The 576,716-nt window shown below is 38.1% G+C and overlaps 5 protein-coding genes and 1 pseudogene across 15 annotated transcripts; 2 read left to right on the top strand and 4 right to left on the bottom strand.

Moving 5' to 3' along the window:
- Positions 1–17,705: 17,705 nt before the first annotated feature.
- On the bottom strand, positions 17,706–40,912 carry UPF3A (UPF3A regulator of nonsense mediated mRNA decay). Of its 5 annotated transcripts, none has more exons than XM_020965172.2 (10): positions 40,525–40,898; positions 37,574–37,680; positions 34,875–34,981; positions 33,916–34,014; positions 33,708–33,818; positions 29,342–29,397; positions 29,093–29,251; positions 25,791–25,951; positions 24,470–24,544; positions 17,706–20,153 (listed from the first exon to the last, which is right to left on the bottom strand). In XM_020965172.2, the coding sequence occupies exons 1-10, from the start codon at positions 40,846–40,848 to the stop codon at positions 20,033–20,035; spliced, it is 1,320 nt and encodes a 439-aa protein (XP_020820831.1). In that variant the 5' UTR covers positions 40,849–40,898; the 3' UTR covers positions 17,706–20,032. The 5 variants fall into 5 exon arrangements, 4 of the variants coding, with proteins under 4 accessions (XP_020820831.1, XP_020820829.1, XP_020820830.1 ...); XM_020965170.2 differs by having other exon boundaries at positions 24,250–24,544; positions 40,525–40,894; XM_020965171.2 differs by having other exon boundaries at positions 19,988–20,153; positions 24,306–24,544; positions 40,525–40,896.
- A 1,902-nt stretch (positions 40,913–42,814) lies between these two features.
- CDC16 (cell division cycle 16) lies at positions 42,815–106,927 on the bottom strand. Its single transcript, XM_020965169.2, has 18 exons — positions 106,743–106,927; positions 104,578–104,632; positions 104,375–104,472; positions 103,541–103,579; positions 103,057–103,197; positions 99,031–99,190; positions 97,918–98,009; positions 96,026–96,159; positions 95,448–95,527; positions 80,750–80,799; positions 79,309–79,382; positions 71,041–71,166; positions 69,597–69,749; positions 68,669–68,732; positions 67,050–67,111; positions 61,853–61,988; positions 60,656–60,746; positions 42,815–51,859 (listed from the first exon to the last, which is right to left on the bottom strand). The coding sequence occupies exons 1-18, from the start codon at positions 106,788–106,790 to the stop codon at positions 51,591–51,593; spliced, it is 1,872 nt and encodes a 623-aa protein (XP_020820828.1). The 5' UTR covers positions 106,791–106,927; the 3' UTR covers positions 42,815–51,590.
- Positions 106,928–122,384: 15,457 nt separating this feature from the next.
- Positions 122,385–122,775, bottom strand: LOC110193381 (nuclear transport factor 2 pseudogene; annotated as a pseudogene).
- A 7,833-nt stretch (positions 122,776–130,608) lies between these two features.
- On the bottom strand, positions 130,609–187,099 carry CFAP97D2 (CFAP97 domain containing 2). The gene is made up of 6 exons (XM_020965130.2): positions 186,931–187,099; positions 164,777–165,000; positions 157,671–157,751; positions 156,282–156,400; positions 135,512–135,692; positions 130,609–131,994 (listed from the first exon to the last, which is right to left on the bottom strand). Exons 2-6 carry the CDS (start codon positions 164,933–164,935, stop codon positions 131,092–131,094), a joined length of 1,443 nt encoding a protein of 480 aa, XP_020820789.1. The 5' UTR covers positions 164,936–165,000; positions 186,931–187,099; the 3' UTR covers positions 130,609–131,091.
- Positions 187,100–230,372: 43,273 nt separating this feature from the next.
- On the top strand, positions 230,373–520,225 carry RASA3 (RAS p21 protein activator 3). Of its 2 annotated transcripts, none has more exons than XM_020965141.2 (24): positions 230,373–230,682; positions 326,074–326,191; positions 362,946–363,049; positions 395,289–395,383; positions 415,289–415,365; positions 446,567–446,647; positions 447,098–447,170; positions 457,181–457,257; positions 462,402–462,506; positions 469,659–469,815; positions 471,129–471,277; positions 472,788–472,902; positions 474,196–474,270; positions 477,674–477,797; positions 479,381–479,487; positions 481,695–481,772; positions 483,494–483,571; positions 485,987–486,060; positions 492,730–492,836; positions 494,941–495,023; positions 502,047–502,255; positions 506,022–506,125; positions 514,751–514,934; positions 517,898–520,225. In XM_020965141.2, exons 1-24 carry the CDS (start codon positions 230,628–230,630, stop codon positions 517,971–517,973), a joined length of 2,505 nt encoding a protein of 834 aa, XP_020820800.1. In that variant the 5' UTR covers positions 230,373–230,627; the 3' UTR covers positions 517,974–520,225. The 2 variants fall into 2 exon arrangements, with proteins under 2 accessions (XP_020820800.1, XP_020820799.1); XM_020965140.2 differs by having other exon boundaries at positions 492,730–492,848.
- A 6,439-nt stretch (positions 520,226–526,664) lies between these two features.
- Positions 526,665–568,285, top strand: CUNH13orf46 (chromosome unknown C13orf46 homolog). Of its 6 annotated transcripts, XM_078147345.1 has the most exons (8): positions 526,665–527,020; positions 534,709–534,760; positions 544,645–544,876; positions 544,973–545,032; positions 548,925–548,975; positions 552,443–552,510; positions 565,781–565,862; positions 568,126–568,285. In XM_078147345.1, exons 1-7 carry the CDS (start codon positions 526,837–526,839, stop codon positions 565,845–565,847), a joined length of 714 nt encoding a protein of 237 aa, XP_078003471.1. In that variant the 5' UTR covers positions 526,665–526,836; the 3' UTR covers positions 565,848–565,862; positions 568,126–568,285. The 6 variants fall into 6 exon arrangements, with proteins under 6 accessions (XP_078003471.1, XP_078003470.1, XP_078003468.1 ...); XM_078147344.1 differs by lacking the exon at positions 568,126–568,285 and having other exon boundaries at positions 565,781–565,928; XM_078147342.1 differs by lacking the exons at positions 565,781–565,862; positions 568,126–568,285 and adding an exon at positions 561,926–562,180.
- The last annotated feature ends 8,431 nt before the right edge of the window (positions 568,286–576,716 follow it).

The raw sequence follows: 576,716 nt of genomic DNA, 5'->3' as shown, positions 1-576,716 counted from the left end.
TTTCTTCCCCTTCCCTTCTTATCCTCCCTGTTCTCCCTGATACAAGCTTCTTTCTGCTCCTCAACCTTACAAACCTCAGTCTACATTTGCTCCAATTGCTTTTGTTCTTCTGGCAGATTATCTGGAAGTCATGGAGCATAACTTTACGAACTGGACCAAGAGCAGCCTTCCCTCAAGAAACAAGGAGGCTGCATGCAGAATTTGTCCTGGATGAGCAGCAGCACAGCAAGTATTCTAGCATTTGTACCCAATGGCACCTGTTTATCTCCCTGGCTAGCCGGGAACCTGTCAACCTGCTGGCCAGGAATGACCTTGGTCACTTTCTTTCTCCTTCCTCTTCAAAGAAAACCTTTGGGTTCTGAATGATCAGTCCATAGGTGGAGTACAAAGATTATTTTTTTTGTGCCAATCTTTTTTTTTAGTTTTTAAATTAATCTATTTTTAGTTTTCAACATTCACTTCCATAAGCTTTTGAGTTTTAAATTTTCTCCACCTACCTCCCCTTTCACCTTCCCAATACGGCATGCAATCTGATATAGGCTGTACATATACATTCTTATTAAACATTTTCACATTAGTCATGTTGCAAAGAAGAATTAGAACAAATGGGAGAAACTACGAGAAAAGAAACAAAACAAAAAAGAGAGAGAGAGAGAAAATAGTATGCTTTCTTCTGCATTCAGACTCCATATTTCTTTCTCTGGATGTTAGCATTTTCCTTCATGAGACCTTTGGAGATGTGTTAGATCCTTGCATTGCTGAGAAGAGCTAAGTCTATCAAAGTTAGTCATCGCACAACGTGGCTGTTACTGCTCACTTCACTCAGCATCAGTTCATATAAGCCTTTCCAGGTTTTTCTGAAGTTGGCCTACTCATTGTTTCTTGGAGCACAACAGTATTCCATTACATTCATATACCACAACTGGCTCAGCCACTCCCCAGTTGATGGACATCCTCTCAATTTCCAATTCTTTGCCACCACAAAAACAGCTGCTATGAATATTTTTGTACATGTGGGTCCTTCTGGGTTCTAGACAAATCCACCCCCACTCCCCTCAAATGGCCAAAATCCCTATATATGTGGCTTAGAAATAATTTAGTTTCCCCAGTTTTCTTGAGACTAAGGGCGGTACCAAACCAAAGGGCCACCTTCTGTAAGCACGAGGTAGTACCAGGAACTTGGGCTGGTGGTGATCTTAATCAGAAACTGAGCCAGCAGACCTACTGAGCACGCTCGTGCCTTTGGCTCCTCCTTCCTTCCTGGGGGAAGAGCTTCTCTGGGGCCTCACTCCCCTTCAGGAGCATGCCTTTCCCTTCCTGATCAATTTGCTCCCTTCTCATTTAAGCACGACTTGCTTTTCAAAGTCCAGTGACAAATGGCCTCTGCTTATTCTCCCCATCCCACCTGCTGTTACTACCAGCTTGTGATTTTTTTTTTCCTTTGGAAGTGTGTGACGTCCCAAATTCATTTCCAGCCTTTCAACAGTTAAATGATCACTATCGGACTTTGCTCACCTATTCTCAACTAGCTCCCAAATCCTCAGGTTCAGACCTGACCAAACCATATATTTCTTCTTTTTACAATAAGGCTTACTCTCTTCTCCTTTTTTGTAAGGATTGAACAAAATACATACTCAACAATTTTATTGCACTTACTGATTAAGAAACAAAGTAAACATCTGGATCAAAGGTATGTATATATGTATGTATATATATATATGTATATATATACACACACACATATACATATATATACATACATGTGTATATATATGTATATATGTACACACATATATATAGATATACATACATATATATGTGTGTGTATATATACACACACATACATATACCTCTACCCTTATACCCACACACATATACACATGTATCTATATACACATATATCTCTACCTTATACACATACATACACTCTCTCTCTCTCTCTCTCTCTCTCTCTCTCTCACACACACACACACACACACACACACACACACACACACACAGACTTTTTTTTCCTAGAGAGAAATAGGGAGGTTTAAAGTGAGTAAATGACCCACCATACAATCAACGATCATAGGGAAAAGAAAAGGAGAGAGAGAAAAAAGGTCATAAGTTTGTTTTTCCATCTTGAACTGAATTATCTGAGCAATGTCTTTTGGACTTGTATATGCCCTAGTTCAGAAGTCCCCATAACTGCTCTCGACTTCCTCTCTACTCACTATAGTATCTACTTCCTCCCCCTGCTTCCTGCTTGCTTCTCCCATCTTGCTTCCTTGACTTCTCCGTTTTCTCCTCATAAGCACTTCTCTGAGGTCAGAATGAGCGGCACTGAGTAATTTTCCCTCATATCAAGATCAAAGTCTCCTCGTAGCTTAGAGAATGCTGATAAGAGGAGACCACCTGTCAGGAACCAGCCCTACCTGCCTCCTCTTGTTCTCTGTTCAAGTCTGTTGGGTGAGCTCCAAGAGGTGCTTTACACAACAATGGTAACTCCAAATAAGGCTTGTACCTGCTCATACTGTAACAGTTCAAACAAATGAAATGGCTTTGGCTCTCTGCAGTTATAGCCATGTTAATTGGCATTAAAATATAAATTTTGGTTCTAAGTTTTATCCTTTACCAACTCCTAAGTGAGAAGAGAATACCTTTGATGACCAAATCTGTGTCTTTTCATGACTTAATGGAGACTGCTTCAAAGACTGGGAAGTTCAGTGTTACCTCTGTTTGTTCTAAAATTAAATCCTTATGACTCTCCTAATGAGTTTATCCAAGGTTGCAGGTGTGTTGGGCAGCTAGGTGGCCAGTGGATAGAGTGCTGGGCCTGGAGTCAGGAAGATCTGAGTTCAAATCTGGCCTCAGGCATATACTAGTTGTGTGACCCTGGGCAAGTCACTTAACCCTGTTTGCCTCAGTTTCCTCATCTGTAAAATGAGCTGAAGAAAGAAATGGCAAACCACTCCAGTATCTTTACCAAGAAAACCCTAAATGGGGTCACAAAGAGTCAGATATGACTGAACAAGTACAACAACAATAGGTGTATAAATTTTAATGAAACTTGACAAAATCTCTCGTGGTGTTCTTGTGGAAAATATGTAGCAATGAGGATCATATAACAGTATAGGTAGGTGGATTAGGAATTAGTGGACTAGCTAGTAGTGTTTAATAGTAGTAGTTAATAGTTGAATGTCACCAGAAAGGAGGGCTCCAGTGGAATGAACCAGGAATGTGTGCTTGGCTTCATGCTGTTTAACCATTTCATAAGTGACTGGGATAAAGTAATAGATGGTATGTTTATCACATTTACAGATGACAGAAAATTAGAAGACATAACTAACACTCTTTATTGCAGTCATAATTTAAAAAGATGTTGACAGGCAAGAACATGGGGCAGATCTAACAAATCAGTCAATTAGTTAATTAAGCAGAATTTATTAAGTGCCTCCTATGTGCCAGGCACCATACTAGATGCAGGACGAGGGGATACAAGAATACAGCACTGGGTCAAGCATAGATTGCTGGATCACTCCATTAGAATTAGACTGTAGCTCAGAGGAGGAAGCAGATCTGGGAGCCATCTGAACAGAGGTGATCATTGAAACCATGGGAGAGCTTAATGAGATCACCAAAAGAGTGAATACGGAGAGAGGAGAAAGCCCAGGATAGAGCCCTTAGTGTGTACCCCATTGTTAGGGAGATGGATACAAGTGAGGATACTGACAAGGAGACTGAGAAGAGATCAGAGAAGTAGAAGGAGAACCAAGAAAATGTCACATTGTGTGATGTCTGACTTTGATAGACTTACCTCCTCTCAGCAATGCAAGGATCTAAGACAACTCCAAGACTCACAATGCAAAATGCTATCCACTTCCAGAAAAAGAACCATGGAATTGGAATGCAGATGGAAGCATACTGTTTGCTCTCCTTTTCTTTTGTTGTTTTGTTTTGATTCTTCTTTCTCATGGTTCCTCCCATTGGTTCTAATTCTTCTATACATCATGACTAATGTGAAAATATGCTTAATATGAATGCATAATTTAAGCCTATATCAGATTACAGCCATCTTGGGGAGGTCAGAGGAGGGAGGAGAAGAAGGGGGAGAAAATTTAAAACTCAAAATCTTATGGAAGTGAATGCTGAAAACTAAAAAAAAAAAATTTTTTTTTAAAAAAGTGTCACAAAAGCTCAGAGGAAAGAGTATATGGGAGGAGAGGGTGGTTAACAGGGTCAAATGCTATAGAGAGAACCATGAAAATTGAGAGGAGACCATCAGATGTGGCAATTAAAGAGAGATCATTGGTAACCTTGGAGAAAACAATTTTAGTGGAGTGATAAGGCCAGAACCCTAGAAATACCAAAAGTTTGAGATAGAAGGTATCTTAGTGGATGTTTTGTTCATTTCTCTCATTTTAGGGATGAGGAAACTGAAACTCAGAGAAATGAAGTGACCATTGGAAGGTAACCCAGTTTATTGATGACAGAAGCTGGAATCAAACCAGGGCTGTGACCTTCTTGCTGTGACCAAGCCTCAAGCCTCTGCTAGAGACTTACCCTGAAGGGTTAGAAAAGTTTTTCTGAACAGGGGTGGGGAGAGTACTAAGAGACTCCTATTAGTGCAGGCAAGGTAGTGTTTCCCACGGGCAAAAGGAGAAAAAAGGGCCTATCAGAAACCTTCCATTAACCCTTAAAGAATCATTGTATTATAATATGGCCATCTTCTAAGCTGGTTCTAGTTCCAGATCTGCATTGCATTACTTTGGTCTCGAATGCAACATATAAAACCTGAGTATTTAGTCTCTCATTGTTTTACTTTTCAGTGCCTATGTGTATGTATATATATATGTACATATATATAGCTATCTCTCTCTATATATATCTTTGTATATGTATAAGTATATAACTATATACACACAACACAATATACATGTATATGTATGTGTTTATATGTGTTCACATATGTGCCTGTATACACACAGACACATAGACACATTTGTATATGAGTTAGTATATGTATATTTATGCATGTATGTTTTCATGTATACATACACATGGGTATGCAAACACATGCATCCATGCATCCATATCTATATATCTCACCATTTTTATGATTTCGTTGGCATAGGTTACTACCAATAAGGCAACTCCTTATACCAATGTAGGTGTGCCAGCCCTTGTTCTATATCTTCTCATCTTAGTGAGTTGCTGAGAGCATTGAGAGGTTAAGTGATTTAATCAGGTTCACACATCCAATATATGTTAGTTTAGATTTAGGGGGTACAGCCTGTATTGGAGAGTAGCCTAGATTTGGACCAAGACAATAAACAAACCATTCCATATGATATAAACATAGAGAAATATATCATTTCTTCCTCTTGATATTATTTGAAATTCCAAAATATGAGGTGGTTTTGGATTTTTTTTTTGAGATTAAAAAAAATGGGATTTTGAAGTGAGGCATCTGGTGATTCTATATAAGGAAGCGGAAAGCTTTTAGTATTCAGGTCTATACTTTGTTTCTGCCTCAGCAAGATGGGCTTTGAGAATAAAATGAAATATGTTCATTCATCTGAAAGATGTCATTTTCCATCTGATGTGCCTGAGCAAATCACATTCACTGGGCCATTAAGTGTTACTATGGAAACTTGCCAAGTCTTCATGTAAATTATCAGTTAATTTTGTTGTTAGTTATTTCAAGTGTTCTGCATTTGTGATTGTTGTTCAGTGAGAGGTAAGAGGGAAGCAAACCACCAAATAATATTTTGCAAAAAAATTTTTTAAATGAATGAATATTTCTGTTATTAAGTGTTTACCTACCTCTGCATAGAACACTATAATTAATGGTCTAGCTTAATTACAACCAAATGAACTCTTCTTCTTTAGGACTTTAAATATTGCAAAGTCAATGAGACAAAGTAGAAAAAGCAATGAACCTGCAGTGAGTTGATGATTAGGTTTAGATTTTAGCTGTACCATTAACTAGCAATGTGAGCCTAGGCAAGTCACTTAATTCTGAGCCTCAGCTTTCTCATCAGTAAAATAGGGATTATAATATTTGATATAATATCACAGATTGTTTTAAGGAAAAAGCTTTATAAATCTTACAGTGCTTTATATATAGTAATAGTGATAATAATTATTATGTAAACTATCATTTGGAACAATGCTAATTTAAGTCTCATCACCTCCTAATTGGCCTCCTTGTCTCAGGTGTCTTCCTTTTTAAACCACCCACCATGTGACTGTTTCCCTTAAAGAATAGGTCTGACCATGCCATTCCCCTGCTCAAAAATCTTCAGTAGCTCCCTATTACCTCTAGAATAAAATACAAACTCTTCAACTTGATATTTAATGTCTTTTATAATCTGGTTCCATCCTAACTTTTCAGTCTTATTTTATTTTACTGTCCTTCGTGTACGCATATAATTCATTCTAGCTGCATGGTACAGAGGCAGCCCTGTGTTGCATATTACTGTCAGAATGTGATTTTGCCCTGGTGAAGAGAATGCTGACACAACCCTGATTGAATACAGGTAAGGTAGAGCTGATGGGAAAGTTTTAGAGAGGAGAGATAGTCTTCATTTCATAATTTCAGACTTTCTTGGGGAGTGACGTCAGATCCATGAAGAGAGAGAGAAACTTTAGAAACTCCAGACATGTAGGGGTAGCTGGTTTTTTAATGTATCCCTGATTTCCAGTTTGCTTCCCCAGAGACTCTGGAAAATTTCCCTTTGGCTGGGATGAAGGTTTCTTTCTTAGTTGAGCTGAGATCTCATCTCACTCTAATAAAGCTCATTCATTGTTGTGTATTTTCTGACATATCCTAATCCATAGAGCTCCAAATTTTGTTTGCTATCTGCTTGGATAAATGGATTTAATTGCTGTTCACTATTTGTGATGATCTTTTGTGTAATAACTAGGAGTCAAGCCTGTGGGTGTTAAGTTTGGGTTACCCTTTCTCCTATAAGGAATAGCTACCAGGCAACCTAAAAACATATTGTTTTGAACCTAATATTTAGGGAGACTGATAAAATTCTAGTCTCTAGTCCTCAAGGCAGGAACACAGTCCTCTTTGCATACATACTGACATACATACATACATAACTGACGAAGACAGCACATACTCTACACACCATTCCAACCAAACCGAACTGTTAACTGTTTCCTTAACTCAGACTCCATCTCCAGCATCTGCATATTCACACAAACCATACTTCATCCCTGGCATGCACTCCTTCCATTTCCCCTGCCTTTTAGAATTGTTGGCTTGTATTGAAGCTCAGTTAAGGTGCTACCTCTTCTATGAAACTTTCTCTAGTGCCCTGGTTTTTATTCCCTGGTGTAGAGGTGACCCAGGAGATTCAAAGGCTATGCCAGCCAACTTCAGCTGGTCCAGCAAAGTTGGAAAGCCTTGGAAAGCCTTCTGGTGGTTGGTGTATCTTTTCAGATGACATCATAAGATCTTAGATTCAGAGCAAGACAGGTCCTCAAAGGAAATCTAGACCACATTCTCTCTCTCTCTCTCTCTCTCTCTCTCTCTCTCTCTCTCTCTCTCTCTCTCTCTCTCTCTCTCTCTTTTTGACATTTGAAGAAACTCAGGCCCAGGGAAGGAGATTAAATGATTTGTCCAAAGTTATATGGGTAGTATCTGAAGCAGGATTTGGACCTAGGTCCCCTGACTGTAAAGCCAGTATTTTATCTACTGCACAACACTATTATCAGAGCTCCCTCCACCACTTTTTTACCCAGTCAATCCTGGGATTTAACATTAGGAAGTCTCCAGAGGGAAACTCCCTCCCTTGATGCTAAGCTCCTTCCCTCGATGTGGATGGACAACTCCTCTGTAACTTGGGGAGCACCGAGGGCCTTTGGCTTGCCGATGGACACACAATTGGTGTGTGTGTTGGAGGGAGGACTTGACTGCAGCTCTTCTTGTTTCTGACATTGACTTCTGAGATCTACTGTGCTATGCTGCCTCTCCAAGGACTTAGAGACTCCTAGAATCTAGAGCTGGAATTGAAACGGACCTTAGAGATTTAATCCAACCTGCTCATTTTGCAGATAAGCAACCTGAGACCAAGAGAGGGAAAGTGATTTGTCCAAAAATCACTTCACTAATAAGAGGCAGAGTTGGGACAAGATCCCAGAACTTATGACTCCTAATATATTGCTCTTTGCACTTTACCCTGTTGCCTAGTATGGAAAGAGTCATTGTCAGAGGGTTGGCCATCAGGTGATGGGGTGTATATGTGTGTGAATAGATAAACAAATGAATGAATGAATGAATGAATGAATGAATGAATGAATGAATGAATGAATGAATAGTGGTCATGGCAAGCCATCTGTTACTAAACTAGCAGAGTTAATTAGTGGGGATAGAAATACTAGGCTATAATCTAAAGACCCATTGTGATCACAATGAGAATAGAGGAAGAATCTCAAATCTTTCTGACTTAAAAAAAAAACACACCCCAGTGAGATAGCAACAGTGAATTTAAATACTGGCCACATTGTGAAACTTTTGCTTTAATACAAATGGAACATTGTACCAATCACTCACACTGCAATTCCTTTATTACTGCTTCTCCTGTTAACTGTTTTTTAAAATGCTCGTTCCAGTCTGAGACAAATGCAGAAGTAACCCCTCCCTATGATGTTTGTTTGTTTGTTTGTTTGTTTGCTTGTTTTAATGGAAGGATGTTTTGGGTCTTGATATGTCTCATTTTAATTTCTCGCTTTGCTTTGCAGAACAATTGCAGAAGGTGTTTGGCAAGAAAGTCCTAGAATACGCTTTGAATTTATGTCGTGGGCATTATGATTTTTTAGTTTGAATGCCTGACAACGTACTCATATACATCTCCTCTTTTTTGGATTTGGATGACATTGGACAGTTGTCAAAGACATGCAAAAAATTCCAAAAGGTAACCTCTTGAAATATTTTGAAGCTAAAAATTAAAGTTCATTTGGGAAACATAAAGGAGCTCCATTCTAGGAGTACCCTAGAAAGTTGTACTAGGGTAGACATTATATTACCTCTTTCTTTTGGCCTAGGCCTCCACTGGAGGAATTGGTTCCCCTAGCTAAATAGAGTCTTCCATCTTGGGGTTACCAGCTGCTTTATATACGTCTTGCATCTTGTTAGGAGTTAAACAGCTTCCAAATTCCTCAGTTCTATACATACTCAGGTATTTGCATGTATTTAACAATGCCAGAAACTTCAACAATTTATGTGCTTTATGTTTCTTCTTGAAAGCAGGAACTGGTTTCACCAGACCATTTTTAATTCCCCTCTCAGCTTTGCTTCTCCCTCTCTAGACTTTGCCACCATGCCTCCATCTGGTCATCTTCTCTTCCACCCCAGCCTCCACCTTCAGCCCTCTTTTATGTCTTATCTTCACTTATTAGAATGTAAGTTCCTTGAGGGCAGAACCTTCTTTTTTTGTTTTTCTGTGTATCTCCAGCATTTAGGCACAGCACCAGGCACAGAAAGTACCTGGTAAATGCTAATTACCAGCAAAGGGGAGCTCATAATTTCCTTAGGAAGCCTATTAGACCTTTGGTCAGTTCAAAGGGTTAGCAAGTTTTTTCCTTACATGGAGCCTATCCATTTTGCTACAATTTCAACCTATTGTTCTCATTATTATTATTTTTGTACACTGGGGTCAAGGAAAACAACTATTATCATGGCAGCCGTTTAAAGACTTGAGGGTATCTCTCTCTACCTCTCATGGCTTCTCTTCTCTAGGCTAAACATTCAAGTGTTTTTTTTTAAACTAATCCTCACATGGCTTGTTCTTCAATTCCCTCACTATCCTAGTCATGTGGTTCTTGCCCTTCCTAAACTATGGTACCTAAAATTGGAAACGATATGCTAGATATCAATTGAATGTAGAGTATGATGGAATTATCACCTACCTTATTCTAGACACTGTACTTCTCCCTCCCTCCCATCCTCTCTCTCTCTCTCTCTCTGTCTCTTCTCTCCCTCTCTCTCTCTCTCTCTCTCTTTCTCTCTCTCTCTCTCTCTCTCTCTCTCTCTCTCTCTCTCTCCTCTCCCTCTCTCTCTCTCTCTCTCTCTCTCTCTCTCTCTCTCTCTCTCTCTCTCTCTCTCTCGCTGTCTCTTTCCTCTCTCCTGTGTCTGTCTGTCTGTCTGTCTCTCGATCTGGAGAGGCAATCAGGGTTAAGTGACTTGCCCAGGGTCACACAGCCAATAAGTGTCTAGTATCTGCGGTCATATTTGAACTCAGGTCCTCCTGACTCCAGGGCTAGTTCTCTATTCACTGTGCCACCTAGCAGCCCCTACTGTATTTTTCTTAATGAAAACTGAGTATACTCTTTTTTGTTGCTGTCATATCACATTGTTGACTCCTATTGAGCTCACAGTCCACCAAAATGGGACACATCTTTTTTTATATGAACTATTTTCCAGTCCCACCTCTTCCATATTGAAGATGTTTCTTTCAAAGGCTTGTAATTATTATAAATATAATTGTGTTCAAATATAAGCCATTATTTCAGCTAGAATCTTTACAGGGAAACAAGAAATAAATGTAGAAAAACTATGGATGGGAGTTCAACAGCTTCCAGATTCCTCAGTTTCAGACTTCCTCAGGCATCTGCATGTATTCAACAATGCTGGAACCTTCATCTAGTAATTTGACTCAAGGTTAAAAAAACAAAACAAAATGAAACAAAAAGCAGAGGGGTCGGGGGAGGGAAAGGACTGCTAAAGAATTCCACAAACATTTGAAATAGTCATCATAGATGGCAGAGGCATTGCGACATGGCCTCAGAGCCAGGACAAACTGAAGTTTGGGTCTAGTCTCTGATACATACCAGCTTTTGTAACCCTGGGTGAGTCTCTTCAATTTTCAGTGCCCTAAGCTAAGATCTGTACTGGTAGAGGGAGTTTTCTCGCCTTCTGGATCTCTATACCAATGATATCAAAGGTCCAGTTCTACTTCCTACTCCCTTCAACCAAAAATGTTAATTACCATTGAGAGATGTCACTGAAGTTCTACCCCAGATGCTGCGTAGTTTGCTTGCTTTTAAATTAGGAAAAACATCAGTTGGTTTAGGTTCCATCAGATTAGTGACAATGTGCTTCTCTGAGTCATTCAATCAACATTTATAATTATGCTATGTTTGTAACCATTTCTCTTTCAAATGCTAACATTTCTCTGTTCAGATGTGTAACAGTGAAGAATTCTGGGAGAAGATTAGAACATTGCAAAACAAAAGTGCCTTTGACATAAAGAGAGTGGGGATAATGCTTTATAAGAAGCTGATAAATTTCCATCAAAAAACAGACCATCTGAGGCAGCCCATGCAGAGGAGACAAACTGCAATATTCTAAACACTGAAATAGGAATTTTCATTTAGCAACCAGGATCACAATTGTATCATGTTTATGGCTGTAATAGAGGTGCTGAATTTGAATAATGTAATTTACACACATATGTATGGGTGTGTGCACACACAATCTACTGCATCTGAAATGTTTTCAAAATAAAATGAACTTTTTCAGTGCTTAGCACATAATAAGCACTTAATAAATTCCTTTTCATTTATTTGATTACTTAAATTTGGGGAAAATAGCAATATCCACAGGCCATTATTTGATATTAACATGTCAAATATGGGAGTTGAATAGTAAACGTATTTGCTTAGCGTATAGCAGCATATTTCCTCTAGATCACTGGTTTCCAAGCTAGTCCCTGAGGGTGGGTTATGAAATGACCCATCCTCGAGGGGGTAGTGGATGGGTGGTCAATCACTCAGACAATGGGAAGATGGGTTGTATGCACTCCCATTTCCCCATAGCCCATTGTGGGCTTGTCTCCAGTGCAAGCACGACATACCATTCAATATTCCCCCACTAGAGACCCCTTCAGAGCTTTCCTTCTGGAGCAATAACCAGTGTTAGCCTTCTAAGGATGATACCTAAATCTAACCCAGGCACCTACAGCGACTGAGCAGGCAGATTCTGTCCTGCTTCCTTCTCTGCCTGCCCCACTTGCCCCACCCCACAGTCAACTACTCTGGTTCACTGCAGCAGGGTTCTGAGTTCTGGGGTGGTGGCTGGAGAATAAGCTCCACTTTACCCACTTTTCATTTTTCAGCGGGGAAAGATGAGTGGGCATAGATGTTTTCTCTCCACCTCCCTTCCCCCACATCTGACTTTCCTGAAATTTTGTATTTCCATGGAAAATACCATTATCTTTCCAGTCTCCAGGGTTCTCAATTTGCCCCTTATGCTTGACTCCTCAGTTGAAACATTTTTCTTCAAAATTACCAGCCATCTACTAGCCAAATCTGATGTCTTAAGTTTTCATACTTCCTTAAGTCTGTAGCATTGGACCCTGTTGGACTCTCTTCCCAGATACCTACTTTCTTCTGAGTAAGACTTTATACTATTCTGCTGATTCTCCATCTCTTACCATTCCTCATTTGCTTTTGCTGAATAATCATATCATGTCCTCTAATTATAGCGATGTACCCCATGGCTCTGTCTTGGACTTATTTCCCCCTGTGCACTCCGTATATGACTTAATCATTTCCCATAGATTTAATCATTGGGTCTATGCAGCTGACTTGCAGACTTATGTAACCACTCCTAATGTCTCTCTTGCTCCAGTTCCATATCACAAACTGCCCCCTGGACATTTTGAACTGGATGCTCCATAGACATCTCAAGCTCAATATGTCCATATTAGAACCCATTACCCCCCCCCAACTCAACTCCTTTCCCATATCTATTTCTATTGAGTATAACATTTTTCTAGTCACTCAGGTTGACATTAGCCTTAATTTCTCAATCTGCCTCATTTTGTTGCGGTTCAGTAGTATCTGACTCTTCATGAGTCCATTTAAGGTTTTCTTTGCAAAGACACTACAGCGGTTTCCTATTTCCTTCTCCAGGTTCATTTTACAGACAAGGAAACCAGAGTTGAGTGACTTGCCCAGAGTAACACAGCTAGAGTCCGAGGCCAGATTTGAACTCATGTAGATGAATCTTCCTAACTGCAGGCTCAGCACTCTACCCACTGTGTCCCCTAGCTGCCCCTTGTTATGTGTTTCCAAATCAGGTACCAAAATCTTGTTTCTGTTTCCACATCTTTTATAACTTTCCTTCTAATTACCTAGTTCAGGGCCCTATTACCTCTCACCTGGACTACTGCAGTGGCCTCTGACAAGGTACATAATTATTAAGTTTGGAGACCACTACTCTAGTGAAGAAAAATGTCATTTACATCTAGTAAATTAGACAGAACACATAATAAATGTAAACACATGTAATAAGAACACTAAAGGACTATAGGGGACTGAAATCTTCTGTTCCCTGTACTGTCTTTCTGCGTAACATGGACAAATTATTTACCTTTCCAAATCCTCTCACAGGGAGTTTTTAATAAGCTCAGTAAGTGCACATACTGTTATGTATTCTGAGCTACTGAGGTGAAGAGTGGCATGATGCAGTAACTTTTAATCCTATGGCGTGGGTTTTGTAGTTAGATCCAGATGTGATTTCCAAATTTTATATAGCATTGCCTTACCTTTTTTTTAATTACAAAGAAATTACTTCCCCACAACATTTCCTAAAACAAGCAAGCCTAGCTAGTATTTTATTCAAATATAATTATTATGTTTTCTTGTAACAAGATGTGATTTGAACACAGCACTTTTTGACTGAACTCTTATCGGTGCAAAATTCAGCACAATTTCCTATGTTATATAATTTCCAGTAAGTATCCATTACTTGTATCAGAATTTTACCTTGATATGGAATTGCCATCAATAGGTCTGCACTAAAAAATAAAAACAAACAAACAAAAAATTTCTCTGGCACATAATAGGTGCTTAATGTTTGTTAAATGATTGATTCCTCAATCAAATCTTTAACTACATCTATTATTTCAAACATTCACACAAGATAGGACAATTTTGGTTTCTCAGTTACTTGGTTACGGAGGTCTTCAGATGTGGGCAAATCTCCTTCCCGATATGCTCTCTGCAAATAATCTAAAATTGCTTGTAATATCATTTGACAAGCATCATGTTCATCATATTAGCAGCTATAGGAAACACTAATGTTCTTTTATTGAATGAGATTTTTTACATTTTGCTGTTTTACAAACAACTTCTTGTGGCATAAGCAATCCTTTTGATTCCAAAGATAAAGTTCTGAAAATGTCTCTTTCTGGGCAGCTAGGTGGCAAAGTGGATTAGAGCTCCAACCCTGGAATCAGGAGGACCTGAGCTCAAATCTGGCCTCAGACACTTGACATTTACTAGCTGTGTGACTTTGGACATGTCACTTAACCCCATTACCCCCCCCCAAAAAAAGTCTTGGTTTTGATTATTAAAAGTATCTTTCCCCTCAAAAATTGCTCAATCCTGTCAGTGGTCCGCATACATGTTTTCAAGATGCTGTTCAGTTTATAATTTCATGCTCTTTCCGGGTAAAGCATTCATTCACACAAAACCAACCCAGGCCACTTTCCTCTCCATCACTAAAATACTTGAGAATCTCAAAAATCAATGTAGTTGAAAACTCTTTTTGGACCTGGGCCCTTTACTTTAGGTTTCTGTAGTTCTGCTACCTTAAACTGTCTCTGTTGTCTTAGACAGGTTTTGGTTTATCCAGTGGATTTTTTTCCCCCAAACTGGTTATGTATTTAGCCATCACAAATGGGTATTTTTCACTTAAGTTAGAAATGACAAAAAATTTAAGAGATTTATATTTAAATGTAATTGCTGACAATTTCAAATATTTGGGTTTTTGAGTTATTTCAATTAAAAAATTCAGCTTGTCACACTGTACTCAAAATGAGTGCCACTGTGAAATCTAACAGGTATTATACTACTTTTTATTTCCATACTGACGGTTTACCTTTCAGTTTGCACACTTTATGTTCAAATGGAGCTCAAATGGTGCAAAGATGATGGCAGATCAATATTGGACAACCGTGGACTCAAATTTGACATCATGCGTATCATTCAAATTAATCAGTGCACTGCCTTCATCATCGAATTCACTTAGTCTCAAAATTGTCGACTGATTTGAACCTTGCTTTGACTCAAATAGGTAGGCATAGTTATGTGGGAGTTAAACTAAAAATATTTTCACTAAATTTGGACACTGCTTTGCATTACTCCCCCCCACCCCCCCATTCCTTTGGAAAATTCTGCTCTAGAGAACAATCATGGGCACAGTTATAAAGGGTTCACAGTTTCATTATCCTAAGGACTCCTTAAGGAGGAGGTTATGAAGGTGTTACTTATGAGCTATTAGCAACTCAACTCCACCCCCCTCCTCCCCCCAATCTCATTCTACTTCTGGTTACATTTGTCATTCAAATTGTGGAGACAATGTCAACTTCAGGAAATTGGGAAATGGCATCTCCAAAAAACTGTCATTTCAAAATGAGGATTAAATAAACTAGGAACAAGAGAAACTATCAGTCAGAAGCCTTGGGTTTGAATCCAGGCTCCAACACTGTGAACCTATTTCCTCAAGTGTAAAACAGAAATAATACTACCTACCTCATAGGTTTTGTTGAAGGGAAAGAACTCTGTTGACCTTAGAGTAGCACATAAATGTTGGCTATTAACATAACCATAAGCAAAGCTCAGAGCAGAGCTAAATACTTGTTGTTCTACAGGCATTTCAAAGACTGAGCTGCCAACTCTCTCTTACTTGGATGTTAACTGCTTAATTCTCAGCTTTGCTCAGGCTTTTAGATTTTAACATCTGTGCTGAAAATATAGTAAATCTGTTTTGGGTACAGCTATGTAATAATTTACTCCTCTGGATCTATTTGCCCCTCCCCGCTTCTGGGGCAGAGGTATACCCTCAAGGTCAGAGGGGACACCAGGACACAAGTGGCAGGAGCAGGCTTCCTCTTGCTGGTCTACTGACCCTGTTGTGAGATTATTCAGCGGCAACCCAGTGCTGTCAGAGGTCTGGGGGATTTCTGCGGTCACTGCAAATGATGGACTTGCAGTATAATTTGGCAGAGGTTTCATACATTTACTATGCATTATCCTTTGGTTACCATACGCTATTTGCTTGATTCTGAATAAACATGGTATTCAGTATCCAAGCAAGCTTCTGTAGAGAGCTAACATTATTATGCCAACGTCACGTGCCTGGCACTCCCTGAAATCTATCAAGTACCAGAAAGGAGGGGTTTTGCAACTGGGTGGAGACTCAGAGCTAAATTCTTATTTGGTAGATTCACAAATTCACCTACCGAGTGAAACTGCTCCATAGAAGCAGAGCTACAGGACAGACAGATCAATGACTTTTAAAACCAAAGAGTGGGAGACTTAATTAGCACTTCTGCCCATGAGGGCATAAGCAACCTGCCAGGGTCAGTGTGGAACTCTCCAATTAGTGGCTAGATACCACCTGGTAGTTTCTTATATGATAAACATCTACAGTAACCAGCCCTGTAAAAGCCTTTCTGCAATAATAGACCTTGGACCTGACAACCTGTTTGCTGCGCTTATGAGTTTTTCAATTAGGAAACTCCTTCTGCCAATGGATGTAAAAAAACAAAACCCAACTATCTTCATCTTAGACAAATCCCAGTGACACAAAGGTTAAGTGTGACTTCTCTTGGACCACAAAACAGTTAAGTTCCTGATGAATTCCAAGCTCAGCATCTAAGTTCTATTCTTTCTATCTATGCTACCCTGCTTATAAAGAACTAAACACATGTTATTTTGTATTACGGCTATGTGAGGCATACCCCTCTACTGGCCTCTCCCCTGCATGAGGACAGAGACTCAGACCCGGTGTCATCTAAATTATCTTTATCTCCCATCATAGTACTTTGTAAACATCTGTTGAAACAAAATGCTCTTGTTGAGAAGCACTTTGGTTGCTAAGAGACCAAAAAAGAATAACTCAAGAACCACTTTTAAAGGCTAAGGTAGTTCTGTTTAAAGTTACATAAAAAAACCTAAACTTATAGGAGAAACTAGGTAATTATTTGTATATAGGCACATGCAAATTTGCCAGAGGGATACAGATGTACATATGTACATGGTCTTCATCAGGTGCCTTTAAAATTATCCAATTTATAAAATTTGACTTTAATATTTTCTTTGGAATAAGCTCACTGAATTTTTTGTTAGAATTGTGAACTGTTTCTGATCGAATTGAATTTCAAAGTGTCCATTTGCTAATGGAGATGTTAGAAATATTTTACCAAGTTTTCTAAGTAGGAACATCATTTCACCATGGGACTAGTTTAGGCATTTTTACAAGTTGTACTAACTATCCAAATTTACTGCCAGAGTAGTTTTATCAGAAGATTCTCTGCTTATCAAATATTTTATTATCATTGTCATCATGACTATCACTATTATTATTATTATTATTATTATCATCATTATATTATTGGTACTAGGCCAAATTTGAGATTTACCAGCATAGACCTCCTGTTGTGGTAACTCTTTCCACCAAGGCAGATGAGCAGTAGTCTGTAACTTCTGATTTTAGAGTTGTCTGACACACTGAGAGGTTAAATGCTTCGCACAGAGTCACATGGCCTGTGAATTGATCGGAGGCAGGACTTGAGCCCTCCTGCCTTTCAGGATTGTTTCTATGCACCAGGACATACAACCTCTTGGTTGTTATTGGATGGAGAGAAATGTATTACAGAAGAGAAGTAAGAGAAAGTCAAGGATTCTATGCATTTCAATTTACGCTTGAAGAATGACTCAAGTGTTTATTCATAATTTACTGGTAAGGTTCTGAGTTAATCAATACAACGATGATTTGAATTTTAAACAAGTAAATTGCCAAGTAATTAAATGAAACTAAATGCTGGAATTCAAACTGAAAAAGAAAGTAAAACTTTCAGGAAAATTAAATGAAATGACCATAAAATCTACCATATCTGGTTCACTGACAAAACAGCCCTGGTGCCCCTTTGAGAATTTTGGTTCTGACAAAACCTGATAAACTAGAATTCCCACAGACTCCGAATCTTTTCTTGGGCACTTTTACTATGCGACACACAATATAAACAAAGATTATCTGAGAAGTTTTATTTAACAATAAAGGCTTTAAAACTTAATTATGCTGTCACCAATCGTATCCCTGAACAAGTCACTTAAAGTCTTTTCTTCACCATTTCATTTGAGTCTCACAAAAACCCTGTGGCAAATCTCAGCCCTATTTTCCAGATGTCTTTGAAAGTGCATAAAGTAAAGGACAGTACAAAAGGGAGGCACTAAAAAGAAAATCCTAAAAAATGGCTATTAACATTTGGCATGCTTCCGTGGGCACCACTCACTTAAAAACAGTTTTGGTAGGGGGTGCTCACACTTCCTCAAGAGGAGCCAAATCAAAACGAGCTATCTGATAAGCCCTATCTGGGCATTTAGAGATACAGGTGGAGTTCAAGAATCAAGGAATTTCTCTTAGACTCCTATGTAGGAAAACTACAAATCCAATTAGGTGTTTGCTACTGTTTTTTTGCATATTCAAGAGAACACAGGATCACCGATTTGGAGCTGGAAGAAACCTTACAGGTCATCTGATTCAATTACATTTTATAACTAAGAAAGTGAAGCCAGAGAAGTTAAGTGACTTGTCTGAGGTTACACAGTAAGTGGCAGAGCCATAATTTGAACCCAGGTCCTGTGACTCCAAATGCAGCACCCTGTCCTGCATACACAGACCTTCAGGACATATGTGAGTGTCTTAGAATCATGAAAGGCCCAAGAAAGATTTATCGGAGCATCCTCTAGTTTGCCAGGGTTAACCCTATGGTGGATCACTGGGACCTTTTTGCATCTAGAACCATATGTTATCCAGTGTAACTCAAAAGTTCAGGAGTTGTATACAGGGAAAAGCTAAGGGAAATGACATCTCCTTGTGGCTTTTCTGATACATGCTGACTGCACATTTTGTAGGTCATCAGTTTCTAAAGTCTAACTCCCTATAGTACTTTGATTTTATAATAATTCAAAAAAGTGGACTTAATCTACTAGTTGGATGAATTTAAACATAAGGAGAAATCATATTTTCAATCTTGATATATTAAATGTCTTGAAAAATACAATAATTTTACTTTCAAATCTATAACACTAAAATGTTATATTTAATAAAACATTCAATGCACAGTGCTAAAGGTAAACTAACATTTTTAGATTTAGCTAAAAGGACAAAATACTGTAGTTTCTAGTTTCAGACAATTGAAAAAGACACAGTGCATTAAAAATGTCTAAAAACTGCAAAATGAATAGGAGCCACATCTAATTCCTACCCTTCCCTCCCCCCAAATTTTATTACTGTGGGTAAACCCTACGACCAAAGTGTACGTAAAACATGAACATATGTGTTCATAAGTTTCTATCAAATCATCTCTTTAAAAGTCAGTGCCCCAAACATAAAATAATTTAAATAAAATCAGTTATCATACTGAAGTGCTGAGATTTATGTTAGATTGATTTGTTTTAAAATGTAAATGTCAAAACTTAGGAAATATTTACAACATAAAAGGCAAAAGTGGCTGAATTACAAATTCCATAACACTATGAGAACTGGAAACTTTGTGTCACATTTACCCGACACTAGAGTTTTTAGAAAACTAACACAAACACAATGAGGTACTGGTATCAACATGTCATGTTGTCACAAATGTGCAAACAATGAAGTTATGTTATTCACAGAACAGATTTAAAGTGCCTCAGATTTCAAACTGATGCAACACTAATTTTCTTCATTTTTCTTGACCATAATATTTTCTGAAGGAGCTAATTTTCTTTCTTTTAGCTAAATAAATACTAGTTTACACTAGCAGAGCAAACTTAAGAAAACACCAGTTCAGAACTGGACAAAAAGTACATCTTTGTTGTATAGGATGATTACTAGATGCCTTTTTTTTTTGTGGGTTTTGGCTTATTTCACTGGAATCACTTCTAGTGCCCTTTTCTAACTGTGCAAGAATGACAAATCTGCCTTGCACGATGTTTTACTCTGCCTCTTCACTCTTCTCAGAAGCAGCTCCTGCTGGATTCTCTACCTCGCCTTTTCTATCAGCTTCTTCAGAGGACTTTGCAGTGCAGTCAGGAGTTTTACTTGTAGAGCCTGTACGTGTTCGAATGCGAACTGGCTGGTATAACTGCATGGCTGGACGATCCTGCATTGAAAGAAGTGAATACAATGAATTTACATTAAGAAATTATCACCTGAAATTGAGATTCAAAAATGATCAACTTGAAGGTTTGATATTACAACATTTTGCAGTTTTATGCATTGATAATAAAAAACAATCTTGCAGCCAAAAAAAAACCCACCACACTTTTCTTAGAAGCCAAGCATTTGAATGAATGAGCCCGTGAACAAAAGGGTAGATAATATTTAACTGATACTAAATTATTTTCTAGGAAAATGCTATTACTTAGATAAAAAATGACTTATGGAGAATATTAGCATTATCCTAAGAATTCAGTTTGTAATGGAATTTTCCCACCTACTTGGAGAATAAAAAACTCAACCATTTACCTTGGTATCAAACCTTACAATTCTCCCCTCAAAATTATAAATATTTGTGGGCATATGAGGCAAATGATGTTAACGGGACAAGGAGTACCTCAAATGTGCTTCTTTCAGGGCCACAATCCAACTCACACTGACCAATGAATCAAGAACCTTTATTAAACATGAATTGTCAAGAGTTTCAATATGGATTGCTCAGTTCTACTTATCTGTACTGAGCAGCTTCAATGCTTCCTTCTTATAAAAACACTAAGAACAGCTATCTTATTAAATAAATGAAAACAGAAGAAGGAAGCTGGTATACAAAGCATAGTATTATGAAAACAATGTTTTAGGGCTTAGAGAATATAACTGGGATAAAGGACAGACTGCTAAAAATTACACATGGGACCCATTCTTACCCCTTTGGATGTGGAGAGATGGCTTATACAATTCCATCTGGGAATATGTACACCAAAAAAAGGGGAAGAAGTGCTTTTCTTTTCTTTTCTTTTTTTTTTTGGGGGGGAGAGGCAATTGGGGTTTAGTGACTTGCCCAAGGTCACACACAGCTAGTAAGTGTTAAGTGTCTGAGGCTGGATTTGAACTCAGGTCTTCCTGACTCCAAGGCCAGAGCTCTATTCACTGTGCCACCTAGCTGCCCCCGAAGAAGTGCTTTTCTATCAATGCATGAGTGGAATGGCCTCGTGTTAGGACACTCACAGCCCAAATAAAGTACAAGTAGCACGTTCTTTGTTCATGCACACATGGGAGAAAGTACAAGGAGTCTGACCTGGCTGCCATTTGCAGGTTGGCTGTTATACCTGTGTACATCCCTGGTTGGCAAAAGGTGCTCCTGAGACTGTACTAGCCTAGTGATCTCTGTACTTATCTTTCTGCTATGTACAGGGCTATCTATACACCTAAACTGTCTGACCGGGGAGAATGTTCAACAGGTCAAGGCAGAGAGCCGGTGCAATACGCAAAGTGGCCAATTTATTCTCTCTTCCTTTGTGGTAATCCTGATCAAAAAGGAAAATGCAAGAGTGGGGAAGAGGAAGCTCTAATTCCCCTCTGTGCCGAAGCAATGTAAACTCCTCAATGTAAAGAGGCCATTCCAGCTATTTTACATGCTAGTTTCAATTTAAATCTAATTGTAAATGGGTCAAATTTGCCTGGGTAAATAAGAACTGTTAGTAGTTCTTGCTTATTTCTCTTAGTATTTTTATATATGGATCTGAATGCAAAATCAGATCCAAAAAATGTACTATGATTGGTCTTGTACTTACCATTTGTAAAATGATTTCAGATACTCTTTAGAAAGGGGCTATTAAATACAAAGTACTAGTATTACTATGACATTATCAGCAGATTTAATCCACAAAAGTATTTATGTGCTCCTCTAACAGAAACTATGTAGATGCCTTACTGTTATGCTACTGCTAAAAATAACTGCTTATACCAACAGTGTAAAACAAAAATGGCATTCATATCAATTGTACAAAGAGCACACTTGTTTTCTCAATCAAGTCAAAAGAACTTTACATGTGGTTGAATTATATTTGTTTTATAATATCAAGAAACCAACAAGACCTTTAGATTCATTATGGGCACTAATGAGGCAAGCTTTGAAATTCGAATCTGGGGTCTATTCGTTTTTAATGGATAAAATTCAAAGACAATATAAGCACTATTTGGGACTTTGCTCAACAGGTTAACCCACTGTAAAAATCATAGTCTAGGTCTAGCTTTACTAAGCTTGGCGTACACTAAAGAAAAAGAAAGGTAGGGTGAAGTCAGACACTGTTTTGTATTTAGGCTGATGGCTTGCAGATCTCAAAGAAAAATATAGATGCCTCAAGTATTCTCTATCAAATAATTTTTCTTTTGAGAAAACACACCCCCTACCCCCTTCCAAACCGTGTGTAATTTCTTCCTGAAATTGGTATACCAGCCATAGGACAAAACTTTAAACTTCTTCTTTTGACTTTCTATGCTCGTTAACCTCCACCTCCCATTTTTCAGATATTTCACATCAAAACACCCTCTTTAGCAATTTTCTCCCCTGACACACACTAAGTAAACTCCATTATTCTTGTGCTTCAAACAAGACCCTCAACTTTTACTCTCCATTGCTTTTCTTTACTTTCCTAGTCACCCATCAGTTCCTTCAGTTCCAACTAACTTTCCTCTTCCAACTCTACTGTTGGTCACAGCAATGGATTTTTTAAAAGAACGCAACACAGTCACTGTGTGGTTCTATAATCTTGAACCTGACACATACAGAGGACACAAATCTTTTTTGGGAGGGGAGAAGGAGGAAGGTGCTAGACTGAGAGTATGAGGCCAGTGTTCTCCCCTTTGTCATGTGGCAGCAAAGATGCTTGGTTCTATTTCACAGGCTGGTTGAGAAAACAATGTACACCAACTAAAATACATGTACCAAATATTTGACTAGAAAACAATAGTTTCTACAAGAACAAACTCATTCTCTGTGAAATTCCAATGGAAATGTAAGGGAAGGTACTCTCACAATAAGAACTTGATAATCTTACTGACATGAAATGTTTTTGGCCTTATTACTATACACTCTTCAAGGCCAGTCAGTGAACATTATAGAAATTCAGGTTGTAAACCCAGTAATACTTTCTAATTTTGAGGGTTTTTTGGTTTAATAGAGTTGCATACATGTTCTCTTACCAGCAACTCAATTCTTTTGGGTCTGATTATTTGATGAGCTATGCCCTTGGATACTTTTTCCTTTTTCCTCGCTTCCACTACCATAATAAGAGGAATTAAATATCATCTAATTAATGTTGCAAGTTCAATAAAAAGTTTTTGTGGGGTGAAGAGCAAGACTAAATTAACTAGCAAGCTAAAATTAACAATTACTATTAGAAGTAGACTTCTTTTAATTATCTCTCTAACTTCTATTCCATGGATAATTTAGTAATATATCCAAATATTTTTGACATTCATAATTCCAGAAAATGCTTTTATAAACTTCTTAAGGATCTCTAGGCCATACTTTTTAAAAATAATTTGTACAGACCCTAACATTAGATGTCCATAACCAATGTGAATCATAGAAAGGAGCTAATTATTTGGAATAAGGAGTAATATTTTAATCCTGTGCTTTACATTAGCTATGCAGACCCTGCTCTTGGATTCTTAGTTCAATTATTCCTTAATGATCTTAATAGCAGTAATAATATATAACAACAGTTAATGAAATGCCAATTATGCTCTCCTTATTATACTGGAGGATAATATTCCATTGACTATGGTTCACTGAACTCTATTACTGTGCTGGCTTCATGCCCAATAAAACTTTTTATTAATGAACAATTAGAACAGATTTTGGTTGGCTTAGTTTATACCTCGACATTTACAGTCTTTTAGTGAATAATGCTAACTGCTCTAGTGACTACTACTGAAATATTCTAAACACTTTGTTCCCCAGGATAATGCTCTAAGCTCTAGATCTAAGTTCTAAGCTAGATCTGGTGTGCAGTGAAGCCCCCGCTCAAAAAAACCCAAAACCCAAAACCAAAAAAACAACCACCAAAGAGCAGAATCAAAATCAAAGCTAGTTTTCTTCTTCTTCTTTTAAAAGAAAGCAAACCTGTTTTGTTTTTTAAATATCATTCAAACAAAGAACAACTGCTGAAAAAGATTGTTTTAAATTGCAAAGTAAAAACCATTGACCTTGAATATAGTTTTAGAAATGAAAGATTATCCTAAATGAATAAAAGAACCTTATTTCTTATGCGCTCCTTTTTGGATGCCATGTCATCACACTTGTCCTCTTTACCCAGTTTGTCTACTGCCTCCACAGTGAAGCTGTAGTTGTGGTTCCCTTTCTTCCCTCTGTCTTGGTTGTATCCTTTCCCCCATTTCAGCTCGTCTTCATTTCTTCTCAAAAACTTGTCAAACTCATAATGAGTTCTATGTTTTCTGCCATCGTCCAAGCGATACCTTTGTCTTTCAGGTTCTTTTTCTCGAAATCTTCTATCTATATCCCTTTGCTCTTTATCACTGTCATTTTGTGACCTGAGGTTTAATAACAAATTAGTAGAAGTTTAATTTCTGTTCAGTTTGGCCAAAGGCAATTGAATTTTTCATGGAATAGAAGTAAGTGCAATTTTACCATATGTATGTATAAAAATCATAACCTGCTGGTGGCTCCTAAAATCATTTCATTCCATGGACTATTTTTTTCCAGGCAAAAGACACTGGATATTTATCCCACATATTCCTACTTGCCTCTATAAATAATCTCACAATGAGAATACTTGCATTGATTTTGATTAGGCACCAATAAGGGATATTATAACTAAACTGTCAATTCAAACAGACACAAAGCCACATGTTGGAGTCAGAGGGCCTGGGTTCCTTACCCTTCCTGGGCCTCAGTTTCTTCATCTGTAAAGTGAAGAGCTTGGCTAAATAATTTCTGAGGTCTCTTTCCATGTTAAATCAATGATCAATCTGTGTGCTGGAGAATAATGCTACAAGAGGCCCCTCATCAGCAGCAAGTGTGGGACAGGCCTGTGGGTGTGGGCATGTACATACACCAGGTGGAGATGGGGAAAAGGCACAGCCTTCTCCTTGCCCCTCCCCAGTCCTACACTCTCTGGTCCTTTGAAGCTGGCCATGCCACCATGCTCCAAAATGCCATAGCCTGATACAATGTGGGGCCAATGCCAGAGAGGCACATGGTAGGTCCTTGTTTCTCTCTGGCAAAGCTCTGAACAGGAACTGTCATAGGGATAGGAGAGAAGGGCAGTGTCTAGGTGTGTGGCTGTCTGGGATGAGAGGAAAAATGCTAGCTCTGTCGTTGCATCCAACTCACTCTAACTTCAGTGTCTCCGACAAAGTCCCAGTAGCCTCATCCTCATTATGATTTTGCTTTTAGAAAAACAACTCTTCATAAGAGCTAATAAAGATTAAAATGGCAATGCTTACTGCAGTATGGATTTGTAGGCCTCTTGCAATAATATTTGACCTCCCCAGGGCTCCAGAGGCTAGGGTTTCGGAGCCACTATTCTATGACACAGTACTCTTATTATTTGGGGGTACATTATAGTTGAGGAATTGAACATACCACTACTCCATCAGGACTATTGTCCCCGAGGGATTTAGATGGCACATAATAAAAAAACCATATTTTGGAGGCACAAGTACACATATTAGAACTTCACATTTTTTTGTGACTGACATAATTTGGTAAAAGATAAATGAATATTCATTAAATAACTATAGTCTTAGATTTATTGTGATTGTGAGTATAACTTACTTTTCCTTGAGTTCCTTCAGTGAACTTTCCAAGGGTTTGGATTTTATGCTTCCAGAGCTGGGGGATTTTTCCCATTTTCCTTCTTCAATATCAGCTTCTTCTCCTTTTTCTTTTTGCTTCTCTGCTGCTGGTTCCTCTCCCTTTTCAGGTTTTTTAAGAAGCTGAAAAATTATATAGATATTTAAACATCAACAAACAGTAAACTACAAAAAAGCTACTCAGCCCACGAGACTTCGGGTATCAGAGAATCATTTTAACAGGGGTTTTTAACTTGGGAACTATAAACTTTTTTCATTTGATAACTTTATTTCAATTATCAATGGTTTCCTTTGTAACCCTAGGTATTTTATTTTCTACATTTAAAAACATTATTCTTTAACCTTTCCCAGCAATACAAGGATCTAAGACATCTCCAGAGGCCTTGTAACAGAAAATGCTATCCACATCCAAAGAAAGAACTATGGAAGCTGAATAGCTCTTTTTTCCCCTCTTCTGTTGTTTTGTATCCTCTATCTGATTGGTTCCTCCTGCTGGTTTTAATTTTTACTTACAACATCACTAATGTGAAAATATGTTTAATAGGAATGTAAATGTATAGCCTATACTAGATTGTGTGCCATCTTGGGGAGGGTGGTGGAGAGGAAGGGGGAGAAAAATTTTAAAGTCAAAAGCATATGGAAGTGATTATTGATTAATAAGAAAAAGAAAAATATTGTTCTGAGAACGGGTCATAGGCTTCACCAGCCTATCAAGTCCACGACACAAAAAATGTTAAAAATCCCTGGCCTAAAAAGACTCACTAAAATATAATATTCTTTTTCTTGGTCTATGGACACAGAAATAGAATTAGTTGGACAATAACTTGAGAAACATTTCACTTGACTTTTAGTTCTATTTGACTACTTTCCTTAACATTCCCCTTGCTCTTTATTATATAGTCTTAAAAACTTTAGCATCATGGGTAAATTCAGATTCTCAAAAAATTTTGCAAGGAGAGATCTGTGTAGGTTTAAAAATCCCTCAGGTCTATTACACTTTGAGTTGCAATCCAGCAAAGTGATATAAAGATTTTTACTGAATGAGTTAGGCAATATTTATTTCAGGCATGCACGCACAATGTTAACACATAGAATGATCCAATCTCCTGACTCTGAGAAATGATTCCTTCAAAAGATCACCAAATTTTCAGAGAGAAATGCCTAGACTATTATTGAAAATCAACAGGGAATAAGTAGCACAACCTTTTAAAACTAATATAATCTATAACCTACAAACTTTAAAATCAGGAATTTGCTCTGTAAGGTTAATCTAACCTCCTGGTGCAATTTATACTTACTACTTTTTTTTAAGTCCTCAGAGGAAATGAAAAATGGATGCTTGTTATCCTCTGTCATAGTCCTTTGTTCAGGAAAGGAAGACTCTTAGTCAATTCTCTGCCTCTTCTCCAATTCCTTAATCAAATCTCTTGCCCTTCTCTGTAAATATTCTGAATTACTCTTAGGTTAGGTTCCCATATAGACCAAAGAATTCTCATAATGAACTAATAAAGGATGACTACTGGTTAAGATTACCTTTAATTTCCTATGCGCTCTTATAAATCCATTTATAAATACCAACTCTGGATTTACTTAGTGACACTGCAGCCTGTGGTGCACTAAGCCTCTAAAGTTCTGTTCTACCATATTTGCACAAAACAATATTTTTTTCTAATAGTGATTCTGTATATTTTGTCTTCTACCTACCCTTCAATGAAGTATCCTGAGAGGAAGGAATACTAATGAGTTTTATACCATTTATTTCTTCAGCTTGCAATGCCATTTTGGATTCTAATCTTATTCTCCAAGATGATACCACCTCACTTGGTTTGCTGTCATCTACAAACTGTTATCTATCATTCAAGACAAAGGTGAAGTAATAGGAATTATGCAAATCACACTCAGGTGTTAGTAAGGTTGAAATTAAGGTAGCAGGTTTCTCCTACAAGAAGCTGCCACTTTCATCAAAAAATAGGATTTTAGTATTACCATGTGAAATTAGTTTATGTAGTAAATTAAAAAGATGTCCCTTTTGAATTATAATTATACTTAAATTTTTAAGGAAAGAAATGTTGGATTTATAACTACTGCGGCTGGACTGTTGACTTTTGAGTAGTCTCCCAGCCTCAAGTCTTCAGATTTCAATCCACCTTCCATATAGCTGACAAAGTAATTTCCTCCAAAAAAAGAAAAAAAATCTGACCATGTTACTTTGCTATTCAAATGAACTCCAGTGGACTCCAATGACCTTTGGGATTGAATAAAAACTCCTTTATTTAGCATTTCAAGTTCTTTACAAGCTGGCCCCATCCTACCTTCTACCTTTCCAGCCACATTACATATCACTTCTCTCTCATGTACTCTACAGTCCAGCCAAATTGGCCAACCTGAAGGTCTTCACACAAGACAAGCCATTTCCTGTCTCTGTGCCTTTCAAGCTTGCACTCTCTCTGCATCCATACTTCTAGGAAACGTTGCTCTTTTTAAAAAAGACTCAGATCAAGTGCCACTTTCCACACGAGCCCCTTCCTGGTCCCTCCAGCTAAGAGTGCCTTCTACCCAGCCCACCAATGTCACCTTGTATCTATTTGCATGTGTTCTGTACATATATTTTATGCTATCTTTCCCATTAGCATGTAGCCTTTGAAGACAGAAGCTGTTGCTACATCATTTTTGTACCTTTAATACCTAGCACAGGGTCAGGTACATAAAAGATGCTTAATAAATGTTTATTAGTGGATTGAGGAATATCTCAATGTGAGACTGAGTTAGGTGAGGAGGAGATTAATCTTAAATCTAGGAGAAGAGGAAAAGTATGTAAGCACATTGATTAGTAATAAAAAGCTTTAAAAAGGCTACTAGTGTCCTATAATGATCTTCACTTAATTGATATATACTTCCTCAAGCTAAAGTTTAAGTTGGTTAGCTCAGTTAGTTAAAACAGAGTACTAATGAGGTCAAGATTGAAAGTCTGATTTTTGTGAGTCAGTTCATTTTGCAGCAAGAAAAAGTGTTTCTCACACACACACACACACACACACACACACACACACACACACACACACACACACAGTATCCCTAATCCTAGTTATTTTTAAATGTATGCCAATGGTCACAAGGGGAGCAAGGTACTCACCCATTAACTACTGACAAAAGTTATTTAAAGCAATATCTTAATGACTGTGGATCAGTAGTGTTCATACAGGAACACCTTGAAAACTACAAGGCACTAGACAAGTAACTTTAAAAGATCTCGGCCCAAATTACCTTGATTCTTATCTCTTTCTCAACAATTTTCTTCTGTTTTTCAGCTTCTTTTCTCTTACGTCTTTCCTCTTCTCTGCGTTTTCTTTTCTCTTCTTCTCTCAAGCGTTTCTTTTCTAATTCCCTCCTCCTTCGTTCTTCCCTTTTTTCTTCTCGAATTCTCTGAAGATGTGGAGAATTGTTTATATAAATGGTCCAAATAAAAGTAAGCAGAAACAGAAAGGTTGTTCATCAGATAAAAGCAAAACCTACCTGCTTTTCTAATTTTCTATTTTTAATATATTCCAAAAGAGGTGTTGTTCTTCTAGCTAAAACACAAAAAATTGTGATGTAGTGTGTAGCTTCTAAAAGAAGTAGTTTTTTAAAAAAATACTTGCACTTGTTTTAATATTTAAATGAAATAAGCATTAAACAGTGCTATTCATTTTACCTCAAGAGTGAACATATTCTGAATGTTGATTAGCATTCACTACTAGGTCAAGCAATCATGGTAATTATCAGTGGTAATTATAGAGATAGCAGAATTTTCGACATGATGATTTGTTAACTGGCCTATTAGTGTTTTAACATACCACTAAAATAAAAGTAAAATGGATTTGACTTCTCAATTGTTCTACACATGCATCACCTGCGTGTCCAATTTGGACATGGTGCTTACTAATAATATACTTTTTAAGGACGCAATTAGGCAATAATATATTTATTTGTTCTTTATATACATCATTCCCCCCTCCTCGGGATCTTCCTTTTCTGCTCTCCAAAGAAAGCAGCATGAACAATTTCATGTCTATTACATATACATATCCTTTTAATTCCCTGAATTGAATGTTCTAATAAATCAGCCTCAAACTTTTTATAACCACATAAAAAAATACACACCTTAGAATATTTCTTCCAACCTCGAAAAATATTTTTAATGACTGCAAGTGACAGTAGTATCTCACAAAGCACCAAACACTATGGAATGAATATCCCAGGAAACATGTCAAGCCCTCACCCTAGAGGCAGAGTTTGATTTGGTTTAGGTGAAGGTCAGGGAATACAAATCCACAGCAGAGTAGGACCACAGGCATTTGTTTCAAGTCAGAGTAGATGACTCATTCTTGTTCTGCACAATCAAATTCTTGACATGTGAAAAGATATGGAAGATTGTTTAGATCCATTCTATAGTAGGTCTGGATAGCCTCAGGGATCTCCAATTAGAAAAATGTCTCTAGAGCAATCTAAATTAGGCCTTTTCCAGGTATTCCTAGGATCCAAATTGATCCAAGGTCAAAAAGAGCCAACCAGAGCAACTCTGGCATATGAATCTCCTAGCTATTCTCCCCTGGGCCTTTTGGGGAATAAAAGCCAGAATCTGTAGAGCACTTTAAGATTTGCAACAACAATTCTCTGAGGTAGATGCTGTTATTACAGCCATTTGACAGATGAGGAAATCGAGGCAAAGAGAAGTTAAATGACTTGCTCAGGGTCACAAAGCTATTAAGTGTCTGAGGCAGGACCCCAAATTCAGCAACTCTATTCACTATATCACCTAGCTAAGCAGGAGAATCACTATTAGAAACGTGGTACTCTTTTATTATGTGCACATTAATTGAAATCTTAAATGGGGTATTAGTGCTCCCTGAAATTTTATGCATGACATAATGGGCTACAGAGGTCCACAAACCCATGAAAGAGCCCCAGTGTTTTGGGTTGTAGGCTGACTATATGCATTAAGTTGACTGAGGTCACCCAAGTATGCCACTTATCCAGTACACAGCTAGTTGAATGGATCTTATTTAGAAAGAAGTGAAAGGGCCTGTTGGGAGATACAAGACTGAGCCAGGTCTTTTCAGGATTTGGTTTATGAGGCTAAAATGACCAAGACTTTCAACCCATAGGCTTTGTTTTGTGACTGATGTGCCAAATCCTTAATATGTAGGCCGTCAATCTTTTTCTTTCTATTGCAGTGCACACATAAAAGTTGTGAGGTTATGATATTTGTTGCCAAAGGGAAGGAGATGAACTCCTACTTAATTGCTACTCAATATGCCTATAGTGACATTACTATTTAATATTCATTTTCCACACTTGGTCATAAAAATTCCTTAAGAAAAAGGAACAATCTGCAATAAGATTAAATCCCATTTTAAATATGTAGAAAAAAGATTAACAGAAAGGGAGAATACTTATAGTCCAATTCCATTAGGCATATACTAAGTGAATGGATTTCTGAGAGTGCACCTGGGTGTAAATAACGGATTTAAAAGAAACAAAAGTTAGCACTGGAGTTGTAAAAGAAGTAAGAATTAAAATTTATAATCTTTTACCTGACCCATTCCACTTAAAGCAGTATTTTAAGAACAGGCAGGAAGAAATGAAAAGTAAAAGATCTCTACAAATAATTTTTGTTTTCCTTTTAGAATTTTTCAAACATACAGAAGGACAGACAAACCAATTAAAAGGGTACTATACAGGATAGTGACTCATGTTACTATACATTTCAAAGCCTCCAAATTTGCCATTTGGGTTAATCTTCGTACTTACATTTAAATATAGATAGTTCTATTTCAATTGCATCTTCATCCAAGAAGCCTAAAATATTCTATCTGCAGAATTTACTCAAATAATCCCCTCTGTTCACTTCTCTTGATACTTTAACACGGGAGATTATCCAAATATTTTCATTAACAGTGACAAAACTAATTAGTGTCATAATTAACTCATATCTAGATTTCCTAATATTTTCCAATTCCTTAAGCCAATTCTGCCAAGTTCCTGAAAAAGTTCAAATTAGAACAAAAGCCCAATAAGGTGAAAGCTTTTGATTCCGAAACAGAGAGGCAAAAGGGAGTAATTCTCAAATGAATGGAAGATAAGAATTTATATTTAGGACTTTCTTCACTTTCAGGTTTTCAAGATTGGGGATAATTTTACCCAAGCCATACAGAGAAATTACTGAAAATATGAAAAAAATATGAATTTTTAACATAAGACAGAATTCTTAGATGATGCCAAAGTCTTTTGGTCATTTCTCCAAAAATTAAATGATGCTGAATATTTAAATTTCCCCCCCATTTTTCCAAACAAGAAACTTTTAAACAAATTACCATTAGTTTCTAAAGATATTTTGTTTCAATTTCATGATCACCGTCAATAATAACAACCACCATCACCAGCATTTACACAGCACTTTTAACATTTACAAATTACTTTATATATATATTAACTCATTTGATCCTCATAACAAGCATAATGAAAATGACATAAGAACCTCTAAATCTCAACCAATCACTCAGTTTTACTCTGTGGGATGAGAAAGTTTTCTTTCGAGGTTCTACTTTTTGCTGGGCCCTTCTGTTTGCCATTTGTTAATTATTCTTCACTCTGGGATAGACTGGCAGCAAGTTTACATTGGATCAAGACAATGCTGAGTATGTGGCAGGCAGATCAAGAAAAACTTTTATTAATTTAACTGAAAAAGGCTTGTATGGGAAGATAAAGAATAATGTAAGAATATATTGAAATTAAATTCATTTCTAGTACCCAGAGGAAGATCCGAATGTTATTTCTTAGTCACCCTTGTTTTAACACAAAAGAGACAAATATCATTAGTGTTAGGTTTAAAGCTCATTAACATATAACATTAATAAGAAATAGTAACCAATTAAATTGTTACTTGAAGATCTTTAGAAACAAGAGAACTATATATGCATGCTTAAACAGCAAGTCTGAAAATTAATTGCAAGCATACTGTTCCTGGGTTTTAAGTGCACATGACTCTAAGTCAGGGGTTTTTAACCTGGGGTCCAGAGATCTCCCACTGGGTCTTTGGAAAGATTTCAGAAGTTATGTGAACCTGGATAGGAAAACAATTACATCTTTATTTCCATTAACCTCTTATTGAAATTTAGCATTTCCTTCAACCATATTAAAAATATTCTGAGAAAAGATTCATAGGCTTCACCGGACTGCCAAAGGAGCCCGAGACACACAAAAAGGTTAAGAATCCCTATTTCAAGTAAAATTCCCCCCACCAACTTTCTAGTAAAAGATAAATAACTTGATCTTTAGAGCTTGTACTTATTTTCTAAAAGAGGATGCTACTATGAGCTATTTATTCCCCAACACTGTCAGCTTTCAATAGGAAAGGCAAAAGCATATAGTCAAATCAGAATCATTAGTAAATGGTTAATGCTATTCCTTAGTTTACTAGGTCTGACCAATGCAAAATAGCAACTTCGAGTTAAAAACTTTTTTTCAGTGAGAGGCTACTGTGATTACTCTCTTTTCAAACAGCACTGATTTAGACATCATAAACATTTTATTTCTTTGTTGCATGAAAAAAAAAACTGCCCAGCAACAGGAAGTTCAAAAGGCCTAAACAAATGTTCATTTGGAACCATTCATGACTTTTTCTACCATTTGTCAGTTACCTGAAAATTCCTGTATTTTCCATGCTGTAATATTTTTTTTCAAGCTGACAGCCTTTCACAGTCACTGAGGGAGTATGCTTAATTGCTTCTAATCCAACGGTATACTTTTATTTCCCCATAAAAAAGAAAACTGAATATGTACCTAAAAAATCTGTATAAAAGGGTTAGAAGGGGAAGGAAAAAAAGCAAGCAAAACAGACCAATGAGTTCCCGTGTCTTTGCCTCAATCTCTCCCAAAAGAGTTTCAGGATTGGCACTTATTTTCTCCTCCTCAACACAATAGGTTTCTAGAAACTTCCTATATTCTGGATCTGTAAATAAGAATGAAAAATTATTCCCAGAAATCTGGCAGATGCTAACAGATAAACTGAGTCTATTTTTAATTGAGTATTCTTTAAAACAGATTACCTTCTTCAATGCTCCCTGCTTTGGCATCTTTTTTCTTTAATTTCTTTTTGGAAATCTTTTGGAATGGAGCAAATTCTACGACAGCAGGATATTCCAGACCTTAGAGAGCAAATGCCACAATATTCTTTACATTATATCACATATCTTTTTAAAAACATGGAATTTTATTTGTGAGGAATTAACCACTTACTTGAAGAATAGGAATTAAGAAAAAAGGGAGAATTGTATGGCAATGACAATTTATTATTACTCCTTAAAATGGTTTCTGGGCTACTCATACATCACTTTAAAGAAACCTGGGACATATGAATACACATGAAATGGCCTGAGAGCAAGGGAAGAGACAGAAAATCTATAAAAAGCAGACCCAAGAATTCACTAAGTATAATATACTGATATTATTTTTTATATAAGGTCAAACAGCTCTATGTGCTTCAACTGCTCCAAGGCTTCTCACTATATTACAGCAGGGCAGGCTGTCATGATAACCCTTAATCACATACAAAAAATTACATTATTTCCAGTCTACTCTGCTTACAAAAGAAGGAAAATATGTAATACATTTTATTAAGATTTATATAAAGAATGTTTATAATTTGTTTTTTAATGTTAAAGGAATTACATTTCAATTATCTGGAAAACTCACTTATGAGAAATGCCACATTCTTGAATAATGCCAGATAAAAGTGCCAGATAAATAAATAAATGCCAGCTACTACCATGCTATAAAAACTTGATGGCATGGTTATATTGTCACATAATCACAAGGACATTAATTTATCTAAATTGCTATCTAACATTCTGGATGGAATTAAATTTTATAGTAGTATTCTTTAAAAATAGCTCTCTTCGAAGATGTTAGAATTACTCATATTAAATATTTATACATCAAAATTATTTCAGCAAAATATTTATAAGCTCAAAGTTTGTAATAGATCAAAAAATGTCAGTGATCTGACCTTTACTATCAATGAAGACATAGCCATCAAAACGGTCTCTAAAAAGAAGGATGTCATCAGGATTTCGAAAATTAATGTATGCTCTTGAGTAAAGATGAGGATAAAGGCTGAAAGAAGAGATAATAATAAAATGAATTAGGGTATAATATTCAAAAAAATAAGAAAAAAGACTCAAGGCAATAATAAGAAGATTCAAGGCAATAATAATCTTGACTATTTCCCAATTCACATCTCTTCAATAAAACTAATAAATAGAATTTTCATGTGAAAGATCTTCTCTTTAAAGAAAAAGGATTAATTTTTGTACATTAGAAAAAATAACTTAAATTTATTAAACATTACAATTATATGTTAACAAAATTATATAAATCTAACATACTACCTCAAATTGAGGAAATAAAAGCAATATTCTTATTTTTCTCATGAACTCTTAGAAACATTTTTATTCATTTCATATAACAATCCCTATTCACACTGATTAGACTAAGAATGGTAAACCTAATTATGGATTTAAAATTTGGTATAAGTGCCAATCTACCAAATATATGGATTATCATGTTTTATGGTGCAGCATGATAAAAGAAAGCTCTAGTTTTGACTCTAGCTTTCTCCCTGACCAGTAGTACTTAACCTTTCATAGCTTGTTTTCCTCATCTGGAAAATGAAGAGGCTGGACTACATGATGTGTAGGATCCTGACAGCTCAAATGTGCCATGATTTTAGATTTGGGGTCACAAACTACAGCCATTCAATTATGAAGAAATCCTAATGTTAATTTAGGAGAAGGTAAAGGAAAATGGATAGTCACAAAATCACAGTCCTTTAGTGTTCTTGGTATTAAAAATATGGAAAGATAAAACATTTGAGAAAGCAGAGGGGTTGGGTGGGGGTGGGGGAAGAGAATCTCTTTATACAAGTCAATTTTTGGACCAAACTTTAAATAACCTCTCCTTTCAAGGTAAAAAAGGAGTGATATCCTTAAGCAATACACAAACCACAGGTGAGACATTTCTTATACTGTCAAAGGACTGTTTTGGAACCTATTTTCCTAGTGAGAGACAGATCAGGTTGGAGACATTAATGTATAATACATAAATCCAATACTTCATTACAAATACTAACAGCAAAACACTTTGCTAGGTGGTAGAGAGAAAAGTGGACAGTAAATTGAAAACAAACAAAACATTATTCTATATTTAAAAATTAATTTCATATTGAATTATCATCTGCAGTAATATGGGCTATCCTAAACTTTGCCATACCTAAAAAAAAAAAAAAAAAAAAAGAAAAGAAAATATCCAAAGTGTACAACTAAAATGATTGAGGATCACAATGATATGAAGGATACTATATTAGAAAATGCTTGGGGCAGCTAGGTGGTGCAGCAGATAGAGCACCGGCCCTGAAGTCAGGAGGACCTGAGTTCAAATCTGCCCTCAGACCTAACACTTGACACTTACTAGCTGTGTGACCCTGGGCAAGTCACTTAACCCCAGTTGCCTAAAAAAAAAAAAAGACACAGAAAATGCTTAAGGAATTAGAGATCTTCTGACTGTAAAGATGACAGCTATTCACAAATGGCAAACCCAGATTTGTTCAACAAAATCCAGGATATTAAAATAAGAGCAAGGTAAGATAAACAGGAAGCCCACTTTACTTTAGACAATGGGCAATAAATTTATAGAACTTGATACTTGAGAGAAAGTAAAGATCAAAAATACCCCAAAAGAGTTAAGATAAATGAATGTATGAAAAAAAAAACATAACAAGTTCCCAAGGGAATCTAGGATATTTAGAGTAAACCTCTGGCCTCTGCATACAATTCACAGGAGAATAATCACATCCTTCCCTCAAGATTTCCCTTGATGCTTCTGTCAGAACAGAACTGTGAGTTCAATGGACCCTTATGTTCTTACATAGACTAGAATTTACTGATTGCTTTTGTAGGTTTGACCATTCAAGATGATTCAAAATCCTACTGCTGTTTCTCTTGTCACAAAGGCAGAAAATGGTATGAGGGTCACCTAATCAGCTGCAATGGCTCCAACTGAGAATCACTGTACAATGTATATATCATGCTGCTTCTGGAGAGTCACTAGAAAAGAAGTCTGTACAGGTTTGCTACTTTAAAGTTTCTTTCTTAAATTTAAAAACTAAAATATCAATTTGCAAAGCTTTCTGAGGAACAGTCACATGAAAAGGTTCATAAAATAAAAAGTTCACCTAAAATGTTATAAAATTAGATGGTAAAGGACACAATTCTATTCTTTTTGTTCCAAAATAAAGGTAAGAGCTAAATAGTCTATAATCTGCCTTTAGAGAAAATTTAAAGTCTACTTAGTCATGGTTTAGAGGGAACTCACAACACTAAAGGGGAAAAAAAGTAATTTTAGCATGACTCCACCTTTGTTTTTGGTCACCAGAGGTTCAATCATTGGAGAAGAATTCATTCGCATGTCTTCCAGGACAACTGAAACAAATCACTATCTAGTGATATATGATATATGAAGAAATTCATGTTTAAAAAATATTATTTACTGATTTAAAATGGTAATTTATACAGAAAATATGTGCGGTGAACTGTGACCAGACATGAAAGGGATTATAGGAAGGGGGAGAAATTCTTGTCATCTATGTAACTGTTCATCACTAGACAATACTTCTCGGTTTCTCTGTGTTGAAAAATAGATCCTCCTTACCTGGGATCAGCTGTACAAAATTCAAAGTAATCATGAGCAGGAAGTGGATGTAACTGCTCCTCTAACTGCTCCTTGGTTAGACTGGGAGGAAGTCGACGAATAACTACCTGAAAAATACAAGGAAAAAATAGATATTAAACTTACTACTTTTCTTAAGTGCCAACTACATTCTAATGCCTGTATAAAATGTACTCAAACTCAGCTCCTGTCCAGATTATGAGTTAATGAAAGCTACAAACTTTAGGAAAGGTTGAAGACTATATTACGAGATAAAAGGCAGAGAGGCCTTTAGTCTCCAAAATTTGTTGATGTTGCTTCAATAAACATTTCACTGTTGTTTAGTGAGGTTCAGATGTCTTCTCAAGAAATGAATTCTACCTATAACTTTTTCATTATTATGGAAAAGAAAGGCTGTTAAAGAAGGTCCTGTAATAGATTAGAGTGCATAAATACCTGAAGGATCTGTGCTTAAGTATATGACACAGTAGATAAGAGTTTAAATGATTTGCCCAGGGGTACCTAACTCCTAAATATTAGAGGTGGGATTTTAAACAAAATTTTTCAGAATTCAGTCTCAGCACCCTATCTGCCACTCCACATCGCCTCTGTTATAGATATAGGTATCTTTTTTATGCTTAATAGGTACAGACTGGACATGACTACAAACATTTCCAACAAAAATCACTGAATCAAAAAATATTAAGTCTTAATTCTCAATAGTACCCTTAGCCATTTAGGTTTTCCATTTGTTTGGAAAGATATATAATTTCAAGGATAAAGAAACTCTGGCCCAGAGAGTTAGGTAACTTATCCAAGGTCCTTTAATGCTTTAATCTTTGAATCAATTAGAGATTATTTTGAAGTGTTTTTTCCCCCAAAATACTTTGTTATTTGAACAAAAGTGTCATTCTCTGTACTCTAAATGCATTTTATTTGCATTACATTATGAAATTAGAAAATACTAGGTGACCAGAGCAAGAAGATAGTCTAATTAAAAGCATATTTGTTGATTACTAGATTTAGGAAAAGCATTTGGACATGCTACCTTTGGGTAAGATGAACATATAGACTAGTCAGTATGATTCTAAGCTGAATGAGGAGAAGGAAAGAGATCAGAAAAGGAAGGTGACCATGCTGTACTCTGGTTAAAGTAAATATAGAATATAGTGTTCAGTGTGGGGTATTTTAAGGAGAACACTGACAACTTACAGTATGTAAGGGGATGAGAAAGAATGAAATAGGAGGTTCAGTGGAAGCAACCAGAGCCATCTAGCCAGGAGAACAGATGACTTTGAAGATATATGACAGTCTAGTCTTCAAGTGTTTAAAGAGTTGTTTTGTGGAAGAGGGATTAGATTTGTTTTGTTTGAGGCCAGAGGGCAGAACTAGAAGCAATAGAAGTTGTAGTGAAGTAGATTTAGGCTTGATGATGCTTCCTAACAATTATAGTCATTCAAAAATAGGATGGACTACCTTGGGAGGTAGTAGAGATCTTCAAACTCTTATTGGATAAGGAATTGTCAGGGATATTGTGGAAGAGACTCCTATTTTGGCACAAGTTGGACTAGATCACCACATCCCCTATAATTCTTCTCAACCCAAGTCCTTTTGAACTCTGAAATGCTGTGCTTTTTTTTTACTAGCCAGACTACATTGTGAATTTTCTTACATATAAAGTAATTATTTTGGTTCTCTGTGGTGTATGTTCTTCAGCTCTCACAGCATCATTAACATTCTTAAAAAATTTTCAGTTGCATGAATTGACCATTTTTCAAGTATGGTTTTCTTCATAATTGTGGGTCTGTTTGTTTTACTAATGTTCATCAGTTTAAAACATATTCTCAGTACATGCTATTATTTGCCACTCTGCTTCCTTTATCAATATTCAGATGACATTATAATTTCTTTCAGAACTTTTTATTTTTAGAGTATAAACTCTGTCAGCCTTCCAAAGCCCAATTTAACAATCAGAGCTTACCTCCTTTCACTGGAGATGGGAATTATCTGCATTTGATAGCCTGAAATCTCTAACAGTGGGGGCTTCTTATTCAATCAATCAAGAAACATTTATTATTGAGCTATTCCTATGTGCAAACTACAATGCTAGATGCTGGTGACACAAAGACAAAAAAGAAACAAGAGTTACCTTCAAGGAGCTTACACTCTACTGGAGGAGTAATTACTACAGGTATGTCAGCTTGGTACTGAGATATGCAGGATATAGAACAATTGTGCCTCCTAGAGGGCAACGACTGTATCTTTTCTTTTTTTGTCTTTGTGTCTCCAGATCCTAATACAGTTAATTAAATTGTTTGCTGAATGAGGGTGGGGAGAAGTGCTCACCACCCACCCACAGATTTCTACAATGCTGCAGCAATGGAGAACAATATTCGATTTTCATTTTAAAGCCAAATTAGATGTTAAAAAAAAGTATTAAGTGATTTCCACCTTGTCCTAAGGGAGGAAAAAAAATATGCAGAACAGTAGATAAGGAATTAAATGCCTAGGGTTCCCATCTTCTCGATCCCTCCCTTTTCTGGGAGCAATTTTCTTCTTACTCGTATGAGACCTCTCAGCTGGTTTAAAGGACAAAAAAAATATCATTACCGCTGGGCCTTTCTGAAGGCGGGCCTCTCCAACCCCTATTGCTCTCCTCCTGCCACCCTTCTCTGCCTTTCCGCTCCCTCCTGCTGCGGCCGCAGCTGCTGGGCTGCGCCCCCCGCCCTTCCCCCACAGCCGCCTGCTCCTAGAGCTCCGGGGCGCTCTCCCCGGTCCTGAAAGCTCGCCCGCTCGCCCGCTCGCCCGCCCTCCCTGCCTCCTTCCTCCTGGGCCGCGAGCCCTCGCGCCGCCTCCGCGCCCTCCCTTCCCCCCACCGCGAGACCCTTCCCCGCCGACTTCCCGGACGCGCGCCCCTCCCTTCCCCTCCCCCTCCAGCATCTCCCCCCCCCCACCTTGCTCAGGACCGTTTTCTTCTCCTCCCGCGGCTTGCTGCTGCCGCCTCCTCCGCCACCGCCGCTGCTGCTTCCGCCACCCCCGCCGCCCGAGGCCGAGACGGCGGTCGGAGGTGTCTCCACTTCGCGCCGAGGCGACTCGCGGCGGAACTGGATCTCCATCGCTGCCCCTCCGCGGGAAGATGCCGGTGGCGGTGGCAGGGGTGGAGGCGGAGGCGGTGGTGGCGGCGGCAATGGCGGCTTCTCCTTGCCACCCGATCCCCGCCCGGCCCCGCCGACGCCAGAGCCCCCGGCCCCGCTCGCTGCCTCCTTCTCGGACCGCATCACGCAACCGTCGCTGCCTCAGGCTCTTTCTCCCGCCCGTTCGGGGAGTGTCCGGAAACCTCGCGAGATCTCCGCCTACGCTCTCGCGCTAGCCGCCCCCCCCCCCGGCCCCGCCTGCTAGTCGTGTTTCTTGCTGACCGTCCAGCGGTGCCTAGTAAAGAAGGGAAGGATGGGTCAGGGCAGTCGGGGGACGAGGAGCATGTCAGAAAGGGGAGGCATGGGGATAGACAGAGACTAGACAAGAGCCATCTTGGCTCGGGGGTTTCGGGAAATGGAGGCCATGAGAATGTGGAAGTGCCGCTGTCCATCGAGAAAATTAAGTGGGGTGGGGCAGGGCGGGGCCGGGAGGAGGGATGGCGCGCCTGCGCAGAGGACCAGGGAGGCACGTTCCCGCTTTATCTGCATTGCTGTCTCCCTAGTCGTGGGCGGCCAGCCAGGCCACCTTCTTAGAGCTTAGGCTGTTCCCACACCGAGTACTGGGTGCTCGAGCTTCGCACTAGAAAATATTTGAACCACTTTTTTCAGGGCAGTGGGGGATGGAATTTCAAAGCTCACCGTCTTTGGTGTCCTAGGGAGGGTATGATTAGATTGTCTAAGAATTCGAGACCATTAAAAATTAAAATGCTGTATATTTAAAGTGGTTAAGAATGTCAGATATTAAATATTGGTACATGCAATCCAAAGATGTTAAAAATGAATATATATTCTTTATTGCAGGGGTAATCCAAGGTTGTTGGTACTGAAAGTTGCACTTATGGGTTCAACTAAACAGGAAAATCATAAATGCTAACATCTGAGTTGCATCCCCAACTCTGACCCACCCAATCCTGGAAACAGGAAAGGCATAGCAGGCAGCTATAAAAACAGCAAAAATGATAAAAATCAGTAGCACCTTATGATACTCAGATAAATAATTTTAAACCTTAAAGTCTTCCAAATAATTTCATATCCCCTAATATTCGGGTGCTTCCAATTACAGGGACACTATCAAGAAAGATCAAATTCATATTTGTTTATTTTTCATTTACACATGCAACTATTAATATATGCTTTGGGTTAAAATTAACATGGAAATAATTTTTAAATTTTTTTTTACAATATTTATGGTTTATTTCCATTTTATTCAATTTGGCAATACTATTATTGTATTGATAGCACCTTTCTTCCAAGCACCTCAAAGAACTTTTTTTTCCTCATAACAATTAGCAAATAAACTAGGCACACAGAGTAAGATGAGGTTTCAGTGGCAGAAAAATGGGCGACAGCAGGGCCCTTCACTTAAACTATTAAAATATTCTGAATGTTCTTTAAATGTGACAATAAATGGCTCATGGAAATTTAACAGAGTTCAAACTGAATTTCATGGTATTCAGAGTAAAATTTCTGAAAAACTTAAAAATGAGATATTTTTTTAAAATGTCATGCTGTTTGCAGTTCTTCCCTCTCCAATTACTACAAGCTATTCACATTAAACTCAACTCAGTTTTTAGGTTGAATAATTTGGATGGATTTTTTTAAGATTATAAAGCAATCATCCACAATGAGGTGTTAAGAGATTCTGGCTGGGCCTTGGCTCTTCAGTCACTTGGACAACAGATACACAAATAAGTAACTCCTTGGAAGAAATCGTTGGAGTAGGAAGGGAAACACCGCTCACTTCTTACATGACTATCAGGTTTATGTCTTTATCTCTCTAGTCCACCATTTTGTCAGCAAAAAGAATCCTGTTAAAAACTTCATTTTTCTGTCCTATATGGAGTTACAAAGATTTGCTGCATTCACACATAAAATGGCTACCAAATTAACCCTAAGTAAAAGCAGAATGCCTTTACTGCAGATAGGAAAAGGACTAACAGTATCTAACAATGATACCTAAATCTATATTACTTAGCTGTAATTAAATCATTTCAACAAACAAGGACCATCTACAAGCAAAGCACTATATTAATTAGCTTGGGAAATAATACACATTTATAAAATGCTTTATTATTTACAATGCACTTTCCTTACAACTCTTAAATGGGTAATACAAATATTATTTCAACTTTACAGATGAGGAAATGAGGCTCAGAAGTGAGGTGAATTTGCCCAGGATTACCCAGCTAGAATCAGAGGCTTCAAAGTCCAGTGCTCTTTCCACTATACAATCTATAGAGTGTGTGTGTGTATGTATATTCCAGTATACTATATACAAACAACATTGCCTCTCAGAAAATTTAGATAAGATAGTATGGTTCCCTGATCAGAGGATTATGGTACAAACACAAATAATGACTATGACAATATATTAGAGCACAAGAGTGGTACAGATAAAGGACTATAGGAAATCTGAAGTGGGGAAAGCCATGACCAACTGGGAAGGATCATGAAAGGGTTTCTGAAAGAGTTGTCATTTGAATTGGTCTTTAAAATATGCATAGGAATAAGAGGCCAGAGGGGGAGGAGAGCATTCTGGTGTGAACAAAAGCATTCTTATTACAGTTAATAACTTTTACTGTGTTTTGTTTCCTCAACTAGATTGTATACTTTGTGAGGGCAGACATTTGTCTTATACTTCTTTGTGTTCCTTAATAGAACCTAGCACTATTTTGAGAAATTGTAAATAAATATTTGTGGGTGATTTTAAAGTGTGTAGTAATTTAAATATTAAATTAAATAATAAATGAACTTGAAAAGACAAAGCTCATCTCTGATAATTTTAATACTGATAAAAAATGAAATTGTAAAGACAAAACTCAATTCTTGGAGCAGGCATAACACAGACTCGTTTAATGCTTTGTGTCTACTAAATACAAACCTAACATGATGGACAAGTGATTTGAGAGTTCAAAGAGAAATGTTTTCAGATATTTTCAGTGGTCGAGGTTCTCACATGTTTACTTCATGGAAAAGAATCACAAAATGCTGATCTGGAAATAATGTTTCATCTAAAGAGAAATAAGTAGCGAAAGCATTTTTTTCTTTACTGTTGGTCTTATCTGGAAAAAGCTCAGAAGAACAGTTGTATCAGACTACGCCTTCAAAAAATAAAAAACACACTAAAAATGTTAATACTTCAAGTTTCCTGCACTGCCTACAGAAGAGAGAACTTGAAACAAATTCAGGACACCAAGGAACAAATCTTGCTTTTGCCCTTAACTAATCGTTACTTTCCTGGCTGGTTATGTTTCATTATCTAAAATATTATAGGGTTGAAATAAATGATCTCCTGTCCAGGTCTATGCTAGGAGTAAACATTTTTAGTATGAATATTCTATATTTAATATAACTGCCTGAGTCTATGTTACTGTAAGAAGCTAGACTCTTAAGTTCTTGATGGGAATCACAGAACCAGTACTGGAAGGGTCATTGAGTCCAATTACCTCATTTCTAGCAATCAGTTAACTGAAACTGAGGGAGGTTAAGTAAAGTAACTTGCTCCAGGTCATATAAATAGCAGAAACAGGATTTGGACCCAGGTTCTCTTAAATGACAGGTGCAAAGGTAGTCTGAAAAGTCATTGTTCTGAGGACAGAATTCATGCTGCAGCCTATCAAATGCTTTGGAAAGAAACATGTTATAAATGAGGGTAAAGGTTTAAGGGTGGGGGGAACCATGCCCATGTAATCAAGGTCATTGAACCTGTAGCTGGGGGTCAGGCTTGGTCTGGGTTTCTAAGAAAGCCCGGGAAGCATAGGTAGAATAATGGACAAACTGCTAGCCTCAGTGTTACTACGACCCAAGCTCCACTCCTGCCTCCCACACTTATCTGTGTGACTCTGGGAAAGTCATTTAACACCTCTCTGTGCCTCAGTTTCTTTACCAGTGGACTGGTATCAGGGGACTCAGTTTGATGGCTTCTAAGGTCTCTTCCAGCTCTAAATTATGATCTTATGACTTAAAAGACTTTCAGTGGATGGACATTTTCAGGACAACAGGAAACAGAATATACATTGTGAATTTTCAAATATCAATTAACTTCCCTTCATTTAGTCAACTAGTCACTTAACTAGCATTTATTAAGCACCTGCTATGTGCCAGACATTATGCTAAGTGAAGTTTCTACAATGCAGTTAAATTGACTTTCCCAGTGTTCCTTACACACATTCCTTTTCCTGTCTCCACAACTTTGTATAGGCTATTCCTCATGTCAGGAATGAACTCCCTTCTTAAAATCCTTAGTTTTCTTTAAAGCTCAATTAAGACAGAAGGCCTTTCTTTGTGCTGGTACCTTAACCTTAAAATTAATCTATATTTACTTTGCACATACTTCTCTATAATTTAAGCTCCTTGAGGTCAGGTAATGCTTTCGTCTTTATTTCTAGAAACCAAATATAATGCTTAGCTTATATTACGTGCTTATTGATGTTGTCAAACCAGCTATTTTTTTTTTTTAGGCAACTGGGGTCACACAGCTAGTAAGCGTCAAGTGTTTGGTGTGAGGCCACATTTGAACTCATGTCCTCCTGACTTCAGGGCCGGTGCTCTATCCACTGCACCACCTACCTGCCCCTCAAACCAGCTATTCTTAATCCTAGTTTACACCTTTCTCTACTCTCTTCTCTGTAAGTTATATTTAATGTCAGTTTTCATGCAAATCCAGTAAAGTAATGAGACAATTTTGTTTTTGCTTCTTGACAAGGAACTTTTGATCCTGCAAGGCCTGTCAGATAATGTGGTAGAGAAATCACAATGGCTGGGAAAGCAAAAGAATTCATTTTATCTTCATGATCTCAATTCCCAACAAACATAAGAGCTTGGTTATGGCAACTCATATTTGTGTTGTGATTCATGGCTTATAAAGTCCCTTCCCAAAACCCTTTGTGATGCGTTGTCATCATTCCCATTTTACAACGGAGTAAATGGAAACTCATGAAGGTTAAGTGATTTGTTTAGGGCCAGCCTTCGACTGTCATAGAAGAGGTTTCAGCTCAGGCCTTTAAACTCAGTCCAGTGACTTTTCTTCTCCATTTACCACATTGCCTTTTTACTGCTATTTTTTTTTTTTTGCTATTAATGGTATTAAATGAAACAATTTACTCTTTTAAGACCTCACAGACCAAACTCTTCTTACCTAATCTTAAAGTATGATTTGAACGTGCCTGTGATATCATCATTTCTTTCCATTTAAAATACATTTTAATGAAATTTTTTTAAAAGGCAATTGGGGTCAAGTGACTTGCCCAAGGTCACACAGCTAGTAAGTGTCAAGTGTTTGGTCTGAGGCCAGATTTGAACTCAGGTACTCCTGACTTCAGGGTTGGTGCTCTATCCACTGTGCCACCTAGCTGCCCCCTTAATGAATTATTTTTAAAAGAGGCAATTAAGGAACACCTGCATTAATCTTCCTTAAAGAAAAGAGCCTCAAGGAAGAAAGGTGACCTTTTTGGAAACTAAATCAGATGCTTCTTGATATTCACATCTTAAGTTTCCATGACCAAAACAAAGTTATATTAACTCCTGACCAAGTGTCAACTATAGATGTGGATGACTTCATCTTGGGATGCATTATACCCCAGTCTTTTATTTCTGTCCAAGGAAGTACTCAAGAAAGAGATGCTTATCCAAAGAAAAGTTCTTGCTTTCTACCAGACAAATAACTGGCAGGTGTTAGCCATTTCAACAGCAACAGCTTCTGTGACCATAAAAATTTCCCTCTATTTTTTTTCTTAAGAAAATTAGGTAGTTGCTCTAATTTTTAACATTCTTTTAGGATAAATTTCTAGTAAAAACATGCATCTGTCTGAACTGTCAGGAAAATAAGCAACTATGGAAATAAAAATTAATGAAATTAGAAATTACCCTGTTTGCTTTTCTTAATTATTCACTTACTATCTGAAATTATAAGCATTAACATTAACTGTTAATTGATGAGAAATATAACAAACTTGAACCGACTTCTGGAAACTTTTTGTCAACTTAAAGCAGCACTTCACTTGGTCAGGTGGTCATTCATCTAGGAACCTCAACTATCCAAAATACAGTCAAGAAGAGCAACCAACATAAAAGTTATAAAGCCCACATACTTTAACATTTATGTACATTACTCATCAGTAAGGACCTTTCACTACAAGCTCATTTATCAATCTTGCTTTAGAAACAATGCTAACAAGCAACTTCCACTCTCTATTCCCTGACAACTCCATCCCCCTTCTCCACCTCATCCCCTCACCCTAGTTTTATCATCTTTAAAAAGACGTAGGTTGAATTAAATGACCTCTGAAGTCCCTTCTATGATCCCAGATTTGATTATATGATTTCTCTATAATTGCTTATAAGGGGGTAGGCCAGAGACCTGGAGGCAAGCAAAATAAGAAGAAACAACAATCTGAGGGCAAGGAAGAGTAGAAACAAAATCTCAATAAATAAATAAATGAATAAATAAAAAATGACAGACTGGGACCACAGGAAGAGAGGAAAATGGCCCTAAACACTACAAATGCCCCTAAAAGCACTACTCTATGTTTATGATGATGGCCCTAGGTTATTAAAGAAAAGATTTAATAATGTTCCATTCATTAAGCTAGCTAAAAAGAACATCATACATTTTAGAAAGACTCTTTCACTTCCATCTATGTAAGTGCTAGGTATCACTATCATCTATTAAAATTCTTTTCTTCCTTCTAGGCCTAGCTCAGGTGCCACTTTTGCCATGAAACCTTCACTGATTCTTCTCCCAAAGTTGAAAGTAACATGAACCTTCTTGAATTTCCCTGGGAACACTCTGTACTTCTTCTTTACCCCACTAAGCTCTACCTTAGATCATACTTACGTTGCAATCCCTCACCTTCATGCCATTAAACTATAATAACCTCATTGGAAGCAGGGATTATGTAGTTTTCCTTTTTTATATCTCAGCCACTAGCACCATGCCTTATACATAGTAGATACTAATGTATTGATCAGATTTTTTGGTTGAAAATACTTAAAACTTTAAAAAAAAAAGTTCTAGCATTTAAGGGGGGGTAAGCTTCTTTTATTTGCAGAATTTACTTTTGTGGAGCTTCTTATTACCTGATAATCTTTTTCTACCAAAAAGTGGGGTGTAGCTCCTTTTTTTAGGGTTGGTAAAGAGCTGGAAAATACAGAATTTATTTTACATAAATGAAAACAAGACATTCCTCTTTTTTCTATTAAATTACTGGTTTTTAATCTGGTAGACTGCAGTTGTTTCAATTTAAGTCCTGGGTATATGGAAATTAGATTTTTGTTTTTGAGGGGTTTTTGGTATACAAAGAGGAAAATTCCCAGAACTATTCAGAAAAAAAAAATCATTTACAAAACTCTGATGGGATTTATACCAAAGAATTCAAATTAATCCAACAAATATTAAGCATATAATATGTACAAGGTATATGTACTGAACGAAGCTTTTGTGGACTTAGGGATTTTTTGGGGTTATCACAGATAGGTCCTCTAGTATCATATTTATTTCTAGATATATGAAGAAAGGTAGTACGGATTGAAAAAAGAAAACAGTAGACAGTGTTGTACATTCAACGATAAGGTTAGAGTTGTATTCTAAAGCCCCACTGTTATACAAGGTGACCCTGAGCTCTCAAAGGATACACCAGTAACTAACTCTACAAAGGCCTACCAAGCCAGAAACACTTCAAGACCATGATTAGCCAAGAACTATTACTTAAGGGCCGAACCATGAGGTTGCCTGAAAGTTAACGTAGGGCTACAATGGAACCTTACTGACTAGATGGGCATCATAGGACGTTGGACAGATGATGATTATTTTTGGCCATAGCACTTCATAAAACCTACTAAGATATGATCTAAGATAGGAGTGCACACACTGGTAAAATCACAAAAATATTACGATAAGGGACATTGGCACATTTTTAGAGCATCAAAATGTATAGCTTTGAGTGAAGATATTAACTTGGAGTATCTATGTAATCTAGCAATCATATTAGTAGGCTATTATTCTCCCTTACTTAAAATCAAATGTTCACCAATGGTGAACTTTAATGCATAGTCTAACAAATGCACAAAACTAAGTTCTTTATATGACATAGTTTAATAATTCAGAAACAAATCTATGTAGATGAATGGTGTATTAATGGGAAAATGCAAGCCCTAACTTTTTGGGAGATGGAACGGACAGTTCAGTTCTGTGATTTCATTGGTGTGAAAAACATCTAGTTTGGAAATTCCCTCCACTGATACAGCTTGACAACTCCTGTGTAATTAATTTATGGCCTGTTGAGTGTGGGTTCTTAATTTTTTTGTGTTATGGACTCCTTTGGCAGTTTGGTGAAGTACATGGATCCCTTTTCAGAATAATGTTTTTAAATAACTGAAAGAAATGCTGTATTTCATTTTAAGTTAGGGAAAATAAATAATTTTTTCTTCCATCCAAGTTCATGGACCCTCTGAAACCTATCCACAGGTCTGAATCCTTAACCTGAAGTCTACAGTTAAGAACTCCTGCTTTAGAGAGTTGTTGGAGGCACTGAGAAATTAAACAGTTTGCCTCGGTTCACAGGTCAGAGCAAGTACTTAAAACCAAAATGTCCCAACTCTACTACTATAATGAGTCTATCTACTCTACTCTACCACCTCTGAATTTTTTTTTAAAAGAAATTTAAATTTTCTGATGAAAAACTTACTTATTTTGAAATGAGTGGGAGTTTCAAACTAAGCCAGTGAAATCAAATCTCTTTAAAGTAAAAGCAAATTTGGAAGGGAATTCTTTTGGAGATGTTAATCTAGATCAGAGAAAGAAGCTGTGCCATCAGTATATTTTTTTAAAAAATCTTACAAATTCTGAAAATTAGCTGGGGACATTTAACCAAAATAAAATTTGCTGAATAGAACTGGAAAAAAAAAAGGACTATAATTTTAAAATCTTCTAAAATAAGTGATGTTGGCAATTTTTAAATTATAAGTTACAGAGAAGTTAGTTGCCAAGGGAAAATGGCAGAGGGAAGCTCTACACTGGAAGTTCTTATGTTAGTTTGTTAGTGTGGTTACTACATTAGTGAAATCACTAGTGAAATCACTCTAGACCACACCTCCTTTACCTGTCCCTTCTCAGGTCTCTCCCCACCTTTCCACCCCCCCAACAAACCACACCCACACCCACATACCCACCCTCATCTTTATAAATCTTAAGAACAAGAGCTATTTCCATAAAGGAAGTTTTTGCGAAAGTAAAGCAGAGAAGCTTTGTAAGGGTCAAGCCAAACTCAAAGAATATGGTACCAGTTTGGGGACTTTAAAATCCAGCCAGGCAACAACATTACTATTACCCTGCTGTACATAGTTCTTCATGTCCCTTCTAACAAGTTCTAGCTCACCAACCGTCACTTTATAAGACTTCTCGAAACTATTCTTGGTTCTGTAGGGTCATGGGATCACAGATCTAGATCTGGAAGGGAGACTTTAGGCCATGCAAGTCTAATCACCTCATTTTAAATCTGAGAATACCTGAGTCCCAAAGACGTTAAATGATTTGTCCAAGATCACACAGCTGGCAGGTGGCTGAAATGGGGAGAGAATCTGAGTAGATGTGGTGGTAGCCAGAATAGTTGTCTCAATGATACTAACATGCATTATAAACTCACAGGTTATTACAGCGTAGAAATTAAAAAAAAATAAACTGGCAGTGGACTTAGAAATACCACCAAGCCAGCAATATATCTGTGTCTATAATCTTTTCATAAGTGGAAACGGACATGACTAAGTTAAAACAAAACAAAAATCAAACCCATCCCAGAGTCAAAAAGGAATGAGGAAAATAAAAAATAACTTGCTAAATACATACAATGGTATTTGAACTAATGAAGGGGTAATATGTAAAGTTTAACATTTGAAGCACTGCAGTCCCTTTCTGGTTCCCTGACAAAACAAACTACAAATCTTTTCAGTGAATTCATAGTAGAGTGATTCTTGCTAATTATAGTGACTAAACTACAAAATTAAAAAAAAAAAAGATCACAGTTTCAGTTTCAAAATAAGCCATACTACACAATTTAACTCCATATAGTATTAGGAGACTTCTTTTTGCTATGTACCAGGAGAAGGCTTCTCTATACTTTCTAAATCAGTTTCAGATAATATAATTAGATGTCATCTGTTCATAACATTAAAATTATGTACCATTAAAAATAATTGCCAGCTCCTACCAGAACAAGAGAACCTAACATTTAACACAGTTTAAAAAGCTGGTCATCAATTTAATATACAAAAATGAGATGAAATCAAACACATGCCTCCCATATACTACAACATAGAAGTTAAAAAGATCAATGGATTACTTTGAAGTCATTTATTTTAAAGAACAAAATGCTAATTTTACACTAAGATTCCCTATAATTCTTTTGGCTTTTTTAAAAATGACAAAATGTGCTTCACTGGTAGGCTGTAAATCTGCTAGCCTTAATACTATAATAACCTTTAGCTGTTTTAAATTAATTTTGATATGTACTGTAAACAATTTCATATTAATTTCTTAGTATTTATCACAGTTTTAATAGCAGTCAAAGGGTCTCATTACAGTTTAAAAAACATAAGACGGTTTACCTTCTTTATCCCATAATGTGTAATTTTTTTAAGAATCAGTAAAATTGGAAAACCATCTGTTGTGAAGGTGTGCTATCCAGTCTTTTAAGGCAGGCATTAGTTCTCCGCTGCTAGATGTAGAGATGTAGTTTGGATTCATATAAAAAAATAGCAAATTCTTCAAACATGACAAGGATGTGACAAAATACTAACATATTAGGACAAAACGAAATTTTGATGGCTCTGAATCATGTACTATGGTCTGACATGGATGTTTCTAACATCATGTCACTTTCATTCATTTCAATTTCAAAGGTTTCTTCCAACGGAGGCCTAGAATCTGTGTTCTTCCTTGAATGATGTGACGTTTCTAATGGTATAAGCCCAGTTTCTTCCAGAGTCTGTCTTTCTATATCAAATTCCCTGAAATCCCATGGAGGTGAAATGATGTTTTTCAGTGTCTTCATTGTATGTACATCAAAGTCATAACACCTCAATTTGTCTTTTATCTCTGTACCTAAAAAACAAACAAAAAAAATTCAAGTGATTACTGCCACAATGTCTAGATCTGTCATCTCTAGGGATAGGTGACTGGACTTGTGATTTCATTAGGACTAGGAACTCCTGGATGAAAAAACTTCTATCAATGCACATTGGCACCTACTCTGCAACTTCTAGTCTTAAGAGAGCTGCTTAGAGCACAGGTGTCAAATTTTACAGCCCACAAAATTCCTGAGTGCAGTCTGAACCAGACTTTAACTGGGAAAAGTATAATACACTAAAAATATAATAAATTATAGATAATGCTAATCTGTAGTTTTCTAAGTTAGCATACAGCCCACAGGGATCCACTTCTATTTGAGTTTGACACTACTGGTTTAGGACACTAAAGAGTTAAGTGATTTGCAGGAGTCACACAGTCATTATGTGTCAGAGGTGAGACCTGAACCCAGGTCTTCCTAATTCCAAGGCTGGAGCTATTTAAAATAAGAAGAAATAGGAGACATTCCTGTCTCCAACATCAAAGGCAGATGGAAAGATCCTAATTATACAGAAATATTTATAGCAGTACTTTTTGTGGTAGCAGAGAAATGAAAGCAAAGTAAATCTCCACTGATTGGGTAATAAGCTAATTGTACTAAAATAAAATATTATTGTCCCACATGAAATAATGAATAAGAATCTGGAAAAACTTGACATGTTCTGCATGAACGGATGAAGAACAAAGTAAACAGAACCAAAACAATGTGTACAATGACCAACCAGAAGGAGAAGAATACAAAAAGAACTTTGATCAATGCAATGAATGATCTTATTTGGGAAAAAAGATAACGAAGCATGTCTTCCTCCTTTTGGCAGAGAGGTGGAAGACTACAGGAATAGAACAAAACATATACTTTTAGACATGGCCAATATGTTGATTTGCTTAGATTAATAATTTTTTTTATTATAAGGACGGATTTTAACTGGGAAGGAGGAAAGTCACTGAGAAGTGAATGAAATGCTCAAAAAAACCACCTTTTAAAAAAACAGATGCCATTTACAATAATGATAAAATATATATCAGATATCTAAGTATTAATCTATCAAGACTTACACAAGAACTGCAGAAGGAAAATTATACAACAACTGTACAGAAATAAAAAATTAAGTAACTGTAGAGGCATTAAATGTACATGGCTGAATGAAGTCAATAAAGTAAATATAGCCATCATACTTAAATTAATTTGTAGCTTTAAAGCAATACCAGTTAAAATACCAATGGACTACATATCTTAGAATCAGATAAAACAACAATTAAATACATAGAACAAACTATCAAAAATATTGAGTGAAATTGTAAAAAAAAAAGACTTGTCCAGATGACTAAATCTCAAATTATATATCTATAAAGACTAAAATTATCATGTATTAGATAAAAGAAATAAGCTTAATGAAACAAATAATTCAGCACTAGAACCAAAGATACAGTCGACTAGTACTGCATAAACGTAAAACTAAAAAAATAGAGGATGAATTAATAATAACGAAAATCATGGGGAAAACTGATGAAAAACTATGTTGAAACTATGATTTTAAAAAATGGGACTGGAGCCATGCCTCACATTAACAAATTCCACATAGAGACTAATTTATTTATATAAGGTGTTCCAAGAAGTTGTAGTGCAATTTAAGCATTCATAGCTTAAGAAAACATATGGCATTCCATTATCTTCTCATTTTTTTTCCATGTCTGTTAAAATTGTCTGGCGCTGGAGAATTATTAACTGTTCAGCAAATGTAAGAAATTAGAAATAGATAAAACTTGATTATACAAAAATAGCTTTTATTCAAGTAATACATCAAAAAAAAAAGAAAGGAAAGAAAAAGATTGAGGGAAAATATTTGTTTGGTTTTGGTTTTTTTTTCTTTTTTTCGAGGCAACTGGGGTTAAATGAATTGCCCAGGGTCACACAGCCAGTAAGTGTCAAGTGTCTGAGGCCGCATTTGAACTCAGGTCCTCCTGACTCCAGTGCTAGTGCTCTATCCACTGAGCCACCCGGCTGCCCCAAGGGAAAATATTTGTGATAAATACTTCTGGTTAAAGTTTTATATTCGAAATCTATTTGAAACTGAGAGACTCAAAAGTAATCTCTATTCCCCTCCAAAATGCAGTCCAAGGCTATAAACAGGTAGTTTTTAAAGAACACAAATTATCAATTATCATAAGAGGAAGTATTCAAGCTTTTTAATAATTAGAACAATGCCAATATCACTATATAACCATTAAGTTGGCAAAAATAATTTAAAATGGTAATTTAGTGTTGGTGGACTTGTGAAAAGACAGCTGCAGTACTGAGTTACCCTGCTTACAGAGCTGTGAACTGGCATAATTTTGGAAAATAACATGGAATGATTATAAATAGTAAGAGTCATAAAACTTTTCTCTTTGGTCCAATGATTCCAGTTTTTTGATTGGGATTCATGACTCTCAGCTCTGCTGGTCACTACCTGTCTGAATTCTGACAAGGCTCTTCACTTCTCCACAGACGAGGAAACCCGAGAACTAGAGCAGGCTGGGTGGTTTCCCTAAAATTACCTAATCACCTCTGAAGTCCCTTCTAGCTTCAGATATATGATTCTGCGATTCCACTGGAGATCAGCAACTCAGCTGTGACCATGAGCCTTAGAGAGCTGCCTGGCTTCTGAGATGTCAAGTGATGTGCCCAAAAGACTACCCACTATACCACAATGCTTCTCAGTGACTCCATGATTGGGATAGGATGCTACCGAAAATGAAAAAGAGATGTTTGCACAAAGACATTTTTAGACAGTTATTACTTTTAATAGAAAACACTACAAATAATCCAGGTACCCAAAAATTGGAAGGTGGTTGAACAAATTATGGTACATAAACCTAAAAGGATATTACTGTGTCATAAAATGACAATTATCAAGAAATTAACTGCATTTATTTTGTATATGCAGAGTGTCCCAAAAGGCTCATTACAGTTTAAAGCTTTAATAGCTTTTTATATTTACTTGTATTAATATAGATAGTTTCTCTAACAGAATGTAAACTCCTTGAGGGAGATTTTTTAAAACTTTTTCAGAAATGTCTGACTTTGTGAACTTAGCAAATAAATGCTTGACTGATTAACTAACTGAATATAGTTGTTCTGTAAAAATATAATTGTTCTATAAAATTCAATTTATATGTTTGTTAAATTGTAAATAAGAGGAATTTATGATTTCATGTACAATGTTTTTATTTGTATATCTGAAGGTCTCTTTGTTGGTGGTTGCCAAGTTTATAAAAAAGGATATCTTTATAAAAATGATGTATAAAAGAGAAGGAATAATAAAATGGAACAAAGTTATCAAAATGACAGGAGGGGATAGGATAAAAAAGCATAGAAAGAGAGGTTGGTTTGCAAAGTAAGGGATTTCATTCTCTAGAACTGCGAGGAAGGAGTAGATAGGTGAATACACCAACAGGTTTTAATTATAATACAGTTGAGTAAACTCATGCTGGTTAGCCTCAATCTTCTCAATAAACATGGTGTAAAGTTAGGGGCTTGGAGAGACAGTATAAAAAAGCTGTTGTAGATAATGTGATAGTTAATTAGGTGAATAAAATAACTGCTATACAGTAGTGAGAGTTCAGCTAAAGTTACAAAACAAATTGTAACAGTATGGCTCTCTAACCAAGCCTCAACATTTGCGTATATTTGTCAACTTATGTGGCCACTACCCAGCACCAAAGACCACATATAATCTGCTTTCTGAAGAGTTTAATAATTTCAACAAGCATTTATTGAACACATCCTATCGAGTTCAAATTTGGCCTCAGATACTTACCAGCTGTGTAACTATTGTCAAATCACTTAATCTACATTAACCTGAGTATTCTTATCTGCAAAATGAGGATAATAATAGCCCCTGCCCCAGGATCACTGAGAGCATAAAATGAGATATTTTTAATACTAATACCATTAAGGAGTCAAAAGAATTATAAGACATGACCCCTGAACTGAGGGTACTATGATCTAATGGGGGTGGGGAAGACAAAGCTATAGACATATGAAACAACTACAAAACATTTCAATAAACATAAACTGGAGCATCTTTATAATAATGGCTTTAGATCCATGCCATGAGACCAATTTATAGGTGAGATTATAAAGTGACTTTACAAACACTTTAGTAGTTCAGCAATTCAACTCTGTATGATGATAAAATCTACTCTATGGCATCACATGGAAATTCCAGAGTCTCACATAATCTCAAAGGCAGAAGAGACCTCAGAAGCCATCTAATCTAATTCACATCTGAACAAGCATCTATCCTATCCAAGTGTTCACCAAGATTTCCAATAAATGTAAAAACACTACCTGCTGAAGCAGACTATTCCATTATCTGATAGCTCTAATTATTAGTAAGTTTTTCACTACAGCAAATCTAAATTTGCCCCTCTGCAAGGTGAATACAATTTTCACGTCCTCTTCTCATTCCTTTCTTCTAACTCTTTCTGTCTGGCTAAACAGCTTCAGTGTTAGGTAACTGGCTTTTCATCATGAAGTTTAAGACTGAATATGTTTTTCCTGGCTGACATATTATGGTGATTCATCTTGAGCTCGTAAGCAAGCTGACTAAAACCCCTAGATCTTTTTCAGATTGCTATCTAGTCAGAATTCCTCCATTTTATACCAACAAAGTGGACATTTAAAACTCAGATGTTATAACTTTACATTTATCCCTCATATTATGTAACTTATTTGAATCAGTTCAATGTTCTAGCCTGTTAAAGTTTCAATTCTGACTGTTAGCTATTCCTTCTAGCTCTGTGTCATCTGCATTATCTGCTAAGTATATTATCTATTTCTTTATTCAAGTCATTGATAAAAATGTAACAGCACAGGGACAAGTACATATTACTGTTTCATCACATTATAACCTGCCTTCCAATTAGACAAAGCCCACCTTCCAAGTAGACAGTAACTATCAAACAGTATTCCTCAGCTCTATCGATTCAACCAAGTTTGAATCCTATTTATTATTTAACCTGCATTTCCACACAATGTAGACTTTGTCAAATGCTTTACTAAAATCAAGTAAACTACAATATTCTTTTGAACTACCAGTCTAGTAACCCTGTGATAAAGGAAATGAGTTAAGTCTGCAAGACCTGTTACTTCATGAAGCCATGCTGGCTCTCTGTATTCACCAGATTCTTTTCTACATGACCAACCATTCCCTTTAGAATACATTCTAAAATTCTGCTCACTGACCACCTATAATTCACATAGTTCACTCTCTTTCCTTTTCTGAAAGCCAAGACACTTGCTTTTCTTCAATCCTGCAGAATCTTTCTTTTTCTCCACAAGCTTTCAACGCTCACTCACAGTGGCTCAACAATAACATTCGCCAATTCTTTTACCTCTCTTGTGATTATCAACTATTTTTGTTGTCTTGACTCCAGGCATTTTCACTGGTTGTTTCCAAGGCCTGAAATTCTCTCTTTTCTCACTTCCATCTCCTGGCTTCCTTCAAGTCTCAGCCAAAGCTTCATCTTCTGCGAGATGCCCTTTCCAATCCTTAATCTTAGGATCTTCCCTCTAAGACACCCCCAAATTATTCTGTATGTATCTTGTTTGTATACAGGTTTTGCACACTGTATTCTGAACATTAGATTCTGAACTCCTTGAAAGCAAGGACTGGCTTTTGCCTTTCTTCCTGGCTCTGCTATTTAGAACTCAGCACAGAGAAGGTGTGTAATAAATGTTGGTTGACTGTCCTTTATAGTTCAAAGATCATTTCCTTGGTAGAGAAAACAGAAGAAAAATAAGATATAAGTAACTGGGCCTTCTTTGTTATTATGAACATCTCATCTGCTCAGAATGAACATTTTATCCTTTCTTTGAACCTGGTTTTAAAAAGGCCTTTTTTTGGTTGTCCTGTTAAACGTTCATATACACACGCACACACATATCCCCTTTTTTTGTTTACCTTAGATCTCATCTGAGATGCCATCCTTTTGTATTCAACCTCTACTTCCTGCCCTTGCATCCATCTTCCATTTTTATACAATCCAAGCTGGTGATTCCTTTATATAACTGAACCTTTTCCTTCTCTTTATAATTGTATCTTTATCAATTTCAATGGTATGATTTGGCAACAGATTAAATAGATGGGGTTTAGAAGGAAGAGTCCAAGATGACACTGAGGTTGCAAATCTAGGTGACTGGAAGGATGATGGCGCCCTCAACAGCAATATGGGAGTTAATAAGAGGATACGGGTTAGAACAAATAATGAGTTTTGTCTTGGAAATGCTGAGTTTAAAGTCCATACAGTATATATGGTTTGGAATGTTTAATGAGCAGCTGGAGGTGAGACTAGAATTCAGATGAGAGATTAGGGCTAAATATAGAGATCTGGGAATCATCTGCAAATAAATAATACCTGAATTTATGGAAGCCGAAGACATCAACAAGTAATACTACTGAGAGAAAAGAGAAGAGGATCCAAGATAGAACCTTTGAGTTGACCCATAGTTACGGGGCATAACAAGGATAAAGATATAGCAAAAGACACTGATAGGGAATAGTCAGATAGGTATGACAAGAACTAAGAGAATGGTTATGAAAACCCAGAGATCATAAAGTATACAGTGAGTGAATGTCAAATGCTGTAGAAAGGTCAAAGAGGATGAGGAGTGATGAAAAGCTATTTCATTTGGCAATTAAGAGACCAATGATAATTCTGGAAAAAACAGTTTCAGTTGAATTACGAGGTCAGAAGTCAGACTGCAGTATCATTTAGAAGAGCATGAGAAGGAAAGAAATGGAAGAACCATGTACAAATGACTTTTTTTATGGAGTTTAGCTGGGAAGATAATGAGATATAAAATGAAAGTTAGTGGAACTGATAGGATCAAGTGAAAAGATTTTTTTGTTTGTTTTTTTAAAAGGACAGGGCATATCTGTATAACAGGGAAAGAGCCAGTAGATAAGGAGATTAAAGATTAGAGGGTAGGGATGATGATAATGGGGATATTCTTCTGGAAGAGGAAGATGGGGATGAAATCAAGGGTGAAGGAGAGTAACTGGTGTAGGCAAGGACAAGGACTACCTCTTTAGGGACTGGAGCAGAAGAGATGATGTGGATGGGGAAAGGGAGAAAGGGAGCATCTACTTTCAAGGATGGTGTCAGTTTTTCAGTGAAGTATGAGGTGCATTCCTCACCTGAAAGGTGGTACCAGAGGAGGCTTGAGGAGAAATGAGAAAATTTGGAACAGCTGCTGTGGTGCACTAGCTAGAGAACTGGTTAGAGAAGTTGGAAAGATTACCTCACCACAGAGAGCACCCAGGTAAGATTGATAATATAATTTTGGAGTGAACCCAATTAGCAGTTTTGTGGTTCTCTAATTCCTTTTAACATCATATGAATGGAAGTGAAAAAGGATGATGTAATCTATGGCCAGAGTCTGGTGAGATGTGCTTGGCAATAGGATTCAAGGGCAGAGAACAGAGGACAGTATGGAGCTGAACTGATGCACACAGTCAAGACTGAGGAGGAAAGAGTGGAGACAGTGCATGGGGATGAGCTAGGAAAGTAGTAAGGTATAAGCTGACTGGAAGTCTTGGTGGGGGAGGAATAACAGGATTAAGGGTCATAAGACAAAGGAAAGGCTGAAAAAAAGATTATCATTAGACAAAGGATTTGGGAATTTGTAGAATCAGAGAATTTGAGAATTGGAAAAGACCTCAGCAATCATCTAGCTTCTGCTTGAGAGCACTAAGGATGGAGAATCTATCACTTCTCAAGGTAAGCCACTCATTACCATCTTTGTACAGCTCTATGTTTTTCCTGTCATCATAACTAAACTGGTATCTGAACACAGAAGGTGAAGAAGGGTGGATAGGAAGTTCAAGGGTATGATCATTTTTGTGTGTAGCTGAGATGGAACAGAAAAGCAGGTCTACAGAACTGAGCTGAGGACTTGGGAAGTTACAGCATTTGTGATCATATCAATGTAAATATAAAAGCAGAACTGGTATAGTTCTGTACTATATGTTCATGAAAATAATTCTTCTAGTTGTTTAACTTTCATAATTTTGAAATATTTTCAAGAGTTAAAGACAAACTATCATGACAGTTTTGCTCATTTTCTACCTCAGTTTATGAATAATATCTTTACTGTAACCTACACAGTGACTTCATGAGTGACAATACCAAAAAAGCATTTTTAGAAATGTTTTAATATTTAATTAGGTGAAACATTACTGAATAAGTATTCGATGACCACTATTTCCTACAGCATCACTGTAGCAAAATAAAAAGGTATTCTGGTGTATATTAAGAATGCTTAGAAAGAGAAGCTCCCACTAAAATCCTACTCTGATGTCGCATCATGATGAAGACAATCCTAGCCAGATTTTCTGAACACTATGCCAGTGAAGTATCAGTTCTGGTATGTCTTAATCAAGATGGAAAACCTTTAGGTACAGGCCTGGGGAAGGACTGACTGTATGTTACCAGAAGATAAGCATAAGTTTGGATATACTCTTTACTAGGTTGTTTTTAAGGTGTTAAATTTTTTGGCCACAGCAATTTACGAAGATTACCTACTAAGTTAGGGATAGGTGTTGTGTGATCTGCAGAAAAAGTACCTACTAATAACATTACAGGCCACTGAAGTACTGAATTAAAATGAAAGACTTAGAAAGGGAAAGTAGGTAACAAAAAAGTGACTATCTACAAGAAAGAAACACTTTACATAGTTAAAAAAGGTATCAAGAACAATACAAATAAGAAAAGTTAGCATCTTACCAATATAAGCTTCAGAATCACCAATGTACATTTCAATGCAATGCCCAAGCATGGTAACGGAAAATGTGTCATCTCTCCTAAGTCCAAGAGCCTGTCAAAAAAGAGGTCAGAATATTTACTAAGAGAAAAAGAAATACATTTATAAAATTCTATAAAAGCCTTGTTTTTCCATTTTGTGTAAGTTGTCCCACCTAAGGTAACCTGTACAAAGCAACTGTTTATGAAGAATGGCCAATTAAAGCAATAAGAGTAAATATTACACCAATATCTAAAAATACTAGTTGTTTTCATAAAACCATAAAAATTTCTGACAGCAACACCAAAGGATGTTTTGATTAAATTTCCTTTTAAGATACCACATGGATACAAATAATATCCACACATTTTATTATTTTTCTTCCATGTCATTTTTAATTTCATGAATTAAACGGAATCAAGTACTGTTAGTTGGTTGTGTATTTTGTCATTCTGTCATAATATTTCTCCTCTGCAAGTTATTAGATACATATAGATATGTTAATTCAATTCTCAACCTGGTTTAAATGTTCCAGCAGACAAAAATACATGCCTGCATTTATTAACTCATTAATATAAAAATTTATGATAAATAGCAAATCAATCAATAATCATCAGTTAAATATGCCCAGCACTATCTCAAATCTCAAACACAGGCTCAAAACTGTTTCTAAGTTTAATGAGTTACACATCCTATAAAATTATTTTCTCTTGCAAAGAAAAGAGCATAGAAGGAACTCTCTACTCTTTTCCCCAATTTGTCTGATGAAATTCAATTCATCCTTCAAGGTTAAATTCAAATATTAAATTCCATGAAGGATTCCTTAATTTCCAAATATACCTTCCCCCAACTCCACCCAGTTTGAATAAAATTCTTTTTAGATTTCTAAAAGCACTCTGTTTACCCCCTCCCTGTGCAGTTACCGTAGCCTATTGAGATTACTTTTGTGCAGTCTTATTTCCCCTACCAGACTGTAGGCTACCCAAGTGCACAATGCCTTATTCATCTCTATATGCCCTACAACATCTTGTGCATAGAAGGTGCTTAAATATATATTTGTGGAATTAAATCTTGCAACTTTAAGATAGTAAAAAGAAAAAAAAAGAACCCAGCAAAAAGGATTTTTAAAAATTGGGTATAGTTTAATTTTAATTTTAGTAAGGTATAAATTGAAGATATACCGTGTGAAAATAATCAACTGCACTTTCAAAGTTGCCCATTAGGCTGTGTATATAACCTATGGCAGAATAGGTAGAAGCATTCTGGGGAATCAACACTAAGGCTTGACGATGGTACTCTAGTGCCTCTTCATACTTTCTGTAAAAAATAAAAATAAGTTGATATTGCATACATTTGAAAAAGACCAAAATCTCAAGTTTTATTTCTATGTTCCAAGAATACACATTTTCAGAAAAAACATCACATAGTATCAGTTTACTCAACCTGAACAGTATTTTCTTTGCCATTGCCACCACAGACATTATATTGAACAGTTTGATTATTTCCTTTAACTACATCATGCTTAGGAATATAACCTAAACATATATATATATATATATATATATATATCAGTTTATCACCACCCTCCTCAAAAAATTTGTATTTTTGGCCTATTCAACTTGTTAAAATGAATTTTACCTATTTACCACTTACTATATAAATATTCTAAAACCTTTATAGTATGTTACTTGTATCTAGCTATTATTTATTATTTGTACTAGCAACATAGTAAAGTCAAAAAAAGGTTTTTGAATCAGGAAGATGTTGGTTCAGCTACTGTTTCTGGCATATGTTGGCTGTCTGACCGTGGAAAAACACCAAAAGGTACTGCAACTTTATATTCCAATGTTCTATACTAAAATCCACTAGGGAATAGAATTTTTATTCAATAAAAACCACTAGAAAACTAGCAAAAAAAAAACCCCACAAGGGTTTAGATCCACAACCCATACCATCCACAAACTCTTAACTGGATAGCAACAAAGCAGTTGAAAAATTATTATTATTATGTTTTTACTTTTTGGTGAGGCAATCAGGATTAAGTGACTTGCTCAGGGTCACACAGCTAGTTAAGTGTCAAATGTTTGAGGTTGAATTTGAACTCAGGTCCTCCTAATTCCAAGGCTAGAGCTTAATCCACTACACCACTTAGCTGCCCCTAAAAATCATTTTTAAAAACTCTAAGAAAAAGGAATACTATTTGTCTCAATTATGGACAAATAAAATCTCTAAAGATAACTCAATTTAAATAATTTAATAAGTTCTATTTGGCAAAAAAATTAAATTTTTTTGTATAACAAAAATCCACAATCTCTAAAATTAAGGAAAGAAAACATTGGGGAAAAATTGAAATAAATATATCAGATAAATGATCCTTAAGGGAACTGACACATATATCTAAGGCCAATGTGACTTTTCCTAATGGACTAATGTTCAAAAGACTCAAAGAGACATTTTATAAAGAAATTAACAAGTGAAGATTCTGGGAAGATGGCAGAGTAGGTCAGAAAATTTCAAACTCTCGAGATTTTCCTCTACAAGAGAGATAAAATAGTGCCCCTGAGTGAACTTGGATCCCTGAAAACAAATAAAAGTTGGGCCAGACTAGGGGTCCTCTCGGGACAATTGGAGAAGATCTGAAGAAAAATCCCTGGACTATTTCCTCCCAGTGAAGAGTAAACAACTCCAGGCTAGCGTTGCTTCAACAAGCAGCAAGCCTTGGGGTTAGTTGGTTTGGGAGGCTGTCTTAGCCCCAGCTACAGGAATTTTTACCCCAGGGACAGTGAGGGGAGTTGGGCATCTGACCTGGGGAAGATTGAGGGAACCTCAGCTAACCGAATGCCAAATCCAGCTGTGCTGTGCAGTGGGGCCAGGGCAAGAAGGGACCAGCACACACCTGTTAAATGCAGAAGCAGTGGGGCGGGATACCAATGGCTGTGGGCAGTTACAGGAGGCTAGAGGTCCCGGTTTGCATTCAGGTTCAGAAGGGAGAACTGAAGAGGATTAGAGGCCAAAGGCACCATCCCCCAGACCCAGGACTAGAGGTGATTATAAAAACTAAACTATTACAAAAAAAAATGCACAGGCAAAGGAGAAAGAATCCAACAACAGAGAGCTACTATGGTTACAGAGAAGATCGAGTTGTATCTTTAGAGGAGGATAATGAAGCAAAGAAACCCTCTTCTAACCCAAAGCGTTATGTTGAATGGTCACCTGCCCAAAAAGAATTCACTGAAAAACTTTAAAAATATTTTAAAAATAAATGAGATTGAAGAAAAACTAAAAAGAAAAATAAGAATAATACAAGAAAAACAAGATTATGAAAAGACCAATTAAAAAAGGAGATCCAGAATCTTAAGCAAGAAAATGACTCCTTGAAAATGAGAATTGGGCAAGTGGAAGCCAGCAAAGTTATAAGAGATGAAGAAATGAAAAAGATAAAATATAAAGAATGAAAAAATAGAGAATGTAAAATATCTCATAAGAAAAACAATAGGGGCAGCTAGATGGTGCAGTGGATAGAGCACCAGTCCTAGAGTCAGGAAGACCTGAGTTCAAATCTGGCCTCAGACACTTACTAGCTGTGTGACCCTGGGCAAGTCACTTAACCCCAATTTCCTAAAAGAAAAAAAAAAGAAAAAGAAAAACAACAGTTCTACAGAATAGATCAAAAAGAGAAAACATAATAATTGGACTACCTGAAACTTCTGATCACAAAAAAGAATCTTGATATAGTAATACAAGAAATAATTGAAGAAAACTGTCCTGAAGCATTAGAACAAGAGGGGAAAGTAGAAATAGAAAAAAATCCACCAATCACCACTAGAAAGAGATACTACGAGGAAAACTCATAGGAATATTATAGTCATATTCCAAAATCCCCAGATCAAGGACAAAATATTATGAGCAACAAGAAAAAAATTTAAATATAGTGGTGCCCCAATTAGAATCACACAAAACCTAGCAGTAGTGACACTAAAACATCACAAGTGTTGGAATACTATATATTGAAGAGCAAAAGAACTGGGCTCCCAGCCAAAAATATCACACCCAGAAAAGCTAAACATAATTCTAAATGGAAAAAAAAAAAAGGACATTTGACCAATTGTCAGACTTTCAGGTCTTTGTTTAAAAACAAAAACAAAAACAACCCTGAACTCAATAGAAGATTTAACATACAAGAGCCAAGAGAAATAAAAGGTACATACCCATGACCAATTACAAGGGACTAAATAAGGATAGAATGTTTACCTTTTATGTATGAAAAATGTAAAACCTATGTCTAAGATTGTTATTAGTAATTAGGTAACTTATAAGGAAGATTGGGGTAGACCCTGAGTATAATATGACTTCAAAATGTAAAACCATTCAAGTACAGCTAAAAGAGTAATTATCTTTTACAAAGATGCAAGAGGAAGAACTAATACAGAGGAATTAGATGAGGAAGTGGGGCTGTTAGTTCTGGAAACCTACTGTCATTGGGAATGGGTTTTAAGAGGGGAAAATAAATATACATTTAGAAGAGTATAAAAACTTCTAAATTTAGAAAGAGATAAAACTCTAAGGAGATAGGGAAGGGGGAAAGGATAAAGGAGGGATCTTTAAAAGGGAGGGTGTGGGAACAGATTAAAAGGAAGATATAGAAGGGGTTTAGATTTAGGGGAATGGGGGAGGGATTGCCGGGGTTAGGGTAGGTTAAGTAATAGGAGGGTAAGGTAGCAGGTAGAAGTAAAGTTAGCAGAGATAGGAAAAAAGAAGTATGCACAAACACAAAGATTAGGATTAGAATCTCTTAGGAAAAGTATATGTTTATATACATATACACACACACACACACACACACACACACACACACACACACACACACACATATATATCTGTGTGTGTGTGTGTGTGTGTGTATACATCAATACCCATATATAAATATATCCAATGCTCAATTTTAGTCTTGGGGTAGTGGGTAGTGAGGAGGGAGGGGGAAAAAAGAACAAAGTAAAAAGTGTACAGCAGAGAACAAAAAAACCTACAAGGAAGCAAAGAAAGGTGGATGGCCTTCAATAAAATGCACAGTATTTAATATACAGGCTTTCTTGAAATGAAAAGTTATTGCCATATATTCTGAATCCTCTCCTGTGTTCTGCTGTGCATGTGATACTGTTTTTGTTTCTTATTTTATATTTAAGTTTCTAATGTTTCTTTTTCTTTTCTTATTATGTATTTAAGTTTTAGTATTTGTCTAAAAGAAAAAGAAAAAGAAATTAACAGAGATAGGAATAGGAAACATGAACTGGACTACCTAGAGCACTCTTGAGGAGGAACCTGAATTCAAGCTTTCCTGATGCCAAGCCCAAATTAATAGCTCCACTATGTCAGGCTACCTCTCCAAAGAAGGCAATTGAAATGCTTAATGACCACATGAGAAGACTGTCAAACTCCCTAGTACAAGAAAATGCAAAGAAAGATAACCTTAAGGTGCTATCTTCTTATACCTCCTAGAATGACAAATATCTGTATCTACAAATACATACAAATAAAATCTAATACGGACAGGGCTGCCAAGGAAGAGGCACTCACATACACAGTTGGTGAGCCTGGCAGTATGCAGGAAGAATTATACACTCAGACCTTTTGTCCCAGCATTTGCATTTCAAGGACTATTATTCAAAAGGAAATCATAAAAAGGAAAAAAAACATTCTTAGCTGCCCCATTAATAATGGCAAAAACTGTAAGTAATCTATACGTCTTTAAAAATTGGAGAATGGCTAAATTATGGTATACTGATCTAAGGAAATACAGAACCATAAAAACAGGAAGTGTTTTCTAAGGAAACACGGAAAGACCTATATAAAGTGATTCAGAATGAAATCAGAATAACTAGAACTGTAGACACATACAGCCACAACTACATACATACACATATGTGTGTGTGTGTGTGTGTGTATTTTTTTTTTAAAGGAAAGCAAGTAGGGCCAAAAGTTATAATTTCAAATTGACTTGGAAGGGAACACAAAATGAAAGTACTGTTTGTTATTTGTTAATTCCTTTGGTTCTGCCTCATTAAAGGATAAGAGATTTGGCTATGATTTTGCCCCTTGTTTTGTGAATTTGTCATTAAGTTTATAATAAAATTTTTAAAAAGAAAATTGGTTATCTCTGGTTCATTGTCTTTATCAAGAGTTATCTCTGTTGTTAAAATATCAACAGAGATGTTTTCTAAGTGATCTAGGTGCTTAATAGTATACTTTACACTTGTAATTTGAGGGCCTAGACATAAGTGATACCTTCATGTGTCATAAAAACATTAAAAACTGTATACAATCCAGAGAATTTATTTTAATTCATAATGTGTCCTAAAAATGTTCTACTTTATCACTTACTTAAGTTTTCTGCATACATGGCCCAAGTTGTTCAACAAAGGTTCCCATTTGTCAACTGTTACCTACAAAACAATTTGTCATTAAAATGATTATTTCATACTTTTCAACTAGATTTGTGCATATTTAATTACTTCACAGATAATATATACTTGCTATTTAATTACCACAAAATGAGATGTCAAATCAAAGCATACTAGAAACTCAAGTTCCTTTCATTTATATTTTATATTAACTTAATGAAGTTTAATGACAAAAAAAATCAGGTACTGTTTTCTCCTGGCTGTTTTGGCATTTGATGCAAAACAAATTTTAAAGTTTATACATCAAGAAGTGTAACCCTCAGAATAGGACGTGTACGTATGGTCACATGCAGATTGCTAGAATTGCTGTGGTTTGGGGAAGACTCAAAACCAGAACAAAAAGTGGAAGGTATAAACAAGTGGGACAGTTAATGCAGATGGGAAGGAAGAACTCAAAGTGGAGTCAAACAGAGTGGGCAGAAATGAAAGGAGGAACATTTCAGGAAGGCTAGCATGAATAACACGCATAATCCTTGATTTTGAGAGCTAGCAAAGGCTAAAATTATTATATTTTTTAAAAAAATGGTGACCCTTATTTTCCATTACTCCGTGGCACAACACATCTACAAGATTAGGCTGTAACTAAACGTATGACACCCTGAACAAGCCACATTCATTTCTATTTCTATGACTTTACTTTGGAATATCTCATTTCCTCTAGATGATTGATCTATACCTTCATCATTCAAGTTTTCTTCATGAAGCAGTCATATCTTCCCTTTTACTAGAAAGTCGTTCCTTTTCCAGCTAACTCCCATCTCTCTCCTTATTTTCCAAACTTCTTAAAAGAATAGCTTACATATTTTTTTTCATTCAGTCATTCTTGACCCCCTCCTAGTATAAGTTCCATTTCCAATATGGTAGTTCTATGCTCATTCTTTAATGTGCCATCCCATGATGTTGCTTCAGTGCCTACACCTTTACTAACCTAAAAAAAATTAATGCATATTCAAAGCATCCATCTAAATGCATAGAATGGTATTTTCATAAAGCAGTATACGGCTTAATATTTCAAACATTAAAAATTCTAAAGCTGTTATTAGAAAGGTGTGAAATTATAGCAATGCTCCACTCTCCTCAAGGCAGTACTAAGTCTGAGACTCAATAATACTCTTCTGCTTCAGAGATGGAACCTGCTGAGTTTAGGAGCTAATGATGCCATTAATAACTCTCTTCAACCAAAGATGCAGTTATTTTAAATCCTCTGAATCAGGAGGATATTACACCAAGATTGGAAATGCCAAAGCTTCTTGTAATCATTCAATAGGCTCCAAATGACTGGAACAGCAAGATCAATGGCTATCCTGATACCACAAGGCAACTTACACCTGCTCTCTTAAATGGTCGCTAAATCAGACAATATCAATTATCAAGTGAGAGGGACATAAGTTAAATACATGACTGCTCAAACAATTTTAAAAGCTTTTAATAATGACAAGTATTACATTAACTTTTAGAGGGCAAAGACTGCTGCAATTTAACTTCTTCTGCAGTGTCTTTTGTAATTAGATGTTTATATAATGGTGACTAAGTAAATACCTCATTTCCAATGGCTTTAATTTTTTCTAATGCATCAAGAAACCATTTTTCAGCTGTTTTCCAGCTAAAGTAAGGGAAAAAAGGCAATTAAGTTACTCCAAATAAACAATTATGTACACAAATAGTTGATAAATATTTCCCAGTAACACTGTAAAAAATACCTTTACTAACAACCTGACTTAAGTTTACCAAAGATAAATACGTCTGGCAATCCATATCACAGCACTAGTTCAAGATATTATAGGAATTGATGCATTAAGTGCATATGATTAAAAGCCAGATGGTTTTTTCATTTAAAAATGTATACTGATGTTTTTAAAAAATGAAAACTAGAAATATAATGCTGAAGAGATAGTAACTTAGCGAATATGAATTTGAGAATATTACACCTTTTCTTTGAATAGTTTATAAAGTACTTATTTTATTAGAGATAACAGTAAAATCATAATAAATTAGAATAGTCAAAGATTGTGTTGTTTTGATTAGCTGCATTTTCTGTTCATCTAAGGGTTCATCAGGAAAGGAATTTTTTGCTTTAACCAAAAATTTCTCTAAAATGTGTTATTTATAGTTCAGTGTGTAAATACAGTACAACTAACATAATCAAAATTATCCTGGATGATTGAGAATTATGCAATACTTCTGAGTCAACATTTTGATGTTGACTGGTAAGTGAATGATAAGTGAAATAGTACTTTCAGGGTTAAACAAATAGGCAATTGGGCTAATACGAGGCCCCAAAACTATTATTTTTAGACTGAATGTATGACGCCAGCTTGTTTTTTGTCTTGTCTTTCTTCTAAAAGTGAAATGCAGAACAAAGATTACGCTTAATGAAGAATTCGACTAATTTCTATTTGACCAAGGTTTTGCTGAATTTACAAAAAGAACTCAGGCTGATGCCATGTTTTTGTCTTTATGTACTTACTCTCCATTTTGAAACGCAACTACTCCAACCTCATGCATAACAAAAGGATCTTCAGGTGCGATACTCAGAGCTTGGCTGAAAAATCTTTCAGCCAACTTTGAATTATTGGTCAAACCATATTCCAATCCAATATACAGCATTGGTAAGTGACACCTAAAACAATGTTAAAATCACCCATTTAATTGCATCAATGCAACAATTTGATAACCTAACAGAATTCACCTGTACGATCTTTTCTTAAAAAATAATTCAAATACCAAACCAGTAACTACTTCAATATACTCACATAATGAGTCTTGATAGTTTATCAAACAGCCTGCTGAGCCTCCTAATACTAGTTTCATTCTATTTTACATTAAGATACGAACATTATTAAATTCCTCCTTATTTTCCATTACTCCTTGGCATAACACATCTACAAGATTAGGCTGTAATTGAACTTATGACATCCTGAACAAGCCACATTCATTTCTATTTCTGTGACTTTGCTCTGGAATATTTCATTTCTTCTAGAAGATCGATCTATACCTTCATCGTTCAAGTTTTCTTTGTGAAGCATTCATATCTTCCCTTTTACTAGAAAGTCGTTCCTTTTCCAGCTAACTCCCATCTCTCTCCTTACTTACCAAACTTCTTAAAAGAATAGCTTATATATATTTTTTCCATTCAGTCATTTTTGACCCTCTCCTAGCGTAAGTTCCATTTCCAATATGGCAGTTCTATGCTCATTCTTTAATGTGCCATCCCATGATCCCTTCTTTGCTCATCTACATTACCTCAGCAATCTCATGACTTTATCACTTCTATGCCCATTACTTTCACACTTTTATCTTGAACCCTTAACTCTTGAGCTTCTTTCAGTCCCAAATTTCCAACTATCTGTCAGACATTTTTGCTTAAACATCCTCCCAGCACCTGAAACTCAACATGGCTAAAAATTAAACTTATTCCCTACTACCCCCTGCCCTAAATGTTCCACTGTTCCCTTGCTTGGGAACATATCAATGAAAGTGGACAAGTGAATCCTTCCTGCTCCTGTTCTTGCTCACTATTTCTTGTAAGAGGAGAGATACCAGAACTGTGTGTAGAGCTGAAAGGAACCTCAGAGATCATGCAGCCTATTCCCCATTATAGATGAGGAAACCAAGGCCCAGAAATGTCACTCCCTGTCAGAGGGACTGAGCATCAGTTAGTGCTGAACTGAGGTCCTCCAATTCTAGATTTACTGCATTTTCTCCCATACCACAGCAGCAGAGATGCCTGCCAACCCATAAGCTCTCCCAAGAAAGAGTTCCCTAATCAGCTACCTTCTTCATTCCACTGGGGTTTATCTTATAGATCATAAGTTACTATGTAATAGTTTAGCTCCTAAACAGTAACATGTAGTTCTTCAAGAAAACCATTTAATTTCTTCATTAAAGTGCTCAGTTTGCTTGTCACATACCCTTTCATCAGCTGTGCTGCTGTGAAGTAAGCTGCCATTGCTTGGTCATGTTCACTCTCAACTGCAAATGAATGTCCATAAGCTATCCATGCAGGTCCATAGGTTCTTTCAAGTGTTGTGGCTTTACTAAAATAAATTCATTAAATTAGTATAAATTTGTCAATTCACTGGTAACTGGACAAAGACCACAAAAACACCTATACTTATAGGATAAAATAAAAACTCTTCAGCCAGCCACTTAAGTTCCTTCAAAATCTGTATCTAGTCTATCTTTATAGCTTTTAGTCACCTTTTTTTTCCCTTCACATATTCTCTGTTCCAAATGAACTATATTAACAGGTCTTCCTTGATCTCATCTTAACATCTCTCTGCCTCTATGCCTTCATTAAGGCAAGAATGTTCGCTCCCCTCATCTTCAACTGGAAATTCTTTCCTTTTTAAAACAGTTTAAGTGCCATTGTTAACATGAGTTGTTGTTCAGTTGTAGCCGATTCTTTGTTGACCCCATTTGGGGTTTTCTTGGCAAAGATACTGGAGTGGTTTGCTGTTTCCTTTTCCAGCCCATTTTACAGATGAGGAAACTGAAGTAAACAGAGTTAAATGACTTGCCCAGAGTCACACAGTTAGTAAGGATTTGAGGTCAGATTTGAATTCAGGTTGACTCCAGGCCCACTACTGCACCTAGCTGTCCATTAACATGAGGCTGCAATAAAAATAAAAGCTGATATTTAAAGTCCTTCTATTCCTGTGGTTCTTAACCTTTTCTGCATCATGAACTCTTCTGGCAGTCTGATGGAGGCTATAGTGCTCTCTCAGAATGTTTTAGATGCATAAATATAAAGATTGAGCCTCATTTTAAAATAAAAATAAAAGGAATACAAAGGAAACCAAGTATACTGAAATATTTTTTTCAAAACAAAATAATTTTATAAAAACAAGCCTGCAGACCCTAGGTTAAGAGCCCATACTAAAGAAGTAATTAATGTAAGAGAAAAAAACTCATTTGAGTTTCATTCATTTTGCATTTATAATTATTCTTTTAAACTGAGAGAATTTTCACTAAATAAATTCACACATGATTCTTGGAAAGTTTTTCAACTACCAAAATTTTTAAGGATTCTAGCTGAATGGTTTAGTGCACTTAATAAACTTTTAAATGTTTCTACATGTTTAAAGTAGCAATAGTTATTTCAAGGTACTACTATATTCCTGTGAATACTTCTATTGGAAGTTTAATGGAAGTCCTAATAAGTTGTTTTTTTTTAAAGATATTCTTAAAACACGTTCACTAATACATTCAGATTGATCTTTCTTTTTTAAAATTCAATTTAAAATTTTTTTAATTTTCAGTTCTCTCCCTCCTCTACCCACTGGGAAAGCAAGAAATGATACCCATTATACATATGAACTATTTTTAAAAAATTTTATGGCTTTTCTCTTATTCCAACTAAGTCCATTCTTTTCCTACTACTCTGACAAGTTTTATTAAGCAAAATAGAGGCTACCCTCAAATACAGGCTCATAGAATCCTGAGATTTTAAGCTGCAAGGGACCTCAAAAGGCCACCTAACCCAACTTCCTTCCTTTACAGATGAGCAAACTAAGTTAAGTGATATGTCTAAGATCATAATGCTGGTAAAAAGAGGTGGGATATGAGCACAAGTCCTTTATTATAGAATCAGTCCTTTCCATTGTATAACTTTGACTTCTTAGGTCATAACCTTATTTAACTTCAATTTAAATTGAGATTTCTTTGGAACAAAAGAAATATGTAGGTACACACTATGAAAATGCCATTTTTATCCATACCCAAGTTTTATACAAATGAAATCTGGGAGGAAAAGTACAATCTCTAATTATGCCACTATGGTTTTAAAGCTAAAGCACAGAACTGTGCCAAAGCCAGAGATAAATTCAAATCAATGTTTGAATACTGGCTTTTGCTGAGCCATCTGAGTACTTGACCCATTCATTTCATTCCTTACAAACACTGAGCAGCTTACTGATGGGGCTGGATTGGGAGAAAGAGCAGAAGCAAGTACACTGAAGTGGAGGATGGGAAAGAGACTCACCTGGACTACATATGTATCTGTATTATAAAGAGCTCTCTATAATTTGTAGATCATTGGTAAAGAGAAGGCCTACCCCAGATGAGTGACAAGGGGGACCACTGGGCACGTAGCATCACAGGACCATTGAAAAAAGGTAGGTAAAGATACAACGTGAGTCTGCATGAGATGATCAGAAATCTAGAGCTGAAAAAGGGCCTTAGAAGACATGGAGTCCCGCCCCTTATTTTATAGGTAAGAAAACTGAGAACAAAAGTTATCTTGGAAGGAATGTCATACTTATTTTTTCAGTTTTTTTTCATTCCAGAATGTTGCAGGGCTCATGCATATAGTTTACTGACCCACAGAAATATAGGATTAAATAGTCTTGATATATCACAAACTCCATTTTTGGACAGCTCTATTGGAGATAAAGTCTGCCTCAGTAAAAGCTAGAATATAGGGAATGTAAGTATATCTAAATAAACACATATGTATATAAACACACATACATCTATGTACATATAACACATTTCATATACATGCACAAGTTATATACACACACACAATTTTATATACATATATACACCTTTTTGATAGAGCTCATATAGAGAGACTAGGGAGAGGGACCAGACTTGTGATTTCACTTATTCGGGTTTCTGTTGAGGAATTTCCTTTACCAACACAGGTTTACATCTTTTATATGCAACTTATAATCTTAGAATGTTGTTTAGAGCACTAGAATGTTACATGACTTGCCCAGGTTCATTGAGCCAATATCTGTTAGAAGTAGCACTTGAACTCAGGTCTTCCTAGCCTTAAGGCCAGTGTTCTATTCATTATGTCCTTCTGCCTCTTTTCCTATATACACTTATATAACAAGGGTAGAGTTAACAAAAAGTGAATGAGCTACCTCAAGGAGTACAGCAAGTCGTCTGTCACTGGATAACCATTTGTCAGGGATGGTGGTCACTAAGATTCATGCAATGGAAAAGATTAGATGAAATAACTAATAAGGATACCCTTTAACATTGCAGTTCTATGATTTTAATTCATCCCTGTTTCAAGGCAAAATCACAATTAAACCATTCTAGATTAATGAACACCAGACCCATTAGATTATAAATTCCCTGAGGGCAGGGATTATCTTTTGCCTCATTTTGTATCACCAGTGCTTAACACAGTGCCTAGCACATAACAGGCACTTAATAAGTGTTTACTGATTGACTGAGTTAATAACTTACCAGAAATTTCCTTCTATGTCCAAATTAAGCTATTTCAATTACAGCTAAAGTTCATTTTTTTTGTTCTGTTTTGGGGGAAGTAAGCATGGGACAGATAGATGTGCACTGCTCAATACATTCTTTGAATAATGTTTCTTTGTATAATCCATATCTTTTCATAGCCTATCCATTTATTTTGGTTGGTTATATGGTATTAATGAGGACAAGGCTGCCATATGGAGTTCTAACAAAAGGAAAACTATTCTAAGCATACATATATTTCATCCTTAATCTTAACCACTTAGGAGAATCAATGTAGTACAAATCAACAGTAAGGTTTAATCTAATCCAATTCAATAATCATTTATTAAGCACCTACTTTATGCAGCTTGTACTAAGCAATGGATACACAAAAATCAAATAAGACAATCCTTGCCCTGAAGGAGCTTATGACTCCAAATGGACAAGGATGGCAACTTTTGCATGGGCACAAATAAATAACGCAATATAGAATATGTTGAGACTAAAAGTAATAGCTCAAAGTTTTCTTGGAAATTTGAAGAAAAAAGGTCAGTTCTAGTTGGATGGGATTAAAAGAAGACTTCACATAAAAAGGAAGAATCTGAATAGGGCCAAGAAAGGGAAGGAGCTCAAAAGGGATTCTGAGCAGAGGGTTGTTCTGGTGAGGGTAGTACATTACAGGAATGGGAAAAAAAGGCATAGAGATTTGAGAGAGAATGAGAACAAGAAACAGTGGTTAGTTCAGTTTGCTCGAAGAGAAAGTGTATGAATAATAGCTTGGCATTTATACAGACCTTTAAGGTTTTACAAAGAACTTTACACATTTAATTGTCAAAATAACCCAATCCTCATTTTACAGGTGAGAAAACTGAGGTTCAGAAAGATTAAATGACTTGCCAGGGTCATACAACTAGAATTCAAAATCTGGTCCTACTGACTCCAAGTCCAACCAATTCTCTCTCCTTATACATACACTGTGCCAGGAGAAGGGAAGGGATGTGAAATAAGTTAGAAAAGTAGGACAAAGGAGGAATGTAGAGTACCCTGCCGGTCAGAATAAGGAATGTGAATTTTATTTAGTAAGCAATGGGGAAAAGCACTGGGGATTTTTGAGCAGAGACATGATAGAATCAAAGCAGTTGTTAGGAAAATTATTCAAGTGACAAATGTGAAGGCTGCCCTCTTGAGGGGAGAAGGGAGAAGATAGAGAGATTAGTTAGGAGGAGTATTAGTCCATGAGCAGACTTTAGTCCTAGATCTTGAACTAGGGTGGGAGAAATAGAACAGAAATGAGAGGAGTCATTGAATATTGTGGAAAAGAATCAATGACAATCAAATGGACTTGTGGGAGGCAGTGAATTTTGTAAGGAGTCAAAGATGTAACTCTAAGGTTTGGAGGTTGGGTGCTGATATAATGCGCAGAAGAGGTAAAGCTAACATCTCAGTGTATGTGTCATATTAATGGTGGTTTAATACTCCATTCACATATGAATGACAGAACTTCTAATACTGGCTCATATTATTCTGTTTTTTTAATCTATGCAGCAAGGCATAGTGGCTGGAGTTAGCCTTGGGGTCAGGAAGACTTGGATTCAAGATCTGTCTCAAACACACTGAAGTTATGTGATCACAAAGAAGTTGCTTAATCTCTAAGTATTTCTGGCAACTCTTAAGACGGTAAGTTACAGTTAAGCTGCATTGGTGGAAGTAGTTTCAACAGGATCAGTTATTCCATATAGTGATGACACCACAGGGCCAGACACAGCCCAAAACCTTCCGTGAAAGATCCTTGAGAGGAAGGACCATATCATCTCTGTTTTTTAATCCTCCACAGTGTGCAGGCACTGTGCTAAGAAGATATTCAGTAACTATTGAATTAAATTTTCATTCTTCCAAACTGTTCTTTGAGCACTTAATTACATTAAGAAAGACGCAGAAATAAATACTTTCCTTGAAAAGGTACCTATGGAGAGATTTACAGTTAAGGTGGCTGCTTGAAGGAGAGGCAGGCCATCTATCTCCTACAAACCTTCTCCAGCAAAACTCTTAAGTTTGAATTAGAATGAATAATGACTAAGGATCTGATGTGAAACTACAGTGATATCTTCCACCCCAGAGCTATAAGAGAGTTTAGTAAGAAGCCTATGCGCAGTAGAAAAGGAGCTTCACCAATAGGGCTAGTGTCAGTGTAACCAGAGATAGGACAGGGATAGCCTCTATGGGCCTGTGTCTGGAGGCTGCAAAAGTGGAAGGTTTCCCTGAAAAAGTCCCAGGGTGTTCAGAGAGCCACAGGGTGGGGACCTTGAAAGCCTGCAGAAATTCAAGTATGTAGCACCCAGCACGATGCTATAGCACTCAGACTGGGAAAGTCTAGGCTAAAGAACTCTGAGATCCTTTTCTGAGATGCCAGGGAGAGGCCCTGGATATCTCTGAAACTCCTAGATCCAGGAGGGGTTAATCACTAGGAAGTAAAACCCAGGGCAAGATGAAGCAGGGCAGACCACCCAATGCACAAGTGCAGCAAGGTCAACAAAGCTTGGTCCTGTGGCAAAGCCCCAATTCAGAAACTAACATTGGAAGAATTAGTAAAGAAAATATCATTCATTACAAAAAAAATTATTGCAAACCTAATTCCACAACAACTGCAAACAGAGACTGAAAGAAAAAAAATGAATTTCCCTCAAGGACTACATGAATACTTAGAAGAAATGAAGCAAGAGATAAAAAACAAAATAAAAGCTCTGGAGAAAAGACTGGAAGGAAAAAAAATAGTTAGAAGACAAAGTGATAAATCTTACCCAAAAAATGGAATCAATGAAAACTAGAACACATCAAACAGAAATCAATGAGTCATGGAAGAGGAAGGCCTATTAGAATAAAATCATAAATAATATATTAAAAAAAGGTATCTGACACTGAAAATGAAACAACTGCCCTTAAAACAAGTTAAGTAGAGATAATGTAAAAATCATTGGATTTTTACCTAAAACTAAAGATAAGGTTTTTACAAAAAAACCCAAATCACATTTCAAGAAAACTTGAATGACAACTGCTCAGCTCTACTGGAACCAGAGGGCAAAATAAAGATAAGAATCTAAACACCTCCTGAAAGGAATCCGAAAGGGAAAAGTCCCAGGAATATCAAAATTAAAATCCAGAGCTCTCACCTCAAAAAAGAAATACTATAACCTTCTAGAAAGAAACAGTTCAAGCAATGAGAAGCCACAGTCAGTTATCACATAAGACCTGGCAGCTTTAACAGCAACAAATACAACCAAAGATCTTAGAACACAATATGTGAAAAGGCAAAAGATACAGAGACAGTTTTGGCTTTACATAATTCATATTATGCAAATTTGACAACCAGAGGGCTGACGGGGGAGCAGCTCTGGCTTTGGTTTTGGTGGTAGCAGTGGCAGTAGCACTGGTGTAGCCCTGTGCCAGGGTCCTCCTCTTCAGGCAATGAAGTGGCTTGGGCTGAGGGAGCCCCAGGCACTGAAGCCACTCTGGGCTTTCAAGGCCACAAAGCTGTAGAGGGAAGGAGGAAGATTCCAGAACAGAGAGGGATGTCTGTGAAATACACACTTAAAATAAGTGAGAACTGGATGTAATATAAGCTTATAATCACTCAGCAAAGCTGAATATAATCCTACATGGGGAAAATGGGCTTGTAATGGAACAGAAGACTTATAATAAGCATTTCTGATGACATGACCAGAGCTGAATACGAACTTTAAAATGCAAACACAAGAGTCTAGAGAAGCCTCGAAAGGCAAATTTATTTGAAGAATTGGAAGGATGACATAATACTAATATTATAATAGAAAGAGAAGAAACAGGTGTCTCACTGGAACTTTAATGTCTTCAAAGGGTACTGATGAAGTTAAATAAGAGAAACTGAGACCCTAGGGGTAGACTGGTTCTGTTCTGAAGGTTTTAAGAGAGGAAATAGAACAGTGTAAAAACAGGTAGAATACAATGGTGTAGAAAATAAGGGCTGAAACTTTCTACTTCTCATAATTGTAATAAATGAGAAGAATATGCGAATATGGAGGAAGACATCAGATGAACTTCACTCCTTTGTAAGATGGACAAATGAGGGTTGAACACACAAGTAGTTTGGGTCGAAATAAATCAAACTCAACAGGGTATCAAGTGGGGATAGAGAGGGCAGGGTTAAGAAGGAAGATAATATCAGGGAGGGAACAGTCATGTGTAAAATAAACTTCCTAATCCTGAAGAACATATTAGGGGAAGGAGGACCTCTTAGAACATGGGCTGAACAAACTGGGATAATGCTATTGTACCTTAATATATTATGAAAGATACTAATCCTGGGTAGTATAGCCTCACACAGACTCAATGTGAGCAGGATTGGGAGAACAATTTATACAAAGACAAAACCTTGTAAAAAAAAATAAGTGAAACACTTAAGAACTCTGATTAACATGATGATCAATGCAATGCCCCCAGAGAGCCTATATGATGAAGCATGTTATCTATCTCTTGATGTGACAAAACAAGATGCAGAAAGATACATATTTTTGGATATGGCTACTGGGTGGATTCATTTTGCTCAAGCATGTTTATCTGTTACAATTATCCCTCCTTTCTTTCACTCAGTTAATGGGGGGAGGGAGGAAGCAGGGAAGGAAGAGGCAGGTTAGCAACAGTAATGTAAAAACAAATGGGGTGATTGTAACATTTTTAAAAAATGCACAGAAGAGAACAGAAAGAAGTTCAGAAGGAAGAACAGAAAAGCAGAAGAGTTCTGACAGTTAACAGTTATAAATTATATACTTTAAAAAAGAAAGTGGCATCAAATGAAGATTCAGTTTCATATAGAATTTTTTTTGTTCTGTTGTATTATGACAATGCAATTTTAGTGTTTTAATTAAAAATTAAAAAAAAATTTTAAATAAAAAAATAGGTACCTGTCAACTTTGCCATGAGTAGATATGAACATAAACCCATACCTGAGATATCTTCTGGCATGTTCATTTTTGTGTCCAACCATTAGATAATAACATCCTACTGCAAACCAAGATACCTAAATAAATTCAAAATTAACTATTACCAAAGATAAAACAGATCCACAATACAAATCTAAACAATTAAATACAAGCACAAATCATATTTTCTTGTACTAAAGTTACATCCTATTTCTAAGTTAAAATATCTGTATCAGAACCTGCTTGCCAGGTATGAAGCTTTTTAAAAAATAATTTATTCATTTTTATTTTTCAACATTCACTTCCACAAGATTTTGAGTTTTAAATTTTCTCCTCCTCCTTCTCCTCCCCCTTCACCAAGATAGCATGTAATCTGATACAGGCTCTTATACATTCATATTAAGCATATTTTCACATTAGTCATGATGTATAGAAGAATTAGAACTAATGGGAAGAACCACAAGAAAGAACTGATAAAACAAAATAACAAAACGAGAGCAAATAGTATGCTTCCATCTGCATTCCAACTCCATGGTTCTTTTTCTGGATGTGTAGAACATTTTCCATCATGAGTCTTTTGGAGCTGTCTTAGATCCTTGCATTGCTGAGAAGAGCTAAGTCTAACAAAGTCAACCATCACACAATGTGGCTGTTACTGTGTACAATGTTCTCATTTCACTCAGCATCAGTTCATATAAGTCTTTCCAGGTTTTTCTGAAGTCCACCTGCTCATCATTTCTTATAGAACAAAAGTATTCCATTACAATCATATTGGGTATGAAGTTTTGATAAAAAGATGGTAGAGTAATCTGCTGGTCCACATTTCCTTCCCAGTCCGGCCTGACTCAGGTATCATCAAATCTCTCTATAGAAAAAAGGAGAGAGCCTAAAGACTTCACTGTTTTGACATTAACCTATATTGTAATGGCATCCTGACCCTCACAGCTTACCTTCCCTGTTTTGAACCTTCTTTCACCTTGTGATACTAGCCTTGGGATTCTAGTTCTAAGATTAACTTCTCTACTGATACCAACCCTGACTATGTCCTGAGGTTGTTTGCTACCTACATTACCTTTTTCTATAACTCTGATTTCTGGTTCCTGACATATAATGATCTCTAGCCCCTATATTTGAAGTGCCCTGACCTAAAACCTGCCTTTTTTCCTCCTGGCACTCAAATCTTATCCCCAACCCTTTGAGGCTTCTACTTAGTAAACTGTTGTTTCAGCATGCCAAGTTGTATTTTTATGGACTGCTTTACTTTTGGTGAAGCAGTTAATGCAGTACTAAAAGTTTAACTTAAAACCAATGAATAGTTAGGGAACAGGATAATCTGGCTCAAAACTTTATTTCAAAAGAAAGAACTACAATTTGCTCAATTATGTATTTAAGTTTTTCTAACCTTAAGTTGTAAAATTTGAACACAGTTCAACTGTAAAAACTGTAGACACACACATATACTTACAGGATTACTAGGGTATAAATCCACCAATTTATGAGAAAGATAGAATAGCTCTGTATAGAAAAAAAGAAAATTATTCATATCAAATATTAAAATATATTTAAATATTTTCTTCCTTATTATTAAACATACTTCATATTAAAATACCATATTGGTACAAATATAGGCCATTCCCTAAAATAAGATCTCATTAAAAGGAAAAAATATTACATAGGTTTAGAATGATAAATAGTTACAAATAATTAATTACCTTATTAAAAAGATTAAGTTGGATGATTTGAGGGGAGAAAGGCAGATTTACTTGTAGGCTGGAATTGCTTCCCTCTAGGTGGACAGGAGGGGCCCCAAGACCTGATGGCTGTAGCAAGCAGGTACCACAGATGAATCAAAAGACCAGCATATGGGCAGAGGAATAATCAATCCGCAGAGCATTTGTTAAAAATCTACTATGTTCCAGGCACTGTACCAAGAAAAGCTTAGCATGAAAATTCCAAATTCAATTCCTAGCTCTTGCCACAGGAGTAAAGAGATAGGAAAAACAAAATCCAATCAAAGAACTCAGGTTCTTTAAAAAGAAGTTGGGAAGAGAAGCATGGCCTATGTTTGTACAAATAGGATACATTGTTTTTTTATGGGAAACAAAACTCTACTTTAGTAAAGTAGAAAGTTGCAATCTTCCCTCATAGATATGCTTTCCATTTACCAATGAAATGTAGAAAACTCCTTCAAGGTAAACAGTTTGTAAAAAGCATACAATAATCACTGTCTAAAGAAAATAGAAATGGACACATATTCAAGCTAATTTACTATGTTTAATGGGTTATTACAAAGTTCCTCAATTAAAAGGCATTCATTTCTTAAAAAGAACAAATTGGGAAAAAATATTAATTGCAAATATTACAGATTAAAAACTCATGGTCCAAAATACATAAAGAAACTGTTATAAAATAATGATTCATAATGGTTTTACTTTCTAGTCCACAATGTATAAATGGTCAAAGGATATGAACAATTTCCAAAAAGAGCAAACAATCTGTTAATAATCACTTTATAAAAGTCTCATAGAATCTTTTTGGAGAATATAATGGTAATATTAAGTAAAAGTTACAAAAATAATCACACTCCTTCACCTCATATTCTACTGCTGGAAATATACCCTGACACTGTTAAGAAAACAAAGGGTTTTTTGTTCAAAAGTGTTCATAGCAATTATATAAAAGCAGAAGCAATCAAAATGTCCAATAACAGGGGACAAGGTTGAGCAAACTATGACACATTAACATAACGGACCACAATAATTCAAATTAAAGTGGAAAAGCATAAGGAACAGAAAGTAATGTGAAAATTCCTTCACAAAAATACAAATCAAAAAACTGCAGACCCAAAAGAACGAATTATTATCAGACGAGAAAAAGGAAGACTGAACAAAGAATCTGTATGGGGACTTATATCAAAGGACTGAAAATGTGCTATGACACTTTATGTTGAAATTAACTTAAATGTCAATAAGTTACTAAGCAAGGTTACCTTTCTGGATAAAACAACAAGCAAAAAGATAAAATAAAAGGCATTAATTTCTAATTAATTAGAAGCCTTGAGAGTAGAGATTGTTTCATTCATGAAAGACTCCTCAGGGCCTATCACAGTGCTTGGCATATAGAAGGTACTTAATAAATGCTGATTGATTATGAATCATACTTATAAATATGAGCCATCAAGCTTAATGATATAAAATCAAAGATTATTTCACAGCAAACTATTTTGTCCTACAATTTCATGTATACACTCTTTTTGTACAGGATAAGAAATTAAGATTACATGGAATATATAATAATGGCTGATATAACTTTTTAAAGTTTGCAAAGCAATTTAAATTTGTTATTTCATTTGCTCTTCACACAACTCTTTTTAAGGTAGGTCTTATTTTTTTTCTTTAAATACTATTCTATTTTTTCCCCGATTATGTCTCTAGAAAATTTTTAGCATTTAATTTTACAAGATTTTGAGTTCCAAATTTTTCTCCCCCTCCCTCCTTTTCCTCCCCTCTTTTAAAAATGGTAGGCACTTTGATATAATGTATACGTACACTATCATGTAAAATGTATTTCCATATTTGTCACAGCTGAAGAAGAAAAAACAGATCAAAAGAAAACAAAACACAAGAAAGAACAAAGTAAGTGAAAGAAACATGTTTCGGTCTGCATTGAGAGTCCATCAGTTTTTTATATGGACAGCATTTTCCTTCGTGCATCCTTTGCACTTGTCTTGCATCACTGTGCTGCTGAGAAGAGCTGAGTCATTCATAGTTGATCATCCCACAATGCTGCTGATACTGTATATAATGTTTTCCTCATTCTGCTCATTTCATTTTACATAAGTTTGTACAAGTCCTTCCAGGTTTTTCTGAAAGCTGCCTGTTTATTATGTCTTATTGCGCAACAGTATTCCATTACATTCACATACCACAGTTTGTTCAGCCATTCCCCAACTGATGGGCATGCCTTCAATTTCTGATTCTTTGATACCACTAAAAGAGCTGCTACAAATATTTTTGTACATGTGGGTCCTTTTCTCTTTTTTTATGATCTCTTTGGGATACAGACGTAGTAGTGGTATGGCTAGACCAAAGGGTATGCACATTTTTATAGCCCTTTGGGCATAGTTCCAAATTGCTCTTCAGAATGGTTGGATCAGTTTACAACTCCACCAACAATAGATTAGTGTCCCAATTTTCTGACATCCCCTCCAACGTTTATTATTTTCCTTTTTTGTCACATCAGCCAATCTGAGAGGTGTGATGTGGTACCTCAGAGTTGTTTTAATTTGCATTTCTCTAATCAAAAGTGACTCAGAGCACTTCTTTGTATGCTTATAGATATCTTTGATTTCTTCATTGGAAAACTGCCTGTTCATATCCTTTGACTATTTATCAATTGGGAAATGGCTTGTATTCTCATAAATTTGACTCTGTTTTCTATATATTTGAGAAATGAGGCCTTTATCAGACTCGTTTGCTGTAAAGACTTTCCCAGCTTTCTGCTGGGTTTTGTTGCATTGGTTTTGTTTGTACAAAAGCTTTTCAATTTAATATAATCAAAATCATCTATTCTACATTTTATAATGCTCTCTATCTCTTGTTTGATCACGAATTCTTCCCCTCACCATGGATCTGACAGGTAGACTATTCCTTGCTCTTCTAATTTGATTGCTTCATTGTCTACAGTACCTTTTAGCAAGATGTGTAGTTTTTTTCCCTTATATCTTTCAATTAGGTCTATTTTTGCTTTTACTATGTCTAACATCAGGATGGCTACCCCTGCTTTTTTTCTTTTTTACTTCAGCTGAAGCATAACAGATTCTGCTCCAGCCCCTTACCTTTACTCTCTATGCGTCTCTATGCATCAAATGTGTTTCTTGTAAACAATATATTGCAGGATTCTGGCTTCTGATGCACTCTGCTATCCACTTTTGTTTTATGGGAGAGCTCATCCCATTCACATTCACAGTTATGACTACTAACTGTGTATTTCCCGCGGTCTTATTTTTCCTCCTGCTTGTCCTCTCTCCTCTTTCACTCCTCAACAATGTTTTGCTTCTGTCTACCACATCCCTAAGTCTGCCCTCTCTTCTGTTAGTCTCCCCACCCCCTCTCCCCCTTTACTCAATCTCCACTCCTACTTCCCTGTTGGGTAAGATAGATTTCTACATTCAAATGATTGTGTATATTATTCCCTCTTTGAGCCAATACTGATGAGAGTAAGTTTCAAGCAATGCCCATCGCCCACCCTCCCATCTTCCCCTTCACTGTAATACCAGTGTAATAGGTCTTTCTCACCTCTTCACGTGAAACAATTTACCCCATTCTACCTCTCCCTTCCTTTTGCATCTGTTTCTCATCTCTTAATTTTTTTTATGTCATTCCCTCAAATTCACCCATACCCTCTATGTATATTCCTTCTATCTGTACTGTTAGTGATACAATTTTTAAGAGTTACAAGTATCATCTTCCCATATAGGGATGTAAACAGTTTAGCTCTATTGAATACCTTATGTTTTCTTTTCCCTTTTTACCTATTTATGCTTCTCTTGGGTCTTGATATTGGAGGTCAAATGTTTGGTTTGGCTCTAGTCTTCTCCTTGTAAAGGTTTGAAATTCTTCCATTTTGTTGAATGACTATTTTTTCCCTTGATGTATCATGCTTAATTTTGCTGGGTAAGTGATTCTTGGTTGTAGTCCTAGCTCCTTTGCCCTCCAGAATATCATGTTCCATGATCTCTGATCCTTTAATGTTACAGCTCCCAAGTCCTGTGTGATCCTGATTGTGACCCTCCAATATTTGATTTGTGTCTTTTTGGCTAGTTGTAGCATTTTTTCCTTGATCTGATAGTTCTGCAATTTGGCTATAATGTTCCTTGGGTTTTTATTCTGGGATCTCTTTCCTGAGGTGATCGCGGATCCTTTCAATCCTATTCTGCCCTCTGGTTCCAGGATATCAGGGCAGTTTTCCATAAAATTTCTTGAAAGACGCTGTCCAGGTCCTCTTTTTGACTATGGCTTTCAGGTAGTCCAATGATTCTAAGATTGTCTCTCCTGGATCTATCTTCCAGATCAGTTGTTTTTCCCATGAGGCATTTTACATTTTCTTCCATTTTTTCATTCTTTTGAATTTGTCTGACTGATTCTCGATGTCTCATAGAGTCATTAGCTTCCAGTTACCTAATTCTAACTTTTAAGGTGTTGTTTTCCTCAATTAGCTCTTCTGAGTTTGTGTCTTGGTCTTCCTTGTCACCATAATAACTTTCTACAGTTTTTTTTGTTGTGTTTTGCTCATCTTTTTTGAGGAGCCTTTTCCCTTTCTTTTAAATCAGAGCTCTGCACCCAGGGTGGAAGGGGCACTGTCTCAGGCTTCTTGTGCTAGCTGGCTGTAAGCCCTGGCTATTTACCTGGTGCTGTGCTGAAAGGGTGGGGTGGGGGTTTGCTGCTGGAGGCCACAGGGGTCTGGCAGCTTACTTGGTGCTAAGCTGAGGTCCTAGTAGGTGGTGTCTGGCACGTGTTGAGGTCCAGTGGAGTATTTCTGTATTTCTCTGTAGCTACACTCAAGCACTTGGTGGTCTGGCCTCTAGAACTGCCTGTTTGTGCAGGGCTATGCTGAAGTGTGGCAGGGCTGGTACTGGGTGGCAGCTGCCTATTTGCTTAGGCACCCATAGGGTAAAGGTAGGCCTTATTATCTCCATCTTACAGATGATGAAACTGAGGCTCAGAGTTGTTAAGTGATTTGCTTAGGGTCACGCAGCTATTAAGTGTCTGAGGTGTGATTCAAACTTAAGCCTTTCTCACTTCAAGTAAAGCACTCCATGTATAATGCCACCTAGGTAACCTATTTAAATATATGGCTTAGTGTACCAGTGTAAAATCAGGAATTATCTGTGGATTATCTCTGGATAATAGCCTTTTGTAAACTATTAGGATATAACATAAATTTCCTTGACTATAAAAATGGACAATTTTATCCAAATAGTTACAAATAGTTCATTATTTCCAATGATATACCACAGCCACAGTTAACTTATACTTCAATCAATTCTCAGGCATGAACATGGAAATCATAAGTCAATTATTTCCCTCTTATATTTCCAATGAAATACAGACAATGTTAACTTTTACTTTAAGCTATTCTCAGGAAGATAAAAGCAATACCAACACTTTTGCACTCCTAAGTTGGGGCTAATATCAATCACTTATAAGGCAGATCAGGGGAATGCTATAAACTGGATTTTTAGAAGTCATTTAAGAAAGTATTACACAATCTTCTTTTGGACATGATGGAGAGATACGGGCTAGAAATGACAGGACAGTTTGGTGGTCTTGTAATTGTTTGGATTACAGGATCTAAAGAGTAACGATTTATAGGTCGATATCAATCTGGGTCCTTGACTCTATTCTGTTCAATATTTTTATCTGTAACTTGAATAAAGCTACATAAAATAAATTTCAAGCTTGTAAAGCTACAAGGGAAAAAAGCTCAACATCTTGAGCTTTCATGACAGAATCATGATTGAAAAAGATTTTGAGATACTACAATGATGAATCTGAGCTATGTAAAATGAAATTTAAAATAAAAAAGATAAATAAATGTCAAGTCTTATACTTAGGGCCAGAAACTCAACTGAACACTAACACTGTGGAGGAAGTATGGCTACAGAATACAGAATCAGACTGTTTGAACAAGAAGGGATCTCAGGTCATTTAGTCCAACCCCCTCTGTCATGTTACAGGTTAGAATACTTAGACCAATACAGGTCAAATAAAACGGTTAAGGACATAAACATAGTAAGCAGCAAAGTTCAGACATCTACTCAGTTATTCTACTTCCCAATTCCACTTCTCTTTCAATGACACAATACTGTCTCTCTGAGTTCATGCAAAGATCCAAGTGTTATAGAGCAGACAAAAACAAACATGATTTTAAGCTGTATTAACATAAACACAGTATTGAATGTGGTTGGGTATGTGGTCACACTGAATTCTTCCCTGGTCAGACTATGTTTGGAGGATGTGTTCAGATCTGAAAGCCATATTTGAGGAAGGAAACTAACAAGTAGAAATATATCCTAGGGGGCGGAGCTAAGATGGTGGAGTGAAAGCAGTGACTTGCTTGAGCTCTCCTCCAAACCCCTCCAAATACTCATAAAAAATGGCTCTAAACAAATTCTGAAGCAGCAGAACCCACAAAAAGACAGAGTGAAACAAATTTCCAGCCCAAGACAACCTGGATGATTGATCACAAAGGTGTATCGCACTGGGCTGGGAGCACAGCGCGCAGGCCGCAGCAAACCTGGAGCAGGCCTCAGAGGACTGAATCGCGGGCAGCTGTGGAGGTTTCCAGACTCCTCAATCCACGAATGTCAAAGACAACTTAGAAGGTCAGTGGGAAAAGTCTGTGTCTGTCGGTGGTCAGAGAGGAAGGCAGGGTCTCAGCTCCATTCCCCAAGAGCCGGGGGGGGGGGGAGCTGCTTCCCGAGCTTCTGGCCCACAGACTGGGGGAGAATCCAGTGGCTGATCAGAGAGGTTCTGCAGGGATCTCTTTGCCAGTGCTGAGGCAGGAATCTCTTGCTTTGCCCGTGTGTGGATCTGGGTCACAGTTCTGGGCGGCAGTGCTGGGATGAGGAAGAGCACTGGCGTGGTGGAGCTTGTAGTGGCTGTGGAGAGGAACCCCTCCTCACAGTTACAGGACAGAAAGGAATACCTGTGCTCAGAGGCCAGGAAAGGAGTAAACACCTCGCCCCTTATCATACCACCTTGGAAGAACTGAAAATTTATAGGTCCCTACAAGTATCTCTGAAAACAGCTACACAAACCCCTGAAACTTGGGACAGTACACTCTCCACATTGGAAGCAGACTCTTACCTTAACAAGGAGTTTAAAACTCAAGTAATTGGTCGGGATCATGAGCAAGCAGCGCAAAAAGAGTCAGACTATATTATCTTACTTTGGCGAAAAAGAAGATCAAAATATATAACCAGAAGAAGACCACAAAGTCAAAGCTCCCCACATCCAGAGCCTCCAAGAAAAATATGAATCAGTCCCAGGCCTTGGAAGAGCTCAAAAGGGATTTTGAGAAGCAAGTAAGGGAAGTAGAGGAAAAACTGGGAAGAGAAATGAGAGTGATGCAAGAAAATCACGAAAAACAAGTCAATAGCTTGCTAAAGGAGACCCAAAAAAATACTGAAGAAAATAACACTTTAAAAAAAACAGCCAAAGAAACATATCTTGGAGGGCAAAAAGTAATAGAAATACAACCATATAAATGTTCATTGACACTTAGAGAAAATAAGACTTAGGGAAAACATAAACTTATTTTCAAATACTTAAAGCAACTGTCACATAGCAAAAATGCACCAGACTTTTTTTTTTTTGCCCTGCAGGTAAAAACATAATTAGTAAAAGTTTCAGAGGCAAATTCTGGATTAATATGAGAAGAAATTTCCTAGAAACTAGAGCTGTCTAAAAGTGAAATGGACTGCTTTAAGAAGTAGCGAGTTTCAAGATGGCAGAGGAAAGGAAAGGACAAACCCAAGCTCTCCTAAATTCTCCTCCAAACAATTTTAAAATAATGCCTCAAAATGAATTGAGTGGTAGAACCAACAAAAGGACAAGATAAAACAATTTTCCAGCCCAAGAAATCTTAGAAGGTCAACAGGAAAGGTCTGTCTCACTAGGGCAAGAATGCAGTGCAGTCTAATGCAGCTGGAGCCCCAGAAAACCAGCACAGGCCTTCAGGGCAACTGAATCGGTGGGGGCAGCTTCAAGAGCTCTCAGTCCACAGATGGTAAGGAGGTCAAAAAACTGGTCAGAAGGATACTATAAGGGACCCATACATTGCTGGTGCTGGGTGCAGTACCGTTGTATTGCCCATACAGGGATCTGGGTCACAGTACCAGGGTAAGGAGGAGCACTAGCACACCAGAGCTTGAAACCCAAGGGGAGTGGTAATCCTTCTCATAGATCCAGGATGGAAAAGAGTACTTGTGAAGCACTGACCACACCTCTTCTTACATCATACTACCTTGACAGAACTGAAAACTTACCAATCCCCAGAATTAGTTCTGAAAATAGCAGCATGAAAAACCTTCAGTTTGGGACTGAGCCCCTCTACCCCAGGAACATTGCCCAAGGTTGGAAAAATGAGTGAACAACAAAAAAATAACCTGACCACAGAAAGTTACTATGGAGACAGAGAAAATCAACATACAAAGTCAGAAAAGGACATCAATGTCAAAACAGTTACAAGTAAAGTTTCAAACAAAAAGCCTGGAAAAGCGCAAAAAGGATTTTAAAAATTAAATAAGAGATGCAGAAGAATAATGAAAAAAGAGTCAACAGCTTGGAAAAGGAAGCACAAAAAAATGGAAAAAGCGGTATGAAATTCACTAAAGAAAATAACTCCTTAAAAAGCAAAATTGGCCAAATGGAAAAGAAGGCATAAAGTTCACTGAAGAAAATAATTCCTTAAAAATTAGAATGGGGGAGGGGCAGCTAGGTGGCCCAGTAGATACAGCACTGGCCCTGGAGTCAGGAGGACCAGAGTTCAAATCCAGTCTCAGACCAGACACTTAACACTTACTAGCTATGTGACCCTGGGCAAGTCACTTAACGCCAATTGCCTCGCAAAAAAAAAAAAATTTGGGCAAGTGGAAATTAATGACTCCATGAGACATCAAGAAACAATAAAACAAAGTCAAAAAGAACAAAAAAAAACAGAAGAAAATGTGAAATATCTCATTGGAAAAACAACTGATCTGGAAAACAGATTGATGAGAGATAATTTAAAAATTACTGGACTACCTGAAAACCATGATCAAAAAAAAGATCTTAGACATCATATTGCAAGAAATTATTAAGGAAATCTGCCCTAATATTCTAGAACCAGAGGGTAAAATAGAAATTGAAAGAATCCACTGATTACCTCCTAAAAGAAATGCCAAAATGAAAACTCCCAAGAAGATGATAGCCAAATTCCAGAGCTCCCAAGTCAAGGAAAAAATATTGCAAGCAGCCAGAAAGAAAGAATTCAAACACTGCGAAGCCAGTCAGGATAATACAGAATTTAGTAGCTTCTACATTAAAGGCTTGAAGGTTTTGGAATATGATATTCCAGAGGGTAAAAGAGATAGGATTACAACAAAGAATCACCTACCCAGCAAAACTGAGTATAATGCTTGGGGGGGGGGGCAGGGGAGAGAAATGGCTATTTAATGAAACAAAAGACTTTTTTAAAGCATTCCTGATAAAAATGCCAAAGCTGAATAGAACATCTGATTTTCAAATATAAGACTCAAGAGAAGCACAAAAAGGTAAACAGGAAAAAGAAATCATAAGGGACTCAATAAGGTTAAATTGCTTACATTCCTGCATGGAAAGATGATACTTGTAACTAAGAGGAGTATACACAGACCTAGAGCATGGCTGTGAATTGATTATAATGGGATGATAGCCAAACAAACAAAATTAAGGGCTGAGAAAGAGGGATGGACTTGGAGAAGAGGGAAGGAGAGACAGAATGGAGTAAATTATTTTACATAAAAGCAGCATGAAAAACCTCTTATAATGGAGGGGAAAATTAGCGGGGGAGAGGATTGGTAGGCAATGCTTGAACCTTACTTTCATCAGAACTGGGTGAAAGAGGGAATAACATATGTACTTAGTTGGGTATAGAAATCTGTCTTAACCTACAGGGAAGTAGGAGGAGAGGGGGCTAAGAGAAGGATGCAGATTGGGGGAGTTGGTAGACAGAAGCAAAACAATGGTGAGATAAGACAGTGAAAGGAGAGAAAGGGAGAAGAATAAAAAGGGGAAAAATAGGATAGAGGGAAACACACAGTAATCGTAACTGTGAATGGGATTGGGATGAACTCACCCATAAAATGGAAGTGGATAGCAGAGTGGATTAAAAACTAGAATCTTATAATACATTGTTTACAAGAAACACACTTGATGCATAGAGATACACAAAGAGCAAATGTAAGGGGCTGGAGTAGAAACTATTATTGCTTCAAATGAAGTTAAAAAGCAAGGGGAGCAATCATGATCTCAGACAAAGCAAAGGCAAAAATAGACCTAATCAAAAGAGATAAGCAAGTAAACTGAATCTTGCTAAAAGGTACCATAGACAATGAAGTAATAGCAATATTAAACATATATGTACCAATGGATAGCATTCAAATCTCTAAAGGAAAAGTTAAGTGAGTTACAGGAGGAAAGAGTAAAACTATACTAATAGGGGACCTCTACTTTCCCCTCTCAGATTGGATTAAATCTAACCAAACAATAAATAAGAAAGAAGTTAAAGAGATGAACAGAACATTGGAACAGTTAGGTATGACAGACTTTTGGAGAAAACTTGAAGAGTAACAGAAAGGAATATACCTTTTTCTCGTGGTACATGGCACCTACATAAAAATCGACCGTGTATTAAGGCATAAAAAACACAACTAAATGAAGAAAAAGCAGAAACATTAAGTGCATCCTTTTCAGATCATAATGCAATAAAAATTACATTCAATATAGGGCAGTGGAAAGAACAGATACAAAATCGGAAACTAAATAAACTGATCCTAAAGAATAAGTGGGTCAAAGAACAAATCATAGAAATAATCTATAATTTAATTAAAGAGAATGACAACAGTGAAATAGCATACCAAAATTTATGGGATGCAGCCAAAGCAGTACTCAGGAGAAAGTTTATATCTCTAAACACTTACATCAAAAAAATAGAAAAAGAGCAGGAAAACAAATTGGGCATGCAACTAAAAAAAACTAGAAAAAGAACAAATTAAAAACTCTCAATTAAACACCAAACTGGAAATCCTGAAAAATCAAAGGAGAGATTAATAAAATTGAAAGTAAGAAAACCATTGAACTAATAAATAAAAATAGGGCTGGTTTTATTTAAAAAACAAAACAAAACAATATCCACTAGTTAATTTGATTTTTTTTAAAAAAGAAGAAAACTAAATTACCAGTGTCCAAAGTGAAAAAGATGAATTCACTATCAGTTAAGATGAAACTAAAGCAATTATTTGGAGCTATTTTGCCCAATTATATGCCAATAAATCTGACAATCTAAGTGAAATGAGTGAATATTTACAAAAATACAGATTGCCCAGACTAACAGAAGAGGAAACAGAATACTTAAACACTTCATCTGAGAAATGGAAATTGAACAAGTCATCAATGAACTCCCGAAGAAAAAGTCCGCAGGACCAGATGGATTTACAAATGACCCCTACCAAACATGTAAACAACAATTAATTCCAATACTATATAAACTATTTGGAAAAACAGGCAAAGAAGAAGAATCCTACCAAATTCCTTCTACAACACAAATATGATGCTGATATGTAAACCAGGGAGAAGAAAAACAGAGAAAGAAAACTATGAACCAATAACAGAAATCATATGATTATCTCAAAAGACGCAGAAAAAGCTTTTGACAAAATACAATACTCAATCCTACTAAAAACACTAGAAAGCACAGAGATAAATGGAGCTTTCTTGAAAATTATAAATAGTGTTTATCTAAAACCATCAGCAAACATTATACATAATGGGGATGAGCTAGAAGCCCTCACCATAAGGAGTCAAGAAAGGATGCCCATTATCACCACTATTATTCAGTACTGTACTAGAAATGCTAGCTATAGCAATAAGAGAAGAAAAAGAAATAGAAGGAATTACAATTCACAACGAGGAAACAAAACTATCATTCTTTGCAGATAATATGATGATATACTTGAAGATTCCTAGAGAATCAACTAAAACACTAGCTGAAATAATTAACAACTTTAGCAAAGTCAAAGGATATAAAACAAACTCACATAAATCATAAGCATTTCTATATATTACCAACAAAGTTCAGCAGCAAGAGATAGAGAAAATTCCACTTAAAATAACTGTAGACAATATAAAATACTTGAGAGTCTACGTACCAAGACAAACCCAAGAACCATATGAACACAATTACAAAACAGTTTTCATACTGATAGATCTGAACTGGAAAAATATTAATTGCTCATGAGTAGGCCAACAAAATGACATAAAAGATAATTCTACAAAAATTAATTTACTTATTTAATGCCATACCAAACTACCAAAAAACTATTTTATGGAGCTAGAAAAAGTAATTAACAAAATTCATCTGGAAGAACAAAAGGTCAAGAATATCAAGAGAATTAATGAAAAAAATTTGAAGGAAAGTGGCCTAGCCGTACCAGATCTCAAACTGTATTACAAAGTGGTAATCAACAAAACAATTTGGTACTAAGACACAGAGTAGCGATCAGTGGAATAGACTGGGTACACAAAATACAGTAAGTAATGACCACAGTAATCTAGTGTTTGATAAACCCAAAGATCCCAGCTTTTGTGACAAGAACTCACTATCTAACAAAAAGAGTGCTGGGAAAACTAGAAAGCATTTTGGCAGAAACCATAAACAAATTAAGGGAGCATTGAATAGTTATTTGTCAGATCTACAGATAAAGGAAGAATTTATGAATAAATAAGAGACAGCATTACGGAATGCTAAATGGGTAACTCTGATTCCATAAATTAAAAAGATTTTGCACACAAAAAAACCCCCCTAAAAAACTCAATGCTGGCAAGATTGCAGCAGAAAGCAGAAAATGGGAAAAAATTTTATGGAAGTTTCTCTGATAAAGGCCTCATTTCTCAAATATATAAAGAACTGAGTCAAATTTATAAAAATATTAAGTCATTCTCCTATTGATTAATGGTCAAAGAACATGAACAGGTGGCTTTCAGAAGAAGATATCAAAGCTATCTATAGTCATTTGAAAAAATGCTCTAAATCACTATTGATTAGAAAAATGCAAATAAAACCAACTTTGAGATACCCCCTAAAAACTATCAGATTGGCTAATGTTACAGAAAAGGAAAATGATAAATGTGAGATGGGATGTGGGAAACTTGAGACACCTAATCCACTGTTAGTGGAATGTGAACCGATACAACCATTCCAGAGAGCAATTTGGAATTATGCTCAAACAGCAATCAACTGTGCATACCCTTTAATCCAGCAATACCACTACTAGGTCTGTATCCCAAAGAGATTAAAAAAAGGAAAAGTACCTATATGTACAAAAATATTTATAGCAGCTCTCTTAATGGTGGCGAAGAATTTTAAATTTAGGGGACGTACATCAATTGGGGAATGGCTGAACAAGTTGTGGTACATGATTGTGATAGAATACTACTGTGCTATAAGATGTGCTATGAGAGGATATTTTCTGAAAAACCTGGAAAGACTGATATGAACATACATGAGTGAGCAAAACCAGAACACTGTATACAATAACAGCAATACTGTATGATGATCAACTGTGAATAACTTATTCTCAGCAACACAAAGATCCAAGACAATTCCAAAGGACTTATGATGAAAAATGCTATTGACTTCCAGAGGAAGAACTAATAGAAGCTAAATGCAGATCAAAGGATACTACTTTAAACTTTATTTTTGTCTGTGTTTTCTTTTACAACATGACTAATACGGAAACATATTTTGCATGACTGTACATGTATAACTTATATCAACTGGCTGCCATAGCAGGAAGGCAGGAGATGAGAGGGAAAGAATTTGGAACTCAAAATTTTAAAAATTGAATGCTAAAAAGTGTTCTTATATGTAATTGGAAAAAAATAAAGTATTACTAAAAAAAATAGTGAGTTCCCTATCACTGGAATTCTTCAGGTAGAGGATCAATGTTTGAGATGTTACAGAGAACATTCCTGCTCAGATACTGGTTGAACTAAAATGACCTGAGGTCCCTTCCAACTCAAGAAATTTTATTATATTTTTGAAATTTATGGTCTTTATGACCTATGACTGGAAGCATGAAGATTGGGAATACAGTATTTCACCTAGCATGTGTTCTACAGATGGATTAATCTTTTTTCTCCAATTAACTATGCTATTTTAAATTTATAACATAATTTTCTTCATTTTTCCTTATCTACCTGGAAGTTTGTTTACATGACCAAATTTCAGGATTTAAAGAAATCTTTTGACTTTAAAAGACTAATAGATTTAAATCTCTCTTCCCTTCCCCTCCCCCCAACCACATTATAATACTTTACAAAACTTTAATTACCATTTTAGCTTAAAAATAAAATTCTTACCATTTGCTTTATTTAGTTCCACAAGAGTCCCTATGTGCACAGGTAAACAATTTGCATGGAAAGGATCTTTTTCCATTACTCTGAAAGTCAAAGTACTATGTATTATTATCCCAGAAGTGGAATAAAACACTCATTTTAACAAGTTGTCATTGACATATTATCAAGTCATACTAGGGTAACTATATTTATTTGCAGTTTGGATTCAAACAACTAATTTCACTAAATGGCTTGTTCAGCTAGCGCAAACATGGGAAGACCAATTAATGAAAAATTCTGGTACTTGAGAAATATGAATGAATATGATTATAAAGTACTAATATTTTAAATCGATATCATTAAAGTACAGAAAATAATCACTATCAGTAATATTTAAAGATTCTTTCAATGTGCAACAATTTAAACTGACCTAATCTATTTAAAGATTTAAATAAACATCTTCATATCTGTAACTTATTCTTTCATATCTCAGGAGAGTGCTGTGTAGGGCAGATTCATTCAACAATGACCAAATGAGAGGATGCCAAAGAAAGGGCTTTAAATAACAGAACCAATGGCTTGAAATGGCTGTAGACACTTACACTGAAGTCAGCTTGTAGCACATTTTGAAATCACAGTTATAATAATGTCTTTCTGCCAAAGACACTACCACATCCAGATTATCCTGCAGACCATCTACAGATTCAGGAATGACAGTTTCACTAGGCTTATTATACTGAAACACAGAAAATATTGTTATATTAATTGAGAATATGATAAAATTAAATTGCCCAAGATTTTAGAGTATTCAGTTAGGGACATCTGAGTCCCCTAGTAATTTGCATACTTCATTTCAGAAAGGATAAAAGACACTGGGCAAAAAACATTTAATAATATTTAAACAAATAATGAAACATGGCACAAAGTAGCCTCTGAGTTCCCTACCAATTTGCAGATTCCATATTTCCAGCAAAATTCTTCTGAATTTTGTAATTTTGCTAATTTAATCAAAAGGAGAAAGCAGTGAGTGAAGAGAACAAATATTTATTAATTGCTTACTATGTACTAGGAACCACACTGAAAGCTTTACAAATATCTAATTTTCAGTCTCCCAATAACTCTGGGAGGTGGGTGCTCTATTTATCCTCCTTTTATAGGTGAGGAAACTGATGGAGATGGAGGTTAAATGGCTTACTCAGGATTATACAACTAAAAAGTATCTGAGGTCATATCTGAGTATCCTGACTCTAGGCCTAGTGCTCTACTCACTGGGCCACCTAGTTACCTCAAAACCTCTTTGGCCTTCATATTTCCATTATAGATACATATTGCAGTTGTTTTATACTTTCAACGTTTTTATCTCAGATTTTCAAAACAGTCTGCAATAAGCATATACTTACTGTTAAGAACAAGACTTTGTGAAGTATACCTACATGGCATGTGTTACTCATAAAATAACGCAGACAAATACTAGCTATGTCTACATAAATTCATCAGCTAGTCAAAAGAAAAGACAGGACAGGGTGTTCTAAACTGAAGACTAGAGGGTCTAATAATTCTCATTTACTTAAAGTTTAATGACAGGATAAATGTAACGATCACAGTATTGCAATTTTCCCTCACCATGTGCAGACTGTATTTTCCAGGACAAGAAAACTCAAGGACTCAACAAAATTTCTCTCAAAAATAAAGGCATGGTTTTCTATGGTGGAAGAATTGAAAATTTATAACTTTCACATAATCTCTAACTAAAAGACATGGTGAATACTCAGTAACATATTTCTTGGGAGTACAGAACTTTTGGAAGCTGTATGCACTTTTTTCTAGCATTAAGAATATATTATGTGACCTTGAGGAAATAATAACCTCTCTGGGCTTCAATTTCCTCATATATAAAATAAAAAACTGATTAATGATCAGTAAGGTTCTTTTCAGCAGTAATATTCTATGATTTTATTTAATAAATTATTCCTTCCATGCAATAAGCCTTAGACACCTAAAAGAATAACGCAGCAACCAAAAATTCTTTATTAACTCCCCCACCATGTAATTCACATACAAGAAAAATCTAGTAATGCATCATGTTGCAATTTGTTAATAAGGAATAGAAGGGAGATGGAAAAAAAAAACAACTCTATTTAAAGAAGATAAATATTTAGTCAGGGTTCTAGCCTTCAAGGACAAGCACTAAAATTAATTTTAGTTTAAAAATATCCATATTTTAGGCAAATAGTTCATATAGTTCTGAATTATTTGGATTTTGATAAATGGATTAAAATATGATTTCCCAAGTACTAAGACAAACTTCCTTACTATTTTCATTTCTAAAATTTAACCATGAGTGCACAGCCTGCTTGGAGATAAAGGATTGTTAACTCCATGATTAGACTCCTCAACAGATGAAAAAGAAGAGGTCCAATTCTCTTGGACAAGGGGGAGGCAGAATGAAGGGCTCAAGAGCTGTGAGCATTGTGGTCATTCAATTTTTACTTACCTTCTTTAACTTATTCTCAAAAAGAAAACGAAGCAATTCTTGTTCTTCTGTGCACTGCTTGCCAAGAGGTAGGGATTCAAGTAGCTCTTTTTCTATGAAAAATTTTTTAAAATTGAAAATTATAATTTTGATGAAAAAAAATCTATCAATAAGAAAATGTTCTTTACAATATTTGCCCTAAGTAAAGAGTCACTCAAAAGGGGACTCAATATACACTACAAATAAAAACAGAAATGGGCACTAAGATATACTGGACCATCCTCACCTTACAGAAAAGTGCAAGGACCAAATTTCTCAGCTCTCAGAGTAATTCTAAGGTCCTTCAGTTTCCTTTCTCTAATTAAAACAAAAGTGAGGAAATGAAACACACCATTTGCTTTTATACTGAGCTCCAGTTCTCTCAAAAAAGAATTGTTTCCTCATCTGTAAAATTAGGAGACTGGATGATGTCCTTTCCAGCTCTACATTTATGAATTCTCCCAACTCCCACCAAAATCTCATGGTAAAGGCCTAGGTACAATGATAACTGGTACCCTATATTGATGCCACATTTGTATTGGCACTTGACGGTCAGAAGATTTTACATTCACTACTTAATTCTCAAAGAGATGAGGGTTGGGCAGGGGGCAGGAAGAAAGACAAAAATGTAAGCCGATTTACCTTAGCTGAAGGGATACTTCTTTTGAGATAGGAGGGAAGGACAGAATAGGTCATTATAATAAGAAGTTTTGAGATGGGGAAGTTAAAGAAGTTTCCATTGGCTGGCCAAAATCTTCTAATAATCACTTGAGGTAGGTAGATTAAGTTTTATCCCTATTTCACAAATAAGGAAACTGAGTCTCAATAGAGCTGACTTGTCTCTAAAGTCAAACAGTAAATGATGTAACTAAGACCTGAATCCAGTTCTCACTCCTAGTCTAGGGCTCTTTCACTACATCATGCCATCTATCTATATCCTAACAGTTAAGTTGTTCAATCTTATCAAGTCTTTCCTTGATTTTGTAGATTTAATAAAAACATTTTTTAAATTCAGTTAAATGCACTGAATACAAATTCTGTAGGTTTAATTTTCCACAGATGTAAAAGGGAATAAAAATGTCTCAGTTTCCAAACCTTCTTGTGCGGTCAGCATGTGGTGTGATGTTAAAAGATCAAATGCTTCAAAGCAGTAGACATCAAGCTTCAAGGCTTCTTTGTAGCTATAAGTTGCTAAGGTTCGATTATCTAGAGCATCATAGATCTTTCCTCGCAAAAGGCAAATAGAACTCTTAATCTGGTGGAAAAATATAACATATTAGAGTCTGAATCAATGCCTGAAAAATATTTTATAACTAATGGGATTTCTTTCTAACAGACTGGCTACAGTGTAACAGAAATATGAAAACAAAAGTTAAGATGCTTCTTTGGATGATCCTTGCTATGTTCTGATTACTCCAACAAACATTCCCAACTTTTACAGATACCTATTAATGCTAACAGTTATACATGTTATATATGTTTATCTATCAGCTTTGAGACTCCCCATTTATACTCAATGCTCTTTTCAAACACAGAATATGTTTAAATGTTATTTTTGCTCCTGCAAAACAAATAAATAAAATTTTTTGCAAATAACAAATGAGTGATATAACTCAGGGACAATGTATCAGCTTCTTTTGGTAATGCTGTTGAGCTAGTTACAAAGGCAAAGTGACCAGATTTATTCAAAGCCCATTAAATGTGCATTTTAAAAACTATTAGGGATAGGCAACAGTAGGACCTACCACAAATGGATTCCACCCAATTCAGCAGTGAATATGCAATAATGAAGTGGAATGGCACTTAAGAAGATGAAGGAAAGAGCTGTTAGATCTGACCAAATTTTTATATAAAAGAAATTTCAACTAAAGGTGGCATAAAGTAAAGGCACTTACGGGTTGATTTTTTAAAAAAAATCTATCAAAGAAAAGAAAACTCTTGAAGAATGGGAAAAAAAATCAAGAACAGCAGTATTACCAAAAGCAAAAAAGGTAACTCAATAGGGTGATCTGCAGCTATGGATCTATGTGTCTACTTTCTCATCTTTATAAAATCTTTATGACACTGGCCCAAATGAGCAAGCCTCAATGATTTCACCTCCACAACTTCTCTCACATCTATTACCTTCTTTTCATTCATACCAAACCCACCCTAATTCAGGGCTTTGTCACCTCTTGCTTGGACTACTGAAATAGTCTAATTTTTCACTCTGTATCCAGTCTTTCCCTTTTCTAATCTATTCTTTATACAGCTAAGCTGCCGATTTCATATTTCTAAAGCACAGTTCTGTCATGTTACTTTCCCACTGAAGAAGCTTCAGAAGCTCCTTACTGCATTTAGCCCAAGGGTTCTTAACCTGGGGTTCATAGTTCCCCAAAGGATCTGCTATTAGATTTCAAGATGTCTGTGACCTTGGATAGGAAAAAATTTACATCTTAATTTTTACTAATCTCAAACTAGAATTTAACACTTCCTTCATTTATGAATTTTTAAAGAAAAGATTATTCTGAGAAGCGGCTCACAGGCTTCAAATTGCCCAAGGGGTCCATGGCATAAAAAGGGTTATTATTAACTCCTACTTTAGGATAAAAAATGTACTTTTCTCTTTGGAATTTAAAGTCCATTACAATCAGGTTCCAATCTATTTTTCTAGACTGATTACATAATTACTCTACATTTCACATACTCTTAAGCTTCAACCACATTAGCCTACTTGGTCCCCCTACATGGCATTCTGTCCTTTGAGACCTCTGTGCCTTTGCGCAGATTGTCCTCCAAGCCTGGAATGTTCTCCTTCCTTTCTTTCTCTTCTTGGAACTTCTAGCTCCCTTCAAGTGCCATTTCTTAAAAATGGCTTTTCCTGATACTTTCAGTATTTAATGCTGCCTTTCCTCCTCTGTCCCTAAATACTCTTCTAATTTTTCATTTTTGTATTTACTTCCTGTGTACACATTAGCTCCTGAAGAAGAGGGAATTTTTTATTATCTTTCTATCTCCACAGCTCGAATGACTGGCACACTTGCATTTATTAAATGTTTGAACTGAAATGTCACATATTGCATTTGTAAAAATAGCTGAAGGGAGCAGACATTTGCAGACACATTTTATATCAGATCATATGACATGTTCGATGTCCTACAATGGACTAAGAGGTTAGGGGAAGGCAATATAAAACCCTAGGCTGTATCAACTTGGCTTAACAAAAAAAAATTTGACTTGGTAGAGCAAAACATAGGTTTAAAGACTTTCTTTAAACAACCTATTTCCTACATATATGCTACCATCATAAAATACACAAAAGACAATGGAGATAACTTTGGATAAATCAGGTGAATGTCAAATAGGGCTTCAAATAGGGAAGCATACTAAAAGGCCTTGACTATGTGACAGATGTTCTATGCAAAATTAGAATAGAAGATGGAATCCCTAAGATCAGAGGTTTTTTCCAGATGTTCTTATTTGGGAATGCCATAGTTTTAATTACATTGCATTCTGGAACATTGCAGTACTTACTAAATGAAAGCTACACCCAAGATATTCTTTTTGCAATCCACAGTAGAAAAAAAAGTAGATGAAAATGACTCACTGCCCAAATCATGACACTGGACAGAAAACCCACTGTCCATCAATTCTTGTATCTTGGAAAGAAATTTATATGGGACAGTGAAACGGATTCAGAATTGACTAATAGGAGATATTGCTGGGCTGAATTTGGTAAATTGTAATGCTTTCAATTACCACAAAAATCTATCTTTTTAACACCAATATCTTATACTACTGAGACCACAAGCTGAAAGTCAGAGGATTTTGCAAAACACTAGGATTTCAGAAAAATTTTAAATGCAGGTAATTTAAAGAATAACAGAAATACATTTGGTGGGTATAAATAGGTTACAGAATATTATCAACAATAACTAGCATTTGAAAAATAATTTAAAATAATGTAAAAATAGTATCAGCATCAAGGACATAAATGCCTAGGAAAGACCTAACTCCAAGAGTGAGGGATAACAGAGAGAGAACTGAGTCCTGAACTAATGTCCATGAAATAATGAAAAACCCAAAATAAATCCTCTAGTACCAGGGATAGGGAACCTGTGGCCTTGAGGCCATATGTGGTCCTCTAGGTCCTCAAGTGCCACCCTTTTATTAGTCCTCTTTTATTAAGGGATTCAGTTTGGATTCAGTCAAAGGGCCCCACTTGGGGATCTATTGAAGATTTATAGGAAAACATTGTATAGAATAAACTGTATAGGATGAAAGGTGTAGATGTGTTGTAAATATGAACAGGAAGAAGTTCTGATGTAGATGACACTATAGGCCCAATGCTGTACAGTTTGATGAAAAGACCTGAAACCAAGACACCTGTGTTCAAATTTGACTCTGTGTGACTATAGACAAGTCAATCTGTCTGAAACTTAGTTTGTTGTGAATAAACCTTAAAGCACTATTTAAATTACTATTAGCCATTAAGGAAGCAAATGTAAATGCCAGGCAAGGAGATTAAATACTTTCATTAAAAAATGTTAACACCTTAATATTATAGAAACTGGTGTATTATGTACTGATACATAGTAATGAGGCTATATAGGAACACGTATCATAAATAATTGTTGTCGAGCAATGAAAACACCTTACTTACAGACTTTTCCTAGGGTATATTAAAATATTTCCTCAGAAAGAAGTGACTGAATACAGCAGAATAAGTTGAGTTAATTAGGGAAAGTTCCCTAGAAAACGAACCAAAGAACTCACAAAAATAGAGAAGTGAGGACAAACTGGTCCCCAAGTGACAAGAAGCTGAAGGAGGGATTGTGGGAAAGAGAGAAATCCTAAAGAGATTTAAGCAGTCTAAAGAAATAGCTTTAATGCCTGCTAGGACAGGAAAGCACTATACTACCCTCCAGGAAAGAAGGGCGAAAAGGAAAAGTAGAAGTCGTAAAGTAGGTGACCAAAAACACGTTATGTTAATTTGCTTACAACTACACAAAGAAGCCATTTAGTTTTGCAATATAGCACACATGATACTTTTCCATGATATTCCCACAACATATTAACGTTTACCCTAATCATAAGAACAAGCAATGGAAAAAACCAAACACACACCAAGCTACTACTTACTGAAGATTGGGACATTTCCCAGTCATTAGAAGGTTCTTTCAGCCCACTTTCATCTTTCAAGTATTTTTCAAATAATCTTTTGTTAATTGGTTCTTCCATATCAAGGATATCAAGAGCTTGCTGGTGTTCCTTTGCAGCATACTATGTAGAGAATTAAAAAATGTTTAAAGAAGAGTGATTGTTAAAGCTCCACTACATATTGTTCTAAATTTTAAAAGGGCACTAAATGGCATACTATTTCATTGCTTATATTTAAATTTTCCAAAGAGCAATCTTTTCAGATACATATTGGCTTTTCAAAATTAATGGGGAGGTTGAGGGGAGGAGGAACATGGTACTATATTAATTACTCAACAAATATTAATTATTATATAAAAATTGATATAGCAATATTATACTGACCTACTTCATCGCATCACTATTTCAACTTTTTTTTAAAATACAATTTTCTTTTAATTTAAAAAATTTAATAAAACATACTTACATGACACCTAGCAGCAAGGTATCGACATGCTTCATATAACTAGAAAAGAAGTAAATTTACAAAGCCATCAAAATAATTTGAAAATAATGACAGAGATGGGAGATTTGAGCTGATCTATCAGATTTCTTGTCCTTCCTAGCTTTCTAACATGGTCATCAATTATAAAAAAAGCCGGAATGATTCAGTAATTCTGATGTCTTTAAAAAGGGTCAAGATTTATTAACTGCCAGCAATTAACAAATTTTAAGAGTAGACTAATAGCTTCTTCAAAGCCAGATGGATATCTTCACTAGGCAGAGAATAACAAACAAAAGTTTGTTTTTGACTTTTCCATCAGTATAACTATTTGAAATACATACTGGAAACAAAGGGGGTGCCCACTGACTGGGCTAACTTGTGGTATATGAATATAATGAAATATTACTGCCCATAAGAAACAATAAATATAAGAAATTAAGAGAAATATGGGAAGACTGTTATGAATTGAGGCAGAGTAAAGTGGAACTAGAAAACAATATGTGTATAAGATAAATAGGAGCAATAAAACCAAAATTAATCCTGTGTAATTTTAATGTACTTCATTCCTTTCATTGGAGAAGTAGGGGACTATAGGTGTGTACAATGTTTCATATACTCTTAGATGCACTGACATGTCAGGTTTTGCTTAACTGCTTTTTTTCCTCCTCTGTTGTTAGAGTGGGCTGGTGGAGGGACAGAGTGCAGTTTATTCAGAAATTACTATGATGTAAAAAGAAGGGGCATCAATAAAACTTGAAAGACCAAATGTGAAATGACAGGTTAAGAAAAAGATTACAAAACTTTAAGATAACTTACCTTGTCTAGTTTCCGTGATCGAAGGGCATGTGCTGCCCTATGATACTGAGCAGTCAGGTAAAGACACTGGGCCAACCAATAAATGTCTTGTGGTTCCTCTAAAACAAACAAAAAAAATATTGTACACACTATCAGAGACCTAAGTTATAACAGAAGTTTTTAAGACTAATGGTATTAAATAAAATCTAACACTTGTTACTTACCATGAGACAATGAGGCTACTTTGTCCGCCCAAAATAGAGCACTTTGATATTGTTGCTATAAAAAAGTAGAAATCACAGTGTTATTAGAAGAGCCTTATTCAGAGACTTGTTTAGAGAAACCTCCTTGTAATACTATATTAACAAGACAAACAAAATTCAGTATAAAATGGGTTTGTCACGAACATCCACTAAAGATGATTTACTGTGATACCAGAAGAATATTATAAGGTAGTTTGACCTCCAAGGCAATCACATATCATGGGCATTTAAAGACAGTAAGGTTATGGCATTATGGCATTTAAATTTAAGAATTATGTTCAAATTATTTTTGAGTATTTGCTAAACTTCAATGACCAAACAAGACAGATATAAATAAATTCCTCTACAGTATTTGGGAAATAAAAAATGAAGTCGGCAATGCAAAGCCACATTAAGGCTGAAAAGAATGACACGTATGGCTAGTTTTATTCCCATGCAATCTTTACACAGTCATCACCATTTTGTTTCAGTTTCTCTTGATGAAAACTAGGAATTGAACTATTCAACTACCACTTGAGGATTATTACAGGATAATTCTAGAATATATTTTTCCAACAGTTAAAAATCATGTTAGACACAAGTATATATGCCCTAAATATACAGTAAGTGAATACCATTTCACATTCAATTTGCTAGAATTTTGAATTGAAAATGATGGTCTTTATTGCACTAGTATTCTTTATTTGCCTCTTTACTAGGAAAAACATAAGCAAAAACAAAGATTTATCAAAATGGGCAGAGACAATATGCCTCAAGTTAATATTGCAGATTTGGGAGCATTAAATAAATGCATACAGCATGCACAAAAGTGTGTAAGAAAAAATCCTTAAGCCTAACTGGCAGTATGAAAAAATATACTACTTCATGAAAATTTTATGTTGATGCAACGATTCTTTTTTTTTCCCCTTTTTGGTGAGGCAATCAGGGTTAAGTGACTTGCCGAGGGTTACACTGCTAGTAAGTGTCAAGTGTCTGAGACTGGATTTGAACTCAGGTCCTCCTGACTCCAAGGCTGGAGCGCTATCCACTCATCCTCAAAGAACAAGATTTGATCTTTATAAGATCCCACCTGGAAGAGACTTTGGGAGCCACCTAGTCTAACCCCCTCATTTGACAGATGAGACAACTGAGCTCTGGAGAGGTAAAAGTGACTTGCCCAAGGTCGCACAGTAACTGCCAGACTTGAATCCCGGTTGTCTGACTATAAATCCATTCTTCTTTCCATTGTACATCTTTATCTATTAAACATCACTAGCATTAAAAAAAAAGGCACACAGGGTGTCCCAATACCAAGAAACACAGTCCTCTCAAAAACAAATGCCTTGCAACTTTATACCTAAACTAATCCCGTATTTGGTCATTTCTTCCTAGAAATCACCCACAGAAACGTATCCAGCACCTGATTAATGCAAGACCTTGAGGGGACTATAAAAGCAGGCAAGACTCTCTGTCCTTTGCGTGCAGGCACCTGGGAAACAGCAGCCGTTTTTGCCTTTCTTTGTATCCCCCCGCACTTAGGCTAGAGCTAGGCCCGGAGGAAGAGCCAAACCGGTTTGCCGACCAACTTTCCGCTCTCCATAACGGCATACTTTAGATGATTTAATACGTCAAGTTAAATAATAATCCACACATGGCAGGCCGAACGCCTGATGGTAGAGACAGTGGGGGCCAGAGGGCTGCAGGGGGGGAGACCCCGCTTTTCTTCAGGCAGTGGTTTCACTTTACCCCCAAGAAGCAGCAGCACTCGGGGGGCGGGGGAGGGGAAGGGTCTTAAAAATCCGGTGACATTTTTACCAGAGATAAAAACAAGTGTCAGGGGTTTCGGGAAGACGGATGAGGCCCCCACCCGTCACACCTCGACCCCAGGCCCCTTCCTCTCCCAGGTCCGGCGCCCAGCCTGACACTCGCCCGGCCGCACACACAACAGGTTCCCCTGCCAGGCCCCGGACCCCACTTCCCCGAGGCTCAGGCCCAGGCTCCGGAGCCGTGTCCACACAGGAACACACACACACACACACACACACACACACACACACACACACACACACACACACACACACACACACACACACACACACACACACACACACACACACACACACACACACACACACACACACACACACCTGGTCTATGTACTGGCGGACGCGCTTCCGCAGCCGCTCCAAGTTCATCTTCTCGCGGGGACTGGGCCGGCGCGTGCGCAGGTCAGGGACCGAGGGGGGCGGAGGAGGAGGAAGAGGAAGAGGCACCCAGCGTGCGCACTAAGGGGGGCGGGGCGCCGCCGCCGCAGCCGCCGCCTCGTGCTCTCTGCCCGGGGTCACCGGACCCGTAGCCTCGGAGTCCCTCAACTCCCCCCACCGGCCCCGGCCCCAGAACGCGCCGGGACTCCCGCGCGCTATCTCCGCACGCTGCGGGCCCCCGCGGCCCAGCCCCAGAGCCCGCCCCGGAGTGTGACTGCAAAAGACGTTCCCCCGGAAACTCAGCTCGCAGCGATGGTTCCAAGGCCTTCCCGACTTCCCCACCGCCTCGGGAGAACTGGGGTGGGGTGGTGTCTAAGCTCAGCAGGAGAGGAGCTGGCGGGCGGGGACTATGACGTGCGAAGAGAAGGAGGGACGGTCTTGCTCTTTTCTTTGTATCTCCAGCGCTTGGCATTGTTCCTGGCGTATAGTATGCTTTTGAATAAATGCTTATTGACTGTGTGACATTAGGCGAGCAACTTGAACTCTCTAGGCCTCAGTTACCTTATCTGTAAAATGAAAGGGGTTGGACTAGATGCGCCCCCTCCCCATAATAGCCCTTAGCTCTCATCCTAGTTGAGGATCAAATGAAGTGCCACCTCTTTATCAGAAATGGGAGTAAAGAAGGAGGGATGGTATGGGGGGTTTGAGACGTGGAGCAGGGGAAAGAAGGGACTCATGGTGAGTGGTAGGAGAGTGATGTGTACAAAATATTGTTTTAGGAAGACTTATCAGGCAGCAACGGGCAAGATTTATTAGACTGGAGGAGAGATCTTTATTGCAGTCATAATGCAGACCTGGACTAGTGTGGGGGCAGTGGGAATGAAAAGGAAAAGGCAGGCAGTAGAGATGTTACAAAGGAACAACGAATAGAATTTAGTAACTGAGGTGCGGGGGAAGAGGGAGATAGGATAGTTATTCATCTCACTAGGTTTCCCATATGAAATCAGTGCTGTTTCTCCAATGTTGAGGGAGCATGCTGGGGAATTGTGGGAAGGCATGCTGGGATTCAGAGGATGCTAGGTACTCACAAACATTCCATCAAAGCTTAGAGAAGCACTATTTTACTAAATGAAAGGAAAAAATCACCTTGAGACTTCTCCACCAACCCAGGAATCCAGAGTGCTGCAGAGATCCTAAGATAAACTATCTGGCAGGTCAAAAGCTAAGTGCAGAATTCCTTTGGAGCAGTTCCCACTCCTTGCCTGAGTTCTGTACTGCCCAGGTTAGGCCACGTTTGAATAAAGCCTGACACCCATGGTTTTAGGAGAATAGTTTTGTGGGAGTCTGGACAGGTCCCATATGGCACTCCCAATCCAAGATAGCACTATAACCCAGCTTGAAGGGTCCCCATGCTGGTGGCAAAGCATAGCTAGAAAAGAGAGCAGGCTCCGCGTTGCAGGGGTCCAGTGCTGCACTCCTGGAAAGAAAACCTGAGGCCAAGCCAGTCCCAAAGCACTGGAACCCCTCTCTATCCTAGGAGACAGAGCTGTTCAGTCATGGTGGACTCTTCATGACCTGGGGGCTGTACTGTCCCTGGGGTTTTCTTGATAGAGGTAATGAAATGGTTTGCTATTTCCTTCTCCAGTGGATGAAGGCAGACGTTAATTGACTTGCCCAGGGTCACACAGGAGCACACAAAAAGCGTTTGCAGCCAGATTTGAACTCAGGTTTTCATGACTCAGCACTCTGAGTGCTATCTAGCTGCCTCTAAGAGCCTTAAGAAAACCAGGGTATTGCATTAGTGGCCTGAGCGAAGCTTTTGGTGAAAGACCCTAGGCAAAATCCAGCAGAAAAGTGTGACACCTGTGGCTGGAACCCAGCTTGAGAGTAACCTCTGAACCCAATAGCAGGGGGGAACAATTATAGTCAGACCCTACAACAGGAAGAAGTCCAAAGTCTTGTAATAAGAGGGAACCTCCGGGGAGATTTCATCACCGCAATCCAGCTCTCAGAAGGACCTAGCCTGGCCCATTATACTTAGGACACTGCTCCCTCTGCAAACATTGCTTCATTATGGAGCTTGACCCAAGTGCATTCCCCCTCCATCCAACAGGATAGCATACACACTTCTCGTCAGAAACCTTATAGCCAAAGTCCAAAGCTTCCAGATCAAAGGGAAAAATACCACAAGTAGCCAAAAAACATAATGATGATTATATTTAACATTTATATAGCACGTTGAGGTTTGCAAGCACTTTTACAAATATAATCTCATTCTGTTCTCAGAACAACCCTCACAGGTAGGTGCTATTATTATTGCCATTTTACAGATGAAGAAACTGAGGTAGAATATAAGTGACTTGCCCAGGGTCACACATCTACTAAGAGCTAGTATATGTTTGAACTTAGGTCTTCCTGACTCTAAGTCCAAATCCACTGCACTGCCAAGCTACAAATAGTTCAAATACTAAGGATTGTGTAAGACTTAGCAGCTGCCACGATAGAAGAGATGAGAGCTTGAAATAGGATATTACAAAAGGCAAGAGAAAAAAAAAGTTTACAACCAAAGATTACCTATTTGGCAAAACTAAGTATAATTTTACAGGGGAAAAAAGTGTATCTTTAATGGAATAAAGGATTTTCAAGCATTCTTGATGAAAAGACCAGAACTGAGTAGACATCTGGAAATGAAAATGCAGACACCAAGGCAAACACAGAAAAGTACATGTATTTGTATGATTGAAAGGGAATATGTGGAGATGAATTGTTTACATGTTAATAGGGGGGTAAGAAACATATATCTTCTCAGAACCTTATTATTTTCAACACTAGGTGTGTCAATGATGCAAAAAATGTGTTTGGTTCTTCCAGGAGTTCTTAAATTCCAATGCTTACCCCATTATATTGTCTTCAATTTATCTTGTATACATTTTATTTGTAAATAGTTGTTTGCATCTTGTCTTTCGCATTGGATTGTTTTTAAAGTTTTATTGATATGCTTTGTTTTGCCACTGCAAATATCTAAAATTTCCTTGATTCTGTATCAGCATCTCTTGCAGCCAAGTAGAACAATGTCTTATCTTCATGCAACATTCCACATCAGTAATGCCCTCCCACCTCTCCATTTTTTTGTATTCTATTTTTAAATTAAATTAAATTTTTTTTGTTACATTGTAAGTTCCAAGCTGTCTCTCTCCTTCCTACCCTTCCCACCCACACTATAGAAGGCCACTGTTTCACATACACACACACACACACACACACACACACACACATCTAAAACCATACTATGCATACTTTTATTTATCAATTCTTTCTCTGGAGTTAGATAGCATTTTCCTTTATAGGTCCTTTGTGGTGGATCGAGTATTTGTAATATTCAAAATAACTTAATCATTCACATTTATTTTTTGAACATTATTGCCATTACTTTATATAATGTTCTCTTGGTTCTGCTCATTTCACTTTGTATTATTTCATGCAAGTTTTTCCATGTTTTTCTAAAATCAACCCACTCATCATTTCTTACAATACAGTAGTGTTCCATTACATTCATATATCACAACTTGTTCTGCCATTCCCCAGTTGATGGATATCCCCTCAATTTCCAGTTCTTTGCCACCACAAAGAGCTGCTATAAATATTTTAGAACATATAGGTTCTTTTCCTTTTCCCCTGATCACTTTGGGATCTAATGATGCTATTGCTGGATCAAAGGATATATAGTTTTATAGCTTTTCCCTTCTTTTGATTTTGTTTTATTATTTCTTGGTGTCTTATGAAATCATTAGCTTCTCCTTGCACAATTCTAATTTTTAAGGAATTATTTTCTTCCATAAGTTTTTGGATCTCTTTTTCTAATTGGTTGACTTTCTTTTCACAATTTCTTTATTTTCTTGCATTACTCTTATTTTTTCCTAATTTTCCCTCAACCTCTCTTATTAGATTTTTAAAGTCCTTTTAAAGCTTTTCTAAGAATTCTTTTTGGGCTTGTGACCATTTTACATTTTTCTTTGAAGTAGAAGTAGCTATTTTGACTTCACTGTCTTCTGAGTTTGAACCCAGATCTTCTCTATCACCATAGTAGCTATCTATGGTTGGGTTCTTTCTCTTTTGTGTATTTTTTTTTAGTAGCTTATTTCTTGGCTATTAACTTTGAGTTAGAGTTGGGTTCTAGTGTCAAGGTGTGGGGAATAATGTCTCAAGCTTCAGGTTTTTTGGTCTGTTGTTTTCTGAGCTCTATTTGAGGGCCTAACCTCAAGAACTACTCTCTGCCCGTGAGTCACGAGCAGGGTCCCCAGCAATGCTGGTCACCACAAATGATTTTACTCCCTGCAGTCCCTCCTATGGCTACAAGCTCACCTCCCTGCCCTGGAACCAAAACCAAGGACTTAGCTCTCCTATGAGTGACCGCAGCCAGCAGGGCTCCTGCCCCTCTGTGACCACCTTCACTGGTGTGTGGGCAAGCTCCTATTGGCCCCCAGCCACAGTGAAATAGGCTCTGGTCTGTGTACCTGGTCCCTAGGATCTTCCCTTGATCAGCCATCTGACCCCTAAGGCTGCCACCTACACATTTGCCCCCTTGGGCTTGTTGCTTGTTGTTTCAGAGGTATCTGCACTTCAGTGAGGCCAGACTACTACCCTAGGAGGTCAGGTCTTTTCTAAGGTCCTTTCAAATTGTCTTAGGCTGGACAGCTGCTTTACCCTGACTGCGCTAAGCTCACTTTGAAGCGTTATTTCAAATTACTTGGGGGGGAATTTGGGAGAACCAGGTAATTTCCCATCTTATTCCACCATCTTCACAGAATGCCCCTATTTTTTGTATTCTTAAAAGATATCTATTTTCTCCCCCTCCCATTGAAAATAAGAAAAAAAAAAGAAAAACTAATTCCTTGTCTCTATACAAAATATATATGTATATATATTACATATACATATATGTAAGTGTATACACACACACACACACACACACACACACACACAGAGTCTCATAATGCACCTGAATCTATCAGGATTTGGAGTTGGATAAGATGGTTGGATAGTATGTTTCATCATTAGTGCTCTGGAATCATGAATAGTCATTGTATTGATCATAGTTCTTACAGCTTTTGAAGTTGTTTCAGTTGTACAGTATCATATATAAATTGTTCTCCTGGTTCCGCTCATTTCATTCTTCTTCAGTTTATAAAAGTCCTCAAAACTGTTTCCTTTTTTAGAATATTAATGTTATAGTATAAATTGTTGTTCTGGTTCTCCTTACCTCTCTGCATCAGTTTATATACATCTTTCCACAACCCTTTGAAATCATCTGTTTCCTAATTTCTTAAAGCGCAACAGTATTCCATTACATTCATACATTACAACTTATTTATTCGTTCCTCAGTTGATGGGCATTACTTTAGTTTCCAGTTTTTTGCCACCACAAAAAAAAGCTACTATAAATATAGGACCTTTTCCTATTTTTTTGTTGTCTTGAATATAGAAATGGAATTGGCAGGTCAAGGGGCATGCACTATTTAGTATAACTTTTTGTATATAATTTCAAATTATTTTCCAGAAGAGTTCTATTCACTTACAGGTCCATTAATAGTGTATCAATATGTTCTTTTCCCCATAGGCCCTCTAATATTTATTCCTATGTTTCATAGTTGTTAGGTTTTGTCTTTTTAAACAAAAAGTGTGTTTTATTTGTCAAAAGCCTTTTCTGCATTTTTGATATAATCAATCACAAGATTTTTGTTTATTTTATTATTAATATGATTAAATTTATAGTTTTCCTAATGTTAAATTAACCCTACATTCCAATTATAAATTCAACCTGGACATAGTATATAATCTTTCTGATGTTTTGTTTTAGGTTTGCTTTCACTAATGTTTTATTTAATTTTTTTGCATCAGTGTTTATTAGGGATTTTGATCAATATTGATCAATTTTCTTTTTATTTTTTAACCTTCCCTGATTTATGTAGCAAGACCATATCTATGTCATAGAAGTTTAGCAGGATCTTTTGCTATTTTTGTAAACAGTTTATATAATATTGGAATTGTTCTTTGAATGTTTGATAGCATTAATTTGTGAATCCATCTACTCCTGAAGCCTTTTTCTTTGGAAGTTCATTTATGGATTGTTCAGTTTTTTCCTCTGAAATTAAGTTGTTTCAATTATTTATTTCTTTAAATTTGAGTATTCTTTTAATTTGGGTATTTTGTAATTTTGTAAATATTCATTTATTTAATTTAAATTGGTGGGGTTTTGGGGCACATTGTTGGACAAAATAGGTTTTGATATCATCCTTTATTTCTTCCTCATTTATTTTCATTTCTGATACTGGTAATTTGGTTTCCCTCTCCTTTTTATTCAAATTAACTAATAGTTTTTCAGTTTTATTGTCTTTCCCCCCCAAAAAAAAATCCCAGCTCCTAGATTATTTATTAATTTAGTATTTTCTTCTTTTTTTTTTTGCCTTGTTTTCAGTTTTGTTAAGCTCTTCCTTGGTTTTTAGGATTTCTATTGTTCATGTTTAATGGGGATTTTAAAACTTGTTGAAGTTTTAAAAAATTATTATTATTTTTAGTTGTTTCAAATTCACTTCTCTGTTCTTTCTCTTTTTGTTTAGAGATATAAATGGTTTAGTTTAAGTAATTAATAGAATAACAGCTAGATCCCCCAATCAATTGTACTAGTACCCAATTATTCTTACATCATTCTGAAACATTTAAGGACCTTATTTCATACAGACATATCTCTAGTAACAGGCAGATGACTACGCCAAATATCCATTTACTAAGTTGTTTAGATTATAGAAAGGAATATAATTTTAAGCTGACTGGCTCAGATCTAAAAAACTCATTTTATTATAGTAAGCTCAGATGCATCCCAGCCTTAGTTTGTGGGACAGTGATTCAACATTGTTTGTATCTTTGTTTCACAAACTTCTTTTCCCTTTGTCTGACTATTCCCATATAATTCAGAAAAAATGTTCTATTCCAGGGATTTAATCTTTTCCATGACTACACAGGCAGGCAGATGACAACCTGAGTACTAATTTACATAGTTGTTTGGGATATGGAATGACTACACATTCAGACTGAAAATAGCAAGATTTCATGTACTTACGTTGTGCTCATATCTTTTATTGACCACTTGTTCTGATTTTAGAAATATGTTATAAAAGGAAAAAACAGGAATATGATTATACCAAATATGACAGGATAAAACGTGCTTACCTCTGCTTAAATTTAGATAAGAGTCACAGTTGTCAATTTAACCTCATAGCCAAACTCAGGAACAGCCAGGTGGGAAATATTCCTTTTCAAAAGAACACAATTGGGAAATTGAGCCAAAAGGATTCTACCTTAGATAGAAGCTAAGATTGTCCTCTTGGCTTTTCCCAGAAGCAAACCACTGAGGATCACACAACTGTATTTAAATTCAAACTCAATATAAAATCAGTACAGTCCCAAGAGCTTTTACCTCAAATGGCAAGTTTCACCAATCACACCTTAGGGCTAGATAAAATTGTTTTTACTCTTATGGAATTGCAATAAGCAATAAAATTTTACCATGACTTACTTACATAAGAAGTTTCACTTAACATCTTTCACTTCTTTTTCTTTCCTTTTCAAGTTTAAATTTATCCTGGCGTAACGACAAAGCATTAGAAATCATTTCTATATTATACATAAACTTGCAAATTCTGAGCAAGCCAAGTTCACTGTTTACGAACTCTATAACCTAAATAAGCTTTTCCCCCGCCCCAGGCTGATGACCTTGCCCACACAGATGGTTTGGGGGATCTGGCAAGTTTACAAAATAAGGGGAATCATCAGGGACCCCAGAGAAGGGGCTTCCTGTCCACCCTATGATATTCTTCCTCTGATAAAACTGATGAAAACTGGACTGATGAAAACCACATACTTTCTGTGTGGCCAGTCCCCTATTTTCAATCTTAATTTAATTTGTTTTGCCCTGACTGATTTTTTTCCTTGCCAGGATGTCTTTCAGGATTCCCACATTTTATTTTTAGGACTCTAATATGTGGTAGCTGGTACATGGGGCCTCTGGTTACACGCTCCGCCCCCACTGTAGCCCTGCATTGGAGGTGACCTTGGCTGTCTTCCTAAGGGAGGGGGAGTAGGGAGTATCCACCCTGTCTACCCTTAGACCTGTTGTGGTCCCAATTTTGGGCTTTAATATTATAACAATAACCCCAAATAACTTAGCTAACAATCTTACAGTTTTCCCAAGTGAGGGCCAAATTATTTTAGCTGTAACTTCCTTTTACCTATAGGTAAAGGTGGAAATACCCAGTTTCCTAAATTGCAGTTACAAAACATTATAAGGATTAAAATTGCTTTTGTCTAACACCATTTCTGGCTCACAATGGTCATTTAAATTTTACAACATAAGACAATTTTACAACAATTTAGAAATACAATAATAACACAAACAGTAAACTTTATATGACATTAATTTTATTTCCAAATCATCACATATAAAAAATTATTGCTAGAAGGCTGGGCTTATCAAATGCAGAGGCTGGCTGGCTTCTTACCTCGTATTGCCCTGGCCCATTCCCCTTCCCCCATTTCCTCTCCACAGTTGCAGACACTGCTGAGGCTGAGGCTGCTTGCTTACAGGGGTGGGCTTCAGGGTACCCAGGGCCATTGCTGATGGTGCCCCCACTATAGCTGCTGCCCCTCGCCACTCCTTCTTTTCAGCAGGTGGAGGAGGGTGACTCAAATTCCCTACCATTCTCTAGCACTCTCTTTTCTTAATCTGATCTGGGATGAGAGGAGTTAACAGAATCCACTAAGATGTTTTTACCTGTTCTAACTTTTCACTGTAGCTTTGCTTGGTCATAACTGGAAGGACAGGGAGAAGAATAACCAGGATGAATTCAGTTACCTGGATCTATATTCCAAATGGTATTACACAGACTCTGGGGTGGGGATTTTAATGCTGTACACAAAAGTACCCTAATTATCACACTTAAAGAGCATGTTTTAATTTAGTTCAAAGCTAGGTTACACAATCTTGGAAGGAATCCATAGCTTATTAATTTACCCATAGCTTTTTATGATTTCTTAAAATGAATAGGAGTCTCATATAATTTAGTCCAGTTTCCAATTTTAACACAGATAGCAATTGAAAAGTCATTTTCAAATTGAGCAGTACTTAACTTTAATTTGTAACAGAGTCTTAAGTTCTAGCGAGATATTCCAATTAGACTCAGTTACCTTTGGTAGTGTCCCAATTCACAGAAGCCTTTTCTCTTTCTGTGACCCAGGAAAGGGTTAAGTGCTAGTCCTATTCCCAAGTGCAGACTTGAAACCTGCCTCTCTTTGATCAGTGAAGTGACCTTTTTTCCTTTCCCAACATTGTACCCAAAGGACCACTGGACTTTCCTATCTGCCCAGCAGCTGAACTCTCTGCTATATATTGTCTCTCAATTAGAATGACAGCTTCTTGAGAGAAGGGATTGTCATACTTTTCTATTTCTATCCCTAACACTTAGCACAGTGTTTGCACATAATAAGCATTTAAATGTTGCCCCACTCCATTCTATTTCCTTTTCCTAGACAGTTCTACTCGCTGCTCAGAGAACCTAACTTGACCATTTGCCTGAATCCTACCTATTCTTCAGTATACAGTTTAAATCATACTTGCTTCATGAAGACTTTGCTGATCACTTTAGCCAAGTGATCTCTCTTCTGAACTGCTGCATCACTTAATTGTCTGAACTATTCACTGGGCACTTATTATGTAATTTTTTTCACATAATACTTCATACAGTTTCTCTTCACTCAATCCTAGACCACTGGAAGAGATGACATTCTTGCCAGGTCACCATCTTCACTTCATATAGGACCTCTGTTCACCTAACATAAGTGAACTTGCCAAACTACCCTAACTTGGAAAGAACCACAGTTCATATATGTGTGTATACATACACACACACACCTATATGTGTGTGTATATATAGATATATACACACACACACATATGTACGTATATATGTATATGTATATATATGTATATATGTGTGTATATTATACACACACACACACACACATATGTGATCCCACTTAGTGTTTTCTTGACAAAAGTACTGGAGTGGTTTGTCATTTCCTTCTCCAGCTCACTTTACAGATGAGGAAACTGAGGCAAAGGTTAAGTGTTACATAGCTAGTGTCTGAAGCCAGATTTGAACTCATGAAGATAAGTCTTCCTGACTCTATGCCCAACACTCTTATCCACTGTTCCACCTAGCTGCCTGTCATAGTTTATATTGTCATGTAAATGTTCCCTGATGGTTGGAATTTATCCCCCATCAAATACTGTGATGGGCCAGAATTGAACAGTTAAAGGAATAACAGCCAAATCTAGGCAGCTGCCTGAAGAAAGTTTGACTGCCTTTATTTACACTGACCTTCATTTACTTCAGTAGAGCTATCTGGAGCTACTACCAAAGAAGAAACAGAAACCTCAGATCTCATGACACAGGATTTTCAAAGAAAATCCTCAGCAGAAGGTATAATTTTCTTGATAAAACCTTCCCTGTTCTCAAGTCTTTAGAAGGAGCCCTCTTCAAGCTCTGGTCCCCTAACATGTAAATCAAATTTAGTTTGAGTTAGTGCTGAACTTCAATGTCTCTTTGTTGAGGAAGTGCTTGCTGAAGACCCTCCTTCCAAAGTGCCTTCATCAGTTGGGGTTCTTTACCTAGAATCTGCGAACTTTAATATTTTAACTGTATTTCAATATAAATGGTTTCCTTTGTAACTCTATGTATTTTACTTTTTGCTTTTAAAAATGATGATCTGAGGAATCCATAGATTTCACCAGAATGCCAGAGAGATCAATGACATAAGAAAAGGTCAAGAACTCCTTTCGAAGGAGGATTGATTTTTCTTAAGATTTTAAGTAACATTATCCTAATGGTGCTCTTGGCATTAGCAATAATTAATAGATCCACTTGGTCTTGGACACTGCTTTCAGGGGGAAAACACTAAATGGAAGATCCTGATGGGATTGTCTTGTGTGCTCTGTCCTTGGGCACTGTGGTAGTCTCTAGGTGGTCTGGGAAGTTCATATAAGAGAGGGGAAAAGTTAGAGTGGGGGCAGATTATCAAGGGCCTTGAATTTCAGAATAATGAACCATTAAACTGTTTAAAAATAGAAAAAAGAACATCACCTCCATAATAATGAACTGATGTTGAAAACTTTTTTTTTAATTTGTGAGCATCAATTAGTAAATCTACATAGCATCCCTTAGAATCACAATGGGTGACTTGGTTTATTGTAGAAGTGAAATTGACTTGGATATTTTTAATTAGACAAAACTAAGATTTCCTAGATTTGGAAGTAACAGATAGGCTTTGCTGATTCTTAGAATCTTTTTGTGGTAGGGACAAGGGATAGTATCTCAGTAGTGGTATAAAAGAAGCAGGTAATGGTTAGTGTCAGAGGAATCCAACACTAGGAATCCAGGCTTCACAGGTATGTGTGTATATATATATGTGTGTGTGTGTGTGTGTGTGTGTGTATATATATATGTATATATATATGTATGTATATGTATGTATATATGTGTGTGCGTGTATGTATATATGTATATATATGTGTGTATGTATATGTATATATATATAATTTATCATGCAAATACTTAAAATCAAACTTATTTTAATTCCTTTCATCTATACATTGGGTTATGTACACAATATTCCAATAAATATTTGTTGGCTAAATGCTTTGAAAAGAAAAACTGCATAATTTAAAGAACTTTAAAATCTCACATTACCAGTTTAGCACTATCACATTGTATAATTCTTAGATATTGTAACATTCGTACTAGTTAGCATTAAAAAAGACCTTCTGGATGAAGGTGGTATAAAAACAGAGTGGCATTTATTAAATAGTTATGCCTATCTAAGTGCTAGACACATAATAGTCACTCAAACACTTATAAGCTGAATCTGACAAGCCTGTAGAAATCATATAGTATTATAGCCATTCTACTTAGCTCTGGTTAGATTTTAGAGTATTTCACAGTGAAAATATTTCAGAGTTCATTCAGGCATTTTTCCAACGGCTTCTGGGACAACATACATTCCCCCCCACACTACTTTTTAAGTTTTACAAGAGGCAGTAAGCATAGTGTGGTGTGAAGGCTAAGAGAGTTGACCTCAAAGCCAGGAAGACTTGGGATTCTGGTTCTGCCTCTGATACACACAGAAATGGAGCATTCTCTTAAGCTTTCAGTGCTCTAGCTAACCTCCTAGACTACAAACTGCAGAGAAAGGTGTGACCAGCCTTGGTAAAGGGAGTTCTCTATACCACTGAAATTCCTTCTGCCTTTACAGGAATAGTGATGATGACCAGGTGACCCTAGAAACTCTTCCTAGTAGCCTACCGTATTGGGTATTTATATGCTTCACTTTGTGGCATTGTAAAAGGACTAACCTTATTGTTCCAAATGGCAAAATTAGGACCATGGGGTAGAAAGAAGAAAACAGGCATTTATTAAGTGCCTGTTGTGTGCCAGACACCATGGTAAGTGCTTTACCAATATGATCTCATTTGATCCTTAGAATAACCCAGAGAAGTAGGTAGAAGTTATGAGGGAAGAAGATTTCATTTAAGTATAAAAAATAATAACTCAAGCTATCTAACAATGGAATAGGCTTCTTCAAAAGATAGTAACCTTCCTATTATTGGAAGCATTCAAACCTACAAACCATTTATCAATTATGATGTAGAAGAGATTTCTGCTTGGACAAAATGATTTCTTTTATCTTTTGCAACATTGAAATTCTATGAGACTATGATTTACTTCAAATCTGGGATATTGTATTCCTGTTAGGACTTTGCAACCTTGCTGTAATATAGAGAACTTTTAGGCATTTAGTAAATATTTATTGAATGGATGAATGAATTTCAAAAATATTTCAATTTATCTGTGACCTTATAAATATGGATATTACCTCCAGTGGTACAAATCACAACCCACTTTTGTTTTATCTTATTCTGTATGATTCTTATCTGTGTTCTTCTATCCTCTACAGAGAATCCATCCAACATAAGAGAGCCTTCCTCTAGGTCTTTTTCCATTTCATTACCATTAATTCAGGCTATCCCATTTCATCATGCCTCACTCATTCTTTTTTAAATTAAAATTTATTATTTATTTCTTTTTAAATTTTGAGTTCCAAGTTCTCTCCCTCCTACTCTTCCCTATCTATTGAGAATACAAGCAATATGATATCAATTATACACGTGAAATTATGTAATACATGTCCATATGAGCCATATTGACCAAAAAATACAAAAAAAAGTGAGAAAATTATACTTCATTTTGAACTCAAGAGTTCATCAGTTCTCTCACAGGAGATAAGTAGCAGTTTTTCATCATTAATTCTTTGGAATTGTCTTGGGTCACTCTATTGATCGAAGTAGTCAAGTCTTTCACAATTCATCATCATTACAACATTGCTATTACTGTGCACAGTGAACTCCCAGTTCTTCTCTCTTCACTTTGATCAGTTCATATAGGTCATGCTGTATTTTTCTGAAACCATTCTCCTCACCATTTCTTATAGCCCACTAGTACTTTATCACAATCATATTCCACAACTTGTTCAGCCATTCCCCAATTGATGAACATCCCCTCAATTTCCAATTCTTTGCTACCACAAAAAAGAGCTGCTTATAAATATTTTTGTACATATAGGTCCTTTTCCTTTTTCTTTGATCTCTTTGAGATACAGATCTAGAAGTGGTATTGCTATAGACACAGTTTTATAGCCCTTTTGGGGTATTTCCAAATTGTTCTCCAGAATGGTTGGATCAGTTCACTACTTCACCAACAATCTATTATTTTTCCCTCATCCCTACCAGCATTTGTCATTTCTGATATGTGTGAGGCAGTACTTCAGAGTTGTTTTAATTTGCATTTCTCTAATCAATTGTGACTTAGAGCATTCTTTCATATGATTATAGATAGCTTTGATTTCTTCTTCTGAAAACTTCTAACCACCACCTCCTTTAATCCACCCTCCCTTTTACCATCCCCCCACCCCATTTTTCTTCTCTTCCTCTCCTATTTCTCTATTGGGTAAGACAGATTTCTATACACACCTGAGTGTGTGTGTGTACATGTACTCTTTTCTCTTTAAACCAATTCTGATGAAATTGAGGTTCAAGTATTGCCTGCTACCCCCACCACTTCCCCCTCCACTGCAAAAGGTCTTTCTTGTGTGCTTCTTTTATGTCAGAAAAATTTCCCTATTTTATCTCTCCCTTCCTCCTTCTCACTGTGCATCTCCCTTTTTTACCCCACCCACTTTTTTGGAGATTGTTCCAACATAATTTACTCACATTCATGCCCTCTGTCTATGTAAATTCCCTTTAATTGCCCCAATAATGATAAATTTCTTAGGAGTCACATGAATCATCTTCCCCTATAGGAATGTAAATAGTTTAATCTTATTAAACCCCTTATAATTTATCTTTCATATTTACCTTTTTATGCTTCTCTTGAGTCTTTTATTTAAATGTCAAAATTTTCTATTCAGTTCTGGTCTTTTCATCAGGAATGCTTGAACGTCCCCTATTTCATTAAATACCCATTTTCCCCTGAAAAATTATACTCAGGTTTGCTGTACAGGTTATTCTTGGTTGCAATCCTAGCTCCTTTGTATTTTGGAATATCATATTCCAAGCTCTCCACTTCTTTAATATAGAAGTCACTACCTCTCATGTGATCTGGCTGTGGCTCCACAATATTTGAATTTTTACTTTCTGGCTGCTGGCAATATTTTTTCCTTGACCTGGAAGTTCTGGAATTTGGCTATGATATTCCTGGAAGGTTTTGTTTTGAGATCTCTTTTAGGAGATGATTGGTGGATTTTTTCAATTTCTATTTTAACCTTTGAATCTAAGATATTAGGGCAGTTTTCCTGTATAATTTCTTGAAATTTGATGTCTAGGCTTATTTTTTTAAAAGTGGCTTTCTTGTAGTCCAATAATTCTTAAATTATCTTTCTTCAACTTATTTTACAGGTGAATTATTTTTCCAATGAGATAGTTCATATTCTATTTTTTTATTCTTTCTATTTTGTTTTATTATTTCTTGATGTCTTATGGAATCATTCACTTCCACTTGCCTATTTTTTTTTAAATTTTCTTGGTTTTATTTTATAATGAGGCATTGAACATATGAACAAATCAAGGCCAGGGCTGCACACGCAGCTGCTGCTTTCTCCTTTGTTTCTTTGGGTTACTAGAGCAACTGGTCAGTACATTTAAAAAAAAAAAGACAACCTTTTGCATTACTTAGTCTTTCTAAAGCATGAGCTGGTGCAACACAAACTTCTCCTGTCAGATGCAGCTAGTCTAATGTCCAAACATAATGCACAACACACTCATAGAGTGATGCCACTGCCCTCCGTGGCATCCACCCACTACGGCCTTGCAGGCTTGTGTATGATATTTGCAGTGTTCTGAGGGGGCTGGGGAGAGGAAGTGTGAATAATATCAGGAAGAGGAGAGAGAAGGAGACAGCAGGTGCCTTGGGAAGAGGAGGCTCAGCCAAAGTTTTGCAGTGTAAGCCTAAACATGTCATTGGTGCACACCCAAGCATCATTGATGTTCTTTAATAGAAATATCTAGTGGAATACCATGATGGGGTCTTCATCAGCCTTAGCTGCCCTACCACCATGCTGAGTATTTATAGCTGTCAGGGGTGGGCTGGTGGTCCTGAGCTGTGATGCTGTGCTGGATTTTCTGAAATGGAAGGCTAGACAACTTCTCCACGACGACTGCTTTACCTTGGAATTGCTGCCCTTCCCATGTAAGGCAAGATGCATCAATATATATTGCTCCTAATTGGGTTCTGTCATTATCAAATAACTGGTAGTAATGTTGCACAAAGCTGGATCCAATCTGCTCCCAAATTGGCTTGTCTCCCATTCTGGATCCTCATCTAGTGGTGGAAACTGTAAAATGAGGGGATTGAATTAAAGATGGTGTCCTAGAATTAGAAGGTGGTCTCTTCTGGCTCTTAAGTTCTGTAATTAATACTGGGCTCCTGGGGTAACGCTAGGTCCAAAGCCTGACTGGCTGGCACAATGTCAGCAGCGGTGGCAGTGGCAGCAACTGAGCATGGTCCTGGACTGACTGTCTACCCCACCTCCCTTCCTTCTCCTGCCTTGCCTCAAGGCTGCAGCACTGTCCTAATTCTAATTTTTAAGGAATTATTTTCTTCAGTAATTTTTGTACCTCTTTTTCCTTTTGGCCAATTCTGTTTTTTAAGGTGTTATTTTCTTCAGTATTTTTTGGTGCCTCTTTTACCAAGCCATTAATTCTCTTTTCATCCATCACTCTCATTTCTTTTCCCAATTTTTTGTCTATCACTCTTATTCCTTTCTTTAACTCTTCCTGAAATTCTTGTTGGGCTTGGGTCCAATTAGCATTTTTCTTTGAAGCTTTTGTTGTATGTGTTTTCATGTTGTTTTCTGAGTTTGTCTTGGTCTTCTCTGCCTTTGTAGTAGCTTTTTATAGTCAAAGTTTTTTTGGTTGCTGTTGCATTTTTCTCATTTTCCAGCCTATTTCTTAACCTTCTACTTTATGTTAAAGTTAGACTGCTTACCTGGAGGTGGGGAGGCCTTATCCCAAGCTTCAGGTTTCTTCTGCACTGCTGTTTTCAGAACTCATTCTGGGGGTCTGTAAGTTTTTGGTGCTTCCAAAGTGTGTGATCTGGGGAGAGGTCTGGTCATTGCCCTTCTGGTCTGCACTCTGGTCATTACACATGAAGGCCCCCTGCTCCCCTGCAGCCACAAGTGTTCCTCTTGGCCCCAGAACTGTGACCAAGTCTCTTGCTTTCCTGCAGCTACAAGTGCTAGTGCTCCATTCTGCCTTGGAACTGTGAGCAGGGGCCCTGCTCCTTTGTGACTGATCACGAGCATTCCTCTCAGCCCTAGAACTGCTATACAGAACTGTGTATGGTTAATAGAGTTACCAATCAGTGCCAGTTGTACCCAGTACCAGCAAAGAGTCCCCTGTAATCATTTTTTTCCCTTTTTTTCTTTTTAGGCAATTGGGGTTAAGTGACTTGCCCAGAGTCGCACAGCTAGTAAGTGTCAAGTGATCCTGTAATCTTTAAATTAGTTATCCAATCCCCTTATGGTCTCTGGGCTGAACACTCCCAAAGCTGCCCCTGTTGCTGCTTGTTCCACCACCTCCAAGGTCCACTGCTGGTGTGGTGCTGCTGCCATGCTCCAGGCTGACTCCCACCCTGGTGACACAGACTTCTCCCCTCCCCTTCCTACCCCTCCCCTTCTCCTGCCAACCTTCTAAGTTGTTCTAGGCTGGAAAAATGTCTCACCCTGACCTTTTATTAGCTCTGTTGCTCCAACATTTGATTTAAGGAGTTAAAGTTGTTTGGAGGGGAATTTGGGAGAGTTCAGCTGGTTGCTGCCTCTAATCTGCCATCTTGGCTCTGCCCTCCCCACTACATATTTTGATCATATATTTCATTGATGTTATCTCTTATAACACTTTTTGATCATCGTTGGAAATATACTTCAGCCTATATGTGTCTGCTAGGTGTTTTTCTATTGCCTTTTGGATCACCCAAACTTGCAATTCTTCATAGATTGCAGTGTTGCAAGATTTCCAACCATATGTCATGACCAGAAGAACATTCACATTGACATGATAGATCTTTATGCAAAATAAATGTATGGAATTCTTAAAAGCATTAAACAATTTCCCAAATGCAATTTAGTTTGCACTTCTCTTATTCAATTCTGGGCCCAATTCATTGTCTATCTGCAGTGTCTAGATATTTGTAGTGATATTCTAACTCAGTGGACTGGTCGTCCAACTCTACATCATAGTCTGGACAATAGATGTTTTTCATCAATTTAGTTTTTCCTCATGGATTGTTAGGTTGGCTTCTTTTGAATAATTGCACATATCATTGAGGAAGTCCTGCAATGTTCTGGGACTTGATGCAATATCTTTAAATGAATTTCACTAGACAAATATCCAAATAAATAGTGTATGGATGATGGCAACCTGCCATTTTGCTTTTCATTAACAGAATAAAACAAACATTTCTAATGGTCACTTGGGTAGCATATCTACCAATAGTGCATTAATCTGACTATTGTGTTTTTTCTGCTTTCATTCCATACTATGGACTTTTTTTTAAAATAATCACTACCCTCAAATTTCCAGCATTTACACAAAATGCCTTCAAAGTACTAGAAAAGTATTATTATATGCCTTTATCTTATTTACCCTTTTGTGATTGGCTTTGATTTTTTGAAAGCCCTGGCTTATTCCCACAGATTAATTCACATGGGTATTATAAAGTACACTGCTTTTTTAGTAGATCTTAGGTATGTAAGTCTATACAACTTGACTTAATTGACAATTCCATATTAAGAATATTGGGAATTCTGATATTGGATTGAAATTCCCAAGTGAGTGTTGTTTGTTTTGAAATATATCACAAATATAAGATTACCAGAAAATTGCTTACTTGCATGGAGTTCTCAGCTCAGTGCAGGGACCATTCTATAGGGAAGTTTACTTTTAGATAGTTCTTAGCATTTTATGGCTAATTGAGAAATGTTGATTTATCATGATGAATTTATTCTCTTGTTGTAATTTACATGTGTTTAAAAATTAGTGAAAGAATTAAAGTTTTATTAAATTAGTTGGGTTGGGAGTTCATTAAGACATTTCACTAAGGTTGTAAGAAGAGTTGGAAATTCTAAATTTAATCTGCTTGTTCAAAGACAACCTTTTTGTGTGCTGTGATCATTTTTACTTACATGCCTTTTAAATAGAAATTTTTGAGTGAAAAACTGCAGTTCTTCTATGCTACCACTTGGTGATAGTATCACTCCATACTTAGACAGTATATTATCCTTAGAGCTAGGAGAATGCTCCTGAGGGTATTTTCATATGTGGTTGATGAGGTTGGAAAGGCTGCTGTGTGGGCACATTAAAAATGTATATGAAGACTATCAAAGATCATAGAATCTGAGAACTGAGAGGAACCTAAAAAATCTTCAAGTCCAGAAGACTCTAGTCTAGTCTGGTCTAGAGTTTTTAACCTAGAGTCTGTGAACTTTAAAAAAAAAACTTGTATTTTGATAAAATTGGTTTCCTTTGTAATCCTATGCATTTTATTTTATGTATTTAGTAACATTATTCTGAAAAAGGGTCCACAGATTTTATCAGACTACCAAAGGGTTTTGTCTATGAGAGAAACCGAAGTTCAGAGAAGTTTAATGACTTGGCCAATGTCACTTACTTCATTTAGCAGTAGAGCTCTGAAACGGGAATTTCAAGATTTTTTAACTTCTGGTCCAATGCTCTTTCTGTTGTAGCCATTGTTTGGATGGCCATTGGATGAATGCTCTTTGTGGCAGTCATCTATTTACCTGTAGCCTGGTTGTGCACTCATCCATCCAATCATCCATCCATCCTTCCATTCATTAAGCACTTAGGGAACTGCAACTTGTGCAACAGACAGTATGAGGTGCCCTGAGAGACACAGTAAGGAGATCTGTTCTACATCCCTCAAGAACACTCTAGTTGGAGATTTAAGGTATATATGCAAAATATTGTAATACACATTAGTCCTAAGGACCAGGAGAAAGTTATAAAGTGTTAAAAAAAAATTACCTGAATAAATACACCCCAAATCTAAAGGCTAATGTGGAAACTAATTACTGCACATTAGTGATATCTGTGAGCATCTGTTCCCAAAGCTATGCTGAATAGTCTTGAATTTAGCTTCCATGTGCAACTATGGACAGGGATTTTGTGAGGTTCAAATAACAGTTGTAAAAAGCACTTTGCAAATGTTAAAGTGCTATATAAATGCCAGTTATTATTCTTAGCCTCCAGTCACTAGGACTCCAATCTTGCGATGAGTTAATTCTCTGAGCTTTCTAGTACTCTTGCTGGACTCTTTATAAAGTAATGCAGAGATGTGCTGGTATATGTTTAATAACAGGGCGGGAGGAGTGGGGAGAACTGTACACCTATCCTGTTAAGTTTACTCTGTGTTAATACTGTAAATCTAGATGATCAACAAAAGAACAACTCTGGACGCTGATTTGTAGAGGTTGCTGATTTCTAAGGTATAAATGCTTACACTGAGAACTGAATAATCAGAGCTGGCTCCAGCTCACTCCTGCCCTTGTCCATCATACAGTTGACCCTTATTCAGTTCCATTGAGTGATCTGCTATCAAGCTTTTTCTGAGCAGCATCATATGATTCAGAAGGAAATTAGAAATTATCTGGTCCAACCCCCTCATTTTATAGTTGAGGGAGAAGTCCCATAGCTAGGAAGCAGTAATGATTCAATTCTACTTCCCTTAATTGGATTTGGATCCAGTATTTTTTGCTTTCTCCTTTTATTCTCATTTTGGGGTTACATGCAACATATAGGACCTTCATCCACACTCCTGTGGGGCAAAAAGAAAAAAAAAAGCAGAGTCTGAGTGAATGTTAAATGTGACTTTTAGGTGACTCTTTCAATGAAGATGAATTTTTACTTTTCTGGCAGAAAGAATTGGATAGAACCATGACTATAAAACTTTGGTTTGGGTCTGGAGATAGACTTTGTACCTGAAAAAAACCTAGGTATTTATTGCTTTCACATATCTTCAAAACTGGACTTATCCAGCAGGTCAGATTTCATCCTAATGGATCCTTATGGAATTAAAAAAAAACGTTTTCCAGAAGTCATTGAACTGGTGGGAAAAAGAGAGCAATTGTAACCTTATGGTACTGGTGGTTGGGTAGGAGAAATTATTATTTAATGCTTTAATGACTTAAATAGCTTCTTTTGAAGCAGTTTACCAGTGTTATCAAAACATAGACCTTAATAATTGTGGACTAGTGTTGTGAAAGGAAGTTAGAGAAAAGATCAAGCAGTCTTAGTGAATAAAAACCTGCCTATGCACAACAATGCAATGCTGTAATTAAAAATGCAGTCATAGCACTAGGGAGTATACAAAGGAGAATCTAAAGTAGTAACCAAAAAGTGTTTCTCTTAGTATGCTCAGCAATGATCCAGTCAATTTCTCTTTTTGGTTTTCTTTTCTTTTTTTTTTTAGGCAGTTGGGGTTAAGTGACTTGCCCAGGGTCACACAGCTAGTAAGTGTCAAGTGTTTGGTCTGAGGTCAGATTTGAACTCAGGTCTTCCTGACTTCAGGGCCGGTGCTCTATCCACTGCACCATCTAGCTGCCCCCAGTCAATTTCCTAATAAGAGTTTTGTGGACAGTTTTGGATTCAGTTACTAAAAAGGATACATGATGGAGTCACATCATGCATGCATTTAACTTATGAATTCAACTGTAATTTGTGTGTGTGTGAGAGAGCAAAAAACACACAGAGACGGAGAGGGAGAGGGAGAGAAAGAGGGAGAAAGAGAGAGAGAGAGGGATAGACAGAGAGAAGGAGAGAAAGAAAGAGAGGGAGAGAGAGAGAGAGAGAGGAGAGAGAGAGAGAGAGAGAGAGAGAGAGAGAGGGAGGGAGGGAGGGAGAAAGAGAGAGAGGGGGAGAGAGAAGGAAGGAGAGAGAGGAGAGAGACAGAGAGAGAGAGGGAGAGAGACAAAGAGATAGAGAAAGAGAGGAAGAGAGAGAGACAGAGACAGACAGACAGACAGACAGAGAGCAAACAATTTAGTGTATGGCAATAAATATCCCTAATCATCACACAACTTGTACTTTAATTAACAAATGCCCCAGAGTGAACATGAGATGGGAGACATATATCTGCTTTTTTTTTTCAGCCAGTGTCATTTCTTAATGTCTCTCATAGTACAAGCATCTTACCCCTCCCTAAACGTAGTATGATTCTAGAATCTTATCCTTATCATACAATCATTTAATTCTTCTTAGGCTTGTTGAGCTAATGAGGGACAGTCTTAATCGGCCTTCCCAGCTAGATCACAGGTAATGATAATAATAGCTAGCATTTACATAGGACTTTAAGGTTTGCAAAACATTTTAAATACATTGTCATTTGAGCCTCAGGACTATCCTGTTAGGAGGTGCTATTATTATCTCCATTTTTAAAAATGGGGAAACTGAGGATCAGAGATGTTAAATGACTTTGTTCAGAGTCACACAGCTCATAAATGTCTGAGGTGGGTTTTTAAACTTAGGTCTTCCTGACTTCAAATCCTGGGCTCTATCCACAAGAGTCATGCTCTCTCTCTAAATCTAGATCTGGCTTCCTGGTTCTGGTAAAATGTCTCTGCTGTGCTTGTTCTGACTTTCTTGCCTTGGGGTGAAGCAAGAACAGAATTTTTTTTTTTAGAAAGCATCCTCTAATTATAGTCACACTTATGTATGAAGTCTTTCCTAAGAGTATTTTCACTGTAATGATCAGTTTTCCCAGTAACTATGGTTTTTTTTCTGTTTTTGTTTTACTCCATTTGAACAGAAATTCTGCTTCCTGCCTCCAAATCAATACATTTACCTGGTGTAGTGAAAAATAAACTTACTTTTAATTGTTTCCATACCAAATAGCTCAGATCTTATTGCTCTCTGATATAGACTCTACCCCACCTCCTTTAAAAAAAAAAAGACACTCTATCCCCTTTCTAGTTAAAACTGTTTCAAAGCACCATACTGTACTTTATGGGTGATTTAAGGGATTTTCAATGATACTCTGGCCTATGTGAAATTTTCACCTCCTGTTCAGACTAAGAAATCTAAGATGCAACTTCATTGCAGAGAACTCCAGTTGGAGATGCATACCTTGACTAAAGAATTGGAAATGAAAATTCTAAGGGAAGGTTAAAGGAATTGGAATTATTCCCTCAAGAAGATAAAGCCAAGAAGGGATTTATGCTAGTCTTAAGCAAAGGGATTTATGCTGGTCTTATGCTGTTAGGCAAAAGAGACTTGTTATTTTTTTTTCCTTTTCCATCTCCACTGAGTACAGAACAAGAAGGTATGAGCTAAAATGGCATGGCACAAGATTTACATTAGACATAAGGAAGACATAAACTTTTTCCACAATGAGAGTTACTAAATGGTAGAATATGTTAAGGAAAGCTATGAAATCACATTTTGGGGGGATATTTGTAGGATTTAAAGAGAATATAGTTCAAATTCCTCGTTTTACAGACAAAGGAAATGCAGCCCAAAGACATGAAGCAACATGCTCACAGTCAGGTACAGAACCCAGGTCCTCTGACTAGAGCCTCAGAACTAAATCTCCATCCCTCCTTCACCCCCTCCCCCCTCCCCTAAACTTCTTCCCCACAGAGCTCCCACACGAGAGAAAGAGCACTTTCTCTCCATGGCAGTGAGCTGACAGAGGATGAAGTGAGACAAATTATCTACTTGAGGAATAAATGGACCATCCCCATGTCAGTTTACACCCTCCTTCCTCCATCCCTAATTCATCACTCAAAGCCAACATGATCTTACTGTCATCATGTCCCTTTTCTGGAGCATTCCTAGGGGAGTGGGAACTATTCTGTTGCTCCAAAGCAATGAGGATTCCCCCTTTGCTCCAAAGTGGGGTTATATTATCAGAAATCTGGTAATCTAAATCTAGTCTGGGGACCCACACAATGTGGGATGCCCAGAATCCAAAATGAGAAGGCATGAATAGGTACAGTTTGTACCACTAAAGGAGTACCCACATAGATGAGATCAAAGATCCAGCGAGGTAGTAACATACCTTGATATCAACATAATCAAAAGAGTTTTTAAAAAAAATTCAGAGTACCCTCTTCTACTTCTAGAGTAAGACTATGGTTTCATTACATTAGGTAGCTTTATTTAGATACTGGTTAAGGACCCAACAGGAGTGCTTTCTAGAAGAGTGTTTTTTGTTTGTTTTTGAAGAAAGGAATTCTTTGTTGTGTTGTTTGTCTTTCTTGGAAGATATAAATAGGTACATCTAGTCATTGTAAACAAATCCTCAACTGAATAGCTAGTAAAGTTCAGAAGTAAAAAAAAAACCCATCGCATTCAAAATCCTTTGTGCTCCTTGTATTATCCTGAACAATTTGTTCCATCTTTGGGGCTGGGTACCAAGCCAGAAAATGACAAAAATAGTTTTGCTGCATCACTAAGGTTGCTCCATCTTTGAAAGCCACAGTATTTATACCCCACACCTCCACTCCCTATTCAACAGCTGCACTTAGCATGAGAACAGTGAATACTGGACACTGCTGATATTCCCTTTCTTTTCCTCTTGGACTCCAATTTCACACAAAGAAGTAGACATTACAGTGCTTAGGAAACATCCTTTTGCTCCTCTTGCAAAGCTTTGGATGGCTGGGACTCTTTTCCTTCCAACACTATATCCTCTGCGTCTTCCTCTTTCACTGCTGCATTGGTTACTGCCTCTTCCTCCTCTGGTGGTTTATCCTGCAATTCTTTCTCTGGTTCTTGCAATGTGACTTTTTTTGTTTCTCTTCCCTCCCTTGGTTTAAGCTCCATGTCCTCTGTTACTTCCACAATGGTCACTCTTGGTTTTTGTTCTTTTTCCTTCTTCGGTTTAGACTCTGTGTCCTCTATCGGTTTAGACTCTGTGTCCTCTATGGCTTTAGACTCTGTGTCCTCTATGGCTTTAGACTCTGTGACCTCTATGGCTTTAGACTCTGTGTCCTCTATGGCTTTAGACTCTGTGTCCTCTATTGCTTTAGACTCTATGTCTTTCCTAGTTTTAAACTTTCTCCCTGCCTTTTCTTTCAGAATGGACTTTCTTACTTTTGGTTCTTTCTTCTGCAGCTGATTTACTTCTTCTTCTTCTTTCATTTTGATCAATGTTTTTACTTCCTGCAGCATTTTACTCTCTGTTTCTAATTCTACTTCCAACTTTGCCACTCTTGATTTTACATCCTCCAACAGCCTAAACCCAATCTCTTGTATTTCTTCTTGAACTAATTTATATTTTCTCTTTTCTTCCTCTTTTATTAGCTTACTTATCATATCTTCCTCTTTTTCTGGTGTGGATAATTTTGTTTTATCTTCCATCTCATTTATGTTATTCTTCTCATTCATGTCATCTTGTTTCTGCTTGATATCTTCGGATATTACTTCATCTTCCATGTCACTGTCCCAGTCTTCTACCCTTCTTTGCCTAAGCTTTAGTAGTCTTTTCCTTGGTGTTATCCTCCTCGGTCTTATTTCATGCTGTAACAAAAAGATATGTGTTAGAAATATACTTTCTTTGATTTAGTCAGAATGTTTAGTAAATTAGTATTTTTATATAATAGACATTTTTGTTTAATCTAGGGTTAAGCAGAAAACACTTCTTAGCTTCAACTCAATTGTTAAGACTTTCTGAAATATATTTAATATATACTTTTGACTAATAAACACACTGTGATAAATACAGGGTGTCCCAGACATCTTAGTGCAATTTTAAGCTATTAAAGTTATTAGGAAGTTAAAGCTTAAAACTGCACTAAGATGTCTGGGATACTTTGTATAACTGAATCTTTTAAGATGATACTCTTTGAGGGTTTTTTCATCAGAAAGATTACATTAAGCATCAACAGTTGTTGTACTATGTTATAGACATAGAAAGTTGAATTAAATCCCTTTTGATATCTTGATGGAAGATGTCTGTAATTTGATTACTAAATGATTGATGAAAGTCTGTTTTCTCATAATGTATCTCTTTTCCCTAAAAGTAAAAATTCCGGTTAACTGGAGATCTCAGGTAGTAGAGGTATCTTTATTTGGCTTCACTGAAGCATCTTGCAGTATTCCTTGGCAAATATTCCAATATAAGGGCAGTTGCTGTCATTTTTAATAAATGTCTATTGAACCAAATGAAAGTTAACTAATCACTAACTTGGGAATTAGGGATGGAGTGTGGGATAGTTGTGAAAGGAATAGAGAATTAAAGTCCTTCCCTTAAAACAGAGAAGAAAAATACTCATAACACTTCTCAATGTAAAGTTTCAGCTGGCACAAATAAGCAGCAGACATCCTTTTTTTCTTTTTTTAAATTTATTTTTAGTTTTCAACATTCACTTCTGTAAGATTTTGAGTTCTAAATTTTTCTCCCTCCCCTCCCCAAGATGGCGTGCAATTTGGTATAGGCTATACATATATATTCATATTAAACATTCCACATTAGTCATGTTATAGAGAAGTAGAACCAATAGGAGAAATCATGAGAAAGAAGAAATGAGAGAGAGAAAGAGAGAGAGAGAGAGAGAGAGAGAGAGAGAGATAGAAAACACAAATGCTTCAGTCTGTACTCAGACTCCATAGTTCTTTCACTTACCATCAGTTCATGTAAGTCTTTCTAGGTTTTTTGAAGTCTACCTGCTAATCATTTCTTACAGAACAATATTACTCCATTATATTCATATACCACAACTTATTCAGCCATTCCCAATTGATGGACATCCCCTCAATTTCCAATTCTTGACTACCACAAAAAGAGTTGCTATAAATATTTTTGCACATGTGGGTCCTTTTCCCCATTTTTATGATCTCTTTGGGATACAGACCTAAATGGGTATTGCTAGGTCAAAGGGTATGCACGGTTTTATAGTCCTTTGGGCATAGTTCCAAATTGCTCTCCAGAATGGTTGGATCAATTCACAACTCCACCAACAATGCATTAGTGTTCCAGTTTTCTCACATTTTCTCCAACATTTATCATTTACCTGTTTTGTCATGTTAGCCAATCTGAGAGGTGATGTGGTACCTCAGAGTTGTTTTGATTTGCATTTCTCTAATCAATAGTGATTTAGAGCATTTTTCATATGACTATAGATAGTTCAAATTTAGAAGGAGATGTCTTCAGGAAAGTAAGAATTGTAATCACTTACCTTCTGAGAGAATTTATACAGTTCTAATAATATAACTACATGAGAAGAGGCAAATGATGGTTCTTGTTTTTCGTCCATCAAGTGTAACCATAAAATGCACACATCAATTAAAAGAATTGGGTTCTTGGGATGAATCCAAGAAAATCGTAACTTTTCTAATTTTATGTTAGGGTTCTACAAATTGATTAGTTGTGTGCATTATGAGACTAGCAAAAATCTAAGTTCCATACCACTATTCAATGCTGCTGTCAGAGAAAGTCAATTTCTTTAACTTTTTGGTTTGGACTGATGGCTAATTGGTGGAGTCACTCAATTACACAGGGTGACTCAAGATTCTTTTCCCACGTTAATACTCCTGAAGAGCTAAATTTCTTGTTGCTTCTAAACCTGTAGCATTTAAGAAGCTTGCTTTTTTTCTCTTCTTTTTAGGAAGAATATAACTTTTTTAAAGGGTATTCCCTTTTTGAGATGTTATAATTTTCTCTTTATTTTGAAACTAGCTAAGGTCTTGCATTCTGAAGCCTGTGTACATAATATTCAGTCAAAATTAGTGGCAGGTCAAATAAAGTGTATTTTTCTTATGTTTCCATGATCATCTCTGCTCTCTGCTTTTCCTACTTTCTCTCTTTTTTTTTTGTTTCAGCCATCGTCTGTCTTGCATCCTTTGTGCCATATCTTTTTTACCTATTATACAAGAAGACCATGGGATAATACATAGATTTAGCATGCCAACAACAATGAAGACATGGAGCTGAAACACAACCAAATAAATTGCAAGCATCTCCTTCACTTCAGCCAAAACAAATACATTTGTTATCAGCACCAATAGGGACTAGTTCTTCGTTATCAACATACAGAGCTCTTGGCTAGATGACTGAAGGTCTTAACTTTGTAATGTATGCAGTTTGAGGACTTGAATGCATAGTACACAAGATTTTTAGAGATTGCTTATGAACCATTTTAATGTAACAATGCAGAGTGCCTGATGAATTAAATTTTCCAAATGCCATAGTAACTCCTTAGTTATAAATTGAGCACTTTTATAAATAACAATTCTTTCAGGCCCATAAGATATAATTTGTAATAGTAGTATAAAAATTATCCCAGGAACCTGAGAGGGGAACTGGTACTTTGAAAATAAATAACTCAGAAAGAGCTGCACTTAGGCCATAAAAGAACTAATGACTACTATGAACACTGTTGGTTTGGCCTTGTATTTGTATTCTGAAATGCAATCTGAATTTCAAATGTTAAGCCTTCTTTTGCAAGGTCTCATAAAAAGGTCTGGCCATGCATGCAGACAGATAAAGTGAAGTAGAGGGTTATGCAGCTTTATAAAGAGCATGATTACTGTGAATAAAACCAATTAAGAGAATCTAAAGCTGCCCTTCACCCATCAACTTTTTCTTTAATTAAAATTGGGATATGAAGGGGGTCTCAAAAATACAAATAATAAGAGGTAAATCATTGCTTTGCTTAGCCTTTGTGGACATAGTTTATTAATAGCATATCCATTTTAAGTCTCTTTTCAGTCACATAACATACTCTCTAAAGTGTTTTGCAAGTGTTTGTGTTTACATGCAAAGATATCTCACTGCATTCATTCCTTTCTCCCACCCCAGAAAAATGTCTGTCTCTATACATTATTACTATAAATATTCTGTTAATAATTTCAATATTAAACTTTAACAAGTTTTGTAAATGCTTATTCCTGGGTGGGATACCTATAAGATGCTTACATAATACAGATGTTGATTGCTTATATATGCATAAAAGTGATGAATCTGGTTGAAGCAAAATAGAAACTTCAAGTAAATATACATTAAAAATGAAAAGAAAACAACACTTCCAAAGCTTACCACTAAATGAGAGCAACAACATGTTTGTGGAATTTCAGTTGTACTGTCACTGAAGTTTTCTTCTACTTCCCAGTCTTCACAGCATCTTTGAAGTGGATACCAAGACAGATAGCTTGCAAATCTTTCTTGAAAGGATCTGTTTTCTCTGTCTATTCTCTGAAGTTCTCTTTCTCTTCTAGCCCTGTTTAAATTCAAAAAGTCAAAACTGTTAATTCAGATACAGTTAAACACCTTAAATCAAGGGTCCAGTACCACAAAATTAATGAATTACCAAAATCTTTGTAAATAAACTCATGTACTGAGACTTTAAGATGCCTTCAAAAGATAACTTTTCCTCTTTGTTATCTAATTAACTAACAGCTTGATTTTTTGGGCTACATAATGATCAGTGAAAAATAGATGACATTTATATAGTGCCTTGTCTATTGTACATACATTAGCTCATTTGATCTTCAAATAACCCTGTGATGGTCCGTATTTTCCTTTATGTTTATCTGTTAGATTTGTCCAACTCTGAGACAGGAACATTATGTCTCCTATTTTATCATGTTGCTATCCATATATTTTTTGTAATTAAATTAATTTTTCCTCTGTGAGTTTAGATCTGCCATTGGATGCATATATGTTCAATATATTGTCTCATTGTCTATGGTTTCTTTAAGCATAATATAGTTTTCTTTTACATCTCTGTTAATAGTGTGATTTTTATTTTTCGTCAGGCAACCTAATTGCAACTCCTGGTTTTTTTTTTATTCACCTAATGCAAAGTTCTAATCTTTCGTTTTGATTCTGTATGTGTCTTACTTTTTTGGTGGGTTTCTTGTATGCAGTGGATTTCTGGGTTCTATTTCCTTAGCCATTATCACTCTTTCATTTTATTAGGATTATTTAACCCATTCACATTTATAGTTTTATTAGGCTTTTGTTTTCTCCCATTTGTTTCTTTAGTATTAATTTTAAATTCTCTTCTTTTTTGTCAGTAATTTATCCTTGAGTTAGTTTTGCTTAAATTACTTTGATGTTAATCTATTTGCAAAAGCTCTGCTCCCTTTCCCCACTCTCCTTTGCCTACCATTTTCTAAGTTATTAGGTTTTACTTAAATTACAAATTATTTTTATTTTATTTATTTGTTGCTCCCCCTCTTTTGTACCTTGTCTTTCTCCATTCTGTTAAGTAATTAGTTCAAAATCTTTCCTTCCTCTCCAAACCCTTTATTTTCTTTTCTTTTACTGTGCCTTTGTCTGTGAAGTTTTTCTTTGTTTTGTTCTCTTCATTATTTCTTTTCCCTTCCATTCTCTTCAGAATTTTATTTTCTGCTCTGTGGGCTATACATTTATTTGTTTCTTCTTTATTATTTCTGTCACTTCCATTGGGTTAAAGCTTCTGAAGTACCAGGTTTGAACTGCATCTTCTAAATGGTAACTATATTGTTACATGTAGATCTTGCCTCATCCTTTTATTTTTCTGCTCAGCTTCCTTCTTAGAAATGATTCAGGAGGAAAGCAAAATCAACTGGAAACAGTGCCAGATGGCATAAGTTACTTTGTTTCCCAGTCTCCCTATTTTTCAGAATCTTCAGAATGATCATTCTCCTTCCCAAAGGTCATATTATATCTGGTTCCATTTCTTACCTCCATTATTATGAGTGCTATGTGTCCTTAAGAACAGATATATCTCACCCAGCAAAACTGAGCATAATCCTTCAGGGGAAAAAATAGATATTCAGTGAAATAGAGGACTTCCAAACATTCTTGATGAAAAGACCAGAGCTGAATAGAAAATTTGACTTTAAGATACAAGACTCAAGAGAAACATGAAGACGTAAATAGGAAAGAGAAATCATAAGAGACTTATTAAGGTTGAACTGTTTACATTCTGCAGGGAAAGATGATATTTGTAACTCATGAGTCCTTTGCCAGTATAAGAGTAGTTGGAGGGGAAAAAATTATATGTAGATAGATAGATAGATAGACAGACAGACAGACAGATAAATAGAGGGCACAGGGTGAGTTGAAGATGAAGGGATGATATCTGGAGAATAAAATTAAGGGGTGAGAGAGGATTATACTGGGAGAAGGAGAAAGGGAAAGGTAGAATGGGGTAAATTATCTCACATAAAACAGACAGGAAAAGGCTTTTACAGTGGAGGGGAAATGGGGGGAAAGTGAGAGAGAATGATTGAATCTTATTCTCATTGGATTTGGCTTAATGAGAGAATAACATACACACTCAATTGGGTATGGAAATCTATCTTACCCTACAGAAAATAGAGGGGGAAGGGGACAAGAGAGCAGGAGGATGATAGAGGGGGAGGGCAGATTGGGGGAGGAAGTAATCAGAAGCAAACACTTCTAGAGAGGGACAGGGTCAAAAGAGAAAATAGAATAAATGAGGGGCGAGATAGGATTAAGGGAAATATACTTAGTTTTTCACAACATGTGCATGACAACACATGTTTAACTTGCTTGCCTTCTCAATGAGGGTGGGTGGGGAGGGAGGAAGGAAGAAAATTTGGAACCCAAAATTTTAAAAAGAAAAGATAAAAAAAAATTTGTTTTCACATGCAACTGGGAAATAAGATATGCAGGAAATGGGGTATAGAAATCTATCCTGGAAAACTGAAAGGGAAGGGGATAAGAGAAGGGGAGGAGAGATAGAAGGGAGGGCAGATCAGGGGTATTCAGAATGCGTGCTATTTAGTGGGGGGAGGGACAAGATGGGGAGAAAATTTGGAACTCAAAATCTTGTGGAAGTGAATGTTGAAAACTAAAAATAAACAAATTAATTTTAAAAAAACAAAATTAAATATATCTCTTTATATCTATATCTATATCTATATCTATATCTATATCTATATCTATATCTATATCTATATCTATATCTATATCTATATCTATATCTATATCCATATCCATATCTATATCTATATCTATATCTTTTCCTACAGTGAGATGCTGCTCATGGAGGGTCAGCTCTCTTGGAAAAGGTGTCCTCTCAATGTACAAATTCCCTCAGACTAAGCCTGCCATGATGTTCCTTTCTCCCATCATAAACACATATCTTCTCCCCCATGGGAATGCTCTTCAACAGGGTCTAGTCTTCTTCCCCCTCCCCTTCTGGTGAAACCTTTCTTTCCAGTCTCCCAGTCTCAGTCCTTCCCTCTGTCACTTCTCCCACCCTCCCATACTCCCTTACCCTTGACATTAATCTATAGGAATCAGCATCTCTTATTGTTTACACATGAATTTTGTAGGTGTACAATACCTGTTCCCTTTTGTCCCCTACCTTGCTCTCTCCCCATTTACACAAACTTCTACTCTTCAGCTTCTCTCTATGGATTCCTGTAGGAGGGATCAGGGATTTAGGTATTTAGTCCATGGTACTTTATTTCAGATATTTGCTTCTCCTGATCTTTAGGTTCCGCTTAAATCTTTGTGACCTTGTGTCCTTTGAAGAAAAATCCTTTGAATGGTCTCTCTTAGTTCTTTAATTTATTTCACAAATCAATCTCTCCTTTAAGAAAACCCAATAACCTCTAAATATGAAACAATTTCTTTCATTCTTTTCTTACTAGGTGGTGCAGTGGGTAAAACACTGAGCTTGGAATCAGGAAAACTCATCCTTCTGAATTCAAGTCTGGCCTCAGACACTTACTAGCTTTATGACCCTGGGCAAGTCACTTTTGGGTTCTAGATTAAGATCCTTTGCTTTACAGAATATACCATGCCATTGCTTTTTTTGTGATTTCTCCTCACTTTGGAATAGCTCTTCGTTCTTTAAATTTTGCGGCAGCTAGGTGGGGTAGTGGATAGAGCACCAGGCCTGGAGTCAGGAAGACCTGAGTTGAAATTTGGCCTCACACACTTATGAGCTGTGTGACCTGGACAAGTCACTTAATCCTGTTTACCTCAGGTGTCTCACCTGTAAAATGAGTTGGAGAAAGAAATGGCAAACCACTCTAGTATCTTTGCCAAGAAAACCCCAAATGGGGTCAAGAAGAGTCAGACATAACTGAAACAACTGAATAACCACAAATCTAAATTTCTGTAATTTTTGAAGGTCTTTCTCTAGACTGCTTGTAAAATTCATTGTTTTCACTGAGATTGTTCAATTAGAGTTTGATTCACTTTTTTTTCATGGTGTTGATCTGCGGATTGTCTTGATTGACTCCTTAGCTATATTCAGAAGTTCTAGATGCTTTCTTATGTATTTCCTGCATTATGGCATTAAGGTTTTCAGATTTGTCACATTCATCTAGGAGACCTGTGATCCTTACATTATCTTCGTGTATCCTGTCTAAAGGTCTCCTGATTCCTTCCCCTATTCTTTTCTGTGAATAGGCAGAATCAGTACTTAAGTGGATGATGAGGTGTTTGGATAGAGTCAATGAAGTAGCAAAGGATCTCAAAGGCTTGAGGCACATGTTGCTGAGTATGCATGTACTCACTGCTGGTACAGGTGCATAGAGGCTGGTTGGAAAGGAATGCTGAAAGGGTCTGTGTTAAAAATGTATTTTGTTCTGGTCCCCCTGACCACTCCCACTTTTAGTCGGTTTAGTAAGTTTAAAGTAGCAAAAACAGGAAATAAGATTGCAAACAGGGACTTGGAAGTCACGTACAAATTGTCCCAAAATTAAAGTAGCGTACTTTACAAACTGTATCATATATTAACCAAAATTCACATCCTAGTATGTATCAAATCAGGAGAAATCATCTAGGTGCTGCTTGTCTAAGTACTGGCATATGATATGTAAATCCCAGACAAAATCCAGCCCTCCACAGCTCCAGACCAGCAGAACATGAAAAAGATGTTAACTTTGAGATGATTTGAAGTTTTACCAGTAACTTTGAGAGAATTTGGATATGTTAATGAACTAACTCCAAGGTGGTACAGATAGGAGTTGGCCTCCCCTAACAAATACTATAAAAAATGAGACCTCAGACGTCTGCTCTGCCTCCTCTCCCCGACTAGCCTAGCTCTCTTCCCTCTCCATCGGCTCCATGCCACCTAGTGCTCCCAAATCTAATCCGGGGTTACATGAGTTATATTCTCTGCCCCTCCTCCTCCATACCCTTCTTCCCATGCTGCCTTCCTTCACCAACCCATTCCTTGTCTTCATGCTGCCATCTACCTCTTTCGTCATTTGTCTCTTCCTGGGCATTTTGCCCGCATAGTCTCTGTGTTTAATTAAATATGATAGCTACCTCATTTCCAGTTGCCAATAATATTCTTTCCTGGTAAGTGCCCAAAGAACTCGATGTGCCTGCTCCTCTTTCATAATTTCATAAATCAATTATCTATTCAGGTCCTTAAAGTATTAGAGTTCTCTGGTGTTCATTCAAAAGGATTTTACCTTGTCTGGAGTTCTGTCATCTGTCATTTCCTGTGGAATTCTGTCATTCTGTCATTTCCTGTGGATTCAACTGTAATTATTCTCCATATTATGTACAATTTATATGGGGAACATTGGAGGGTTGAGAGGTTTTAGAAAATGACTAATCCACCATCTTGTTGGTCTTGTGACCCATTAATTCTAGGGCTTGTCATGGGAATATAGAGTAATAATTCTAGGGCTAGAAGGGACTCAAGTGTCCATCTAGTCCAATTCCCCCCTTTCACAGATGAAGAAACCAAGGCATGGCATGGTTAAATGACTTGCTCAAGGTTGTGCATCTGAGGTAGGATTTGAATGCAAGTCTTCTGACTCCAGAACCAGTGCTCTTTAGAGTAGAGGAGGTCGATATACAGAATTCTCCAAAATGGCCTTATATGTGCATGGGTTAGCCAGCTGTTCTGTGTACTCTTGGCTGAGCAGTTTGGTGTCGCTGACTGTGTGAGTATAGCTCTTTTCTCTGGTTATCAGATGGCTGAACATGGTAGCCAAGGAGGCACAGAATCTTAGAACTGGAAAGGACATTAGAAATCTAATCCAACTTCCTTATTTTACAGAGAAATTCACTGCAGTTCAGAGAAGTTAAGTGATTTTCCCAGGGGGTACTCAATAAATATTTGTTAACTTGGAAAAAAGAACTTGAAAAACATACTACATTGATGATCGATCACTGTTAGTGTAGGTGCATATTGTTTGCTTCTTGACTGGTCTCACTGACTCTCTAATCCTGGCCTGCACAACATAGAGGAACACTTATGGCCCTGCTTGCAGTTCACCAAAGGATTTCAGGAGGCCAGTGAAAATGGGAATCCTTCAGCAAAACTGACTATGCAAAGTTCCCTTAGGGCAGGCCTGCACAACACAGAGCGCTTGTGCTCACCAAAGAATTTCAGGTGGCTAAAAAAAAACCATAGAGAATGTAAAACAGGCCTTCACAACACCTGGCCCATAGGCCAGGTGTCATACAGGCTTGCTCTAATCCATTCTCCATTCAGCAGCTAATATAATCTTTCCAAGCACAAGTGATTACTCTTTTAGTCACCTACCTTCGGTGGCTCCCACTCTTGCCTATAGGATCAAATACAGACTCCAGCAGCATTTCAGGTTCCCTACCATCTATCTGATTCCAAGTTACCAAATTCTTTCCCTCCATCCGACCCCACCTACTCTCGTTGAGAAGGCAAATAATTCAATATAGGTTACACGTGTGTAGTCATGCAAAACACTTCCGTAATAGTCATGTTGTAAAAGATTAACTATATTTCCCTCCATCCTATCCTTCCCATTTTTTTTTCTATTCTCTCCTTTGACCCTGTCCCTCCTCAAAAGTGTTTGCTGATTAACTCCTCCCCCAATCTGCCCTCCCTTCTATCATCACCCTCTCTCTTATCCCCTTCCCCCCTATTTTCCTATAGGGTAAGACAGATTTCCATACCCAATTGAGTGTGTATGTTATTCCCTCCTCAAGACAAATCTGATAAGAGCAAGATTCACTCATTCCCTCTCACTTCCCCCCTCTTCCCCTCCACTGTAAAAGCTTTTTCTTGTCTCTTTTATGTGAGATAATTTACCCCATTCTACCTCTCTTTCCTTCTCCCAGTACAATCCTCTCTCTCACCCCTTAATTTTATTTTTTAGAGATCATCCCTTCATATTCAACTCACCCTGTACCCTCTGTCTATATATATATATATATATATATATATATATATATATATATATTCCCTCCAACTGTTCTAATACTGAGAAAGGTCTCATGAGTTACAAATATCATCTTTCCATGTAGGAACGTAAGCAGTTCGGCTTTAATAAGTGTCTTATAGGGGGCAGCTAGATGGCGCAGTGGATAGAGCACTGGCCCTGGATTCAGAGGACCTGAGTTCAAATCCAGCCTCAGACACATAACACATACTAGCTGTATGACCCTGGGCAAGTCACTTAACCCCATTGCCTAGCCAAAAGAAAAAAAACAAACAAATAAGTCCCTTATGACTTCTCTTTCCTGTTTACCTTTTCATGCTTCTCTTGAGTCTTGTATTTGAAAGTCAAATTTTCTATTCAGCAATGGTTTTTTCATCAAGAATGCTTGAAAGTTCTCTATTTCATTGAATGGATATCCATTTTTTCCCCTGAAGGATTATACTCAGTTTTGCTGGGTAGGTGATTCTTGGTTTTAATCCTAGCTCCTTTGACCTCTGGAAATCATATTCTAAGCCCTCCAATCCCTTAATGTAGAAGCTGCTAAATCTTGTGTTATCCTGATTGTGTTTCCACAATATTTAAATGGTTTCTTTCAGGCTGTTTGACATGACTTTTTAGCTCTTTGTTGAGGTAGGGCTCTGCTTCCAGTGTGGAGGGTGTACTGTCTCAAGCTTCAAGGATTTTATGCAGCTGTTTTCATAGCTACTTCTAGGGACCTATAAATTTTCAGTTCTTCCAAGGTGGTATGATCAAAGGAAAGGTGTTTACATCTTTCCTGGCCTGTGCTCTGGTCTGTGAGTGACCACAAGCACTCTTTTCTGCCTGTGAGGAGGATTCTCTCTTCACTTCCATCACAAACTCTGCCACACCAGCACTCCTCCTTGCCCCAGATCCAAGCACTGGCAAAGCAAGAGAATCCTGCCTCAGGGCCAGCAAAGAGATCCCTGCAACTCCTTCTGGTCAGCTGCTCCATCCCCCCACTGTCTGTAGGTCAAGAGCTCTGGAAGTAGCCACTGCTGCTGCCCTGCTCCAGTGTTGGGGCCAGACCATGCTTCTCTCTCACCCAGGTCTGACAGACCTCTTCCACTGACCTTCTAAGATGTCTTTGACGTTTATGAGTCAAGAAGTCTGGAAACTGCCCCAGGTCCCCATGATTCAGTCCCCTGAGGCCTGCTCCAAGTTCACTTGGGTCCCTTTTTGCCAGTGTGGCCTTTGCTGAGAACTGCGCTCCTCTCCCAGCCAGGCACAACAGACTTTTCCCATCAACCATCCAAGTTGTTGGGCTGGAAATTTGTTTCACTCTATCTTTTTGTGGGTTCTACTGCTCTGGAATTTGTTTAGAGTAATTTGTACAGGTATTTGGAGGGGCTTGGGGGAGAACTCAAGCAAGTCACTGCTTTTACTCTGCCATCTTGGCTCTGCCCCCCTCCCTCAAGTCAATCCTTCTCTTTCTTGAATCTTTCACTTCTTCCCTGAAGCCTGAAGGGGCATTTCTTTCCTTATATTTTTCTATCACCTTGTCTAGTCCCCTTCTCTGTCCTAATCACATTCTGACTTTAATCAAATTTATTTTTGTATTTGTCTTATCCACCTTTATTAGACTGCAATCTCCTTGAAAGTCTAGGAGATTCTTTTTCATCTTCTAGCCCAGTACTTTGCACAAATGAAGTACTTAATAAATGTTTATAAATGTAATTCCATTCAATTTAGATATGAAGAACAGCATTGCTGTCACTTATGTTGTATGCATGTATATATGTATGTGTGTGTGTGTGTGTGTGTGTGTGTGTGTGTGTGTGTGTGTGTGTATATACACTCATGGGCAGCTAGGAGGTACAGTGGATAGAGGGCTGCACCTCATCTTCCTCAGTTCAGAACTGGCCTCAGACACTTACTAGCTGTGTGACCCTGGGCAAGTCACTTAACCCTGTTTGCCTCAGTTTCCTCATCTGGAAAATGAGCTGGGTAAGGAAATGGCAAACCGCTCCAGTATCTTTGTCAAGAAAACCCCCAATGGGGTCATTAAGAGTCGGACACAACTGAAATGGCTGAACAGCAACCTCAAATATATACTCACCAGTACTGCCTATATTGGATGGTAATTTTATGGTTTTCTAGCACAGCCAGTCATGAAGCTCAACTATGCCAAAGATTATCAGAAGGGAGCAGAAAGAGCATCTTTTCTTCTTTGTTAGGAAGGTGCACAAGCCAGTGCCCTCTCTGTTACCAAGGAGAGAGTACAGTGAGCATTCTAAGCCTCACGAGTTAACTAAGCAGAACCATTTCCTGTATCATATTGCTGAGAACTATTCTGAAATGCTGATTTATGAGGGGCAGGCACCCTTATTTTTCCTCTGAGCTCTGTTTTTGTTCTTGTTCTTCCTTCAAACACAAATCTCAATTGTGAATTATATATGGTAACCTGGAGTTTCCTTCCTGGCAGCAGGGTCAAATCCAAGGAGGGGATGAATACTTAAGTGTCTGAGTGGGCATCTGAAGTGTGGCCTCTGTCTGAAGTCTAAAGCCAATAAAAACACACCTACATGCATACACATACATATATGAGAAAAATATAAATGTATACACATGCATGTACAATGTATGCTTTGGGATTATGAATTTTTGAAAGATTATCTGTGTTTTTTCCTTTCTCTGATACTATGAAAAATCAAATCATAGTCGATCCCAAGAATTTTCCTCACCCTTTGCACTTAGGCTTTTGCCACAATGATTTTCATGTTCTCTCTCCACCAAATGGATCACTGTCCTGATGAAGTGTCCAAGGATGAGCACCCTTGTTAAAATGAGGGTATATTCCACTTTTTTAAAGGTCTAAAGGCACTTAGATTCAAAATGGTCCAAAGGAAGAGGGTTGCCTAAGCCTACACAGAAAACCAGACACGTTCTGTGCGATAGCTGAACAAAAGAGTAGAATAAAGGATAGTGGAAGTGACAATTAGTCACACAATAAGCATTTAAGTGCTTCATATGTGCCAGGCACTGTGCTAAGAGCAGGTCATACACAGAAAGGCAATAACACAGTCAGCCCCAACTCTCAAGGAGCTAACAGTCTAATGGACTGTAATTCATGGAAATAAACAACTGTTCCTTTGAGAAACACAGAGCAGGTGTTCCAGGCCCGAGTTCTTAACCTGTGCCCTGTGAACTTGTTTTATTTATACGTTAAAAAAGATCATTCCGAGAAGGGAACCATAGCTTGTTATGGGGCTCTTAAGAGTCCTCATCCTCAGCTGGTAGGATGAGTAAATGAGTCATAAGCTTTCAGAAGGCCATCAGTGCCATGAGGCTGTCCCTATAGCCAAGTCTAGAATCCCTGATTTGGGGGGGGGGGGGGGAGGTGTTCACACTCAGATACATGAATTGGGGTTTAATTTCAGATGTCATGAAACCCTCTTCTGGGCCTCACTTTAAATATACTCTGCAGTCTTCAGGGAGAAGGGTCTGAAGATGCCACAGAAACACAAAGGACAAACATCTCTAAAGTACACAATGATTTCTGGTTCCGACAGGATTATTGATGCTTTGTCATAGCTTTCTGCTGTTTCTATTGAACATGACTTGTCTTTAATTGAGTCCAGGCCCTCTCTTGATCATATGACTTCCTCAGACCTTTCTTCTATTCTCTGTCTTTTATCTTCCTGAATTCACTTTTCTACATTAAATTACAAGTCAATTGTGCCCAGGCCATGTCTTCATGGTCTGACTGGTTTCCAGACCACTGATGGTGGGAAATGGACATTGAGTAACCACAATCCTTGTGTGACTGTACAAGGATATGGAATTTGGAGAAGGGAGAGAAACACAAACATGGAGGACTTGTTTATGAAAATTTTACAGGCTAGATCTTCGAGCTTCATGCTTCATTATTTGGTGTTCTAGTAGTTCCTTCAGAAAAAGGTTCAGAGGTACTCTGACATTAGTAGGTCATTTAAATTCATCATTTGGTCCTCTTTTTTCTCCTTGAATGAATCTTGACAACTTTGGACATGTCATGAAATATTATTTCACTTTTTTTTTAATATAAATTTATTTATTTTTAGTTTTCAACATTCATTTCCACAAGTTTTTGAGTTCCAAATTTTTACCCCATCTCCCCTCTCCCCCACCCCAAGATGTCACGCATTCTGAATATCCCTTCCCCTACTCTGTCCTCTCCTCTCTCTCTCCCCTTCCCTTGTCCCCTTCCCCTTCTATTTTCCTGTAGGGCAGGATAGACTTCTGTATCCCATTTCCTATATTTATTTCTCAGTAGCATGTGAAAACAGTTTTTTAAACATATGTTTTTAAAACTTTAGGTTTCAAATTTTCTCTCTTCCTCCCTCCCCACCCACCCACCTTCATTGAAAAGGCAAGCAACTCAATATAAGTTGTACATGTGCAGTTATGCAAAACATATCCATAGTAGACATGTTGTGAAAAACTAACTCTATTTCCCTTAATCCTATCCTGCCCTCCCATTTATTCTATTCTTTCTTTTGACCCTGTCCCTCCTCAGAAGTATTTACTTCTGATTAACCCCTTTCCCAATCTGCCCTCCTCTCTATCATCCCCTGCTTTCTTGTCCCCTTCTCCCCTATTTTCCTGTAGGGTAAGACAGATTTCCATACCCAATTGTGTATGTTATTCCCTCCTTAAGCCAAATCCTATGAGAATAAGATTCACTCATTCCCTCTCACCTTCCCCTGTTTCCCCTCCACTGTAAGAGACTTTCTTTTCTGGGGTTTTTTTTTGTGAGATAATTTACCCCATTCTACCTCTCCCTTTCTTCTTCTCCGAGTATAATCCTCTCTCATCCCTTAATTTTATTCTCCAGATATGACCCCTTAATCTTCAGCTCACCCTGTGCCCTCTATCTATCTACATATACATACATATAATTTTTTTCCTCCAACTACCCTGATACTGACAAAGGTCTCATGAGTTATAAATATCATCTTTCCATGCAGGAATGTAAACAGTTCAATCTTAATAAGTCTCTTATGATTTCTCTTTCCTGTTTACCTCTTCATGTTCCACTTGAGTCCTGTATTTGAAAGTCAAATTTTCTATTCAGCTCTGGTCTTTTCATCAAGAATGCTTGAAAGTCCTCTATTTCACTGAATGACCATTTTTTCCCTGAAGGATTATACTCAGTTTTTGGGTAGGTGATTCTTGGTTGTAATCCTATCTCCTTTGCCCTCCGAATATTATATTCCATGCCCTGCGTCCTTTAATGTAGAAGCTGCTAAATCTTGTGTTATCCTGATTGTGTTTCCACAGTACTTGAACTGTTTCCTTCTGGCAGCTTGTAATATTTTCTCCTTGACCTGGGAACTCTGGAATTTGGCTACAATATTCCTAGGAGTTTTCCTTTGGGGATCTCTTTCAGGAGGAGATCTGTGGATTCTTTCAATTTCTATTTTGCCCTCTGGTTCTAATATATCAGGGCAGTTTTCCTTGATAATTTCTTGAAAGATGATGTCTAGGCTCTTTTTTTGATCATGGCTTTCAGATAGTCCAATAATTTTTAAATTCTCTCTCCTGGATCTATTTTCCAGGTCAGTTGTTTTTCCAATGAGATATTTCACATTGTTTTCTAATTTTTCATTCTTTTGGATTTGTTCTACTGTGTCTGATTTCTCATAAAGTCACTATCTTCCAATTGCTCTATTCTAATTTTTAAGGAAGTATTTTCTTCAGTAAGCTTTTGGACTTCCTTTTCCATCTGGCCAATTTTGCTTTTTAGGGCATTTTTCCTCATTGGCTTTTTGGACCTCTTTTGCCATTTGGGTTAGGCTATTTTTTAAGGTGTTATTTTCTTCAGTATTTTTTTGGGTCTCCTTTAGCATCACTCTCAGTTTTTCCTCTACTTTCCCTTACTTGCTTCTCAAAATCGTTTTTGAGCTCTTCCATGGCCTGGGACCAATTCATATTTTTCTTGGAGGCTTTGGATGTAGGAGCTTTGACTTTGTTGTCTTCTTCTGGTTGTATATTTTGGTCTTCTTTTTCACCAAAGTAAGATAATATAGTCTGACTCTTTTTGCTCTGCTTGCTCATGATCCCGGCCAATTACTTGAGTTTTAAACTCTTTGTTAAGGTAAGAATCTGCTTCCAATGTGGAGAATGTACTGTCCCAAGCTTCAGGGGTTTGTACAGCTGTTTTCAGAGATACTTGTAGGGACCTGTAAATTTTCAGTTCTTCCAAGGTGGTATGATAAGGGGCAGGTGTTTACTCCTTTCCTGGCCTGCGACTACAAGTACTCCTTTCTGTCCTGTAACTGTGAGGGGGCTCTCTCCACAACACTACAAGCTCCACCAAGCCAGCGCTCCTCCTCACCCCAGCACCGCTGCCGAGAACTGTGGCCCAGATTCAAACACAGGCAAAGCAAGAGATTCCTGCCTCAGCACTGCCAAAGAGATCCCTGCAATCCCTCTCTGATCAGCCACTGGATTCCCCCGCAGTCTGTGGGCTGGAAACTCCGGAAGCAGCTGCCCCCCCCCACAGGGCCACACTGTTGGGAAATGGAGCTGAAACCCCGCCTTCCTTTCTCAGCACCCACAGAAACAGACTTTTCCCACTGACCTTCTAAGTTGTCTTTGGTATTAGTGTGTTGAGGAGTCTGGAAACCTCCACAGCTGCTCGAGATTTAGTCCTCTGAGGCCTGCTCCAGGTTCGCTGCGGCCTGCGTGCCCACACTGCACTGCGCTGAGCTCCCAGCCCGGCGCAATACACCTTTCTGATCAATCATCCAGGTTGTCTTGGGCTGGAAATTTTTTTCACTCTGTGTTTTTGTGGGTTCTGCTGCTTCAGAATTTGTTTAGAGCCATTTTTTATGAGTATTTGGAGGGGTTTGGAGGAGAGCTCAAGCAAGTCACTGCTTTCACTCCGCCATCTTGGCTCCGCCTCCCCATTTCACTTTCTTGTAAAAGCAGACATTATATTTTCTTTTATCTAGTGATTAGTTGGCCCTAGGAAAATATGCAAAGTAGGCAGAAGTGTGTGTGTGTGTGTGTGTGTGTAGCAGTTTCCCATATCCATTTCTGCTTCCTTCTACCTCCTCCTGGAGTCTGTTCTCCTTAACTTGAAATGCCCAGTTCTAGGACCCTCATCTGAAAGCAAAAGCCCTATTATACTCCACTCAGAATAGCCTTCCCCCAAAGGAGTAAATTTTCATGTTCCCTCCTCTCTCTCTCTCTCTCTCTCTCTCTCTCTCTCTCTCTCTCTCTCTCTCTCTCCCTCCCTTCTTCCCCCTCAACTCCCCAATCTCCATTAAAAAGAAAAACAAAAATGGCAAAAACCTTCTTTTTGCACCTTAATTGGGTGTTAAAAGGGACTGTTGGCTTTCAATTATTTCATATTAAGATGTAAATAACCTACCTTAGGGACATTTATATCTTAAAGAATAATTTTGATCAGTGAAACAAAGAAAGCAAGACTTTCAGACTGTACGAAGGAAACATTGTGGTGCTTAGGACCATGCTGCAGGAATCACTCTGAATTCTCAGTGCTGTTCTGACTAGCATCTTTCACTGGATTAAATTAGTCAAGGTTAAAAGAGAAGAAGCTTGGTTACTTCCAGCTATTTAAACAGAGCATTTCAATAGAATTTCAGCTATGTTAGAAAATCTCCCTTTAAAGGAGTCAACTGCCACCACACATTTATTGCCAGTTTATATCTCTAGATTTGTATTAAACAGGTACTTTAGTGGGAAACACCCAGCCCTGGCTAGTGTTGGAGAAGTAACTAGTCAAGAAACCCCTTCTGAGCACTGGCCCTGGAATCAGGAGGACTTGAGTTGAAATCCAGTCTGAGTCACATAATACTTACTAGCCACGTGACTCTAAGCAGGCCACTTAACCCCAATTGCCTCACTAAAAACAAAAAACAAAAAATCCCTTCTGGGCCCTTCCACTGCTTGTCCATCCAGTGTGGGTTTTTTCAGCTGTCCGGTGGATGCAGATTGTCTACGTGATTATCGCCTGGACTTCCATCCCAGCTAACCTCAATTACTAGAAAAAATGAACTTGCTGTCACTCTTGTAATCTAGGCTGGACTCTGGTGACCAAAGAAAACTTCTTTATTCCTTCATTTTTCTCATATGTAGCTGTGTTCTGTCAATGGTCTTGTATGATTCTCTCAGGAATGTTTAAGGATTAATTAATGCTTCTTCCATACTTTAATGACATATTTTAATGAATTGTAAAATCTTTAAAATGCTTTCAGTTCCTTGAAGACAGGTGCTAAAAGATATATACTACTAGTTTTCTTAAAAGAGATTAATTGCTTTTGAAAAAAAATCTCATTTTGCATTTTTATATAAAGTGATGATAGGTAAAATGAAATCCTACCATTATTGATAAAATAAAAGGAGCTAGAGTTATTTATCCTAGAGTGGTCAGAAATCATCTTTTAAGTACATAAAAGATGATTTAAAAGGGTGATAATCAGTGGTATGTTTCCACAAAAAAAAATTACTTAAATAACAGGTGAAGTTGGGTAAGACATAAGGAAGAACTTTTTTGTTTGTTTGTTTGAGGGATGTTGAACCATAGAATTGGCAGCTAGAAGAGTCTATGAAATTTCCATCTCTGGAGATCTTTAAAAACATAATGACTGTTATGAGTACTGAATAACTTGGTTGCAGGGCTTTACATATGGCCTTTGATGTCCTTTTCATCTCTGAAATCTATGGAGTTTAGATTACCACTGCATTAAAACAGCTCTTAATTGTGGTGTGCCACTAGGCTACCAAAAACCGAAGTCAAAACCTAAGCACCCACACTCTTTCTCTGTCTCTGTCTCTCTCTGTCTCCGTATGTATATATGTATCTGTTCTTGTTTCTGTTTATCTGTCTCTTTGTACTTCTTTGTGGTTCTCTGCCTTGTCTCTATTTGTCTCTGTTTGTTTTTCTCTCAAGAGAAACTTGCAGCTGTTGCCCTGTGGATCACTTGAGTTTGGGAGTTCAGAGCTGAAGTAGGGCCAAAGGTCCAATAAGTCCATTACTGATATGGTGAGCCCTAAGTAGAGAAACTTTATGTACTTCTCTTTTAGGAGTGGAATGGAGTAAGTCAGGGGTGGGGAAGAACAAAGCAAAACAAGACAGCCCTCTACTCAAAAGCTGATTCATAGATGGAGAGTAGAAAAGACTATTTTCCAAACATAGGATCTAAATATTTAAGAGTGGATTAAAGAAGATGGTGGAGAAAAGGTGGAGACTTGCCTGAGCTGTCCCCAAAACCCCTCCAAACACCTTTAAATAATGTCCTAAAACAAATTCTGGAGTAGCAGAACCCACAAAAGGACAAGGTGAAGCAATTTTCCAGCCCAAAACGACTTAGAAGATCAGCAGGAAAGGTCTATTGCAGCACAGACCCATTCTCAGCATACCAGGAGTAGGCCTTGGGAGTGACTGAATCAGCAGCAGCAGCAGCAGCTGCTTCCAGGGCTCTCAGCCTTCGGACGGTAGGGGAGTCAAACAACTAGTCAGAAGGAAATTAAAGGACTCTCTTTGCTGGCACTGGGGGCAGGATTCTGCTGCTTTGCCCATACTTGGATCTGGATGGTAAACCCAGGGTGAGGAAGAGCAGTAGCACACCAGCACTGGAGGCTGCAGTGGAGTAGGGAACCTGGTTACACTTCCAAGGCAGAAAAGAGTGCTTGTGGCCATTCACAGACCAGAGCACAGGCCAGGAGAGTAGTAAACATTCCTCTCCTTAGATCATACTGCCTTGGAAGATCCCTGGAAGTATCTCTGAAAACAGCTGCACAAAACCCCTGAACCTTGGGACAGTTCACCCTCCTCACTTGTCAGCAGAGCCCCGCTTTAGCAAAGAGTTAAAAGTCAAGAAATAGGCTGGAAGAAATGAGCAAACAACAGAAAAATTCTGACTATAGAAAGGTACTATGGTGACAAGGAAGATCAAAACACACACTCAGAAGACAACAAAGTCAAAGCTCCGACATCCAAAGCCTCCAAGAAAAGTATTAATTGGTCTCAGGCCACGGAAAAATTCAAAAAGGAGTTTGAAAACCAAGTAAGAGATGTAGAGGAAAAATTAGGAAGAGAAATGAGAGTGATAACAAGAAAACACGAAAAAAGAGTCAACAGCTTGGTAAAGGAGGCACAAAAATACTAAAGAAAATAACACCTTAAAAAAACAGACTAAGCTTAATGGTAAAAAGGTCCAAAAAGCCCTTGAGGAGAGGAATGCCTTAAAAAGTAGGATTGGCCAATGGAAAAGGAGATACAAAAGCTCACTGAGGAATATCACTGCTTAAAAATTCTAACAGAGCAGGTAGAAGCTAATGACTTTATGAGAAATCAAGAAACAATAAAACAAAACCAAAAAGATGAAAATAGAAGACAATGTGAAATATCTCATTAGAAAAACAACTGACCTGGAAAATAGATCCAGGATGCAGACTGTGCTCAGTTCCAGTCAACCTTCTCTTTGGGACCCCCTCGAGGCAGGGACAGCTCTATGCCCCTTGCCAGCAGGAAGCAGTTTCAGAAGATGAGACCTTCGCTTCTTACACCAAAAGAAATTGGGTCCCATTTGTTTGAGGGGGGAAGGATGAGGATGGGATCTAGACCCCAAAAAGGAAAAACTCTGGACTTTACCACATGGCCAAATCTCTGGTGTTTCCCTGAGGCTATAATTCCATACCTCCCTATGGCCCCAGGCCACTTCCCACTCTTAATCCTATCTAGGCTCCATTCTCCCTTGGCCACCCTTGGAGTTTTATTACCTCATAGACTACTTGGCCACTCCTAGATCCCTCCCATAGTCTTTCTGTATATAAGGCCCATCTTGTCTCCATTAAGATGCTTAGATTCTTATAATTTAGCCACTAGTCAGATTCTTATAATCTAGCCAATAGCTTACTAATATTCTGACTTCTTAAGAGTCTGCCCAGTATGATGGATGTTCTAATAAACCTTGTCTTTGGCTGAAAAAAAAAAAGAAAATAGATCCAGGAGAGATAGTTTTAGAATTACTGGACTTTATAAAAGCCATGATGGAAAAAAAAAGCCTAGACATCATCTTTCAAGAAATCATCAAGGAAAACTGCACTGATATTCCAAAACCAGAGGATAAAATAGAAATTAAAAGAATCTATTGATCAGCTACTGAAAAAGATCCCAAAATGAGAACTCCCAGGAATTTTATAGCCAAATTTCTAAGTTCCCAGGTCAAGGAGAAAATATTACAAGGAGCCAGGAAGAAACAATTCAAGTATTGTGAAGCCACAGTCAGGATAATACAAGATTCAGCAGCATTAAAGAATTGAAGGGCTTAGAATATGATATTCCAGAGGGCAAAGGAGCTAGGGTTACAACCAAGACTCACTTACCCATAAAACTGAGTATGATCCTTCAGGGTAAAAAAAAAAGGGATATTCAATGAAATAGAGGACTTTCAAGCATTCTTGATGAAAACATCAGACCTGAATAAAAAATGTAACTTTCAAATACAAGACTACAGAGAAGCATAAAAAACTAAACAGGAAAGAGAAATCATAAGGGAGTTAAAAAGATTAAACTATTTAGATTCCTACATGGCAAGATGATATTTGTAACTCATAAGAACTTTCTCATTATTAGGGCAGTTAGAAGGTGTATACACAGACACAAGGCATGGGTGTGTATTGAATCTGATGGGATGATTATCTAAAAAAATAAAATTAAGGGGTGATAAAGAAGAATGCACTGGGAAAAAGGGAAAGGGAGAGATAGAACGGGGTTATATAAGTTATATGACATAAAAGAAGCACAAAAGAGCTTTTACAGTACAGGGGAAGGTAGGGGAAAGTGGCAGGGAAGGCTTGAACTTTACTCTCATCAGAGATGGCTCAAAGAGGGAATAACATATTTACTCAATTGAGTATATCTTACCATTCAGGAAAATAGAAGAAGAAGGGGAGGCTCATAGAAGGGAGGGCAGATTGGGGGAGGTGGTAGTCAAAAGCAAAACACTTTTGTGGAGGGGCAGCGTGAAAGGAGAGAAAGCATAGAATGAACAGGGGGAAAATAAGATGGAGAGAAATAACTGTTTGCAGTCACAACTGTGAAAAAAAATTTGAAGCAAGTTTTTTCTGATAAGGGTGTCATCTTTCAAATATATAGAGAAATGAGTCAAATTTATAAAAATAAGAGCCATTCCCCAACTGATAAATGATCAAAAATATGAACAGTCAGTTTTCAAATGAAGTAATCAATGCTATCTATAGCCACATGAAAAAATGCTCTAAATCACTATTAGAGAAATTCAAATTAAAATAATTCTGAGGTACTACTTCATACCTATTAGATTGGCTAATAGGACAGAAAAGGAAAATGACAAATGGTGTAGAGGATGTGGGAAAAAATGAGACATTAATGCACTGTTGGTGGAGTTGTAAACTGCTTCAACCATTCTGCAGAGCAATTTGAAACTACGGCCAAAGGGCTATAAAACCATGCACACCCTTTGACCTAGTAACACCACTGCCAGGTCTGTATCACAAAAGAGATAAAAAACAAAAAGGAAAAAGACCTATCTGCACAAAAATATTAATTGCAGCTCTTTTCTGATGGCAAAGAATTGGAAATTGAGAGTATGCCCATCAATTATAGAATGGCTGAACAAGTTGTGGTATATGATTGTGATAGAATATAATTGTACTATAAAAAATGATGAGCTAGATGCTCTCACAAAAACCTGGAAAGACTTACATTAACTGATGCAAGGTGAAATAATTAGAAACGGGAGAAAACTGTGCACAGTAATGGCAATATTGTAGGATGGTCAACTGTGAATGACTTAGCCATTCAATACAATGATCCAAGACAACTCTGAAGCACTTATAGTAGAAAAATGCTATCCATTCCCAGAGAAAGAACTGATGAATCTGAATATAGATTGAATCATACTCTTTTTACTTTCTTAATTTTTCTTATTTTTTTATTTTGGACTACATTTTCTTTTACAACATGACTAATATGGAAATATGTTTTGCGTGACTACACATGTATAACATATCAAATTGCTTGCCTTCTCAACGAGGGAATGGGGAAAATGGGAGAAAATTTATAACTCAGTTTTTAAAATGAATGCTGAAAATAGTTTTTACATGTAATTGGGGGGAAAATACAATATTAAATGAAGTAAAAAAGTGGATTAAAATGCTATATTCCTCAAGCTCATTTTCATACTTTTTTCATTTGCATTTGCAGCTTTTTACTTAGCCATCAAATACTCTTAAATAATGTCCTACACTCTGGAGTTGTTCCTTTGGTATATAGGAATAGTGGTGAAAATAAAATGTGCTTTGGAAACCTTAAAGCCCTATTTAAAAGCAAATTATTATTCTCATCTCTTTTGGTGGGTTTCAAATAGAATCAATCCTGAGACAAGATACTATTCTGCTATTATCTAATTTTAAATTATCATATTCTACTATTATTATACTTAATGATCTATGAACCATTACACAAGGGATAAAGTATTATTGTTACTATTCTAATACCTGAAGGATCTGTGATTTCATCAGTGTGGGGAGGGAACTCCAGATGTGGGAACTCCCTCTGTCAATTCAGATTACAACCTATCTCTGACTTGGTGGAAAAGTTCTCTGGAGTTGCCTAAAGCTTCTCCTTTACCTTCCTCCCTCTCCTCCTCCTCCTTTATTACCATCTTTGTCTGTAGTCGTTTAAGAAGTCACACGTATTATGGGTCCTCATGATGAAAGCTATCCTCTCCATCAGCCAGCGATTTTCTCTCTCAATGAATCGAAGTCTTTCTGTCTCTTTCTGTAGAGTTCAGGGACAGGGAAAAGACCATTTTTAGAATGAGGGGGAATCAGTTCTCTTTGGGAGCATCAGCATTTTTACTAGACCTGTCTCTGATTCCCTCTACTCTGCATTTGTTTTCCTTTAGTTAAGGGCCCAGCTGCATAGGTATTGAGTGCTACAGCACAGAAATCTTCAGAAATCATGCAAACAATCATGACGGGGAGCTTTTCAAATTAATCCTTTGTGACCTTGAGTACACAAAAATGAAGACCACCCTCATCCTCTGAATAGAGTCTGAATAGAGTCACAAAGGTGACAAGGAGCGTGGTAGCATCAATAACACTGAGACATGACAATGGCAATGGAGAGAAAAGCAAGTCTCCACAGGGGAGGTTTCACAGGGCTCCAAAGTGAAAAAGCTTTGAGGCCAGAGGAGAGGGCTAGCCTTTCATTACACGTCTGACTTTTTTTTTTCCTTTTTGGTGACTTGCCCAGGGTCGCATAGCTAGTAAGTGTCAAGTGTCTGAGACCGGATTATGAACTCGGGTCCTCCTGACTCCAAGGTCAGAGCGCCATCCACTGCACCACCTAGCTGCCCCCGTGTTTGACCTTTTAGACTTCAGAAATACTAGCCTGGATTGCTCTGGGTTGGTTGTTTGTATTTGATCCTGTCCATTTAAGACTACTCCTTGATTCCTTGATTCCTGGTTTATTTTTCTCTTTAAAATGAATGAACTCATGCTCTTTTTTTCAATCATCACCGTCAACCCCAACATACAGAGGCAATACCATTTAAGAACAAAGAAACAAACAAATGAAAACCTCAAACCATGATATTTTGATTTTATGATCAGGTATTATCTGAGCAACCATGCCATACCAACTCTCCACATGCAGCTGTACCTTTCTTACAATATAGTTAAGTGGTGAAAATTACCCTAACCTTTAGAACTGGCAGAGTGCTTGGTTGATAGGAATATGTTTTTCTTAATCCTATTTCTACTGCCATTTTCCTTCTATCTCCCCTTATAATTTTTAAAAAAAATTAGTAATAAGAAAAGGCGTAATGCTAAGAAAAAATGATTTCTGGTGCAGTGACCTCTAAGCTCTATTCAGGAACAAGTGAGGTTAAGTTGGTTTCTCCAACTGTGTCCTTTTTATAAAATATGATTTTTTAAAAAAACAGTTTTTGTGCCTGATGTTTTAAATTTCCCTGGGTTTGCAGTTGACTATTTTTTTAAATTATTGTTAGCTATTACATTAATGTAGAGAATCACCCAAAGGATACCTTGAATTTCTTTAGATTGAGTTGAATATGGTTGTAGATCAAAGGAGGACTGCAATCCACTACTGCTTTGGCATTCTCAACCTGCAAGCAGAAAATGAACATTTTTTTTTCCAAGTGCAGATGATCAAATAACATCTGCCAAGATTTATAGCCACATTGTTATCAGAAATGGAATCACAGTTTTGATCCCTAAAAAATGTTATTAGCTTGACAACTCACAAGGGGAGTGCGTGCTGGAGTCACCTCATACCAACTTAGGGAGCTAATTGTTTAATTTTTGGTGTGAGTATTTACACCTGGAAAACAGGCTACAAATCAGGACTTGGTTTGTTCTTTTATTGGTTGTCTAGAGTCTAGACTTAACGAGAAAATGTTGTAGGTTAAGCTTAAAAGTGTGTCTTACAGGGTTTGTTTGTTTGTTTTCCTCCAAGTAGCTGACTGTTGTTGTATCAGTACCCCCACCACCCCCAGAAATTCCATCTATGAGTACTCTCTCCACCAGTGGAGATCGAACCCCTTATAGTCAGTCAGTCAGTCAGTCAGTCAAAAAAGCATTTATTAAGCAACTCCTATATGCCAGGTACTGTGCTAAGTGGTGGGCCTATAGAGACAAGCAGAAAGCCAACATTGCTTTCAAGGACCTCACAGTCGAATGAGGGAGTCACAACATACAAACAATTACGTACATGTGCCTCAAGAGATAGTTTTTATGAGGTGCTAGGGGAAAACAAAACAGAACAAAATATCCCTCGTGCCAGACTTTCTGGTGATGAACCTTTCCACACTAGTTCCACCTAGTTCTTGGAAGAAAGATACATAGTCTAAGAATGACCCTATCCTCCAACTCTTTCTGGTTTGGTAGACCTTCAACCTTCAAGGTCTTCTGAAAGGGTAAATCAAGCCACTGTCAAGTGGAGGAATATCTACGTTTGTATGTGAATGTATATATATGGGGGAAGAAGATTAGTTACTAAACAGAAGATAAATAGATATGGAATTTAGAAATATATTTGTATACGGACACACATACGTAAATGTATAACACACAAACACAGATCACTACTACCACTTTTCATAGTACCAGTGATTTTACTGGTATAGGGAGCTTCTGGTGGGATAACTCTCTCTACCAGTGCAGATCTGTAAGGGGGTCTGCAGCTTAAGAGTTTTAGAGAGTGATCTCAAGGCATTGCAAGGTTAAATGACTTACTATAAGCCACACAGCGATCGATTGATCGTTGGTTCTGGACCTGAATCTAGGTTGTCCCCACCCTGAGGTTTTCCATTCATATGATATGCTGCTTCTTGATGGAAAAATATTTACAAATTATTATTCATCAACTTTACCACACCACTTTAAAGCTAAGAATAATTAAAAAGAATTATTAGTGACGTAATGGTTTCATTCAGTATTTCATGATCACTTTGTGGGCACTGGAAGGGAAAAAGAAACCTATGCAATTTATGTTTTAAAATGAAGAATTAGGTGAAAAGAACAAAAGATTTACTTGCTAATGGTCATTTCTACTTCACTGTGTATTTCCAAAAGTCCTTTTGGTCATTAATTAGGAATGCTAACACTGGCCTATGTTTGAATTCTAGGTCTTCAAGTAGACAGCCTTAACTCTCTGTTAATTGCAAAATAAACAGCTACACAGTAGAATTTCTATTTGGGGGATTTATAAATCAAGGGATTAATTAGAATTTAAGAACATCCAATATGCTACACAAATGGGGGGAATGGTGGGAGTTACTTGCGTTCTAAAAAGGAGGTCTTTGAAACAGCAGTTCCCCTAGTGTTTTTTAAGTTTTTGCTTTACTGATGGTGGCCATTTTGACTGAGGAACATTGAAAGATAACAGAAACCTGGAGTATTCAGAGCATCTGCCAAGGAAAAGGACAATCAGAAATAAAGATAAAGAATTTTTAAAAGACTAGATACAGTAAACTAGTGGACAGGTGGGATTAAATTCCATTGATACAACAGCTTGAATTTGAATCTGTGCTGGGCTACTTACACACTGCATGACCTTGGGCAAGTAATGGCCTCTTTGGGCCTCAGTTTCTTCTTCTGTAAAATGAGGTGATTGGACTACATGATTTTTAAAGTCCTTCCTGACTAGAAATACTGTGATATTAAAACTCTTTTCTACAAAGTAAGATACCTACATGCAGAATTTTGCCTTGGGGCAAACAGCAATATGGAAAATTTTGGGCTAGAAGGTAAAGTTCTAATCTTAGAAGCCTGTCTGTAGGAATATTCTCTAATGAGTTGTAGATGGTTTTTTATTTGCTTATTTGTTTTGCTTTTGTTTTGTTATGGTAGGGTTTTTTGGTTTGTTTGTTTTGTTTTGTAGAAAACACAAACTTGGCAGCATCAGAGCCAAAGTAAGATTAGATATTTTTGTTAAGATAAGGACCCTAGTTACCAGAAAGCAGGAGTGACAGGGAAGTTAAGGTTGTGCCCTTTTCCCACCGCCAAAGACATATCCAGCAGTACCTGGGTTAAAAGAAAAAAGGAGAAGGCAAGACTGAGATCAAAGGGAATTTTTTACCTATGAGAGAGACTAGCCTTATCTGGGAAAATGGAAAGAGACTTGTCCTAGAGTCAAGAAGACTCAAGCCCATAATCAGCCTCAGACACTTACTAGCTGTGTGATCCTGGGCAAGTCAAATATTATCTCATTATTAATTTAGCCTCAAGAGCAAATGCCTGGCACTGTATCCCTTTTTTTCCCTTTGTTAATCTTATGGTTATTACCAGAAACCAGTATGAAGTTTGCACACACACACACACACACACACACACACACACACACACACACACACCTCAAATATACAATTCAACTTCAGCCCAACATACTTTGCAAATAAATCTTTCACATTTGTGTTCCTAAAGCCTTAGGCACTGTATTTGTTATACAGTGGGGGAGAGGAGGGCAGGAATACAAAGTTTAGATAAGCTTTCCCTATGTGTTTACAGCCTAGATGGTTGCCTGTCTTGCATAACCTCAGTTTCTACTCTGCTCGCTCTTGAGGCTAAATTAATACTAATTTATATTTCTGTAGGAACTCATCTTCATGGAAGCCAGTAGGGAAGCAGGGCTAGGTATAACAGAATTTTGCTTTCCCAACAACTTTTCAACAGTATGTTCTATAAGTCTACAGAGATGTCTATATAAAAAAGATTATTATTAAATGCTGGCCAGTTTTTCATCTTTGTAGTTAAGTGAGAGGAAATGGGCTTAAAATGTATGGAGAAAATTCAGCTTTATGTAAGGAGAACTTTTTACCTGTAATTTTAAAGTTCATCAGCATCAAATTTTAGTACCCATCCCCTAGAGATACTATACTGTCTTTTGTTGTGATTTATGTTGTGCCTTATTCCCCCTATTGCACTATAAACTCACAGAGAATGGGGAAAGAGTCAAAGGCAGTTGAATTGGCCTTCAGAGGAAAAACTAAGGGTGGACAAGAAAGACAATCATCTAGGGGTGCAAGCACATGGTAGGGCCTTTAAAATATCTGTTCAGTTGAATTGAAGTGAAAGTTTTAACATTACTCTTGCTTAAGACAGGGCATTGGAACAGCATTGAGCTTTATAATTCTATGGTTCTTGAAGCCTGATTACAATGCATATTCTAGCAGGTAACAAACATTTAAAGAGATAGATAGCTTGGTGTGTCCCATTAGTCTTTAATTTGTATGTGACCTTTTCTTAAGGGTTAAGGAGAAAGGATTGGGAATTATGCCAATGGCTGCAATGTAGGAGAGGGGAGTTAGTCCTTAAAAAACAAAAACAAAACACACACAACTGAGCCGTTCAGCCTACTAAAGTATGTTGGGCTGAAGTTGAATTGTATATTTGGGGCGGGGGGTGTATGTGTGTGTGTGTGTGTGTGTGTGCAAACTTCATACTGGTTTCTGGTAATAACCATAACTCCCAAGAAACTCCATCTGATGTCAGGGCTTCAGTTGCAGTCAGAATGAAGATGGACTTGTGCAATGAAGGCTGGAGAGTGGTAAAAGAGTGACAACAGGCCTAAGGGCTAAATGTCATCAGTCCAGAGCCTTAGACTGGGGTCCCTCTGCCATTCACACGTCAGTAGCCCAGATTTGGCTCTTAGCAAAGCACACAGGGTCAGAGGAGTGGAAGAACTGTCTTTTTATCAGGTTAGGGATGACTCTTGAATCTTCAAGATAACACTGAATACACAAATCTTTTGACTGCTCTTCTGAATGTTAGCGTTTACTTAAATGTCATTTTGTGTGTTGTTTTATGTATGTTTGTCCAAACCCCTCCAAGATTCAGTAAGATTCTTATAAGCCAGCGTATCATTTCCTATTTCTTTTAACTCCTAATGACTACTTTAGTACCACATACACAGTAGGTAATACATACTGAAAATAACAGAATTTTACTAGAAATTGTCTATTCCCAGTCCCTCATTTTACGGATGAGAAAACTGGGGCCCAGAGAGAGAGCTCAGTAGTGGCAATCAGAACTGGAACTTAGCTTTCTTGATTCTCAGGATTGTTCTCTTCTGCTATACCTCAATGACCTTCATTCCTTATTCCCTAAGGGAAATCCTAGACTATGTCTTTTTTGTATTTTGTCTTTTTTTTTTTCATAATTGTGGGGATAGGTTGGGGTATGTAAAATTATTCTTTTAAAAAATAAACTAGAGATAGCCAGAAGATGAGCTAACCCAAAGGCCTGCCAATCTTCCATCTTTGGAACTGCTAAGAGGAGAAAACCTTTCGTTGCCCCCTTTAGAATGGCAGAGAGTCACCCCTCCCCACCACCAGGTAAATGCAAGGGTTTTCTCTAATAGTCCATGACATTCTGAATTATCATAGATTTTCAGGTGTATCTGTCAAGTGCAGATCTATGACATTCTGAATTGTCAGAAAATTGGGCAGATTCATTTTACATATTATTCTTCACAATGACCTTGTTGGATAGGTTCTTCATTTTGCTATTTCTCTTGAAGAAACTGACATCTAAGTAACCAATGTGACTTTCCCAAGTTCTAATAGCATTTGTCCAGTGATAAACCCGAAATAGGAAGTGACAGTGAAGAAACCTGTTTTACTGGTAGTCTCCAACTCACAAGCTGGTTCTGAAAATTTGTTTAGAGGTCAGTTGTTTGGAACGTAGAATGCATTTATCCATAGAAACAGTGTTGTCAATGGTAGTTAGGTTAACAGGCCACAAAAGGCTATGTAACCCACAAAGTAGTTGAACCAAATGCTCCAGAAACTTTTTTAAAAAATCAGATTTGTTATTTCATCTGTGTAGGGAGCTTCTGGTGAGAAACTTCTACCTTAGAGAATGTCAGAGACAGAACCTGAATCTAGCCCTTCCTTAGGACTTTATGCCATTTTGTCTCTCTGTAGAAACTTTCATCTATTACATTGTTTCTTTGGGGAAAAAACTATTTGGAGCCCAAAAATAAAAGATAGGATTAGGAACACATCTGTCTGTACTCCTCATTGTGCTGAATGGGGAGGAAAGGCCTTTCCTTTCTACAGCTACCACAGTGACCCATCACTGAAAGCATCTTCCTGACACACTGGTGACGCACTTTGGTGACTGTTGGCAATGGCTATGCAGTAGTGGCCATGCACAGGTGGGCACAATGATGTAGGAGTGGAGTCAAGTGGTACAAGACCTTGCGCAAGTCACGTCATCTCTTTTAGCCTCAGTTTTCTCATCTCTGAAGTGAGCCGTTGGACTAACTGATCTCTAAAGTTGCCTTCAACTCTGATATCTTGGCATCTTCTTAATTGACACAATTTTCATCTATGTCTTTCTATCAATCTTTCATAGAAGATTTGATAAAAGAAGTATACATGTACAATATGTCCTAAAACATGCTACATTTAAAACTACATTATGTTTAATGGAGAATGAATTAAATGGTCAACATATATAATAAAACTTATGGGAAATGGTGATAAAAATTTCTAAAACCATGCCTAAAAATCCTTTTAGATTTCTGTGTAAAATAGTAATATTTCACAAATACTGTTTTATATATTCCTTCTGTTATCTCTGCATCAGGGGAAGAAACTGTATTCTTTAGTGAAACGCAGCATATATAATTAAAAAGACTTGACAGGCCCTGAATACATCACTTCACTAGCATTATAATAATAAAAGAAAGTATCCTGTGAAAGGTTATATACTAGGAGGGGTCCTTAATGTTTTTTGTGTCATGGACCCCTTCTCAGAAGACTGCTTTAAAATGAATAAAATAAAGTACATGGGATTATAAGGGAAATAAACTATATTAGAATATCATTATCATTTTTTATCATGAACCCCAGGTTAAGAATCCCTACTACAGACCATAACGTAGCTTTCAAGTGACATGTGTGAAGAGCCAAATTCCATTTTTCAGAGGCCATTGTATAACTATGATGGATGTTAGCAATATGCCTCTTCATTCCCCAGTGGAAGTATTGAACTACCACCTTATTTAGCTACTGTTGAACAGTGCCTACTGAATATATAATTATTTCTTTTATGTGGGCTAATTTTTGTTCCCTCCTCTTGCCATTTGTATCCTCTTGAATCCAGAACACTGGATTTGCTCAAGCCTGGCTCCCTGCTCTGATGAGTTAAAGCTACCATATGGGATACACAAGAAACCCTCATTAGTATGGCTAATGACCTCAATTGGGCATACATCTATAAATAGCAGAACAATACTTCCTAACAATGAAATCAATTAGATGGTGAGAAAGGGTCTCCTGAGACAAGTCCAATTTGGTGGAATCCCTCCCTCCTTGCCAGCATCACTCAGACACATGCTAGCATGTGGCAGTCAGAAATGTGTTGTGGGGAAACAGACAGTGTCAGAGAAATGAATAGGGAATCAAAAGGGTCTCCTTCAGCCCTGAGTCTGTAGTCTGGGTAATGACGGAATGCACTAAAGGCTGCTCTGGTATTTAACCAGATGATGGTGCTTATTAGCCTTTCTCCTACAAACTCCCATTTGTGAAATACTAGAGAGAGAACTATCCTCTTTTGGATCTGAAAATATTGCTTGTCTATCAAAATCATCCATTCTCAGTCACAAGGTTAGAACTGTGCCTACCTTTCTCCTGTGGTCTTTGTAGGCTCTCTCCCACGATTTCTGGTTGAATATATTTTCACAGTAATTAAACATAGGATGGTAGGACCGATGCATTTCAAACTGTTTGATGGGTCCGTGCACCTCTTCACAGAGAGATATCACTTTAACACAAACCTTCATGCAAAGCCCTGGAGACCGTACTTGTGTTTGTAGGAGATCACATGGTAGTTGTCATGCCATCCAAACTAAAGGGAAGAAAAAGAATAGCTGGTGTCGCTTTTCAAACAATATATACGACGGCAAAGAAGAATGAATTCCAGTATTCCAAGGTGATAGTTTCTCAGTAGTACTTGAATAGAACAGAAAGTCCATTTTGGTTACCACGTTTCCCATTTGCCCAGTGACCGAGGAAGAAAATATACCAGATGGATAATGTTAAAATATTCCTTTTTTCTTTTCCTCTCCTTTCCTCTCCTCTCCTGTCCTCTCTTCTCCCCTATTCTTTCCTTCCCTTTCCCCTCTTTCTTCTCCTCTCCTCTCCTTTCCTAATGGAGTCACAAAGAGTCAGACACAATTGAAACAACTGAACAACAACAAAAAACAAGTAGAGAATCGAGGACATGCTACTTATGTATAATTGTTTGCTTCTGGAAAATCATTACCAGTCAAATGTTCTGGTCTCATTCACACAAACCCGGCCTCAAACATTGCTTTGATTTTTAATGTGGTCAGACATTCGTACGGGAGTGAGTTACCGGAAACAATACTGGATTTGGAGTCAAGACTTGGGTTTCAATCTGCTGCTGCTACAAGTCATCTCTGGGTCTTTGTGCAAATCACTTCTCCCATCTGGGATTCAGCTTCCTTATCTATAAAATGAGGGAGGTGGACTTCATGACCTGTAAGGACCGGGATAGCTCTAACTTTATGATCCTATTCCTCTTTTAAAAGTCAATCAAAATTCACCTACCATTTCATATTCAGAGAATCTGGCCTCCATATTTTTAAGCCACCCAGTGCATACTTCTAATGGATATGGCTAAGAAATTGTTTGGTTTTCTGGCAGGCCACTGTGGTTACTGATTAGTGCATTGGAGATAGGTTGAGAATATCTTTTGTAATTAAAGACAGTATAAGGGAGAAAAGGTTAAAAGAGGCAGTTGATTCTTTTTTGCAGCAAAAGTTTAAAATATGATATTTCTAACCTGCATAAAATGTCATATTATAAACCACAGCGTCAAATAAACACTTCAGTGATCATCCTACCTAATCATTTACCAATTGTATGCCATTCCAGAGATTCAGATATATACAAGAGAGTTCAATTGTTACCCTCTGAGGGTCAAAGTGAGATGAAAACATACATAAATTAATGTTGAACAAAACCAACAAAGGCATGTCAATAGTGTAAAAATAAGTGAAATGTAAAAATAAGTTGTGATTGCTAGTTTAACTTTCCCCCACTTATTGGATTGGAATCATAGAAATTTTGAATTAGAAAGGATGCTAGAGATTATCTAGCCTAACCCACCACCCCCTTCATTTCCTTGTTTTAAAAATAGTAAAGAAAATTTCTCAAAATGTTAGTTATACATTTCACACCCACAAAAGGCCAGTTATTAAAGTAATGCTGTTCTGTAGTGTTGCACTGGATATTTCTATGTACATCTTCTGGATGATTCAAATTATAGTTAATGTTTACTTGGACCATGAAGATAATAAAGACTTAACATTCATTTCTGGATCTGTCTTTCCAGCTAATTTGCATGTACAAACCCAAGTTTTAGACAAATAAATCTTATATTTATTATGAGGGTTAAAATTTATGTTACCCTGATACATCATTAAGTTATGTGCTAAATGTATTATTATATTTGTAAGTATGTATTAATGAAAATCAATATTTAGATTTCCTGCAACAGTGGTTTCTGGTTTGAAGTCTGCTTTTTATTTCCCCTCAAAGGAAATATAAGAAAATAGGTGCTCAGTAACAGTGTCCAACTTATTTCTCATTCCTTAAGCAAGTTTATTGGGGGGGGGATAAAATTTTTAACACTACTAGGAAAAGTGATTGACTAGGAATGAGGAGACCCAGGTTCTAGTCCTGTTGCTGCCTCTTACTACCTGTTTGACTTTGAACAAGTCACTTAACCTCTCTTGGCCTCAGTTTCCGCATCTGTGAAATGAGGGAGTTAGATTAGATCAACTCTATGCCCTTTCCAACTTAAAAATCTTATAATTCAACTTCAAATTTACTCAACTTTGAGAAACAAAGTATCTCTTGTTGACTAATAATAGCCCCCAGTGAACCAGGCTTCAATTTAATTGTCTTTATTAATGTAATTATGACATACTGCTATGGCATTAATCAGTCAATCAATAAACCCATAGGCAGCACTAACGTGATAAAAGATGACATTGGAAAATGACCCCCGGCAGGGCAGAAGGTGTCCAACATGTTACTAGAGCAGAGCAGAGGACAACTACAAGTAGTTCCAGAAAGAATGAAGTGGCTGGACCAAAGCCAAAAGGAAGGAAAGTCTGATGCTACAAAAATCAATATTGCATAGAAACCTGGAATATAAGATCTATGAACCAAGATAAGTTTTTGTTGTTGTTCAGTCATTTTTCAGTCATGTCTAACTCTTTGTGACCCCATTTGGGGTTTTCCTGGCAAAGATAATGGAGCAATTTGCCATTTCCTTTACCAGCTCAGAAAACTGAGGCAAACAGGGTTAAATGACTTGCCCAAGGTCATACATCTAGTAAGTATCTAAGGCCAGATTTGAACTCAGGAAGATGAGTCTTCCTGACTCCAGGCCTGGCATTCTATCCACTGTGCCACCTAGTTGCATATGGTCAAACAGGTGACAGAAAGCTTAAACATCAACATCTTTTGGATGTCAGTGAATTTAAATGGACAGGAATGGGTGAATTTAATTCAGATGATCATTACATGTACTCTTGTAGTCAAGAATCCCTTAGAAGAAATGGAGTAGCCCTCATAGTCAATAAAAGGGTGAGAAAAACAGTATTTGGGTATAATTTCAAAAATAACAACATGACATCTGTTTGAGTCCAAGGCAAACTATTTAACATCACAGGAATACAAGTCTGTGCTCCAACCACTGATGGTGAAGAGGACAAAGTTTCTTGGTTCTATGAAGACCTAAGACATCTTCTAGAAATTACACCAAAAAAAAAAAGATGTCACATTCATCATATGCTTGTCATGGCAAACAATCTTTTTCAACCCAAAAGGCAACCTGTACACATGGATATCACCAGATGGCCAATATTCAAATCAAATTGATTTCTCTGAAGGTGGAGAAACTCTATACACTCAGTTAAAACAAGATCTGGAGCTGACTGTGGTTCAGATCATGAGCTTCTTATTGCAAAATTAGGCTTAAATAGAAGAAAATAGGGAAAACCATAAGACTAGACCTACATAGCATCTCTTATGAATATGAAGGGGAAGTGATGAATAGATTACTTGTCTCCTGAGGTTAAGAAGCAAGAGTTAGAACTGAAAAAGGAATAAATGATTGGCTTAAGATTGAGAAAGGACAAGGCTGTATATTGTCCCTGCATTTATTTAATGTATATAAAGAATACATCATGTGAAATGCCAGGCTGGAGAAATCAAAAGCTGGAATTAAGGTTGCTGGGAGAAATATCAACAATCTCAAATATACAGATGATACCACTGTGGTGGCTGAAAGTGAAGAATTAAGAAGCCTCTCGAGGAAGATTAAAGAGGAGAGGGCAAAAGCTGGCTTGAAGCTTAACATTAAAAACAATAATGATAAGATCATGGCATCTGGTCTTATCATTTCCTGGCCAATAGAGGGAGAAGAAATGGAAGCAGTGCCAGATTTTATATTCTTGGTCTCAAAGATCATTGCAGATGGTGACTGCAGCCATGAAATTAAAAGATACTTGCTTGGATTCACAAGCAAATTCTACCAAACATTTGAAGAACAATTAATGCCAATACAATATAAACTATTTGGAAAAATAGATGAAGTAGTTCTACCAAATCCCTTTTATAACACAAATATGGTGCTGATACCTGAACTAGGAAGAGCCAAAACAGAGAAAGAAAATTATCAACCACTTTTCCTAATGAACATTAAAGCAAAAATTTTAAATAAAATACTAGTTAAAAGATACATCAAGATATATACAAGGATCATACACTACAACCAGGTGGGATTTATATCAGGAATGCAGGGCTGATTCAATATTAGCAAAACTATCAGCATAATTGACCATAGCAATAACAAAACCAACACAAATCATATGATTATCTCAATATATGCAGAAGAAGTCTTTGACAAAATACAGCATTCATTCCTGTTACAAACTCTAGAGAGCATAGGAATAAATGGAGCTCACCTTAAAATGATAAGTAATATTTATCTAAAACCATCAGTAAGTATTATCTGTAATGGGGATATGCTAGAAGACTTCCCAATACAATCAGGGGTGAAGCAAGGATGCCCATTATCACCTCTTCTCTTTAATATTGTACTAGAAATGGTAGCTATAGCAATAAGAGAAGAAAAATAAATTGAAGGAATTAGAATAGGAAATGAGGAAAAAAACTATCACTCTTTGCAGATGATATGACATTATTCTTAGAAAATCCTATAGAATCAACCCAAAAGAAACTACTTGAAATTATTAACAACTTTAGCAAAGTTGCAGGATACAAAATAAACTCACATGAATCATTGGCATTTCTATATATTACCAACAAAGTCCAGCAGCAGGAGATAGAAAGAGAAATTCCATTTAAAATAACTGTAGACAATAGAAAATACTTGGGAGTTTACCTACCAAGACATGTCCAGGAACTATATGAACACAACTATAAAATACTTTATACACAAATAAAGTCAGATCTAAACAACTGGGAAAAATATTAATTGCTCATGGGTAGGCCAAGCCAATATGATAAAAACGGCAATTCTACCCAAATTAATCTATTTGTTCAGTGACATACCAATCAAACTATCAAAAATTATTTTAGAGGGGGGCGGAGCCAAGATGGCAGAGTGAAAGCAGTGACTTGCTTAAGCTCTCCCCCAAGCCCCTCCAAATACTCATAAAAAATAGCTCTAAACAAATTCTGAAGCAGCAGAACCCACAAAAAGACAGAGTGAAACAAATTTCCAGCCCAAGACAACCTGGATGATTGATCACAAAGGTGTATCGTGCCGAGCGAGCGCAGCGTGGGTGCTCAGGCCACAGTGAACCTGGAGCAGGCCTCAGAGGAGTGAATCATGGGCAGCTGTAGAGGTTTCCAGACTCCTCAATCCTAAAGACAACTTAGAAGGTCAGTGGGAAAAGTCTGTTTCTGTGGGTGCTGAGAAAGGAAGACGGGGTCTCAACTCCATTCCCCAAGAGCGTGGCCCTGGGCTGGGGGGGGGCAGCTGCTTCCCGAGCTTCCAGCCCACAGACTGAGGGGGAATCCAGTGGCTGATCAGAGAGGGATTGCAGGGATCTCTTTGCCAGTGCTGAGGCAGGAATCTCTTGCTTTGCCCGTGTGTGGATCTGGGTCACAGTTCTGGGCAGCGATGCTGGGGTGAGGAGGAATGCTGGCATGGTGGAGCTTGTAGTGGCTGTGGAGAGGAGCCCCTCCTCACAGTTACAGGACAGAAAGGAGTACTTGTGGTCACAGGCCATGAAAGAAGTAAACACCTCGCCCCTTATCATACCACCTTGGAAGAACTGAAAATTTCGTACCTACAAGTATCTCTGAAAACAGCTGTACAAACCCCCTAAGCTTGGGACAGTACATTCTCCACATTGGAAGCAGACTCTTACCTTAACAAAGAGTTTAAAACTCAAGTAATTGGCTGGGATCATGAGCAAGCAGAGCAAAAAGAGTCAGACTATATTATCTTACTTTGGTGAAAAGAAGATCAAAATATACAACCAGAAGAAGACAACAAAGTCAAAGCTCCTACATCCAAAGCCTCCAAGAAAAATATGAATCAGTCCCAGGCCTTGGAAGAGCTCAAAAGGGATTTTGAGAAGCAAGTAAGGGAAGTAGAGGAAAAACTGGGAAGAGAAATGAGAGTGATGCAAGAAAATCATGAAAAACAAGTCAACAGCTTGCTAAAGGAGACCCAAAAAAATACTGAAGAAAATAACACCTTAAAAAATAGCCTAACCCAAATGGCAAAAGAGGTCCAAAAAGCCAATGAGGAGAAAAATGCCCTAAAAAGAAAAATTGGCCAAATGGAAAAGGAAGTCCAAAAGATTACTGAAGAAAATACTTCCTTAAAAATTAGAATAGAGCAATTGGAAGCTAGTGACTTTATGAGAAATCAAGACACTGTAAAACAAATCCAAAAGAATGAAAAATTAGAAAACAATGTGAAATATCTCATTGGAAAAACAACTGACCTGGAAAATAGATCCAGGAGAGAGAATTTAAAAATTATTGGACTATCTGAAAGCCATGATCAAAAAAAGAGCCTAGACATCATCTTTCAAGAAATTATCAAGGAAAACTGCCCTGATATATAGAACCAGAGGGCAAAATAGAAATTGAAAGAATCCACAGCTCTCCCCCTGAAAGAGATCCCCAAAGGAAAACTCCTAGGAATATTATAGCCAAATTCCAGAGTTCCCAGGTCAAGGAGAAAATATTACAAGCTGCCAGAAGGAAACAATTCAAGTACTGTGGAAACACAATCAGGATAACACAAGATTTAGCAGCTTCTACATTAAAGGACCACAGGGCATGGAATATAATATTCTGGAGGGCAAAGGAGATAGGATTACAACCAAGAATCACCTACCCAGCAAAACTGAGTATAATCCTTCAGGGGAAAAATGGTCATTCAGTGAAATAGAGGACTTTCAAGCATTCCTGATGAAAAGACCAGAGCTGAATAGAAAATTTGACTTTCAAATACAGGACTCAAGTGGAACATGAAGAGATAAACAGGAAAGAGAAATCATAAGAGACATATTAAGATTGAACTGTTTACATTCCTGCATGGAAAGATGATATTTATAACTCATGAGACCTTTGTCAGTATTAGGGTAGTTGGAGGAAAAAAATTATATGTAGATAGTAATAGTAGATAGATAGATAGAGGCACAGGGTGAGTTGAAGATTAAGGGGTCATATCTGGAGAATAAAATTAAGGGATGAGGAGGATTATACTCAGAGAAGAAGAAAGGGAGAGGTAGAATGGGGTAAATTATCTCACAAAAAAAACAGAAAAGAAAAGTCTCTTACAGTGGAGGGGAAAGGGGAAGGTGAGAGGGAATGAGTGAATCTTATTCTCATAGGATTTGGCTTAAGGAGGGAATAACATACACATTCAATTGGGTATGGAAATCTGTCTTACCCTACAGGAAAATAGGGGGAGAAGGGGACAAGAGAGCAGGGATGATAGAGAGAGGGCAGATTGGAAAGGGTAATCAGAAGTAAATACTTCTGAGGAGGACAGGGTCAAAAGAAAGAATAGAATAAATGGGAGGGCAGGATAGGATTAAGGGAAATAGAGTTAGTTTTTCACAACATGTCTACTTGGAAGTGTTTTGCATAACTGCACATGTACAACCTATATTGAGTTGCTTGCCTTTTCAATGAGGGTGGGTGGGGAGGAGGAAGAGAGAAAATTTGAAACCAAAGTTTTAAAAACATATGTTTAAAAAAATGTTTTCACATGCTACTGGGAAATAAGAAATACAAGAAATGAGGTACAGAAGTCTATCCTGCCCTACAGGAAAATAGAAGGGGAAGGGGGAGAGAAAGAAAAGAGGACAGACTAGGTGAAGGGATATTCAGAACGCATGCCATCTTGGGGTGGAGGAAGGGGTGAGACAGGGTGAAAATTTGGAACTCAAAAACTTGTGGAAATGAATGTTGAAAACTACAAATTAAAAAATTTATATTTAAAAAAATAAAATACATATGATAACAAAAAAAGCAAAAAAATAATTTTATAGCACTAGAAAAAATAATTTAAAAATTTATCTGGAAGAACAAAAGCTCAAGGATATCAAGAGAATCAATGAAAAAACATGTGAAAGAAGGTGGTCTAGCTGTATCAGATCTCAAACTGTATTATAAAGTAGTAATAAGCAAAACAATCTGGTATTGGCTAAGAAATAGAGTGGTGGATCAGTAGAATAGCGTAGGTAGAAATTACATTTTAGTAAATGACCACAGTAATCTAGTATATGATAAACCCGAAGATCCAAGCTTTTGGAACAAAAACTCATTATTTGACAAAAACCTCTAGGAAAACTAGAAAACGGTAAAGCAAAAATGAGGTATATACCAACATCTCACACCATATGCCAAGATAAGGTCAAAATGAATACATGATTTACTCATAAAGGGTGATAACATAAGCAGATTGAGAGAGCATGGATAGTTTATCTGTCAGATTTATGGACAAGGGAAGACTTTGGGACCAAAGAAGATATAGAGAGCATTATAAAATGTAAAATAGTAAATTTTGATTGTATAAAATTAAAAATGTTTTGCACAAACAAAACCAATGCAACCAAAATTATAAGGAAAGCAGAAAGGGGGAAATTTTTTGTGATAAAGGCCTCTTTTCTCAAATACATAGAAAACTGAGTCAAATTTATAAAAGTACAAGTCATTCTCCAACTGATAAATGACCAAAGGATATGAACAGGTAGTTCACAGACAAAGAAATTAAAACTATTTATAGTCATGTGAAAAAATGTTCTAAATCACTATTGATCAGAGAAATGCAAATTAAAGTAACTCTGAGGTACCACCTCATGCTTATCAGAGTGGCTATACAAAAAAGGAAAATGTTGGATGTTGGAGGGGATATGGGAAAACTGGGACACTAATGCATTGCTGGTGGAGTTGTGAACTGATCCAACCATTCCAGAGAACAATTAGGAACTATGCCCAAAGGGCTATAAAACTGTGCATACCCTTTGATCCAGCAATACCACTGCTAGGTCTATATCCCAAAGACATACAAAAAGGGAAAAAGACCTATTTGTAGCAAAATATTTATAGCAGCTCTTTTTGTGGTAGCTAAGAATTGGAAATCAAGAGCAAGTGGATTTTAGAAAAACCTGGAAAGACTTATATAAGCTGATGCTGAGTGAAGTGAGCAGAACCAGGACAACACTGTACACAGCAACAGCAACATTGTTCAATGATTAACTATGATTGACTTAGATCTTCTCAGCAATATAATGATCCAAGACAATTCCAAAAGACTCATGATGGAAAATGCTAACCACATCCAGAGAAAGAACTATGGAGTCTGAATGCAGATTGAAGCATACTGTTTTCCCTTTTTTGTCGTTTTTCTCTTTCTCATGGTTTTTCCCTTTTGTTCTGATTCTTCTTTCACAGTATAACTGATGTGAAAATATGTTTAACATGACTGTATATGTATATGTATACACACACACACACACACACACACACACACACATGCATATAAAACCTATATTGGATTGCTTGCAGTCTTGGGGAGGGGAGAGGGAAAGGAGAGAGAGAGGAAAATTTGGAACTCAAACTTTTAAAAAAATGAATATTGAAAACTATATTTAGTTTTCAAAATAATAAAATACTGTTAAGGAAAAAATACTATTAAGAAAAAAAAAGAATTAGAAATCAAAGAGATTTCCATCAATTGGGGAAGGACTAAACAAGCTGTGGTATGTGATTGCAATGGAATATTATTATGATATAAGAAATGACAAGCAGAAAGTTGTTAATTATTTCAAATAGGTTTTTTTTTAGTTGAGCTCTAGGATTCTCTAAGTATACCATTGTATCATCTGCAAAGAGTGATAGCTTTGTTCCTCAGCCTATTGTAATTCCTTCAATTGATTTTTCTTCTCTTATTGCTATAACTAACATTTCTAGTACAATGTTGAATAATAATGGTGATAATGGATATCCTTGCTCATTGGGAAGTCTTCTAGCATAATCCTATTGCAGATAATACTTGCTGATGGTTTTAGATAGATACTACTTACCATTTTTAGGAAAGTTCCACTTGTTTTTATGCTCTCTAGTGTTTTTAATAGGAATAGATATTATATTTCATAAAAAAGCTTTTTCTGCCTTTCTTGAGATAATCATATGATTTGGGTTTTTTTTTATTATTATGGTTAATTATGCTGCTGATTTTCCTAATATTGCATTAGTCTTACATTCCTGGTACAAATCCCACCTAGTCATAGTGTATAATCTTTATGATATATTGCTGTAATCTCCTTGTTAGTATTTTATTTAAAGTGTTTGTATCAATATTCATTAGATTGTTTTTTGTTTGTTTAGTTTTCTATACTTTTCTTTCTCTGTTTGCATTTTTCCTGGTTTAGGTATCAGCACTATACTTGCATCATGAGAGGAATTTGGCAGGACTCATTTCTCACCTATTTTTTGAAATAGTTTATATAGTATTGGAATTAATTGTTCTTCAAGTGTTTAGTAGAATTCACTTGTGAATTCATCTGACCCTGGGGATTTTTTCCTAGGGAGTTCATTGATGGCTTGTTCAGTTTCTTTTTTCCAAGACAGGGTTATTTAAGTATTCTATTTCCTCTTCTGTTTATATTTTTATAAATATCTATTCATTTAACTTAGATTGTCAGATTTACTGGCATTTAATTAATCAAAATAACTACTAATAATTACTTAAATTTCCTCTTCAGTTGTGATGAATTCATCCTTTTCATTTTTGATACTAGTAATTTGGTTTTTTTTATTTTTTATTTTAAATCAAATTAATCAATGGTTTATTTTATTTTTTAATAAAAGCCAACTCCTACTTTTATTATCAATTTTAAAAAAAAAGAAATGACGAGCAGGATGATTTCAGAAAAACCTGAAAGACGTACATGAACTGATTCATAGTGAAGGAGAACGTTGTACATAGTAACAGTGATTTTGTTTGATGAAGAATTGTGAATGACTTAACCATTCTCAGCAATACAATGATCCAAGACAATCCCCAAGAACTAAGGATAAAGCATACTATCTGCCTCCAGAGAAAGAACTGATATTGTTTGAATACAGACTGGAGAATGCTATTTTTCACTTTCTTTCATTTTTTTCTTTTATTAGAGTCTTCTTGTACAAAATGACTAATATGGAAATGCTATACATAATTGCACATATACAACCTATATCTGATTGCTTACCATCTTGGGGTGGGGGGAGAAGGAGGGAACAATAGAATTTGGAACTCAAAACTTTAAATAAAAATGTATAAAAATGCTTGCTCTTTGGAAGGAAAGCTATGGCAAATCTGAGCCACACACTAAAAAGCAGAGACATCACCTTGCCAACAAAGATCTGTATAGTTAAAACTATGGTTTTTCCAGTAGCAATATATGGGTGTGAGAGTGGGATTGTAAGGAAAGCTGAGCACCACAGAATCAATGCTTTTGAACTGTGATGCCAGAGAAAACATTTGAGAGCCCCTCGAATGACAAAGACATCAAATCTGTCAATTAAATCAAAGAAATTAATTCAGACTTTTCATTGGAAGGACAAATACTGAAGCTGAAGCTTAAATACTTTGGCCACATAATGAGAAGACAGAACTCATTGGGAAAGACTCAAATGTTGGGAAAGATTGAAGGCAAAAGGAGAAGGAGACAGGAGAGGAAGATATGGACAGATAGTGTCATGGAAGCAACGAACATGAGCTTGGACAAACTTTGGGAGACAGTGAAGGATAGAAGGACCTGGTGTGCTATGGTCCATGGGGTCACGAAGAGTCAGGTACACCTGAACAAATGAACAACAACAACAACCACAATTTGGGGGGAGGGAGATCTCAAAATAAATAAGACATAGTTCTTGCTCTAAAGGAGCTTAAATTTAGTAGGAAGAATTAAACATCAAATATGATGGAGTTTGTTGAGATGCATATGATTAGAAATATGATGAAAGGCTACCAGGAGGTATGAGAGTTTATAAAATGGAAGGACATGCTATGTATTGAAGATAGACTATAGCCTAAAAGAGGTGTATAGCCTTATACTGGAAGCCAAAGGATATTTCCTCATTGAACTTAATGGAAAAGAATGAAAATATACTTAACCTTTCCATCCTTATTGTTCTTAGGATTTAGAGCTGGAAGGAGCCTTTGAGACCATCCAGCCCACTTCCTTATTTTGCAATGAGGAGAGTGAAGCTTAGAACAGTTGGATGATTTGTCTGTGGTTTCAGAGTTAGTAACTGTTGGATATGGGATTCGAATCCAAAACTCTTCTGATTTCATGTCCAGTGTTCTTTCCCTTGCCCCATGCTGCAGTCCTTTTAGGCCTTCTCTGTCATCAAAATTTAGGTCAATAGAAAAGTCCAGAGCTCCTGATCTATTCAAATTCAGAATCTTACACTTACTGTCAAGAGCTCTTAGCAGGCTGGGCAGAAAAAATGAAAGAGTTTAAAATGAAGCCAGTCAACTGAGAGGAAGCTGACATAATCCAAGAGAAGGCCCATGGTGGAAGAAAGGCTTGTCTGCCTCTAAGGAGATCTACACAAACACTTTCTTTTCTAAAATGAGTGCAGCCTCTCTGCCTGCCAAAGCATGGAATCTGTTCCTGCTTCCCCACCCTCTCCCTCATTTTTATCTAGCCATGAAGGCAAGAGTTTTCTCAGCTGAACAATAATAGTCTTTATGCTATTTTAAAACAGTCTATTTTTTGCTGCTGGTCGCTTGCCCCATGAAGTGGCCCTTCAATAACGCCCTAACCTATCTGCTCCAAGCAGAGTGGAATTTTATTCTGCTGGGCTCTGGAAAGAGGGGGCTGTCTGGAGTGGGGTACCATGGCATGTTAGCCATTTGCTGGAAGAGGCCCCAGAGCTGCTGCAGGCCTGGAAAGATGAGGGACAAGCAAAGCTTGCAGGAGGGAAAGAAGGCCACTGTGAAGCCCAGAAACTCCTGGAATAGGACACCATGTGTGTTATGCAGATATTACCACACAAGGGAAATGGGCTGAGGCTAATGCACATTATGAAGGCTTTCAATAACATCTGAACTAGTGGGCATTTCAGTGAAGTTACAAGCCAAACAGGATGTGTGTGTTCCTGAGCCTCAGGGGCCAGCAATCAGGAACAATGGGAGGAGGAATACTGGAAAAGTCCTGTAGACAATTTCAGTTACAGAGGGAGGGTACTGGGACCCCAGGCATCTCAATCCTAGCAGAGTTTGTTGCTATTTTAATGTGGATCTGACTTTAACATAAACAAACCATTCTCCAAAAAAAATCCACCCCCCAAAAAAATCCAAGGAAGCAGTTTGTCATTATTTTTGGTAACATATCCTTCCTTCAAAAAAAAAAAAACGCACAAAAAACAACTCACACAACCCACCTCAAATAATGTAGAGTTCTCTCTTCTGATTTACAAGCTTGATAAAAAAAATTGGGAGAGAATATTTATCTTATGTATTTAGTGATTTGAACTACAAGGACAAAAGCCATTTGATAAGCATAAATTATTATCATTGTTTGATATCTTATGCATGAACTGATACTGTTCTATTTGTATCATTTTACCTTTACAACATCTCTCAGGACAACTAGGTAGTGCAATGGCTAGAACACCGGCCTTGGAGTCAGAAGGATCTGAATTCAAATCAAGTCTCAGACACTTGACACTTAACTATCTGTGTTACCTTGGGCAAGTCCCTTAACTCTGATCGCCTCATAAAAAACCAAAACCACCATAACATCTCTTATACCTATCCCTTTCTCTCCATTCATCCTAGCACAAGCCCTTATCTCTTCTTGCCTGTTCCATTACAATACTCTCCTAATTTGTCTCTTTGTCTCAAACCTCTTGCCGCTCTTATCCATCCTGCACTCAGATGCCAAAGTAATTTCAGATCAATCCCACTCACTCCCTCTAGGTATCAAATATAATATCCTCTGTTTGGAATTTAAAGCCTTTTGTGACCTGGCCTTTTCCTTCCTTTCTATGTACTTGATGATCGAAACTGATCTCTTTACTGTTCCTTACACTTGCTGCTCTAAATGCCAACTCTGCATTTGTAGTAGCTGTTCTCCATTCCTAGAATGTTCTCCATCCTTACCTCTGCCTCCTAGCTTTCTTTACGGCTCAGCTCTAATCCCATCTTCTAACAAAGGCCTTTCCTGGTAACCTCACCCTTACTCCCATGCTCTTGCCACTGAGATTACCTTCCATTAACATTATATATTATATATACATAGCTATTTCCATGTTTTTCCCTGCCTCTGTGTTAGACTGTGAGCTCCCTGAGAGCAGGGACTGAGCTATTATCTTTCTTTCTATTCCTCAGAACTTTGCACAGTGCTTAGTACGTAGTGAATACTAAACAAATTCCTATTGACTGTATTTATTTATACTCAATTCATGGAAAGACTGTTAAAGCTGGCTGTCTAAAGACTTGGTTTTTAGTTCACCTTTATTACTCACCTGTTGCAGGACCTTGAGCAAAATTTTGAACTGAGCGTAAGGAGCCAATGAAGTTTTGTGTTGGCTAAAAGAGCAAAAAGGTGGGGAGTAGGAGTGTGGGCTGGTGGTTACTGATAGTAGATATGCATAATAAAGGTAGGAATGTGGACCCTGCCTCCTTCATTTAGTTTCACTGCATGCCAATCAAAAAGGATCTTGAAAATGAAGTTTGCTTCAGTCTCCCAATCTCTATATAGTTCCTATAGTGTTCGGTGACATAGAGTTCTACAAATGGATTTGGGGACGTACGTTCCATTCAGATATACAGTAGATAAAACAAATAATTTTCTTACTCCTTGTCAGATAATTTGGCCTAAGAATTTTTCATCAGCGCCAGAAAAGAAAGGTAGAAAGAATAGACGGCCTGAACATTCTGATGGATTTTTTTTGGTTCCCAGGCTAGGTCTGGTGGTTCAGCTATCAGTTAAATGACTGCCTGACAGTGTCAGGGAAAGCCTTACTAGCCGTGTCAAATGGCCCCAAAAGCTAAAGAACAATAGATGACAGCAGATAATAGCTTGACGCCTGTGACACCAGGAAAGATGTCTTGCCCTTTATGGACAGCAGAGATGTGATACTCAGAAAGCAGTGGGATGATGACACCATAGGACTCTAGCTGCTCTGCAGTGTCAAAGATGAGTTACCCTAGGCCACAAGTGTCCCTATGGGTGTGCCCTCCATGTGCTTGCATCAGACACATGCATTCTTTGTGTGTTCCCTTTCATGCATGTTCCCTGGTCATGTATGTTCCCTACATGTATGTTGATTTATCACTTAATATGTCTAAAATAGAATTCATTATCTTTCCCTCTAAAACCTATTTGTTTTTCTAATTTCCTATTTCTGTTGAGAGCTCTATTACCCTTCCAGTCAGTCTGGCTCACAACCTCAGTCATCCTCAATTCTTTCCTCTTCATTATCCCCCCATATCTTATGAGCCTCAGAGTCTTATCAATTCTACCTCCACATTTCTTGTATTTGTTCCCTCCTTTCCACTCACATGGCCATCAACCTAGCTGAGAGCCCTTCATTGCCTCTCACCAGGACTACTGCAATAATCTGCTCGCTTCTAGTCTGGCCCCTCCAATCCGTCCTCTACACACCTGCCAAACTGATACTCCTAAATCACAGTTCTCACTATGTCACTTCCTTGTTCAAGAACATTCAGCGGCTCCCTATTGCCTCTAGGTAACTAAATTCCTCTGCTTGCCCTTTAAAGCCCTTCCTGGTGTCTTGTTTACCTTTCCAGACTTATTTTACATTATTTCTCTTCATACACTCTGTCTTCCTGCTCAATTAGCCCTTGTGCTTTCTTCCATGGCATTTCATTTTGTATCTCTTTACAAGATGCCTCCCTTCTTAGTTGCGGCTTTTGTAACCCCTAGGGATGTCTGTTAAAGGCTCAGTTCAGGTGTCACGGACCTCATGAACAAGGCCTTCTGTACTCTTTCCTCGGTTAGCGATCTTTCCCCCTCCAAAATTACTTTGTATCACAATTACAATTACAATGTACAAAATATTTTGTATTCATTCATCTGTGTACATGTTGTATTACCTAGTAAATTGTAAATTGCAAATTGCTTGAGGGTAGGGATTGTTGTGTTTCTGTCTTTGAATCCCCAGGGCTTAGCACAGTGCTTTGCATGTATTAGATGCTTGTTTGCTCAATGAATAAATGTGTGTTTTCTAGTTGTGTGACTTGGCCCTCTGGTTAGGTGGTAACCAATTCATGGCATTTCCTTTAAGCGTGTGAAAGGATATTTTAGTTTCATTTTATTTTCTATCTCTTATTAAATGTATTTTTAAACTAATATGTCATCTGACTGTCTAATAAAAGCTCAATGGGGGCTCATAACCTATGACTTTGAGTAGATGCTAGTCCTCAGAATTCCTTGATGCTGCAGTAGCTTTTTTAAAAGTCTCACAAATGACAGGTTACAATAGGTATTACATAGGCAAGTTTGGTCATCAGTACTCTTTATCTTCCATTCTGTGCCCTCTTTCCCTTTCTATAGTGCCCTTCTTTTTCCTTAAGTATTCAGTGGCCTCTTAATTTTATATCCTTACTCCCATCAAAATATGCTATCAGGAAAGGATCTGAAACTTATTCATTACGAAATAAATGTGAAACTCACTCAAATTGAACATGGATAATTGGCAGTTTAAAATATTACCCCTTTCCAAGGATACATGAATTTTTAACAGATCCAGAATTTTAAGGTAAAAGAATAAAACTCTAAATGATTAATTTCATATAGCAGTTAAAAAGCAAAGGAGAATTTTTTTAGAGGAGGAATGGAATTTTTTAAAATAATGGAACCCTTCTGTCATTCCTGCAATCACTCATTATACCATAGCATATGCATACTCAACTTGTATATAAGGTGGTTTTTGATTTTGTGGTACTGGGGAGATCCTAAGCAGCTTACTTAGTCCCAGCTGACCCATGAGAAGAAGGAATAGTATTATTCACTTAGGACTACCTTTAGACTAACTTTCAAAGAAGGTGAAGTTTATCTTGGGCCCCTTTTAGCCTTTCTTCAGTTTCTATCTTAGACAACTTTTCTCATGCTGAAACTATGATGGTCCTAGGCCTTGGGTCTACTTTTATGAAAAGTATACCATAGTACAAAACAAGCAGGGTAAAAATAGGTTTGGAGTAAAAGGATCTGGATTTTATATCATCATTGTGCTGTTTACTATCTGTCTACGCTAAATCAAGTCACAATCTCTCAAGGGTTTAGTTTCCGTATCTGTAAAATGAAGGGTTGGATTAGATGATTTCTAATGTTCTAATGTTGACTTCAGCCCAAAATCCTAAAAATCTACTGTCCTACTTATCTTTTCCTCTATTATCCCTTACCTATCTCCTTTTAGAAAACTCAGGAGGTGCTTGAGAAGTAAGAATTTAAATCTTTGCCCCAAAGTGAAATTGGTTTACAATGCTTTACTTTCTTCCTAACTCTTGCTACTCCTAAAAGAAAAATACCTAGATGTGTTCTGATTTACTTTTTTTGATTCTGCATTTTTAAAAAAATAGATTTTATTTATATCTTTTGTCTTTTTTAAAGTAAGTTTTTATTGATGTCTTTTGGTTTTTATGCATATCTTTTGTCTTTGTATCTCCTACATGTCCTGTTGTATCTTTCTCAAAACCTCCTTTAAAATGTCATCACTTAGAGCAAAGAACAAGAAAAAGAGAGGAAGAAAAGAATAATTCCAGCAAAATCAATCAACACATCAAAAAAGTCTGACACTACATGCAGTGTTTCATACCCATGGAGCATCACCTCTGCAAATGAGTGAGGTGGAGGTATCTTATAAGTATCTTTGAGCCCAAGCTTGGTGGCTATCATTTTCTGACGTTCACTTTCAGGGGTTTTCTTGGTGGATGTTCTTTCCATTTACATTTTTGTAGTCATTGTGTATATTGTTTTCTTTACTTCACTCTGAATTATTTCATGTAAGTTTAAGTTTTTATGTATTCATCATATTCATCGTTTCTCGCAGCAGAATAATATTTCATTATATTTGTGCACTATATTTAGTCTTTCCCCAATTAATGGGCATCTACTTTGTTTCCAGTTCTTTGCTACTATCAATCATGATGCCACAAATATTTTGTTGTATGTGTCATAATCACTGTCATCATCATCATCATCATCATCTTCTTCTTCCCCTTCCCCTTCTTCTTCTCCTTCTCCTTTCCCTCCTCCCCCTGTCCTTCTTCTCTTTCTCTTTCTCCTCCTTCTCCTCTTCGTCTTTCTCCTTTTCCAGAATGATTGTGCCAAATTACATATTTACCAACGATGCATGAGTGTGTATGTCTTTCCACAACCCCTCCAACACTGACTATTCCCATTGTTTGGCATCCTTGCCAATTTGTTGGTTCTGAAGTGAAGCTTCAAGGTAATTTTGATTTGCATTTCTCTTATTAGTGAACTGAAGCTTTTTCTGTATAGTTATTAGAAGTTTGCACTAGAAATTTTCCCAATAAGTACAGGTACAAAGTAAGGATTATTTCTTTCACTGCCATTATTAATTATAGTTCTAGGAATGCTAGCAATAGCAATGAGACAAAAGAAAGAAATTAAAGACACAATGTTAGGGAAAGATGAGACAAAATGACCCCTATTTTCTGTTGACTTCATGATTTACTTTAAAAAATCCTGGAGAATCAACAAAGAAACTAATTAAAATAACTAGCAGCTTCAGCAAAGTTCCAGGCTACAGTAAACTCAGAAAAATTAGCATTTCTACATAAAAACAACATCCAGGAGGCAAAAAATAGAAGGGGGGGTCCCATTCATAATAACTATACCAGACATAAAATATTTGGGAGACAGTCCACCAAAACATACATAGATTCATATATATATTCAATAACAAAATTCTCTTTAAAGACATTTTAAAAAAAACCAACTTAAATAGCTAAAGGATATTGAGCATTAATGACTGGCCTATGCCAATAGAATGATGACAATATCACCAAAGTTAATTTACAGCTTTAATACTACCAATCAAACTACCAAAGGAATACTTTATAAAGGCAGACAAAACAACAAGATTCATTTGGAGGAACAAAAGAATCCAGAATATTAAGAGACATAATGAAAAAAGGTAGGAATGAAGGATAAATAGCACTTCTAGACTTTAAACTATATTTTAAGGCAGCACTCATCCAAAACTTTTTGGTATTAGTTAAAAAATAGAAAAGTAGAGCAATGGTGTAGACTAAACTAGGAAGAACAAAAAATAATTGAACTCAATATTCCAGGTATTTGAAAAATCCAAAAACATCAATTGCCCAGGTAAGAACTCTTTATTTGATAAGAACTTCCGAGAAAATTAGAAAGCCTTATGACAGAAATTCAAAATGGATGCGTATCCTGAGTATTGAAAATCATTATATTAAAAAGTTAGAAGAGAAGCAGGTAACATACCTTTCACAGATGGGTAAGATGTGTATTCTTAAACAAGGGATGAAGACATTTTTGAAGGATAAATAGATAATTTTATTATATAATTTTTAAAAGCTTTTGCGTAAACAAAATGTAGGCATCTAGAATAAGAAGGGAAGTGGTTTACTGGAGAGGCAGGAAAGGAGGGGAGAAGTGTGTATAGTAGTTGAACTGGATGCCTCCTAAAGACCTTCACAATTTTAAACCTATGATTCTCATGTTAAACTGTGCAAGGCCAAGTCCAGATAGATCTCTGAAGCACTTTTCTAGACACGTCCTTCCAAGTTGACATCAAGCAGTTAATCTCTTAACCTCTCTTAACCTGGCCATTAAATCTTTGAATTAATTTCATAACTAGTCAACTCTGGTCTAGACTAGTCAACTGCTCTTTCCAAAGTCACTTATAACCTCTTAATTGCAAAATCTAAATTGCAAAATTGCAGCATTCTATAATATTTGACACTGTTGACTGCCTTCTTTTTCTGGACAGTGGCTCTTCTCTGGGTTTTTGTAACACTGTTTTCTCCTGGTTCTCCTCCTCCTTTTCTGACTGCTCCTTCTTAGACTCCTTTATAGGATCATCATCCATGACCTTCTAACTGTGGGAGCTCTGACTTTGTCCCTTTTCTCCATCTACAATCTAGACTCATTCTCTTGGTGAGCTCATTAGCTCTTGAGTCCAGATATAACGTCTATGTAGATGACTTTCACATTTTTATGTCCATCTCAGTCTCAGTCTTGAGTTGCAGGCCCACATCACAAGCTACCAATTAGACATTCAAATCGCAGATCCTACAGGCATCTCAGGCTCAGCATGTCCGAAACAGAACTCATTTTTCACTCTTAATCCCACTTTTCTTTTAACATTCCCTATCACTGTTGAGTGTACCACCATGCTTTCAACCAAATTTACAACCTTGATGTTATCCTTAGCTCCTCACTCTCATTCTTACTCACTGCATATATCCAAATCATTTGCCAGATCTGGTGCTTTCTGCCTCCACAACATTTCTCTGATATGCCCACCACTCTAGTTCAGGCCTTCATTAGCTCTTATCTGGACTATTTGGTTTACCTGCTTCAAGTCTTTCCTCATGTAGCCACCACAGTGATTCTCTTTAAGTTCAGGTCTACCCGTATCAACCCCCTACACGATAATCTCCAGGGTTCCCTATAACCTCTAGGATCAAATACATGTAACCCCCTCTTTTTGGCATTTAAAGCTCTTCACAACTACACCCTTCTGCATTTTCTAGTCTTCTCCATATTCTCTACAGTCAGCCAAATGACTTTCTTGACATTTTTCACTCCATTTCTCTCTGTGTACCTTTGTAGTGGCTGTATAAAATGATCTTTCTTCTTTACCTCTGTCTCTTGGATTTCCTTGAAGATTCAGTTCAAATACTGTTTGCAGAATGAGATCTTTCCCCATGTTCTCAGCTGCTAGTGACTTCCCTCCAAGATTTTTCTTGTATTGAATTTGTATATATTCTATATATGTACATGTTGTCACCCCCATTAAAATGTAAGCTCTTGAGGGCAGGTACTATTTTGCTTTTGTCTTTAGTCTTGCTACAATGCTTGGCACATAGCAGGGGATGAACTAATTTTTTTTTATTGAATGATTCAACCAATTCTAAATCACCCTTATTGTACTCATCACCTCCATCTTTTCCACAAGAATAACATGAGATACTTTTATCCATTGGTTTCCTAAAATCTAGGTAAACTGCCAAACTTGGAGTTAGGAAGACCTTGGGTCTGCCACTTCCTGGGTATTTGATCATAAGCAAGTCACATAATCTTTTTGAGGCTTGGTTTCCTGATCTATAAAATGGAAATAATAATGCTGGTAGTACTTACCACGAAGGGTTTTTGTGAGGCTCAAATCAGATAATGCAATCATTAAAGTGATTCTATGAATGCCAGTTGCCATTTTAAAAAATAAAAAAATTATAATACAATCTAGGTAAGCCATAAAAGGGGAAGCAGCAATTTAATCACTGATGTAATAAAGAGCTGGCCTCAGAGTAAGGAAAATCTGGATTCAATTCCAGTCTTTGACTGTTACTGGTTGTGTGACCCTTGAGAGGTCACTTAACTTTTCAGTGTTCCCAGTCAACTCTCTGTGACCATAATTTGTAGGACAACTGAAGATTGGCATTATCAAAGGGAAATTGCTCAGGGAAAACACAGTTTTGAATTAAAAAACAAAAAACAACCAAACAACTCACCCCAAATCTCTAAACTATAGTTATTTTTATCAATTCCCCATACCCCATCACAGGTTCCCCGCCCACCTCCACCCCCATAGCGCTCCCTCCGCTGGCCCCACCCCCAGGGTCCGGTCACCATGACTCCCTCCCGCATCCTGGGCGCTGGGCTACCCTCAACCCCCAGGCGGGGGGCTCAGGCGAGGCTCTCTGAAGGCCTGGCCGCCCCCTCTCCCGCCCCAACGGTGCAGTTGGACGGTTCACTTCGAAGGCCAACTTTAGGAGAGGGTTAATTAGGACTCCCTAGAGCTGGATTTGGGCTCCTCTTTGTCAACCAATCCTCTTTTTAAAACACTCGCACAGAAGTCGGGAGTACGGGTTTTCTTTTAGAGGTCTGGGGGTCAGGAAATGGAAAGTGACCAGATAATTCCCTTAATTCCTTCATTTTGGCTCATCAGGCTCCTGGATGGAGCAAGCTGTCTCCGCCGTCTCCGATCTGACTCTTACCTGGGTTCTGTCTTTCCACCTTTGCATTCTGCGAAGACCACGCTTAACCAAATCTCAGAAGGCTTGTTCGCTGCCATGGAGGGACGCTGATTTATCCTAATACTAGCCAAATATCTTCCTAACCCCCCAACCCCCCTTCCCTTGACTTCAACCCCTTCTCCCGCCCCTTTCCCTCCACCCTTCCCACCCACGTTCTGAGACTGTACTATCCGGTACCCAGCATCCTCTCTGACCCAACCTTTCAGGATTCCATTCTCTATTGGCTGGACTCTCTGGCTGCTGTTCATAAAGCATCTCATTCAGGAGTAGACCATCTGCCCTAGGAAGGCTTTCTTCCTTGTACCCTTATTCCCTGACGCCTGGGGAAGTCACCTACTCTCACAGATTTAGCTTTGATACCTGGGGGACTTTTGCATCTACTTGTCTATTACTGAACCTAGCTAGCCCCATCTAGCCCAGGGGGCTCCTAAAATGTGGCACTATGATCGTTCATGATCTTTTGCCTAATATAATATCAAAAGCACTCATGTTAATACTTAATATGGTAAGATATTTGCTATTTTTGAAGTAGATACCAAGTATGATGGTGCCTCCATCAAAATCACTGCCGTTCTTTTTACTTATTCAGGTGATGTTTTTTTCTTTTATGGTGGTAGGCCGAGCAAAAGAGCTAGATGAGCTCAGGATTATTTTCCTTCTCTCAAGTGCTTTGTAACCTCCAAATGTTTGAAAACTACTAGTTTCTCTTGTAGTGCGTATGTGGGAGAGGAGACAGTAATGTTCTAAAAAGAATGTGATACTCAGGAGACCCCGATTTTAGTCGTGGTTCAGCTGTTAATTTACTGTCTGAAACCTTGGTAGAATAAGTCACTTTACCTCACTGAGCCTTATTTTCCTCATATATAAAATCAGAGCATTGGACTAAATGACTTCTAAAGTCCCTTTCAGTCATATAGGATCATAAATTGGGGAATAGTTAAACAAATTATGGTTTATTCATATAATGGAATACTATTGTGCAGTAAGAAATGATGACAAGGCAGTTTCAGAGAAACCTAGGAAGGCTTACATAAACTGATCCAGAGTGAAGTATGCAGAACCAGGAAAACAATTTATATTATAACAATGACATTGTAAAAACAAACAATTTTAAAAGACTTAAGAACTCTGACCAATTCAACTTTATATCAGGGGACTGATGATGAAGAGTGCTACCCATCTCCTGATAGAGAGATGATATACCAAATATGCAGAATGAAGCAAACATTTTTTAACATGATTAATATAGGAATTTGTTTTGCTTGACTATGCATATTTCTTCCAAGTCCTTTTTTTCAGTGTGAGGAGGAGGAAGGAGAGAGGAAGAGAAAATAGATGTTTGATCATTAAAAAATTGTTTAAGAAATGTAGGACCATAGATTTGGAGCTGGAAGGACTTTAGAGGCCTTTAGTCTACCTCAAGGGTTCTTATAGAAGGGACATGAGTTGAATATAGTCACACAGCTGGTAGGTGGTGGATTCCATCCCAAGTCCTCCAACTGCACCATGCTGCACCTGCATGTTGTTTCCTCACTTGTAAAAGTGAGGAGAGTTGAAGTAGACAATTTATAAGGAATCTTCCAGCTCTATTATTTTAACATTCTATGAACATTTCCTCCACTCTAGCCCACCTGCCTCCAAAGTAATCCTTTCCAAATCTATCTCTATTACCATTGCCAAAGCTGTCTTCTCTGCTTCTGACCTCAGCAGCCTTTTTTCTTATAGTGATTTTCTTTTGACTTCCAGATAAAGATAACATCTCAAACCTTTTCTCCAAAGGGCTTCCTGGGTTGTTGCACCCTATGTCTTTTCTGTTCTTAAACTGTTCCCAAAGTACTCATGAAGGATTTAAAGAAACATAGCAGAACTTAAAACATTTAGATGAATTCTGTTCCCTTCAAATTAACCTCTTTGGCAGCCCTTATACTTGTTCTGAATTGCTGCCACCGATAGAGTATCTAGCTCTAGTATCTAGGGTATCTACCAATAGACAATCTAGCTGAAGTAGCGCAGCATTCTGAGGGAGAAGCAATGGGTAGGATGTACTGTGTTGGTTAAGCATACCACCATCTTCTCAATCACCACCTTCTCTAGGTGGATACAGTTCAGGATCTTGAGTCCAAAAGATTAGAAATAGCAGAACCGTTCTCATACCCCAAGACCACCACCTCTGCTTCAAGCCTGGCTCTCAACTTTTGTAGAGAGTTGATCTAGTACCTGCTTCTGCCGGAACGACAGACCCGCTGCCTCAGGATCACAGCAATTGAAGACTAAGAAAAGAAAGTTCTCATACCAAAGATCCCTTGTAAAATAGTTCAATAGCAGAAATAGATATTTTTTTTCCTATGGAAGTGGAATAAATACATTAAAGAAGATAGCTTGCCATCAGCTTTGCTACCATAGACTAAAAACCATTGGGCCTTTCCTTCTGACTTACAACTAAGACTTCCTAAATGTGTGGTCTCCTTGCTTTTCTCTTTGTAGGCTTAGTTCTTACAGAGTGCTTTGCTCACTGTGAGTGCTTAATAAATGCTTTAAAATAATTATATTAGGGGAAAGGGAGATAAGAGAGGGGGGATGATAGAAAGGAGGGCAGATTTGGGGAGGGGGTAATCAGAAGCAAACACTTTTGAGGAGGGACAGGGTCAAAGGAGAGAATAGAATAAACAGGGGGCAGGATAGGATGGAGGGAAATATAGTTAGGCTTTCACAACATGACTATTATGGAAGTATTTTGCATGAGTACACAGGTATAACCTATATTAAATTTCCTGCCTTCTCAATGAGGGTGGGTGAGGAGCGAGGAAGAGGGAAAATTTGGAACTCAAAGTTTTCAAAATGAATGTTAAAAATTGTATTTACATGCAACTGGGAAATAAGATACACAGGCAATGGGCTATAGAAATTTATCCTGTCCTACAGGAAAATAGCAGATTATATAGATCCTAACTGAAATCTCCCCCACTCCCCACTGGCTCTTCTCATTGACTGGTCTTCAGAGATCACAGTCTAAGCGTGGAAACGTCTCTCCAGTACCAAGGACAAAAAGGGCAAGAAATAGGGAATGGTTTGCTTCAACAACTAGGGAGGGGGCCTGAGGAGGGATAGAATCCGGGTGAACAGGATGTGGCTCTGTCGTCTGATCTACTTGTGACACTCTGCTTTCTCATTGAGGCAGCTTCTGAGAAATGGGGATGGGGGGGCACCTTTTATCCTGTGCTGAGGGGCTTCACTATTTCAGCATTCCATTTACCTTTCAAATATAAAACAAAATTATCATGTAAATTTCTTTTTTCTCCCCCCCTACCATGGCTACCATCAGCCATATATATATACCAATAAGTATATATATGTAAAATTCTTCTATACATGCAGATGCAGATAGCAACTTTCCTCATATGCCTTTTTACCCTTATTGTTATTGTTGTTCGGTCACTTCAGTTGTGTCCAACTCTTCACAACCCTATTTGGGGTTTTCTTGGAAGAGATACTAGACTGGTTTGCCATTTTCTTCTCTAGCTCTTTTTACAGATAAGGAAACTGAGGCAAACAGGATTAAGTGATTTGCCTGGAGACACACAGCTAGCAAGTATCTGAGGCCAGATTTGAACTCAGGAAGATGAGTCTTCCAGGCCTGGCACTCTATCCACTGAGCTACCTTCTTCCTCTCTTCTCCAACTCCACCCCCAACTTTAAATGACAATTACAGAATTTAGCACTGTGCCCAGCACGCTTTAACTGCTTAATAAGTGCTTCCTGAATGATCAAACTCCTACATTGTTGGGGGGGGGGGAGGCGGGGTAAGGCAATTCAGGTTAATTGACTTGCCCAGAGTCACACATCTAGTAAATATTATGTCCTCCTGACTCCAGGGCCGGTGCTGTAGCTACTGTAAACTCCTACAACTATTAACACAGTTAAAAGATATAAATATAACTTAAAGCTTCAGAGGGAGGATGGAGTGAACATCTGAGAGTTGAGGGATTTTTTAGGTGCCCCACAAATGGGAGTATACCATCACCAAAGCCAAAGACTGAGAGTCAGAGGACCTGAGTTAAAATTCTGTCTTTGCTATCAATTGCTACCTGTGTGATCATGAACAGACTGGTCTCAGTTTTCTGTCTGTAAAATGAGGGGTTTGGGCTAGAGCAGAGGTGGCTGCAAGCAGCCTGCAAAACTCCCAAGTATAGCCCAAACCCAATTAAATTTAACTAGGAAATATTTAACAAAATAAATAAAAATATAATATAACACAGATACTGTAAATTTGTAGTTTTCTAAGGCAATATACTGGGATGGCTAGGTGGTGCAATAGATAGAGTGCTGGGCCTGGAGTCAGGAAGATTCATCTCCCCAAGTTCAAATCTGGCCCCAGCCCCTTACTAGCTGTGTGACCCTAGGCAAGTCACTTAATTCTGTTTGCCTTCAGTTTCCTCATCTGTAAAATGAGTGGGAGAAGAAAATGGCAAACTACTCCAGTATCTCTGCCAAGAAAACCCCAAATGGGGTCAGGAAGAGTCTGACCTGACTGAAAAATGACTAAACAACAATAACACTGCAATATACTGCCTGAAGTGATCCCTTTCTAGTTGAGTCTGACACCCGTGGCTAGAGGATCTCTAAAGCTCTTCAGCTCTAAATCACTGATCCTACTGTGCCTTGTCTAAAGTTGATCCTGCTGCATGAAAGAGACAAAGGGCAATTTGATTTGAGAGGAAATTGCCATTTTATAAATGCAACATTAACATATTCAGCTGTAATCCCAAACTCTATGGGAAAAAAAAAAAGAAAATCATATTGTGAGATCTGTGTCTCTGCCAACCACACTATACGACTTTTTCTTTTTAAATATAAAGAATGGTAGGAACCCCATGAAGCCTGAGCTGGAAGCTTCTTCCTCTGTTAGGAGTTTCTGCTGTTACCATGTTTCCTGGCTTGTTGAGTATTCCCAACATGTATTTTTTTTCTTACAAGAAGTGATTGTTCAGAGGAAACTTTTTGTTTACGTGTCAAGGAATGAAGCAAGAACAGATTTAGGTTTCTGGCAGTTGTGTTTATTTGTTGGGAGCACACGTTTCCACTTGCCACCCTGTAGAGAGAAGAATGCCCAGGCAAAGACACGGGCAAACAACACCTTAACAATACTCCCCTGTGCCTCCCAAGCCTGGGGGAGGTAGGGAAGAGGAATGTTCTCGGGAGGCCCCAGGGTGGGGAGGCCCCATCCCTTGTGCTCAAAACCTTCAGGAGACTGGGCTACTTTTAAAGTCAGTTACATCTGTGTTTGATTCTGTTCTAAAGCAGGTCTCAGAGGACCAGTTTGTGCCCATAAGGCTCAATATAGAAAGGCCCTGAATGCCTGACTCAACCTTGGACCTGGATGGGCCTCTGGGGGTGTATGAGCGTAGTGCCAAGTTTGCTTCTGAGTTGCTCTGCATTCGTTCTTCTCAGACTTCTATATTTCTACTGTAGGACATGGCAACAACATCCAGCAGGTGGCAGATGTTAATCACTCCTGTTACAAAGCCTGAGTTAACAAGGGGGAAATCTCTAATAGTCAACTTAGCTATTTAAATACTGGATGTGATATATTTGCAAAGCAGTAGGTGCCAAATTATGTGATAAAGTGATAAAAGAACCATGTGTGGTTGGCATAAATTAGTACTTGAGAGTTATAATGTGTAATTAAAAAGAACACACACTCCAGTTTTGAGAAATGTTGAGACTAGTGAACACAGATCTGAAAAAAAAGGTTGCTATTCTAAAGAAAGTTTAGCAACTTAAAAAAATTGTGTTGTGAATGATGTATCAATATTGTTTCACTGCTGTTCAAAATCATGGGATATTCTTATCTTACATTCTACGTGTGGTTGAGATTAGCACAATTCAAGAAATAATAAAAATTTCAACTCATACTTTTTTTTCGTTTTTGTTTTGTTAGGCAATGGGTTTAAATGACTTGCCCAGGGTCACACAGCTAGTAAGTGTCAAGTGTCTAAGGCTGGTCTTTCAACTCATATTTCTGTAGTGTTTCACAAAGGACTCTGTAATTACAATAATCCCAATGGGTTGTTGGCACAAGTATTTTAAGGTGATAAAACTGAGCCTCTGAGAGTTTAAAACGCTTTCTCTTTCAAGATCACATCACCAACATCTGTCCATTCCAGCATTCAAACTGAGGGCCTCATGACTCCAGGATTATTACTCGTTCCATCACCTCCTACTAATGAAAACTTAAGAGAGACACATAAAGAGTCAGAGATAAGGGCAACTGAAATAATCCTGGGAGGGGGGGCAATTACTGTATAAGGATGGAGTAAGGCTCTTCAATCAAGAATTGAATTCAATCAATCTTCAATCAAGAAAAATGAAAGGCAAAAGGGAATATTCCCTAAATCTAAGAAATTATTAAGCTTATTGATGCGTTCATTCATTTTCAGCTCATAACCATTGTTTTATTCATTCAATTCTAGTGTATGAGAAATAGTAGCCCCCTTTGGGACTTAAGTTTCTTGAGATCAATGACATGTGCATTTTCATTCTTAAAATATATAAATAGATGCTTAATAAATGCTTATTGACTGATTAATTAAACAAGATAAATTAAGGACAAAGAAAAGAAAGGCCTAATTCATATAGCTCCAAGTATAAGAGAATCATAGTGTGTTAAAGTTGAAAAAGACTTTAGAGGCCATCCATTTATAGTCCAATTATTTTACAAGTGGGAAACTGAGGTCCAGTGAGAATAAAGGACTTGAGAGTTGTGTATTAGAAAGATCACTAGACATGGAGTTAAAATGGGCTTGGGTTTGGAGTCCAGTGCTAACACTGGCTGTGTCAAAAAGAGAAAGTCAGTTAAGCTCTAAAAACCTTAGTTTCTTCTCCACGGACATTTAATCTCTCATCTCTGTGCTCTAGCAAAAGTCATTCCTCATTCCTGGAATGCACTCTGTTTTCATTTCTACCTATCAGGAGCCACCTTCCTTGATTTCTCCCAGGTGTTAGCGCTTGCTCCTCAAATTACTTTGTATTTATTTATTTGTGGACATGTGCCCTGCCCCAATCCCAGTAGACTATAAGGCTCTTTGACAACAGGAACTGTTTATTTTTGGTTTTGTTATTATCATCCTCTCTTCCCCCAAGCTTAGCCTAGTGCCTTGTATATAGTAAGCGTTTAATAAATATTTGCTGAAATGAATTAAAATGGGAATAATAATGTTTATAATATCTTCCTTACAGGGATTAAAATTATGTTTATTTTTTCAAGCATTTATCTTTCCCTTCTGATGCCCTCCCACCCAACTGAACAACAACAGCAAAAACCCTTCATAATAAATATGCATAGTGAGATAAGACAAATTCCTACATTGGCCATGTCAAGGAAAAAATATTAGTCTTTCTGCATTTTAAGTCTCTCATCTCTCCGTGTGTTTCATCTTCAGTCCTCTGAACTTATTTCTCATTAAATGGATAAGAATTCTAAAGTCTTCCAAAGTTGTCTTTCTCTATGATGTTATTGTTAATGTATAAATTGTTTTCTTAGTTCTGCTGACTTCACTCTACCTCACTTCATAGGCCTCTTCACTGAATGGGTGCTACCTCACTCAAAGGGAGAGCCTGAAAAGACCTTAGCTTAAAAGGGCCAGGGTCTCCCATTGCATCCTGGGCCATCTCTAGTCATCTTGATGAATATCTGGCCCCTGGACCCAGATGGCTCTGGAGGAGAAAGTGAGGCTAGTGACCTTGCACAACCCTCCTTCACTCAAATCAAAGTCAATTGCAAGTCATGTCTTCAACTCCCTGATGTCATGGTCCTCTTCGAGAACAAAGGACAAACACAACATCATCATCATCATCATCATCATCATTATCATCATCATCATCATCATCATCATCACTACTTCATAGGGGAATTCCCAGTTTCCTCTTAAATTGATCATTTTGTCTTTTCTTATGGCATAATAATTCCATTACATTCATACATCATTATTTCTTTAGCCATTCCACAATAGATGGGAACCCTCATAGTTTCCAGTTTGGGGTTACTATGAAAAGAGCAGCTATAAATACTTTTGAACATGTAAGTTCATAGGATTATTCTAAAGAAAGTTCTTTGTAAAACCGCATGTGCTATATAAGTGTAAATTATTACTTGTATTACTATTGCCTAAGGTCACACAACTAGTGTGAGTGGCCATAAGCTGGGTCTTCTACTTCCTTATCTAGCACTCTTTTCATTGTACTTGTTATCATGAGATGATACTAGCTGAAAATGTGTAGTTTCAAAAAAGGTTAAATAAATTAATGAATGACAGATCTGTACAGTATTAAGGAAAATAGGAACATTTTGAACAATATTCCTTATCTTTTGAGACTGACATCAGAAGAAAACTGTCTTCCTTTCAGGGCATCTTTCTTTGATATTAGAGACAGGGGAAGTCTTGGAGCTCTACTCTCAGACAAGAGTCTAATTAGCCTACCCTGGATTAGTGCTCATAGGCAGCTGTTACTCCTCACAATCTAATCAGCTGGGGCTAGTCTTCTGACTCCTTCCTGCCACCCACAGATAGACAGAGCCAAACTTCCAACATTCTGAAGTCTTTCTTTTCTCCCAGGAACACAAAAGCAAGACACATGAGTGACATTTTCCTCTTACCAGTGCCTGAATTTTTGACTCAGAGAGAGACACATAAACTCACTCACTGTCAGTGATACAGGCAAGTAGAAATTTGATGGGGGAAACATCTACATCCACTAAGTAAAAAACTACAACAATGCACAGTTGAGCCAACTGTCCAAACAAGACTACGCAAACCCAGGAAGAGGCTATCTCTTACTCAAGATGCACGGCAGAGATATGCATTGAATACTGTAATATCTTAAGTCTGAAAGAAACTATGAATGTGTGGGCATTGCCTCAGGGGAAGGATTCATAAAAATTACAGAGCTTAAAAGAATACTAATCATTAGGATGCTTCCCCTATCCTAATCTAGTAGCCTATAAAAAGAAACTATGGCTAAGACCAGAGGTGTCCCAAAACAGATTAAAATGGAATTGGGAAATATTTAACAAACTAAATAAAAATACAATAGAACGTAGGTAGTGTTGATATGTGGGTTTCTAAGTCAATAGGAGTGGATCCTTATGTATGGTTTATTAGCCCCTTTTTCTTTCTGAGTTTGATGCCACTAAGACTCAAGCCCACTGATCTGATCAAGCTATTTGTTTCCACGCTGGGGGAAGGGGGCATAAATTACCAGGACATAGGGGAGTCTACTGAGAGGTCTGCTTAGAGAACCTCGAATCAGGGACTTCCTTATCCTTTGCTCCTGCCCATTGTTCCTAGAGAACACACACATTAGGGTCTAAGTTCCAGGGACAGTGACTTAGTATTTCCTTGGACAGCAGGAATCTGAGGTCAGAATGCTGTTTACATGTCCCCTTTGGATATGCTGGCCTAAATCAGTTAGAGAGGATGCGGAAGTTGCTGCAGATAAGGGCTGGTCACAGACAAGGCTGGTTTGCCTCAATATAGAACGCAGGGAGAGACGTCAATACCCTCATGCAATGCTGGTTAAGGAAGGAACCTTAGACACTTGTGGGACAAGTTCTGCAAGTTGACCTAGATGCAAAACAACAGAGTGACATCTTTCCTAGCAAGCTAGAAAAGGGGACCAATTAGATCAACAGCATCAGACTCTTCTAGATAAAGACTCTGCTTGATCTAGCTACACCTAGCTGGTTTCAGAGTAAGAGTAGTGGCAAATTCAACATGAATTCATTAAAAGGCTATGGGCTTGTTTATATCCTATCCTGTACCTGGCTCTCTTGAACCCCAACTTGTCTTTGTTTTGGGGCTAACTCTCAGCTGTCATCTTTGCAAACCTATAGACAGATAATAGGGATTTGACCACACCTAACATGTTCCTTGGTTCATACCAGAGATAGATTACTGAGATGATAGCTCATAGATCTGACTCAGTATGCCAACTCCTATGCTCTTCTGTAATACTGTCTGGTCTTGTCAAATTTGGAAAAGGAGAGAATGTCTTTTACACTTGACTTTTTTGGCAACACTTGAAAGACCCTTATGTAACATGGGGGATGCTGGGACCTTGTCAGTATGGGACATTATGATCAATCTGAGGTTGCTACATTATGTAGAAGTGACTAGCCTAATAGAAATGACTAGCACAAATGAAATCAGTAGCACCTGGAAACTTGATAAATGTTGGTTGAATGAATAATTGAATATCCCAGTTGGCAGATCATCTGGGAACTCTGAATGAAGAGGTAGTATCTCCTGTGCAGGCAGTGATGGATAGAAGCACTGTATGAGCATAACCTGATTCTTATTGCTTGCCTCCTCTTTGCTGTCAGAATTACTTCTGCCTTTGGAATTATACTGTGTTTTCGTGGCTCCATGGAGGCTTTTTGGCTCTCCTAGTTATGGGGGAGGATGGTTAGGTCCAGATATTTCTGATAGTTCTGGCAGCTTGAACAAGGGAAGGAGTGAACAGGAGCTGATTTAATGTTATAAAAGGATACAATTTCCATTGTGTTTTTCTCGGCAGATAATGGGAGACATGATAAAGACGGGCCAACGATGGCAACATAAATGTGTGTTGTGTGTTATGTCCACATTATTCCACATCATATATCTTCTGAATTATTATCTAAAAATAAAACCACTTTTGGAAGTGATTTTATTTTCTTTTAAATAAATTTTGTCGAAGCATTTTTGTTTTTCAATCACATTCATTTCTTCAAATACCACCCTCCTTTCTCTTCCCACTTGAATTCTTCTTGTAACAGAAAAAAGAGTTATGTAAACCAATTGTGCTTGATTTTGTAATACCTGAATAACTATTCTAAATTACATTGACTTCTTAGAAATAATTTTTTTTTATCAACTCATCTTTAGGGAAAGGTATTTTTTTTTTAGACCAGCAACAGTGAACAGTAGCTATGAATCAGTCCCTTTGTCATTATGGTCAGGATTTCTGACACCCGTTCTTTAGTTCTGGAAATTTGAGACAATAAAGGAAGGGGAGAAATTCAAATTGATTTAATTAGAAACCTGAATTCTTAAATGATTGACATAACCAGTAGTCTTGAGGTACCTAGATGGTACAGTGGAAAGAACACTAGGCCTGGAGTCAGGAAGACCTGAGCTCAGATATGATCTCAGACCCTTACTACCTATGTGACTACAAATGCAGAATATGGGAAAAATAGCATCTACCTAGTAGGGTTGTTGGGAGGATTAAATGCAGTGATATTTGTGAGCTCTAAGCCTGTTACCTGGCACATAGTAAATGCTAAACAAATGATTATTCTCTTCCTCTCTTTGAGCTTGTGCTAGAAAATTTAATTAGAAATTGAATTTTAAAATATAGAGCAAAAGTTCTTAACATGGGGTCCACAGGAAAGAAACAAACACTTATTAAACACCTACTATGTGCCAGGCATTGAGCTAAGTGCTCTACAAATATAATCTCATTTGATCTTTTGATTTGATTTGATTTGATCATTTGAAGGCAGAAGCTATTATTATTTCCACTTTACAGTTCAAGAAACTAAATCAGAAAGAGATTAAGTGATTTACCAAAAGTTACATAGCTAATAAGTATCTGAGATTAGATTTGAACTTGAGTCTTTCCTGATTCCACAGTGGCGGCTCTATCTTCTGTTACCTAACAGTCTCTAGGCACAGACTCATAAAGAATTTATGCTTTTATGATGGATGTCACAGGGTCTGTGGGTTGGGGAAAAACTTACATCTTTATTTTCACTAGATTTTGGCTTCCTTTGTAATCCTACATATTTTATTTTGTGCACTTAAAAACATTATTCTGGAAAGGAGTACATAGGTTTCACCTGACTGCCAAAGATAGCCATGACAGGAAAAGAGCTTATCACTCCATCCTGGCCAATCCTCAGTGATTAGCTATTCCATGCTACTTGTTTCTGGAAGCTGTATGGAAAAGTCAAGCTTGAAAAAAGCATTATATAAAAATAGTCCCATACCCCCCCACCCCAGTGTTTTTTGAGATTGCTTGGTTTTAATATTCACTCAGTTGTATTCTAGTCATACATAGTTAAAATGCCTGTTTCTAATTTAAAAAATGAAAAATATAAGAGAGAGGGAGGGACAAACTTTTTTTGATATGGAAGGAAAAAAATCTGGTCCTTTTATATAGTGGGGTTTTTTTTAAGTTATGGCAAAGGACATCAACAAATAGTCCTCAGAGCATTGCAAGCTATTAGCAAACATATCAAAGACTGCTCCAGTTAATTAATAAGAAGAAACAGACAAATCAAAACAACTCTGAAGTCTTATTTCACACCCAGCAAATTGGCAAAGATGACAAAAAGATAGAAATAATGAATGTTCCAGGGCCTGTAGAAAGGCAAGTCACTTCTAATGCACTATTGGTGGATCTGTGAAGTAGTCCAACCATTCTAGAAATCTGTATGGAGCTATGCTAAGAAAGTTACTAAGATGTCTAGACCTTTTGATGCAGAGATCCCAATTCTAGACAATTCTGTGCCAAGCACAGAGGGATGGGGGGAGTGAAAGATGGAAAGAAAAGTTCCATATACAAAACTATATTTATTGTAGCAGCAAATTAATAGGAACCAAGTAGAATGCCATCACTTGGGAAAAAGCAAAACAAATTACAGTAAGCAAATTATGGTAAGTGAACATAATATTACTGTACCGTAAGAAATTATGAATATTAATAAAAATAAATGGTCAATAAACATTTATTGAACACTTACTATGAGTCAAGTGTACTGTGGTGCTGGGGATAATACTTAGAAAGAAAGACCCTGTCCTCAAAGAGCTTACCATCTAATGGGGGAAGACAATATATTTTTGTGTATTGAGGCTGAAAAGGGTGGAGAGTGTGCCAGAGGGTACCTGTTGTGAGAAAATGATGCTTAGTGGAGTTGAAAGGAAGAAGAGCTGCTGATGAGAAATAAAGAGATGTCTGGGCAATTCTCAGCTGTTCTAAATGGGCTTTGGTAAGCATTTTTTTTTTTTTGCTTTACCCTTCAGCCTTCCAATCAGAAGGGAGAAGCAACTGAGCATATTGAGGAGAGGTTGAGCATCAAAGTTGAAGTAATCTCCACAATGATAAAATATGTGGCTATACGCTTATTTGGGGGAAGCATGATGTTTGTGTAGTCAAAACCAGGCAGAGAAGCTGGTGGATAATGAACGTGAAAAATGTGGAGAAGCATGAGAAGACTTCTCTTAAAAAAGTGAAGTAAATAGACTAACACATTGACTATAACAACGTACACTGACAGAACAACAACATCAGTAGTAAAACCGCACAAAAACCTGAAAGCTATGTAATTTTAATGATCAAATTCAGCCTCAAAGCAGAAATGCAAAAACGCATCTCTGTCCCTTAGCAGAAGTTAGGCCCCAGGTGTGGAATATTGCATGCAGAGTCAGCATTGGTCGATGTGTTGATTAGTTTTACTGAAAAGCTTTTTTTCTCTGATTTTTATTTGCTTTATAAGGCAACCCCTTGTAAAAAATGAAAGAAAAAAAGTGCAGGCTCTGTGGTTAGGAGAATAGGGAGGAACATATTTAGGCATTAAAGTGGTATAAAAAGCAAGAGATAAAAATAAGAAATTATAATATTGAATCACTTGACAGTTCTTATTTGCTTTGGGGACTATAGGAACACCAAAGATCCTCTTTCTACTTACTCAGCATTAAGAGTAGAACTGGGGAGAGGCAGAGCCAAGATGGTGGAGTAAAGGCAGGGACTCGCCTGAGCTCTCCCCCAAACCCTTCCAAATACCTTTAAAAATGACTCTAAACAGACTCTAGAGGACCCATAAAAAGATGGACTGAAACAAATTTCCAGCCCAAGACAAATTGTAAGGTCAACAGGAAAGGTCTGTTGTACCAGGGTGATTGAGAAGCTCAGTCCAGCACTGCCCACATCAGTGTAGACCAGGTCCCAGCAAACCCAGGGCAGGGTGACTGAATCAGCAGCAGCAGTGGCAGTTTCCAGACCCCTCAGCCCACAGACAAAGACAACTTAGAAAGTCAGCAGGAAAGGTCTGTTGCACCCGGGTGAGAGTGGAGCACAGTCCAGCACAAGCTGTGCTAGTGCAGCCCTGTCCCCAGCAAACCAGGAGCAGACCTTGGGAGTCACTGAATTGGCAGCAGCAGGGGCAGTGACTCCAGAGATCTCAGCCCACAGACAATAAGGGTGTCAAACAACTATTCAGAAAAAGATTACAGAGTCTTTTTGTTAGAACTGAGATAAGACTCTGTTGCTTTGCCCATACGCAGAGCCGGATCTCAGTCCTGGGTGACAGTCCCAGGGCAAGGAGGAGCACTAGCACAGCACAGCTTGCAGCAGCAGTGGAGTGGGCCCTCCTCACAGTTCCAGGGCAGAAAAGAGTGCTTGGGGTAGCAGCACATCAGGAGAGCAGTAAACACCTCTCCTTAGATCATACCACCTTGGAAGAACTGAAAACTTACAGGTCCCTAGAAGTATCTGAGAAAACAGCTGCACAAAACCCCTGAAGCTTGGGACAGTGCACCCTTCACCCTGGAAGCAGAGCCCTATTTTAACACTGAGTTAAAAGTCAACTAATAGTCTGGGGAAATGAGCAAACAAACAAACAAAAAAAAACCCCTCTGACTATTGAAAGTTACTGTGGTGACAAGGAAGATCAAAAGACACACTCAGAAGAAGACAACAAAGTCAAAGCTACTTGGAGGCTCTAAGACTCTGGGAAAATTATGAATTGGTTCAGGCCATAGAAGAGCTCAAAAAGTATTTTGAAAATCAAGTAAGAAAGGTAAAAGAAAAATTGGGAAGAGAAGTGAGAGTGATGCAAAAAAATAATGAAAAATGAATCAACAGCTTGTTAAAGAAGACACACACACACACACACACACACACACACACAAATACTGAAGAAAATAACACCTTAAAAACCAGACTAGGACAAATTGCAAAAGAGATCCAAAAGGCCAATGAGGAGAAGAATGCCTTAAAAGAGGAGAATTGGGAAAAAATATTTAAGCCTTTAGACTACAGAATGAATTTGACTATTACTGCCCTTCACTCTAAAGAGGCAGCATGGTATAATGGATATAGTATTGGATTTGGAGCTCAAAAGACCTGGGTTTGAATCCTGCTTCTTACATTTACTAGCTTTGTGATCCTAGGCAAATCACTTAGCCTCTGAGTCCCATCTGTAAAATAGGAATAGTGATAATAGCATCTGTTTTACAGGATTTGGGGGAGACTTAAATGAAATAATGTATCAGAAATTCTTTGTGAGTCAGGTTATATAAATGTGAACTATTTTTATTTACCATTTCTCTTTTCTTTAACAATCTTTTAAAATTTTTAAATTTTTATTGATATCTTTTGTTATATATCACTTTTACTAAAGAATATGCCCCTCTCCCCCCACCTAGGGTGTTGACCTTGTAATATAGAGTAAAAAAAAAGGGAAAAAAACAGGCAGCTTAACAAAAGTAAACATTCCATCAGCTGAGTCAGGAAGTAAATTTTCAACAGTGGCAATTAAGCCATTTTATTAATTTTTTTACTGTAAAAAGAAAAACCTACACATATTTTTTACCCCATACCTCCTCAGCTGCTCTCCTAAAACAAAATGTTCAGAGAACAAAAAGAGATATTTCTTGTTTTTGGTTTTATTTCATTTTACTTTCTTAACATAAAAAATAATTATACTTTGCTTTAATGTTGATATTTTAAAATTTTGATTAAGGAAGACATTTTGGAGACTCTTTTGGACTTGGCGATTCTTCTTGGCCAAAGACCCACTAATCTCTTTCTCGGATTCTTCCCTAGTTCTCTACTTAAAAGCAATAGTGTACACAGTGCTGAGAACAGGTTCTGAACTGGAAACTAATATATTGAAAACAAAGTTTCCAACTAACTTAGTCCTAATTTTAAAACAAAAATTTCAACTTGCACCTAAGCCTAATAATTTTATTTTTCTGACTTTTTTCTCTAAGTTGTTACTTGAATGTATATTAAAAAGGTGTTTCTTTCCCCCCCCCTCAGAAAAGGTTACACAAAAGGGAAAATGGGCCAGCACATAACAAATGGAAGACTTTTTTGTTAGCTTCCTAAATTATAATGAAAGAAATTAGAACACCCCACATATTTGTTTCCTTTGAGGGGAAGCTATCATCTAAACTGCTGGAAGGAAATGATTTTGTCCTGACAAGTTGAGTGAATAAGAAGCTGATGCTTGGTCTGGTCTAGTTTTACTATAGAATACTTTCTGGGTCTGGATTTGGAAGCAGAGGAGGAATCAATAAGCCAAGCATCTTTATTCCATGAATAGCTATTCTTTCTGTCTTTGGATTTTCTAATTTGTTACAGTTTACGAACTACATGGGAGATTTGTGAACAATCCAACATTCATCCAGGAGGCATTTTGATGTAGTGGGAAAGAAATTTGGAGTTAGAGGAACTGGGTTTAAATTCCGGTTCTACTACTTGGTGATTTAAATTTCTTTTCATCTCAGTTTTCTCATTTATAAAATTGGATAATTATAATTTGATGGAAGGCATGGTTCAGTGGGAAGAGTCTTGGAATCCAAAGACGCAAGTTTGAGTCTCAGACCTAATACTTAACTAGCTTACTAGCTAGTCATGCCCACCTTTCTTTGCCTCAGTTGCCTCATCTATAAAGTGGGAATAATAATATGCTATCTACCTCACAGATTGTTCTGAGAAAAGAGTTGTGTAAACTTTAAAAAGCACTGAATAAATGAGTTATTATTATTTTGCAGGATGCCAGAATCATTTGGTAGTAGGACTGGATACCTTTATTTTTTATTAAGGGAAGAAAATTATGACAGATTCTGTAAATTTTTTTTTCCTTACCCATTATATTAAACTGAGATTTTAATGTGGTGGGTTTTTTTACTGATAGTTTTTCTAGCTCAGATAAATTGATAGGACATTTTCTAATACCCTCTCACTGAATCACCAATCTAAATTATCTGACATGGAATCACATGAAATTCTCATTCTCACTTTAACCTTTGTTTATTAAGGTTAAAGGATTCTCATAGATTCATAGATCAGAATCTCAGAGGCCCTTTGGTCTAATCTCCTCATATCACAGATGAGGAAACTGAGGCCGAAGAGATTAAACAATTTGCCCCAGGTCACACAGGTCATAAGCATCAAAGATGGAATTTGAACCCAAGTCCTCTTATCTCCAGAGTCAATGTTCCTTCCTCTGTACTATTCACTTAAAATCACTGGAAGTCATTCAGGCTAGATTGTTTTGAATGGAGTTACAGAACTACATGTATACTCCCTTTCAGTCCTGATTCCTACCTTTTTCTCAGGGCAAATCCTTGCCCCAAGCAAGGTGACACAGTGACCCTGGGCAAGTTAATTAGCCTCCCTCTGCCTTGGTTTCTTCACCTGTAAAATGGGGATAATAATAGCACCAAATTCCCAGGGTTGTTGTTAGGATAAAGTTAGATGTTTTTAAAACCCTTTGCAAACCTTAGAGTTACTCCTTGCCATTGTCATAATCAACATCACCATCATCTACAGACCCACTGAGCAGTTCTGGAGCACTAGGGTTAGGTCCTGTTAGCAGAAACTGAGCGTTGACGCTTCTTGGTTCAACAGACTGATTTCTCTGGGTTCCTTCTTTTACGGATGACCCAACTTCAGCAGCTCCATCCCATCTCGGCAGATCAAACCATCTTAGCCATTTGCAGCTGCAAAGGACCTTGGAAAACAGGTTGCTAACCTTCTCATTTTGCAAATGAACGAGCTAAATAACTCCCCTTGCAACTAATTAAGGGAAAGATCTGGGAGTAGAGCTCAGCCCACTTGATTCTCCCTTTAATGTTTTTATTCTTCATTACCCGTTGCTGCTGCTTTCAGTGGGCATCAGTGTGTGAAAATTCTTAGAAAGTAAGAATGCAGGGGCAGCTAGGCGGTGCAGTGGGTAGAGCATGGGCCCTGGAGTCAGGAGGACCTGAGTTCAAATGCGGCCTCAGACCGAACACTTGACACTTAATAGCTGTGTGACCCTGGGCAAGTCACTTAACCCCAACTGCCTCACCAAACAAACAAAAAAAAAGAAAGTAAGAATGCAGAAGATGCAAAAGATTCACAGAAACAGATATAGAAAATATATAAAGTACATAAATAATCTATCAACTCCCCTTGGAAAAGAACTGCACTTAGGATTGCCATCAGGACAACACATTGACATCTGAGCAAACCCTTCCTTCCCACAGAGTTGTATACTGCCTCCTTAGGCCTTGTAGTACTATCTTGTGTTTTCTATTCCTCCCAGAAGATAAACTTATTTTGGAAACTGCCTAATAAGCAATCTCTTTTCCATGGACCTGCAACATTCAAGTAACTCATGGTCCGTATTTTCCTAGTTTGTCACTGCTGAGGAACTAAGTAGAAAATACTCTTCATTCTTTAAGGAGCATCAGGAAATCCCTTTTTCTCTCTCTAAAAGATATACAGGCATACCTTGTTTGTGCTTTACTTTATTATGCTTCACAAATATTGCGGGGTTTTTTGGTTTTTTTACAAACTGAAGGTTTGGGTCAACCCAGCATTGAGGAAGTCTGTCTATAAGCACCATTTTTCCAATAGCTTGCACTTGATGAGATCTAGAGGATAGAGGTGCTGGAACCCCAAAATAGCGACATGCCAGTCCTGCCTGAAAGAATTTGACTCAAGCCTTCTTTCAGCCAAAGACAAGGTTTATTAAAGATCCACCATATTAGCCAGACTCATAAGGAATCTGAGCATCTGTGGGCTATTAGCTAGATTCTAAGAATCTGAGCAGTGGCTAGATTTTAGGAATCTGAGCATCTTAATAGAGACCAGATGGACCTTATATACAGAAAGACTGTGGGAGGGATCTAGGAGTGGCCAAGTAGTTTGGGGTGACTGGAGAAGTGGTCTAAGGAGGATCTGGATGGGAGTGGCCAGTAAATTGGGGTGAACAGAACTCCTGGAATCTGGACAATGGAGCCTAGCTAGGATTAAGTGTGGGAAATGTCTGGGGGCCACAGGGAGGTCTAGGAAAGGTTAAGGGTAACAGAATTGGGAGATTGGGTGTAGTCACAAAGAAAGGCCAGTTGATGGGATTATAGCCTCAGGCAAACACCAGAGATTTGGCCTTGTGGGAAAGTCCAGGGTTTTTCCTTTTTGGAATTTAGCTCCCATCTTTATCACACTCCCATTGTGTCTGTGTCATATTTTGGTAATTCTCACAATATTTCAGACTTTTTCATTGTTATATCTTCTATGGTGATGTCTATTGGTGATCTTTGATGCATTGCAATTGTTTTGGCACCACAAACTGCGCCCATATAAAATAATGAATTTAATCAATAAATGCTGTATGTGTACTGACTGCTCCACCAACTGGCTGTTCCCCAACTCTCTCCCTCTCCTCAGGCCTCCCTATTCTTTGAGACAAAACAATATTGAAAACAGGCCATTTAATAACTCTAAGTGTTCAAGTGAAAGGAAAAGTCAATCAATGTGACAAACTTTGTAGTCTTATTTTAAGAAATTGCCACAGCCAACCCAACCTTCAGCAACCACTGTAAGAATTAATCAGCAGCCCTCAATATCAAGGCAGGACCCAGCACCAACAAAAAGACTACAGTGCAATCAGATGATGGCTAGCATTTTTTAGCAATAAAGTATTTATTAATTAGGTATGTACATTGGTTTTTTTTTTTTCAACCAAAGACAAGGTTTATTAGAACATCAGTCATATTGGCAGACTCATAAGGAGTCTGAGAGTCTATCAAGTATTGGCTGGATTTTAAGAATCTGAGCAGTGGCTAGATTTTAAGAATCTAAGCCTGTACATTGTGTTTTAAACATAATGTGATTGGTTACTTAAATACAACTTTTATATTCATTGGGAAACCAAAAAAATTCATGTGACTCACTTCATTACAATATTCTTTATTGAGGTGGTCTGTAACCAAGCCTGCGATATGTGAGTTATGCCTGTAATCACCAAACTCTTGAGCTTGGGTGGAGTGGATTATGCACACATCTGATTCTAATGTGTGTTCCTGCAGAAATTAAGTGCCCTACCTGCTACTGTCTCTTGAGCTCCTCTCTCAGGAGTTCTGGTTTCTGACCTGTACTCAGAAACTCTGGACAAGTACATGTCCAGGACCATGTGGTCCTATGCTAAGAGGGGAAGAAAGAAGGAACAGGAGAGAGGGAAGAAGATAGGAGGAAAGAGAGGAGAAAGACCTGGTTAGTTACTAGATTTTATAAATCATAGAGAAGGACAGGTTCTCCAACAAGAGGCTATCTTCATCAGTCAATCATCCCAGTCTCTGAAACCCAATCAGTAATGGGGTTTTCTGGGTCCCCTCAGCAAGATGCTAGTGGGCATGCCTAAAGTCCATAGAGGGATGATCCTCAGATGCTTCTACACAATGGTTCATGCCATGTGATTTCATCAGATTATTGGTGGGGGAGAGGAAGATTCATCAATTTGATCAGGGACTCCAGCGACCAAGCCTCTTGCAATAGTAACATGGATAAGGACTCAACTTCTCCATCAGAAGAACTTGTTTTAAAAGAGATTTACTTTATATAATAAGGAATAATATGACTCTGGCTCCTTCTCTTGTTGTTGAAAATTATAGGTTTCATTTTTCTAATCTGTAAAATTAGGGATTTGAAGTGGATTATCTCTGAGGTCCTTTCCAGCTACAAAGATCTATGATAGTATGATCAAAAAAGATCTTGATTAGGTTGCCAACCAACATTGGGGTTATGTTTAAAAGGCCAAAGGTCCCTTTCAGTTAAAATTTAAATAAAAAGGTATAATCTAGCTTTCATAATGATAGTTTTGCTTTCTTCCAGTAACAATTCATCAACTTGTTTTCTCTAGTTCAGGACTGGCTGCTGTAACTGTTATCATTTTCTAGTTTCTCTTGTCCTATTTAGTTAGGCCGGACTCTTCTATAAATGCCATCTGATGGGTTTTTTGTTTGCTTGTTAGATTTTTGGGTCTGTTTTTGTAAATCAGGCTTTTTATGTTTTGGTTAGCTGAGTCATAGTGATCTCATGCTAATTCATCCCCATTCTCTCCTAATAAATAGAAACGGATTTTTTTTAAAGGGTCTTAACTCTCTTTGACTAATGTTGAGAATTCTCTTGTTTTTATTTATAAAAGTACATCCAAGGTGTCATGCACCCAATGGGTGCTCAGTAAATAGAAGTTAATGAGTGATGAAAAAAAAAAAGTACATCCAATTTCAGAAAAACCAGGGAAGACTTATATGAACTGATACAAAGTAAAGTAAGCACAACCAGGAGAACATTGTATATAATAGCAACAATATCGTAATAATGATCAACTACTATAGACTCAGCTACTCTGATCAAAACAATGATCTAAAACCATTCCAAAGGATTCATGAAGAAAAATACTGTCTGCACCCCAAGAGAGAATTGTTTAACTCTGAGTGCAGATTGAAGCATACTTTTTTCACTTACTTTATTTTTCTTGCTTTTTTTTTCAACATGGCAAATATGGAAATACATTTTGCATGACTTCATATGTATAACTGATATCATATTCCTTGCCTTCTCAACAGGTGAGGAAGGAGTGAAAGCAGGGAGAGAATTTGGAACTCAAAATTTTTAAAAATGAATGCTAAGTAAAGTATATCAAATTAAAAAACCACGCTAGGGGACTATTTATCAAAGATAAATATGCATAATATGATAAAAGTAAGGTTTCATGATGATGATTATTAAAGTATATGTGTGAAAAAAAGTCCATCTAGGGGGTGGACTGATGATGGCAGAGGAAAAGCAGTGACTTGCTTGAGCTCTCCCCCAAACCCCTCCAAATACCTGTAAAAAATGGCTGTAAACAAATTCTAGAGCAGCAGAACCCACAAAAAGACAGAGTGAAACAATTTTTCAGCCCAAGACAACCTGGATGGTTGGTTGGAAAGGTCTATCATGCCAGTGTGGGAGACAGTTCAACCTGGGCGCTCAGGCAAAACAGTCCTCAGCGAACCAGGAGCAGGCCTCAGGGGACTAAATCACAGGCAGCTGTGGTAGTTTCCAGACTTCTCAAACCACAAACACCAAAGACAACTTAGAAGATCAGTAGGAAAAGTCTGTGATCACCATGAGAGAGAGGCTTGGTCCCAGCCCCTCTGGTTCAGCCCCTGGGCAGGGTCTGCTTCTAGAGCTTCTGGCCCACAGATTGAGGGGGAATTGAGTGGCTGATCAGAGGCAGATTGCAGGGATCGATCTCTTTGCTGGTGCTAAGGCAGGATTCTTTTGCTTTTCCTGTACCTGGATCTGGGTCACAGTTCTGGATGGCAATCCTGGGGTGAGGAGGAGTGCTGGCATGATGGAGCTTGTGCCTTGGTGAAGAGAGAATCCTCCTCACAGTTCCAAGGTAGAAAAGAGTGCTTGTGGTCACTCGTAGACAAGAGCACAGGCCAGGAAAGGAGTAAACACCTCACCCTTGATCATACCACCTTGGAAGAACTGAAAACTTACAGGTCCCTAGAAGTACCTCTGAAAACAGCTGCACAAAACCCCAAAGCTTGAGACAGTACATTCTCCACACTGGAAGCAGACCTCTACCTTAACAAAGAGTTTAAAACTCAAGTAATTGGCTGGGATCGTGAGCAAACTGCATTAAAAAAGTCAGACCATAGAATATTTCTTTGGTGACAAAGCTCAAAACATACAACCGGAAGAACACAATAAAGTCAAAGCTCCTACATTCAAAGCCTCCAAGAAAAATATGAATCAGTCCCAGGCCATGGAAGAGCTCAAAAAGGATTTTGAGAAGCAAGTAAGAGAAGTAGAGGAAAACCTGGGAAGAGAAATAAGAGTGATGCAAGAAAACCATGAAAAACTAGTCAACAGCTTGCTAAAGGAGACCTAAAAAATTACTGAAGATAATAGCACCTTAAAAATAGCCTAACCTAGGCCGCTATGTGGTGCAGTAGATAGAGCACTGGCCCTGAAGTCAGGAGGACCTGAGTTCAAATCCGGCCTCAGACCAAACACTTGACACTTACTAACTGTGTGACCCTGGGAAAGTCACTTGACCCCAACTGCCTTAAAAAAAATAGCCTAACCCAAATAGCAAAAGAGGTCCAAAAAGCCAATGAGGAAAAGAACGCCTTAAAAAGCAGAATTGGCCAAATGGAAAAGGAAGTAGAAAAGCTCACTGAAGAAAATACTTCTTTAAAAATTAGAATGGAGCAATTGGAGGCTAGTGACTTTATGAGAAATCAAGACATTGTAAAACAAAACCAAAAGAATGAAAAAATAGGAGACAATGTGAAGTATCCCACTGGAAAAACAACTGACCTGGAAGATAGATCCAGGAGAGATCATTTCAAAATTATTGGGCTATCTGAAAGCCATGATCAAAAAAAGAGCCTAGACATCATCTTTCAAGAAATTATCAAGGAAAACTGTTCTCTCATTCTAGAACCAGAGGGTAAAATAGAAATTGAAAGAATCCACCAAACACCTCCTGAAAGAGATCCCCAAAGGAAAACTCCCAGAAATATTGCAGCCAAATTCCAGAGTTCCCAGGTCAAGGAGAAAATATTTCAAGTAGCCAGAAAGAAACAATTTAAGTATTGTGGAAACACAATTGGAATAACACAAGATTTAGTAGCTTCTACATTAAGGGACTGCAGGGCTTGGAATATGATATTCTGGAGGGCAAAGGGGATAGGATTACAGCCAAGAATCATCTACCCAGCAAAACAGTATAATCCTTCAGGTGAAAAAATGGATATTCAGTGAAGTAGAGGACTTTCAAGCATTCTTGATGAAAAGACCAGAGCTGAATAGAAAATTTGACTTTCAAATACAAGACTCAAGAGAAGCATGAAGAGGTAAATAGGAAAGAAAAATCAAAAGGGACTTATTAAAGTTGAACTGTTAATATTCCTACATGAAAAGATGATATTTGTAACTCATGATATCTTTGTCAGTATTAGGGTAGTTGGAGGGAAAAAATTATATGTATAGATAGATTGATAGAGAGCACAGGGTGAGTTGAAGATAAATGGGCGATATCTGGAGAATAAAATTAAGGGATGAGAGAGGAATATGCTCAGAGAAGAAGAAAGGGAGAGGTAGAATGGGGTAAATTATCTCACATAAAACAGACAAGAAAAGGCTTTTATAGCGGAGGGGAAGTGGGGGAAAATGAGAGGGAATGAGTAAATCTTAGTCTCATTGGATTTGGCTTAAGGAGGGAATAACATACACACTCAGTTGGGTATGGAAATATCTTACCCTACAGGAAAATAGGGGGGAAGGGGAGAAGAGAGTGGGAGGATGATAGAAGGGAGAGCAGATTGGGGGAGAGGGTAATTAGAAGCAAACACTTCTGAGGAGGGACAGGGTCAAAAGAGAGAATAGAAAAACAGGGGGCAGGATAGGATGAAGAGAAATATAGTTAGTTTCCCACAGCATGACAACTATGGAAGTGTTTTGCATGACTATACAAGTATAACCTGTATTGAGTAGCTTGCCTTCTCAATGAGGATGGGTAGGGAGGGAGGAAGGGAGAGAATTTGGAACTCCAAATTTTAAAAACAAATGTTAAAAAAATTTTTTTCATATTCAACTGGGAAATAAGATATATAGGCAACGGGATATAGAAATCTATCTTGCCCTACAGGAAAACAGAAGAGGAAGGGGATAAGAGGGGGGAGGGGGAGACAGAAGGGAGGGCAGATTAGGGGAAAGGGCATTCAGAATACATGCTGTTTTGGAGTTGGAGGAGGGATGAGTTGGGGAGAAAATTTGGAACTCAAAATCTTGTGGAAGTGAATGTTGAAAACTAAAAATAAATAAATTAATGGACAAAAAAAATCCATCTATCTGTTGATTCCAAAGACAACAGAAGACTTCCTGCAGTAGAATATTACATGGGCTAGTTAATTTATCACCATTCATTGACTTTCAGACAGTTCATCAACTGGACTCTAAGCCAGAAGTTAGTGGTAAGCCTGCAAGATACTCCGTTGTATCTTCCTGCTTTTCCTGGGACCCATATATGGTATTTCTGTCAAGGAGGCAAAACATATTTCTTTGTATTTCTCCAACAGCCTTTTCTGTCCTTCTGCTCCTAATATGAAAATCTATTTGTCACCACTGCTAAACAATTGCTTATTTATTTGGTAAGGCAGCAAATTAGGGTGCAATAGTCAAGGGATAACTACAGCTTTGAAGAAACATAAGGTCTCTAGGGCACCTGGTGATGTAAGTCCCTGAGGCTATTATCTCATTACAAACACATTGCAATTGGCAGAACTCTCCAAAGTAACTGGGATATTACTGTTAATTATGTCTATTCTTTCTATTCATGGGACAGAAAGGAGGGGAGAGAACATTTTAGATCCTGGATTGAACAATTGTGGATAGGGAAATGTTTTGCATTGTTTTATCTTAACTGTATTTGGAAGCAGGAAATATAGCCTATGAGTCAGAAATCTCAGGTTCTCATCTCAATTCCAAAGACTTGTTGCTTGATTTTGGGTGAGCTACTCAATGCCTTAGTCTCCCATTTGTTTAAAAGATAGATGGGGAGATAAATAATACTTTCATAAGACATGGTATACAGTTTAATTTGAGGAAAGTTATTTGAGGTACTCCCATAAAAGACAAGCTATAAGTACAACAAGACAACAAATGGCAATTACTCCCACTAGGAAACTGTTTCTATCCTCCCTCTCTACTTACTCACCTTTCAATCAACAACTTGCTGAAGAAACGTCCTTAGAAGAGCTCACAGAACTATTATTCTTTTTTTTTATTAATTTATTTTTGGTTTTCAGCTTTCACTTACATAGGATTTTGAGTTCAAAATTTTCTCCCCCTCCTCCCCTGCCTCCGTCTCCATGATAGCATGCAATCTGACATAGGCTCTACATATGCATTCCTATTCAACATATTTTCACATTGGTCATGCTGTAAAGAAGAACTAGAACCAATAAGAGGAACCACGAGAGAGAAGAAACAAAACAAAACAGAAGGGGAAAAAAGAGCAAATGGTATGCTTTGATCTGCATTCAGAATCCATAGTTCTTTCTCTGGATGTGGATAGCATTCTCTATCATGAGACTTTTGGAGATGTCTTAGATCCTTGCATTGCTGAGAAGGACTAAGTCTATCAAAGTTAGTCATTGTACAACATGGCTGTTACTGTGTACAATATTCTCCTGGTTCTGCTCACTTCACTCAGCATCAGTCCATACAAGCCTTTCAGGTTTTCCTGAAGTCCACTTTCTCATCATTTCTTATAGCACAATAGTATTACATTCATATGCCACAACTTGTTCAGCCATTCCCCAGTTGATGGGCATTCCCTCAATTTCCAGTTCTTTGCCACCACAGAAAGAGCTGCTATAAATATTTTTGTACGTGTGGGTCCTTTTCCCATTTTTGTGATCTCTTTGGGATACAGTCCTAGAAGTGCTGTTGGTGGCTCAAAGGGCATGCACACATTTATAGCCCTTTGGGCATAGTTCCAAATTGTCCTCCAAAATGGTTGGATCATTTCACAACTCCACCAACAACGCATTAGTGTTCCAATTTTCCCACATCTTCTCCAACATTTATCATTTTCCTGTTTTGTCATGTTGGCCAATCTGATAGGTGTGATGTGGTACTTCAGAGTTGTTTTGATTTGCATTTCTCTAATCAATAGTGATTTAGAGCATTTTTTTGTATGACTAGATTTCTTTAATTTCTTTATCTGAAAACTGCCTGTTCATATTGGGGAATGACTTGTATTCTTATAAATTTGATTTACTTCTCTACATATTTTAGAAATGAGGCCCTTATCAGAGACACTGGTTGTAAGAATTCTTTCCCTGTTTTCTGCTTCTCTCCTAGTCTTGGTTGCATTGGCTTTGTTTGTGCAAAACCTTTTCAATTTAATGTAATCAAAATTATCCATTTTGCATTCCATAATGTTCTCCATTTCTTGTTTGGTCATAATTTCTTTTGTTCTCCATAAATCTGACAGGTAAACTATTCCTTGCTCTCCCATTTTGCTTATAGTATCAACTTTTATATCTAAATTGTGTACCTATTTTGACTTTATTTTGGTATATGGTGTAAGGTATTGGTCTACGCCTAGTTTTTGCCTTACTCTTTTCCAGTTTTCCCAGCAGTTTTTGTCAAATAATGAGTTCTTCTTCCAGAAGTTTGGGGAAGCATTATTCTTGCCCAATTACTTTTTGTTTTCTTATAGAAACTTATAGAGACTTAGCAACAAAAATTAAAGGAAGAATATAGAATGTGCTGTGTTTAAATGCATGGAGTAGAAAATCAATCAGCAAAACAGCCTCCAATGCAATATATCCTATCAACACAGCCCATACCCTAACTTTTGCTGAAACTGCCTCCTGTTGGCTTCTATAACAATGCTTCTCATTCCATCTGTGATCCATTATTTTCTGACTCCTCTGATTGCTCATGACTCGAACCATCTGACTCCCAGTTCAGTCCTCTTTCTACTGTACCCAATTGTCTCTTTTGGAAGATTGAAATGCCTGCCTACAGTCTTTTTTTGTTGTTGTTGTTAAGATAAAACTTGGACACAAACTTTAGGCAATGTGTCTTTACAAGACCAGTGAGGGAAGAGGGTACCCAGTGTGGCCAGTGGTCATTTTATTGCTTTTAGACATCATTATAGTTCTGATTAAATATACTTATTGAGCAGTAGTTTATTCTTTTTAAATTAAACTTTATTTTTTTCAACTAATAAAAACTTATTTTCTCTCTCTTCTTATTCCTACCTCCCTACTGAGAAAGAAGAACAAAACCTCCATAACAAATATGCATAGTCAATCAAAACAAACTCCTACACTGGCTATGTCCAAAAACTATAAGACCCATTCTGCTTATTATTGTGTTTCACATTGCCACCACTGTTTCCACTATTTCATTAATACCTGCTATTACTCTTCTGTAATCACCTCAGCAATTCTCTGATGATGGATGCGTTGTATCCCTTTCCCCCTCTTCTCCCTCTCTCCTTTCTTATCCATGTTGCTTACTTTAACACTATCTTCTCAGGTGATATTCCTAGTGTTGTCTCTTCTGCTATTCTTTTTTTATGTTTTTTTCCCCCCTCCAAACTAGACTGGAGAAAATATTATGAATGGAAAAAGCACTACATGTTAGAACTGGTATCTAAAAATTATTATATTACAAACTCCTTGAGAGCAGGTAGCATATCTTATTCTTCTTTTGTAATTTCCATAGTACCCAACTTAATGCTAAGCACAAAGTAAGCTTTCAAAAATATTTTCACTCATTGTGACAGAAACTAGGCATAGACCAATACCTTACACCATATACCAAAATAAAGTCAAAATAGGTACACAATTTAGATATAAAAGTTGATACTATAAGCAAAATGGGAGAGCAAGGAATAGTTTACCTGTCAGATTTATGGAGAACAAAAGAAATTATGACCAAACAAGAAATGGAGAACATTATGGAATGCAAAATGGATAATTTTGATTACATTAAATTGAAAAGGTTTTGCACAAACAAAGCCAATGCAACCAAGACTAGGAGAGAAGCAGAAAACAGGGAAAGAATTCTTACAACCAGTGTCTCTGATAAGGGCCTCATTTCTAAAATATGTAGAGAAGTAAATCAAATTTATAAGAATACAAGTCATTCCCCAATATGAACAGGCAGTTTTCAGATAAAGAAATTAAAGAAATCTAGTCATACAAAAAAATGCTCTAAATCACTATTGATTAGAGAAATGCAAATCAAAACAACTCTGAAGTACCACATCACACCTATCAGATTGGCCAACATGACAAAACAGGAAAATGATAAATGTTGGAGAAGATGTGGGAAAATTGGAACACTAATGCGTTGTTGGTGGAGTTGTGAAATGATCCAACCATTTTGGAGGACAATTTGGAACTATGCCCAAAGGGCTATAAATGTGTGCATGCCCTTTGAGCCACCAACAGCACTTCTAGGACTGTATCCCAAAGAGATCACAAAAATGGGAAAAGGACCCACACGTACAAAAATATTTATAGCAGTTCTTTCTGTGGTGGCAAAGAACTGGAAATTGAGGGAATGCCCATCAACTGGGGAATGGCTGAACAAGTTGTGGCATATGAATGTAATACTATTGTGCTATAAGAAATGATGAGAAAGTGGACTTCAGGAAAACCTGAAAGGCTTGTATGGACTGATGCTGAGTGAAGTGAGCAGAACCAGGAGAATATTGTACACAGTAACAGCCATGTTGTACAATGACTAACTTTGATAGACTTAGTCCTTCTCAGCAATGCAAGGATCTAAGACATCTCCAAAAGTCTCATGATAGAGAATGCTATCCACATCCAGAGAAAGAACTATGGATTCTGAATGCAGATCAAAGCATACCATTTACTCTTTTTTTCCCCTTCTGTTTTGTTTTGTTTCTTCTTTCTTGTGGTTCCTCTTATTGGTTCTAGTTCTTCTTTACAACATGACTAATGTGAAAATATGTTGAATAGGAATGTATATGTAGAGCATAGATCAGATTGCCCACCATCTTGGGGAGGGAGGGAGGAAAAGAGGGGGAGAAAATGCAAAACTCAAAAGCTTGTAGATGTGAATATTGAAAGCTAAAAATAAATAAATTAATTTTAAAAAAAGAACTAAAGGGAAAAAGAAAAATATTTTCACTCTAAAATTTTATTAAACACCCACTATCGACAATACATTTATTGATTGATTGATAGCTTCACCTGATTTCCCAGATGGAAGTCACTTATTCCACAAAAATTTATTAAGCACAAAGCATTTTGCTGCCTTTTTGGGGGATGGGGAGCTCAGTCGATGGCAATGTAATGTTTAGATTTGCCAAGGTTGCTGCCCTCAAGAAGCTAATAGTCTAAAAGGAAGATAAGGCATGGCTATAGATCACTGCTTTACACAGCATTCCCTAAGAAGCAGATTAAAAAGCTGTGAAACAAACTAAGTAGGATCAAAGGGGAAAGGTAATTGCCAAAAGGAAAGATAAGGTGGCCCTTGAGAGTTGAGTTTTAGAGACCAGATAGGGATTGAAGAGGTAAAGAGGGGGAGGTAGGACATTTAAAAATTGTAATCAAGAAAATCTGCATTCAGGGAGCCAGATGTCGAGTTTGAGGTTTTGGTGGGATATCCAGATAGAAAGATGTTCTTTAGGTAATGAGGACTCACTCAGAAGTCAGGACCATAGGAATATATTTGGGAGTCATCTGCATAGAAGTAGCAGTTGAAACCGAATGATATGTTGTCGAGGAAAAAAAAAGTAAAGAGAAAAAGAGAAGGCAAGCAAGGTCAGAACCTAGGGGGAACTTTTATAGGTTGGGAATCACAGAATTGCAGAGTTGGAAAAGACTTTCAAGGTAATTTAGTCTAGGTAACTTAGAGGCAATCTACCTGAATAAGAAGCCTTTTACAGCATATTGGATTTGTTAAAAATCTCTTCCACAAACTTTCTCTTGTCGTTGAGTTGCTTTTCAGTCAAACTCCTCTTTCCATGACCCCATTTGGGCTTTTCTTGGCAAAGATACCGGAGTGATTTGCCATTTCTCTCTCCAGCTCATTTTACTGATGAGGAAACTGAAGCAAACAGAGTGAAGTGACTTAACCAGGGTCACACAGCTAGTAAGTGTGTGAGGCCGGATTTGAAATCAGGGAGATTAGTCTTCGTGACTCCAGCCTCAGCACTCTATCTAGTGCCACCTAATTACCCTTCTACAAAATACCAGATAAGTATTCATTCAGCCTTTGTTTACCTCCAGCAAAGAGTAACCCACTATTTCTTGTTGCTGCCTATTTCACTTTTTGAAAACTAATTGTTAGGAAGTTTTCTATTGTATCAAGTTTAAATTAGTCCCTTTGAACCCACTGCTTCTAAGAGCTACCTTCTAGGGCCAGGAAGAAAAGTCTGATTCATCTTCCACATGACATCCCTTCAAAATTCTTCAAAGACAATGATCATGTTCCCCTTTAAATCTTCTCCTCTATAGGCTAAGCATCCTCACTCCCTTCAATTTGCAGTCAGCATAATCTGCAGGCCATTTATTGCCAGGCTTTGTACACTTTCCAGCTCTGCCAATGTATTTCTAAAATGTGGTGCCCAGAACTGATCACAATAGGTCTGAACAAGCATACAATGGGGCTATCACCTCCCTGATCTTAGATGGTATGCCTCTATTAACACAGGCTAAGGACACATTAGCTTTATAGTTGCCACACAATTCTATGGCCCCCTACACAAATCTTTTTCAGATGAAGTGCATTTAGCCAAACCTTTTCATCTTGTACTTGTGAAAATGACTTATTGATTTAATGACTTAAAGCAATTTATATCAAATTTGCAAATAAGCAAGAAGATGAAGTGATGAGGGCCTACTCACAGCAGCTGTGGCAAGAAACTGGGCTGAGGCATTGTGAGGTCTTTGACCTTCAGAATGACAAACCTAGCAAGTGGTGGACTTGCTTTGTGGAGAGACAGCTCATGAACAAGTCTTTTGGGGCCTGAGCAGTGCCCAGATATTGTGAAGTAATTTCCATTGCAGCAGCATCCAATGTTTGGCAGCAAGATGTACACAGTTCTTGGCCTTTGTTTCATATAATTTTATACCAAGGAAGAGAAAACACATCCTTACTGGAAAAGTATTTTATTAAGATGTTAGAGTTCAAGGATCACTGAAAATTTTTGCAATGTTAAGCTAGTGCTTAATGATAATAAAAAAAGATTTCTAACATTCCAGGTTACAGAAAAAAATGAAAATGACTTACTGAACTCACATGTGAGATTTTGTATATTTTTTTCTAACTAAATTCTATTTTCTTAAATTCAGCCAACATTCTCGCCTGTTGAGATAATTTTGGATTCTAATTCTGTTATCCAACATATTCACCATCCCTCCCAGCTTTGGGTCACCTACAAATTTGATAAACATGCTCTCTGTGCTTGGATCCAAAACACAGACAACATGTTAAATAGCACAGGGCCAAACATGGATTCCCGGGTACTCCATTAGAGAACTTCAAGTTAACCTTGAATTAGTAATAAGTACCCTTTGGGTCTGGCCATCTAACCAGTTCCAATTCGCATAACTATACTATTGTCTAGCCCACATCTATCCATCTTATTCACAAGAATAGCATAAGCAGCTCTAGTCAAATGTTTTGTTCTACATAAACTATATCAAAAACATCACCGAGATCTACCTCTCTAGTAATCCTGCTTGAAAAGAATATGTGAATAATCTGCTATGACCTCTTCTTGATGAAAGCACACTAGTTACTGATCATTGATCCCTTTTCAAATTGTCACTAACCATTCCTTCAGTAATATGTTCTAGAATTTTGCTAGGTATTGAAGTCAAGAACATTGGTCTACAGTTTATAGACTCTACTTTCACTTGTTTTTTGAAAACTGGAACAACGTATGTCCTTCTCTGGTCCTAAGGCATCCTTCACATAGTCCATCTTTCAAAGAATATTAACAGTGGCTCAGAAATAAAATCCACACTTTTTTTCAATACACTGGAGGTGTAATTTGTCTAGGTTTGGTGACTCAAGCTCATCAAGACCATCCAGATACTTTCTTACTTTATCTCTAATAGTTATTTTCTGTTCTTCTCTTTCTAATTGGAAGGCCATTCTCCTTGGTTGAGAAAACAGAACCAAAATCAATCAATCAACCAACATTTATTAGGCATCTACTATGTGACGGGCACTGTGCTAAGTCCTGAGGACAAAAAAAAAAGGTAAGAATTGAGTAGTTCTGTTTCCTTTCTATTATTTGTTATCATCATCCCATCAGTCCTGAAAAATGTCCCAATTCTTTCTTTGGTCCTCTTCTTCAGTGTAGCTGAAAAAAGGAGGAAGGAAAGAAAGAAACATTTAGTAAGTACCTATGATATGTCAGGCACTATACAAATATCTCTCTTGATCCTCACAACAACACTAGGCAGTAGGTACTGTTGTTATCCCCATTTTATAGTTGAGGAAACTGAGGCAACCAGTGTTAAGTTTCTTGCCCAGGGTCACAAGCTTAGCAAGTGTCTGTGGATGTATCTGAACTCAGATCATCCTGAATCCAAGCTTAGAACTCTATCTACTGCACCAACAAAAGAACTTTTTGTCATTCTTAGCTTCTTTCTGTTTGCCAATCTCACTTTATTCTGACTTTTAGCATTCTCTTCCATCTCTGTCAGACTTTTTGTATTTGTTCTTACTTCTGTCTTTTATACATGTCTTTTTAAAAATCTAAGTTGATTAGTGTTCTTCCACATTGGTCTCTTTTGGCAACTTCCCCTTCTTCTCGTTAGAATTGTTTCTCTTTCTGTCTTCAGAATATCATCCTTGACAGCTTTCCATACTTCCTCTACAGAAATTTAGTCTACAGAATCCTATTACTCTTGTTCTAAGTCTTTTAAAATTGGTTCTCCTAAAACTAGAGGGGCACATCAGCCTATGTCCATCTTTATTTTCCCAAAGATATGATGATTGCTTCCCTTCAAGATTCCCACCATTTCCACCCCCCAGCAACCAGTTCCTCCTTCTTGGTGAGAATTTGGACCAGAATAGAAGTTCCCCTTTTTGGTTCCTCCACCTTTGCAAGGATAAAATTGTCATGTAGGCAAGTCAGGAAACGCTTAGCCAATTTGCTTCTAGTAGAGAAAGAGCTCCAGCAGATGTTTGGATAATGAAGTCCCTCAGCACTGTCATAACACTCCGTCTATACTCTCATACAAGTCATAGATAAAACTGTGAAATAATGCAGGGCCAAGACATGAGACCAAGAAACTTAGACCTCTAATCCAAGTCTCTCATTATGCCAGGTCAAGCCTCCATATCAAGCTTGTGATGTTTCCTGATCTCATCTATCTCCTCTTTATGTCCAGGTGGTCTGTAATATTCTCCAATGATATGATTTCTTCTGTTTATGTAGCCCATAGGTGGCCTAGTAATTAGAGTGCCAGACTTGGGATCAGGAAGACCTGAGTTTGAATGCTGCTTCAGACATTTATTGGCTGTGTGACCCTCAGCAAATCATTTAACCTTTCTCATTCTGAGATTTCTCTTCTGTAACTAGTATTATTAATAGCACCTGTCTTACAGGGCCATTGTGAGGATCAAATGAAATATTATGCATAAAGTGCTTTGCAAACCTTAAAGAATTATATAAATGCTAATTATTCTATTCTGCCTTCACCAATCTTTACCCAAATTCTTTCTACCATCCTTGTCTCCTCTTGTTTTTGTATTTTCTCACAGTGTATCTTCTTAATATATAATTCAATTTCGCCTTTTTTTCTTCATTATATCTCCTTTTTTTAAAAAAAATACAGCATATCACACTGTTGGTGAACTGAGCCAATCACTTGGGAAAGCAATTTGGAACTATGTCCAAAGGGACTTGGCATAGCCTTTTATCCAGCAATACTATTACTAGGTCTGTATCCCAAAGAGATCAAAGAAAAAAGAAAAGATCCTACATGTACAAAAATATTTATAGTAGCTCTTTTTGTGGTAGCAAAGAATTGGAAATTGAGAGGATGTTCATCAATTGGGGAATGGCTGAATAAATTGTGGTCTATGATTGTAATGGAATATTATGCTGTAAGAAGTGATGAGCAGGATGATTTCAGAAAAAAACCTGGGAAGACTTACATGAACTGATACAGAGTGAAATGAACAGAATCAGAACATTGTACAATTAACAGTAATATTGTACAATGAAAAACTATGAATGACTTAGCTATTCTCAGAAATACAATGATCCAAGATAATCCCAAAGGACTTAATGATGAAAAATGCTATCTACCTTCAGAGAAAGAACTGATGGCATCTGAATACAGACTGAAGCATACTACTTTCTTTCTTTTTCTTTCTTTCTTTCTTTCTTTCTTTCTTTCTTTCTTTCTTTCTTTCTTTCTTTCTTTCTTTCTTTCTTTCTTTCTTTCTTTCTCTCCTCCCTCTTTTTCTTTTTTCTTCCACAAAATGACTAATATGGAAATATGTTTTACGTGATTGCACACACGTAACCTGTATCAGATTGCTTATCATCTCAGGGATGGGGAAGAGGAGGAAGAGAGGGATAGAATTTGGAACTCAAAACTTAAAAAAGAAACCCAAATGTTAAAATTGTTTTTACATGTAATTGGGGGGAAATTATTTAAAAAATTAAATACAGCATATCCTTCCCTAGCCATATTTCAGTCTTTGGTCCTAGTTCACTAAGTCTCAGCGATAGCATGAAAACAAAATTGCATCCTCGTACTAGGATCCAAATTCACCTTACTCATTTCCCACACTTTGTGTATTTGTTTGAGGTCATGGATTTTCTTGCTGATTTAGTTCTTGGATTTTATCTCTGTGAATTCCTGTGTATTTCAACTGCTGGTCTTCTTTCTACATTGTAGCGTCTTTCTATGGTAACTAGTTTGGTGGATATATGTGGGCAGAAATATTTCTATGAATATTCACCTAACTAAAAGAGGATAAGGAGCCACTGAGACAAAGAAGCAGGGGGTATAGAAGTAAGGGGGATGAAAAGGAGAAGTTAGAGTCTCAGAAAACAAGAAGAGATCATTATCTAGTAGAAAGAAGGGGTCAGTACTGTCAAATCCTGCAGAGAGATCAAAGAGAATAAGAATTAAAAAGATTAGTGAATCTGGCAATTAATAACATTGTGATCTGTTGAGAGGGCAGTTTCAGTAGACTGGTGGGGGTAGTTCAGAGAATCAGAGATTTAGAGACAGACCAGACCTTAAAAACCACCTAGTTCAACCCTTCATTGTATAGATGCCAAAACCAAGACCTATTGAAGTTAAGTGATTTGATTAAGGTTACACAGCTACTAAGAAAACAGAGTCAGAATTTGAACTCAGGTCCTTTTGATCCAAATCCTGCTTTCTCTTCACTGTAACACCTTGCCTCATTGAAGCCAAATTGGAAAGGGTTGAGGAAAGAGTTTGTGTTGAATGGAATTAACATGACAATTTGTAGTTCTCTCATTGCATTTCTATATTATACTATAGCATTCACATCGTATTATATTGTGATTTATGTACATGTCTTATCTCCCCTACCAGACTGAAATTTCATGAGGGCAGGGACTATTTATTATGTTTCTTCCCTAAAGCTGCTCCAGCTTCTGACTTCACCGTTCATCTAGTCTCCTACATAATAGTGCTTTGAACATAGGAAGTGCTCAAGGAATATTTGGTGAATGAATGAATGAATGATATCACTCAAGACTGTCCTTTGGGGGGCAGCAGAAGGTTGTAACTAAAGAAGAAAATTATGAAAGCAGCTGATGAAATAAAGCTTAGATCTATCAAGCTGCCACCTCTTTCTTCTCTCTCTTTGCTTCACAGATGGCATAGCAGAAGATTGGAGGATGACATAACATTAAGGGACTAAGTTCTAATTTGGAAAATGAAAGATTGTCCCATCTGCCCTGATTACAGCCACATGCAATGCAACATAGCTGAATGGCTTTACGAATGCCCTCTTTTGGCTAAAGGAGCCCTGCCAGCCTACAGCAGATGATTTTCAAGCCTCAGTTTTTCAAAGAGGAAGAAAGTTACTGTCTTCTGCCCCCTTAATGCTAGCTCCTTTCCTCTGAGATTATCTCCCATTTATCCTATATATATCTAGTTGTTTGAATTAGATCATGATATTAGATTATGAAATCCTTGAGACAATGGACTCTGCCTTTCTTCCATCCACAGCTCTTATCATAGAACACATTGTAGGCATTTAGGTTAGCTAAGTGTATCCCCTTGGATTGCATCTTGAGCTCCTTTGCTTTTCCAAACATATTATTCCAATTCCTTCTGAGATTTCTGATGAGTGCAGAATTGCCCTATGTTATTCAGATTTCCTTTCCATTATATTTGAAGGTCTTTCTCCAGATCGCTTTTAAGCAATAAACCAACCAAATTACATTTAACCAATTATTTTTTTTAAGGGGGGAGTTCACAGCAGAGGGTTGTTTGTTTCTGAGACAATCTCTGAATTTTTTTGATTGGAACGTTGTTTTATGTGTTCTTGGGAGTTTTTTTCATACTATTTATCACATTATTGTGTTCAGCATTTTTGACTTGTGTTCTTTTGGGACACCTGTAATCCTTAAGTTTTCTCTCATCTTTGAGATAAGTGTTTTGTTTGTATGGGGATAATTTTTTAAAAAACATTATTGCTTTTTGCTTCTCTTCTTTAAGATTGTCCTTAACTTCTGTGCATTTGCATTCCCAATCAATTATTTTGCTTCTTGGGTAAGATTTACCACTGTGGATTTAAGTTTTTTTACTCTGCCAATTTTTTTTTCCCCCTGCATAGGCCATAAATTCTACTTACACAATTCTTGTTTTTCTTTTAAACCATTCAAGAACATCCTGCTATGGTTCCAGCTCTCTTGGGAATGCACTGGGACCTTTTACTCAGAGGGAATTAATTTATTTTTCCTTTGTCTTGCAATATTTATAGATATCTGGAGTCTTTTATCTGATACAGAGGACATATGCCCTTCTGTTAACAATATCTTTCCTGTTGGTTTCCTGCTTGTACTCAAGGCTTTTAATTGAGTTTTCTATCTCATTAAAGTTTGGCAATTTTAATCTTTTGATTGAGCTATCTCTGGGGGCAGTACTTCAAAGCATCTCAGCCTCTTCTAGTCCTGGGCAATTCATGTTTCATCAGTCTTAGTCTCTGTTCCAAGTGACTTCTGAGGTGGAGGAGTGGGGGGTAGAACTGGCCCTAGGTGGATACTGGGTTCTTTTCTTTGAGACTTAGTGAAGTGCCACACAGTTACACATGTTTCCTGTGCTAGTTCCCTTTGCTCTTCAGTTCTCTGGACCAGCTGTGCTGCAGCATAGTGCTGCATGCTGCTATCCCAGCCAGAGCAAGCTTCTGCATTTTGGTTTTCCTCAGCATGGGCTAGGTGATGGGGAGGGTAGAGTTGAGTTCTGTTGCAAGCTCTTGCTGTGGTAGGTGGTGGGGAAAAGGTGTGATGAGTGAGCAGCTTAGGGGTTAGGGATTAGCTCATTGCTATTAGCTCATCAGGTTTTTACATCATTAGAGTTCTTCATGTTTTAGACTGGAGACAGATGAAATTGCTTTATTATCTCTTGTGCATAATTCCTGTTTTGGAGAGGTTTAAGAGAACCTGAGGATCAGAGAAAATGCCTAGTTATCTAGCTCTTTGGTCATGTGACAAGCAGGCACTTTAAAATGTTTACTTGTTGCTTGTTTAAGGAAAGAAGCTCAGTGTATGGAAATGTATTCGCATCTAAAGTTTACAGGGGACTATGTATGCATGGATTGAAAATGAAGATTGTAAAGAAATGCTGAATTATTTTTTATTTGACTGCTAGGCAAAGGATAGGTAGGGGCTGAGGAAGGACTGAGATGGGGTTGGAATAAAGAGGATAGTAATGAATAGAGAAAAAAGACAATGAGTCAAAGATGTTTCCAGCTGTGAAAACTTACTCTACTTCCTCAGTCTTAAGCACACTCAGCAGCTGTCCCATATTGTTGATGAAGTAGAATTAGGTGATTCTCTTTGTGTAACTGATCTAGTGGTATCAAAAATAGGCAAGGCCAGGAGTATCAACCACATTTTTGATATTAGGCTACTTTGACTTCTTCCTTGCCACTCTGATTGGCCAGATCCTCCACATCCATGCTTGCTTTGGGTATAACCAATAATTACGTAATATTCTTTCCTTTCTCCATCTGTGTCCTCCTATTTAAAAATAATTAAGAACTGTCTTAGGGAGAGAGAAGATTAGGAAAGATTAGAAAAATTGATTTGCTACTGCAACTTAAATTTCCACAGAAGATACAGTCTGTGCCTTTCTTAGTCACCATTTCCAAGCTATGCTGCTGGTACTCTGACCATCTTCCTTAATCTTATCATATTGGAACCTTGAACTCTTCCCCTGAAAGAGTCTGGGTTCATATGGGTTTATCTTGTATGCAACCAGGCTTTCAAGTCATTTCCTGACCATCATTTCCAAATCATGCCACCCTAAATCTACTCTCCCTTTTTAATTCCCTTTATGTTGTCTTCCTCTTGCTAGAAAGTAATCTCATTGAGGGCAGACTACCTTGTTTGCATGCATTTGTTTCCCTGATGCTATCATAATGCTTGGCCCATTGCAAGTGCTTATCTACCTACCTATTTACCTATCTATCTTTCTACCTAGCTATCTATCTTTCTACCTAGCTATCTATCTATTTACCTCTCTCTCTCTCTCTCTCTCTCTCTCTCTCTCTCTCTCTCTCTCTCTCTCTCTCTCTCTCGATTGATATCCTCTATCTCTATTGATATCTATCATCTATCTACCTATTTCTCTACTGATTTATATCTATCTCTATCTTCATTGATATCTATCATACCTAAGTATCTATCTTATGTATTTGCAGGCATTCTAAACTGCTATGAACTTTTAAAAAACATCTTGATAAATGAATTTCAATACAATTGGTGTCTCTTATACATTTAAAAACATTATTCTGAGCAGGGGTTCACCAGATTGCCACAGAGGTCCATGACACAAAAAAGCAGTCCTGATCTAAGGGCAAGTGTGTTGTAGTATCTAGAGCACTGGTTGAGAAGTCAGATGATCAGGTTTTGGGTCTCAACTCTGACATTTACTGGCTTTGTGAGCTCTCTCACTTATTGCTGATGCCTTGTTTTCTCATCTGTAAAATGGATGCAATAATTCTTCACTGCTTGCCTCATAAGATTGCTGAAGGGGAAGGCAAGAATTATATGAAATATGAGTTTTTGCTAACATTAATTTTCTTGTACTGTATTTTGAGAATTACCATAATATTGATATGTAATCAGCAAAGAATTGAACTTTGACTCAAGTAATAGCATCTGGGTGGTTTTACTTCTGATAATTATGTTTATCCCCCAACAAGGATTTGAGATTTCTACAGAAAACTTAATGAATATTTTGAGGTGGATTGATTGAGTTATTGACTGAGTTATAGATGAAACAGGGGACTGGGTCATTGGGCCAATATCAGGCTGAAATGTTACTACTACATGATTAAAAGGGAAGCTGCTGCCTTTAGTATCATCTCCACTTCCAGCTCTGTGAGCCTCTCATGAATGCAGTCGAGTTCATAGGATCATGGATGTAGAGGTGGAAAGAATCTTAAGAGGAGTTCCCTAGTCCAGTTCCCCCATTATACAGATGAAGAAACTGAGGTCCAAAAGAGTGAAATGACTTGTCTCTCAGGTCACATTGGCTAGAGGCCAATTCAAAGCCAGTAGTGCTCTTTCCACTGCATCATGTTTCACGGGGAAAAAAAAAGACTTTGTCTTTTTCCTCTACAGGCTCAGGTTGCCCTATGGGATACAGAATGGGCACAGACTGAAAGCAAGACTTTGGGGGACCAAGGCTGCTCTATCAGCAATTCTTAGGTGTATATATTTTACAAACACTACATGGTCTATGTCTTTAAGGGAAAAAAAATCGTATGTATGTCTTATCTCTTGCTCTCTGTGGTTGGATACACAGATGAATTTAGAACTTTTTTGAATCATCTTTTGGGCAGATTTCTCATCTCACAGATGTGTTTTTAAACCTTCAGAACAGCGTTTTTATGGCTTAATGTTTGAAAGTCTCAGAGAAAGAAATGTAGAATGATGGAAAAAGAGCAAGGCAACCACAAAAAGAAATAAAGGTCAGGGATAATGAAAGCTTGTAGAAATAATAGTAGTAGGAAGATCAGGAGAGTAAGAGAAAATTAATAGGAAAGAAAATGTTGGAGGATGAGAGGAAGTGGAGGTAAAACTGGGGTCAGGATGTGGGGGAAGGAGTACAAGCAGTGTTTAGGATGCCTGTTTGGAGTTCTCTAAGTTCCAGACAGAGAATGAATCATCTCTTAGATCACAGAATTTTAGAGCCGGAACGGACTTCACTGACCATCTAATCCAATCACTTCATTCTAAGGAAACAAATCATAACCCAGAGAAGTTAGCTGGCTTGCCCAATGTCACACAGCTAGTTGGTGACAGAACTGGTACTAGACTCAGGTCTATTTCCATTAGAGCACATTTCTTTGTTGAGAAGTATTCTATGTAAAAAGAAACCCACATTATTTGGAGAACAATAGATACTTTTAAGACATATATTTCACTAGCCTTTTTTAAAATCATACCTATGAAAAGGGAGATACTAGGTAACATACTTTCAATTTCACCAGATCAAGAAAATGAGGCACAGAAAAATTGATTTGGCTTAATGATAGAACCAAAATCAAAAGCTAGGTCCTCTCCAATAATCCAAATGACTTCATCAACCGTAGCTGCTATAATCCCACATAAAAACTTCCTGATCAGGCTTCATTCATATGATTTAAACACACACACATGAGTGTAATTTGTAGAGGTTTGCCTGACTGTAGCAGAGATAGGATATTGTTTTCCTAAAGAATTGTGAATTTCTTGCAGTCTCTAGATTACAAAGAAGGCCCTTGGCAATCTCTGTATTGAAGTCCATAATGGGGTCATAGAGGGAGAAAGGTGTTAAAACAAATATAGATCACAGAGACCTATTATTTGGCTGTACTTTGAAATCAGCAAGGCATATCTGTACAGTTAAACTGACAGTAAATTAAAAACATTTAATTAAATAGGCATTTCAATGTCTCATCTCTCAAGAAAGTTATTTCCAGAAAACAAAAAAAATTCACTCAGGTTAAGCCTCCACACCCAGTGAATTTGAAAACGAATTCTCTCTTTTTAATAGACATACAGTATCTTTTTTAAAAAAAACTATAAGCAACTTGTTAAAAAAAACCTAGTGAAAATTAAACTCTTTGATATTCAAGGAATGGGTTTCTAAAATACCTTTGCCACTGAGCAGCAAGGTCCTCTTTCATTTTTAAAAACACTTGTTACCTTGGCCCATCAACTAATAGGTAACCCACCCTTAGTCATCCTAAGGAGTCTAGACAGAAAACAAAAACTACTCCTTTCCTAAGCCTAGTGTCCCACCAGGAAAAGCCTGAGTAAATACACGGACTTTGCCCCGGGCTTTCTAAGTTAACAAACTTAAGTCCTCTTGGACTGACAAAGAGCGATTTCAAAGAAATCTCGCAAGAGGATAATTTATCGACTGGTCTGTAGTCGTGCTTCAGTTGACCTGAGATATTAGGAAAGAGGTGACTAGTGCCCAGACCACGCTGGGAGTCTGACAAAGACATTCTCCAGGGCCTCCTTGCTGGCCCCTCCTCTTGACAGGCAACTCCTCCAGTGTCAAATGGCAAGCATTTATCAATCGCCTACAGTACGCAAGATGCTTTGTCAGATATGTGTGTGTGTGTGTGTGTGTGTGTGTGTGTGTGTGTGTGTGTGTGTGTGTGTGTAGAAAACAAAAATAACCTGCCTTCAAGGAGGTTACTTTATAATGGAGGACACAGTGTGCAAACAGCTAAGCAGATAAAGGCAGAGACAGCTAATGGAGGAGTAGGGGTGTCAGGGTTTATGTATATGGTGGCACCTCAGCTGATTCTTGCAGGATGTTCATCTTTCTCGTTTGCCTGGTCCATGTCACAGCCTAAAAGAGGGAAGATAAATGGGTTACATTGTTGAAGTTTGGAGGGAAGAAGGGCCATCAACTTCTTCACCAGGTGCGAGATAAAAGATAAGTGCGTGAATAGGGAGAATTCGCTAACAGATGAGGCATTACAGTCCTTACAGCTGACAGCCCACTGCAGTAGCTTCTCCTGGAAAGCATTCCGTCCAACCGTTGTCGTTGTTCCCCTGAGAATTTTGCAGCAGAGCAAGGGAGTCAGTTGCTAAGGTCTATCTAGTTTGGCCATACAAAAGCTCACGGATGAGGGAAGGAACAGAAAAGGCCCTTAGCCTTCTGTGCTCCCCCAGGTACTCCACTTAACTGAGCATCCTAAATACTGCTCACACGGCCACAGTTAGCCCTAGGAAGGCATCTACTGGCCGGCAATCCATCCTTGCTACCTCCTGAGGCTGCCTGACTGCCTCCAAGTCCAGGAGGAGCACAAACCCTTCACCCCACCACCCTTGCCTCTCAGGGACCAGGCTCTTGGCTAGCCAGACAATCCCGGGCTCAGTCCTCTCCTAACCCATCTTTCAGTGTCCGTCTCCGCCCCCGGGCCCTTTTGAAGATACTACCAATGGGAAACCACGATTCCGCCAGGGGGCGGAGCAAAACAGTCCCCGCCCCCGGAGCCTCGGCCAATAGGCAGAAAGCGTGGGCTGGCGCTTGGGGGCTGCTGTCGGCTTTCGGAAACAGAATGAAGAGCCCGGGGACGGGGGGCTGCGCAGTGCGCGCCGCGCTCCTGCTGCTAGCTGCTGCTGCTGCTGCTGCTCCTCCTCCACCTCTTCCTAGGTCTCGCTGCTGCTGCTGCTGCTTGTCCCTTGCGGTACAGCCAGGCCAGCCCTGGGCTGCTCTCCCGCGGCGGCAGCGGCGGCTGCATTTCGGTGCGGATTCTGAGACTGCTGGAGCCGTCAGACAAGTGGGCAGACAGGCGAACGGTCAGGCAGCATGGCGGTAGAGGAAGAGGGGCTTCGCGTCTTCCAAAGCGTGAAGATTAAAATAGGTAAGAAAGGTGCAGCTCTCTCCCGCAGCCCCTCGCTGGGCAGTTGACAAAGGGTGGTCTGGGTTCTTCGCAAAGGCTTACGTAGGCTGGGAATCACAGTGTCTCCCCGACACCTCGCAAAGCTGCTGCCCCCCAACCCCCGCGCTCCCTTTTCCCTGGGCTCTTCTCATTTCTCTTGCTCTGCTGCCTTGCAGAGCTTGCGCTCTTGCCGGATGGTAAGGACTGACGGAGGCGAGAATGAGATCCTCTGGAGAGGGAACCAGAAAAGAGACCTTGCCTGAGGAAAAAAAGAAGGCGTCTGTTGCATTTGAGATGCCTCCCGGAGTAACTGCTGTTAGGGCAAGCAGTAGGCAAAGCTGAATCCGTGGTCCCTCTCTTGCTCACTCGGTTTCTTCTCTGGGAGCTAAGCACAGTCCTCTCTGGCCGGGACGGCCCTGGAAAGCGAAAACTCACATCCAGTCGTTTTTGCTTGTGGAGGGGGGTTTCCAGCTTCGTGAACCGGTCAGCCAGTGTCTGGGGAAGCTGAGTTTGCCTTGGCAGGGAGAGATGTGACTTGGTGCAGGGCATGACAGTTTTCATTCCGACTTGTAGCGTGTGTGTGTTGCTTAATATGTTATAATAGCAACGGAACCTTCACATCTGTGTCAACTGCAGCTCCAAGGGACTTCCTTCCCTGGTAATGCTCTTTGGTCTATAAGCTCCATTATATTTATGAGGAGGTCCACTTTTCAGCTTCCAGCACATTACTTTGTGCATAAATGATGGGATTATTTGTCTCTGATTTGGTTGTTTTTCTGTCTTTAAGGATCTCACTACCAAAGGCTAGGTTGATTCCATTAAGGTATATTAGCCAGCCAGCTGGCCAGTGTGTGAGAGAAAATATTAAGGTTTATACTCTAAATCGAAGCAGGCAAAAATGTCAGGGCTGTTTGTTTGCATGGTTTCAGTGAGAGATGTGACAGCCCAGACTAGGACACAAAGCCAGCAGCCTTGCTGTTCAGCTTGCTTTCTGTCACACAGAATAGCTTCAGATTTTCTCAATGGGTCGTTATTTCGAATGTTGCGGCAGACAGGGATTTGGATGCTACTGATTGAACTGCTAATATTAAAGTAGGTTTCAATAGGAGGTGCTAAGATGGTAGGGCTATTGTGTCCTAACCTAGATGAACCCTGTGTGGTGTCTGGAGACTCTTGTTTTTTCTTCCCATCGTCCCTCTGTAAATATTTTACAGAACAAAACTTTGGTACCTCATATTATTGATACAGTCAATTAAGGTAATAAAGACATAATTTCAGGAGGTTAACCAGATGAGGGGATGTTTGGTTTGAGAATTGTCCTTTTGAAAGCTGTGTAAAGCATCAACGTTGCTCAGGATTTTGTCCATCCATTGAGCTGGCTCTCCCAATTAATTCTGTGCCCACTTAAAATTGTTGTTGTAAATACAAGAGGACCCTGTCTCTACTTTATGTATTAGCTGGTGTTTGATATAGTCCGAGGAATTCAAGCTACCCTAATCAGTATGTTGTTTCCTGTCTGTTTTGTTTTGGTTTAAGGACCACCACTTAGACACTATGCTGAAAGTGTTGCAATTAGGTTGTGTCAGTGCCTTGCAAGTGATTGGGAATTCTCTTGCCTGTTTGGTTGATCTCTCTTAATAAACTGAGAAATTTAGTAGCAAAAGATAATATAAAAACCTTTTGTTGTTCACTTTAATATGACTGATCAAGTAAGAAAGCAATGATACTGCAGTACGGTCAGTATTCATTGGATTAGGTAATTCATTTTATAATCTGTCTACCCAGGTTTATTTCCAGAAGGATGTGAATATAATGTAGCAGTAAAAAAAAAAAGCATTTTCCTAATTAAAGGGGGAAAATTACTTGATGTGACTGCAAAGTAATGAGTGAATTTAATTATGATCTATCCAATCAGTTTAAACTAGTTTTTACTCATACCCTTATAGATAGCCTCAATGCAGGCAATTGTTTGTTCAAGGAAGAATTCCAGCAGTGTTTTTAAACAAAAAGAATGCGTTTCCTTGAGCTCATTTTTTCTTTTATACTGTTCTGAATTGACTAAATTCTCATAGCCAATAAAGAAAGCACAACAGTTGAACTGGACATATTCCTGAGTTTACCATCTGCCATTCATAGAAGAGAATCTTGGACACTGATTTGGTAATGAGTAACATAGAGGAACTTGGTTTGGATGGTATGTGGGTTGAAGAAGTTATTTGATTTGGTCCCTTCCTCTTCCTTCCTTCCTCCCTTTTGCTTTCTACTTTAACCAAGCAAGCAAAACACCAGAGTGAGGGTGAGGATTAATCTGATGGTTGGAGCATCTGCTGCCTTTAATCCTTCAGTGGGGATTGAGTATTATTTGAACCTTTTGGGAGTACCCTAATATTCTATGATAATATCACTAGGAAGATGAGTAGCCATCCTAGAAATGTACAAGCTCCAATCATCAACTCCCTAGATATAGCTCTGAGAATAAAACCTGACTTTCCTTTTTTTCCCTTCAAAATAGGCATTTACCTTGATACTGAAACTGCACATAAAGAAGTGTGTGAATGCATTGCCAAGGAAGATGGCATTCTATTCAGGGGCAATTAGTGGCTATGCATAGAAGGCGATTATCACACTGCTTCTGAGCAGAGAAATGCTTGAGGTCATTTGTACTGAATTAGTGTTTGTGGCTGGAAATCCTGGAAGAAGGCATACTCGTGTAATTGTTTGATGTTTAGATTTATTTAAATGTTGGAACATGTCTTTAGGCTTCAGTGCAGTGGCATGGGTGAAAGCCATATTAGTCAAACAGGAGGTAAAGGACTGATCCAATGCCTAGACAGGTGGTGTGCCTAGCTTTTGTTCAATTTCCCTTAATCCTCTTTGTTTATGGCCAGTATTTTTGCCTTGCCCTGCACAACTGTTAGTAGTTTTGAAGACAGGGAACAAGCCAATAAGTGGGCTTGGAGTGAACTACAAAGAAGAGAGAATTTTTAGCAAACATATACCATTTCATTTTTTATTGGGAAGTGGTTCAGACTCATAGATAGCTTAGACTATGACTGGTACTTGGAATTGCAAGCAAGTCCTGTCTTTGTTATTGGCACAGTGTATGTCCTAGGGCAAGTTACTTCATCTGTGAGGTTTTCTTTCTTTAAAAACATTTTTTTTAAACAAAACACAGATAATAATTGTCCTGTCTCTCTAACCAATGGATGGCTTTCAGGTTTTGTGTTTCCTAAGCTCAAAGTTCTCTTTAAAGAAAATATTGTATAATAATGAATAATTCCATTACTAGAGAAAAGGGGGATATTAGAAATGGCTTTTTTTTTTGGTAGTGGCATGTCCTGGGAAGTCTTTATTCTTTAAAGTGCTAAATTTAAAATAGCTGTTGAATTTAGTCTCCATAGATTTGTACAGGCCATGCCCTGTGTTTGGAATGAACTGCCTCCTTGGCTCCTTATCTTCCTTCAAAGTCCAGCTTGAGTGCCACTTCCTAAAGGAAGCCTATCTTGATTCCCCTCCCTCCCCTCAAGGAAATGACTCTGTATTTTGTAGTTGCATTCGATTTTCTATATGCATGTCATTTTCTATCAATAGAATGTAAGCTGTTTGAGAGGGCAGGTAGTATTTTGTTTGTCTTTTTGTTTTCCCAATGTCTGGCACACAGCAGGAGCTTAATAAATACTTGAATCAGTAATAGGAAGATGTTTTCAATAAGAAAATGAATTGGAACATTCGAAGATCTCTTTTTTCTATTTCTTTTATCCTTTCCACTTTTTTTTTCAAGTAACATTTCCTTGAATGTATAGAGGAGAATCTGGGATTTCATTCATTAAACATAATGCAATTTAAGCCTTCTTTGTGTGTGTCAACTTATTATTTTGGTATATTCTTTTTTTAAAATATTCTTCAACAGACTTAAAATCTTGCACATTTTGTATCTTTAGTGAAAAGTATTTTTGCGATGGTATCATATATTAAAAAAAAACCCAACCCTAACAATACTCACAACGTGTCATGTACGACCAAACACTTCCTATAAGATTGCTACTTTGAGGAAGTGTATTCTGACATTTCCATGAGTCAGTGTTTTAGAACCTGAAAGGAAACAACATTAAGATTTGTGGAAGATGATTGGGTGGAAAAATTACAATGGAAAGGCTTTTGCTTGGCAACATAAATTTGATCCTGGCTCTTGTATGCTACTACCTTATTAATATTCTATTTTCATTTCTTTTGCTGAAGGATTTAGTACTTCAAAGTATAGTTTTGTTCTAATAAATATATGATAATTAAAATATTAATATACAGAGATTCATGCTAAAAAAGCAAATGTTATATACTAGGATGTAAAAGTAGCTCTCCTGAGTTGTTAAACTAAATTTTATACTTACATTGTTCTGTTGTGTCTGACACTTTGTGACCCCATGAACCATACTATCTGTGGAGTTTTCTTGGCAAAGATACAGGAGTGTTTTGTCATTTCTTTCTCCAGTGGATCAAGGCAAACAGAGGTTAATTGACTTGCTTAGGGTCACACAGCTAGTAAGGGTCTGAGGTCGCATTTGAACTCAGGTCTTCCTGACTTCAGGCCTAGTGCTGTATCCACTGAGTCACCAAGCTGCTTCCTGGTTCCTACATGTTACATCATCAGAATGGAAGGACAAATCCAATGTGAATCTGTATATAATTCAATGAAATGGTGTAAATAGCACAATCCTACTTGGACCTTGCTAAAGCATGTCCCTAAATTCTATACTGTATTCCTGAAGGTTCCTTAACCTCTTTCACTTCACTTACCCTAGCACTGAACTTTCTGTTCCTAGTATTTTCATTTATTTATTTTTTTTTTGGCTAGGCAGTGGGGTTAAATGACTTGCCCAGGGTCACACAGCTAGTAAGTGTCAAGTGTCTGAAGCTGGATTTGAACTCAGGTTCTTCTGACTCCAGGGCCGGTGCTCTGTCCACTGCATCATCTAGCTCCCCCCCCCCCCCGTTTCTAGAATTTTTGAAGGGGGAAGGAGAGTGAACATCTGATTGATAACTCCTTACACACTTATAGGAACAGCTCTGGGATTTACCTGCTCCTCACCCATATTTACTTTATAGTTACAACCATTCTGACTGTACCCTTAGCCTGGCTCTTGACGTGGTTTTTGCCTTTTTCTGTGTAGGATAGAAGGTAGACTATCACTAAGCATCTCCAAGTTAAGCTATACTTCAAAAAATTACGTCACCCACCCACATATAGTAATGAGAATATTTTTATGTTATTTTAACAGGACACGCAAACTGTTATGCATTTGTGTCATAGTCTTGCTCTAGGGGATATGAATAGGCACTCCCCAAGTTTTGTGTCCCTAAGTTCCCAGTGGATGCTGACTGTGGTATATTGTCTCATTTTCTTCACTCTCTTTTTTGTTCTGATTTTTTTTAACCCATTGCAGCTCAGATAGTCTGCTGTAGCCGATGCATCTGGCTCTTTTTTCCCCTTTTAAACTCTTTTCCTGGTCCTCCTTCAACTCTTCCAGTGACTTAAGGGAGTGTTCTTGCTCTATCCTTTCTCCCTTCATTTCATTGGTAACCCTAAAACGATTCTGACCCCAACCATGGCTAATAAGCATGAGTAGTGTTATATATTTATCAAGATAAAGGAAAGCCAGATGTTGTGAAATACCATTAAACACCATAAAAATGAATGCCCCAAACCTCTGAAAGCTCTTGACAGTATCCACAGATCTCCATCTACCACCTCCTGCATCTGCCTCTAACTAAATCTGCTTTTTCTTAAGCACCAGAATTTAAGATAAATTATATAAAATGCTTTTAAGTTCAGTTTTATGGTTCTTTTCTTCTAGTTCTTACTCTTGTAACAGAGAGAGACATCAAGACATAGAGAACAGAGAAGATGGCCTCAGAGCCAGGACACATACTGGATGTATGATCTTGGGCAAGTCACTTAATCCCCAGCAGCTCTGTATAAGTGGCAAAGCAGGTGCTAAATTTGGATTAGTAAGAGAAATTCGTCTTGGACAGTTCCCTACACTGATGAAATCACAGGTCTGGTTAAGAAAAAAGTTGCAAAGGTATTGTTTTCTGTGTTTTTTAAGAATGCAAATGATCCTACTGGGTAGGAGACTGGATTACTCTATGTAACCAATCACTAAGGTCTTTTGTCTCCAAGTTCTATAATTTTAAATATGAAGTGTTTCAGCTACTTTAATGTTTTAGAAGATATATAATTTCACTGGATCATAGATTTCAAGCTTGAAGGGATCATTTAATTATTCAGTGAAGGTCGTTCAATGCCTTTATTTTACAGATGAGGAAACTGAGGCCCAAAAAGGTTAAAAGACTTACCTAAGTCACACAGTTAGGTTAGTACCTGACAAGATAGGAATTTGAATCAGGTCCCCTTATTGCAAAATAGTGCTCTTTCCAACTGTCCAAGATGTGAGTTTCCCCCATGAAGACCACAGCCGTTTGTCAACTTGGTAGATAGTCAAGTGTTAACTCTGGCCAAAAATGCTTTCCTATGCTGAAAACCTAGGCACTGTGCATAATTTTAAGTGCTACTTCTCTGTGAGATGAAAATATATGCTTTGAAAAGAAAGCGCTAACAATTATTTTGGTCTAAAAGAAATGGATTAAAACTGACACTTCTTTCCATGCAGGGAATATAGGCAGAATCCAAATTATTCAAGAAAACTTTCCTAGGGCTCAGGTGCTGTCTTACTTTGGTCCTTCATCTCCTGAAACCCCCATTCAAATTCAGTTTAATCACAAATGAAATCTGACTAATTCCCAACTTGATGGAGTGAGCAGAACCCCTACACAGTAGACAACTGCTTTGTTAGAACAATGAATAGCAAATTAGAATCTACTCCCCAGAGATGAAACTGTTAAGTAGCAGTCTACACTTTATGAACAGTTCAGGGACTTAGGAAGCCTGGGGGAGGTGAGACCTGCCCGGCCTGGGTCCAGGTCTGATGGTGAGCCAACAAGTAAGGGTGTGTGGCACATACAGGCGTGTAAAGATGGAACACATATTAGTAGTTAAATAGGATTATTGCCTTCAAGGAACTTCAGGCAGTTTTTTAGTGCCCTGGAGTTAAAAATAGTTTAGATGCTGCTTCAATAGAAGGCTGGCAGCTAGATAATTAGCTATTTTTAACCCATGGTTTGGGGAGTGAAGAGAATGTATAGAAATGGGCAAGGCCTAGAAACAGTAGGGGCAGATGTAATAGCCAAGACTTAAGAAGTCCTGACCAAGACTTTTAGAACCAGGCTTGGTATGATGATTCTTTAAATCAGAAGGGGATCATTTAGAGTTGCTTCAACCCAGTTTAGGGTAGCTTTTAGTCGCTTTATTATTTTAACCAGTTTTCAAATTCACTTGGAGGACCATTTTTAATCTTTTCCTCAGGTATCCAAGTGATTTTTCTAGGCTTCGGCTAGTAGGTGTTTCATTTCTCTTTTGTTTTGTTTTTCTTTTTGGTAGACTAGAGAATAGAGAGGACCTTAGGCTTATGAAAAAGATGGCAGCTGGTGCTATAGTAGGTGATGTGAAAGTCATAGGAATTTTCTTAAGATACCAAAGGAGAGCCTTATCAGAAGACAAAGTTTAGAAATGATTTCAGTTGGCAATAATCACTCCAAAGAGAATGAAATGGGAAGAGTTTCATGGAGAATGCTTTGATTGGTTTCTCTGATGCTAACGAGCCATTTCAGTCTGTAAACCCACAAAAGATGAAACTAAGTGAAGTTAATTGCTTCTTCCTGAAGGTATTTAGGGAATCATAAAAGCTGCACAACACATTTTAAACAGGAGAAAAGGACATATTTAGAAGTGAAATTGATGTGTTGGCCTGAAAACAAACAAACACAGGGAATGGTAGGTCCTACAATTCTATTTAGGATTTTAAAGTGTAAGGAATAAATTATCTATATGGCACTTGGAAATCTAGTATTGGAAAGGGCATCCATCTGCATCATTGATTCCAAAGCTAATTTCTCCAAATAATTTTTTGAGGCTTTAAATATAGTGAGGAAATCCCATAAATGCTGGTGTAGGGGCATGGAATATACTTTGGACTTAAAGAGGGATTGTGGAAATGTTGGAGTAAAAAGAAATTAAGTCTTTTTTTCATCCTGAAAAATCATATAATCAGTTTTTTTTTTTGCACAGTGCATCATTCTACAGTTAATATTTCAGAGGGAAAAATATTTACTAGCCTTGACCTCTGCTCGTGGAATTCCTAGTTGTATCACATAGAATGTTAAAGTTTTGTAGAAGAAAGTTTGGGAAATGTCTCACTGTTTCTGGGCTCAAACTATACCATGGACTGAAAAATCGAGGCATTCTGCCACCATATGCTTTGCCTTCCACAGCCTTGGTAGTATGGCCTTCAATGGCTCAGGGAATGAGAATCCAGGAGCTGTGAAAGGAAGAAGCAAGATAATGGAGGAAGGAAGAAAAGACTGAGGCAGATCTTAATGTTTACCATTTTTTAAGAAGTAAGGATGGTTTGGCCTGTCCTCATACCCTAGAAAATTTGACCCATTAAGTGTTGGAACTCCATGGGGCTGCACTGTGCTAATTGGTAAGCTCTCTCTAACTTGCCTTGCTTCACTTTCCATCTTGGCCATCCTCTGCTGCCTTCGCTGGTAGCCTCCCTCCTCCTTTCCTGCTGTAGAACTATAGTGAATTCAATGCTATCATTGCAACTAGAAGTGGCATACAAGACTATATCCCTGTGGCTCCTTTCATCATCCCTGCGACTTTCCAAGCCAGAATAAAACTCCCTGGCCACCACTCTCCTTATGTGTACTGTCTTTCTCTTTTATAATGTGAACTCCTTAAAGACAGGAACTGTCTCCATTTTGTATTTGTATCCCCAGCACTTGGAACAGTGGCACATTTTAAGTATTTAAAGAATGACTTTCATTCATTTGTTTTACCAATACCCGAATTTTACAAATGGAAAAACTAAGGCCTAACAAAGTTAAATGACCCGACACAATAGCTTTTTAGTGTCAGAATAACCTCTTGCTTGAACTGTAATCATAACCTGCTTTCAATCTTCTTCTTTCCCAATTCATCCTCCACAGAGTTGCAAAAAAGAAGTCTGCTTAAATAAGTCTGAACAAATCATTCTCCTGCTCCAGAAGTGATTTCTGCTTGCCTCTACCATAAAAAATAAAACAAAACAAGACAAGACAAAACTCCTCAGCTTAGCATTTAATGTCTCTCACAACTTGACTCCAGTTGACCATTCCAAACTTGTTTTGTTTGCTATTACCCGCTTTCATATTCTCTACATCCCAGCAATATTGGCCAATTTCCATCTCTATGTCTTTTCAGGGCTGCTCCATATTCCTGGAATGTCTTATCTTATGCCTCTTAGAATTCTTGGCTTCTTCCAAGGATTATTGCAGGTGCCACATTGTTGGGGGAAGGTGTTCCTGCTCCTGTTGTGTTGTTAGTACTTTCTTCCTTCTCATATCTTGTCAATTTATCTATGTAAATATTGTATTCCTCCTCCTTGACATCCCCTTTAGGATACAACCTCTTTGAAGGCAGGGACTTTTTTCCTTTTTTTTTTTTCTTTCTGTGTACTTAAAGGCTTAACCACAGTGCCTTGTACATAGTAGACTCTTAATAAATTGTTGAATTGAATTGAATTAGTGCATGATGGTCTGTAATGGGCAAGGGAGAAGGGATCAAAGATGGCACTGAAGTTTTGAACTTGAGTGACCATGTTGAGAGCCTTGAACACCTGGCAGAGAAGCCATTGCCTAAGTCTCTGCTTTCTAATGTACTGAGGGCAGAGACCCAGTGAGAGCACTGGCCCAAACAGAAAGGGAGCTAATAAATTCATCAGCAGAGGATAAGTCTGCACATGTTTAACCTATATCGAATTGCTTGCCTTCTCAATGAGAGAGGAGAGGAGGGAGGGGGGGAGAGAATTTGGAATTCAGAAAAAAAAAAACAAATAACAAACGGTGGAGGCAGGTAAATGGTGCAATGGATAAAGCACTGGCCCTGGAGTCAGGAGGACTTGAGTTCAAATCAGGCCTCAGACACTCACGAGTTGTGTGACTCAAGGCAAGTCATTTAATCCTGATTGCGTCCAGAAAAAAACAAAACCAAAAACAAACAAAAAACCCCCTCCAACAAATATTAAAAATTGCTTTTACATATAATTGAGGGAGGGAAAAGAATAGTCAGCTGACTCAGTTAGAAGGTGAATAAATTCAAAGCTTAGGATATATACAAATAATATCAATCATTGAATATGTGCTATACAAATGTGAATCGTCTTCCCTTTTCCCATCCCCACATCAGTATAAAAACCATTCCAGGACTGTGACTATGGGACTGGAATCTGAGGAAGTGAATTCTCTCCCTAGCAAAGGTTATTAGGTCAGATGAAAGGCCCACTCCAGGGCATTGGGATGTCTGGGAAGCATTTTATTTGAGTGTGTATTTTGTGCTTACTGGAAGTGATAGATCAACAAGATGACCGTGGGATAAAAAAAAAATAACGAAAATAGCGATTTTTTTGTGCATTGAGAGGGTCACAAAACACTGGACTTGTTAATGCCTGCATGCAGGCACATTTAGTGTCTACAGTGTAGTATGACTAGTTTTCTTGAAATTCTGTGTTACTCATTACAATTACAGTTTTCAAGAGAGCATGAACCTTGAATATGAGATAATCACTTATCAGAATTAAAGTTCAATTTAATTGCTTTTGAGGAAAGTGAGCACCCTTGCTTGAGTAAGAACACGGATACTTATTATATGTACTCAGTGTAGCACATTTAATTGAAGTATTCCAGGCATTTTACCGGGAAGCATCATAAGCTCATAGAGGGCTGCTGAAAGAGACATCAAAAGATTTGCTCAGGGTCCTACCATGAATCAGTAACTTTACCCAGAATAGAAACCAGGATTCATAACTTCTAATTGACTATTGAAATTACTCAATGAAAGAGTGATTTGGCTTATTTTTTCATCTTTGTATTCTGTACACTAAGCTTTTAATTTTACCTTAAGTTGTTCTTCAGGTTTAAATAATTTGCTTCTGGTTGCCTGTTGTGATAAATCCCCTCCCTGACTCCAAGCAAAATGTGGCATGCAATGTCACTGCCCTAGAATTTTAGTGACTCAAACTCTCATCCTGAAATACAGAAGAAAAGGCTGCTTTGAAAAACCGATAGGCCTCTAAAGAATTTGTGGTTCATATCGTAGTTAGAGAGCCTGTATATCAGCATTTAAATAACACTATTGCCCTTATTTTTATTTACTAGTTAGAGATGTAAATTGTACCTGTTATTTCTTGGGCTAGGGCCAAGAACAGCACCAAGTACTCATAGCTTTCTTTGAAAAATTTCCCCTTTTTTTCCTTTCCCCCCATCTGACACTGCTTTGACCATATTGGGATAGTAGTACAGAATCCTAGAGAATGTAGTATGGCGTGGAGACGTGGTGCACTCGGTTGGGTCATTGCTGCAAGGATTCTGTTTAGAACATTTCAGTGTACTTGGCCAATTCTTCTACTGGAATTTGCAACGACAAAGTCAGGGGATTGTGTTCATTATGAAATAACAATAACAATAATGTGCATTGATATAGTACTTTAGTGGGGCAGTTTGGTGTTACAGTAGATAGAGTACTAGGCCTAAAGTCAGAAAGATTCATCTTTCATAAGTTCAAATCTGGCACTTACTAACTGTGTGACCTTGGGCAAGTCCCTTAACCCTGTTTGTTTGTTTCAGTTGCCTCATCTGTAAAATGAGCTGGAGAAGGAAACGGCAAACCTCTCCAGTATCTTTGCCAAGAAAACCCAATTGGGGTCACAAAGAGTCAAACATGACTGAAAGCAACTGAGCAACAGTATAGTACTTTATAGTCACAAAGAGCTTTCCACACATTATCTTGTTTAATCTTCACCTGTAGGTAATGAAATAATTATTACCTCTATTTTGCAAAAGAAGAAACTAAGGGTCATGGAAACTAAATGACTTATCCTAAGGCCACATAGCTAGTAAGTGGTGGAGTTTGAACTTTAATCTATGTTATCCAAGTTCCAACACACCTTCTTCAATGCTGTGGTTTTTTGTGATTCTTGTTCTTGTTTTGCATTGAGACTCCTGTTGACCTTTGTGTGATGCTTTGTTCTTCCTTCAGGTGGTTATATTATGGTATAAATTAGATTTGATCCCTATGAGGCCAGTTAACTGAGAAATCCTTGATTTCCTGACCAACTATCCCCAACATGTGTCTCACTGGCTACTTACCATTTTGGGGGATGAGGCAATGATTATATATGGCCCAGCCACCATTACTATTAAAAAAACAACACAAAAGGCATATCCTTTTAATTATGGGTCAATAGGTAAATCTCTGCATGTTGATGAGAATGGAGCGGTGTGGCTTGCGTGGTTTTAATTTTTGCTAGTAGTGTGGTTCTCCTTTTAATACATTAGACTAAAGAGGAATGTCTACCTGAAGACTATTACATCCCACTCCAACAATTCTTAAGGGCATCAGCAATCTACCCATTTCACAGGTAAATACATTTGGCCACCAACATTACCATATTGTGAAAATGCATAGTGGGATTTTTCTAAACTGCTTGGGCTTATGCTCATCCATATGTTTAATTGTGTTTATTATGTGTTTTTATCATGTCATTTCTAGTACATAAGAAGTCAGTCTGCCATTTAAAAATGATTTTTTGTTTAAACCATACTTCAGGGTCACACCATGAATCAGTAACTTTACTGAGAATGGAAACCAGGATTTATGACTCCTAATTCACTATTGAAAGTACTCAGTGAAGGGGTGATATAGCTTATTTTCCTCTTTTACTATGTTTACTAAGCTTTTAATTTTTCTTTAATGTTTTCTTCAGACTTAAATAATTTGCCCCTTAGCCACTAGTTTCTCTCTTTCTCCTTTATGCCCTATTGGCAGGTCTCCCTGGAGGCCTGAATGAAATTGGGGTCCATCAAGGGTACCTGGAGGGTCCTAGCTGGAAGTGGTACCCAGTGAAACACCATCTCCCCTTCACGCTAAAAAAAAAATACTCATCCTTCCTTTAACAGCCTTCATGTGATCGGTGAAGGTGGGGGTGGGGTCACTGCTCATGATAGTTCTGAATACATAAATCCCCACTTTCTCGGTTCATGGGAACCTATTTCAGGAAGGAGATTCATATTCTCCGGCCTTCACCATTTGACTTTCTTTTGTGTTCCAGTGTCATAGAATGTGAAGAGGCATTTTGTGTTCAGCACAATGCCCATATTCATATAAAACAGAGGAAACCCCTCATGATGCAAGGGTTGGGGGAGGGAAGGATAAGACCCTTCCCCCCCTTCTGGCCTCTAACTCTTTCATATTGGACTTTTTCTCTATATGTGTTTGTTTTTAGGAACATGATCTGACTTGAAGCCTATCTGTATAATGAGCTGTGTTCAACTCAGCTCAACAACTGGTTATTGGATCAAGGGCGTGCTGTATTTCTGTTGTTTCTCAGTCTCCTACTGCATGATAATAGGTCTTAGGTGTCCAGGCATACCCTATTGCTTCAATAAAGTTTTGGTGGGTTTTTTTGTATTATGTTTTAAAGTATAGTTAATTTTCAGAATTAGGTTCAGATGACTTTTTTAGCTTAGTGCATAAAAATAGTGTTCTTTATGACTAAGTATTTAATAAATGATTACGTTAAAAAAAAAAAGTACAATTCCCTAGATGTATTGTCTCATGAAATGTCCTGCACCCAACTATGTAATAGGTATATTTGTTTCTGGCACAGGCTTGAGTTTAGCCTAATTGTGAACGAAGTCAGTTACTTGAACATTCATGCCATATGTTAGTACAGATCATTTATTGATGATAATAATCATTCAAAGTTTCTATAGGCCTTCATGGTTTACAAAGCATTTCTTCATGACAACCCTGTGAGGCTGCTAGTTCAGTGACTGCAAAAACTTAGGTTCTCAACAAATTGACATTTTTATATACCCTTATTTGTATATTTGTTGTATGTATGTCCTAATAGAATATAAGCTTTTTGAAGGAAGAGATTGTTTTATTTTTGCCTTTGTCTCCCCAGCACTATGTGTAGTACAGAGCCTGGCACATAAATAGGAGCTTAATAAATGCTTGTTGATCGATCCCTATTGAAGAAGCAGAGGTTTGAAGAGGTGGTAACTAGTCCATAGTTGCCTTCAGAATACTGTAAGTGGCAACCACAACTTGGGTCCACTTTTGAATCCTCAATCCAAGGAAGTACTTGATATGAAAAACAATAAAAAAAGAAAAAGAATTTAAAGAAGTTAACTCCCCAGTATTATTATAGCATGATCCTAAATATCTGTAAGATAAAAATTTCAATTCTGCTAATATTTATTGAGCATCTTGTCTGTATTAGGCACTATGCAAAATATCTTGTTCTTGGTTTCATCAAAACTTATAATCTTGTTTCTGAGACAATTTAGCTATGAAACTGCTAAATGAATAGAGGAAGATAAAATAAGTTGTTGTAAACATCAGGGCTATAAAAATTCCTAGAATCATAGACAGAGCTAGAAGGGAGCCCAGAAGGCATTTAGTCTAACCCTCTTATTTTACGGATAAAGAAACTGAGGCTCAGAGAAGTTTATTGATGTGTGCAAGATAATACAACTTCAGAAACGGGGTTTGAATCCCAGGTCAGTGACTCTAGAGACCATGTTCTTTCCATTGCATTGTAGGGAGAGAACCCTGGCAGGAGGAAACAAGGAAGGGTTCCTGGAGGAGGTGGAAACTCAGCTGGGTTTGGAGGGTTTTTCTTGCTCCTCCACCCTGATACTCCTTCATCTCAGCATCACTTCTGAAATGCTGGCTCACTAACAATTCCTAAGGAGATTAATAAAAATAATCACAACTTATCTGTATATAACATCTGGAAGCTTGTAAAATACTTTCCTTACAACAATCCTGTGAGGTAGGGAATAAGGATAGTATACCCATTTTAGAGGTGAGGAGACTAAGGCTTTGTCTTGTCCATAGTCATACCTGGTAAATATCTGAAGTAGTTTTGAGTCCATGCTTCTTGACTCTAAATCCAATACTCTTTCTATTATGTTTATTTCTCACATTTTCTCTTACTTTAGTTTTCAGATCACCTTCCATACCCGGCTAGTCATCAATCTTTTCAATTTAGTGTTTATGGGACTGTTAGACTGGTAATGGTGAAGGTAGTACAAAGATAGGACATGAACCTTCCTCTCAAGATGCTTATAATCTAATTGTAGGGAAAAGACATGTACAAACTAACTCTGATAGGAAAGAGTGTGTTGACTGTAGAGGAGAGGTATAGACCAAGTATAATAAGGGATCTATGGAGTGATGGATCATCTTCAACCTTGGGCATGGGTTGGGGTATTTGAAAGAAGGTATCATGGCGAAAGTAGCCCCTGAGTTAGGCCTTAAAGAAAGCAGGAGCTTCAATTGATGAAGAAAGGGAGTCTAAGAGTGGAGTCTAAGAAGGGAGAATGTTGTGAGCAGAGGGATAGGACAAGAATGAGGGGATGGAAAGGAGCCCATTTTAGTTAGTATATGTGAATGGGGAGTGGTATGGAGTAAATCAACAATTCTAGGATGGAGTCAAATTGAAGAAGGGCTTTTCTTCCTACTGTGTTTCCCATCACCATTGAAAGGCCCTCAGAGGCATCTACTGATGAAGAAACTGAGGTCCAGGGATATTGAAAGATTTACATAAGGTCACATCCACAGGAAACATCAGAGGTAGGTGTTGAGCCCAAGTCTTCTGATTCTAGTTAACTGTACCCTAGCCAACACTTAAAACAGGTACCAATGATACTTATATGGAGGTTCCTGTGGGATCTGAACTGGCCCTAGAAAATTCATAGTTTTTAGGATCATAAGTTTTAGAGCTTAGGGACCTTAGTGGTGCTTAGGAGCCCAGGATTTAGAACTGAGAGAGCTTGTAGGTAGACCAGTCCTTTTATTTTACAGATATGCAACTGAGGCCCAGAGACATTAAGTGATTTGCTGAAGAACACAATGGCAGAATCAGAGCATCCTTTCAGTTCTAACCCTTTCAAAATAAACAAGAATCAATTTGGATCATCGATTAAGGTGTCTTTAAATTTGAGACAAATTAGAGAGGTTGAGCTCTCGGGGAAGTTGTGGTGACTGGTCCAAATGGCCTGATTTTCCAGGGTTCTGTGGCACTCTGAATGATCTTGAGCAGTTGTAGATCCCTCAGGGCCATTTAAAAGCAGCCTTTGGGGGAAAACTTGCTTGCCCAGTATGAATTCTTGAACTGTATCTGGCAGAAATGGTGCAGCCTCAGGAATGCAATGAGCTGAATGGCGTCAGACTCTGGGTTAGTCAACAGGCCAGGTACGTCCGTTGCTAGAGCAGATTTCCGATCAAGGTAGCAATATCTGACAGACTTCTAGTGCTGAGTAATTTAGCTTTCTCTGCCAAATCCTCTTGGCTCATCTGTATCAGGAGCTTCTGTGTTTTAGTTAACTCTTCCTTCCCTGTATTGTATTTCTTAGGTGATGTGAACTTAGTAGCCATGTTATCCCCAGGAAGGATTGGGAAGGTGGGGGAAGGGAAAGAGGCAGAGAGGGAGAAGGAGAGAGAGAGAGAGAGAGCGCGAGTGAGCGCTGGTTATTTTATTTTTCAGGACCTAGGGATGGAACCTAAAACACCATGTACCATAGCCAATTAGAGAACAGACTAGACATCATCTCTGTTGCAGAAGCTGCAGCAATGTATTGCATGCCAAAGGGAGAGGCAGCAAACATGACAGCTGCACCATCTCCAAACATAGGATTCAGAGAGAAATATCAGGAAGGTATTTGGCTGATCAACTCTGCCAGCTCTGGAGCTCTGTGACATTACAATGCAGAGCCCAGTGCATCCTTGTGTTAGAGATTCTGTCCCATTCCAGCACCTGATTTGAAAAGAGGAATGGTACTGATTTATTGATCAACAAACATTTATTACACACCTATTATGTGTCTAAGATTAAGAGTAAAGAAAACGAACTCTTCCATCATGTTTCCTCTCTTTCAATCAACCAATAAATCTGGAGTATCTACTATGTGGAGGCATTGTGCTAGGTAATATGGAGGATACGAAGAAGACTAATGTGTCATCCCTGCCTTCACGAAATTTATAATTTGATTGGGAAGATAAGATACATACCCAGGGATGTCCTGGTAAATGTTTAATAACCAGCTCTCTGGAAAATGAAAATGGACACACTTTTAAATTTAATCTGCATGGTTAACATTTTCTCTATCACTTTCATAAATGTAGATAATCAGCAGAACAACAACCTGAGTTCAAATCTGGCCTCAGACACATATAACACTCACTTAGCTGTGTGACTCTGGGCAAGTCACTTAACTCCAGTTGCCTCACCAAAAAAAAAAAATCAAACTCTGATGTGTGGCATTTGCCATTTTCCAAAGTAGAGCTACAAACACTGAAAATTTAACGATCATCTCAGGTGTGAGCATACTCCTGTACATACCTCACCCTACTAAACACACTTAAAAATAACTGGCAGCAACAAATTCTGTTGTTTCAGTTGTGTCCAATTCTTTTGACCCCATTTGGGGTTTTCTTGGCAAAGATATTAGAATAGTTTGTCATTTTTTTCTCCAACCCATTTTACAGATGAGGAAATGGAGGCAAACAGGGTTAAGTGATTTGCCCAGGGTCATACAGCTACTAAGTGTCTGAGGCTGGGTTTGAATTCAGGTCTTCTTGACTCCAGGGGTGGTGCTCTATCTGCCAGTTAGTACCAAGTAAATTATATGTGTGGACCTTTTACAATAGGAGTTTAGAAAGGGAGTGGTTGTTTCCAATGGCCAAAGAATACTTCGTGGAAGAGGCACGAGCATCAAATGAGATGCTGTATATAAAGCACTTTGCAATTCTTAAAAAGAGCTATAGAAATGCTATTATTTTATTTCATTTCTGTATTTATCTCTCTGTTGATTGATTGATTTGAGATGGGTCTTAGAGAATGACTGTTAATTGGGACAGTAAGAGAATCCATCCAGAGTAGTAAATGTCCACTTGCTTACACCTACTTTTCTTCCCTAAAAGCTGACCAAAGTAGTGATAATGGACATCAAAGACATTCTTCTTGGGGATAGCCTCATGACATTCAGGAGGGATAGACAATCCAATCCAATAAGCATTCACTGAATACCTACTTTATGCAGGGCACTCTGTTAGGTCCTGGGGATATGGAGACAAAACCAAAAGCAGCCACTACCTTCACAGAGCTTACTATTAGCTAGGTTGTCTCAAGCTCGTTTCAGATTGGAGTTTTTTTTTTTTAGGCAATTGGGATTAAGTGACTTGCCCAGGGTCACACAGCTAATAAGTGTCAAGTGTTTGGTGTGACGCAAGATTTGAACTCAAGTCCTCCTGACTTCAGAGCTGGTGCTCTATCTACTGTGCCACTTAGCTGCCCCTTGATTTTGTTTTTTAAATAGCATTTATCCATAGCATTTGTATATTATTTATCTAGTATAAATATACTAGATTCTCTTCATTTGTTGCTTTTCAGAGACTCGTTTATATGATTAGACATTTGCCTGTAGTGCTGCATGATATACTGTGGGGTAGGGAGGGCTTGGGGAGACTGTGAGCATCCTAGTTGCTTCCACTATCATTTTTCATATTTTGCTCTAATAGAATACACAGACTAGAGTTGAGTACAGAAAGAAGATTACTTCAGTGTTTCAGTTATATTCTTACTGTATTCTTTACTCCTATTACTTATACCCTGGTACTTTCTTTCTAATTGAATTAGGAGATGAATGCCCATGGTCATTAGTTTTGTGACCATGGACAAGTCCTTTGCTCTCTCTGAAGTTGTTTGCTCATCTGAAAAATGGGGACAAAATGCCTTGCCCACTTCATAGAATTATGCGTTTGGAAGCTTATCATTTGATCAAATGTGACAATTTGTATAAAAATGTTATAACACTATGAAGTATAATAATAGTAACTAATGTAATTATTATAGTATAGAGACACATTTGGCTTTTTCACACACAACAATCTTGAGGTGTTTTTCCCTGAGTGTATTTTGTTGGTCCTTATTTTGAATTTGTATAGCCAGCACTTCTGTTTCTGACATGCTTTTGTTCTTTCTGAATACTTAATAGATTACTTTCTTACCACTTTCCCAGTAATACCCAAATTTCTTAGAAAAACAAAGAAAAAAGAAAACATTTTAAAAGAAAACATTTCTTTAAATGAGAAAATCCTTGAAAGAAGATCTCAGTTGTTATGGAAAGATAATATTTTGCTTATTAACTCTGGGGCAGGCATTGGATGAATTTGGTTTCTGTGGTAAAAATGTTACGGGAAGTAAGTGAAGTTTATGGTCCCTGTAACTGACCCTTAGCTGAGCAATATTCACCCTGTCTACTAAATTCAAAATATTTTTGGATGTCTTCCTATGTTTTGAAGGGGTGGGGGGAGGAAGATGAAGTTTGGCCAATATACTGCCATGTAGAATCTAGCTATTTCTGAGGTGTTACAGGTTGCTTATCACTTTGACTATTCTTAATGGCAATCATAATATGCACTAACTCCCACTAGAAATCACAGTGGGCTAACCTTTACAAGACTTTAGTTTGATTTCTTGTATTTTCCCAGCTGGTTCCAGGGTACATCTGGAATCTATGAAATTCCTTTCTTTGTTCATCATTTCCTGCTTCATTCTGTGTTGCAGCCCAGTATTTGCAGAGCTGTTTCTCACTGTTTGTTCTTAAGTGCATGTTTATTGCATGTACTGAGTTAAAATAAATGATCTTGCAGTAGAGGAAAGAAAAAAATGTTTTCATTCTGGTTTGCTGACTTTATTGGTATCTTACTTATGTTTGCTTCACGCAGTACTTTTTGGTGTTTTAATTAAGGCTTTTTTTTTCTTTCTCAGACATCTCCAAGACCCTGGAAAAAAAAAGTTCAGCTGAGAGAGCTAGAGATGGGGGTGGGGGGAAGGGAGGAATGGGAAGGAGGAAGAAGCACATTATCTGCTCAACTAAATTAGATGTTTCATTTTTCTCTCTCTCAAAAATCATCATTCATTATAATTCCTACAACTTCTGTTTAATTCTTTTCTTTCTATCTTTTCATGTACACTTGTGCCCACAGGGATACCCAGACAGATACAGAGGCATTCAGTAAGGAATTTGCTATATGGTGCTTTCTTTCTGTCTATAAATGAGCTAGAACAAGTTAGGTGAATCAGTATAAAGATGTAAAACTGCATTCAATTATATTTTTAAAAGCCCAAACAAATCAAGTTAAGAGTTTGAATTATTTAGGAAATATTATGCTTTGCAGATGCTTAGTAGGACTTATACTAAATCTTTCAGTATAGGTTAAATTTCCATTTTTAGCCTGTAAAAATCTTGCTTAGATTGATTTAAAATGTCTTTATTATTACTTGAAAACATATGCTCATCTCTGTATTACTCATGCCAATAGAGAGCTATAGCAGTATAAATTACACAAAATTATTTCATTTTGACTTCGGTTTACTTTACTGTAGCAATCTTACCTTCCTTAATAATGCCTTTCTTAAGCCAATATTAAAACCAGTTGACGTTTTAAATATAATATCTGCATTTGGGGCACCTAGGTGATGCAGTGAATAAAGTACCAGGGCTAGAGTCAGAAAGATTCATCTTCCTGAGTTCAGATCTGGCCTCAGAGACTTATTAACTGTAGTGACCCTGGGTAAGTCACTTCACTTTGTTTGCCTCAGTTTCCTTGTCTGTAAAATGAGGGGATGGCAAACCATTGCATTATCTTTGCCAAGAAAACCCCAAATAGGTTCATGAGGAGTCAGACATGACTGAAATGACTCAACGACAACAACAAATATGTCAGCCTGTCAGTATTGGTAGAAGCAGCAGCTGTGTTGCCATAGAAGAATCACTAGATCTAGGTAGGAGCTCTGAGGTCAAATCCCAGCTGTACCACTTGCTCCCCATGTGACCTTGGACAATTCAGCTAACCTCTCTTTGCCTCAGTGTCCTCATCTGTAAAATGGGCATGATAGTGTGCTTCCTGTGTCACCGGATTGTTTTCAGGTAAATACTCTCAACTTTAAAACATTTATAAAAATGAATTATTATTGAAATCCCCCAGAGCATGTTGTGTATTGAATGGGGCTGAGAGATGGCCAGCTTATAATTAAAAATTCATCTCAGATGTATGGATATTAAGTTGACTAGACACATATCTGAACTTCAACATTTTTCATTTTTGAACTCCTGTTCTTCAGTGCCTAAAAAGCTGCCAAAAGTTTTATACTCCTGGGATTCAAGAATAGTGTTGACCTAAAATTTTTAATGGAATAGCAATATATTCATGACTGCCACGAATTTGATAGTCATAAATCAGTATATCAATGTATCCAGTCCTTACCTCTCTCTTGAACTTTAGTCCTATATCACCAACTCCATGATAGATACTGCATCCCAGATGTCCCATAGGCATCTCAAACTCATGTTAAAAGTGGAACTTACATTTACCGTTTTTTCCCTACCTTTCTAATTTCTGTTAAGGATACCACCATCCTCCCAGTGACCCAGGTTCTTGACTTAGGAGTTATCCTCAATTCTTTACTTTCGGTCACCCACTCTTCCTCCCCCCCACAAGATAACCAATTTATTGCATTCTTGACTTTAGTCTCTTTGCTTTTTAGGTAAAGTCATTGTCCCCAAAGCTGCCAATTTGATGTTCTTAGAACATATGTTGGACCACATTTCTCTCCTGCTCGGGATGCTCCCATGGCTCCTTATAGTTTCTAGGATTAAGTGTAAATTCTTCTGTCTTTTAAATCCTTTCACTGCTAGGCTCCAACTTAGTTTTGCAGACTGGATTTACATCACTCTCCTCTATCTACTCTAACATTCCAGCCAAAATAGTCTATTCTCTACAACATTTCATCCCTGCACACTTTAATTTTCTATTTCTGTCTGCACAGTCTGTCACTACTATCTAGAATATTCTCCCTTCTTGCCTTTGCTTATTAGAATCCTTGATTACCTTCAAAATATCCCACATTTCTCTTATGTACTTACACGTTATTTTGTGTTATAATTTTTGGTGTATGTTGTATTTCTTTGTTAAACCTTGTATTTCATAATAATATATAGCATATCTTATTTAATTGTTTTATCTTTTCAAATGCGATTCTCAGCAAACAATATATTAAGGATGTATGTGACTAGAAAAAGAGAAGGGCCAGTCGTACAGTGAGAGTGAAAGATAGAGAACCAGCGTTCATGCCTGCTAACTTTAAAATATTAAGACTTAGAGGAAGACTGCCAGTTGATTGGGTTGACTATCTATGTAAACTTACAAAAGCATATCTATCTTTCTATCATCTATCTGTCTGTCTGTCTGTCTATCTATCTATCTATCTATCTATAATAAAGGATGAGTAATCTGTACTGGTGAAGGGACTCCTCACATCCTTGAGCCAGTAGAGATCACTACCTACCTTTTACTGCTTATTCTTTCTACTTACTGCCTTTCAATAGCATCTTTGTCAGAGACACTTAAGTATTTGCTAAGAGCCTCTCTCTCTCTCTCTCTCTCTCTCTCTCTCTCTCTCTCTCTCTCTCTCTCTCTCTCTCTCTCTGTACACACATATATATGTACATATATATACGTACATACACACACAAACACACACACACATATACACATACATAAAGCCTTGTGATGGTTACAGAAAGAGACCAGAAATATTGGTTTGATTTGCAGTGATAGACACAAATGTAAGTTGGGAATAAAGTGATCACAAATTGATAATAAATGATTACATTTAAGATGTGACATTTAAAATTTTTTTTTATAGAATAAGGGATGGTTTTTAGCAAGATATTTCTTTCTTCTTCCTCCCTACCTCCCCCTCTGTCTTTCTCTCACTGTCTCTTGTTGTCTTTCTGTCTCTTTCTGTCTGTCTCTTGTCCCTTTCTCTTTCTCTCTCTGTCTCTGTGTCTCTCTTTGTGTGTGTCTTTCTGTTTCTCTGCTTCTCTGTCTCTGTCTGTCTGTCTGTCTCCCTCTCCCTCTTCTCTGTAGCTAAAGCCCAGCTTTTCTTTCTTGTGTTTTTTTTTCCTTTGGGAGTCAAAGCAGAAGTGGAAGAGGGGTTACAGTACCCCCTCCCCCAGCATATATATATATATATATATATACATATATATATAAATATATATATATATATACATATATATATATATTTATATATATACACACACACAGACACACATATAAAAGAACTGAGCAAAAGAAAAGAAAGTCTTACAAAGATTGCCCTGGTAGCTGCTATTCATTCATCAAAGAGTCTAAGAAGGACCCACCATGACTAATTGCATATTACAGTAGAAAGTGTCACTCTTTAGCATCTCTGTCATTCCCAGAATCCTGTCCTTCCTAACTTGTTGACTTTACTGGAAAATTAAAGAGGGGCTATAATAGCATGGGGGTAGGGTGGGATTCGGGTGATAAACTGCAGCGGGGCCAATGGGAGACTACGTGGGGCTTCTCTTAGGATTTAAAAAAAACGTTGATGAATAATAAATTTTGACATGATTCACTAAACATGCTTAAGGGTACAGTGGGACTCCTCACATCTGATCCTGTATGATTCATACTTATATAATCATAGTGTCTAATTAGAGGAAGCCACAGATTAACTGGGTGTAAATCCTTCAGAGCCCGGTTCTACTTGGTGACGCTGTTTTTTTTTTTTTTTGTTAAACAAAGTACTGACAGATTCAATTTGGGGACAGATGTTTTTCTTGGATATTTTTGAGGAGAATCTGAAAGGTTGCATGAAGTACAGGTGTTTCTTGTTTTATGTGACAACTTTTCAAAAGCATATATGTTAATCAGATTTTTGTAAACTAATCTCCATTTTTAAAGGTGCCAGGGAAGTGCATTGTTATTTTACAAAATTGAATATTTCAAAAAATAGTAATTGCCCTCCTGTTTATCTTGTGAGTGATTTTGGATTTTATATATTGGTTTTTCATTATACTCCTCTTTCATTTTCAGATGCCACACAGATTTAGTCATGAAGGAAATTCTGTTGAAAGACTGAAATAGATTCTTAGAATTTTAGAGTTGCCTGGGAGCTTAGAAATTATCCAGCTCGATGGTCTCTTTTTTTGCAGATAAGGAAACAGAGGTCAAGAAGGTTATGAGACTTATTTGGTGTATGGTCCAATGCTTACATTAATGGATAATAATAAAAAAAAATAGTACACTGGAGTGACTGAGAATAAGGAATTTAGTGATCAAAGGTGGCATTTTCTTTCAGAACTTCAAGTGCACAAAGAAGTGTCTTATTTTTAAACTCCGGTTGAGATTTCTAGCATATGTTCCTCTAAGTGTGTATATTTTATTCAGAGAACATTAAGATTTCTTTTTTGAGCATTCTGGTTGCAGCTTGAAAGTAAAATATTAACTGGGGAGGATAATTTCAAATTTAAATGTAGTTCTGCATTAACTGGTATGTTAGTAGCAATGTAGTTATAGAACAACTGAAAGAAAGTGTCTAGCCATTGGCCATAGAACATCAAATGAAAATTCCTTCCACATCTCAATTTTGTCGTAAGTGGAAAGCAGCCAGTTAACATCCCTTGCCTTTTTTTTTAAAAAATGATTACAGCATTATATTTGGAGGAAAAAAAAGTCAATATAGAGTTAGTACAGTAGATATTGGATGGTACCTCAATTTAAATAATCACATTAGATCATATGGAAATTTTTGTTGTTCAGTCATTTTTCAGTTGTGTCTGACTCTCTGTGACCCTATTTGGAATTTTCTTGGCAAAGATACTGGAGTGGTTTGCCATTTCCTTCTCTAGCTCATTTTATAAATGAGGAAACTGAGGCAAAAGGGTGAAGTGACTTGCCCAGGGTCACACAGCTCATAAGTATCTGAGGTTAGATTTGAACTCAGGAAGATAAATCTTCCTGATTCTGCTATCCACTGCACCACCTAGCTGCCTCAGATAGAAACTAGGTGATAGCATATTGGTTAATTATTCATTTAATTATTTCCTAATGTTATTTTTTGGCTTAAGTTCCCTGTTCCTGAATAGTCCTATGATTACACACACACACACACACACACACACACACACACACACACACACACTTTTTACCATCAGGATCTTGGGACATAAATGTTACCCTGTAGAAGAGGAAAGGAGTTGTTAATTAAATGACTGTTTTGAAAGTACTTTCTTGTGGTTAATATGAGTTTAAATGCCTTCCTCTATCCCCTTCTACCACCAAAAAATATTTCCATCAAACCAAACATTATTTTTATATTTATGTTTAGATCTTGTAATAACTCTCATTTCTCTCATGTGGTAAGGCTTACAAAGCAGTTTCCTTAAAACAACATTATAAAGTGGGTAATGCAAGTATGATTATCATTTTCATCTCTAAAATGAATGAATTGGACTAGATGACCTCTAAGATTCCTCCCTGCTCTAAATCTCTGATTTTATCATCCCTGTTTTACAAATAAGGAAACTGCAGTTCATAAAGGTCAAATGAATTGGCCAAGCTCATACAGCTTAGCTAGTGTCTGAACTAGGAGTCAAACCTAAGTCTCTTCTGACCATAAGTCTGGTGTTCTTTCTACTAGCATAGAGGCAGCAAGGTGGTGCACTGGATAGAGCACTAGGACTGGCCCCGGGAAGATCTGGGTTCAAATCTGACCACGAACACTTAATAACTAGGCTTCTAGGCAAGTCATTCAATCTCCTTATGCCTCAGTTTCTTCATCTGAAAAATAAGGATGATAATAACACCTCCATTCCAGGGTGCTGTGAGGATTAAATGAGATAATATTCATAGAGTGCTCAGCACAGTGTCTGGCATGTACTTAATAAATGTTTTTTTCCTTATTTCTTTCCTACTATAACACACAGCTTCTCTCCCATAGAGTGTTGAGTTGCATCTAACTATGGTGTTTTTTTGGACTGGGTTTTTGACTTTATTGCTATAGGTAGAGTACTACTGATGAGGAAAGTTTTTACCAATATGTATCTGCATCTGCCTCTGCACTTAAGTGACTTACTTTTCCAGAGTCTCATGGTTTGTGTTGGAGGCTGAACTTGAGCCCAGGTCTTCTTGATATATATGGACCTGCTCACTATCCAGGTTGCCTTTATACATTATTTATATATTGTCATTAGACCCAGCTTCTTGAGATCAGGGACTGTATTTTGCTTTTTTTTTTTTTAAATCTCCAAGATTTAACACATTGCCTGGCATATAGGAAGTGCCTAATAAGTGCTTATTGACTGATGATTGACTATTGGGGCAAAATTTACCTGGCTCAGCTCAGCTAATAGGAGATAATGCTAGGAATAAACAGTTCTGTCCTCGTGGAACAAATGCACCTTGGCTCTCTGCAAACTCAACCCTTTTACTGGGTTTGTGGTATGTATAAGATTGCAAGGCCTTGACTCCATGCTTCATTAAACAATGACCTCTTAAGGATAAGCTCATTTCAGCCTCCTAGGGCATATGGGGCCCTTGTAGCTAAGTACCATCATCCAAGTGGAAGGTTTGTTTGGGTGCTGTTATGCACAGATGCACAACTAATAACAGAAAACATTATTGATTTAGGTTCTTCTAAATTGGAGTTCTGGGTATTTCACAGGGGGCTAGTCTGAAGTTTACCTTTTTGCTGCCTGTAAGGGGGTAGGGAGGAGATTTACTAGATGAATTAGCAGCAAACAGGCCCTGGAAAGAGTATATTTAAAATATTTTAGAGATTTACTGAAAATACTATTCAGTTTTCCAAGGGAGCAGGAGAAGTTTTGGGAGAGAAGAAATTGGTAGTTTTGCTTTGTCCTTTATACTTTATGATATAGGGTATAGCTATTTGTCTTATGCATTTTAATGCTTAGAAGATAATACATTTCCATTTTTGGAAGGAAATTAGCTTTTCTAGGCTATTGATAAATCATTTAGAAAATAATTATACTACTAATTAATGATCTTCATATAGTTCCCATAGTTTTTTTATTGTCTCAAGAGAGCTTTCATGTTAAGGTGATGTTTTACTTGCTATTTTATTAATTTCATATGCTTAAATTTCATTTTTGGTGCTTAGATGTCTTCCTCCCAGTGCCTTTCCTATGTATAATTCTTATACGGATCTAGAATATTTTATGTAATGATTTTTCAATTAAAATTCAATAAAGGGAACTTTGAAAAATGCAGAATAAAAACTAGTAAAATACTGGGAGTAAGTCTATTTAAAGCCTACAGAGAAATTGGAGGATTGATTTTTCTAATAAACTATTATTGTTATTGAAATTCATGTGTGTTTTGAGGTATACTGTGTGCTTTACATACTTTATCTTATTCGATCCTCACAATAACTGTGTAAGGTAGGTATTATAAGTGTTCTTGTTTTAAAATATTTATAGCAGTTCTCTTTGTGATGGCAAAGAATTGGAAATTGAGAGGATGCCCATCAATTGGGGAATGGTGGAACAAGTTGTGGTATATGATTGTAATGGAATATTACTGTTATGAGAAATGATGAGCTGGATGCTTTCAGAAAAACCTGGGAAGACTTACATGAACTGATGAAAAGTGAGGTGAGCAGAACCAGGAGAACAGTGTACACACTAACAGCAATATTATATAATGATCAACTGTGGATGACTTAGCTCTTCTCAGCAAGGACTCATGATGAAAAATGCTATCCACCTCCAGAGAAGGAACTGATGGAGTCTGAATGTACATCAAAGCATACTATTTTTCAATTTCTCCTTTTCCCCTTTGGGTCTGTGTCTTCTTTCACAAGATCACTATTATGGTAATAAATGAATGAACAAATAAACAAATAAATAAATAATGGGGGGAGCTAAAAAATGTTCTTGTTTTTATTTTGCAGATTAAGAAACTGAGGCTCAAAGAGTTTATTATACAACCATGGGCACTCAGTAAGTGTCTGATATCAGTCAATCAATAACGTTTTATTTTTCTTTCTTTCTCTTTTTTTTTTATGTGAGGCAATTGGGGTTAAGTGACTTGCCCAGGGTCACACAGCTAGTAAGTATCAAGTGTTTAGTCTGAGTCTGGGTTTGAACTCAGGTCCTCCTGACTCCAAGGCTGGTGCTCTATCCTAGGTTAAACTTTAATAGCTTAAAACCACAGTAGGTTTTTTGGGATGTCATATGTAGCAGTAGGTACTTAATTTATGTTTGACCTGATGTTGGGAAAGATTAAAGGTAAAAGGAAAAGGGGATGGTAGAGGATGAGATGGATAGATATTGTCATGGAGGCAATAAACATGAACTTGGACAGACCCTGAGAGTTAGTGGAGGGTAGAAGGAGAAAAGGACCTGGTGTCCATGGGGGTCACAAAGAGTTGGAATTTAGCACTTTGCTAAAAACAGTTGCCGCATGCCATCTCATCCCTTCTGTAGATGAAACTCTTCATAATAAAATCCTTTTCTTGATATTCCACTAGTTGAGCATCCTTGCTTAATCTTGGAGGCAAAGCCTGCCTATTGCAAATCTATGGTACAGTAAAATTACTGTGTCACAGCAAAGTCACCCTGTGTATTACAAAACAAAAGAGTAAATTCCCATTTCATTGGGGATGCTTCTTGAATGCTTTCAGCAGTTCGTATAGATTATGCCATAACTCCAGATATCTAGTAAAACTCAGCAGTTAGAAAAGCCTCTTGAGGCAGCTTTTCAGATGTAGCTAATTTAACAAATATACATTAAATGTCTACTAGATGTAAGCAATGAGGCAGCATGATGTAGTGGGCGAGTAGAATGAAGGCTGGCCTGAGAGTTAGAAGACCTAGTTTCAGGTTCTGTTTCTGACACATCCTATATGACCCTGAACAAGTGGTATGATCTGTCAGTGTTCCAGATTCTTCAGACTGTAGGTTGCAGAAGAGTTGCCAATCCACATGCCAGTAAAATTACAGTGTCTAGACAAAAAAAAAAGCAAAGCAATGCCCCGTACAAGATACTTAAAGAGATCCTTATATAAATAATAGCCCCTGCCCTCAGGCAGCTTATGGTCTTCTAAAGGAAAGTAAAACTCTGATAATATAGTACAAATTAGAGTATGATAGGTATTTAATAACATAATACAAATTAGGATAAGTGTTTGATAATATAGTATACTTTAGAATAGGATAAGTGTTTGATAATATACATTAGAGTAAGATAAGTGTTTGATAATATAATACACATTAGTGTGGGACAATTGTTTGATAATATACAAATTACTGTGGGATAAGTGTTGGTAATATACATTAGAGAGCGATAAGTCTTTAATAATACACAGAGTAGGACAAGTGTTTGATAATATACATTAGAGTAGGACAAGAGTTTGGTAATACATATCAGAGTAGGGTAAGTGTTGGTAATATAATATACATTAGAGTAGGATAAGTTTTTGATAATATAACACACATTGGGGTAGGATAAGTGTGTGATAATATAATACACAGAATAGAATAAATTTTTGATAATATACATTAGAATAGGACAAGTGTTTGATAATGTAACACACACTGGAGTAGGACAAGTATGTGGGAAGCGTAAATTTATATGAGATCATATGAGTGAGAAAACTCTAACATTTGAACTAGTCCTTGAATCATAGGTAGACTGTCAATAGGTAGAGATATTGGGGAGGGTATTCCAGGCACAGGTAACAGTTAGGAAAGACATGAAGGCAGGAAAGCATTGGATGTGTTCCAGGAAGAGTGAATTTATCTGAAGGGTAGAGTATGAGGGGAGTAATATGGGTGTGTGTGTGTGTGTGTGTGTGTGTGTGTGTGTGTGTGTGTGTGTGTGTAATAGAGCTGGAAAGAGAAGTTGAAACTTGATTGTGGAAGTTCTTGGACTTACAGGGTAAGTATTTTGGTCTTGATTGGTAGTAAATTGGGAGCCACTGAAGATTTTTGAGCCAGGGGAGTGGCATGATAATACCTGTGTATCAAGAAGATTTATCTGTACATGTTAAGGTGGACTGCAAAGGGAAGAGATTGGAGACAAGAAAATCTATTAGGAAGCAATTATAATGATCTAAGTGAGAGATATATGAGGACCTGAACTCAGATGAAGGCAGTGGGAGTGATGATGAGGGATCAGATGTGTGAGAAATAGATGCCAGATTAAATCTCCAAGGAGGTTGATCCCCTAGATAATGGATGCAGGCCAGGATGGAGTAAAGTCAATGGTCTGTAGGGGGAAAGGAGGAGTGCTACTATTCCCAGGGTTCCTAGGTGCATAGTCCTGTCTCCACCAAGGTGGTGGAGCCCATGATACCTCTTGTCTCTTCCTCTGGTTGCTTCACTGCTTCAGCTAGGCTAGTTTGCCTGCTCAGGCTTAGCAGCTGGTCCCTTGACCTTTGTTCTGTCTGGTCAGTAGTGTGATTATACATAGGCACCTAATTTGGAATAACCCCCATATCAGTAACCAGTCATTAAAATATAATTGATTTCTTTTTTTGTGGGGGGGAGGAGAGAAGGGACTTTCTTCCTGATTTTCTTTATTGATGAAAGTATTCTTGCTATATAGGTATAGAATTTCTGTAGAAGCTACAAGCATGAGTCTCTCATTTTTTTTATCCCTGGTCCATATTTTCCAACATTTTCCACCATATTCTTCTTTGGATTGAAGTCACCAAATATCAAAATAAATACTAATTTAATTCGAAAGGTCTTATGAATTTCTTTAATCTTTTTATGTGCTATCTTTCCCTCATTAGAATATAAGCTCCTTGAGGGCAAGGATTGTCTTTTTTTTTTTTTGCTTGTATTTGTACAAGTTCCTGGCTCTTAGCATAGTACCTGGCACACAGTAAACTCTTAATAAATGTTTATTGATTTTTGGCTTGTTGACTTGATTGGATTTCTCTATTTTTCCTTTCAAAGAGAAATTAATGCATAAACTGTAAGTATCTTTTGATTGGCCTTTTTGCAGATGGTTATCATAAGCACTCCATTATTGGTTGGCCAGCTGTCCTGTGCAATAATATTTCTTATGGCTGTCAGGTGAATAATAAAACCAATTCTTCCAACTTCGCTCCCTTAGTCTTTCCTCCACTGAATGCACAGTGTGGGCTTGATGATGAGGCTGACTGCGACTGACGGGAGATGGGGTGGGAGCAAAGATCAAGTCTCAGCAGGTTTTCCTCTGCCTTTGTTGTGTCCTGTTCCCACAGGTTCTGGCACCGACCGACCTACTGACCGTGAGGAGAAGTGAGAAATCAGGTTTAGGCCCGTATAGGATAAAGGGGACAGAGAAGGGAATGGAAATCCCCAGTAGCAGCTGGAAGGGAAGGGGAGTTCCTTCAGCTGTCTGGCTGAGACAGCTGTTCTCATATAAGGGCTATATGTATAAGTCAAGATCTGCCTGCATACAATTTAATGTATTTAAAGAGGGGAACCTCAGATGTGTAAATCAAAACAAGATTCGGTGCTTTAATAATTGGGCAAATATAGGCAAGTTGCCCAGCTTGCACTGTGCATGGTCCTTGCCAGGAGCTCTTTGAGAAGTGAGCCTTTCCCATCTTCCCTTTCTTCATTTCTCCTGCTCCTCCTCCCTGGGATCTTTCTTCATTTCTTCATTCAGTAAGCATCTGTGCAAAATACTGTACTAAAAACAAACAAAAAACAACAAATCACTGGCCCCAGAGTCAGGAAGACCTGAGTTCAAATGTGGCCTCAGACACTTACTAACTGTGACCCTGGACAAGTCACTTAACCCAGATTGCCTCCAAACCCCCCCCCGAAAAAAAAAACCCAAACCAAAACAACAACAACATAAAAAGCAAAGTACTGTACTAAACAAGATGTGTGTGTAGGATAAAGGCTGAGGAATAAGAAGTTCAAAGGAAAAATACCTCGATGGTTTCTCTAGAAACACAGAAAAACAAGAGTTTCCTAAATTGTAATCTGCATTGCCACTGGAACCTAAAACCAACTCACATTTCTACATATCTAAATTTTGTACAAAGCAATTTCTTCACAACAAAGGAGGGACTATGTCAAAAGACACTGAAGACCTGATTTTGGGTCTGAATTCTGCCATTTACCAGCTGACTGACCAAGAGTGGCCAGCCACTATTACCCCTCTGGGCCTCCCTCAGTTTCCTCATATGCAAATGGGCTAGCTGACCTTTAAGATCCTTCCTGTAAAATCTTGCAATTTTAAGTCTAGCAACATCTCAGTTATCTTGCAGTATGATGGAATTATCTGCTCATCTAACTGCTAACATCTGCTCTGGGAGTCTAGCTTATAACAGTTTTAAGGAGTCACCCTTCCCAAAAACATAGGGAATATGTTTTTGGACAGGAGCAACCTGGTGTCTGGGCAGCTAGGTGGCACAGTGATAAAGTGCCATGCCTGGGGTCAGTAAGACTCATCTTCTTGAGTTCAAATCTGACCTCAGACACTTACTAGCTGTGTGAGCCTGGGCAGGGCACTAAAACCCTGTTGGCCTCAGTTTCCTTATCTGTAAAATGAGATAGAGAAGGAAATGGTAAACCACTCCAGTATTTTTGCTAAGAAAACCCCAAATGGGGTCACAAAGAGTCAGACATAACTGAAGAATGACTTAACAATAACAGCGACCTGGTCTGTGCCACTACTAGGCAGGCAGTTTCCTACTCTGCCCCTTCCTAAGAGCAATCTATTAGAGACATGGTATGAACAAGCATGCAAACAGGATTCCAAACAGCATCCATTAAGGAAATGTCTTCAGTATGAAAAAACAAAACAAAACATGGTACAAGTAGCCTTTGTGTGGTGGGGGCAGAAAGTAAATTTTCTTGTATTGTCGTTCTGAACAAGTATGGTTAGGAATGAATTACCCTCGCCACGAACAAGTTAGGAAGGGGATAGTGAAGGAGACAGGATTTGGGGAGCTCTCATTCTCCTTGTTTTGTCTCTCTTTGCATTCCATAGATGTTCTCCCCAGTGGCTCTTTGCTGTCTTTCTCAGGTCGGTGTTCTCTTCCCCAATAACCATGAGGAGCACTCCTACCCTTCTATCTCTGCTTCTTTGACACCAGTCAGAAAGGGATTGTTCCATTTCCCACTGCTGTTTAGCAAAGACCTTCAGTGAACATTTGCTCTTGGTATTATTAGTTGAGCTGTCCCGTCCAGCTGGGTCCTGGGCATTCCTCCTGCCCACCTGCTCTGTTTCGGTACAGAATGCTCCTTTGGAAAGAGTTGGCAAAGATCTTTTAAGTCTGGAACTTTTTGCGGGAAATCTCCAGTGTCCAACCTAGTGCCCTTCTTGAAATTCATGGGGAGAGAAGGAAGAATACTGAAGGATTTCCAGGCTTCTCCACCAAGCTTGAAGAATTATATGTGTACCAGGTGAACCACAAACTGGAAAGAAGGCCAGGACCCTCCCATTACTCCCTCCTTGGACTAATGTCAAAACTCCAAAGAAAATGAGTCTGACAAACACTCTTGTGGGATTCTCACCTCTTCTTCAAAACCAAGAATAGCCTTTACATGCAAAACTCCTTGACCTATTTGAGTTGAGTCCCAAGGGGAAAAAAAAAGAATTTATGGATCTTTCTTCCCTTTTGACTTGTCCTCTTTTGCCATGATTTACCATCAAATTGATCTGATTTTCCAACCTTTTCTTTTCTCTGAATTTTTTTCCTCATCTCTACCCCATTCCACCTCTTCCCTCCACTGCCTCATCTCTCACATACCACCCCTAAACTGCCACAACATTTCTGGCAATAGAGGAACATGCTGAAATCTAGGCCTTCTTAGGATGATTGTACAGAAACCATTTTAAAGTAGATTATCTTCTAGATTAAAGTGTACCTCTCTAGAAACTGAGATTTGTGATAGTCTTTATAAAAACTGGCCTTTTTTGTTATGAGCTTAACAAACTGAACATTTCAACATATAAAGAAAAACAAAAATAAGGATTATACATGAGACTGTGAACTTAGGTCATGTGGTTTTTATAAAGTGTAAATTAAATTTAACATGATAGTAATAAAATTGCTCTGCTTGTCTGTCTCTTTCAGAACTCCTTCCTGTTCTCATCTATGCATTTTCAATGTTTCACTCCTACTTTTAAAATTTCTTTTCTTTTTAAAAAAAATCAATTAAATGCATTTACCCACTCATTCCCTTTCAGTCCCTTTCTTGAATTAATGAAGGAGAAAGCATTTATTAAGTGCTTATTCTGTGTTCACACTGTGTTAAGACTTAGGGATATAAGTATAAAATAGAGATAACTCCTGTCCTCAAGAGCTTATAGTGTAATAGGAGAGACAATGCATAGGGTATTGGTGGCTAGAGAAGGGAATTTTTGTCTGGAAAGTCACTGCGATGGTCAATGAAACCATAGGACAGTTGATTGGCATCTTCTTTTCAAAAGCAATTGTAGTGTTGGTTTGATTATAGTTCCTAGGGTAAAAAGTGGAACAAGGGGTAAGTATCTGTTCTGTGGCATGGTAAGAAAATGTCTGTGAAGCATGGTTAGGCTAGCCTAGATATGGTATACTCTTACCATGCAGGACAAGCAAGTTCCCAGGCAGGGAACTGCCTCATTGGTTGGGAGGCTGTAATGGTGATAATAAATAGCAAATGAGCATGGTCAAGTAAAACAAATCAACATGTTGGCTATGTCTTAAAATGTCTCATTCTGCATCTCTAGTCTATTAGAGGAAACATACTTCACTAGGAGTTTTCCATAGTCATGTTTGCCACTCCACTGATTGGAATTCTTTAGCTTTTCAAAGTCGTTTTCCTTTATGTGCTATCATCGTGTAAACTGTTCTTCTGGTTCTGCACACTTTATTTGGAATCAGTTTATGCGAGTATTCTGAGATTTCTTTGAATCAAGTCAATCAGTCAGCCAACAGTAAGGGCCTAGTATATACCAGGCATTGTGCTAAGAACTGGGATTACATAGAAAGCCTAAAAACCAGTACCTGCTCTCAAGAAATTCAGTCAGGTGGGGGAGGTAACATGCAAACAGCTATATACAAAAAAGGTCTATTCAGTATAAATTGGGTGTAATCTCAGAGGGAAGGCATTAAATATTCAGGAAGGCAGGAAAAGACCTTTTGCAGAAGGTGGGATTTTAGCTGAGACTTGAGGGAAGATAGGAGGTAGAGATGAGGAGAGGGAGCATTTCAGGCACAGGGGACAGCCAGTGAAAATACTAGGAATTGGGACATAAAAAGTTTCATGTTTCCTTCCAGCAAGGAGGAACTGAGTCCATCATGATAATTATTTCTTAAGGCACAATAGATTCATACAACACAATTTATTCATCCATTCCTTAATCAATAGGCACATGCTTTATTTTTTGTTCTTTGCTAAAACAAAAAGTACTGCTTTAAATATTTTTGTTCATGTGGGTCCTTCTCAATCTCTGATTTCTTCGGGGTATGTGCTTAGGGTTTCAGGGTCAAAATACATGTACACTATAGTGACTCTTTGGATATAGTCCCAAATTCTTTTCCCAAATTATAATTAGTGTGCCTGTCCTCCTGTAGCCCGTCTGACAAGGGCCATTTTCCTTTTTTGTAGATTTGATGGTGTCTTAAAAGTATCTCTAAGAAATTTCAAATTAGAATGATAAGAGAATCCAGTTCAGTGAATATTATTAAGCTTTTACTTATGTCCAAGGTGGGTGTGCTTGGATAATACAAAGATGATGGAAAAAAAGTGTTCCTGTTTCCAAAAAATGATAATTTAATGTGTATTTGTGTGTGAATAGGGAGGGAAGAATGATTAACACACACACACAGTGTGTGTGTGTGTGTGTGTGTGTGTGTGTGTGTACTCATATATGATAAAAGGTTATACAATCCCCATAGGCAAAGTATAAAAAAATTTCAGATGGCATAAACCTCTTTTAGCTCAGCGGAGACAGGTAGATCAATACATTCTTCATAGAGGAGGCCTTTGTTAGAGTCTCGTGACTACTGAGTGCTAGAGATCTTGAACTTCTCACTCAAGCATACCTAAGAGATTAGGGAAGGGCTCACAAGGTTTTGCCAAGGTCACAATTATCACTAATGCAGGAACATTGCTACCCATCACTTTGGTGTATCCCAGTAACTTTTATACCAGAGCCCAGTAGTTTCCATCATAAACCCCAGACAGGGGAACATAAATATAGACACAAAGAGAAAGAGCATTCAATGATCCAGACTCCCCAAAACTACGCTGCTTTGTCAGTTTGAGGTTTTGACCCACTTTCTTGCTTTCCTTGCTGTCAACATATTCTTCTCCCCACCTACAGTAGTAGGGCCAATTAAGAAGACTAGAGAACCTCAGAATAGAGAGGGAGGCTGATGTACTCATTAGAATTATTGATAATGGCTGCTGCCTTCCTGCTCCTACAGCTTAATCACCCTGCCTCTCTCATTGTGCTAACAGTCTAGAAGGAAGAGAAAGATTTCAACGGGCAGAGGGATGTGGGAGTATATGATGGGGAAAATGTGAAATTCTGGAAAGGTAGGTTGGAGACAGATTGTAGCACTAGAAAGACTGGAATTTAAGGACACCTGGAAGGACCAAGCTGCATCAGTTGACACAATGCAATTTTTTAATCTGCAAGGCAAAGAAAATATAGTAGAATGATTTTTTTTACATCATAATAAAATTATAATACTTCCTTATAATTATTTATATATCAGACTAAGAAATTTTATTTTATTATAGAGGCAAGAGGGAGCTATTGAAGGTGAATAGGGAATTGTCATGATTAGAACTGTACATTAGGAACAGTGTTTAAGGAGCTTAGGACTCTTAATTACTGCCCTTGGCTGTAAGTTTTACAAAATGTGGTACTATATTTGAAGTTTTGTGAACAGTGAAGCCAGAGAATATTTTAGACCTAATTCTAGGAAGCTGATGAGTGTGACATGGTGCTGACTTAGTCCATCTAGGAGGTGGTTTTGTTATACCAAGAAATTAGCGAGTTAGACCCAGACTAATTTAAATTGTAGACTTTATTAGCATGCGGCTGCCAGGGGTATTCACATCCAAGTCAAGCAGCCCCCATCAGGGGTCGAGCTAGGGCTTATATAGGGAGCATACAGGACAGGGAGGGGGATGGATCTTTGAAGTCTGGCAATGCTCTGCAACAAAGGAAAAAACTTTCTCACAATGGAGGCTTCCAGAGATATGATCTGAGGGCTGGAGCCTGAGCAGCCAGATAAGGGTCGTGCTGAGGCCCATGCATGAATACTGCTAGGCACAGTGTCCTTGGGCTGGGGAGTGGTTGTCAGAGATAGTGTTTCTGAGACTAGGGAGGCATTTTTGGGGCAAAAGTATAAGCACAAGCATCCGAGCACCCCATCATTAAAGGTCAGGGATCACACAAACCAGACCAGGTGTCCTGGTTTCTGGTATAAACATAATTATCTAAAGCCATTGTATTGCAAGTTTTCTTATCCATTTGTGTTGGAGGTATGGGCTGTGCTTAAGCTATGCAAGAGTATATTTCACTATTGTTTAGATTTAGGAGGAAAGAGGTCTAGGGCAAGATTAAGCAGCAACTTCTGCTTTCCATGGCCTAAAGGGTCCTACTACCTAAATGGTAAAATAATGTTCTGCATTACAGTTTTTCAGGCTATTGGATTAGAATGTGGTTGTATTTCTGCTGCATTTTGTGAAATGGTGCTGTTTATTAAAGTCAGGAGAAGAATGACAGGATAAAACTGATAGCAGCCCCTAGATTTGGAGAGGCATTTGCATGAAATGGCTTGATATCTGGCCTTAAAAGTCAGGAAGTCCTGGATTTGAATCCTGCCCCAGATACTTAAAAGTTGTGTGACCCCTGAGCAAATCACTTAACTTCCCTAAGCCTCAGTTTCTCTCAGATGCAAGAGGGGAAGGAGTTGAATTCAGTGATCTTTACAATCCCTTTTAATTCTAAATCTGTGATTGCTTGTGGGATATAAAACATCTAGTGGACATAAAAATCTTTAAAGAAATTGATTGCAACTGTTGTAGGTGGAAAACAATTATGATTCATTGTGATTATATAAGTTCTTGATGTCAGTTAAATTAGTTTCTAATCAGGACTCATTTTTGGAAACCAGAAATGCCAGAGGAAGTATTTTTCCCTCAGATTTTCTATGCCGGGATAGTTAGAGCATCAGTTTCTTGTCCAGCCTGGCCCTAACTTGGTTATGGGGCATATAGAAAGTCAGTAATTATGCTGATACTTAATCACTTAGCTTTAAAATTCAGGTGATGCTGCCTTACCTCACAGGAATATTTGAAGATGAATTTGGCATTTGTCTATAAAAACCCTGAGTAGGGCATAGACTGCTGACTAACAAATGAGATCTCACGAGGCCGAAAATGGCTGCATGGGAGGTTTAGGATTCAATGGGACCAACTAAAGTTGGGGATTCTTGTACAGAGGATGAAAATTATAAGCATGTGACTGTTGATTCTGGTGTTGTTTTGCTGCATTCATTAAGCACCTATTGTATGCGAGGCAGTGACTAGTAGGCAGTGGGGGACACAAAGACAGGAATGAATTAGGCCCTGTCTGTAAGGAGTCCATAGGGGAAGACAACATGTAAACATATAAATATATACACAGTAATTTTGGGAGAAGTAGCTGACTGCTAGTTGGGAAAGGGAGGGGCAAAAAGGTGTCATATAAATGGTGGTATTAAAGATGTATTTTGAAGTAAATTGGGGATTCTAAGAGGGGGAAGTGATAAGAAGTATAAGAAGTATTTTGAGGCATGAGGAGCATCTTATACAAAGGCAGAGATGAGAGATGGAGTAGGGAGATGAAAGTGAGTTTGCTTGGACCACAGACTGCAGAAAGAGGAGCAATGTATCATAATGCTGGAAAGGTAGATTGGAGGAAGGTTGTGAATGGTTTTTAAATGCCAAGCTGAGTTTTTATATGATTTTTGGAGGCAGTAAGAAGACCCTAGAGTTTATTGAGTGTGGAGTGACATGGTTAGACCTGAGCTTTATGAATATCACTTTAGTAGCCATGTGGGCGATGAATTGGAGAGTGGAGAGACTGAGGTAAGGGCACCAATTAGGCTATTGTAATAGGTAAGAAGTGTGCATTCTCATGAAGAATAGAACATATTTGGAAATGAACACAAATCTCTTTTAAGGGGTTTACCTCATGGATTAAAGGTGTGGAATAAGTATAAATATTATCAACATGCTTTACTTAAGATGAAAGGTTAATGGAAAAATAGTAATAAATATTTAATATAAAACACCAGTTATATGGTTTTGGTCTGATTTATGTAGCATCAGAATTGCATCTCCCCCCCCTCGCCCCAATGTAAAGTTAGATAGTAACGCCTTGGTATTTTTCGCATGTTGCATCTTCCTCATTTACCCATCCCCTTCCTTCTAATCCTGCCCTTTGAGGGAATGCCCAGCATAGTCTCACATTGGAAACTATGAGTCCTGAGTTATCAAGGGAAATTTATGTTCTTCAAAACTTCAGATCCAGAAAATCATGAATGAATTAAAAAGTACTTATTAAGTGCAAAGCACTGCGCTGTGTGCTGGACATAAAGATGTAATTGGTAATTAGTGCCTGTTTTATTTGGTGGGGGAAGCAATGGATAGAAGGGAACAAATTTCCCAGATGGTCTTTCACCCAAGCCTTGTATTCATACTTTGAGCCTTTGGTTTGGGTTATTGCTTTTCTCTAATCAGACTTCTTTTGCTATATGCTGTTTGTGTGTGTGGGTGTGACTGCAAAGACTGATATATAGGCTCAGTCTTTTCCATGCTTGCATGATTAAAGATTGTGCTTCAGTTGGTGGTTATAGCTATAATTTGCAGACTCTGGTGCTCATTGTGACTCTTGAATTAGAATCTGCCAGGTAACTTTGCATGAAAAATGCCTACCTCATCTCTGCCGTTCATCGGTTGGGTCTTTGCCTCTTACTAATGTTTCTCAGTGGCCCATAAACATGCTGTATCATTTGATTGTACTCTTCATGGACACATAGTTTAATAATGGGGTACCTCATTAACTATTACTGTTGTGAAATGTACCATCCTGGCTCAGGGTGATGGCTTGGACTCTTCTCTGTGATGGTGTGCCCTGAAGTTCTAAGAATGGCCTGCTGGAAGCTGATGATGTTGCTTAGAGAGAAAAGGGTGGAGAATAAAGTCTTTTTGTTTTGAGGTTTTTTTTCCCAAAACAGAGCAAATCAAGCAAAGAGGCTGGGTTTAAGTCAAAAGAGAATGAATAGAGCTTAGCTTAGAGTGTAGCTTTGGAAAGGAAGTTCTGGATGTACACACAAGAAGAATAAAGAAGGCTCTACGGCAGCCTTAATTGGGGACTGGAGTGATGGTAGATGATGATGATAATTGTTATGATTAAGATTTTTTTTCCTGAGGGTGCAGGTTGGGAGTCCAGACCTGTGATTTCATTGACAGCTGCTTAGTGTCCTCTAAAACCTTAGTCTTAAGAGATCTGGGCCATTGAGAGCTTAAGTGACTTACTTGTTTATAGTCCTCAGGACTCCAAGGCTTCCCTCTATCCATTACCTCTTGTAAATAAGATCAGGAAGATAAATGAAAAGTGAAATTCCGACCTTCTTCTTATTAAAAATGTATTTTATAGTTTCACATAGTACCCAGTCATTCAAGATGCTCATGTTTTTCTGCTGCTTGTAATATGCTAAACCCATACTATGGAGGCCAGAAATTTAGAGTATTTGGACATAGAGTGATACTTTTTTGGAATGAAAAGTAGGACCAGACTGAAGTTATGAGAAACTTTGAAGGACATTTTTGTGTAGTCTTTGTCTTGGCCTGAATTTCTAGTGTTTAAATTTTAAGGATCTGTATTTTCAGTATAAATCTTTTTCCTTTTCAGCTTTCTTCTATTTACTCCTTTAAGAGCAGAAATCAGTTAATAAGAAGCATTTATTAAGCACCTACTATGTGCCAGGCACTGGGGATAATAACATATTAATTACAAAATTTTGCCTTCAGGTTTACAGTTTACACAAGATAGCATATACACATGTGTAAATATATGCAAAGTAAGTACAAGATAATTTTTTTTCTCTGAGGTAGGGCAATTGGAACATCAAGAAAAATCCTCTTGTGACTAGTAACCTTTGAGCTGACCTGCAAGGGAAAAGAGGTGTTCTAAGAGGAGGAGGCAAGGAGGAGTGGATGCACACACAGATAGAAGGTTGTATGCGAAGAGCAAGCAAGCCAATTTAGCTGGACTGAACATTCTGTGGAGGGGAGGAAGGTATAATAATGCTAAGAAAGTAGGTTGGAGCCAGGTTGTGAAGCACTTTAAATGCCAAACAGAGGAATTACCTCAAGGTAATTAATGGTGAGTCCCTAGAGTTTACTAGGCACAGGAACAGCACTTTAAACCTATGCTTAAAGAATCACTTTTATAGCCACGTGCAGGATGGGTTATGCTGGGGAGAGACTTGAGGTAAGGAAAGCAATTAGAAGGTTATTGCAATAGTCCGGGGAAGAGGTGATGAGGGCCTGAATTAGGGGGGATGCAATGTGAATAGAGAGGAGGTAATGAATGCGGGAGACCTGGAAGTTATACTCAAAAAACTTGACAACTGATTGGGTATGTAAGGACGAGGTAGAATTGGGAATGGAAGACACTCCTTGATATTTGAAAAGTCATGGTGACCTATTTAGTTTAAAACAATTTTTTTCTGAAGAACTTATTTGAGGAGGGGAAACATTTTAGGATATTACTGGGTTCCCAACTTAATATCTCCTCAGGTCAAAATAAAACTAGTTGGTTGCAGAATGACTTTCTCTGTTAGAGGACTCTCTCCTTTTGGGGGAAGATAAGCAAAATGTGTACATAGAAACAGCATGTGATCTGGGGAAATTTGGGTAAAATTCTTTTGACTGTTCTCTCATGGTCATATTTGTTAACCAAAATTGCTCTTGATATTTTTTATGAAAGTATCTACCGTAGGCCAGTGATGTACATTGTTGAGCTATGGGGAGCTGGGTAGGAAGACTGTTTAGCTTCTTTCTGAACCAGAAGAGGTTTAAACACATCCTACTTGGCTTTACTTCTGAAAGGACAGCAGTAATTTGAGCTGTGGTCGGCAAGATACCCTTAATTCATTTTGCATCTGTAAGTGTCACTACCAGAAAAATGTTTCCTGTTACAATCCACTTCATAGTTTTGAAACTGCTTGTGAAAGTTGGGAAGTTGGGGGTACAAGGTGGGGGGGTGAGGTGGGGAGTCCATAAAATGAATGTCCTTTAAATTTGGGAATGAAATCCACAAATGATAATTGCTGTCACATGAACTGCTTCAGCGTTCCTTACCAGAAATAGGAGAGGTGGTAATCCCCTAAATCCTGTAGTTCTGATTCTTAGCCAAAACACATGAATGCCTCTGAGACTGTACTTAACAGGCCAGAGAGCTTGACTGCATTGCTTTAAGTGACCACCAAGCCCTCAAAGTACTTTGCCCCCTATAAAGGAGTAGTCAGATGGGTAAAATAGGCATAGAATTAGAGTAAGTATTTTTTCTCTACTTAGAAAGGGTAAAAAATCTTTACATAAAGAAACAGATGGGTGAATTAAGTATTAAATAACAACATATCCAGGTGTGTTTAGGCTGCAAAACAATTACTTTATTGATAAAATATAGAGAGATTTGGAGGATAGATCTTATAAAAACTTGCTTGAAACATGGATCTTTTTCAATTTTAAAATATATTTTATTTCATTAAATATTTCCCAATTATGTTAAAAAAATTTAACATTCATTTAAAAAAAATTTTGAGTTGCAAGTTCTCTCCCTCACTCTAGCCCTCCCCCATTCCTTGAGTAGGCAAGTAATATGATATTGATTATACATGCAAAGTAATGGAAAGCATATTTCCATATTAGCCTTGTTGCAAAAGAAAATACACATGCAAAAAAGCAAGAAAAATAAAATTAAGAAAGTTTGTTTCAATTTGCACTCAGAGTTCATCAGTTTTCTCTCTCTTGAGGTGGACAGCTTTTCATCATGGGTCCTTTGGAATTGTCTTGGATTTTTTTGATTTTTTTATTAGTAAAGTAAGTAAATTTATTTTAACAAAGTCATCACTAAGGGGCCAACTTAGCGATGGGCAGCTGGAGAACAGACCAGCGCTATGTGTTAAACTCACCAAAGCCAAGGACATTTCCCTTCCCCAACCAACCCTCAATGTTCTTTTGTCCAGTTATCACCAAACACAAAATACTCATTGTCACTTGGATGCTAACTTTCATGCTTCTACCTCTGAAGAGATATCTTAGAGCCACATTCCACTATCAGCCACCATCTTCTTGGTAAGGGGCCATCTGCCTTGCCATTACTTTCCAAGGTGCTTTGGGCTTTGCCATCTGTCCTGTTACCTGGCCTTTCCATATCCCATCAAATGAATGTGAATATGAACCCATCCTTCATGTCTTGTCTCTGCCAATTAGAATTCTCAAGAGATTCTTGAGAAAAGGAACTGTCTCAATGTTCTATTTGTATCCCCAGCACTTAGCACATAACACTTAATAAATGCTTCTCTGTTCCAGCAAAGTTAACCTCAGCTTGCTGGTGATATATGAGGTCTTGTGGACACAGAGGCAGTATGATACAGTGGAAAACGGTACCAGTCTGGGTTCAGATTCCATTTCTGTTACTTACTACCTGTTTGATCTTGGGAAAAGTCATCTAACCTCTTTGGGCCTCAGTTTCCTTAGCTGTAAAATGAGGATATTGGACTAGATGGTCTGTAAGTCCCTTTCTAGATTTAAGTCTATAAACCTATTAGTGTCTGGATAATTACTATCATCCCAGATGCTTATTTTTTAAATTGTTTGTTGTATTTTGTTTTGTTTTTGCTGTGAAGTAAGAATGAATTGCAACTCTCCTTCACCATTTTGATGGCTAATAATGATGGTTAAAGGGGATCAGAATCCATTCACCCCACTAAACACTACCAAACCCCACCCAAACTCAGCTAGTTGTTATTTTTACATAGGAAAAAAGACAAACAACAAATACATTTTTCATGTAATGTTTATGAGCTGTGGAGAGGCAATAAGGAATAGTGCATAGAGAGCCCATTGACTTAGGAAGCCCACTGATGTTAGAAAGACTTGAATTAAAAACCAGCTTCTGATACATACTGGCTCTGAGACTCTGGGCAAATCATTTAATCTCTCAGTGGCCCCAGGCAACTCTCTAAGACTATAAATTACAGAGTATTTGGCAATATGCATTAAAATTTTCCCCACCAGGAGTTGCTTATACCAGTGAAATCATAGTTCTGGACCCCTCCCTTATTTCCCCACCAAAAAATGTTTATGGGCATGCAGTAATTATTCTTGAGTTTTTCAAAGGCTTGGTTATCGAGCAAGTAACCAATCCAAATTTTTTTTTCTATCAGTAGCTAAGTTTGAAATATAGGACACCAAGCAAAATTTTTGGAAAGTCCCACTCCTCTCAGTTCCCCCACCCAAATGACCTTTCTTTCTGGTTTTGACTTTTTGTCATTTGCCCTCCCTTCTTCTCTTTTGGATGTCATTGGCTAATGCTTCTTTTGCTGCTGCTGGCCTATTAATATCTAATTGCTGTTTGCTTTATTATTATCAGCTCTAATAGATTAACTTTTTTGTATCATGGAACCACTGGTGTGCTACAGCCAGCTCCATCAGGTGCCAGTAGTTAAATTTTCATTGTGAGCATTTATACCTCAGAATTGGTAAAGGCCATAAATCAGGATTTGACTTATTGTTTTGTTGAAAGTGATGGAGAAAATGTTGATAATGCAGATTCAACTTAAAAATGTGTTATGGGCACATTTTCCCCCTAGAGAGCCAGCAGACTTCTTCGTGGACCCCTTTGACATTCTGGTGAAACCCATGGACCCCTTCTCAGAATGTTTTTAAATCTGTAAAATAAAGTACCTAGATTTAGAAAGGAAATCAATTATATTGAAACATTATTTACCTAGTCTGTGTATTTTTTCTGTCTTTCTACTTGTCTACTGTCTATTTTTCTTTCTCTTTCTCTCTCTTTCTATCCATCTTTCTATTTATTTGTCGACATCTATCTATTTATGTTTATCTAGCTGTCTTTCATTTTTCTTTGTATTTTTCTATCTATATGTTTCTGTCTTTCTACCCATCTTTCTATCTATATCTTTCTGTCTTTCTATTTTTCTATCTAAATATCTATCTATCTATCTATCTCTGGACTCCAGATTCACAACCCATGAGCCTAGAATAAAAGAAGAGAGAGGAAGTAAAATTGACATTAGCCAATTAACACAGCCAGCAATGCAGCTCTCAGCAGGAGAGGAGGTTAGAAGTTATGATAGAGTGCAGTTTGGGGATTGTCTCTGGAAATAATTTATCCACTGGCTTACTTTTCTCTATTTACAGGAATAATTAGAGAGTAGGCTACCATATGAATATCAAGTAGGCTGAGTAACCCAAAAGGTCACATTCTGGAATCTAAAAATATAAACGATGGTGGGATACAATGGAAGATATATAAAAAACGGAAGCAAGACTCAAAAGAGCAGTGGTTCACAAACAAAGTGAAAGGGAATTTAAAACTAAGTAGAAATATATTAATATATAAAAATTGGTATGAGGAATTAGTTCAAATAGTTCAAATTCTTCAGCAATGGCTGTTGGTAACAAGTGATAAGTAAGGCTGAACAAGTTAAAAGGCTTCCTTTACAGTGAATATCCTTCAAGAAGTAAAATGCTTGAAAAGGTAAAAAAGCCAGTATTTTCAAAGATGCTGTGGATGGGCACAGTTTGTTTTGTAAATTGAAGTAAAATTAAAGTAAAATTGGAAAAGGAAGTTGAAGTAAAAGTAAAGATCAATGTGTGTAAACTAATCCTACTGTCTTAGGTGCTGGGGGTACAAAGGCAGAAATGAAACAGTCCTTGCCCTTCAGGAACTTACATTCTATCACTGGGAAAAATGTGTACAGCTTAGAGGGTGGGGTAGGGACCTGTTACTCTACAGGATGTGACATCCTCTTAGAGATCCCTTCTTTTATCGTCACCATCTTGATAATGAGATTCATTTTTATGATGTGTGGGTAGGATACACTTCTTCAGTTTTTCATAATTGTTGTAGTGTTGATTTTGAAGCATCTTTACATCTGTTCTTAGTTATTGATTGTAGTTACAGTTATGTAACTATATATAGTATGTATATATAGTTATATATGTAGTATATATAGTTTTATATATATAGTATATAGTTAAATTATAATAACTTAAAAAACATGAAACAACCACTTCTTCCCAAATTCTGTGTTTCTAGGAATTAGACACTCTTCATGATCCAATTGAATGAATATGTATCATAGGATTGTAGTTAATAGTCATGGCGGTGTGTTTCCTCAGTGTTGGGCTGAGCACAGGGGACTGATGGAGTATTGAATTTCTGCTAAACTTTGATCACACTGTGGCTTTTCATAAAGAACGAATTGATGAGTGAGTACTTTAACTGAGTGAGAGACTGTACCTGTGGCGATAATGAGATTAAACTCAGCACATTTTGGAGTTGTAAAACTGTCTGTAAATTTAAGGTAAATGAAACACTGCATTATTAAAAAGCTTCCAATCACATTATGTGTTTTTCATTTTATACTTGGAACAAGTTTACTGAAGTTGCCTCACTCAGAAAGCTACCCCCTTAACTAATTTTGGTTTGCTGTTTTCTTATAGCATACAGTAATGTAGTTTCATTTATTCTTTTTTCCCCATTCATGTGATACTCACATTTATTAAACATTTGCCGAGTATAGAAGACTAAGTGATAGGGGATACACATTATTTAGGAAAGAATCCTTGACTTAACTATTTCTTCTTTTTTAAAAAAAATTCTGAACTTATCAAATACCAAAGAAAATGGTACTCCATTTCACATCATCATCTGCATGTTTCACATCTTAAATTGGATGATCTATTGACATATTAAACTTAACACATCCAAAACAGAACTTAGTATCTTCCCCTCCCAATCAAGTTACCAATGATCTTTTAATTTCCAAAGCTTTCACAATCTATTTACCTCTTACTTTCCTGTCTTCTTACACTTTAGGTCCCTATACCTATTCCACAGTGCAGATACACTGGCCTCCTTTCTGTTTCTTGAATCCTACACTCCATCTCCTGTTTCTTTGTGTTTTTACTGGCTGTCCCACAAGCATGGAATGCTCTTCCTCCTCACCTGTATCTCCTGACTTCTCTGGCTTCTTTCAAGCTCAAATCACTTCTTCCTTGGGAGACCTTTCTTAGTCTCCCCTTAACCTTTCACCTAAGATTACATTCCATTTACACTGCATATATCTTGAATGTGATTATTTGAATATAGGCTCCTTGAGTATAGTGACTGTGTTTTTGCATTTCTTTGTATCCCTACAGCTTGACATAGTACCTGGCACTTAGTAGGTGATTAATAAATGCTGACTCACTGAGCATTTGCTTTGCAAAAATAAGCAGATAAAGAGGATTGCACACAGAAATGTGAATCTCTGTTATGTACAGCTTACTTATCCTTTTAAGGATATAATAGCATGTAACTTTAAGAACTTTCCTGCTAATTTCTGTTTCCTTTTGGCTTTTTTTTCCTGTTTTCTTCTGTGCATTTAAAATGCTTCCATCCTCCTTTCTTTCTTTCTTTCTTTCTTTCTTTCTTTCTTTCTTTCTTTCTTTCTTTCTGTACCCTGTCAATAACCTCCTGCCTTCCACTACCTCCCCTTAAAAAACACCTCTTTTAACAAATATACATAATAAAACAAAAATCCACACATTGGCTGTGTCTAAAATATATATGTCTCACTCTGCATCTTGAGTTCATCATCTCTGTCAGGAAGTAGGTAACTTGCTCATCATTGATCTTCTGATCATCGCATTGATTGGAGTTCTTACATCTTTCCTACTTATTTTTCTTTACATTGTTCCTATTATTCTACAAATTGTTCTCCTGGTTCTGTTCGCTTTTCGCTGTATCAGTTCATACAAGCATTTCCAGGTCTCTCTAAAACCATCCCTTTCTTCCTGCTTATGGTTCAATAATACTCCATTCCATTAACGTGCCACAATTTGTGTATCTCCCAATTCATGGGTACTCCTTTAGTTTCCGGTTTTATGCTACTACCAAAAAAGTTGCTACAAATATTTTGTGCATATACATTTTTTGACTCTTTGATCCCTTTGGGATATAAGCCTGAGTTTAAAAGTATATACAGTTTGATGACTTTGGTAATATAATTCCTGAATGATTGGGTCAGTTTACAGCTCTAGCTTTGATGGGGTTGGGATCTGGACTCCAGAAAGGAAAAACCTTGGGCTTTTCCCACATGGCCAAATCTCTGGTTTTTGCCTGAGGCTATAATCCCATCTACTGGCCTTTCATTGTGGCCACACCCAATCTCTGTTACCCTTCCCTGTGGCCCCTGGCCATTTCCCACCCTTAATCCTAGCTAGGCTCTATTCTCTCTTGGCCTCGAGATCCAGGTTGCAGGAGTTCTGTTCTCTCCAGTTTACTGGCTACTTTTAGGTCCCTCTCACAGTTTTTCTGTATATAAGGTCTATCTTGTCTCCATTAAGGTACTCAGATTCTTAAAATCTAGCCATTGCTCAGATTCTTATAATCTAGCCAATAGTTTACTAATGTTCAGACTCCTTCAGAGCCTGCCTAATATAAGGAATGTTCTAATAAACTTTGTCTTTGGTTGAATTTTTTTGGGCAGGACCCATATGTTGTGATTTTGGGGTCCCAGCACCCCCTAAAGCCCTAAACCTCAACAGCATCAGTGTATCAGTAAGCCTACTCCTCCAACAATTATAATTTTTCCTTTTGCCAATATGATGTACATGAGGTGGACCTTCAGAGTTGTTTTTATTTGCATTTCTCTTGTCAATGATTTGGATTTTTTTTTCTTTTTGCATATCATTGATAGCTTAGATTTCTTCCATGGAGAACTACCTGTTGTCCTTTGGCCATTTATCTCCTGGGGAATGGCTCTTGTTGTTATATGTTTGAATCAGTTTCTTACATATCTTGGATGTAAGACCTTTAGCAGAGAAACTAGCAGTAAAGATTCTTCCCCATTACCCATTTCTCTTCTAATTTTAACTGTATATATTTTGTTTGTGCAAAACTTTTAACTGTATGTAGTCAAACATATCCATTTTATCTTCTGAGATCCTCTTTGTCCCTCATTTGTTTGTGAACTTTTCCCCTATCTATAGATTTGAAACTGATCATTTAGTGTTAAAACAGTAAAGTATGAAAAAGGTTTGCTTTCTTTGCTATACTAGTTGGCTTAAGAATAGCTGATATAAAATTTGGCATTTTGCTAAAACTGAATCTTAATGCTGCATATACTTTGACTTCAGATAATTTTTGACCTAAGAGGATTATAGGATCATAGATTTAGAGTTGAAAGAGACCTTGAAGCTCAGGTAGTTTCCCTGTCTCATTTTATAGATGAGGTAACCGAGGCCCAGTGTGTGATTTGCCCAAGGTCATTCATACAGGTGGTAAGCAGCATAGGTAGAATTCAAACTTTGGTCCTCTAACTCCAGATCTATTCTTTCTGCTATGCTCACAGCCTCCAAGCATTTCTTCAGATTTATGGATTTCTTTTTTGTCGCACATTTATTTACTTTTTTACTTTTGTTTTATTTACTTCTTTAAAAAGACAAGGAGTAGGGTGGGGAGTGAGAAATACTTTATTTGCATCCACTTGTAAATTTAAAATTCTAAAGGGATTGAAAAATGGTGAATGAAGGTTGGAGTAGGGCCATAAATACATATGATAAGCAATATTGAAGTTAGGGCAAATCAGTTGCTACTTCTCCTTTCTTCTAGAAAGTATGAGGATATAGCAAAAAAAAAATTAAAAATACAATTATGATTTAACAAAATGCCCAGTTATTTCCATGTGAATTAAAATTAATAGTAGATTAAAATGGGAAAATAAATAAATTTCTGTTATAAAAGAAAATAATTGCCCACTTAATATTACTGTAATTTTATAACAAAGAGAAGCTATTGTTAAATCATGTCCGACTTTTCATGGCCTCATTTGTGGTTTTCTCTCTTTTTTGGGCAAGGCAGTTGGGGTTGAGTGACTTGTCTAGAGTCACACAGCTAGTGAGCGTTATGTGTCTGAGGCTGGATTTGAATTCAGGTCTCCCGACTCCAGGGCGGTGTCCACTGTACCACCTAGCTGCCCCATTTGGGGTTTTCTTGGCAAAGACACTGGAGTGGTTTGCCATTTCCTTTTCTAGCTTATTTTACAGATGAGGAAACTGAGGCAAACAGAGTTAAGTGACTTACCTAGAGTCACATGGCTGGTAAGTATCTGAGGCCAGATTTGAACTCAAGAAGTTGAGTCTTCCTGACTTCAAGGCCACCAATCCATCCACTGAGTCATCTAGCTGCCCCAATAAAGAGAAGTGGAGGGGATTAAAGAAGTAATTTCTGATTACTTAATATTTATTAAACACCTACTGGATTCCAGGTACTGTGCAAGATATTTAGAACTTGTTAGCTGACATATGTTTTCCTTTTAGTTCTATTTGGACACTACTCTTGGGGATGGCATAGGATACTCTTCCTCCAAAGAAAAGGAATAGATGATGGCAGCATAGAATTTACCCATCAAAAGCTTTTGAAGAATGTCTGTGTGGTTGCTATACCACTGGCACCTGTTTCTTCTCTTTCTGAAAAAAGTTCATCAGCTGCTGTTAAAAATAAACCTGCTATCGAGATTATAAATTCAGGCTAAACAGGTGAGCCTGCATGTTTTATAACAGTCACGGGAATGACAGGCTATGCAGCCACCACAGGTGATAGTTTGGGTGAGGGGCAGGCAAGGACTAGGGGTCTTACATGGATAGGCATGGGCAAGGACATAGAGAATATAAAAGATGTGGGGGAAAGTCATAATCAATTTAATTTTCTCCCCTTCCTCTCGTCTGTGTGCTGCCAACTAATGAGCAGTATTTTATTAATTCAGTTCAACAGTTGTTATTATTGAGAGGGATTCTGGCTATTAAATATGAAGTATTATCTAGATCCAATGATTCATGATTCATCAGATGATAGAGCAGTTGAAATGTCCTGCTGCCAAGTTTAATCAAGTTGTCCCCCAAATGAGGAAATGATCTTAGAACCATAGAATTAGAGTGTGAATGGATTTTAGAAGCTGAGTCCAACCCCCTCATTTTACATAGTGTATGAGGAAACTGAGGCACAGAGAAGCCATGTGACTTGCCCAGGGCTACATAATTAGGAAAAGGATTGAGGCAGGACTGGAGTCCAGAGTATCAGTGGAGTCAAACATGCTGCCCATGGGCCAAATGTGGCCTGCAACATTCTTGAGTCCATCTCAAACCATATTATAATGTAGATTCAATGTGATTTTGATGTGTCGATATATATTATAAATATACATATACATGTCTGTATGTGAATATCTAGATAGATATAAATATAGATGTAATGCGTGGTTTTCTAAGTCAGTATGCATTCCACAGGGATTCTTATGCATGATGCAGTGGCCCTTATTTCTATTTGAGTTTGCTCTCCCTGAATGATACCATGTTGCCTCTTTGTTGTTTACTGGAAGCTTTATGTGGTTAACAAAAGAGCAAAGGGAAGAATGGGGTGGGGGGAGAGAGGGAAGGGTGGCAAGTTTGGTGGCAGATGAGCAGATTTTAAAAATGTGTTTGTATAAATGATATCACCATCTGAATCTAGAGAACCTGGGGGATGGGGAAATACAAGTGGCCAGTTATAGTTTTGTGTTTCAGTGAACAAATTTGATTCTGTAGTGTTCCTGCTGAGAGAATAGTGGCATTGATTGTAGAGGCCATCTGATTTTATTTGGACATTCTGATCTCTGCTCTGTTTTCAAAGGCCAGCCTCACCCTACCTCCCTTCTCCCTCTCCCTTCCCTGGAGGTATCATTGCTATTGAATGTGGAGAGAATCCTAACCCCTCTTCTCTAAAATTGTCATCAAGACATCTTGTAGTGGCCAGAACAGTCTTTTGGGTTTTTTTGTTCTTTGTTGCAGATGCCAGATTAGAGACTTAGCTTTTATTTCAGTGGTTCCCTAAAAATAGGATCAAATGCTTACACTATATGTCTTTGGTTGTACACATCATCAATTTGTTACCAACCTAGGGGTTTTAATTCCAGAGATGCCTAGAAGTTGGCAATTATGGTTGGCTTAAAAGGTTGAATTTAAAGCAATCTAGAAGCAAAATTTCCCCTTCCTTTTAGTCAGGGGTGTGTGACATTCACATTTGCCTTTTGAAGTGAACTGGGATCCCTTCACAATGATGATGTCAGAATAGGACCAACATTTTCCTTATGGGCTGTGACTCTTTAAGACAGGATATACCTTAGAGCTGGTGCCCCTGGCTTCCTTTTTTCTGCTCAGTGGAATTTGATGATTGATTTCCCAGAGAATCAATATGCAACAGTTCTTCTCTGATAAAAATATTCCTCTGTATCCAACATTTTAACAAAAGTCTTTTGATATTTTCCATGTACAGTCTGGTTATTGCTCTGGCTTTTTGATAGTATCAGAATGATATATTGTCACAGGCCAAGGCATTGCTAACAGGTCTCTTAAGGAATGAATGAAAAAGCATTTATTAAGTGCTGGGCACTCTGACTGCGGTCAGAGAATGCAGGGGGGGGGGGAAGTGCTGCTTAATTCATGTTTTAGGGGAAATTTCATGTGTCTAGTAAAGTATTATTATAAACCTCTCAGCCTTGGTTTGCTCATCTATAAAATGGAGATAACACCTACCTCACAGGGTTATTGTGAGGATAAAAGTCAATTGAGATAATCTACGTAAATGCATTGCAAGCCTTAAATTACTATGTAAATGTTAGCTATTATTATTATCCATTAGAGATTATCACTATCCTTATGCATATTTAGAGCAATAATGGTACATGATCGGCGTTAAATGACTTGCCCAGGGTCACACAACTAGTAAATGTCAAGCATCTGAGGCTGGATTTGAACCCAGGTCCTCCTGACTCCAAGGCCAGAGCTCTATCCACTGCACCATCTAGCTGCCCTCATGATAGCTCTTAAAATTGGAAGCTTTTGAGGGTAGGAGGCTGAACAAGTTCTTCTTATGGAAGATTCTGAAATGTGGAGTTTATTTTTCCTATAGCTTTAAAAAAAACAGCATTCAACTTTTTCATACAAAAATTGCCCCTCCAAAATAATTGCTTAACTTGGGTCTTTTGGGGAAGAGGGGAAGGAGAGTTAAGGAAAAGGAAAGATACCTTTTTTGTTCCCCTTACAGACGAATTTGTTAAAATATGTCTAGACACACATCCAAGCTACTTAGCCATCGCTGTCCCAAAGCATTTCTTTATCCACAAATTGCCTCCTCTCCTAAGCAAAGAGGTCATGATTAATTCCATCTTCCAGTAAGGGGGACTGAGGAACTCAAGCTCTCTCAATGCACTGAAACCAGAGCTAGGAGCTGTATTGTAATATTTGGGAAATAGAGATCTACGGTCATGCCAATGCCCTAGCAAAGATCATTGCCTCATCACAGTACCAATCTATGTAGTACAAGGATTTTTGACCTGGCTGGGGTCTGTCAACTTGGCTTTTGTTTTTTAATAACTCTATCTCAATATAATTACATTTCTTCATGATACCGTGCATTTTTATTTTATGCATTTTGTCCCAGAAAGCCTTGTTTTCATAGGCTTTCAATTGGCAATGGTAGCCTGAGGAGACAGAAACATGGCATCTACTATCTTCCCAGGCTGGGAAGTGATAAGTATTATTGTAGATCTCTAGTTTACACAAGATGTTCCCCATCATCATCACAGTAAATAGTATCTCATGTTTACACAGAGTTTTAGGTTTGCAGAGCACTTTCCTCATAACACCCCAGAGAAGCAGACAAGTGTTATTCTCCCCATTTTACAGATGAGGTGATTGAAGCTTGGACTTGGACCCAGCTTTTCTGCCTTAAAAAAAAAAGTTGAGTGCTCTCTCTACTATACCCCATGCTTTTATTCCTACATTTTAAGATTCACTGCCTTTTCCATTTTGTTTGCCATCCTTTGGCATCAGATTTTCTTTACAACAGAGAGATGTGTGACTCACAACTAAAGGAATGCCACTTCCAAAAAATGAAATCACATGCTTGCAAGAGCTTGGGAGCACACTGTCTCCAAGGGCTTGTTACCTAGCACGTGGTGCAAATACAAACATTTCATGGGCCTTTTTATAACTCTGGATCTGCTCATCAAGGTCTTCTTAGTGTCTTGGAACTCCAAGCAATGTCTTGAAGTCGAATCATGGTTCTGACCCAGTGGTTGCCATTAGTGTCACCCAACTTCTTTGTTGTTGTTGTTGTTGCTGCTTTAGAAATATATGTGAAAGTGAGATCTAAATCATTCATGTTCCATTCCATGTGTATTTACTCAGCTATTCCTACCAGTGACTCCTGTATACTATTCTATACTCCTATCATTGTTTCATTGTAAAGTCTATGTGTAGAACTGTACTATTAGATTTTTTTTTAATGGTGGTGTTTTTTTAAAGATTGCAAAATTCTTCCTCGATGTTATTCTTCCTTGATGTTATGGGTAGGGGTGACATAACTGGCAGACTGACATTTCCTTATTAGTTTTATATATATATGTTATCTTTTTAAAGGTGTTTTTTTCAACTATGAAGACATGTAGTTAATGAAGCTCTCCCAGAATCTTCCCTCTGTCAGTGGGCTGTTTGTGAATTTAGGAAACTGCCTTTAAACCTTCAATGAGTAGAGAAAACTTTTCTGGAAAATATAAAGTGAAGGGTTAGATTGGATGACTTCTGAGGTCCATTCTAGCTGTAGATCTATGGTCTTATGTGCTTTTTATCTTAAACTAGCTGTTTTGATGTAATTTGGTACATCCAGGTATGTATTATCTAACTGAGAATATAGGTTAGAACTTATCTTTAAAGTACTTGAATTATTTTTCCTGACAAGTTGCAGAAACAGCTGGATGTATGAAGCTAGCAAGAAAAAAGACCTTTGCTTTGGTGTTATTGCCTAGTACACACTAGGCTTTTAATAAGTGCTTGTTGACTTGATTGACTCTATTAAAACAAAATTTTATTTTTTACCCCTATTCTTATATCATAGGGTATCTTTCTTGTATTACCAGGGAAAGCCTTCATTCAGCTAAGTTCAATCTGTTAAGCACCTGAGCTCCAAATCAGGAAAATAAATCAGTCCTCCTGATTTCAACTGTGTATAAGGCAACTCTCCAAATCCTTTGGTTTATAGAACAATTACTGGTCTTCGTTGACAGAGGGAGTTTCCTCCCTGAGAATCGTAGGGACAGACCAAAACAAAAGAACAACAGAACATGTAGCAATATGCTAATTGCTGAGGATACAAAGATGAAAAACAATACAATCTTTGCTCTAATAGGTTGGGGGAGGGGAGAGGGAAATTATGATGCAAAGAAGAATGGAATTAGTGCAAAGGACAGCTCCAGAAAAATGCTGTAGGATGAGTTGAAGAGGCAGAGAAGTCTTCATTGAGGTTGATGGAAACTAATTTGGGCTTTGAAGGAAGAGAAGTATTTTAATGGGGAGAGATGTGGAGGGACTGTTCTAGGCATGATCAATGGCCTGTGGGAGAACTGGAGGGTGTAAGAGGGCAGGATGAGATGGAGAAACTGCCAGTAGTTCTATTTGGATAGAAGGTAGAGTACTTAAAGGAAAGTAGAAGGAAAGGAGGATGAAAAAGTAGGTTATGGGCAGATTGTAGAGGGCTGAGGAGTTTGTTTTGAACCTATAGACAGGAAGACCTTGATGAAGGTTTTTGAGCAGGGGACTGATGACATAGTCAAACTTGTGCATTAGGGAAATTATCGTGGTAGCTGTGTGAAGGATGAATCATCGAGAAAAGGCGCTGGAGGCAAGGATAGTAAAATGCTGAACTTGGAGTCAGGAGATCTGGGTTTGAATCTTGTCTCAGAAACTGAGAACCTAGACAAATCACATACTGTCTGATGGCCTCAGTTACCATATGTGCAATTTTTCTACCTACTTCATAGGGTTTTTATGAGGCACACATTTAGAAAACTTTATAGTGCTATGCATCATTCCCATCCCCATCCCCATCCTCATTGCCATCACCATCCCCATCCCCATCATCCTTGTAGTTGGGAGACTCCTACAATAGACTAAGTGAGAGGGTATGAATGCCTTAATAATGGGAAATGTCAGCATGATTTGAACAAAGGGAGAAATATGAGAGATTGTTGAGTTTGAATTGACAAGTGTTCAAAATTTGATTTGATCAGAAATAGGTGGGGAAGCATAGATGAGGAAAAGGGAGTCAGATGAGTTAATTTGAGCCTACTGGTGCAGTAGATGGAGTGCTGAGCCTGGAGTCAGGAAGACTTATTTTCTTGAGTTCAAATCTGGCCTCAGACCCTTACTAGCTGTGTGATGCTGGACACTTAATCCTGTTTGCCTCAGTTTCTTTACCTGTAAAATAAGTTGAGAAGGAAATGGCAAACCGCTCCAGTATCTTTGCCAAGAAAACCCCAAATTGCATCATGAAGAGTTAGTCATGACCGAAAAATGACTGAACTACAATAACAGACTGAGACAATGTAATCCATAAGTATGGCAAGTCTGAGGAGGAATGGGAGAAGAATTCTGTTTGGGACATGTGGACTGTGAAATATTGTTTTCTTTCCTAATGTGTTAGAAAATCCTGGTAGATGGGGCTAGAGGCAAATTATTGAGGCCTTTGTGTTGATTTCCAGGAATTCCACAAAGAGATATTCCTGAGAGATAGAATATAGTGATGGGATGACGAGGATGAAATGGGAATTCAGAACAATAGCAACACATGATGTTTATGAGGCATATAGAACTGGTTTTTGAGCACATCCTTTTCCTACCTAACTTGTTGTGACTCCCATTGAGTGATGTGGAGAACAGCTCTTTCAATATTTCTGTTTGTCTCTTTCTTTTGGAGTACTTGGGTACCAAGGAGTTAGATACAGCAGAAATGTTAGCATACATTTTTCTTTAAGCTCTATCTACTCTAAGCCCTTTATGCCTTATGATGATGATGACGATGACAGTGGTGGTGGTGATGGTGACGATGATGATGATGATGACAGAGGTGTCAACAAGCAGTCCATAGCTTGAATATAGCCTGTGATACTTCCAAGTGCAACCCAAACCAGATTAAAATGTAATTGGAAAATACTTAACAAAATAAAAATACAGAATAACAGATAATATTACATATTTTAAAACAGTATTTTATTTTTTCCAATTACATGTAAAGACAATTTTCAACATTTATTTTTCATAAGATTTTGAGTTCCAAATTTTTGTCCTTCCCTTTCCACTTCCCAAGATGACAAGCAACCTGATATAGATTATGCATGTGCGATCATGTAAAACATGATAATATTAAATTTTAAAACTAAGTCAATATATGACTCTCGGAGATCCTTAATGTATGGATTAGTGACTCCCATTTCTATTTGAGTCCCAGTGCCCTGGGACATGACCTGGTTTGATATTTGCACACATCTTCTAAATAATAGTTGAGTCTCAATACTTCTCACTTATTAGGGACTCCAAAAGGACATTTTCTGTTACTGAGACAAGACAGGATAAACACAACCTCTAAGCCATCTATATATGCTGCTCATGACCTGCATAGACAACAGCAGGAAGATACAATCTTAATTGATTGACCTTCCAGTCAGACATTTTATAGACTTTTTAAGGGCCACTCCCCATCATGTTTCAGCTAGGTTTCAAAAGAAAACACTCCATTTTTAGGTGTATCAATATGACATCATTCCAGAACAGTCCACAGTTCTTCCCACATGGGTGATAATTTAAAATCTAGCAGTTTTCTTGCTTAATTGGACAAATGGTTATGTTAAAAATATTTCTCAAGTTTAAAAGCAACTTTTGAATCATTAAAACAAAATCCTAATCCTTCTGATCTCTCTTAATAAATGGTTTTATGGAAAGGGCAAACTTCAAAGGAGATCTGAACAACAAGTCAATGAGATGTCAAAAGGCCACAGCTGAATGGATTCTTCATTTTAGGCAAGATTTTAAACAGGCCCTAATTTAGACTTGGAGCCTCGGAGTAGAAGGGGCATCCCATGTTGGTCTGAGAAACAAGCTTAACCAAGAAGGAATGACTCATCCTTTTGTGTATGTGATGTGATCCAAATGTGAGATTATCAGGCTGCACAATAGTTATTGAACCAATCAGTTTAAAAGGCAGAGGTGGGGTGATGGTGGGTCTACGTGTTCCTTTCCCCTACATCTGTTTGTGCAGCTTACACAAATTTGTGTGGGGGTTTATAGTTGCATCTCTATGTAGGAGAGATCCATTTGAATTTTTACTATATAAGAACAGCAAGATGTATTATCAGCAGATTAAATGTGTTTCTTAACACAAGAGAGAGGAAGTGGCACGCTGGCCTCAACATCATATTATGGTATGGGAGCACTCCTCTTCAGTTGTAGTTCTGACCTTGATTGGCTGGTTTGACCTTGAGAAAAGTTACTTCTGCTTCTCTATCTTACCTTCTCCCTCTGAAAAATAGATTAGTTGTTTTTTCTAATCATCAAATCTCTGACGAGGAAAGCAGTGTTTATGAAGGGAAAGTAGCTAGGTAGGGCAAGTGTGATATTTGACTAGATAATGGTTAACAGCCTACCCCAGATTTACTATGTGACCTTGAGAGGAGAAAGATAAATGGGAGATGGTCCCTTACTTCTTTTTTTTTCTAATTCCATCCTCTGTTTTCTGAAACAATGGAAGGCCTAGAAAATGCCCATGTTCTATGGAGGCGGATTGTGTTGCTGTGTATACCAGCCAGTCTGTTTCTTGGGCCTTGTGCAAGAGTATTTAGACAATCTTGTTCTACTAGTTAATCTGGGTCAAGTTTTCCCCACTTTATGTGTGTTCTCATCTTTAGAATGTGAAGCATATGAATTAATATGCCTTTTAAATAAAGCTTTTAGGCTCTAGGCTCTTGTTGGGATTTCACTACTTTCTTTGATGTGAACCTCAGGGCAGAAGAGGGATAAGGGCTGGACTTATGATTTCATTGATATAGGGAACTCCCAGATGGGGAAACTCCCGCTGCTATATGTAGATTAGTGCCTTCTCAGCAAGTTTTAGTCTTTTGAGAGTTGCTTAGAACTGGGAGGTTAAATTACTTGCTGAGGATTGTACAGTCGGTATGTGGGATTTGAATTCCCAGCTCTTCCTTGCTCCAAGTACAGCTCTTTATCTGTTATGTCACACAGCCTTTCTAGGTCCCAGCAAACAGTTTTATTTTTTTTTAATTTAATATTTTCTTTTTCTCAAATTACATGTAAAAATAGTTTTCAACATTCATTTTAAAAATTGAGTTCCAAACTCTCTCCCTCCCTCCTCACCCCCTTCATTGAGAAGGCAGTTTGATATAGGTTATACATGTATAGTCATGCAAAACATATTTCCATATTAGTTATGTCAAACAGTTTTATTTTTTTAAAGATAGTGACAAGGTATATAGATTTTTTTGTTGTTGTTGTTATTGTTCAGCCATTTCAGTCATGTCCTACTCTTTGGACCCCACTTGGGATTTTCTTGGCAAAGATAATGGAGTGGTTTGCCATTTCTTTCCCCAGCTCATTTTACAGATGAAGAAACTGAGGCAAACAAGGTTAAGTGACTCACCCAGGGTCACATAGGTAGTAAAGCATCTGAAGCCAGATTTGAACTTGGAAAGATGAGTCTTCCTGAATCCAGGTCTGGTGCTCTGTCTAGTGCAGACTTAGCTACCTGCTTAAAGATCATTTAAACTACCATCTCATTTTACAAATGGAGCAATTAAGGTTCAAAGAAGTTGTGCCTCGCCTAACGTCACATACCACAGAGCTTGGTCTATAACCTAGGTGTCTTGACTCCCAGTCCAGTGTTCTTTTCACTTTGCTATACCTCTGAGTTTCTGATATTCCAAATACACTTTTATGAAAAGCCATTATAACATATTGTGAGATTTTTTTTTTCATGGAGGCCATAGATTGTTAAGTAAAAAGGACGTGTGCTTTGTAAAAATACTTAGAGGAAAGGGTTTATCAGAACTTCCTCATCTGGCTATTCAGAATATTTGGCTTTCTTTTGTGATCATATCATTCATTTTAATGTTTTGGGGCTTAATGAAATTGTCACCATGCCATCTGCTAACAGGAACACTTGTAGTACTTCACCATTCATAAGGAATCCTTCCATTTAGACTCTGCTGTTCAGCACCTTTACTGAGTATTCGTTTCCATGCTTTATGCATTGTTTGTGATGAGATCCAGTCACTCAAGAAGTTAGCCTAAATATATCCATAAAGGAAAAACCAAATGGACAATGACTTTCTATTGTCCAAACAATTATACTCAATTGGATGGATAACCCATGCAGTTGATCCATCTCTCTCTCTCTCTCTCTCATTTTGACTAGAGAACAGGGGTAGACAATTAATTGGGCTCGTAATGGAATCAGAAGGAGAAAGTAGGCTGGGTTAGTTTTGGGAAACTGTAGTCCTTTTAATGACTTTCACCTGAAGCAAATATTTTTTTAAAAATTTTTAAGCTTTCATTTATTTTTTCACTAGAAAAGCATTTATTTTCTCTCACTTTTACCTTCTCCCACCATTGGAAAAAAAGAAAAAACAAATCCTTGCAAGAAATATGCATAGCCAAGCTAAAGAAAAATTCCTTTATTGGCCATGTCCAAAAATTTTTGTCTCATTCTGCATCTTGAGTCCATAATCTTCCTTTCAAGAGGTGAGTATCATACTTTCTCAACAATCCTCTGGAATTATGGTTGGTCATTTCAGTGATCAGAGGTCTTGATTCTTTCAAAGTCATTTCTTCTTATAATGTTTTTGTTATTGCATAAATTGTTCTCCCAGTCCTACTCACTTTACTATGTATTAGTTCATACAAGTATTCCTGTTTCTCTGTTACCATCTCTTTTGTCATTTCTAATGCATAATAATATTCATTATATTCATATACCATAATTTGTTCAGACATTTCCAACTGATGTAACCCATCTTTTTTTTTTTTAAACAGTATTTTTTGGTGATGCTGTATGTCTCTGGGTCACGGAATACCATAGTATTTGAATAGTTAAATTTGTAATTTACCCAAAGGGCATTGGAGAGATTCACTGAGTTGCATGGGCTTCAAGATATTCCCAAGGAAGAACTACTCAGTAGAAATATGTAAAAAAAAAGATATCAAATGTCCTGATAAGAAGGTAAGCTAGGAATGTAGAGTGAGGGGTTACCAATGGAAAGCCTACAACCTCCATTGGTATCCACTCAAGATCAAGAGAAAAGACCCAATCATGTTGTATGAATCCCTTTGGAGAGGTTACAAGAGAACATGGACCATAGCCACACTGGATGGTATGGATGGATCACAATTTGTATTATTCAGGAAACACCTACATTGATTAGATCACAGATCCATTGAAGTCAACTTGTTTCCATAAGCTTTTATTAGATACCCTCTTTGCAAGGTACCTTGCTAGGTGCTGAGTATATGAACAGAAAAAAAGAAATGACCCTTGACCTTAGGAAGCTTAACATTTGGGATCCTTCTTAATGTACTGGAAATTATTTTGGAATCTTCCCCATTTCATAAGCTATAACAGAAAGTGATCAAAAGAGAGGTCTTTCAAATTCTATTTCCTTTCACCTTTGAGGAGGATATGAGATAAAGTGGTCCTGATGAAACTGACTGGAGAGAACAAAGTAGATATCCTTAATGCTATGAAGGGCTACCGGCCCATATAAAAACACATTGAATAGGATAGGCTGTTGAGCTTGGCAGTTACACTTTGCAGCTAGCTTACACCAAACTTAAATAGATGCAGCTGTCTGGATAACCATGCTAAATGTACCCTTAAATTGGAAAGGAAGATGATACTTTGTAAAGACAGGCTGCATTTTTGTCATCTGTGGAGAGAGTCCTAATTTCCCAAGCCATTTGTCTTTCAATTTTTTCAAAACAATGATCCTTAGGGTGTATTTTTTTTTCCTTTTCCTTTTTAAAGTTTTCTATACCAATGGGTATTGAGTGACCTAAGTGGTAAATGGCATTTTTGATAGTTATTTTTAAAGTTAATTTCCCCCCACATCCTAATAACTAAAGTAATAAAATTAAAACTTCCTTTTTTTAAAAAAATTTAAATAACTGTCATCTCTCCTGACCTCTCTACTAGAAAGATAGGTAAAAAAGATAAAGAGCAGACAAATAAGGAGCAGTAAGTAGCAAACCTTTTTTTTTTTGGCAAGATAAGCTTAAGAATTCTAATGAGAGATTTAAAACATGACAATAATCATCTCAGCTCCACTTGGGCTGTTGATATGACACCTTGTTAAAAGTAAGGTATCTCAGTTCTGACACTCTGAGTTACAAATTACTCTCATTCTTCCAATACTTATTGTTTATCTTAATATCAGAATCTAAGAGTTAGAAAGGACTTCAGAGGTCTGGCTGAACCCTTACCTAGTGATGTGAATCAGCTGTATAACACCCTCCAGAATTTTATCTTCTACTTTAAGATTTAACCCACTATCTTCCATGTCATCCCATCGGTAGAGTGGTTTTTGGCCCATTCTAATTGTTAGGCTGTTTTCCCTTTATGTTGTTGGTGTCTGACTCTTCATGACCCCACTTGGGGTTCTCTTGGCAAAGATACTGGAGTGGTTGGCCATTTCCTTCTCCGGGTAATTTTACAGATGAAGAAACTGATGCAAACATGGTTAAATGACTTGCCCAGGGTCACCCAGCTGGGCAGTGTCTGAGGCCAGATTTGAACTCAGGAAGAATAGATGAGTTTTCCTGACCCTGGGCTTGGCACTCTATGCATTGCTCTACCTAGCTTTCCCTTTATAGCCCTGTGTTACTTTAAACTAGTTGGTCTCAGTTACACCTTCTGGGGTCAAACAGTACAAAAATAATCTATCTTTCTCATGATAATCCTTCAAATAATTGTAGACAGTGATTGTGTCCTGAAATAGCCTCAGTGGGTTTTATCTTTATGTCTTTCATTCATGAAAATTGGTCTCTAATTTATAATCTTACAGAGTTGCCTGGGATCATTGAGAAGTTAAGTAACTTTTCTAGGTTCACACACCTACACATATCTGTTAAAGGCAGTAGTACTAAAGCCAAGGTCTTCCTGACACTAGCTGGCAATTTAGCCATGGTTCCCCTCAGAATATTCTTTTGTCCAAGCTATCATCAGTTCCTTTAAGCATTCTGGGTGATGAAGTGGATCGAAGGCTTAGCCTGGAGTCAGGAAGGCCCAAGTTCAAATCCAGCCTCTGACTCTGGGTCACCCAAACCACAAGTCACAAACCTATGTCTGCTTTAGTTTCCTCAGCTACACAATGAGGATAATAATAGCACCTACCTCCCAGGGTTGTTTTGAAGATTAAATGAAATAATATTTGCGTATAAAGTACAAAGCACTTAGCACAGTAACTGGCACACGGTAGGTGTTATACTCTTATTGTTGTTCTTATTGTTACATATCACATAATTTTGAGTCCCTTTCACCGTCTTGGCCATTTCCCTCTGGGGCAATCCTCCAGTTTGTAAACAGCCTTCACAGAATACCTCAGTTGTGGTTCAGTGTTTCCAGATGAGATCTGATCAGGACTTTTATGAATGCCTTTATCACACTGTTAAATCATATTAAACTTAACCTTGTAGTTCACTGAAACCAGTCTTCCCTACCCACCCACCAACTCTCCATTCTTTTTTCTAGACTTATTTCTCCAATACTCTACTTACAGGGTTGATTTTTTGAACCCAAGTGTATGGCTGCTTCATCTATTCCCTTAACTTCACTTATCACCTCTTTGTTGGTGATTCTCAAATCTCTGTTTGCAGACTTGATCTCTACTCTTCAAACCAATCTGCTCAGTGTTCCACTTGGATGGCCTCCTGCTACCTTAGACTCAACATATCAAAAACTAACCTCATCCTATCTTTTCCCCAAAAAACTTGTTCCTCTGACACCTTGCTAGTTTCTCTTTGATGGCACATGCTGCCACACATGCTACCATCTTCCCGACTGTCAGGGCTCAAAACTGCAGTCATCTTTGACTCTTCATTCTTCCTCTCTCTCTTTTTCTCTCTGTCTGTCTCTGTCTGTCTGTTTCCCCCTCTCTCTCTTCCAGCAATTGTCGAGTTCTGTTGGTTTTACTTCTGAAATATGTCTCTCATTTCTACTTGCAGTGAGCTAGCAGCTTTGTTCAAGTCTTCATCGTTCTTCACCCACACTACTGGGAATAGTCTCCAAACTCACCTCTCAGCTTCCAGTCTTATTATTTCCAGTCCATTCATTACTCAGCTGCCCAATGAAGAGATATAACCCCGATCAAGAAACTTCAGCAGATTCCACCTGCCTATAGGATGCACTACCATCCTTATATAGCTGTTGGTTTTTCTGTATTTAAATGCTTCCTATTAGGTTTTCGGTTTGTTGGGTGGTTTGTTTGTTTTTTCTAGAGTTGCATCCAATCTACCTTTCCAGTCTTATTTTACTCTATTTCCCTTCACAAAGAGGAATAGAAGATAGAGAGTTGGCCTTCAAACCAGAAAGAGCTGAGTACAAATCTCCCCTCTGACACATCCTGGTTGTGTGATCCTGGGCAAGCCACTTAGCCTCTCATAGTCTTAGAGAGGTGGTGTCTAGAATTCAGGGGCAAGGGAAGGGAGCAAGTATTTACATAGTGCCTATCATGTACCAACCATTTTAAATACTTTACAAATATCTCATTTGATACTCACAACAACCTTGCAAGGTAGCTGTTGTTATTATAATCTCCATTTTGCAGAAAGAAGAAACTGAGGCAAACAGAGAGTAAGTGACTTGCCCAGGCATTCTTGATTCCAGGTTTAGTGCTCAATTCAGTGCCTCATAATCAACTGAAGTATAGAAGAGCTCACATGCACTCATAGTCATTTCCCTGTGCCAGTGAAATCACAGGTGTAGACCTGATCCCAATCATTTCACAAATAGCCAAATTGGGCAACTAGCTCATTCCCAATTTAGTACTGCTTTCTCCTGCTCTGGAACATTGGGGTAGACTGTCAGTGACGCTGGGAGTGCATTTTCTCTACATCACTAAAATCCTTCTCTTCTTTCAAGACTTAAGTTCTGGTGTTATTTCTTTTATGAAGCCTCCCCTGATTTCCCTGGCTTAAGATGATTTCTTCCTCCTTACATTTTTTAGAGCACAGTGACTGGAGCTCTCCTTTGCCCTTATCACATACAACCTTGTGGTGTGCTCACTTGGGTATGTGCCATATCTTTCCCATTATTGTATAAACTCCTTCAGGGCAGCGACTGGTTAATTTTTCATCTTTGTTTGCCCTGGATTAGCATCATACCTTACACATGACATACACTCAATCAGTGTTTGTTGAATTGAATCCTTATTAAATTCCATCTTATTAAATTCAGTCCATATTGTAGCCTGTCAGGATATTTTTGAATGCTGATTCCATCATCCTGGGTATTAGCTTCTTAGCCTAACTTTGTTTTACCTACAAATTTGATATTCATGGCATTCATGCCTTCCTCCAATTTGCTGATAAAGATTTTTGAATAGCACAGGGCCAAGGACAGGTTTCTGTGATGTTCTAATCCATCTTTTCAGATGACATTCATATGTTACGTGGCATTGTCTTTGTTTTGTCTTGTCCACCAAGACAAGAGACTGTCTTGCCGAACTCCAGGGGTAGGATGGTTATGGCATTTCCTTGATCTACCAGCTTAGTAATGCTGTCAGTAAATCTGCCATGGTTTTTTTTTTTTTTATTAATGAAGACTTTTGTTAGAGTCATGTTATGCTAGTGCTTAAAGGAAGCATAAGACATCACCTTGTCCAACCTTTTACTTTACAGATGAGAAAAATGACAGAATCAGGCCTTGACCCCAGGTCTCCTTTCTGTCAGCGCATTGGGACTTTCCATTATAACATGCTTGTGGTGAGCTTTCACTTTCAAATGTGAACTGGCACTTACTACTTACCCAGCTACCACCCTGGTTCAGACCCTCATCACTTTTGCCTGGACTATACAAAATGCATACAAAATAGATAACATAGCCACCTTAGAGATGAGAAGGAGAGAGAAAAGAGAAGGCCTCATTTAGAAGGTAGAGCTTTAGCTGAGGCTTGAAGGAAGCCAGGGATTCCAAGAGGCAGAGGTGGGTAGGGAAAGCATGCAAGGCATGTGACTGGAGCCAGTGACTGGAGAGATAGTATTATATGTAAGGAACAGCATACAGATAAGTATGGCAATTGTAATTGGTCTTTTTGCCTCAAATCTCTTTCCATTCCAATCCATTCTATAAACAGGTACCAGAGACCATGTCATCTCTCATTCAGTAAACTACAGTGGCTCCCTATTACCTCTAGGATAAAATATAAACTTTTCTATCTGGCATTTAAAGCTCCAATCTGTCTTTCGAGTCTCTGTGTGGTCTACAATTCAGCCATGCTGGTCTTCTTGCTTATTCCTCATATATGACCCAGCTGGGTCCCCATTGGGCAGCTCAGACTACTTAAAGATTGTTGTTTGTCCTTCATTCTGGAAGACAACCCTGACATCAGGAAGATGATGACATGACTTCAAATGAATTGGATTTGAGTGAGGGAGGGCTGGGCAAGGTCACCAGCCTCACTTTCTCCTCCAGAGTCATCTGGGTCCAGTGGCCAAATACAGATCAGGAGGACTGGAGATGGCCCAGGATACAGTGGGGGAACCTTGGCCTTTTTAAGCAAAGGTCAATGTCCATTCAGTAAATAGGCCTATTTATTTTATTTTATTTTTTCTTTTTAGGCAATTGAGGTTAAGTGACTTGCTCAGGGTCACAGAGCTAGTAAGTGTCAAGTGTTTGGTCTGAGACCGCACATGAACTCAGGTCCTCCTGACTTCAGGAGAGCCGTTGCTCTATCCACCTAGCATCCCCAAATAGGTCTGTTTAAGAAGTGAGTCAAGGGATGGCCTCTCTAATAAAAAACAAATTAAACTGGGAAGGGAAGACCCTCAGGGTTGCTGAGCAACAGTTACTATTTATATTCATTCTGAGTCCAGAGGTCCCAAAAAGTAACCATTAATGGTACTTGGGCTGGGACCTATTGTTGTCCAATCAATGAGAGCGAGCCCCAGTGAATTGGGCTTAAGGCATGGTCTTTAAGAAAGAAATCTGGGCAGTATACTCCAAGGTGGGTTTCAGCCATCAAAATTTACCTTCAGGTAAGGTCATGATACCCTAGGTGAGAGAGGAGAGGAGAGGAACCCAGCAACTCTGAGGGTCTTCCCCTCTAGTTTGATTTTTTTTTCTTTTTAACTAAAGGGGCCATCCTTGACTCAGTATTCACTGAACGGGCGTTGCCTCACTCAAAGTGAGAACCTTCGTTCTCACTTAGTTCTTAGTAAGACCTTAGCTTAAAAGGGCCAAGGCCTCCCACTGTATCTTGGGCCATCTCCAGTCATCCTGACCTATATCTAGCCACTGGACCCAGATGACTCTGGAGGAGAAAGTGAGGCTGGTGACCTTGCATAGCCCTCCCTTCCTCAAATCCAATTCATTTGCAAGTCATATCATTATCTTCCTGACTTCTTGGTCATTTTGGAGAATGAAGGACAAATAACAATAGCAACAACAACCCTCCACCTGCTGTAGAAAGGGAAGGAATTTACTTAAAAAGGGCTGATATTTAAGGGTCCTTCAGGTTTGAAAATCACTAGTATTCTACCACAGAACTGAATTCAATCATTAAGAGTTTTGATATGAGTGAAGAGACAGCTGGGTCCCACTAGGCCAGAGTAATGAAATGATGTGACCAAAACAATGTTGAGAAATACTATTCTTATGGGCAGCTAGATGGTGCAGTGGATAGCGCACTGGGCTTGGAATCAGGAAGACTCATCTTCCTGAGTTCAAATCTGGCCTCAGATACTAGCTGTGTGAACCTGGGTAAGTCACTTAACACTGCTGGCCTCAGTTCCTTTCTGTAAAATGAGCTGGAGAAGAAATAGCAAACCACTCCAGTATCTCTGCTAAGAAAATCCCAAAATGGGGTCATGAAGAGTCAGACACAACTGAAATGACTGAATGGGCATGGAGAAAAGCATATAAGCAGTTCCAGTGTACTGTCTTTGAACTGGTTAGGGCCTGAATTAGGAAGTGGTAAAGCAAGGAATAAATTTCAATACATGATTGAACTATCTGTTATCTTTTTTTTTTTTAGCTCATGTTTTTTGAATGACCAATAATAATCTTTAGAATATGAGAGTTTGATTTTTAGGCCTGTAATACTTGTGATCTGAATACCTCTATTCAGAAAAATTCCTGTTGTCAGCTCAGGGGCAAAAAATTGTGACTTTAATTTGCTTTGTATTTTGAGGATGATTATGATTGTATAACATGTAGTTTACTATTGTCAAATGAACTTTGTTGAGTAAAATGATATCATCTTAAAGCCAGTCTCATGACTTTAGACAGATTCAGAAGGGGGAAGGGAAGAAGAAAAGATATAGGATTAGAATTTTCAGCTGTGGAATTTTAGACCCTGATGAGACAAGATAATTTATTCCAAACTTCTTACTTTACTGATGAGGAGATTTAGATGAGAGATTAAATAACTCACCTAGTGTTAGAACTGGGGCATGGATAGGTGAATAAATGGATGATGAATGAATTCAAAAGCATTTATTAGGAGATTACTTAGCACAAAGCACAGGGATACAAATAGAAAAACAAGATAGTTGGGGGCAGCCAGATGGTGAAGTGGATAGAACACTGGCCCTGAAGTCAGGAAGACCTGAGTTCAAATCGGCCTCAGATCAAACACTTGACACTTACTAGCTGTGTGACCCTGGGCAAGTCACTTAACCCCAAATTGCCTAAAACCAAAGCAAAACAAAACAAAAAAAAAAGAAAAACAAGATAGTCACTGTTACATTCTTATAGAGGAGAGGTCACATATTGGATATTTTAGCTACAATTTATATAGTAAGGTCCAGGGGATCTTTGAATGCAGTGGCAAAGTAGATGGTAATTTATCTTCTTTACTGTCTTTTCCATTGATAAAATTTTATTCATTTCCAACATTGAGCCAATCGACAATGCTGAGGCCTTTGGTGGTAAGAACTTTTTTTTTGTTGTTGTTGGGATGGGTGGTGGGTCTTCAGTTGCTGGGCTGCTGAGGAGGTGAGGGCTTCAGCACCTGTAGGGTCAGGTATGGTCAATTGCCAGGTCCTATCTCCATAAGTGTTTAGTTACCAGACAGTAGGCAAACATTTATTAAGTGCTTACACTGTTCAAAGTGCCTTTTTTTGTATCCCCAGTCCTCAATCTACAATCCTATACTGCTACCTTCCACTATGCTCTTTCAAACATCTGCTCCATAATGCAAACTTACTGTTGTCTTAAATCTTTTCTTGTCTCACTCCCTCTGTCTTCTGGCTCTTACTGAGACTTGGCTCCTGAGCTTCGTCTAGAATAGTACCATAGCAAGGGTATGTGATTGCTGGAGCTGGTTCTGCTGTTGTAGGACCAGTGAGGGCCTCTGAGTACTACTACATGACTTCCCCACTCACCTCTCTTCTGTGGTGATGCCTTTGGACTTTCCCATAGTTCTGGCTACAGTGGGTAAGGAATAGGAAAAAAAGGAGCTCCTTTAATCGGTCAGTCAATTGATAAATATATGTGCCAGACATGCTAAACTCTGGTGATACAGACAACCCCTGCCCTCAGGAAGCTTACTATCTAATGGGGGAGACAACATGCAAACAAATATCTACAAAGCAAGCTATATACAAGATAAATGGCTCCTTTAGTCTGTTTTGGAAAGAAGTTGCTTTACTCTCTGGAAGTGACAGTTGGTATTGAGATGGCTAGAAATAGCCATGGACAGAAATAAAGCAGTGTATTTCTTTTGTGCCCTTCCCAGTGCCCGCATTGAGAAGCATAGCCCAGAAAATCCTAAACACCTTTATCTTCATAGACATTGTATGTTTTTGTGCAGACAGATGCACAGGCAGGGCATGATATACGATGACTACCTATCTCCCTTTTTCCCTTGGTTTGGAGTAGGAAGAGCAGAAGCCCCAGTGACTAGGATATTACAATCTCAGATTTAGAGAATGCTTATATTTAGCCAACTGCAGGTGCAGTTATTTTCATATGAGATTTTCTGTCTCGGGTTACAGAAGGTTGGTGGAGTCTCCTTTAAACAAAGATTAATCAAAGTCATTAAGTTCTGTGTAGGAGCCTTAGGTTGAAATTTTTTTCCCCTTCTAAAATTAATTAGGGATAATTCTTGAAGATAATGATTGTCATCCATTCTGGAAGTTTGTTTATATGGTTATTTTTTTTAACATTAGACATATTGAAAGAAAATCCAGATTTTAAAAAATGGAGGGAAGACATTTTCTGTTATTGTTAACATCCAAGAAAATTAGTTTCTCAAGTTCATGCCAGGATTCTTGCAGAGAGAAGTGTGGGAAAGCAAAAGAAAAGCAAATAACACTAAACTATATAAAGCTAAGTAGAGAGAAGCAGACTGAAATTGTATGTTTGACTCTGGAAAGTAAACTTAGAACCCCAAAAGAAGATTTTCTTTCTACCACAAATTGGAAACATTTGAATCCAACCAAGTTGTGTTCATATTTTCAGCCTTATAACCCATCTTTGCACTTAAAACAGTGGCATGCGACAATGACTTTCCCCAACCCAAATATTTTCCAGATTTTCTTTCATTTTTTTTGCAAAATCATCTTCATTCTGAACTATAAAAGCAGCTGTTGCTACAATTGTGGAAGTATCTTTAATAAAAATACAGAAATCTGCCTTTTAAAGCAGTGATAGTTTAAGGAAATATGATTTTTTTAATAGGCAGGAAGGATGCTTGATTGATGGTGCCTGTTTGAGGGAGTGATTCCCTTAATATGTACTGGGCTTTGGGGCAGAAAAACTTCTTGGACTCATTCTTTCCTTTCCTACATTTCATTATGTGGCAATAAACTATGTGTGTGTACTAAGAACCCCCAGGCTTCTTGTAGGACCATAGATGATTCATAGAACTCTAAGAAAGTGGTAAGAGTGTGATGAGGACAGTGGCCATTGAGTGCCCTAAACTCTGTAAAGTCTCTTAGTAAATTAGACAAACATTTTGACTTTTATATTGTCTCTAATGATACTGGGTGATGACAGCTGTCTTTGTCGGAGACCTCTTAGAGGACTGTGCTAGACTGGGATCTGTACCCTGTTTTGAGGTGGAGGGTAAGTGGGGGAGGGATGAAGCTATGGTGTTTTTGTCTCTCTTTATTTCCTTCTTAGAGGAGAAAGATTAGGAAAGTAGGAGGGAGGGGGAAACTGTGGCACAATTTCAGTAGGTCTCCTCACCTACTCCTTACCTCCTCCAAGAAATCAAATGAAATTGGAGATCCTTTGAAAAGAAATAAAATATTGTTACCTTTTCATAGTACCCTCTTTCCTTCTCATCTCTAGCCCTGAATCTTTGATTCCTTTGGCTGAGCTTCCTTCATTTCCCCAACAAATACTCTCTTTGTCTTGAATTTTCATGGAATAGATACACTGAACTATTTTCTTCTGTGATTAGGGGCAAGGCTTGTTACTGAAGAGAATTGGGAGGAAAAAGATCTATTTCTTAAAATGTATAATGGCTATCCTCTCATGTCAGTTTGTAGTCCTTTCAAATATGTCTAAGTGAATTATCAGTCATTTGGAGTGGTGTTTTTGTTGTGTGTGTTAAAATAATTCTTCAATCGTAGGCAATGGTATCAACATCAAATAGAAAGTCATCCCTGTAGCTTTCATGTTGATGTAGAAAACCGCTATGTTGTATTGTCCTTTTATTTATTTTCTTAAACTTTTCCCAATTACATTTTAATCTGATTTGGGCAGAAGTAGGAAGTTTTGCTGGCCACTTGCTGTGATCACAAGTTTGGCACCTTTGATTGCAGGCTTTATAACTCTAAATCAATGTCAAACTAGTAGCTAACTCCCTCTTCCTCTCACCATATGTTTCATGGCATGGGGAAAGAAGACTGCCAGAGTTTGCCTGTGCCAGTTTCCCTTGTGACATTTAGCCTAATATGATGTATCATATAAACTACTGACATCATGCAAATGAGAAATAAAATAAATTTCATCAGAAAATTTCCCCAACTCTTGAACCAGTTATTCCAAATATTATTTTTTTTTGTGTGTTAATAAACATCTGCTTTTCTTACTGGTCTCCATGCCTGAAATATCTTTCTGTTCTCATGTTGTAAAATGAATTTTAAAGGCAGGTACTTACTTCAAGGGTGGTTCAGAGGTAATAAATGTAGTGGGGTGTTGAATTGGAGCCCTTGGCTCCAGGGGAAGGGAGGGACCCACGTGCTCTGGTCCTTTTTGAAAGGGCATTCAAACTAGAGACTCCTGGTTAGTCAATTGGTCTTGTGAGTAGGTTGTGTAGGAGGGGCGTTGTGCCAAAGAGGTTCGGTGACTGATCCAGGAAGAGCCTCCCACTCTGTGGGCTGTGAAGAGCCAGCTTCTGCCCTAGCCCACATGAGGACCAAGAAACTTACCAATGACTGCTGCCGGTCACTTCATCAAATAGTTGTCAAATGCCTTCTTTGTTTAATTGCAAGGCACTGTCCTTGGTGCTGAGGTTGGGGAGGAGAGTTAATATTGAAAATATATGACCTTACTAGTCTCTGATGTCTCTGGAGATTATTGTCTGATACCACCAGCACAGAAGGAATAAATAACAGTCAAATGGTACCTGGTGATGGTGCTTAAGGTGATAAGAACACTGATTTCAGCTTTAAAATGGGAATTACTATTTTGTGACGCTGGATTGTAGAAAAATAGAGAGATTCCATTAAAATGAGGTACTGAAGTGAAGAGTACACAAAGGGTAGTTTAGGCTTGAATACAGCAGTTTGAGGCACAAAGAAGAGCAAAGAAGGCACTGTTAACAGCCTAGGGTTTTGGGTGTCAAGGTAGGGCCTAGACTTGAGGATGACAGGCAAGGAAGTTATTGAAGATTGTGAATCAGGAATGTAAATTAAAACAAAAATGGAATGCTGGGTTTCCTTTTTCCAAAAGTATGTTCAGCAGTTTTATGCCTGCCATGAGAGGCTTCTGTTTATCTGTTTCTTGCTACTCCATATAAGATGATAAATCATGCTATGGGGATCAGACATTTAGAGTGAAAATAAAATTGGTTCAACATGACAACACTTTTTTGAAATAGAGCCTAGGAGCAGACTGAAATTCTGAGAAATTTAAAGGGCATATTTGCTTGATGTTTGGTTTCTGTCTTACCTTGATTTCTAAAGCCTTCTGATTACTCTTCCTGCCTTAAGTCTCTCCATTCCACTCTATCTTCCTCACTCAGCAAATCTGATTATGTCACTTCCCTATTCAATAAACTCCCAGGACTCTTTGTTGTCTCCAGGAACAAATATTCAATCTTCTCTTTAGCTGTTCAATCCCTTATAACCTGGCCCCTTCCTCCTTTTCCAATCTTCTTTCACCCTATACTTCTCTGTGTACTACTCTATGATGCAGTGACTTCTGCCTTCTTGCCCCTAATTCTGTTAATTTTCACTGGTCTCCATGCTTGGAATTCTTTCCCTCTTCATTGCTACCTCCTGGCTTCCTTTGAGGGCCAGATGAAATCCCACTTTCTATGAGAAGCCTTTCCTGACCCTCGTTACTGCTAATTTTATTCAGTTGTTTTTTTAGAACTGTCCAACTCTTTGTGACTCCATTTGGGAGTTTTCTTAACAAAGATTCTGGAGTGGTTTGCCATTTCCTCTCCAGCTCATTTTACAGATGAGGAAACTGAGGCAAACAGGGTGAAGTGACTTGCCAGGGTCACACAGCTGGTAGGTGTTTGAGGTCAGATTTGAATTCAGGTCTTCTTAACTCCAGGCCTGGCATTTTATCCACTTAGCTACTTAGCTGCTCCCTTAATGCTAATACTTTCCCCCTATTGGTTATCTCTGATTTGTCCTATTTATTCATAGTAGTTGTAATCTCTCCTTCCACTAGATTGTGACCTTCCTGAGGGCAGGGAAAAATCTTCATTTTCTAAATGTCTTCCCATTTGATATCTCTCAAGAACTTTCCCCTAGTTTACTTCCTTAAGTATTGTAAACATTTGGCTATTTACAGTCATCTACTTAATTAAATCAGACCTTGGTATAGTAGAAACTCATTGAATTTGGGGTCTGAGAACCCAGGTTCAAAAGCTGACTTTGCTACTTAACTACCCATGTGACTGAAAAACTTAACTTGGCCTCTCTCTTGACCTCATTTTCCTTATCTAGAAAATGAGAGTTTTTGATCAGATTACCTCTAAGGTTCCTCTCAGCTCTAAATCTATATTCTTATTAGCCTCTAATCTCTAAGGTCCCTTCCAACTAGGGCCATAGGATTTCATGAACTTAAGTGTTTCACAGACATTTATAAATATAGTACAAATGGGGTTCAGAGGAAGAAGAGGAAGAAAAGGGGGGAAAAGGAAAAAGAGGAAGAGGTAGAAGAGAAAGAAATGAAGGAGGGAGAGTGGGAGAGAGAGAGAGAGAGAGAGAAAGAGAAACATGAAAATAAGAAAGTGTTCAGGTATCTGGGAAAGGAATATGAAACCTTGACTTGTCAGCCATCTGATATGACTTCTAAGGTCTTTCCTAGTTTATATAGTCCATGCTTGTAAGGAGGTGGCATTTGAAATAGAGGTAGTATTTCAACAGGTGTGAATGGGAAGTAAGGGCTGCTAGGTGGCTCAGTGGATAGAGCGTTGGGCCTGGAGTCAGGAAGACTCATCTTCCTGAGTTCAAATCTAGCCTCAGACATTTATTAATATTCTGTGGTCTTGGACTAGTCACTTAACCCAGTGTGCCTCATTTTCCTCATCTATAAAATGGCCTGGAGAAGGAAATGGCAAACCAGTGCAGTATCTTTGCCAAGAAAACCCCAGTGGGATCACAAAGGGTCAGACATGACTGAAATGATTCAACAACAATAATAACAACAAGATGGGAGGTTGGGAGGAAATCCTAAACAAAAGGAGAACAGCATGAGTGAGGGCTGTATTTGGGGGAATGAGGGACAATCCAGTTTGGCTAGAATACATATTATGTGCTGGGGAGGAACTTGGAAGATAGGTTGGAGCCACACCGTTGAGGACCTTTCCTACTGGGTTGAGAAATTTGGACTTAATTGAGTAGGCAATGGGAAGTCACTGACAGTTTTTGCCTAAGGGCATGATACAATTGAAATTGTAGGAAATTTAGGAAAATTAATTCGATTATTACTGTTGGGGTGGAGTGGAAGCAGAAGACTAGCTGACAAGCATGAGACCCTTCGTAAAAGAAGATTGATTTTTTTAAAAAAGATTCTTTTTGCATTTTATTTTAAGTTAATTTTATCTCTGGATATTTAGTTTTTAGCTAAAAACTTTAAAATTTAAACTTCTCTTTAAAGGAGACATACATTCAGTTATTGCCATTGCACATAAGGTTGCAACTGGTTCCATATTTATATTATTAGAATGCCCTTAATTTTCCCATTTATGTGAGAAGTAAACATTTCATATTTAGAAGATAAGCATCTCTGAGGATGGAAGATTATACATTTTCAGTCTCTTAAGTCAGCAAACATTTATTGAGCACCTACTGTGTTGCCAGGTATTGTGATAAGTGTTGGGGATAACAAAGAAAGCAAAAAACAGCCCTTGCTTTCAAAGAGCTTAAAGTTTATTGGGAGAGACAATACTGCAAACAACTATGATCAAACAAGATATATACAGGATAAAGGGAATAATTGATACAGAGGGAAGGCATTGAGATTAAGGAGGACTAGGAAAGGCTTTTTAAAAAAAATTTTGTGTTTTTCTTTTTTGTTGTTGGCTAAGCAATGGGGTTAAGTGACTTGCCCAGGGTCACACAGCTAGTAAGTGGTATGTGTCTGAGGCCAAATTTGAACTCTGGTCCTCCTGAATCCAAGGCAGGTACTCTATCCATTGTGCCACCTAGCTGCCCCTAGGAAAGGCTTTTTGCAGAAGGTGAGACTAGCTGACTTTTGAAGGAAGCCAGGGAAATTTTCACATTTAGCATCTCATTTTAGAGCACACTAGTCTTTGAAGATGTTTTTTCATTTCTGGTTGTTTAAATTTGGGTTTGCTGAAAATCAGTTAAAGGCCTGTTCTGTACTGCCTTATTTGGAGCAAGTCCATCACCATGGCTTCATTGTAGAGTGGGTATGATCCTCCCTAGGTTATCGCAGGCAGATCCTGTCTGCCTAGAAAGACTTACAGTACAGGCCTGGGACATCTTGTTTTTTGGGTCCCAGACTCTGTAAATGCAGAGAGGCTTACCATTAGAGAGCAAGCCAGAACAATTTACAGATCTACCTAATAAGATATCTGTTGTTGTTTAATCATGTTCAACTCTTCGTGACTCTATTTGAGGCTTTCTTGGCAAAGATGCTGGAGTGGTTTGCTCTTTCCTTCTCCAGCTCATTTTACAGATGAGGAAACTTGAGGCCAACAGGGTTAAGCGACTTGCTCAGGGTCACACAGCTAGTAAGTGTCTGGGGCCAGATTTGAATTTAGGAAGGTGAATCTCCCTGCCTCCAGGCCCAGTGCTCTATCCACTGTGCCATCTGGCTTCCTTTGACCCAATCCTTCGTTAATCCTAAACCTTAGAAGTTGATCCAGATTGTATATTATTCAGTTATCTTTTTTTCTTTTCCTTCTCCTCTCTAGCTATTTCTAGAATTTCCTAACCGAGGTGCTGTAAGACAACCCCTGTGAGATACAGTTGCTTGAGAAAGAGCTTCCCTGATTAGGCATCTCGACATTGGAAATAGGTCATCAAAATTTGATATTATATCTAATGTGCTTATTGGGTCATTAAATGTTAATAAATTAACTGCCTGTTTTTTCAAGAAGGTTATCACTGATTTTAAGTTCTAGTTTTCCATTTCCTTCTCATTGGTCTTCTGAGCTAAGCTGCCATTTTTTAATCATGACTATCTTCAAGATAATTAATTCTATTTGACATCCCAAGACTCGAAGTAAGCTGAATTACAGAAAAGATACCTGCTCCTAATCTTGAAGGAGCAAGAGAATTGTACGAAGGACTTTGGAGTTCTAAATCTCATTTTCCTACAAAGCCTTTCATGGACCTTTACCAAGATTCTCATTGATATGTGGGCAGTGTTACTCAGCCAGAATCCTTCTAAAATTGGCAGAGGACACGAGCAGAGAAGCTGGAATGAGAAAAGAGAAAGAAAGAGAAAAGGAAGCAAAAATCCTAAAATTCTTATTACTTACTGTTGAGTCCATTACTTTTCATAAATAGACATACGAGAAACAATATTTAGTACATGAATACCATAATGACTTTTTCAACCCTAATTATTTCATATTTTTTCTGTTTCTGTTTCTCAGCATCCTTCCCATTCTACCGCCTCAACCCACCACCCCTGCCTAGCTTGGGGCAGATGCAGTCTTCAAACATTTTTAAAGCCAGGTTAATGTTTTCTGAGCTAAAACCCTTTTAGGGTTTTTTATGGGATACAAAGATTGATTTATAACAGTTCTTGCTCCTGAAGAAACTTGAAGACAGGTATACAAATAACTATAGGTTCATCCATCCTTCCTTCTTTCCTTTCTTCCTTTGTTCCTTCTGCTTGTTCATCTCCATCTGTCTTTCTCTCTCTGTCTCTCTCTTCTCTTTCTCTGTCTCTGTCTCTCTCTCTTTCTCTGTCTCTGTCTCTCTTTCTGTCTCTCTTTGTCTCTCTGTCTCTGTTTCTCTCTCTCTCTGTCTCTCTCTCTCTCTCTCTCTCTCTCATTTTCTCTCTCTGTCTCTCATTCTCTCTCTCTCTCCCCTCCCCCACCTTCCTCATCTTGCAGATATTCTATCAGGTAAAATGACATGGCCCAATACAAATAGCTGCTTATTGTCAGGAAGAACAGGTCTTCCTGAACAAGGCCCTATAAGATGCTGCAAAAGCAGTAAAAACAAGGGGCAGCTAGGTGGCTCAGTGAATACAGCTCTGGCTTTGGAGTCAGGAGGACCTGAGTTCAAATCCAGCCTCAGATACATAACACTTACTAGCTGTGTGACCCTGGGCAAGTCACTTGACCTCAATTGCCTCACAAAAAAAAAAAGGCAGTAAAAACAAAGCACCATTAGCTTGGAGGAGCAGGGAGAGTTGCCAATGGAGTTGGTTCTTGAAGGACAGGTAGGATGTGCTGCAAATGGGCAAATGTACAGTTCCTTTGGACTGAGTAGGCCCTTTATATTTGTTGAATTGAAAATAAAAAGCACTGTAGAATCCATAAATGAAGCATGTACTTGTATACTGTGTTATCCTTTGAGGTAGACCATGTAAAGGACTTTGTACACCTTAAAATATTATATAAATGCTGCCTACTATTATTAATTATAATCATAGCGAAAAATTAGTTCCACAGTAATATCTTATCATCTCTTGGCATTTTGTTCATTCACCTTTCTCTATTATTTTTTTTGGGAGGAGAGGGAGGCAGTTGTAAAGCCTTTTGTGTTTGTATAGTTATGTTTTGTTCTGTTTCTTAGATCTATTGTAGATGCATTAATATTGTTATTTCATTACCCATTAAGTGACCCTTTAGGATCTTACTGGTGGAGTTGAAATTTGAATGCTTGGCCTTGAATAATTTGCCTGGAAAAACACAATTTGGAGGAGGGTTGGAGTGTTTTGATCCATTGCTTGACATTTTATTGTCAAAATACACTACAATAAAAGCTTTAATGTTTCCTTAATCTTCCCTCAAAATGGAGCAAAACAGATCCTTGAGTGTGGTTAAGCATGTCATTTTTGTATATTTACAGAGAGGCTTCTGTCAAGGTCAGGTGCAAGTCTGAAGTGACTCTCAGATGAATCAGGGGTTTTAGGTTACTCGAGCATCAACATCTGTAGAAAGAGACCTTAGATGTGGTAAACATGCAGGAGAGCACATGTGCAATTCCCTTGGTCTTAGTAGCTTGTGAAATAGAATCCTTGGTAAATGGTGATACAGATAGTCTTATTCCTTTGGGTTGTGGGGGAGGGGCTGGGAGTTTGGTTTTTGAGAAATTACTCAGAAAACAGCAACACAAAAACTCCCTTCTAGGAGACAGGAAATCAAAAGCAAGCCCTTTGGGTACAATTCAGATAGGCAGAGCTGGCTTGGCTCCAACTATGACTATCACCATCACTTGTTTCCCCAGTTTCTGGTGTGTATAGGGGTGTGTGTGTGTGGTGTGTGTGTGTGCCCCGTCCGCTAGTTTTCGTGGATGTGCATATATGAGTAGCACAAACTATGAACATGGACAAAGACACCTTTACCGTAGCAGAAAGAATGATGGATTTGGAATTGGAATCTAGGTTCAAATCCCATTTTTGGTACTTATTCCCAAAGTGACCTTGACCAAATCACTTGTCATCTTTGTCAGTTTCCTTGGTTATAAAATGATGTGATTAGATTAGATGATATCTAAGGCTCTTCTTGCCCAAGATAACTTTTCCTTTACTACTTGTTTTTAAGTTTGAATTTGCTGAATATCTGTGAAGGAGTGTTATCTGTATTGGAGTACAGGCTGTTTTCTTATGTTATCTGGAGCCTTGTTGATGAAGTCCATTAAAGCCCTCTCTTTATTGCTTCCTGGGTTCTTATAGGTAGGTCCTTCCTTCCTAGAAACAGCATTCTTTTCTTGGAGACCTTCAGTGAGGCAGGAATCTGCTTCTTCCTGAAGCACTCATGTCCTTGGGGAGCTAGGTGACCTAGCGGGTAGAGTGCTGAGCCTGGTGTCAGGAAGACCTGAGTTCACATACACCCTCAGACATTTGCTGGCTGTATGACAAATCATTCAACCTCTGCCTCTGTTTCCTCCTCTGTAAAATGGGACTAATAATTGTATCTACCCTGTAGCTTTATTGTAAAGATCGAATGAGATAATTGTAAAGTGCTTAACACGTATCTGGTACACTGTAACTACTACATAAAGGTTAACTTTATTATTATTGAGCATTAGAACATTTTCCTAAATTTGCCTCTTTGTAATGTTTCACCAGTTGCTCCCAGTTTTGTCCTCTGGTGGCAGCGACAGTGGCAGCTCAGAAGTGACAGCTTCAAACACTCGAGTGCAGCTGTAATGTTCTTCTTGCCCCGCCAAAGTCTTAGGGATTGTTTCATTTATTGGATTTTTATTACCAACACTTAGCTTGGTGCCTGTCATGGAAGGAGGTCCTAAATCAGGGCTTAGGGCTGGTTGGCAATGCTTAGCCTGGAGAATTACCTCCCTTCCACTGATAATTGTATGGTGTGATTGTTTCAACACCTTGGTCATTCTCTTCTGGTGATTAGTTTGTTTCTGTCCACTCTCTGGGCCCGCACTGGTCAGTACCTTCATTTACCATTTCCAAGAGCTATAGCTTCTCAGACTTCTTAGGCATTTTTATGGTATACTAGTTAGCTGGCATGTTTTCCTCATCTTCTTCTTTGCCCTGTCCTGCCCTCCCCTCCCTCTAAATAATAGGGATGATTTATTGCTTATGTTTGGGAGTGGGATTATTTTGTGGCTGTGAATGTGTGTTGGGAGGGAGAACTATGGGTACGTGTTTTGCATGCCAGCTTCAGGGTATAGGCTTCACTGTGCAGTATGGAAGGCCACATAATGGAGACATAAGGAAAAGCACCATGAGAAATTTTACAAAGCACTACTGGAATATGAAGAAAGTATGATGCTGATGACAGTTATGAATTGTCCCTCTCACTCAGCAGTGGTTAAACTTTGACTAAATTATGCATGTAAAAAGAATTTTCTTCTATCTGTCCCTGAGAATATATTTCAAGATTGCTTTTTTTTTGTTTGTGAAATCAGAATTCATTTCAATTCAATAAACATTTAAGTGCCTGCTGTGGTTAAGGGACTGTGTGCTGAGTAGGGAATGACTGGCTAGTCCTCTGATTTCTTTGCAATTTTGCCTTCTTTCCATTACCACCTTTACTTAAATAGTTCTTTGAATCCTAAAATTAAAATCTGATTTTGAAGATAAGCTGCTTCTCCAAAACCACAGTACAAATTCATTTTTGTATGCAACCAGTATTTAATTTGCCTAGTTGTTTTAGGTGCCAGAGTGATTGACCAATCAATCAATTAATAGTCAACAGTCATTTGAGTGTCTGTTATGTGCCAGCTGCTGTGTTGGGCTCATGGGATGCAAATACAAAAGTGAAAGAATTCCTGGCCTTAAGTGAAAATGTTCATGAATAAGTAAATACAGGATATTTACAAAATAAATTTAAAGTGATGGGAGAGGGGACACTAAAGAATGAAGAAGTCAAGAAAAGCCTCTTAGAGGAGGTCCACTGAAACTGAGCCTTGAAGGGAGATGGGTTTCTAAAGGGAGGACTTGAACACAGTTCTTACTGACTTCAGGTCTGATTCCTTCTCCATTATGTTATGTATATTAATAAATGCTGTTTGGTTGTTTGCTTGACTGGTATGCAGGGTGAGGGCCCAGTTGAAACTGGGTAACACATTTGCAATGGACTCTGACATCTATGACATCCTGGAATAACCTCACGAGCCCTTGTTGGAGAAGAGAAATGGTGGGAGTGATCTAGGCTTAGTCCGGAGAGGAATTAGAGGTCATAGGACAGTGGGGCAAGGAATTAAAGATGGCATAAAGTTGAACTGATTAAATAAAGAGTCAAGATTTTGAAGAGGAAAAAATCAGGTGACCTGGGGAAAGAGGGAGGGGTAGAGGGACTGGAGATTATGTTTGAAAATAGAAAATAAATTTAGGATGAGTGAGACACAGGCCAAGACACATGGGCATTTTTATGTTTTAGTACAGGAGGAAATATCTAATTTCTACTGTAGACTCTCTAATGCTGTGTTTTTTCCATGATATAGTGGGAAATAAACTGTACTTGAATTCAGAAGAAATCCAAATGAATCCTGACTCCCACATTTTCTAGCTGCATGATCCTGAGCAGGTTTATTCAATTCTTTGAACCTCAGTATCCTTGTTTAAAAAATGGGGATTCTAATACTTGGACTACTTACTTCAACAGAGTTATTATGAAAAAAATAATTTATAAGCTAATTGCTGTAGAAATGTGAGTTATACTGATTTGTTGCTATCTAGTATGTTAGGGACATTTTGCTTAGCTAGGTTTCTCCCCAAAGGAAGCATTATTACTTTAGTTTCATCTTTTTATGCCAGTTTCTTGATGCATTTTCCCCAGCATACGTTCATTTCCAAACCAGATGTCTGGTTCACCTTTTATCCTGTGTTTTTTAATGCAAACCACAGAAAATATTCAAACCATTAATAAGCAATGAAGAACATCTGTTGTAGAGAACACTAAATGTTTAATAACCCTGCTAAATTAATGGGTATTTTCAAATTGCCTTGACCACAAAAACAGTGTCGAAATTGAAAGTGAGCCGAAAATATTTACACATCCTATGTGAGTAATTTAAAGGTCATATGTGCTTTGTTGAGTTGAGAAGTGAAAGAATCTTCATGCACTATTCAGTTTTAGACTCTAATAAAACAGATTTCTTTTCTTTTCTTTTTTCTTTTTTTTTGGAGATGGTAACAGAGTTTTCCATTCAGTAGAGCTGAGAATCACAGAGAGAGAATGAAGGATGATTAATAATATCAACTTTTTCCTCTTTAACCCTCTTTCTACTATTAATATCCTGAAATATTGAGTGCAGATAACATAATACTCATAATACTTTGTGCCTGCATCCTCATGTAACCCTGATGATTTGTTTCTTTGGAAACTGAAAAATTAGTGACCTGGAATAGGAAAAACAGGGAAATAATTCTGGGAGGTAAGGCGGTATGACTCAAACCTATGAAAGGAATATCCAAAGTATAAGAACATCTGTGGCTATTTGAGGGGAAACTGCCCAACGAGAGACTTAAGTCTCCTATCTGTGAACAGTTTAAATTACCTGAGTGAGCCCGACTTCAGTTTTACTTAAATAGTTTAAATCATAAATGCATGGAATTCTGTTAGGATTCCATAAGGGAAAAACATTATTTCTCTGATGTTCACTCTTTTGGGCTTTAAGTATTCAGTCTACATCCATCAACTGATAGATGGTTAGTGATTTTTCATTATGAAATAAAAGGGAGGCTTTATGGAATAGGGAGCCCTTGAGTTAACATTGAAGAAAGTGTGGGATTTCAGCAGGTAGAGAGGACTGTAGTGAAAGGAGGGGACAGAATCCATTCCAGGCATAGGGTGGCCTGAATAAAGATTTAGGAAGAAGGAAATCAGCATTTGTTAAGCACCTACTATGTGCCAGGCCCTATGCTAAGTACTTTACAACTGTTATCTCATTTGATTCTCCCAGCAACCCCCTGAGATAGGTGCTATTATGATCCCCATTTTGCATTTAAGGAGACTAAAGCAGACAGAGACTAAAGCAGACAGGGCCACACAGCTAATAAGTGTCTAAGGCCTGATTTAAATTCAGGTCTTCCTGACTTCAGGCCTAGCACTCTATCCACTGAGCCATTGTACCATCTAGCTTCCTAAATCTTGATTGGTCATATATATGGGAAAGGGTAGGTAGAATAAGGGTCCTGAGTGCTTGCCAGGGGGGGCTGTCTAGGCAACTAAATGTGTGTGTATGAGAAAGATGAGAGTGACACAAAAAATGGAAATGAAGGGCAATGCAGATAGATTGCTTATACTATGACCTTTTCTATGGATAACTCAGCGAAAGGCACAGGTGAGAGAGCTGAGAGGTGAGTGGTAGAATGGGAGTTGCTGATGGAGCACTTTGAAAGGCAACTCTAAGAAGTTTATTCCATGACTTAGAAGATGATGTGGAACTCCTGGGTTACTGCAAGTACCAAGTACATCATTCCTTTACATTTTTTATAAACCTTAGGCTGAGGTATGCCAAATGATATGAACTTAAGAGAAGATAGAAGGGATGGCTTTTGTGATTCTTTTTGCAACTTGAATCATATGTTCTAATTTGATTCCTTATTTGGCTCCTTCCAAAGGAGTTGATGATGTTTGGTAAGTATTACAAAGAGCCCCAAAATCTGATTTGAGTGGAGAAGCTGTGCTTGGTGGTCACAAAAGTTCCTATCACCATTCCTCTCTGCCTGTGTGCTTTAGGGGCATCCATCTTTAATTCATGAGTCCTGACTCTTTGTAGAGAAGAATTCTGACTACTACAGTGTAAGAAGTTGTCCTAAGTTGGCTTCATGGTGGGGGAGTCTAAAAGCAAAATTTTCTCTAGTGATATTCCTTTCCAACAGGCTGCACACCTGATTCTCAGACTTTTCTCTACTAACTGCCAAGTATTCAAACTCTACTGCAGAGAGAACAGCTCCAATGGGCTGGCCATATTGTTTGAATGCCAAATGTATGCTTGCCTATAAGACTATTTCATGGAGAACTCACACAATAAAGGTGCTCACATGATGGTCAAAAGAAGTGCTCAAGGACACTGTCAAGGTCTCTCTTTCTCTCTCTCTCTCTCTGGAGAACTTTGGAATTGATTGTATGACATGAGAAATACCGGCAAAGAACCACCCAGTATAGCATGCCCACATTAAAGAAGGCACTGTGCTTTATGAGCAAAGCAGAATTGCAGTAGCACAAAAGAAACAGAAGATGTGCAAATTTAGAGACCTCTCCACCCTGAATGGTCATATGGACTATTTATGCCTGACTTGTGGTAGAGCATTCTGAGCTTGTATTTGTCTGATCAGCCACAGTTGGATATAATACAACTTGACTCCAACATAGTGATGTCATTTTTGTCCTCTTCGAGAATGAAGGACAGTGATCAACTATGTTCCAGAAACCTCTTCATCCTGGAAGCTCACTTCATTCTTGGTCTTCATATATTAGGAGTACCCTTCTTCTGCAGCTTCTTTCTCCTTTCCTCCTAGAACCTCCATTTTAGGGAGGATGCTTAGCCTAACCATGTCTTCATTCTCCTGCAGGATTTTTCCTACAATGCCCCCTACAAGGTACCTTCATCTCTTCTCCTCACCCTTGACCCTTCATCATCTTCCTTTTATGTGTTGTTTTCCCCCGTTAGAATGTAAACTCCTTGAGGTCAGGAACTGTCTTTCTGCTTGTATTAATAAATGCTTGTCGACTTAACAAAACAGGAGATTTCCCTAATCGTCATGATGAATTTGTTTCTCAGGGGTCATTTCCCTTCATGTTCAACAAATTGATAGATGATGCCTGTGCTAATAATTGTTTTCTTTTAGTTGTGCTTCATTTAATTATCTAGTATTTAAGAGGGCATTAAGTAAAAAACATTTATCCTCCGTTAGCAAAGAGTGAATACAAACACAATTGATCATATTGCCAGTCCTAACAAAAACATTTCATCATGCTAATAGTCCCCATTAGGAGAATATCAACAGGGAAGTAACTAAATCATTGACTTAATTTTTGGGGGATTTACTGATGTTGATGAATAGTAAAGCTTGAGAGTTAATCAGCAGGTTGCTGCTGACAAACCCCAAATTTGGCACAAAAACTGGGTTCTTCTGGTATCCTATCTCCACATTTTCATATAGTAAATTCTCAGTTTGACACATATGAAAGTGCTCTCTTGCCCACTATAGTTAGGTGACCTTGGCTAAATCACTGAACCTGTCTAGGTTCTTGTTACTTCACCTGCATAAGGACGGAGTTAGATTCAATGATCTCTGAGGTCCCTTCCAGCTCAAACTTGCATTTTACAGTTTAGTGGTTCCATTTACTTGGGCTCGTGAATTATTCTTAAAGTCACCACTCAACCTGAATGATTACTCAGGCTGTCAATTTGCTGATTCTTGTCACAAATGACGCTTTTCACCATTACCTATATTCAGCTGGAAATCTGATTTTCCAGACTTCTGAATCAGTATGCAAGAGGCAGTTGTAACTTGATTTAGAAATCTAATCAAGTCTAGGTTTTATGGATTTTTGTTCTATTTAATATCAGACACTAAAATAGCAAAGCAGTGAAGACAGATCTATTCAAGGAAATAAAATGTTTTAATCATAAAACTGTCCAGTGTTGAAATAGGCTGTCCCGTTGTTACAAGGTGCTGGACGGCCTAAGAGGATTTGTGGATGAGTTTGAATTCCAAATTGTCATAATGACTAAAAGGCATCACTGCATAAAGAATGAGAGTGTTAAAAACAGTAATTTCTTCAGATGTTCTACGATAAATATGGGCCATTTACTCTTCCTGACACAAGAGGAATTGCACTGATGTTAATAATCCCCAGAAGCACATGCAAAGATTTTTTTATCCTTTTTTTGTGAAGTGAGGCTGGTGAAAAAGAAACAAAATGTTGTAAATCATAAAGAAATAAATATCCTTTCTCCATAGCAGTATGGGAACTAAAGGTAGCTATCCCTTGTATACCAGGCATGCTTCACATGATTCCATTGCATTCAAGCTCTACTAATCATTCAGTGAAAAGAAAAAAAAATTCCCCAGAGCATTATCATTGTCCTTTCCTCAATGTTCTCAGCAGTCCAGCTGAATTGGTCTACAGGGTTACCTGAATGTATGATGATCTTATCCCTTCATCCCATGGTTATTTTTCCTTTTATAACTCTCAATGCACTCTTTTGCACCATTCTTATGCATTATGTATCTCATGTTACTGTAATATTTGTTGGTTTTATTCCCTTACTGGATTGTAAAGTCCCTGAGGACAAATTATCTAAACTGTTTATCACCACTAGTACCCATCACAGGGTTCTGCCACTGGAACTTCATAAGCGTTTGTTGAATGAATCAAAAAATTAAGGAATAGCTCAGATTTTTCCTGGCTAAAGCTAAGTTTTAACTTTTTCTATTTATACTTTGTTTTTTCCTCTAATTTTATTCCTCTACTTTCCTTAGTGGTTATCTTCTTAAGGATTAGTGACTCTGTGTGTGTGTGTGTGTGTGTGTGTGTGTGTGTGTGTGTGTGTGTGTGTGTGTGTATACACATGGGTGTCCTGCTGCCCTTTCCTGTTTTTAGTGGCAGTTGATTACAAAAGCTTCCTTTGTCAGGAGAGGATAGGATGATTGTGGGATGCTGGTAGTTTTCTCCTGTCCTCTCTTTAATCCTTGTCTAGTTCCTCACTGGGTGACCTAATCTGTTTTTCCTTGTCTCTGCTCCCATCTTGGCACCACTGGATCACATTATTCAGTTTCTTTTCTTAGATTTTTTTTTTTAGTCCTTCAAATATTTCTTTGTAGATATAATTCTCCAAGCTTTGAGGCATATCTGTGCATGTGACCCTAAACAAATTCTTCCTTCTTCCCAAGTCCATCTTATATATAAACTTAATCTCTTGGGATCCCATCCTCTTTCCCTTCCCTTCCCACTTTTCAGGAGAGGATCTTCCTTGGCTATAACTTGGAGATCTTATTTCCCATTGGTTCTTCCCATCCTTCATTTTTACCAAGTCATCTACATCTCTTTGCTTCCAAGTTAAAATAAACAGAACCCTAGCCCTGGATGTGTTTACTAATTGCAGTGGTATAATTCAGTGAACATTTATTAAGGGCTTAGTATGTGCTAGGCAGTGGGGATACAAAGACACACACACACACACACACACACAACCAGTTCTTGTCTTCAAGGAATTTACATTTTATTGAAGGATGCATGGGGGAAAATATGACATGCATTGATTTATTGTTTGCATGGCAATCCAAGATGAATAACATGGGAAAAACAAAATGTCAAAGAATGAGCATGAGGGGTGAAGATTTTAAATTATAACAAGGGAAAACTGTTTCCTTGATCAGCATTAGATAGAACAGTAGGGAAAATAATACTTCACTCCTCTTTCCCATAAGTTGGCCACCTACCTCTCTTCAGTTTACTGTCCAGTGAATGTTTGGTTGTCTTCCATAACGTCTGCATGTTTGTGGCATTTAAGCAGTAGCATAGAGGCAGCAGGATACAGTGATGGATTTGGAGGTAGAGGACCTGAGTTCGACATTGAGCAAGTCATAACTGAGGCTGCTCCAAGGCCTTAGTGTTTTTAGTCTATAAAATGAGAGGTTTGAACTAAATGACCTTCTAATTTCCCTACCATTTCCAAATCTATTATCCTAGTTACTCATGAGCCCTGGAGCGTTCATCTATGTCCACTAGAATATACTGTCTTCAAACTGAAAACCTAAGAGGGAGAATAAGTCTGTTGTTTAGAGCTTCTCCCCTCCCTTTCCCCCTACTCTTCTCTTTATACACACTTCAGTACAAGTATTTGTTCTTTTTTTTGGTGGGGTGTTGAGAAGTTGTAAATAATAATTCCAGTTCTTCAGCATGTGACAGGTGGAAGCAGAGAACATGATGTTAATGAACCCCAATCCTCTGTGGTGGATGGAAGCAGCAGTGTTTGGATTCTTTGTCTAGTTGTATTCCAGACTTGTTTTGATTGTCAAAAGTACCTGTGTTTTCTCTTTTATTATTTTATCATATGAGGATCTGAATATGATATTTTTCTTCTTCAGGGAGTATAAATGAAAATACCTTACTGCCAGGATATGCTTTTGTAGGCTGTTTGCTAAGTCTGTATCCATGGGAGGGAGAAATGTGTCCAAGAAGGTCGTGACTCTTTCTCACATCCCTCAATGGCCTGGGCACAGTTCCACTTCAAACTTGAAATCTGGGCTCCCCCTCTTCATTTGTTTTGTCTTCCTGTCATACTTGTTAAGTTAGCTTGCTGACAGGATATGTAGGCATGCAACTGTAACAAAGTGAATTATTGCTAATGATAGCTTATGCATGATGCCCTTTCAGATTATAATGTTTGTTTTGGTTCCTGTGCTGCAGTCCTACTTGCCTATAATTGAATATCAGCACATAGAAAACTTGAGTTGTCTTTTTCTCTTCCCCTCGCTGATTGTTTATGTTTAAACTCATGCTTTTGATTAGGTATATGTGTTGTTCTCCACCCTCTTCTTACCACTTCCTCTAGTAAATCAGTAAGAACTGTTATTTTTTTTTTTTCAAATGTTTCGTTGTTTCATAGATAAGAGAATTGGAAGGGACATCAGAGCTCATCTGCTCCTCCCCTCTCATTTTATAGATGAGGAAACTGAGGTCCAAAAGATTAAGTGAGTCATGGAAGATCACATAGTAAGTGTAATAAGGTAAGTCTAGTAAGTGTAGTGAGGCAGTAGGTGGAAGACCAGGTATTGAATCCTCTGGTTCCAAACCCAGCTCTCTTTTTCACTATATCATGGTGCCTTTCTTGTGTCTATAATTTAAAATGAATGTTCTACCTCATCTATGAGAGCTGTGGTTGTACATCCTAGGGATTGTGCTTTATGCATCCATGAAAATATTTCGAAGCTTGGCTTTTCAAAAGAAACCAAAGTGTATTTTCCTATAAGTTAATGATGTGAAGGTACTTGTAGGATCAAAGATTTAGAGCTAAAAGTGACCTCACAGGTCATCTGCATAAACTCCCTCATTTTATAGATGAGGAAACTGAGGCCCAGAGATGTTAAATGCTTTGCCTAGGACACTCAGGTAATAATGAGTAGAGATGAAACTGGAAGCCAGTTCTCCTGACTCTAAATAAATCCAATGATCTTCCCATGACTACTGTGCCATGTCTCAACAGTTTTGTGATCCTTTGGATTGAAATACTCCCAACTGGCCTCAGACACTTAAAAACTGTGTGATCCAGGGCAAGTCATTTAACCCTGTTTGCCTTAGTTCCTCATCTGTAAAATGAGCTGGAGAAGGAAATGGCAAACCACTCTAGTATCTTGGCCAAAAAAACCCCTAAATGAGGTCATAGAGAGTTGAACATGGCTGAAACAAGTGAAAAACAATGCAGATCATAGTTCATTCATGTCCTCTCATACTGGGCAACTCTGTTGACTTGTTTCAACCTATGTAACTTCAGCTCTTAGGTTCTAAGTGTCTTAAGGAGAAAGGAGGAGGTAGTGTGGATAAAGTGGACCATAAGCAGAAACAAAGAGGTAGATAGAGAAGGGGGACTCAGATTTCTGAAACGTTCAGTTTTTAAGTAATCAAGACTTTTGGTGGTAAAAAGTTGCCATGTAAATGGCAGTTGAGAAACACTGGGCTAGATCATCTCTTAAGGTTCCATTCATCTCTAAGGTTCGGTAATTTGACCTAATCTCCAAAAAAGAAAGCTTTTAAAAAACCCATAAAATGTCATTAGAGCAACAGCTGTGGAGTCAGGAAAACTTGAGTTCAAATCCAGCTTCAGACACTTAGCTGTGTGACCCTGGGCAAGCCACTTAATCCTGATTACCTCAAAAAATGTCATTAGAGACAGAAAAACCTAGCTTTTTAAAAATCTCATGGTATAGGTAATCAATATAGACAAGACTGGTTCAGTCAATTCTTATTTTGTATAATGTAGAAAAAAGAAATACCCACACTGATGATAGCGCTCTCTTCAACTAACACTTACTAAGAAGCTCTCAGCATGAGGTGTTAATATGTATTTGTCATGGTTGAAATGTCCCCCTCCTAAGCCCATCAATTGAAGAATGGCTGAATAAGTATGTGATTCTGATGGAATACTCTTGTAGTATAAGAAATGATGAGCAGAATGCTCTCAGAAAAACCTGGAAACACTTTGCATGGGCTAATGCAAAGAGAAATGTACTGTGTACAAAGTAACAGAGTATTGTAAGATGATTAGCCGTGAATGACCTAGCTATTATCAGCAGTCAATACAAAGATCCATGACAACACTGAAGGACTTATGATGAAAAATGCTATCCATCCCCAGAGAAAGAACTGATGGTGTCTGAATTCAGATTGAAGCATAAAATAAAATAAAATGTCCCCCTCCACTAGAAGCTCTTGTAAGTAGGCAGATAGGAGGGCTGGAATGATGTGGATATGCAGAGGCAGTTCTAGCAACTGCCTCTGTCCCTCATGTGTAAGCTCAGTGGTTTTAATTTTGGTTCAGACTAATTACCCAGCCTCATTGGTGTTACCATTGTCATAGGAACCAGAATATAACTACCTTGGCATAAATAGAGGGAAATAATGTGATGCAAATCAGGGAGTAAGAATACCAGCTTATAACAAAGGAGTATTTTCGTATTTAAATAGTGACTGTCTCAAAAGTTGTAAAGGGGCTCTGTGGGCTATCAGTACTCAAAAACCTCTATTCAAAAGAGATGATAGGTACTTTTTTTTTAGGTACTTCCTCCCCCCCCCTTTTCAGTTCAGTAAACAATTGTTAAGTGCCTACTACATGTGGAGTACTTCGGGAAATACAAAGTTCAGATTTCCCACATGGGGCTTACTACATAGTGGGCAGATAGAACCACATTACAAGATAATCAATGCATGGTAAATATATGAGTGGTGCAAAGTGGTGAAAACACAAAGTTCTCTCAATGCATATTGTCTGCTTGGGTGGAGGGGGAAGTGATTTAGGAAAACTTTGGTAGAGAAGGCAGCCTTTAAGTTGAACTTCAGATAGGTAAGATTTCACCTGGTAGAGGTTTAGGGAACAATGCCAAGAAAGATGTGGAGTGTACAGTGAATGATGCCATTTAACTGAAGGGTTGAGTATTGGTGTGGAAGGCAAGTAAATAAGATAAGGCTGGTAAATGAGAATAGTACTAGATTTTGGAGAGCCTTGAATGTAGACTAAAATTTATTTGTTAGATAAAGGAAACGATTGAAGGATTATGAGGGAGGAATGATGTGAGCAGATCTGTCCAATTAAGAAGGTTAATCTGACAGCAGTTTGGTTTGAGGTGGGGATTAGGGAAAAGAATGGAAATAGGAAAGTCCTGTTAAGAGGCTATTTTAATAGTTCATGTGGGTGGTAATGAGAACTTGTATTGGGGTTGTAACAGTGGGAATGGAGAGGAGGAGACAGGATGCGATAGATATTTCAGGGGTAATTTTCATAAGACTTGGCAGCTGATTGGATGTGGGAGTTCAGGGAGGGGGAAGAGTCAAAAATAAAAACATTTGTTCATAACAAAGCCTCAGTTCTGAGTTCTTCACTAAAGATGTCTCTAGGATATTCAGAAAGGTTCTTTTTTTGGGGGGCGGGGAGTTGATTTTTTTTAAAGAAACAACTTGCCTCTAAGTGCTTGAACGTACTTGGGCTCCATTTTGCACCCCTCCCCCTTGTTGCAGTATAGGGGGGCCAGGAAATTAGCTCCCTATCACCCCCCCCAAGGTTAAATTCTAAAAAGAGAGCTAAATCGAAGCTTTATCAACATCAATGCCCTTACTCAGACATTAGGGACATTCAGCTTCCTTAGTGGTAAAAAGATCAGTAAATTATTTAATCCTTAAAAAGAAAAAAAGCAGAATTAGAAATTATAAAAAGTTACTATGATTCTTTGTAGGTCACTCCTGTGATCCCTTGGTCACAGGGTTGTGGGGGTAGACCCAGGATAAGAGAAATACAATCTGCCATTTCTAGGCATTTGTGTCTTCTGTGCGTGTCTGTCCTATGCTTGTTCTTACTCCAAAAGATGTTCTTACTCCACTGTGTTGTGCTATAGCCTCTGAGAGTAGGATTATATAATTCCATGCTTGTGAATATATTACATACTGTATATGCACGTGCATATGTGACCTTTTTCATGCTTCAAATCCTTCGTAAAATCTGTCTTTTGACATTTAACGACTTCCTAGGGTTTAGCTTTGATGCATATGCCTGTTAACAGATTGGCTTTTCCTGTGTGACTTGGGTTTTAAAAAAATAGAGTGGAATATGAAAATGTCCCTGTTTAGGTAAGTTTCAGAGATAATTCTGATAATTCTTTAATTACCTTATGATGATGTTTCACATCTTTTAGGTGAGGAAACTGGGGCTCATTAGCAGTATGTTCCCTCTTTAAGGTCACAGGATGATGGGTTTAGAGCAGGAAGGGATTGTAGAGACCATCTTGTTCAACACCTTCATCCTACAGATAAGGAACTGGGGCTAAGAGAGAATAAGTGACTTGGCCAAGGTCACACAGCTAGTAAGTATCAGAGGCAGAATTCAAACTCAAGTTTTCCCAACTCCAACGTCCAGTATGCTATCCAACAGACCAAGCTGCTGTTCAGTCATGCAGCTAGTTTAAAATGTATGCCGAAAAATGACCTATGCAATTTGGAATGTGTTTGAGACTTAGAAGCTTTGATTCTCTGTTTTGCTAAGTCAGAATAACAAAGATTTTAAAAATGGAGTTAAAGTAAAACTTTAAAGTGAAATTAAATTGCTTTTTAAGGTCAATTGATGAATGACTCAAATAACCATTTAAAAAAATACCCATCTTTAAAGTGAGATGATCTGTAAGTTTCTTTTTAGCTCTAAAATTCTTATTTTCTGATTTTCTGATTCTTTAATGAAGATAGATTAGATCTGAAGAAAGTCAACGTTTCTATTCCAGGAAAAAAAAAAGCTTGTTGAGTATTGCATTGAATGCAATGGGGTAAGTGAAAGCATACTCAGGGCAGTTGAAAGACAATTGGATTTAGAGATTGAGTTCTTGGGTTTGAGTCCTGTATTGGTCATTTATTATTTGTGTGACCTTGGGCAAGTTATTTGACTTTTCTGGACCTCACTTTCCACAGATCAGATTCCCTCTGAGATCCCTTCCAACTTAAAAAGCAAAAACAAACCAAAAACCTATCATTCTAAGGTGGTTTCAAAGAAAGTTCCAGAAGGAACAAAAAAGAGGAGAGAGAATCAAAACGATTGCCTCAAATGTGTGAAGGACAGAGGGCTTTGGCAGTGTGAAGATCCTAGAACCAAAGAGCTCTGCTGAATTGTTAGAACTATAAGGACATTTGCAAAAACAGAAATACTTGGAAAGGATGACTCTGTTGGTGGGACCATTTCCAGCTTTGGCTTTGAAGTGTTCATCTTCTAAGGTCCAAAGCTCTAGGCCTGAAAAATATGTAATCGGGTTTGTCCTATGTGTGCTTTTTCAGCTTCTGCCTGAATACTTAGTTGGTGTTGAAGGCTTTGAGCAGAAACCTGCCTTTGCTATGGTGTGTCAGGCAGCTATGGTACGGGAGCCCTCATCATTTCATGTTGTGTTTCGAACTGTGTCTGCCGAGGACATTTTGCACAAGATGTCATTAGAAGCCAAAATGACTTCTGTTAGTGTCAAAGCCCTTTGGGAATCCAGAGAGTGAAAGAGGCATTTGTTGCAATAGAACTGACTTACACTGAACGGCAGATGTCCCATTAAAAAGCTACCCTTGTGACTGTTGCTTGAATTTCATTCATCTCTGTTCTCTTTCCATTCACAAATAAACTGTGTTGTTTCCTCCTACTTCCCTCCTCTTTTTCCTCCTCCCACCCCGCTCCCACCTCCCCAAGTAGAATACCCTGGTGCAAGGAATTCTGATAATAATCCTTAAGCAGACACAAAGTGTAAATGAGGACTTTTGCAGTGTGGACACTTTGCACTTGGCCAGACAGACGTCTGCTCTTGAAGTATAAATACTTGCCAAATCTTAAGGTGCTTCAGTGAGATTTGGATGTGGATACTGGGAGGTGAAGGTGGAGAAAAAAAAATTGGGCCTAGCAGGTTTCCTCTTCTGAGATTTTAACTGACAGGTCTCTGTCTTTCAAGGAGCCGAAGGCTAATATGGTGGTTTGGGTTTGTAGATAGAATGGTTAATATAGCACTCTTTTGCATTCTCCATCTTCTTCGACTAAAATATGAAATGTAAATAAAGAGGTTTCAATTTGAGATGGAGGGTGATGTAGTTTATAATTCCATAGCTTGTATCTAGTCAGGCAAAAGGGCATTTAGTTCTAGTTTTAGTAAAACTAAAGTCAGATAACTTAATTCTGCCATAGGTTGAGAATAGGGAATACTGATAGCAGTGTGCTACCTTGTACTTTAAACAGGAACACGTGATTCTATTATTAGATATTAACACATTACAGTAATGAGGAAATCAAGGCCATATAAGGCACCAGTGAGCATTCAGACAAGGAAGCTGTCTGGTTAGTGTGAAACAAATGTATCATGAATTGGAAATGAATATGTGGACTAAATGTCTCTGTGCTAAGAAAAGTGTGCATTTTATTTTTGTCTTTCAGGAGAAGCCAAAAATCTTCCTACTTATCCGGGGCCAAACAAGATGAGGGATTGCTACTGTACTGTAAACCTGGACCAGGAAGAGGTTTTCAGGACCAAAATAGTGGAGAAATCACTATGGTAACAAATCTTGTTGCTTTATATAATACCAATCAGTTCTTTTGTTTTCTTTCCTAAAAAAACAAAAATCTGACCCATGTCAGTCTTTGCCCTGCTTTTTCACTCAGCAGAATGGGGGTGCAGGCATGGTGGTGGGGAATAGGATGGAGAGATGGAATATGTAAATGGTTCTTAGGGTGAATTCTAGAGCTGAGCCGTCATAATAAATAGGCCTGATTCTCTCAATGGCTAATGGCCTCCCTTACATTTAACAACTTTGTATATATTTGTAGATATTAACTTTATATTTATGCTGTATTTTAAAAGTATATTTATTTCCCTCATTAGAATGTATAATCTTTTTGAGTAGGAATTGTTTCATTGTGTTTGTATTTCCCAGTGCCTCAGTATCCCCCATACTTAAGGGGCAGGTAGATGGTGCAGTGAATAGGGCACCGGCCCTGAAGTCAGGAGTACCTGAGTTCAAATCTGGCCTCAGACCAAAAACGTGACACTAGCTGTGTGACCCTGGGCAAGTCACTTAATCCCAATTGCCTAAAAAACAAACAAATAAACAAAAACAGATAGGAGTTTAATAACTATTTGCTGATTGTTTCATGAAACAGCCACAATATACTGGGCTCTAAATAATAATAACAACAACAATAGTAGTAATAATAGACATATATAAAGAACCATAGCCTTAGACTGGACAACTTGACCATATAAATATTTCTCTATATTTTTATCCTACATGGGATAAATTTAACACCTTATTAATCTATATTGAATGTGAACTTTTCAAATGGATAACAGTTTTGAAGGGGGAAAATCTTTGTCCTGTGACAAGAGTTCTATTCCTTCATTTACTTCAGTGTTTGAAAAGAACACTAAATTTAGGATTGAATAATTTAGACCTGGAAGAGGCCTTTGAGGTCTTCTAGTCAAACTCTTTATTTTATAGATTTTAGATTTTATATATTTATATATAGATTTTAGATTTTATATATTTATATATATATAGATTTTATATGAAATCTAGAGAGTTTAGGTGGCTTGCCCAAAGTCAAACTGATAAGAACCAAGTCTAAACCCAGGTTTCTGGACTAAAAATCACTTTCTTTCAGATACTCTGTATTAATATGGCATTCCAGAGTTCCAAGGTCAAGTCCTGATTCTGACTCTCACTAGCCCTTTAATGTTAGGCAGATCATTTAGCTTCTCTGGGGTTTAGTTTCTTCATCTGTAAAATGGGAATAAGAGAACTTAGGAAAGTGCTTTTTATATTTTCGAGCCCTCTAAGACATGAGTTGTGATTAGAACTGTTTTTCTAGATAGGCCATCAGAATCACTGAGTGGCTACATATGGGACCTGAAGAAAGTCAGCAATCTATTTTGGGGGAAAGAAGAATCCAGAAGGAAAGACCAGAAATAAATCAGACTGAAGGTTGAGGAGTTAGCTGTGTAATCTAGAAACCCTGAGCGGCTGGTATGACATGGAAGTAGGAGATGAAGGAGTGTCCAGGACTGGAAGCAGACATACACACACACACACACATACACAGAGTGGAATTAAGAATGACCACTTTTAGAATGGCACGTCAGCCTTTCCATTTACAAGCCCAAACCCTGTATAACCTTCAGCTGCTCAGAATACTGAGAGAGCTGTCAGTGAAGAGCCCAGAAGAAGAAATCTGATCTATCCTCTCCCCTCCCCTCCCCTTTTCCCTTACTGTTAACTCCCAGCCTCCCCATACCAGATTCATTGAAGCACCTGAACATTTGGCAGATGCTTACCCTTCAGGAACAGACTGCTCCAGCTGGCTCAATGGAAAGTGGCCACACTACAAGCAAGGCCTCCTTATTTATATTTGGATATGTTAGCATCTGACAAGGCAGTGGACAGAGAACAGTTCAAAGAATAGTAAGGTAGAAAGCCTTTTATTTTATTTCTAAACTTATTTTTCAGTTAACAAGCATTTATTTTCTCTCCCTTTCTCTTTTCCCTCCCCCTCCCCAATGAGAAAGAAAAGAAAAACAAAATCCTTGTAACAAATATGCATAGTCAGGCAAAACAAACTCCCATATTTGTCCTATCAAAAATGTATTTCATTTTGCTTATTTTTTTCATTACCTTTTAGTTAGGAGGCAGGTAGCATTTTGCATCACGGGTCCTCTGGATTCATGGTTGGTCATTAATTAGGTTGATTAGTTTTTAAGTCTTTCAAAACTGTTCATTTTGATAATGTTATTATAGTATAAATTTTCCTCCTGATTCTGCTTCATTCACTTTGCATCAGTTCATACAAGTTTCCCAGGTCTCTTTGAAACCATCTACTTCATCATTTCTTATAGCATAATAGTATCCCCTTACATTCATAAACCATAGTTTGGAAACCATTTTATTTTAAAGAGGGTTAGATGGGGGCACTGAGATGTGTGATCTTCATTCGACCCTTAGTGGTCCTGAGTGAGATGTTTTCAGTGAAGCCATTCAGAAAGCAAAGAAGAGCTTCATTGTTGATTAGTAGGATCCTAGAATTAGAGTAGGAAGAAATGTTAGAGACCACCTAGTTGATCCACTTCATTTTACAGAAGAGGAAACTGAATCAAGGAGAGGTGAAGTCATTTGCCAAAGATCACCTAAGTATTAAGTAGCAAAGACTAGGATATGTGAGTCCAGGATCTCTGCCTCTAAATCTTTCCACCGTGCCATAGGATACTTAATCTTGATTTCAGCTTCGGGTTTAGAAATGTTTGGTGTGTTTTCACCAAAACAGCTATTTTAAATTTGAATTTTAGCAGATGAGTTGTATTCTTGCACATTGAGACTTGTGAGTGGGGAAAACAGCAAATTCTGATGATTTACTATATTTAATTTATAGAAAACTGTTAAAGATCTCCTGCTCCCGAAAGTGAACGGCAAAAGCATGTTTTCCTCTACTCCATATGTCTTGTTGCTGCTAATAGTTCTTCTTAATATGCTTTTAGTGCAGCCTTCTCTGTAGACATGAAGATTTATTGATTGTTTTCATGTGTATTGTTTAGAAGTATGTCGTTGAATCTTTAAAAAAAGGCATTTACTTGCTGAAACTCACTAAAAGAAAAAAATTGGAAGTATGGTGCCGCTTACATATCAGAACCTTAAAAAGAACAGGAAAAAAAATACAAACCCAACAACCTTGTGTTGATTATAAACGTGATATTTCATAAAGGCATATGTGCCTGGGGTGCTGAACCAAGCTGTGAGCAGGAAATTGGCATTTTATCACTCTCTCAGAGGTGTTTTTTCATAGTTTTGCTTCAAGGAAAATATTTTTAAAAACACTATTAATAGGAGACATACCCGGTAGTGTAGGTTCAACTTCTTGTGTTATTTTATTTAATAAATCTTGGAGAAGACTCTGAACAAAAACCATTAGCAACTTCAGCACTGTTACCTTTCTTCTTTATTTTATTTATTTATTTATTTTGCGGTGCTAGCATGTATGTTCCTAGAGAAGGAGAAATCAAAATCAGAGCGCATTCAAACCTCGCCTCTTTGGAACCTGGCTATCTGGCAACCTCAGCTTTCTGCAATAGAACTGAGAGCCTAGGAAGAAGCAAAACACAAAGCGGAGTGGTGGAAGCTGAACCCCAGAGCAGAAAACGGCTCCCACATTACACAGACACCCTCTAGGCTTCACTTAAAGCCTGCCTACAGTTACTTTACACATGGTACTAAGAAGCTGGTTTGTTTTTTTTTTGGTTTTCAAGGCCAAAGTATATTTGATGCAGTAAATGAGAAGAGGGGAAGATCTTGCATGTCTCATTGATAGCAATAAGGAATGGTAATGGTCTGATAATAATAAAAGGAGGGGACAGGAGAATGATTATTTTGGAATCATGATAAGAAAGTGAAGAAAATATCCATACCTTTGGGTTCAGAGACTTCACTGCTAAACATTAATCTCAAAGTCAATAATAAAAAAGAAAGGATACACACACAAATATACACATATACAATATACATATTCCTATATGGCCTTTCTCTTACATATATGTACACATATTTTGGCCGTGTATATGTGTGTATATACACACATGCATATCTCTCTTTTTCTTTTTAAATTATTATTATTGACCTTCTTGAAGTTAACGCCTAGTAGTGAGGTCTCTGAGCCAAAAGGTATGGATATTTCCTCCATTTTCTTAGCATATATACATATATACATGTACATGTATACACATATCTATCTGTTTATCTTTTATACACACATCCCCCAAAATATTCATAGCAGCACTTTTTGTAGGAGGAAAGAACTGGAGGAAGCAGCATAGTCTTATGGAAAGATGACCTCAGGGCCAGGAGCATCAGGGTTCAAGTCTTGCTTCTAACACATACGACCCTGGACAATTAATTCACTTAACATCCTAGTGCCCTAGGCGGCTAAGTTTCACCGTGGATAGATGGAAGAACTTGGAGTCAGGAAGACCTGAATTCAGAAACTTACGAGCCATGTGACCCTGCGAGAGTCACTTCACTGCTCTATGCCTCAGTTTCCCCATCTGTAAAATGGGGATAATAGCACCCGCCTCATAGGTTGTTGTGAGGATCAGATGCATTAACACATGTAAAGCGCTTTGCAAACCTGAAAGCGCCACATAACTGTTGATTGCTTTTGCTACTATTGTTGTTGTAGTCGTCTGAGCAGTTTAAGTCTGTAGGCTGCAGAGAAGGTGTCTTAGGTTACCTTGAGGCCAGCTCTCCAATGATTACACCATGTTGGCGTGATCCTTTGAACTTCTAAAAATAGTGATCGTAGGGGCAGCTAGTTGGTATAGTGGATAGAGCACTGGCCCTGGAGTCAGGAAGATCTGAGTTCAAATCTGGCCTCTGATACTTGACACTTACTAGCTGTGTGATCCTGGGCAAGTCACTTAACCCTATTGCCTAGCCAAAAAAAAAAAAGAAAGAAAAGAAAGAAAAAAGAAAAAAATAGTGATTATTTTGGAGGAAACTTTTTTTTTTCTAAAATGACATGCTGTGCAGGATGGACTGAAGAAGCTATAACCTAGAGGAAAAGGAAGAAATGATTGAAGTAATTAAGATGTGAGGTGATAAGATTCTGGTCTGGTAGAAGTAGCCATGGAAGGAAAGAGGGAAGGGATGGATGGGACATTAGGAAGGAAAAATCAACGGGACTAATAGTCCACAAACTGAATAATCAGCTCTTGAATAAATAAAGTTGACCCAATCACAGTTTTTAACCTTGGTTTCCAAGGAAGATGCTACTGATAGTGTTTCTTTTCAATTATTTTTTTTTTCTGAGTGGTAGTAGCTTTCAGTTACGTCACTTAAATGTTTCCACCCAACCTCTTAAATATCTCCAGCTGCAAATACTACTTGGCTTTCGAGACTGAGGATATACTGAATAGTCTGTGTAAGAAAGTTACTGTTGATTTTTTTTTAAAAAGGATTTGAATCTGTGTTTTGTAGTTCTAAAGCATTAAGTTGTATTCTGTTTTCTTTAAGCTTTTGAGACGCCTAGTTCAACAGGCCAATACTAGTCAAATCAGATGATACTTCCCAGTCTTCCTTGTGAAGTATAAGGGTGGAGTCCAGAACATCTGGCAACAATCCATTCTCCTTTGCCTCTGGGGAAGAAAAGTCTTTCAGTGCAGCTAGGTTAGCTGGGCCCAATAGTCTGAGTAAATGTGAAATCATGAGTTGTGGGTGACACAAAAGAATGATTTTCTCCTTTTTCTTAAAGAAGTTTTTCCATACACTTACTGTAGGTTGTTAAAAGAGAAGATTCTTTGTTGTGGGGGGTGGGGAGGTAGAGATGGGAGAGATGTGGGGAGAGAATTTTAAAACAACAGAGCTTTAGCAGATGCTGGTTGAATATGTTCTATTTAGGACAGAGTTTTTCTTTTTTTGTGATGGTCTGAATAAAATGATTAAGAGCTAGAATTTTTATTTTATAAAGAAAGATTTCCCCCCTCCCAGTGTCAAAAGTGACTTATCACATTGCACATTTTGACTTTTTCCGAGCACGCAAATACCAACTCTGTAGATTGAATGTCTTTGTCTTCTTCTTAAGATGGTGACTGACATGAATTTTGGGGTTTGAGGAAGGAATTACCTCTCTCCTTTTGGTTATACAATGATATTGCACTGGACCTTCTCTAAGGCAGGCCACTCTCTAGTTTCTGAGAAGTATTATTTATTTCCCTCTCAATATCCTTTTCAAGAAGAGAAATTTATTTCAAGAATTACAAGAAAAGCAATTGGGTTAATATACTGCAACAATTTTAAATGATTATTAAAGATGAAACATGCTTCTCATCTTCAGATAAAGGAATGATGTACTCAGAGTGCAGATTGAGTTATAGTTTTTGTTTTTAGACATGGCTAAAAGAGGAATTTGTTTTGCTTGACTATATGTGTTTGTAATGGGCTTTGTTTTGCTTGCTTTCTGTAATGGGGATGAGGAGGGAGGGGAACGTAAGAGAGATAATTCAGCCCTGAAAATGAAATAAAAATTTTAAAAATATGTGATTATTACCATCATCTGTAAGAATGGCAGTCCATTTTGTATGAGTGGTTTTGTTAGTTCAGGCCCCCCCCAAAGAAATGTGATATTTTAAAAATTATTAATAGCAAAAGAAAAACTATTAGGATTAAGAGTTAGATCATCTAACCCTCACCTTTAAAAGGATAAGGAAACCAAAACCTAGAAGATTCAAGACATTTAATCAAACTAGAATTTTAATTGGGGGGGGAGAAGTCCCCTGACTTAAAATCTAATGTTCTTCCCTCTGTACCATTTTGTTCATCTTCCTATAGATGAATATATGCCTGAAAGTATGGCTCTGCTCACAGATATATTTTCATCATTATGGCAGTTATCCTGTTTTCCCTTTCTTTATCCTCCCTTCTCCTAATAGTGCTGGTAGTTGGACTCAGGGAGGTGGTCAGCAGTAGAAGGATGTAGTGCTACTTTTTGATGCCAGAAAGATCATAGGTTCTTATATAGAGCTTAATGGAATAAACAATTATTCCATCATCCCTTCCTCCCCAAGACAAAGTGGTAGGGGCTACCTTAACTCCCACCCCCAGGTCTGGACCTATTTGTCACTTCTTTTGCCTTTCTAGGCTTTCCTGGGTACCATCTTAACCTGATTTCATTTGGATGAAGTGTTTCTTTTCTTTTTCCTTTTTTTTTTTGGAGGGGTGTGTGTGTGGTGGGGCTGTAGTCAGGGGTGTAGGATGTCAGTGGTGTGAGAGAACCAGCTTGAACTAGCTAGCCTTGAGCATTTTTACCTGGACATCAACAAACACTAAAAATCAGGGCTTGATTTATTCTTTTGTTGATTATCTAGTCTTGAGAAGCTGGTGGAGAAAATGTTAATAATACAGGTTAAACCTAAAAGTATATCATGATCTATTTTTTTTCCTCTGGAGAGCTGGTTGTTAAACATTTACCAGCACAGTATTGTCACTTTCCCTAGGCCCAGTGTTCCCCTTCCTACTGAGTCCAAAAGAATGGCCCTGGACATGAATACCCCATTTCTTTGGAAAGAAAAGATCTGATCTGCAACTTTCATAAATTGAGAATTATAAATTAAAAACTGTATGCTATTGCATTATGGCTGTAGTCTTGGTAGTAAAGACTTAAATGTCTTATATCTTCCAGTTTAAGTGTGGCTTAAAAGGAACCTTCAAAAATTTTATTTATTCTCTTTGGCATAACTTTAGCAGAGCACAGATTTGTTGGACTATAGCAATTCTGGATGCACTTTGAGAAATCTGGCTTGATGAAAACTCATTGTATTCTATAGGAATGATCTGGAGCTCATTTTAAAAAGTCTTTTATTGATATCTTATTCATTTATATTTCTTAATATATTCCCTCCCAGACAGTCTTATAAGAAAGAATACAAAAATATATTTCCTCCCAGACAGTTTCTTATAAGAAAGAATACAAAAAAAGGAAAAGAAAACCAATCAGCGAAGCTAACTAATACTTCAACCAAGTCTAATACTCTATATAGTGTTTTACACTTCTAGGAATGTATCTTTGCAAAGAAAAAGAGAGGCACATTCTTGTATTTCTTCTTTGGGTTCAAGTTTAGTCATTATAATTTCAGTGTAATTTCAGCCATTGCTATTCACTCTTTCTGCTTACATCGTGATATTCATTGTATATATTCTTTTCATTGTTCTGCTCACTTTATTTTTCATCAACTCATGTAAACCTTCCCATGTTTCTCTGAATTCATCATATTCATAATTTCTTATGGTATAGTAATGTTCCATTGTAGTCGTCTACTGCAGTTTGTCCAGCCACTCTCTACTTGGTGGGCATTCGTTTTGTTACCAATTCTTTGCTGCCATAAATATTTTGTTGTATATAGTACCTTCCTTATTATTGTTGACCTCCTGGTGTATATGACCTGCACTGGTATTTCTGGGTCAACCCACCAATAGTGCATTACTATGAACGCCTTTCCACAACCTCTCCAATATTGACTTTATCTCAGCTGAGGTATAACTGTTTCTGCTCCAGTCCCTTATTTTAATTCTGTGTTTCCCTCTTTGTTTCAAGTGTATTTCTTGTAAAAAGAAACCATACCAGCACTCTGTAGCCTCCCCCCCCTCAAAAAAACCCCCAACAAAACAAAACCCTTAAAATCCTCCAAGTAAAAGCAGAGAGAGCTACCACCACTGCTGGACTGAGGCTTGCTTTGAGACCTCCAGTGCTGAGGGGGAGGAGTCCTTGGTTTCAGTCCTCCCACCTGGTCCCTGCATTTTGGTCTTTTGTCCATGCACATTAGGGTACCATGTGTCTGTCCTGGTCCCCACATGTCACCTGTCCTTTCATGCATGTTTCCATGTTCAGCCAGGATGTGTCTGCCTGATGGTGTGTTCTTCCTTTAAGCAAGACACTGGAAAATGCTTCCCTAAATAGGCACTTAGGAAACACCAACTGCAAAAGACTTTTAGTAGGGAGTCAAACTGAGACCTGGGAAAGACCTTAACTTAAAAAGGCGAGGGGCTCCCACTGCATCTGGATCCATCTCTAGTCGTCCAGATCAATATCTTGGCCACTGTAACCGGATGGTTCTGGAGGAGAGAGTGAGGCTGGTGACTTTGCATAGCCCTCCTTCACTTAAATCCAATTCACTTGCCAGTCATGGCATGACCTTCCTGATGTCATAGTCCTCTTTGAGAACAGAGGACAAACAACAACAACAAAGACCATAACTATAACAATATTTACAATTTGCTGAGGATGAGGAGAAGAACCTCAATGTTGTTATGATTTTCCTTTCTCTTATTAATGTTTTGGAATAGCGAATGAAGCAATGAAAGAAAAGCCTCTTAATATCAAATGTGCCTAGCACTAGGGACACAATTACAAAAGCAATGCCTACCCTCAAGAAGCTTATATTCTTATAGGGAAGCCAATACATATAAGGGAATCATGGTCAGGAAGTGGCACTTTGGCTAGGAAAGTTACAGGTATGATGAGTGCGACCCTTTGGGAATAGATCGACGCAGCACATTCAGGAACAATGATTCATGGCTCTAGAGCTAAGGACAGGGCTAAAAAAAGATCTGTAGGCACTTGATGACAAAAGCTATTGGCAAGGGCTTAGAGAAAATGACCAGAGAGGAGAGATTGAAGTGAAGCATGGGAGAGGCACCCACCAATCAGGGCTATGGCCCTCAGGGTCAAAGTTCTTCCAGGCTGTCCTCTTTGGCATAGGTGGCAAGGTGCTTCAGATGACTAGACTTTAGCAGAGATGATTGTAGAGCTCATGGCTAGAGTGGAGTGCTTATCTTTCACACAGTTGCTAAGTTGGCAATTCTTTTGAGAACTGTCTGTTTTATATCCTTTGACCACTTATCTATGGAGCAATGGCTTTTTATTTTATATTATTGTTTGACATGTTGAAAAGAAGCAGTTGTGTATATGACGTGAAGCTTTGTGTTTGTTCATACTGAAAGACAGCAGTTCTTGATTCGGAAAATGAGTTTTCATACTGAAAACTGGAAAAAAAAAGACGTATAAGGAAGACCACAGTTATTTTAAGGTATTAATTATTGGCAGTAGTATCTGTTAGAGGTGAGGATAAGATGATGAAGGGGAAAGTTGGTAGCTTGAGAAGAGGGAATATAAGTATGATACTGACTTTTTGAAAATAGATCAAATTGTTGACTCATAAAAAACCACAGACTTTTAAATTATGAGCATGTCCACGTAACATTTACTCTCCTAACATTTACTCTTCCCCACGGTTACCTTAATGAAAGCATTTTTTTTTAAATTTAGCCAGACCAAAAGCCAGGATTTATAAGCATTGAAATGTAGTGAGCCAACTTAAACAGGAGTGCCATCTTTCATATAGTTGCTACATTGGCATTTCTTTTGCGAATTGTTCGTTTGTATCTTTTGACCATTTATCTTTTGGAGAATGGCTTTTCATGTATATTATTGTTTGACTCTTCATCCATTTGATCTCTTCCACTACTTTGGGCATTAGCTTGTCTCTCTGGAATTATGTACTTTAATTAAGTGCTGATCAGAAATGTGTGAAAAAGAACCTATTCATTTGTTTCAAAAGCCAATGCTTGTATTATCAGCTACCCAGGAAAGGAATGTGAAACCATGACTTGTCAGTCCTGCTAGAGAACTTCAGAGAACTGCAGGTATTTTCCCAGGGGTGGCATTCCTTAGCACCGCTTGCCCTGGGAGTGGAAGTTGATTATTTTGCTCCCATTGGATGTTGTTGTTACTACCCTGAAGCAAGAGACTCCTTACATACACAGCAGCTAGGGAAAGGGGATTGGTGCCAAGAGAATTTGGAATAAGAATTCATCAACAAGGAAGCTAAAGAACCTATTGCTCCCAGCCCAAGGACACATAATACTGTATCAATGAATCAGAGAGAGGAGAAAGGAAGCAAGCCATTGTAGACCACAGCCAGAATCCAAGATTTCTGAGGCCCTTTGGCCGGGCAGCCAAAACATTCTTTTCTATCATTTGAATTCATAAGGCTGGGAGTCTAGTTGTAGGTGGGGGAGGGAGTAGGGTTAGAAACTCTGAAGCGGGACTACAGGACATTAGTTTTTTGTTTTTGTTTTTGAGAAAGAATATGTATTTGAGGCAAAGCAGCAGAGTGGAAAGAACACTGGAAGATAGCCCTAGAGAGTCAACTAAAATTAAATAGAGCAATTGATAACTTCACTAAAGTAGCAGGGTATAAATAACTCACAAAAATTAGAAGTTGTATGTTACCAATTCTTTCCAGCAGGAAGAGAAAAAAAAAAGAAATTCCATTCAGAACAAATACAGAATAAATAAAATATTTGGAGGTTGCCTCTCAAAATATACACAGGAATTATATGAATACTATAATTACATGATATTCTCTTTACAGAACTAAAGGAAGACAAATCATTGAAGACAGATTGAGTGTTTATGATTTAACTGTGCTAATAAAAGGGACAATGTGCTACCTAAATTAATTTACTGATTTAGTTCCATGTTACTCAAATTACCTGTGCACTATTTTATAGTAATAGATAAAATAAAACAAAATTGTTATGGAAGCACAAAAAAAGTCAAGAATCTTTAGATGCTAGTGTTGCTTGACCTTTCAGATTGTACCACCAAGAACCATGCCTGCTAGAAGCTAAGCCATTCAGTTCACTCCCAGGGACCACACATCCTCATCGATTTACCCTGGTCATTTTCTGACCAGCCACATCACTTTGAGTCTCCCCTTGTTCCCACACCCCCAAGCCTCTTTCACTTCCTGCCGTAAGAACTGTAATCACATCAATACCACCATTGTCTTTGGGAAAGGGCATGACAGTGGACTGCCTTATTTTTCCACTCACAATTTTTGTGACTCCCTAGATCTGGGGTGGGGAATCTGCAGCCTCTAGGCCCTCAAGTGTGGCCCAAAAGGACTTAAAGGGCCACAGGTCTGATTCCTCACCACTGCCCTAGACTAAAACTTCCTTCCCTGACCAACATTTCCCTATGTGTGTTGTCTCCCCCATTACAACGTAAGCAAGCTCCTTGAGAACAGAGGCTGTTTTGATTTGAAATTCATATCCCTGCTGAATGGTACATAGTAAGCACTTAAACAGATACTTTTCATTTATTCACTGATTCATTGATTCAAACATCTCTCATCTTATAATAAAGTCCAAATGAATACTTGACCTAAATATGAAAGGTCATATCATAAACAAGTTAGAGAAGAAAGGAATGAGACATTTTTCAGAACTATAGATAGGAGGAAACTTTTTGACCAAACAAGGGATCATAAAAAATAAAATGGATAATTGGAAAATTGATTAACACAGACAAAATCAATGCGGTTAGAATTAGAAAAGAAACAACAGAGAAACATCTTTGTGGCAAATTTCTCTCCTAGAGATCTGATATCGAAGATTCATATAAACATGTAAGTGCAACAGCTATTTTCAAATAGATAAATACTCAAAGGATATAAATAGGCAGTGTTCAAAAGGAGAAAAGCAAGTTATAAACAGCTATGTAAAAATATAAGAGAAATGCATATTAAACTGACTTTAGGCTTCCACCTCACACCCATCCGATTGCTATTTTCCTTTTTTGTCTTCTTTTTCAATTGTTGGAGGGGCTTTAGGACAGGCATATTAATTCAGTGTTGGAGGAGCTGTGAATTGAGACAACCATTTTATTTTTTAAAATAGCACTTTTTTTTTGTAATTACACATACAGACAATTTTTAACATTCATTTTTATAAAATTTTGAGTTCCAAATTTTTCCTCTCCTCTCTCCTCCCCCCTCCCTAAGATGGTAAGCAATTTGATATAGGTTGTGTATGTAAAATCATGTAAAACATATTTCCATATTAGTCATGATCCAATCATTTTAGAAAGTAATTTGGAACTATATTCAAAAAGTTACTAAACTGTGCATACTCACTGACTCAAAGATACCACTGCTAGGCACATACCCCAAAGAGATCAAAGACAGAAGGAAAGGACTCATGAACAAAAATATGTATAGCAATACATTTTTAAAAAAAAAATAGGGAATTATTTTACTGTCATGTTGATTTTTTTTAATATAAATAGAGGTTCAGAGTTTCATATGCAATCATTTTTCTGTCCTTTATGTGCTATTGAAATGTCCATATTTGGTTCTAATAAAAAATGTGGTTTGTTTTTGGGTTGTTGTTTTTTTTTAATAAAAGAAAAAACACTGGATGGAAAGGCAAAGAGACCTTGGTTTTTGTTCCACATCTGCCACTATATTAGGTTTGGATCCTTCCTCTGCTTGTTGAGTGATCAATCATCTAAGTCCAGATATCTCATTTTACAGATGAGGAGCCTGAGCCCAAAGAAATTGTCTGACCAGACTAAAGTCACATTACTAGTTAGTGGTGGAGCTGAAACTGGTCGCCAGGAGTCCTGACCTCCATTCCAAGGCTTGCTCTTTCTTTCTTTCTTTCTTTCTTTCTTTCTTTCTTTCTTTCTTTCTTTCTTTCTTTCTTTCTTTCTTTCTTTCTTTCTTTCTTTCTTTCTTTCTTCTTTCTCTCTCTCTTCTCTCTCTCTCTCTCTCTCTCTCTCTCTCTCTCTCCCCCCCTCCTCCCTCCTCCCTCCTCTCTCTCTCTCTCTCTCTCTCTCTCTCTCTCTCTCTCTCTTTCTCTTTCTTCCTTCCTTCCTTTCTATTTTTTTAATAATTAATTTCTTTTTAGTTTTCAACATTACCTTTCATAAGATTTTGAGCTTTTTTTCTCCCCTTCCCTCTTCTCCTCCTTCCCCAAGACTGCATGTAGTCTGATATAGACTCCACATATACATTCATATTAAGCATATTTTCACATTAGTCATGATGTAAAAAAGAATTAGAACTAATGGGAGCAACCATGAGAAAGAATAAAACAAAACAACAAAAGAAAAGGAGAGCAAATAGTATGCTTCCATCTGTATTCAGACTCCATACTTATTTCTCTGGATGTGGGTAGCATTTTCCATTGTGAGTCTTTTGGAGTTGTCTCATATTCTTGCATTGCTGAGAAGAGCTAAGTCTATCAAAGTCAGTCACATTGCACAATGTGGCTGTTGCTGTGTACAACATTCTCCTGATTCTGCTCATTTCACTCAGCATCAGTTCATATTAGTCTTTCCAGGTTTTTCTGAAGTATACCTTGATCATCATTTCTTATAGCACAATAGTATTCCATTACATTCATATACCACAATGTGTTCAGCCATTCCCCAATTGATGGGCATCCTCTTAATTTCCAATTCTTTGCCACCACAAAAAGAGCTGCTGTAAATATTTTTGTACATGTGGATCCTTTCTCTGTTTTTATTATCTCTTTGGGATACAGACCTAGGAGTGGTATTGCTGGGTCAAAGGATATGCAGAGTTTTATAGCCTTTTTGGGCATAGTTCCAAATTGTTCTCTGGAATGGTTGGATCAGTTCACAACTCCACCAACAATGCATTAGTGTTCCAATTTTCCCACATCTTCTCCAACATTTATCATTTTCCTGTTTTGTCATGTTAGCCAATCTGATAAGTGTGATGTGGTACCTCAGAGTCATTTTGACTTGCATTTCTCTAATCAATACTGATTTAGAGCATTTTTTCATGTGTCTATAGATAGCTTTAATTTCTTCATCTGAAAACTACCTGTTCATATCCTTTGACCATTTATCAGTTGGGGAATGATTTGGATTCTTATAAATTTGACTCAGTTCTTTATATATTTTAGAAATGAGGCCTTTATCAGAGACACTTGCTGTAAAAATTGTTTCCAAGCTTTCTGTTTCCCTTCTAATCTTGGTTGCATTGGCTTTGTTTGTGCAAAATCTTTTCAATTTAATGTAATCATTGGCATCCATTTCACATTTCATAATGTTCTCTATCTCTTGTTTGGTCATAAATTCTTCCCTCCTCTAAAGATTTGATAGGTAAACTATTTCTTCCTCTCCTAGTTTGCTTATAGTATCAGTCTTTGTATCTAAATTATGTACTCATTTTGACTTTATTTTGGTATAAGGCATCTTTCTTTTTTAAAATTTTTAAATTTAATTTAAATTTTTTAAAATTTGAAAATAAGTTTTATTGGTGCCTTTTATCTTTGTCATAGTCATTTCCTATCCCCACTTCAGAGTTGTGACTAAGAAAAATAATAAAGTAAAAATGTGTAATATAGAGGTGGTATGGTATAATGGATAGAGCTAGCTGGCCTAAAAGTCACGAAGACCTGGGTTCAAGTCCTGTCTCTGTCCCATACTAGCTGTGCCATCCTGGGCAAATCATTTACACTTTGAGAATCCCAGGGTACTCACACGGGAAATTGTGGAGCAAGTGTTGATACTCCTATGCCAATGAAATTATAGGAAAGAAGGGAAGGAGGAAGAGAGGGAAGAAGAAAGGGAGGGAGGAAGAAAGGAGGGAAGTGAAGAGGGAAAGAAAGGAGGGAAGAAGGAAAGAAGGGAAGGAAGGGAAGAAGAGAGGAAGGAGGAGAAGAAGGGAGGAAGGAAGGGAAGAAAGGGAAGGAAGGAGGAAGACACAGAGGGAGGAAGGAAGGAAAGGAGGGAGAGAGTGAGGGAGGACAGACCACCAGATACATAGACTATATTTTACAATCCATACAGTAGTCTGTCCCAGCTGGGCATAGAGTCAGGAAGACCTGAATACAAATCTGGCCTTAGACATTTACCAGTTGTGCGAGCCTAGTCAGTTAAGTCACTTAAGCTGTATTTGCCTTAGTTTCTTTAACTGTAAAAGAGGATGATAAAAACACTACTTTCCAGAATTGTTGTGTCAAATGAGATAATAATTTGTAAAATGCTCAAGCAATACCTGGAACATAGTAGGTGCCATATTATTTCTTATTCCCTCCTCTTTTCCCTTCCCCTTCCAGTAGTCTACTTCTCTTCTATGATGGAGGGAGTATATTCCATTAGCTGTTCTCTGGGACCACAGTGATCTTTCTTTTATACCACACTATGATGCTTTTAAAAAACATTTTGTTCTTTGTTAAGAAATAAATCAATACTTAAAGTCATTAGGCCAGTTTTCAGTTAAAGCAGCCCTAGGAGAATTTTGCAAAGTCAAAAATTTGTTTATAATGTAAATAACCACTTACTTTATGTGTTGGTAGGTTAACTTCTAAGTTAAGTTTGACATCAGGTTTTCTTTGAAGCAGAACAGTTGTATGTCATGGTACTTTTAGATTTATGAAGTATTCGCTAAGGATGATTGGTTTTATTAACCAAGCAAAGAAGCTGAGATCCCTCAGTGCCTTCTGGAAACCTGCTGCCCGTTGATTTCTGGAATGGTTGTTTGCTAACTATTGCTATTCCACTCTCAAGGGAGTAGTAGCCTTTGAAGTCTTTGATTATATTCTGACTCAGGCTAAGGATTCAGGGACTTCCTTTAGATCCATCTTTTCCCCCTGAATATTTATTTATTATTATATTCATTGAATTCATTAAATATTTTTCAACTATATGTAAAATTTTTTAACATTAGTTTTTTTTCTTAATTTTCTGTTCCAAATTTTCTCCCTTCCTCTTGCTCCTCTCTGCCTCCTTGAGAAGGCAAGCAATTTGATATAGACTATACATATGAAGTTATACAAAACATGTTTCCATATTAGCCATGTTGCAAAAGAAAACGCAGATTTAAAAAAAAACAAACAAGAAAAATTTTAAAAAAGTTTAAAAAATATGCTTTGATCTGAATTCAGACTCCAGTTCTTTCTCTGGAGGTGGATGGCATTTTTCATCATAAGTCCTATGGAATTGTCTTTGAGCATTGCATTGATTAGAATTCTCAAGTGATTTACAGTTTTTCATTGTGCAATGTTGCTGTTACTAGATACGATGTTCTCCTGGCTCTGCTCACTTTACTTTGCATCAGTTCATATAAGTCTTCCCAGGTTTTTTTTGAAACCATCTTGTTTGTAATTTCTTATAACACAATAGTATTCCATCACAATCATATATCATAACTTATTCAGCCATTCCTCGGTTGAATAGACATCTCCTCATTTTCCAATTATTTGCTACCCCAAAAAAAGAGCTGGTAAAAATATTTTTGTACATACAATCAATTGGGGAATTTTCCTTTTTCTTTGATCTCTTTGGAATACAGACCTCTTAGTAGTATCTCTAGTTAAAGGATGTGCACATTTTTATAGACTTTTAGGTGTAGTTCCAAATTGTTCTCCAAAATGGTTGGATCAATTCCCAACTCCACCAACAGTGCATTAGTGTCCCAATTTTTCTATTAAATTCTTCCTTCTTTCTTTCCTTTCTTTTTTGCACCTTCCTCCCTTTCCTTCCTTCCTTCTTTTCTTTCCTACTTTCCTTTCTTGCCCATCAATTCATATATTTTGTAGATTCTGTAACTAGTGAGCTGGCCCAAAACTGAACAGGAGGAAGACAGTAGACTAGATTGCCTTTGGGAAATTGTGTAGTTTTTTTAATGACTCCAAGCTTCTTATTTAAAAAATTAAAAATTATAAAAATTATAAAATTATAAAAAAACCTTATGTTTGTGTGTATATGTATTTGTATATTCTCAACCATTTCCATTGTGCCAGTGCATGAAAGAACTATATAATAGAATGGTATAAAGATGTGTAGCTTATCATTAAGTATTCTGTACATGATGATTCTTTATAAGGATTCTTGTTATTGACAACATGACCAGTGACACATACTCATTCTAGACAGGGAAAGAGAGAAAATACGGTAGAGAGAAGAAAGAATCAAGTGATATTTTCTCTGAAACTTCAATTGTAATTGTAAATAGATAATTCGAAATGCCTGGATTAATTTAGCCTCTTACTCCCACCCCCAAACCCTCCTTGCAATGAAATCCCTTCCTTCCTTTTGCCTCTTTCTTAGCTAGGAATGTTTTTTGAAAAGTTATTTTCCTTTCTCCTTTGGGTGTTTTGGAAGCAGTCAGTTTTTGGACAAAGCAAGTGATAGAACCTTTATAAAAAGCAAGAGGTCTCCCTCTACTTCTCACCTTGCTTCCCTAAAAAGGGTACTAGTCCATTTGCTCAGAACTTTAGGTTGAGAGAACTACATCTTGGTTCCAGAATTAGCCCTCTTGGAATCTGTGAACAGCTAAGCTGAAACAGGATCCTAGGATGTTAGACTTAGGGAATTCCGTTCTTTAGGTTACTTGCAGTTGCCTCTAAAGTCTACTGGATTAACTTTGTAATGACAACCTTTTTCATGGACAGACTGGTCCAGCATCTGATTGCTGTGTTTTAAAACTATTCAGAAGGATGCTTTGGTTGACCTTATATCAAGCAATGGTGCAACTGTAGGAGATATACTGAACTAAAGAAGTCAAGTCAAGCTTTTAAGTTGCATGTCAAGGCTTCTGATCCTTACATTTTATTTATTTTTGATGGGGGTGGAGATGGCAGAGAAATGAGAAGAATTAAAGGGCCTGCCTTTTGTGAAACAAGGATTATAGACAGGCATGGTGAGTTGTTGCTCCCTTCCTTGCTCTTTTCACCAGCTACTGCATCCTGGGAAGTCAATCTGTTAGCTCTTCCTCTAGCAGGAATTATACAAAATGTTTCATGCTTGAAGTAGGCCTTGCCTTTCTACCAGACTTCCCTTGTCTCTGAGGGTGCTTGATCTCTTTCTGCTCTCCTGACTATCTGTCTGCCTTAGATCCACTGCTTATTTTGAGACTTCTGGCTCTTCTCTGATTGCCTGCAATTGAAAAGTGGCTCAGTTCAGTACTCATTTACTTCTTGAGTCGAGGCTGTTTTCTTGTTCTAGTACCTCTGTTACAAACCTCTATTCTAGTACTGTCATCTTGCTTGTTTACAGCCCTACCTGGTTTATTGGGAGCTACCGCTGTCAGTGTCCCAACCTAACAGAAAGATTAAGAACTGATAGTGGAAATCCTTTAAGTATCTGGAAATCTGTGTTAAGAGTTATGGTATTAATCAAGCGCAATCAGCAGTTCTTAAGTCTTGGGTCTTCCATCACTTTGACTAAGATGTGGGTGTACTATGGAAAGATGAAGCCCAAGAAAACTGAAGTATTGACTTCTGGCCATTCGTTTTGTTGCAGCTTATATGTTTTTGGTCTTCAGAATTCACAAGCACATTTAGTAGCATTTGAAAAAATAGAAAATACACCCTATACATCCAATTGTGCCTACTTGTCACTTAGGATAGGCACAGGGAACTAGATACATAATCTCATTGTTATTGGACTCTTGGGTGAGGAAACTCCCTCCAATGCAGATTGGTTCTTTTTCTATAATTCACAGTCATAGAGAGTTGTCTGGAGGCACAAAAAGCTTGTTACTAACTTGTTTAATATCTCTGAGCCTCAAAATGTTTAAGAGACTTGCCCAGAGTCACACAACCAGTATATGTTAGAGGAGAGACTTGAACTCAGGTCTTTCTGGCTTTGAGGGTGGCTCTCTATCTACTACATCATTCTTCTCAGCTTACATATAATCAATCAATATTTTTAAGATACTAAGATGTCAGTTATAATTACTTGGGTATAGTGAAGTAGATAGCAGTTGACTGGAAGTTCAATCATTGCCTCTTGAGAATAAATCTGCTTGTGAAAGTTTAGAAGGTAGATATGGACCTACCTTCCTTTTTCTTCTGTACTTTTGGAGAGAAATTTCATTTCTTCCCACTAGCAGCTAAGGGGTGCTATGAGTAAGAACACTGGACTTGGAGTCAGGAAGACCTGAGTTCGGATTTCATCTTTGATACTTACTGGCTATGTGAGCAAGTCACTTACCCTGTCTGCCTCAATTTCCTCAATTGTAGAATGGGGATAATAAAAGCATTACCTCAGAGGGTTGTTATGATGATTAAATGAGGTAATATTTGTAAATCACATTGCAAACCTTAAAGCACTATGTAAATGCCAGCTGCTATTATCATCATCATTATTATTATTGTTCTCAAATCTGGAAGATCAACAATGTCATTTAATATTTGACATTTGGATATGAGGTGTCTTTGTAACAGGTGAGTGTCCAATCCTATTCTTTGTTAAAAGAAAGGAATAGCAGGGTTTTTTCTTTTTTTTTCCCCCCTCTCTAATATATCCTAGCACATTCAGAATTCTACTATAGGATAATTTAGGCAAGGGATTTCAGGGTTAAATTTAAGTACTTGAAAGCAGAGGTTCTTTATATATGCAAAATCACAGTGGAAGCCTAGAAAATGGCATTAATATTGGTAGTACCAGATGACAGTGTTTCAAAGGGAAATTAAACAAAAAAAAAATTAGTCACGACTTGAGGTATGAGGAAAAGCCTAAAAATCAGAAGTGGTTCTCTCCTACCCCCATCTGTAAACAACCAGATGATGGATGGTTTGTTGTGGTGTTCAGCCTTATATAACCTCAATTTATTTTGCTTTTAGAACAGCTAATAAACTACATCCCTAGTAGACATTGATAAGTATTTTCTTCCCTTCTCGAGCTTTCTAGGCAAGCTCAAGACCCTTAGGCTGGTTTTCTAACTCAGATGGAAATATAGCTAGGCTTGGAAATGCAGTCTCACCCCTGGTGCCTACCTACTATTTCTCGGAACTTTGATGGCCTCTGAGGTTCATTCAGTTCAGATCTTTGATTCTGAATCACTTAACTCTCTGAGTCTCAGTTTCTTCAACTGTAAAATGAGGAGGCTGTAATAGATGGTCTTTAAATTTCATTCTAACTCCAATCAAAGGTACTTCATTTACGTTGCTGTTTTATTCACTGAGGGCATTTGAATACAGATGGTATTTCAATGAGTGCTCTGGGTGGTATGGATTCAAATCCTAGCTCAGACATCTACTAGCTACATGATCCTGGGCAAGTCACTTCTACTTAACCTGTTTTAGTCTCAGTTATCTGTAAAATGGGGATAATAATAGCACCTACCTCATAGATTGTTGTGAGGATAAAATGAGATTTTTCATATGTATGTAGTGCTTTGCAAACCTTAAAGAGCTATGTAAATGTTAGCTATTAATGTACATATTGTCTGGCTTTTTTTCCCAGGTTGGTCTTAAGAACATTTTATTAGTCGAGCATGGAATTGTTCACATCAAGTCCTTTTCTCAGACATATATTCAATCAATTTTTTATTTTTTGGCTTCCAACTCGTGCCAGGACATAAACTTAGGCCTTCAGTTCCCCCTGTGGAGATGAATTCTGTGCTCCTAAATGCTAGAGGCTGTGGACTTCACTGTGGCATGTTAATAGTGCTTACTTTCAAGAAGAGAAGGCAGAGTAAAAAAAAAATAAAACAAACAAACAAAAAAACTCAGCACCCTCACTCACAAAGAGGTTTGGTTTGGGTTCATTACTATTCATCACGCAGTGTGCTGTCTCTCTCTAAAGTGTTAGTGCCAAATCCTCAAGCCTGCTTTTGCAACCCTTCTAAACACTGCCCACCCCTGTCCCACTCCAAATGTTGGGAAATAAGTGCAGGATTTTGCAACCTAGGATAGAATTGGGGAAAACAAAACAAAAATCCAAAATGCATGATTCAGCTAGTAAAATTTAACTTTCCTTTTTTTAATTAGCAATGTTTTCTGTCTTCACACTATGAACAGTTTTCATATTGTAGCAATTGATATTTTGTATGGGGCAAGTGCCAGCTTTGAACAAGTTAAAGGAAAAATGAGTGATTTCTCTTTTTCTTTGACATGTATGAATCTTAATTTCGAATATAGAACCTTGAGAGATCTAAGCTGGTTCTTAAGGAGTTGTGCTACCTATATATATTCTTGGTGCTGATAAGGAATGTAGGTGTTTTCCCTTTCTGTTTGATCTCAGTGTGAAGTTTTTTGGATTGAAGTTAACTTAATTTTGTGAAACTTCAACTGAACTTCTTCCAGTAATTATTGAGGGAGGGCAGAGTAGGGGTGAGGAGAGAGACCTTGTCACTCTTCCATGGCTTCTATAGCTACATGCTATTGGCATACATTCATTTCCTTATGTCAAATAGCAGTGTTTGAGGCAAGCCAATTCAGAGGCATTTTTTTTTAATTTGGAAAGAAGGTTCTGAAGCCCCAAGGCTGAGAGTGTGAAACAATTGTGCTTGAGACATTAATTATGCCATTTTTGACTGCTGTTTGACCTCCTGCTTCTCAGGTCTGGGTTTGGGACAAAGCAAGTTCTGTTAGAAGAGATACCCTAAGGTTAATCTGGTAATTTAAGGGGAAGCTCATAGCGGTTGTGTGGCGCCTTTGATTCCATTAGAAAGAAGATATTGTTTTGTGCAGCTAACTTTGGGGGGATGGGGGCTAGAGAACTATAGACAGAGTTCATATTAATACTAATCTGAGAGGTTTGGTTCTTCAAGAAAGAAGATGTTTTAAACCTATCAGATTCTTCTTCATTTTAAGTTAAAAGATCAGTGCAGCATCCTAGGAGATGGATGAAAAGTATTTTAGAGAGAATCTCTACAGAATCACCCAGAATGTGAAGTTGTATGTATGCATGAAGTTTTTGAAAGAAAAAAACAAAAACCACCAAGCATCAGATGATAGAGAGGGAAGGAAGGTTTAAAGTTCTTTCTGTCTCTGAGGTGCAGCAGCTTAGGCTTCTGCTGAGTTTTTCGCCATTATGAATCAGAGCTACAGGCAGAATATAAAAGTCCATGACCTTGTATTCTGTAGCATCCATTCCTCTGATGCCATATTTCAGCTTTAACTCTTCTCCCCGGTGGCAGTTCAGTCCTTTCTCTAATTGTAGGCGCTGCCTGTGGGTTTTGAAGGATGTGAAAGAGTCTGCCTTCCCGGATAAGAACATAAAGTTGAGATTGATTTGAGTCATTATATTGAGAATTTGCAGCCCTATCTCTTTTTAAGGGGACATGGGGAAATTCAAGACATCCTAGGTAAACCCCTATTACTGGGGGATTGTCTTTAGTGTCCTTCTACTATCAGATTTGATGTTTAGCTATGATATATTATGTTTACAGTGGGAGAGAAATTGATGAGGTGTGATGAATTGGAATATGGTACTTGTGGATAAAGATGGCTAGGATTACCAGAAGGATAAGTCACATTTCGTAGGGAAGGAAATTAATTTAATAGTTTTCAATAAACTATAGTAACTTTTGGAAAGAAAGTCAGATGCCTGAGGGTAAAGATGGCCAGCATGGCTTCAAATTGTAGAGGGAGAAAAGCAAATTTAATAGTGTTTAGAAAACTATAGTAACTTTTGGAAAGAAAGTCATTTGGATAACAGTCTACCAGTAGGTATTTATTAGGTACTTTCTATGTACTAGGCATTGTGCTGGGCCCTAGGGATATGAAAATGAAATAGTCCCTGCCCTCAAGGAACTTACATTTTATGAGAAGAAAAAAAAAACACCTACCAACACATATGTACACATATAAATAAATTCAATTCAGAGAAATATAATAAAATAAAATATAATAAATTCAAATAAATAAATACAATTCAGACAAATAAATTCAAAGTAAAATATGATTCAAATAAATTTAAATAGATAAAATGAATTTGAATATAATTAAATGAAATAAAAATATAATAAATTCAAATAAATAATTCTAATACTTCAAATAAATTCAAAGTAGATGCAATTCAAATAAATACATTTAAATAAATATAACAAATTAAAATAAATACAATTCAAATCAATAAGTTCAAAGTAAATACAAGTTCATTTTTTGGGAGGGGGAGGCCTCTATAGAGAGAAAGGCCTCATGTAAGAGATAACATTTGAGCTGAGCTTTGAAGAAGATGGGATTCTAAGAAGTTCCTGTGGTATGGGATTGAATCCCATGCAGGGGGTGACAGGGAGCCTGAACAGAGGCACTGAGAGGGAAGATAGAATGTTGTGCGAGAGGAACAGTAAGAAGTCTAGTACGGTTATGACGTAGAGTGTGTGGCAGAACCACTGTAATATTTCTTCTGATAGTATGACTGTTTGTTACACAAGCTCTATGGGATCAGAAGCAGAGCTTTTTAATCTCTGTAAGCCAGTCCTCTGAAGGGAAAAGCATGTCCTGCATGGGAAATGCAATAAAAAGGGCACAGATACTTTTGCAGTGAGTTATATGGTATGGATCTTGTTTTAATACCAGTATTACAGGAAACCAAAAAAAAATTCTTATTCTGTTGTAATCAGGCATTGTATTGTCTGTTTTCTAATCCATGATTACTTGGTGAATCTTTGCCTGTGTTTGATACTGTATAGATATCTAAGAATCTGATCTTTTGGAAAGCAAGATCTTGTTCTAACACTTTGGTAAGAGGTTTATTTGACTAGACAAGCATGTGTTTAAAGTTCAGTATCTGTCTAGGAGAGCAAAGAAGGCAATGGCTTAAAGCAATGATTTTTTTTGAAGTGTTACTGATGATTGTCTTAGCATCACTGTCATTTCTGGATTATCCTCCCTCCCGTCACCCTAATACAATCCTCCTTTTAAGTATAGTTAAGCAAAACATAGGATCAAAGACTTATAATGATAATACTGAATTATACTAAATGTTTTACAAGTATTATCTCATTTGATCTCCTCAGAACAACCCTGGGAGCTGCCATTATTATTCCAATCTTACAGATGAGGAAACTGAGGCAGACAGGTTAAGTGACTTGCCCAGGATCACATGGCTAGTAAGTGTCTGAGGCTGCATTTGAACCCAGGTCTTCCTTGACTCCAGGTCTCATTCTCTATCCATTGTGCTACCTAGAGTTCAAAGGAACTGTAGAGGTTGGCAAGTCCAAACACCATGTTTTATAGATGAAGAAACTAAGGTCTGTACTCTATTTGCTAGGATATGCCTTGTTCGATACCTTTGATCTACTGCTTCTCTGCTGAGAGGAGAGAGGTCTATTTAAGCAACAGATGTTCTGGAGTCAGGTTTAGTCACTGCATTGATCTGAGATCTGAAATCTTTTGGTAGATTTTTCTTTTACATTATTGTGGCCGTTGTGCAGATTGTTTCCTTGATTATGTTGTGCGTGTGCGTGTGCGTGTGTGTGTGTGTGTGTGTGTGTGTGTGTGTGTGTGTTTCTTGCTCCTGAATATTGAAACCTAGGATGGCTTTATGCTACATTTTCACTCTCAAATTGGAATTTTAGGATACCCCTCTCTCAGCATTTGCTTAAAAAGCATGTAATACTTTGGGGCAGCTAGGTGGTACAGTGGATAGAGTAATAGGCCTGGAGTCAGGAAGACCTGAGTTCAAATCTGGCTTCAAATGTTTACTAGCTGTATGATCCTGGCCAAATTGGTTAATCCTGTTTGCCTCAGTTTCCTCATCTGTAAAATGAACTGGAAAAGAAAATGGCAAACTGCTCCAGTATCTTTGCCAAGAAAACCCCAAATGGGGTCATGAAGAATTGGACATGATTCAACACTAACAACAAAATACCTATTTAACGTCCTCTAGATTTAGGTTCACAAAAAAGAACTAGTGGAATAAATCTATGCCTATGTTATTTGAGATCACAGTACCTGTTACCTGGTATGTCTTCAAAACTTTTCCAAAGTGCCTGTATTTGTTATAGTTAATCTGGGCTGTCACTAGACCGGGGCATTTGCTGCTCCAGCCCAGCTAAACTCAAAGTCCCATCACCTCCGTTTATTTGTAATTTGATGTGTCCTGTCATGAGTACTGGGGCAAGACATTTGTGCACCTTAGGCAAGATTTGACGGTTTGTGCTGTCAGCTAATACATTGCTGCCCACTAGAAACTTTGAGCCTTCACTGTAATATATCATCAGAAAATAAATGCATACATGCCACAGAGAGTAGACTCTACTGGTATCAGAAATATATTCAGTTATAAAAGGTAGTAAAAAGTGTTCGTCATTGCATCCTACTAACTGACTCCTTTGCCTACTCTAATTCTGTGTCTGCCCATGACTATTTTTGGGACCCCATTAATAGAAGATTCCTGCATACAGCCCACTTTCACTCAGTATTTTGTAGCACTGTTTTGTCACCTGTGGTATATTCTGCCATGTCAAAGGAAGACTTCCCACCTATGCCTTGCTTTTCTTACTCAAAGCAATTATACGTCAGAGTGTTTGTGTATCCCCTATTGGTGCCTTTTCCCTTCCCTGTCTCATCAGACATCTTTCATATTAGTCCTGAGCATTTCATCTTTTTCCTTCCCCTTCTTCAATGGGGGTTGTGTTGAATGGAATGGAAACCTGTGCTTGGCTGAAAAAAATATGTCACCATGGGAGATAAGGCAGGCACCTACAGGCTATCAGCTCATTTTTCTTTGGAGGTGACCTTGAAAAGTAGCTTTTCAGAAGTTATTTTCAAGGACACACTAGAACAGGGATACACATCTTTTTACTTTAAAAAAAATACTAATAATTCTCCTTGCTGTCTTACCCTGTTAACACTACATATTTGTTGTAAATATGTGTAAAGAAATGGTGCTTTAAGTATCCACGATTTTGTTAGTGTGGGTAGTCTGTCTATGGACTGAGTTATTAATCTTCTTTGTGTCACGGACCCCATTGGCAGTCTGGTGAAACTAAGGATTTCTCAGAATAATGTTTTTTTGTTTGTTTGTTTTTTAGTGAGGCAATTGGGTTAAGTGACTTTCCCAGAGTCACACAGCTAGGACATATTACGTGTCTGAGGCCAAATTTGAACTCAGGGCCTCCTGACTCCAGGGCCAGTGCTCTATCCACTGCGCCACAGAATAGTGTTTTAAATGCATAAAATCAAATACATAGTATTATAAAGGAAACCAATTGAAATACAGTTGTCAAAATAGATATTTTTTTAAATGTGTGGACCTCAGGTTAATGACCTCTGATTTATGGGAATAACTTACAATCCCCTTCCATAACTTAATGATTGATATCTTTGTGAGTTCCTCTGGCCAAAGCAACTACAACAACACATTACTCTGGCCAACCTGAAGAAAACCTCTCAATTTAGCTAGGTTGATCCTCAAATGATAGACAAGTGGTCCATTTTTTGGCCCTTACTTGAACCATTTCTATCTTGATAAGCCCTTCCAAAGCTTGTGCTCCATTGGAATAACCTTCAACTACCCATGGTCAACCTTGTCACCCAATGAGGCATCAGAAGTTGGCTTTAGTGGAGGAAAGAAATGATGCCTCAAGTTTTATTCCAGTTGGTCCTGCACATTGCTGTGAAAATACTTTTGTGTAAATGCAGATCTGACCCTGTGATTTCCCTATTCAACCATCTCCAGTGGCTTCTTATTGCCCCTAGTATTAAATATAAATTCCTGTGTTTAGCTTTTAAAGCCCAACATCACCTGGTCCTAACCTATCTTTCCAGCTTCATTGGCCATTAATCTTCTCTGTCATACTGTGATCGAGGCAAACTGATTTTTTCTCTGTTCCTCGCACATGGAGGAACACATGCTTCTCTGTTTCATCTCCTGACACCACACCTTTGCATTAGTAGTCCTACGTGCGTATTATGCACATTCTCCTTACCTCTGCCTTATAATGTTCCTCTCATTCTTTAAGATATAGCTCAGGTACCATCTTCTGCATGAAAGCTTAGTGGATCCTAATGTCTCCTAGTGTCCTCTTTCCCAAAGTATCCTTTGTTTAACTACTTTTGTATTTATCCATTTTATATTTATGCTGTATATGTTTTTATATGCACTCATGGTCATCCTCATTAGAATATAAATTCCTTGGGAGTAGGGATTGTTTTATTCTTTGTATTTCTATCCCTAGCACCTTGTACAGTACCTGGCACATAGTAGATAGGCCATGCTTAATAAATACTTGTTTCAGTGATGAAAAGTGTAGTATAGCTAGAAAATGCTTATGTTGAGTAAACATGGCAAGGTTGTACTAACCCAAAGAGGAAGGCTACACACACACACACACACACACACACACACACACACACACACACGGTGTATATAAACATACATGTACATACATACATAGTACATATATGTGCACACACATATATACATGCATACATACATACACATATATACATATGTATGTATGTATGTATGTATAAACATTTCTGGAGATGAGGCAGGAAACAAAGCTTTCACTAGAAATTCTGGTACTTGGAACAATCAGTGTTTTCAGAAAATTTAGGTGGGAGTGGCAGCTAGGTGTAGAGCTCCAGCCTTGGAGTCAGGAGGACCTGGATTCAAATCTGGCCTCAGACACTTGACATTTAACTAGCTATGTGACCCTGGCAAGTCACTTAACCCCGATTGCTTCACAGAAAAAAAAAAAAGAAAGAAAAGAAAATTCAGGTGGGAAAGACCTGGAAATCAGGATCGTAAGGCCCTAATCAGGAGGGGAACTCTGTGATAGCTCCATGTGGTAGGGAGCTAGAGATCCCAGGACACTGGCCCCCATGATGTTGAACTTCCCTATTTCTCCTCCTTGCCAAGGCTGGATGGAGGAGAACGCACAATCTGATAGCTTTCTGTTTTAGTAATCATTCTCAGTAATGTTTTGAGCACAATTGTTTCTACCTGCTGGAGGAGTATAAATACTATTTATGCCTTCTAACTTTTGATGCCCTGAGGCAACATCCTACTTACCCTGCCTTAGTTACAGCCCTGGGATGGAGCAATAGTGTGCTATAGACTCCAGATCTCTTTCTAAAGGCCTAGAATTGTGGGAATTTGTCTAACCTGATTAGTAGAGTTTGCCCGACTCTGACACAGGGTTCTGTTTGCATTACCTATAAAATGGGATTTTTGTAAAGTAATCTTATAAGTTTCTTATAATTAAGGAATTTGATACTCCAAAAGATCTGTGACTTCTTTAGTGTGGGTACTGCTTCTACATAGAGTGTACAGAAATGATACCTCAAGAGTTTAGAAATCTGTGGTTTTGTTGGCATGGCTCATCTAAAACATATTTCATTAACTCTCATTGATTTCCTTGAAGAGGAAACATTTAATCACTCTGGTGGCCAACTTTTCCATTGACCATTGATGAGTACATTGGTACTTGAGTAAGCTAATCCTCTGATAACAGTCCTCTGAGTCTGTTGCTGGGTCCATATTTGAAGCCTTTCTAGTTTTATAAAACCCTCCATAACTTGAGATCTTTTGATAACATCTTCAAGAAGACAATCTTGCCTTCATGCCATGATGTATAGTAACATGTGAGGTCACCTTGGCTAAGTCACTGTGTACCTGATTTCTCCATCTTTAAAATCAAACCCTACCAAGGACACTGTAAGACTGTGATGATTGAGAATTAGGTTTTAAAAGTAAATGCACATTTCTTTTAAAAATATACTTTGAGCATCTATAATTTCATAGATGTGAATACACCTTGGATGTGAATACTCCCTCTGCTGATAATGAATTACAAATTCTCTGTTCCTTAGTTGGACATCTGACTCTGATACTACTAAAAAAAAAGTTACTACCTTGTGGCCAGCCTTCTGTTGATAAGCCTCTTTAAACTTAATTAAACTGATCTTAAGACTAAAGATGTATATAGTTAACCCTTCCACATCGCAGGCATTAGGGGCACAGTACCCCCGTGATTTGAAAATTTATGTAAAATTTTTTGGCACTCCCTGCCTACCAAAGAAGTCTGAATTATTATGGCATTAAAAAATAAAGTATGTTGATATTATACAATACTATACATATTTTATGTATTTCTGAGTTTCTAAACTTTTTCTGTCATCTACTGGCCTTCACGTATCATCTGTGGCTTCTGCAAAACTCCCCCCAAATTCCCATTTAATTTCTTGTGCCTACCCATGATATATCAAAACTACAATGGGGAAAGTCGTGATATGGAAGGGATAACTGTAGTAGTAACAATAATAATAAAAGCTAACATTTATTTATTTTAAATACAAATTTATTTATTTTTAGTTTTCAACATTCACTTCCACAAGTTTTTGAGTTCCAAATTTTCACCCCATCTCCCCTCCCCCCACCCCAAGATGTCTGCATTCTGAATATCCCTTCCCCTAGTTTGTCCTCTCTTCTATCTCTCTCCCCTTCTCTTATCCCCTTCCCCTTCTATTTTCCTGTAGGGCAGGATAGACCCCATTTCCTATATTTCTTATTTCCCAGTAGCATGTGAAAACATTTTTTTTGAACATATGTTTTTAAAACTTTAGTTCAAATTTTCTCTCTCTTCCTCCCTCCCCACCCACCCTCATTGAAAAGGCAAGCAGCTCAATATAGGTTGTACATGTGCAGTTATGCAAAACACTTCCATAGGAGACATGTTGTGAAAAACTAACTCTATTTCCCTTAATCCTATCCTGCCCTCCCATTTATTCTATTCTTTCTTTTGACCCTGTCCCTCGATTACCCCCTTTCCCAGTCTGCCCTCCTCTCTATCATCCCCCTGCTCTCTTGTCCCCTTCTCCCCCTATTTTCCTGTAGGGTAAGACAGATTTCCATACCCAATTGAATGTGTATGTTATTCCCTCCTTAAGCCAAATCCTATGAGAATAAGATTCATCATTCCCTCTCACCTTCCCCTTTCCCCTCCACTGAGAGACTTTTCTTTTCTGTTTTTTTTTGTGAGATAATTTACCCCATTCTACCTCTCCCTTTCTTCTTCTCCAGATAATCCTCTCTCATCCCTTAATTTTATTCTCCAGATATGACCCCTTAATCTTCAACTCACCCTGTGCCCTCTATCTATCTCTATACATACATATAATTTTTTTCCTCCAACTACCCTAATACTGACAAAGTCTCATGAGTTATAAATATCATCTTTCCATGCAGGAATGTAAACAGTTCAATCTTAATAAGTCTCTTATGATTTCTCTTTCCTGTTTACCTCTTCATGTTCCACTTGAGTCCTGTATTTGAAAGTCAAATTTTCTATTCAGCTCTGGTCTTTTCATCAGAATGCTTGAAAGTCCTCTATTTCACTGAATGACCATTTTTTCCCCTGAAGGATTATACTCAGTTTTGCTGGGTAGGTGATTCTTGGTTGTAATCCTATCTCCTTTGCCTTCCGGAATATTATATTCCATGCCCCGCAGTCCTTTAATGTAGAAGGTGCTAAATCTTGTGTTATCCTGATTGTGTTTCCACAGTACTTGAATTGTTTCCTTCTGGCAGCTTGTAATATTTTCTCCTTGACCTGGGAACTCTGGAATTTGGCTATAATATTCCTAGGAGTTTTCCTTTGGGGATCTCTTTCAGGAGGAGATCTGTGGATTCTTTCAATTTCTATTTTGCCCTCTGGTTCAAATATCAGGGCAGTTTTCCTTGATAATTTCTTGAAAGATGATGTCTAGGCTCTTTTTTTGATCATGGCTTTCAGATAGTCCAATAATTTTTAAATTCTCTCTCCTGGATCTATTTTCCAATGAGATATTTCACATTGTTTTCTAATTTTTCATTCTTTTGGATTTGTTTTACAGTGTCTTGATTTCTCATAAAGTCACTATCTTCCAATTGCTCTATTCTAATTTTTAAGGAAGTATTTTCTTCAGTAATCTTTTGGACTTCCTTTTCCATTTGGCCAATTTTCTTTTTAGGGCATTTTCTCCTCATTGGCTTTTTGGACCTTTTTGCCATTTGGGTTAGGCTTTTTTTAAGGTGTTATTTTCTTCAGTATTTTTTTGGGTCTCCTTTAGCAAGCTGTTGACTTGTTTTTCATGATTTTCTTGCATCACTCTCATTTCTCTTCCCAGTTTTTCCTCTACTTCCCTTACTTGCTTCTCAAAATCCCTTTTGAGCTCTTCCAAGGCCTGGGACTGATTCATATTTTTCTTGGAGGCTTTGGATGTAGGAGCTTTGACTTTGTTGTCTTCTTCTGGTTGTATATTTTGATCTTCTTTTCACCAAAGTAAGATAATATAGTCTGACTTTTTTTGCTCATGATCCCAGCCAATTACTTGAGTTTTAAACTCTTTGTTAAGGTAAGAGTCTGCTTCCAATGTGGGAATGTACTGTCCCAAGCTTCGGGGTTTGTACAGCTGTTTTCAGAGATACTTGTAGGGCCCTGTAAATTTTCAGTTCTTCCAAGGTGGTATGATAAGGGGCAAGGTGTTTACTCCTTTCCTGGCCTGTGACCACAAATATTCCTTTCTGTCCTGTAACTGTGAGGCAGGGTTCCTCTCCACAGCCACTACAAGCTCCACCATGCCAGCGTTCCTCCTCACCCCAGCACTGCTGCCCAGAACTGTGACCCAGATCCACACACGGGCAAAGCAAGAGATTCCTGCCTCAGCACTGGCAAAGAGACCCCTGCAATCCCTCTCTGATCAGCCACTGGATTCTCCCTCAGTCTGTGGGCCAGAAGCTTGGGAAGCAGCTGCCCCCCTCCCAGGGCCCCACTCTTGGGGAATGGAGCTGAAACCCCACCTTCCTGTCTTAGCACCCACAGAAACAGACTTTTCCCACTGACCTTCTAAGTTATCTTTGGCAGTCGTGGATTGAGGAGTCTGGAAACCTCCACAGCTGCTCGAGATTCAGTCCTCTGAGGCCTGCTCCAGGTTCCCTGCGGCCTGCGCGCCCATGCCGCACTGCACTGTGCTCCCAGCCTGGCGCGATACACCTTTGTGATCAATCATCCAGGTTGTCTTGGGCTGGAAATTTGTTTCACTCTGTCTTTTTGTGGGTTCTGCTGCTTCAGAATTTGTTTAGAGCCATTTTTTGTGAGTATTTGGAGGGGTGTGGAGGAGAGCTCAAGCAAGTCACTGCTTTCACTCTGCCATCTTGGCTCTGCCCCTAAAAGCTAACATTTAAATAATATTTACTGTGTGCCAGGCATTGTGCTAAGCACTTTTTAGAAATATTATTTCATCACTGGGTTCTTCCTCTGAGCCTTGCTGTCTTGATAAGGCGTGTGCTTTGAAACCCAGAATGACTATCATGCCACTGGTGAGGCATCTGGCGATGACTTCGGTGGAAGACAAAGTACTATAGTAATACCTAATCAGAAAGTTCACATAAACATGTTCAAATCACTGTGAAATGTTAAAAAAAAATGTAGTGAGTACACCAGTTCTTATACAGTACAACCAAATAAATATTTTGTGGTTTGTTATTAAATATTACTATTAGCTATTCATCCATCTTGATAGTTTTCCGTATTTATCTTGGACTAATTTCTCAGTGCTTAAGGTTTTATTGTTAATGGTGTTAAAAGCAAGATTTCCTTGGTGAGAAAAATTAATGAGGCTCAATTCTCTCTAATTAATTTAATGAGCAATTTGTTCCAGCATGTTTCCTGAATATTTACTACTGAGATTTTTATAAACTACAGTCATAATTATTTTTGTCATGATATTATGAAACCTAGTGACCATTACTAGTTCTTGTTGGATGCTTGAGAAAGCTAATTTTCTTATTCTTTTTCCTGTTGAAGGCGAGCATTGGGTAAAGGGTCTTAATCTGTGACAGGAAAGGTCTAAAATATGGTGAAATGTGACACTTTGCTACAACACTAGCCTGCTGTACTCATTAGTCAAGTGCATTCGTGTTTCTATAGAGGAGAGAAATTATGCATAAGAAAGTAGTACAGGAATAGGAAAAAAAGAATATTTGTAATGTTTGAGTTTTTCTAAAGAAAAGATGTTATCTTATACAATACCTATATAACACAATGTAGTGTAACATTAAAACATGATATGTTGCTGTTCATTGATAACTGAGATCTAATATCAGGAGAGATGTTATGTTATGTTATGTTAAGTTCTCTATGTTGGGCAGTGGATAGAGCACTGGACTTGGAGTCAGGAAAACCTGAGTTCAAATCCAACCGCAGAAATGTCCTAAGTTGTGTGATCTTGGGCAAGTCACTTAACCTCTGTTTGCTGCTGGAGAAGTAAGTGGGAAAACCACTCCAGTAACTTTGCCAAGGAAACCCCAGAGCAGAGGTCCATGGAGTCGCAAACAGTTGGACATGACTGAAACAACTGAAGAACAACACATTATGTTATAATATGTTATGTTGTGTTACATTGGCTCTATATTAGATAATGCCTTTTCTTTAGGAAAACTCAAACATTACAAATATTCTCTCATTTTTTCTTTTCCTACTTTTGTATTGAGTCATCTTTTCTTGTTAGTTTTTTTATTTAATGAAACAAAAACAAAAAGATCCATTTCTGTGCTACCATTCTTGCAAAGATCTTTAAGTGTGTAATCGTGTATTATCACAATCTTACAGCGTCCTTGGTACAGTCTGATTTTAAAGATGGAGAAATTAGGTACACAGTGACTCAGCCAAAGTGACCTAACATGTTATTGTACAATCAGTGATAAATTTAATTCTCACTCATCCAGTCTATTTTTCACTAGAAAGTTAATTATATAGTAAATCTTATTAATTAAGATTAACTGGGGAAATGTGACTTGTGTGACTTGGGTGAGTCAGTTAACCTCTGTGGGCTTCAGAGACCCAGTTTCCTCATCTCTAAAATAAAAGGGTTGGACTACATTGTCTTTGAGGTTCCTTTCATCTTTAAATCTATGATCCCAAGTTTCAGAAACTGACAGGAGACTATTATCACATAGACCTTTGTTCATCTGTGGGCTTGTATTTGAAGTTTTTCTAGCTTTGTAAAACCTGCCAAAGCTTATATTCTCTTGACATAACCTACAGATTTTTTTTGGTAAGTAAATTGATTTTTCTAAATGCACAACATAATTGATTGTCCTGGGTCAGCCCCCCTATCTTATTCACATCAACAGTTTTATTCTCCATAAAGAAATGGTTTTCTAAACAAAAGCAGACATTAGATTCCATTCAAATAATCATACAATTTTAATTAATTGACTCTAAAGAGATTTGATTATCTGTTATAGAAGTTCATGACTAAGAAAGTTGTATACTGGTATCTTAGTCTCTTTGGAAGATATATGCCCTTTGTATGGGAATATCAAGAGGCCATAACAGCCCCTGCCCTCATAAAGAGCTCACATTCTGTTGTGGAGGGGACAACGTTCATATAATTAGGTATATAAAAGCTACAAACAGGGTAAATTGGAGGCAGTCTCAGAGGGAATGTTCTAGTATTGAAAGGCTTTTTGCAGAAGGTGTGATTTTACCTGGGACTTGAAGGAAGCCCCTTCTTCCTGAAGGAGAAACTAGGCAGGTAACTCAATTAGTAGAATGAAGAATCATGGGATTCAGAGCTGAATAGTATTGAATGTGCTATTTACAGTTGTCCCTTCTACATTGTAACTTTCCCCATCGCAGATTTGCTATATTGTGGGCTGGCATAAAAAATTAAGCGAGAATTTTTTGGGAGTTTTGCAGAAATCACAGACATGCAAAGGCCAGCAGACAACCCAGAAAACATTTAGAAACTCAGAAATGCATAAAATATATGTATAATGTTATATAATATCAACATTTTATCTTTTAATATATAATAATTTGGATTTCTTCTCTGGTATGAAGGGAGGGCCAAAAAATTTCACATGGATTTTCCAGATCCTGGGGACTCTGGGCACCTAACTCCTCATTATGGAAAAGATAACTATAGTTCAGGTTCCTCTTTTCTGGGAAAAGAAACTGGGACCCAAAGAAGTTAAGTGACTTGTACAAGGTGGTAACAGAACTGAGATCTGAACCCTGGTCCTGTCTTAAAAAATGAAAAAAAAAATCCTTTTTATACTTTGCTGCACTTGGAGGAGGGCTGTTACTAGATTTTAGATGGGACATGTATGTACAATGAATTAAATCAACTCTTAGGTGCACATCTATGTTCTCGTTCTCTCTCTCTCTCTCTCTCTCTCTCTCTCTCTCTCTCTCTCTCTCTCTCTCTCTCTCTCTTTTTGGGGCTGGGCAATGAGGTTAAATGACCCAATGAACATGAATGAATATTTTAGGAAGCTTTTGGATCAGCTGCTAAACCAGTGTTTAGAATTCTGATCTTCTTGTAGGCCCAAAGAGAACAAATGTAGTAGTACAAATGTATTCATTCACATCACACTTGAGTTCTTGGAAGCCATATGACTTTGAGGTTATAGAAATGGAGATGAACTCTGGGGGAATCTTTTCAGGTCTGCATGTGTTTTGTATTTTCTGTAAAGGAATAGGCAAGGAGAATAAGCATTGATTAAGCACCAACTATGTTCCAGGTAATGCACTAAGCACTTAATAAATGTCTCATTTGATTCTCACAACAACCTTTTAATGTAGGTGCTATTATTATGTCAATCTTACAGTTGAAAAAGTAAGGCTGACTAAGGTTAAGCGACTTGCCCAAGGTCACATAGTAAGTATCAGAAACCAGATTTGAACTCAGGTCTTCCTGACTCCAGGCCCAGCACTCTATCTACTGTGCCACCTCACTACCTTTGTAGGTTTAACTGAAATTTTAACTGATTCCAAAATGTAAACTAAAGCACGTCAAGAATAAAGTTCATATTTTAGATATACACCCAAATAATATGAATTTAATGGGGCAGCTAGGTGATACAGTGAAGAGAGAGCATTGGGCCCGCAGTCAGGAAAACCAGTCTTCATGAGTTCAAATCTGGCCTCAAACACTTACTGTGTGACCCTAGGCGAGTCAGTTAACCTTGTTTGCCTCAGTTTCCTCATCTGTAAAATTAGCTGAAAAAAGAAATGGCAAACCACTCCAGTAAAGACCCCAAATGGGGTCACAAAGAGTCAGAAACGACTGACCAACAACATGAATTTAAATGCTTTTCTGCTTATGCATATAACCAATTTTCCAATATTTAATGTGTTCGTAATATTTATTAATTACGGTTTCTAACATTAAGTACACATGAAGCATGTATTATAATGATGTTTATTTTGTTATTTTTTTCCCTAGTCCCTTTTATGGAGAAGACTTTTACTGTGAAATTCCTCGGAGTTTTCGGCACTTGTCCTTTTACATTTTTGATAGAGATGTGTTCAGGAGGGATTCCATCATAGGTATGTATTCAGAAAGTGCATTTTCTCTATTATTGTTGATTTTGTTACATGCCTTTGCACTTATGACTTTGAATCAGAAATGGGGTGAATTTTTCCTTAAATGCTTCTCTTTCCTTATTCAATAATCCCCATGTCTAGGCAAGGAAAAGAATCTGTTGATTTTAGGAGAGGATATAGAGCAGGTTCCCCAACCCTGATATACAGTAAAATATATTTTAATGGTAATCTACCACTTAGGGATACAGTAGGGTCTTAGGACAGGGCCGGAAAGTCCCCCTGGTGAAGAGAACAAATGACTCTCTTTGGAGGAAAAGTGCGAATGGAAGGTGGATGGGTAGCACATAATGCTCTTTTTTATCCTTGGCTCTGTCCTGTAGATTTGAGGTCTCTAACCCTCTATACCCTCACTTTTAAAAAATGGTGCATTGGAAAGAGTACTAGATTTGGAGTAAAAGGAACTGAGTTAAAATTCTAAGCTGGCTAAATAGATTTCAACAGTCTTCATTGTAGTTGATAATTGAATCCATGGGAGCTGATGAGATCAAATGAAATAATATAAAGGGAGAAGAGAAGAGGGCCTAAGAGAGAGTCCCGTGGGACACCTATGGTTAGTGATTGATCCAGCAAAGGAGACTGAGAAGAAGTGGTCAGATAGGTAGAGTGGCGAAGTGTCTCAAAAACCTAGAGAGAAGAGAGTATTAAGAAGAAGAGGGTGTCAGAGGCTACAGAGAGATCAAAAAGGTTGAGGATTAAGAAAAGGCCATTTGATTTGATGATTAAGAGATCATTAGCAACTTTGGAGACACCAGTTTTGACTGAATGTTGAGGCTAAGACTATAGAGAGTTAAGAAGAGAATGAGGTGAAAAGTAGTGGAGAAGGCACCAATTGTAAATAACCTTCTTAAGGAGAGAAAGGTAGGAGAGATATGGGACAATAGCTAGGAGGAGAATGGATGGATGAAGTGAAGATCTGTTGAGGATGGAGGAGACAGTCGTGTTTGTTGGCAGTAGGGAAGCAGCCAATAGACAAGGAGAGACTGAAGATAGTGACAGAGCAGGAATGATAAAGAAAATCTACGGGAGAAAGGATGGAATGTACTCACTTGTGCAGATAGAGGGGTTTGCTTTGGCAAGAAGAGTCAGCTCTAAACATGAGGGGTGAGGAGGACATGCTGGCAGAAAGCATCTTGATGATATAAAATGCAGAGAAGAGGAGAAGAGGGAGCTTGTGGGGAATGGCCTCAACTTTTTCAGTAAAATACGAGGCAAGGGTCTTATCTGAGAAGGTGGAGAACTTTGGAAAGTTGAGGAGGGATGAAAAGATTTGGAAAAGCCATTGAAGTGAATGGGATAATAAGTCAATTAGAGAATTGTAAAAGGGTTGCCTTGCTGTTGTGAGGGCCCACTTGAGGTCATGTAACTTAAATCTGTTGTGGATCCAGTTAGTGATTTTCTCCAGCTTTGCTCCCACAGCTGGTGATTAGGAGCTGAGACACCTGAAGCAGTGGATGGTAGAAGTAATCCAGGGCTGATGGTTGTTAAGGCCGGAATGAACCCACTTGAAGCTGAAATCTCTCTTTTATTTTGGTCCTGAGACTCATGCTCTTTTCCTTATTCTACCCTAGCAGTCTGCAATCCTCTAAATCAGGAGATCTTAACTTTTTCTTTTTTCTTTTTTTAATCATCGATCCCTTTAGTAGTCTGGTGAATCCTATGGCACTCTTCTCAGAAGAATGTTTTTAAGTAGTTGAAGGAAGTACTGAATTTTAGTTAAAGGCCATTGAAAATAAAGATGTATTTTTTTCCATCCAAGTTCATGGACTCTGAAACCTAATGCTAGGTTTCAACCGTACTGTAGTATTCAGGGACACTAGGTTAGGAACCCCTGATTTCAATCGTTATTAAGCCATTTATTGGATATAGAGCACTCTGGAAAACCGGAGACACTGACCTTAAAGAAGCATTAACCTAAGAGTTCATATTGACGTTTGTTGTTATTGTTCAGTCATTTCAGTTGTGTCTGACTCTTTGTGGCCCCATTTGGGGTTTTCTTGGCAAAAATACTGGAGTGGTTTACCATTTCCTTTTCTAGTTCATTTTACAGGAATGAGACACTGAGGCAAACAGGGTTTAGCTATTAAGTGGCTGAGGTCAAATTTGAACTCAGGTCTTCCTGACTCCAGGCCTGGCACTCTATCCACTGTGCCACCTAGCTGTCACATATTGAGACAGAGGCATAAAAAACAGAGTAAGACAAAAATCTCAAGTCCCTGTTGAAGAGAAATACATGTAAACTACTTTAATCAATCCCTTTAAATAACCTCCTATTTCAGCCATAAACTATTTCTAAGTAGCTAAGCTGGAACAGAGACCTCTCTAGGGTGGCTCCTATCATTGCCCCTCTTTCTATAACTTGCTTGACCAGAGGCTGTTAACTCTTTTTGTGTCATGTACCTCTTTGATGGATTGGTGAAGTCTATGGACCCCTTCTCAGAAATGTTTTGAAATGCATAAAATAAAATCCAAAGGATTACAATAGGAAAACAATTATATTGAAATCTATTTATGAAAGTATTAAAAACAAAAGTTATTTCACAGAATCCAGATTAAGAATTCCTGTACTTACTTGGATTTAATCAACCGCTTCACACTGTAGATAGATGAAGAAAAATCCAGGCAAATGTTATGAGTAGCTATATGGGGGCTCTGACTGCACTGGAACCTTTCTGAGATGTTTCTGGCTACGGAATGGATATGTGGTGAGGCAGGTTGCCAGCTGAGAGAATTTCTTTACTGAACATGTCCAGAGAGCCTTGTTAATGAGATGGCGACACTTAAAATAAGATGGTTGTGGAAATGTATTTGACTTAGATCTGGAAGGAATCTTAGAGATCCCCTAGACCAGGTGTTTTTAACTCAGGGTTCATGAATTAAAAACAAACAATTTCAATAACTGTGTTTCTGTAAATTTGGTTTAGTTTGTAATCGTATGTATTTTACCATATGCATTTAAAACAATTATTCTGAGAAGAGGCTTCTCCAAACTGACGAAGCAGTCCAAGATACAAAAAAGATTAAGAAGCTCTGCACTAGCCTAATGCAACTATGGATCTGGTCCTAGGCTTGCAATCAGGAAGCCCTTGGTTCAAATCCTCAGCCCTGGCATTTGGTTATTGTCCTTCCTTCTCGAAGAGGACCAAAATGACATCAGCATGTTAGAATCAAGTTACGGTGCATCTGACTGTGGCTGATCAGACCAATGTGAGCTTGAAATGCCCTACCACAGGTCAGGCACAAATCATCCATGTGGACGTTCTCTAAATTTGTTCATCTCAAGTTTGTTTCGAGCTTCTTCAATTCTGCTTTTCTCACAAAGCACAGCAAATTCTTTGATGAGGACTTGCCATGTTGGGTGATCCTTTACCAGCATCTGCCATGTCTCACAATCAGTTCCAAAAATCTTCAGAGCCCAACTCTGACATTTGCTAATACAAGCAAATTGATGAACCTCTCTGAGCCTCAGTTGTTTTCTCATCTGTAAAATGGGGATAATAATACTTCTAGTTCCTCTCTGAGATGATTTTGGTGAAGCTCAAAGGAGATATCTGTAAAGTGTCTTGCTGACTTTCAGCCACTTGGTATATATGTTGGTTATTATTGTTGCAAATGAGAAAACTGAGGCCCAGAGATGTGAAATGATTTGCCAAAGGTCACACAGCCAGGACAAGAAACTCACTCTTCCTGATTTTTGTACAGTGCCTTTTCTGTTATAGACCCATGGTATATGTGATGCCTCATCAGTTTTATGCATGTGGACAAAACCTACCTTTTGTAGAACTTGTGTCAATGAACAAATCTGGCAAATATTAATTTGTTGTGGATGAGTTATCGACTTGACAGAAACCTCATAGAAAATGAGAGGAAATCTTAGTAGTGAGATAAAAGAAGAAACGAGATGGAAGGAGAACCAAAGGATTGAGTTGTTTGGGGTCTGAAGGAATAATGCCATTTGTGAATGTTAAGATAAGTGAGAATAGCTAATTCTAATTTGGATGTGGAGACTCTGGTGAATTCGGTCACTTAAGCTGTCAGGTCTTGCCTGGAGAATGGTTCATTCTGGAGCTGGGAGCTGTGTCTGGAGAATTGGACAAGAGGACATTATTTGCCTAAGCACTAAGAGAGTTTAAAGAGAGAGTCCTAGCTAGATTGGGTTGAAAATAGAAAGAGAAACTAGACTTTTGGGGAGCTCAGACAGTCATGAGATCTAGTAGCTGTATCATCTATTTATCAACAAGTTTTACTGAATGTATATTTTGTCTATGGCATGGAATATAATGCACCAGCATTCTGATAGTTTCTTGCATGTTATGGATTTATTTGGTGCTATGGATGATTCACTATGTTTGGCTACATTCAATGTTTCATTCAGTTCAACCCACATTTTAGAAAAGCCTGGTATCTGCAAGCCATTATGCTAGCACAGAGGTGGGGAACCTGAGGCCTTGAGGCCTCATGTGGCCCTCTAGGTCCTCAAGTGTGGCCCTTTGACAGAATCCAAACTTGTTCTGTGAAGTTGTGAATTCAAGGTGAAAAACAAACAAACAAACCAACCAATATCTGCCCTCAAGATGCATACATTCTAATAGAGGTTATGGATGACTCACTCTTAAAATTAAACAGAGAATATCAGTCAACGGTTCAAAAATTATTAAACGCCCATTGTGTGTCAGGCACTGTGGTAAGCACTAGAAATACAGACAGACACAAAATTATTCTCACCCTCAAAGAGTGAATAAGAGCTTTTTAAGGACATGGCCCAAACAGTAGACCCCATTAAGCTTCTGGTAGTGGCAGTAAAACTACCCAGTTGTCAAAGAAGACCATATGGACAATATCATAGTGAAGCTCCATTATCTTTTGTAGAATCTCTCTTTAGGTAATGCTTTGGTTTCTAGTACAGTCCTGGACCTTTACAAATGTAGTACATTTCCCCTACTTGTAGGCTTGGTTCCATTCATATGGCATGTAGGCAGGACAGAATATGTTTTTCACTTTGACCAGGGAGAGACACCATCAGAATCCTCTGGGAGCCAAAAATTGCCTGGAAACCACAGTTTGTCCTTATTCTGTGTAATTAATTCCTTCCAGATAGGAGTGCTCTTCCTTCTGGGGTATGGCATGGGGAGAGCCAGTTGTTTCTTAACTCCTCCTAATCTGGTAACGTTTATTTAAGAAACAAGGAAGAACATTGTAAAAATGAACAATTTCGTGAAACTTAAGAATTCTGATCAATGCAGTGACCAACTTCACAGAACAAATCCCCTTAATGAAAGGATTTATTCTATAAAACAGACCGCACCCAAGGACCTAGAAGGTCACATGTGGCCTCGAAGCCACCGGTTCCCCACCCTTGGACCAACCAATAATTCTAGAGGACCAGTGATGAAGAGAGCTGGTTATTCACCTCCTAACTGAAAGTTAATGGAATAAATACTCAGAATGAGACACATTTTTGGACATGGCAAATGTGGAATGATGGCGTATAAGCTATTTGAAAGCAGGAAATTTTTGTCTTCGTAATCTAGACTTCTTACAGATTACTCATTTAATTCTTGAACTCTATAGTTCAGCCATACAGGGTTACTTACTGTTCCATATACACAACATTCCATGTCCCATCGCTATTTCTTTGCACTGGCTGTCCCTTATGCTTGTGATACACTTCCTTCTTACTTTGACCTCTTGAAATCCCTGCTTTTCTCCAAGACTCAGCTTGAATGATCAGTTAATCAACCAATCAATTAATGAACATTATGAAGCACCTACTATGTTCTAGGCACTGTGCTAAGTGTTGGGGCTACAAAAAGAGGCAAAAGATAGTCCTGTTCTCATCACAAGCTAATGGAGACAATAAGCAAACAAATATATTATAAAGCAAACTTATATACAGGATAAATAAGAAATAATTAAGAGAGAGAAAGAACTGGAATTAAGAGGGCTTGGGAAAAGCTTCCTGTAGAAGGTAGGATTTTAATTTGAACTCAAAGGAAGCCATGAAAATCAGTATTCTGAGCAAAGGAGGGAGAGGATACCAGCCATGGGGGATAGCCAGAAAGAATGCCCAGAGCAGAGAGATGGAGTGTTTTATCTGTGGAACAGCCAGGAGGCCAGAATCAATGAACTGAAGAATCCACATTAAGCCTTTTCTGATTCTGCCAGCTGTTGGCGTACTCTCACCCCAAATTACCTCAATTTCCTCATCTGTAAATTGGAAGTAATAAATTGTGAGGAAAAAGTGAGATAATATTGTAAAGTACTTTGCAAACCTTAAAGCTCTGTGTAAATGCTTATAATATTCATTTATGTTTATTATGTACATATTGATATAAGTTCATGTTTCCCCACTCATTAGAAAAAAAAAGCTACTTGAAGGCAAAGATTGTTTCACTTTTGTCTTTGTATCTTTACTGCTTAGCCTAGTCCAGGGGTGGGGAACCTGAGGCCACATGTGGCCCTCTAGGTCCTCAAGTGCGGCCCTTTGACTGAATTCAGACTTCAGAGAACAAATCTGGATTTGTCCTGTGAAGTTTGAATTCAGTCAAAGGACTTGTAAATTTGGATTCAGTTATATATTAATATATCCTGTCCAATTCCAGCACTCCATTGGTCTGTTCTTTTCATGCTACGGTGTTAATGACTTATCAGTCAACCAAAAAGCATGTTTAAAGCATCCTTTCCCCCTGAAAAGAAGGACTAAACAATATGAGAATGCTGGGTGGGCAAAATGAACTGAAGAGTAAAAGAATAGGAAAAGTGAAGACAAGCCTCTGTTGATTATTTCTAACTTATCCCTTACAGAGCTTGTTTGTACAGAATTGTCTTGTTTCCCTTATTAGACTGTGAGCTCCTTGAGGGCAGAGTCTATCTTTTGCCTTCTTTTGTATCCCTAGCACTTAGCACAGTGCCTGGCACATAGCAGATGTTCAGTAAATGTTTACTGACTGACAAGTTTCATCTGTTAAAGACAAGCCTATCTACTGCCTTCGTTATATGTAGAGGAGGGGAAAAATACCAGAAACAAGTTGTCAATGACTGTCACCAAGTGTGGTGGGAGAATAAGCAGGATTGTTCATACTCTTCAACATGCAAGGAATCAGGCTTTTATTTATTTATAACCTGCTGAGATTATGAACCCTCAAAGTGGCTGTGGTTCTCTATATAAATAAAATGTCTGTATCCAAGCCCTTTGTCTGAAAAACCCTTGAGCAGATGCTTTTGGTTGGGGGTGTCTATGTGAAAACTCTCTGTCTGCTGAGATAAAGATCCCAGATGGTTTTGAAATTTTGTAATCCAAAGTTGCATTTGGGCTTTCTGAAAAGCAATTCTTTGGGGTTCATATTCTTTTGCTTTATTGAGGTTTTACTTGTAGTGTGGACACATTTTATTTAGTAATACATAAATAAATGTGTGAGTGTGGTGAGGAGTGTTTCTTCACTTTTGCTGTTTTCATATTGATTTTAGAATAAGCTCAGGGATGCTAAACTGATGCAGTGATCTTTTTTATTTTAGAAAATGTAGTCTGATACATCACTGATATGAATTGCAGGTCAGACTTGAAGCTTCAGGGTCTCCTAAGATATACATCTAGCCTGGGGAGATCCTGAGGAACAGGCTAGTCCGGAACTTCTGGAGATCAGATTTGGTTTTCTCTTGGTCTTTTTTCAAGAATACTTCTGAAAATAAGATTGGACCTAGGTCCTATAGTAGAAAGACCTCTGGATTTGCAATCAGAAGTGGATTCAAGATCTGGCTTTCCTTCGTATTGCCTGTGTGACCTTGGGCAGATCTCTTAAAATGTCTGGGTTTTGGGGCAGCTAGGTGGCACAGTAGATGGAACACTGGCCCTGGAGTCAGGAGGACCCAAGTTCAGATCCAGCCTCAGACACATAACATTCACTAGCTGTGTGACCTTGGGCAAGTCACTTAATCCCACTGCCTAGCCCAAACAACAACAACAACAACAACAACAAAAGTCTGACTTTTGATTTCTTTATGCATAAAGCAAAAAGGTTGATGATTACTAAGGTCCCATTCATCTCTTGAGCCTATAATCTATTGTTTAGGAGAGATAGAGTTAGAGTAGTAGGCTTACCTACTACATTTAGAATCAGAGACTAGAGCTTGAATCTGAACTCTTTATACCTTGTATAGCCATGAGCAGATTACTTCATCTCCTAGGCCTCAGTTTCCTCATCTGTAAAATGAGCAGAGTTCCATTGTAAAGCCTCTTCCTGTTCTACCTAAGATCCAACAATGAATTGAGAAGTAGGAAAATGTTATTTTCAGCGCCTCCTCACTTTTCCCGTTTTCATTTCCCTTCCCCCTCCTAACCTCCCAGTGTTTTTATTTTACTCAGTGTTCTTCCTGTCCAGGAGAAAAGTAATCTAATAAAGGAATTCACAGTAAGGTGTTAGTGACTTGATGAGTTATTCCTCCTAGAAGTATTTACAGCTAAAAAGAGATTTAGAGAGAATAATGCAAATCCAGATGGATTGCATTTCTCTTAGAATTTTGGACAGTCTGACAATTCTGGAGAAGGGAGAGATTTAGGATGAGGGTCTTCATAGCTTGGTAGATAGAAAATATAAATGAGATTGGGCTTGAATGAAAAAGTGGGCTCAGTTTTAGAGCCATTCTTTCCCTATTGCCATGCAGGCCCAGGGATATCCTTGTGTACATGATAATATTAGAAGACAAAGATGTTTCAGATGTGTATCTCTGAAGGAAAATACAAAATATGCATGCATACACATATTGGCGCATACAGATGCATGTAGTTGAAATATTTGTCCTAAGAGTGAAAATGCATAAGATAATTGAAAAATGGAAAACAGTGAGTTCTTTTAAGGACAACTCATTAAATTCAATAAGACAGGGAGAAGCTGGTGTTTTCTGTTTTCCATTTTTACTCTAACTATTAGCAAAAAACAAAGTCATTCGGAACATTTTTGAAAAGTTCTCTTTTTTTTATTAAATGAAATTCTTTGTTTTTTATTAAAGGCTAACCCCAGATCACTTCATTTAAGAATTCTTAGGTCAAGCAACATAAGCATTTGCAAATAAGATGTATAATGTGTGTGTCAGTGTATACACAGACACCCCACACACACCCATGTATATAAATACACATTTATAATATATATAAAACAGATATATAGCACTTGTTAAGTCCTATATGAAGTCTTTTATTATCGTTAGTCTTATTAGTATTATTGTAGAGGCAGCTAGGTGGTACAGTGTGTAGAGTGTCAGACATCGAGTCACACAGATCTGAGTTCAAGTATAGCCTCAAACACTTACTAGTTGTGTGACCCTGAGTAAGTCACTTAACCTGTAGAATGGGGATAATAAAAGCACCTACCTCTCAGGCTTGTTGTGAAAATCAAATGAGATAAGTTTTTGTAAAGTACACAGTGCCTAGTACAGAGTAAGTGCTACTGTGTTCCCTTCCTCCTATTGTCATCATTAAACTCCAGGTCCTCTGGGCCTAACTCTTTGTTGGTATTATAGTTGCTTAATTTAGTGGAGAAGCTGAGAACAGAGAGAGCCAACATACTGTAAATTAGCTCATTTTGAAGTAAGATGACATGAATTTTTAAGTGGCCCCATTGTTCCCTTCCTGAAATGCCTTTTTTATTTGTGGTGTATGTTTTAAGCTGGGAGTTGCAGTTTCATGTTTCTGTGTATTTCCATTGTTATGCTGTCTTTAGTGGCCTAGTAAATGACTATACAAATTACCATAATTCAGCAGCTGTTGATTGCCAAGATAATGCCACCTAAGCTCTAGCCAAGGAATGTAATTTGTCCTTGAAGAGCTGTATTCTGTAATATATCAAAGAGTGTTTCATAGGATTTATGAAAAGGAAAACAGTTTTTCAGCCTGTAGTTCAAATGTGGAAAAGCATTTGGAAAGGAATTGCTAAAGAAGTCTTCCTCTAATGCATATGTGATCTAAAGGCCCTCCTGTAGAAGTATGAATTGTGGCTTTATGCTGTAGTCATTTTTATAGAAATGATATTACCTGTGTTCAAATTTTCTAGCTTGACTGATTTGCTAAAGAAAACCTTATTCAGAATCAGAGGGACCACCCTAGATCTTATGTCCAAATTAGATCTAATCCTCAGAAAGAATTAATTTCCTCTAATCAGTAGAATTAAGAACAAATGGACAGAAGCTGCAGAGAGGCAGATTTTGACTGAAGAAAAACTTCTCAGCTGTTGGAGCTGTCCAAATATGAAAGAGCTGAGTTTTCTATCCCTGGTCATGGTCAGGTAATCAACGGTAATGGACTTTCTAGACAGGCTTCTTGTACTGAGAACAGTGTGAGCTAAATGCTGTCTGAGGTCCCTTATGTCTTGAAGATTGTTATGATTCAGTTGTGGGAACTTAGAAAATCTTGTTTATCCCAAAACTGAGAGTATGGGTATATCCACTAAATTTAATTTTCTAACCTGGAATATTTCCAGTATTCTGTTAACAGCCAAAGAGTTGGTTATTATATACTTAACCCTGGAAAACCTTATTAAAAATATAATGGCAGTAGTAGTAGTAGTAGTAGTAGTAGTAGTAGTAGTAGTAGTAGTAGTAGTAATGATAGCTGATATTTATATAGTATTTTAAAGCTTGCAAAGAGTTTTACATGCATTCATTTATTTGATCTTCAAGGTGACATTTTGAGATAGGTGATATTATTATCTCGCTTTTACAGATGAGGAAACTGAAGCTCCAGGAGACTAAACCACTTACCCCAGGGTTACACCAGAAGTGAGTGTTTGAGGCAAGGTTCAAATTCAGATCTTCTTGACTCCAACAAATCCAACTTGTTATAGAAATAATTGTATTTATATGGGACTTGACAGCTTACAAAATGTTTATATGATTTAGTCCTTACAGCAGTTGCTGCAGTTTCCTCAAGTTTAAGTGAGGAAAAGTGATTCGCACAGGGTCACATAGGCAGTAAGAACCTAGGGTAGAGCTTTGTCTCTTAGCCTAGTAGTATGTTCACTGTGTCCCACAGAGGTATGAATAAGACAGGAAAATTGTCTTATTCAATTCTACTTGTAAGCATATACTCTTAATTTGCAACATTGTGGGCATCTGTGTCCCAGGGAGGAGAAAATGGTTTTAAATATTCTAAATTGGAATAGCATTTCTTTTTTCTATTTTTCTGACTTTTTTTCCCTTTTTTTTTTCTTCCTGTTAATCTGTCTTATTCACTCAGGTTCATGAAATGGCAGAATTTTCTGGCTTTAGTAACTATTCTGTTGAATATCCTATTGAAAAAAGTGTTTTGAGATCTATTGTGAGAAGCCATTCTATTGTGTGCAGAGAAAATTGGAAGCATTCCCTACCTTTTCTATGAGAAATTTTTTTCTACCTCCTTTTCTTATCTATAAATTGGGAATAATAATACCTATACTACTACCTCACAGCTTTTGGGGATGGAAAGTATTTTGTAACTTTAAAGTGCTATATAAATGTAAGGCAGTAGGGGCAGCTAGGTGGCACAGTGGATAGAGCACCAGTCCTGGATTCAGAAGGACCTGAGTTCAAATCTGGCCTCAGACACATAACACTTACTAGCTATGTGACCCTAGGCAAGTCAGTTAACCCCATTGCCTAGCCAAAAAGAAAAAGTAAATGTAAGGCAGTTATTACATCTCGCATTAATAAGTGGGGAACTGGACCTATGGTTGCATTATTAGATGGAAACTCCCTCCACCAGTAAAGTGGTTGCTTGCGTGCGCTCTCTCTCTCTCTCTCTCTCTCTCTCTCTCTCTCTCTCTCTCTTTTTCTTTCTTCCTTCCTTCCTTCAGGTTAAATGACTTGGCCAGGGTCACACAGCTAGTAAGTGTCAAGTATCTGGTCTAAGACCAGATTTGAACTCAGCTCCTCCTGACTCCAGGGCTGATGCTTTATCTACTATGCCACCTAGCTGCCCCCCATCTAAAGTTCTAGAGATTTTCCTAGAGCACTGAGATGTAAGTGACTTATACAAGGTGAAACAGGTAATATGTCTCAGAAGTAGGACTTGAATCCAGGTTTTCCGGGCTCTGAGGCAAGTCAGCTTTATTTACTATGCAATACTGGCATTATCATTATCATTATTATTGTTAAATCATCATTATTAAAAGTAGATGTCCCTATTTCACTTGGGATGGAAGTGTAGTGGCCACTCATGGCCAGTCCTAGTGCTGATAGTTCAGAAGCTTATCCTGCTCCATTTTTCCAAGGTTGGACCAGTTTTCCCTTCATTAGCCTGGTGACCTCCTAGGCCAAAAGATTCACCATGTTAGTGATAAACTTATTGCTGACTACTTTATGTAGTTCAGAGTCCTGGAACTCAATGAATCCACCAGCCTCAGCCTTCTTGATTAGCAAGGCTTACTGGCTTGCTTTTTTTTTATTTTTTATTTTTTTTAGCAATAATAATAATAATTGATAATAAAGAAGCAGCCTGACTAGATACCCTGGGCTCTGACAATATACCTATTGGCTATGTGGCCCTGGGCAAACCCCTTAACTTCTCAATGCCCCAGGTAATATAATGTTGAAGACAAGGTCCTGATCTGTATTGGTAGGGGGATAGTTTCCTCATCAGAGTTCCCTATGCCAGTGAAATCACAGGTCTAGTCCATTGAATTGTTACTGTTGTTGAGTCATTGCAGTTGTGTCTGACTCTTTGTGCCCCTTTTGGGGTTTTCTTGGCAAAGATACTGGAGTGGTTTGCATTTCCTTCTCTAGCTTGTTTTACAGATGAGGAAACTGAGGCAAATGGGGTCAAGTTACACAGCTAGAGCAAGTGTCTGAGACTGGATTTGAAATCAGATCATCCTGACTCTAGGCCCAATGCTCTATCCACTACACTATCTAGCTGCTCTATAATTTTTATTATTACATTCCATATAAATATAATTATGTGTTATATCATTAATAGTGCATGCGATTATATGAATGTGCTAATTGTTAATAATATTAACATTAACCCAATGTTAGTAATATATTTAATGAATATTATTGCTATTTTTACTACTACTAATAACAACTTGAACTTGACTGTCCTGAGAGCCTTTCCATCCTTGTTACCATCTGTAACGGAGGCCTCTCCATGAGGTTCAGCGGTTCTTCTATTCTCGTTGTCATTTACTCCTGCTCCCCCCCTACTCATGAGGTAAGATGGAAACTCTGACTGGCATATTCTTTATTTCCCTGTTCTGTCACCTTCACTGTGATCTCTTTCCTTTTGGAGTTCATTCATGCCTTTTACTCCTAACCTCTTCTTATTCTTGTCCCTGTCATGTTCAGAGCTCTGGGATACTCTTTTACCATCCTCGATCAATCAATCACCAAGCATTTATTAAGTACCAATTATGTGCCAGGCTCAGTGCTAGGCAGAAGGCATAGGAAAAGGGGATTGGAGCTGTGATTTCTTGTTGAGGGCCGATCTTAAGAGTCTGATAAGGGTTTAAGATCCAAGGCAGAGTTTGACCTCTGCCCAGGCTTTTACCCGAAAGGGCTCAGTGATTAAGTGGTATGGCTCTCCAATTCCTTCCTGATAAGGAGGTCCCTGAGACATTCCTTCTCACTCTTTGAACCTTAGATTTACACATTCACTCCTCTATGCAGGTGGCACCAAGGCGCCTGGGAAAACCTTGGAAAATACAACCCAATCTAGGAACCCTGATAACGAGGAAATTCATGTTGTCACATCCTTAGCAGATGTTCTGGGGAGTATCTCATGGGGAGGACTCTTTGAAGTTAGGTTAGATTTTCTCTATATATCCTGTACCCTCAGATGAATAAACTGAGTCAGTAATTCTGCTCCGCCTGTCCCATGTCACAAGTTATTTCATGCCTCTCTGTTCGGTGTACAATCTGTTGTGGGCAGCAATTTCTTTAGTATAGGGAACTCCCATGTGGGAAACTCCCTTCACCAATGCAGGTTGGCACATTGTCTGCAGCTTATTAGTCTTAGAGTCATGCTCTAGCACTGACAGACTGAGTGGCTATTCCCAGCATCACGCAGCCAGTATTGTGTCAGAGATGGAACTTGAAGCCAGATCTTCCTGGCTTTGAGGCCAGCTCTCTATTCAGACATCATGTGAAGCTCACTTTCATGGGCATAGAAAAGACAAAAATGAACTAATCTTCATAGGATTTTTATTTCTTTCTTTCTTTCAAGTTGGCAGGTCTCTTAGATCATTTAGTTAGTGTCCTTGTTTATCTTATCATTGTTCTTGTTATCATTCTTAGTGGCTTCATAGGATTTAGAGTTAGAAAAGGGATTTAAGGAGCACAACTCCCTTTTACAGAGAAGGAAGAATCTTTTTCAAGAGTAAGTAGTCAAATCAAATTGCTTACCATTTTAGGAAAGGGAAAAGTGAGGGAAGGAGAAAGTTTGGAATTCAAAAATTTTTTTAAAATCAATGTTAAAATGTGTCTTTACAAGTAATTGAAAAAAATAAAATAGTATTAAGAAAAAAAAACAAATAAAATTGCATATGAAAAAAGAGTAAATATAGTCAAGTTCTCTGTCTCCATAGCTAGTGCTCTTTGATTTATGTCACACTGCCTCTCAGCATCTTCATTTGATGACATTGTGGGTTCTTCAGCCTCCTCAATCCAGTGACCTTTATGTAGACCCTAATCTGGCTACTCACTCTCCTGGCCACACTTCGAACCTCATCAGAAGTTAACAACTCCTCTTCTTCCTGCTTCTCAAATGCTGAATTCCTCAACTCTGATGACAACTTTCTATTCTTCTCTCTCTCTCTCTCTCTCTCTCTCTCTCTCTCTTCTCTCTCTCTCTCTCTCTCTCTCTCTCTCTGTCTTTTTAAGGCAATTGAGGTTAAGTGACTTGCCCATGGTCACACAGCTAGTAAGTGTCAAGTGTTTGGTCTGAGACTGGATTTGAACTCAGGTCCTCCTGACTTCAGGGCTGGTGCTCTATCCACTGTGCCACCTAGCTGCCTCACTCACCTCTCTTTCTGTGGCTAAAAGCCTCTTCTTTCTTTCCATCTTGACCTTTATACCCTTTGTCAAAGCTGATGATCTCCTTTCTCATTTCTTTGACTTCACAAACCAGCATAAGCTTCATTGTTAACAATTGCCACCATGTTCTTCAGTATCCTAGAGTCTTCAGTATCCTAGAATCCTTTGCCCTGTCATCCTGCTGCCATGCCTCCTTTGCCAGTCCTTGAGCCTGGAGAGCCTCCATTAATTACTTACCCTGCACTAGGCATATTAAATGTTTCCAGAGAAAGTCACAAAACTGAATTAATTAGGTCTACTATGAATTCCTATTATCTAATCTCGTTTGGGCCCTCAATACAGTCTGTTCCTTTCTTTGGCCCTGTTTCCTTTGACAGTTTCTAAACATGGTCATTAGCCAAGGTTGTGTCCCTGGAATATTTTTAATTCTTGTACTCTCTTCATTGATGACATCATTGACTCCCTTAGCTTCAGTATTTCCTGTTATATAGATGATGCCCAACTCCATATCTCTATCTCTGACCTCTCTTCTAAACTCCAGATGTCCATTTCTAATTGTCTGATGGGTTTCATCTGGACATTCTGTCAGCACCTCAAAGTCACCATGTCCAAAATCCAATTCATCATCTTACCCCATTCCCCCATCTGCACTTCCTTCTAATTTCCCTATATCTGTTAGTGACACCACCATCTTACTAGTTACCCATGCTGGGGTCAATTTTTAGTTCTCCCTCTTGTATATGCTTTGTACCCTCCAGTTTTCAAGTCCCATTCATTATATTTCTGCTGTCTCTCATAATCATCACTTCCTTTCCATTCCCACTATTCTCACCTTAGTTCAGGTTACCTTTACTTCTCTTTTGGACTATTGCACTAACTTCCTAAATAAATAAACAAACAAACACAGATAAATAAATGTATACACATATACATACTATATGTATATTTATATATTATACAAATATATATACTATAAATATATACATACATATACTTATATAAACATATACATACACACATATATATGCATATGTATATATATGATGTATATATGATGTATGTGTGTGTGTATATATACATATATACATGTATACATATATGTATATATATATATACATATATATGTATATATATACATCATAAACAGAACAATCTTCTTATTAGAAAATCCTGATCATGCTATTCTCTTTCGTAAGAAACTTCAAAGGTTGCTCATTGTCTATTCAGCATTTAACTAAAGCCTATATAGTACCTTTCCAGGCTGTTTTCCCTCTGCTTTCTATAAACCATATCAACTTAAATCAAACTGAGCTACCCAAATACCCTGTGTTTTTCTACCTTCCTGTCTTTGCTCATGAGAAGCAATAGGACCCAGAGTCACAAAGCTTCAAATCCTGCCTCCAATACTAACAAACTGTAAGTGTAAGTCACTGAATCTCTCTGGACCTCAGCTTCCTCTTCTATTAAATAGGGATAGTACCTACCTCGTAGGATTGTTGTCCTTTCACAAATGAGTTAATGTCCTTGTAAAGCTCTTTGAATATCTGAAGCAAAAATGTCAGCTATTATAGGTAAGGTAGGCTTGAGCAATGGGCAGAAAGCCACCTTGAAGTCAAGAATACCTGGTTTTAAGTCCCATCTCTGACACATACTGGCTACAAAACCCTAAGCTTATTAGGTATAATAGATAGAAAACTGAGCTTGGAGTTAGAAAGACCTGTGTTTAAATCCATAGCTGTGTGACCTTGGAGAAGTCAACTAACTTCTTCAAGCCTGAGTTTTGTCATCTCTAAAATTAGGGGGTTGGATTTAATGTCCTCTGAGATCCCTGAGAGCCTCTATGTCTTTGACGGTATGAACTGCTCACTACCCCCAGACAATTCTCTAAGACGAAGGTTCTTACTTTTTTTTTGTATCATGGACCCCTTAGGCAATTTAGTTCAATCTATAGACCCTTTCTCAGAATATTTTTTAATGTATAAAATAAAAATATATGGTATTACAAAAGAAGCAGATTTTGTTGAAATTCAGTTATAATTTAAAAAAACCCTAAGAAGTTCACAAACCCCAGGTTTATTCTCTAAGACTATAAATGATAAAATATTAGTTTTCTACATTGGTAGAGGGAGATTCCTCTTTGGGCACTCCCTGTACCAATAAGATCACAGATAATGGAAATGAAAATTGATGATGATGATGATGATGAAGAAACTCACTTTTCTGCCTCACATAACCCTTCTACCCCTTCCCCAATCTCTTGTTAAAACTCCTACCTAGGCTTCAAGCACAAATGCTACCTTCTCCATGAAGCTTTCATTAATTTTTTTAATTTACCCTAACCATTTTTTCCTATTTGGAAGTGCTGTCTCTCTCCTCTAAGATTTTGTAGCCCTTTGTTCATACCTCTCTTATGACACTTACTTTATTCTGACATGTATTACATTTATTTGTATATATATTTTTATTTTTCTTGCAAGCTCCTCATGGATGAGGATGAGGGACAGTGCCTCCCCACAACTCTGGTTGTACATAGTGGGTTATCAGCAAATGTTCATTGAATGAGTTCAAGAACATCATTACTCCCCTCGGTCCCCTGCACTTTATCTAGCTTTGATCACTTTTGAAAATCACCTTTTGAAAATCAGGAATTCGGAAATGCCCAATCCTTTGAAAAGGTTGGATGCTTTAGACCAATTGTGATGGCTGGAGAGACAAGACTGAATAAAGAAGGGAAGAAATGGAGGGAAGCCTTGATGAATTGAGGGAAGCCCTCTTCTTGGAGGTTTACTTGATGGGAAAAGTGACAAAGGTAAAGTCTTAAAAAGGCAGGCAACCGTCCCAGACAGCTTTATATGGTACTTCTGTCTTATGAGATTTCAAGTTTGAAACAGGCTTGGATGTGGCTTTTGTCTGAAACACTTTTTCTATAGCTCTTTAGAGATGCCACATTTTCTAAGCCCTGGTTATTATCTATCTCTCATCCTACAGATTTCCTGCAAACCTCAGAGGTATTCTGTTGATACTTTTCATTCATTGATTTTTTTTTTTACCCCAGTCTTTTCACAAGAGATTTAAGAGTTTGCCGATCTATTGCAGTCCTAATGGCTCATCTGTTTTAAGATGACCTGGACTGATGTGTCTATTTAATTCAGGCAACAGAAACAGTGTGTGTATGTTATATGTGCAATTAAAATGAAAAACAATCTACTCCCCTGGGTTGTATTTCTGGCAACCTTCCATCTAATTTATTCATTTGTATTCAGCATTAACTTTAGTGTCTGATTTTCTGTGTCATTTAAAAAACATCTTGGCATGCATTGGAAAATCTCCCATATGGGGAATTCAAGGTATATTGTATATATAATATCCCTTCCTCATAAATCTACTCTTAGGTGAGTGGCAGTGAGTGGTCCTAGACATTGCTATTGTTGCAAAACTCAAGAAAGAAAGAAGGAAGGAAGGAAGGAAGGAAGGAAGGAAGGAAGGAAGGAAGGAAGGAAGGAAGGAAGGAAGGAAGGAAGGAAGGAAAGGAAAGGAAAGGAAAGGAAAGGAAAGGAAGGGAGATGAAAGTGCTTTGTTTTAAGGCCAGATAGACTTTTTTATGACAGAGGTCAGAGAGAGAGACCAGTCTCATGTTTTCCACTTACTTGCCTCAGAGTGACTAGATGTTACAATCTTAGCAAGTAACTATCTGCTTAGTAGGAGAGGTTGTGCATTATTTAATTGTATATGGATAGAATTAATGTGCTTCTCATATTTCCATTGCTTGTTACGTGGAAATCATTTCCTGTTGCAAGAAGCCTTTCGGTCATTTTTTTCCCTTGTCTCATTCCTTTTCCCTTCTCTGACTAATTTGCTTTTTGCTCTGACTCACAGTTATGTCTCTTACATGTGAAGATGATTAGATTTAAAAAAAACAGTCAAAATATTTCATGTTTTAATGAAATATTTTGGCTGATGCTTTTTGTGGGGTTTTTGCTTCCCCTTTCCTTTGTGGGTGGCTCATGGGTGTGAAAGCATTCCTAAAACTAGGTAATCTTCAGTTTAATAATAATTGTAATAGCTCATATTTCCATACTTTATCATTTACAAAGCATTTTCTTCAAAATAACCCTCCCCAGGGGCAGCTAGGTGGTGCAGTGAATAGAGCACCAGCCCTGAAGTCCAGGAGGAGCTGAGTTCAAATGTGGCCTCAGACACTTGAAAACTTACTAGCTGTGTAACCCTGGGCAAGTCACTTAACCTCAATTGCCTCACTAAAAAAAAAAAACGAAGGCAAAAAACCCAACCAAAACAACCCTCTCTGCTCCAATTATTAAGAAATTTTTCCTTGTATTGAAGTGACATTTGTTTATCCATACATTCCACCCGCTGATTCTATTTCTGCCTTCTAAGGCCAAATAGAATGAATTTAATGCTCCTTTCTTTTTGTTGTTGGTTTTTAAGTTAATTTTTCTTTTTTTATTGTAAACTTTAAAAAACAACCCTGTTAGGTAGATGGTATTATTTTATCTCCATTTTATAGGGAATAATAATAACAGCAAACTTTTCCATAATACTTTAAGGTTTGTAGCACTTAATGTACTATAATTCATTTGATCCTCACAAAAACTCTGTAAGCTGGGTTCTACAGGTTTATGGCCCATTTTATAGATGAGGAACCAGGGACTCGACTAGATAAAATGACCTACCCAAGGCCACGTGGCTAGTAAGAGCTGAATAAGGAATAGGGAGATGATTGCTTAAAATATGTTCATTCCCCATGAATCACAAAATTCAGAGTTTCCAGATTCCCTCTTTCTTGGATAGGATAGGAGGGTTGGATATAGGGACTTTCCATATCTTTTGGTAGATACAGAGCTGGAGAAAGCCACAGAGATGTTTCCATTGTAGTTCTTTTCTCTCCTTACCATCTGCAGCCCATTTTATACCTGCTAATTGGGAATTTATATGTTGTCTTCCCCTTAACTCTTTAAGAGAAGTGGGAGCTCATATAATTATGCCGCTGGAACTGATGTTTCCTCATCAGTTCCTCATCTTACCTCCTCTGCCCAGTTGTTGTTTTTTTTTTTAGCTTTTCATCCAAATGAGAGGTTCTTTAGTAGTACAAGCATGTGGTTCCATTTCCTTCACGTTGAGTCATCAACCTTTATGCCTCATGAAAGTCTCCCCTCTCATCCCCCTCCCTGCCCTTTTATAGCAAATTGTAGTGTCATAAATGAGACTATAGAAATGGTTAAATCTTGGGCTTAAAGGAGGAAATACATGGGAAGTATGTGTGCGTGTGTGTGGTCATGGGGAAACCTCTATCCAGTAGGGTACAGTATACTTTCTGGAACCTACTTTTTTCTGTCTAGGGTGGCCTAGTTGAAAAAACACTGCAGCTTTAGCTAGCTTTATGTTGTTCACATATAAAGGACTTCAGTGTGTTTCTTAAGGTTATTTTACATGTAGGTGAAAAAGTTCTTATTGGGATGGAATGAGGTTATTATTTGATCCCAAGCTGTCAAACAGACGTAGGAATGTTTAAAAAGAATGTATTTACTTAACATCTCCTTGACACCCATCCCCACCCAGGCAGAAAGGGAAATTTTAGCCCAGTTTCTCCCTTTGCTTGTTTTTCATCTCAGACAAGTGAAGGTCTTTCACTGTCATATTCATTGCCTGCCTCAGAATACTGGATGGTTTCATGTTTTAAGAAGAGGGAAGAAATACATGCTGGCTGAGCTATCTGGTTACTGTTCTCTCTTTCTTATTTTCCTCCCTTTCTCTCCTCCACTGTCTGCCCCTCTTTCTCTGTATCCCCTTTACTTCCTCCAACGCCTTCTCTCCCTCCCCATGACTATTGGTTAATGGTTTGCTTCTTGCGTGAAATTGAGATGAAGCATTCCAAGTTTGAACTCTTTACCTGATTTGAAGCAGTTCAGCATGGCCTAAAATACATGTTTACTTGTGATGCAAAGATAACCAGGTCCCTACTTGTGTAGGCTGTAGAAAACAGTCTAGCTTTACTTTAGATTGATGAGCACACTTCCTTTAGACATACCCAGTTTTCATTCTAGACATGTCCATTATTCTCGTCCAAGGGCTATATTTCTAGAGACGTTTTTCTGGAGATTTCATGTCAAAGCTGTAACAAAAACAAAGTCTCCAGGAGCTCTTTGCTGCTGGGATTTATGTATAATCCTGTATAAGCCACACCAAGACCAGTTCTGGTGTCCCAAAGTTGATGGCATGGGCAGCTAGGTGGCGCAGTGGATAGAGCACCAACCCTGGAGTCAGGAGGACCTGAGATCAAATTCGGCCTCAGACACATTATACTTCCTAGCTTTGTGACTCTGGGCAAGTCACTTAACCCCGATTGCCTCTCTTAAAAAAAATGATTGCAAGGTCTTCAATAATAAGTCTTCTTGTAGGATTTTCTTGGCATTGGTTAGGAATAGGATCAATCAAAAAGTATTGACTAAGTACCTTTCTATATGTCTTTTTGTACTTTGCTCTGTATTAAACACCATCCTGATCCTTGAAGTACTTACAATTAGACTGAATCTATGACTTCTAGAAACAGATGGGACTTTGGAGCTCTTCTGGCCCAAACCCCTCTTGCTATAGACATTTCATCTCCAGGCTCTGGGCATTTTCTCTGGCTGCTTCCCATACCTGGAATGTTCTTCCTCCAGCTACTGACCTCTAACTTCCTTTAAGTCCCAACTAAAATCCCACCTTCCACAGGAAGCCTTTCCTAACCCCTCTTAATTCCAGGGTCTTCCTTTGTTCACCATTTCCTATTTATCCTGTATACAGATTGCTTTGTATATATTTGTTTGCATGTTGTCTGACCCTTTAGATTGTAAGCTCCTTGAGGGCAGGGACTGTCTTTTGCCTCTTTTTTATCCTCAGCTATTTAGCATGATGCCTGGCACATAGTAGATGCTTAATAAATGTTGATTGATTGATTACAGAAATATGCTCAGATAGAAATTAAGTCATAGTCTAGTGCTAAGAGGTTTCTGATGAGAAGATTCTGACTTTGCTTACTGTGTGACCTTGGATGAATCTATTCTGCTCTCTGGGCCTTAGTTTCTCATCCAGAATATGAGGTAGTTGGACTAGTGACTGTAAAAATGTTTTTACTATGGCCCAATAAATAAACAAGTATTTATTAAACAATTCCTGCTAACCATCGGAAACCTGTGCTGGGTATACAAATACTAAAGTGAAACACTCCTTCCCCTCATAGGGCTTACCTTCTATCAGGATGTCTAGACAGGAGAGGTCCAATGGACAATTTGCAGTCTCTTTTCTAGTTAGGGAAAACTCCATGGAGGAGTTTGAATTTGGGCAGGCACTTTAAGAGAGGAAGGAAGGCAGACTTCTGACTTAGTAATGTTGAGGTAGAGAGCATGTTCCAGATTTAGGGGAAGGCTTGGAGGTGAAAATAGAATGAATGAACAAGGGTACTGAGCAAAAGATCCTACAAGTGTGTGAGAGGTTTAGGAAGTAGGAAGTAGCTTGAGAACAGAGTGTCCTAAAAGCGTTTCTGCCATAATGCCTTGAAGTGAGTGATTAGGGACCTGTCTGTTTCATAAATTGGTTTGTAGAATCTGCTATGGAAAAACAGAATAGATGAGTAGATGTTGCCCAAGTTACGGTATGTAGTTATTCGAACAGCTTAGTGAGTTAGTCCATCTGTGTGTGTTTTCTAAATCTATTTACCTGTAGATATACATCTCTCTCTCTCTCTCTCTCTCTCTCTCTCTCTCTCTCTCTCTCTCTCTCTCTCTCTCTCTCTCATCTCAGTCTTTCTATCTAATCTATCTACCTAGTACTACAGTACACTTGGAACTGATGGAGAAGATTGGGCTGGATTGTAGTTGAGGAAAATTACGCAGTACTTATAATGATGTCAAGCTGCTAGCTACTGCAAAAACCCATCTTTATAATACTCAGTATTCTCCCTGTAATGTCTTATGGCTTTGATTCATGGCATGTCACTGTCTTAGAAGAAGCAAAATTGCAAGTAATCCAAAAGGCAATGAAGAGATCTCTGTGGAAATACCTACAGCATAATGCATATGGATTCAAAATGCACACCAAAGCATAGTATTTTCTCTTTTTTTTCTTTCTCATATTTTTTCCCCTTTTGCTCTGATTCTTCTTTCACAATATGACTAATGTGGAAATATATTTAATATGATTGTACATGGATAGCCTATATCAGATTGTGTGCCATCTTGGGAAGGGGGAAAAATTTAGAACTCAAAATCTTATAAAACTGAATGTTGAAAACTAAAATTTAGTTAATGAATTAATTAGTTTTTAAAAATACCGACAGCATATAGTGAATGATAACAACAAAGTGACATAAAAGACATTATTAAATACACATATACCTAAAACATTATAGCCCTCTCCAGGACTATTGCAGTAGCCTCCTGGGTGATTTCCCTTCCTCAAGTCTCTCCTGTCTGTGGTCCATCCTCTACACAGCTGTCAGAGTGATTTTCTTAAAGTCTGGGTCTGTGTCACTTGCTTATGCAGGAAACTCCAATGTCTTCCTCTTGCCTCTGGTAGTGATAAACTCTTCTGTTTAGCTTTTAAAGCTGTTTACAGCCTGGTCCTAAACTATCTTTCCCACTTTAGTAAATGTATATTACTCTTCTTTCTATACTCTACAGTCCAGCCAAACTATGTTCTTATTGTTCCCTGTACACAGTATATCATCTCCCTTCTCCGTGAATTTCCCCACCCCTACACAACACCTTGTTTCTTTCAAAACTTTGCTTAGATGATGCCCTTAATAGGAAGCCTTTCCTGACCCCTCAACTGTTGGTACATCCCCCACTCCTCCATGCAATTTAACTTCTATTTATTTTGTATGTATTTATTTATATAGAAAGAATATAAGCTTATCTCGTTTGGAGCCTGGCATACAGTGGGTACTTAATAAATGCTGATTGATTAGTTGAAAGAAAAAGAGGTGGGTCATCTGTGCATGAAAAGTGAGATATGACAGATGGTTGGACAACCTAATGTTGACTATGACTATGAAAAGAACCAGAGAAAGACCTTTCATTAGATCTCCCCTGGAGGATTTACAGAAAGGCCTGACAAGATGTAGAGATCTGGAAGGGCTGTGGAGGGAACCTTTCACTGATGAAGCATCAAAGAGGAATGGAACCATTTATCCTAACTCCTTGTGGGGTTTACTGCAGACAATAAAGCTCTGAATATACTTACACTGGGTTTACATTACCCCAAAGTAGGGTGACCCTTGAAAATGTGTTTTCTTTTGTTAAACTGTTTATTTGATTTTTTTTTCAGAAGGTTAAGTGCCAAATTGTGCCAAATTTGAAATAAAGCATTCTTTTTGCCTTAATGTGCCCTTTTCTCATTACCATAAAACTGAATTAGTAAATCGTCAACCAACTTTGGTGATGTGCTGGAAATATACGCACACATGACCATCTAAAATCTGAGGTAATATTTCTGTGAAATCTCTCTTTCCCATATGAATTGGTTTATTTCACTCTGTATTCTGCCTGCAGCTCCAGTGAAGGGAGGATGGGGTGAGGTATTTATCTTGTAGCTCAGCCCCTTCCGGCATAGCGAAAGCATTGATTACCATTGGTAGTGCTTAAGTCTCTCTGTATTCAGGAAGGTGGCTGGACATTGGGTTGAACCCCAGTCTGGATAAAAGGAGATTTTTCACTCCAAGGAGCACGCAGTCAGTACCCTAACCACATCGATAAACAAGGCCTGAGAAAATCCGCTCTCAAACCTCAGATCACAGAAAATTAGAGGGAACCTGAACATAACCTTTTTTTTTTTGTCTAATAGAGACACCGAACAGTAGATCTTGGGGAAATTATTCTAGTTTATGTTGCTTTGTGGTGAAGACCCTGTGGCCATCTAATAGTGGATGGAGCATGCTTCAGGCTCTGGAGCTATTTGTCCATGTCATCTCCCCCTTTTTCCTGTTGTTAATTATGGACTCCATTGTAAGTATACTCATTAAAATATAGATTTTTTTTAAAACAATCAATATTTAAAAAAAAATCCCAAGCCTGGTGACCCATTCTGAAGTCTGCCAGCTGTAGTTTTGTGGAGGGTTATGTGCATAGCTTTTCTGGGGTATATATGGTATGATGGGCAGTTATTAATGCCAGTTCCAACTCCAAAAAAGGGATTGCCTAATTGTGCCTTAGTGGTGTATTAGTTGTGTCCTAACCTTAGGACATGAAATCTTAGCGCGTATATTGCTCATGTAGCAAGATGAAGAGATGCTGAGGGTAGGCAGGATTATCCTACTAGAACAGGAGAGTGACAAAAATGAATGGGATATAAACCAGCAGAATAATTTCTGCATTTAAATGACTGCTTCCAAGTATTTCCTCCTTTCCTCTCCCTATGAAGGCAGTATATTTTTTTAAGTTGTTCTTTGCGTAAGAAAAAATGTAGTTCTGTGTAAATCTCGTTACTTTTGGCATTTTGAGATGATACAGGGAGATAGTCTTGGAATAGTGAAAAGAGCAGTGATTCTGGAGGATCTGAGCTCAATTCCACCTTTGATATTTACTACTTGTGTGACCTTGGTCAAGTAATTTAACTTCTGTGAGATTCAGTCACCCACATTTATAAAATAAGTTGGTCCAGACAGCTGATGAGATCTTTTTTTGCACTAAATTCATGATCTTATAACTTCTAAGCTCTGATGCTTATTTTCTATGTGACTTTGGGTGAGTTACTTCATCTCTTTCCTCATGTGTACAATGAATAAGTTGGACTAGCTGTTGTTCTCTGAGGTCTATTTCTACTCTAAATCTGTGATCACATGATGGCTATAAAGTGTTTTGTAACTGAAATGCAGGTAAGTGGACTCTTGGATCATAAAAGAATTGGGAGGTAGATGAGGATATTTGAGTGGGAACCCTGAAGAAAGAGAAGTCAGAAATGAATTTTTTCAACCCAGTTTTAATCACACATTATTGTGATATATATATAGCCCTGGTTATAAAAGTCAATTTGATTTGCTTGTGGATGCTACTGTTGCTGGGCTTGTACCACCATGGGTGATCAGAAAGGATATTTATTAATCATTGCATATCTAGTATTTTTTTGAAAGATGACTAATCATAGCTTATTATTATATGATGGTAATGCTTTTTGAGTTTTAGAACTTAGTTTGAGAGTAAGGGCACAGACTTTTACCTCTTTTTGCATCCCTAGGACTTATCACACACGATAGATGCTAAAAAAAAATTATTTGTTGATTGATTTCTCCCTGAAGGTCTAGCTCAGGAAGTGGTCAGGATGGAAGGTGAGCAATCATCCATGCAGGAATGCTATTTTTTTTTCAATGCTCTGGTTCCATGTAATAATTATATAATTTTAGAACTCCTGGCTTTCCTGTTTTACAGAGCAGGACACTAAGGCTCAAAGTGGCTAATTAACAAGGCCACCCAGCTGGTTAGGGACAGAGCTGGGACCAGATTTTAAAAGCATCTCAGAAGATGTGTCGTGTCATAGCATATCAAAATTGATCCCACAGCCTTGCTAAAGGGCCATTGGAGTATCGACTCTTCACATTCTGTCTCAGAACAGCATTTAAAGGACACGAATGATCTGTAAATTACAGGATTCACACCCAAATCAAAGATTTGTGTCTTGCCCATTCCACTTTCAGTTTTCATGTAATGAACATGAGAAGCAACTGCATCTGCAGTTGAATAGCTCAGATTAAAAAATTACAAGGGCAGTGAGGCTATCACCATGATGATCACTGATGAGTATGAAGATTTTTTTCCGGTCTTACCAGACAGGAATAGCATTGCCCAATGATCTAGGGATGTTTCTTGAAGTGCTAGGTGTTGATTGATGTGGCTGGGTTACAGCCAGACTTTACCATATTGTCAATGGGTGAAAAGGCAAAGTGGTCCAAGGGCTAGGCAACTCACTGACACTTTTGAAGGAAAGACAAGGCACGTATGTAGGGGCTAATTCAAATGCTGAAAGGAAACAGGGCATGGAGGGATGCTGGGAAATGGTTAAGGCCAAGGGGAAAAAGTGATCAAAAGGAATAATGAGCCAAATGGTAAGAGATAGTAGAAGAGCTGAGGAATGGAGAGAGGACCATGTAAGAGAACTTGTCCTCTGCCTATGGCAGAGGGCGGAGGAAAGAATTATAAGGCTGGGTCTTAAAGTGTGTCATTATGCACTTGTAATTGCATGTTTGCTGGGCCAGAAAAAACCCAAGGACCATGTAATTGTGTTTCTCTTTAAGTTTCTATGCAGTTAAGAAATTGAGTCAAAGAAGTATTCCATTTTTAACACTCCCTACTACTGTGCACATTATGCCTATCTGTGTATTCCTTTTCAATCCCTTCCTTAGCCTTCCCTTTGCTAACTTTCTTTTCCATTCTGTTCCCTTCCCTTCCTTTGCCTTTCCTTTCTCTTTCACTCCTTTCTCAATCCTTTCCTTCCTTCCGCTCTCCCTCCCTCCCTTCCTTCCTTTTTCCTTCATTCCTTTCTTCTGTCCTTCCATGAAGCACACTAAAGCTACATAAACTAGCTACTTTATGTAGCTTTAGTGTGCTGTTTTCTCTTCTACGTGTGTCATTTGATAGATTACTCTAGTCAATGAGTAGAGGTCATTGTTACAGAAAGGAATTCTGATGTGGAGAATTAAATACTCATTGTGTAAGCCAATTAAGTGAAAATAATTAATAGTGCCAACTATCTCAGTGCTGAGTGAGCTATGACCCTTTTGCAAAAGCAAAATACAGATGCACTTGTGTCATATAATTTGCTGGAGATATGACAGTGAATCATGCAGCTATTGTTTGGAGGCAAAGGAAATTACACCAGAGCATGTTCTGCTGGTGGGAAAATTACCCAGTGAGAAAAGCATACATTTACCTGCAGATGTCTGACCTAAAATGGAGGACTTGGTGGGTGTCTGAAAGGTAGGAAAATTAAATGGTCTCAAATCCCTCCCAGTTAATTGTACTCAAATGTTCCCCTTGCTTTTTTACTACAATGGCATTTCTGACCAGGGCCATTTAGAAGAAATTAGTACTAGTTGAGCACTGGAAATAGTTATTTGGGGCACATGTAAGGGAAAGCAATCATTCCTTCCTTTTTCTACCAACATTACCAATATTTATTGTATATATGTAGTACAGCGAAAAGAACACTGGATTTAAAGTCAGTACAACTGCATGACTGGGAGCACGTTACTATCCCTCCGGGCCTCAGTTTCCTCATCTCTAAAAGGTGTCATTTTGATAAGTTGATTTTCAACTTCCAACTATAAAGATGTGATCTTATGTCTCAAAACTGCCTGAGCTGTTGATCTGAAATAAGCCAACTAGTAAGGGTTATACTGATTACTTCCTGTGGTTGACTAGCTTGATTGACAGCTCAGGAAACAAGTGACATAAGGATATAGGAAGGCTGGAGGTTGTAAGATGTATTCTCTTCCTTCGTCTCCCTTCCACTGATTCAGTACAAGATAATAGGTTCAGGTAACAAGCTGAGGCCGTAGATTCCAGGGATTCTTAGCTTGAGGTCTGTAATCTTGTTGTTTTTTTAAAATATTTTGATAATGGCATTTCAATGTAATTGGCTCCCTTTATTATATATTTTATTATATTTTTGAATTTTATTTTATGAGTTTTATTTTTTATATTTTTAAATATATTTTATTTTATGCATTTATATATATATATATGTATATAAATATATATTATTTTATGCATTTAAGAGCATTATTCTGAAAAGATATCCTTAGGTTTTGCCAGACTACCGAAGGGGTTCATGACACAAAAATGTTTAAGAAGCCCTGCAATAGAAGATGGGCTGATATTCCAGGAATAAGTAAGAATAGCAGATTATACTATAATAATGGATATTATTTTGGTTAAGCTTTTAGTGTATTCTCCACCAGCTTGTGTGTAACTGGCTCTGTGTGTGCATGCCTGTGCACATGTGTGTGGGCACATTTGGGGCTGAAGCACCCCAAATGGAGTTGTTGTTGTTCAGTCATCTTCAGTCATGTCCGACTCTTCCTGACCCTATTTGGGGTTCTCTTGGCAAAGATACTGGAGTGGTTTGCCATTTCCTTATCCAGCTCATTTGAGGAATGGAGGCAAATAGAATAGAATTAAGTGACTTGCCCAGGGTCGGATAGCTAGTAAGTATCTGAGGCTGGATTTGACTCCAGGACCAACACTTTGTCCACTGTGCCATCAATATCTCTCTAAATCAAATGCTCTTTTCTATTACTTACAGCAAATATTTGTTTATAACCTTGTTACCGACATACATTAAAGAGAGTATATGTTTTGGTATCATTTGCAAACTGAGGCTAAAGAGACTAAGTAACTTACTCATGGTCCACAGAAGTGAGATTTCAACCCAGATCTCTCCCCAGTTAATAGCAGATGTTTGTAAGATGTTAGAAAGAATAAATAAGAAGCTAACCTAGCTTTCTGAATACTGAACCCTGGCTTGGCTTCATTAGTATAGTATATAATATCATCAAGATCAAACTAGGAAAGTTATCATTTCTGTTGGCTTCATTCCTACAGTTGGTGAATTGATCATCTTCATGGCGTGAGCTGTTTGTCATGAGGATCTTCTGTTTTCCAGGAAGTTGCCAGTTTTATTTCTTAAGGACCAGCTGACATCCAGAAGCTGATTGGTCAATCCCAAAACTTGTGCTCCTGGTTACTTTTTGAGAGGTTCTGCATAGGCAAGAGGTAGCTCCTCGACCTGGTATTAAGGAAGGGAATCCACATTAGCCAATCAGTCAGTCTATATGTATTTCATAAGCACCTGCTATGTACCAGGCACTATGCTGATCAATAAACATATATTGAATTGTACCTGTATGCTTGGTGTCATGGGAACAACAAAGATATTTAAGACATAATCTCTGCCCCCAAAGAATTTATGATGTGAGTTTAGTTGGAGAAACAAGATATGAATGCATGAGGAATTAAAAAGCAAAAATAAATTCCAAATGATTGGTAAAGAGAAACACTTTGCTAGAGAATTTGTAAAAGGGGAAAGATCATTATGAACTGGGGTAGTCATGACAAACTTCATGGAGGAGATGGCACTTTGCTTAAGTTGAATGTTGAAGGATAGACTGTTTCAAGTAAGTAGAGAGGTGTGGGGCAGACATCTCAAATGGCAGGAACATTCCTCTACATTGCTATTTATCTCTCAGAAGAAGGCTCCCAATTCTCTTGGCCCTTCTAGCTAAGCTATATTACTAGAAGCAGACAGAATTAGTTTGTTAGAGAAAGGGAATGGATTGACTGGGAAAATAATTTCACCCCTCAATGGAGTTCATAGGATCATAGATTAGCTTTTTGAGATACCTCAAATACTATTGCTGCTGCTGCTGCTGCTGCTGCTGCTACCACTACCACCACCACCACTACTTCTACTACTGCTGCCACCATCCCCACCCCCACCACTACTACCACTATTACTACTACTACCACCACTACTACTACTGTCACTCCCACCACCATCTCCACCACCCTACTACTACTTCTTCTATTACTAGTACTACTACCACTATTACTACTATTACAACTACTACTACCACCACTACCACTACTTCTTCTACTGCTATTGCTACTACTGCCACCACCACTGCTACCACTATTACTACTACAGCTACTACCACCACCACTGCTGCTACCACTACTACTATTACTACCACCACCACCACCACCACCACCATCACCACCACTACTACTACTGCTACTACCTAGCATTTATATAGTTCTTTGAGATTTACAAAGTACTTAACATATATTATTTCATTTTATCTTCACAACAACCCTGTGAGGTACGTGCTATTATTATCCCCATTTTACAGATGAGAAAACAGATCAGGAGAGATCTATCCAGGGTCACACAGCTAGTACATGATTTGAACTCAGGTCCTGCTGACTTCAAGTCCAGTGCTCTATCCACCAACCTATCTAGCTGCTGGACCTTAAAGAGTATTGAGTCCAATCTCCTCCCTTTATTTATAAAGAACCTGAGTCTTAGAGCAGTAAAGTGACTTACCCATGGTCACATAAGTGCCAGAGGGGACAGTTGGAGTCCAGCATGTTATCCACCATACTTACATGTTCTATGCACTTTATGGTTTGCAAAAAGCTTTCCTCGCAATCACTTTGTGAGATAGGTAGTATATGTGGTATCAGCCCCCACTTTACAGACAAAGAAAATTCAGAGATGAAGTGACTTGTTGAGTTACATAATTTTTGCAGGAGCTAAGACTCAAGACCAGGACTACTTTCTCTGAATCCAGTGTCTTCTCCAATATGCCAAACTGCCCTTTCCCTCCTTCCAAATGTGGCAGTCTACCTCTAGATGCTATGATGACCAAATAAATTGTGAGAAGGGCGAACCATTTTAGGGGGAACCGTGTCTTTCTCCAGCCCTAAAAGTTCCGTATGACTTGGATTTATTTTAAAAATGCAGATAACTGCATAGCCCTGAAAATAACAAAAGCTGGCACGTGGAACACATATGCTTTGCCACTCTGTGTGGGAAGCAAATCATTTGTTATTGCCTCATTCTCAGCTTTAGGTGCCAATTCATGAGCTAAGCTGATGAAGTTCATACACAAGTTTGAGTTACTACTTTGTGCTTCCTTGTTATTGCAATTCTCCCCGTTTCCACCACCCTCATCTGTAAGATGAGGAGGATAATAATACCTATCTCTTCTCTCCCTGGGGATATGTCCAGGATAAGTGAAAGAATAATACTTTGAGCATCATGTAGAGATGTGCAGAATTTCTTAAATTTAAGACATTATAATAATATTTTTCACTCTATAGCAATCTTCTATTGGGAAGATTGGTCAGCCAGCAAGGTCATTAATTAAAATACCAGGATTTGTGAAGAAGATGGGAAGAGCTTGTACCTTGAAAATGTTACATTGTGAAGTTTTTGAAACCTAAATGTCACTGGAGTTTTGGAAAAACCAGGTCATGGGAAAATGAAGATGATGAGACCAGTAATTTAATTGGTGTCTCTGTTTGGAATAAATAATCTTAGATGATGAATGGATGAAATGTTTTCTTAATGAAACTGGTCCAAGATGTAGATTCATGATCTTATGTTGTATTTCTTTTCTTTTCCCTTGTGTCTATAGGAAAAGTGGCCATACAGAAGGAAGACCTCCAGAAGTACCACAACAGAGATACTTGGTTTCAGCTGCAGCATGTTGATGCTGATTCAGAAGTACAGGTGAGATTTCCATGACAATGAAGCTTTCAGTAAGAGAGTACCAGCTCTCCAGACTGCATAAAACTAAAAATAAACTGCAAATACCATCAGAATCTGTGGGAAAGGAATACATTGTACATAACTACTTATTTTGTGGTGAAGGAGATGTCCCAGCGCAGAAGAATTCTTCTTCTTCCCTGTTTTTCTACTCTGTCAACCCTTTCCTGCCTCTCACTTGCCTAGCCATTTTCATTGCCGGACATCTCGGTAGTGTCATCTCTGCCACCCTTGAATTTCTGACCTATTTGATGTGCCATTTCTGCCCTACTAGTGGTCAACCTTGAATATCTGCTACCCTCCACCTTCTTTGGTCATGATTTGAACAAAATGCAATATGCTGGAAGTTATCATGATGGGAGGACTGCTGGGCTGTCTACAAATGTGTCATCTTATCTTAAGTGGGTCTTTATGGCTGCACAGGTATTTTAGAAATTAGTCTTTCATTGACTCTCTCACATTCCCTATTATTCCAAGCATTCTCTTCTCTCAAGTAGTCAGTCATTATTACGTGCATATTAAACATGTCTACTACGTGGTGGGTGGTTTGGTTACAAATACAAAAATGAAATAGCCCCTGCATTCAAGAAACTTACATGCTATTGGGAAAGAAAATATATACACAAAATAAGTATAAAATACATAAAATAAAAATATAAAATGTAAAATTTTGTGTTTAGATAAAATATATTTGAAAAATAAAAGTAAAACGTAAAATAAAATAAAAAGAAGTATGAAATATATAAAATAAATGTAGGTAATAGCAGCTGGATGGATCAGGAAAAGCCTCATAAACATATAGAAGGTGAAACTTGAGCTGAGTTTTGAGAGAAACTAGGGATTTTGAGAGGTAGAAGGGAGAAGGGGAGGAGTGAATTCCAGGCATGGGGGGAAGCCTGTGGGAAGTAACAGAGATGAGAGATGGAATGTGTGATGGAATATGGTTATATGTGAGAAATAGCAAGAAACCTACTTTGGCTGAACTCTAGTTTGTGTGAAGGGGAATAAAGTCTAATAAATTTACAAAGGCAAATTGGAGCCAGCCTATGAAGGGTTTTAAATGACAAACAGAAGAATCTGTATTTGATTGTAGAGATAATAAGGAACTGCTGGAGTTTATTGTTCAAACATGTGCTTTAGGAATGTCACTTTGATGGCTGAGTAGAGGATGGACTAGAATGGGGAGAATCTAAATTCGGGGAGAATCTAAATTCAGGGAGACTGAATAGGAAGCTATTTCAGTAGTCTGGGACAGAGGTAATAAAGGTCAGAGTTAGGATGGTTGAGAAATAAATACAGAGAAGAAGACAGTTACTAGACATAGCTATGGAAATAGAAGTGACAAAGCTTGGCAGTTGTATAGGTGAGGTGAGTATGAGTGAAGAGCTGAAGATGGAGTTGCATCCCTGGTGACTAGGAGAATGATAGTTTCCTAAATAGAAACAGGGAGGCCAAGAGGAAGGGTGGATTTAAAGGGAAAGTAATGGCATCTCTTTTGGAGTTTGAGATGCCTGTGGGACAAGCAAATGGGCAGTTGGAGATGTGGAATTGGAGTTTGAGAAGGAGATAAGGACTGGGCTGGAGATAGATGTGTGTTTGGGAGGGCATCATATGCATAGAGGTAGATTAAAGTATGGTAGCTGATGAGGTACCATAGAGAGTATAAAGAAAATAGAGAAGAAGGGTCAAAAAAGAACCTTGGGGTATATCCATATATAGGGGATGGGACATAGGTCACATGTTCATAGCCTTAGAACTGGAAGGGTCAGCTACTGGGTTCATGTGTAGAAGTGGAGAGGTTTGATATTGAGAAATGGGGAGAAAATGGAATTTGCAAGAAATAAGTTTGGGTTTGTTTTTTTTTCATTGAAGTAGTAGGTCTTCTACTAAGACTTAACCTACTGAGGTTAGTAGGAGTGGTATTAAGAAGTGGTTTAAGAAGAGGTTTAGAATAAAAGCTGTGACTTCTGTGATAGTCAGGGAAGAATAAAAGTCTAATGTGTAGCAGTTAGGACCCAGCTAAGTTGGGTAGCGTGAATCTGTAGAGGACCTAGTCAAGAAGATTGTGTGACTTCTCCAGCAGCTAGAGAGCAGGAGAAGACAAAAGTGAAAAAGGCTAGTAGTGGTAGGTAGTGCTGATCCAGGGTTGGGATTTGGAAAGGGATGAGTGACAATAGAGCAGTAAGGGGAAGAAGAACACAGTGTCAAGTTGAACTGATCAATGATAAGGTCAAGATTTTGAAGGGATGAAAGTGAACAGAGCAGGGGTCATGGCCTGCTTGGGGTCATGGAGACTACTTGGAAGGGCCAAGTGACTATAGGTTATGGTAGAAACTGATAATAGGTTTAGGAGAGAAGAGGAATACGGTCAGAAAGGAATTTTAAGGTTATGGATCAAGGAGGCATAATACTTTGGGGTGATGTTGAGATTGAAGTTATGACTAACCTTGAGTTACACAGTAAGAATTAGTGCTGGGATCTCTAAGGTCTCATAAAATAGTCCGACTGTTTTATGCTTCTGTGTAGTGGGGAGAGACATAAGTGAGGGAGATGAATTAAGAGGGTACTACGATAGTCCATGCAAGAAGTAAATAGAGCCTGAACTTGGGTGGTGTCCATACAAGTAGGAAGAAGGGAACAGATACAAGAGATAGTGTGGCAGCATAAACAACAAGATTTGACAGTGAATTTGGATATATGGGGTGAGGGAGAGTGAATATTTGAATATAACACTGAGGCTGTGAACTTGAGTCCCTGAGAGTATAGTAGTTCCCTTGACAGAAATCGGAATGTTTGGAAGTGAGGACAGGCTTTGGGGAAAAGATGAAGAGTTAAGTTATATACACAGTGAGTTTGACATGCCTGTGGAACATCCAGTTTGAAATTGTCAGTAAGCAGCTAGAGATAATATGTAACTGGAGCTCAGTAGAGACACTAGGTCTGGATGTATAGGTCTGGGAGTCACCAACATAGAGATGATTATTAACTTCATGGTAGCTGGTAAAGTCAAGAATTTAGAAGAGCATAGGGAGAATAGAAAAGGACTTTAGAACAGGGCGTTACATACATCCACATTTAGGGGAAAATAGATGTGAAATAGATGAGGAGCCAGCAAAAGTGACTGGTTCTTACTCATTTCTCAACATTGCACACTGTCATTCCAGACATACCTGTCTACTTGACGTTCCTCACACATGATTCTCCACCTCCCGTTTCCATGCCTTTGTCCAGGCTGATGCCTGGAACATCCTCTCCTTCTTTACCTCCACTTCTTGAAATCCTTGTTCTCTTCAAGACTCAGCTAAATCTCTTCCTTCTGCAGGAGCCTTTCCTGCTCCTGGCTGTGGTTAGTGCTTTCCCCTCCAGTGTTAACTTTGTTTCTACTTTGTAGATACCTTGTATACACCTCTATATCGACATGTTGTGTCCCTCATTAGAATGTAAGCTCCTTGGGGGCAGAGAATATTTTTTTGCCCTCTTTGTATCTCCACCTTTTAGCAAAGTGCCTGATTCAAGATAAATACTTGTTGATTGATGAGTGAAAGAAGGTTGAGGAAGTAAATTAGGAATGTGTTAATCAAGAGATGTCTTAAATATGATTTCCCCCATCTCATTTCTAAGGTTAAATATGGCTTGTGTTGTCCATGAAAATAATATTTGTTAAACAAATAATGTCAATAAAATGGTGAAATATTTAGCTTACTTAAGGACACAAAACCTTTTCAAAGTTCTTCACAAAACCCTCCTAGTAGCAACCCTTCTTACATGCTTTGTAGATTCTTAAATGCTAATTAAAGCAGGTCCCACAGAATATTTATTTGGCATTATTTTGTTAGTTTAGCATATAATGGACATAATAAAATTGCATGTTCAAAGAAATCTGTGGTTGGGTTTTCCTATTCCTTTGGAATCCTAGAATCCCAGATTTTGAAGGGACCTTGGAAGTCATCTAATGAAAGTGCCTACCTGATAACATGAATCCTTTCTACAACTTCTGACAGATGGTTGTCAAATGGTTGCTTATAATTTAGCCTTCCAGATTAGTATAATTTTATTCTATTTGCAGCCATAATTTATTCTGTAATCATCATGTTTTACTGAAAAGAAAGAGATCAGTTTTGTTTCTTTACTTCATAATGCCAGTCATTCCACAGATGGATTTAAAAATCATTCTTGTATTCAGTTGCATTCCACTGAATGAATCTAGGCATTGGCAATTTGCAAGTGAAAACATGACATAGCCCTTGCCCTCAAGGGGCTTACAATCTAGTATTGTTGAATTCTTTATTGTTTCCTTGGTCCCATTTTTTGCATCACTTTTATAGGTTCACATACAGTTTGTATACTTAAATATTAAATTAGAAATTTTGAAAATGATAGGAAGACTGTTTTCCTACCACAGAACATGAAAACTTTCTTTTGTGATATGGTAACTAAAGGGAATTGATATTTGCAGAGCTGTCCTGGTTATTTTTGCATGGTGTTGGAACATGAGAAAAATCTGTTAGAGGACACTTTGTAGTCGTTTGTAACTTTAATGCTCATGGCTCAAACACAAAACTCATTAACAGGTTCAAGTATGAAATCTAATTTTGTAAAAGAAATGAAATAAAATGAGAAGTGGATTTTTTTTTGTATTTTTTTCCTATACTTTTTCATCTGTGTGTACCTTAAGGGAACCAAATTACTTATCATTTGGCCTAGTGAGTTATTTTTAAAAATGAATTATTTTAATTAACTAATATAACTAGCATGTTGATATTATGTAGGAAAAGGGCAGATAGGTGGTGCAGCGGATAGAGCGGATAGGTCAGAAAGACCTAAGTTCAAATCTAGCCTGTCAAGTACTAGCTGTATGACCCTGGTCACTTAACTCTGTTTGTCTCAGTTTCCTCATCTGTCAAATGAGCTGGACAAGGAAATGGCAAATCACACTATCCTTGCTGAGGAAACCCCAAAATGGGGTCACAGAGAGTCAGACAGGACTGAAACGACTGAACTAAAACAACATCAAATTATACAGAAACAAGTTAAGTAGTGCAGTGGATAGAGTACAGGATCTGGAGTCATGAAGACCTGAGTTTCATTTCTGCCTCAGATACATTCTAGTTTGTCACTCCAGACAAGTCACTTAATGTCTGTCTGCTTCAGTTTCCTCATCTGTAAAATGGGGATATTAATAGCACCTTCCTCCCAGAGTTGCTGTGAGGCTAAAATGAGATACATATTTGTAAAGCACTTTACAAACCTTAAAGTGCTATATAAATTCTATTATTATTATTGTTATCATTTTCATTATTTTCAGTATTGGTATATCCCATTTCTTAGCTCTCTACCATTAGGTCACTGATTAATTTTATAGTTGTCTTCAAATGATTGCTCTATGATGAAGTGACTCATTTTACGAAGATGATTAAGATCACATGAGTAGAAAGGGTCTACTACAGACACAAGCAGATCTTTGTAAATTGCATTTTGGGGCACCTCTCTGAGACTACTGTTTCTGTTTGAATTATCAAATTTAAAATTGTTAGTTGGGATAGGATAGCTTAGAGTTTCTTAATCTGCTGAGTAATTCACGGTAAAGATGCATAAGAAAAGAGTATCTAAGCCCAGTGCTGCAAACTTTTTAAAATGTTCTTGTTATTATGAACTTAATCATCAGCAAACACAAAACATTTCAAAATACAAACATAAAAAAAGATTGATATTAACATCTCTTATGTAGTGTTTTTAGGAAATGTGTATTAAAGTTAACACGGTGGAAACCAACTTGCCCCATTTGTGTCCCTGTCTGAACTTTTTCCGCTTTCTTCTTTATATTTTTAAATGTTTGTTGATGGTTTCTTTGTGTGTGTGTGTCTGCATCACAACGCATCAACTCACCCTTCCCTTGAATAGGCTAATCAGGCAAAACAAATCAACGTACTGGCCATTCCTTAAAATGTATATTTCATTCGTCACTTTAGTCCATCACTTCTCTGCTAAGAGGCAGGGAACATACTTTGTTGTTAAGTCTTCTAAAGACATGATTGGTCACTGTGTTGGTCAGTTCTGAAGCCTTTCGAAAGCTGCCTTCTTTTATGTTGTTGTAGTCATTGTATAATTTGTTTTCCTAGTTCTGCTCATTTCACTGCATCAGTTCATAGAAATCTTCTCTGAATCCCTGGTAGTCAGCCTGTCTTTTGACATAATAATATTCAGTTACACTCATATAACATAAGTTGTTCATCTGTTCTCCAACTGATAGCACCCACTGTGTTTATAGTTCTTTGTTACAGCAAAGAGCGCTGCTATGAATATTTTTGTACAATTGGGTTCTTTTCCCTCTGGCACTGTATACTAGACAATTTATATTATACTCTCCACAAAAGTAAAGTGGAATCACCATGAATTGGAAAAGGCAAGGTCTTTCTTGGTCTCCTCATATTTGTTCTTACAGCTTTTGGTGAATATTTCTTCTCCTTTCAAATTGTTGTATCACATGCCTGTAAAATTACGGGTAAAACTTGAGATAGGAATAGTAATTGGACGTATGTTGAGGGCCTGGCAACCCCAAGTAACTATATTTGGTGAAGCACTTCAAATCTAAATGTCTCTAACTTCCTGCCACACATGACTCTCAAATTTCTTTCTATGCAATGGTGTCATAGTTTGGCCGTTCAGTTCACCAGTTTCTCAGGTCAGGCTCTCTACTCTCCAAAAGCCATCTCTCTAAGGCAAGTTTAGGGGAAAATCCATCAATTTTTTCCTTTCCCTCTGCTCCTTGACACCATTCTCTTCTACTTACTTGCCCCATTCGTTATCATTCATCTTTCTTTGGACAGAAAGACTCATCCGAGTTACTTAAGGGGAATAAGGGCAAATGTCCTTAACGTAATGTTCAAACACTCACTTCTAATTACACCATATATGATATATCACAATCACATAAAATGCATTTCATATAGTACATGATTCATCATATAAAATGTTTCTATGTAGTAAATTCACCTATGGTCAGCTTTACATGCTGTGCATCATTTATTTGGTGTCCTCTATAGGATATAGTATGTTGTACTTTCCAGCTAACATTTATGTGTTATTTGGGTGATTTACTCACACATTATCCATGGTACACCATATGTTAGCTTAGTCACTAGTCAGGTCGTCTCAGCACTACTATTGTGAGAATTACTGGCACTCTTGGATCTTCTGTCCTTCTATGGGGAAGATATTTTGGTAAACATTAGCCAGCAGCCTAATTCTGGGACTATGATACTCGAGGGCTATTAGGGCTGTCCATTGCTCTTGGTGAGTTGGTACTGTCTAAGACCTATTTTCTTGAGACCTCCAGTGGAGATGTAATAGGCATGACACTGTCTATTTCTGGGTTTCACTTGTCTCACCTATCAAGGCAGGAAGTGGTTGCCTTGGTAGCAGTCTACATTCCATGATGGATATTCAGTCTTGTCTACATTAGAATATTGACTCAGACTATTTTTCCCTTGAATTCTCTCTAGAGATAGATGTTCAACAAGATCCTTTTAGTCTAATTTTTTTGACCTTCCTGTTTACTTTTTCATACCAGCTCATTTCACAAAATATTTATTAAGTGATTTCTAGTTCCGCTGTGAATACTGAGTGTGATACATTGTCAGTTGTAGGTCCTGCACTGACAAATTTTATAAACTAATAGATTTCTTAGTCTCTTAATTAGGCTTTCTAATGGTTTCCCATGACACAGAGATTGCAGAGAAAGATGGCAGTAAGCTTGATTATGATGTTTGTCCCCTTCAGTTCTCTAGGTTGTCATGGAGTCCCAATTGGTGAAAGCCGTAATAGACAGTAACAAGTGAAAGCCATAAACTTAAACTCTGTGAAAGGTGGAAGCCCAGACATGGTGACCTGTTAAAAAATCATAATTAAGACACTGAATCATAATTTAGATACTGTGACTAGTACATGACCAGTACCCAACTTTGAGTGCCTGGGCATTTACGTAACAGCACTTGGTAAATGACTGGATGTCTGGGAACCAGATTCAATACTAAGAAATATTAGCCAAAATATTAACTAAGCAGAAAAACCCAAAATATCCACCAATCCTCAGTGAAGCACTCTATGGCTCCTTTTCTCTTTGCCTGATTTCTATAATTACCATAGGGATTTTAGGGGGAGGTCTTGACAGAAATCCACTGAATAGTCTAGCAGCCACCCCAGATTGCCCCTATTTATAAGTATTCATAATGATTGATTAAATTCCTATAATCAATCTGGAGTCCCTTGACCTCTTTCTTTGGTATCAAACTCGCTATACAGGAGGTACAGAGTTCCCCAGTCAAGGGAATTCTGGACCTTAAGTTATGTACTATATACTGGTTATAAATGTCCAGATCCTTCTAGCATCTTGAGACTAGAAAGCAGAGGTCTCTGGGCAAGATTCTCTTTTGTTGTTGTCATTGTTGTTCAGTCATTTTACAGTCATGTCTAACTCACCATTTAGACCCTGGAGTGATTTACCATTTCTTCTCCAGCTCATTTGATAGATGAAGAATGGAAGCAAACAGGATTAAGTGACTTGCCCAAAGTCACAGGGCTAGTAATTGTCTGAAGCCAAATTTAATCACAGTAACATGAGTCTGCCTGACTCCAGGCCTGGTACTCTATCTACCGTGCCACCCAGGTTCCCATTAGGTTCTCTTGTAAGCATCGGATTTTCTTACGAGCATCAAATATGTGATGTATCAATCCTTCTTGACTTTTTCAGGTTTGGGGAGAAAATATCCATCCTGGTTTTCCAGTGTTTTTGTTATTTTGTTTTAAATATCATCACTATAGCTTCTGCAGGAGGACTACAAGGCTTAGCACTTTGTTAAAGATCTCTTCCTATATTTTAAGCCATGGTCGTGTGTGGTATTACAAGAATACTGCAGTGCATTTTGTCATATCTGCCCAGGCTCTCTTTCATACTTAATCCTCTCCCTCCTCAAGTCTGCATTTTGGAATCCTCTGCTTCCTTCAAGTCTTAGCTGAGATTCCACTTTGTTCACAGGTCCATTCTAACCCATTTATTTTATGCATGTTAGATGAGGAACACAAGCCCAGAGAGGTTAGGTGATTTAGTAAGTAATTAAGTAATTTAGCAGCAATATTGTTTTAAGAATGACTTTGAGTGAATAAATAATTTTGACTACCATAAATACCCAAATTAACTATAAAGGACCTATGAAGAAAGGACATAAGATGTACTGTCCTCATCTAGAGAAAGAACTGATAAATAGAAGTATGTATAGAATAATTGTGTGTGTGTGTGTGTGTATGTGTGTGTGTGTGTATATATATATGTATATGTATGTGTGTCTGTGTGTGTATATATTTGTATCTGATGGTAGCCATCTCTAGGGTGGACTGGGGGAGGGAAGAAAAAGGAAAAAAGAAATTTATGTGATAACTTTATAATTTAAAAAGAATCACAAGTTATACGTAACAGATTTGCATTTTCAAGGGCAATCCTCTTTTTTATTATACTATACTATAATAATCCTTGTTTTAATCCATAAATAAAACATTTTTAAAAAATGATATAGTGCCTGGCACACAGTAGGCACTTAATAAATGTCTATCAATTAACCCAAAATCACACAAGTAATAAGTAGCAGAGTAAGCATTTGAACCCAAGGCCTCTGATTCCAAAGCCAGGGCTCTTTCTACCACATTGTGTTCCCTCTAACACCTGTGGTTAGCGTCTTTAGCTAGAAAATTGTGAGGATCAAATGAATCCAGGTCTTTTATGAACTGTTATTGCCTCAGTCTAAGACAAATATGTCAAGCACCCAAAGAGAAGAATATTTTCTTAAGTTTCTTCATATAATCAGATACATAAGAATGAAAGGAGAAGCCTGCCAACAGGACATCCACTTTCTGTTCTCTTCTACTTTAGTGGTTTTTCCTTTTTGAAGGGCTCAGATAAAAAGCACAGAAGTTGCCAGAAGCTTTTCAAGTTTGCATGTACAAATATTTAACATGTGCAAATGAGTAATGTCATCTGTTGACTGACCTGACTGTGGGAGACAGGCAGGGTTCTTCCAGTTGTTTCAAGGAGGGGAGGATGTATTGGGGGCATGGAGAGCTGTTCCTTGTAGCCAATGGCTTTTTGGAGTCTGCTGTCCATGGACCAGCCCAGTTAAGTTCTGTGAGGCCTCTTCCCAAAAGGTTGGATACCAGCTTGTGGGGGTTTTTTTTGGGGGGGTGGGGGTTGTTTATTGTTGTTTGTTTGTTTGTCCATAATAACTCATGAAGACTATTTGTTTATAAGGACATAGAGAGTGTGACTTATTTTGGTAGAAGGAGGCCTCAAAAGGCTGAAATCATGGATCCTTGAAATATTGATGTATTTAAATAAAAACAGTAGTAATAATGATTGTTGTTGTTCAGGTGTGTCTAACTCTTTGTGACCCCATTTGAGGTTTTCTTGGTAAAGATGTTGAAATAGTTTGCCATTTCCTTCCACGGCTCATTTTATAAATGAGGAGACTGAGGCAAACAGGGTTAAGTGACTTGCTCAGGGTCACACAGCTAGCAAGTATGTAAAGCCAGATTTGAACTCAGGAAGATGAGTCATCCTGACTCCAGGCTGGCCACTCTATCCACTGCACCACTTAGCTGCTCAGTAATAATGATAGTATTAACATAGAACTTCAAGGTTTGCAAAATACTTTACAAATACCATCTCATTTGATCTTCACAATATGGGAAGTTGGTACTATTATTACCTTCATTTTCAAGTGAAGAATTAGAGGAAGATGGAGGTTAAATGATTTACCTAGAGTAATAAGTGTCTGAGTCTGAATTTGAACCCAGATTTTCCTGACACCAAGTCCACTACTCTCTTCACTGAGCCACCTGGCTATACTCCTGTGTATATTGATATAAAGGCTAGATCTCCTAATGCGGTAAAGTTTTTCTGCATTATTTTATTTTTTTGAATTTTATTTATTTTATTCAGAACTTAAGAAATAAATAAGCATTGTCTTATTAGCCATAATTTGTTTTTGATCCAGAATTATATTTTATTGGTGTACAGCACACCCATTGTGGAAAATCTCTCCCTGATGTAGGTCGAAAACTCACCAGCCTCCTCTGCTAAGCTTGTAGAGTTATCTGAGGGCAGGAAAAGAGGGGGCAGAGAGGTCAGTGGAGTCACATACTAAGTATAGAAGGCAGGGCTTGAGTTTTTCAGACTCCCATGCTTTGCTCTCCGTCCACTACGTAGAAGATCTCATTAACCAGAATTAGCCTAAAGTTAACTTTCTAGGAAAAGTCATCTTTTTACATGTTGTCTAGAACGGGATACCCCTACTTTTTAATCATGTTTATACTCCCACTCTTACAAGCACCGGAGAAGGGAAACACCAATTATCCTACATCATAGGATATCTCTGTATTTAACCCAAGAGAGGAAAACCTTAACAATTACCAGGGTCTGATCCTGTGGAGGTACTGGTCTGTCTTCTCGGGAAAAACAGGAAACAGGAAAGTGAACATTGTGCCAACTGACAATACTAGCCAATTTGTTAGCAGTTGTGACATATTTTTGTGTATGTGTGTGTGTGTGTGTGTAGGGGGAGGGATGTTATTAATTGATACAACAGCAACATTCTTTAGTAGTAAGTTGACAGAAAAGTAGAAGGATAAAGGTCGGGCTGGGTGGGGATGAAGTGTTAAAAGATGATGCCTTGTAGGCTAAGTAACAAATGCATTTGACAGTTAGGCAGAATGATGCTTGGAGAAAGACTCAAGTTCAGCCTTGGCCATAGTGTTAAGTTCCAGTTCCAATTCCCATGAACCCACTCTTTAGCCTGTGTTATGTCTTCTATAATACAGAGCTTTCTTTAAAGAAAAACCATTCAGAGCTCCCTCTGTAACACAAACCCCCTGCCTTCCACTGATGATCTGCTGGCCAGTCACTGTGTCTCACCCTCTGCTAAATGTTCGGACGGGCTGGGGACTCCTCCTTCAGAACCTTGTAGGGTGTACTCTGGGGGAAAGCATGGTGCAGTGGAAAGATTCATTGGACTTGCAGTCATCATGACCAGTATTTGAATTTCTCTTAAGATACTAGCCTTGTAACTCTAGACAAAGTTATTTAACCTCTCAGCTTCAGTTTTGTCATCAGTAAAATGAGTATTATAAAACCAACAGCTTAATGGGGTTATTGTGAGGATCAAATGAATGTGTAAAATGCTTTACAAGCTTTAAAATGATATATATATACATCTTATTCAGTCATTTCAGTTGTGTTTGACTCTTTCTGACCCTATTTGGGGTGTTCCTGGCAAAGAGACAAGAGTGGTTTGCCTTTTCCTTCCCATTTTATAGATGAGGAAACTGAGGCAGATAGGGTTAAGTGACTTGCCCAGGGTCACACAGCTAATAAGTGGCCAGATTTTAACTTAGGAAGGTGAGTCTTCCTGATTCCAGGTCCGGTGCTCTGTCCACTGTGCCACCTTGCTGTTATCAACTAATGTTACATACTAGGCACTGAGCGAGATGCAAAGATAAATAATATAAGGGCTCTACTCTCAAAGAGCTTATTGTCAAGTATACAAGTCTCCATAATTAGTAAGTTGTCCATATCAATAATTTGTATCCTATAGCTTGGTTTTGATGGTGGTGGTTGTTTTTCAGTTGTGTCCAACTCTTTGTGACCCCATGGACTATAGCATACCAGGCCTTTCTATCCTCTGCTATCTCCTGACGTCTGTCCAAGCTCTTGATGGTGGTACCATTTGCTTAATTAGTATAGACAGTGATAGAAAACTTCCTGCTCATAAAGTGGGCCACCCACATAAACCCCCGAGAGGCCCCATAGTATCGTCGATATAGTTAAATATTTAGAGTCAGAGCTTGATTTTGAATTCTAGTTCTCTCTCTCTCTCTCTCTCTCTTTGTTTTTACTTGTGTAGCCTTGGGATATTTTCTTTCTCTGGGCCTCAGTTTCCACATCTATAAAATGAGAACTAGATGATTGCTGAGGTCCCTTTCAGCCCTGAATCCTATGATCTCAGAAACTGTTGGAGCAGTCTTTTATCATGGTAGAACAGTGTGTATAGTAGGTGTTTATTAAACATTGTTAAAATAAGTTATCTATTCCAAAGGATAGGATCAGTTTAGTAAACTTGATGTCTCATCAGTTTTAGCCTTCTTCCTGGAAGGCCCTGAAAGGTTGTATCCTCAGCCCTGGGAATAGTCTGCCTCTCCTATTGGCGTATGATCATTCTATATTTGTGGTGCCAAGGATCGTGGAGTAAGTTAAAAATCATTGTCACTTATAACCTCCCAAGGAAAGTACATTTATTTTAAGTCCTGGAACCAGTTGCCACATTACTTCGTGGCAACCAAAGCCCATCATTTCTTCTCAATCAGCCCACCTCTGTGACAGGAGAATCTCTTTTTAGCTTTAGCTAGTATTTATGGGTGTGATTTGTTGTGTTTTTAATGGCAGCATCTTGAAAGAGTATTTGATGTGAAGGACAAAATGGCCCTAGTGAATGAGGATTATAAGGAAGGCTGGAAAGTGGACAAGAAAGTCACTCATTTTGGAAGTATTCATTCCCTAGAGACCATCAAAGAACTCCCTGAGTTCAGAGGAGATGCTTAGCTTTGCTTTAATGTATGAGAACTTTTGTGGGTAAGTTGTGGGATTTTTTTTTTTACATAGTATGTTTGGTTTGAACCACAAATCTACAGCTGGTAGAAATATGAGGTGCACATTTTGGTGGATTTCAGAAGGGTGTGAGCAAAACTGGTTTCTTCTGAATATCTACCCTGTGAAGTTTTTTTGGTCTACAGTTTACTAATGATGGGGCTCCCAAACTATTGCAGCCCGAGATAGAGAATAGGGCATTGCTTTTAGGTTATCCAAACAGCAAAGCCTGGTTCCACCTCTATTTGAAGCATGTTTGAAAGTACTGTATTTTACCAGTTGTCAATCAAAACCAAATGCTACATAATTATAATGACCAAGCTTGTTTAAAAGAAAAGATATGAGAAAGTATGCCCTCCATTTCTTTCCAGAGGTAGAGACAATAGATAGAGAAGACTGTAATATATTTTTCTTAATGAATATCAATGCTAAATTTTTATTTAAAAATTTATTACTGTTTTTCCAATTACATATAAAGACAATTTTTAACATTTATCTTAAAAAAAACACTTTGAGTTCCAATTTTTTTTTACCTCCCCCTTAACCTAAGACAGTAAGCAATTTGATATGGGTTATATATGTGCAATCATGTGAAACATAGCTCCATATTAGTTATGTTGTGAAAGAAGAAACAGACCAAAAAAAAAGATGTGAAAAAAAATAAAGTGAAAATGATGTAATTCAGTCTGCATTTAAATTCCATCAGTTCTTTCTCTGAATGTGGATAGCATTTTTCCTCACAAGTCCTTTGGAATTGGAAGACCCTATATATTGTCAGACTTTTTTAATATGTTGGTTAGCTTTGCTGAACTCTTTTGCCTTCTTCCTTGTTATAAGGGGAAGTTCTCTGAGAAAGGAAGGAGGGATACATTTAACAATGTTGGTAATATAAAAACAAAAGATATTGATAAATGATTATTAAAAAAAATTTTACTAGCCTTCAAGGAGGAACTATAATGACATGTATTGTTTCCATACATCCTCTAAAATAGAGGAAATCTAACCAACTTCAAAATCTCTTCAAATGTCTGAACCTTCCTTGCATCCTGTCTTTCGAGCTGATGTTTGCTATGTTTTTTGTAAATCTTCCGTTGGAAATAAGTGGTAGGTTGGTGTGAATTATTTCGAGGAAAGGTCCTGAAGAAACATACCCCTCTATAGATCCTTTGATATTCATTCTCAGATCGCCTTTTTAGAGAAGATTCTAGTCATTCTAAAATTCCCTTAGCTGATCACAATGTATTGGCTTTCTACCTCTTCCTTTGCCTTCCCGTACCAAACCCTACTCTTTTTTCTTTTTTTCCATTTAATAGTATTTTGTTTTTTCCAATTACATGCAAAGATAGTTTTCCATATTTACTTTTCTAAGATTTTGAGTTCCAATTTTTTTTTCTCCCTCACCCTCCCCTCCCCAAGGTGGCAAGCAATCTGATATAGGCTATACATGTATAATCATATTAAATAAATTTCCACATTAGTCATGTTGTGAAAGAAGAATCAGAATGAAAGGGAAAAACCATGAGAAAGAAAAAAAAAGAGACAATAGTATGCTTTGATCTGCATTCAGACTCCATAGTTCTTTCTCTGGATGTGGACAGCATTTTCCATCAGGAGTCTTTTGGAATTGTCTTACATCAGGGATGGGGAACCTGCGGAACCTTTAAAGGGATTTGTTCTGTGACATTTGGATTCAGTCAAAGGGCTGCATTGGAGGACCTAGAGGGCCACATGTGGCCTCGAGTCTGCAGGTTCCCTACCCCTGTCTTAGATTATTGCATTGCTGAGAGGAGGTAAGGCTATCAAAGTTGATCATCACACAGTGTGGCTGTTGCTGTGTTCACTGTTCTCCTGGTACTGCTCAGTTCACTCAGCATCAGTTAATGTAAGTTTTTCCAGGTTTTTCTGAAATGCTCCTGCTCATATTTTTTATACATGTGAGTTCTTTTTGCTTTTTTATGATCTCTTTTAGATACAGAGCTAGTAGTGGTATTGCTGGGTCGAAGGGTAATTACAGTTTTATAGCCCCTTGGGCATAGTTCCAAGTTGCTCTTCAGTTTACAACTCCATGAGCAATGCATTAATGTTCCAATTTTCCCACATCTTCTCCAACATTTATCATTTTCCTTTTTTTTTTTTCATATTTGCCAATCTGATTGGTATGAGGTGGTACCTCAGAGGTGTTTCTCATGCTCAGGAGAAAGCCTTGGTGTAAATGAATTCAGATCCAGTTTCTTTGACCAAGAGTTTAATTGACATTGAACAAAACTATGGTTGGCTATGTGAATTGAACAGCAGGCAAATTATTACAGCTAGGTGGCACAGTGGATAGAGTGCCAGGTCTAGAATTATGAAGACTCATCTTACTAAGTTCAAATCTGGTCTCAAACACTTACTAATTTTGTGACCCTGGGCAAGTCACTTAACCCTGTTTGCCTCAGTTTCCTCATCTGTCAAATGAGCTGAAAAAAGGAAATGACAAACTGCTCCAGTATCTCTGCCAGGAAAACCCCAAAAGGGTTCACAAAGAGTCAGACGTGACTGAAATGACTGAATAATATATCACAGCTTCAGTTTTGGAAACATCTTCCTGAAGCCTTATATCTGAGAGAAATAATGAGATGCTGGTACTCCGATAGAACGGGAATTAAGGAATATTTCGATTCATGTGAACTTCACAAATTGTTTCAAGTGAGTATTTTGTGTTAGGCCTCTCGCTAGGTACCAAGGGTACAAAGATGAGTAAGACATAGTCTGTGCCCTCAAGAAGCTTGCACTCTTTTCCTAGTTTCATATCCAGTGAATTGTTTTGATTAGTCTTGGGGTCAGAAAAAAATGAGGTAGTTATGTGAAGCCAAGTAGTCATTTAAACTTCATATTTTGAAAACCTTAAAAAAAACAACTATGTAAATATAAGCTATTTAGCACTTGCTACTGTATTCAAAGTCCAGTGCTATCAAGAGTATTGAGAGATGGAAAGAGCTTTTAGTGATTACTTTCTTGTTGAATCTCTCCATTTTACAGATGAGGAAACTGGAGATGAAACCAGGAGATGAAAGAGTTTCTTCAAGGTCACACAAATTATAATTGGAAGAAGTGAGATTTGAACCTAAGGGCTCAGCCTCCAAACTCAGTGCTTTTTCTACTATAACACATTCTCTTTCCAGTGGTGCTTACTGAATCCATAACGATTTAGAACTGAAAGGGACCTTGAGGTAATCAGGTCCTATCTGGTCATTTTGGAGATAAGGAAATTGGAGCCACAAAGACTTACAAAAGTTAGACAATAATGATCATCAAAGATAGAATTTCAACCTAGGTCCTCAGATTCCAGTCTGTACTCTCTATTGTGTGGTACTGCTTCCTTATTTGAATTGAATTGAATTGACTTGAATTATAGCCTAATTCTCCACCTTACTTCTAGGGGAAAGGAGAATGATACAGACATATCTTCTTAGATAGAGGAAAGACAGCACCTTCCTCTTCCTCATTTGTTTATCTCTCAGATTCTGTCCTCAAGACAGGGGTCTACACAAAAACACCCTGCACTTTCAGGAACCAATGTCATTTGTATTTGCCTTCATTATAGTTTCATCATGATTTTTGAAAGATGGTGCTATGGATTTAACTGGCTGTAGGATCAGCGTAAGGCCGGTAGTTAGTTGACTGTAAGAATTGCTGGTGGAGCTCACCCTAGTCACATCTCTCTTTGAGAGCAACTCCACTGCACCCAAGGATGGGCACAGTGCCCATGTGGGGTTATTCTCCTTCCATGCCCTTTTCCCTCTCAGGTAAAGTCACACTAGTCATGGCAGGTCAAACTAAGTATTTTCTTCACTGGGCAGGGAAAATTTTGCTCATTCATTGATTCTCCCAACATCTCTTTGGATTTAAGTGGAAAATATATATTTCTCTTGTAGGAATAGTGAGACTTGCTGACGGAAAGCAGATTGTACAAGGTTGTTGGATGACTTTGGGAGTGGGGCTGAGAGTTCCTTCAGTAAGCATTGACTGAGAGCCTGTAGTGTGTGAAACTCTGTGTGAGGCACTGCCTGGGAGGAAAGAATACAAAAGATAAACAAAGATCAGTGCTTACCTTTACAGAACTTAAAGCCTATTTTGAGCAGGGGATATTAAGACCTTTTTTGTGTCATGGGCCCTTTGGGAATCTGATGAAGCCTATGGACCCCTTCTCAGAATAATGTTTTTAAATGCACTTAAGAAAATAAATAGGATAACAAAGGAAATCAATTATATTCAAATAAAGATGTATATTTTTTTTCCTCATCTAAATTCACGGACCACTGAAAACCTCTGGTTTAGAGACATAGCATGTATACTTGAAATGGTAGCAGAACAAATATCTGCATGGGAAAAATTATTTATTACTAATTGATTCTACAGGGTCCAAGAGAAACAAAATAGAAAAATATTGTTAGAATCAGGCAGGTGGAATTTAGTAGTGGAGATTCACTGGAGTAGGGTGGTTGGGGCTAGTCCCTAGTTCTGTGAATTATCTACTAGGTCATCCTCTCTTTGTCTTGGATTCTTCTCTTAGACAATGCTTTTTATTTGGTTTTCCTCCTCCTTCTCCTTCTACTAGAAATCTGTGTTTAAAAGCACACACGAGCACTAAGCACACACTAAAATATAGTTCTGGTGTTTTCCTACCTCTTTATTTAGGCCTTAGTGGCTGCTATAGCAAAGGGGTGAAGGTTGGTACTGTGAGAACATAATAACAACTGTATACTTATAAAACTCTTTAAGGCTTACAAAGCATTTTTCTTAAAATAATTGTGTGAGGTAGGTAAAACAAGCATTTTCTGACCATACATTCCTTTGAGGATGTCTCATGCATTTTGTGCTACTTCTTACAAAGAAGTTATCAGTGACGAAAGCTCCAGCCCATGTATTCACTTCATCCTTGTCCATGTTGTTCTTGTGCAATTTTAAATCTCCACTTTATGGTGTTCCATGATTCAAAAGCTTATAATATTAGGAAGCCATTGGTGTTTAAAAAATGTGCTTTGTAGTCAAGAAGGAGACTGGGATTATCAAAAGGACTGTATAGGTCTACAAGTACAATCTAGCGCATTTTCCTCCTTTTCAAATGTGGTCCCAGCTCATTGTCCATCTTCAGAGGTTATACAAGGTGTCTGTCTGTCTGTCTCTCCATATATATATGTGTGTGTGTGTGTGTGTATGTATATATATATATATATATGAGAATATGGTGGACTATCTCTAACCCAGGGGTTGGTATATCTATCTGTCTATCTGAGAATATAGTGGACTATCTCTAACCCAGTGGTGTAAAACTCAAATTGAAATGAGAGCTACTAAATCAACATAAGGATCCCTGCAGCTGCATATTGCCTTAGAAAATGATATATTAATATTATTTATTTTCTATTGTGTTTTGTTAAATATTTCCTAATTCCATTTTAATCTGGATGAGCTGCACAGAATCACCAGCAGCACATTTGACACTTCTGCTCTATCCAATTGCACCTCAAAATTGGGTCAATATTAGTTTTTTTCTTATTTCTCCCTTTCACCCCACCCCATCACTTTATAATTATTCTGTATATATATTTTTTAATATGGACATGTTATTTTGTCCCTCTCTCCCAGTAAGATGTAAGCTTTTTGAGGGAAAGCATTATTTTATCTTCAGCACCTCTACTAGATAGTGCCATGAACATCTCAAAAAGGAACAGTGCTATCAGATGCTCTTATTTATGTACAATTCTTTTCCAGTTTACTTTTTTAAAGTCATTTTTTATTTTGTTTTTGATCTCTTAATTATGAAAAGGCCTACCAGATTTAAACAGTGAGCATATATGGCTCTAATTCTTGTGTTGGGCTGGAGAGTGGTCCATTAAACAAAATTTCAAAACATTAAATTCTTTCAGACAAAGGCCCTAGTTAAGTGAGTAATTCAGGCAGTTTGAGTCATGGTCAATGGGAAATGGCCAGTCGAAGCTGGATACAGTTGAATGTAGTCATTATGCTATATCGGTGGAAATTCAGTGAAGAGTGGTTAGCAAGACAAGATTTTATTGTTAAATCACCTTTTGGCAGTGAGACTTTTCTTTAGGTAACAGGTCCTTGATGGGAATGAAGGGACTGTTGAGCTTGGTATTCTCCCATTTTCATATCATGCTTTATCTTATGTGTTTCAGGGAAAGGTGCACCTTGAGATGAGGCTGAGTGAGGTCATTACGGACACTGGTGTCATTTGCCATAAACTTGCTACCCGGTAAGCCTTGAGAATACAGTTAATTAACTGAAATGGAAATGATAGTCTTTCATGTATCATGTAGTGTGACATAAAGTAATAACTAATTTTTAACAGCTATTCCCTAACCAAAGTGAGCATCATCACCTTCAAATCAAGGTTCTTGGGAGGTGACAAATTTATCCCAGCAATACCAATATGGCTCAGAATATTTTTAGAATTCTTCATTGGGAACTGCCTTCAAAGTCTGCAGAAATAGCTCCATCAGTGGTAGATCTTCATCCGTTAAGAGAGGATTTAGTTTTTGGCGATATCCAAAAAGGGAATCAGCTAGATATTTAGTTTAAAATGACTTATGTTCTGGTATAGCTCATATACTGACCCTGAAGACAGCCACAAACAAGGGGTTCCAAAAGTATTTCAAATGAGCACAGCACTGTAATTAGTATACAGCTTCCCATGGTCACTACTTTGAAGATGTATAAGTTCTGGTATTTTTTAAAAGGTCTTATTAATATATAATCAAATCAACAAACATTTATTAAGCACTGACTGTACTAAGACTAATTAATATATATTTGATGGTGGGGAGTGGGGTATAGCAGTTATAACTATGAAAAAATTTTTGAAGCAAGTTTCTTCAATAAAGGCTTCATTTCTCAGATATATAGAGAACTGAGTCAAATTTATAAAAATAAGGGCCATTCCCCAACTGATAAATGATCAAAAGATATGAACAATCAATTTCCAGATGAAGTAATCAAAGCCATCTATAGCCATATGAAAAAATGTTCTAAATCACTGTTGATTGGAGAAATGCAAATTGAAACAATTCTGAGGTACTACCTCACACTTATTAGATTACTAATAGGACAGAAAAGAGGGGATGTGGGAAAATTGAGAAATCAATGCACTGTTCGTGTAGTTGTGAATTGATTCAATCATTCTGTAGAGTAATTTAGAACTATGCCCAAAGGACTATAAAACCAGGCATAGTATGGTTTGGTCTAGTAATACTACTAGTGGGTCTGTATCTCAAAAGAGATAAAAAAAACAAAAAGGAAAGGACCCACATGTACAAAAATATTCATGGCAACTTTTTTTGTGGTGGCAAAGAATTGGAAATTGATGGGATGCCACCATCAACTGATGGGATGATGGAACAAATTATGGTATATGCTTGTGATGGAATACTGTTGTGCTATAAGAAATAATGAGCAGGATGATCTCAGAAAAACCTGGAAAGATTTACATGAACTGATGCAAAGTGAAATGAATAGAACCAGGAGAACATTGTACACAGTAATAGCAATATTGTAAGATGATCAGCTGTGATCCAAGCTGTGATACAATGATCCAAGACAATTCTGAAGGACTTATGAAAAATGCTATTCATCCCTAGAGAAAGAACTGATGGTGTCTGAATATAGATCAAAGCATACTTGTTTTTGGCTTTCTTTATTTTTCTTGAGGTTTTTTTTTTGTCTGTTTCCTTTTACATTATGACTAATATGGAAATATGCTTTGCATGATACACATGTATAATCTATATCAAATTGCTTGCCTTCTTAATGAAGGGGGTAGGAGGGAGGAAGGGAGAGAAATTAGAACTCAAAATTTTAAAAGCAAATGTTAAAAACTGTTTTTGCATGTAATTGGGGGAAAATAAAATACTAAATAAATAATTTTTTAAAAAACATATATTAGCTATGTGATGGATAGATGTGCTCCCAAGGTCATGGTACCAAACATGAGGTTGTTTGTGTTCTGCCTTTCTCTTGTACTTAATAAAGAGCAGTGACATAATGGATAGAGAACCAGCTTTGGAGTCAAAGAGAACTGGGTTCAAGTCCTACCTTTGAGATGTACTGGCTGTGTGATCCAAATCATTTAATCTCTCAGGGTCTAGGTTTGAGGGATCAAAGACACCAGATTAAAAGGTAATTCGGGAGCAGCTAGGTGGTGCAGTGGATAGAACACTAGCCCCCAGAGACAGGAGGAGCTGTGTGACCCTGGACAAGTCACTTAATCACAGTGGCCTCTAAAAAAGAAAAAAAAAGGTAATTGGGAAATATTTTGCAAAATCAATAAAAATACAGTAAAACTGATAACAGTTTTAAAACTAAGTTAATAGTAGCCTACAGGGATACTTATGTATGAATTAGTGGCCCCCTTTTCAATTTGAGTTTGACATGGCTACTTTAAGCAATCAAGATTAGAAGATGCGTTGGTAAAGAGAGTTTCCTTATCTGACACTTCTTTATACCACTGAAATCCCTATCTGTTGAATAAGACTCTGAGCTGTGTAACCTTGGGCAAGTCATTTAATCTCTTGGGGCCTTTACTTCTTCATCTCTAGAATGTTTGAACTAGATCTATAAGGTCCTTTTCAGTTCTAAATCGATGAGGTGGCACAGTAGATAAGAGTGCTCAACACGGATTTAGGAAGTTGTTTCTCAGTTGTTTCAGTTATGTCTGACTCTTCGTGACCCCATTTGGTGTTTTCATGGTAAAGATACTGGAGTAACTTGCCATTTCCTTCTCCAGCTCATTTTACAGATGAGGAAACTGAGGCAAACAGAGTAAGTGACTTGCCCAGGGTCACACACCCAGTAGGCATCTGAAGCCAGATTTGAAGTCAGGAAGATGGGTCTTCCTGATTCCAGGCCTAGCATTCTATCCATTGTGCCACCTAGCTGCCCTATGTATTTCAAGTACATAATCCTATGCTATGGGTTAATTACTTTTAAGGTTTAGGGTTTCTAGGGTTATTACTTTTAAGTAAATATGAAAAAAATATACAAAATAAATACAAGATCATTTGGACAGGGGGAGGCAATAGCAGCTATGGGAATTAGCAGTGGTGCCATAGTCTGACAGATAAAGATGAAAAAGGAGTGTGTTCAAGGCATTTGTTAAGACTTAAAGGACATCCAATATTCATAAACTATGCTATGATATAAAAAAATTTGAAAAAAATTATTGTTTGTGAAACTATGGAAGAAACTCCCACTACCTGGGCAGTTTCAAGAAGAACCCCCCTTTCTTTCTTCAGTGTTTTTGGTCTTACTTTTTTTTTTTTAGCTCTTAAAGAGTCAGATAATATCAGCATAGAACATTTGCTGGTCCTAAGTTTCTGCATCAACAGTATAGACTCATAGATTGTTAGATTTGGAAGAGATGTCAGAGAACACTGCATTTACATAAGAGAAAACCCAGGTCCAGAAACTGAAGTGGACTCATTTAAAGCTGGTACTGGAACCCACATCCCTTTGCTTCCTCTAGGCTTTAAAGGCTCTTGCCATTTCACTGGGTTAAATCACTCACATAGGGATGACTTTCCTAGGTACAGTGTGATGTTGTAGAAAAAATCAGCAACAGATTTGGAATCTGAAGACCTGACTGGCACTGAGTCTCTTCATTCTTCAGATAGGGAGAATGATATTCCTACTACCTAATTCACACTTTGTTGTTGGGATCAAATAAGGGAAAAAATGTTATGTTAACCAGGTTGTAAGCCTTGAAGTGTTATATCTACGTAAGCCATTTTCATTTTCATTCATAGGATTTTTCAGGCCCAGGAATCCCAAATCATCTCCTCTCTTCAAATCCATAGCTTGATATGTTATTGAATTTGAAATCAATTTTCTTTAGTGTTTCTAGCCGGTGGTGTTTTGCATCAAGGGTAGTTTTATAACTTTGGCAGCATCTGATAATCTTCATTCATGAAGGATTATTTTAGCAGGAGTTATATATAGCATGTTGGCTACTGCTTCAGAAACCCTAAAGACCTAACTACTTCATTTTCGATGACTATGCAAAGATCTACCATGCAATTTTCTCCCATCACTCCCATGCCACCCGGGAAAACCATACACACACACACACACACACACACACACACACACACACACACACACCCTGCATGCCTACAGTTCTTGTTCCTCTGCACCAGGGGTTCTTAACCTGAGGTGTGTAGATTTGTTTTGTTTTTTTAAAAAATATTTTGGTAACTGTATATTTCAGTGTTATTCCTTTCCTTTGTAGTCCTATGTATTTTAATTTATACGTTTAAAAACATTCTTCTGAGAAAAGATCCATAGGCTTCACCAGGCTGCCAAAGGGATCCATGGCACAAAAGAGATTAAGAACCACCAAACTGTACCAAATAACTCATCAGATGATACTTTAAGAAATCCTGTAGAATTTAAAAATTGCTTGCTTCCCATATGTTCAGATGCCTAAGAACACCATCTTTTGGGGGAAGATCAAATACCCATATTATGTACTTGAAGTAGGAGTAGGACCATAGGGTTTAGAGCTAGGCGCTTGATACTGCCTGAAGTATAGAACTGAAATTCCCAAGACTGCTCAAGATGCTTCAATGGCTCCGTAATGCCTCAAGGGTAAAATAAAAACTCCTCTGGATTCAGGTGCTTTCATAGAGGCATTTCAGCCTGTCTTTCCAAGAAGATTACAAATTATTCTCCATAATGCTTCTGCATTCCAGCCAGACTATGACCGTATGCATGCCACCTCCCGGAAGATGCCGCCTCCCGGAAGATGCCACCTCCTGGAACACTCTCCCTCCTCATTTCTGCCTCTTAGAATCCCAAGTTCCCTTCAAGGCCTAGCTCAAGGGCCACCTCCCTCCTACCTCCTCCAATTTATTAGTGTTCTCTACCGACCCAACCCCTTGAGATTAATTTGGATTTATTTATCTGTGTGAATATTGTATCCTCCCAGACCTCCGTCCCAGCAGTATCTAAGTACAGTGTGGGCAGGTAATTTAATTTTTTTTCTCTCTTTCTAGCTTTTGCCTATGGCAAAGTTATTAATAAGTGACTATTGACTTTCTCAGAGTTAAAGTGAAGGGACTTTAGAGAGCATTTAGTTTAAGGAGTGCCTGGAGGTGAATGAGATTTTTGTGACTCGGGGGTTTTCTCACTTGGGGCTCTCTATAAAGAGCAAAGAGCCATGCAGCTAACTTGTAGAATTGATTGCCTATTTGAATGGACAGTGGACTTTGTTGGTGTCGTATGAGTGGCAATTTATCCAAGCTTCTAATCCATTATAATGATAAGTTTTGTACAGTTTGATTCTGAGTCTAGTCTCAAAGTCAGTTCCAGGAGCAGGCACTGGTGTACTGGAAAGAGAATTAGAATCCAAGGGCTTGGGGTCAAAACCCTTTCTCTACCACTTAGTAGTTATGTGACCTTGGGCAAGTGGCTTCATCCCACTGGCCCGGTTTTGTTTTTAAACATGTAAAATATTAGAATCAGACTAAATGATCTCTAAGCTCCTTCCAGTTTTTCTTATCTGGGATCCTCAAATGGTATAATAATTTGACCTTCTCTTAGCCCACTGTTTAGTCTTAGCTCTCTAGAGGCAGTTAGGGGGGAAAGATTTTAGTTCAAATCCATTTTCAGACACTTTCTAGCTGTGTGATCCTGGGTAAATTACCTAACCTCTGTTTTCCTTGGTTTCCTCAACTGTAAAATAAGGATAATAATGGCATCTGCCTCCCAGGCCTTTTGTGAGGAACAAATAACATAATATTTAAGTGCTTACCACTATGTCTGGCACAAAGTAGACGTTTAACATCCTTCCCTCCTTTCCTTCCTCCCTCCTTTCCTTCCTTCCTTCCTTCCTTCCTTCCTTCCTTCCTTCCTTCCTTCCTTCCTTCCTTCCTTCCTTCCTTCCTTCCTTCCTTCCTTCCTTCCTTCCTTCCTTCCTTCCTTCCTTCCTTCCTTCCTTCCTTCCTTCCTTCCTTCTTTGTTTCCTTCCTCCCTCCATCCCTCCTTTCCCTTTCTTCCTTTCTCTCTCCTCCCTCTCTCCCTTCTTTCCTTCCTTGTTATAGTTAACTGTCAAATCGGTAAAAATAGAGGCCCTTCTATGCCAGGGATTCTTAATCTGGGGTCTGTAAAAATATTTTCAATAGAATTGTGTTTCAGTAGAATTGTTTTTCTTTGTGATCCTATCTAATTTCATGCATTTAAAGCATTATTCTGAGAATGACTCCTTGGATTTCATCAGACTGCCGAAAGGGCCTATGCATGACACACAGAATGGTTAATCCTCACTTTGTGGTTTTTCTTCTTGATTATTAAAGCCTTCCCTCGGGGGCCTTCCTACTTTTGAGATATGAAGAAGTTCATTTTGACCTTTTCCTTTCACTCCGACCCCACCCTGGAAAGAAAAGGGTTTATACAGGGCTTATTCCAAAAGTCGCACAGTTTTAGCAGTAAGATTTTCAGAACATCCTTGTGGGGAAGGGACCACCCTCACTGAAATATCTGGGTTTATCAAGATGCCTTCTTAATTCCAAATCTGTTGCATGGAGCTTCTCTGCTATGTATTCCAATATTTCATTTTTAGAGCTAACTTGTTCACCAAAAGCAAATTATAAAAACTCTACATCTATTTTTTTAAAAAATCAGCATTGGGCCAAGGTAGATTCAGTGGCATTCCTGTCTTGAAGGGCAGACAGGAGCATGTAATCTTCACTCTTCATGCTTTGCATTTCATTGCTCAACTCATTGACACTTCTTAATGAGTGCCTATTCTTGCCTTCTTGCTCCTTTTCCCCTGTTGACACTGAACACACACATGCAAGAGCACATATAGAGTCAAGATTACAATAGCACCTTTTGACACTTGAAGATGTGGTTTCCAAGAATGCATTGTGTCTAAAAGCAGAGAGTGCCTCCAGCAGCAAATGACAGACAGTCAGGCTCTGCATAGATTCTGGATTCTATCAGGATTGGTAAGGACTTTAACTAGCAATTTTCAGTCCCAGATGCAACCTGATTTAAATTTCAGATGAAACGCTTTTTCTTTCTTTTTTCTATTAAACACATGGATAAAGGACATTTTTTTTTGCTTTAGTTTTTTATTTTTGTTTTTATTGTCAAGGCAGATTTGATTCTTGTAAAGAATTAATGGGTACTAAATTGGTCCACATTCGTCATGCCTAATGGTCTGTTACAGCAATCTGACGTTTACCTTAATGAAGACAAAGGTCCTGATGGTTGTATGCTGTATTGCTCTTTCTCTGAAATCCTGGATAAATTGCTAGATGGAACAGACATTATACCAACCACCTTTTTATTGTTGCTGTTTTTAACTTTGCCCAACTCCCTTGTAGAAAAATGCCTTCGTTTACCCTAAAAATTGATTTCTTTTGAGTATTATGCCAATGCAATACCTGATGATGTTTCTTTCAAAAATCTATATAGATTTGGATATACTAAAATCCCAACTTTCTACCTTATTAGGTTTTCTAATGATGCTGTTCACATTACATAGTAGTAAATGATAACCATCGTCATATGTATGTCTAGACATAGTAGTATCTATTCTATATCTGACTTTATTACTTCACACTGGAGTGGTTTGCCATTTCCTTCTTCAGCTCATTTTACAGATGAGGAAATTGAGGCAAACAGGATTAAGTGATTTACCCAGGGTCACACAGATGGGGAGTGTCTGAGGCTGGATTTGAACTTGGAAAGATGAGTCTTCTTGACTCCAAGCCTAGCATTCTATCTGCCTACCCACTTAGTTGTCCCCATACCACTTCTGGCTTTATTTCTATAAATAAAATACTGGAATTACAAAGGACTTTAATATTGTCCTTTCATCTTCACATTATAATACCTAATCATCATTTTTGGTTAAAAAAAGAAAGAAAAGGGAATTCCCTGTAGTGGAAACTAGAAGAGCTAAGTTCTGCTTTTTAATCTGAATATTGATTTCCTTTTAGTGTTAGTTAACAATGTCCCTATGCCTCAGTTTTTATATCTCTGAAATTGTATTAGTAATAGCCATTCTTCTCTCATATTAAAGGGGTTTCACTGGGATAAGTGCTATGATATCTGAAATGAGATCTATTTCTACTCTCCTCCCCCCCATTTAAGTTTAAGAGCAGTTAGGTGGCTCAATGGATAGAGCACAGGGCTTGGAATCAGGAAGACTCATCTTCCTGAGTTCAAATATGGCTTCAGACATGTACTAGCTGTATGACTCTGAGCAAGTCACCTAACACTGTTTTCCTAGTTCCTCATCTGTAAAATCAGCTGGAGAAGGACATGGTAAACCACTCCAGAATTTTTGCCAAGAAAAACTCAAATGGGATCATGAAGAGTTGGATATGAGTAAAACAATTGAACAACAACATGTTATTTTATTTTGTTCTCAATTACATGTAAAAAAATTTTAACATTAGTTTTTGAAAATTTTGAGTTCCTGATTTTCTTCTTCTTCCCCCTTCCCTCTCCTTGAGAAGGCAAGCAATTTTACATAAATTATACATGTGAAGTCATATAAAATATACTTCCATATTACCCTTGTGGCAAAAGAAAACAAAGACAAAAAAAGGACAAAAAATTAAAGTTAAAAAAGTATACTTTGATCTGAACTCAGACTCCATTAGTTCTTCCTCTGAAGGTGGATTAGCATTTTTCATCACAAGTCATTCAGAATTGTCTTGGATCATTTTATTGCTGAAAATAACTAAGTGATTCACAGCTGATCATCATATAATATTGCTTTTACTGTGTACAATATTCTCCTGGTTCTGCTTACTACACTTTGTGTCAGTTCGTGTAAGTCCTCCCAGGTTTTTCTGAAAGCATCCTGCTAGTCATTTTTTATAGCCTAAAAGTATTCCATCACATCCGTCCAATCATATATGACAACTTTTAATTCTTTGCCACCACAAAAAGAGTTGCTATTCATTTTACATCTCATAATGCACTCTATCTCTTGTTTGGTCATAAATTCTTTCCTTATCCATAGATTTCACAGATAAAATTTCTGAGCTCCCCTAATTTGCTTATGATATCAATCTTTATGTCTAAATCATGTATCCATGTTGACCTTATTTTGGTATATAGTGTGAGGTGTTAAACTATACTTAGTTTCTGCCAAATTTCCTTCCAGATTTCCCAGCAGCATTTGTCAGTAGCGAGTTCTTGTCCCAAAAGTTTGGCTCTTTGCATTTATCAATATGAGATTCTATGGTCCTTTCCTACTGTGTATTGTGTAACTAATCTATTCCACTGATCTACCATTCTATTTCTTAGCCAGTACCAAATTGTTTAGATTATTACTGCTTTATAATACAGTTAGAGAACTGGTATGTCTAGGCTACCTTCCTTCACATTTTCCCTCATTGATTCCCTTGATATTCTTGACCTTTTGTTCTTCCAGATGAATTTTGTTAATATTTTTTCTAGCTCCGTAAAGGTAGTTTGATTGGCATGGTACTGAACAGCGTATTAATTTAGGCAATATTGTCACTTTTTATTAAGTTGACTCAGCCTATCCATGAGCAGTTAATATTTCTTTAATTGTTTAGATCTGACTTTATTTGTGTGAAAAGTATTTTGTGTTCATATAGCTTCTGTGTTTGTCTTGGCAGGTAGACTCTCAAGTATTTTATATTGTCTACAGTTATTTTAAAAGGAATTATTCTTTCTGTCTCTTGCTGCTGGACTTTGTTGGGAATAACATAGGAATGCTGATAATGTATGTGGGTTCATTTTATATCCGCAACTTTGCTGAAGTTGTTAAGTATTTCCTAGTTTTTTAGCTGATTCTCTTGAATTCTCTAAGTACACCATCATATCACCTGCAAAAGGTGATAGTTTTGTTTCCTTGTTGCCTGTTCTTCAATTTCTTTTTCTTCCCTTCTTGCTATGGGTAGCAGTTCTAGTGCAGTATTGAATAATAGTGGTTATAATGGGTACCCTTGCTTCACCCCTGATTGTACTGGGAAGGCTTCGAGCTTATTCCCATTATAGAAAATGCTTGCTGATGGCTTTGGATAGATACTACTCATCATTTTCAGGAAAGCTCCATTTATTCCTATGCTTTCTAGTCTTTTAATAGAAATGAATGTTGTATTTTGTCAAAAGGTTTTTCTTCAGCTATTGCGATAATCATGATTTCTGTTGGTTTTGTTATTGATATGGTTAATTATGCTGATAGTTTTCCTGATGTTGAACCAGCTCTGCATTCGTGGTAAAAATCTCACCTGTTCGTAGTATATGATCTTTGTGGTATGTTGTTGTAATCTCTTTGCTAGTATTTTATTTAAAATTTTTGTATCAATATTAATTAGGAAATTGTTCTATAGCTTTTTTACTCTGTTTTGGCTCTTTCTGGTTTAAGTATCAGCACCATATTTGTGTTGTAAAAGGAATTTGGTAGGATTCCTTCTTAGCCTATTTTTCTGAATAGTTTCTATAGCATAGGTATTAATTGTTCTTTAAATGTTTGGTAGAATTCACTTGTGAATGCATCTGGCCCTGGGAATTTTTGATTAGGGAGCTCATTTATAGCTTTCTTCTTCTAAGATAGGGTTTGCTCATTTTGCCAGTCTATTTCTTGACTTTCAACTTTATGTTAAAGTTGGGCTTTGCCAAGCTTCATGATTTTCATGCTGTTGTTTTTAAAGCTGGTTCGGGGGGGGGGGGTCTGTAAATTTTTGGTGCTTCCAAGGTCATACCAAGGAGAGGTACGATCTTCTGGTGCTCTCCTGGCCTGTGCTCTGGTCTTTACCCAGGAAGGGACTTTGTTCCCCTCTGGAGCTCCTCTTGGCTTTGGAGCTTCGACCAGGTCCTCTGCTCTCCTGCAGCCATAAGTGCTAATGCTTCTTTCTGGGTCCAAGCCTTGCTTCTGTCACTATCTGTAATAGTTAGCATTTATACAATGCTTTTGGGTTGATAAAGCAAGTTACAAATGTTAATTCTTTTTATCCTCACAACAACTGTATGAAATAGGTGCTATTAATATCCCCATTTTATAGGTTGGGACTTGGGACAGAGGTCAAGAGACTTCCCAGGGCCACACAACTACGAATATCTGAAGCTGAATTTGAACTGGGGACTTTCTGACTTCGGGTCCAGTGTACTGTGTACCTAGCTGCCTCTTTTGCAAGTTATCTAACCTCTCTGAACTTATAAAAACATCACCCTGTAGGGATATTGATGCTTGTATTATTGACATTTCAGGCTTATTTAAGGAAAGCATTTTGGGAACTGTCAAGCTTGAGGGAAGTTTGAGCTGTTATCATTATTATTATTTCATTTTGTCACAATATAAGCTACAACAATAACTCTAATAGTTATAGACTAATAGTCTTTAAGAACTACAATTTTTGTATATTTCCTTAGTGAAATAATATCCATTCTCCAAAACTACAGAATTAATATAACAAAAGAAAAGCAACGAAATGTGTGTGTGGAAAGTAATCCAACATTGAACTAACAGGGAAAGATAGGACAATCAGCTCAAAATAATTTCATCTCTTCAAGGTCAGGCATTCGGTTTAATGTCTGTAGTACACCTGTTGCTATCATAAAATGAAACTTTATCAAAGTTATTGCTTGTCCCACATAACTCACACACACACATCTAGTAGGGGCTTGGCACTTGGAGGGGCCTTGCCACCTCTAACACAGGCTGCATTAAATCTCCTGGAGGACTCAGAGATATCCTAAATCTGGACAGAATTGACTCTGGTACCACATAGTAGGCGGTACAGTTTAATTATCAAGGAAATGCAAAATATCTCATTGTCTGAAATGTTCTGTCCGGATAGGACAGAAATGAAGCATTTGAATCTGCCTTTCTGATGGAGAGTTAGGCACGCCCCATGTCTTAAGTATGGAGCCAGCCCCATAATTTTCTTGGCAACATTTCTCTTGTATGTTTCCTTCTACTCAGTTATTCCTCCTTCTCCCCTTCCCAGTTCTGCAGGTGGAAAAGGGGAGAAGGTAGCTGTCTGCATGATAAACGATGTGTGTACCAGTCTGTGCATGCAGAGTTCCCCAAGTGTTTTGTAGGTGGCAGTACGTGTTACCTGCATGTACTGGTGATGTTTAGTAGTTCTGCCTGTAGCAGACAAGTAGGAATCCTTTACCAAAATCACGGGTAACATTGGTGCGCGTTGTGGGATGCTCTGAATTCAAGAGTTCTTTAGCTCTGAAATTTAGAACATTTGACAAAAAAATGTTCTGTTGGAGTAACAATAATAATGATACCTCATGCGCATATAATACCTAATAGTTTACAAAGTACTTTCATTTACAACAGTCCTTTAAGGTAGAGATAGCAAAAAGAAAATTATCCCCAATTAATAGGCACACCTTTAGTTTTCACTTCATTGTCTCCACAGAAAGAGCTGCTGTAAATATTTTTGTATGTATAGGTCTTCCCTTTTCTTTTTCTTTAACCTCTTTTGGGGCATAGGCATAGTGATATGATATTGCTGAGTCACAAACGTTTTTAATTAAAAATATATTTTCCTATTTTACAATGTTTGTTTTTGTTTTATGTTGCTGGGTTTTTGTTTGTTTGTTTTGGCCAGAGAAACTTGTTTTAGGAGAATAGGATTATAGATTTTGAACTGGAAGGGAACCCAGAGATCATCTAGTCCAATACCATCCCCCTTCTCCCCACCCCCATATTGCAAATGAAGAAACTGAGATCCATAGAGAGGCTAAGTAGCTAGTAAATGTCAGAGGTGAAATTTGAACCCAGGCCATCCTGATTCCAAGTACACTCTGTCCAGGACATCATACTCCCTTTTTATTTCCTGGGCAGCTGTGACTAGCTGGCTGCCACAGGTGAGGAAACCAAAGATCCAAAGGGTTAAGCAGTTTGTCCAAGGTCACAGAGCTAATTAGCAGTAGAATAAGGACTCACACTTGAGTGTCTCAGATAGAGCTCTTTCCACTACATGATGGCATTTACATTGTAATGTTCAAAGGTAAATAGAAGGTGGCAGGGGAAAAGATAAATATAGAGTGTCTTATAAATCTTAGCAAAAAAGTGACTTTACTTCCCTTAATTCAGTGTAAGAGCTTTGCGCTGATTCATATGAAAGCAGTATTTATGTAGCAAGAAGTCATTAGAATATGCCTCATGACATATATCCAACTATGCCATGAATCAAATCCTGCCCCTTGCAATCTAAGAACCACATACTGTTAGTTATCCTATACTGCAGGCATTTGGCCCTGTGCCCCTAAGCCATCATAATAAAGAGGAAAAAGGAGAAAAAATCCAAAATAGCAACAACAGAAAACATGTCAGTGAATCTAGCTTCTTGCCTCCATTTTAGGATTCTGAGGGAAAGATGTTGAAACTGTTTGTACCATTTTTAATCACTTGTGGCCTTGCTGGTAGACAGTACAGTAGCAAACAGTTATAAAGGATATGCTGCTTCTGTAAAGTCTAAAAACAGCTCTGGGGCTCCCTGTCCTTGGAAACTTGCTATGTCATCCAGGGGAAGGCATGGTAGCTGCAATAGCAGCCTTTTTACCTCAAGCTAGTTGAACCTGATAAACTGCAGGCCTGACTACACCCTCATTAATATTCTGGTTTGGGAGTATTTCTCTCTCTGTCTCTCTCTCTCTCTCCATCTGACTCTGTCTCTCTGCCTGCTTGTCTGTCTGTCTCTGTCTGTCTTGGTCTGTCTGTTTCTCTCCATCTCTCCATCTGCCTGTCTGTCTGTCTCCTCCCCTCCCTCCCAACCCGCCCCCCAACTGCCCCAGCATGGCTAAGTGAAAAGAACACATTAATGATAAGCCTCAGATAATTATTGTCTTTAGTTGGTATGACATGTATGAAGTACCTTTAATCTTGGAGAACTGGAAAGGGTTTTAAATCAACTTAATTAATTAAAAAAACTCCACCAAACTGGGGAGTAGATTGTAACTATGTTATAACAATGAACATTCTCAAGAAGCATGACAGAAGACTGGAGAAAATCATTATCTTACAATATGATGGAAAAAAAAACCCAATATGATGAGGAGTATTTGCAAATACTGGGTGTTCCCAAAGTATGACTGATTTGATTTTGCTAAATAAAAGTACTGCCCTTTTGAAGGGGACAGTAAGTTGTCTGACCCACTGATCAGTGTGACATCAGCAGGGAATGGGACAGAATTCACTTTATCTTCTTTGTAAGGAGGTAGCTATTGATGTAATACAAGGCTAATACTGCCCCTGACTTGTTCTTTGACCTTGGACCACTATTAAGTTGTCTTTATAGTTGGATTTTTCCTTCTAAAGTGTGATTAAAAATGTTTGCTTCCTGCTTGCTTCTAGCAGAGTGTCCAAGATGAACAAGATTAGCATTCCCAAAGCTTTGATATCATCAAATGAAAGGGACTCTCCAGAAGTATCTGAAGAACTTGATTTTCATGGATTACCAGCAGCATTTGCCACATAAGCCAAAGGAAAAAAAAAAAGACTCATGTCCACTTATGGAAGGACTCAAAGTATGCAGCTTCTGGTTGAGGGGGAGGGAAAAAAGAGAAAATTCACATTTCTTAGAAGCCCACACCCTCCTCAATTGTAGAGAATCAAAACATTTGTCTGACTTTTTCTTTATCTGAATTTCTTTTAGATAATTCCCCCTTAGTTTCAAAGCTAGACCTATACCAAATGCCAGGTGTTCTTCACAGACAGTACTGCTGTTCCTTTCCCTGGTTTATGCATGGCAGGAGACTGAAGGAGATCTCCAGGCCATATGGCTCTTCCTTCCAGTCCTCTAACAAATGAGATACCAGATTGTACATTTTCATCATATTATATAGTATTTTTTCTTTTGCTAATTCAAGGATCTCAGATTTCATCCATATGAGTACTCCCTCCATCAGCGAAAATCACCCCCTTCCATTCCTGTTTGCAGCTAAATTAAGATCAACTTGGTTAAGTTGCCAATCCTTGAAAAAATAAGTGCCTCACCTTATCACCAACTTTCTATTGATGAGGCCCTCTGAACTTACCTGGATTGGTCTTCAGACAACAAAGGTGCCATTAAAAAAAAATCAGGCCTGCACTTGAAGCCCTTCTTTTTTGGTTGAAAGGCCCTCTCAGAACTTTCACTTCTTTGGCCAAGTTTTTAAGAACCTCTACTTTATGGTGACATATCAAAGTAGGAAACAGTGGAAGGATTCAAGATTTCTTAAAATGTACAGTACCTCCAAAATGATTTTGAACTTGGAACTCTATTACCTTTGCTCATGGATGAAGAAGAGAAAAAGATAATGCAAGTCAGTGAGTTAATGGACAGGCATACTATAGTGGAAAGAGCTGGGCACTTGAGTTCTAGTTTCTCTTTTTCCATTGGCTAGCAATATGACCTTGGATTATGGTGACATTCTCCAGATGATCCTGTTTGTGGATGGCATTCTACTTCTTGCATCAAGTACCATTATGTTAATAGTGCTCAAAAGAATTTGGATTAATGATCCACACAGGAAAATCCAAATGGATAAAGAATGCTTAATGCCCCAACTATTAGATGTAGTTAGATGGGTAACCTGTGGCCTGCAAACTTGGGGGATGTGTGTGTATATTTCAATATCATTGATTTCCTATGTATTATATTTTATGCATTTAAAGACATTATTCTTAGAAGGAGTCCATGGGCTTGGTCAGACTGTCAAAGGAGTCCATGGCACAAAAAAAGTCGAGAACCCCTGCCATAGTGGTTGTCTATCAATTGATATCTCTTGCATAGGCACTGCAAATGGACAGTGGCTTAGGGCCACAATTGAATAGGCTAAATAGGAAAAGGAGAGTGGGCAAGATTGCCTTTAGGAAATTTCTAAGTCCTTTTAATGACCCCCTGAAATTTTTCCCTAAAACAAAAAAGCCACTTAAAAATATTTTATTGATTTCTTGTTTTTACATTTCCTGAATTTGCAACTCTATCTGTCCCCCTCTCAGCCAGAGAACTAGCCCTTTTAACCAAAAAAATGAGAGAAAGACAGAGAGACAGAGAGAAAGGGAGAGGAGAGGAGAGAGAAAAATTCAGCAAAACCCATCTGCACATTAAAAAAAAAAATCTAACAACCTGTGCAGTGTTCCACAGCTATGAACTACCATCTCTAGAAAAGAGCAATATCTCTTGCTTATATCTTCTTTGGAGCCAGCCAGGGCATTACAGTTTTGCAACGTTTAGATAAAATTGTTTTGTGCTTGCTTTTTGTTCCATTTACATTATTGCAGTCATTATGTATATTGCTTTTCTGACTCCTTTTACTTCACTCTGTAGCAGTTGATGTAAGTCTTTCTATGCTTCTCTGGGTTAATCTGTCATTTCTTATAGCAGAGTAACATTCCATTATATTCATGTACTACAATTTCTTTAGCCATTCCCCAGTTGATGATGTCTTATCTTCCTAATACCAATATTTTTTTCACCTGAGAGCCTATTAATACTGAAAAAGGTGACCAAGAGAACATTTATATCCCTGATTTACAGGCCTGTAGTCCCATCTATATACAGTTTTAGTGAACATAACTTTTACATGCTTCAGGGGCACCCTAGATGAAGGTTTTAAATAGAAATAGACAAGAGATATTTCATATGTTTACTACCACACAATCAACTGAAATATGTGAGAATACAAGATCCTACTGTGTTTATTGATTTTTAGAAAACATTTGACTGAGCAAAATGCCACCTTCTGACAAGTTGTCTCCCATTCTTACATCAAAATAATCAAAATTTCTTGAAAACTATAACAATGGATATCTTGTTCAGTACTCCAGTCATTAAAAGTAAGGCATAAGGCATGGAGATGCTTGCATGAGACCTTTGGAATTGTGATGGATTAGCTTATTGATCAGAATTACTAAATGGATTATCTTTATAATATTACTGTTTCTGTGTTCTTTATTCTCCTGGTTCTGCTCACTTCTCTTTTCATCAGTTCATACAGGTCTTCTTAGGTTTTTCTGAAACCATCTCTTGCATCCTTTTTTATAGCACAGTAGTCTTCCATCCATATAATTAATTCTGCCTGCCAGACCAGTACTAGTTCCACTATTCTATATTGCTTTGATTACAGCATCATTTAGCCTGGCATCATAACCTACCTTTTAGAGGCACAGAAAGTGAAGAATGGAGGAGAGGCTTGTAGCTCACAATTGTGAAGTATGGTAGTGATTGAGTCAAGCTCTGGAATTTAGAGTTGCTGAGTTTCTTATCTGATCAGTTTACCTAGCTCTGAAACCTGTTTCCTGTATTAGCCAATTCCTGGTTCAAGAAGTTAGCTGCTCATTTTTTCTGAAGATCAAAATACTAGAACTTTCAGAGCAAGGTCTCTGGGGAAAGGACCTTCAATGGAATCTTTATATACCTTTCCCAGAATTCAGCACAGATTAGAAACCTAAAATACACCTGCCTTTTTCCACTGAGTCCCCACTTTCCACCCCTAAACTGGTCTTTTTAAAAGTTGTTTCTTGATTTCACAGGTGCCATCTAACTGACAATCTCTCTTTTTCTGTTATTCAACCAATTTGATTCAAAGAAAACACAAAGCTTAGAGCCTAGCAGGACATTAATAAGGGTTTATTGATTGATTGATTGATTCAGGCAAGAAAAACAAGAGATTTTCTCCCTCTCTCTTCCCCTTTTCCTTGTGGCTGTTTTGTTCTGAAAACAGACTTTCTTCTGATTGGCATATTGTTATCTTGCCATCCTCTGACTTGACCATTGCCTTTGAAGAATTGAGCAGCTTCTAGAAAGAGTTGCCCACACTCTTCCCAGAAGTAGGTTTTATCTTATTTCTGGCAACCTGTTTCTTTATTGCTTATCTTTATGTTTTTTGTGACCCCTTGGGGATCTAAAGAGAAAAATAAGAAATTAAATTCACTAAGCCCTACCCAATTTCTGGAGCTATAGCTATAGATCTGTCCAGGTCCACAATTAAGTTTTAGGCAAGACCTGCACTCTGTGTCTTCCTAGCTTGGCAGGCAGAGAATTGGCTTGCTGGTGGACACTTAACTGGGAGTACAAAAAGCAGGGAGGTGGGAAGGGGTTTTCTATCCCTTCATTTATTTAAAAAAGGAGGGAATTGTTTTGGCATCAGAGGTGCAAATGCTAAGCTTTTTTTTTTCGTTCTTACGGTATAGTGTGGATATTTCATCATCTATCTCATCATCATCATCCTCATACAGTAATGAGAGTCAGCCGAGGAGCCAGGAAGACCTGAGTTCAGTTCCCATCTTTGATATATAATTACTGTGTGTCCCTGGACAAGTCACTTAACCTCAGTGCCCTAGGCAACTCTAAGACTTAATTGCAGAGAAAGTGCAAACCTGCATTGGTGGAGAGAGTTTCCCCACTTGGGAGTTCTCTGCATCAAAGAAATCTTATCCCCTACTATTATTTATTTTTCTCTCTACCTGTGATTACATTGTTGAAGGAAACCATGCAGATCCCTTGTGTATTTATAGTCTCAGAGAACTGTCTGGCGCCTGGGAGGTCATATGGACAGTATGTGTCAGAGGGAAGACTTTCTGGATTATGGTTACAAAAAAATCTCAGCAGTTCCTGCCACAATGTGGCTTTTCCCAAGCTTGTCAGATTTGGGGTGTTTCGTTTTACTTTCTAACATTCCAGTTTGTGGTGTCTGATGAGTCATCCTGATTTCTGTCTGGGGAGTTAATCTGCTGACTTGAAGTTTGGCCTTTAGCAAAAGCCACTTTTGTTTTGATAGAGAACAGAACCTGTAGTGACCCAGATAAAGAGAAGAAAGTGGGCCCCCTGCCCTCCTTTCTTTCAGTTTGTTTGGGTGAAACTGTGAAGTTTGACCACATCACTGGGAAGAGGAAGTATGGTATAGTGGAAAGAGCATTGCATTTGAAGTCAGAAAGCCTGGGTTCAAATCCTCGCTAAGCCACTTCACACTTGTGTTAACCTTGGACAACTCATCTTGCCTCTTTAGTGCTTAATTTCCTTTTGCGTAAAATGAGGAATCTAGTTGAACTGATCACTACAATCTCTTTTATCTCTAAATCTCATAACTTTATAAGAAATAAATCAAAGTTCATTTTAACCCATTAAAAAAGTTGAATTTGTATAATCATCATCATTACCATCATCATTATTGCATTTGACCATAAAAATGTGCCAAATCCAGTCACAGCAATGATCTGTCCAGCATTCAGCCTGTGACAAGAGCTGGGAAATAAGTTTCTTTGGAAAGGTATTGTAGTTGTCTCCTGTAATTTCATCCTCATAGTTAGGAAGTACTTCAGAACATCCCTACATCCCTTCCACATACCATAAAGAATGTAGTATGCCTCAGCCAGGCTGTTCTACTCATTTTTCTTTGAATAAACTTTTCCATTTTTGTGTTTTTAATCACACCATTCTCCTTCTTTGAATGTTTTCCTCTTGCTTCTTTATTTAGACAAATCCAAGCCCATCTTTCAGGACCCAGTTTACATTCTCTATTCTTCATGGAACCTTCATCCCATTACAATCTCTCCTTTTTTCTGAACTCCAAAGGCAGTTGTTATCTATACCACTCATTTGGCACTTACTCTATACTTTCTTGTATTTTTAAAATGTAATATATCTTATTTTGTCAACTAGATTTGTAAGTTCCTTGAGGAAAGGGATTGCATACTTCATATTTCTTTGTATTCCTCAGTCATAATAATAGTAATAATAATTATTATTGCTAGCATTTATATAGTGTTTCAATAGTATTTTTTCCCAATTACATATAAAGACCAATTTAACATTCATTTAAAAATTTTTTTGAGTTACAAATTTTTTCTCTTTTTCTCTCATGTTCCCTGTCCCTAAGATAGTAAGCAATTTGATATAGATTATATATGTGCAACCATGTAAAACATATTTCTGTATTAGTCGTGTTGTGAAAGAAGAAACGACCAAAAGGAAAAAAAAACACACAAAAAAACCAAAGGTGAAAATAATATGCTTCAGTCTGCATTCAGACTCCAACAGTTCTTTCTCTAGATGTGAATAGCGTTTTTCCTCATGAGTCCTTTGGGATTGTCTTAGATCATTGTATTACAGAAAATAGCTAAGTCATTCACATATGATCATTGTACAATGTTGCTATTATTCTGTACAATGTTCTCTTGGTTCTGCTCATTTCACTTTGTATCAGTTTATGTAAGTCCAGATTTTTCCCCACTTCTTGTTTCTTATAGCATGGTAGTATTCAATTACGTTCATATATCACAACTCATTCAGCTATTCCCTAATTGATGGATATCCCTTCAATTTCCAATTCTTTGCCACCACAAAAAGAGTTGCTATTTATATAGTCTTTTAAGATTTGGAAAGCAACACACACAAAGTACATACATATATATTATATACATGAACATATATTACATACATATGTATTTTGTGTATATTAAATACATACACACACACACACACACACATATAATCTTCACAACAATCCTGTGAGATAATGCCATTACTATCCCCATTTTACAGGTGAGGAAATTATGACTAAGAGAGTTTAAATGAATTGCCCAAGGTCACGCAGCTAGTCAGTGCTTGAGGCAGGATTTGAACCTAGTTCTATCTTGACACCAAATTCAGTGCTTTACTGTAATACTTAATAAATATGTGATGATTACAGTCACAATTTTCATACATATAGAATAGCTGTAAATAAATTAAATTGAAGTTATTTGGATTTGAGATGAAGGCTGTCACACACATAAAGGACATAAACATGTCTTTAGCCCAGTGGAAAATCAGTGTACACGATCACTGGCTATGCTTTAGAAAAATTTTCTGCATGTATTTGTGTGAAACAGACAAAATATATACAGTGGGCACCAATGAAAAGGTGATGTTGGAAGAGAGATTTGGCCTGGACGCATTTGATTATTCTCTTCACTAAGACTTGGGGGGAATTTTTTTTGTCTGCCATCCTTTTACATTCATGTCTTTGGAAGAGTTGCAAAGATCCTTGTCGCTGTGATAGCATTATCTCTCCCCCGTGTGTCCTGCACCTGCCTACTCAGTTGTGGAGCCTGGGTTAAGTGTTCCTGTCTATTTTAATGCTTCATCACCCGACAAGCCAAACAAAGAAGTCTGGCAGATAACCTTGAAAACCATAGCTGAGCACTACCCCTCCCCCCTCTCTTCCCAGTCAGGAGCCAGCAGGTTGCTAACATGCTTCTTCTTGCCAACTTCACCTGTGATGCTGATTGTCAGAGAAGGAAGGAAATGCCTTCTTTCTATGCTGGCTTCTGTCTCGATAGAAGCACTGCAGAGCACAGTTTTGCCAAGTGAAGCCAATCGAGAAATTACCTTTTTCAGCTTCCAACAAGACCTTAAACCTGACAGAGATCACATTTGAAATTATTGAAGAAAAAAAAAAAGCTAAAGTACTATTGATTTACAGCCCTTTATGACTAAGAGTGTGAAAGCTTTGAGAAGTGGGGTGCTAAGTGGCAGAGTACTGGCCATGATAGTGATTATTATTATGATTGTAATTATTATTCGTATCTACATAATTCCTTCTTTGTCTAAGGATCTCAGAAGCATAGTTCCCCATTAGTTCATTCACTCCTTCACATATTGTGAAGGAGGTGCCTTCTGTATTCCCCATACTTAGGTCAGGAAAACCAAGTCACCAGGGAGTTCCCCAAGATCACAGGTAGAAAAAAAGAAAGTCAGAGTTAGACATCCAAACTTATCCAACTTTATATCCATAGAACCTTACTCCTTTTCCAGGATGAAATGGTGGAAATGTAAAAAAATTAATAAATAAAAAAGGATTTAAGGGGAAATCTGGGTTAATTAACTACAGTGGACACCTTCTAGACTTCAAAATCCCCCTTCCCTTATTTTTTAAGGGGGTGGGCAGAATGAGCTGTGTACAAAGGACTAGTGCTTAAAATCTATATAGGGTATCCCCAAAGCCTTAATGTAGTTTTAAGTTTAATAGGATTAAAACTTGTCTTAATAAGCTTAAAACTGCACCAAGTCTTTGGAGATACCTAGTATTCATTGCCATACATATTATATAAGATCCTAACACATAATATATTTCATAAAGAAAGTCTTCTAGACAAATGTAAATCATGTGTATGTCTCGCTGTATTTTAGGAACTTCCCACTATATTTTTGAAGTAAAGGAAAATTTAACTTGCTATATTCTGAGCCAGAAACAGTAAGAAAGCTTTTCACATAGCCGTACAGCTGTGTTATAATTGACTCATAAAACTGTTAGGGTGCTAATGAATTAACTCTCTACTGTGAGAACAGTGTGATTGACGCGCACACAGTTTTTATTCTGGTTTGTGCATTTTGCACACCAGATGGTATGGGGATTGATTTTTTCTTTCTCCCAAGACATCTTTATGTAACTGCAATCAGGAGCCAATCTTTGTTTTGAGTTAGAGAATAGAGCATTTCTCAAATTGGTTTTCATATGAGAGGGAATGAAACTGAGGAATTCTAATGGGTTAGCCAAATGTATTCTAAATGTTCTCTCTGTCTGTCTTGGAACAATGTTTTTATTTAGAAATGAGACTTGGGAAAAATTCCTCTATATTAGATACTTGTAGGTATTCTTGGCTATCAGACCCAAAAGCCCATTTTCTTTCAGAGCATCCATATTACATGGATGCATATCAATTATCCCCACTACCAATTTCCTGCAGCATCAACAAATGATAAATTGTTTCAGAGGAGCCAAAATAAGTTTGCATTTCTTGAAACCTTGAAGGATAACCCATCAATAACAGTAAAAGCATCTTCTATTTGCACGATACTTTGCAGTTTACTTTTAGATGCAGTATTTTGCTTGGTTCTTACAACATCCCTGTAAGGTAGACAGGGAAGTTTTATATCTCTAGTTTTGCAGTTAAGTGACTTGCCCAAACTTACATAGTTAATAAGTGGCAGATTTTGGTAAAAAAAAAATCTAGTCTTTCTTTCCATGAGCAGCTAGGTAGTGCATTGGATAGAGAGCACTGGGGCTTGGAGTCAGAAAAAAATTGAGTTCAAATCCACCCAAAGACACTAGCTATGTGACTCATCTTCCTGACTTCAAATCTGTCTTCAGATACTTACTGGGTATGTGACTCTGGGCAAGTCACTTAACCCTGCTTGCCTCAGTCTCCTCATCTGTAAAAATGAGCTGGAGAAGGAAATGGCAAATCACTCCAGCATCTTTGCCAAGAAAACCCCAAATGGGGTCACAAAGAGTTGTACACAAGTGAAAAAAGGTGAATGACAACTTTATCTGGACTAAGGTTACACAGAGACAGTGATGGAATCAGGGCTAGAACCTGGGTCTCTTCCTCTCAGGACATTTTTTTTCCTCATTATGCTATGCTGTCACCCATAGTTACATTCACCATATTACCAATCCAAAAATTGGACCACTTGGATCTGACAAAGGATATTCCATTTGCAAAGCCACATTAAAAGAACACTCTCTTTTCTCAAAATCAGGAATGCCTTGGAAAATGTGGGCCACACAGAGGCTATAATAGCTGTCTGAATCACTGCAAGGTGGGGATCTGTGTATTTTAGGCAACACAGCTCTCAAACATTGTGCTGGAACTTGACACGCCAGTGTTACTCCATACCTAGGTTCAAGCCAACATTCATGCTTCTTTCCCTGCCCCTGAATAGAAGAAAATGTCATTCATGTTACTACAGGGACACATGGATCACTCATTGAATAACATGCTGAAAGATTGCCCTTCCCCCTTCCTTTTGTTTCTTTTTGAAATATTTTTTGATTGAACTGACTGCAGAGCCTTTGAATAAAAACCCATTTTTGTCCCTGATTTTGAGTTTGGAAGAGCGAGCAGTTTCTTAGTGCCCTCATCAGAATTCTGATAATTCCGTATACCATACTCACTGTTGCTCCCAGTATCTGGGGAGGCAGTTTGAGAGGTAGCAGTATAGGGAGAAGGGTGCAAGGTAGAATTGCTGGCAGATTTTCCTTTAAAAGTTGGGATAATGGGAAAGGATTACAAAAAATTTTTGTTTGTTTTTGGTTTTTGTTTTTCTTTTTAACTGACAAACCTTACCTTCCTCTTACTATTCCATAACTTTGTATTGTTCGTAGGGTGGCAGTATATTCATTTGTACTTGTTTCTATGTCATTTATAAATATTGTCATGTCTTATTTAAAATTAGAATGTAAGATTCTCAAGGACAGAGACCGTCTCTTATTTCTTTCTTAAATCTTATTGTGTCTTATATCATGTTGTAGCATAATTTTCACCTTAAATAGGGATGAATAAAAATGTATAAACTGACAAGTTGGGGTTGCTTAAATTTATGAATTTCCAGGGTTTTCTTTAATTTCCATAATAAAATCTGTTTGATAGGTCAATAATTTCCTGCCCTTTTTACAAAAGGGAACATTAAGGCCCAGAGAAGCTACAGTAATTCTCTGGGATTACATAGCAAACTCATCATCAGTTCTTTACCTGAGTGATCCTTGTACCTCAATCCTATGTTTCCTGTTTTTGTTTTTCTCTCTCTTGATTCTCTCAGGGTTATTATTTTATTTTAAGCCCATCCTTACCATTGTTCCATTCAAGTTAGTAACATTTATTAAATGCCTGCTATGTGCCCCACACTGTATGAAGACACTCCCTGCCCTCAAGGAGCTCACAATCTAATGAGGGAAACAACTTGCAAACAAAAAAATATGCAAATCAAGCCAAACATAGGATAAAATAGGAAATAATTAAAAGAGGAAAGACTCTGGATTTAGGAGAGGTTGGGGAAGGCTTCTTGTAGAAGGTGGGATTTTAGATGGGATTTAAAAGAAGCCATCTAGATCAGCTGTTGGAGTTGAGGAGGGAGAGCTTTGGAGGCATGGGGGAATAGCCAAAGGAAATGCCTGGAGCCAAGAGATACAGTGTCCTGTTCATGAAATTGCCTAAAGACTGGAGTCACTGTAGGTATAAGTAAAGGTGTAAGAAGACTGGAAATGCAGGAGGAAGCTAGGTGACAAAGGGCTTTGGATACCAAAGCAAGCATTTTGTATTTGCTTCTGGAGACAATAGAGCACCATTGGAGATTATTGAGTCGGGGGAGAAAGTATATGATCAGACCTTCATTTTAGGAAATCACTTTGGTGGCTGAATGGAGGATAAATTGGAGGGAGGGGAAACAAGGCATTCAGACCCCCAGCTGGCTATTTCAGTGGTCCAGGCATGAGGTAATGAGAACCTATGTTAGAATGGTGGCAGTGGCAGTGGCAGAAGAGAGAAGGGGGCCTATTTGAGAGAGGTTGCAATGGTGAAAGTTGACAGGTCTTGGCAGCTGCTTAGATATGAAGGGTGAGAGATAGTCAGAGATCCTAGATTGTGAGCCTTGGGACCTGGAAGGATGGTAGCAGAGGGGAGGGTTCAAGGGGAAAGATAATGAGTTCTGTTTTGGACATACTGAGTTTTGGACATACAGTTTGAGATGTCTGAAGGATCTTTGGACTGAGCTCTCAACTCCTCATGTGTATTAAGGAACAAAGATTGCAAAAGAAAAGAGGATTACTTTGGGAATAAAATACAGACTCTTCTGTTGGGGATTTAAAGCTGCCTTTGATATGGCTCCAACATAGCTTTTCAGAATGATTTCATATTACTCTAGTCATTCCTAAGTTCTAGTCCAACTGGCCCACTTCCTGGTCCTCACCATGAAGGTCCATCTCTGCTCTCCTTTTATATAGGCTATCTCTATCACCTCTCTTCATACCTAGAATGTTCTCTTTCCTTAACTCCACCCATTCAAAGCTAAACTGAAGTTCTACTTCCTATATACCTCAGGCCTTTCCTAATCCCTTTAGTGATTAGCATCTCCATCCCTTCTCTTCCAAATTATTTTGTATTTACTTTGTCCATTTATTTATTTGTGTAGGTATTAAATATGTTTCTGGAAGGCAGGAACTGTTCTCATCTTTCTCTTTTTCTGCCTGGTACTCAGCGCAATGTGTATGGCACATAGTAGGTATTTTATGAGTGTTCATTGAATTGGAGGATTGGATTTTTTAAAAAGGAAATCTGTTTCTTTAAAAAGAGAGAAGGAGAAAATCTTCATATTCATGGTTAATGTAAAACCTGGCTTCTAAGGGATCAGTTTTTATGAGCTATGGAAAATACGATCTCTGGTTTCAAACATTTGAGATAAGGATTTAACCCAATAGGCCTTGGGGCATCTGATAAGTTGCATGTTCCAAACTGCATTTCCCCAGAAGAATATCTTCATTTCAACTACATTTAGCTAGAGAAGTCTTTTCTGTACACACATGTTGCCCTTCTAGTCACTTTGGCAAAACATGTGTTCTCCACTTGGCTCATATATGGCTTTACTTTCTCACTTGACAGGCTTAGCTTTAAATTTAAGATTTTTCAGGCTACCAAAAATATATCTGTGGAAGGTCATTCCAAATGGCAATTCCTTTTAATAGAGTCTCTTCCCACCAGGTTGTTAGGGTTTCAATGTGCTGTAGTCAGGACCTCTTCCTTGGGAGGTTCAAGACCTGAGCCTCATTCCTAGGGAGTTTGGGATGAGGCAGGTCATACTTTATGCTTCTTCCCTACTCTCCCACTTGCTTTTTCCCCACCACCAGCTCCCCCCGTTTTTATACATGTGAAATAAGTGTCTGATGACCTAAAAGGGGAAAAGGAGTCACAAAAGGGATAACCTAAGGAGCACCTGTGGCAGCAGGATTTGTTGTTGTTGACTTGTTTCAGTCATGTCTGACTATTCATGACCCCATGGCAAAGATACTGGAGTGGTTTGCCATTTCCTTCTCCCACTTCTCCCACTCATTTTACAGATAGGGGAACTGAGGTAAACAGAGTGAAGTGGCTTGTCCAGGGTCACACAACTAGTAAGTGTCTGAGGCTCGATGTAAACTCAGGAAGATGAGTCTTCCAGACTTCAGGCCTGGCACTCTATCAACTGCACCATCTGGCAATCTCATCATTTTTTGCCTAGGTGATCATAAAGGAGATTGACAGGACTGATTGTACTGTTCTTCTGGTCTTTCTAATCCATCTTTCACATAGCTGTTTCCCTACTCCCTAACCCCGACACCCCAAAAAAAGCAAAAATAAAAACCTCAACTTTTCCTATGGCACAGGCCTGACTATGCTACTTTCTCACTAAAAAACATTCAATGGCTCCCTGTTGCTTATAGGATAAAATAAAAACTCGTGATAGTTAAGGGCCTCTGCAACCTGACTCTAGTCAGTTTTTCCAGTCTTATTTCAAGTCATAGAACCATAGCTCTAAAAGCAGAAGAAATTTTGAAGGCCATCTAGTAAAACTCCCTTTTTTTACAGATGAAGAAACTGAGTCACAGGGCAGTAAAATGATTTGCCCAAGATCACAAGGTAGTAAATGGATTGACCCCAGGGTTCTTTCAGTAGTACCAATCTGTCTCTTTCCATTATTCCCTTCATGAACTCTATTTTCCACCCAAACCAGACTATTAAATGTCATCCTGCATTGATTTTTGCTTAGGTTACATACTCCATGAATGGAATCCTCTCCCACTCTGTTTAAAGTCTCTTCTTTAAAATGGCCTATTTCCTCTAGGAAGTTTTCCCTGATCCTCTCATACAAAAAAAAAAACCTGTCTCTTCATCAGTTTTTTTCTGGATCACTTTATGCAGATTTCTCTTTTGTGCTTCTCACATTCTGCCCTGTATTTGTATATATGTGACATCTCTCCTATTAGACTATAAGTTCCTTGAGAGCAACCACTATGTCTTTCTTCGTCTTTCTGTCTCCAGTGCTTGGCACAGAATAGGTGGTTGTTTTGGTGTTGCTTGAATTTAATATTTAGGCATAAATATTTCTCATTTGGAATTATAGAGTTTAAAACTAGGACTTTAGAGATGATCTTATCTGAGTTCTTCATTTTACAGGAGAGACAAACTATTTCCAGAGAGATTTAAAAGCTTATTCAAAGTCCCTATTTACTACAAAGATACTAAATAGAGCGAAGACTTGAATCTCCTTTCCCTGAATCCAAATCCGCTGCTATTTTCTCCTCCTTAATTCATTGCCAGGAGTGCAGGAGTTCAGGGTATCTTCCCAGATCACAGGGCTCTAGGGATGCTCTGATTATGTCTGACCCACCCCCATCCTAGTTATTGAATTTCAATGCCTTCACTTCCAGAAATAGATCTTGAGGAGCTACTCAGTATATTTGATACGTAAGAGTAGTAGGTTCCTGAACCTTGATGGGAAGTACTTCCTTCCTTAGATAGAAAGAAGTAGAAGAAACAGAAGTGACATAAGAGAAAAACCTGTAAGACCTGAGTTTCAATCTAGACTATATCGCTTCTTATCTATGTGACTCTGGGTAAATCTCTGAGTCTCAGACCTGGGCTCTATACAATTGGAAAATTTGAAATAAATATTTGGTAAGCTTTAAAGTACCATAATAATGTAAATTATTTTCTAGTAACTCAGGGAAAAGTGTGTTGCCCTGCTTAGCTTTCTCAGTATTGAAACAATGCCCTACCATCCTTTTCTTTATTTAGAGGTGTATGATTAGATGTCTTTTTCAGAGAAGAGAGCAGCTAGACTAAGGCTAACATCATGGTTGCCTTGGATAGCAATGAAGTGGGATTTGAATTGAGCGTTGATATTGTTGAGTTGGAAGAGTCCTTAGAGAACATGCAATGCAATACATATAATATTTGATCAAGACACTTCTACAACACATCTCTAAGTTGTATCAATACATCTACATCGTATCTATGAGGAGTCATTGAGCCTTTGCTCAAAGATCTGCATAATATTCCAGTGCCATCTGTTCTGCCTGTGAACTGTTAGAAATATAATTTGCCTCTTCAAAACATCCACCCATTGTTCCAGATTGCTCTATAGTGCTAAGCAGAGCAAGCCTAATCCCTCTTTCACCTGAGACCACTTCTAAAACTGGAAGACAAAAAGAAAGGAAAGAATATTTTGGAAGTGCTTTGTTATTAAGTACCTACTATGTACCAGGCACGTTACTGAACACTTTACAGATGTGACCTCATTTGATCCTCACAATAATCCAGGGAGGTAGATGCTACTGTTATGACTCCTATCTAATATTTGAGGACACGGAGGCAGATCGAGGTTAAATGACTTCCCTAGGGTCACACAGCTCAGTCATTTCAGTCATTTCCAGCTCTTTATGACTCCCTTGAGCTTTTTTTTTTTGGCAAAGATAGGACAATTTGCCATTTCTCCAGCTCATTTTACAAATGAGGAAACTGAGGCAAATAGGGTTAAGTGACTTGCCCCGAGTCACACAGATCGTAAGTGTCTGAGGCTAGATTTGAACTCAGGAAGATAAGTCCTTCCTGCTTTTAGGCCTAGCACTCTGTGCACTCACCTATCTGCCTCCAAAGCTAGAGAAGTTTTCTTTTGATGTGTCTTTTTTCACTCCATGTACCTTATCTGTCCAGTATTTCCTCGCTAGGGTAACCCACCATCCAGGCCTGCTTCTTAAAAAAAAACTTTTTCCTTGCTGAAATGCATATATCATTCAGGCCTCTCTTCTCTGAGGTGTCACTTGCAAACTCTATAATGAAATCCATGCTGATGGCTACTAAAATTCATTTATCCTTACGACTGGATAAGACAATTGCATTTTAGTATGGAGTCTTTTAGAAATGATGCCTTAAAACTAAAAGAGTAACTCCGAGGGTAAGTATGTCAGACAACCTGGCAAGAGGTAGGAAACCACTTTGGGCAAATTTCAGTGGGGCAGATGAAATTTGGGGCAATCTTTAGAACATACTTTAGCTGCTCAATTATATGGAAGGCTGAATCTCTTTTGGGGGACTCAGAAGGCTTATAATTCTCTGTGCCTTTTGGCTCAGTCTAGAAGGGAAACAGTTCTACTCTTGTGCAAAATCTTTGAACTCTTCCAGTCCGTGTTTTTGTCATATTCTCTTTTCAAATGCAAGGAGAATTACCCCAGGGTGATAATTAAAATATGTAAGTAACCCTTTGAGGGTGTTTGGGGCTTTATTTTTCACTACTTGGATACTTTAATGTATCTGTTATTTCATCAATGGGAAAAGGCTGTTCATTGATGAAGATCGCAAATGGGATTGTTGTCATAAAATCCCAAAGAGGGAAATCCAGTGAGCTGGGAGAGCTTCCGCCAGGGTTTTGTTTTTGATGTATTTTTGTTTTTTTAGAATTTCATGAATAAAGAGGGAAGGTTGGAGGAAAGGAACAAGCATCTATTAGGCACTTACCATGTCAATTATATTTAATTATATAATTTAATTGTATTTTAATCTGGTTGGGGAGCACTCTAGAATTCTGGCTTTGGCAGGAATTATGCAACTTGCTAGTATATGTCAGGGGTGGGATTTGAACCTAATGCTTCCTGGTTTCAAGGGCAGCTCTTTATACATTACACTGACCTACCTTTTTGCATCAACAAAGTAAAATACAAGGAAATTTCATATAGGGAGGCATGTGGGATGGGAGAAAGAATAAGACAGTCAGGAGAGATCTCGTGTAGCAGGAGGTACTTGTGCTGATCTTTAAAGCTAGGAATTCTAAGAAGTGGAAACAAAGAAAGAACATTCCAGGCATGGGGTACAGCCTAGGCAAAAGTACAGTGTCTGGAGATTGAATATCATTCATTTGGATAACAATCACTAAGTAGATTGTTAATAGAAATGGAACTGATTACCAGTTTCTCTTATTCTCAGAGGAAGGCTGCTCTGATAGGGAGGTGAAAAATCTTCAATTATAGGCCAAAGTACAAAATGTTTTGTTTAATATTTCTGGGGTATTGAGTGTGGGTGGGTGTGGGTGGGTGGGCAGGCGGGAGGTTAGAGAGGAAGGAAAATGTAATAAAACTCCCAAACCAGGAAGAAGACTGTGTTCTATAGTAATACTGCCAGGACATCCTTGTACCATGCCATTATATATATATAAGAAAGCATATTAAGTTTGATAAATCAACTTGAGGTGTCTGATTTTCTTTCCCCTGTGGTTTGTATTCTGTAGAATAAAATCCATGCCTACTCATCCTCTGGAAAACATCCTTCCTCTCTTACCAAAGTGTTTTGCAATTCTTGGCCGATCCAGGCATTCTTGCTCATGCTTGACCTCCAGGAAGAAACAGTCATAGCACAGACAGAGTCATAGATTAATTGACTGGACTGAGCTTGTTTCCCTCCACAGGCCCCTGCCCCAGGCCTGGAAGGAGTTCAGAGACCCTTATTTCCTAACCCAGCTCATGTATTCTCCCCTTCCTGTGGTCTGAAGAATACCTGAACCCAACCAAAGAAAGGGAGGTAGATGAAGCTTTGCCATAGGTAGTCCTCACGTGAGGCTTTAGTTGAGTCTTAGGTCCTTGTTCTAATTATCTTTTCTTTTTCCTTTCCCTTCTTTCTTCAGAGTTCTAGAGTGCCAAGGCCTCCCAATAGTGAACGGACAGTGTGACCCTTATGCCACAGTTACTTTAGCAGGACCATACAGGCAAGTGTGATTCAGAAAGTCTGCCTCTGAGGGGCTTGATTTGGTTGAACTGGTGCCGGTAAGTTGGTGGGTATAACCTAGCACTGTGTTATGATGATGAGTGACCTTATCCAGAAAGAAAAGATGCCAGAAAAGGCTCTGAGGTGGGATATACAATTTTGCATTCCCTTTGTTTCTTTGATTTCTTTAAAATTGCACTTAAAAAAATCTTTATATTCTTCACATCAAGTATTATTTTTGGCTCAGTAAAAGTTCCTAATTTGCATACCATCTGGAGTTAACAGAGAAATAGAAATATTTATAAGATAAATAAGGACATGGAACTACTTGTGCATTTAATAGCTCAGCACAAAGCCTGAGAGGTTTTTGTTTAACAGTGTTGTTACTTCCTTCTCAACCCTCTTTACTTTCTTTCTTTTTCTTCCTTTCTTTCTTTCTTTTTTTAAACAGATCAGAAGCAAAAAAGACTAAAGTGAAAAAGAAGACCAACAATCCCCATTTCGATGAAGTGTTTTATTTCGAGGTTGGTATTTTAGTGGAATGAGTGGCAAGTTGAAATGCTACATGGCACAGTGTCCACCACTCAAGTCTTCCCGTTGCTGTGTTGGAGCATAGAAGTGGTCCTGGGTTTTCAAAGGTGATGCCAGGAATGCATGAGCCTCAATGGGTCCTGCTGAGTTGGAAGGGCTTCAACAATTGGCTGGGCAAGGCACCGTATGTTTGTCATCTGAGTACTGACCAGCTTAGCTAGGTTGGGAGAGAGCCATCAGCACCAAAAGGCTGGCCACAAGGGGATGAATTTGCTCAGCAATGGCACTTTGTGCAGTTGTCTGTTAAATACCAGGGAAGCGGTGTTAGTGAAAGGGATACCTATGCCTGTGAAATTATATATTATTATATTCTGCAAGGTGAAACATAGAATCAAGCTTCCAAGGATTTCACTTGTTGTCTGTCAAGACAGCAGGATGTCATTTTCCTAAGTGAGAAGGACTTCTTGAATTTTCCGAAGTGTCCCTGCCCACTCCTGCCTTTCATTTTTCCTGGAGAGAATGTAGCTTTCCTTGCTTCCTGACCCAACCAAGTTTAGAGTTGAGTGTTGATAAATGAACATCTCTGGACTGGGAGTGAGGGGGTTAGTTTTTGGTTTGGGGGCTTTTGTGTTTTTATTTACTTATTATTTTGGTGCTCAACCCAGCTGCCTCTGGTCAGTTGTGGGGGGGCTTTTGTCACAGGAAATAGGGAAATTGAAGGGAAAACCATTCAATTCAGAGATTCTGTTAATCTTCCAGAAAGCTCCAACATAGAGTAGAAATTTGAAAGGTATTAAATACTAAGATTATTTAGTAAGAGCAAAGCAGGTATATATGTGCAGACATGTTTTAAGAAATCACATTGAATGTGTTGTATTTACAAAAATATTGATGTATATATAAATATTCATATTATGTTTCAAGGTAATAACTTGGATAACAGTTTAAAAATAAATGCTTATTTTTTGTCCAGAGAAGTAAATATAATAATGACTTACATTTGTATGTGACTTTTTTTTTCCAAAAGAGCTTTTCTTGTTGTTTAGTAATTTTTAGTTGTGTCCAATGATCCCATTTGGGGTTTTCTCAGCAAAGATGCTGGAGTAGTTTGCCATTTCCTTCTCAAGCTCATTTGACAGATGAGGAACTCAGGTAAACAGGATTAAGTGACTTGCCCAGGTTCACACAGCTAATAAGTGTCTGAGGCTGGATTTGAACTCACAAAGAGGAGTCTTCCTGACTCTAGGCCTGGCATTGTCTCCACTGTACCACCTAGCTGCTCGCATAAAAAATAATAGTCTGATATTTTGTTGTTGAGTCATTTCAGTTGTATCTGACTCACCATGACCCCATTTGGGGTTTTCTTGGCAAAGATACTGGAATGGTTTGCCATTTCCTTCTCCAGCTCATTTTCTAGAAAAGGAACTGAGGCAAACAGTGTTAAGTGACTTGCCCAGGGTCACACAGCTAGTAAGTGTCTGAGGCTGGATTTGAACTCAGGTCCTCCTGACTCCAGGCCCAGTGCTCTATCCACTTCCCCACCTAGCTGCACAGTAAAAGAGCTTTAATACATTATAACATTTCATCATTTTGTTGTGATCATCCTCAGTTTTCTCACCTATAAAATGGGGATAATAATCATAACTTGCCTCTCAGGATTATTGTGATAATCAAATGGGGATAAAAATATGTCAAGTGTATTGTAAACCCTAAAAAGCTACATAAATGTCAGCTATAATAATAATAATAATTATTATTATTATTACTATCACTATCATGTCATTGCTAGAGTTACTTCCACCTCTAATAATGATCATAGCCCATCTGGGCTAACTCATCTTGTGAGACTCGTGTTTATGAGCTCTGTGAATTTTCCATCAGGGTTTATTTAATGTGTCCTGGGCCTTTTTCTAGATTTCCTGACATTAGCTGGATAGCTACAGAGTTCCTAGGCACCCCCATTCATGGTCCCTCACTCTTGCTCCATGACTAGCCCACCTTTTTTTTTTTCAGGCACACATCTCTTTAGTACTTCCTCTCCTCCATAATTCTTGATTCACAATATGCTTCAGCATCCTCATGGCCGCCACATGCCTCTTCATTACCCTTTTGGTGGCTTTTAGCCTTAATTCTTTGAAGGCTGTGGTGTTAGCACATGTAGTCATATTACATTACTAACTTTGACATTATAGTCCTGGATATGCTATATGAGGAAGTAGAAATTATAATGGAAGAAAAAAAGACCCTGAAAAGCAAAAATTACAGGAGTATCTAGACCACATATCCAGGAAGGTTTTTGCTGTCAGCAAAACAGTTTTGAGGATGTAGAAGGATCATGTCTCAAGGCATGTGAAAGAGGTGAGGGCACCAAAGGCTTGGAAAAAAATCCCAGGCCTAATTACCAAAAATAGGCAATTAAGAGAATACCGATAACTACCAATCACATGCCTACATTTCTGTCTCTACAAAAATTTTCTGAGAATAACCTACGTATAAATGGAGAGTAGCCTGGACAAAAGATTAAGAATAGAGTAAGCAGGTTTTTTCAAATGACATTTTACAATAGACCACATCTTTAAAGTCTCACAATTTACTGAAAGGGCATGAATACAAAAGCTTTTTTGGAGAAAGAGTCACTGGGTCTGGAGTTAGGGTTCCCAGGTCCAAATCCCTTCTCTGATGTAGCAGTGTTCAATTTCCCAAAGGTAACACCTATTCTCCACCTCCTATTAACACTGGGTCTAGATTATTGTCATTTAAACTCCCTGGGTTTCAATTTCTTCATATATATAAAATGAGAATTAGACTGGGTGGCCTCTGAGTACCCTTCCAGTTCAATATCTCTGATCCTATCAGCTTATTATTTGTTGGCTATTTAAAAAGCTTTTGATCTGGTAAAGCAGAGGTGTCCAGTTTGCTGCCCACTGGCCACAAATGACTGAGAAAACTCCCTAGTACAGTCAAACCAGATTAAAATGTGATTGGGATATATTTAACAAAATAAATAACTATATAACACAACACAAATAATGTTAGTTTGAGGCTTTCCAAGTGAATATGTGGCCTGCAGGGATTCATTCCTATTTAAAACCACTGTGATGGAGGAAACACCACTGTAAAGGCTTTCCTCTAACATGGGACCTGTCATGCATATGTCAGAATCCTACAAATTTTTTGAAAGAGGTAACAGCAGAGATAGTTTTGTTCAGGGACCTGCTGATTAATAATATCAAGGCAAAAAACAAAAACAAATACAACCCAAAACAGTATTTGCTGCTGTCATGGAAGACTAATAATACAAAGTCCAAATGGAAGTTGGATTCCCGATACATGGAAAGATCTTCCAGGTGCCTCCAACATTGATCCCTGGGACATTTCAGATCATCCGTGAATATTAATTCCTTAGCTATGTGAAAGAATCTGACCTAACTGGCCAGAGAATTACTGGATGAAAAATATCTTTTGTCTAGACCATGATAAATAGTTGGATAAGCAACCCATAAAGCTTGTCTTTCAGTGATATATCTTGGGACAAACACTACCAAAGGATGATGCTCTAGACCCAGTGTTAATAGGAGATGGAGAATAGGTGTTACCTTTGGGAAATTGAACACTGCTGCTAATGCCTCCATCCTCCCCAAGCATCTTTATTAAGCTAAAGGTCCATCCAACACATTGGGTAGACCCCCTTGTGTCAAACTAATGAGAAAATATGAACACAAACAGTATGAAGTAAGTATAGATAGGTTGCTGTCTGCATTGTTGGAAGGAATGTTCAAATTAATTAGCTCACAGCTCCATATTTGAGATTTTTGTTTGTTTGTTTTTAAATCACCACCATTTCTGAGTGCCCATCTCTCTTCCCCTTCCCAACAGGCCATCACTTGTATCAAAGAGAAGGGAAGGGGAAGGGAATAAACATTTATATAGTGCCTGCCAGGTGTCAGGTACTGTGCTAGCACTTTACAAATATTAGCTCATTTGATCCTCACAATAATCCTGGGAGGTAGGTGCTGTTATTATCCCCATTTTACAGTTGAGGAAACTGAGGCAAACAGAGTTTAAGTCACTTACCCAGTTTTGTTATTTCCTTCTCCACTGTGTCCCCATTTTATAGATGAGAAACTTAGGCAAATAGGGGTCAATTGACTTGTCCAGGTCCACACAGCTGGTAAGTGTCTGAGGCTGGATTTGAACTCAGGTTTTCCTTACTCCAGGCCCAGTGCTCTATCCACTCCACCACCTAATTCCCTCAAGAGGAAAAATGGGAAATTCAATAAATATATCAATTACGTTTGACAGTGTATCACGTTCCACATCTATATTACCCTGCCTCTACAAAGATGGGAAGAAGGTGTATTCTTTTCTCTAGAGGCTCATATATTTAGCATCAGTCTTCTTCCAGTAATGCTGTATGACTGGGAGTCTGATGCATGTGTGTTAAATCTGTATACATTATCCCAAGACTTGAAACTGTTTACTAGATTTTCATTTTATTATATTCTTCCAGCTCATCCACAGTGCCCAGCCCAGGGCCTTCCACGTAATAAGAGCCTAATGTTGTTGAACCGAATTAAATTTATAAGTTCTATGAAGTAAGGGCCTGTTTTTTGGACTGGTAAAAAAAAAAATTGGTTGCAGACAAATGCTGGTCTATAGACTAGCTGTTGGGAAATCCTAATCTAGATAACCTATCTAGATGATTTTGGTCAAAAGCCTTTTAAAAAAAAAAGAATTATCTCATTTGACTGACTCTGTTTTTCCACAACCACCAGACAATTCCCTGGCTCTCTTCATATTACAGTATAGCTCTGACCAGTGGATAGACCATTGGGGTAAAGGGTTAAAAAAAAACCTGGTCATCTGAGTGTGACTAAAATGGCCCCATCCTTTGTTGCCTCTGGTCTAATAGCATGCATTCCTCCCTTGTTATCAGTTCTCCTTGTCTGGTTTGGTTTTTTCACATATCTAACAAAGGGGAGGTCTGTCAAGATGACTATTTAGGCCCCACTCAGTTCTTAAAAAAAAAAAACAAAAAGGAGGAGGAGGAGGGTCCTGAGAGATCAAAGTGATTTGACCCCTTCTCCCATCCCCAACTCCAGCAGAAAATAAAGAAACAAACAAATAAGAGGCAATGAGCGTGAGGAAAACAAAACTACATTTCATTTTGCCTTTTATAGGCAGCCTCATAGGAGAATGCAACAAGAATGGACAGAAATGGAGACTTGATGCTCACCAGGACATGATCCCCATCTTGAATTGCCTCCAGGGCTTGAACTAGAACAGTGCTGTGAAATTCCAGTCTATGATAGATCCAACTATTTCTGTGTTCATGATGCCACCTGTTTTGGAGAAAGGTGCTCATCTCCCTTACTGAGGTGGCACTGAGAAGGGGAGGCAGCATGGTACATGGTGTAATGTAACAAAAAGAATGCTGGAATGGGAGTCAAGAGGACCTGGGTTCTACCACCTGTGTGGCCTTGGACAAACAATTTAATTTCTTTGACTGTCAGTAAAATGGGGACGTCTGAAAAAAAAATTAATCCCATCAAGATCTAATAAGAATAATAGCACTTATATAGAGTCTTAAGGCTTTTAAGTTGGCTCTGTGTATATGTCTTGATTTGGTTCTCACAAAAGCCCTGTGAGATAAGTGATTTAATTGTCCCCATTTTACAGCAGCAAAATTAAGTGACTTGTCCAGGTTCACAGAACTAGGATCTGAGATAGGATTCATACTCAGCTCTTCCTGACTCTGAGTCTAGCACTCTATCTACTATGCAGTCTACAATCCATGATTCTATGATGCTAATCCCTGAGCCTGTCTTAGCTCCTCATTTGCCCAATCTCAGTCACTCCTTCATGCCCCTAACACTAGGCTGTAGCTCCTAGGGAGCTTCACCTGTGTCAGAGGCCACACTTGCCACACCCTCCACCTGGTCCTGATCTTACAGACAGATGGCCCTGGTGATAAATGAAAGGAAGAGGGAAAATGTGGCTAAAAAAGAAAAAAGACCAGCATAGCTATTCTCCTCCCCTGAAACATCTAAATGACTTTATTTTAAACTCCACAGAAGCCACCCCAGGCACATTTTCAATGCTATTATTTACTGGTAGGGTATTTATCCAGGCTTAGCTTTGGAGTTTTTTTCTTCAAGCCTTAAAACATCTTTGAGGGGCAGATTAGTGCTAACTGTAATCTACAAATCAGAAAATTAAGGTTCAGTGATCAAGTAATTCACCCCAAATTATCTAGCTGTTTAGATGGAGTCAGGGTTAGAACTCTGAGCCTAAAGTTTTCAATCTACTATTAGCCCAATGGGCACTTGCTGGAGCTGAAGAAAGAGAGAGAGAAGGAGTTTGAAGGTAGGGACAGAGAACGGTAAGGAAAAATATACATCAAGTAGATCAATGGGAAAAAATCTCTTTTATAACCAGTTCTGTGCTATAACGTACCATTCGGATCAAAATTTAGGCCATCTCAGACTATAGGCTGTGTACCTAATATAGTAGCTTTGAAAATACTTCATAGAGTGCCTTGCAATATAATAGGTGATTAATATATATTTGTTGGATTGAAAAAAAAACACACCCACAGGTATGCTTTGAAAAATAATTACAGATAATTACCATGTTTATATGTGTGTATGTTTACTGTGAATTTTAAAAACTTTTCTTGTAATTGAAACAAGAGATATTTTTGTTCATTTTTGCTATAACTGCTATCGTCTTCTTGGTCATTTATTAGAAGAACATAACTATAAATCATACTCATGTTTTTCTACAAATCAGTTTAGTAGGAAAATGTAGTCTATATATGTAGACCAATACAGGTCACTGATCTTCCTCTTAAGTCTTAGGTTTATTGTTAATATTATGGTTATTATTTTCACTGTTAATAAAATCTACTAAGTGTCAATTGTGCATGGAACACTGTGTTAGGTAGATGTTTTGGGGAGATAGATACACGGATACCAAAGACATCTTATACATCATGGAGCTTATTGTCTAGTAGAATATGATACTCCCACTCAGATAATCTACAAAATGATGCATAAGACTAGGTGAAATATAATATCATGTGAAAGGGGCAGATATTAGCAATTGGAGGAATTAGGGAAAGGTTTATTAAAGGAAATAGTATTTTAATTGTGCTTTAAAGAAAGTAGGCATTATTCTTGTTGCTGTTGTTATTTCCACAATGAATATTTTGTGGGGAGTAGCATCCAGCATTTCTCTAAATCAGTCTTGGAGGTATGTTGGGGTGGTGGGAGGGACAGGTATGTAAGAAAATGTATTCCAAACTGTCAGAATTAAGTCATTCCATGTACCTCAACAGGAGCTCTATTAATCTTTTTTTTTTATACTTTGAGTACCTAAGAATCACTTTGAAAACATCAAGAAAGAAAATGTAATGTTCATTTCTACAATTTTCTTTATTTGTTCTGACTGCAAGGAGATGGGTTTGCTTCCATTCAAATTAATGTATAAAAGAAGACTGTTAATGTAAATAAAATCCCTAAGTACTATTCTTATGTCAAAGTTAGGAATTTTGTTTTTCAATCTATATTTAAGAGCAGGATTAAGTACCCAGTGGCTTCAGACACCCTTTCCATTACGTTAGTATTTTATTTTTATCAGCTTGGGTTGTGGTTATCTTATGGGTGGGATACATGATTCTTCTGTGTTACACTGGTGAAAAAAAAAAAGAAACTTCAGAAAATAGAGTTTCTTCCACCTAACACAATAAACTCATCTAGAGAATTCTCTTCAATTCAAAACATAGAGGCTTCTTCTCTTGTCTGTTAACTGCAGGTTTTTATAGAGGAGATTATACTTTTTTCCCCTTTCCTTCATTGAATACAAGTTACTGCATTGACACTAATAAAAAATTTAAAAAAATATTTAACAGACAAAGGAGCAGTTATTTTAGTCATTCTACAAGAATTTAGTGTCTATCATGTGCCAGGCTCTATGATCGGCACTGGGAATTCAAGGACAAAAATGAAATTGTCCTCGATCTTGAGAAGCTTCCATTCTTTTGGCAGAAAAAACAATAACAACAATAATAGCTAACATTTAGATAACACTTTAAGGTTTGCCAAGCACTTTACGTGTATAGTCTTGTTTGATGGAACATGAACACAGAGAAGTAAATGCAAAACACAGATAATAGATGAAGCATTTATTCAGCACTTATGTTCATTTTTGTTGTCTGGTCGTGTCTGACTCTTTGTGACCCCATATAGTGTTTTCTTGGCGAAGATCCTAGAGTGGTTTGCAGTTTGTTTTTCCAGCTTATTTTACTGATGAAGAAGCTGAAGCAAACAGGGTGAAGTGACTCGCCCAAGGTCCCCCAGCTGGTAAGTGTCCGAGGCCATATTTGAACTGAAGAAGATGAGTCTTTCTGACTTCAGGCCTGGTACTCTACACTCTGTGCTACCTAGCTGTCCCACTTATGTCATTAAGGTAGTGCTAAGCCCTGGGAATACAAAAGAAAGCCGGAAAAAAGACAGTCCTACCCTCAAAGAGCTTACATTATAATGAAAGAAGACAACACCCAAAAGAGAGCTGGAAGGGGGAGGGGGTGGTGCCTACAAGTGGAAAAGTTAGGTGGGCCAGGAGTGGAGTCAGCAAGGAAGTAAGTATGGATGGTCTGGGAACTTCCTGAAATGATGGTCCTGGACTGGAACTCACTCAGGACTCCTACAGAAGCGGCTACAGGCAATAATTTCCACTGGGAAGGACATTAACAACTACAAAGTGGTAACACTTGAATCCATTTAAAATGCAGTTACCTAAAAAAAAAAATAAGGCAACTAGGTGGAACAGTGGATAGAGCACTGGGTTTGGAATCAGCAAGACTCATTTTCCTGAGTTCAGATCTGGCCTCAGACACTTCCTAGCTGTGTGACCCTGGACAAGTCACTTCACCCTGTTTGCCTCAGGTCCTTGTCTCTAAAATGATCTAGAGAAAGAAATGGCAAACCACTCCAGTATCTTTGCCAAGAAAACCCCAAATGGGGTCACAAAGTTTTGGACATGACTGAAAAATGACCAAACATCATCATTTGTTGAAAAATAACCCAACATTGTCTTTGTGCTTAGGGATTGTGACTTGCTGGCTCATTCAGGTGCTCTGAGGACATGGAACTAGAATCCCTCCACAATCTCCTCACTCTCTTTTCATGGCAGAGTCCCCTGATCATTTTGCTGAGTCCTCTCTACCTACCTCCCTACCCTCACCCCCCCCAATCACTAGAAGACTTACCTAGGGACTGAGTGACTCTGAGATATGACCATAGGCACCTTTCCCTCCACCCCTCACTGACATGTGAGGAGTGGAGTCCTGGAAAATAATTTGATTAAGTTCACCTTCTCGGAAATCGCCCAAGATGGTGATATAAGCTAGTAAGCTCCTTGAGGGAAGGTAGTATGTGTGTGTGTGTTTGTGTCTCATTTTGAACATCATCCCTTCTCAGTGACTCCTCTTCCCCCTTCCAACACATAAAAATAGAACCCTCTCTTATCAAATTAGTGCAAGCAAGCACCTAGGCTGATCCTTTGTAGATGCTTCTTCAGTTGAATTCATTTGAAAATTAAGGCTAGAAACCAAGTCTTAGGCCTATGTCTTAGAGACACAAAGTTTCTTAAATGAATGGTTGGTCAAGGGTTTTTAACCTTTTTTTGTATCATTGACCTTTGGCAATCTGGTGAAGCCAATGGACCCTTTGTTAGAATAATGTTTTTAAATGCGCAAAATAAGATACCTAGATTCCCAAAGAAATTAAATATATTGAAATATAGTTATCAATTAAAAAAAACCCAAATGAATGGGCCCCAGATGAAGGATCCTTAAAGTGCTGTTAAGGTAGAATTTTCTTTCATGTCATGATGGATTAAATAAGTTTCTCTTTGAATACATGTAAGAAATCTTTTATAAGAAGTTGATCTTTCTTTGTGGAGTGGTGTTTCAAAATGTTTTTCTCATCTATTCCATCAGGTGACCAGACCCTGCAGCTACAGCAAAAAGTCCCATTTTGACTTTGAAGAAGAGGATGTTGACAAACTTGAGATTAGGTAATTAAGAAAATGAGTGTTTTCGACTTGACAGTTTAGGTTGGGTATTTCTTATGTGCTTTGGGGGAATGAATAAATGTGTGTTGAGATTCTCTTGATAATTTAAACTCTAGGAAATATGAAGCTAAAGTCTAAGAATTTAACCCTCATGAGAATGCCAGAAGTTGGGATGAAGGGAAAAGGAATCCTAGTTATTTACTGGGATTTACTTGGCAACCAAGAAAATAGTTCAGTATATTAGTCAGACTGCTGGACTTAAACTCAGAAGACCTTCCTACAAGTCCTGACTCTTCCACTGACTAGTTGTGTGACCTTGGGCAAGTCGCTCAACATATCTTGAAGCCTTGGTTTCCTTAGCTGGATAATAAGGATAATTATGCTTTCTTATTTACTTGGCAGTATTGTTATGGGGCTCAAATGGGATGACTTGAATAAAGTGCTTTCCAACTGTAAAGTGCAGAAAAGTTTCTGTTGTCATTATAATCGATTTTACGATTATAACATATTATATTTCATATATATTATAATCAACTACTCTGAGGTCTAAGCTAAATTATCTATGTAACCCAGGATCTACTTTATTTACTCAAAATATGAGATTTGTATGGAGAGGCATTGTGGATCAGTGAAGTGAGATAAACTTATAAGACCTTCATAATACAATCCATGGTTTTCATAGTCTGCACTTGTTAAATCTTTAGGGGCTCAAGTGAACGTTTAATTCTGTTGTCTGCTGTTGTTGTTTTTAACCTCCAAATATAGCAGGGACATATGGTGGTACTTTTTACATACCCTCCCCTGTTTGCCGGCCCCTCCAGTCTCCACCCCACCACCCACCGCCTCCCCACACGTTCCTTTGGCTACTAATTGGCAAGACTTTATGGTTTTGAAAAATCTCCTCTTGTGTTCACCAGGTTATTCCTTTTAATAAGCTCTGGACTGTTGAGTGACAACTGGACTGAGAGGAGGCAGTCTAGCTAAGATGAAGTATGGATGGTCAATGGGGTTGACTGAGAGGAGGGGTTGGGCTGAGGGATGCCCAGTTGTCTTGTGTCCCTTATGAGACTAATAGTTCAGTCTTTCTATACTGTACTATTTGTGGAATAATCGAGGCACTCCCAACCTTCAGGCTAGAAAGGGCTTCTGTTTCTGAGAGCTCCTTTTCCCATATGGAAAATGTTAAGCATCATTCCCTGTTGAAATTATTTTGTCCACATAGCCTATATTTAACTTCTCTTGTTCCTTTCAAGCATGTTGTCATAGAAACAGGGTCTTTGTTAGGCATTTACCTATAGCTATGTTTTCTTTTGCAATCTTCTTTCTGTGGCATCCTAATACTCTCAGTGGTAGCCACAGGGAAATGCAGGTGAAGATTAACATCACATATGGCCCAGCAAAGAAAAGGAAGTTAGATATTTAAGCAAGGAGCCATTTTTTTTCATAGCCACATTCCAAATATTCAAACAGTAGTCAATGTGATTCTTCCCCCCCAAGAATTTTTCCCACTCCCACTTCCCACAAAGCCCAACCTGTTCAGATCTCAATTTGTAGAATTACTAGTGAAAAGACACTCACATTACATTTCTTGCTTTGTGAAAAAGTGCCAACTTTCCTCTCCTCTTAAGGAAAATAGCCTGGAATTCCCACTCACATTTCCATTAATCTCTTATTTCCTATGCTAGTTTTTCACTGTAGAGATTTATACTTTTTACTTCCTGTTATAAACTGCCTTGTGTAAACACACTAGGAACTCTTGATGCTATGCTACCAAGAAGCAGTGTTAATCAAAATTAGCACGTAACAGTGTTATGAAAGCATGTCTCTTGTTGCTGTTGTTCATCATTTCAGTCATGTCTGACTCTTTACAACCCCATTTGGGGTTTTGTAGGCAAAGTTACTGGAGTGGTTTGCCATTTCCTTCTCCAGCCCATTTTACAGAGGAATAAACTGAGGAAAACAGGGTTAAGTGGCCTGCCCAGAGTCGCACAGCTCATAAGTGTCTAAGCTGGATTTGAGCTCAAGAAGATGAGTCTTTGTGACTCCAGGCCTTGCACTCTATCCTCTATCTGCGGTGCCACCTGGCTCCCTCAAAAGCATGTATAGTCTGCTTTACTAACCTAAACAGTGAGAAAAAAGATACATTTAATTTTTAAATGTTAGTTTTATTTAAATTTTGTTGTTCATTTGGATGAAATGAATGGCTGAAGTAGTGTTCCCCATCACTGGAAGATATTCACATAGAGGGTCCATGATCGTTTGTGGAGGAATTTTGTCAGAGAAGATTTATGCAATAGACAGTATTCAGAACTTTATGGTCCCTTCTAACTCTAAGAGTCTGCCTCCAAAGTCAGATGTCCTGGGTTCAAATCCCACTTGATGCTTGTCAACTGTGTGACCTTGGGTAAATCACTTAACCTCATTTTCTTTATCTTTAAAGGGAACTTGAGAGCCTCTAATTCTAGGGTCATTTGGAGTTGTATGCTGCCAGGGTCACAAACAGTAATCTCTCATTCTTTATGGTAAGATGGTTGCATCTGGTACCATCTTCAGAAATTTTCATTGAAAATAATATTTGTCTCTTTAATAAGGAACACATGCTCTAGTTTATTCAAAGTTCGACCCTTATAAACATTCTTCAGCATGACTTGGGTAAAATGAGGGCAGCTTTCCTTTTAGAAGGTAAGATTTCCAGACAAACATAGTCACATTAGTAATACAAATTACATTCAGGAAAGAAGTTCCTCTATTGTTTCTCACACCAACACATAATAGCTTACAAGTCTTCAAAAAAAAAAAAAAACAGCAGCAGCTAGTGGAGAGATTTATGAGACAGTCAGGGAAAGCTTTGACACTAATAAAATCGAGGAAAACAGATTGAAGGCTAATTCTGAGATTGTACAAAATGTTCTCTGACTGTCTTTTTCCCTTCCCCTCTGACACTTCCTCTTCCTATCATAGAAGCAGACAGCTTTTGTTTCTATGCCTTTCTCTTTACGGTTGAATCCTTAGGGAAAGAAAGTATCTATTCTAAAGACATTTCCTGGTTTGATCATATATTTTACATTTGCCTAGTTCAAGCTTTAATTTTCAGCGCTTCAGAACTGTGCAAGTGGAGGCTGTCCTCTTGAATGTTTCAAAATGACAGGTTCTCATGAAAATTGCCGTGTGGTACCAGATGTGCCTTCAGCCTGCAACTTCCCTTTTTTCTTGCAGAGAGAGAGAGGACGATGTTCTTTGTTGGGGGGGAGGGGAGGAAGGAGGGAAGAGTGAAGGGTGGATTAAAGACTGAAGTCATTTTTTTTAAGCAGGCAAACAAAAACAACATCTTAATATTTTCCTTAAAGGAGGAAGAGGAGAAAGAAGGGAGGGAGTCAGAGGAAAGGATAGAGGGAGAGATGTGGGGAGGAACACAGAGGGGATAGCAGGAAGAGCGGAGAGGGAGAGAGGAGAAAGAGAGAGAGAGAGAGAGAGAGAGAGAGAGAGAGAGAGAGAGAGAGAGAGAGAGAGAGAGAGAGAGAGAGAGAAAGGGGGTCAGGTAGGACAGAGGAAGAGAGGGGAGAAATAGAGAAAGGGAGAGATGGAGGAAAACACAGAGGGAGAGAGGGAAAAAAACTGCCTACTTTTAGGGAGTTTGTGTCTTATGGATAAATTGTCAATTAGAGATTAGAAATTCTCCTTTTGTTAAACTGAAAATAGTCTGCTGTGGCAAATTGTATCCAGAGTTCTGCCTCTGTCATCTTCTAAATGCTCATTTATTCCTTATGATAACAGTCTTTGTGTACTATAGGTTTTGTATGGTGACAGTTCCTGTTTTAGCCTGCCCAAGATAATAACAGTACATTGTATACAATTGTCTGGATTCCCTCTACCGTTCCGGACCTCAGCCCACCCTCCCAAGTGGTGGTGAGAACTTTTGTATTAGGTTCTCAGCTCCATGTAGAATATTAACGTCTTAGAATGATACAGTAGGAAAGATTTAGTATTTGAGTAACATGGCTCTTTGCCATGGAATTGAAAAGCAGTTAAACCTCTTACATCACTTTCCAAAGTCAAGGCCACTCAGATGGAGATCATAAAAGTGATGGTGATCCTGAGGCTTACACAGCAGATGAGGGATTAGTCATTCTTTCCCCATGTCAGAGATGACCAGATCACTCAGCAAGGTAGAGGTGGAGGGTCAGATTGTCAAGGTAATTTGCTACAAAAATAGTTTCGTGGTTTGGTAGCTATTTGTGGAGTAGTTACTCCCTCTCACTGTTTGGGAAGTATTTTAGTTTGAGGGTATTTCTTATTTTTGTTTTGTTCTGCTAGGCCATATGGCAGTATGTAATTGGCAGGTGTTAGTTCCTGTATTCTAAGGAGCTGAGAGAATTCAGTGATAAGATGTAATTAATTAATCAATTGATTTTTAGTTTAATGGGATCTATGAGTTTGTTGTTGTGGATACAAAGTGAAAAGTTTGTATCCATGCTTTGGAGTGGGTCAAACCACCATTTTCTGGGGTATTTTACTCATTTCATGTGTCATTGCTTAATAACAAACTCCTCATCCTGAGGAATAATTCACATTATTTAGAAATAACCGGGGGGTTAGACATTTGAAATTTGGCATGTGGTGTAGTTCATAAAGCTTTCTCCTTTGGACAGTACCATCCCTTCTGAGCTCACCAAGACATCTCCAAAGGAAAACGGGAAGAACAGAAAATATTCAAATGAATGAATTAGTATAGATACCCATATTTCAATAGAGACTTACTTATTGATATCACAGAATTGTGCAGTATTAGGAACTTTGAGAGTCCATTACCTCAGCCCTCTGTCTTTGAAAGAATAGAGATAGTTTCTAAGGCTTCCAGAGAAGGAAATTCTATATTTATGTGGCTCTCCTACTTCACATGTTATGTGATAAGACATTTTATATCATATTTAGAAATAAAATAGAAGTAGTTCTTGAAAGTGGGCCCAGATATTGCTCTTTCCCACCACTTAGCATGACACATGTTGTATATAGTAGGTGCTTTACAAATGTTTGATAAATACAGTTGTTGAATGGTTAGTGCCCTGAGTATTTTGGTGCATCAAGATTGCTCTCTTTTTCTCCATCTTTAAATTGAAATTGTGCCATTTGTTGTTGGTTTATTTCAGGGTTGACCTGTGGAATGCCAGTAATTTGAAGTTTGGAGATGAATTTCTAGGAGAACTGAGGATCCCTCTGAAAGTCCTCCGACAGTCCAGTTCTTATGAAGCATGGTATAGTAACACTCCATCTCCTTAGAGCTCAGCTATGAAACAACCTCACCCATCTTGAACATAACTTTTTTCTTTGTTAATATTTTCTCTTCTTATTTTCAGGTCCAAATTCTTTCCCTCCCTTTACTGTTTCCCCTACCCACTGAAAAGACAAGAAATACCATACCCATTATCCATATAAAGTCTTGTAAAACATATTTCCATAGTAGCCATGTTATGAAAAAAAAAAAGCAAGTAAAATAAAGAAAAAAGGGTTTTTTTTGATGTGCTTAATGTGCACTCAAAGTTCATCAGTTCTCTCTCTGGAGGTGGATGGCATTTTTCCATTGTGAATCCTTTGGAATTGTCTTGGATCATTGTGTTGCTGAGAATAGCTAAGTCATTCACAGCTGATCATGGTACAGTGTTGTTACTATGTACGGTGTTTTCCTGGTTCTGCTTACTTTACTTTGTATCAGTTCATGTAAGTCTTTCCAGGTTTTTCTGAACTTACCCTGCTTGTCATTTCTATAGCACAATAGTATCATCACAATCATATACCACAACTTGTTCAGCCATTCCCCAATTTATGGGGATTCCCTTAGTTTCTAGTTCTTTGCCAACCCAAAAAACTTGCTATAAATATTTTTATACACATACATATATGCCTTTTCCTTTTTCTTCGATCTCTTTGTAGCAGTATTGTTGGGTCAAAGGGTATACACAGTAGTATAGCCCTTTGGGCATAGTTCCGAATTGTAGAACATATTTTAGAAGGTAGAAGCGACTAAAAGAAATGCCTTTGAGCAGCTAAAATTCCAAATACAAAAGCTCATGCGCTTGTCGTAGAAGTGTTTAGGACTTTACTCAGGGCCTTTTTACCCTTATAGTTATTGTTGTTTAGTCCTTTCAGTTGTGTCTGACACTTTGTGACTCCATTTGGGGCTTTCCTGGCAAAGATACTGGAGTGGTTTGCCATTTCCTTCTCTAGCTCATTGTACAGGTGAAGAAACTGAGGCAAACAAGGTGCTTGCCCAAGGTCACACAGTTAGGATGTATCTGAGGCCAGAACTGAACTCAGGTTGATGCATCTTTCTGATTCCAGGCCTGGCACTCTATCCACTATGCCACCAGCTGCCCCTTTTTACTCTTACTTGGTATATAATTCTTATAAGCTTAGTTATCTGATTTCTCGGAAAATTAAAAATGAGAAAGGCTGCTATAAAGATATACATCAACAGAAGCTAGAAGTGAGGGCTAACAGCTTTACCAGAAGAGAGGATACAGAAAAAACACAAAAGAGTTTTCAATAAATAAGTATAGTAGCCTAGAGGACATGTGATCTTGGAACAGACAGCTCTTCACATTTCAGTAGTCCATTAGGACACTACTTTTTAAACAACATACTATTGTAATTGGTATTCTTTACCATTCATTCCTTAAGGAAGTATCTACTGATCACTTACTAGAAGCAAGAAAATAAGCACTAATTAAGAGGCCATTTTAGCTCACAACAACACTGGAATGTAAGTGCCATTATTAGCCCCATTTTATAGATGAGAGAACTGAGGCAGAGAGAGGTTAAGTGTCTTGCCCAGGGTCACACAGCTATTAAATGGCTGAGGCAAGATTTGAACTCGTCTTCCTGACTGTAGGTCTAGCACTCTGTCCATTATGCTGCCTAGCTACCACTTATTATTCAGTCCTATCCAACTCTTTGTGTCCCCATGGACCATATTGTCCATGGGGTTTTCTTGACAAAGATACTATAGTGGTTTGCCACTTCCTTCTCTGGTGGATTAAGGCAAACAAAGGTTAAGTGACTTACCCAGGATCACACAGCTAGTACATATCTGAGACAAGATTTGAGCTCAGGTCTTCCTGAATCCAAGCCCAATGCTCTATCCACTGAGCCACCTAGCTGCTTCCTACCTACTATGTTTAAAAAAAAAAGCATTAGGAGCTATGGAGAATACAAAAAAGACTAGAATGTTAGATGTTGCTAATGATCTCCTTGTTATTAAATCTAGTGATCTTTTTCCGTCATCCTCTTTGAGCGCTTTGTGGAATTTTGTACTTCTGATCATCTTCTCTTTCTTAATACCTTCCCTTTCCTTGGGGTTTGTGTGTGTGTGTGTGTGTGTGTGTGTGTGTGTGTGTGTGTTCTCATGATTCTCCTCCCACTCTGACATTTCTTTTTCTGATTCCTTATCCTCCCATCCTTTAATTGTGGGTATTCCTCAAGGTTCTGCCCTTGATTCTCTGCTCTCTCAGCCTTGGCCATTTTGAACAATGTCTTTGCTTTGGTGATCACCTTGATGCGGATAATTCCCAAATTTGTGTATCTATGTCTAATCTCTTCCTTCAGCCTCAATTCTGCATTTCTAGCTTCCTGTTGGATATTATTACCTGGTGCCTTGTTAGCATCTCAAACTCAATCTGTCTAAAATTGAAGTTTCTCATCTTCCTCCTGTTCATTAACTTCTCTCTATTATTGGCAATTTTCCCATTCACCTAAACTCACAACTTGCGTGTTATATTCAACTCTTCCTTCTTCCTCACTTCCTTTATCCAACCAGTGAGTGCATGTCTATAGAACTTTAAGTTTTGCAAAGCACTTTCTTCATGACTACCCTCTGAAGTAGGCCATCCAAATAGTATAATAATTATTTGACAGGTGAAGAAACTGAGGCGCAGAGAGGGTTATGACTTGCCTAGGGTTGTGTAGTGAGTGAATGTTGAATCTATGATTCAAGCTCAGGAGCCTCTTAACCCCAGGTTTGGTGGTCTATTTCCTATAACATGCTGCCTCTAAGACACTGATTTATTATTATTATTATTATTTTTGCTTTTTGATGAGGCAATCTGGGTTAAGTGACTTGCCCAGGGTCACACAGCTGGTAAGTGTCAAGTGTCTGAGGCCAGATTTGAATTCAGGTCCTCCTGACTCCAAGGCCAGAGCTCTATCCACTGCACCATCTAGATGCCCCTAAGACACTGATTTTTTTTTACCAGCCCACATCCATTCCAAGGATTTTGAGACCTAAAGGATACACTCACAAAGGCCAGTAAAGCAATAGACTCGAGTTGTTCATGTTCAGTCATTACCAACTCTCCATGATCCCTTTGTTCAGCCATGTCTGACTCCTTGTGACCCCAGAGACCACACTGTCTTTGGAGTTTTCTTGGTAAAGATACTAGAGTGGTTTGCCATTTCCTTCTCCAGCTCATTTTGCAGATGAGAAAAATGAGACAAACAGGGTTAAGTGACTTGCCTAAGGTCACACAGCTAGTAAGTGTCTGAGGCTTGATTTAAACTATGAACGGTGAGTCTTCTTGACTCCAGACCACTGAGTGACCTAGCTGCTTCCTGTCTTACACATAGTAGTTGCTTAATAAATGTTTGAATTAAAAGGTACCAGTGGGTCAGATTGTAGAATGGCTTGCATTCCAGGTGGACTTCACTCGGCAGGAAATGGAGAGTTGACAAAGAGTTTTATTGGGTGACATGAGCCAAGATAAGTTTTAGGAATGTTCATCTGATGCTCAAGAGACATTGAGGAATCAGTGGATAGAGTGCTAGTCTTAGAGCAAGATAACTTGTGTTTAATCCTGCCTCTGTCACATACCATCTGAGTGATCCCAAGGCAAGTCATTCAATTTCTCAGTGCCCCAGACAACTCAATAAGACCATAAGTGATAGAGCAGGTGCTAATTTGTATTCTTAGAGGGAGTTTCCTCATGGGAATCTATATCTATGAATGAGATCACAGCTGTCCAAGGAAAAGAAAAAGAAACAAAAGAAGGAAGGAAACAAGAAGGAAGGAAGGGAGTAAGAAAAAAAAAAGAAGAAAAGGAAGGAAGTAGGAAGAAAAAAGAAAAGTAAGAAAGAATGAAAGGAAAGAAGAAAGAAAGGAAGAAACTAAGAAAAAAGGAAAGAAGGAAAAAAGGAAGTAAGAAAATATGAAAGAAAGAAAAGGAAAGGAAAGAAGGAAGAAATGAAGGAGGAAAGGAAAGAAAGAAAGGAAGTAGGAAAAGAAGGAAGGAAGAATGATGAGGGGAGGTCTATCTCCAAATTCAGTGATCTTTCCACTATATTGTGAGACCAGCTAGTTATCAAGTAGTTACCAAGGGAGTCCTTTTAAAATCAACATTTCTGATCTTTTGCAATACATAGTACAGTTAAAAACACGAAACCTAACAAAACCTCTAACACAGAGCAGCAGCATCACATTAGGGGAACTCAAACTGACCTCTGCTCTGAGCCTGCCTACTGTAGAAAGAGATGGGTGACATTTTGAAATAAGGCCAACGGAAGGAGAAAGCCATTTCTGAACTTGTTGAAACAGGCTAGGCTTTCACCTCGAGAAAATGTGTGACTTTTGAGAACCTTGACATCAATTATTTGTGGTGAGCAAAAAAAAAAAAAAGAAAGAAAGAAAAGTACTAGGATGTGGTGATTTGGAGGACTTTAGTGAACTTGGGGTTGGCTGTTTCAATGGAGCAGGAGGAAGCCAGACTGCCCAGTGAGGGATTGGTGGAGAAGTGAGACCATAGATTTTGTCTTTTAGAAGTTCTATGATAAAGTGAATAGGAGTTAGAACTCTGGGGAGTTTGATAACCCTGTATTATTAAAAAAAAAAAGTTGAACTTTTCTTTATAACAAGCTTGAGAAAGGAAGTGGGTAATACATTTTATAAATATTTCTAATCAAAACAGTTAAAATGTTTTCTCCCAAGTTTTGGTACTTCAGGAGGGGAGGGAGGTAAACCCTCAGCTACAGCATGACAGAACAATTTAGACAAACTCAAAATTTGTTGTGGCAGGATGCAATCGGTCATGAATTAGCTGCTGTGTTACACGTCAGTTCATTGTTCAGTTGTTTTCAGTTGTGTCTCACTCTTCATGGTCCCATTCCTTTCCCAGCTCATTTTTCAGATGAGGAAACTGAGACAAACAGGGTTAAGTGACTTGCCCAGGGTCACACAACTAGTAAGGGTCTGAGACAGGATTCAAACTCAGGTCTTCATGAGTGTTTAGTGTTGTGGTAGGATACAGTGGGTCACAAATTAGTATCACTGCTGCTTTGTTACATGCCTGTAGTTGTGCTTTTCAAACAATGCAGTGTAGACAGAGGCTGCTTGGTGTAGGGGTTGAGTGGTGGCTTTAGAGTCAGGAGGAAATCTTCTTCTACAGGAGTCTTCATCTACTGGAGAAGGAAATGGCAAACCACTTCAGTATCTTTGCCAAGAAAACCCCATGGACAGTAAGGACCATGGGGTCATGAAGAGTCAGACATGGCTGAACAACTGAACAACAGGACATCTTACAGGTAGATGTAAGAAGGGAGTACATTTTAGGTGCAGAAGCAGCTTGTGTAAAGGCAAAGAGATCTGTGATATACAAACAAAGCAACGAAGAAAACTTAAGATAGTACCTGCAGGCATAGCTATCAGTCAGTAAACAATAATTTATGCTGTATGCAGAGTAGAGATCCCACAGTGTTTGCAGAAGGGTGATGGTGGTGGTAGTGTTGGAATTTAGATGCCGAAGAAATCGAAAATGTGAACCCGATCTTTGAGCTACAGTGTAGTTGAGGAGAGAATTATTCATGTTATGTTTTGTATTTTTATTGAGTATGCTCTGGTTGTAATTATTGGATAAGATTTTACATTTCAATCCCATGAAGCCATTGACTGGAGTGGGCCCATGTTACTGGATTTGCTCCAGGGTGAATTGATTATACCTTTTTAAAGAAACCCCTAAACTTAACAACAGGACATTTGAGATGTATGTATGTGTGTGTGTGTGTGTGTCTGTGTATGTGTGCGTGTGGTGCATGTATATACAAAAAAAAACTATGTAAATTTGCATCTTTTGTATGGTGGCCCATTTAAGTTTCCCATGCATACTCAGGCTTGTTTGGATGCCCCAGATACAAATTCCACTGAGAGAATTCAGACATTTTCATATGGAATGTTTAAACAAGCAGGCAAAAAGGAGTTAAAGCAGCATCTTAAAAAAATCACTTTGCATTCAAGAAGTCTGATGCTAAATGAAATGGGCCACACAAGGATAAGGATATAGGGGAAGGAAGAGGAGAAAGAACACAAATTACCACTAAAATTACCAGACCCTAGAAAGTTTAACTGGATTACCTTTTCTCTAGCAACAAAGATTGCTCTACAATCATTAAAATAATTAAAACTCAACTTTATTTGCTACTAGCTTATCTTCTTCCTCTTCCTCTTGTCTAGTCCTTTCTACTTTTTCTTCTTTCATCCTGCTTCTCTGCTTCTCTTCTTCCACTTTTCAACTTTGCTTTGATCCTTCCCTTTTATTCATTTCCCTTCTTTTGAAAATAAATGAGTGGCTGCTGCTAGTAAAACTACCAGCAAAACAATTAAGGAACCCAAAGAGTCAACCCACTCCCAACCATAGATCTTCTTAGATACAGAAGGATTTGCTTTGGGGACTATCTGGGTACCTATATTCTTGAGTAGTTCCTCCATGAACCACAATTGCCAGGTCTTGTCTATAGCATCTTATGTATTTGTCTACTCCTCACTGTTCCCTTCTGTTCCACCACCACCACCTCTTACTTGGAATTCTCTTTAGGCTCAGGTCTGACCATGTCACTCCAGCTCTAAATCCTTCAGTCATTACCCATTTAAAATGTCACCTTCTTAGCCTGCCATTTACCTATAACCCCTCACCATCTGGTTCCCTCCTGTCTTTTCATCGTTATTTCACACTGTACCCCACTATGAATCCTATAAGATTCATAAGAGACTCTTAGACATTCCCAGACTTGGCTTTATTCCTCACCTTCTATTCATACCACTTATTACTCATGGCTATAGTATACTTACCACAATGCCTTATACCTGGGACCTGACTGAGAAACATTTGCCTAATTGTATTGAGTCCAGCTGATCTCCTCTCCTCCAGAGTCGGTCCTTCCTTTGCAAAAGTATTGCTTCACTCAGGCACCTGGGGGCTAGGTTTGTTGTGATCGGTGTTGTTCCTTCCATTTTCAAAGAGGACCAATAACGAAGGCTAGGTTTACAAATTGCTTTGTAAATGACTGAAATTAATGAAACAGAATTTGAAGGTACCCATGGGTGTTAAGATATAACTAATCCACATGTGATTTTTGCCCTCTTTTTCCAGGTATTTCCTACAGCCCAGAGATAATGGTAGCAAATCCTTGAAACCAGGTGACCTGGGTTCCCTCAGGTTAAATGTGGTTTACACTGAAGATCATGTATTTTCCTCAGATTATTACAGCCCTCTTCGAGACCTCCTGTTAAAATCTGCAGATGTTGAGGTAATTTGCTTGTTTACCTACCAGTGACCTTTCTAAAATTGCCATAAACATTTCTATTTCTCATTCTCCAACCAATCAGAGGAGTAGGCTTCTCAGATTGCCTCAACTGCTTCCTTTCCATATGTATGATTTTTCTCAAGATGTTCTCTCCTATTTTCTTGTTTTTGTGCCCCACTGAGAGATCATTATCTGCCCATCCTGGCTGCAAGGAAAGACACACCCAAGCCTTCTGCAGTTAGAACCGTTGATGTGAACCCACAGGCAGTGTGTACAACTTCCTAATTTTGTGTTTGAATGTGAAAAAATTGCAATCTGCTTTCTTTGCTTGATAAAAACTTATTTTGTTTGGACTTAGGAGATGGGAGGTCCTGGGGAAGAGAAGACTTGCCTGACTGACACCTCTTTTTGTAGGCTGTGTAGTGAGTCAGTGCTGTCCAGGGACTCTTGAAAATAATAACTGAATTTGGCTCCTCGGAAGATATGTGGGGTTTTTTTTGTTTTGTGTTTTCATTTTCACCTGAAAGGTGTATTTATAGTGGCCGGAAATGATAATACCACAGAAAGGGGTGGGGAGTGGGAAACTATTTAACTAGATTTTCATCATTCTCATTTCCCCGAAACCCTGATATTTCATATACAAGCAGCATGTTGATCATGAGGGATAATTCAGATGCAGAAGGTTTTGTTTTCTGATTGCTTCCCTCTGGTGACTGTGTGACACCGACTAGGAACTAAAAAATTCACAGATTCTCAAATTCAGTGGATTCTAGAGCTGGAAGACACCTTTTGTTTTTATTTTGTTGTTTCAGTTGTATCTACCTCTTCATGATCCCACTTGGGGTTTTCTTGGCACAACTACTGGAGTGGTTTGCCATTTTCTTTTCCAGCTCATTTTACAGATGAGGAAACTGAGGCAAACAGGGTTGAATGACTTGCCCAGGTTCTCACAGCTAGTAAGTGTCTGAGGCTGGCTTTGAGCTCATGTCTTCCTGACTCTAGGCCTGGTGTTCTGTCTGCCCAGAAAGACACCTTAGAGAGGGTCTAAGCCAATCCTTCTATTTTGCAGATGAGAAAAGTGAGGTCAAAATAATGGAAAAGTGGCTTATCCAGGATCTCATAGCTCATAAAGCCAAGATTAGGATTAGATTCTTTGTCTGGTGCTCTTTTATGGGACCATCTAGTGTCTGCCTCCCTAACCAATCTCTCAGGGGTACTTTTTGACTATTTGTTCAGGGGAATCTTACACGGGGCTAAGAAAATGTGTTCTGCTGAACACTTGATCTTTGAACATTTCTTTCTCTCTTCCTTGCCAGCCTGTGTCTGCATCCGCAGCCCATATTTTGGGGGAAGTGTGTAGAGAAAAGCACGAAGCAGCGATCCCACTTGTGCGCCTCTTCTTACACTATGGCAAGATTGTGCCTTTCATCAGCGCCATTGCCAATGCGGAAGTGAAGAGGACTCAGTAAGTGTCAAACACCCACTCCCATGTACAAACAGGAAAAAATAAAATCCCGACATTACAGAATTGAAGAAGGATAGTTTATATTACTGTGGAGTGCATTAGGGTTTATAAAGTGCTTTCTTCACAAAAAATCCCATGATGTTGGTGATGCAAGTGCAATGGCACTCCCATTCTACAGATGAGGAAACTCAAGACTCAAAGTGTTTTAAAGACCTGGCCTTCAATGCCACAATTACTACATGTCAGAGATGAGATTCAAATCAGATTTCCTGATTCAAAGTCCACATCTCTTCTCAATTCTATTACATGGTTTCTGGAAATTGATAGATATGAACAATCTTACTTTAGAGAAAAAAAATTGAAAAGCATAGATTTTCCTATGCTTGGGATGACTATTGGATGACTATGAAACAATCATCATAAATATTCATAGGGATCATAGGATCAAAAATTTATAGGGAGGGGATCACAGTGGTCATTTTGACCAGCTCTTTCATCTTATAGTTGAGGAAACTGGAGGCCAAGAGTTAAGTGACTTGTCCAAGGTCACATAGCTAATTTATTTTGTGGTTGACAGAAGAAACAAAAGATAGGGTGGTTGACATTAAAAAAAAATAACCGAAGTGTAGACTTTCTCCTGTTATTATCGCACAGTATTTTTTTTTACTGCCTACTTTTTTATTCAGGAAACTATTAGATGAGTGAACAAAGATATATAGTTATCTTGGGAACTGGTTGCTTTAGAGAGATCTGAGTTCAGCTCACCTTCACCATTTTCACTGCTGTAGTATCCTTTAATCAGCCTAAAGATGAAGGTGGTAACCAAAAATCACCACCTTTAAATGTAGTTGTTAAGAAGTCTGTGCAAATGGAGCTGAAGATTGGTAGAAATGTATCACCCTCAACAGCAAGTTAGTATTCTGGATACTGAGCTCTACAGCAGGTATGATTGACAAGTAGGAAGAAAAGGACTACTTTCTCCACCAGGTACATATGGCCAACTGCCACAAACTGTTCTAGAATGTTCTGTATTTACTAAGGCTAGCGCAGAGCAGTTCACTTGGTAGCGGATTTTGCAGTGCCTTTCCTATCAATCAGAGCTTTTCATTCCTGGAATCATTAATCTATTCCTTTTTTTTTTTAATATTTTCTCTTTTGGTAATACAAAGTTCACAAAAGAAAAAAGTTGATAGTGGACAGTGGCCAAGATCATTATCTCCCTCACGATCTGGAAAAAACTGGTGAATGTCTTACACAGGAAAAAAAAAATCTCAAAACACCTAGCTGTAGCATGAGCAAATGTCGTTAAAAATGTCTGTTAAAAATCTGAAATTATATTCACCAGTACTAAAGGATTTTCTCAGCAGCCCTCCCTCAGATAGAGGGTGTGTTCACAACGCAATGTTAGGCTTCTGTGATTGCAATTTTTTTAAAAATTTCTCTCAGTGTTTTGTTTTGTTTTGTTTTGTTTTACAAGAGGGTGAAATTGCAGAAATTTGTTCTTTTCCAGAGACCCAAATACCATTTTCAGAGGAAATTCTTTAACATCCAAGTGCATTGATGAGACAATGAAGCTTGCAGGGATGCATTATCTTCAAGTTACATTAAAGCCAATTATAGAGGAGGTAAGACTGTTAGCCTGAATAGCCTTTTGAGAATGGGTATTTTAGCATCGATAAATGGAAAGGGGGGATTTGCTTGAAAACTCAGGTAGTCATTAAAATCCTGCTCTTCCTCTGAGGTTCAGCTTAGCTACCACTTCTTCCATCGTGAAACCTTCCTTGATCTTCCTAATTAAAATTTTTCTTTTCCCCCCCAAATCTTCCCAGAACACTTTGTTTTGATTTCTCCTCTCCCCCCGCTCCTTCCCACTTACTTACTCCCTAGTTTTTTACTATAGACACATGCTATTTCCTCTAGATGAATGTAAGTTCTTTCCAGGCAGGATTGGAGTCTGTTAAAAATGCTTGTATTTTTATTACCTAGCACACAGCTCTATATGCAGTTGGCATTTAATAAACACTGTTTAACCTTGGATTTGTATCTCATTTTTTTTTTTACTATGTGGCAGAGCTGGACATGTGTTAATGGAGAGGAAGTTTCCCTAAAACTCTGACAAAAATTCATGACACTTTTCCCATGTTTGGGAAAATTTACTTTAAACAAACATTCAACCTCAGACACAATGAGCTAATGCTGAAAGTCTCATTGTCATTAACAAGGACTCCTACTCATTCTGCATTCTTAAAGCAGTATGGCTACTGCTAGATATCTTTCACAGCTGTTTCATGTGGTGACTTTTTATTATCTCTCCAGTACAATGCCATTGTTCTCTTCCCAGGGTAGTAATTGAGTGACAAATTTAGATCCTGTATTTCCTTTCCAAGTGAATCAGCACTTTCCTACCTAAACTGTTAACTGTGATAACTTGTCAAGAAATATTTCCCCCTTGAGTGATTTTACCAAATGATCCTTTTGCACACAAAGTAGCATATTAAGTTATATTCTGCCTTAAGCAATTGGGGGAAGAATAATTTTCAAAATGGGATTTAGCTATAATGGAACAGAAATTGTTATCCACATTTGGCAAAGCTTAGCCACAGATCAGCTGTTACATAGCAGTGTTGTGGTTTTAAGCAAGACACACAGGGGATGGGGGAGACTAGAGGAGTAAAAATTAGTTTCAACCTGTTAGCCTGAGAATCTCGTTATTTGTAGACAAGCATGTCAGATTTCTGGAAAAACCCTCATTGTACTTGCTTAAATCTTGCATTGGAATAAGTGGAATGACCAATTGAATGGTGTGACATGAATGTTCCTGTGCATCTGCCATAGTACTGGGTTTCGATGAAGCTTACTTTCCTTCTATACGCTTGATACCATCCTTATGGAGTCATTAGTGCAAATGTTCTTTCCAGATATGCCAAGTCCACAAACCTTGTGAAATTGATCCAGTAAAGTTAAAAGATGGAGAGAACCTGGAAAACAATATGGTAAGACATTACTCCTCTTTCTTTTTTCCCCTCCATACATACATTTTGTAATTGAAAATCCAATCTCTTAGATTTTTTTTTTTTTGACATTAGGGCAATTTATAGCCTTTTGTTTTACTGTGGATGGTGAGTCTAGGTAGAGGGTGGTTCCAAGTCATGTTGCTAAGGGATAATCACTGCTGGAGAACTGGTTATTTTGGGAGTATGCAAATTGAAAGATTTTTCTTCTGGCCACATTTTGTTTAATTACCTCTATCTTTTTTCTTGTATAAATTTTCCTATCCCAGAAATGTTTCCCTTCATTATTTCTTCATGTTCTCCCTTCTTCTTCTCAGTTGATTATTGATTCTCCAGAAGAAAGAGTGAGGCTGGAGACTTTGCACAGCCCTCCCTCACTTAAATTCAATTCACTTAAATGTCATGGCATCATCTCCCTGATGTTAAGGACAAACAACAACAATGACAATTGATTCGCTAATATTAATGCTTAGAGACAACCCCATTGATCTTCCATCTATGCCATTGCAATGTCCTTCTATACTCTCTTCTATTATTGTTCACTTCTAAACTGTTATGGCATTTGCAATTCATTTAGATCCGCATGCCTTTTAAACCTGTGTAATTTGTCCTTTTTTTTTGTTTAGCCTTACAAATGAAATTATTCAAGTCAGACCAAATTTTCCTGTTTCTCAGAATCTTTACTTTTCTTTCTTCTTCCTCTCTTTCTTCCTCCCTTTGGTGGGGGGAGGCTTCATAATGCAGGTTCTGGAGACAAAGGACCTGGACACAAATCCCACCTAATGCTTACTACCTGCATGACCTTTTATGTATACACTTATGTGTTTACATGTTGTCTTCAACAGTGGAATATAAGCTTCTCGAGGGCAAGAACTATTTTTTTTATCTTTTTCTTATCTTTTTAATTTAACTTTTATTTTAATTAATTTTTATTTAATTTTTATCTATTTTTTTCCCAGCATGAATACCAGGGTACCTAGAACATAGCACACACTTAATAAATGCTTTGTTGATTGATTTTTTTGATTGATTGACTGGCTTAAGCTATAAGCATCTTTATCTGTAAAATGAAGAGGTTGGATTAGATGACCTCTAAAATATCGTCTACCTCAGACCAAACACTTGACACTTACTAGCTGTGTGACCCTGGGCAAGTCACTTAACCCCAATTGCCTAAAAAAAAAAAAAGAAAGAAAATTTGCTGAGATATTTCTAGCTTCTGATTTATGATTCTACCATCCTTCCTTCTTTCCTTTGTCTATTTTCAATCCTATTATTCTAACCCTTCACCTTAAGCTCTTAAGACTTAAGCATTATTTCTCTTTTTCCTTTACAAATTTAACCTTCTTTAACTCACATATATTCTCTAATGCATGTATCAATTATCATTTTACATTATACTTATCTGTGTATGTATCTTATGTCCAAGGTAGACTTTTTGGACCATGTATTTCCCTAGTACCTCTCACTGTGTTTTGTACACAATCTGAGCTTAATAAATATTTGTTAAGTTGAATTCAAATTAAATTCACCTTACTTTTAAAAGGTTCTACCCCCATTTGTCCTTCTCCCTTCCTCAGTTTTATTGCTCTCACTTTCTTTTCATATTCTCATCTTTTATCTTAATCCTTTGCTCTGCCTATACCTATGATTTAAATGCTCAGCTCTATTATCATTATCATCATCATTATTATTCTCTGGTGCCTAACATGTAGAGGGGTCACTACAAATTCCTCTTCATAGAAGCTTCTAATGATTAGTTCATTCCTTAAAGGACTAGACTTCCCTCTCCATTCAAAGGTGTCATTCCTTTCTCATGCAGTAATAATTTTACAAAATCATATCATACCTTTTTTCCCCATTCATTGCTACAACATTTCTGCAAATTTGGTGGTCACACAAGTAATATCCCTACCTAAGCCGGGATATCCTGACCTGAAGGGCAGAGGAAGTGATTCTTCCTGGGGCCCACAGTATCAGAGGCAGGTCTTAGCAACCGGGTTTCCCAATTCCTGTCCCATTGATGCATTTGACTTTTAGCATGGATGATTATCCTTAGGGGAGGAGGAGTGTATCTTTTTTTTTTTCACATACTCTTCAGTGGATAATGATTGTTGTTGTCATAATTGCATTTGCCTTCATATCTTGTACGTGCATTCAGAGAGTAGAAGGCTGATTTTCTGACACAGGTCTTGAGGCCATAACTATTAGGTATCCCGATGCTGCTTTGTACTTCCCAATCGGGGAATAAACAGTATCCCAGTTTAAATTGGAGGGACCAAAGCACCAACGTCTTAAAATCTTGGCATTTCATTTTGAGGCACTTGGGCGGCTTCAAGGATCCTATCTACTTCAGGGATGGTGTCTACAAGTGAATGCAGTCGGTTTCCTCTGCTCCTCCTGTTTGCTTTTGGTTTGCTAGGCCTTTGCCCCTATTAGCTGGGGCTCTGGGCTTTGAATGAGAAGGCTTTGTGCTTCTCCCTGCCCAGACTCACTGTGGCTGCACTATGAGTAAGTCACAGTTCTGATGCTCTCCATTTGGGAAATGGGGATAATAATACTATTTGGGTAATAATAATAATTGCTAGAATTTATTTTAAGCTTTAAGGTTTTCAAAGCATCTTGTGAATACTTCATTTTATCCTCATAACAACCCTCTGAGATAGGTACTGTTATTATACCCTTTTATAGTTAGGGATGCTGTGGCAGACAGCAAATAAGTGACCTACCCAAGGATATATAGCTAATAAATGTCTGAGGTTTGACTTGAACTCAGATCTTCTGACTCCAGATCCAATACTGTATCCACTGTGCCACCCTAGCTGGGAGCGTGGGGAAAAAAGAACCAAATTTGGGGTCAAATGACCTGGGCTCTATTCCTGGGTCTGCTACTTCCTAGGTGTATTACTTTGGCCAAGTTACTTGGTCTCCATGGGCCACAGTTCCTGAGATTAAACAATTCAGTTCAAAAGGCATTGGTTAGGGGCAGCTAGGTGGCACAGTGGATAGAGCATCAGCCCTGGAGTCAGGAGGGCTTGAGTTCAAATCCAGCCTCAGACACATAACACTCACTAGCTGTGTGATCCTGGGCAAGTCACTTAACCCTGATTGCCTCACCCCCCCAAAAAAAAAATAAAAAGGAAAAGGTGCTAATTAAAAAGCGTTGGTTAAGCACTTACTATGTATAAGACAAATATTCTGGGTTCTAGGGATACAAAGGCAAAATCAAAATAATCCCTGCCCTCAAGAAGCCTACACACTACTGGAAAAATGGTAGGATTGATGAAAGAAATGTTCGTTAAGGTCGCTTTCTGTTCCAAATCCTATGAAACAATATTTGGTACGTGACAGTAAAATATTTGGATCAATTTGAAATGTGTTGCAGGAAAACCTGAGGCAATATGTTGATCGCATCTTCAATGTTATCACGAAATCTGGAGTAAGCTGCCCAACCGTCATGTGTGATATTTTCTTTTCACTGAGAGAATCAGCTGCCAAACGATTCCAAGGTGAGTTTCCTGTATCCATTGATGTAGTTACCCTGGTTAAAAATAATAACATTCCCACCTTTGGTGTAATTATTTTTCTATCTGCCATGTTTCCCAGTTCTAAGGGTGACTTTTAAAAAGTGGATCCTACATAAAAATAGAGAAGTTGTTTCAACATTAGACAACTACTAGCCTCGATATGATGGACAGTTTGATGGTTTGCCTTTTTAATCTTGCAGGAAGGTGGGTGGGGGCAATTTATTTTCTTGCCTAGTGTTTCCCTAGGTATTCTCTCCTGTTTTCTTTTTTTTGGATGCACTTAAAAAAGACAAGGCCTCCTAGTTCTCTGGGTCCATTAAAGAATTCCTGGCATTTTCCTCATAGGGTTGGAACCTATTCTGTGTCTTGGCTACCCTCCAGTTTAGATAAATTGCTTCTTTTAGTGTTCCCACTTGGAATTTCCTCAGCAGTCTCTTCTTGCTGTCAATTGGAGGTATTATGTTTACAGTGTTCACCCCTCCATTGAAGTGGATATCTATAGGTCACTGCCTTTCCAAGCAGAGTGAAATGGGTCCTCTGGAAAAATGTGTATCATTTCACACTTTTGGAATAGCAGAATGAGAGGGAGAAGGAAGTAGGGGACAGAGATTTCTGCCTGGTCCAGTAACAATGCTTGAGAGACTGATTTGTCATGGTCCTGCCTTATTGTACAATATTTAGTCATCTTTCCAACTTTTCTGTCCAAGTTTCTCCATTAGTCCAAGAGAGGGGATAGTTTACCTCTCAAAGCAAGGGCAATGTACATATCATCTGTAATAGCTTTGGTCACACTGTGTTACTTTGTAGGGCACTATGAAAACATACCTGAAGGGTCCTGGATTGTTAGAAGCAGTCATTCATAAAAATGCTTCCAAATTGAAAGAGATCTCTAGCATGATTAAAGAGATCTCCTTTTGCAACTTAGGGTGCCCCCCAAATTCCATCCTCTCTTTTATTCCACAGAATCATGTTTGGTGTAGGTAGCTGGCAATGCAGACCATATTATAAGTGGGCCTGACCTCATATTTGTTCACATGGGCACCATAAATAATTTAACCCAAGCAACAGAACATTTTAGTGACAGCTCAGGTTGCTTCTGTTGATCTACAAATTGAGAGCTTTGGAAACCCTTGGTCTTTCCTGCCCTACTTGACTACAGCATGACCATCCATCCCTTCCACAGTGAAAGTTCAAGTTTATTAAATGCAATGGACCTAATCCAGCCAAAGACAAGCTAATCTGTTTCACGCTTTAAAAAAAAAAAACGTATCAACTTGATGAGGTAACTAAGGTGCTTCCCAGTGCTGTTCAAAGACTAGCTTCCAAGGGCAAGTAGTTATCCCCTTCTTCACAAATGGCTATGTATTTTTGGCACACCTCTTGTGTCCTTGATGCTGCTCCCAAAAGGCAATGCTTTCTCCAATAAGAACTTCTGATTTGAAGATCATGCTTAGGTCAGAGCCATCCACTGTGCCCAAACTGTATCTGTTCTACCAAGTAACAAATTCCCTTCGATTCCCGTTATCTTCCAGAGTCCAGGATGAAATGTCTTTTCTTGGTTACAGGTGACCTGGATGTGAGATACACTGCTGTGAGCAGCTTTATTTTTCTTAGATTCTTTGCTCCTGCCATCCTTTCACCAAACCTTTTTCAGCTCACACCTCATCATACGGTATGTATTTCATTTTTTTTTCTCCCTTCCCTGTCATGTCAGACCTTTTCTGTAACACAGATGAGGTTGAGCTTCCTGCCAAGTTCTCTGTGTCCTATGTTAGGAAGGTAGAAGATTGAGATGTAAAAATGACCTTTTGCAGCAGGGATCAGCCTATTATAGAATGGATTATGACTATAACAAATACCTACCATTTAATGCCTGACTAAAGATAGATTGCATCATGGAACTTATCTACCCTTTGATTTTAGCTTTCACCAGCTCTGATGGTGGTGTACTTTGACAGTGATTAATGATACATTTAAAAGTTCTTGATGACTTAGCAGCTTGACATAAAAATGAGAAATTGGAATCTATCCTTTGTCACCACTAGGATTTTTCCAAAGGAGAATCGAATATTTAGGTGTATATGTGTGTGTGTGTGTGTCTATCACACACACACACACACACACACACACACACACACACACATACATGCACATATACCTCCCATTGGAAACTAATCCATTCACTAAACAAGCTAGATGTTAGCAGGGAGAGAAAAATGAGAAAGATGGCTTCCCTGTCCTCATGGAACCTGCTGTCACCTACAGAACTCCCTTCACATTAAAGCCACAAAGCCATTTGAATATTACAAGGTAAACTGAAATAACAGACCATCATCTGGAGGGATAAGTAGGAGCTTTGCACAGCTCCCAGTTGGATCCTGTAACCTGGAAGAAGACCTGTGTATGTATTTCCTCTGGAAAATGGTGAATGCCCTACTCACTTGGGTGTCAGAATTAATTTACAATATTCTGGTTCTATATATAGCACCATGAATGTTTCATTTATGTTGTTTATGCATTTTTTCCCCCTGGTCCTGACTTGTGATTTCACTTTCCCAGAGGGGAAGCTCCCTCTACCAAGGAAGATCTGTAATTAATTATGCAACTTAAATTGCATAAGATAGTTGCCTAGGTGACTTGACTAGGTTGAATCAGCCAGTATGTGTGGGGGTGGGACTTGAACCTAGGATTTTCTGACTCCTCAGGCTACCTTTGTTTCCAGTACACCAGGATGCCTCTCTTGTATGCACACAAGAGATATGTCATATATTTAGATATTTATGTGTTTGGATTTATTTTTAAGGTATACAATTTAATATTTGACCATATGAGTACTTGACTCAGTTTTTACAAACTTTGATAAGATTCTTATCTCTAGGGTCAGTCCCAACTATAGTTATGCCTTCCATATTGTGATTTTCCCCATCAGGGTTTCAGTATGTGGTGGGGGTGCAGTGGGGTCAGCATAAGAAATTAGATGGGAATTTGGGGGGAGTTTTGTGGAAGCCATAGACAACACAAAGACATGGGAAAAAAATTAGAAATTCAGAAATGCATAAAATATATATAGTATCATATAATGGCAGCATATTTTATCTTTTAATACCGTAATAATTAAGATTCTTCTCTGGTATAAAGGACCAAAATGTTCCATATTGGTGGGATTCTATGCCTTCTATGTGGAAGGGATAACTGTAGTTCATTGTTGTTGTTCAGTTGTCCAGTTGTTCAGTTGTGTCTGACCCTTCATGACCCCATGGACACCAAGCCTTTCTATCTTCCACTTCATCTGTCCAAGTCTTTCCATGACACTGTCCATCTCATCTTCCGCCATCCCCTTTTCTTTTTGCCATCCATCTTTCCCAGCATCAGTCTTTCCAATGAGTCCTGTCTTCTCATTATGTGGCCAAAATGTTTAAGCTTTAGCTTCAGTATTTGACTTTTCAGTGAATTGCCTGAAGTAATTTCTTTCAGTACTGACTGATTTGATCTCTTTGCTGTCCAAGGAACTCTCAAAGTTCTTTTCCCACACCATAATTCACAAGTATTGATTCTGTCGTGTGAAGTGTTCCTCATAGTCCAACTCTCAAAGCCATGCATTGCTACTGGAAAAACCTTTGTCAGTAAGGTGATGACTCTGCTTTTTAGTATGCTGTCCAGATTTGTCATAGCTTTTCTTCCAAGGAGCAAGCATCTTTTAATTTCATAGCTGCAGTCACCATCTGCAGTGATCTTTGAGCCCAAGAATATAAATCTGACACACTGCTTCGATTTCTTCTCCCTCTATTTGCCACAAAGTGATGGAACCAGTTGCTGTGAATGCTCTTTGTGTTAAATTTGAGCCAACACATAATGTTTCTGTTTTGTTGCCTCTGATAGGACCCACAGACTTCTAGAACCTTGACACTTATCTCCAAGACCATACAGACCCTGGGCAGTTTATCCAAATCCAAATCTGTAAGTCTTTTATCTTTTTTTTCCCCTCTACTTTGTTAGGTATACTTTGCTTTCTAAAAGTAAAACAATCAATTGGCATTTAAGTACTTTGTTCACATAATGAGCACCAATTACCTCTCTAGCTTTTATTTGTAAATTTGGAAAATAGCCAGATTTTACTGATTTTCTTACTTGCTTTGTTCCCTATGGCAGAGAAAAAGATCATACAGAATTTAAGTTGTATTTCTTCATTCACTTCAACTTTATTACTAGTAGAGCTGTCCCTAGGAGTCAGGGCCATTGGAGGGAACAGTCTAGTTCTAGGCTCTAGTTTGTTGCTTGGCCAGGGCATGGAAGACAGGGAGCAAATAGGGATAATTTCATATTAAATGTTGAGCCATTATGCATATAATAGGCCCATAACAACCCCTATTGTCATCAAGGCAAGAAGGGTAGTATTTCCCTTGCCCCTTCTACCCATGCCTCTGAAATGGTCATTCTTTTTTAAATCTTCTGTAAAACTACCTGTAAAATTTATTTTAACCTGTATAAAAAAATGTTGTTTGTATATGTGGTAGGATTTTATTTTGAGGTGGTGAGGAGACAGAATACTTGCTACTTCATTATTTGCCCCAGGCCTTCACTATGAACTCCACACCAGAAATAGCTGTAAGAATGGTAGTATTTGGGTATATTCTTAATTTTTCAAACAACAACAACAACAGTTTTTTTAAAAATTGGGAAATGTAGGTAAAGATAGGCTTTGTTAAAAATAACCACAGGCTGAAAAGGGGGTAGAAACCATCTTGGTCTACTCCATTCTTCACTTTTCCAGAAAGCATGAGGCATTAGTCAAGTTCATGTTATATCTAGTTCAACAAACAGATCTTATTTCAGTTTCATTTCAGAGTGTTAATGGGGTCCTCACCCCTTGCTCTCCTCTGCTGTATTCTTTGTGGTGTTTTATGCAGTGGTTAGGCTCTAAGTGCAACTAAGCTTATTGAATCACAGGCGATACCCAGCTACTATTTAATTGCAAATCCTTTTGGTTCCTCTCAATATAAGTGAGACAGAAGACTTTTTAAAAATTCATTTATTTATTTATTTGTTTTTAGCAAAATGCCCTGTAAGCAGTGACTTGTCACATTCTCCATTTATTCAGTCTTCCCTAAATTTTATTGGTTTGGAAGAGGTCTACAGGGCAGGGATCTATGCACAGGGCTTCAAATAGTTTCATGTTCAAAAAATAATACATCTTTTTAAAAAAATTACATTAAACTAGAGCTCTAAAAGTATTTTTTAAAGCACCATTTTAATTATTATAGTTTTAGTTGATAGAGGAATATTCCCATTTTAAAAACCTTATGTATAAAAATCCATAATTTTTAAAAAATCAAATAAAGGAGTTTTTAAAATTAAAGCATTATTAAAGGATTCACTATAGGATTCCTTTAAGTATTTAATTCCCCCAGAACTGTTAAAAATAGGTTTAAATTTATATAAATTTGGTGAATATACAAATTTTTAATGTACTTCTATAAAGTACTAAGATTCACAGAACAGCAGTTTGTTAGCTATTTACTCAATGATTTTAAAAAGTGAGATATACTATTTCTGCCTTTCTCTTCTCTTCTTTTCATTTCTAAATTGCCACAATATTTGGTTGAGTATTGTTGGAGCCTTCTGATTATTCTGATTTTTAGGAGTGAGCCAAAACCTATTACAAAATGGTTTTGTTACAGGCCAGTTTCAAAGAGTCTTACATGGCTACATTCTATGATTTCTTCAATGAACAGAAATATGCCGATGCAGTAAAAAATGTAAGTAATAAAAGTAATCAATCAATAGTTGTCTGGTCATTTGTGCATTATAAATATATACATATATTTACATATATGTATATATTTTTTCCCCTTCCCCTCCCCCCCCAGAGGACATTGTTCTCATACTTTTTCTGTCCTGGGTCCTTTTCTGGCTTCTGAATGAATTTTGAGTTTCCTCTTTGCCCTTTCAGTTCTTATTACAATTTTTTTTTCATTTTTTCTTCATCCCTCAGTCTTTTCTACACTCATATTTTCACGATGTCACTGCTTTCTCTTCTTTCTCTGATCATTTTTCTTGAGTTCATTATTTCTAATTGTCACTAACCTTACTCTCCTCTAGTCTTGGCGTTGTTCCCCCCACCCCCACCCCAAGCCTGTTCCCTTCAGCCTCTGTGCTTTTACATGAATTACAGAGTATTACGTGTTTGGATGATTGGACCATCATTAGAGAAATAGTGCTCTGGGAAGTTTCTCAGGACTATAGTAACATATTTGCCAAAAACACTGAACCTCTAGCTGTGATTTTTCTGAAGTTCGAAAATGAGCCTTCCCTACCCCCCCTCAACATTCAGCTGCTGGAAGTTTAACAAAGAATGGTAGAAGACAAGTCTGCTTTTTAATTTAAATGGTATGAACACCCCAATAGAAAGGAAAAAGGGCTATGCAATAGATTAAAAAAGTGGAACCAAACAATATATTAACTGCTGGAAATTCATTTAATGTGGAAAGATGTGCACAGTTCAATTGAGAGTTTGGACTTGAATTTATCACATTATTTCTGTCTCAAGAAAAGCAGAAATAACATTGCTCTTATCTGAAAATGTCAAGTTCTAATCAGAAAGCATTGAGAGAAAAAATGGAATTTTGAATAATTTTTCAGGATTATTTAAAACTTAATTATTCAAAATTCCCTTTTAAAGAATACATGTCAAATAAGATAGTTAAATTTATAAAAGTTCATATGGTTTTGTTTTTAGAACAAATTGATAGCTATGGATAGATAATTGATAATAGTAAAACATTTCAATACCTTTCTGTCATAATGTAAGAGAGAATTTGGTAGAAAACTCAATCAACAAGTGTGTATGAAGCCTATGTGCCAGTTACTGTCCTGGGCCTTAGGGAGGAGGGGGAAATGCAAATGCGAAAGTGAGAGAATCTTTGCCCTTTTCTAATTGCAGGGTACAATGTACATAAGGGAACTGTAGTCCATGAAAAAAGTTTTGGTCCAGACAGTCATGGGAATTGTGACTAGAGCCATGGGATAGTAGATTGTCATTCCTTTTCCAATAGAGATGCTAGTATTGGTTTGACAAAAAGCAAGTCATAGAAAGGGCCATGAGATGGGGCCAAGGAATAGCCTTTTTTTTTCATGTGCACATTTATGCGCTTGATCATAGATGAGTCCAGATACATTTAGAAAAATGGGCATTTTATATGTGTTATTTTAAGACCATGATAAAAATAAAACTAGAATTAAATGATCCTAGAATAGAAACTTCTAGAATAAAACTAAAATGAAGTAAATGATTATGTGCTCAGAGATATAGGACTACAATGAAACTTTTTAAAATGACTAATTTTTAAATTCCTTTAAATTCAGCTTTTGATTAAGAACAGTTTTGACTGTTTCTCACTCCCCTTCTAAAAACAAACCACAAACTTAACTGTGGGTTGCTACTCAATTATATTGACAGGCACTCTTATTATTCCAAACAGCTAAAATCCCAGGGGAAATTAAAAGTTTAGGAAGTTGTTTTAGGGAATTGGGAAGTCAGAGTTGCACTGAAGAAAAAAGCTTTTTTGACAGGCAAGATATTTTTTCCAGGGACTCAGGAAGACCCCAGACCCCAAAAAGCTACCTGTAGACCACCTATAGGATTAAACTCCCCAATTATCTTAAATTTCCCAATTAGATATCTTAGATTAGATATCTTAAACTAGATTAAATTAAATTAGAGATCTTAAATTCCCCAATTAGAAATTTAGCCCTATGTCCCCTCTTAAAATATAAATGCTCAAAAAGAATGCAGACTTCATTTTTATTAGCAATTTACACCTCATTGTGAATTTGGGATATTGTTTCACTTCCTTCAGAGTAAGTGTCCTTAGAGCTAGAGATTACTTTGTTTTAGATACTGCACTGATTGCTGAGGGTACAAAGAAAGGTAAAAACAGGGTCCCTACCCTCAGGGAGTTCACATGCTAGTCGGGGAGACAACATGAAAACAACGATGTACATAGAAGATATGTACGGTGTATATGGGTGTTGATCTCAGAGGGTTGGCAAAAAGGTTTTCCATCTCTCCTATTGGGTAATTTTTGTATTCATTATTATAAACATTCTAAACCAGTGTCTTTCTTCTTCCTTCCTTCCTACCTGCCTTCCGTCTGGACATTTTCCCAATTAAGTTCTTAGATCTGATTTCATCCTCTGGAAGAAGAGACCACAAGAGTATAGAGCAACCTATATTACTTAAAGAAGGGTAAGGTTATATTTATTACAAAGTGGAAATTCTGAGATGTGAGCAGGAGGGAAGAGAAATCTGAGTCACTTTGCTTTTGTCCTTTTGGCTTTTCCTAATATTGTTTTGCTCGATTTCCACTTTTAATTTTTCCTTTTAAAAAAATCTGTTTTCCTCTTGTGCCTAGAAATGACAGCTCTCCAATTTGCCTTGTCACAGTTAATGCAAAATTAATTAACAAATCATGAAATACCCAAAGCCAGGATTCTGATGTGGAGGTTGTCCAAGCTCTTGCACAAGCCAAGGGAAAATCTGGAACCACAAAACAATGATTTATAGAGATCATTGTTTTAAGCCTTTAACTAAACCCAAGTAGGAAAATCAACTGTCAGCTGATGGAACTCAATGCTAGCAGTAATCATTTAAATCTGTAGATAATTCCCCAAACCTATTTTGTCTAACAGCTTGCTTCTAAGAGTTACCAGAGAACTCAAAACTATCAATAATCTATGATCCCTACAATCCTATATTCCCTGTTACTATAAAAAGTTTTCTTTTATTTTCAGTCCACATCACTGAGAAAAAGCCCTTACCTGCCTTCTAAACTGTGAAAAGAAAGTGACGTTTGGACTTAGAGGCTTATAACTAGGAATTCTTAACTGGGAGGTGGAAGAGAGTCCGTGAATTTGTTTTTTAAAATATTCTGATAACTGTATTTTAATGTAATTAGTTTTTTTTTATAATCCTATATATTTCATTTTATTTTATGCATTTAAAAACATTACTCCAAGAAACGGTCCATAAGCTTCAACCAACTGCCAGAGGGGTCCATGATACAAGACCGGTTAAGAACCTCTGTGCTAGAGCTGGAAAGGGGCTAAGAGACCATTTAAGTTTGATCCCTTTACTTTCTGGATTAAAAAGCTGGGGCCCAACTTGCTCAAGAACTAAGTAGCAGAGTCAGTTTTCAAAGTGAGTCCAAACTAAATGCTAAATGCCATTCCTGCTGTTTCAGGCTTGTTAAGCACACATTTCATAGAATAATAGATTCTGCGACCCGGGGGGGGGTGCTTTAAAGGTCATCTAATTTCATGTCCTAGCCAGTGTAAAACTGCCCCCTGTGGCATTCCCAATAGGTGGGCATCAAATCTCCATTTGACCAATTAAGTCAGGGCCTCCTCATTCCGGACTTGCAAAACTGTTGTATTTTCTTTTTTAAACAAAATGTAGCATTTTGCATTTATCTGTGCTAAATTTTATCTTCTCATCACCAAGAGGTTAGTTATAAGGTATGATACACACATATATGTGTGTATATATACATACATACATATATATACACATTTTATATACATATTTTTAATATAAAATATATTTTTATATTTCAGTATCTGTGCACACATATTTATGTACACTTTTGGCCACCATTATTTTAAGCCATAGCAACTCATAAAGATCAGTTGCCATGGCATGAAAGGTTTTCAATATGTGTCAATGTGGGATGTATCCACAGTGATGAAATCATAAGGTCCTAGGGTTTAAAGCAAAGTAAGACTTGGAGATCACTTAGTGCAACCCCATCACTTTACAGATGAGGAAACTGAGTCTGTATCAGATTGAATGACTTGCCCAAAGTTATGAAGTAAATAGGAAATGGTGTTGGGATTCAATCCTAAATCCTTTGATCCCTAATTCAATGCTCTTTGTACTGTACAGTCTTTTTAGTTCTGGCCTAACAAGTTTTCATCTAAATCTTAATTTTATCATACAATTTAGTAGATATGCTCCATTACAAATTGGATTACTGTGCCTATGTGTTCATACAGAAAATTTAAAGAGGGCAGGGCTAGGGCCAGGGGACTGAGGGATGTTACTGAGGATCTCCCTCCAGGTAGATACTGATCCTTTAATCAAAACTCTTTCTATATTTTTATTCAGCCCCAAACAGGTTTCCTTAACTATCTCATATTTGTCTCTTCCACAAGGTCTCATGAAAAATTTTGTCAAATGCCTTGTAGGAATCCTGACGTTACATGTCTATAGTGTTCCCCAAACTTTTTATCTAGAAACCTTACTGGAAAAGGAGATGAGACTGGTTGCTGTGGAGATTTCTTTCTCTTTCTTTCTTTCTTTCTTTCTTTCTTCTTTCTTTCTTTCTTTCTTTCTTTCTTTCTTTCTGTCTGTCTGTCTTTCTGTCCTTCTTTCGCTTTTTGGTGAGGCAATCAGGGTTAAGTGACTTGCCCACAGTCACACAGCTAATGAGTATAATGTGTCTGAGGTCGAATTTGAACTCAGGTCCTCCTGACTCCAAAGCCAGAATTCTATACACTTCACCACCTTACTGCGCCTGCTCTGGTGATTTCAAGGGCATGATAGGAATCTTCACTGGGGCCTTTGTTCCCCTTTTCCATAAAAGCCAAGTTGGGAAATTCCACATCTGTGGACTTGGCTTCCATGCCCCAGAGTTTTTTCCTAAGGAACTGCAGGACCTTTCTCATCCCCACATCAGGTTTTCAGAATGAGTAAACAACAGTGACCCTCATTGGAAGTCACTATCTGGCTCCCAGCCTGAATTCCATTGTTTTACTCAATGGGGGTTACTTATTCTTCATTGCCATTAGTGATGTAGAGACTTCACTAACTTGAACATGGAGCCCATACAGATAATTTTCAAGACCAGTCTTCCATCTTGAATATATTTAATGTTAATATGTGCTGGCAATACCTCATTTAAAAAATTATTTAACTGTTGTTTTGTCTTAATAGTAAGAGTCTAGACTACACATACACAGTCACAAGAATACCTTGAACTTCAACTTTGTTTTAGGTTGTGTGGCTTAAAAAATTTATGTCTTAAAAAACTTGAATTGACTCAAGCTAGAAGTCATGCACATAGACAAACACAGAGTCGACCTAGTACATTAAATTTGAGCCTAACCACAAATTTCTAGGAAATGGCTCAAATGACTGATGAATAAAGCAACTGGTACAATGTCTTGGCACCTAATACATGTTCAATAAATATTTGTTGGATGAATAATAGATGAATAAAGCTTACAGTTAGGGGCTGATAGCAATTTGAGCTTTCATTTTCAATCAGTGGTCTGTCTTGTTTTATGTACAATATGTGTATGAACGAAGGTTTATGTATGAACTAGACTATCACTGTACTGTAAAGAATGATGAATGGTAAAAATTCAGAGCAATGGAAGAAGGCTTGTATGAAATGATATACATGATGACTATAGCAATGCTAAAAAAAAAGATGATATTAAAAGGAAGCAAAACTCTTGTCAAATACAACAGGGAATGTTAGTAACTTACTATCAAAGTTAGCACTTACGTCCTATCCAAGTTAATATCCACACATCCTTCCTTTCTGTTAACAATTGCTAAACTGCACAAGTGGAAAGTGCCATGTCAGTCATAGTCATGCTATGAGGAGGTTTTATTTAGCAGTCTTTGGGAGCATATTTTAGGCAAAACTGTCATGTATTTGTCATTCCTTATGGCGTAGTAATATTCCATCACATTCAGCTACCACAACATGTTCAGCCATTCCCTAATAATTGGGCATATTTTTGGCACTAGGGAAAGTATGTGTGTCAAGAAACCATATAGTGAATACTATTGTCGGAGAAGGTCCTCGCATTGATGAGATCCTCTGGTAAAGCAATCCCTCTGTTTCTCTTGAGACGTGCCTTCATCTGCAAAGTGGGAGGATTGGACAAAATGATCTCTTAGGATTCTTTTCGGAACATTCTGTGACTCTGGGTGTTCGGTTTTGGAGCTTGCTTAAATCAAGGTGTATTTTCAGTAATCCTTCCCTACTAGAGGTCATGTCCTCCAGTGTGATTCAATATTTTTTGGTATTCTTTTAAAAATAAATAAATATAAATATAATGTGTATATAAACATATACACATTCACACACACACATACACACATACATACGCACATACGTACACACACGTATTTATTAATTTTCTATGCCAGCACCATCCCCAGCCTTGTTTTTCCTATTTAGTTTTTCTAACTCTTTTTTCTATTATGCTTATGCCTGATTATTTTTCTGTCTTTTCTTATTTGGCCTGCTGGCTGTTATGCTAAAGGATTCTTAACCTAGCAATAAAAACAGTTGATGGTAATAGTTCATGCAGGTAAGATATCAGGAGGCACTTGGCACATCCCTTTAGCCTGTGGTGGTCTCTCACGTGTGAGGTGCCAATAAGAGCTGCTGCAGATGTTTTTGTCTGGACTTGGGAAAGGAAGTTGTGGTTCTCGTGACATACTTGAGATGCCATTAGCAAACTCCTTGGGCTAAACCTGTAATATGTCTCACAGGTAGAAGAAATTATCCTGTTTCTCTTTGCTTCTGGTATTTTCCAAGTAACACAATGTCTTCCTTTTGCTGCTTTTTCATTTGAAACTAAACACTTCCTGAAGAGTGGAATGCTGAAGTTTAGGCAGGGACAAGGAAGCCCTGCAGCCCTCCTTGGATATTTGGTGTGCAAATTCCAGAAAAACTCTGGCACACTTTTAACCCCATCACTACCTACCTCCTTCACTTTTGCTGTTGCTTTGTGGGGAATAATTTGTTGGACCGAAAGGGGGAAGATTCAGGCTGAGACTTTCTTCATTACCTTGTTGTAAGGCCACGAGGTTTGAAAAGAGAAGCAGTCTTCATGACTACCTTCACTCTTTCTGTTGTGTGATCCAGGCTTCATGACTGGTTGGATTCTCCATTTTTTTATAGAAACAAAGAAAGGAAGGAAGGAAGGAAGGAAGGAAGAAAAGAAAGAAAGGAGGGAGGAAGGGAGGAAGAAAGAAAGGGGAAAAAACACCCTGCCATTTCAGCTGCCTACTATAGCCTACCCCCTTTATTTTGTGAATGTTTCTAACAGACTTCATGGGGAGCCAATTTGAACTCTCCCTGCCCCCCTCTAAGTAGTGACACAGTTTAAGAACAAAATAATAACTAATGTTTAAATAACACTTTAAAGTTTGTGAACCTCTTCACACGTGTTATCTCACTGGATCCTCACCACAGCCTGGTGAGGTAGGTGCTATTATTATTACTATTTTACAGATGAAGAAACTGAGGCTACAAAAGAGAATATGTGACTTGTCCAGGGTCACACAGCTAGTAGGCATGTGAGGCTGGATTTAAACTTGGGTCTTCCTGGCTCAAAGACCAGCACTCAAACCACTGTACCTTCTGGCTGCTGTAGTCAGTCACTACGCCACCAAATTTCCTTGATTTTGGAAGGGAAGAATTGGTGTGCAGGGTGGGGGGCAGGTAGAGAATGGAGTAAGATGGAGGGGGAAAGTCCTCAAAAATCCTATTCTTCTAGACCCATATTTTGTTAGGGTAGCTATGAGCTATTTGAAGAAAGGGAACACATGCCCAGATCATTTTTAGAGGAAGCCAGGTACTTCAGTGAATAGCACACTGAATGAGAGGTCAGGAATACCTGACTTCAGATCTTCCCTCAAATGCTTACTTTCTTGGTGACCCTAGACAAATCTTTTATCCTCTACTGTCTCCATTTTCTTATCTGTAAAATGGAGATGATAGTACTACCACATTGGATTGTTGTGAAAGATAAAATGAGGTAATATTTATAAAGCACCTTGTAAACTATTATAATATAAATGATAGGTATTACTATTATTATCATCATCATATAACTAAACTTATCTCCATGAGGATGGTTCCCACCCTAAGAAGAAGAAGGGATCATGCTATAGATAAGTAGGTGATGAGGCCACCAAATGTCACCAGAATTGAAGACATTGCAATTCTATGGAAGGATCAACTTCTCGGGTTGCTTAGGATGCCCTTCCTGCTAACACATATTTCCTGTTTTCCTTTAGCTTGTCTGGTCCAAGCTGTTAGAAGGGAATGGGATGATTCAGCCTGCCTTTGACTCCATTGGCAAACTAGAAGCAAAGAGAGAGAGAATTGGAGTTCTTCTGTTGCTACTGAATCGCTTTCCATCCATTCCTTTCCTGACTTTATGGGGGAAAGGCCTCATTGTGCTTTCTGCTCAGGATTATGGGAGCCATGTTAAGAGGATGGACAATAGTGCCCAAATCTCATGGGCAGTCTTTTTACATGTAGTTTGTGAGCCTCATACTTGGAAAGTGGTTTGCTTTTAGTTGCTTGAAGCACATTAAATGTTGCTTTCCAAAATATAATTCTTCCTTGTACTAATAAAACTGCTTGGGGCATGTTTCTAATGCATAGTTTTTTTCCTGACATTTTTCACTACCACACCAGAATTGATAAATTCACTGTTGAAGATGCAAAGAAGGGATGAGGAGAGGGAGGGAAGGGTCAGGATTTGGGCTTGGACCTTTTTAGTAAAAACCCACCATTGACTTTTGCCACCCATCATTAATTTTTGAAGTTGGAGTTACAGTACCCAAGCTTTTCAAATAGAAATTAATATTTAAAATATTTAAATATTTTAATGATAATAGTTTAAAGTTGACTAGATGTTAAAATTCAGAAACAGCTTGTAGATTATATATAGGCATTGGCTAATTATTCTGAGTATAAAGAGAGAATTATGTACTCTTGGACTTTTAAGTTTTGTCACAGCAGGAAATATGACTGAAATGTGTCTAAAATGTGTTTATTTTAAAAAAACCACAAATGTCACTAGCCCGTTCTATTTATAATAGGTTCATGATCAAGAGGGCACAAGGAAGAAAACGCTTCGGGATGAAGAACTTCAAGAAGAGATGGTTCCGTCTCACAAATCATGAATTTACCTATCAGAAAAGCAAAGGTAACAAGAAAGGTTCGCTTTTCAATTGTTTTCTGACTTTTCAAAACTTTTCAAAAGCACTAAGTACAGTGCTTGTAAGAAAAATGAGAACTCAGAGGCCATGGGCTATTAGGACAGATTTTTTTCCTTTCTGAAGAGAAAACCTGACAATGCCATCCCCGCCTCCGCCAAAATGCTTAAGAATGTCAAATGCCAGATTGAAAGGGAGAGGTTATAAGAACTTCTCACTTGAAAATGAACCTAGGCAGCCCATAAAACCAACAGAATGAGAATTCCTAAGCAGCCACTTGGTATCCTGTTTCTTTGCTTCTGCTTCTTGACAGTTGGGTTAAAAACAATATCAATTTTTCCTGTCAATAAGTCAATCAACAAGCACTTTTTTAAAACAAGCATTTATCAAGTGCCAATTGTGTGGCATTGCTGTGGTGCGTATTAGGGATACAATAACATTGTGTAGTACTTGCTATCTGCCAGGCACTGTGCTAAGCACTTTACAATTATTACCTCATTTGATCCTAACCACTCTGGCAAGTAGGTGGTATTATTATCCTCCTTTTGCAAACAAGGAAACTGAGGCAGACAAAGGTTAAGTGCCTTGCCCAGGGACACACAGCTACTAAGTGTCTAAGGCTGCATTAGCCTCAGGTCTTCATGACTGCAGGCCCAGAGCTCTATCCACCGTGCCACCTCACTGCCCCCAAGACAGATATGAGACCGTCCTTGCCCCCAAGAATCTATTACAATCTATTACTATGCTGTAAGTAATTCACTGATATGGGAGGTTAATGAAGACTAGACTAGGGTCAATAGACATTTCCTCATGCTATCTGTTTTCTCTAAAAACGGATGGGGGCAGAACTGGCTACCTTTAGAAAGAATTGCAACCCCACAGCCATTTTTCTTCCCCTCTCTTCTGCATTCTAAAGGCTAGAGCACTTATTTACCATGATTCTTTTTGCTTTTTGAACCTTTTTTACCCTTTGTGCATCCTTAGGAATCTGAGCTAACCTCTTCTTCTGCCTGGTCCTTTTCAGCCCTCCTCTTCTTCTCTACATTTAATACAAGAAAAAATATTGTAAATCCTCTCTTACTGCTTTAGGATTTTAAAAGTTTAACACACTCAAGCATGTAAGCCTCAGGATTATACTTCAAATAGGAAAAATAGGTACTTAAATTTCGTTTTACAAACATTCATCGTGCTGTTGGAGTACTATGTTGCTTTGCAAGGACACCATAAAAGTTCTTTTTTCAACAAAGATATGATGTAACTGTAGTACAAAATTTGACAAATGCCAACATCAGGTGTATGTGTACATACTCACAAGAATGACATTATTGTTCCATTATACTAATTCAAGGTTAGATAGCAGAACACTAATAGGGAATCTGTCAATAGGGACACAAAGAATTCCAAGCACCTTAAAGACATCTTCCTATGGGATTTTTTAAACTGTATCTAATTACTTCCCCATTTTTCTCCCCCAAATAATTCTTCTCATCTTAGGTCAAAATAGACTTTTGCAGACTTCTAAGAAAGACTGAAATTGCCAAGAAAGACAAGAGACAGTATGGAACACAAGATAGAGAGTTGATTGGGCCTTGGATTCAGGAACACCTTGGGGTTCAAGTCCTGCCTGTGACACATACTGACTCTATGACCTTAGGGAGTCACTTAACCTGTCAGTGTCCTCAAGCAACATTCTCTCTCTTTTAAAAAAAAATGTTTTAAATATTTTTGGTCTATTTTTCATAAGGAATGATCCCATGTCTAAATACTTTGTCAAAAATGTCATTACTAAATTATTTTTAAAGAGGAAAAAAGCATTTCAAAGTCAGGTTTTAGAAAAACAAAGGCAGAAAGATATACTTTCTACAGATGAGTTGCTGATCCATTTTGGCGGAATTCTGTACACCAATGATATCACAAGTCCACTCCCCCCCACCAAAAAAAAAAAAAAGATTGAGTGGCTTAAAACCTTTTTACAAAACAAAATGTGAATGGCTTCTTTAGAGAAGCCAAGCCAGAAACATTCAATAAAATTAGTGCCCAAAGTAAAATTGTGCCCTATTCATCAGTTTTTCTATTTCTGTTGACTTCCTTCAGGAGACCAGCCTCTCTATAGCATTCCTATTGAGAACATTCTGGCTGTGGAGAAATTAGAGGAGGAGTCCTTCAAAATGAAAAACGTGAGTGCTGCCTTTCAGATATTTTTGTCTTTTGTTAAGTGTGTATCTTGTTTTCTTCTAGCTCCTATTCTTTCTTCCTTCACTCCCTAAAAACCTACCCACCATCTTTGCTCCCTGCATTGGGTTCTCCTAGTTATTCATATTCCTGAGGAGCTCTGGGAAGGGCTTTGTTAGTCTCCAGTCCAACAACCCTCAAGAGAAGCTTAAATTTCTCCTTGGCTGGGATGACTACAATAGAGTCCATGGAAGCCTGCCCAGGAAGTGGTTTCAGAATGAACTGGCATCGTTCCAACAGTTTCCAAGAGTGGTCCTGACTCCACATTAACTTGAAGAAATCTAGCTCTTTCGGAGCATCACCTGGTGGCCACATCATACTCCTCAGAAATGTTTAAAATGCATTAAGACAACAAAACCACAGAGTGTTACACCCGCTCTCTGAAATCATACAGTAATATTTGTCCCATGAATAAAAAAGAGTGCAATATGGGCAGCTCCCAGCCCTGTGAGTGACAGGCTTTTTCTCAGTTATATTTAAGCTTGTTTAAAATTAGGCAATTGAAAGAAGATCATATGACTAAATGGAAAAAGCCTATTTATAAATGACTCTGCAACACTTCATTTAGTTTTTATTGACTATTTAAAATGTTTAAAACAACTAAGATGTTTTTCCGTCTGTGACTAGATGTATCAGTGTCTGTGAAGTGGACTTGGATTGTTGCCTTCCCTGAGATGCCTAATAACTGGTCTATATAACTGTCACATCATGTTTTGCATGCTTAGAATTCAAGCTGGTTGGTGAACAACTTTCCTATTTCAAGAAGATTATCATGTAGTTAGAAGAAACCAGAGAGATAAACAAGCAATGAAAAGTCATAGTTTCTGATTCTCAATTACACCAGCCGCTACCTGGCTATTCATGGCTTCCTTTGGAAAAAAAAACAAAACAAGATGAGGTAGGAAGATTTAGCTCTCAGGTATTCAGGGACCGATTCTCCACTTATTACATTTTCCAGGTCCCATCACCCTCCTCTTCTTCATACCTGCTGTCCATATTTGGGGCCATTCTGCTGCCTAGCACGCTTCTCCATGGGAGAGTCTGGGAAAAGGGGCAGAGTTGAACCTCAGGTTGCTAAATGTTACCTGTTAGCAGCCCTGGTAAAATATTTGACTATGGAAATAAGTGAGATTATTAAACTCTATAGAGCATCCAAAATTTTGTTTTGCTTGATTATACATGTTTGTAACCAGGGTTTTGTTTTTTCCTTTCTCATTTGGGGTAAAGGTGAAGGAGAGAGAGAGAGAGAGAGAGAGAGAGAGAGAGAGAGAAGGCAGACTTTTGCTGATTGAAAAAAGACATAACAATAAAATGTATCCACAGGAGGGCAGCTAGGTGGCACAGTGAGTGCTTGGCCTGAAGTCAGGAAGACTCATTTTCCTGAGTTCAGTTCTGGCCTCAGATATTTACTAGCTGTGTGACCCTGGGCGAGTCACTTAACCCTGTTTGCCTGAGTTGTTATCTGTAAGCTGGAGAAGGAAATGGCAATCTACTCCTGTATCTTTGCCAAGAAAACCTCAAATGGGGTCACAGAGAGGCAGACATGACTGAAATGATTGAACAAAAACACCCACAGGAAGATGACTATGATATATGAATATCAGTTGAAGGCAGGCATCATGGTACAGTGGAAAGAGCACAGGATCAGGAGTGAGAGGATCTGAGTTCAAATCTTTCCTCTCTCACTACTTGTGTGACCTGGAAGAAATCACGTCACCTTTCTAGGCCTCCATTTCAGGTCAAGTCAACAAGCATTTATGAAGCTTATGTGCTTGAGGACAAGGCCTATCTTTTGCCTTTCTTTTTTTTAATCCTGAGCACTTAGCACAGTTCTTGGTACATAGCTGTTCAGTAATCAGTCCTGTTTGACTTGTTGTGATGGTAGGCCATAGCACACCAATACTGTCCACAGGGTTTTCTTGGCAGAGATGCTGGAGTGGTTTGTCATTTCCTTCTCGGTACATTAAGGCAAACAGAGGTTAAGTGACTTGCCCAAGGACATACAGCTAATAAGTGTCTGAGGTCAGATTTGAACTCAGGTCTTCCTGACTGCAGGCCAGTGCTCTATCCACTGAGCCATCTATTTCTCGGCACATAATAGACATGTAATAATTCTTTATTGATCAGTTGATTGAAATTGTCAAATTTGATGGCCTGTAAGATCTATTCATCTCTAAACCAATGATCTTATGGAGTAGGGTTGTTTAGTCAGGAAGGAAATAAAAGGACTTAGGGAAACAAGAAAGTTATATCGTGTGATAAAGAAATTAGACTGGTTTTGCTTGTCCCCACTGAGCAGAATGAGGAGGAGCAGCAGGTCTCTCTCTGCAGTGAGGAAGGTTTAGGTTCAATGAAAGAAAAAATTTCCTAACAATTAGAGTTGTCCAAAGTGGAATGGGCTGCCTTGGAATGTAATGGGTGACCCTCACCAGAGGTCATCTAACAAAGAGATTGATAATTACTTGTTGAGATTTTTGTAGAAGGAAATCTTGAGAAATGGATTGAAATAGATGATCTCTAAGGTTCCTATCACTGGGATTCTGAGTGTAGAAGGAAGTCTTATTTGTCTGTGGGTGTTATGAATCCAAGCCTTGCCTACCTTTATTACCATAGGTGATTGAGTGTTGGTGATATGCTCAATTTGCACACCTAGGTCTTGTGTTTTTTAAAAAAATTCTCACAAAATCTCACTGGCCACATGTGGCAGCCACACCCATGTATCTGTTTTCACTGTCTTGGTACCCTGATGTCAAATCTGCTGCTCTCCTCATGATTCCTTGGAGCAGACTCTGGGTTAGACTCCACCCTGGCATGCCCTTTGCTGGATACAGCCATGTTTGGACTTTTTATGAGTAGGAACATTGGAGGGGGAGGGAAACAGATTTATTCTTATACTTGTATTTATTTTTTAAATTAAAATAAAATCCTGGTTTTTGCTTGAAGAGCAACTGTTGTGTCTGGTATGTTGAGAATGGAAATGTCTTACAAACATTGGAATTGCTTGGCTTAGCTAGTGGGCTCTTGGGTTAACAGGTGCTAAGTTTCAGGCTGCTCTGATTCTCATCTCAAGGCTACATAACCCAAGCAAATGTGTTCTTTTGGTTTTATATTCAGTATTCAACCCCTGATAATAGAGAAGGTTGTAGACCAACTGGCTTAAATTCTAAATACACAAAACCTTATAAGTTAGGTTAATCTTGGACCAATGATCTTGAAGTCACTTGTTTGGTTCACTTGTTTGCTTCTTCAATGTATGAAAGTCAAAGACAGTTATTTTTTAGTGATTGTGAAACTGGCCAGAGAACTGTGTTTGTCTATACTGCTACAGTGATGTTTCACTAACATTAATCAATGCATGGAGTATTTACTATGTGCCTAGGGTGTAGTCAGCACTGTATGGAATATAGAAGTACAAGGAGTAAGATAAGTGGCACAGTTCACAGAGCACCAGGCCTGAAGAAAGGAGGACCATCTTCCTGAGTTCAGATCTGGCCTCAGACACTTACTAGCTGGTAGCTCTGTGGTGTGAGAGCTTGCTGAGTTCTTTTCAGGGCTGTTCATCTACCTTTGGTGTCTACTTTCACCCATCTCTTGTCTGTGACTCCATGAAGCAGCCACACCCTGATAAAACTGTCTCAGCAGACAGGCTAAGGTAGATTGAAGGTAAATGAATGTAACACTTCAGTGAGTTGTGGGGGTGTCTACCCTAAGCATGTGAAGACTTCCCCTGGTGGAATGGGCAGATGGGAACAGTTTGTTCCAGTGGCTGTGAAGGTGTCTGAAGCAAGTGCAGAGTCTGGTCAGACATCGAAGGCACCAAGGTCATCTGCTGCATTTAGGGCCATCTCCAGTCATCTTGACTTTTGTCCTGCCACTGGATTTCGATGGCTCTGGAAGAGAGAGTGAGGCTGACGACTTTGTGCAAATCTGCCTCACTTAAATCCAATTCACATGCAAGTCAAGACACCCTCCATCATCCACTGTTTTACCCCAACATCAGGATGTCATCAGTCCTCTTCAAAAATGAAGGATGAACAACAACCCTAGTAATAACAACTTACATTTTTATGATACTAGAAGATCTACAAAGCATTTTCTTCATAACCACCCTATGAGGTAGATAGGATGCCTGTTTCTATCTATTCTATAATGCCGTATGCCACCATCATCATCATTTAACCTCGTGTGACTCACTGTCACAACTGACTCAAAAGGCAATCATACTTTTAACTCTTCCTTAGCTTTGTTTCTTATCAACTCATAAGACTCAGCATATCTCCCTCAAGTATTTCAAATGTGACTCCATAAATTGAGAGCATGGGGTAGAGTTTAACTCATGCTAGATACAGGGAGGGGAGGGGAGGGCATATTAATGCTGTTGTAGTTTCAGTTTCAGGAAACTGAAATGTTCATATCACTACTACTCCCAGAGATTTGGATTTTTTTTTTTTGGTTTTGTTTTCAGCATCATTCTCAAGGGTGGTGCAAGCTGTTTTTTTAAATCTTTAACTGTTCAGGGTGATTCTCTTAACCAATGCTATGATTCAGAACAAGGCTCTCTGCAGAAGAAAAGATAAACATAGGCAAGAGATGACTCATACATGCCACTGCTGGCCTCTGGTTCTCTTGGAATAGCAGTGAGGGAGTACTTAGGGAAGGTTGCATTCTTTCTCTGCCCCAAAACTGAGAAATGGAGACATGCCACAGGTCTGCAGTATGTTAAGACTTTACTCTTGAGATAGAGAGAATGCTGAAGTGAATCCAGTAACCACCTGTGGGTCCTAGGTTCATTCCATCAGGACCTCATTTTGGATGTCAAATAATTCCCAGATTTTAGAATGAGTGAGTGTGTGTGTGTGTGTGTGTGTGTGTGTGTGTGTGTCTCCTGCTGCTGCTTCTTCCAAAGAAGACTTCCCCCATCTCCTGAGTCTGCTTAGCTCCAGGACTAATCTTCTACCTAAAGGAAGGACCTTATCCCACAAACCTAACTCTCATTTAAAATAAGAATAAAAAGAAAAGGCTCAGTTTCTTAAACCATCTTTATTTTTAGGGGACAAACTCAGAATGCCCATGGGAGGAGAGATAAGTGGTATCTCATAGGCTTTTCAGATGAAGAAACCTGAGACTTAGAGGGAGGAAATGACTTGCCTGTGTTGGCCCAGTGAGTCATTTGGCAGTGCTCAAAATAGATCCTAGGTTTCCCGTGTTTTCCCAGACTAATTAATTTTCCCATAAACCTGCTGTCTTCTATCTACTCTATCCATCCTCGTCTAGAAGGGAATTGTTTCTGACACATAACAAATTCTAAGGATACCATATAAATGTAAGCTGCCATTCTATTGTTTTTAATCAGATAGTTTGATATTATCTTCATTTTAGAGATGAAGAAGCAGAAATACTACCTGCCCTCAAGAAGATTGCATTCTAGAGGCAGCTAGGTAGTACAGTAGCTAAAGTGCTGGGCCTAGAGTCAGGAAGATCCGAGTTCACATCTGCCCTCAGATACTAGCTGTGTAACCCAGGGCAAGTCACTTAACCTCTGCCTGTCTCACTTTCCCCATCTGTAAAATGGAATAGGTAATAATAGCATCAAAGTCCCAGTGTTATTGTGAGGCTAACTTCAAGCACTGGGGCAGCTGGTGGTGGAGTAGGTAGAACTCTGACCTTGGAGTCAGGAGGATCTGAGTTCAAATCCGGCCTCAGATATATAACACTTACTAGCTGTGACCCTGAGCAAGTCACTTAACCCCACTGTCTAACAAAAACCAAGAACAAACAAAACAAAACAAAATAAAAAACTTACAACACTATATAAATAGTAGCCATTGTTGGCTACTATTTATATCATGTACATTGTTGTACGTTATATAGTGTACATGGTTTATATGGGGAGTAACAGCTGGATGATACTGTTCTGCCTGCTACTGTGACCTCTCTTTAGTGAAAAGAACATAGAAACAATAGTAGACTTGAAGTTCAGGAAATTAATTATGTGACTGCTCAGCTTTCTGCTTCCTCCTCTCTTAAATGAAGATAATTATATCAAACTACATTATCATTATTATTGCTGCTACTACTTTGGTTATGTAGCGCTTTAAGGTTTTAAATGTTTTATATACATGATCACCTTTAATGCTACAGGAATTATTGTCTCCATTTTACAGATAAGGAAACTGACACTGAAAGAAGTTAACTAACCCATGATCATAATTTCTAGTGTCTTCTTTTCTTTAACATTTCAATTTATTGTTTATTTTTAAACATTCTTTTCTTTTAAAATTTTGAGTTCCCAATTCTCTTTCTCCTTCCCTCCTACCTCTCCTCTACCCACTGAGAAGGCATTTTAAATCATGCAAAACATATTTCCAAATTAGTCATATTTCAAACAAAGAGCAAATAAATAAAGTGAGGAAATAATACTTTAATTGTATTGCTAGTGTTTTAAGACAGGATTTGAACCCAGACCTTTCCAAGTCCAGCACTATCTACTATGCTACTAGGTATCTATAAACATAAAAGTGTAATAATAAAGGTGACTATTTGAATCTTAAAAAAAAAAAAGCTCATAAGCATTTTCATGGCTTAGAGTTTCCTTCTTTTCCTTCCTCTGGTTCTGCCTGGTTTTCCATGACTCCTTTACTAACATATCCTCTTCCATCTTTTGTGTTTATTTTTTTATTTTCGGGGAAGCATTTTTTAATATTTAGTTTTAATTTTATTTTTTCTCATTTACATGTAAACAAAATTTTTTAACATTTAAAATTTTTTTTTGAGTTCCATATTCTCCCCCTACCTTCTTCCCTCCCCTTCCTCCCCCCCTCCTTGAGAAGGCTAACAATTTGATATAGATTATACGTGTGCAGTCATGTAAAAACATTTCCATGTTAGCCATGTTTCAAAAGAAAATGCAAACCAAAAAAAAATAAGAAGAAGAAGAAAGTTTTTAAAATCTCCTTGCATCTTTTTAGATGTTCCAGGTCATCCAGCCGGAGCGAGCATTGTACATCCAGGCCAACAACTGTGTGGAGGCCAAGGACTGGATTGACATCCTCACCAAAGTCAGCCAGTGTAACAAAAAGCGCCTCACCGTCTACCACCCCTCAGCATACCTGAACGGTCACTGGCTCTGCTGCAAGGCCACATGTGATACCACTCCTGGCTGCACACCCTGTACAGGGTAAGGGGAGGGGCTGCTCATTGTTCTTAGGTTAGCCACCCATAGGGTAACCCTGAAGGAGAGAGGCCTGAGACCATCTCTGGGCCTACAGTGTTTGTGGCAGCCCTTTCCACCTTGACCAGGGAGGCCATTCATTGTCTTTCCTTCATGCTGGTCTGCAAGAACACAAGCATCTACCTGCAGAGGCATGTAACAGCTAATGAAAAGAAGGGATGCTACAAACTTATAAAAATAATTTAAAAGTATAACTATTTAAATTTTTTATGTTTTTGTCAATTTTGAATAATAAATTTTTAATTTTAATTTTCACAGCATGGGGCTTCCTATTGTCAGGTGTGAAAGTTTCTGGATGACCCTTTCTCAGACCAGTAGATCCAAGTAGAAGGGCAAAGGAATAGCCATTTTTATAGCACCTCCTTTGTGCTTGGCACTATGCTAAGCACTTTACCAATGTTATCACATTTGACCCTCACAACCACCCTGGGAGGTAGGTGCTATTATCATCCCCATTTTAGAGATAAGGAAACTGAGGCAGACATGTAAAGTGACTTGTCCAGGGTCACACAGCTAGTAAAAACAACAACAAAAACTAGTAAGTGTCTGAGATTGCATTTAAACTCAGCTCTCTCCCTGATGCTAAACCCAGCATTTTATCCATTGAATCATTAAACTATGGTAAAAAAGACCAGAGGCTCTGGATTCATAGGACCAGGACCTCCTGGCTCTATATTTACTATGCCTAGCTGCATCAGTTAGTAAAGGGAGGCCTCTTCTTTGGCCATGTATGTCAGTTGCCTGATCTATCTCCACTGGACCTTTTCTTGTTGGGGTCACTTTGAAACTGTTGTGATGCATCAAAATCTCATTCTTTATCTCTGGTGCTAGAAGAAAAATGCTTTGAAAACTCTGCTGCATTATATAAATGTCCATCATGATGATGATGATGACATCTATATCTCTACATCTTGCTCAGTCCATCTGCTTGGTCGATTCTTCCATCTGGATGTCCTAGCAGTACCTCAAACTCAACCTATTTAAAACTGAACATATCTTTTTTCCCCTCCAAACTTCTCTCTGTCTATGGACAACACCATCATCCTTCTAGGCACCCAGGTTCATAACCTTGAACTCCTCCTTGGCTCTTCCCGCTGTCTACCCCCCCCCCCATATACAATCAGGGGCGAAATCCTGTTGATACAACCTTCCAATATTTATTCCATCTTTTCCTTCTATAGTCACATTTCCCCCTTCAAATCTTTCTCTTCCTTCTTGTCCTTTCTTACCTTTGCAGCCTTTCTAGTACCAACTTTCCCTTCCTCCATGATGAAAATGATCTTTGCCTACTCAGATTTTTTATAATGTTTTATCTAGACCCTTTCCTTTCCTCTTTCCAGTTCTTCCTTCCATCACTCTTATTTTCATACCTGTCTTATCCCCCATCATATTATAACCTATTTGAATATAAGGACTGTGTTGATCTCCACTATAGCATCCCTAGAACCTAGCCCAGTACATTGCACATAGTAAGAATTCAATAAATACTTGTTGAATTAATGAATTTGAAGACAATTAAAAAAAAAACTCATTCTTTGGATAAGCTTAAGGCAAAGATTACAAAAGCAGCTGATAAGAGCTTTTATGAAGTTCAAAAATTGACCAGGCTATGGATAATAACATCACAATTATTTTGAATGTTAATAAAAAACACATACATATTTTAAAACTTTAAATAACCTTCCAAATGTTGTTTTTAAAAGTTGTTGTTTTAAGCATTTATACTTCTGAAATTATTAAAGCTTGAAACTGCATTTAAAACTTTTGGGACACTGCATTAAGGGAGGAAAGTACTTCGGGTTTGAAGTTGGTTGGGATTGTTTATGTGTGTTTGTATTTTTAAAAAAGCAATTCCCTAATGAGTTGTAATAGCCCCATATGTAAACTTGGGGTTTTTGCTTTGTAATGAAATTCAACAGACATTAGACTCTCACTGGAAGCAGTACTAAGGTTAGCTATGTCATGGTCGAATGATGGTCCCAACACTTAGGGAGCTTATAATTTAGTAAAGAGGCATCTATGACACACAAATAACTTTAATGGAGACTAGATAAGATAGTTAGCTAGAGCATTTATTAAGTGCTAGCCACTGTGCTCAGCCTTGGGAATACAAATACAAACAACCAAGATAGTGCCTGTCCTCAGGGTACTTACATTCTGCTGGGGGAAGACAACAGGGGATCTGGAAAGCCTGGGGTGGCAGAGAAGGGTACCTGTGAGGCACCAGTGGTCTGAAGTGCAAAAAAGAAACTAGGTGACATCCTTTATTTAAAAAAGTCATCCCCAGCAGAGACAGTTGTCAGGGAAGACTCCATGGAAGAGACAACATTTGGGTTGAATGGGAGAATGTATAGAATTTAAATAAAGCCAAAAGAGAGAAGGAGGACATTGTAAACATTGGGAGAAGCAAGAGCAAAGTCAAGAGGTGGGGAAATTTAGGGCATATTTGGGGAGCAGAGTTTGGTTCAGTACATTGTGGGGGTTAGCATGAGATAAGACAAGTAAGAATTGTCAAGCAGGGTGAGACTGTAGAGGGCTGTGATGGAAAAAGTGTGAATTACTACAATTTTAACACTAAAGATCAGTACAAATTAACTTGAAGATTGTAAAAATACACACACACACACACACACACACACACACATCCGTATGTTCTCAGAATTGAGAAAGTCACTTTGAGGTCTTCCATACATGGAACTATAGATTCCAGTCCAGGCCCTGAGTCATAAATCCCCTCTACAAAGCATTTAGCCTTGGCTTATACTCTTCCAATGACCTTGGGAGTCTTTCCCTCATTAAGACAGTCCATTCCATTTTTGAGTCACTTTAATTGTTTAAGGAAATTCTTCCTTTCATTGAGCTTATTCCTGAATTTCTCTGACTTCCACATATTGTTCCTAGTTATGCCCTCTGGAGACACATCTCGTAACAATTTGTACATCTGAAAGACCTTCAAGGATTTGAAGACATTTCTCATTCTCTCTGTCTCTCTCTCTCACTCCCTCTCCCTCCCTCCATTCCTCTCTCTCTCTCTCTCTCTCTCTCTCTCTCTCTCTCTCTCTCTCTCTCTCTCTCTCTCTCTCTCTCTCTCTCTCTCTCTCTCTCTCCCTCCTTCCCTCCATTCCTCCCTCTCTCTCTTCCTCTCTTGCTCTGTCACTCTCTTCCCCCAGCAGCCTTCTCCAGGCTAAACATCTTAACGCCCTAGTCACCCTCTTCTAGATGTCCTCCAATGTATCAGTGTCTCTGTAAATCTTGGCACTGTAGCACCCAGAATGGTTCAAAGTATGGTAGATATGGTCTCAACTGCATAGGATAACTGATCTAATCCCAACTCTAGATTCTAGATCTTGATGCGTCCTAAGATTCCATTAGCTTTTTTTTTGGTTGCCACATCACATCCTTGACTTACATTAATCTTGGTCTCAACTGCAAATTTCTAGGTCTTTTTCACTTGAATTAATATATAGATACATCTCCCCAGTGTACATATATATGTGTGTTCCTGCATCTACACTCCTTGTCCTCCCCACACGTGTTTTTAACCTTGCTTAAAGGTTGTTTATTGTTTATTTTATAGTCCTAGAAAGTCAGTGGTCCCAATAGTTTCGAACCTACTCATATTCTTTGGGTAGTAATTTGGGGAGCATCAAATATTGATAATAGTGTTGCTTTGAAAAAACACATAAACTTATTTTTCTTTTTTTTTTTATAGTGGCCTTCCAGCAAACATACAGCTTGATATTGATGGGGACCGAGAGACAGAGAGAATCTACTCCCTCTTTAACTTGTATATGAGTAAATTGGAGAAGATGCAAGGTAAGCAAGGAATGCTTACATTATCACAACAATTGTAACACACTCAAAACAGCAAAAGTATCTTCACTGAGGAACAAATCTGATATGACACATAATATGGGAGTAATCTTCTAGAAATCTGTCATATCCTAGTGTGAGAGAAAGTGAGAATTCTCTTCCTGAAACAGCTGAGGGTTTGTTTGTATGTAGACTCATGATGCAAATACTTCTGTTTGTGGCTCTGTTGTGAAGAAGCTCTTTCTAAGTTAGGCAAAGATTTTAAAAGTGACTTTTAACCACAGAATTTCTAAATAATATGAGGATACTTACACTGAGCTCTGTAATAATTTATGTCCTAAATATCCCTTCACAGTACTCTTAACAACCATGTGTGAATTAAGAACAGTGTTTTTGGTTTACTTAAAAGTGAATATTATATGTGTGTGTGTGCGTGTGTGTATATACATATGCATATATATGTAGACAGACACACATAGACATATATACATATATAATATGTATTCATTCATTCATTTATTTGTGTTTATTTATTTATTGATGAGCTACACCAGTGTGCAGGACATAAACATTCCAAAACACTTTCCTTATTAACTCTGCGGAAGCATCACCAATTATAAATGCCTTTATACTATGAAAGTGAAAAAAATGGAATCCAAACTGAGAAAAGATCACATGACAAACGGTCAGTTTGGTGGATGTAATTAATAGAAAAAGCAGAGATAAAGGATCCCCTTCATCTGTCTATATAAACCCATCTTTTACTGCCTTGTGATCTCTCTCACGTCAGATCTGTGATGGGGAAAGCAGCATGACAGAGGAATCTTAGGTACCACTTGAAATGAGAAGCTAGCCTTTAAACAAGACTGCTGCTGCTGCTTTTTCTGTTTTTTTTTCTTTTTAATAAAAGACAGCCACACAAAGCATATACTGAAACCTGGAAAACACTTTAATCCTGATTTGGCAACCATTTCTTTGCACGTCTGTAATCACCCTAGTCCCCACCTAATGGGGCATCCTTTGTGACTCATCTTGGCATGTTCATGCATACAGAGCTGAGAGAGAGAGAAAGAGAGAAAAACAGATTTGTTTTTCTTTTGATTTCCATTTTTTTTTTAAAAAAAGGTACAATAGTAGTGGTGGGGAGAATGGGGGGGGCATAATCTGGCTTCAACAATAAAGGACATGCTATAATTTGAAAGCATCCTATATGACTTTGAAATGGTAAAAAAATAAATAAAATTGAGAAAGTACAGGTGAAATGTCACATACCTTGTATGAGTGACCTTAGAAGAGTTTTAATACAAAGAATCCTAGAATTGCAGAATTTTACATTTGGGAGAGATCAGAGTTCTTAACCTGAAGTCTGTGAACTTTAAAAACAAATATTTTGTTAATTGCACTTGAGTATAATTGGTTTACTTTGTAATCCTCCATATTTAATTTTATGCATTTAAAAACACTATCCTGAGAAAAGTTCAGTAGGTTATACCAGACTGGCAAAAGGGATTGAGAGACAGAAAAAGGTACTAGCTAGGTGGTACAACAGAAAGCTAAGTGGTTCATTGGATAGAGTTCTGGACCTGGAGTCAAGAAGACCTGAGCTCAAATTTGGCCTCAGACACTTACTAGCTGTGTGACCTTGGGCAAGTCACTTAACCTCTGTTGGCCTCAGGATCCTCAACTGTAAAATGGGGGTTAACAATGCTTCCTACCTTCCAGGGTTGTTATGAGATAATATTTGTAAAGCACTTAGCACAGTGCTTGACATGTAGGAGGTGCTTAGGTACTGCATAAATGCTAGTTATTAGTATTATTATTATTAAGAATCTTTCCTCTAGGGGCATTTAGGTGGCACAGTGGATACAGCACAGACCCTGAAGTCAGGAGGACCTGAGTTCAAATCTGGCCTCAGACCAAACACTTGACACTTACTAGCTGTGTGACCTTGGGCAAGTCACTTAACCACTTAACTTAAGCCTTTAAAGAAAAATAAGAGAATTTTCCTTTTAATCCAGCTTTCCATCAGATACAAGAGTCCCATCATGGTATCCTTCTATCCAGGTTCTTTTAGAACACTTGGGGTGTCTCACATTGTGGCTCCTTCCATTGTTAGACAGTCTCATTGTTACAAAACCTTTCCTTTTACTGAGAAACTTTCCTTATAGCTTCCACCTGTTGGCCCTAGCGCTCCCCTAGGGAGTTACACAGAATAAGCCAAATTCCTGTTATCCAAGTCTCTTTAAATGTTTGAAGGCCATTTTTCAGTGTAGGCAACTGGAGGTATAGAATGGGGATTGTGCCTATGTATTATTGACATTTAATAACTATGTAATGCTGGCCTAATCATTTCACCGCTCTCAGCCTCAGTTTCCTCATCTGTAAAATGGGAATAATGATAGACCCTTTCTCCCGGGTTTGTTGTGAAGATCAAAATAATATGTAATAGTTCTTTACAAATCTTTAAGTACTACATAAATGTTAGACATCTCAATATCCGCTATAAGCCTTTTCTTCTATGGGCTAAACACCCCCAGTTTCTTCAGCTAGTCTTCATATGACATGATTTTCAAGCCCTTGCCCACTGCTCTTCATATGGATTTGTTTTAGTTTGCCAGGGTGCCTCTTAAAGTGAGGCAAGAGTAAAAGTGGCAAGCATAACTGGGCATAATATTCCTAATATGGATTGACCATTGCAGAATATAGCAAAATTGTTATTTCCTTTGCTGAATAGATATTTCTGTTAATGCACCCTATGATTCCATTAGGTTTTTTGTTAGCTACATTACATTGAAGGGTTCTTTTGAGTTTGTGATTAGCTCAGTTGCATGTCTTTTTGAAAAAAAAAGTTTAAAAAGCATTTATTAAGCAACTACTATATGCCAGGCACTCTGGGAGAGTAAGTGTTAGAGATACAAATACAAGCCAACTAGACAGTCCCTAGCCTTAGGTTGCTTACTTTCTATAAAGAGGAAGACAAGCCATATAGGGGAGATTTGGGCAAGGAGATGTGTTTTGGACAGTGAAGTCACAGGAATAGTGATTAGTCATCAGGAAATTATTTGACTTGTCCTTTCTAGAGATAGATGTGATAACATGGTTACTGTACTCAGAGTAGAATTGGAAGGCAAGTAGGGAAGGAAGGGTACATACATGGTACCATGGCGTGGAGATAGCTTTGAAGACTGTGGTGAGTCAGGATCTAGGCTGGACATAATGAGTGCTCCCCAGTCACCAAGGAGAAGCTCAGGGTCCCAAGGAGGGGTCTTGAGTTCTAGATCAGAGGGAGAGCTGGAGCTCAGGTTCATGGCAGTTTGAGAATGGCCCGCAAGTCATTTCTCAGCTCACTGTTAAGCCAGGTCTGTCACATTTGGTACTTTTGTGACTGATTTTCTTTGAAACTGTATTTATTGTTGTGAAGTTTCATCTCGTCAGTTTTGGCCAGCTCATCTCAAGGTCTTTGTGAATCCTGATTCCATCATTCCAGTCACAGCTTTGTGTCAACTGTAAACTTCATAAGCATGCTGTCTCTTATCTGTCCAAGTTGTTGATGAAAAAAATGTTAAGCAAAACATGGCCTAGCACTGAGGCCTGCAGCATCTCTTTTAGAATTCTTTTTCCAGATTTACTTCCCCTTATTAATCAACTATCTTTAGGTCTACCTAACAATGCTTTAATCCACCACCTTTATATCTCTTTGTGCACAGTGATATTAGAGAAAATTTATCAAAAACTTTACAGAAATCCAGAAATGCTATGTCATCAGCCCCCTAATCCACTAGCCTCATAAACCTACAGAAAAGGGAGGTGTATCTGGCTAATTCTGTTCCTAGTGAACCTATGCAATAGGTCACAGTTACCTTTTCCTTTCCTAAGCTTACTATAATGTCAACTAATAATCTATTATAGAAATTTCATAGAGAGTGCCATCAGGTTTGTGATTTGTACTTTGGGGGTCTCCTTTTTTTTGCTTTTTCTATAAATCAGGACAATTTTTGTTCAGCTCCAATCTTCTGTCACCACTCCTGTTTTCCATATCAGTGAAAGTGTCATGGAATAGAGGCACAGGTCAGGAGACCTGTTTTCTAGTGACCATTTCACTGTTTTGCTGTATTGTTGTTCAGTCTTTTCATTTGTGGCTGACTCTTTATGACCCTACTGGGGTTGTCTTGGCAAAGATACTGGAGTGGTTTGCCATTTCTTTTTCCAGCTCATTTTACAGATGAGGAAACTGATGCAAACAAGGTTAAATGACTTGCCCAGGGTCACACAGCTAGCAAGTATCTGGGGCAGGGTTCAAATTCAGGCCTTTTTTTAAAAAATTAAGTTCAGGCCTTCTTGATAAGTCCAACACTCCATCTACTAAGCCAACTAATCCTTTTCCTATCTTATATTCTATCCTGCGCTTCAGCTACCCCTTAAGAGTGTTTATCCTGTGCTTTCCAGTTTGAAGTTCATTCTCCTTAGTGGAAACACAGAAAGGAAATAACTGTTGAGTAATCTTGACTTCTGGCATCAGTTAGCACTATACTGTCTTCCCCAAACAATGGTTCCTATCATTTCCTTGTTCACTGGCTTACTCCAAACAAGAACAGTTGTGGTACATTGGAAAGATCGCTGGATTTTGAGTCAGAAGGCTGGATTCTGGCTGTTACAAGTTTTGACTTGAGTCAAGTCACAACCTCCTTCCTTTCATTTGTATAATGGAGGAGTTGGGTTCAATATTCTCGATGATCCCTGCTAGTTGTATATCCTAGTATATATAAGCTTTAAATATATGTGTGCGTGCACATGCGTACCACCCCCTACCACCAGCTCACGTACACACCCCTACCGTTTTGGGGTTTTTTTGTTGTTGTTGTAGTCCCTACAACAACAAAGATTTTTTGCAAGTCTCAGTTCAAACTGAGCTTAATCATTCCTGACACCATTCTTCTGGGTTTGCATATTTTGCATTTGTTTTAGGTGCCTTTTCTTCAAGGTTGCATATATATTCTTTTAAAACCTGAGTTACCTGGTTTTTGTCAACAGGTCAAGTCAGTAAGCGTTTATTAAGCAGCTGCTATGTGCCAGGCATTGTGCTAACCACTGAGAATACAAAGAAAGATAAAAACGGTCCATGCTATCAAGAAGCTCACAGCCTGATAAGAAATACAATATGCAAACAACTGTGCACAATGAAATTATGTCAAATAAATTGTAGATAATCTCAGAGGAAAGGCAGTAAGATTAAAGTAGACTGGGAAAGGCTTCTTTCACATATACGTGTATATGTGTGTGTATATACATATATATATATATATGTATATACACACACACATACATACATACATATGTATGTATATATATTTACATATGTAATAATTTGTTTTTCTCCAATTACGTCAAAACAAATTTTTAACATTTGTTGTTTTTTTTTAAAGTTCTGAGTTCTAAATTATATCTCTCCCACCTTTCCTACCCTCTCCACTCCTTGAGTTGATAAGCAATGAGATATAGGTTACACATATGCAGTCATGTAAAATATTTCCATATTAATCAAGACTCGAATTTTTAAAAAATTAAAGAAAAAAGGGAAAAATAGCATACTTCAGTCTGTTTTCAAACAATATCAGTTCTTTCTCTGGAGGCAGTGGTATGCTTTGGGATTATCTTGGATCATTGTATTGCTGAGAATAGCTAAATTATTCAGAGTCCTTCATTGTGTAAGATTGCTATTACTGTGTTCAACATTCACTTGGTTCTGCTCACTTTGCATCAATTCATGTAGGTCTTTCCATATTTTTCTGAAATCATCCAGCTTGTCATTTCTTATAGCACAGTAATATTCCATTACAATCACATACCAGGGCTTATTTAATCATTCCCCAATTGATGGACATCCCTTTAATTTCCAATTCTTAGCCACCACAAAAAGCTGCTATAAATATTTTTGTACAAATAAGTCATTTTCCCCTTTTTGGATGTCTTTGGAATATAGATCTAGCAGTGGTATTGCTGGATCAAAGGTATGTACAGTTTAATTGCTCTTTGGCTGTAGTTCCAAATTGCTCTCCAGGATGGTTGGATCAATTCACAATTCCACCAACAGTGCATTAGTATATGGGAAAGGCTTCTTGCAGAAAGTAGGACTTTAGCTAAAACTTGAAAGAAACCAGGAGGTAAAGATGAGACAGGAGGGTATTTCAGGCAAGGGGAGCAACTAATGAAAATGTCCAAAGTTTAGGAGATAGGGCGTCTTCTGTGAGGAATGCAAGGAGGCCAGTGTTACTGGATTGCAGAGTAGGTGAGGGTGTGTGAAGTGTAAGAAGACTGAAAAGGGAGGAAGGGGAGAAGTTATGAAGAGTTTGAAAAAGCCAAAACAGAAGATTTTGCATTTGATCCTGAAAGACATAGGGACCCAATGGAATAATATATTGAATAGGGAGATGACATGGTGTGACCTGTGCTTTAAGATCATTTTGACAGCTGAGTGGAGGATGGACCAGAGTGGAGAGAGACTTGAAACAAGGAAAATAACCAGAAGACTGTTGCAGTAATCCAGGCATGAAGTGATGAGAATCTAGACCAGGGTGGTTTGAAGTGTCAGAAGAGAAAAGGGCCCATTAATGAGAGCTATTATAAAGGTAGAAATGACAGGATTTGGCAACTAATTGGATATTGGAGATGAGAAAGTATGAGGAGTCTGGGGTGACACCTGGGTTTCAAGCCTAGATGACTGATCTGTAGTCATAATTGGTCTCTTCAGAGTCTTTCCTTATTCTTCCTTATTGGGATTAATCAAAGGCACATAGGTGGTTGTTGTTTTTTATTTCTCCTTTCTTTTAAGCTATATTTCCATCTGAGAGTTTTTAATATTAAAATCTTTAAAAGTTCCTTTGTAGTAAAAAAAAACCCAAACTTGTTTCATATATGTCTGACTATGCCCTATTTTTTAACCAACGCAGATTTAGACTTTTTTTTCTTCTCCCAGTGAGCACTGATATAATTTCCCTTTCTGTTGAAGAGTAACAAAAAGGTGTCAAGAGTATTGCAGGCTACTTAGCAGAAATGGGTGAAATATATGTGCTGGTTCTTTGTGAGGTCACATTCATCATGGCCACTTTTCATGGGTCCACTGAGACTAATGCAGGATCAACACAGTCTCCAAGAGCAAATTTATGACTATCTTTCTCAGCTTTGCCTTGATAGATGAGAAATCAGAGGAGGTTGTGAAGGGGGTGAATTGTGGACTGACTGAGAAAAAAACTGGTTCTCTAAGGGGTAGTGGTACATAAATGATTCTCTGTGAGCCTTCTTTATTTTATTTTTCCCCCATCTAAATTTCCCACTTGTACTATCAAACTCTTCAAAGAAAGAGTACTGGATTAGGAATTGGAAGACTGTGAGAATTTGAAGCTCAAATCTATTCCTTGGTATCTGTGTGACCTTGGACAAGTTGCTTCACTTGCCTGTTTTCTTACCTGAAAAACAAGGAAGTTGGCATAAATGATTTCTAAAACCCTTCCAGTTGTAAATCCTATGAACCAATATTCTACCATATGTGTAGATTTAGTCTTGGCTTTCTTGAATTTCCAGTTGCTCCTCCTCTTCTTCCTCTTCTTCTTTTTCTTCTTCTTCTTCTTTTTCCTCCTCTTCTTCTTCTTCTTCCTCTTCTTCTTCTTCAAAATTTTTTTTTTCTGGCCAGCTAACTGGTGCAGTGAATACAGCACAGGCCCCAGAGTCAGGCGGACCTGAATTCAAATCCAGCCTCAGACACATAACACTAGCTGTGTGACTCTGGGCAAGTCACTTAACTCTAATTGCCTCCCCCCCCAAAAAAAAATTAACTTACACACCTAAGAAAGGACATATCTATACACACAATAGAATATGAAAAGAGAACTCAATATGAAACCATGAATCTCCATTTCACGCCACTTGCTTTTAAAAAAAATATATAATAAATTCTACGTGTTACTTTTCAAAACTGTCCTACCTTTCTGTTTTTCCTTATGAACTTCTGTCTGGTATCTCTTTGCCTTTTAAAAATCTGTGGTTGCTCACTGGATTTCCTAGTTAATATTCAGTCTGCTGCAAACTCAAGAGTTTTGTTGGAGTAATGTGGGAGTGGTGTAATCTGTCTCCCATTCAGATAGCCATCTTTGCCATATTCCAACTATACCTGGATTTTCCTAGGACAATGTATTAACTTCTCAGAATTTGGTGAGTTGTGAAAGAGCTTGTTAGTTTCTTCTTGATACATATGTATTAATGACTAGTTCATTCTTCTGGAAGGCATTTCCTTGGGAAATTATAAACTGCAGGTTGTGAATTTCTAACTCTCTACAGTGCTTAACCAAAAAAACAAAAACCAACAACAAAAAACCTGGATAAATGAAATGACTGAATGAAAACTAATTTGTTAATTGCTTATTATGTGTCAAGCAGTGTGCTAAGGTCTGAGATGTCATCTAGCTATAATCCTAGAAACAGCCCTGGGATCTCAGGGTTGGGACAAATCCCCTGTGATGGGTGGGCTTTCTTTCTCTCTCTACTCTCCCATTCCAGTGGCTTAGACTCTTGAATGGTTTTCTTCACTTGTTTAACCAAACTTTCTTTTCTCTCCTCTTTTTCCATTTTCTGCAGAGGCTTGTGGCAGTAAATCTGTCTATGATGGACCTGAGCAGGAAGAGTATTCAACATTCATCATTGACGACCCTCAGGAGACTTATAAAACACTAAAGCAAATTATAGCAGGCGTCGGAGCTTTAGAACAGGAGCACGCCCAATACAAAAGGGACAAATTCAAGAAGACAAAATATGGGAGCCAGTGAGTAGAAGATGATAGACCATTCTCTCTGCACCATTAATTCAATGTGTTTGTCTTGGATGATACAATTTTGGCAGGGATTGTAAGAAAGGAGAAATTCTAGGAGATAGTTACGTCTCAGGGCAGCCAGGTGGATAGAGTGCCAGGCCTGAAGTCAGGAAGACTCATCTTTCTGAGTTCAAATCCAGCCTTAGACACTTACTAGCTGTGTGACCTTGGGCAAGTCACGTAACCCTGATTGCCTCACCAAAAAAAAAAACCAGTCAGACATGACTGAAAAATGACTGGACAAACAAAAGTTACATCTTATAATTTAACAGAAATCTTCCATATGAGTCTGGACTGAGGTCAGGTTTGCCCCCAAACTCATTTGTTTTTCTGTTTGCCGTCCTCAATGACTTCCTTTCCCAATAACAATCAGAGGAGGCCTAGTAGATAAAGGACAAAATCATCCTGAGATGTTATCAATGGAGACTCAGGAAAAGAGACCATCAGTGTTAATTTGAATGAAGGAAAACACAGAAGAGACTACCTTCTTGGAGGGCACCAGACTGAATGATGTAGAGAAGAATGCTCAAGAACAATGGATCTGGATGTTGGTGCACAAGACAGAATTTTATTTTGGTCCCCACCTGGGATTCCCAGCATGGAAACTGCCCTCCATTGGTGCAGATTAGACAACTCATTTATAGCTTAGCTCTGAGCAATTAAGTTACTGGTACATGATTGCACAGCTAGGATATATGTCAGGGAGAAGGACTTAAGCCTGTATCTTCTTAACTTCATCCATCTTAAGATTGTTCTATTGAGATTGATTTATGGGGCAGCTAGGTGGTACAGTAGTGGATAGAGCACTGGCCCTGGAGTCAGGAAGACCTGGCCGCAGACCCTTATCAGCTGTGTGACCCTGGGCAAGTCACTTAACCCCAATTGAGAGAGAGAGAGAGAGAGAGAGAGAGAGAGAGAGAGAGAGATTGTATTAAATAGATAGAGGGATATTAGAATGGATAGATTGGGTTTCACGTCAGCAAGACACAGGTTTAAGTCCTGATAGCTATTGACCAAGGGCCAGTCACAACCTCCCAATGCCCCCAGAAAACTCTCTAAGACCATAAGTTACAGACAAGTTGCCAAGAAAATTCCCTATAATAATAAAATCTGTCCCCTACTCTCTAAAATCCTAAACATTAGGGCTTGATATTTATTTATTGTGTGTGTTGATTTTGATCCTCTTTGCTCTTAAGACTTTTGAGTCTTAACTCTAAATTCTGTGGCATGGATATTCATGGAGGGTGCTTGTTAATAGGAATTCCTGTTAATAGGAATAGGAGTAAGTGCTTCTCCCTGTTAATAGGAATGTCCCTCTTTGGAATAGACTATCACTAACTTGGAGACCACTGAGGGGCCATTTAGTGTGAAGGGATAGCCCTAAGTCCTCAGAACATAGGTACCAAACCTATTCCTTCCCCAAGCAGTAGATATATTCACTCTTCACACAGGACCCAGAATCAGGAATAAACAAAGAATTTTGTTATTATAATCATGGATCTTCAGTGCAGAATAGAAGACCACCTTAGAAGTCACCTAGTCCAACTCCCTCACCTTATAGATGAATAACTGAGGTCCTATGCAAAGAAGCTCGATGATTTACTTACTTCTAGTAAGGGGGCAGAGGTGGGATTTGAACCCGGGCTTTCTTACTCCCTCAAGTCCAGATTCCCACGTAATGCAGGGATCCTCCCTCTGTAATATCCCTCACCAGAGGTTATACAGCCTTTACTTGTGTTTAGAAGGATGGAGGGCATGGGCGTGCCATTTAAAAAATATCTCTAATTATTATTATCTAAAAATCTTTATTTTGAGCCAAACCTTGTACCTTCTTTTATATGGTGATATGAATTTTGCTCATTGGGGCTATATAGATGATATCTAATTCCTCCTTTACCTGACAGTTCTTTTAAGTATTTGAAGACAGTGAATCCTATCCATGTAGTAGTTTAAAGAAAAAAAAAGTCTGTAGTTTTTGGGCCTTAATTTTCTTGTGACAGTGTCTCTGCTTTGGACTCACCTCTTCCTCCAGTATAGAACCCTCCTAAACCTCTTTTCAGATATTGCTTGACATTAGCGTCTGGTCTCATTCTTTTGGAGTGTTTCTAAGTCCTCTAAATGAGATACCACACCTCTACCAAGCCTTTTCTTCCTCAGGTTAAATACCTCATGTTTCCTCATCTGGGCAAGTTTTAAATCTGGAGCTGCCCTAAGGGACAAAACTGAATGTAACTTTTTTTTTTGAGGTAGTCATGGTTAAGTGACTGACTTGCCCAGAGTCACACAGCTAGTAAGTGTCTGAAGCCTAATTTGAACTCGGGTCCTCCAAACTGAATGTAGTGCCTGGTCTTTAGTGCCAAGTTCAGTAGCCCTATTCTCTCCACAATTTAGTATATGCTGCTTAAGAGTAACTTCATTAGGGGGCAGCTAGGTGGTGCAATGGATAGAGCACCAGTCCTAGAGTCAGGAGGACCTGAGTTCAAATTTGGCCTCAGACACTTGACACTTACTAGCTGTGTGACCTTGGGCAAATCACTTAACCCCACTGCCTAGCAAAAAGCAAACAAAAAAAAGGTATATTCATTAAAAAAAAAAACCTCATTTAGATTGAGTTTGTGGTAGCTAAAATCCCTGTCATTTTTACACAAATTGCTTTTATTCTGTTACCCTACCTTGTTCTTGATTTTTTGACCCCAAGCACTATAAATTTCATCTTGTTGCAATATGAAGAGACAAGTCCAACTCCTTTATTTTACAGATGAGGAAATCTAGAGATCTGGGTTCGCCATTGTTAATACTCAATGCAAATATCAACTTAACTATCAGAAAGCATCATTGAGTATCCCAGGATACAGCTTGTTTCCCAAGTAATAGACAAGAAAGGCTTATTTTTCTTCTCCCTGTGTTCATTCCAGAGAACACCCCATTGGAGACAAGAGTTTCCAGAGTTACATTCGACAGCAATCTGAAATTTCTGCGCATTCCATTTAGAATTGGAAGGATGACCCAGGATGGAGCAAGAGGATTGGATGAGGGAAGTTGAGATCTTTGAAAAGGAAAACAAACAAGTAAACAAACAACCACAAAAGAGAAAGCAAACAAGGAAAGGGATCCACTTGTCGGAAAACGTGTAGATAACAAGCCAAGCTGATCGAACTTTGAGACTTAACATGTGTTTTTCCTCTCTCCAAGAACTGTTATTATAGTTGCTATGCACTTTATTCATCTGGTATTTGCCAGGTGACCGAACTCTGCCTCCCTGGCATGTTTATTGTCATCGTTTAAATTTGCCTCAGTCCCTTGGGAATCTAGAGATCAGTTCAATGATCAAGATCGTGTGGACGTCATCTTGACAGCACTCCAGCAGTCCACCGCCTTTGGGAAGCCAAGCCTGCTGTTGTGGACTTGATTAAAAGGCAGCAGTATTTTTAGAGCTGTGTATTTTTTTTTGGTTGTTTTGTTTCACGTGCAGTTTTGCTGTTCCCCATTACTGTACAGTATTTCCACCCACCTGTGTAGTCCCTTAGGAAATGCTTTGTAACACTCTGCTTTTAACACATTCAGTGAAGTTAAGAAGATCCTTTCTTTTTTAAAAATAGCCTGTCATTGTGTAGTGTGTAGGGGGCAGGCTAGAGAAAAGGGTCTCTTGTGGAGTTTTTTTTTTAAAGCTAGTTAATCAGTTTTGTGGCTGTAACATGCAAACTTTCATAGAAATCCAGATCCAAATGGTACTCTTGGTATTTTTGAGATACAGAGTTTCTTCTGCAGATACCTAACAGGGCCTGCAGCCTTTTGCCCAAGAGAGTTCAGGGCCAACTTCAAAAATCCCAGCAAGTGTCCTGGGGATGGAAAGTTACTTGAAACTCCGATATCCTCTCCAAGTCTTTTACTGTGTCTGTCACAACAGTGATAGAGATCACCGTGGGATGTTGCTCTTGAAAGGGTGACTTTACACGAGGTGTGAAGCATCAGCTGGTGGCTTCTGATTGAAAGACACTGCCTTACTTCAGGCAAGGACAGTGTGCGTAGACTAGTGCCTGTCAACTGGGATTGGCACAAGAGCTACAGAGCTATTTTTTCCCCCTACTGAATGATATTTAAAACCAGATTCTATACTGTTGGCACTACTTTGAGAACTTGGGAGGAATTTAAAAAAAAGATATATACATTTTCAAGCAGTTTTTATTAATGTTTTTAAAGACAGTTTTTTTAAATGAACTCTTTAATAAAACAATAAAGTAACTCAGTGTAACAGCATTAGAGCCTATGATCTTTAAATGGCCAATGGAGAGGTGCAGTGTGGCAGGGTTCTTTTTTTTTTTTTTTATAACAGATCTATGATTCCTCCTGGAGAGGAATTTCCTCTACCAATGTAGATTGATACATTTTTTTTTCCAAATTATAGTCTTAGACAGCTGCCTGAAGTACAAATAGAGTTAAGCAACCTTAGAATCAGGGTCACACAGCCAACCCATGTCAGAAATAAGACTAGAACCCAGATCTTCCTGAGTTTCCAAGGCCAGCTCTCTAGCCACTGTGAGTGTGGCAGTAAAGAGGGATAAATAAACTGTGTATCTCACTAATACCAATAAATGTTGTTGGAAGGGAAGAAATCTGATGATTGAAAAATACTTGATCTTTGGACTGCCAAAACTTTGTTCTGCCAGTTCCTAAGAAAGGTGTTTTGCCCTTGTCACCCTGAATCCTCTTCAGAGCCTTGGCCACAGGTTTTTTTGGGCAGCTTTCACAGGGCAGCAGTTACAGATGCTTTGGGGGAGGGGGTTGATGGAACAAGTTGGACCAGAATTTTTAAAAAAAAAACATGCGAGTAAAAACCTCTTCATCTTGCTATCAAGCCCGTTTGCTAGAGCATTTAAAAGCCAGTATCCTCAATGGATTTGCAATGTGCTTATGTGGCTGGCTGGTTTTTGCAAAGCTCTGTTTTAATAGTATGGTGATGTTTACGTCATAATTTCTCACTGTTCTTGTTTGGAAATATTATAGCTCAGACTCTTAACCTAGGTGGGGAAAAATGGTTATGTTCTTTGTCATCACAGAAATAGTGGAGGGTGGGTAGTAAAATGTTGCAGAAAATCAAATTTGGGGCACACAGCAATTAGGCAGCCAACTAAACTGCAATTTTTAACATGGGTTTATAACTTAATATTCTGTTTATAAAATACTAATGATCTGCTATGTATTTTACTTGCCAATTAAAGCAAATGTTTTATTCTTTCTGAAAACAGGCTTTGGTTTTTCATTCGTGTTGCAATGATAATTTTCTACGCATCATGTGGGGTGGTCTGGTCTTGAACAAGTTAAGGCCTCTGAGAAGTAGCTGCTATATGACTTGGAAATTAATCTCAGGAGGAATTTCATTGAATGATCATTAAGTCCAAGGTATATTCCCTCTCAATGGCATGGAGTAGAAGAACCTAGAATAGAAATGGTGAATCAACAGAATTCCACATGTTGCCAGATGTTAGTCATCTTGAAAGATAGGAAGAAAGCAGGAGGCCACAAGAAGTGAGGCTGATGTGCACTTCACATGACTAATAAGGATGGAATGGTGAATATGGACATCACCAGCACAGTCGGACACCCCCTCCCCCCCATGTCATTTATGTCAACAGAGTGATTGTGGAGAATGGTTGGTTCTGAGGAAAGAGAATAGACCCAAAGGACCCAAGACCAGAAGGGTTAAAGCAAAGTTGAAGTTGCTACAAAGAGGAAGGTGTGTGAGCAGCCTGGCCCATGGGAAGTGGATAGAAATTAGTTGTCAAAATGGAGCCGGGGGGGGGTGATGAGACTGATAACCAATAATGGAGGTGAACAGACTGTTTTCATTGGTTTCTGTGATTCTTCAGACACTGAGGGTCCTTCTCCCTGCAATCAGTATATTTTTTTTGATAGCTGCTGCTGTTTGAAGTTAGGTTTGGTAGAAGAGAAAGACAAATTGGGAAACTAAGATATGATGTCAGAGAATAGCATGAGTTTTTCTGGATGTTTCAAAATGTGGAAGGATAGATTCTTGGTTGAGGATTGAATTCACCTAAAGAGAGCTAGTAGATATTTATTTGCCTTTGTTCTTCCAAATCAGAACAAGAATTCTTTAAATTGAAAAAGGAGAGGGAAAGAGCATAATTTATATGTGTGTGTGTGTGTGTGTGTGTGTGTGTGTGTGTGTGTGTGTGTGTATATATATATACACACACACACACACACACATACACACACACACACACACACATATATATATATATATATATATATATATATATGCATATACATATAATTATATTATTATGACTGGGTTGATCCTTAGCAAAGCTATATAGGGAGGGAGCTGCATTCAGTGATCTCCAAGGTCCCTTACCAGATGTAAATCTAAGAGTATACATGGGAGCTAATCTAAATACCATTTGGACAAGTCCATAGCATCTAACTGCTAAGTCATATGTCACAGAGAAAAACATGGACAGCAAAGCAAGAAAATTATTAAGAGAAAGGACCAGTAATTCACAGGAGACAATATCCAAGAAGAAAGCCAGCAATAAAATCCAAGGTCCCAGACATATGATGAACAAGTTGAACTGAAGACCTCAGGGCAAGGAAGTACAGTTATCCCTTCCACATCACAGAGGTTAAGGCCATAGCCCTCCCATGATCTGGAAAATCTGCATAATATTTTTTGGCCCTCCCTTCATCCCAGAGAAGAAGTCTGAATTTTTTCTTTTTCTTTTATGAGGTGTTTACAGTACCTTATTGTAAAATTTGGGTTGCTGTTATACAACACTATGTGTACATTTTATGCATTTCTGAGTTTCTGAACTTTTTCTGCGTCATCTACTGATCTTCGTGTGGCACATGAGGCTTCTGCAAAACTCTCCCCGAATTCCCATTTAATTTCTTATGCTGACCCATGATGTAATGAAACTGCAGTGGGAAGAGTCAAGATGTGGAAGGGAGAGCTGTAAATTCAAATTCATAGACTTCATAAGTGTCTAATGATCCAAGTGTCAAGTTGTCAGCTCACTAGCAACTGTACATACTCAGACTAGAGTTTTCATTAATACTCCTGGGCTCTATATTGCCATTTTGATGTGTGGATATTTCAGTAACAATTGACAACTTGTGGCTCATGGCTCCATCCATTGTATTCCAATCTCTTCCCTCTTTAGCATTGCCCCAAAGAACTCACTCAATCTGTATTTAGGCTAGAATATATTTATATGTTTGTTTTATTTATATATAAATTTATACTTTATGTGTTTCCAATGACGATAAGCTCCAAAGTGGTTGAACATACCTGCTCATAGTAAGACTGAATTTTCAACACTCCTCCACCCTCTTTGCTCTTGCAGGAAATAATGAACCACATTAATCCCAAGGCATTTCTAGAAGACCACTGTCAAGCAATTTATTGTTGCTAACAGAAGTGACTCCCATGTTTGACCACTGATTAACCTGCCTATGTACCAATAACTGGTTTAGTCAGCTTCATTTAGGCAAGAAATGTAAAGTTCACCTCATCATAATCAGTTTAACAAACTTCATCTAAGGCAAGCATGGAATGTTAGCAAACTTTCCTAATCCTAATGCCCTTGTGATTAAAGGAGGAGGGTCATAGTTTAGGCCACCTGCTAATTGACTGTCCTTGATGTTTCCCTGCCACTTGGTCCCTACGAGTCTGTGCAGTAATAACAATCAGACATAAGGGCAAAGACCAGAGTTCTGTGCTCTCAACCAGAGTACTCATTCTACTATATCCACCCATGCTTAAGTCTGTGGGACTGAAGGACTGGGGATGACTTGGAAATGATTGTTGACATCATTATCACCTTTGTATGTCTGTGTGTAATAAACTGCCTGACTTGTGATCCTTTGAGCACTTGTGCTCCTTCTGGATATCTCAAACCATGATCTCAGCAATCTCATTTTCAAAGTCACATTGGGAAAGGGGAATCATCTCACCTTGTTCCAGCTCCCTCATTTTGCTGCTCTCAATAAAAACTGAACTTAACTCCTGGTAGAGGTGTCAAATGAATGTCTGTTTGTCTCCATGTCCCAGGAAGCTGTTAGATACTTCCATTGGCTAGCCTGAATCCCTTCTACCTGAACCACCTACTATCATGTGCTTGTAATATCTTCTCATGGAACTGAGGCCACGTATTAGGGACACCATTCAAAATGAAAACAAACAAACAAACAACATATGCCCTCCAAAAATGAACGTTCAAAAGAGCAAGAAAGGTGCTACGTCTGCCTTTTTTAGTAATCTCATCAGACCCTGCAACTCTGCCTGACCTAGAAGGGTCTAAGACTAAGCTTTTCCACTTATGCCTTTCCTTATACCTTTCTTTGGTGCCTAAGATACAGAAAATTATAAGGGGAAAACAGTCTCCCAGCTGTACAGGGGGAGTCTGCAACCTTGATGGCTTCACCTTATTCAAAAGAAAAATATTAGATAAAAGGGACAGCAGAGTAATAAATGTTTCTTGGTCTAACTGTGACTGTTCTTGATGTCTGTCTACAATACAGGGTGTCCCAGAAATCTCAGTGCAATGTGAAGCCTTAATAGCTTAACTGTGGACTGATGTACCTAGCTTGCAGTTAAGCCAATCTAACTATGGCTCATGGATCAGCTATATAGGTGGTTCATTCCACTACATGCCTATATAATCTGGACAATATTCATTCTTCATCCACTTGTTATTTTCTTGTGTGGGTAGTTAGATCAATCTGTTTTGAATGAATAAAAATTTCATTTAGAAGGCTCTACAATGTTCTAAGACTTGCCATCATCAATCAGGGATAGCTGGAAGACCTGCCCAATCTATAGGGAGTTCCTTTTCCATTTGATCTCTATACAGGTCAGTTTCTATAACAATAGCAAATATCTTTTGTTTGGTGAGCATATGTCTTCCTATTTTAAGCTTCTCATAATATTAATAGTTATATGTGCATCTGACAAAGTTATCTGTATAGTTATATCTTTCAAGGAATCATATATAGTTGTGATATATGCATGCGAGACACCTTGATAGAAGAGAACTTCTAGGGAAATGTTTTTCCTCTAACAAACAAAACACTTCTTTATATTCCACAAACAATAAGCTTGGCGAGATTTTGCATTTGTTACAAATTTTTTTTGACTCAGCTGATGAAGTCTGCTATAGAAATAGCATTTGTGAAAGCCTATCTATCCCATTCTCATACTTTATCAAGGACGTCCTTGATTTTGTAGATTATTTTGATGAGTATTTTGTAGAGATGCAAAAGTAGGTATAGGGGTTGATAATTATTGATATTTAAGTACCTTTAAAAAATAATATCAACATTTATTTTCAAGCATTTTGTATCCTTTAATTTTTTCAGCTATCTTAATAATCTCTTGCATCCTCAAAATTATGTGGCCTCCAATACACTCGTGTGTGTATTTGGTCTAATCTAATTACTTTTCCCATCTTTGACTTCTTTAGTGTTATTTCTGCTTCCTTGTATGTTAACACATTAAGAATGATGATGCTAAGTGTCCCAATGTAGGTGGCTCTACTGTTACTGTTAAAGAAATGGATTTGTTATAGAAATCTTTCCCTTTATTAATCTGCTTATTATTTTCTTTATACTAATTATCCTTAAACGCTCTAAGGATCACCTGGCTTAGTTTTGTCTCTCACTAGTATTTCTTTATATTTGTTTTCTTCTACTGGTTCTCACCATTTTATGAGATGATTACTATCTACAATCTTCTACAATCCTCCAGCATGAGATTGTTTCTAAAGCTTTCTTTTTAAAATGCAGGATCCAAGTTCCTAGTGAATTTCATTAAATCACTGCCCAGCTACCTTTGTGGCTTTAGATTCTAATACCAGAGGTGCTATCTTCTTTCATCTGTTCAGGTTAAAGGAATAAAGCTCTTGCCCAAGTTATCCAAAGTAGAGATAGTCAACAGAATATGTATGGAGGCATCCATTCATAGTATTTACATTAACACTGTAGGGTCACCTCTTATCTACATATGTAAATACAGGAATCAGCCCACTTGAGTTATTTTGAATTCCATAGAGTGCAGCATCATACCTTACCATTATGATGACATCAGCATTCTTCCAGTAATACTATATGACTACGAGTTGTGGAATACCACAGTCAAAATTGTAGAGCTACACACAAGACTAAAGAAAAGCACATGTGGGCATGAGGAGGCTGGAATGCATTACCAACAAAAACTGTTCAGGACAAGTAGCATTAAGGATATTATCAAAGAGATTCATGAGACTGGAAGAAGAGGTGGGCTGGTCAACGAAAGAACAGCCCAAATGCTTCATTGTTATCCATGCAATATCAAGTTATCTAGAAGGGCCTTGGTACCTCTGTGATCCCCTTCATAGATTTATATGGTGACGCAAAAGGCACACAGGATGAGAAGATGTGGATGGGTTGTGAGTTCCACCTTTTGGGGGGGAATACCCCCATCGAGGAAATCACATATCCATGGAAGTATAATTATTACAAAGTGGGGAGATAACTGTAGGTACACTTTCAGGATGATCAAAGTTATGACAACCATCAGTCAGTTAATTAACAAGAATTCATTAAGTGTTTATTATATATGCCAGGCACCGAACTGTGCCCTGGGGATATCAAACCAAAAAATTAAAGTCTCTGCCTTCAATTATAACAGCCTGTGTTGCCATGGAAATGAGAGATGCTCAGGAAGATGTTATCCAAATTCCTCCAGCCCACCCAGCCCCCGCTGTAAGCATAAACAGAGTAGACACTGAAGAAGCCACCACTCCCAAACCTCCAGAACCTTTGAGGTCATGCGGTCAGCTGCTTGAGGAAAGGAAACGCAAAAAGAGGCAGGGCTGCCAGGCACCCAGGTGCGAGCTCACCTAGTTGTAGTTCTGACAGATGAGCAAGGCTGCCGTGATAGTGAGGTAGAGAAAAAAATCCTGTCTTTCCTACCCCTCGCTGGAGTCACATCTTACTGCCTGGAGAGTCACATCTAAGGGGGTACAGCCAGAAGCTATCTCCCCTTTTAAAAGCTCATCAGTTCTTCCAACTCAGCAGCCAATGAGGGGACATTTAAGCATTTCAAATTGCAAAGCCCTTTAACTCATAAGACAGCTCCAGAGTCTCCATGTAAATGAATTAGAACCAGGCAGGAAATATCTGCACATACTCTGAGGGCTAGCTTAGATAAGCTCATCAACTCATATAAGTAAATATACCATATATACAAGGTAAATACAAGGCAATAGAGGCACTAACAGCTAGGGAGCTTAGGAAGGCCTCATGTAAAAGACAGCCCCTGAGCTGAGTTTTGAATGAAGGTAAGGATGCTAAAAAATCATCGATCTAGAGATGGAAGGGAACAGCCAAGCAGCCTTGACTTACCCAAGTCGCATAGGCATTAAGCAGGATCCGAACCCAGGACTTCTGACCCCAAAGTTTTGGCTCTTTCCACCGGACCACACTGTCAATTACTGACTTATCTGAAATGGACAGAAGAGGAATGGGAGATGACACAATCACAGATAAATATTCAAGCTGGATAATTCGTTCACCTCCTGGATAATCCAGTGTTTGCTGTATTGTGGTTTAAGGCCAGAGCAACTTTTGACTTCAGTTCCTGTTTGAAGTGATGTCACAGAGGACACATAGCAATGGGTGGGCCTCCCACCCTGACATAACTTTGCCAAGGTCCACTTCCCTAGGGCGGGGACCCAGAGGAGAGGTTTCTAAACCATGCTTCCAGTCTGAGGTTTATTTTTTTTTTTCAGAATCAACATCACACTTTGACTTTTTCTTTCCCATGATTTAAAAGAGAGAGAAAGAGAAGCAAATCATGGAGAAGGAGACAGTACACAGACAACATCGACTCATCCCAGGGGTTTCACCCGCTGTCGCGGCCCCTGGACTTCACAAAGTGGTCACTGAAGCATCTGAACTTCAGAGGAGCAAGAGTGTGGGGGGATTTCCCCCCACGAGAGAACCTGTGACTCCCATTGAGAAGCTGCTACAGGAATTTGGTGAGAGAGGGCCCTGGGGCCTGAGACTTGCTTCAGGGAGAAGACTTTGGGGCCCTGATGCTCTAAGGATAAATGTTGCAAAGAAAGCTGGTTTGTAACTGTGTTTAAGGCCTTGTGTTACAGATGCTAGTTTGGGGTGGGTGATGGGGGAAGAAAACATGCAAATGGAAAAATAGACACTTTGTGGGGGTAGAAGTAGGCCCCATCAGAGGATCTCTGATTTAGATCTTGGTAACTTAGAGATAGATCATCAAATCCCCCGCCATGATGTTACCGATGAGGAAAATAAACCCCACTTCATTTAGGTGAAGTTAAGGGACTTGCCCAAGGACACACCAAGCCTGCTTTTGGCTTGGTTGTCCCATACTACTGCCAGCTGTTATTCTGAAGGAACCAAGAAGAAAAAAATGATAGTATTTAGCAAAGATGCTTTACTGTCTCCAGATACCCAAAAGTATCTTTGACTTATAAGCAACAAATTGGGAGCTTATGCCACTGAAGGTAGGACCACGACTTCTGCTTCTCAAAAGATGCTACAATTGAGCAATGCATGATTTTTCCATTTGGTTCTGGCTTGTAATTTCACTTGAAATAAGTACAGTTTTTAGACTTTAAAATGGACTGATCTTTACTTTCAAGACCCGAGGTTTGTATTATCAACTGGAAATCTTTTCAAAGGAACTAGATGATAACATTTTATCAAGGAGTATTTGTACACAAGTCCCTATGCAGATATGTTTATACACACCTATATGTATGCAGTATATATTTATATGTAAAACTATCTAGGCAATAGATAAGCATACATATACATGCATATGTAACATTTAAAACTATCTGGATATACATGTATCATATATGTATTTTATATATATAGGTATATATGTGTATATGTAACTATATATGTCTTTACATATTATACACTGTATCTGGTATTTTAGTGAATTTTGAGGCCTTCCTGCCTTTTCCCTTCCACCTAAAAATTTCAGAGCATATTCAAATTTAAGGGTCCATAAACTTGCAGAGAAAGAGAGGTGTAGAGATTCCTAATTAAGTGAATTGTCTGCCAGAGTTGCATTGTGAATTAATGGTATTTAGGCCCAGAATCCCTTCTTTCACCTGCCCAGAACCCCTGATTAGCTCTGGGATATTGAATTGCTGGGACAATCCCATAAGTGATTTTTAATAAGGAGTTAAAAATAAAATTGGGGTAAACGGGAGCTATTGCTTGGACATTTCAAACTGGGGATGAAATTGAATGAGGAGAATTTAAATTTTTAATCTGTATTTGAGAATCTAACTTAGACAAATTTTATCAAGTCTACTACCGCATAAAAAAGGAAGTACGTATGAGCTAGGAGATGTTAACTTAGAACAGTAGTTCTTATAGCATTGGTGTTTGTTTTAATTAGAATCATAGATTTGGAGCCTAAAAGGATCTCAGAAGCAATCTGGCCCAACTCTTTTATTTTACAGGAGAGAAAACTGAGGTCTAGAGTGGTAAAGAGGCTTTCCATAGATAGTAAACACCAGAATCAGGATCTGAACCCAGACCCTGTGAATCCAGAGCCAGGAATCTTTCCATTATCCTACATTCTTATAGTCAGTTAAGTGGTGCCATAAATAGAGTACTGGGCTTGGCGTCTGGAAGATCTAAATTCAAATCCAGTCTCAGACACTTAATAGCTGTGACAAATCACTTAACATTTGTCCACCTCGGTTTCCTTATCTCTAAAATGGGGATAATAGCACCTATCTCCTAGGATAGGTTGTGAGGATCAAATGAGATAATCATTGTACATAATTCCCATTGTGCCTGGCCACAGTAGGCACTTAATGAATGCGAGAGTTTCTTCCCTTCCTGGTTACATATACAGTTCAACTTCCCACCCACACTAGGATCATGGTTTCTCCAGTTTTCTTAAGAGGCCTTGTGAAAATTCTAACAGTAAATTTGCTTTAATCCACTCAAACTTTTAAAAAATATACCACATATAGGATAGTTCACTCTCTGCAGAATCACTGTTATGGTTGACTCAAAAGGTGATGGAAGGACAAAAGATTGAAAAGATATCCAGGAAACATGTGATCAGAAAAGAAACTGGGCTGATCACAAAATGAGACTGAGAGGGAGGGAGGGACAGCTGAGGTGCAGCAGAGGTACCCACAAAATGCTGAAATACTAAAAGAATATTCTCCATTGCTTTGAGTCAGTCCTTTATGGGGACATGGATAAGATTCACAGAGGCTTAGATGGGTTATGATCTGAATTTGGGGGGGGGATGCCCACTGACTTTCAGGTGTGCCTTGAAAGGAAGGGGAGAACTGGAAATGTCATTAAAAGCAAGCAATGATAGGGAATCATGGCTCTTGAAAAGGTTAGCGATCGCTGTAGTGTGTAGGGAGCAAGCCTGAATTAATCTCTCTTACCTTGTTCTCTAAGATACACTCAGATATTGACTGGATAACAAAAGATATAATCAAAATAGCCTAAGAAGTGCTGAAGGTATTTCCAAAAGAATGGCATTATTAAGGCATCTCTAGGAAGTAAATGCTTCAAAATCATTGAATCATATCTTCCTCCCAGGGGCAAAACTGTATTTAGTAGCATCTTAGCAATAGGATTCAGCCCAGTATCTTGTCTCTAAGGGAAATGATGAGAGCAGCTTGGGTCAACACGATTGCTCTAATCTGTTTGGCACCAGAAAGCAGAGACAGGAGCTATGGGTAGATATTGCAGAGGAGGAATTAGACTTAATATAACACTGAGAGTTGTCCCAAAGTGGAAGCAGTCTGGCTTAGTAAGTAGGGAGTTCCCTGGAACAGGAGGCATTCAAGAAAAGGCTGAAAGGGCTGAAGATTTTATAGAAAGGATGCCTGGACCAGATGAAGAGGTCAAGGAAGATCTGGGTTTGAATCTCAGCTCTGCCACCTATTTCCTGTGTGATCTTGGGCAAATCCCTTCATTCCTCTTTGGCCTTAGTTTTCTTCATCTGTAAAATGGGAGGGGTGGAGAAACCCTTCCAGCTCTAAGGCTTATGATCTCTTCCAGGTTTAAGATGCCTCCGAAGAAGGCTTATTGGTTTAGTCTTTGTCTAAAGACAAAAACATTATCTTCATCCTTGTCTGAGAAAAAAGAGTCAGAGGGAGGAGACAAGAGTGTCAGAGGTCCTCTCTGTTGCTTCTCACTCTGCCATCCCTCAGTAGTGATGGGTCATATGGAAATAAAAAGAAAACCAGTATCCCTTAATTTGTAGGGAAGCATGTTAGAAGAGAAGGCATTTCGGTGAAGGTTCTCCATCTTCACGATTCCTTTTGCCCTTGTCTTAGCAGAGCCAGCCCCCCATGATTCTTTGGTGTCCCCTCACCCCCTGTAGCCTGGTCCATAGATAATTTTTGAAATTGGGATGAAAAGGGCTTGAATTGGGGGCAGAGTCCCTGTGTTTATACCCCAGCTCTGCCAAATATTAGCTGGATGACTCTGGATAAGTCTCTAGGCTTCAGTTGACTCATCTGCAAAATGAGAGGGCTTGATGAACTTTCTAAGGGGCTTTCCAGCTTTTCATCTGTGAGCCTGTGATCTGAGGGAGGTACGCACCTTTTAGCAAATACCATTTCCACTAGGGGTTTAGCTTTAGTGAAAAGAGTTCCTTGTCTGCACAGATGGCTCAAAGGAACTAATCAGGCTTCCACAAATTTCATTAAATTAAAAAAAAATCTCATAGAACAGATGCCCAGAGAAATTCCTGTCTTTGTTAACAGGCTTTCTATTCATCCAAAACATTGCCTTGGTTTGGTATGTCTTTTTATCCTGGAATCAGGGTGAGGGAGCAAGGATGCAGCAGTTAGCCTAGGTAATCCTGGACAATAAAAGATATAAATGACTTGTTTATGTGTCCTGTGCTCCCCCAACCCAGGAGAACAGAAATACCTCAAGGGTTCATTTTTGGGTTTGTATGTGCAGAGCTGAGGACAGTGTTTTGCATGTAGTAGGCACTTAACAATCTGTTCATGTTTGCATATATTCATGAATTAATAGTGAATAAAATGAGAGGGTAGAACCACATAGGGATGGAGGACTCAGGTGCAGCAACATCAGAAGGCATTAATACAAGAAAGGATGTAACTAGGATTTTTTTTGCACCTGCTGCAAACTTTGCCAAGGACAAATAGCGTGTAAGGCACCGCAGTTGAAGGAATCATTGGGGAAGATGAGGGGAGGGGAGAACTTGGGGTGGACAGAGATTCTAAGACACTAAAATGCTACCACTGGTGAGGTTGCCCATTTGCTCAAAGAAAGCAGGCCGCCTTGTATTTTCTATTTTGATTCATTATTCTTTCTTTTTTGAGGTAATTGGAATTAAGTGACTTGCCCAGGGTCACACAGCTAGTAAGTGTCTGAGGCTGGATTTGAACTCAGGTTCACCCTGACTTTAGGGCTGGTTCTCTATTACACTGTGCCACCTAACTGCCCCTCGATTCATTATTCTTGGAAACTGAGGTTTTTTTCTTCACACTTATGAGGGAAGGGGACAAACTTTTATTATAATTGTGATAATCATAATCGCTGGGATGTACATAGCACCTACTTTGTGACAGGTACTCTGCTAAGCACTTTACGAATATTACTTCAGTGATACAACAACCCTGGGATTTTCCTATTTATTTTTTAGTTGAGGAAACTGAGGCAGAGATAAAATGGTTTGCCTAGGCTCACACAGGAAGTGACCAGATTTAAACTCCGGACTTTCTGACTCCAGGCTCAGTGCCACCATGGTGCCACCTCTTGGTATCCAAGAAGCCTGATTATTGAGGAAAGAAGTGGGGGAAGTGGTTTAGACTACTAACTAGTACTTGTAACTAATTGTTACTTACTAATTGTTACTAATCCTTGTAACAGACAAATAGACAAACAGATAAAAAAAACCCTCCAAAATATAATGTTAGAGCTTGACATGAACCTTAGGGACCATCTAATGCATTTTATAGAAGATACTGAAACTCTATAAAGGGGACATGATTTGCCCAAAGTCGTTGAAGATGGCTCATTCAATTAATGGAATTTGAGGCTTAGATGAGGTATGGTGTTCAAATCTCATAAAGTCAAACTATTAGATCAGGGACAGACCTAAGAGACCTCCTAAATAAGAAATAAAGCTAAATAAGAAATGAGGAAGAGAATGGCCTCTTTACCTAGTCAAACAAAATTGATCTGGGAGGGGAAGACCCTGAGGGTTTCTGGAAGGTCTCCTACTGCAACCTGGGCCTTCTCCAATTGTCTTGATCTATATCTCACCACTGGACTCAGATGGCTCCAAAGGAGAAAGTGAGGCTGATGTCTTTGCATGGCCCTGCCTCACTTAAATCCAACTCACTTGCATCACCTCCCTGATGTCATGGTCCTCTTTGAGAGCAAAGGATGAACAGCAACAAGAGATCTTGTTCTACTCCCTCATTTTTTAGGGGAGGAAATAGCTCCCAAGTTTATATCAGAGCAGAGATTAGAGGCCAGATTCCTGGTTCAAAGTTTCCCCCCTCAGTTTGATGAAATGTATGGAGGTAGACTCTTTCACAGCAGTAGCACCTGCTCTCTTATTTAACATTTACATCTCATTTTCGGATGAGGAAACTGAGGCTGAGACAAGTCAAATATTTTCTCCAGCATCTCATAGCTATTAAGTAGATGGTGTAGAATTTGAACTCTGGTCTTCCTGTCCATAACTCCAGGGCTGTACTCATTATGCCACCCAGCTGCCTGGGCAAGCAGCTCATCAGGGGCCTTGGAAGCTCTCAGGCCTCTTGGCATGTCCTGGCCCCAAGCTCTTATTTGCCCTACTGAAAAGCCAAGTAGGGCAAAATTTCAGGGCAAAGAAAAGGTCTTGTAAGTTATTACAGGGGATGGGGCTAGGGAGAAAGGAATGTTCTTTCAGTAGAGGCTGAGGTGCTATTTCTGTAGCCTGACTTTGCCCTTCCTGAGAATCCTCCATTTCTGCCATAAAGGAGGGAGGTTGCTTCCCAGCCCAGGGCAGGCACCCAAAAGGCCCAGCAATTGTACTGTCCCCTCTCTCCAAGAAGAATATACTGATTAGGCAGCCTTGAAGGACCACTGCTGTTTGTACTAAGGGAACTAGTTGCCAGGGGTCAGGGCCAGGATTTCTTCCCAACCCCCAGATCAAGCCAGCTAGCCCTGGCTTGCTGCTGCTTCTACCCACCTCACACAAGAACCCCTCCCCCAATCCCCACATATACATATACCCTAAGATGAAATGGAGCTAGAGTCAAGCCTGTTCCCACCTCCCACATAACCAATCTCCCACCTGCCACCTTCCTTAGAGCAATCAGAGGCCCTGGGTTAAAATTCTGGCTTTGCTGCCTTCTGAAATTTTGGAGAAGTCACTTCCCCTTCTAAATCTAAGTTTGCTCTTCTGTAAAATAAGGCTGAAGCTTAAATACTTTGGCCACATAAGGAGGAGATGGACTCATTAGAAAAGACCCTGATGCTGGGAAAGAGTGAAAGCAAAATGAGAAGGGGGGATGGCAGAGGATGAGAGGGATAGTATCATGGAAACCATGAACATGAACTTGGACAGACTTTGAGAGATAGTGGAGGATAGAAGAGTCTGGTGTGCTGTGGTCTGTGAGGTCACAGAGTCAGGCAGGACTGAGTAACAACAAAAATGAGGGGAATGAGACTGTTCTCTAAGGTTGCTTCCAGTTCCAAGGCTATGACGCTATGTATTAGGTGCAGGTAACTTTACAGAATCTACGCTGAATGGGGTTGGAGGGTTGGAGATGATGCAAGACTCTGGAGGATAACGTAAGCTAACAAAACAGCAATGATGCTTGAAGGCTGGCTCTTGAAAACACTGAAAAACTGTAGGAAATGAATAATAAAAATAAGCATGGCTGCAAAATTTCAAAAGGTGTGGAAAGAAGCTGAACTGTTCAAATTCAAATGATTTGCTTCTTTAGTAATTAGTAATGAACGATTATTTAGAACCTTTTAGCACATGCCTGGTGCTCCATAGTACCAAGAACTACAACTACTCATTACAATTTCACAGGTTCTAAGCAGGGGTGCTGTGAGGCCCAAATGATATAATAGATGTAAAACACTTTGCAAACCTTAAAACACTATATAAATGCTAGTTATTATTATTATTATGAATTATCCTTCAGTCACTAAGCCTCCAGTCTGGTAATGACTTCATTCACTGAACCTTCTACTGTACTCCTGCTGAACCTAAACTATATTTTTAGAGTGATACAGGTGTATGCCTGTTAAATTAAGAACAGGGTAGGCAGATGGGAGTGGGAGTGGGAGGCAGCAGGCACACACTTTTCAGTTTAACATGCATTATTTACACTTTCTTAAGTTCTGGATGATCAGCAAAACAATAAGTCAAGCTCTGATTTTGAAGCCTGTTTGTGAGGTGGAAATGCTCATGTTGAAAATTTAAAGATTGGCTTTGTAATCCAATTAGAGCTGATTCCAGCCCACCCCTGGTTTTAAATCTCTACTGAACAGGAGCAAATATCTCTTTGCAGATTATTTGGTTCAGAAGCTGAGTTTGGGATAGTCAAAAATGAGACTCTCTCTGACTCTAGGCTTTATGTTCTTCTAGCCCCATTGCATATTTATATTTAATAGAATCAAGAACATTACTGACAGGCAATATTTTTCTTAGAAGGTGAAGATTTGGAAAAAGAATCAAAAGGTGAAGCTGAGGATATTAGCTGGTAAGTGAACAATTCATTTTCCTCCAATTTAACTAAAGGGACGAGAGAAATGATTATTTCTCTCTTGTATTTAATAACGAATTATTGTATTGGGACCAAGGTTTTTCCCCTTTTCTACTTGCTCAGAAATCAACCAGTGTGGGAAATCTTTCTCAAAGATTTATCCAGGCCAATGTCTAATCAGACAGTAAAAGAAATTCCAAGTTTGTGCTAATGGGAGGATTCCTACTCATTGTGTTTTCTCAAACAGGTCTGGGAAAATGTTGATTCTCTCTTTTGTGATATGGAAATTGATAAGCCTCTTGGACCAAGATTTGGGTGATTCAAGTCATGTACCCCAAGACCCTCATTGTATTATAGTCCAGCCTCTCATTGTTAATATTCATTTCTCATTAATTGTTAACCAATCAGAGTTGATTGCCACCCTCAGGAACACCTATTCTTCCAAGAGCATATAAACTGTGAGCCCACCACCATGAGGGATGTTCGGTCTAAAAGACAGACAAATGAGCATCCTTTTATTAAAAAAAAACACCTGGCATCATTAATAAAATGATTAAATTACCCATAAATTATGTCTCTTGAGCTTTTTAAATGCCACAGGGACATACTGGATTGTAAGCTCGCAGAGGACAGGGACCACATCTTGATGCACAGCTTATTCTCAATACATCTGTTGTTGAATGATGATTATTCATTCATTCAGCAATCATTTATAGACTGTCTGATATGTGAGGAGGATGGAAATCCTTACCCTCATGGTACTTACAGTTTAGGGAAAGAGGCATCATGTTACATGATACATGGGTTAGAGAGTTTTGCAACAAAAATACCAGGGAAGGTCTAGGGTAATTAACCCAATCAGAAGAATCAAGAAACTTTTCACGGAGGAGATGGGCAGTTAAGTTGGGTTTTCATAACCAAGTAGTTTTAGTGCTAGAAGTGACCTTAAAGATAACTTAGTCCAGTCTCCTCATTTAAAGAAGAGGAAACTGAGATCCAAAGATGGGGAGTGAGTAGTTGAATATCATACAAGTAATATAAGTGGCAGAGCTGGAATTCAACTTGGGTCCTCCTAGGCCAAATCCAATGGTCTTTCTTCTTTACCATGCTACCTCTCTGAAAAGAATAAGTAAGAATTTGAAGGTCAAAAGAGGAATTAGAAGGAATTTGCTAGTAATTGAAGTGGGGGTGGGACATGTGGGGAGAAATAGTTGGACTCAAGTAAGTATGTCAAGACCTAGATCTGGGACCCTAAAGAACCATATATTTTATCTAAATTGAAGACATTTGAGTAATTTGAAGATCATATTTACTGTTTGAGAATGCTGTGGAAACAACTACTGTGGAGATAAGATTTTAGAAAAAGGAGTTGTTATGGAAATTAGTTTTATCCTAGTTTTCCTCTTTTCTCTATATCCACTGTGCCTGCTCTATAATAAATACCCAGCAAGTAATTTCATTTACATTCTCTAGTTGGCTAATAGCCAAAAGGCTTTAGAATTTCAGGTACGGATCATTTGCCTGTCAGGCTGTTCCATGTAGTAAACATTTGGACATATCTTTCATTTTAAAAAAAAAAACATTTTTAAATGTTATTAGTATCTTTTCTTTTAATATTATCTTCATTTCCAAATATATCCATCTATCTGCCCCTACCTAGAAAGCCATCATTTATAACAAAGCATGAAACAGAAAGAGAAAAAAAAGCAGAAACCAAGCACACGTCAGCTGAGTCTGGAACATTTGCAATCCAACTTTCACAGCCACAATCCCATCCCTGCCCCTCCGCCACACCTCTGCAAAGAAGAGAAGGGAGATGCATTTTCTCATCTCTCCCTCAGGCTAAGCTTGCACATTATAATTATTCAATTTGAGCTTTGGTTGTTTTCCTGGTTCTTTCTATTTACATTTTGTTGTCACTGCAGTATATTGTTTTCCTGGTTCTTCTCACTCTACTTTGCATCAATTCATGTAAGTCTTCCCTTGCCTCTCTAGTACATATTTTTTCACCTGAAAAAAAGACATCATCTTAGGGAATAAAAGGTTTACTTTGACTCTTCCATTGTTCTGATGTATAGGGAGACAAAATTGTTGTGAATGAATAACAGGGAGTGTCAGGAGAAGGGAGAACCTAGGCAAGGAAGGAATCACTAACTGTCTTCTTTCATCCTTGATTTATGAGCAAAGCACAAACAAGATCCATTCATTACTTCATTATAAGGAATAAATTAGAACAGAATAAAATCTATATCCCCAGGGCCTCATTTAGGGGATATTTTTGGGAATCCCCATGATGTAATTGGTCTAGGGTGCTAGACCTGGTGAGAATGTGTCCCATCAATACTCTTTACTATCTTAGAGAATTACTTGGGGACATCGAGCAGCTAAGTGACTTGCCCAGGGTTACATAGGTAGAAGATGTTAGAGACAAGTATTGAACCCCAGGTCTTCCAGACTTTGAGGCTCAATGCTTATATATACACACATGCACACACACACACACACACACACACACACACACGTGTGTGTTTGTGTGTACTTGTATGTATATATGTACATACATGCGTGGATACATGTGTGTACACATGCACACACACATATAAACACACACATATATATGTATACAAAGTGTCAATATTAATCTCAGGAGCTTAGAAGTGAATCCATCCTTGCCATTTCCCTCCTCAAAATCATCTACTTTACCATGCTTAGAATTTTCCAGATTCTATTTTCCAAGTCTCATGAACCATCATTTACTAGGCAGTGTAAGCAAATAATGGGAAATCCTTACTTGTTCATGAAAGGCTCATTTAGACCATGCATCAAAGAAGTCCTATGAATTAAGAGTCCAGAGGTGAACCCAGAGACATAACTAGAAATTCCTATCATGCTCCTTATGAGTTCTGTGGAGCTGCTCTCCACTTTCTGTGCAAATTAATTGAAGGAATTCTCCTTCCTCCTCCTGCCAAGACCATTTGCCCCCATTTGCCAAAATTCTAGTTAGATAATGTGAGGAGGTGAAAGGAGATCAGGGTGAAAATAAGAATACCAAATCTCTGCCTCTCATGGGGCTTGAGGATGGGCAGGATTTCAACAAAGGATCAAGGTGAAGGCCAAGAAGACTTTGGATACCTGTGATGATCCTCACAATACTCAGTACTAACTGTTTATAAAGTGCTTATTATGCGCTAAGCACTAGAAATGCAAAGAAAGGTAAAAATCAGTCCCTCTTCTCAAGGAGCTCATGTTCTAATGGAGGAGACAACATATACAGAGCAGATGGAAGGTAATTTTAGAAGGAAGGCAGTACAGGTAAAGGCATCTAGGTGGCACAGTGGATAGAGTGCTGGGCCTGGAGTCAGGAAGACACATCTTCTTGAGTTCAAATCTGGCCTCAGACACTTACTGGCTGTGTGACCCTGGGCAGTTTCCTCAGTTTCCTCATCTGTAAAATGAGTTGGAAAAGGAAATGGAAAACCACTCTAGTATCTTTACTATGAAAACCCCAAATGGAATTACAAAGAGTTGGACATGACTGAAAAATAGAGTAAGAGAAGAGGAATGAAGTGTAAGAAGATTGGAAAGGTTGAAAGGAGTCAGGTTGTAAAGTTCTTTAAATGCCAAACAGATTTTATATATAATCCTGGAGGTAATAGGGAGCCACTGAAATTTATTGAGTAAGGGTGGAGGAAGGAAAGGACATGATCAGGCCTGCATTTTAGGAAAATCACTTTGGTAGCTGAGAGGAAGATGTTTTGGAGAAGGGAGATATTTGAAGCAGAGAGACAATTAGGAGGCTATGTTAATAGCCATATTGGTGGCAGAATGAGTGGAAAAGAGGGGGCTTATATAAGAAATGATGTGAAGATAGAAATAGAAAGACTTGGCAATGGCTTATATATGTGAAGTGATTGAAAAAAAAGGATGACACTGTTAAAATTTTTTTTTATCTGGGTGACTAGGAAGATGGTGGTGCCCTCAACAGTAATGGGAAAAGGGAGAGTAGAACCAAAATGGCGGAGTAGGAGGAAGCAAGGCAGCTGAACTGTGGCTTCCAAATAGATCTATGAAATGCACTAGAGTGCATCCTGAGGGAGAAATCCAGAAGAGGTCATGGCAGTTCCTTGTCCCACCCAGATGGGCGTAGGAGATAAAGAGTTGTGCAAACACTGGGAAGAGATTTGGGGCATGAGCTCCTTGGCATCAGGAGCACTCTAATGTCCAGGGAGAGGCTCTGCATACCATTACAAAAAGGAGTTCCCAGATCCAAGTGCACTGAGACAGGGATTGGTGCTTAACTGGCAGCTTAGTCACCCACTCCTCAGTTCTAGGTTTCGGATTCAGAACGAAGTAAGAATAACATAGTACTACACAGAGCAGTGCTGCTGCCTTCCTCAGGTAGTGAGGCCTGGGCCTATGGAGAGAGGAAGAAATTCAGAAGCCAGAACAGCAGCAGTAGCAACAGCCAATATCTCAGACCCCAAGCTCAGAGCAAGATATCACTTCCAGCATCTGAAACAGGAAACCAAAACCACAGGGGAGCCTACAATTCCACCACTTTGAACCAGCAGAGTTTTTCATATGGCTTATAGGGCTGAGTCCAGAAGAACTCTATGCTTACACAGACCCAAACCCAGGTCAGGAATGTACAGAGCTCAGACAAGAGGGAAGCAATCAGGTTGTCACTTGGATCAGACTCCTTTGGGAGAACTGAAAGATTTTAAGTCCTCTGATTGTCCAAGAGATCATAGGCTAACACAACACTCAATACCCTAAGAAAGCAGCAACAGGACCTTCCCCCAGAAATGCATAGAGCCCAACTTGAACATCAGGTCCAAAGTCAGAAAGTAGGCTGGAAGAATGGGCAAACAAACCAAAAAAAAGCTTTTTTTAAAAAAAGTAGCTCGTAAGTGAGCTATTAAGGTGGTAGGAACTCTCTCAAGACACAAACTCAGAAGAGAATGACTCTTAAAACATCTACAGGCTTTGCCTCAGAGAAAAATATAGCTTGGGCACAAACTCAACTAGAATTCCTAAAAGAGATAAAGCAAGAATTAAAAATATTTTTTTACAAATGAAATGAGGGGAAAACGGAAAAGGAATGGATCTATGGAAGGAATAATTAGAAAGAGAACTAGCAGTCTGGCAAAAGTTACAAAACTTTGCCCAAGCAACAAACTCACAGAAAATTAGAATGGACCAAAGAGGCTCCAATGACTTCATGAGGCAACAGGAAATATTAAAACAAAGTAAAAAGTCTGAAAAACTGGAAGAAAATGTGAAGTATCTTATAGCAAAAACAATTGACCTGGAAAACAGATCAAGGACAAAAAATTTAAGAATCATTGGACTATCTGAATATCACAATCAAAATAAGAGTAAACATCCAATTTTAGGAAATCTGAAAAGAAATTTGCCTTGATCTCTTAGAAACAGAGGTCAAAATGGAAATAGAAAGGATCCACCAGTCACCCCAAACAACTCTAAAATGAAAACTCCTCTGAACATCAAAGCCAAAATCCAGTTCCGGGTCAAAAGCAGCCAGAAAGAAAGAATTGAAGTACTGAGGAACCAGTCAGGATCACACACAATCACACCAGTATAAAGTAGTAAAGACCTTGGAATACAATATTCCAGAAGCAAAGGATATAGGCTTACATCTAAGAATAACTTACCCATCAAAATTGAGTGTACAACTGGGGAGGGGCGGGAGCAAACTAGAGAGGAAAAGGAGGAAATGGACCTTTAGTGAAATAGAGATTTCCAAGGATTCTTGACAAAAAGACCAGAGCTGTAAGGAAACTTTGATACAGGAGTAAAACTCTAATACAGGAGTGAAAAGAAATATAAAAAAGTAAACATGAATGAACAACGATAAAAGACTAAACAAAGATGAATTACTTACATTCAAATATGGGGAAGATGACACATGTCCCCTTTGAGCCCCATCATCATCAGGGTTCATAAGAGTCCAATCAGATAAGACCAATTAGACAAACCCATAGGAGGAGTTCATTATGTCTTGATTATCTTAAGAAAAGAATGGAAAGAGAGGGGAAGAGTAAACACTACCCAGTAAAACACTGGTGAGGCAGGAAGGAAAAGGAAGATTAGGGAAAATTATCTCATATTTGAGATATGGATGCACAAGTAGACATCTATGCAAACAAGGAAGGCACTGGCAGAAAGTGGCTAACAATTAAACCTCACTCTCTTCTGAACCGGGCAAAAGAAGGAAGAATATACACAGAAACACATGCAGAGTTAGGTTTTTAAAAAATCCATTTCACTCAATAGAAAGATAAGATGGAAAGGGTAGAAGGGAGGAAGGAGAATTAGAAGGAGGATAGATTAAGAGGGGAATAACTCTTAGGCAAAGCAAACTGAAGATTTACAGAAATATTTATAGCTCTTTTGGAAGTGGCAAAGGATGAGAATCTGAGGGAGTAGGCATAAATTAGGGAATGGCTGAACAAGTTGTGGTACATAAATATGATGAAATACTATTGTGTTGAACTTTAATCAGCGTAATGGCCAACCAGCCTTCCAGAGGACTAATGAGGAAACATCCGACCCATTTCTTGATAGAGACGTGAGGGACTTAGAATGCTAAAAGAGACGATTTTTGTTGAAATTAGTTTTGATTGATTGTATATGTTTGTAATGGGTTTTGATTTTCTTGTGTTCTCAATAGTTGGGGTTGGTGGGGAGGAGTAAGAAGGTAGATTTTAGCTGATTAAAACAAAATATTGTTTTTAAATGAGAATAGTGAAATTTGTCTTAGGTTAAGGTTTAGAGGAAAGATAATGAGTTCTTTCTTGGACATGTTGACTTTAAAATGCAGAGAAGACATCCAGTTCAAGATGTCCAAAAGGCAGTAGGTGATGTTAGATAAACTCAAGAGAGAGGTTAGAGCTGGATAGATTGGAGAATCATCTGTATGGGGATGATAATTGATCTCATAATAGCTGATAAGATTACCAAGCCAGATAATATAAAGGAGAAAAGAAGAGGTCCTAAGATAGACCTTTGGGGGCCACCCATGGTTAGTGAAGAACTAGCAAAAGCGAATAAAGAGTGGTTAGACATATAGTAAACAACAATGTCACAGAAATCTAGGAAGGAGAGAGTTTTCAGAAGGAGAAGGTGATCAACAGTGTCAAAATTTACAGAGGAGTCAAGAAGGAGAAAGATTGAGAAAAGGCTATTAGATTTGGCAATTCAAAGATCATTGATGATCTTGGAGAGAGCAGTTTCACTTGAATGATGAGACTGGAAGCCAGACTGCTCAGGATTTAGAATCCAGTGAGAGGAGAGGAAGTGGATTTGTTGATTGTAGATGGCTTTCTCAAATTTGGCAATGCGGAAGAGAGAGGATGATAGCTGAGAGTTTTTTTTTTTTTAAGGATGGAGGGGGAGACATTGTCATTGTAGGCAGCAGGAAATAAGTTAGTAGATAGGGAGAGACTGAAGATTAGAAAGAATAGAGGGATGGAGAAAGCCAGAAAGGGAAAGAGCCACTTCTTCCTAAGAAGCAGAAATGAAGAAGGAGAAAGTGGGAGAAGTGTGATGTGAGATGAGGAAGGGGGAAGAAGGGGAACTTTTAACAAACAGCTTCAATTTTTCTTTAGTGAAGAATGTGATGAGGTCCTCTGATAAGAGGTGTGGTGGGTGGACTGCCATGAGAAGCTTAAGGACAGACTAAAAGGTTTGGAATAGCAGCTGTGATGAGTGTCAGGGACGACAGGTTATGGGAATGTAGAAGGATGGATGGCTACAGTGAAGGCCCAGTTGGATTATGTAATATACATTTGTAAATGTGAGAAATGACAAGCAGGATGATTTCAGAAAAACCTGGAAAGACTTACATGAGCTGATGTATAGTGAAGTGAACAGAACCAGGAGACTATTGTACAGAATAAGAGCAATATTGTATGATGAAGAACTGTTAATTTCTTAGCTATTCTCAGTGATACAATGTTCCAAGACAATCTAAAAAGACTAATGACGAAATGTACTATCCACCTCCAGAAAAAGAATGACATTTGAAAACAGACTGAAGCATGCTATTTTTCACTTTCTTTCATTCTTTTCTTTTTATTCGAGTCGTATTGTACAAAATGACTAATATGGAAGTGTTTTAAATGATTGCATATGTATAACCCGTATCTGACTGCTTACCATCTCAGGGAGGAAGGAGGGGAGGAGAGAAGGAGGAAGGGGTAGAATTTGGAACTCAAAACTTTTTTAAAAATCATTTTAGGAGCAGCTAGGTGGGATAGTGGATAGAGCACTTGCCCTGGAGTCAGGAAGACCTGAGTTCAAATCTGGCCTCAGACACATAAAACTTACTAGCTGTGTGACTGTGGGCAAGTCACTTAACCCCAATTGCCTCACCAAAAAAAAAAATGTTTAACATGTAATTGGTGAAGGGGGTAAGATATATTAAATCAGAAAAAAATAAAACTGTAAATTTGACCCAGTTAGCACTTTCTGAAGCTCTGTTCAACAGCAAATGAATAGGAGTGAAGCCAGAAAATAGCATAAAGTAGAGAATGGTGCAGTGGATAGTGTACTGGGCTTGGAATCAGGGAGACTCATCTTCTTGGGCTTAAATCCAACCTTAGACATGAGCAGTGTGATCCTGGGCAAGTCACTTAACTGTATTTGTCTCAGTTTTCTCATCTATAAAATGAGTTGGGGAAGGAAATGGCAAACCCCTCCAGTATCTTTGCCAAGAAAACCCCAAATGGAGTCACAGAGAGTCTGACAAGACTGAAATGATTCCATAAGATGCTATTACTATACCTATTTTCCAGATAAGGAGAGTGAGTCTAAGAGAGATTAAGTGATTTGGTCAGGGTAGTACAGCTAGTAAATTTCTGAAGCAGGACTGGAATGTCAGTCTTCCTCATTCCAAGTCCAATACTATCCACTTCACCATACTGTCTTTCAGGGGAGGCCTTCTTTAGACAGGCCACTTTAGACATCCTCAGATCTGATCTTAGCTTACTACTGCCTAGCTGAGACACTATTACTACCCAGCCAATAAATAATAGGCTGATAATAAATAATAATCTGATCATTATGATGGGTGGGGAAGTGGCCACAAGCCATTTCCCCCCATTTTGCTCTTGTTCTTGGACACTGAGCAAATTGGAGGCAAGGAAAGTGTATTCCTTCCAACTGAAATGAAATACCAAAAATACCATCACACAGCCAACCTAAACTCATGGATTCACATTGCTTCATTTGGAATCCATTGTTATTGAATGGGCTATCTGGTGCCTTATTCAATCACAAATCAAAACTGAGACTGTATTGGTCAGAAAAATTAGCTACTAGCCTTGCATTGTGCACCATGACCTATTGAGAACAGTAATGATAGCTAGCACTTATAGCCTAAGAGGCAGTCACTATGCTAAGTGCCTTACAAATATTACATTTGATCCTCATAATGACCCTGGAAAGTAAATACTATTATTATCCTCATTTTACAGTTGAAGAAACTTACACAAATAAAAGTTAAATGACTTGCTCAGGATTATACAGCTAGTAAATAGCTGAAGTGGAGTTCAAACTCAGGTCTATCCTAACTCCAGGCTCAGTATTCTACCCATTGTATTACTTAGCTACCTCAAAGTCAGAAGAAAATTCCTTCTACAAAGGGGAAATTAGGACCATAAGTCTCGTCTACCTGTAAAGAGATTTTTCATCCAACCAAAGCTTTCTTGTCAGTAAGTGCCTCTACCTATTCCAGAAAAATCAGTCAAGGAAAGTCATCCCTATCAGGAATAGGAAGCAAAATGAATTTCTTGGTAGTCATTGTGCTCCCAAGCACCATTGAATGATCCATCACTTATGCTTCTCTTCTCCTTTAGCCAGATGATTCTAGAGGATGAAAAGGATGACCAGGATCAGGGTGACCTAAAAAGAGTGGACCAGGACAAAGACAAGGACAAAGACAAAGAAAAAGATAAAGAAAAAGAAAGAGTGGAGCAAGGAAGTGAAAAGAAGAAGGAAAAGAAGCAAATTAACACAAGCCAGCATGAAGAAAAGAGAGATACAGAGAAAGAAAACTGTGTTCTTGAACGAAATACTACACAGGCCGTGGTCAGGCAGTATTCAATTGAGAATGAAATAATTTTCGCATCTAGGGTTAGCATTCTAGTCTCATGTATAGGTAATGACTCTTCTTTCTATTTATAGGGAAAGGAACTAGAATCATTAAAGCTGGATGGCCTTCTGGAGACCGAGACAAATCTTGCCGTGAGTACCTTGGGGTACCGGTATGCACTTTGGGTTGTCCACCTTTTGGCACTCATACTGATGGTATAGGACCTGCTCATCTCTTCTTCCAGTCTTATGTGTCTCAAAAATGTCTTTTCTTTTTCTTTTCATACATGTTATATAGTTGGTAATATCCTTTTTTTGTAAGTTATACTCTACCTGCCAAATCTCTTCTTCCAATCATATTTTTTCAATTAATTAATTAATTGATTGATTTTTAGTTTTCAACATTCACTTCCACAAGATTTTGAGTTCCAAATTTTCTGCCTATCTCTCCCCTCCCCACACCCCATGATGGTGTGCATTCTGATTACCCTTCCTCCAATCCGCCTTTTCTTCTATCATCCCTCCCCCTTCTCTTATCCCCTTCTCCTTCTATTGCCCTGTACACCATTGCCTGTGTATCTTATTTCATAGTTGCATGTAAAAAAAAATTTAACATTCGTTTTTAAAACTTGGAGTTCCAAATTCTCTCCCTTCCAACCTCCCCACTCACCCTCATTGAGAAGAAAAGCAATTCGATGTAGGTTATACATATATATTTATGCCAAACACTGCCATGATAGTCATGTTGTGAAAGACTATTTCCTTCCATCCTATCCCACCCCTTTTATTCTATTCTCTCATTTGACCCTGTCCCTCTTCAAAAGTGTTTACTTCTGATTACCCCCTCCCTTCTATCACTCCTCCCTCTCTTATCCCATCTCCCCCTACTTTCCTGTAGTGTAAGACAGATTTCCATACCCAATTGAGTGAGTATGTTATTCCCTCCTTAAGCCAAATCCAATGAGAATAAAGTTCACTCATTTCCTCTCACCTCCCCCCTCTTCTCCTCCATTATAAAAGCTTTTTATTGCCTCTTTGATGTGAGATAATTTATTCCATTCTACCTCTCCCTTTCTCCTTCTCCCAGTACATTCCTCTCTCAGTAGTCTTAATTTTAGTTTTTAGACATCATCCCTTCATATTCAACTCATACACACACACACACACACACACACACACACACACACATACATTCCCTCCAACTACCCTAATAATGAGAAAAGTCTTATGAGTTACAAATATCATCCTTCCATGTAGGAATGTAAACAGTTCAACTTTAATAAGACCCTTATGAGTTTACCTTTTCATGCTTCTCTTGAGTCTTGTATTTGAAAGTCAAATTTTCTATTTAGCTCTAGCTTCTCAAGAATGCATTAAATTCCTTTATCATATTGAATGACAATTTTTTCCCTCTCATAGCCTGTACTGAGTTTTGTTGGGTAGGTGATTCTTGGTTTTATTCCCAGCTCCTTTGTCCTCAGGAATATCATATTCCAAGCCCTCTGATTCCTTAAGGTAGAAGCTGCTAAATCTTGTGTTATCTTGATTGCATTTCCACAATACTTGAATTGTTAATCTCTGGCTGCTTGCAATATTTTCTCCTTGACCTGGGAACTCTGAAATTTGGCTGTAATATTCCTGGGAGTTATCCTTTTGGGATCTCTTTCAGGAGGTGATTCTTCTAGTCATATTTATCTTCAATTATGTCTTTCCTGCCAATTTTTATATATATTATAATTGGTAACATACCCTACTTTAATCTTCCACCATTAATCTTTCCATTTATTTCAAGATTGTTTAGATATTATGATATGTTCCATGATCACCTATTGTATCACATTACAAGGTGATTGATTAGGTGATTAGGTTCTTGAAGAGGACCAGGAGATCATTGAAAAGACCTATGCAAATGTAATCTAGCCCAATATCAGCCTCGTTAGCCCAACTCTAAAATGGATGGACTAATCCAATAGTCTACTCATTCAGTTGTATGTCATAGTTTAGGCAATACATGTTTTTTGTCCACTTTTCACCTTGTAGTGCAATGAAGGAAGGTCTTGGCTACTTAACTAGCTGTATCCCCTTGGAGCCATTTAACATTTCTGGGTTTGTTTCCTCCTCTATAAAATGAGAGATTTGGACTAGATGACCTCTGAGATCCCTTCCAGTTCTAAATCCTATTATCTGATGACCCTGAGTCATTCTCATTTTAATAGGAGAAGCAAAATGAGGAGCATTGTCTGAGAATAAGTTCAGGGCACAATAAGCTATTTCATCATGAAGAACTGGAACAAACCCTTCCACCTAGACAGGACCTTAGTGCTAAGTTCTTTGCTTACATGTGATGTCACAATCCCTACTGAAATCAGAAAACTAGAGGGATCTGTGTATGTTCCTGCATGAGGTGTGATATGGACTTTGGTTTAGACCACTGAGTCATTTATAAAGTATCTAACATTACCTTGTGAGGATTTGCAAGGCAGTTTTGAAACAGGGCAACCCTCTGTTCTTTATTCTTAAGTGATGTAGTAGGAGATAGAGATAGAGAGGGGGAAGTATTTTATCACAACCTCTAGAAAGGCCAACCTTATGAAAAGGCAAATGGTATGATATAAGAACTTCTAGGAAGAACCTAGGAATGACCCAAAATGTTTTCCCCCTAACCTGCAATGGTGATCCAGACTCTACCATCATAAAGTCATTTCTTTGAGCCTATAAATGGCACTCATTAGAGTAACTCATTAGAGATTATCAGTCATTAGCTCTTCACTTCCCAAATCTTTTCCCTCTGGGAGGGAACATGGCCCTACAGGAATAGCCATAGGGTCAATAGGTTTGGATAGGGGAGGGGGAAGAGTTGTTGTCCAATCATTTCAGTTGTATCCAACTCTTCATGACCCCATTTGAGGTTTTGTTGGCAAAGATATGAGACAAATGAAAAACCTGAGAGACAGAGTTTTGGGTAATTAACAATAAACTTATTAATTAGGCTACCTGGCAATCAATAAACTGATGGACAGTGATTTCTCTTCATAACCAAAGATCCCCAGTGGAGATCCCAAGGGCCTTAAATACCTTTTTGAAAGGGAATGCCCCTCACAAGTGACAAATCAATCCTGATTGGTGGACATTTAATGAGGAGGTGGGCTAGAAGTCCTTAGCTCCTCCTGCTGAGAATGTGGCTTGACCATGACACTGTGCAGCCTCCAACAATCTGGACAAGGGAATCTCTCTTTATCCAGACCTCTGTGGGTTGGTTTTCTCCTTCATGAGCTGGGTCACCTTAAAGTCTACTGGAGGGATAGAAGGACATGGGCTCGTTTCCCCAGGGTAAGGACTCCCTCAATCTGAATTCTGTTTGTACTCTAAACAGAAATTAAGTCTCCCATTTGGATGGGGAACTGCCCAAGATTGATGAGCATGTTTCCTTGAAGGCTAGGGGCAATCTCCTCAATCAGTCATGTCCTTCAGAGACTGACTTTAACAAGAGCTGGGCCTTAATGAGGAAATAGAAGGAGAAAAGCCTGGATTATGAATTAATAACTAGGTATTAATAAAAATTGTATAATAGTAATTTATCTCAGATACTGGAGTGGTTTGCCATTTCATTTTCTAGCTCATTTTACAGATGAGGAAACTGATGCAAACAGGGTAAAGTGACTTGCCCCAGGTTGCACAAATAGTACATGTCTGAGACTGGTCTTCCTAACTCCAGGCCTAGCATTCTATCCCCTGCACCAAGGTCTAAAAGATGAGAGACTTTGAGAAGAAGAAAGATGAGGGGGGAGAGCAGGGATAAGAAGAGTATCTCAGAGAAGAGGCATTGATCTCAGTTTTGAGGTTCAGTCTCATAAGTTAGGGTGTTACAGCCTGGACTTCATCCAGGGAGTCAGTCCCCTGAAGTTCCTCCCACTAGGGGAAGTATTGGCAAGAGGAATGGGATGATGCTGCTCCTCTGATGAAATTTCCCTCCTTTCATCTCTGCTTCCCACAATCCTGGCCATTCACTCTTAAATATTCATGTCTCTCGGATTTCTTTTCACAGAAGCCACCTGTTGCCTTTGTAGAGATTGATTTGGAAGAACACACTGAGGAGGTAAAACACACACACACACACACACACACACACACACACACACACACACCCCTAGGAAGTTGAAGTTACTGTGCTTTGAAAGTTATACCCATTATATTTTTCTTGCTTAGCTAAGCATCATAGATTGTTAGAATGAGAAAGAACCCTGGGAGGTCATTACCACATGGGAGAAATCTCTACAATAGCATGGTGTACTGAACAGAGCATTTGGACTTGGAGACAGAAAGACCTGAGTTCAAATCTTGCCCTTAGCTTCTTACTAGCTGTGTGACCCTGGGCAAGCCATTCAACTGCTTTGTGCCTCAGTTTTCTCATCTATAAATTGAGAGGAGATTGAGCTACTTGGCCTTTGAGGTCCCTTTCAGCCTTAGTCTATGACCTCTGAAAGATGCTGACCCAACACTGCCTGAAAATGTCCAGTGGCAAGGAACATATTACACGGTAAAGTAGCCCATTTCATTGCTGGACATCCTAATCATTAGACTTCTTCCTCACAATGAGCCAATATTTGCTTCTCTGTAGTTAGAGATGTTGTGAAATGCCAGGCACTGTCCAAAATGGTGGGGATACAATCAGAATCAAGCAAGACAGCCCTTGCCCTCAAGGTCCCAGTTTGGATAGAAAAAAATATTTGGCAGCTGTGATCCCAACTCCTTTGCACTCTCACACATTTTAGAGGATATGACTCTGGAGTCAGAGGACCTGAGTTCAAATCCTGCCTCTTAAGGTTATTACCCATGCCACCTCGGACAAAACACAACATACCTGCACCTCGGCTTTCTTATTATTTTTAAATAAGAGCAGATGGATGATAAGACCTCTGAGGTTCCTTCCAGCTAGTCTAGATCTATGGATTCTACAATGGCCTTGGAAAGAACCAGATTAACTTCTGCCATCCCTTCCTCAAACCTTCTTGCTGGCCCATAGTCTCACACTTATCGATCACATGCTTTATACATTGGTCACAAACATTCCAGCATATGATCTACTGAACCACAAATGTCCATCTACCTTCAGCCCTGAAGCCAGGGCCTGGTTTTATGATCGTCATGAAGGAGTGAAAGGTACATTATACCAGGAACTAAGGAGTACTGGGTTCTAGTCTCAGCTAAGCCATTAGATATTTATTGAAATTGCTTAACCTCTGTGAGCCTCATTTTTCCCATCTGTAAGTGATGTCTGAACAAGAATGATTTCTAATGCCTCTTTCAGCTCTTATACCACATGATTCTTCATTTAAGAAGTTATGAGAACAAGAATGGTGTAGTCACAGTCATAGAGTTGAGCAGGACCTGCAGGGTTTTTTTCTAATTTCATTGTAAAATGAGAGGGACCTCATATTTCACAGAGGAAAGAGCAGACTAGAGAAAGTAAGTGACTTTCCTATGTATTACACAGTAAATAAGAAAATCAGGACATGAATTCAGCTGCTCTGACTCTAAAACTGTATTAGTCTTTTCCTTAGTACCCCTGCTTACATCTTACTCTACATAAAATGTTTTCCATTCTTAGAACAGCAGAAGTTAATTAAATGTTACTTGATTGGATGCTTGGGGGTCATGAAATGGAGACTATAGATCACAGACCATCCATTACTTAAGCTCGTAGGATCATTAAGATACTCCTTTATGATTTTTTAATTAATGAATTTTTACAAGCACTCTTCATCTCTACCTCCCACTGTTCTATATTGAACTGTATGAAAAACAAAAATGAAGCAAAAACCAGTCCTCATAATAAATGTGTAAACCAGCAAAACAGATTTCTATGTCAGCCATGTTTACAAAGATATAGCTTATTCAAGATGTAAGCCCATACCCTCTCTGGCAAGTGGGTGGCATGATTCATCTTCAGTCCTCTGGACTCATCATGCTACCCTTTATTTTTGATATTAGGAAATTGAGGCTCAGAGTTAAGTCCTGTGCCTCTTAAGGTCACAGTCTTCATTGGACTGACCATGAAGCTTCCAATGTGGTATTTGACATGAAGGAGTACTACTAATGCCTAGGGAGTGGGGAATGGGAGCTGGAGTATTCACATAGCTTCATTATGATAGAGGTAGATAGAGGGCTGTTCCTGGGGTTAGGAAGACCTGGGTTCAAATCCTAACTTTTGATACTCTGTGACCCAATAGAAGATACTTGATTTCATTGATCCTCAGTTTCCTCATCTGAAAAATGAGGAGGTTAGATTAGATGGCCTCTGTCCTTTAAAGTAACTTCCAGTTCTAAGCTCCTGATCCTGTGATTCCATGAACTTGCTGGTGCATGGGAAGGAAGCAAAAGATGCCTTCTTTTCTAACTCTAATTTTCTATGAAAATTGATGAAGAAAGGCAGTGTGGTATAATGGATAGATTTCTGGGCTTGAAATCAGAAAGACTTAGGTTCAAATCCTGACAGGATAGCTGGTGAGCATTAACAAGGCAGTTTACCTATGAGCTTTAAGCAACTCTCTAAGATGGACTGTGACCTACATTAGTATAGGGAGGTTCCCACATGGACAAGATATTCCTCCACACTTCACACTGCAAAGTCAGCAAATTTTAGTGACAAGATGAATTAAGCTAGTTAGATTTGAGAGAATCTCATGATTAAAAAAAACAACTACCGCTATTATAGAGGAGATCCATGATATTATGCAAATTAACTGGGTTGGGGGTAGGAGTGGAAAAGATGCTCTCTCAGTGTGGAAATATCCGTTCCTTGGTATATGGGAAGGGAGCAAGGAGGCCACATTCAATGTGCACAGAGCATATGTCATGGAGGCCCTCATGGCCCTTATTAAAATAATAATAATCAAATCTAATTAGAATGAACACTTCTTACAAAGAGAGCTCAGAATACTTTCTTAGCTATTTCATATATTTTGTCTGAATATGCTATGAAGTAAAGAAAGGAAGCATTATCCCATCCCAAGACTTAAAGGAAATAAAAGACTAACTGAAGTTCATATAGCCAATCAATCAACCAATAAACATGTATTAAGCACTTACAGTGTGCCAGGTCTTGCACCAGGTACTGTACAAATACAAAGAATGAAATCATTTCTATTCACAAAGAGCAGTTAGTGGCAAATGTCCCTTGACCGGGCAGCCCCACTGCCTAACTGAGGGGGAAAAATGACCCAAGCTGTGAGTCCCATGTCCAGGCTACAAATTTATGGGGAAGGGGTCCCCAGACTTTAACAAATTGACTCTAAATTAGTCTTTTTTGTCCCTGGCCAATTGTAATAAAGTGCTACTTTGAAAAAGAAAGAGTAGTCTATTCTGCAGGAATTGGTGGTGCTGGTGGCAATGTGGTCACACCCATAGCCCCTCCACCCCAACTCATTCTCTTCCCATCCACCATCCCTGGGCTCACAGGGCTTGAGCCCTACTGATCTTTGTTGAATGTCACTAATTTCCTATCCCACTCTCATTTCTCTTCGTGTTTATGAAATTTATCTTTTTATCATTATTTATGATCAGAAAATTGAAAGTACTTTGACAGAAGAGAAATCATCTAAGGCTGAAGCAGGAGATACATCTGAAGATGAGTAAGTGATGCTCTCCTATATTTTTTTGCTTCTGGCAGAATGTTACTGAGAGAAGCTTTGTGTCATCCTTGTGGGGCTTCAGAGAGGGTGGGTACTTTATACTCTACAATTAAAGTGTGGATTGAGAGTATGGAGAAGAACTTTCATAGTGACTATAATACTAGAAGGCCTAGGGCTGGGGAACAAGGAAACATTGCCAGCCTCTTATTATTATTCTTTCCCTAAGACACAGAAGGTTGATGCCTTCTTTACTGTTGCTAAGGGTCAGTGAATAGAGCACTAGGCCTGGAGTCAGGAAGACCTGAGTTCAAATCCAGCCTTAGACACTTACGAGCTGTGTGAGCCTGGACAAGTTACATAACCTCTCTTTGCCTCAGTTTCTTAATCTGTAAAGTAGAGATGATAACAGCACCGACTTTCCTGGTTTGTTGTGTGGAACAAATGAGATAATAATTGTAAAGCTCTTAATACAGTGCCTGGCACATAGTAAGCACTATAGGTATATAGATATGTGTGTATGTATATGTATATATGTGTATATATATGTATACATATATATTAATTATGATTATTATTATTTCTGGTTTCCCTACTCTATGATCTCTTTGGAAGAGGTGGTGGTGACAGGGAGAAGATGGCCGAATGTCCCTTATTCTCTATCCCCTTTCCTTGTACCTCCTTGATAATAACATGTGAATGAATGAATGAATGATTGAAAAAATAGTTGACTAAGAACTTAGCATGTGCCAAATACTGGGCTAAGTTGCAAAAAATAAAAGAGAAAATTGATATAGTCTCAAGGATATCATACTATAATAGGAGACAAAATATATCACAGTTCAGCTGGAAATCCCAAGGATGCTTTAGTAAGACAGATGGCAAGGTTCAGGGGTTCTTAGGGTACAAGTCAGATGGCTGTACCTGGCCATCTGGAGCATGTAGCACTCAGGACAAACAGGAAGGATCGTAGTTGATGACTCCAGAACAGAGGGCCTGGAGGGTTCCTGCATTATGGAATAGATTGTTGGGAAGGGGCCTGAGGGCCCTAGTGGAATGATAATTCTGGGATCCCTGCCACAGGAGTTTGGGATGGATTGAGGTGTAGAGGAAGTGTCAGAATGCATGGGGGTTGGAGAGGTATTAGTAACCAACCAGGAATAGGAGAGGTGACATTGGCAAGAAGGCTTGGGAGAGAAAGGAACTCTGAGGTATTTATGTACTTCAACATAGGTGTGGGTTTTGGGTGGTTTGGGTGAGGAAGGGAGAAAAGGTCTTCATTTTCACTCATAACTACCTTCTATCCTCTTCCTTTCCCCCAAGTTGCTTTGGCCTGGCTCAAGAAAGGACTGTAGTTGGCCTAGGAATGAGGAAGGGAGAAGGAATAGCAACCTCTTAAGGCAGCTAAATGGTGTACTAGACGAAACACTGGATCTGGAGTCAAGAAAAGCCAGAATTCAAATCTGGCCTCAGACTCTTAACTAGCCATGTGACCCTGGGTACATCGTCTGATTTCTGTCTGCCTCAGTTTCCTTATCTGTGAAATAGGAATGACAATGGCACCCACCTCCCAGGGTTGCTATAAGCATAAAATGAGATTTTTATAAAGTGATTTATAAACCTTAAAATGCTATATAAATGCTAGGTCTCATTATCATCATCATCATTATTACCAATGTCAAGGAATTTGTATATAAGTACTATGGGGAAACATAGTGGGGTGGGGAAGGGAGGGAAGGAGGAATTGTTGCAAAATCAACAGAAAAAATAATCATAACACAATTTTCAAAGATTCTTACACAATAGTTTAATCCTGGTTCCCAGAACTATTGAAGTAACTAGTTCCCTTGTTTTTGGACTCTGTCCTGCCTAAATTAGCCTCGAAATGGACTCCCTTCTAGGTTCCCAGGTGCGGACTTGGCTAGCCAGGCTGCTGAATCTCCAGCCCTTCATTATGAAGTGGGAAGGTGAGGGGCTAGGGCTAGGGCAGTTTCATTCCTCATAGAGTCCCCCACAACACAGTCATTCCTGAGATCCGATGCTGGTATCTGCTGCCTCTCTTCTTCCCCTTCTCAGTGACCAGCAGGAAAAGACTTTTCCCTGTCTGGGTATCAAGGCTATCTCCTTCTCCCAGTTGACTTACAGGGTTTTAATTCACAGCTCTTGTCCTTGGTCTGAGGAAGAGGAGGGCGTCTCCAGAACTCAGAGATCCTACAGAAGCTGCCTTCTGTCTCCCCCTTGAATTCTCTATTGTAACTCCTCCTTGAAGTTAGTTGTACTAGTCAGAATTGTGGGAATTGATTTGGTTCATTATTGTCAAATTTTTTCTTCTACTAAGGCAAGGTACCCAGACCTATGCCCCAGGCCCCTTTGAGCTGACACCTTCAAGTTCTTCCCTTCACTGACAATTTTTTTTTAAGATTCATTAATTTATTTATTTTTAGTTTTCAACATTCACTTCCACAAAATTTTGGGTTCCTAATTTTCTCCCCATCTCGTCCCTCCCCCAACCCTAGACAGCGTGCATTGTGAATACGTTTTCCCCTAATCTGCCCTCCCTTCTATCTCCCCCCTCCCCTTATCCCCTTCCTCTTCTGTTTTCCTGTAGGGCAGGATAGATTTCTATACCCCATTGCCTATATATCTTATTTCCTAGTTGCATGTGAAAACAATTTTTTAACATTTGTTTTTAAAACTTTGGGTTCCAAATTTTCTTCCTTCCTCCCTCCCCACCCACCCTCATTGAGAAGGCAAGCAACTTGATACAGGTTATACTTGTGTAGCCATGCAAAACACTTCCATAGTAGTCATGTTGTGGAAAACTCACTATATTTCCCTTCAAACTAACCCACCTCCTTTTTTCTGTTCTCTCTTTTGACCCTATCTCTCGTCAGAAGTGTTTGCTTCTGATTACCCCCTCCCCCAATCTTCCCTCCCCTCTATTTCTCCCCCCTCTCTTATCCCTTTCTCCCCTATTCTCCTGTGGTGTAAGATAGCTTTCCATACCCAATTGAGTGTGTATGTTATTCCCTCTTTAAGCCAAATCCGATGAGAATAAGATTCACTGATTCCCTCTTACCTTCCCCCACTTCCCCTCCACTATAAAAGCCTTTTCTTGTCTGTTTTATGTGAGATAATTTACCCCATTCTACCTCTCTCTTTCTCCTTCTCCCAGTATAATTCTCTCTCACCCCTTAATTTTATTCTCCAGATATCACCTATTCATCTTCAACTCACCCTGTGCTCTCTATCTATCAATCTATCTACACATTCAATTTTTTTCCCTCCTACTACCCTAATACTGACAAAGGTCTCATGAGTTAAAAATATCATCTTTCCATGTAGGAATGTAAACAGTTCAACCTTAATAAGTCCCTTAAGATTTCTCTTTCCTGTTTACCTCTTCATGCTTCTCTTGAGTCTTGTATTTGAAAGTCAATTTTTCTATTTAAGCTCTGGCTTCTCAAGAATGCATTAAATTCCTTTATCTTATTGAATGACAATTTTTTCCTCTCATAGCCTATACTGAGTTTTGTTGGGTAGGTGATTCTTGGCTGTAATCCTATCTCCTTTGCCCTCCAGAATATCATATTCCAAGCCCTCTGGTGCCTAAATGTAGATCCTGTGTCGTCCTGATTGTGTTTCCACAATACTTGAATTGTTTCTTTCTGGTTGCTTGCAATATTTTCTCCTTGACCTGGGAACTCTGGAATTTGGCTGCAATATTCCTAGGAGTTTTCCTTTAAGGATCTCTTTCAGGAGGTGATAGATGGATTTTTTCCATTTCTATTTTATCCTTGGGTTCTAGAATATCAGAGCAGTTTTCCGTGATATTTTCTTGAAAGATGACGTCTAGGCTCTTTTTTTGATCATGGCTTTCAGATAATCTGATAATTTTTTAGTTATCTCTCCTGGATCTATTTTCCAGGTCAGTTGTTTTCTAATGAGATATTTCACGTTGTCTTCTATTTTTTTTATTCTTTTGGTTTTGTTTTACAATATCTTGATTTCTCATAAAGTCACTACTTTCAATTGCTCCATTATAATTTTTAAGGAAGTATTTTCTTCAGTGAGCTTTGGGACTTCCTTTTCCATTTGGCCAGTTCTTCTTTTTAAGGCATTCTTCTCCTCATTGACTTTTTGGACCTCTTTTGCCATTGGGGTTAGGTTATTTTTTAAGATCTTATTTTCTTCAGTATTTTTTTTGGGGGGGTCTCCTTTAGCAAGCTGTTGACTCATTTTTTTTTCTTTTTCTTTTTCTCTTTTTTTTTGCAAGGCAATTGGGGCCAAGTGACTTGCCCAGGGTCATACAGCTAGTGAGAATCACGTGTCTGAGGCTGGATCCAAACTCAGGTCCTCCTGACTCCAGGGCCAGTATTCTGTCCACTGCACCATCTAGCTGCCCCTGTTGACTCATTTTTCATGAGTTTCTTGCATTTCTCTCCAAATTTCTCTCTTTTCTCTCATTTCTCTTCCCAATTTTTCCTCTACTTCTCTTACTTGCTTCTCAAAATCCTTTGTGAGCTCTTCCATGGCCTGGGACTGACTCATATTTTTCTTGGAGGCTTTGGATGTAGGAGCTTTGACCTTGCTGTCTTCTTCTCGTTGTATGTTTTGATCTTCTTTGACACCAAAGAAAGATTCTATGATCTGAATCTTTTTGTGCAGTTTGCTCATGATCCCAGCCACTTACTTGAGCTATAAACTCTTTATTAAGGCAGAGGTCTGCTTCCAGTGTGGAGAATGTACTGTCCCAAGCTTTGGGGGTTTTGTGCATCTGTTTTCAGAGATACTTCTAGGGACCTGTAAGTTTTCAGTTCTTCCAAGGTGGTATGATCAAGGGCGAGGTATTTACTCCTTTCCTAGCCTGTGTTCTGGTCTATGAGTGACCACAAGCACTCTTTTCTGCCTTGGAACTGTGAGGAGGATTTTCTTTTCACCACCACTACAAGCTCCACCATGCCAGCACTCCTCCTTGCCCTACGATTGCCGTCCAGAACTGTGACCCAGATCCACGCACAGGCAAAGCAAGAGAATCTTGCCTCAGCACCAGCAAAGAGATGCCTGCAATCCCCTTTGATCAGCCACTCGATTCCTACTCAGTCTGTGGGCCAGAAGCTCCAGAAACAGCCGCTGCCCCAGGGCTACACCTGAACTGGGGCTGGGACTAAGCTTCTCTCTCACAGACTTTTCCTACTGACCTTCTAAGTTGTCTTTGGCATTTGTGGGTTGAGAAGTCTGGAAACCATCATAGCTGCCAGTGATTCAGTCCCCTGAGGACTGCTCCAGGTTCTCTGAGGCCTGGTTTTTGTCTGTGCGCCCATGCTGAACTACATTTCTTTTCCAGCCTGGCAGGATAGACCTTTCTAATCAACCATCCAGGTTGTCTTGGGCTGGAAATTTGTTTCACTCTCTTTGTGGCTTCTGCTGCTCTAGAATTTGTTTAGAGCAATTTTTTACACATATTTGGAGGGGTTTGGGGAAAGCTCAAGCAAGTCACTGCTTTTACTCCCCCGTCTTGCCTCTGCCCACTGACAATTTCCATATAGGTTAATTGATTCTCCTGTTCTTAGGAGTCCCCTGGTGGGCCCACTCCTACTCCTTTTCTATTGGTAGAGTTGAGATGTTAAATACAGCCTGGAACCAACAAAGACTGGGTATGTTTTCTCATTCTCAGAAAGGATCCTATAGATCTTGTTTGTATATAGTTGCTTGCATGTTGTCTGTCCCATTAGACAGTGAGCACCTTGAAAACAGGGGCTTTTTTTTTTGCCTCTCTTTGAATCTCCAGCATTTAGCACAATGCCTGGCACATAGTAGGTGCTTAATTAATGCTTATTGACTGAACTCACCACTTAGCTACCTTCAGTTGATGTGTTTGGTTAGACTTAAGGCTTTCCACCCTGGGTAGGGGTCTTGAAAACTATATGTTGTTACAATAATTACAGATAACAGGAATGCCTTGGCATATAGCAATATCAACATTTTCTGCCTCTTTCTTAGTCCTTTCCTTTCACCCCTAATTTGAGTAACTAGAAAGGGTTATTTAATCCGTTTTTCATGTGACAAAAAGGCCTTTGTCAGTAAAACCTTCTTGTAATCTTCTGGAGCCACTATATGGAAGAGAAGATTGCATGCTTTAGAGGAGGTGTTCTGGGTTTCAATCTGGGCATAAAAGCTGACATTTGCCCTTGTTCTAGCTTCAGGGACATCATAGATTCTTGAGATCCAGAGACCTTGTTGTAGCTGCTTGTTGCAATTTTCTCCCTGAAAACACTGGAGTTGTCTCTCCTTGTCCCAACACAACCTCTGATGGAGAAATTAATAATCTGTGAAAATGTCCAGTAGAAGAAAGAGAAGAAGAGAAGAAGAGGAATGGAATAAGAGGGGAAGAAAAGGAGGGAGGAAAAATGTGTTATAGGAGAAAGTAGTAGGGTGGAAGACAAAGAGATAACAGGGAAAGGTGAATCGACATCTTTATGAGGTGGAAAGTTAAAGAATGGGATTTGGGGAGATGGTGATTTCACTTAGTCTGGTTTAAGCCTTCATTCTAGAGAGTGACAAATGATCTTTGTAAACTGAGCTATAGACCTTGAACTAGGTCTTTGGATTTAGTTATACTGGGAGTCTAGGCTTCATCTTCTGTCTCCTTTGGTGAGGCAACTCATCAATTTTGAGCTGGAGTTTGAAGTCTTGGACTAAATATCATTGAATTCAACTCCTTCCCTCATTTTAACAGATAAGGAAACTGAGTCTTAAAGGATGCGCACAGATTCAAACCCAGGCCTTCCCAATTCAAAGTCCATTCCTTTATTTCTCATGCCAAAACATATTACCTTCTCTATATATAGAGGTATATGTCTGGGAGGTACTGAGAGATTGCAAGATTTGAACTCAGATTTTCCTGATTTCAGGTTCAGTGCACTAGCCACTATACCAACTAGCTGCCCTTCTGTAAGCAGATCAAGAAGTTCTGTGAATGACCGTTTACCTCTATGATTCCCATAGTGCTAGACTAAATGTGGACCTATTTGCCAGTATGATTTAAAGGTGAGACATAAACCCAGGTCTTCATGGCTCTAGGGGCAGCTCTCTATACACTAAACCATATTGACCACTTACTGAGGGAAGAAGATTAACCTTCTCTTCAAACAATATAATAGCAAAGCAGGCCATTCTGATAGCACGGTTGACAGATGGGAATTAAGTTTAATGTGAAAGAGCTGGAGAAGTGTCCAAGAGGTGAAGGGGATTTGATTTCTGAGCTTCCTCTACTTCAGTCAAGGGTAGAATTGGTGTGGGGACAACAAAGGCTTAACACTCCCTTACTTCACCTGAGTAAAATACCCTGCAAAACATAAGCATGAATCAATCCCTCTGTAGTGAAGAGCTCAAAAGCATTTTCTATCATTGATTCTTAAAATTTTAAATTAAAAATTTTAAATTAAATTAAATTTAATTTAAAAATTTAAATTAAATTAAAATTTTAAAATTTAAAATTAAACATTTTAAATTTTAAATTAAATTTTTTTTAATTAAAATTTTTTTAAAATTTACTTTTTGCTTGTACTAAAAGATCTGATCACTCTCCAGAACAAAGGGTTAAACTAGGCTGGGGCAGACTAAGTGAAGTTACTATTTTCTTCTGTTTTTAATGAGTCAAACAGTGAAGAACCTGGCCATGGAAAACACCACGTGTGGGACCAGACAGGATGAGGCTTTATTGATTATTTCACTTCTCATCAAAGTGCTGGGCAATAGTAGAATCTTGAAATGTTATGCTCGCTCCAAACCCCATGACTCATTCTTTTCATCTGAAACAAAGATTTCTAATTGTCAAGGAAGCCTGTGTGTGCTCAGAAATGGAAAGCACCTAGAGGGGAAATCAAGGTCTTGGGACCTCTCCTCATTGCCAGGATGCAATTTAACTCACAGCACGTCTGTGACTGAGTTGTCACATACCGTATAGAGAATTCTAAAGGAAATCAAGCTGATTTCTCACCAAGACCCCCCTGAGATCAGTCTGATTCCGGTTCTGAGCCAAGCCAATGGCTGTGAGAAAAAGTAGAGAAAACCTCATGCTCAACTTTGCATTTCTGATCATGTCATTCTTGCATCAGCTCTTCCCTGCCAACCTGTGAACGCATGCACTTTGCCCAAACTGCTTCCCCAAGAAGAGGGCTTAGGTGATGCTCTAGGAAGGAGGGATATTTAGCTTGCAGAAGGCTCAGAGGTAACACAGCAATTATCTTCAAGTATTCAAATATTTGGCTTGTTCTGGTTTGCAGTAGAAAGCAGAAGGGGGAGCAATGGGTGTAAGTTTCAAAGAGGCATATTTAAGCTAGGTATCAGGAAAAATCTTCCTAATAATTCATTGGGGATGTACAAAAATGGATTGAGCTGCATCAGGAGGTGGTGAGCCCTCCTTCCCTGGGGTTCTTCAAACAAGTTGAGGGGATGCTCATTCAGGTATGAGTTAGACTAGATAGTATTCAAGGGCCCTTCCGACTCGGGGATTCTGTGATTATGCCCTGTCAACCTTCTTCTTGCCCACTTCCTGTTTTTAGGAAAATGCTGCAAACCTCTGCTTTGCCTCTTTTTAGCTCAGAGCTAGAACTACCCGATGCTGGAGAAACAAAAACAAATGAAAATAATGGGATCCTATAGGAACAAGCCCATCTCCTTTCTGCTGCCATCCCCCGCCCTCACCTCCCACACATACCTAGGTGCTGCCGCTTCCTGGAACCAATATTTCTTTCTAGGGCTGCCAAGTAAATCTGCTTCATTTCTTCTGGTAATCATCATCACTAGCATTTATATAGTGCTTCAAGGCTTGCAAAGTACTTTTACAAATGTTATCTCACTTTATGCTCTCAACAACCCTGGGAGGTAGGTGCTATTATTAACCCATTTGACAGATAAGGAAACTGAGGGTCCACAGGGTTCCATAGCTAATAAGTGTCTGAGGCCAGATTAGAACTCAAGTTTTCCTGATACCAGGTCCAATGCTCTAGCCAGCATACCAACCAGCTGCCTTCCTGTAAGCAGGCTGAGAAAATCTGTGAATGACCACCGACCTCTTAGATTCCCAAAGTCATCTCCGTGCAATAAGATTGCTTGTTGAGACCTTGTACCGACAGACTCACAGCGGGTTCTAAGGTGCCACATCTACACTAGGGAAATTATTAGAGAGAAGTATGGAAGTAAGAGATAGAAATGGATGGGATAAGGAATTTGTGCTCCTTGGGTAGTGTTTGAACAAAGAAACCCCTTTGTGTTGCTGTTCCCCAGAGGCTTTAAGCCTTCCCAGTAATGCCTTCAACTCAACATCACACCCACACCCACACCCACACAAGTACATATACACATACGTATAGACATGTAATATATATCTTTGTTCATGTATTTTATACTATAGGAATTGCCTGAATTGCTTCCCCCAACTCCTGGCTTTGCTAAGGGGATATTTAAATCTGGATTGTCTGATACTTTTGTCACCCTGGAAACCACAGTCTGAAGGGAGTGGAAAAGAGAAATGATCAGGCTCCTCCCCAGTGATCCAGATGACCTCTGGTTCTGTCTCCAATCCTGTATGGACTATACGGATCATTTGAAATGAAATACTTTTTTGGCTCGAAGTAACAACAGCATTTCCATGAGCCTTTCTCCTCTTAGGCAAGCCAAAGGCTTCATATGATTGGATCATACATTTTGGATAAGCCTACCTATGCTCCCTATCTTCTCTCAATGACTCAGGAAATGTAATATGTAATTTTATAATTATAACTGATAAAATTTATAATGTAATAATAACCATGTAAATAGTAATTGTTTCTCTTTTGGCCAGAAACCCTGAGAGTCTTCCCCTCCCAGTTTGATTTTTTTTTTTAAATTAAAGGGGCCATCCCTTGGCTCACTTCTTAAGCAGCCCTAATCAGCAAATGGGCATTGCCTCAGTCAAAATGAGACTGCTAAAGACCTTAGCTTAAAAAGGCCAAGGTCCCCTACTGAATCCTGGGCCATCTCCAGTCATCGTGATGGATGGCCACTAGAACCAGATGGCTCCGGAGGAGAAAGTGAGGCTGGTGACTTTGCACAGCCCTCCCTCATTTAATTCCAATTTACTTGCAAGTCATGGCATGATCTTCCTGTTGTCATGGTCTTCTTTGAGAACAAACACACACAAGAACAAACCACAACCTGTAACCATTATGCAGGGGTATGCTGATAAATGTTTAGCAGCTAGCTCTCTGGGAGGGAAAAAGTACACGGGACACATTTTAAAGTTTAATTTGTGTTATTGATATTTTCTCTATCACTTTCCTAAGTCTAGACAGTTAACAAAGCAATAAACTAAGCTGTGATTTATAGTGATTGCTGATTTAAGAAAGTGTAAATGTTCACACTGAAAATTTAACAATGGAGGCAGCTGGGTTCAAGATGGCTCCAGTACCTTTGCCCTTATATCAGAGATGCCCACAGAATAAAGGGCCTATGGGATTTGAAGTTTGAGGGTGGGGGGAAGGGTGGAAATAATAATTACCTTTGTCTGGGCTCCTCCTTAAGAACTTGGGGAAAATTTACTCCTCCACTTGCAAGTATGCTGGCCACGATCCATTCATCCATCCATCCATCCATCCACCCATCCATCCATCCATCTATCCACCCATCCATCATCTATCTATCTATCTATCTATCTATCTATCTATCTATCTATCTATCTATCTATGTTTTATTAAGAGGACTATTATATATGTATATGTGTTTTATTAACAAGGAATAATGTTTTTGTAAAGAAAGAATAATCAAAATGTTATGTACTCTCCAAGTGAATTATAATACTCAAATGTATCTATGATCTTGTAAATTTGGTTATTTTCTCCCGAGGTACAAATCACAACTCATCTACACCTGCCCATACTTTGTGACCTTTGTTCCCTAAGTGTACCACAGGAGGGCCACCTAACCTGTTGGAGGCTTGCCTTTCTCTATGTCTTCTGACATTGGGAGAATTACAGTACAACTTTCTGTCAGTCTACCTCTCTCACATGTAACCTGCCCATTTTCTCCTCCTATTGTATTCCTCGATGACATCTTTTCCTCCATTCTTTGAATTTATTTTATTTCTTTAAATTTCAATTATATGTTTGAGGCTGCTCAAAGACTTGTGAGTATCTAGAGGATGGAGTGCTGGACTTGGAATCAGAAAAACTAGAATCTAAATCTTTCTTCTTTCACTTACTAAAGCAGTGATCACGGGCAGTTCCCTAACCTAGCTCCCCAGTTTCCTCATCTGTAAAATGAAGGGATTGAACAAGATGGACTCTAAGGTCCCTTCTAGCTCTAAATATATAACAATCTTATGAATTATATTGTCCTAAATTATCCTAAAAGCCCACACTGAATACTCCCTAGAGTTTCTGTCCCAATCCCAGGATGAGAGCTTTGGCAGTTAGGGGACTCATGCTTCTCTGTAGGTCTCCTTGGTGCTGCCAGTAGACATGAGCTAAAACAATTTCTTTCCTGAAATTAGGAAGGTCCTGAATTCAAATGTGACCTCAACCTCTTACTACCTGTGTGGCCCTGGGCAAGTCACTTAATCACTATTTGCCTCGGTTTCCTCAACTGTAAAATAGGGATAATAACAGCACCTTCCTCCAAAAGTTGTTGTGAGGATCAAATGAGATATTTGTAAAGCATTTACACAGTGCCTGGCCCATAGCAGGTGCTATCTAAATCCTTATTCCTTTCCACCTTCCCTTCCCTGGTTTGGCTATGATTACAGCTCTTATGGGTTTGGAGATTTGATTGCTAAGTTTTCAGTGTGAGTATTTACAGCATTTGTAACAAACACTACAAATAAGTACTTAATTAATTGTTTTGTAGATTGTGTAGATTTTATTTTTCAAAGAGCCAATTTGCAGCATTTGTAACAAATATGACACATAAGGACTTGATTCATTGTTTTGTAGATTATGTAGACTTAATTTTTCAAAGAGCCTTCTCCGTAAGACATTTCTAGTTGTTTCTATCACCAGTCTTGAAGACTTGAAGACAGAAGATGAGCATATTCTAATTCTATAATCCTATTCATAAAACTGTGTGATCCTATGAATTTTACTGTCTCAGTATCTAACACTGAATACTCCCCAGAGTTCCTGTCCCAGTCCCAGTCCCAGTATGAGAACTGTGGTCATTGAAACCAGCCCACAAGTCACATTCTTCCAGGGTCAACACACCACTACCGTGTGAACTTAAACCTCATCACCTCCTCGTTGGCAGTGCTGCTTTTTTTTTGTGAAGACTGGCTTGTCTGATTGTAGCAGTCAATCCCAGAATTTATTGATATATCTGTGGATTTTAAAATGCAAAGGATTTTGCGGTTAATGCCAATGAGCAGTGACCTCCTCAGCTCCCTCATTTCAACCTTCAGAAATGGATACAACAACTGGGGAACTCTGAGCTTTCAAAAGGCTGGTCCTGTACACAGACAGCCTTAATTCTGAATGGATGGTACTCAAGAAAGAAGGGGCAGGCCAATGCTGATTGGCATGGAGCCTCTCAGGAAGGGGGCCTTCTGCTGATGCATGATGGCTAGAGTCTGTTTTCCTGGCTCACTCATCCTACTCCCCTCTGTCCTCCCACCTTGTTCTTCCTCAGAGTTGACAAACATTTGCCTTCCAGACTTTTCCAAGAAAAATTTCCAAGAAAATCCTTCCTCTGGTTGTCAGGCTCCATGGCCCTGATAAGCCAGCCAACTGTTCATTTCCTAGCCAAGAAATCAGCTTTGAAACTAAACTCCTCAGAGCCCTAATCAAGGACAGTTTGGCCTTTAAGGTTGGTCAGTATGGTCAGAAGGGTAAAAAGAAGGAAAGTCAATATTAAAGTCAGGCCTAAAAGAAACATGAACATGCTTGTGAATTTCTTTAAGTTAATTTTATTGATCAATTTAACTTTGGGTGTAGGACTCTTAATGGCTCCTACTGCCATAGATAAATGCTTATGTTTTCTTCAGCCCAGTGATATGGGGAGAAAGTTGATGAGGAAACCTAAGCAGCAGCATGAAAGAAAGAGAGGGAGAGACAGAGAGAGAGCCAGAGACAGAGACAGACAGAGAGAGTAAGGAGGGGGAGGAGGAGAAGAGTCAGAGAGATCACTGCAATGAGGAAAAGTTCCTAAAAGTAAGCTGCTGTTGTGGATACAGCCAGTGGGCAGAGCAGTAGACTCGTTACTGCTATTCACACTTGTTTTCTTTCCTCCTTGTGGTTTCCAGATCAAAGACCATGTGGATGTGCTGTTTTCCAATCTCATCCAAGAAGAAGTCAAAAGAAAAAGCATAGTAACCTTGTTAGAAGGTAACTGGAACTCTCAAAGGGCATGTGATGCCATTGTGAAGGAAGGGAAAGCTGAGGGACAGAGGACAAATTGATTGAAAGAATTAGAAGTATCACCATCTTGGTCTTCACTTTTCCTCCTAATTTCCTAGTGTCAAGTTCCCCTGTTTCCCCACCCAGAAAAGGCACTCTGGCTTTGTTATTGTTCCTGTTCCCTATAATCTGATCAGCAACCTGTCCTTTTCTTTTTTCTACTTTTGGGAAGACCAGACTCCATGGTCATGAAGAGCTCTGACCAAAACAATATGATGACAGATCCTTTCCTCTTAAAGAAGGGAAGCCCTCAAGCTTAAGGTGGGGGCTGGGCTTCGGAGGGGATTCATCTACATGTAGTCCTTGAATAGAAGGGGAAAAAAATTAAGCAAGGGCCACTGTGTCCTCTATGTCCACCTAAGCCTGTTGATGGACTAAGGATCAATGGGATTTTGATGTGGAAAACAATTAGTGTGAAAGTAGTCCTTTAAAAAGAAAACCCAACCTATTGATTGAGTGGTGAATGTGATGTTTTTGTAGAAAAAGAAGAGAAAATGAGTTCAATTTTAGCTTCCCTTCCTGCTCATTTCCAGCAATTACAGGAATCCCTCATTTTATATCAACTTGTTACATAAAATTATTTTGTAGAATTTTGAATTTATAGAAATCATAAAGTAAGGAACTAATTGATTGTGTGTAATTTGAGGGGTCAAGCTTGAGGTATTTTTAGTCTACCACATCATACGTTAGGTAATATAACCTGTTGGTAAAACAAGGTTTGGGAGCCCAGCCATATTTGATTCTGGTCTTACTCGAGAGGACAAAATCTCTGTGGTCTAAGGGAAAATTGAAGCATAGATGCAGTTACCATGGGGCTGAATGGTAGGGAAGTGATGGAAGAGGAGAAATCCTTGAGTAGGGAAAAAGCTGCCAAACCCTCCTGATAGGCACAGAATTGCTATTGGGTGGCATATCTCCATCTCACCTCCCCTAAAATTTTCAATTCATTCTATTTGAAGAGTCTTTTCTTGTGGGAACAGATTTCAGAGTTTACAAAAGGAGCCAATGGAAATCTAGGATTCGCTTTGCAGTCAGTTTGGCTGCAACACATCTGTTCTGTAAGGCAAGATACAGATGTTGTGGCCATCTTTGATCTTAATTCTCCCCTTGGACATCAGGAGAATGCAAACATGTGACCTCATTGTACATTCTCCAAGATACTGTGCGCTCTGTCCCGGAACGTCACAACTGTCTCTTGGCATTATTTTCTTAGCCATGCAGCATTCAAGGGAATTCCCTTGCTCATTCTTGGAGTAGGAGCGTACTACTCCAAATTACCACAACTGCTCAGGGCTAGGACCCAAAGCAGGAATGTACAGCCTAGGATATAGGTCTGGGTGGCACTATCATGTGCATTGCCTGGGCATGCCAGTTCATCCAAGCTTGGGACATCCTCCAATGCAGGGTTATGCAGGTTGGTACCACGCCTCCTCAAAAGTCAAAGAACAAGAGAAAACCACTTTATAATGATGGCCAATCTCTACTCAAGAATAGATTCAACTAAATCTAAGATGACCTTAGGATCATAGATTTACAATTATAAGTGAACTTAGTGGCACAGTGGAGAGCTAACTAGTTCTAGAGTCAGAGGACATGAGTTCAAATCTCAACTCTGATGCTTCTTACCTGGATGGCCTTGGGCAAGTCATTTAACTTCTCTGAGCTTCAGTTTCCTCATCTATAAAATGAGAGGGTTGGGTTAGATGGACTTCGTGGTTTCTTTCAACTCCATATCTGTTATTCTTAGAGGCTATCTAGTTCAATGTCATCATTATTGTTGTTGCCGAGTCATTTCAGGTGTGTCTGACTTTTCATGACCTCATTTAGAGTTTTCTTGGCAGAGATACTGGAGTGGTTTTCCATTTCCTTCTCCAGCTCACTTTACAGATGAGGAAACTGAGGCAAACAGGGTTAAGTGCCTTGCTCCAGGGTAAGTGTCTGAGGCCAGATTTGAACTCATGAAAATGAGTCTTCCTGGCTCCAGACCCAGTACTCCATCCACCACTGCGCCACCTAGCTGCCTCAGTAAATTCAAGAGAGAGTGAGGAATCCAAAGAGAGGCAGACTTAGTTGCCTTGGCTCAGAGGTACCACACAGAGGAGGTGGAAATGGGGCTGGGTCAGAATCTAGCTAGGCTAAAAGCTAATACCAGCACATTCTAGGGACAGATGCTTGTTTTTTCTGTATGCAGGGAGCTGAATGTTGTCATTATCACAGAGAAGGGCTCTGACCAGGTAGACCAGGAGAGTTGTCCTGGGACAAGGCAAAACCAGCCTGAAGGGGCCACTTTTGCAGAAGATCAACTGGGGACCTCCTACAAAGAATTAAAATCTGAGAAAAAGAAAGCAGTTGAAATGGGGAAATGTCTCTATTTGTGGCCTGGGGAAAACCCAGCTCAATATATAGACTTGAATTTACATAGTTGACAAAGTAGGAAACTAATCCTCTGTCTGTGATTTCAGGTCAAGCTTAAGATAATTGTGAGCTGCTGCAAAACATTAGATAGCAGCACATATTGGTAAATAGCCTAGCTCTAGTAGACTGTAAATACCCAGAACAAAAAATGTTAGACCAGAATTTGACAAGCTCTTGTACATGTGGATTCAAGGGGTGGGTAAAAGACTACTCAGATGCTTTTAGGGAAATCAAGAGTGCTCGATATCAAGACACGACCTACACCTTTGTCAAGATGACTCTGATTTGCTCATATCTGGTCATGCTAGGATGACCAGCCCTTCAATCAAAGAACAAAAATATATCAAGCCAGTCTCCCCTTTGAGAATTCACAAAGTCAGTAAGTCAAATTCAGTATGCTTACCTGATATACATCCTCTATAAGCACAGTCAAGGGGCCTAGAAGGAAGAGCCAAGAGCTTCTGGAAGAAGAATATCTCAGAAACACCCAAAGATAAGAGGGATGGCCATCTTTAAGGCAGAACAGTAGACACAGCCATCTAATGCACTCTGTGCAGAAGTGGGAAAAATAAAAATACTAGGGAGGCCCTCACTAAGGGCCATTTTGCATGGCTTTAAGGAAGTTTGAAAACTTTTAAGTTTCAACTTCAGGTTCTGATAAAAAAAAGTAGAGGCCCATTCATAAAACATGTCTATTCATTTAAAAACAATTTCAGGTCTACTACCCTCCTACCTGAATCCCTGCGCACTTTTCCTGACCATTCCAGTGGGCGTATTCTGGAACATTATGGTCCATGAGCATTGTTCAAATACACTAATAGTATAAAACATTTTTAAAGGCTACTTGGGCTTTCCTTTTGTGTTTTAGTCAAAAACTATGTTTTGGTCAGGAGCCAGACTAAAGAAGACCTTCACATTAACCAAAAGATCAAACATGCATTTGACAAACATTTTTTTTGTGTGTAGATCATTTTTCTCCACCACATGACAAATGCTCAGTAAATGCTTATTGACTTCCTTCATTCATTAATACTCTACTGCCTGCAGTTTGTAGAATAGCAACATGGTGTATGTAGTACAGCAGTTTTCAAAGTGTAATCCAGATACACCTGTGGGTCCCCAGTACCTTTTGGGGGAGTATATGAGATCAACTTATTTTTATTAGAATAAGATGTTTTAATTTGAAATATGGAAAATATCTTTACATATTAGCTCTTTGAGGCCCTCAATAATTTTTGAGGTGTAAAGGGGCCATGAGAACAAAAATTTTGAGAATCACTGTGCAGTGGATAATGGGTTAGCCTTGGAGTTAGAAAGACCTAAAATCAAACTCTGCCCCTGGCACTTAAAAGCTGTATGCTCCTGGGTAGGTCATTCAACCTCTTAGTGCTTTGCCCCCTCCCCCCTCAACCCCTCCTATAACTCTCTTAAGACTGTAAATTACAGACCTTGGAGAGTTCCCATAATTCAAGGTACTATTATTGGCTTAGTAACATTTTGGACTCTATTTTTGTCATTCGATAGCCTTAACTGCCTTGGAAAGCACTTCTCCAAGTACAAATGTGCCCTGCTTTAAGCTAAACCAATAACTGAAAATCCAAATTTAAGAAAAAAAACTACTATAAATTCAGGGGCCTGTATTTACTCTGCAAAATAATGTGGCTAAGAATTCCTTTAAATAGAAATGTCTCCTGGAACAGTTATGATATGATTCAATTTTCAAATATTTTATTTACTTGAAACTTTGCCTGCATACTGAAGAGGTTGGTGGTGGTGTGTGGTATACGCGATGTGTTTTAAGAGGTAAGAATCTTGGCCTATATTTTGAAATTCCTTGGGTGGCAAAAAGTTTCCAGGCCAAATCATGAAGATGAATCAGTTCACCAGAGATCGTTTTTCATCCAGGGTCTAGAAGTGAGGTCTCTACGAGAAAGATCTTGCTGAAGTTGCTTTTGCAACTTCTCTTGGTACCTACCTGGATTTTCCAGGTGGTGATTGAGGTGGAAGTCAGAGTTGTTCATTTCCTGTGTGAAGAGAGGCCTGCTAAAGAGGATGCTTCCTTGGTGCATCTTTCTTTTCTTTTCTTTTCTTTTCTTTTCTTTTCTTTTCTTTTCTTTTCTTTTCTTTTCTTTTCTTTTCTTTTCTTTTCTTTTCTTTTCTTTTCTTTCCTTTCCTTTTTTTTTTTTTGGCTAGGCAATGGGATTAAGTGACTTGCCCAGGGTCACACAGCTAGAAGTGTTATGTGTCTGAGGCTGGATTTGAACTCACATCCTCCTGACTCCAAGGCTAGTGCTGTATCCACTGCTCCACCTAGCAGCCCCTTGGTGCATCTTTCAAACCAAAGGTGGGGGGCATATACACATCTGGCTTCATAAACTAATGCCCAGTGACCTATTCCCAGAGCTGGAGGGTCATCAAACTTTTCCACAGCAAGTGAGCAGCTCTCTCCTCATACCTTCACAAGTTTTCTCTCTACCCTACTCCCCCCACCCTTTTTTTTTCCTTCAGTGCTATCAACTCTTTCCAGTAGCCACCAGAAGGGGAAATGAGAATGGGAAAAGGTACAAACCTTTTGAAAGAGAAGAAACCATCAAATTCCTAGGGAGATATTTTTAAAAGTCAGATTATATATCAAAAATAGTTACTCAAAGCAAATAAAGAGGGATGTTATCCTTGATTCAATTGGTTGTTCATTTCAAGAGCCATAAAGAAAAGAAGATGCAGGTCTGTGAGCTAGACATTTTGAATAAGGATATGACCTTCACAACCAACCTATAAGCTGTGTCTAGTACAGTTTACTGTTTCAAAAAATAGGGGTTTTTTTATCCCTAAAAAGTGAGTATACCCAAGACAATCATGGGAATCTAAGTTAAAAGCCAAGAGCTTCAGCGGGCTCAAATTAGAACCGTGAAAGGATTCTTCCTAAAGAAGAGTCAACATAGAATTTATCAGTATCAGAATACTGTCTGGTATTTCAGAATGAAACTGGGGTAATCAGATGACGGTTTAAATTTAGTGAGTGAACTTCAACTGAAGTTGACACACAGGATGCATGTGAGTAATCTCATATCCTCCTCTGCTATGGTGCTTATCATGTGCCAATGGTAGGCATTAAAAGCCCAAGTATTACACTGGTAAGCAGACAGCCTCCAGCATTGAATGAGCCAGCACTCATTCCCAGGGGGTCACTCATGATTAGTCTCTAGAAAAACAGGCCCTTGATTAATCTTTGGTCCTGGTGACGCACTGTTCTAACCTGTGGTTTTAATATGAAAATCTATCAGCAAGTCTTCGGTCTGGTCATGTGGTGTAATTTTTTTCCCGGGGCCTTTGGGACCTGTGTCTGATGTCGTTTCCTCCATGGCGATGACTGCATTCATCCTCTGTTCTCTGGAATGAAGCCATGTTGGCAGGGAGTGGAAGTGTCTCTTTTCATCCTGACCTCTCAAACCTACTCTGTCATAAATTAAAGAGCTCAAAGCAAATTGTGGTCTATTGACATGATGGAACACTCTGGAACTACTAATAATGGCAGGAATATAGACTATAAGTCATGCATGGAAATTTATATATGAAATAATGTAAAGTGAAACAGATTGCATGACAGAATACACACAGTGAATATGACTATATAAATAAGTCCATAGGAATATGGTCTTATTAGTATATTCATAGAGATTTATATAGTTTTAGTATCATGAAGCTAGAAAGGAATTTAGAAGTTACCTAATCCAACCCCTTCATTTTAGTTTGTTAGGAAACTCACTTGGATAGATGAAGTAATTTGCCCAAGGTCACACAGAAAAACCTAAGAAGACTTATATGAACTGGTGAAAAGTGAAGTGAGAAGAACCAGGAGAATATTGTATACAGAAACAGCAGCATTATAATGATGATCAACTATGAAAGACTTAGCTACTCTGATCAATATAATCATTTAAAATAATTCCAAAGGACTCATGATGAAAAATGTTATCTATCTGCAGAGAAAAAACTGATGAACTCTGAGCTGAGATTGAAGTATATTTTTTTCACTTTATTCTCATTTTTTCACAACATGGCTAATGGAAATATGTTTTACATTATTTCACATGTTTAATTTTTATTATATTACCTGCCTACTCAATGGGTGAGACAGAATTTGAATGGAGAAGAAAATTTGGAACTCAGATTTTTTAAAAAAATGAATGTTAAATATACATTGGCTAATTAAATGTTTAAAAAGTATTTTATTGGTACATATCCTCTCAAAACCATAGCTCACAAACTCCTACTAGTGTTTTTACTTTTACTAATCATCAGAGGTCATAATTTGGTAAAAAGCAAAGGCGCTTAAAGAAATAGCATAGTAAGAAAAGTGGCTTTGAACCATTTCTCTCACAAGCTCAGAACATACCCACAAACACAAAATTCCTCAAAAGCGCAGACACATTTAGGGCATACCCTTTTGTCCAGGGCATATGTCTAGAGAAGCAACTCATGCCTCCATGTAGCACTGTTGCTACAGGGCCAACAGTGTCTCTGTTGATGCCATGGGGTCCCTGCTGGATATGCTCCCCTCTTGTCTCATGAATTATGAATTCTTGCCCAAGTGTATAATATCTTTTAGATGACTAGGTGAGGTATATCTTCTGCTGTACATTGCTCTGCTGGTCACACAATTGCTATGAATCACAACCAGATGCCTCTTCCCCAACTAAAGGTTTGTGGAGCTTCGGGCGCTTTTAACTTCTGGCTTCAGCTGATGGAGCTCAGCTGAGATTTTACCTCCTCCGCAGAAGAGGAGGAGTGGCCCTGCCATTACTCTTGTAGCTTAAAGCCTAGAGGCTTTTATAGTATACCTCTTTTATATTTTAAAATTAATTTTAAAAAATTTATTTCTAACATTTAAAAATTTTTGAGTTCCTCATGCTCCCCTTTCCTTAAGCCTCACCCCACTGAGAAAGCAATAAATCTATCAATTATACATGTGAAATCATGCAAAACCTATTTCCATATTAGCTATCTCACAAAAAAGCAAGAAAAATAAAGTGAGAAAATTATATTTCAACTTGTACTTAGTTCATCAGTTCTCTCTCTAGAGGCAGATAGCATTTTTCATCATGAGCCCTTTTGAATTATCTTAGATCATTGTCTTGATCAGAGGAGCTAAGTCTTTCACAGTTGATCATCATTACAATACTGCTGTTAATGTACGCAATTATCTCCTGGTTCTTTTCACTTCACTTTGTATCAGTTCATATAAGTCTTCCCAGGTTTTTCTGAAATCATATTGCTCATCATTTCTTATAACACAATAGTATTCCATTACGATCACATAGCACAACTTGTTCAACTATTTCCCAATTGATGGGCATCCCCTCAATTTCTAGTTCTTTGCCACCACGAAAAAAGAGCTACTATAAACCTTTCTGTACATATAGGTCCTTTTCTTTTTTCTTTGATCCCTTTGGGATACAGACGTAGTAGTGGCATTGTACTATACCTCTTTTTTTTTTGGAGGGGGGGGCTCAGCAATGGGGTTAAGTGACTTGCCCAGGGTCACACAGCCAGTAAGTGTTCTGTGTCTGAGGCCAAATTTGAACTCAGGTCCTCCTGACTCCAGGACTGGTGCTCTATCCACTGCGCCACCTAGCTGCCCCATACTGTACCTCTTTTAAGAAAAGAATGAGTACTCACACATTTATAAGGCCGAGTATGTTTGCTTCTCTAAGCCTTGACTGCAATGAAATAGCTATTTTTTTTTCTCTAGAAGAGACATCCTTGGCCCAGACCAAGCTTTTTGGAACAGAGAGTCAGTCACCTACCAGGGCTTTTAGACCCAAGTCTATGTTTTGAACTGTATTTCTTGGTCACCAAGGGCAGCATCTCTCTCAGGAGTCTCTAACCAACCTAGGGTTAGGAAGTTCACTCAACTCTCCTATTAACTTCCAGTTTCTCAACGATTTCTAGTCAGAATTTATTTAGGAGTTACCTTTATAGAAAACTGGACCAGGCTGGTAATCTTGTTTAAGGTTGACTCTAAGTGATAACACGACCCATGCCTGTTTCTTTGACTAGCTCCTGCTTTTGGTTCCCCATCCCCTGGAGAAGTAAAGAATTAATGACACATACAGAGGTTTGCATGTGTGAGTATCTGCATGTGTATGTGACAAAGAGAGAGAAAGAGGAGGGAGGGGAGGTGAAAAAAGAGAAGAAGGGAGAAGAGGAAAGGGGAGAGAGAGGACAGAAGAGAGAGGGAGAAGGGGGGAGAGAGAGAGAGAGAGAGAGAGAGAGAGAGAGAGAGAGAGAGAGAGAGAGAAAGAGAGGACAGAGAGAGAGAGAGAGAGGAGAGAGAGAGAGAGAGAGAGAGAGAGAGAGAGAACGAGGAGGGGAGATAAAGAGAAGGGAGACTAGGAAAGGGGAGAGAGAGGAGAGAGGGAGAAAGAGAGGGATGAGAAAAGAAAGAATAGAAGAAGCAAAGACATTGGTCACCTGTGGCTATAGGTCACCATAAAAGGAATAAATCAGGTTTACTTTCAGGGGTCATAGAATTTAGAACTAGAAAGAACCTTAGAGATTTCTTGGAAAAAGGAGTCCCAGAAACAGTGAAGCATCTTTGCCCAAGGTCACACAGTTAGCATACAGAAGAACTGCTACTTAAATCCAAGTTCTCAGACGCCAAATCCAATGCTCTTGTCACTACACTTGGGCTGGCATTAAGAAAAGAACTTGTGCAATTTCAGGAAAGAGCGATAGTGCCCCTCTTTGTTCCTTTAGGTTTTTTTTTTTCTAGAGACAAAACTATATAATGTAATATACAAAACTTAGAGTAAAGCTTACTAGGTGGCACAGTGGATAGAGCACCAGGCCTGGAGTCAGAAAGATCTGAATTCAAGGTTTATATTACATCATCATACCATATTGTATTATAGCATAGCATAGCATAGCATAGCATAGCATAGCATAGCATAGCATAGCATAGCATACATACCATACCATACCATACCATACCATACCATACCATACCATATATCATACCATACCATATCATATATAAAATCATATCATATAACAATTCCACAGGGGATGCAGTGAATAGGATGCCAGGCTGGAGTCAGGAAGACCCATCTTCATGATTTCAAATCTAGCATCAGACACTTATTAGCTGTATGACCCTGGGCAAGTCACTTGACCTTGTTTGCCTCAGTTTCCTCATCTGTAAAATGGGCTGGAGAAGGAAATGGCAAATCACTCCAGTATCTTTACCAAGAAAACCCCAAATGGGGTCACAAAGAGTCAGACATGACTGAAACAAGTGAACAACAATAAGAACATTAACATTTAAATGACTAGTATCCAAAAGATATTTGAACTGAGGAAGGAGGAAGAGGGAAAGAGCAGAGGGCTTTAAGTATGGGAAAATGATGGGGAGGCCAGAGAACCTAATAAAAGAGAAATTTTATTTACTGCACAAATTTTTGCCAAGAGCCACCTTATTTCCTGTTATCTGTGCAAATACTACCTCTTGAGGAATTATTTGGAGATCCCCAGATTATGAGGAACTTGGTACTCACTCTTATTAGAAAATCAACAGTTGCCAGAAATCAACTGGCCAGAAAACTAGGCTTTGGCTAGAGAAGTTTATAGGGCCCAGCACACTGCACACAAAAAGTTCTATAAATACTGGTTTATGAATTAGGGTCATCAATTTAGAATTGAAAGGGACCTGAAAGGTCATAAAATCACAAATAATAGAATCATAGATTTAGGGGTGAAAGGGACCTCGGTGGACATCTAGTCCAAAACTCAATTTGTAGATGAACTGAAATCCATAGAGGTTAAGGGACCTGTCCAAAATCATTCAGGTTCTAATTGGCAGAGGTGGGTTTTGAACCTAGTTTTTCTGACTGCAAATCTATTTAGTCCAACCCTTTCATTTTACAGATGGTATAACGGAGACCCAGAGAGATGAAATTACTTTTCCAAGGTCATGAAAGTATTAAGTAGAAGAGCTGGGATTCCAGCCCCTTCCCCCCCCTTAAAAAAATTTTACTTTTATTGTATGGAATTAAATAAGAATTTCCATAATACAGTACAATAAAAAAGACAATTGAACATGAAACTGCCAATCTACATGTACAACTTGCTATTCCTTTCAAATACACAACAAAATTATCATGTAAATTTTTCTTTTTTTCCCCTTTTTTTCCCTCCTCTCCTTCAATAGATGAATTTTTCTCTGATCCTTTATTTGGAGAAAATGCTCAGGCCAGCCATGCTCACTTTAGTCCTCTTCTAGCTCCACTTCTGATACTCCATGCCCCTTCCCTTTTTCAGTTCCCTTTTATGTATAGTCTTCTCCCATTAGAAAGAACATAGAGTTCT

This window comes from Phascolarctos cinereus, unplaced genomic scaffold, assembly GCF_003287225.1.
Source record: "Phascolarctos cinereus isolate Bilbo 61053 unplaced genomic scaffold, phaCin_HiC Scaffold_7;HRSCAF=346, whole genome shotgun sequence".
Classification (NCBI taxonomy): domain Eukaryota; kingdom Metazoa; phylum Chordata; class Mammalia; order Diprotodontia; family Phascolarctidae; genus Phascolarctos; species Phascolarctos cinereus.
This window is presented reverse-complemented; position numbering and strand designations above follow the sequence as displayed.

Excerpts from the sequence above, each read along its gene's own strand:
- RASA3 (XM_020965140.2), top strand. The coding sequence starts at position 230,628 with ATGGCGGTAGAGGAAGAGGGGCTTCGCGTCTTCCAAAGCGTGAAGATT. Across the intron at positions 363,050-395,288 it reads CAGGAGGGATTCCATCATAG|GAAAAGTGGCCATACAGAAG; the intron begins GTATGTATTCAG and ends TTGTGTCTATAG. Across the intron at positions 477,798-479,380 it reads AGCTGCCAAACGATTCCAAG|GTGACCTGGATGTGAGATAC; the intron begins GTGAGTTTCCTG and ends TCTTGGTTACAG.
- CDC16 (XM_020965169.2), bottom strand. The coding sequence starts at position 106,790 with ATGAACTTGGAGCGGCTGCGGAAGCGCGTCCGCCAGTACATAGACCAG. Across the intron at positions 67,112-68,668 it reads TTAAAGCCATTGGAAATGAG|GTAACAGTTGACAAATGGGA; the intron begins GTATTTACTTAG and ends ATTGTTTTGTAG. Across the intron at positions 51,860-60,655 it reads TGATTCTGAAGCTTATATTG|GTACAGAGATAAAAGACAAA; the intron begins GTAAGATGCTAA and ends TTTGTTTTTTAG.
- CUNH13orf46 (XM_078147342.1), top strand. The coding sequence starts at position 526,837 with ATGGAGAAGGAGACAGTACACAGACAACATCGACTCATCCCAGGGGTT. Across the intron at positions 534,761-544,644 it reads GAAGCTGAGGATATTAGCTG|CCAGATGATTCTAGAGGATG; the intron begins GTAAGTGAACAA and ends CTTCTCCTTTAG. Across the intron at positions 548,976-552,442 it reads TGGAAGAACACACTGAGGAG|AAAATTGAAAGTACTTTGAC; the intron begins GTAAAACACACA and ends ATTTATGATCAG.
- CFAP97D2 (XM_020965130.2), bottom strand. The coding sequence starts at position 164,935 with ATGAAGGTTTGTGTTAAAGTGATATCTCTCTGTGAAGAGGTGCACGGA. Across the intron at positions 157,752-164,776 it reads ACAAAGACCACAGGAGAAAG|GTTGAGAATGCCAAAGCAGT; the intron begins GTAGGCACAGTT and ends TTCTGCTTGCAG. Across the intron at positions 135,693-156,281 it reads AACGACTACAGACAAAGATG|GGCTAGAAGAGAAAGAGAAC; the intron begins GTAATAAAGGAG and ends GAATTTAAACAG.
- UPF3A (XM_020965170.2), bottom strand. The coding sequence starts at position 40,848 with ATGCGGTCCGAGAAGGAGGCAGCGAGCGGGGCCGGGGGCTCTGGCGTC. Across the intron at positions 34,015-34,874 it reads TGTCTTCATTGATAGTAAAG|GTCTGGAATATCCTGCTGTC; the intron begins GTCAGATCACTG and ends TTGCTCTCTAAG. Across the intron at positions 33,819-33,915 it reads AGCAGGGAGCATTGAAGAAG|ATCCAGAATATAGGAAGTTT; the intron begins GTAATCTGTTTT and ends TCTTATTTACAG.